This window comes from Myotis myotis, unplaced genomic scaffold (genome assembly GCF_014108235.1).
Source record: "Myotis myotis isolate mMyoMyo1 unplaced genomic scaffold, mMyoMyo1.p scaffold_m19_p_17, whole genome shotgun sequence".
NCBI lineage: Eukaryota > Metazoa > Chordata > Mammalia > Chiroptera > Vespertilionidae > Myotis > Myotis myotis.
The window spans coordinates 468,625-1,011,447 of NW_023416321.1; the positions used below are offsets into that span (position 1 = coordinate 468,625).

General features: G+C 64.8%; 17 protein-coding genes, 1 long non-coding RNA gene and 1 other non-coding gene across 66 annotated transcripts in view; 8 read left to right on the forward strand and 11 right to left on the reverse strand.

The window, feature by feature from the left end:
* The window catches only part of CEP131 (centrosomal protein 131), a 14,145-nt gene extending 13,934 nt beyond the window's left edge, over nucleotides 1–211 (forward strand). For all 9 annotated transcript variants that reach the window (XM_036342170.1, XM_036342172.1, XM_036342171.1 and 6 more), the window contains exon 26: nucleotides 1–211. This exon is cut by the window's left edge and continues 7 nt beyond it. In XM_036342170.1, the coding sequence (XP_036198063.1) occupies nucleotides 1–68 (68 nt within the window). In that variant the 3' untranslated portion in view covers nucleotides 69–211.
* Nucleotides 212–1,618: 1,407 nt separating this feature from the next.
* On the reverse strand, nucleotides 1,619–3,620 carry PVALEF (parvalbumin like EF-hand containing). The gene is made up of 4 exons (XM_036338923.1): nucleotides 3,100–3,620; nucleotides 2,875–3,010; nucleotides 2,533–2,648; nucleotides 1,619–1,681 (listed from the first exon to the last, which is right to left on the reverse strand). Exons 1-4 carry the CDS (start codon nucleotides 3,509–3,511, stop codon nucleotides 1,635–1,637), a joined length of 711 nt encoding a protein of 236 aa, XP_036194816.1. The 5' UTR covers nucleotides 3,512–3,620; the 3' UTR covers nucleotides 1,619–1,634.
* Nucleotides 3,621–8,678: 5,058 nt separating this feature from the next.
* AATK (apoptosis associated tyrosine kinase) lies at nucleotides 8,679–29,286 on the forward strand. Of its 4 annotated transcripts, none has more exons than XM_036341782.1 (14): nucleotides 8,679–8,938; nucleotides 15,816–15,949; nucleotides 18,036–18,180; nucleotides 19,902–19,981; nucleotides 20,365–20,483; nucleotides 20,690–20,777; nucleotides 21,395–21,528; nucleotides 22,779–22,863; nucleotides 22,980–23,101; nucleotides 23,801–23,950; nucleotides 24,315–26,847; nucleotides 26,933–27,077; nucleotides 27,285–27,467; nucleotides 28,299–29,286. In XM_036341782.1, the coding sequence occupies exons 1-14, from the start codon at nucleotides 8,887–8,889 to the stop codon at nucleotides 28,337–28,339; spliced, it is 4,011 nt and encodes a 1,336-aa protein (XP_036197675.1). In that variant the 5' UTR covers nucleotides 8,679–8,886; the 3' UTR covers nucleotides 28,340–29,286. The 4 variants fall into 4 exon arrangements, with proteins under 4 accessions (XP_036197675.1, XP_036197677.1, XP_036197678.1 ...); XM_036341784.1 differs by lacking the exon at nucleotides 8,679–8,938 and adding an exon at nucleotides 12,537–12,851 and having other exon boundaries at nucleotides 15,816–15,923; XM_036341783.1 differs by lacking the exon at nucleotides 8,679–8,938 and adding an exon at nucleotides 12,538–12,851.
* A 965-nt stretch (nucleotides 29,287–30,251) lies between these two features.
* BAIAP2 (BAR/IMD domain containing adaptor protein 2) lies at nucleotides 30,252–73,250 on the reverse strand. Of its 11 annotated transcripts, none has more exons than XM_036338909.1 (15): nucleotides 73,078–73,250; nucleotides 64,165–64,240; nucleotides 63,067–63,153; nucleotides 52,456–52,517; nucleotides 50,641–50,712; nucleotides 50,192–50,329; nucleotides 41,408–41,560; nucleotides 39,698–39,922; nucleotides 39,374–39,575; nucleotides 38,727–38,928; nucleotides 38,352–38,420; nucleotides 37,562–37,724; nucleotides 36,950–36,984; nucleotides 34,913–34,957; nucleotides 30,490–30,631 (listed from the first exon to the last, which is right to left on the reverse strand). In XM_036338909.1, the coding sequence occupies exons 1-14, from the start codon at nucleotides 73,129–73,131 to the stop codon at nucleotides 34,930–34,932; spliced, it is 1,566 nt and encodes a 521-aa protein (XP_036194802.1). In that variant the 5' UTR covers nucleotides 73,132–73,250; the 3' UTR covers nucleotides 30,490–30,631; nucleotides 34,913–34,929. The 11 variants fall into 11 exon arrangements, 8 of the variants coding, with proteins under 8 accessions (XP_036194796.1, XP_036194797.1, XP_036194805.1 ...); XR_004972628.1 differs by lacking the exon at nucleotides 73,078–73,250 and adding an exon at nucleotides 36,355–36,465 and having other exon boundaries at nucleotides 30,549–30,631; XM_036338905.1 differs by lacking the exon at nucleotides 34,913–34,957 and having other exon boundaries at nucleotides 30,415–30,631.
* On the reverse strand, nucleotides 65,880–66,014 carry LOC118672554. Its single transcript, XR_004973118.1, has one exon. It is a non-coding gene; the product is annotated as a small nucleolar RNA SNORA43 (small nucleolar RNA).
* A 9,844-nt stretch (nucleotides 73,251–83,094) lies between the features above and the next one.
* On the reverse strand, nucleotides 83,095–88,470 carry CHMP6 (charged multivesicular body protein 6). The gene is made up of 8 exons (XM_036341791.1): nucleotides 88,336–88,470; nucleotides 86,712–86,821; nucleotides 86,237–86,324; nucleotides 85,815–85,901; nucleotides 84,772–84,837; nucleotides 84,459–84,539; nucleotides 84,313–84,364; nucleotides 83,095–83,813 (listed from the first exon to the last, which is right to left on the reverse strand). Exons 1-8 carry the CDS (start codon nucleotides 88,396–88,398, stop codon nucleotides 83,758–83,760), a joined length of 603 nt encoding a protein of 200 aa, XP_036197684.1. The 5' UTR covers nucleotides 88,399–88,470; the 3' UTR covers nucleotides 83,095–83,757.
* Nucleotides 88,471–90,591: 2,121 nt separating this feature from the next.
* Nucleotides 90,592–168,908, reverse strand: RPTOR (regulatory associated protein of MTOR complex 1). 2 transcript variants are annotated; one of them, XM_036340134.1, is made up of 35 exons: nucleotides 167,982–168,908; nucleotides 144,660–144,762; nucleotides 141,465–141,547; nucleotides 132,209–132,367; nucleotides 130,664–130,810; nucleotides 130,134–130,309; nucleotides 127,431–127,490; nucleotides 118,277–118,377; nucleotides 117,817–117,961; nucleotides 116,627–116,702; nucleotides 114,724–114,825; nucleotides 112,628–112,711; nucleotides 110,835–110,945; nucleotides 110,475–110,549; nucleotides 109,240–109,305; nucleotides 108,857–109,048; nucleotides 108,451–108,591; nucleotides 108,090–108,207; nucleotides 107,288–107,428; nucleotides 106,877–107,035; nucleotides 106,548–106,666; nucleotides 105,886–105,989; nucleotides 105,264–105,447; nucleotides 104,773–104,880; nucleotides 101,782–101,887; nucleotides 101,504–101,618; nucleotides 100,587–100,711; nucleotides 99,692–99,796; nucleotides 98,161–98,208; nucleotides 95,310–95,416; nucleotides 94,374–94,501; nucleotides 93,867–93,953; nucleotides 93,139–93,255; nucleotides 92,888–93,017; nucleotides 90,592–92,312 (listed from the first exon to the last, which is right to left on the reverse strand). In XM_036340134.1, the coding sequence occupies exons 1-35, from the start codon at nucleotides 168,141–168,143 to the stop codon at nucleotides 92,244–92,246; spliced, it is 4,053 nt and encodes a 1,350-aa protein (XP_036196027.1). In that variant the 5' UTR covers nucleotides 168,144–168,908; the 3' UTR covers nucleotides 90,592–92,243. The 2 variants fall into 2 exon arrangements, with proteins under 2 accessions (XP_036196027.1, XP_036196029.1); XM_036340136.1 differs by lacking the exon at nucleotides 98,161–98,208 and having other exon boundaries at nucleotides 167,982–168,143.
* A 31,548-nt stretch (nucleotides 168,909–200,456) lies between these two features.
* NPTX1 (neuronal pentraxin 1) lies at nucleotides 200,457–209,139 on the forward strand. 2 transcript variants are annotated; one of them, XM_036341717.1, is made up of 5 exons: nucleotides 200,457–201,087; nucleotides 201,351–201,555; nucleotides 203,343–203,587; nucleotides 204,772–204,951; nucleotides 205,528–209,139. In XM_036341717.1, the coding sequence occupies exons 1-5, from the start codon at nucleotides 200,641–200,643 to the stop codon at nucleotides 205,747–205,749; spliced, it is 1,299 nt and encodes a 432-aa protein (XP_036197610.1). In that variant the 5' UTR covers nucleotides 200,457–200,640; the 3' UTR covers nucleotides 205,750–209,139. The 2 variants fall into 2 exon arrangements, with proteins under 2 accessions (XP_036197610.1, XP_036197609.1); XM_036341716.1 differs by having other exon boundaries at nucleotides 200,462–201,087; nucleotides 201,348–201,555.
* A 19,024-nt stretch (nucleotides 209,140–228,163) lies between these two features.
* Nucleotides 228,164–235,850, reverse strand: ENDOV (endonuclease V). 7 transcript variants are annotated; one of them, XM_036341856.1, is made up of 9 exons: nucleotides 235,745–235,850; nucleotides 235,116–235,287; nucleotides 232,595–232,729; nucleotides 232,368–232,407; nucleotides 231,517–231,629; nucleotides 230,750–230,818; nucleotides 230,381–230,509; nucleotides 229,296–229,369; nucleotides 228,164–228,714 (listed from the first exon to the last, which is right to left on the reverse strand). In XM_036341856.1, the coding sequence occupies exons 1-9, from the start codon at nucleotides 235,798–235,800 to the stop codon at nucleotides 228,579–228,581; spliced, it is 924 nt and encodes a 307-aa protein (XP_036197749.1). In that variant the 5' UTR covers nucleotides 235,801–235,850; the 3' UTR covers nucleotides 228,164–228,578. The 7 variants fall into 7 exon arrangements, with proteins under 7 accessions (XP_036197749.1, XP_036197748.1, XP_036197751.1 ...); XM_036341855.1 differs by having other exon boundaries at nucleotides 231,517–231,723; XM_036341858.1 differs by having other exon boundaries at nucleotides 232,591–232,729.
* A 942-nt stretch (nucleotides 235,851–236,792) lies between these two features.
* On the reverse strand, nucleotides 236,793–324,393 carry RNF213 (ring finger protein 213). 2 transcript variants are annotated; one of them, XM_036339256.1, is made up of 66 exons: nucleotides 324,106–324,393; nucleotides 319,396–319,805; nucleotides 316,104–316,562; nucleotides 315,484–315,618; nucleotides 314,862–315,019; nucleotides 314,178–314,336; nucleotides 313,737–313,942; nucleotides 312,374–312,666; nucleotides 311,397–311,653; nucleotides 310,616–310,813; nucleotides 308,857–309,082; nucleotides 307,979–308,034; nucleotides 307,367–307,529; nucleotides 306,585–306,755; nucleotides 305,320–305,409; nucleotides 304,492–304,614; nucleotides 294,239–294,419; nucleotides 293,242–293,415; nucleotides 292,433–292,582; nucleotides 290,632–291,233; nucleotides 289,769–289,934; nucleotides 288,377–288,594; nucleotides 287,465–287,605; nucleotides 287,004–287,168; nucleotides 285,533–286,688; nucleotides 284,325–284,518; nucleotides 283,513–283,668; nucleotides 276,819–280,454; nucleotides 275,364–275,500; nucleotides 274,864–274,959; nucleotides 273,694–273,812; nucleotides 272,419–272,526; nucleotides 271,940–272,061; nucleotides 271,504–271,657; nucleotides 271,260–271,398; nucleotides 267,784–267,975; nucleotides 267,051–267,196; nucleotides 265,094–265,254; nucleotides 263,645–263,848; nucleotides 263,186–263,367; nucleotides 262,534–262,654; nucleotides 261,123–261,223; nucleotides 260,834–261,016; nucleotides 259,536–259,705; nucleotides 258,805–258,904; nucleotides 257,722–257,833; nucleotides 257,134–257,347; nucleotides 256,802–256,992; nucleotides 255,859–255,981; nucleotides 254,992–255,102; nucleotides 254,488–254,730; nucleotides 253,324–253,405; nucleotides 252,012–252,046; nucleotides 251,421–251,515; nucleotides 250,086–250,245; nucleotides 249,205–249,385; nucleotides 248,693–248,784; nucleotides 247,662–247,913; nucleotides 246,639–246,771; nucleotides 246,291–246,374; nucleotides 244,892–245,072; nucleotides 244,513–244,792; nucleotides 243,805–243,999; nucleotides 242,781–242,876; nucleotides 242,336–242,508; nucleotides 236,793–238,559 (listed from the first exon to the last, which is right to left on the reverse strand). In XM_036339256.1, exons 1-66 carry the CDS (start codon nucleotides 324,191–324,193, stop codon nucleotides 238,406–238,408), a joined length of 15,753 nt encoding a protein of 5,250 aa, XP_036195149.1. In that variant the 5' UTR covers nucleotides 324,194–324,393; the 3' UTR covers nucleotides 236,793–238,405. The 2 variants fall into 2 exon arrangements, with proteins under 2 accessions (XP_036195149.1, XP_036195148.1); XM_036339255.1 differs by having other exon boundaries at nucleotides 271,940–272,064.
* A 159-nt stretch (nucleotides 324,394–324,552) lies between these two features.
* On the forward strand, nucleotides 324,553–330,688 carry LOC118671233. The gene is made up of 3 exons (XR_004972677.1): nucleotides 324,553–324,703; nucleotides 325,369–325,540; nucleotides 329,985–330,688. It is a non-coding gene; the product is annotated as an uncharacterized LOC118671233 (long non-coding RNA).
* SLC26A11 (solute carrier family 26 member 11) lies at nucleotides 328,799–343,237 on the reverse strand. Of its 3 annotated transcripts, XM_036339152.1 has the most exons (18): nucleotides 342,146–342,282; nucleotides 341,944–342,015; nucleotides 339,416–339,648; nucleotides 338,807–338,999; nucleotides 338,087–338,172; nucleotides 337,654–337,733; nucleotides 336,847–336,989; nucleotides 336,369–336,544; nucleotides 335,453–335,525; nucleotides 335,185–335,235; nucleotides 334,036–334,096; nucleotides 332,999–333,054; nucleotides 332,684–332,824; nucleotides 332,322–332,449; nucleotides 331,949–332,048; nucleotides 331,468–331,601; nucleotides 330,348–330,417; nucleotides 328,799–329,549 (listed from the first exon to the last, which is right to left on the reverse strand). In XM_036339152.1, exons 3-18 carry the CDS (start codon nucleotides 339,644–339,646, stop codon nucleotides 329,467–329,469), a joined length of 1,806 nt encoding a protein of 601 aa, XP_036195045.1. In that variant the 5' UTR covers nucleotides 339,647–339,648; nucleotides 341,944–342,015; nucleotides 342,146–342,282; the 3' UTR covers nucleotides 328,799–329,466. The 3 variants fall into 3 exon arrangements, with proteins under 3 accessions (XP_036195045.1, XP_036195044.1, XP_036195046.1); XM_036339151.1 differs by lacking the exons at nucleotides 341,944–342,015; nucleotides 342,146–342,282 and adding an exon at nucleotides 342,399–343,237; XM_036339153.1 differs by lacking the exon at nucleotides 341,944–342,015.
* SGSH (N-sulfoglucosamine sulfohydrolase) lies at nucleotides 340,443–346,959 on the forward strand. 2 transcript variants are annotated; one of them, XM_036339154.1, is made up of 8 exons: nucleotides 340,443–340,623; nucleotides 342,172–342,332; nucleotides 343,192–343,297; nucleotides 343,489–343,639; nucleotides 343,922–344,078; nucleotides 344,323–344,404; nucleotides 344,793–345,014; nucleotides 345,647–346,959. In XM_036339154.1, the coding sequence occupies exons 1-8, from the start codon at nucleotides 340,527–340,529 to the stop codon at nucleotides 346,204–346,206; spliced, it is 1,536 nt and encodes a 511-aa protein (XP_036195047.1). In that variant the 5' UTR covers nucleotides 340,443–340,526; the 3' UTR covers nucleotides 346,207–346,959. The 2 variants fall into 2 exon arrangements, with proteins under 2 accessions (XP_036195047.1, XP_036195048.1); XM_036339155.1 differs by having other exon boundaries at nucleotides 340,449–340,623; nucleotides 344,811–345,014.
* Nucleotides 346,907–369,217, reverse strand: CARD14 (caspase recruitment domain family member 14). Of its 6 annotated transcripts, none has more exons than XM_036339146.1 (23): nucleotides 368,709–369,216; nucleotides 366,665–366,869; nucleotides 364,793–365,011; nucleotides 363,531–363,668; nucleotides 362,329–362,654; nucleotides 361,215–361,382; nucleotides 360,338–360,457; nucleotides 359,702–359,827; nucleotides 359,233–359,382; nucleotides 357,651–357,767; nucleotides 357,042–357,178; nucleotides 356,829–356,923; nucleotides 355,381–355,441; nucleotides 355,025–355,217; nucleotides 353,901–354,027; nucleotides 353,374–353,611; nucleotides 352,696–352,759; nucleotides 352,006–352,120; nucleotides 351,335–351,508; nucleotides 350,882–350,920; nucleotides 349,855–349,976; nucleotides 348,610–348,725; nucleotides 346,907–347,924 (listed from the first exon to the last, which is right to left on the reverse strand). In XM_036339146.1, exons 3-23 carry the CDS (start codon nucleotides 365,001–365,003, stop codon nucleotides 347,717–347,719), a joined length of 3,045 nt encoding a protein of 1,014 aa, XP_036195039.1. In that variant the 5' UTR covers nucleotides 365,004–365,011; nucleotides 366,665–366,869; nucleotides 368,709–369,216; the 3' UTR covers nucleotides 346,907–347,716. The 6 variants fall into 6 exon arrangements, 4 of the variants coding, with proteins under 4 accessions (XP_036195039.1, XP_036195040.1, XP_036195043.1 ...); XM_036339150.1 differs by lacking the exon at nucleotides 346,907–347,924 and adding an exon at nucleotides 348,021–348,045; XM_036339149.1 differs by lacking the exon at nucleotides 346,907–347,924 and adding an exon at nucleotides 348,060–348,389 and having other exon boundaries at nucleotides 368,709–369,217.
* Nucleotides 369,218–374,053: 4,836 nt separating this feature from the next.
* EIF4A3 (eukaryotic translation initiation factor 4A3) lies at nucleotides 374,054–381,069 on the forward strand. Its single transcript, XM_036340547.1, has 12 exons — nucleotides 374,054–374,306; nucleotides 376,018–376,090; nucleotides 376,921–376,987; nucleotides 377,356–377,418; nucleotides 377,904–378,036; nucleotides 378,174–378,254; nucleotides 378,657–378,798; nucleotides 379,219–379,357; nucleotides 379,786–379,901; nucleotides 380,285–380,392; nucleotides 380,503–380,630; nucleotides 380,731–381,069. The coding sequence occupies exons 1-12, from the start codon at nucleotides 374,138–374,140 to the stop codon at nucleotides 380,745–380,747; spliced, it is 1,236 nt and encodes a 411-aa protein (XP_036196440.1). The 5' UTR covers nucleotides 374,054–374,137; the 3' UTR covers nucleotides 380,748–381,069.
* A 1,924-nt stretch (nucleotides 381,070–382,993) lies between these two features.
* On the reverse strand, nucleotides 382,994–396,019 carry GAA (glucosidase alpha, acid). 2 transcript variants are annotated; one of them, XM_036341425.1, is made up of 20 exons: nucleotides 395,892–396,019; nucleotides 392,740–393,296; nucleotides 391,337–391,482; nucleotides 390,831–390,996; nucleotides 390,655–390,751; nucleotides 390,090–390,209; nucleotides 389,881–389,999; nucleotides 389,627–389,758; nucleotides 389,147–389,257; nucleotides 388,858–388,971; nucleotides 388,678–388,762; nucleotides 388,110–388,227; nucleotides 387,663–387,796; nucleotides 386,925–387,076; nucleotides 386,659–386,807; nucleotides 385,725–385,866; nucleotides 385,104–385,253; nucleotides 384,590–384,754; nucleotides 384,162–384,314; nucleotides 382,994–383,789 (listed from the first exon to the last, which is right to left on the reverse strand). In XM_036341425.1, the coding sequence occupies exons 2-20, from the start codon at nucleotides 393,262–393,264 to the stop codon at nucleotides 383,730–383,732; spliced, it is 2,838 nt and encodes a 945-aa protein (XP_036197318.1). In that variant the 5' UTR covers nucleotides 393,265–393,296; nucleotides 395,892–396,019; the 3' UTR covers nucleotides 382,994–383,729. The 2 variants fall into 2 exon arrangements, with proteins under 2 accessions (XP_036197318.1, XP_036197319.1); XM_036341426.1 differs by lacking the exon at nucleotides 390,090–390,209.
* Nucleotides 396,020–396,621: 602 nt separating this feature from the next.
* On the reverse strand, nucleotides 396,622–416,080 carry CCDC40 (coiled-coil domain containing 40). 2 transcript variants are annotated; one of them, XM_036342114.1, is made up of 20 exons: nucleotides 415,604–416,079; nucleotides 414,384–414,447; nucleotides 411,861–412,304; nucleotides 410,657–410,780; nucleotides 410,055–410,230; nucleotides 409,362–409,445; nucleotides 408,892–409,111; nucleotides 408,028–408,185; nucleotides 407,754–407,876; nucleotides 406,472–406,593; nucleotides 404,491–404,734; nucleotides 404,223–404,405; nucleotides 401,703–401,948; nucleotides 401,384–401,597; nucleotides 400,523–400,692; nucleotides 400,280–400,371; nucleotides 399,502–399,622; nucleotides 398,935–399,123; nucleotides 398,509–398,667; nucleotides 396,622–397,468 (listed from the first exon to the last, which is right to left on the reverse strand). In XM_036342114.1, the coding sequence occupies exons 1-20, from the start codon at nucleotides 415,630–415,632 to the stop codon at nucleotides 397,220–397,222; spliced, it is 3,411 nt and encodes a 1,136-aa protein (XP_036198007.1). In that variant the 5' UTR covers nucleotides 415,633–416,079; the 3' UTR covers nucleotides 396,622–397,219. The 2 variants fall into 2 exon arrangements, with proteins under 2 accessions (XP_036198007.1, XP_036198006.1); XM_036342113.1 differs by having other exon boundaries at nucleotides 401,384–401,948; nucleotides 415,604–416,080.
* A 276-nt stretch (nucleotides 416,081–416,356) lies between these two features.
* TBC1D16 (TBC1 domain family member 16) lies at nucleotides 416,357–468,763 on the forward strand. 8 transcript variants are annotated; one of them, XM_036341063.1, is made up of 13 exons: nucleotides 416,357–416,450; nucleotides 425,532–425,766; nucleotides 427,211–427,808; nucleotides 454,655–454,816; nucleotides 455,955–456,102; nucleotides 457,217–457,384; nucleotides 458,255–458,403; nucleotides 458,935–459,069; nucleotides 459,962–460,148; nucleotides 461,710–461,845; nucleotides 462,146–462,325; nucleotides 464,687–464,833; nucleotides 465,669–468,763. In XM_036341063.1, the coding sequence occupies exons 2-13, from the start codon at nucleotides 425,592–425,594 to the stop codon at nucleotides 466,421–466,423; spliced, it is 2,940 nt and encodes a 979-aa protein (XP_036196956.1). In that variant the 5' UTR covers nucleotides 416,357–416,450; nucleotides 425,532–425,591; the 3' UTR covers nucleotides 466,424–468,763. The 8 variants fall into 8 exon arrangements, with proteins under 8 accessions (XP_036196956.1, XP_036196958.1, XP_036196959.1 ...); XM_036341065.1 differs by having other exon boundaries at nucleotides 457,220–457,384; XM_036341064.1 differs by having other exon boundaries at nucleotides 416,372–416,450; nucleotides 425,536–425,766.
* Nucleotides 468,764–507,682: 38,919 nt separating this feature from the next.
* CBX4 (chromobox 4) lies at nucleotides 507,683–513,827 on the forward strand. Its single transcript, XM_036340434.1, has 5 exons — nucleotides 507,683–507,915; nucleotides 508,061–508,104; nucleotides 509,260–509,325; nucleotides 511,371–511,437; nucleotides 511,649–513,827. The coding sequence occupies exons 1-5, from the start codon at nucleotides 507,847–507,849 to the stop codon at nucleotides 513,062–513,064; spliced, it is 1,662 nt and encodes a 553-aa protein (XP_036196327.1). The 5' UTR covers nucleotides 507,683–507,846; the 3' UTR covers nucleotides 513,065–513,827.
* The last annotated feature ends 28,996 nt before the right edge of the window (nucleotides 513,828–542,823 follow it).

Sequence of the window (542,823 nt, forward strand, 5' to 3'; positions counted from 1 at the left end):
TGAAGCGGGCCGACCACCTGGAGGAGCTGCTGGAGCAGCGCAGGCGGCCACTGCCCAGCGCCAAGTGACACCACCTCCCGAGACCGGGACAGGACGGGCAGCAGCTGGCGGGGTCCGGCAGGAGGTGGACCTGCCCTCCTTCCCTCTGCCCTGGGGCCCTGCGGCGAGAGCGCTGTGGCCGCGTGTGACAGTAAAGAGCTGTTTCTTAATTCTCCGTGTCCTCTGCCTCCTCTCTCCTGGGCCCTGGGGCTGCAGGCCTCCCAAGGCCCCTCCGCAGAGCGGTCTGGCGAGGAGGGGGACCCCAAGTTCCCTGCCTGCCCTGCCACCTTGCCCAGATCTGCCATCCCAGCCTGGCCCTGGCTCGGCACCGGCACCTACCCCCACCCCCTGGAAGGAGCCCCGAGCCTCCTCCCCACCCGCCAGGTGCCCAGCCACGAGGAGGGGGAGCCTGGGGGGGGGGCGACAGCCAACGGGGCTCCCGGAGGCTCCCGCTTCCCTCCTGCTGGCCGTCTGGACGCGCTGCCCCGGCCGCAGGTGTGGGGCCTCGGCCGCTGGCCAGGAGCTCGCTCCTGTTCGCACGGTGGGGGACCCACTGCTGTGGGGTTGCTGCGGCTGCCATGGAGGGGAGCCGCTCCCTCACTGTCCAGGGCCCTGGGGACTCGGCTCTTGCTGGGGTGAGTCCCAGTAACAGTCACCCTCAGGCCCGGCCGGCGGGCTCAGTGGCTGAGTATTGAACTATGAACCTGTAAGTCATGGTTCAGCCCCGGTCAGGACACACGCCCGGATTGCGGGCGTCCCCTGTGGGGCCATGATGTTTCTGTCTCTCTCCCTTCATCTCTGAAACCAGTAAGAACGTCTGTCTGTAAGACGTCGCCCTCAGGCCTGCTGCCACCGGGACATGGGGCAGAGGCGGGCTCCTTGGGGGCCGCCCCCGGGGTCTCGGGGCCTCCGTTTCCTCTGCGCAGAGGGCTTGTCCTCCTGGCCGGACGGGTCCAGTGATGGGCAGGCGGGGCTGTGGGGCTCGGGGAGGCTGGGCTGGGCCTTGGGCTCAGCCGTTCAGGGGTCAGGGAGACAGAACGGGCGAAGAGCCCCCAGCACAGGAGGGACCGGGAGGGCTGCGGCCTCAGGGGCTTAGGCCAGGAGAGGCGGCTGACAGGTGGGAGTGGGGGCGGGCAGAGGCCGAGGCAGGCGGGGACGGGGGCTCTTCCTGAGGAAGAGCTTGGGGAGAAGGGGGAGCAGGCGAAGGTGCAGGGAACCGACCCTCGACGTGTCTAGCCCGGAGAGCGTGGCCCAGGGCACACGCCGGGGTCCCCCTCGGCCACCCCTGGGGCTGCAGGGTCCCGAGTGGTGCTCACGCGGCTGCTCTGTGGACCCTGGTGGCCCAGGGACCGGCCTGGCACGAATCCTGAGCAGAGCCCAGCTGGGGTGGAGCCGGGGGCAGGGAGGGGGGCGGGCACCCTCTGTGGCAGCTGCAGGGACGTGGGGACCAGGAGGCAGACGAAGGGCTGGGCCCGCTCACCGCCTGCCCCCAGCACGCAGCTCCCCACACACAGGCCACGCCCGGTCGTTCATATCATGCTGGTTTATTCCACCCTCGGCCTCGGCGGCCCCTCGCTGGCCAGGTGGGCGTGGGGCTACTTCTTCTTCGGGATTTTCTCCTTCTTGACGAGCTCAGAGAATTCTGGAGCAGGAGACAGGTTTCCATAGGTGACCCCTGCCTTGTGCCCCCCAGAGCCCTGCAGGCCCGACCAATAGGTGTGCCCCCTTTCTGAGCAGGGACCCCACAGTCCTGGGGGCCTGCGCCCGCCCGCCCGGGGCTCACGATGGAGGGTCTCTGTGGGGACCCTGCACATTCCCTGAGAGACTACATCCGCTTCAGTGGGGAAACTGAGGCAGGGAGGGGCTGGGGGCTAAGTCCTGAGCAAACCTCTCAGCCTGTGGAGCCTTGCAGTCACCCCACAGGTCAGGGTTTGGGGATGTGGAGGCCTGGGGGTGGGGGGGCCCACAGCTGGCAGGGTGTCTGGGCTCTGGGCTGTGCTCCCCCTTCCCAGGGCCACTTGGCTGCCTGCCCTCCAGGCCCGCGGCCGGCAGCTGGGTGACCCGAGCCTCCAGGAAGGCCTGCCGCCCCACGAATGCCACTTCTCCCACGGCAGCCCCCACCCACACCCATTGCCTAGGCCGCAGCCCTCCCCAGCCCACCTCCCTCCTGCGTCCACCTCTGGTGTCCCCCCACCCCCACCCCCATAATCTCAACACTCGGCCTGAAGCTGCCCAGGTGACCTTCCCCAAAGCCAGCCCCGTGGGCCCCTCACATCCAGCATCTCTGAGACTCAGTTTCCCTGTCTGTGACTTGGGGGCTGCAGCCTCAGGGGCTTAGACCAGCAAGAGGCGGCTGACAGGTGGGGGGGTGCCCATCACAGATGGCTGTGCGCTTGGGGGGACGGGTCAGCGCCTGGCAGCGGGGAGCCACTCCGCTCTGCCTCGGGGACGGTTGACCGAGAGGGACCTGAGAGACCCGCCCGCGCCGCCCACCTTCGAAATCAATCCTCCCGTCGCCGTCGGTGTCGGCCGCCTGGATCATGGCCTCGGCCTCCTCGTCCGTCAGCGGGGCGGCGGGCCCACTGCTGGGGATGGTGGACAGGACGTACCTGGGCCAGGCGGGCTCCGGTCAGAGCCGGGGTGTCCGCCATGCCCGACAGTGTACAAAGGGCCCATTTTACAGGGGAAACGGCCCAGCCGGCCGGGTCTGGTGCTGTCCCTGTGGCCCCGCCTCTCGAGAGGTCAGTGGGGCTCACGGAGGGTGCGGGGTCTGCTGGGCGGGTGTGGTGGCCCTCGGCACCGCCCCTCCCCCCCCCACGCGCGCGCAGCTGTTACTTGATCTCGTTCCACTCGATGAAGCCGCTCTTGTCCTTGTCCAGCGTCTGGAAGGCCTTGCGGATGGCGCCCTCCAGCTGCCCCGAGGCCTGGAACTTCTGCATGTGCTCGAAGAACTTGAGGTAGTTGAAGGCGCCTGGGGGAGCAGGCGAGGTCAGCGGTCACCGCCCTGGCCGGGCCAAGGGAGACCTGGCGGGGGGGCGGGGTGCGTGGGGCGGGCTGTACCGTGGTGCCTCACGTCCGTGGGGAGCAGGCCTATGTCCTTGTCCGACAGGGACGTGCCCATGGCCAAGGCCACCTTCTTCATCTGCGAGGAGAAATCGTCGTCCATGCTGGCCCTGCGGGGAGGAGCCAGCTCAGCGCGGGCACAGCCGGAGGGCGCTCCGTGGGGACCCTGCCCCCTGACCAGACGCCCAGCTGCCCTCGGGGCCCTGGCCTTGCAGAGGCCCCGTGCCAGGCCCCGAGGAAGACGAGTCTGAGTCCCGCCTCCTGCTGGCCACAGTGAGGGGCTCCCCCATGTCACAGAAGAGACAAGGGTCCGAGTGGCAGGTGACGCACACAGTCCTCTCCGCTCAGCAGGGGTGGCCGTGGCAGCGTCTGCTCCCTCCGTGCTCCCGGGCTGTCCTTCAAGGCCCATCAAGCTGCCTCCTCCGGGAAGCCTCCCTGGTGACCTGAAGCCCCACCTCCTCCGGCCAAGCTCAGGCCCAGGCTTGGCCTCACACTCCCGGACCCCAGGCCAGGGGGTCCCGGTCGTCCTGGCTGGATGCTGACTCTGGGGTATGCTGGGCCCGGGCCCATCTGGAGCTGGACTGAGGGAGGCCCAGAGACCCCATCTAGCAGGGTGACCCGCCCCCTGTCCCGGCCTCAGAAGGGCCCGCTGAGGTGCATCTGCCCACAGCCTCTGGCGAGGTGTGCGTGTCCCTGTCCCACTTCATGCGGGGTCACCGAGGCAGGCCCTCCCCCCAAGCAGCCCCCCCAGGCAGGCCCCGAGGCTGGCAGGAATCCCAGCTGGGCGGGTGGGGGTCTGGGCACAGGCAGGGCCAGCAGCCGGGACCAGGCTGTCCTGTGCCCCTCACGGCGGAGCCTCATGCGCTGCTGGGCTCTCGGGTTGCTGTCCCCAGGGGGGGTTGGGTTCTGGGCTCATGGAAAGCAGCTATTTCAGAGGCTCCTTGGCCCTCGGGAAAGTTCACGGGTGTGGAGCCTTCTGGAACATGCTCCCGCCCCGCGGCAGCCCTGTGGCCTGCGGGTCGGAGGGGCCTGGGCTGGACTGGTCCTCGCCCCGCACTCAGCACCTGGGGTCCCCCTCTGACCCCGACTCAGCCACGCTCCCTGCCGCACAGGCCTCGTGCCCACCCCTCGCAGGCCGGCCACGCAGCTGCCTCCAGGCTGGTTCCCGCGGGGCTGCCCCCCTCCTCCTTTTCCCGCCTTCTCTGGACTCCCTGGGGCCCCCGCAGACCCCAGGGCCTCCCCTTGTCCTGTGGGTGAGGACGGCACCCCAAGATCAGGGTGAGCCGCGTGGGGCCCAGCCACCCCTTTCCGCAGGGCTCACCTCCGCCTGCTTCCCTCGAGGCTCTGGGAGGCGTGTCAGGCTGGGGGCCTTTATACCTGCGGCCGCCCGGCCTGTTGACAGCTTGGGGCTGCAGCTGTCCCCCAGCCCTCCCTGGCACTCCAGCCTGGCACTGGGTGCCCCCCAAGGGCTCGCTGGCACTTGCACACCCAACCGGCTGGGCAGGCTGGGCATTGGCAGTGCCTGGCCTCCCGGAGCCCAGGGTGGGGGTGGAGAGAGCAGACAGGGTTTCTGCTGTCACAAGAGGTCCACCTGCCTGTGGCCTCACAGGGTGAGGGGCTCGTGGTCCCCGAGGTGGTGGCTGGGCCCACCAGGGTCACTGGGGGCGGGGGGCCGGGGGGCCGGGCCAGGAGGGCTCCGCGGGCACGGGAAGCAGGGCTGTGACCCGCAGGGCCGGCCTCTCTCCCCCAGCAGGTCCTGTGTTTCTGTCACTGCAGAGGGCGTTCTGGTGTCTCTGTCCAGGGCACCGTGTCTCCCAAGAGTGGGGTGACCAGGCTGAGCATCAGAAGAGTCCATGTGCCTGCACCTTCTCCCGGAGGGTCACCCCAAAGCTTCCAGCCCAGCCGTGCCCCAGCCCTCACACTGCGGCCTCGTCCTGGCAGCATGGACGCCCACGTGTGTGCCCCGGGGGGGGGGGGGGACTGTTCTCGGCGTGTGCGTGCCGCCCTCGTGCCGCGTGGAGGACGCCAGTTACAAAGGCCCCTCGCACCGCGTGCCCCGCTCCTCCGCGTCAGCGTCCAGAAGAGGCGACGGCTGGTGCCGCCGGGCGGGAGCAGGGGCCACAGGGCGCTGGGGTTTGAGGGCGCGGAGCAGGCTTGATCTGGGGCGACAGAGACACTGGAGGAGACGGCCGCGCGGCTGCACCGAACGCGTGAAATGCCACCGGGCTCTCCGCGAACCGTGGTTTCTCACGTGACGTTACAAAAATATAAATGGGCAGAGTGAGAAATGGTGCTTTTAATAAAGTGTGAATTAAACACGATCATAATGAGGCCAGCGGCACGGAGGGTCTGCAGGGGGAGGGAGGGAGGCTGTCCTGGCCTCCAGCCCAGGGACGGGGGGAGGGGTGAGCGCGCAGGCGCCTAGAGCAGCACCTGCCCCGAGATGACAGATGGCCGGTCCCTGGGCTGCTCCTTGCGTTTCATCTCTGTCCACAGTCGGGCAGCCCCTCCTCGCCCGCAGCCCTGGCCCCGGCCACTGGCCCCTGCGCTGGGCTGAGCCGGCCTGGGGGCCATGGACCACCCAGAGCCCGGGGACCTGCTGTCTGTGTCCAGGAGGCTCAGGTGTGGCCCTCAGGGTAGGGCACTGGGCAGACGGCAGGGGGTGGCTCTCCTGGCCCCCTCCCCCCACCCCAGTTCAGCCGGCACCCCTGTAGGGGCAGCCCAGTCGTGCCGGGCTGGAGACAGACATGGACGAAACTTGCTTTTCTCTTCCCACAGCCATTTCCACTCAAGGACGAAGCTCTTCCAGGCCACCCTCCCCCCCCCAGGATATGCGTGTCCCCTGGGGAATAGGGGGCCCTGGCCAGGCCAGCTTGGCACCCCGACACCTTCCTTCTCCTGGGGTGGCTCTACCCGGCCTTCTGAGGTCTCCTTGGCAAGTGTGGGTGGCCCCCTGACCCCCACCCTGCGGGGCACAGCTGCAGTGGCCGGCTTGTCCGGGAGGGGCTGCCTCAGGCCAGTTGGGGTCCGGGACAGCCTTCCCCTTCCAGCAACCCACCCCCCACACACATGGGGGGGCAATGTGCCTCACAGGGCACCTGGGGGGCGAGTCCTGGCCAGCAGGGGTGTCCCTGGGCCCCGTGACGCCCACTGGGGTGCCCGGTATGTGGGTGTGTGGGCTGGACCTGGGGTTATAGGTTTCACATGGTGCTGCTCCCCTCCCCACGGCCTGCCCCTGTGTCCGTCACCATTGGAGTGGGGTGACTGGTGACCCCAAAAGTCATGTATGTCTGTGTCCCTGTTCCCGCCGTCCTGGGATGGGCCTTGCTTTGCTGACGGGACCGAGTTAAGATGAGGCCAAACCGGATTGCGTGATGGTGGCCCTAAAGCCGACGGCTGGTCCCCCACAGAGGCCCCGAGGAGCCGGGTGCCGCTGCTCCCACAAAGGCTGCTCCCCAGGAACTCAGGCCGAAGGTGCTGCACTGAAGTGGAACTCGTGGTATGGAAAGGGCCTTGGTCCCCAGATGGCCTGTGGCAGCTTCCTGGGGTGTAGCTCACACCGTAAAGCTCACGTTCTAGGGGGGCCCTTGGTGGTGGTGGTTAGAATTGCTTTTTTATTTATTAACCTTCACCCAAGGCCACGCTTGGGGGGGGGGGGGCGGGAAAAAAGAGAAACGTTGATGTGAGAGAGAAACACCCATCGTTGCCTCCCATTCACGCCCTGACCAGGAATCCAATTGGCAACCTGCCCGTGCTCTAACCACTGAGCACTCCGGCCGGGCAAATGGCTGCTTTCAGAATTTGTTTACAACCACAGCCTCTGACTCCTCACCCCACAGAGGCCCCGTGCCCCTCCCTGGGGGACCGGCTACTTTCCGTGTGGGGGTTCAAATGGCCCCGGACCCTCACGTCCGTGGAACCCTGTGTGGGTACCCTTGTGTCTGGAGCGTGTCCTTCTATGGACGGGAATGTTCCATGTGTGGGTCCACTCACCTGAGGTTTTGGTGCCTCATGTCACCTAAGTCCGGGGTGCCCCCCCCCACGCCCTGCCGTGGGAGGCCTCCCCCTCGCCTGGCTCATGCCTCAGCTGTCCTGGGTCTCGGCCCCGTGACCCCCCTGTAGATGCCGCTCCAGCGAGCACCCCTAGGGTCGTGGTGACACAGGTGTGTGGCGCCCTGACCCCCCACTGTGGGGCTGGGCCCCTGCGGGGCCTGTGGAGGGCGCTGGGATGTCCCCCCTGCCCCCCTGTTCAGGGGGAGGGCACCTCACCAGGGACTCTCACTATCCTGGAGTCAGCAGAGGCCAGCACAGTGGGATCCCAGGGTGGGCTGGCCCGTGGTCACCCCCAGACTGGCAGGTCCCTCCTCACCCCTGCGCGCCCTGCTCACAGGCCCTCGCTCCCCCTGCCCCCCCGACAGGTGAGGCCTGGGGTCCGGCACAGCTGGGGCCAGTCCTCTGCCCTTTCCCAGAGGCAGTGTCTCCATCTCCCGTGTGGGCTGGGCTTCACCTGGGCGCGAGGCGGCTTTCAGCCCGTCCCACTGGGGGTGCCGCCTGCCCCACTGGGGTGCTCCGGGGCCACAGCCTGGGGTCTGAGCACCTGCCCCCCCCCCACGACCTCTCTCTCTGTGGAGCAGCCAGGCAGCACCAGCAAGGACCCCAGGTCCCCCTCCTCCGCAGGCCTGGGGGGCACCCACAGCAGGGGACCCCTAATGTCTGAAGGAAGAAGGGTGCCCTCTCCCAGGGCCTGAGGGGCCTCCCCATCCCTTCCCAGTCCCTGTCCAGCCCCTGCCCATGACCTTGATCCCTGTCCTGCGCAAAGCCCAGCCAGCCCTCCCCGCCCCCCACTCCCACCCCCCCCCACCCCCGGGCCTGCCAAAGCGCCTGGCTCCTTGGCCGGGAATGAATGGAGGGATGGGTGAGGGGGCACCCACGTAACAGCCAACTTACACCCGGCTGCACCGGCCCCCCAGCTCCCGCGGTGGGAGGGGCCTCGGGTCCGGCCCCAGGCCGCCCGCTCCCGGCGGGCAAGATGGCGCGGCGGGGCCGGGGCCGGTGCGCGCGGGGCGGGCGGGCGGCTGCCCGGGGGTCGCGGCGGCGCGGGCACGGGCGCGGGCGCGGGCGGAGTGTGCAAAGCGGCCCGGCCCGACCACGCGGCCTCCGCACCTGCTGAGCATGGCCCCGCGCCGGCTGACCCCGCGCGTGGGCCCGGCGCGTCCCCGCCTCCTTGCGCGCTTTCACGTTCCCGCCACGGGCCCACCCGCGAGTGCCGCACGTCCTGGGGGGCCCCTCCCCGTGTCCCAAAGCTCAGCCGGCGTCTCCGTGACCCCCGCCTTCTCGGCCCCACCCCTTCTCCGCTCTCCCACCCTCATCTCTGCCCCCGCCCCCCCCCCCCCGCCTCAGTGCCCCCAGCCTGCGGGTCCCCCCGCGCCCACCTCCGTGACCCGAACCCCCGCACTGCCGCCCCCCACACCTCCGCGCCCCCTCCGCCTGCGGGTCCCCCCTCCGCGCGGCTCGTGCTCCCCCCCCCCCCCCGGGGCCGGAGAGGAGCCCCCCCAGCGCGCGCGCTCCCGCCGGTGTTTTCGGGCAGCACCAGCCCCGAGCCCGGCGCGGCGGCCCGGACGGAGGCGCCTGCGGCCACCCGGCTCCCGCCGCACCGGCGCCCCGCACCCCGGAGCCGGCTGCGCTGTGGGCGGCGGCACCTGCGCTGTGGGCGCCGGCGATGGCGCGGAGCGGGCCGGGGCCGCGGGCGCTCTGAACGCAGCGCCGGGAGCCGCGGGCCGGGCCATGTCCTCCTTCTTTAACCCCAGCTTCGCCTTCAGCTCGCACTTCGACCCCGGTGAGTGCGCGGCGCCCCCTCGGCCAGGCCAGCTGCCCGCCCGGCCGCTGCGGACATGATGCTGCCCGCCGGCCGGTTCCTGTTTTGCATGGAAATTAACCCTTTCCCCACCCAGCGCCGGGGAGGACTGGCTGGGGCAGGACCCCCTGCAGGCCTGCGATGGGGTGGGTGGGCGGCGGAGGTGCCCCCTCCCTGGCCCTGTGGGCGGCTCTGGCTCAGGTCACGGGGGCAGGAGGCCTGCATTGGCCCCAGGTGTCCCGCGGAGAGGCCAGGACCGGCTGAGGCCTCCTGGGAGGCGTGGGAGTGCCCCTGGGGCGGAGGCCACCAGGCCCCTTCCTGGCCCAAGGTCCTGGCTGGAGGCTCCCGCCCGGGTAGGAGCCGGCCTGGAGCTCTGCCCGCCACCCGGCAGCTGCGTGTGGAGGTGGGAGCCGTGGCACATCCGTGGGACAGAGCCCTCCGGCCGAGGCTCAGAAGAGATGGGCCTCAGGGGGTGCACGGGTTCTGGGGCAGTGAGGGGGGCTGGGGGGGCGCTGTCGGATAGCTGCCCGGACCTTGGGCCAGGCCTCTCCCCTGCCAGGCGGGTGGCCCTGGCTGTGTGTTTACCCAGGGATGCCTGGCCTCCTGGCAGAGTGGGCCTGTGCCTGTGCCCGCCAGCTCCAGCCCTGCCCTGGGTGGAGAGAAACCCTGCCCCAGGCTGGGGCCCAGGCACCCACATGGCCCTGGGGCCATGGCACCAGCTGATTCAGCCAAAACAAAGCTGGGCAGCATGTGAAGGGCTCTCCTGGAGCGGGCCATGCCTGTGGTGATGCCTGGGGTCCCCTGGGCATGGCCCTGGGAGGCGTCCGCCCCGGCAGCGGGGGAGGGAGCTGGCGGCAGGGTGTCTGCTGGGCTCGGGGTGGGTGTCACGCTCTCAGCTTTCCCCGGGGACTCAGGCTTGGAGAACACAATGTCACCCGCCCATGACCCAGGCATTAGCCCTGGCTGGGCCCGCAGGGCAGGGGGTGGAGGGGCCCGCTGAACCGCCCAGGCCCAGAGCCCTTAGGGACGGGCTAGGCTGCTCCAGGCAGGAGGGTCCCGCCTCCGGTGGGGGTGGCAGCACTGACCGCAGGATGTGGGGGCTGGTCACCCCCTCCCCACACTGGGTGTGTGGGGCTCGAGCCCCTTCCCCCCTCGGAGACCACAGCCCTGCCTCACGTGTGGGTGCACAGCTGTGGCGGATGGCGGGTAATGTAGATGGTTTTCAGGGAACAGCTGGGAGGCCAGGGCCCGCCCCCCTGCAGGTCAGTAACTTCGGGAGGAGCCGCTCTGGGTGGGGAGCTGTGTGGACGGTTGGGGAGACAGGGCTCCTGGGGGCTCCCACGAGGGCCTTGGGAATGAGGAGGGGTGGGGTCCCCAGCCCACCACCCCCTGGAGTCCCGCAGCCCAATCTTACCTCCTGAGCCTCCGTTTTCTCATCTGTGAAATGGGACGGCAGTGCCGACTCCCAGGTCCTGGGCAGGCGGGGAAGTGCCTGGTGAAAACTTGACGCTCAGTGAGCAGAGACCGAGGGGGCCGGTGCTTGGGGACAAGGCCACAGCGGCTCCCTGGCTTCCCGATCCCCATGGCGGGAAGCGCTGGCTCTTGGGAGGTCTGCCCGCGTCTGTGGGGGACCCTGCTGGGGTCCCCCCCCCCTCAGAGGGCAGGGCGCGTGACTGTTTCTGTGGTTGCTCAACAGCCGGGGGTAGACAGAGGGGCCGGCCTGGGGGGGGGGGGGATCCTCGCAGTCACGAGGCCGGCCTGCTGCCCATGGGCTTCCCACCCACGTGGGACTCCCTGGTGGCCCCGAGGTGATGGCGGCAGTTACACTGAGTGACGGGGGCTGACTCTGACGCCCTGGCCTCTCGGCCGAGTGCGGCCTGGGGACTGGGGGGCCGGGAGGCCAGGCGGCGAGACAGCTCCTGGGGCGTGGGGCCGCGCAGGGGAGCATCTGGGGGCGGCCTCCTCGGGGTCCGGCCCTCCCCCAGGATGCAGTCCCAGCCCCCGGCCTCGGGGCTGTGGCAGGGCCCGGGCAGCGGGCGTTGTGGGCAGCCTGGGGTCACCTGTCACAGGGTGACCCTCACTGCGGCTGTGGCCGGCCTGGCCTGGCTCCTCCAGGTGAGGGTGTGGCCCTGTCTGCCCCCGGGACAGGGCAGCTCCCACCCACCACCTCCGGGCACTTGGCATCCGGCAGCCCTGACCGGCTGGCCTCAGGCGGGCCGGAGGGGGGCCGCTCCTGCGCGTGCGTGGCCTGGGGCCAGACCTGGGCTCTGCCAGTCACACCCTGCCTGGGGGAGGCCACTCGGGGTGGGGGAGCCCCTGGGAGGGCCCCATAGGGCCCACACTCTGCTCCCACCCACTCGGATTCTTAATGAACGAGGGCCCCACGGTCCTGCTGGGGCCGCTGTCCCTCCGGGCACCGGGCAGGGCCCTTGTGCAGGGACGCGGGGACTTTGTAAGGAGGGTCCCGCCTGCGTCTGCTGCTGGGGTTGGAGCCCCCGTGGCCCGGGAGGGTGTCCATCTTGCTTCCCGGGAGCTGCCTGACCTTTTGGCAGGAGGCAGGCGTCCCCAAGAGGCAGTCCCTGGCCCCGGGATGGACGGTCCTCCCAGCCCGGGACTGGCACGCAGGCTCCGTGGGCAGGGCCAGGTCCTCGCCTACCAGGCTCACGGGTGGGCACGTGGCTGCCATGGCTGAGCCAACCCTGGCCTGGGACTGAGCCTGCGGCCCTTCCTGCTGGCCTTGCCGCCCACTCTCTGCCCAGCCCCACCTGGGCTCCGGCAGAGACCTGCTACCCCCCTCGTCCCCCCGCCCCCTCGTCCCCCCACCGCCGCGTCCCCCCAGCGCCCTCCGTCCCCCCAGCGCCCAGCGGCAGGTGAAGAGGTTTGGAGGGTCTGTGGTGGGGGCCGTGGGGCGCAGTCTCCCACACAGGTGCCCCCCAGGCCCCTCCCACCTCCTGGGGTGGAGCCTGGGTGGGGGGGGAGGGCGGGTCTGGCCGCACCTCTGCCCAGAGCCGGGTTCTGAGCTGGGAGGCGGGCCTTGGCTTCCCCTCTGACTGAGGTCAGGGCCAGAGGCCTGGGGTCCGCGGGCGCTGGGGCTGCCGCAGTCCAGCTCCTGGGTGGGGGGGCATCCTGCAGATGTGGCCTCGTCCTGGGGGGCCCCGGGGGAGGCCGGGGTCTCTGAACACACGCATGTGGGCACGTGCCCTCGACCACGCTCCCGCCCCCGCCAGGCGCCTGCTCACAGACAGCCAGGGGCCATACAGGGAGAGGGGAGGATGGGCTGAGCCTGGTGCTGCTGGGGAGGCGCCCAGTGACGACCCCCCCCATCTCCGCCGGCAGGGGGCGCCCTGGCCCTGCTGGGGACTCTGTTCCTCCCTCAGGCAACCCTGGGGACTCTGTTCCTCCCTCAGGCAACCCTTTGCCAAGAAACTTTGCCCCACAGGCCCCCCCACCCCCCACCCCCGTGCTGGGTCTGCCCTGTGGGTGGCTTGTGGGGGCGTGGGCACCCCTCTTGCCTCCCCAGGCCCCCAGAATCCTGCCACTCGCTTCATGGGGTGTCAGGGACAGACGCTGGGTTCTGCTCTCCCGGCGCCCGGGCACTCACGCCTCGGGTTGCACAGTTCCTTCCTGCACCAGATCCTGTTTGCGCCACCGGGCACGGGGCCGGGGCGGGGCCAGGCTGTCCTCAGAGGCCTGTGAGGCCCGCCAGGCCTGTGGTGACCCCGAGCCTGAGCCCCGCGGGCTGTGCCGGCCCCCAGCGCAGAGCGGCCGGGGCTCCCTGACTGGGCCGGGGTGGGGGCCCCTTCAGTGCCCTGGCTGCTCTCGCCAGATCCACAGGCCGTGGGGCTGGGCCGGGCACCGTGTCTTCCGGAAGGTGGCACGGTGCCGTTGCTTTGGGGTGAGTACCTCCCCGGGGCGCCCAGGGCTGGGAGGGAGGTGACAGCCTTCAGGGCCGCAGAGCCTGTGAGCAGCCTGGGACCAGGTGCATCAGAAGGTCGGGGCACGGGGTGGGTGCTGGGGGTTCAGCTGTGTGCAGACTGGGTGGGCCAGTGTGGACCCCGTGGGGGCATTCCAAGCAGCCCAGCCCTGGGGGCATCTGAGCCCTGTGTGGGGGCGGGTCCTGAGCCCTGGGGGCTGTGGGCACAGGCTGTGTGTGCGGCGGGGGGCGGGGAGGATGCGGGGGGGACCTGTGTGCGGACGGGGCCCTGGCCCATGGCTGCCCTGACCTGCAGGAAAGAGCGTCCGTGAAATTCAAGGGCCTTGATGCGTGTCTGACTGTGGCAGCGTTTTATTTACTTATTTATGACACTAGAGGCCGGTGCACGAAATTCCCTCGCAGCCCTGGCTTCGTCTGGAAGGTCGTCCGGAAGGTTGTTGGCTGTCTGGTCTAATTAGCATATTACACTTTTATTATTATAGACAGATATCTTTATTGATTTCAGAGAGGAAGAGAGAGAGAGAGAAACATCACTGATGAGATGAGAGAGAATCATGGACCAGCCGCCTCCTGCACGCCCTGCACTGGGGATGGACCCGCAACCCGGGCCTGTGACCCGACCGGAATCCAGCCGTGACCTGGTTCATAGGTCGACGCTCAACCCCTGAGCACGCGGCCGGCGCTGAAAGCATTTTTAAATCCAGGCGGAGTCTGTGGTGTGAACGTGATCTGCGCGGTGGCATCTCCTGCCGCCACCGGCTCGCCCCAGGTCCGGAACGTGCTCAGCCCCCAGAAAGCCGGGGGCCCTCGCAGTCACCCTGCGCCTCCTGCGGCCTCCGTGCGCCTGCGGTTCTGGGCGCGCCTCGCCTCGCCTCGCCTCGCGGGGGCCTCACGTAGCCTCGCGTGAGGAGCCCTGGCCTCCCCTCGCTCCCCGCCGCCGCTCTCGGCCTCTGTGTCTCCCCACTCTGCGATGGCTCACTTACTCTGCAGGCGGCGGGCTGTGGCCCGGGCAGGAGACTGGGGAAACTGAGGCGGGGGGGGGGGGCGGGGGTTGGGGCTGGAGGGGGCCGAGTGCCCCGCCCCCCTCCCTCCCAATGGCCCCTGACTGCCCTCCCCCTCTCACCCGCCCCGCGCCCCTCCCCTCTGGCAGCCCCGGCCTGTTCTCAGCTGAGTCTTGGGGGGTTTGGTGCTTTAGGTCCCACATGTGATGGACCGAGGGGGATTGTCTTTCTCTGACGTAGCCCATCAGGACGACCCCTCTGGGCCCCGCTCTGCCGCGGCAGGCGGTCACCCCGCTTTCTCGTGGCTGCGCAGTGTTGCTGGTGCCCGGCCAGGCCTGCCTCACCCGCTCGTCCACGGCGGGCGTGGGCTGCGTCCGGGTCTTGGCTGTTGCAAAGGGCGCGCCGTGGACGTGGGGTGCACAGGTCCTTTCAGATCAGAGCTGGGCTCCTCCTGAGAACCCCGGGGGTGGGCTTGCTGGGGGGCAGGGCGCCGCTGTTTTCGTTTTCTTTGGAGCCCCCACACGGCTCCCCCGACGCCGCCCAGGCCGCAGGCCCCAGCGAGCAGGAGCGTGAAACACCTTAACGTCACCATGATTTTATTTTTTTGCCGTTGCTATTATTCACCCTCCTCGTTGCTGGGTCTGGAGACAGGGCCTGGGGGGATCGGCGTTGGGAGCTGAGAGGTTGGGGGTCTCGTGGGCAGAGCTGGGGGCCGGGGGGCGGCACTAGGGGTGCTGGCCCTCCTCTGTCTAGGGGACGCCTCGCCGGCCCCACCAGGCCGTCCTGGAGGCACCAGAGGGCCGAGCTTCCCCCAAGCCCAGGCTCAGCGTGGAGCCCTAATTTGGGGGCCAAGCTTGTGTTGGGGGGCCTGTCGTGCTGTCCTGGGCACCTCGGTTTCCCCACCCAGTGAGGGTGAGCCCTGAGGGGGCTCCCGTGGACCAGGGGCTGCGGGAGGGGCCCCCACCGTCTGCAGGGGCCTTGGTGGTTGGTTCAGCAAGGGGGCGACGGGAGGTGCCCGGCCCACACAGTGCCCCCTTCCGGGAACAGCGGAGCCCCCGTCTCAGAGCTGGACAGGCCTCGTGTCCCACAGCCCTGGCCCCAGCTGCCCAGAGCCTGGCCAGTGGCCAGCGGCCAGCGCTACAGTGGCCCCCACTTAGGGGGGCCAGGTCCCCTGCCCCTTGGGACTCAGCCTTTCCCAGTGACACCCCTAGAGCTTTGGTAATGGGAGGTGGGGTGACCAGAGTCAGAGACGTGAAGGGGTCCCCCACAGCGCCCAGACCCTGACCTCGCGGAGGGGTGTCTGCGAACCCCTCAATGGGGAAGTGTGCCCGGGTGAGGCCAGAGTGGCCCCCAGTGGCTGGCGGAGGGACTGCAGGCTCGGGCCCCTGCGTCTGCCTGGTGTGTCCGTGTGGGGGGTCCTGGAGCAGGGGTGGGGTGCTGAGGCCGTACCATGAGTTGGGGGCTGGGGAGCCTTGGGCAGGGGCGTGGCTGGCCCCTGAGCACATCTAGGGGCGTTGGGGGCTGAGGGGGTGGGAGAGTGGGGGCTTTGGGGGAGTGGGGGGCCGGGGGGGGGGGGGGAGTGAGGGCCAGGGAGTGGGGGCCAGGGGAGCAGGGGCGGGGGGGGGGGAGTGAGGAGGGCCGGGAGGAGCGGGGGGGCGCGGGAGAGCGAGGGCCAGGGGGGAGCGGGGGCCAGGGGAGTGGGGCCAGGAGCAGGGGCGGGCGCGGGGGGGCGGGAGCAGGGGGGCGGCGGCGGGGCGGGGCCGTAGGCGGAGGGGCCGGGCGCGCAGGCGGGGGGGGGGGGGGGGAAAATAAGGGCCGGGGGGGGAGCGGGGCCAGGGGAGTGAAGGGCCAGGCCAATGGGGTGAGGGGCGCGGGGGGAGTGGGGACCGGGGGAAGTGGGGGCCTGACGCTCCCTTCCTTGCAGACGGCGCCCCGCTTGGCGAGCTCTCCTGGCCGTCCTCCCTGGCCGTGGTGGCCGTGTCCCTGTCGGGTCTCCTCACGGTCGTCGCCCTCATGCTGGCCTGCCTGTGCTGTAAGAAGGGCGGCATCGGGTTCAAGGTGAGGCCGGGGGTCCCCGGGGCTGCCGGGATCCTGGGTCTCCTGGCCGCCCGGGGACCCTCTGAGCCGGGCGGAGACCACAGTGCTCCCCGGGGCTGCTGCCAGAGGCCTGGCTCTCAGGACCCCCGCCTCCCTCATCTGGGTCCCTCTCGGGTCCGGCCTCAGGGGCTGTGCACAGGGCGGCCCTCTGGACGGGGAGCGGGCCTGGGGGCACGGGGGCTCCTGGGCTGGCTGGGAGGGGCAGCGGGAGCAGGAGGCCCCGTCACGGCTGCAGCGCCTGGCATTGGGCCTAGAGGAAAGGGCTGTGCAGCTGACACCAGGGCCCAGGTGGGGGGCCGAGGGAGACAGCATGACCAGTGTGGACTGCCCACCTGCCAGGGCCCCACAGGGCGAGTCCCCAGCCGGGCCCTGGCTGCATCCTAGGGCCGCGCCTCCTGAGAACAGTGGCCGAGGGCGAGCCGTGGCTGCCCACCGCGGCCCCAGAGCGGCAGCAGCTCTGAACTGGGAGCCGAGAACCCCAACCAGCCGCCTGTGGGCCGGTTCTGCTGACCCAGCAAAGAGCCGCCCGCCCACGGCCGCCCCGCCCCGGCCGAGGGTCAGATTCCTGGGCTGGCGAGGTCCCGAGGGGGCGTCCCGTGCCCAGCACAGCACCCTGTGGGTCTCCATGCCAAGTGGCCACACCCAGCCATTTTAGAGGAACATTGTGTTTCTCGCCCCCCCTCCCTGCCCCGTTGTCACCTCGCGGTGGGGGGGGGGGTGCCCACCCGGTGAGGACAGTGAACAAGGACGCCTGTCACAAAGCCCACAGTGGACAGCGGGCAGTCTGCCCTCCTCCCCGACCCCTCGGAGCCCCGGGCCCCGTCCACCGGGCAACCCTGGGGCCAGAGTCAGGAGATGCTGGGGGCCAGGGGCGGGGTGGGGCCCAGGGGTGGGACTCGGGGACCATCGTATAAGTCACCCCTCCTTGTTCGCTGGGAGAACTGGGCCCCAAAGAAGGGCCAGTGGTGGCCCCTCCTACAGGCGCCCCCTCACGTCCTGGGACCATGGCGCCAGGACATTCCAGCGCCGGCGCCCAGGGGGCGGGCTGCACAGCGGGTCCGGCCGGGAGCCGTGCTGGGAAGGGCTGGGCGCGATGCTCACGCTGCCCTACCTGCTCGCCCGCGGCGCTGGCGCCATCCTGCGGGCCTCCCGGGGGCACCGGCAGGTAAAGGGCTGGGCCCAGGGCCCGGCCGACGGTGGGTGGACAGCTGTGCCCTCTCAGAGGCGCGGGCAGCGGGGCTCACAGGCCCCGGAAGGGGAGCCGCGCCCTCGGAGCCTGTCCTCTGGGAACAGACGGGCGGCCTGCGGGGCTCCGGGGCTCCCGCCTCCCTCTTGCCGCTGAGGCAGTCGAGGCCCCGAGAGGAGGGCCACACCGGCCTCCTGGCCGCCCCTCCCGCGCCCCTCCCCGAGGAAGCCCAGCAGCCTCGGTTTCCCCAGCGGGCGGGGCGGGGGCAGCAGGCCCCTTGCTGCGGCTTCAGGCCCAGGTCTCTGCAGACTTTGCCTTCAGGCCGCGCCGTGGCCCCGGGGCGGGCGTGTTCCCAGACAGACAGGTGTGGCCAAGCCTTTCAAACCCCAGCCACGCGGGTGGGGCCCCCGTGCCAGCTCCTAGGGAGGCGGGAGCGGGCCAAGGTCCGGGCCGCTGGCCGAGGGCTGGGTAGGAGGCAGGCGCGGGCCTGGGGGAGCTGGGTGGGCTCCCTGCCCGACAGGAAGGCTCCTTGTCTGGGAGGCGGGGGGCGGGGGGGGGCCTTAGTGGCTCGTCCACAGGGGCAGAGTGGGCGACGGGGCTCAAGGCCCACCCTTGACCAACACAGAACAAACGCCAGCCTCCTGGTGCCCCGGGCAGAGGGTCTGTGGGTCTGTCTGCCCAGGAGCCAGGAGATTGGGGGGGGGGGGTGCCAGCCGAGGGGGTTGGGGCTTCACCCCCAGCTCAGCTCAGGGGAGGTGGGAGCTTGGCCAGGAAGAGAGGCTTTTCGGAGCCTGCCCCTGCCCCTGCCCTGCCCTGGAGCTCACCGTGGCCCCCATGTCCCCCGCCCACCCCGTCGGCCAGGAGTTTGAGAATGCCGAGGGGGAAGAGTACGCCGCCGACTTCTCGGCACAGGGCTCCCCGGCCGCCGCTCAGAACGGGCCCGACGTGTACGTCCTGCCGCTCACCGAGGTCTCACTGCCCATGGCCAAGCAGCCCGGGCGATCAGGTGAGTGAGCTCCAGGGGGCGGGCAGGTGGTGCCGCAGGATGAGGCTTGGGGCTCAGGAGCTGTGCTCCTGGGGAGGGGGGCAGGGTGGTGTGTGCCCCCTTTTGGGGGGACCTGGGGTGCTGAGAGCCAGCTGGGGAACAGCCCTGGCCCATCACATCCCCACCTGGGGCTGCTGCACTGGGGCAGGGCCGGGAGGAGGGCTTAGGGTTAGGGTCCCAGGTGCCTGACCCAGACCCCACCCCCACCCCCTGGCGCCAGTGGCCACCGGGACATGGGCCCCGAGGTGCCTGGGGACAGGGCACACCCACTCCAGGCGGAGGAGCTCTCCGGGGCTCCCTCTGTGGGCGGCCCGTGAATGGGCCTTTCACTCAGGCACGGGTGGGGGGCAGGCTTGCCCCCCTGCTTCTGTTCCCGGCCCTGCGGGGTCCTGACCAGACGCTGCCCCCTGGAGCCCGCCTTCACCGTGGGCTGGGGGCCCTGAGGCCCTGGTCTGATCCTGGAGCAGAGGTAGCTGCCAGCCCCAAGGCCCCGGGCCCAGAGGTGTCCCCTGCACCCCAACCTCCCGGCCAGCATCTCCACAGCCCCAGGCAGGGACAAGGGCGTCCATGCAAAGGACCGCCTCACACATCCACGGTCGGCACCAGCCTTCGCAATGACCCTGGGGTGGCCAGCCTGCACCAGGGTGCTGGCCGCGGGGAGCTGGGGGGAGCCAGGGGCCACCCAGGGGCCACGCCCCCAGGCCTCGCCTGGCACCCCGGGACCGTGTACCTGGGACTCTGAGAATCTTTGAGGCCCAGTGTTTTCTGCCGTCGTCATAGTGATGCTCTGGCTGGGGCCCCACCTGCCCGGGAGCTCCCCAGACCACCTCCCTCCGCGCCCTCCGGGCCCCCGGGCCCTGTGGTGCCACAAGGTTGCAGGACGCCCTTCGCCCTTTGGGAGTGAGAACAGACACAGGTTTACTGCTCAGAGGGCCTGGCAGAGGCCGCCCAGCCCGGCCGTGCCTGCGGAGGAGGGGGCGCCCTTTCTCATGGGGTGTAAGAGCAGTGACGGGGACCCCACGGCCCACATGGCCAGTCACCCCACAGCCAAGGCCTCCTCCTGAACCAGGGCCTCGTGGGCCGGGCTCGCTCTCCTGCTGGGGGAGAACCAGCCAGCGGGAGCCAGCGGGCTGGGGTGCAGGGGCGGGGCCCTGGGACTCAGAGCCCCTCAGCATCAGGTCAGCATTCCCTGGGCCCTCGGGGCAGCTGGCGTGGGAGCAGAATTCGGGGAATCCCCTGGGCCCCCACCACCCGGCCCCTCCCGCCCTCCCCCGCTGACCTCGCCAGCTGGCCTGCAGGAGAATGAGCCCCTGTGTCCCCTGCTGGCCGTGCCAAGCAGCCCCAACAAAGGAGCCTTTGGCGAGCCTGGCGCTGGAATGCCAGCCTGTGGCAGGGGCGAGGGGACGGGTCGGTCCATGTCCTCCTTCCCGTGGTGCCCACGCCCCGGCCGGCTCCAGGCACTGCTGGCCCCCTGAACCGTCCCTGTGGCCGGGGCACAGCCTTCCCAGACCCACCGGGACAGATGCCCCGACGCCTCCTGCAGGCCTACGACTCCCCTGGGCAGCTGGCCCCCGGCTCCTGACGGCAGCCCCCAGGGCAGCCCCCCGAGAGGCGAGGTGAGGGAGACGGGGCGGTGGCGCAGGTGGAACTGGGGTCCCTGAGCCCTCGACCGCCTGTTACAGTGCAGCTGCTCCAGTCCAGGGCCCTGGGCCGGCACAGCCTGCTCTACCTGGAGGAGATTGGCCAGGGCTGGTTCGGGAAGGTGAGCTGCTGGCTGGGCTGGGGAGGGGTCGGCATCGAGGGCGGGCGGGGTGGGCAGGGGGGGTTGCGGGGGAGGGGGCGGGGGCGGAGGCAGGTGGAGACTGCTTTTCCTGGGAGCTGCCCCAGCCCTGCGGTCCCTTCTCTCTAGGTCCCCCCTGCTGGGCCCCTTCCTGGGGAGCTGGGGTCTGCAGCCTGGGAGGTGTGTGCTGCTCCGGGAGGTGCCCCCCCCCCCAGGCCAGCCTCTCCCTGAGCCCCAGCCTGGGCGGGGCAAGCAGGTCCCCTCCTCCCCGCATGGCCGCCAGGAGGGGGGGGCCAGACCCGGGTTCCAACGGGTGAGCGAGGCGGGGAGCGGCCGCAGGGCGGTGGTGACGCGCGCGCCCACAGGTGTTCCTGGGGGAGGTGCACTCGGGGCTCAGCAGCGCCCAGGTGGTGGTGAAGGAGCTGAAGGCCAGCGCGAGCGTGCGCGAGCAGATGCACTTCCTGGAGGAGGCGCAGCCCTACCGGTGGGTGGCGCCGGGCCTGGCCGGGGGCTGGAGGCGGGGGCTGCACTGGGCACCGGGACCCTGTCATCCAAGGCAAGCACTGTGCCGTGCCCCTCCTCCCCGCCCCTCCCGTCCCCTCCCCGCCCTTCCTCCCAGCCCCTCCCCGCCCGCCCACCCTGCCCTGTCCTGCCCTGCGTGGGAGTCCCATCAGCCTGTCGGCTCCACAGGGCCCTGAAGCACAGCAACCTGCTCCAGTGCCTGGCCCAGTGCGCGGAGGTGACCCCCTACCTGCTGGTGATGGAGTTCTGCCCCATGGTGAGTGCCCGCCCACCCCCCCCCCGCCCCCCAGCTTCTCTCCAGGAGGGAGGGTGGTCCCCGTATCCCCGCAGAGAGGACTGCTGAGCCAGGACCCCTCTCCCCACCCCTCTCCCCACTCCATGGGCCTCCCATCTCCCCTAAAGCCAGGGGCCTGCCCCCACCTCCCAGAGGCGACCCAGACTGTGCCCAGGCCCCTCCACGGGCTCCTCCCCAGGCACCGCTCTGTGCCACCCTGAGGGGCCCTGGGCAGACACAGGCCCGAGGCACGCAGCCCCCTGTCTGCTTTCTGGGCTCTGGCCGCAGCCCTGCCCCAGGGGAGCGTGGCCTTCGGAGCTGGTGGTCAGCAGGTCGGAGCTGCCCTGACACGTGGGCCACCCGCCCGGTTCTGTCTGGGCTCAGCCTCCTGCTCACGTGGCCCGTCTGCCGCCACCAGCGGGGTCCCGTGGCCTGAACTCAGAAAGTGGCCTTGGGGGCCCACGGGGCTGTGGGGCCTGGTCTGGAGAAAGTGCCCCTGCCTGCGGGTTCACCCAGCAGGCCCTGTGAGGGGGGGGGCGGCGGGGGCTGGCACAGGCACCCACTCCCACCGGCGATAATGGTGCGGCCCCTCTTGGCAGGGGGACCTTAAGGGCTACCTGCGGAGCTGCCGGGTGGCGGAGCCCCTGGCACCGGACCCTCTGACACTGCAGCGCCTGGCCTGCGAGGTAGCCTGCGGCCTCCTGCACCTGCATCGCAGCAACTACGTGCACAGGTGAGGGGGCTGCTACCCAGATGGGGGGGCTGGTGTACAGGTGCGGGGGCCGGTGCACAGGTGCGGGGGCCGGTGCACAGGTGGGGGCGCCGGTGCACAGGTGCGGGGCCGGTGCACAGGTGGGGGGCCGGTGTACAGGTGAGGGGCCAGTGCACAGGTGGGGGGCCGGTGCACAGGTGGGGGGGCCGGTGTACAGGTGAGGGGCCAGTGCACAGGTGAGGGGGCCGGTGCACAGGTGGGGGGGCCGGTGCACAGGTGGGGGGGCCAGTGCCCAGAGCTCTTGGGGGCCCGTGGGAGGGCTGTGTCCATGCGGCCTCAGGCACCCACCACTGGGCAGTAGTTTTATTAAACAGAAAGCACAGGGCAGGTGGGCCAGACCCCTGCGCTGCAGGATGGCGAGGTGACGTGTCCCTGCCCAGCTGGCCGGCCGAAGCGCTGTCGGCCTGAGCTTGTCCTCTGCCCCCCTGGCTCCCGCCGGCCCCTGCTCTCCCGTCTCCCTCAGGCTGGGGGAGGGAGGCTCAGTCCTGCTTCCTGGCCCCTGAGGGGGTGCCCAGCGCAGGGGACGCGCCTGAAGAAGTGGCGATGACGTGGCCTGGACGAGACGGGCCGTCCTCCCCAACAATATCCTGGTGCTGAGTGATGACTCGCAACTCCAGCATCAGTGATTTTGTTGAAGAGGGCAGCTGCCAGCCTCCGACCTGCCCGGGTGCCCACTCGCCCTCATGCCCACAGCACAGGCCCGTCCGTGGCCCCGCCCACGAACTCCCCATGGCCCTGCGCCCAGACACCCCAGTGCGGCAGGCAGGGCCCCGGGACACTCAGGACTGCAGCTTCCCCGGAGATGAGCTGAGGGCGACGGCATGGTGGGCGGGAGGAGAGACCAGAGTCCCAGCTGGCTGCCCCGAGAGACGAGGGATGGAAGGGTCAGCAGGCTGGTCACCCAGAAGAAGTGGGGGTGCAGGATGAGGTAAGGGGAGTGACCGCTGGCCATGCTGCTCTGAGGGCCCGGCCTGTTCTCCATGCCCCTGGGCCTCATGGTCCTCGTCCACATGGTAACGTTGTGGCCGGGTCCCTGTGGACCCGAAGTGCCCGGTGCTGGGCAGGGGCAGGAGCGGGGCTCTGGGCAGGGAAAGGTGGCCGCCTCTTGGACACCCTCCCTGCCCGTCATGGGGCAGAGCCAGGACGCAGCCCCCTCGGTGGCCTGAAGTCCCCGCTGGGCACAGCAGGCTGACCCCGCCTTCCACCCCCAGTGACCTGGCTCTGAGGAACTGCCTGCTCACGGCCGACCTGACAGTGAAGATCGGAGACTACGGCCTGTCCCAGGGCAAATACAGAGTGAGCGGCCGGCCAGGCGGGGCCCAGGGCTGGAGGGGCCGAGGGGCGGGGCCCAGGGCTGGAGGGGCCGAGGGGCGGGGCCAGCGCAGCCGGGCTGTGACTGTCCGCCCCCGCAGGAGGACTACTTTGTGACGGCGGACCAGCTGTGGGTGCCGCTGCGCTGGATCGCCCCTGAGCTGGTGGACGAGGTGCATGGCAACCTGCTGGTGGTGGACCAGACCAAGGCCAGCAACGTGTGGTGAGTGTCCCCCCCTCATCAGACTCATGGCTCTCTGCCCGGGGCCTGGGTGTCTGGGGAGGATGCAGGACGAGCCCGACCTGCCCACCGCCCCCCCCCTCCCCCCCCCCCCCCCCCCCCCGTGTCGTGCCCTGTGCTGGGGACGCGGGCTGGCTGCTCAGAGGCCGGTGGGTGAGGAAGGGCACGCCCAGCCCCGATGAGGTCAGGGGGCGGCTGGAGCCCCGGAGAGCCCACCGACTGTCCCAGGAGCTGGTGAAGCCGATGCCCCTGGAAGCAATGCTTCTCCCAGGCCTGCGTGTCCCCCCCCCCCCCCCACGCCCCATGCTGGCCAAGCCATCCCAAGACGCCCCCTTGGCCTCGGCGCAGTCTGTCCCTCCCTCCAGCCTCTGCCAGCGACCGGCAGGACGGAGCTCTGCCAGGACAGCTCCCTGCGGGGACAGTGTCTGGTCTCGGTCACGGAAAGGGACTGGACGGGTGGATGAAGGAACACACGGTGGACTGGGCTCGTCGAAGGCGTGGCTGGCTTTTATTTGCCGGCACCTGGGCCCCGGGTGTGCGCCTGGCCTGCAGGTCCTGCGTTTGCTGAGGGAGAGCCCTCTGGAGGGGCGTCCCCGAGCGCCTGGCGATGGACCGCCCCTTGGTACAGGCTCCGAGGTCCTGCCCCCCGTGCAGCCCCCGCTGACGGCCGTCCCTCCGCAGGTCCCTGGGCGTGACCATCTGGGAGCTCTTCGAGCTGGGCGCGCAGCCCTACCCCCAGCACTCAGACCGGCAGGTGCTGGCCTACGCCGTCCGGGAGCAGCAGCTCAAGCTGCCCAGGCCCCAGCTGCCGCTGCCGCTGTCCGACCGCTGGTGAGCACGGGACGGGACGCCGGCTGGGACAAGGCATCCCCGGCAGGAGGTCGGAGACAAAGGGGGTGTGGCTCCTGAGCACCTGGGTTTCCGGCTCCTCCCGGCTCCGGTCTGGCCGGCAGTGACCTCTGCGTCCCACCCTGACCCGCAGGGCAGCGGCTGTCTGCCCGAAGCACAACGTGCCCGCAGGAGGGCGGCTGGCCCAGGGGAAGTGCATGCCTGTTGCTGGCTCCATTTAAGTGTGTGGGGGATCCTTTAATTGCCCACAAGTGTGAGGAGGGGACCCCAGACCCCGAGGGCAGGTGGGCTCACTGCCGGGGCCCGGGGAGAGCAGGGCTGGGCTGAGCGGGACCACCGCCCACAGGTACGAGGTGATGCAGTTCTGCTGGCTGCAGCCGGAGCAGCGGCCCACGGCCGAGGAGGTGCACCTGCTGCTGTCCTACCTGAGCGCCAAGGGCGCCACGGAGGCCGAGGAGGAAGAGTTCGAGCAGCGCTGGCGCTCCCTGCGGCCCCGCGGGGGCGGCGCGGGCGGGCCGGGCGCTGCGGGCCTGGCGCCGGGGGGCGCAGGCGAGCTGGCCACGGCCTCGTCCTTCCCGCTGCTGGAGCAGTTCTCGGGCGACGGCTTCCACGCGGACGGCGACGACGTGCTGACCGTGACCGAGTCCAGCTGCGGCCTCAACTTCGAGTACAAGTGGGAGACTGGCCACGGCGCCGCCGCCTTCTCGCCGCCAGGGGGCGCGCTGAGCCTGGGCTGCCCCCCACGCCTGCAGGAGCCCTGTGCCTCCGAGGGCGCGCCCCCGGGCGTGGTGCCCGTTCTCAGTGCACACAGCCCCTCCGTGGGCAGCGAGTACTTCATTCGCCTGGAGGAGCCCACGCCCGCCGGCCACGACCCCGACTGCGCTGGCTGCGCCCCGAGCTCCAAGGGCCTTGACCACAAGGATTCAGACGGCGCGGCCGCCTTGCTGGCTATGGAGCCGCCCCGGGGCCAGACGCTCTCCACCGATGGGGGCCATTCTGACCACCACCCACGCAGGAGCCACACGCAGGACCCGCCCTGCCCCTCCTGCTCACCCTCACCCTCGCCTGGGGACCTGATGCTGGTGGAGGCCAGAGTGGAGGATGCTGACTCAGGTGTGGCTGCTCTCTGCCAGCCTGTCTTTGGGGACCCCCTGGGAGCATCCACCTCTGGAACGTCAGGACCCTGGCTGCCCAGCAGCAGGCGAGGCCCCGAGTCCTGGGTCCCAGGCTGCACCGGGGGCCACACGGACGGCAGCCACACGGAAGGCTGCCTTGGCAGGAAGCATGGCCTCCAGGCTGTCCCTGAGCTGGGCCATCCCCTGGCCCCAGCAGACCCCAGAGAGCCTCTCCATGGGCCAGAGGGGGTCTGCTTTGGCCGGGAGCCAGGCCGCTGCCTGGACCTCCCCTGTCTGTGTCCTCTTGAGGGCCTGGCACCTGCCAGGGGCCTGGTCACACACCCCTGGACAGAGGCAGCTGTGAGTGGGGGCCACGGCCCCCAGACAGAGCCCAAGTGTGCAGAGGAGGCCGAGGGCCCTGCTGAACCCCAAGTGTCCCTTCTGTCCATCCCGACCCCATCCCTAGAGGGAGCCCAGCTTCCCACGGAGGAGGCCAGCGCCCACACGGCCCTGCCCACGCCTGCCAGCAGCCAGGCAGCTGCCATGGAGCCAGCACCCAGGTGGGACGGAGGCAGCAGCTGCCTGGAGCTGGAGGCCCCCGGCAGTGAGGACGAGGACACGACCGAGGCCACGTCCGGCATTTTCACCGACTTGTCCAGCGACGGCCTTCAGGCCGAGAAGCCGGACTCGATGCCGGCCATCCGCTCCCTGCAGAAGCAGGTGGGCACGCCCGACTCCCTGGACTCGCTGGACATCCCGTCCTCAGCCAGCGACGGCGGCTGTGAGGTCTGCAGCCCGCCGGCCGTGGGCACCCCTGGAGGGCAGCCCCGGGCTCTGGACAGCGGCTACGACACAGAGAACTACGAGTCCCCTGAGTTTGTGCTCAAGGAGGCCCCCGAGCCGTGTGAGCCCGAGGCTTCCGGGCGGCTGGCCCCTGAGGGTGAGAGCCCCGGGCTGGAGATGCAGCTCCCGGCCTCCCTCAGCGGCCTCAGCGAGAAGAACCCCTACCGCGACTCGGCCTACTTCTCGGACCTGGACACGGAGCCCGAGCCCCCCTCGGGGTCTGAGAAGGGGGCAGGCCGTGTCCCGGCCCCTGGGCCAGAGCCGGACCTGGGGAGTCCCCAGAGCCCTGGGCTGCAGCCTGCACAGCCGTCTGAGCCCTGGGTGCCCGGGGAGGCGCAGAGCCCCGGCCCCAGAGAGCTGTCGCCACTGCCACTTTGTGAGGACTCTTCCCCTGGGCCCAGCGCCTGCCCCACGGGCCCCGGGCAGGAGGCTCCCTGGCCCCAAGGCCCAGCCCAGGTGCCGGCAGTGCCCGGCCCTGGGCGGTCCAAGGTCTTCCTGCTGACCCCGGTGCCGCGGAGCTCAGAGGGCCACCGCCCCGAGCTCCCGGAGGACTGCGGCCTGCTGCCCGCCCTGCAGGAAAGGACAGGGGTCCGGGACGCCCCCAGAGCCCCGCTCTGCCTGGCCCTGGCGGGACTCCCCGCCGCCCCGGAGGGCCGGCTGGAGGAAGAGGAAGAGGACAGCGAGGACAGCGACGAGTCGGACGAGGAGCTCCGCTCCTACATGGTCCAGGAGCCGAGCGAGGAGAGCGAGGAGGAGGCGCCGCCCGTGCCCGTGGTGGTGGCCGAGAGCCAGAGCGCGCGCCGCCTGCGCAGCCTGCTCAAGATGCCCGGCCTGCTGCCCGCCGCCCTCCGCGAGGACCTGGAGCGCAAGAAGAAGGCCGTGTCCTTCTTCGACGACGTCACCGTCTACCTCTTCGACCAGGTGGGCGGCGCTGGGCTCCGCACGAGGGTGGGGGTGCGGTCCGGGGCGGGAGGAAGCCACGTCACCTGCCGCCCTGACCCCGCAGGAAAGCCCCACCCGGGAGCTCGGGGAACCCTTCCCCGGAGCCAAGGAGTCGCCCGCCGCCTTCCTGCCGGGTAGTCCCAGCGCCCCCAGCGCCCCCAGCGCCCCGCGGCCCGAAGGCTCCCCCATCCGCTTGGCAGGCCCAGAGGGTGAGCTGGGGCGGGGCCTGGTGTCGTGGGCGTGGTCCGAGGGGCGGGGCTACAGGGATGGCGTGTGTGGTGGGGGGCGCAGGGGCGGGGCCAAAGTCCTGCAACTTCACGGGTGGGTGGGGTGTCGTGGCGGGGCGAGGCCCGTGACGTCACTGGCAGTAGGGGTTGTCCCCGCCCGTGACGTCAGTGACCACGGGCGTTTTGCAGGCGGGGCGCTCGGGTGGGACAGCGGCTTCCCGCTGACGCCAGTCGGGGAGCCCGTCCGGGCCGCCCCCGCCGCGCCCCCGAAGCCGGTGCCCGGCCCCTTCTCGCGCTTCACTGTCTCTCCGGCGCCCGCCTCCCGCTTCTCCATCACGCACGTCTCCGACTCGGACGCCGGCTCCGCGGGAGGTGAGGCTGCGGCGGGGCTGGCGGGACGGGACGCCGGGTCGGGACCGTGAGTGGGCGATCAGGAGGGGCACCTACTGGGTGCCGGGCTCTGCGCTCACTCCTCGTGCGCAAGCTCAGTGTTCAGGCGGGACGGAGGCTCGAGGTGTCGGGCGCGCAGGTGTCTGCCTGGCCCTCGGGCCTCGCTGTCTTCTCGCTTTTCCAAAGGCACAGGCTGGACACTGAGCGCCCTACCCTGCCCTCTGCCTGCCCTTAGCCCCCAGCCTGCGGCAGCCTCGCCCAGCAGAACCTGCGGGCCGGCCGCGCCCGCTGCCCAGCGCCCGGGGTGGCGGCTCGGTGCCTGGTGGGGCCCACACAGGGCCGAGCTCACCCCTCCCTTGTGCGGCTCGCCCCAGCCTCAGCCCTGGCGGCTCATCCCTGCCGGGTGCCTCCCCGCCATGTGCTGCCCGTTCCCCTGAAGGCCCACCACCTCCACGCACACCCTGCGGGAGACCCAGCCCGCTCCCCGCGGCCTCGGTGCGTCGCTGTCCCTGGACACGCTGTCCTGGGTGGGCCTCTGGACAAACAAGCGGGTCACCTGGAGCCCCGTGCGGAATGCTCGCCAGCCCGGCCTCAGTTTCCCCACCTGTAAAGGACTCGGAGGGCGGCGGGGGGGGGGGGGGGGGGGCAGCTAGGCCCTGGCCTGGGTTGGGTGCTGGTGATTCAGTGGGAGGAGAAATGGGAGTGGTTCCCACCTTGACGGACAGACAGTGAGGGGGGCTGGGCAGTGGCCCCAGGCCAGGCGGGGAGTGGGGGTCCTCAGCACCACTCCGACCTCGGGCCCCTGTTCGCCAGGCCCTGCAGGAGGCGCTGGGGTCAGCTGTGAGGAAGCCTGAGGCCCAGGCAGCCCCCTTGGAGCCCCTGCCGGTCCCGTTCTGGGCAGCAGCGAGGATGGGACCGAAGCGATGGTCGGCAGCAGCTTCCAGCACCTCGGTGCCCCCAGCACCTGGACGGTGGGGCGGCTGTGCACGCCCACTGGTGCTGCCCGGGGCAGGGTTCCTTCTGGACGCTGGGTCTGCAGCTGCCCCCTGGGGAAGCCCCACAGCCCCTGCCCCCCGTCCTGGCTGCCGCTGTCGGACTGCTGGGCCTCGCCCTGGGGACCTGCTCACGCTCTGCCCGCCCACCCCTGCGGGGCATTGCAGGATGCTGGGCCCCAGGCCAGGCCAGGGAGCGGCACGGGCACCGGGACAGCCTCTCCCTGTCCCCTTGGCCCCTCTGCCCGCTTGTGGGCTTGCTCAGTGCGGAGGCCCCGGGCTCACGGGCCCACTACCCTTACCTCAAAGTCTGTGGCTGTATTTCCCTTTCACCGACTCGCTAGACCCATGGCTGTCCCTCCCCACAGGGTCTGGGCTGACTCCCGCCTCTGGAGCCAAGGGGGCAGCTCGAAAGAAGGGGACTTCTGGCCCCACCCCTGCCCTCGGCCCCAGGCTAGAGTGCCCTCCACTGGCTGCGGTCGGTAGTACCCCCCCTCCCCCAGGGCACAGCCCAGCCCCGCCGGGCTGCCAAGATAGTGGGGGCTCCCCCGCGGTCAGTGGGGGGGGCCTGCCGGCAGGGAAGGGGACGGGTGGAGCTGGGAGGGCGGGCAGCACAGGGGTATTTTTGTACCTGCTATTCAGCAAATGAACCGATGGAGGATTTGAAGGTGGTGTTGCCAAAGAGACGAGTTTACTGTTGCCGTGGGAGCGGCGGGGCGCTTGGTGTTTATCAGTTTGAGGCTGAGGGCGCTGGTGCCGTTGGTCTCCTTGTTCCCTGTTTGTTTCTAAGAGAAACGGAGCCAGGAAAAGCCTGCAGGCCGCGTGTGTTCTTTGGGGGTTTGCAGACCGAGCCTCGCGGGAGGGGCCTGGCTGTGCCGGGCTGGGCTCCAGGCGTCGGTCAGGACAGTCCCTCCTGACCAGTGGGGGCTGCGGGGGCTGCCCCTTGCCCCAGGGCCCTGGGGACACTTTGGGGGAGGGGGACAGTGCCCTGGGCCCCCATGTGCCCAGGTGGGGTCTGCCCAGAGCAGAGTGGGGGGCGGACCCCTTTGCCCTCTCGTCCTGCCCCCGCCCCCCGCCTCTGCCTAGTGAGGATGAGGAAGAGCCACAGACCCCCCAGGAAGCCCTTCCCACGGCCCCTGGGTCAGGGGAGCCCGTCCCTCAGCACAAAGGCAGTGGCGAGCTGGGAGGCAGCCCCCCCCCCTCTCCAGCCCTGCCCCTGCCCCTGGCCTGGGCAAGGGAAGCTGCAGGTGCTGGGCTCCCGCCTCCAGGGCTGGGCAGAGTGGCTCTGCCGGGAGAGTTGGGAGAGCTGAGGAGGACAAGGACAGGACGGCTGTCACAGCCCCGGCCTCCATGCTGTGCTTCAGCCACCAACGTCTAATAAAGTTTCTAAAACCTGGTCCTTCAGCTAAAATATGGAAGTAGCGGGGGCAGGGAGGGGGCAGGACCCCCCAATGGCACTCAGCTCAGGGACCCAGGCCACAGCACCTTCCCTCCCCCCCCGCCCCCCCCCCCCGACCTCCGGGACAGGGAGGAGCGAGGTGGGAAGGGGGCTGGGCAGGGAGGGACGGGGTGGGGGCCAAGGGCCTGCCAGGAAGGTTGGTGCCCATGAGAGTCCCCCATCAGAGGATGCAAGCCTCCTGCCCCCCCAGGCCTCCCCCGCCCCCAGGCCTCCCGCCCCCCCAGGCCTCCCCCGCCCCCAGGCCTCCCGCCCCCCCAGGCCTCCCCCGCCCCCAGGCCTCCCCCGCCCCAGGAGGCGACAGATCACAGCGGCACAGGCAGGGCAGTCGTTTATTGACGGGACACGTAGGAGCAGGTGGGGCTGGGCTCCTGCAGCCACTGCTGGTGCCAGTCCTTCCCTCGCCCTGGGCTCTGGGCCCACGGCCCCGCCAGCAGGCCCGGCTCAGCCAGCCCCTCAGCTCGGTCGGCACCCTCAGCCCCCGGTCAGCACCGGGTCACTGGCGCCCCGTCCACAGGAGCAGCGGGTCCAGGTGAGGGTTTGGTGCAGTCTCTCTGGAGGCGGCCGGGGAAGTCGTACGAAGGGCTCACAGGTGGGCGGGCAGGGCCCGGGGCAGTGCTGAGGGGTGTCAGCTGAGGAGGGGGGCAGACCTGTCGTTGGTCACTGTCGGCTTTAGCTGGACACTGGCGAAGGGGTTCCTGCGGAGGAGAGGACGGCGTCAGTGTGGCGAGCCCTTCGCCGGGGCCGCCTGGGACAATGGCACCGACTGGACCCTGGGCCTCAGTTTCCCCACCTGTAAAAGGACGACTGGGGAAGGGGTGCTCAGAGCCAGGGAGGGTGCCACCCGCAGGCCAGCTGACCCAGGGCACCCCTTTCGGCTCCCCCGCGGGAGCTGTCAGCCCCCCAGGGCAGGGCGGGTTGGGGGAGCCACTTTGCCCTCCACACCTGCCCTGGGGCCGGGACCCAGTTCCCTCTCAGTCCCCAGTGGGCCCACCCCCGGGTCCCAGGGTGGCCTGGATGACCCCACACTGAGCGGACGGACACAAGATGCAGGCACACCAGCAGCCACAGGCCTGAGGGGGAAGCCCACGGCTCCCCAGAGAGGCGCAGCCACCTGTCACCCGGGGCACACCCCCCCCCTGCATGCCGAGGCCACAGCTGACGGACAGATGGACGGGCCAGACAAGAGGCTGAGATGGAACAGATGAGCACGAGGGCCGGCGCCCGCCTGGTCTGCAGGACGCCTGTCCGTGGCGTCCATGGAGGCTGGGACGGCAGGCAGCCCGGTGACAGACGATGGCACGTGGGACACAGGCTGGATGGACGGGACCACACTCCGGCGAAGCACTCGGCCCTGCAGCCGTTACCTGGGCGGAGGGGCCTCTGGCTCACGGGGCCGGCGTCCAGGGAGCTGGGGCGGTGGGCGTGGCGGGCGCCGTCCGGGATGCCTGGGCGCCAGCACGAGGGCACTGCCCTGTTTCCCTGGGGACTTGTCTCTACACAACCAGACACTCCGACTGGCTCTAAAGGATGAGCTGCCCACGGCTCTTAGCGCTGGGAGACTTCCGGGGCAGGGGTGGCGCCCCACGAGGGGCCTCGCGCTCCAAACTCGGGCCTCGTCGGCTCTGCTCTGTGCCCACGAGCTCCGGTGGCGTTGGTCACGGGCAGGGGCTGCGTGCTGGCTCCCAAGGCCAGTCTGCCCCTGGACGCAGGGCACAGGTGGCCGTGCCCGGCTGCCACCTCCACTAGATGGGTTCTCCAGGAGGGCTCCCCGCCTTCGGCCGTCCCCAAGGTCAGGGTGGGGGTCCTGGGGCCCTGGAATCGGGGCAGGTCTGTCCACCGACAGTCTCGGCCGAGCAGAGGAGGGAGGGCGGCTCCCGTGTGACCACAGCTGTGGGCAGCGGCCAGGAGGGTGTGGGTGCACACAGCACACTCCCCTGACCCCTTCTCTCCGAGGGTCAGTAACAACAGCATCGTCAGCTGGGGCCATGGGGGGGGCTGTAGGGCCAGAAAGGCCCCACCGAGGGGGCATCTGGCCTCTGACCCAGCGTCCCTGACCTGCTCCCCAGACAGTGTGGTCGTGGCCCACATGCCCGTAACACTGCGGGTGCTGCTGCAAACACTTCCAGCTCCTGAGCAGCTCCTCCCAGCCCCCCGCCCCCCCGCCCTGGGCCAAAGACCCAGGTGGACGACACTCCGCCTCTCAGCACAGACGGAGGGCACAGCCCCCAGGCCCCTGTCACTTTCTGGAACGTTCTTTCTTCAGTGAAAGAACCTGCTCATGAGTTGCCCTGGGAGGGAGCCCGTGACCCGGCAGCAGCCGTGGTTGGCACTGAGAGGACAGGACGGCAAGATCGGGACCTGAGGCCACTGGGGACTCTGGTCCTGCAGGGCTGGTCACGGCCCGGGCAGGCGCCAGCACCGCGGGCAGACGGCGACCTGCACACAGGACGGGCCCGAACGCGGCCCAGAGGCACAGCCCAGCACAGAGAACTGTCCAGGCCGACCCGGGGCTCCAGGGCCCTCGCCGAGCCGCCAGCGGGCATCCTGAGCTGGACACGGCACGGCCGGTGCGGCTTTTCCACGGAGAAGGGGTTCCCGCTCCGGGCGCAGAGCAGGCCTCAGGTCCGAGGGCGAGGGGAGGGCAGGGCAGGCTCAGAGCGCAAGGGCCCCAGTGCCCAGGGGCGGACCTTAGGGCCCCCATACCATGGCGCCTGCTGCCTTGAACTCCAATTCCAGTCTCAGGAACTGGACGCAGCCGGGCTGTTGGGGATCCCCTGGAATTAACCGTGCTCTGAATGCACGGTGAACCGGCAGTGGGTGAACGGCAGTGGCTGTTCTGAGGACAGCCCAGTCCTGACCAAGGGGCTTCGTGCTCTGGTGCGGGGAGCGGGGCCACGCAGGAACGACGCACAGGCCTCCACTTCCTCCTGCTATGCCGTCTCCTCTCAAACCCAGGTGCTCTCCAGAGCTGAGGACCTGGGCCTTCTGGAATCTTCCCGCCCCTCCTGTCCCAACCTCGGCAGAGCTGGGAGGTTCCTCAACCGACCAGAAGTGGCGCTAGGCACCCACCCCAGTGACTCAGGAGCCGGGTGACTGTGCTGGTGCCGGGAGCCGGTCCATCCTTGCTGTTTCAAGGGACCTGGCATATATGGCATACTGTTCTTAATATGTTTGCTCACCTTCTTGGCACTATGTGTTTTAACCAAGGTCACCTCTCCGAGAAAGGTTGTTTCCCCAGGTAGGGATTTTCCCCTGAAGTTAGGGAGGGAATAAAACCCCTTAACTAAGTGCCAGGCGGGTAGTTAATCACTTTAACTACAAACAATCATGCTTAAGCTACATAATCTTTACTCCCTGGAATGGAGATAAGAAACGCCCTAACCTTTGGAATAGAGATGGATAGGATTGGAATCAACTGGTATAAATACAGATGTAACAAGACAACAGAAGACAGAACCTAGACACAGAACCTAGAGACAGAAGAACTTCGCTGGAGAGAACATGGCAAAAGATCCTGGACAGAAACTGGCAACAGAACCTAGAGACAGAACCTAGCGAGAGAACCTGGCTGAAGATCCTAGAGACAGAACCTGGCTACAGAACCTGGCTGGAGAACCTACAGAACCTGGCAATAGAACCAGGCAAGAGAACCCAACCATGCTGATCAACTGAACACTGCCTGTGTCATTCCTTCTTCGCCGACTCTGTCCACACCTTTGGGGACCCCTAGACCTGCTGGGGTTGGACCCCAGCATGCTGGTAGCCCGTGCCAGGTGCACCCCCTTCACCCTGTGCCCACTGACCCGGGGTCTGCCCTGCGCCAAGGGGCGGGGTCCCCCAGCCCTGGCTTCCCAGGGCCCCCAGAGGCAAGGGTGCTCGGCCCCGCCAGCGTGGAGGGACCCTAGGAGGCACAGCTCCGGGGGACAGGCAGGCCACCCCGCGGCTGGCCACGGCCCCGCAGAGGCAGGAAAGGAGGTGCAGGCCCAGGGCGCCCGCCACGGAGCCCTCAAAGGCATTTCTACCCTTTTCCCAAACTCCAGGGGCATCTGTCTCCAGAACTTTCCTGAAATCGGGCTGCAGCTCAGCAACGCTAAGGCAGCGGCAGAGAGGGAGCCCAGATCACTTGGGGTCTGGCTGCCCACAGGGGATGGCATCCCCGCGATGCCCATGGGGCCAGGTGACCTCCATCTTTGATGAAGGACCAGGATGTGCTGCCCAGGGTCCCCCTCAGTGTCTTGGTGTGGGAGCGGGGACAGGTGGGCGGTGGTTGCCACCCTGGGGGGGAGGCCCAGGGCCCAGAGTGGTGGCCGTGGTTGCTTCCTGAGGATGGGAAGGGACTGTCAGCAGGTGTTGGAGAAGCCTAGAGGGCCCCAGGCATGGCGGCTAGGGCCTGGTGTGGGTGCAACACAGCAGGTCAGAGCAGGGCCAGGTGGGTGGGGTGGGGCCATGGGGGCGGGCTAGCTGGCAGCCACACCTTCGCACCCAGAGTCCCCAGGGGGGAGACTGGGGCTCCTGCTTCCCCCTGCTTGGGGCAGTCGCCTGGCACATGCCCCGGAGCTCCGCCCCATGTCCCACCCTGGCCTCCCAACCCCCTTGGGGCTGCAATACTCACCAACCTGAGTCCCCGAAGGCCCAGACCCCGCCCACAGGGCCCCGAGGGAACCCTCAGCCAGAGATGCCCAATCTGATCACCAGGGAAACCCTGATTGCGGCCCAAAGCACCAGCAGAGGCGGAGAAATCCAGACAGAGAGAGGGCAGGCCACCCGCGCCCAGCAGTGGGGGTGCCCAAGGCAGAGGAGCCCCGACAGAGGCAATCCTCGAGCCTAGGAGCGGCCGCAGGAAAGCGAAGGCCTGGAGCCCTGAGCGAGCCGGCTGGCCACCCCGCGGCCCCGCCCTGACCGCCAGGCAGAGGCCGGAGAATCTGCCAGGCCACTGCGGACGCAGACTGACCCGCGCAAGGAAAGCGGACACTTACTAACTCGAGACGGCGGCTCAAAATCTGGCCACTTCCACATCGGGGCTGCAAGGGAACACAAGCTGTTGTTGCGGGTGCGGGTGGGGCCGCGGGCTCCCAGGTGGCGGCTGGGATCCCTGTGGGGCTGGAAGGAGGTGCCACACCCAACTCGATGCAATAAATAAAACTTTTATTCAAACCACTGCAGTACAGGGCACAATTCAGATTTTAAAAAAAAGACGGGAAAAATATCTTCAGCGCTTTACATCTTCATACAAGTTGGCGGTTTTGTGTCTACATTCATCCAGGCGTGAGCCCTGGGTCTGAGAGCCGTTAGCGGAGGCTCCTCTACAGGCCCCGTCCTGGCTTTTTTGCATTTTCCTTAAAAATAAAACGGTCTGTGCCTTGGGCGGCTTCTGTCGCCAACGCCACGGGCCTCGTCCTAGTCCGTGGAGGCTCTTGCTAAGACGCCGTTAGGGAGCGTCCGCGGCTCCCGGGCTCCGCGGGGGAAGGGCCGGGGCCGCCCCTCGCATGCTCCCGGCTTCAGCGTGTGAGGAGGCAATACCAGTAGCCACCGAGTCCAGCGTGTCTCTTTCTGAAGCCAGCAAGACACACAAAAAGACGAGAGCGTTTAGGGACGGGGCGGGGGCGCCTGCTTCCCTGGGGGGGCGGGTGAGCGCCCTCAGGTGCCTCTGCCCTGCGCGGCCGTCCGGGCGGCCAGAGCCCTCGCCGGGCGGTCCGAGAACCGGTTTCCGGGACGGGGGTGGGGTGGTCCCTGGAGGTCTTTGGAATGTCCGTGCGCGGCCAGGCGGCGCCTGCCCCCGACCCCCTCCCGCCAGGGCGCTGGGTGAGGGCGCCACGCCTGAGGGCGACGCCCGCGCTCTGGGCTCGGCACACCGTCCAACAGAGTCCACGAGAAGGGAGCCCTCAGGAGCCCGGCCTGAGCGGCTCGGCCTCCCTCACAGGCGCCGGCGTCCCGTCCGGAGGCCGGGTGACCCTGGACGGTGCCCAGGGGCTGGGGCCGCGGGAGCCCGCCCCTTCCCTGTCCTGACAGGTGCCCCGTGCGCGGGGTCAGATGCAGAAGTAACAGTACGTACACCGGAGTCCATGCATATCTGTTTTTCTGTTTTTGTTTCCAGGGGGAAAAAAGTCCTTTTCCTGTTTTCTGTTGGTGTTTTTTGTTTGTTTGTTTTTTTTGCTTTTTTTTTAAAAGGTTTTTCTTTTTCTTCAAACGTCAGAGCTGGCTCACAGAGAGCCTTTGAAAGAGCAGTGAGCTGTGACCTCGGCAGATGAGGCAGCGGCCAGGACACGCTCACGCTGCCAGCGGGCGGGCCACGCATGGGCGTGTCCACGGGGAGCAGAGGTGGGGCAGCACCATGGACCTTGGGGATCTCAGAGTCTGGGGTCACCAACCAAAAAGGCAAGAGGGGCAGGTGAGGAAGAAAAACGACCCAAAAACAAACCGACGAGAGCTGAGAGGGAACGACGGAGACCAGACAGGGGGCGGGGGTCCTCCGAGCAGCAGTGCCCGTGGTCAGCGTCCTCACACTGTGGACACCAGCGTGCCGCTGCCGCTGTGAACAAAGCAAGCTCAGCTGCCGCCGCGCCTCCCCACGCAGCCTCCCAGCAGCTCAGGGCCGCTGCCTGGCCAGGGGGTGCCGGGGATGCCCGGAGCTGGGACAAGGGCAGAAGGCATGAGGCAGCCCCCAGCGTCAGTGCCGAGAGGACCAGGCAGGCCAGGGAGGAAAGGCGGGGCCCGCAGGAGAGACCAGGAGCCCGTGTGGCTGAGGGCCGGTCTGCATGGTCAGGGCCAGGCTGGGCCGAAGACGCCGGCTCCCGCGCCCCACAGAGACAGAGGCAGCTCTGGGAGGCCCTCCCACGCGGCGATGGCCGGAACACGGGCCGAAGCCTCGGGGCAGGGCGTCCTGCCCAAAGGGTCTGATGGGGGACAGAACATGGGCCCCCGGGCCCTGCTTCCCTGACCCAAGAGGTCCCATGGCCCCAGGGAGGGGCCGGCCCCCCTGCCCCCAGTTCCCCAGCACAACTCGAGCCCCTCACCTGCTTACGGCCCGTGCCCCGTAGTCGTCCAGACCCTGGGGAGGAAGGCAGACAGTCAAGCTGGGTCCCGGGCATGGCTGCGAGCAGGCCTGGCTGGGTCAGTGCCCTCCTGACCCGGGGGGAGGGGTGCTGCCTACGGCTGAGGATGCATAGGGCACAGAAGGCCCCCCTACCAGCAGCCCTCCTCTCTCCGGCGGCCGACTTACGGCACACAGGCCACCCGATGACCGCCCACCCGAATCCCGTGGCAGGAGCAGCTGAGCAGGTGGGGCTGGGCTACCCGGCAGCCACCCCAGGATCCCGCCCCGAGCAGTGAGGTGTGGGTGGGGACACAGGCCGACAGGCGGGAGAGGGAGGGGCTGAGCGGATCGGGCCGCCTCCAGCAAGCCTGGTCCCAGCCCTGAGCCCCAGCCTCCTAGGCCACCAGGCCACCAGCCCAGCAGCCTCTCCCGAAGGCCCTACCCATCCGGGCCCAGGAGCGGCAGGAGCCACGCCTGCACGTGGAGCATAACTGCCAGTCCCACGCGCGTGGGCAGGGCCCAACCCCCAAGCCCGGGCCTGTGGTCAGCCCACAGGGGTCCCCCGCAGCCCTGGCCCAGCCCTCACACTCACCTGAGAGAAGGCGGGCACGGCCATGCTGTAGGGCCTCTGCTTGAAGGTGCTGGCCGTCTGGGTGGGGAAGCCGCGGGAGGAGGGGCCGTAGTCGGGCGGCGGGAGGGCCAGGTCCTCCTTGTCCAGGAGGTTGCCGGTGCTGCTGCTCTTGCCCGGCTGCAGGCTGTGGGCACGGACGGTGCTCAGGGACATGCCAGCCCAGGGTCTCGCCTGGCCCCACCTCCCCATGCCAGGCTCTGCCCTTGAAGAGGCGGTGACCAGGGGCTGCTCTAGGCGGCCTGGGTGGCAGTCGCCCGGATCCCATGGACCCCTCACTCGGAACTGGGCACAAAGATGTGCCAGGGAGAAGCTCAGAAGGTGAGCTGGGCCGGCTGGTGTGAGTGTCCACCCAGGATCCAGAAGATTCCATCCCGGTCAGGGCACATGCCGGGGATGAGGGCTGATCCCCAGTGGGGGGCGTGCAGGGGGCAGCCAATCAGGGATGCTCTCTCATCACTGATGTTTCTTTCTATCCCTTCCCCTCCCTCTTTCTCTAAAACCAATAGAGACGTGTTGAAAGGTAAATAAATTAGGGAGAGGGCGAGACGGCTGACCCTGTGGGAAACGGCAGCAGGGGTGCCCTGGGTCCTGAAGGGGCAAGAAGCCCGCCCAACGGGCCAGCACACAAGGCCGCCCACACACAGCGGCCGCCCTCCTCACGAAGTCCAGCCAAGCTCTGTGCCAGGAGGGCCTGGGCCGCGCTGACAGCTGCTGCCACCAGCACCCACTCCCCGCAGCCTGGCCAACTCACCTCATGTGCAGCCTGTCGCCCCCGTCGCTGTCCAGCACCCGCGTGTAGGAGAAGGGAAACCAGCCCCGCCTGCAACCGAAGGCCCAGGTCAGAGATGGGGCCCAGGGGAAAGGCGGGGCCCGGGGGAGAGGCAGGGCCCCGGGGGAGTGGGGGGGTCAGGGGAGAGGAGGGGGTCAGGGGAGAGGCGGGGCCCGGGGGAGTGGGGGGGGTCAGGGGAGAGGAGGGGGTCAGGGGAGAGGCGGGGCCCGGGGGAGTGGGGGGGCTGGGGGAGTGGGGGGCCCGGGGTGAGGTGGGCTGGGGGAAGGCAGGTGGGGCCCAGGTCAGGGACGACTCCCACCCCCCAAGGGCAGGGTCCGCCCGCCGCCCCGCCCTCACATCTTGGTCTTCTCGCTCTCGCCGTAGTGCCAGCCGTCCCGGGCCTCGGGCACCAGCAGGGTGATGAGGTCGCCCTCCTTGAAGCTCAGCAGGGTGCTGTTGTCGCCCGCCGCGTGTGAGAAAATGGCCTTCACCCGCATGCGGCCGTTGCGCTCCAGGCCGGCCGCCATGGAGCTGGAGCGGGGCAGCGTCTTGTTCTCAGCTGCGGCGACAGGGGCGTGAGGGACGCTTGGCCGGAGGAGGGCAGGGGGCTCACTCCCCTCCCATCAGCTCGGTCCCAGGGGCCTGGAGGTGGACGGGCCTCCAGAGCTGGGTGGACTCGGGATCTGGAAGGGCCTGGGCGCTGGGATGGGGCTCAGAGCTGCTGCCCTTCGCGGGGCTGGGCCTCGGCTTCCCACTGGCCGATCAGGAGGCAGGTCCCCCCACCCCGCGCCCTTGCCCTGCCTAGGGCGGGAGCTGTCCCATTGCCCCCGGGGCCTCCTCAGCACCCCCTGCTCCGGGCACCTCCCACCACTCGTCGGACGGAACCGGGAGCCCTGAGAAGCCCCTCAGGAGGGAGTCTCCCCGGGTCCCAGGTGCGGCACACGCAAGCACACACGTGTGTGAGCCTTGCCCCCCCAGCTGCGGGGCCGGCCGGGAGCCCTTACTGGCGGCGTAGCTGTTCTTGGGGGCCACGCTCTTGCGCACAGGCAGGGTGTTGGAGTAGGAGTCGCTCATCTTGGTCTGAGGCTGCTGAGGAGAGGAGGACTTGGCCTGGGCCCCCTTGCGGTCAGCCCAGGGGCTGTAGTCCTCGCTGTCGGGGCCCGAGACGCCGTTCATGATGGGCGCGTTCTCCTGGGCGGACAGCCGCTGTGGGAAGAGGCGGCAGGGGCGGGTTGCAGGAGGGCCAGGCCGAGTGGGGCAGCATGGGTGCTGACGGCTGCGGGGGGCACCCCCCCACACCCACAGCTTTCCGGGCACCAGGCACTCACCCCCACAAACGGGGCCAGCTCGGGGGGCACCGGCAGGGGCTTGGCCCCCGGGATGGGGTCCGAGATGACCAGGCTGGACTTGGAGGCGGACAGGGCGCCCGGCAGGATGGCGCCGTTGCTGCTCGCCAGCTGCTGCAGCAGCTGCACCGCGCGGTCCGGGATCTTGTTGGGGTCGGCGCAGGCCTGTTGCCACAGCGGCAGCTTCTGCGCCAGCAGTTCTTTGCCCTGAAGCGGAAGCAGGCGGGTCAGGGCGACACAGGCTCCCGCGTCCCAGGAGACTCCCAGGGCCTGCGCTCACCTCGCATGCAGCCCCACGCATGCAGCCCCGCCCGCTGGGCCCCGGGAGGCCCCTCACCAACACCCCACCCCAGGGGGCGCACCTGGCTGGGCTGCGCCTGCCCCTCTACCACAGGGGCCCCCGAGTCCCTGCCCCGATTGAGGGAGGGCTGGTCGGCTGCAGGAGCCGTGAGAGGGACCGCCAGGGATGAGGGCAAGCCAAGGCCTGGCCGGGCCGGGCCTCCCCGGGCCCGAGGAAGGCGGTGTGACCAGCGGCATGACCAACGGCCCACACGGTTGGCCGTGGAATGACCACGCCCCTCGTGGACAAACCGCCAGATGCTAGGAGGGGCCACCCCCACAGACCTGAGCCTGGAGGCCTCGCAGGGCAGGCAGGGCTGTGGGAGGGGCCGTTGGGGGGGAGCCGGGAGGGTGGGGAGCCGTGTGGCCCCCCAGCCGGCCATTACACCCGGGGCCAGGGCGGCAGGCCAGGCTGCCCGGCTGGCAAAGAGGCGCGTGTGTTTACACACCACCTGGGGCCGCTCCCACCAGCAATGGCCGAACGGAAAGTGTTACCATCTGGCTCTGGTGGAGACACACGGCTGACAGTCTGGGGTGCTGGGGAGACAGGCCAGCGGGGACCTGGCACCACGGACACCCCAGGTCAGGGCACCCCCTGATCAACTTCAGTCGGAGACGGCCAGAGTGGCCAGCGCCGCCCGGGCGATGGAGCCGTTGCTATGGGGTCAGAGCCAGGCCCGGGGCAGTGCCTGTGCTCTCGTACCCGCCCAGAGGGGGGCCGGGTCAGGGCCTGGGACCTCAGGTGTCCCCTCTTGGAAAGAGTGGTGCCCCACATGGACCACGGCTCTCCCTGACCCGCCACAGGGCCCGGCCGCCACCAGAGGGCACAGCTGCCGGCTGCAGGCGCTGGCAGAGCGCACTGTGTGGGTGGAGGCCGCGCCGTTCCCAGAGGACGCAGGTCCGCACTGTCCCTGCTTCGCACCCAGGACGGTGCCCAGGGCAGGCCCGGCAGCCGGAGCCTCTCGGTCGGGGAGGGCACGTCTCCTCGGAGCCAGGCCATGGGGACCAAAGCCGAGTCTCGGATCAAGCACACGCATGAGAGTGTGTGCGGACCCCACTGACCCGCAGGCTGCGGCCAGCTCTAAGCTCCCAGAAGGTTCCAGAAGGCTCCAGCTCCTGCCTGTGCTCTATGGGGAACAGGGCCCCACTGAGGCTGCCCTTGCAGGGGAGCCTGTGTCCCTGGGGGCTAAGCGGCCTCCACAGGGGCTCCTGGCAGTGTGGCCCCTCCCAGGAGCTGACCCCTCCGAGCCTGTCAGCGACACTGGCCTCAGAGGCACCGCAGCCTCTGGCCTGGCCGCTGTCCTTCCAGCCCTGCCCTCTGGCCCCGGAAGTGGCCCTGAAGGCGCAGCTCACCTTGGAGTGGTAGGCGGCGGAGTTCTTGGCCACGGCGCACTGCTTCTCCACCAGGAAGCAGAACCGGCGCCTCTCCTCCGTCAGCGCCGTCTTGTAGCCATCGGACACGTAGTTCTCCAGGTCGCCCTGCTTGCTGCTGATGGCGTCGATGTACTGGGAGGGAGAGGGCGGGCCCGTGAGCCGGGACGGGACGGGACGACGCCCCTTGCTCCCCTGTGGGCAGCCCACAGGCCTGTGGCACCACGCAGCCGCCTGGCCTGTGCGCCTTTGCCCACGCTGACCCCTGTGGCCGGGGGTCCCGCCTCCAGCAGGGGGCCCAGAGCAGGTGTCCCCAGGGGTCAGGCTCATCTCTGGGGGCCTCTTCCCAAGAGGGGGGGCACCGTTTGCCCAGATCTGGTGTCTGGCCAGCCCCTCCCCGAGGCCATGGCCCAAATGTCCATGCCACTGCTCCGTCCTGGCTCGCTGGGCATCCCGGGGCCCGGCGTGTGGATGTTTGAGGAGCCCGTCTCAGCTCGAACGGGAGGCACTCGGCAGGCAAAGCCCCTTGGCAGCCCTTCTTTTCTAAAATATATTTTCATTGGTTTCATAGAGAGGAAGGGAGAGGGAGACAGAAGCATCCATGAGAGAACCACTGATCGGCTGTCTCCTGCGCGCCCCCTACTGGGGATCAAACTCACAACCTGGCCCCGACCAGGAATCCAACCTCGACCTCCTGGTTCATAGGTCGCTGCTCCACCCTGAGCCCACTGGCCGGGCTGGCAGCTCTGCCTCAGATGCCGGAGGGCTGAGGTGAGGGCCTGGGGGTCAGTGTGTGGAGGGGTGAAACGAGGTCTCTGTGGGAGCAGGGCCATGCCCCTCACGCCTGGGAAGAGGGAGCCCTGGGGAGGGCGGGAGGGGCTGAGGAGCCGCACGGTAAGGGCTGGGAAGTGACCGCCACAGACCTGGCCCTTTGGAGCGGCCTGCGTGCCAACCCCAGTGCCGCCTGCGAGGCTGCGAAGCTGCCGGGACAAACACGGCGGCCCCCAAGGCCACCGCTGGACCCAAGCCCCAGCCACCCCAGATCTTGGGGCGGGTCCACTCTGCAGCCTGACCCCCGGCTCTGACTCGCGCCTGGATGCGGTCAGGGCAGCTCTCTGGGCTGCCTGATGGACGCCCACTCACCACCACGGGCACGACCGACACCCCACACCTCACCCTGACCGAGTCCTCAGACCCAACTACGAACGTCCAGAAACACCAGCCCCAGACAGGGCGGACGGCCCAAGGCTACAGTGAGTGGGGGGCTCAAGGGACCGGCAGGGGGCGGGGCTGGGGGCGGCGAGGTGTCGTCCAGAGGGGACAGGGCGTCAGTTTGGGGAGATGACGTTCCGAACTTGAAAATGGTAAATCACATGTTGGGTCTTTTCACAAAACGTAAAGTCACAAAAAAATGGCACAAGCAGGCCCTGCCCGCGGAGGCCCCTGGACAGAGGACCAGCACTTCCCGGTGAGTGACAGGGAGGAAGGGGCGGGGCTTCGGGTGGAAAGTGCCGGCAGAGGTCAGACCTGCCCCCCGCAGGGTGACTGCTGGCCCCGCCCACTGGAGGTGAGACGGTTCCTGGCCAGCACATTGGTGCAGGCCTTGGCCATGTGACTTGCTTTGGCCAATGGGATTTGAGTAGAAGTTATAGTCTGGCAGCCCAAGCCACGCGCCCCTGTGGCCTGGGGGTATCCCCCCCACCCCCCGAGCCTGGCAGCCACGCGGCGGACCGGGCGGCAGTGTGGGGCTGGCACCTCCTGCGGGTCCTGACTCCGAGCATCTGAAACCGCCGCCCAGGAAGCTCAGCGCACCGCAGGGAGCGTGACTAACCCGCACCCCGCGAGGGGGCGGCACAGGAGGCGCGTGGTGCCGGCCCGCTGCTCTGGTTTGCAGGCTGGAAACTCTGGAATGAGCGGCACGACGTGGGCGGGGCCCTGGGAGGCAGAGCGGCCACGCACGCCTGTGGGGTCTGCGGGCCGCCCCCTCCCGGGTGCATGTGCGGGCCGACCTGCAGGGCTGGGCTGCGGAGCTGCCCCGGCTTCAGCGGAACGGCTCTTCCCCAGCAGCCGGCCTCCGGCAGGTGCGAGCCGGGCCGCGAGGGGGCAGCCTCCCCCGCCCGATCCAGCACCTTCCCGCCAGCTCTGACTCAGCGCGGGTAGGCGGTGCCGAGCCCAGGTGGGCGACCGGAGAGGGAGCAGGGAGCAGGCTGTTCCTGCCAAAGCCGCGCTCAGCGGGCGGGGCGAGGCCCAGCCCCGGGAGTGGGCCCAGCCGACGCTCCGCCAGCGCGAGTGAGCCGCACCCCCCAAGGCAGGCCCTGCCCAGTCCCCACCAGAACTTGGGAGCCCCCCCCGCCGACCACCCAGCTATCCATAGGAAACTCCCTGGGGAGGGCAGCTTAAATGGGCCTCAAAATAGCTACCCCACCCCCAGACCAAGGCCCCGCCTCTGGGAGTCAGGCCTGGCCCCTCCACGAATGTGCCCGAGGGGCCCCAGGATGGCACCTGGGGAGAAAGACCTGCACACAGGCTCCAGGCCTCCAGCAGGGGCGCCCTGGCCGCCTCTGCACCCCTCCTCCCCCCTCCCTCCTCTTCTTTTCCCCCTCCCCCTCCTCCTCTTCTCCCTCCCCCCTCTCCTCCACCTCCTCCTCCTCCACATCCCAACAGCCCAGCTCAAAGTACTTTTCCTCTAGTTACGAAATGGAAATGCGTGCCTCCCAGTGTTCCCGGCCCGCCCCCCAGGCCTCCTCCCAGTGCCCTCCCCCCCCCCCCCCGCCCTGCCCCCCAGAACCTCCCCTGCACAGGCTCCTCCAGGGAGCAGGAAGGGAGCCTGCAGATTCGGGCCCTGGAGGCCTGTGCCAGACCCAATGGGCGAGGCGTGCTGGGGGGGGGACGACTCCTCAGGTCGCACCTGGCTCCGCGGTGGACAGGGCGCCGGCTGAGGGGGCTGTTCACTCCCCGAAGCCCCGACGAGAAGGCCCACAAGGGGCTGGTGAGGACAGGAGAGCAGTGGGCCCAGGGGCTGGGGACATACTCTGGGCAGAGGGTCTGGGGGGGAAGGGCTTGCTCAGAGAGGGGCATGTGCAGGAAGGGGGACTACCCAGCTTGGGCAGAGGCCCAGGGAGGGTGCACGGGTGAAGGCAGTGCCACCTGGATGGGGCTCGGAGCAGCAAAGGCAGCTCTGACCGGTCACTCAGGACGCAGCGTAACGGGGACGCGGGCCCCCTGGGTGCATCGCTGGGAGTGCGCTGCTGAGAACAGCTCCTTCCAGCCTCAGGCGCCAGCGGGCTGGGGACGGTTTCTGGGTTTCCAGGCTGCACTCAGCTCCCCAGTCCCTGGAGCAGAGGAACCTGCCTGGACCAGGCGCAGGGCTGGCCTCATTAGCGGTGCTGGCAGCCCCCAGGCAGGAGGGGGGGGTGTCTTATTTTTAAGGTTCCCAGTTACTCAAAGGCCGGTCTCCAGTGGGAACCAGGAGCTCGATGGGGGGGGCAGCTCAGGCAGAGGCCGGGGGCCACCGAGCGTCTGTCTCCCCAGGGACCACGCCTCCCGGGGCGCAGGTGGGAGAAATGCTGCCCCCCCGCCAGCTGGGGCGTGAGGGCGGGGGAGCCGCCACCTTCCCCGGGGCCCTGGGTGTCCGGCGGCCAGAGCACCGAGCAGCCTGGCCGAGGCAGAGCCCTCGCGAGGACACAGAACACATGGCCACCAAGCTGTCGAGGACCAGCGGCTGCCTGGCCTCCCTCCCTGACGCCAACGCTCGCAGGGAGACCACGGCTTCCGGCAGCTCCTGGGATCTAGGCCACGCCTGGAGCCTCCCCCCAGGGACCCAAGGGGCATGTGCCCACCACGGGCTCCAGGCCATGGTGGCCCCTCTGTGGGCAGGACGCCCCGCAAGCAGCGTCTGCGCTTTGGAAAAGTGCACAGGACAGAGCGAGGCCTGGCCCTGCACCTCTGGCGGCTTGGCAGCGGGCGCTGCACAGGGCCTGGCCGCAGCCTGTCCCCAGCCCGGCCCCACGCCCGGCCCCTCCCGGCTGTGCCTGTTCCCGGCTTAGCGGGTGCTATGGCGACGGCGCTATAGAAACACCCAGCTGAAAGCATTTAAGACCCACGGCTGCTCCCACTGAGTCACCGGGGGCTGAGCAGCCCTGTAATCGGAGAAGACAAAAGTGATCAGAACGCGGCTCTTCCTCCAAAGCCAGGGTGACTCAGGGGGAGGGGCGCCCAGAGCCCACGTGCCTGATGCACCCTCTGCCTCAGCCCCTGCGGCGGCCGCGCTCCCAGGTTCTCAGAAACCACGGCCCCTTCAGTCCCGGCAGCTCATGAGTGCGCCATCCAGCCGCTGCCGCATGGACGGCCCTCCAGGGACAACGAGGGGGCCCCAGGCCGCCCCGGTCCTGGAACCTGCTGGCTGCAGCCGTGGCTTCCCTGGGGCCACACCTGGGCCCTCCCAGCTCTGGCACTCCCACCACGAACCGGGAAGCTGGCCTAGGTCAGCAGGTGAAGCTCCGGGCTGCAGGACCCTGCGTGCGGCCAGGCCAGGGCCATGGTTCCGTGGGTCAGAGGCCCCTGAAAAATCTCATTTAAACACAAGAGCTTAGGGCCAGAGGCGGCAGGGGCTGAGCAGGGCCGGCCACTCAGCTGAGGGAGGACATGTTGCCGGACACACTTGGAAGAAGCGGGGCCTCCCTGGTGGCTTCAGGGACCCCCGAGCCCAGGTTCTGGTGTCCTGGGAAAGGACCTCAGCCGTCACAGGCTGGCAAGGGGTCCGGGACCATCAGACCCAGCTGCCCACACCCCTCAGGATGCTGGCTGGTGTGTGCCCGCGTCCCACGCCCAGCACAGAGGCCCAGAGGGAGCCCACTAACCAAACCCCTCCCAAGCCAGGGGACTTGGGGACCACAGGCACCTGAGCCACTGCCCTGGGGAGCTGCCAGGGGGCGGGTCACCCCTCGAGGATCCCCACTGTCCAGCCCTGGGGTCTGCTCCGAGACCTGGAGAAGGTCGGAGGTCATGCTCACACCTGCTCTGCTGGCGGCCTCTGCGGGTGCTGAAGCCGTGGGGTCTCGGCTCCTCGTGGAAGCGGAGGGGCTGGGACGCACGACCAGGAGGCCCCCGCCTGCCGGGCAGCCCCGCCTCCCGTGGCCAAGGGGCTTCACAGGTGCCAAAGCCACACCCGGCTCAAAGACTCAGTAGAAAAAGATGCAAAATGTTTCCTTAATGTTGCTGCACAGTTACGTGCTGGAAACCACTCCGGGAACATGCAGCTAACCACCCACTTCGCTGAAGCAGCTTCCTGTGCCTTCCCCGTGCTCCCGGGGCCCCATCAGGGGGCAGTGACTGCCCGGCCGCCCTGGGAGGCCTGTCCCGGCTCTAAAGGCCGAAGAGGCTCCACGTTACTCCAGCGCCAGGGAAGGAGGCACCGGCACACTCCTGCACCCGTGGGGGGGGGGGGGGCGGGGGTGAGATGGCCGCAGCTCGGTCCCGGGGCACAAAGGAGCCGAGTCCCCACAGGCAGAGGCCCCTCTGCACACGGAGGCCCTGCACCGTCCGAGGCCTCTGGCTTCTCATGCTCCGTTCCCACCGAGGCCCTGCCCGGCCGTGCACAGAGGGCCGCCAGCACCGGACGCTTCCCAAGCCTGCGAACCGCAGGGCACAGGGCCCCGCCACCAGCGCCTCGTCAAAGGCCACGTGGGAACGGGACCAGCCTCTGCCATTATCCTCCTTGACGATCTAAATTACGGTTATTTTGTTTTTGCTTGTTAATTACACACCCCTGAAATAGAAGCCGCCGCTCCCCTCAGGCTGCTGGGGCGCACGCGCCTCCCGGAGCCCACGAGCCGGGGGAGCGGAGGCCAACGGCTGGCGTGGCCGCTGAAGCTGCCCAGGGCCTGTCGGGCAGCACGTGGCAGGCACCCCGCCCCAGGGTCTCAAACCAGGACCAGCCGGGCTGCATGTCACTACCCCCCCCAGCCCCGCCTGCTCCGGGCCCCTGGCAGCCCCAGCCCCGGGTGGCCCCCCTAACTTTCCCCAGCAGGACTCTGCCTCCACCAGCAGCTCCAAGGGCGGGACTGCCTGCAACCCTAACAGAGGCCCCAGTCAGGCTGCAGCACCAGCACTCCACCATAGAGGGGACCCCCGCACGGCTGAGACCCCAGGACCAGGGTCGCCAGCCAGGGCTTGTGACTCATGGGACGTCCTCCACGAACTGTTCCGTGGTCTCCTCCGCGATGACCGGAGGGTGGGGAGCCCTGGGCGGGCGGCGGGGAGCACGCCCACGTCCCGAGAGAACCGCGTCCTAGTTAGCGCCCAGGCACCTCTGCGTGCCTGTCCCCGACCTATAACTGCAACCAGTTCTGCCCGTGGAAGTCCCAAAGCACAGCCTCAATCACCAGCGGTTCTCGCCAGTGGCTGGCTCTGACCCAGCCCCACTCACAGGAAGCCCATGCTGACGGACTGACGGACTGACAGACAGACGGACAGAGGGACACCCTCGGTCTTGCTCTCTCAGGGGCAGAGTCTGACCAACTTCACTTTCCCCACCCCCTTTGCCACCTCACAGACAGCCATCTCTCTGGGTATGGCCTGTCCTCTGGCCCCAGTGGATGAGCCTGGGTGGTACCCAGGAGTCCAGGGGCCTGGAGGGCAGAGTGGGCAGGGCCTGGGCTGCCTGACTGTGGGGTCTCTGTGGGGTGGGCCAGTTTTGTGAGTGTGAAACTCAGGGAGGGTGGTGAGGCCACCTCAGAACTCAGGAGGTGCAGGTGGGCTAACGGCTCCAGACACACCAGGTGACCCCAACACTGGGCTCTCATGAAGACCCACCTCTGCTGCCGGAACCGGTTTGGCTCAGTGGATAGAGCATCGGCCTGCGGACTGAAAGGTCCCAGGTTCGATTCCGGTCAAGGGCATGTACCTGGGTTGCGGGCACTTCCCCAGTGGGAGATGTGCAGGAGACAGCTGATCGATGTTTCTCTCTCATCGATGTTTCTAACTCTCTATCTCTCTCCTCTCTGTAAAAAATCAATAAAAAAAAAAAAAAAAAAAAAAAAAAGACCCACCTCTGCTGAGCTTGAGCAAGCCACGCCCACAGCCCCGTGCCCCAGCCCCTGCCGTGGCGCCATGGGGGAACGCCACCGCCTCCACCAAGGGGAGCCTGCAGGGCGCGTGGCCACACAGGGACACTCTGGCCGTGACCTCTACCCTCCCTGACGGCTCTCAGACAACCGGTCAGCGCAGGGCCTGCTGGACCAGGGAGAGGGCCGGGCTCCAGATGGAGCCTCCGGGTTCGGGGCCACGTGCTCCAGCCTGATGAGCCTTGAGCACACGTGCTGCTGCGAGAAGTAGAAGCAGAGGCCACCTGCGTGCGGCCCCATTCACCTGCGACAGCCAGAGGGGAGCCGCAGAGACAGGAGCCTGGGGCCGGCTGACGCGCTGAGCGGGCTGTGCGCACCTTACACGGGTGGGCTCCATGCTGCCCCAAAACGCAGCACCGCGGGGAGACCGGGGCACAGGCGCTGACCGGCACCAGCCGGCCTCCTGCCCTGGCCTGTTCCCGTGCCAGCCCGCGCTGAGGGTGTGTTTTCCGCCCGGACAGTGCTTCCCTGTTCCCTGGCCAAGGCTTCCAGGAAGCAACATGGCAAACCACCGCGGGTGGGGTGGGTGGGACACCTCACGGCCGCCCGCAGGCGCGGAGGCCGGAATGACTCCAGGGCTGCACCTCAGGCTGCCGTGGCCAGGCCTCAGGTGTGATGAGTCACGATGGTTCACAGACCAGGGACGCGGGAAACACGGGAAGGTGTGCTCAGAGGGCAGGGCTGTGTCCGTGCAACTCTAAGACACACACAGGACACACGAGAGGCTGCAGGCTGCGCGGAACGGGCGGGTGCTGGTGACGGAATCACTGCCCCCACCAGCGCTCGGCCGCTTCCCACAGGGGGATCCTCATCTGCCGTTGCCACACACACACACGCGCGCACACACAGGGGCACAGCGGCACTACACACACGCACATACACGCTCACACACAGAGACGCACGCAACACACACAGATGTGCGCGCGCACAGGCACACACGTGTACATGCCTGTGCACGTGCCCTGTCAGCAGGGAGTGTTTGCAGCCGGCCCGACGCTAGCAGGAGGTGGGCTCTGAGCTGAGGGCGGACCCCAGTGCCACCCCCCCGCCTGCCCAGGTGCTCCCCACGCTGCCACTCTTGACCGCGGGGAGCATGTTTGGACACTTTCTTCACAAACAAGTGTGTCCTGTTTTCTGGTCCCTCCTTATCTGGGTCACGTGTGACCTTGGAGAGCAGGTGGCGGGCCTGTCTGTGTGGAGTGGCCGGGGGGTTGAATCGGGGTACTGGGGCCAGGCCCCTCAGGGTCCTGCTGCCCTACATCCTCGCCCGCTCAGCACACAGGCCTGCGACCTGGCGAGAGGCGGAGTGGCAGGACGCGCTGGCCCCGCCCCGCCCTCCAGTGCCATCTGCCTCACCCTGCAGGGCGGCGCGTGCCCAGGCCCGGCCCGGCGGGCGAGTGCGCACTGATTGGAGCGACAGTCGGGGTCGCTCTCCGGGCCGAGCAGAGGGCAGGGCGACAGTCCACGAGGGCCTCTGGCCACCCACCAGCTCCAGGACACGGACACGCGCCGCCCCGGCACCTGAGCGAGCTGTGGGCGGTTGGGGAGCCGCCCTCACTGCCCGCTGCAGGGCGCACGGTCCCGGGCGGAGGGCGAGTCACCCCGCGCCTGCGCCCGCTGTCCCTCCCGCAGGCCGGCCCACCTGCAGCTCCTTGTCCGAGTACTTCTGGGGGTTCTTGCTGCCCTGGCTCTTCTTGCGCAGCTTCTTCAGCTCGGCCTGGCACTTGTCCAGCGCGTCGCCGCGGCTCCGCTGCTCCGTCTGGTACTTCTTCAGCGCGGCCTGCGGGAGACCACACGGCAGCCATGAGCCGCCCGCCCGCGGCTCCCGGAGACCAAGGTCAGGCTGGGGGAGGTGAAGAGCTCGAGGGTTCGATGGTCACAGCGAGTGAGAGGGAGCTTGTGTGGCTTCCAGGAAGCGGCGGCCTCACACCAGCATCTTTACCAACAGCCCCGAGGGGGGCACAGGGGAGCCAGGCAGCGGGGTTCACCCTCGGATCCCATGACGTCTCCATGGGCAGGAATGTCGGGGGAACCACTGGATGGGGCTCTGAGGGCAGGAGGGAGCGGGTAGGTGTGGGCGGGGCTACTTACACTCAGGTACCTGGAGTCCAGCTCCACCTTCTGCTCCAGCTGCGTGAGCAGCTCGTTGTGAAAGGACTTCAGCTGGAGAGAGAACACACACCAGAGTCAACTCAGACGTGCAGGCGGGGAGCACACAGTAGGGGGGGGAAGAGCTCCGAAGTGCAGGCGGGGAGCACACAGTAGGATGGGGAAGAGCTCCGAAGTGCAGGCGGGGAGCACACAGTAGGGGGGGGAAGAGCTCTGAAGTGCAGGCGGGGAGCACACAGTAGGGGGGGGAAGAGCTCCGAAGTGCAGGCGGGGAGCACACAGTAGGGCTGGGAAGAGCTCCGAAGTGCAGGCAGGGAGCACACAGTAGGGGGGGGAAGAGCTCTGAAGTGCAGGCGGGGAGCACACAGTAGGGGGGGGGAAGAGCTCCGAAGTGCAGGCTGGGAGCACACAGTAGGGCTGGGAAGAGCTCCGAAGTGCAGGCGGGGAGCACACAGTAGGGGGGGAAGAGCTCCGAAGTGCAGGCGGGGAGCACACAGTAGGGCTGGGAAGAGCTCCGAAGTGCAGGCGGGGAGCACACAGTAGGGGGGGGAAGAGCTCTGAAGTGCAGGCGGGGAGCACACAGTAGGGGGGGAAGAGCTCCGAAGTGCAGGCGGGGAGCACACAGTAGGATGGGGAAGAGCTCCGAAGTGCAGGCGGGGAGCACACAGTAGGGGGGGAAGAGCTCCGAAGTGCAGGCGGGGAGCACACAGTAGCGGGGGGAAGAGCTCTGAAGTGCAGGCGGGGAGCACACAGTAGGGGGGGAAGAGCTCCGAAGTGCAGGCGGGGAGCACACCGTAGGGCTGGGAAGAGCTCCGAAGTGCAGGCGGGGAGCACACAGTAGGATGGGGAAGAGCTCTGAAGTGCAGGCGGGGAGCACACAGTAGGGCTGGGAAGAGCTCCGAAGTGCAGGCGGGGAGCACACAGTAGGGGGGGGAAGAGCTCTGAAGTGCAGGCGGGGAGCACACAGTAGGGCTGGGAAGAGCTCTGAAGTGCAGGCGGGGAGCACACAGTAGGGCTGGGAAGAGCTCCGAAGTGCAGGCGGGGAGCACACAGTAGGGGGGGGAAGAGCTCCGAAGTGCAGGCGGGGAGCACACAGTAGGGGGGGGAAGAGCTCCGAAGTGCAGGCGGGGAGCACACAGTAGGGGGGGGGAAGAGCTCCGAAGTGCAGGCGGGGAGCACACAGTAGGGGGGGGAAGAGCTCCAAAGTGCAGGCGGGGAGCACACAGTAGGGGGGGGAAGAGCTCCGAAGTGCAGGCGGGGAGCACACAGTAGGGGGGGGAAGAGCTCCGAAGTGCAGGCGGGGAGCACACAGTAGGGGGGGAAGAGCTCCGAAGTGCAGGCGGGGAGCACACAGTAGGGCTGGGAAGAGCTCCGAAGTGCAGGCGGGGAGCACACAGTAGGGCTGGGAAGAGCTCCGAAGTGCAGGCGGGGAGCACACAGTAGGGGGGGGAAGAGCTCTGAAGTGCAGGCGGGGAGCACACAGTAGGGCTGGGAAGAGCTCCGAAGTGCAGGCGGGGAGCACACAGTAGGATGGGGAAGAGCTCCGAAGTGCAGGCGGGGAGCACACAGTAGGGGGGGGAAGGAGGCAGGGTCCTGCTCCTGGGACAGGCGGGAAGGTAACCCCAGGGGAAAGAGGAGCCATCGGATCCCAAAGCTGATGACCCTGCAGGGACAGGGAGGCCCCGCAGAGCCAGGAGGCTCTGGGCGGAGCTGGACAGCAGCCCGGGTGTCAGACCCCCTGGCCGTCTAAGGCCACGGGCACCACGCGGCCCAGGCCAGCCGGGGGCTGAGCCTCACCGTCTCTTCCAGCTGGTTCTGGATCTGCCGGTGGACCTCCGCCATCTGGAAGAGGACGTCGCCTGCACACAGGAGGCAGGAGAGAGAACGGGGATCAGGATTCTCAGTCAACGTCCCCATCACCCCGACGTGGCTGACAAGTGGGGCGCCAGACCCAAGGGCCACCAGCTGGCGGCAGCAGCGATGAGTGCACCAGGGCCCCCCAGATTCCCTAGGACAGCGAAGCTTTGTGGCCTGGGCCCCTCAGCGCTTCTGAGGGAGGAGTGGACACGGGGTGTCCGCACAAGGGGCAGCCGTCACCTGGAGGTCCTCCCAGCCTGATGTCGGGGGACTCGGGCACGAAGGACCCCCCCGTGGCTGCGGAGGGCGGCGCTGGCGTGGTCGAGTCCGAGTTCATTTGATTGGCAGGTATTTGCCGGGGACCCTTTTCAGTGGCAGGCGCTGCACGTGCTGTGGACACGGAGCCGGCGGCCACCCGACCCCGAGGGAGGCCACCCCCCGCAAACCTTGTCCCCGAGTGCTGCCTGCGCCCGGATGTCCTCCCTGTTCGTGGCCCGGCAGCTGAGGCCGCATGACTCGGGGTCCTTTGGGGCAGCCACGAGGACCATCTCCAGCCCCTTGAGGCGAAGCTCCCTGCCCTCCAAGACCCACCGCCACCGCCAATGGCCCCACGCCCGGGTCACGGCCCTCCTGGGGAGGCCAGCTGCTCTGGGTCACCTGCCCTGCCACTGGCTGCTGACGCGTCGCCCTGCCAGCCACGGCACACAGAGCACCGACCACGACCAGTGTCTGTGGACGGGCCCCTGCCACCCAGCTCCAGCTGCCACCTGGCCCCAGCCAACACCCCAGCAGCAGGACCGGCGCCCACCCTGTGGGGCCCCAGCTCTGCCTCCTGGGCACCCGAGATCGGCCCCAGCCATCCAGGCCCCGCCCGCTGTTGGGGCCTGAGTTCCTCTCCCTCCCAGGGCGCTGCTGGGCGCTCCCAAACGTGGCTCCGACAGACCCACAGATTTCCGCTGAGGGAAGCGAGGAGGGGGTGAGGGTGCCTGCGAGGCGCTCGGACCCTCCCGGCAGCTCAGGCCGGCCCGCCTCTGCGCGGGTCCCAGGGGCCGGGACGGGGCTGTAACCACGTGTGATCAGCCCCACACCTAGGGGAACGGGCTGAGGCTGACCAGCCTGCAGGAGAGGAGGCTGACCTCACCCGCTCCTCCCGCCACCCCCAGAGGGTTGTGGTGTCAGGGAACCGGCCAGGGAGGGGGCGTGAGGAGCCGGCTGCCCCCTTGGCTGAAAGGAAGTGGGCACGGCCAGGAGAGGAGGCCAGGCTGCCGCCCTCATGCCCAGCCCTGCACACCCTGCACGCTGGGGAGGGAACTGCTCCCGTCAGCACCCCCTGGGGGACCGAGGCCCCGGGCACTGCCCGCGGCCTTAACGTGCTGCTGCTCCGAGTGGCTGTGAGCTCGTGGGGTGGGCGGCACACCACCCAGCCACTTAGGTCAGATCCCGAGCCCAGTGGGAGGCTCTGGGGGGCCCTGCTGCTCCCCGAGTCCAGGGGGCGGCCCCGGGGCCTGCTTCCCAGCGTCTGTAAACCTCCAAGGGTGGTGGCTGCAGCCCTGGGATCGGGAAGCTGCTGGAGATGGTCCATCCCTATGACACGGGTCTCCCTATGCCCCTCCAACCCCCCGCCCCTCCGGCTCTCGGGGCTGCAGCTCCACGGCATTACCCCGGGGCCGGGGGGTGGCGGTGCCCACGGGCCCCAGAGCACACGTGGGACAAACCATGTTGGAAACACAGGCATCACTGGTGAGGTCACCTGCTGGGGACACAGGGTCACGGTGGTGACATCTCAGCCTGGGGAGCGCTGCACCGGCTCCCCACCCCGGCTCTGGGAGAGGGAAGACTCCGGAGGCGCGAGCCGGGAGCAGGGACGTGGCCGAGAGGCTGGCGCTCCGACGGGAGCCGGTCCAGACAGAGGCGACTGCTCATGGCCAGGCCTCGGCTCACGGCCACCTCCCGCCGCCCGAGTCGGGCTCCATGCCCCGTGCAGGCCCTGCCAGGTGACACGGCTCCCTGGGCCCTGACTGTGCAACACCTTACACTCTCCCGGGAGGGAGGCGGGGGGCGGGCAGCCAGGCGGAGCAGAGGGAGCCGGGGGTCCGGGCTGAGCCTCTGAGGGGCCTCTGTTTCCTGGCAGGAAGCACCCAGGTTTCCAGTCCCCGAGAGCCACAGCGGCGCCGCCAGCGGGCAGAGGGGGCCGGGGCAGCCGCCCGCCCAGGGCACCTTTCCTCTGCCCACTCCACTCCCTGCCGGGTCCTGGCCTCCAGGTCAAGCCCCCGTGTTAGTGGCTGTGGGTGGTTCTGTTCCACACACCCCCACCCCCGCACCCCCACCGCCCACATCTTTCTCGGAAGCGGTGAGCAAGCGGAGAGCGGGCTCTGCAGGGCCTCACAGACCCCCCCTCGGTTCCCTTGGCAACGCGCACACACTGTTTTGGCGCTGGGTGCAGCCGGTACTATGACATTTCTGCTTGGAGGCTGCGTGGAACTTTGCAGCGTTTTGGATAATGTGTTTGTACTCTGCTGTGTAGAGTAAAAGAACTGTGTGGAATAAACCTAGGGTGGGCATGCCAGAAAACACAAAACAGGCGTGGGCCAGGCCGAGTGAGGGCAACTGCTGCCCGGCCGAGGTCGGGGGCCAGGAAACGGGCATGGGGGCGGGCGCGGCGGGAGAGGAGGCAGGGGCCCTTCTGTTGCTCCTCTGAGCCTCGGACCAGCCGGGTGCTGACCCCCCTCCCACCCGAGCTCAACAGGCCCCAGGGAGCCGCCCCCCCACCTGAGCCCGCCCCCCTTCCCGGCAGGCAGAGGCTCGGGGTGGGTGTGAGGCCGTCCCAGCCGCACCCGGTTCCCTCAAAGGCCGGGGGGATCAGAGGCTGAGTCACCAAGGCCCTGCTCTGGGCTTAAAGGGACAGAACGGCCTCCTCCCAGCTCGGCCTCCCGAGCCTGCGGACTCCCCCCCAGCCCAGGCCCATCGCCCGCCTGGGCCCCAGGCGGCCACCTTCGCTGCTTCCCTGAGACGCACATGCACACACTTTCCTGTTAACCCATCTGAGTGCAGGGACCCCGTGCCTCCTCTGCACAGCACCCCCGGCCCTGGGTGAGCGGGCTGAGCCCTTACCCCTCAGCCTCGCCAGGTCCCGGCCGTGTGCCTCCTGCCACCCAGCCCGCCCCACGCGCCCCACCGCCCGCCTCTCTCTCGGCCCTGACGCCCCTGCACGCTGTTGGCTGAACGCTGCTTCGCCAGCACCTGAGACAGGGAACCAACCTTTGGCGACACCTTTGGGAGCCAGCTCTTCAGCCTCTTTACTTATTTTTAAAAAATATATATTTTATTGATTTTACAGAGAGGAAGGGAGAGGGATAGAGAGCCAGAAACATCGATGAGAGAGAAGCATCGATCAGCGGCCTCCTGCACACTCCTGACTGGGGATGTGCCCACAAACAAGGCACATGCCCTTGACCGGAATCGAACCCGGGACCCTTGAGTCCGCAGGCCGACGCTCTATCCACTGAGCCACACCGGTTAGGGCTACTTATTTTTTTAAATGTATTTTTATTGGTTTCAGAGAGGAAGGGAGAGGGAGACATCCATGATGAGAGAATCATGGATCAGCTGCCTCCTGCACGCCCCACGCTGGGGATCGAGCCTGCAACCTGGGCCTGGGCCCTGACCGGGAATCGACCCGTGACGACCTGGTTCCTAGGCGACGCTCAGTCCTGAGCCAGCGGCCGGCCCTCCTGCCTCTTGGGAGAGTCCCCTCGAGCTGTGCCGCTCACAGCACTGATGTGCCTAGAGATCCAGGCTGACTTTTTTCCAGAAAAGACAACATGTTCTTGTTTTGTTTTGCTTTGTTTTGTTAATCCTCACCAGGGGATGCTTTTCAGAGAGTGGAAGTGGGGGGGAGGGAGGGAGGGGGGGAGGGACAGGGGGGTGAGGAAGGGAGGGAATAGAGAGGGAGAGATGTGAGACAGACACATTGATTGGTTGCCTCCTGCTTGTCCCCTAACCTAGGGTGGGGAGCGAACCCGCACCCAGGTAGGTGTCCTTGACCGGGAATCGAACCCGTGACCCTTTGGTGCGCGAGCCGGCGCTCTAACCGTCTACACTCTGCCTGACAGGCTGAAGGGCGCTCGGACCAGGAGACATGGGCGAGACGGGGGGGGGGGGGGGGGGGGGGGCGCGGGACGGACGGCCCTGGGGTTAGGGCGCTCAGCCCGGCAGCCCCATCTGCACCGTGAAGGGGGGGCAGAGCAGCGCCCCGGAGGCCACTCAGGGCCCTCACGCTGGACCCCGAGTCCCAGGGGGCAGTGACCGCACCTCTTGGGTCTGGGTTAAGACCCGTTTGGGCTTTAAACAGAACACGTTCCTGCCAGCGAGCCCGGGCCTGAGGGGTCGGCGACGCTCCCGGGACAGGGCCCAGAGCCGAGCGGCACACCCCGTGGGTGACGAACAGCGTGGACGAGCGCGAAGGGGCCGCCCCCACGTGCGCCCTCCTCCTCCCGGTGAACCTGCGGGACTGGTCGGGGCTCCTGCCAGAGAGGGGGTAGAGGCTTCCCCATGCCAGGGCCAGTGCTGAGCAGTGGTGAGCGCACTGCCCTGTGCACCAAAGGGTCTGGTTCCATTTCCCATCGAGGCCGCGCACCTGGTTGCAGGTTTGATCCCTGGCCCCGTCAGGGCTCACGCACGAGGCAACTGATCGCTGTCTCCCTGACATCGGCATTTCTCTCCCCTCCCCTCCTCTCAGCACCAACGGGAAAGTGGTCTCGGGTGAAGGTTAAATACGTGAGTGGCCTCCTCACCCTGCTCCGCCCAGCACAGGGGAGAGCCCCCGGCCCCGCGTCACTGGCAGGAAGAGGCTCAGCGTGGAGCCCAGGCTGCCGGCTCCTCCTCGCCTCACCACAGGCAGGAAGCCCGGCACCGGGCAGCGGCCTGTGTCCGGGACGGGCTCCAGCCACACCTCGCTGTCCCCCACCAACATCCCTCCCCAGCAGCCCCCCGACGCCTGGGACCTGCGGACTCGCTGAGCCACGGCTCCTGACGCCATGGAGCCACCGCAAGGACACGTGGACCCAGTTAGGACGCCGACTGCTCCCCGGGACACAGGCGCCATCTGCCACCCAGGCGCCCATTATGGGACCTCGGCATGCTCCCCTGTGCGGTCTGACTGCACACCTCAGCTCGCTGCCCCGGGGGCCCAGGGGAGGCCGGGCTCTGGCTGACGGCGCCCCGTGAGCAGCCCGTGGCGTCATCTCAGAGGCCCAGGGTCAGGCGGCAAGGGCGCCCCTGTCCGTCAGCCTGCATTCCAGCAGCACCACCGGGGACTGGCAGGGTAGCGCCTCTGGGGGCCCATCGCGGCCGCTGGGACAGGAGGAGGCACCGAGCCCCACAGGCGTCTCCTAGGGACGCTGGCCTGTCCCTCGCTCGGGGACCAGGTGGAGGGCAGCCAAACGCCAGGGGTGTTGGGACCACACCTTCATCCAGTGACTCATGACTAAGCCCAGCCCGGTTTCAGGCTCCAGGGAGCCCTCCCGCCAGCGCATGCCCCGCCCGGAGGCCGGGCCCAGCAGGGAGCTCCCGCTCTGCTCTCACCCATGCGGGTGCCAGGCCTGCGAGCCCACACACGCCCGGATCACAAACAGCGGCCTCTTCAAAGGCCGAGCGCGCAGCAGAGCGTGGGAGCCGGGAGGGCGACACAAGCCCCCGCAGCCGCCTGGACGGGCCAGACCCCCGGGCGAGACCCCACTGAGGCTCCCGACTGGACCATCGGCCACACGTGGATGAGGCAGACGGTCCGGAGAAAGCTGTGCCCCGCTACTGCCACGACCGTGCCGCCTTCCTGCAAAGTCCACAACATTCCAGAAAGCTGTGTAACCGTGGCCTCCCTGCAAAGCCAGGGTCAGCCACGGGCACGGACCCTCCTCCTGCACGTGACGCGTGATGCCTGCAGCGTGCCAAGGGCCTCTGCCCCCTCCCCCTCCCGGCCTCGCTGGCTCCGCCGTCACAGGGAGGAGCCCGGGTCTGGCTGCAGGTGGGACAGGCTCAAGGTGCAGCCTGGGGGCATCACAGATGCCGGGACAGGGTCCTCCCCTGTGCCAATGGTGTCCACGGATGGCACCCTGGAGGGAGTACCCACGGAGAGGCCCCCCAGGAGCTAACATTGGGAGAAACCCAGAGGCACACGGATGTGGACTGGGATGGGCACATGTGTGCTTTCAGCCCACAGCAAGCCCCCCCCCCCCCCCGGTGCCACGGGCCTGCTGACCAAGGCGGGACAGGGCGGGAGCCGCACGCCGGGACGCCTGGGCGACAGTGACGGGCGCAGGCGGGAGGACGCGGGCCTGCTCTGGTTCCCTTGGTGCCAGGCCCACTGTTCTCTGTTTCTGCCTGAATCAAACGCCCAAAAACTTAAAGCTCAGCCCGGCCGGCGTGGCTCTGCGGCTGTGTCCACCTAGGAACCAGGAGGTCTGGTTCCTGGTCAGGGCACAGGCCCGGGTTGTGGGCTCCATCCCCAGTGAGAGGTGTGCAGGAGGCTGCCAACCCATGATTCTCTCTCATCATGGATGTTTCTCTCTCTCTGTCCCTGCCTCTCTGAAATCAATAAAAATGTTACACAAAATGAAACGAAAGCAACAGGAGCAGGAGAGCCTGGGGGGCATGGCCACTGCAGAGCACCCCGGGGGAGACGGACACGAACCCCTCCCCCGTGCAGGGCAGCCTCTGCCACCAGGACTCTGCTCCTCAGGGCAGAGAGAGGGGCCCACACCCAACAGCCCCCCCCCCCCCCGGAACATTCCAGAACACCCTCGCTCCATGCCATGCTCCCGCCAGGCCGATGGCGTTTCTGACAACCTGGGGTCAGGAGGACTGGGGTGAGGGCACCGCCCTCTGCCCTCCGCCCTGCAGCCTCCAGGCCCGGCCTCGCCGCCTGCCCAGCCCAGAGGCCGCCCCGGGTCCCTCAGGGGACACAGCCCCGCAGGCGCCTGGACCTGCGCAGACCCGCCGCGGGCTTGTCCGTCCTGCTCTGCGCCCGGGGCAGGCGTGTCCGCACCAGGTGGGGACTGGCCTGGAGCCTGGACCGCGCTGACCGCCAGAGCGAGGACGGCAAGGACGGGGCTAGCAGAGCCGCGCAGGCAGTGGAGGCAGCAGGGGCGCGGCCACAAGCGCCTCCACGCAGATCACAGATCGCAGGACGCGTCTGAGACTGAACTCAGGGGCCGGCAGCTGCTGGCGGGGTCAGCAGGGCTGCGGAAGGTTCCAGAACTGGGAACTCAGGCAGTGTGCGCTCCTAACTAAGCCACCTGCACATCAAAGTGAGGCTGAGCCGCAGGCCGACCCAGCATGGCCCACGCACCGCAGGGAACAGAGGCCGGGAGGAGGCGGGAGGAGGCCCTGTGAGGCCGCAGCGCAGGCGACGGACCAAAGGCAGCAGCCACTCGCTGCTCCACGGGAGGGCGGCCGGCTCTGCGCCCCACGGGGAACCGTACACGGAGTCTCACTCTGCCGCCTCGGCGCGGGAGGCGGGCCCGGAGGACCAGGGCAGGCGCGTGTCCTGGCGGCCGGACGAGGCCTGAGACCAGGGCGTGGGCAGGAGCCGCCGCTAAGGGAGCTTCCACCCTGAACGGGAAGAAAAGGCCGGAAGGCCGGAAGGAACGGGAAGGGGAGCGGTCAGCACAGCAATGAGGAAAAATGCAGCGGCCAGGGAGCCTGACCCGCAGCCCGAGGGGCCACAGCCCAGGGCCAGGCGGGCGAGGGCCGAGGGGCCGCTGGCCGGGCATCAGACTGAGTGTGAAAACCATCTCTGGTCAGAAGGGCCTGGGACACGGTCAGTGTCAGGGGGACGGCCCTGGTGCTGCCTCCCAGGCCCGGGCGTAGCCCCACCTCCCCGGGCGCTGCCCTCGCTCCCGTCCCGGGGAAGGTCTGCGGAGGAGAAAGTGAGCAGGAAGGAGCCGCTCCCAGGGCCACAGGCAGGAGGGGACGGGACAAATCGGACGAGGATGCCATGGGGGCGGAGGTCACCGCACGACGGGGTCAGCGCCGCCTGCGCACGGCGTGGAGTTCCCGTGCCCCACCACACTGCCAGCAAACATGGGGAGCAAAGCCCCTGGGAAGCAGGACCACGGGAGGAAGAGGAGCCCCCCACTTCCCAGTGAGGAGACGCCAGTGCAGACGTGAGCACAGCAGGAAGCCCGCCTTCTCAGAGGTGACAGGCGCCTGCAGACACCAGCCCAGCACGGCCCTGGGCGGCGACGGGGCCCAGGCAGAGCCGCGGCAGCAGCAGAGGCCACTGGCCCCGAAAAGGACCCAGAAAGTGCTTCGTACGCGCTGACCCCAACGCCTAAACCCAGTGACACTTCCACAGGGACAGCGGCCACAGTGCCCCAAGGCTCCAACCTGAACTCTGGCCAACAGCAAAGGGTCCAGGTCTGACCTGCCCACCAGGGGCTCACAGGGGAGGGCTGGGGGAGGGGTATGGAAGGGGGGAGAGGTCCTGTGCTTGGGACCCCCGCCCTCCCCAGCTCGTGTCCGTCACTGCAGCCTTTAAAACTGACGGGAAAACCCAGGCCAGCGCCCCTCGCTGCTCTGAGCCGTTCAGGCAAATTGTCACCTGGAGGAAGCAGTGGTGGGGCCCTGGCCTCCAGCCCAACAGCACAGCCAGGAGCGGGGCCCACGCCGCTGCGGGGGGCAGGTGTGCTGGGCCTGGTCCGGCCTGAGCGAGCCCGGGAGCCCCCTTGGTGTCAGCGCTGAGGAGGGGCCATGGGCCTCCTCGCTGGGTCACCTCTCGGACGCACAGCAGCGGGGCTCCTGTGGGTGACGGCCCCCCACGAGCCAGGAGGGATTTCAGGCTGACAGCCTGGCCACCAGGCCTGTCATGGCGACAGCCCCCAGGAGACGGCCAGGAAGTTCTGGGACCTCACCGCCTGCCAGACGCGCCTGGGACCTCACCGCCTGCCAGACCCTCTGTGTGCGGTGGCCACGGGAGGACATGCCTGGGGCTGCCCACGTCCCTCGGCCAGCGTGGGATGAGCCCCGACAGGTGCCCCCTTCGCAGACACACGGGGCCGTGTGCGACACACAGGGACTCACCCACACTGACTCCCCGGGGGGCGGGGCCAGGCCCTGGCGGCAGGAGCCCCGGTCGGGACCATTGCGGCCTCTGCGTCTGGAGCAGCTGCTCCACAGCCCGAGGAGCCCAGACCCGCACCCACCCGGCTGGGCCCGCAGGCCTGACCCACCCTCGACCCCTCCACGCCCTCCCGGGACTCAGGGCAGGGCAGCGCTGCGCCCACGGAGGCCAGAGCCGCACCCACCCCCCAAGCCCGGAGGACGGCCCACCCTCCCGGTGAGCAGGGCCGGTGGCTGCGTGAGGAGCCTGCCCTGCATCACTCTGCCTGGGCCCTCGGGCAGGTCCCACCGTGTCTGTCAACGCGCAGCTGTGATTTCGCGCTGGTGTCATGGGATCTGGGCGCCCCCGCGGCTTGGCCAGGCGACAACCACAGGACACGGCCCCCTGGCAGCCTGCGGAGCGGCACTGGCCTTCGTGCCCCCCAAACAAGGGGGTGGCCGAGGCCCCTGCCAACCCCCAGGCACAGACCCACCTCTGGGCAGGACAGCGTGGGAAGGGGAGCAGATGGGAGCTGACCCCTGAACGACCTTCCCCTTCGTCCCCACCTGAGGGCTCCCCTGCCTGAAGCCACCGGGAGGGACAGCGAGGTGCCCCCAAACCTGTGACTCAGCAGGGCCCAGGGCTCCGTCTCACCCTGTGCACCCGACCATAAAGCGCACGAGGCTCTTCGCAGAGAACCTGCCAAACACGGCGCAGGAGCGGAGAGAGCCCGTCCGGGAGCCCGTTCCCGCCCGCGGCCTCTGCCACGTAGCATCTCCGGACGCATCTCCAGACGCGCTCACCACAGCGAACCACCCAGACCGGCCCGCCTGCCCATGGGTCGCACCGGTCACTCACTTTCATACCAGAAAGGGCTCCAGACACGAAGGGCGCAACTGAGTCCACGAGGCGCCTCCCTTCTGCCTGCGCACCTGCTCCTGGATTCGCCGCCCCCACCCGTCCAGCCTTCGCCCCGGCACCCGCCCCGTCCAGCCCCCCGCCCCGGCCCCCGCCCCGTCCAGCCCCTGCCCAGGCCCCCGCCCCATCCAGCCCCCGCCCCGGCCCCCACCCGTTCAGCCCCCACCCCGTCCAGCCCCTGCCCCGGCCAACGGCCCCCGCCCCGGCCCCCGCCCCGTCCAGCCCCACCCCAGTCCTCCTCCTGGGCCCTGCCCCAGCAAGCCCTCCCCCTGGGCCCAGCTTTGTTGGGACGGAGCCCCTGTGTGTGCCCACAGCCCCTGGTGACCCCCTCCAGCGGGCATGCAGCTCACAGCCCACCAGCTCCGAAGGTCCTGTCGTTGCAGAAAATCTCCCTTCATTCAACAGGAAGAAGCTGATCCCACCTCACAGAAAGCCAGGCCCCGGCCCGCGCGCCCGCACTGTGGTGTGGGGCGCACGCCTGCATTGTGGGGCGCACGCCTGCATTGTGGGGCGCACGCCTGCGGTGTGGAGCTTACCGAGTTCCTTGGAGCCCTGGCTCTCGCTGGCGAGCTCGCCCATCTTCACGAGGGCGTCGAAATAGCCCTTGGCGGCATAGGTCACACCTGCGGGGGGAGGGTGGATGGTTCCCTCTGGGACAAGCAGACCCGTGGCCAGCCCTCCCGATACGCTTCAGTCCAGGCTGGACCCCGCCTTCTGAGTGATGGTCCCCCCACCACTTGAGGGGTCCCCTGGAATACAGGTGCATCTAGGTGCAGAGCCTGGAGTCCTAGCGCTGGGGGCCACTCCAGTCTGGGAACCTGGGGGCGGGGGCGCCTCGGGAGACAGACTCGGGGAGCGCACAGCCAGGAAGCCGCAGCTCCAGGCCCTGCCCGTCCAGCCCCCGTCTGGAGCCAGACTTGTGGCTGAGGTGCCTCAGGCTCTCAAAGCTGCGGGGCCACCTGCACGCGGGAGGGGTTCACCGTGGACCTGACTTCAAGGCCCAGAAGCTGGGGCGCCAAGTCCACGCCCAGCACCTGCTGTCCGGCCGCTTGGAGGCCCGGATGCCCCTCAGCGGAGACGCCGGCCCAGGCCCAGGCCCCAGCGGCACAATCACATTTCCAACCCGTTTCCTACGGAACCCACTCGGGCTTCCACCCGGGTCTCATCAAACCACTCAGGTGCTTTCAGCCGGGCGGCCATTGCCCCACAGCCCGGGCGCTGTGCCGGCCGCCGCGGGTCTGCCGCCGCGGGAGGTGGGGCTCCTCAGCACCGATGAAAACAGGCCAAGCTGGGCACAGGCTGGCATGGGCGGGCGGCGGGCGGCCGAGGTGCTGCGGGCCCGGCCGGCAGAGCTCTGCTGGGGACAGCCCAGGGCACAGGCCGGGGGAGCGGCTGCTTCGCACAGGCCCCTGGGCGCCTCGGGCCCAGGTGGGGGAAGGCCCGGAGGGAAAGCCCGTCTCACATCAAAGGGCCGGAAGCAGGCCTGGGGGGGCGGGGGCGCACCCCCTCATCTGAGCCCCATCCTCTGGCTCCCAGACAGACCTAACGGGTCTGTCCTAGCGCCGCGGACCCAGTCAGGACCGGGAAACTCGTCCCCGTCACAGCCACAGGCACCGCCCGCCCGCCCGCCTTACCTGCCAGCGCCTTCTCGTAGTTCTTGCCCATGGCAATGAAGTTGCGCAGGCTGGGGTTGAACTGCTCCATGATGGTCTGGGGGGAGAGAGAGAGCGCGTCAGGGCTGGGACCACCATGGGGGCGAAATGCGGGGCTGCCTCACCTCCCAGGGCCACCGCCAGGCTTCCCGTGGCTTCCCAGGCGCCCCCCCCCCCCCAGTGCCCTTGAACGCCCTTGGGCAAACAGCCTTTCCGCATCCGTACAATGGGGACAGGACAGGGACAGCCGCTACGGCCTTGCGGCAAGCGGACACGCTCAGACACGGCTGCGAGAGGCCGTCTGGCGGGGCTGAGTCAGCGAGCGAGGCCTCTCGGCTGCACGCAGATTCAGCACCTGGGCCCCCGCCCACCGCGGGCTTCACTCACCCCTCAATTACCCAGCCTGACTCACAGCGCCCCCAGGAGCAGCCGCTCCGGTCTGCGCCCGCACACTGGCATCTCGGTGCCAATACCCGCGGTTCTTAGATTGAAGGAATGAGATTCCCCCTCGAAGGCCAATCCGTGTTTTAATTACGAGGCATAACAGGCGCACACACAGCCGAGCGGGTTCTCCGGGGAGTCCCGCCGACAGCCCCCCAGCGGCGGGAGGAACCTCCCAAGAAGCCGCCAGGCGGCGCGTGTCCACGCGGGGGGGACAGCAGGCACCAGCCCAGGAGGTGACCGCGGCCCGCCCCACCCTCCCCTGGCACCTGGGGACAGAGCCCGGTTTCACTTCCTCAGCTCAGCGCTGAGCTCGCACACAATGAACGCGGGCGCGGGTGGGCAGGACGGGCACTGGGGTGCCAGCCAGGCCACCTAGGCAGGGCAGGGCAGGGCAGGGCCCCACTCCGCTGAGAAGGGGGCCCCGGACCCCGGGCGGGGGGCGGCCTCACACAGGTGCCGCCATCTCCTGAGGCTGATGCCTGAGGGAGTCCTTCCAGCCCAGGCCCGAGGGCGGGTGGGGCAGTGGGTGGCCACTCCGCCTGCGGGTTTCCTGGGTCCACAGCTACTTGGTTGGGGGGAACCTGGTGGCCAGGACGGCTGAGCCCTCCAGTGAGGGGGTGCTCACTGCTATTTGGAGGTTCACGCAGACGCATTAGCACTCAAGCTGGGCCCAAACCCCCTCAGAAGCTGCAAGGGGGTGCCTGCCGCCCCTGACCCACCGCCCCTCCCGGCACCGAGCCCCGCAGCCGCCCAGCGAGGGCAGGAGCCAGCTCCACCGCCGTCACCACACTGCATTCTCAAGCATCTTTTTTTTTTTTTAATTTTTCGGGTCACACCTCCACACCCCGCCCCCCCCCAGTGCCCTGGCTGGGACGGTCAGTTACCATCGGCCCACTGAGGGCATCCACGTGGGGCCCGACTCCCAACTCAGACAGGCAAATGCTGGGCGCCGACCTCTGGCACCCCCACCCCTAACTGACCAAGCCCCTCCCGCTCCCTGAGTTCTCTGCTTGTCTCAGGGTCGCTAGTGTGGGTGCTCATGTGCCAGGTGGCTCCCGACCGCCCACCCAGGGACAGGGAGCGCACACGCCCAGCCCTCTGAACCCTCCAGGCAGGAGCCCTGTGCTGCCAGCCCCACTGCGTCTGCCACCTGCACCCACCCACCCGCTGAGGTCCCGCCCGCGGTTCTCAAGTGGAAGCCTGAGCACAGGTCCCACACACGAACTCCAAACGCCAGCCGGCGGGCGCGCCAGGAATGTCAGGCCACAAACCATTCTCAGTGCCCACGGTTCTGAGCAATGAGTGTAGAAATAGCCACTTCCTCTGTGCCCGGGCGTCACAGGTGCAGCAGGCAGCCGAGTCTGTGGTGCCGGCAGGTCCAGCACCCGCAGGGCAGCCTCAAGCATCTTTTTGGGGACCCTGCTCAGAGGGAGCCAAGATCCAGGTGTGCAACCCCCCCCCCCTGCACACGGCCGCCGTTCACTGCGAAGGGAAAGGAGTGCCTCTCGTTATGGACACTGAAGGGCGGACGCAAATTAAAGCAGGGCCGGGGCGCCCGGGGACACGGCCAGGAGGAGCCCGTGTGCAGCCGGCCGGGCAGGACCTCACAGACCGCACGCCGGGCACCGTCCGCGGGCTGTGGGCGCCCAGGGCCTCGAGGTGCCGGCCTCGTGCCCATCATGAAACTCGGGGCCCTGGAGAACCACCGGGGACCCCGCTCTGGACTAGCCCACGGCGGGACCGGTCCTGCGTGAGCCACAGCCGCGCCCGGCCCCGTGCCAACGGGAAGGCCAGGCCGCACCCGGGGCCAGCGCTCTCCCGGCCCACAGGCCTGGCCGGCTCCGGCTGCTCGCTGGGAGCCACGGTCCGCCCGGACAGCAAGGGCAGAGGGCCTGGCTGCTCGCCTGTTTACTCCTCAGCTGGGTTCCAGCGAGGGCCCCTCTCCAGCCACTTCCGGCCGCAAACAAAGAACAAAGGTGCCTGCCGCAGCAGGAAGGGAGGGCCGCCCTCTGCCTCCCTCAGCCCCGGCCCGCGGGAGGGCCCTCCACACCCGCCCGGTCCACACTGCCAGCCTGCGTCTCGGCCCAGGTCGCCGATGGACAGAGAGGGCGGCTCAGGGCCTGCCCGCTGGTTCCTGCCTCCCCTGGGCTGGCGCACGGCAGCCCATCCTTCACCACACGGCTCCCCAGCGCCACCGGGCACGGGGCTGGCAGCACAGGGCCAGGGGCCGCCGGGCAGCTCACCGGCCCTGGGCTCCTGAGGAGCCACCTTCCAGCCCCAGCTGAACGGGGTCTCCGCCTCAGCTGTGGCAGCTCATGTCTCTGCCACGGTGTCCGGTGCCCTGAGTGCCACAGGGAGGAGTGACGGGGCACCCCTTCCGGTCACCATGCTGACCGGCGCCAGGGCCCGGGAGAAGGGCCTGAGGGGGGCGGGGTGCACATCAGGACAAAAGACAAAATGGGGCCAGGCTCATGAACCATCCCCAACGTTGGGCCCTGGACCGCTGCCCCCCCCCCCCGGCTTTCTCTCAGGCCCCCACGTCTGATCCCCCTGAAAGAGGTTTGGGGCAGGGAAGCCCCAAGCCGGCTCCTGCTGGGGTCTGGGGCCAGAGAGCGCTGGGCGGGGCCTGCCCCACCGGGAGCCACTCCCACAGGAACCGGACAAACCCCGTCGGACCAGAAGCCAAGAGCAGCAGCGTCCAAACATGGCCCCGCCAGCCGGCCACTTCCTTCCCGTCCGGAGGCCGGCCCTGCGCATCCTGAGCTTCGGGGCAGCCCCTAAGGGACCGCAGCCGCCTTCCTGGGCCACGTGTCCCCACCAGGCCTGCCGGGGACACGAGCCGACCCTGGGCCGTCCCTACTGGAGTGTGGAGGCCTGATCCCTGGCCCTGCCCTCACCATGACAACAAACCACGACAACAAACCAGCCCTGGATCCCGCCTGACCAACGGGGCAGGACATTCCAAGGCCACTGACCCGTCCCCCGGCGGCTCCGGCCTGAGTTTCATGGGCTGGGCTCCCGCTGGGCGAGAAACGCCCGGTGAGCAAGCTGGGCCCGCCGCCTCAGGCCTGCCCCTCCTCCACACCCTCCCAGCTGGGCAGGCGGCCACAGACGGGAACGCAGGCCACGGGCACCCCAGTCTACGCGGACCTCAGCCTGGGCCTCCCCACCGTCAGCCCCGCCCTCCGTCCCAAAGAGCTTTCCACTCCCACAGCCACCCTCGCCCCAGGAGCACGCCACCTCCCATTCAACCTTAGAGAAACCAGCCGCACCGCAGCTAAGGCACTTGCCCAGCCTGGCTGGTGTGTCTCAGTGGGTAGAGCATCGGCTGGCGGACCAAAGGGTCCCAGGTTTGATTAGGGTCAAGGGCACGTACTTGGGTTGCGGGCTCCTCCCGGCACCTCCCCCCCCCCTCAGGTGGGGCCTCGCGAAAGGTCTGCAGGCCAGGACCCCTCCTGCTGGCTGACCACAGCCCCGGTAGGAAGGCCTGCCCCGGGCACCTCAGCTTACAGCCAGCAAGGCCCGGACGCCCAGGGGCAGGACAGGCCACGGCCTGAGCGCCATGGGTCCCTGGACCGCCAAGGACCTGCCTCCTGGGAGGGGCGGGGGGGCACAGACGAGGGGCAGACAAGGCCTCCTGCTGCAGGGGCTGCGGGGAGCCGGCTGGAGGGGCCCAGGGCACGTCACCGGGCAGAGGCACGTCCGTCCCCACCCAGCAGGCCCGCGGGAGCAGCAAGGCCACTGCCTAGCGGGTCAGACCTGGCCTCACTTGGCTCCGGGGAGGCCAACAGCCCGCTGGACGGAGCTCTGGCTCCAGGGCTGCACCCCCATCCCAACGCCAAGATCCGATTCCAGCCACAGCACCGGCGCCAGGAAACCCCCGGGTGGGCTGCGACCACGACGTGTGACCGCACCGCAGCCCCCTGGTGACTGCCCCCCGCGCGGCGGCAGGGAAAGCCTGCACGTCACGCCCACAGACCCCGCAGCAGCTCGGGGGACCGGGTCCTGGCTGTTGTCGGAAAACCTTCTCCCATCAAGAAACAAGAGGCGCCAGCGACAGAAAGGGCAGGACAGGCGCCCAGGAGCTTGAACGCGACCGCGGGCCACCTCAGGGAGCTGCCCCCGGGCACCTGGCCGGGCGGCCCACCTGCACTGGCAGCCGGGAGCCGGGCGGAGCTCAGAGAGCCAGGCTCGGAGTGCAGACAAGTTTTGGGAAACCTTGCCCGCTGGTTCCCGCATATCTGACACGTGATGACGCCCCTGCCGAGGGAGACCACAGAGCTGCTCCGCGGCAGGTACTGAGCCCGGAGCAGCGCGTCTCCTCCCGGGGTCCCTGTGTCCTGGCGTCTCAGGGGACATGGGGTCACGGCACCCATCCCGGCAGCTCACACTCGCAGCCCCCAAGGGGGTGGCAGGGCTGCGGGTGCTGTCTCCCAGCCCAGGCCGTGGGACTGGCCGCACCAGGCGGCTCCAGAGTACAAGGAGGAGGAGGAGCCAAGGGCAGGGGCCAAGTTGAGGCCCAAGGCCGCACACTGTCCACTGGGCACCCTGTCCGCTGCCCCCCCGCACCTCCCCCGCCCCCCATCACCTCTCGGGAACAGGACTCAGCCTCCCATCAGGCCCTGCCTCCCCACCACAGCCACTCTCCTCACAGGATGGGGACGGTGAGTGGCAAGGCCAGCCTCGCCTGCCCTGCCTGGTCCCGCGGAGACGTTCCCGGGCTCCCAGCGCAGGACCCAGACCCGCAAACTGGGGGTGTGAGCCAGGCCTTGGGCTCCCTGCCGGCCTGCCTTGCTCTGTTGGGGCGGGGCGGGCACCCCTGCCTGCAGCGGTTCTCCCCCGTCCTGGGCAGCCCCCCAGCACAGTCAACGCCGGGTGGCGTAAAGGGGGACCGTGCGGTCCTCAGGGGCTTCAGTGCGAACAAGGAGGCGGCGACTGCCCGCCCTCCCCACGGGCACGCCCACCAGCCCTGGGCCAGCGCGGGCACCGCTCCGACCTCGAGCCTCAGTGCCCGGGGTCAGTCACAGGAGCCGACGGAAGCCCAGCTCTGGGCGCGCGCTCCAGGCGGGACCCACCGGGACGGGTGAGGCCAGGCCTCCAGACCCAGAGCCCCGCACAGCCACGCCGGCCCCTTCAGCAGCAGACACGCACCTGCCACCATGGGGAGCCCACGCTCTCGGGGAAGCGGCAGCTTGGACCTCAGGGCGGCGGGAGCGGCACAGCGGCCGGAACTCTGCGGTGGGGAGCGCCGCCGTGCAGCCGCTCGAAAGAGGGGCGCAGGGACAGCAGGCCCCACGTCTTACGGGAAGACGGTCCCCAGTGGGGGGGCACCCGGGAAATACCTGTGCAGCAAAGCAAACAGAGTGCCCGGCCGGCGCGGCTCGGGGCTGAGCATCGACCTATGAGCCAGGAGGTCCCGGTTCGATTCCCGGTCAGGACACAGGCCCGGCTTGCGGGCTCCATCCCGTGTGGGGCGTGCAGGAGGCAGCCGATCCATGATTCCCTCTCATCACTGATGTTTCTCTCTCTCCCTTCCTCTCCCTGAAATCAATAAGAATATATATATTTTTTAAAAAAAGCACCACCCACACACTCACACAAATGCACGCGTGCTCACATGCACACACATGTACAGGAGCAGCTGACGCATACTCGTGCACACACGCTCATGCACACGCACGCACTCACACGCACGCACGCACTCATGTGCACTCAGAGGGGGCGCAGCGCTGCGACTTCTCGCCTCCTCAGCTTAGCAGGCACCGGCGGCTCCGCCCAGCAGGCATTTCCGTTGCCAAGGAAGTGCCTATCAGAATCGGTTCGCCACCTCCAACCCTGTCCGCCCGACGCCAGATTTCTGACGGCCACCAAGAGTCTGAAGTGACTGCCTGGGTGTGGGGAGGACCTGGAGGCCCCATGCTCCCCGTCACTCCCCCAAGCACCCACCTGGAGGAGTGGGTGGGGTATGGCGGGGGAGTGGGCAGGGCTGGGCACCAGGCCTTGATCAGGGAGCCAGCGGTGGGCTCGCTCCTGTCAGCACCCTACACCACCGTGCACCAGCCCTTCACAGCTGCACCCAGGGAGGCGGGTGGGCAAGCCCGACTTCCGGCCGCAGAAACGTGCTGGCACCGCCACCTTCCTGAGGGGCCGCAGTGGGAGGACAGCCTCTGGTGAGCAGCCTGCCGGGATGACCAGCCCAGGGCAGGACACCTGGGCGGCCACCCCGAGGCTTCCCTAGCGACTCCCCTCCTCCTCCAGCTGCCCCAGCTCCCCCCCAGCATAGAGGACAGGCCAGAGCCGCCCCCTCAGGGTCACCAGGGGGCTGGGAGCCAGGGCTTCTCCTGGGACAGGGACCCTGATAAGGGCACTCACCCTGCCAGGCACTCCCCAGGCCACCAGGAGCCGAGATCAGCTGCCACAGGCCCCTCCCTCGTGTGGGACTGGGCCTCATTGTGAGCAGTAGACACCCCCCAACTCCCCCCCACCCCCTCCCAGTCCCAGGCAATGCCCCCGTGCTGAGACCAGGTGTGCGGCTGCCTGCGCCGGTCCCCTGGAGGGGCTGAGGCCAGTTCTCAGGGGAACTGGGAAGGCAGCCTGCTCCCTCGCCTTCGCCTTCCATGAAACCCCCAGGACACGGCCCGCGGGAGCTGGGCCACAGGAACCAGGGCAGCCTCGGCGGCGTTAGACTCCTCCGCGGAGGAGCACACCGGACCCTTCACTCTCGGGTTTTAATCAGCGAGGCCAGGGTGAGCGCCCCTGCCCTCCTTGCCAAGGCAAACGGCACTCGGGCTGCAGGCGAGGGGAAGCCGAGGCCAAAGCAGACGGCGGGGCAGCAGCTCCAGGTGAACGGAGCGGGGCCACAGCCCGCCACTCGCCCGCAGCACGGAGGACCCGCCCGACCGGCCCCGGCCGCACGCCCGTGGCTCTGGCTGTGTCCCGGCTGTGCCTCCGTGTGGGCTGGTTTCTGCCAAAGCCGCCCAACCTGTACCGGTTCTGCCGGGACCTGGCATTCCCCAGCGACGAAGCAGAGACGCACCGGGCACGGAGACACCACACAGCCCAGCCTGCCCACGGGGCTCCGAGTCCAGCGACCGAACACAGGGCAGCCCCCGTGTCCCCTCCCCGAGGGGCTCCCAGTCCCTAACGCTCTGTCCTGATGGTTTTCTGCCGATTTCACTTGAGACTCGAGACAAATCTCAGCGCGTGGGCAGCTGCTGAGCCCAGCTGCCTGCCTGCCCACCACCCGCCCAGGCACCCGTCCTCCAGGACCACCGTGGGGACTGCCCAGGGCAAAGCCCTGCCACTGCCCTCGTCACCACACCAGAAAGTTCCCACTTTCCGGTTTGCATGCAGAAGCCGGGAGCCTGTGGGGGTGGGGAACTGCCCACTTCCCTCCACCCCTGCACTCGGCGCCCGTCGTCAGGGAACTGACAGCAACACCGAATCCACCTCCGCGCACGGATCTGCGGAGCAGACACTGCGCCCCAGGCCGCTCCTGGTCAGCCCCGCGGCCTCCCTGCAGGCTGGACCCTCCCGGACGCTGTCGGAGCGCTGGGCCCGCTGGCTGTCGGATTCAATCAAAAACTGTTGCTCGGCCGGCGCCGTGACGGTGACCGTGAGCCAGCAACTGCCGTGCACATACCAGCCGCCGGCTCCGGCCCACACCTCACCTTCGCACAGTTTCGAAATAAAGCGCAGCTTTGTCAGGGCCGCGCACCGCCCAGGGCACCCTCTCCTGCGGGAGGCGGCCGGACTGCGGCCACCTGGCCCCCGCCCCGCCGGTCTGCGCCCCCCCCCCCCCGCCCCGCCGGTCTGCGCCCCCCGGCAGGTCTGTCTGGTGCGGGCGGGGGTCTGAGCCAAGGAAGAGGGCGCCGGAGGAGCAGAAGCCCCGGGGCACAACGGGCGGGAGGGGGGCCCGGGTTCCGGCGGCTTCCCGAGGAGGAAGCGGGTCCGAATGGACTCCACACACCGAGCAGAGGCGGGCGCACCAGCCTCCCACACGACTAGTCTCCTCTCCGCGGTTACATAAGACGATGGGCGATCTGTCCGCCCTCCAACCTGCCCTGCGACCCCCACCCGGGCCACGGCCGCCGGGGCCGGGTCGGAGTTGTGGGGACAGCCTGTTGAGGAAAAGTGCCCAGAGGCTTGCGGAACCGCGCCCGGAGGGCCACCGCGCCCCGAGGGCCACCGCGCCGGCCGGGCAGGGCGCCGAGCAGCGCGGCCGCGGGCACCGCAGCTCCCGGAACCCGGCCGCCCCCGGCTGCCGCAGCCCCGGCCCGCGACCCTCTCCACTCCGTCCGGGGCGCGCGGGGCAGCGCGGGGCGGCGCGGCTAGCGAGGGGGCGCACACCTGTGACCGGCCGGCGCCTGGTTCCTGCGGCTGCGCCGGGAAGACCCCGATGGCCCGGGGCCGCCGGGTCGGGCCCAAGCGCGCGAGCGGCGGGGGTCTCACCTTGTAGACGTTTTCCGTCAGCCGGTGCATCTCCTCCGAGCGCGACAGCGACATGGTGCTGGTCCGGCGGCACCACGGACCGGAGCGGAGGCGCAGGGAACGGCGGCGGGGGCGGCGGGGGCGGCGATCCGGGCGGGACCAGGAAAGACGGCCAGCGCGCGAATCCTGAGCGGGAGCGCGGCGAGCCGCCGGCCGCCGCTTTTATAGGCGCGCAGGCCCCGCCCCCCGCCCGCCCCCTAGCGCCCGCCCCCGCCGCACCCAGAACACCACCCCCGGCCGTCCGCCCCCGCCCAGCCCGCCGCTGCTAGGCAACCGGCAGGCCCCGCCCCCTCGCGCCCTTCCCATTGGTGGGCTCCGGAGACGGGGAAGGGGGCGGGAGAAGGGGGCGAGGCATGAGGGGGGCGGTGCCGGGCAGCGATTGGCCGGAGGCGCTGTCGATCGCGGGGGAGGAGGCGGAGGCGCGGCGCGGGCTGCGGCCGGGGGAACAGCCTTGGGGGGCCCGGGCAACAGCCGGGCTGGGGGCGGGGGACGCGAGGGCGGGGCGGCGCAGGAAGAGGGGAGCAGAAGGTGGGGGTGCGGGGGCGCCGCGCCGAGCAGCGGGGGGCGGTGCTTCGCGAAGTGGCGAGTCGGGCGGCCGGCGGGCACGGTCCCGGGCCGCTGGGACGCCGCCGTGCGGCAGGTGAAGGACGGGAGGGCCGGGCGCGCTGCCCGCGGGTCCGTCCCGACCCCGCACCTTCGTAGGTGGGTCCGGGAGGCGGCGGCGATGACTGGGCGGCCCTTCTGGGGAGCGGGGACCCCGAGGAAGGGGGGACCCCGAGGAAGGGAAGCCGTGCGGCTGGGACTCCGGAGCGGGCGGAGGACTCGGGGGAGGGGCGGGCGGAGAGAGGATCCTGCAGGGGCTGCGGGACCTGGAGGGCGGAGGGTCCTCGTTGGGGGACTTCCCTTGCGGAGGGGTCGGGGCGGTGGGCGGCGGGGAACCTGGGAGGAGGGGACCTTCCTCGACGGGTCGGGTCCGGTCAGGGCCGCTGGGGCCTGAAGGAGCCGCTGGAGGTTCCGCCGAGACCTGCTGGGCTCCGGGGACGAGTCTTTGCAGGAACATTTTCACGAGTTAGACTAACGCGGGGGGCTGCTCGCTTTACCTGTGAAACACAAGATCTGAGTGTGTCCCGTTCAGCCAGCACCCCGTCCCTGGGCAGTCAGCACCCCATCCCTGGAGGCCAGCACCCCGTCCTTGGAGGCCAGCACCCGTCCCTGGCCGGCCAGCACCCTGTCCCGGGAGGCCAGCACCCCGTCCCTGGGCGGCCCCCGTTCATCCCGTCAGCAGCAGGCGCCCAAGGAGATGGGAGACCCACTGGACCCGAAGGACAGCGAGGGGCTGCGACAGGCCCTGAGTCACAGCGTCTGTGGCGGACGGGACCTCGCTGTGCTTCCTAAGGACGGATGGACGGACGGACGCAGAGGAATGGCCTGCGGGGCTCCAGACCCCCAGCCTGAGGCTCCCGCCGTCGGTTAAATTTCCTTCCCTCCGGCTCCTGGCGAGGCCGGCGGCTCCGTGTTTACTGCTCCCAAGGTTTAGGGCAAATCCCGGATCCGAAGTTGCCGGGTTCTGCTAGGTGTGAGGGACACGGCTCTGAGTGAGGGCGGTCACTGGCCTCTCCCCCTCCCCGGCCAGCGGCACAGTCTGCACCCATTTCCCTCCAAGCCACCCTGGCTCAGCCCCTGGACCTGCTGAGGTGGAGCAAGGGGGGGAAGGGGGCACCTGGCCCAGAGTGAATGGGGGGCTGGGACCGCGCAGGACAAGGGGGTGCTGGTCACAGGGAGGGGCGTTGGCCGGGGGAGGGCCCTGGGCTGTCAGCCTCTGGACAGTAGAGGGAGGAGAGGGGCCTTCCCAGCCCGGTGCCACCCTCTCAAAGGTCCGACTTCTTTTTTAAAAATATGGTTTTTTTAATTTCAGAGAGGAAGGGGGAGGGAGAGAGAAACATCAATGATGAGAGAGAATCACTGATCAGCTGCCTCCTGCACACCCCCTACTGGGGATCAAGTGCACAACCTGGGTCTGTGCCCTTCGCTGGACTCGAACCTGGGACCCTTCAGTCCACAGGCTGACCCTCCATCCACTGAGCCACACTGGCCGGGGCCCAGGAAGCACCAAGAGTCAGGCACAGGGACGGGGGTGGCCTGGGCCCTCGCGGCTCCCAGGGGTCAGGAGGGCGCGCTGGTCCTGGCACGGGTTTACCTGGGAGGTGCCCGCATGGTCCCGTGTCACCTTGCCTCTGAGTGTGGCGGGGGCCTGGAGGGTGGCAGTGGGAGCAGCCAAGAAATCATGGCCCAGCCTTGGGGTCTGGCCACCCCTCCCCGAGACCAGCCAGAGGAAGGCACTGCACAGAGGGGTGTGGCCTCCCCACCAAGGGCCAATGGCAAGGCCAGCTCCCGGCGAGGGGGCAGCACCAGGACCGGCCCTGTCCTCGCCCAGGGGTTCTTCCTGCGCCCAGGGCGGGGGGGGGGGGGGGGGGGGAGGGGGGGGGGGGGGTGGTGGTGGATATAGATGAGCAGCTGGTCTCGAGCCCTGAGAAGCGGGACTTGACCTGCACACTCGCTTCCCTGTCACTTCTGGTTGCCAGGCCGCCCGCGCCCAGGAGGGGTGTTGCCGGGGACGATGGCCAGCACCCAGCTCGGAGCCAGAGGGTCCCCTGCCCGTGTGCTGGCCGCCCTCCACAGGCCTTGGGCTGAGCGGGGTGTCGGGGCGGGGGTGCCAGGAGCTGCCCTCCGTGACCCTGTGGCGGGGGGGGGGGGGCAGGCGAGGCTGGAGGGGTGCACCAGCTCCCATCGGCGTATTTTTAGCATTTTTAGCCGAGCGAGTTATGTAAGCGGCTCCGTCTCAGCGTCACGCAGGGAGGGGTCTCGGGTTTAATTACAGGATGACAGCCTGGCGGCTCCACAAGCTGTTCCCGGAGGTGGGCGCGGGGTTTGTGAATTCTGCTCAACAGAAGCCTCAGGCGACCACGCAGCCAGGCCTTGGGCCGGCTCCTCCCCCGCGCCCTCTGCCCTCTGCCCTCTGCCCTCTGCCCTCTGCCCTCTGCCCCCGCCTGGCTGAGCCCGGCCTGGGTCTCATCCCGGGGATTCTGTGCCTGCAAACAGCACCCCCGTCCTGGCAGCCGCCCTTCCACGGGCAGGACCCGCCCAGTCCGAGCTCGGCCTCTGCCGCCTCCTGGGTTAGAGCGCCTGCTGTCGGTCCCCAGAAGGTCCCAGAGCAGGAGAGACGGGCGCCGCCGGGACGGGTGGGACAGGCCGCCGGCCCATCCCCCGGCTCGCGCTTCCTCCCTCGGGGCCAGGGCACCTGGGAACCACCCGGATCGGCCGAGTCCTGTTTCCCGGCTCCGGCTCCGGCTCCGGCTCCCGGCCAGGCCCACATTCCCTGGGCCTCGGCGTTATCGGCGCTATCAGCGCGCAGAGGCGCCTGGGACCCAGCAGGCGGGAGCCTCAGCCCCAGCTCCTGCGGCTTTGTCCCCGTGAAAGGCGGAGCCCAGCTTCCTGCCACCTGTGGGGGGGGGAGGGGGGTCGGGAGAGCGAGCCGGTGCAGAATGGAGGGGTTGCCGTGACCAGGAGCCGGTCACTGGGACACCTTCGGGCCTGGGCAGGTTTCTGGGCCGCTCCAGGGCCACCTGTAGGTGGAGCCCACAGGTCCTGCCCCAGCCGAGTAGGGAGGACGCAGGTGCAGACGGCAGGAAAGGCCCAAGAACTGCCTGGCGCTGGCGTGTGGCGCGAGCCCTTGGTATCTCGGCGATGCCGGGGCCTCTACAGAACGGCTCAGGGGTTGAGCGCCGATCTATGAACCAGGATTGATTCCCGGTCGGGGCGCAGGCCCGGGTGGCGGGCTCGATCCCCAGTGGGGGGCATGCAGGAGGCAGCTGGTCCATGACTCTCAGCATTGATGTCTCTCTCTCTCTCCCGGTCCCTTCCTCTCTGAAATCAATTAAAAATATATTAAAAAAGAAAACACGGGAGACCCTACCCTTATGTGTGGGCTTTGCGTGGAGAATTCTTCCAGAGAGAGGGGGGCGGGGGACGCTGACAAGCACGCCTCCGCCAGGGGAGCCAGGTCACGTGAAAGTGTGAGCCGGTGAGCACGCAGCCTCGGCCCCTCCCTCCCTCCCTCTATGGCTCCCCCCAAAACCATCATCCCTGCCTCACCCTGCCGGCAGGTCCCGGCAGAAGGACGCCCAGCACAATCCCCTCAGCACTCGGCGCTGGGAAGGTCACCCCAAAACAAGGGACCCTGAGGCCCTCACAGCCCAGAGGAGCCGGCGGAAGGCCAGGTGGTGACTGGATGTCCTGTGGGACCCGAGTTTGCAACAATGTATCAGCTGGGGGTTAGTTCATGTAACAATGTTACCAACGGGGACCGGGTTGGTGGGAGATGTTACCAACAGGGGAAGCCAAGGAAAGATGTTACCAACCCCGGAAGCTGGCGCTGGGACTGGGTATCTTTGCAACTACGATGTGCATTTAAAACTGCCCCAAACGGACGTTTATTGGAAGCGGGCGCTAGAGCCTTGGGCGCGAGCCTCTACTTGGCCTGCAGGTCTGAAGGCCGGTGCCCGTCCTCACCCCAACCTGGTCTCTGTGGGGTCAGCAGGTGAAGCAATCGCCTGTCCCCACAAGAAGTACAGGGCCTGCTCTGCCTGCCTGGGTCCCCATCAGCAGGGCTGCCCGCCCCGCGAGGCCACGGGGCCCAGACCCGGGCTCTTCCCTCCCCGTTCTGTCCACACCTGCCCCCCACCCCCACCCCAGACCTAAACCCCGTTCAAGGGCTTCTCTGTGACCAAGACGCTGCCCCGGCGCCCACCCGCCCTCTGCTCGCCCACCCTCTCCCCCTCCCCCGCATGCCCCTCCCCTTCGCTCTCCTCCGCCCCAGAGGCCGCAGCAACCTGTTCCCAGAGCCGCGCTTCTACGCCTGTGACTTTCTAAACAACACTCTTTTATATAAAAACGGTGCCCGGCCGGCGCGGCTCCGTGGTTGAGCGTCCACCTCTGAACCAGGAGGTCCATGGTGATTCCTGGTCGGGGCACTTGCCCGGGCTGCAGGCTCCATCCCCAGGGAGGGGCGTGCAGGAGGCGGCTGGGCTGTGATTCTCTCATCACTGATGTTTCTCTCTCTCCCCCTCTCCCTCTCCCTTCCTCTCTGAAATCAATAAAAATTAAAAATAAAATGTTGGCCCCAGGGTGGTTCAGCCCTGACCTCCAGGCCCTGTGCCGTGTCCTCCGCCCTGGGGGGGGGGGGTGACTGCGGGGGGAGCCGGAGAACCGAGGCCCTGGGAGTGGAGCGCAGCGGGAAGGTGGAGGGAGGAGTGGGGTGAAGGCCTGGCCTCCCTCAGGCCTTTCCGGGCTGTGGACTGGCCTCCTCCTCTTAGGAAGTGGCCTAGAAAGTTCTAGAACTTCCCTCCTGGCCAGGCTGAGAGGGGGCCCAGGGGGCTCCCTAGGTGGGGAGGTGGGGGCCCATCGCCCAGGGCAGGGAGAGGCTCCCCAGCAGCAGCCCCTTACATAACCGGCCTCCAGAGGCTGCGGGCCGTGGGAGGCCGCGTGGGGGGAGCAGGGGCTGAACCAGCCTGAGCCTCGCGCATTTCTCCCCAGTTGCATTTCAGCGTCACCTGCGGCTGCCAGCTCCCCCACCTGCTGTGAGAGGCGCTGCCTGGCCGCAGATGTAAACAGCCGGGCAGGTGCGAGGCCTCGGGGAGCCCAGCCCAGGTGAGGCTGGGAGGGCCCGGCCATCCGGCGCTGGGCAGGGTGGGCTGAGAGGGGCGGGAGGGCCGGGCTGGGAGTTTGGGCCAAGCTCCGGGGCTAATTTGGGGGGGCAGGGTTGGGGGGAGGGAGCTGAAGGTAGGCAAGGAGCCCAGGCACCAGCCGGCACACAAACTGAGCTTGTGGGGGTTCTCCAGCGAGGGGGCCCCAGGAGAGGACGGGAGGCGAGGAGCCGCGTGCCCACAGCCGGAGCGGTGGCGCCCCCAGAGGCCGGTGCTGGGCTCACAGACTAGAGTCCGGCGCCTGCCCTGAAACGCCGCCGGTGCTCCCATCACGGCTCCTGGGGAGTCGCCCGTGTGGGGTCTGAGAGTTTTGGAGCCGTAAGGACCTCTTCCCTGGAACCTGAACCTGGAGGACACCCCGAAGCCAGCCTGGGGTGCCGCCGGGTCCTCCCGCAGGACACGCGGACCGCAGACCGCGCCGCCAGCCTTCGCTCCAGACGCCGCCACAGATGGTCCCGGCGGCGCCGCTTCTAATTCCGTGCTGCAGCGCGCTGGCTCCGGCTCCCGTGTTTATTTAAAGCCCGGTTTTACAGTGTTGGCTTCAGCCCCGAAAGCTGACTTCTTCTTGCTGCAGATCCCAAAGCCCCACGGGGAACCCCGAGCTCCCCAAGGGGACCGAGACCCGGGCCTGGGCCTGCGCCCACCTTGCCCGGGGGACGGTGCGGGGGGGGGGGCTGTCCCTGTGCCCCGGCCACACGTAGGAGGAGAGCCGGCCCCCCCCCGCCCCCCGGGCCCAGGGGTGTCCCCCGAGGCGGGATGTCTGCCTGCGACTGCGTGCACCTCCGCGTGGGGGAGGGGCCCCGGCACCCACCCGCAGCTCCCCCAGAATGTGCTAGAAGGGTTGGGCGAGGCTGCGCAGGGGGAGGTGCAGCTGGCTGAGGCCAGGCTGGGGGACATCCCTGGGCGTGCAGTGGGGAACCCCAGGGCCAGGCCTGTGGGGAGCAGTGAGGCCCCCGAGCAGCCCTGGGCGGGGGGCAGGGTCGGCGGGCCCTGGGAGCAGATTCACACGGCAGCGCCCGCTCCCCGCTCCTGGCGCGTCCTCTGAAAGTGAGATGATTTCAAGAAAAATGGCTTCCGTGTTGAGCCTGGAAATCTCACGCCGCCAGGCCCGTCTCCTCGAGCTGGAGGCAGCGCCTCTCGGAGGCTGGTGGGAAACTCGAGCTGCACCCCCCCCCCCCCCGCGGTGTCCAAGGGCAGGGAGGGTCCACTGTGGGACCAGGTGCTGGGCAGACGGGCGCCTCCCAGCCAGTGGCCGACCTGACGGCGGCGGCCACCCCCCATTGCATGTTTCTCCGCAGGGCCCCCTCCTGTGGCCCGCGAGGCCCACGGGGAACCTGCCCGCCTCCACCTGCCCCAGGAAAGTAAGACCAGACTCTCCCGGGGACCAGGCTCCGGGCTGGCCCTCAGCCGCGGGCTGCACTGCGATGGGGGCCGGTGGGAAGGAGAACCGACACCCCCCCTCAGCGTCCTCTCCCACCCGCCTGGCCCCAGAAGCAGGAGGCCTCGGCGCCCAGGAGCGGCCTGAAGGGGGCGGCGCCTGGGGAGCGGGGTGGGGGGGCCCTCCTTGCCTGGCCCGGTGGCGAGAGGGGCGGACGCCCTGGGACAGAGTGAAGGCGGCCTGACCTGCCGCCCCGGACACTCTGGGTGGCAGCGGGGCCGGCCGTGGCCCTGGCAGGACCGTGCGGCCAGGCGGTGGCCCGGAGCCAGGGAGCCGGCTCAGCAACCTGCCCGCAGGACAGGGGGGCGGACCCCACGCAGGAGGCTCTTCCCATGGGGGGCGGCTGCACCTGCCGGCCAGGCCACTTGTCCCATCCTCAGGCCACAGGAGAACTGGGTGTACCTGGGCCCTGGGGTCTCTGCCCATTTTGCCCCCCGCCCGCCCGCCCCGTGGGCCCCTGCTGAGACCCAGCCTCCCTCTACCCTGGGCAGACCTGGGAGGGGACTGGCAGCCCCAGTGCTGACTGACAGGTTCCCACAGAGGGTTCTAGACTCGAGGCCCCTTCTCCTCTGAGCCCAGCCCTCCCGAGGCCGCTCACCAAGGGAGCCTGTGCCCCCCGCCCCCCCCAGGGTTGCCAGTATCAAAGGCCTGACAATGTCACGCCTGTGGTTCCCGTCCAGCGCTGCGGGCGCCTCCTCATCGCTGCTCTCCGGAGTCCTCGTTGCCTGACTTCAGCAGCTTAATCCTGGCTGGTCCAGGCCTGGTTTTCTCTGAATGTCGCCTGTGTGCGGGTCGCTGAGCTTGTTGACTCTTAAATTGACGTCTTCCACCAAATTTGGGGAATTTCAGCCACGGATCCTTCGGGTGCTTTGCTCTGCTCCCATCTCCACGCCCTGGAGCTGACACCAGCTGGACCGTCCGCGGCCCCCGGCCCCGCTCGCCTCCTTCGAGTTTCCTTCCTGCCGGGAGGCCGTCACCGCCCGCAGGACACGTCCCGGCCTGACACGGCCCCTTGTTCTTCTGTGCGGCTTCTGCTCCGCAGCCGAGACTTGCCCTTTCCGTGTGCGTAACCCACCGGGTGACAGCGACACCATCACCCGTCCGTCGCCCTGGAGTCCGCCCCCCCCCCCCCGCCCCCTGGGAAGCTGGTCACCTCGTCACCATCTTTGCGCGTCCGACTGGGGCTGTGAACGCGACACTGACTTTGGGTCGGGGTAATTCTCTGGGGAGCATGTCCTTGTTGGCTGCACACCCCGGGTCAGTTCGGCTCCGGGGTTCAGCCCGGCTCAGTGGATGCCGCCTGTCCCGCCCCCCAGTTCTCCTCGCAGAGCGGAGCTCCTCCTGCTGGGAAGACCCCGGGCCTGTGGGCATGTTTGTCCACAGGGCCTCCTGCGCCGGGCGGCCGAGCCCTGAGCGTCCTCCCCGTGGTGAGGGGCGCCCGCAGCCCCGGCTCTGGTCGCACCGAGGCCTCGCAGCCTCTTTCCCGCATTTCAGCCGGCGGGTGGAGGCAGCCACCTGGGGGTGCAGCTCGCCCCAGCGCTGTGGGCCATGTGCTCGCTGAGCTGCGTGAACTGTCTGCACCCCGCGCACCGGGGGCTGGGCTGCAGATGACCTGCACGCTGCAGGCCTTCACCCTCACAGGACACCTGGGGCCGAGGGCACAGGCCTGGGAGACATCCGTCCGGCAGCCTCTTAGTGGGGGAGCAGGGGTTCTCTCTGGACACAGTCCGTGAAATACGGGGCCATGACCCCTGTGCAGACAGATGTGTGCTCACGGAGTCCTTAGGCCACAGCTGAGCTCAGGATAAATGCCCTGATTTGGGTCCCACAGACACTCAGACGGGTTCCCTAAGTCAGTGGGCGGGCAAGATGGCGAGGGGACAGCGCCGACATGTGCTGCAGGCACACGCTGTGACCTGGCCTGAAACAGACGTGGCCGGGGTGACTGGAGCGGGAGTCACTGGGAGCTGTGAGCCCCTGACATGCCCACCCTCGTCCCTTTTTCACAGGGGCCAGCGGGCACTTGGGCACCACTGCTCCCAGGACAGGCTCGAGGGCAGCCCCGCGCTCAGGTCCCGGGAGGCAGAGGGAAAGGACCGGCGCACCCTGCTGGTGGGGTCAAGAGGCTGGGGCCGTGTCTGTGCCCCCCCCCCCCCCCCCCAGCAGGCCAGCCATCCCCTCCTGGCCTCCCGGGCCCAGAAACCAGGCTGCAGAGGGACAGGGTCCGGGGCTGCTCCTCCTTGTAGGTGGGGACGCCCTCCTGAGTCCTGGCGACAGATGGCAGCTGCCACCACACAAGCAGGGGGCCCAGCAGCCAGATGGGCACTGGCGTTGCCGGTTCCTGCAAATCCCGAGCCCGGCAGGCAGAGCCCCCTGCTGGCAGAGGCGTGCACTGCACCTGCTGAGGGTCCCTTCACCCAAGCACCTCTCCAGACCCAGCCCTGGTGCATCCACATGGAGGCCCCGAGGTGGGGTGCCCCCCCTCACTGCTGCCGGCTTGCTCTCTGGGGCCTTGGGCGTCCTGCGCGCACATCAGGACTGAGGCCAGCCACCTGTCGGGAGCCATACAGCACCTCTCGGTGAGAGGCTGCCCGTCACTCCCGAGGGAGGCGGAGCCCAGCCTGCCTCCTGCCCACCGTGCGCAGAACCACCTTCTGCCTGCCCAGCCCCAGCCCCACTGTGGCGCTGCCCATGGTGAGTGCCATGAGGGTCAAGGGACACGGGGCAGATGGGGCACCTCTGGCCCACCCTCGCGCCCCCAGGCCATGAGGCGGCAGGTGTGCAGGACCAACTTTAATGGGGTGCTGCCTGGGGCTGGGAGTGAGACCCAGTGAGACTGTCGTTCCAGGTGAATGTGAGTCGGAAGTGCCCCCACCTCTTTGGTGGCCGACAGCGCGGAGTGGACGGGCCGGCAAGCCCTGGGTCTCGGCAGGTCCCCAGCCCCAGCCCCGCAGAGTCCCACGGGCACTCATCCCGGCAGCACCCGCTGTCATGTCCTTTCTCAGCAGGCCCGCAGGTGACGAGGGAGGCCAGGGCTCCTGGAGCCATCGGTCCAGCAGGGACGCGCCCCGGCCTCCCTCCCCAAACGCAGACACAGAAGTGTGCTTCCACCCGAGCCCATAGGCAGCCGGCGGCCGGGAAGCCCGGTCAGGTGCCTGCTGCCTTGTCAAAGCCCCCGCCAGGGAACGCAGGGCCAGGCGAGGGACCAGCACCAGGCGAGGTGGCCGGCACGGCCTGTGGAGCCACAGCTGCAGAAGCCGCATTTGGCCAGAAGGTCTGACTGTTGCCACTTAATCCAGAAACGAGTACTAGGCAGCAACCCCCGCCGGGAGGCGCGTGGAGGCTCCCAGGCAGCGAGCCGTGTGCACCCGTGGCACCGCGGCCGGGCCGGCCGGGGCTCTGTGGGCCAGTCCCTGGGTCCCTGCAGGCCAGCAGGAGCTGTTAGGAGGCTGCCACCAGGTCCGCCTGCCGGGGCCGGGTCCTGACGGGGACTTTCTCTGTGGAGGAAACAAAAATGTTTGTCACGTTGAGACTCCACAGGCAGAAGCTTCCAGAGGACAGAGGCGGACAGGAGCCAGGTCCCAGGGCTGCGAGCCCTGCAAGAGCCTGCACAGCTCCCGGGACGGGGACGGCGACGGCAGCGAGTCACAGAGAAGTCAGCGGGGCGAGGAGGGGAGCAGGCACTGGGCAGGGCCGGAGGACAGAGCTCCCAGGCGCTCGGAGAAGGAGCAGACACGGGGCCGGCAGAGAATTGGAAGGTGTGAGCTGATGCCAGGGGCCGGCCGGCCCAGGCCCGACATTCAGAGCGCGCTGGCCCGGAGCCTGCACCGCTGAGCCGGCCTCTTCCCGCTCCCCCCTCAGGACCCGCCTCTCCCCGGGTCAGCTCTCCCCGCCAGGGTCAGGGCGAGGCCGGCGCTCATGGAGCCTGGACGGCCCGCGGCCAGAGCCCTGCTCTGCTCAGAGCTGTGTCCCGCGGGCCCAACAGGGAGCAGGTACCTGGCTTCTCCGGAAGGGGCTCTGAGGGCACCTCTGGGAGCTCGACCTGTTCCTGCAGGAGATGGAGGGGAGGCTGAGACCAGCCCAGGGCCGCCTCTGCCCCTCGGGGGGAAGGGCCCGGCACCGCGTGCTGGCTGGGCCGTTACCTGCGTGATGGCGTCCAGCTCCTCCAGGATGGCGGCCTCGTCCTCCTGAGTGAAGCTCCCGGCCAGCAGCTCGTCTATTTGCTGCAGGAGGAGGGGCCGAGGTGGAGCGGGGGCTGGCCGGGCGGGGAAGCGGCCCATGGGGGGCAGCCCCGACTCAGACCCTCACCGAGAAGAGGGGCCACCACAGGCAGGGGCGGCGGGGCCCCAGGGTGGCCCCTGGACAGTCACCGAGTTGGCAGCTGTCTCCGGGGCTGGTGGGAGGCGGGAGGCGGGCCCCACGGACACAGACACGGACACAGACACGGACACCTACCCGCTGGTACTCCACGGCCTCCTGCGTCTCGTCCAGCACCCGCTCCACCTCCTCGATGGACATCACCTGCAGGGACGGCAGGAGGGCAAGGCTCCTGAGGCCTTTAGGGGCCTCCGGCAGGGGGGCCGCTGGCTCTCGGCCCCCGACCCCCCCCCCCCCCCCCGTTCCTGTTCAAGTGGAGCTGGCCCAGAGGACACAACGCTTCCCAGAGTCCTCACCTGCCCCGACCCCGCTGACCCCTCACCTGCCCTGACCCCGCCGGCCCCTCACCTGCCCTGACCCTGCTGACCCCACCGACCCCTCACCTGCCCTGACCCCGCCGGCCCCTCACCTGCCCTGACCCCACTGACCCCTCTCACTAGACCCGGCACCCAAAGCCACCCTGCCAGTTTCAGGGGAAAGGAAGTCAGAGGTGTAAAGCGTTTTCTCTGGGCAGGTGACCTCAGGGCAGCACCTGGGCTTGGCCGGCGGGCACATGGCCACACCTGCCCTCAGAAAAGCAGCATAGCCCTGGCCAGGGTGGCTCAGTGGATGGAGGGTCCCAGGTTCGATTCCCGGCCAGGGCACGTGCCCGGGTTGTGGGCTTGATCCCCAGCGTGGGGCGCGCAGAGGCAGCCGATCCACGGTTCTCTCTCATCACGGATGTTTCTCTCTCTCTCTCCCTCTCCCTTCCTCTCTGACATCAACACAGACACACACACATTCTACAAAGCAGCCTGACCTGGCTCTCCGCCCGCCCCGCGCCCCCGCCCGTCCACTCACCAGGAGGGAGGGCAGGGTGTGGCCGCCCCTCCTCTCCAGCCAACCACCTGCCTCTGAGACGAGGCTGGTCACCTCCTCCAGGAAGCCCTCCTGTTAGCTCCCCGGACTCTCCTCTGTGACGTTAGCACCTGTGGCCCCAGCCGCAGCGCCTGCCCATGGCCCTGCTCTCGGGGGACACGAGTCGGCCTCCCTGGCCAGACTCCCTCCCGCAGCGACGGCCTCCCCACCCCGTCCACACCAGCCCCTCGTGGCCGGCCTGGTGCCAGGCCCAGGGGACCCACCTGGTGCATCTTATTCAGACACTCGTTTCCGAACTTCAGCCCCTCGATCACCTTCATCTCGATCTGAGTGAACTCGATGCTCTGGACCTGAGGAAAGCCGCCCGGCGGGTCAGCCTCCTCGGCCTCCGCCTCCGCCTCCGCCTCCTCGCAGCCCTTCCCGCCCTCCCAGCAGCTCTGGCAGCAGACGGAGGGACCCCGCCAGCCCCCCCCAGACACCAGAGTGGCCCAGCCCCAACCACCGACCTGCGAGAGCCACCGGCCCCCACCCTCCCTCAAGCCCCTCGGGGTCCCGGGGGAGGTCCCCTCCAGGCCCCGGCCTGACTCCCGAGCCGGGCTGAGCACTCCGAGAGGGAAGGCGCGTGTCAGCCCCAAAGGGGACTCCCGCGCCCCGCGGCCCCCAGCCCCGCCCCGGCCCCGCCCACCATGGTCTCCAGGCTGGTGATCTGGTTTTCCGTCTTGTCCAGCAGCTGCTCCCGGTACCGCTTCTTCCTGAGCAGCAGCTTGGCCCGCCTGCAGAGGAGCCGGCGTGACCCAGCGCCCCCCCGCCCCCCCGCCCCCCGCCTGCAGAGGAGCCGGTGTGACCCAGCGCCCCCCCGCCCGCCCCCAGCCCGGCCCCCCGCCCCCCGCCTGCAGAGGAGCCGGCGTGACCCAGTGACCCAGCGCCCCCCCGCCCGGCCCCCCGCCCCCCGCCTGCAGAGGAGCCGGCGTGACCCAGTGACCCAGCGCCCCCCCGCCCGGCCCCCCGCCCCCCGCCTGCAGAGGAGCCGGCGTGACCCAGTGACCCAGCGCCCCCCCGCCCGCCCCCAGCCCGGCCCCCCGCCCCCCGCCTGCAGAGGAGCCGGCGTGACCCAGTGACCCAGCGCCCCCCCCAGCCCGGCCCCCCGGCCGCACACTCACTCCTTCCGGCCCTCGCGCAGGAGCTGCCGGGCCACCTCGCGCTCGCGCTCCAGCTGCTGCGTGACCCTCCGCTGGTACTGCCTCAGCTTGTCCCGCTGCTGCTTCAGTTGCTGCCGACACAGGTCCCGCGTGAACGCTGGCCCCGCGGTGCCGCCCTGGCCAGGCTCCCTCCGCCTCCCGGGGGCCAGGGCTGTGGCCAGGGCGGTGTCCAGCGACGCTCCTGACCGCCAGGCGGGGTGGCCGGGAGCCTAGTGGGGAGGCGGCCCCCACCCGCCGGCCGTGCCCGCGTGCTGCTCTGAGCCACCGCCGCGGGCACCGAAGGCCAACTGCGAGGAGAGCGGGGCTCCGGGTCGGGTCGGGGGCTGCAGCCCCTCGAAGGCTGACGGTCACCCTCCCAGCAGCAGGCCCTGCCTCCAGCCTGTGGCTTAGCTTCCCCGCTCTGGTCACTTATGCGTCTGAGTGGACAACACGTGACCTTGCGCAGCCCCAGGGAGGAGGCCGGTCACTGTGCACCTGGAGTGGCCCTTCCCTGGCCCCCGCCAGGGGGCGCCTGCGGACACGGGCATCGCCCCGAGCCAGCGCGCCAGGGGGTGCGCGTCCCTAAGGCTCCGCACGGTGAGGAACCGGCCCCGTGCAGGCCCCCCGCTCCGTCTGCAGGGGCGCCCTCCCCGGTCGCTTTGGGGCCGGGCCCAGCACCCCGCACGCCCGGCCTGTGGTCGGTGAGGACGCGCGACCGTGAAAGGTGCGCGCTCTTCCCAGCTCCGGCCGCCGCCCTCCCTCCCGGGCCGGTAGCCAGCCCTGACCCGGCGGTGGCCACGCGGGAGGGCCGCCCAAGGGGGGCGCTGTGCAGAGAGGGGTCTCGGCGGACGATTCCCCCCGCCTTCCACCCCAGGGAAACCCCAGGCGACGATGGGCAAGTGTGTGCAAAGGCCACGGCCCGTGCGGACCCCACGAGGCGACACCTGGCAGGAGACAGGCCTCGCGGAGAAGCCCAGCGGCCGGAGGCGAAGGGAGGGGGCGGCCTCGCTGTCCCGGGGCTGCGGCCCATTCTCCCGCCACAGCCGCGCCCGGGGCCGCCGTGCTTCCGGGAAGAACCGCCTGGAACTCACGGTTCCGGAAGCCCGGGGAGAAGAACCGCGTCACGGGAGTCACTTCCCTCGGGACAAAACCACGTCTTCGCGGCAGGAAACTTAGAAAAGCAGGAAAGCGCGGGCCGCGCTGCTCGGTCCAGCGCCCCCCGTTCTGCGCCCATGTCTCCTCTTCCCACGGAAACACTCCCACCCCGAGCGCCCCGGAAGCGGGAGCGCATCGCCGTCCCCATGGCAACGGGAGGCCCCGGAAGCAGATCCCGGCGGGGGCAGCTGGTCTCCGAGACCCGCTCGCGTCCCAGAGCCTGGGGGCCGGCGCCGGCCTCCGCACCGGAGCGAGGGCCCCGCGGGGAGAGCCCGTCCCGGGCCCGGTGGCCTCGGGCGCAGGCCAGGCCTCCCCGACGGCTCCACCCGCGTCCCCGCCCGGCGCCCGCGGACCCGCGAGGGGAGCCGCCCCGCGAGCGTGGACTCGGGGACCGGGCGACCGCGCCCCGAGGCCCCTCCCCGGCCGGCCCGGCCCGCGCGCCCGGCCTCACCAGGATGGCCCTGTCCTGCTCCGTGACGCGGCTCTGCTTCTTGCGCCCGAACAGGTTGCCCATCGCGCCGGCCGCGCCCCCGCCTCCCTCCCGCCCGCCGCCGAGCCCGTCGCCCCGTCGCCCCGCGGACGCGTCGCAGCCCCGCCCCCGACGGCGGCCGCGCGGGGCCAGCGCCGCGGAGCGCGACAGCGCCCCCTGCCGCCCGCGCGGGAGGTTGCAGTGCGTCCCCGCCGGTGCCCCGGGCGCACGGAAGGCACAGCCGCCGCGTCGGAGGCGCAGCAGCGCGGGGGGCGCCCCCCAGCTCCCCTGCCGCCGGGTGGGGCCGGAAGGCGCCCCGCCCCGCTGGCAGGTGCGAGCGCGCGGCTGGTGGTGGCTCCCTCCTCGGCCGGTGACGCGGCCACGGTTTAGGCCCTTGGGGGGCGGGAGGGGGCCTCACACCTGAACCGACCACAGGGGACCCCTCCTCCCCGCCCCTCCGCTGGGCAGCAGGCCAGGACTCCATCAAGTCCTCCCGCCAGGCCCCATCCACCAGATCTGGGTTTTTGTTGATGAAGGTGGGGGTGCCGCCCCCTGACTGGCCCAGGCCCCCCTCCCCCGGCGGCTGGGGGTTGGCGGGGCCCTGGGGTTGGGGAGGCATCACCCCAGCCTCCGTCTGCCTGTGCGTCTGTCCATGTGCCTCTTCTCACGCGGACGCGGTCACATGGGCGAGGGCCACGCGGACCTCTCTCTAACTTGACCTCTAGGGCGACCTGTGTCCAAATACGGTCGCTCCTGCGGTGCTGGGGGTGGGACGCCCACATGAATGAGGGACACACACACCTTCACCCCTAAGATCGTCACTGCATGACCTGCCGGTGGCTCGAGGGGACACGCGGGGCGGAGGGCCAAGGGCTGAGACACGTCTTTAGGGGCCAGAGAGCCGGGTGACCGGCCGGAGGCAGCGCGCGGCGGCGGGTGTCCACTTCCCTGGAAGCCTCGCGCAGGCCAGGCCGGGCTGCGGCGGTCCCCAATGTGGCCACGCGGTGGCGCTGCAGGACCGGATGGCAGACACGCAGGGGCGGCCTGTGGCCGAGCTGCTGGGCGGTAACGAGCCACCCAAACGCGGCCCGGCCCCAGGGGTCAGTGGACACCAGGCTTGGCCAGCCCGGGACCCTCTCCCCAGCTGGACGGGCACCTAGACTCTCCGTCGCCCATCCTGACCCTTGAGGCCACGCCCCTCCCTCCGCAGGCAGCTCAGGGCGCAGGGCCATACCCGAGGCCTCTCCCCACGGGACAGGCGCTCCCTTCCACCCCAGCTCCTGGCTGAGGCCCCGGGGCGTCTGGGTCCTGCCTGGAGGGCATCTAAGCCCCAGGGTGGCCATGTGCGACCCGGAGCTGTGCTGGGCCCCCCACGGCCGATGTGGAGCGGGCCCTGGAGGCCTGGGGCTCAGTGTCACCACAGGGTCCTGGAGAGGCTGAGGGGCAGAGCCCGTGGGGAGTGGGGGTGAGACTGGCTGTCGTGCTGCCTGGAGGAGGCGTCATGGGCGATTGCGGAGGCTGGAGGGCAGGAACGCCGCTCTCCTGGGAGCTGCTGGAAGCCGAGACCCTGGGGGTGCTGGCCAGCGCAGGGGGGATCCGCTGCAGCAGGCACAGGGCTGCATGTGGCTCCACTCGGCCCTTCCTCCTGGTGCCCCTGGTCACAGCCCGCCTGGCCCCTCTCTGGCCCCCACTGCCCTGCCACTGGCTGCCCCTCGTCCCTTAGCCGGGACGGCTCCTGCCCACCCCAAGGACCCTGCCTGGAGCCCCCAAGGAAACACACAAGCACCCAGGACCCCTCGCCGCAGCAGCACCCACCCGGCACGGGGGGCGGGGGGGGGGGGGCTTCTCCCGGAGGCCAAGGGGCCTCCCAGTGGCGGTGACGGGTGACCTCCCGCCCTGGGGGTCACTGGTGTCATGGGCAGCCCCTCACCACACCCAGGGCATCCACATCCTACGGCCGCCACTGTCACCTCTCATGTCCCCTTCCACGGCAGGTGGCACAGCCCTTTTCTGGGGGCTGCCCAGCCCCTGGGGTCAGGATCCTGACCCCCATTTCCTATCACAGGGGGCGACAGAGCCTGTCCCCAGGCCTCCTTAAGAAGCCACTGCCCGAAGGTGTGAGGTGACCCAGGACCCAGCCTGCAGGCTGGCGACCCGTCTTCAGCCCCCCCCCCCCCACAACTGCTCACGCCCACGTGGCCCTCATGCCGTTTTCCCAAAGACAAGCTGCCCTTCCCGCACGATTTCATCAGCGTTTATTGTCCATCACCGAGCTCCCGGTCACAGGGCAGTCCTGCGTCTCGTCCGTCTTCTCGAGTCTCATTCTGGTAGAATAAATAGGTAGTGGACCTTAGGGCAGGCTCCTGTGCCTGTAACTTCATGATTGAGTTTTCGCATCAGATCTGTGAAGACAGCCTCGCCGGGGGCAGCTCATGGTTTCGTCTCAAACAGAACTGCACACGAGCCTGGAACCTGGAGGGGACCCGCTCCATCTGTCAGACACTCCAGGAGGTTGGGGGTCCGTGCTGGAGCGCCCACGGACGCAGCGTGGGGCGTGGGACTTCTCTCCCAGAACCGTCTCCTGGCGGGAGCACGCAGGGCCGCGGGCAGGGCCCTCCTGCACCCGCCCGTCCAGCCCCAGTGCAGGCGCCAGCCCAGCACACCCAGGCCACGCGGCCGCCAAGCTCCGCCCGCCGGGACGCGGCAGCCAGGCGACCTCAGCGGGCGCACATTCACGATTATTGGCCTCTTGCTGGCGGAATTAGCGAAGCCACCTCGCTCCTCTGCGAATAACCCTGATTCCCAAATGCGTTTCAAACATCATCACTGAGGTGGTTTTGAGTTCCAGGTGCCGTCTCCGCACACCCTCCCGGGCCTCCATCGGCCGCGGCTGCTGCTCCCCTGCCATGGCACTCACACACACGGACACGCACGTCTGCACATGCCTGTGCACTTGCACATCTGCACATGATTGTGCACGTGTACACACGTGTATACACAGGCCTGTGCACTTGCTCACGCATAGACACGAGATACAGTGAGCAGTGAGGAGCTCTTATGCGTTATGGCTGCACAGTGGGGACAGGGACTGCAGGCAAGATGTCGTCTAACCAGACACTCTCAGGCCTCCAGCTGTGCCTCCCTGCGTGCACGTGTGTGACACGTGTGGCATGTGTGCGAGCACAGGCAGGAAGATCACGGACCTGGCTGCCGCCCTTCAGGGAAACGTGCCCGTGGCCTCAGGCGGTGGCTGAGTCACCAGAGACCTGCCTCCTGCCCAAGGCTGCAGGCCCCTTCTCTAGGGACCTGGTAACAGGGGCCCAAGCTCGAACCCAAGGCCGCGCCTGTGCCGGAGGATGGCTGCGCTGTGGGGGGTGGATTGAGCCCGGGGAGTTGGCGGGAGGCCCAGGTGCCAGCTCCTCCATCTCCTCGGTGCTGGTCTCGAACCCCAGCCCTCCCGCGGCCCGGAGCTGTCCCTGTGCACAGCGAGGCTGCGGCCGGCTGGGCACCCCCTGCTGGCGCGTGGCCGGGCTGTGCCGGCCCAGGGACCCCAGGCGGCCGAGCCTGGAGAAGCCGGGTCCGTCTTGGAGCTCGTGGAGCTCAGGCTTGGGTCCCGTGGAAAATAAAACGAGTGTTTCCGCTTCAAAACTCTCGGAAGAAAGGACAGGACAGGGAGGACGGGAGGAGCAGTGCCGGCGCCTCGGCCTCAGGCCGCGTCTCAGCGGGAAGTGACCGTGACATCACACCATCACGCTGCGGGGGGACTTCATGGGCCACGGCGCCACAGCGAGGACAGGCAGGCAGACAGCGCAGCCCGGAGCCTCGCAGCCAGGCCAGGACCGGTCCGGGCAGCGGCCCCTCTGTGCATGCGGCCTGGCCCGCGGGCGCCGCTATCTGATGCGCTTCTCCACGGAGTACACGGACATGTAGTAGTCGTTGCTGCCCACGGCCAGGTGAGGCTGCGAGGAGAGGGGGCGGGTGAGCGGGTGAGCGGGCCCAGGGGGGGCAGGTGCAGACGGGGCTGGGGCTGTGGCTTCCAGCAGAACCGTGCCCCCTCCCCCCGAGCTGGAACCCCCAAGCTGCCTGGTCCCTGAACCTCTCGGGGTTGCCCCAGGGATGCTCTGGGGATCCAATGGCGTGTCTTTCGGCAGAGCCGCATGCTAGCCTGTGACTGTGTGGATGCCTGTACACAGGACAAGCACGGGTCACGTGTGTGCGCGCATGTGTGTGTGTGCATGTGTGTGCGTGCATGCATGTGGTTGCCCAGAAGACTCCTCGGGGGCAATTCCTCCAGGGTGACATTAGTGCAGGTCAGAGGTGACGGGAGGGGGAGTGTCTCACGTTACTGCAGCCGGGCCCTCCCCGAGGACGGGGGGGTGCTGCCTCAGGGGCGGGGGTGGGGTGGGGGGGGTGGGGCCATGGCCCTGGATCCGGCGGGCGGAGGCCCAGGAAGGTGGGGGGCATGGCTGCAGCCCACCCGCTCGCTGCTGGCGCTCAGGAGCCCCGGTCCCTGCCTGCCGGGCGGGGGACAGACCCAGTGTGGGTGGAAGGCCAAGCAGCTGATGGCGCCGACGCGCTGGCCCATGAAGCCATCGTAGTACTTGATGCTGTTGATGAGCTCCCCGGTCCCGCTGTACACGGCGGTGAACTGGTTCACAGAGCCGCTGCAGGGGCAGAGGGGGGGCTGTCAGCGCCAACTCCGGGGGCGGGGCCTGGAGGGCGGGGTCTGCAGGAACAGGCCCAGCCTGCAGGAGGGGGGGGCGGGGGCGGGGGGGGGGCACCTACCAGGCGATGAGGTTGGCCTGGGGGTGGATGTCCAGGGCCGTGAGCCCCTTCACGATCTGCAGCACGCTCACAGACTCCGGCATCCGCGGGTCGAAGAAGCGCACGTCCCCGTTCACGCTGCCGAGAGGGGTCGCGGTGAGGGGAGGGGAAGCCAGCCCGCCAGCCGGGACGGGCACACGGAGGCTGCCTGGCGCCTCTTAGGCCCTGTGAGGCCCACCCACGACCCCGGCCGCCAGGCCCCGCGGGAGCAGCGAGGCCGCCGCAGGGCAGAGCGGGGGAGCGAGCACTTGCTGCGTTCCGTCCCCGGGGAGGGAGTGGGCTGTGGGGACACGGGCGGGGGGCAGGGGCGCTCTCCCCGGCCCGGCCCCGTGGGTGTCATTCCAAGAGGCACGCTCTGTGTTTACGATCACAGGGCAGACGGCGACCGTGACAGTAAATGACATCTGTTGTCCCTTTAACGGCAAGTGAATGTTCACTGCTCTCAGCACAGGAGGGACCGGCGGCCGAAACTGGGCTATGGGTGGACGACTGTGGTTCAGGCAGGGACCCCACAGCCAGGCGCCAGCGGAGGGCCTGTGAGCACTGAGGGGTGAGCCTCCCACCTGCTCCCTGCACCCCGGCCGCTCCAGCGGGAGGACCGAGCCAGCCCTGCCGTGCGGGGCGCCACCGCGGCTGGTGGACACCGGGACGTTCCCAGCGGGAAGCGCTCGCAGCTGCTCAGCCGTTACCTGACGCTCACGATGTGGCCCTCGGGGCGCTTCTGCAGGCAGGCCTTCACCACCCAGGCCGTGTGCTCCCGGAACGTCATGACGCGGCTGCGGGCAGAGCGGGGGACACAGGTCAGAGCCCCAGGCAGGCAGGCGGGGGACGCAGGACCAGGGTGCAATGTGCGCTGTCATTGGGCCGGTGGCGGACAGCGGACACCAGCTCCTCAGCACCCACACAGGTGCCCTCACCGGCTCATTGCCGGCCCCACCAGCGCCCATGCACGTGGTCCCGACGCCACAGCTGCTCACGTGCGACACAGAGGGGTAGGCAGCAGCCTCCCCAGGGAACTGAGCTCAGGAGGCAGCACCTGGACCCGGCCCGCCTCCCATGGCCCGTCCACGCTCACAGGGTGTGAGGCCTCTGCAGTGCCCTGGGCCCTGGGCTCACTTCGTCTGGGCCCAGCAGCCTGGCAGAGATGTGACCATGGGCCCCAGGGGCACCGGGTGGGTCGGGTGCAGCCACATTACCATTCGCTGAGGGCCATCCTCCGGTCGTAGACGCGGACGGAGCCGTCCCCTAGGCCAGCCACGATGAGGGACCGCTGGGAGTCGCAGGACAGGCTGGTCACGCAGCTGTCAGCGCCCGTGGGGATGTCCTAGGGCCGAGCACAGAGACCGGTGAGCCCCGCAGTGGCTGGGCGTGCCTGCCGCCAGGCCAGGGACTGCGCCTGCTCCACCGGGGAAGCGATGGAGCCCGCGGAGCCCAGGAGACCTGCAGGGCCGCTGGGAATTGAGTCAGGCCACTGGGGCCCCAATGACAAGCTGCACCAGGGCCCAGCCGGGAGCCACGCCGAGATGTGATCCCTGGGCGGCAGCCGGCAAACAGGCTGGTAACTGAGCCAATTAAACTTCCCAACGCCTCCCTCTTTCCTGGAAAGAAAGATGAGCCCTTGGGCAGTCGGAGCATTAGCTCTGCTAGAATGCCTGCTGTCAGGGAGGGCCTAGGCCCTAGGGGAGCTCCCGGCCCACACAGCACCCGCTCTCGTCTTGGCCGCTGTAAGTGCAGGAGGAGCAGAGAGAGGGTGGCGCAGGGAGGGGCAGAGCCTTCAGCCCTGGGGGTCGGGCCGGCACCTCCCGGAGGGCCAGGAATCCCCTGTACTCCGGTCTCTTTGTTAACAGGGAAAGTAAGAGGGACTTCAGGGAGCACAGAACCCGGCCATTAGTCCCTGGCTGCTCGGTGATCAGCATTTGGGATGAGCAGGGTCGGCCGGGCTGTCATGCTGGGCAGGGCGCCACCATGTGACCTGATCCAGATGCCAGCGGGTCTGAAGGCTCCCAGTGCCCAGGCCCCCTGTCCCCGCCCCCCCACCGGTCACTGACATGTCACAGCTGCTCAGTGACCTCATTGTGGGTTTTCCGCGGGGAGGGCGTGGGCGGGAGGAGGCGGGGGCCCCGAGCGGTCACCTGCACTTTCATCTCGCGGTCCGTGTCCCAGATCCGCACGATCCGCACATCCCCCGAGCTCATGAGGAGGCCGGTCTCCTGCTCCCAGTCCACCACCATCCCAGCACCTGGGGACAGACGGGCACAGCCTCACCTGGGAGCTCTGGGCAGACGCCACCCTGACACCCAGGACCCAGACCCACGCAGGCTCGGGCCGGGGCTCCCGGTGCACCCGTCCTGGGCGGGGCAACAGATCCCTGCGGCCCAGGCACTGCCAGAGGGACAGGCCCCACTCGGACTCTGTCCAGGATCCCTGGGCACGGCCGCTGGGAGCTCGGGGCCTGCGGTGCCTGCTGTGGGCGGGAGCCGGCAGTGCCTCCCCGAGGCTGGCCGGGCACCGGGCAGGGAGCTGCCTTCCCCGCGGGACGGGACAGCGGACGGACGAGCGACTACGGCACTGAGACCTCCCGGGAGGACTCTATTGAGGATAAGATTTAATGTGTTGTCGTTAACCCTCACCTGAGGGGATTTTCCCCACTCAGAGAGAGAGAGAGAGAGAGAGAGAGAGAGAGAGGGACATCGGCTTGAGAGACACTCTGACCAGTTGTCTCCGGCAGCGCCCTGAGCGGGCCGGGATTGACCCCTCAACCCTGCGGCCCTGGGCTGACACTCTAACCACTTGGCCACACTGGGGGCAGAATAAGATTTACTTTTAAATGTTTAGTTGCAAATGTTTTAAACACAGAGAAGAACACGGTAGAAACCCTGGTACCCACCGCCCCGATCTCACAGTTGCTAACATTTTGCTTTTTTTTTTTGAGAAGTTTTTAATGCCGGGGAGCCTCCCTTGGCTGCTCCGTCCTGGGACGAACCTCCCCCAGGCGGGCACCTCCCAGGGGTCACCTCCCGGGGGTCACCCGAGACGGGGCCTCTGCCTGCGGAAGCCTCTCATATACACACAGCCGCCAAGGCAGGCCCTGCCGCTCCTCCTCCCGGCTGCAGTGCCCACCCGCCGAGGCCCCCCAGGTCTGCGTCCTGCCATCCAGACTAGGTGGGCGGGGACGGTCCTTCCTCTGAGCGGCCCCTGCGGCCCCGCCTTCCTCTGGGGCCCCGCCCCCTCCTCTCCTCCCTCCCCTCACGCAGGCTTCACTGTAAGAGCTCTCAGTCGCGGGGTGAGTCCCAGGGCCCACAGGTGCTTCTTGTTCTCTCCCAGGGACACGCGGGCCCTACGCTGTGCTGCCTGCCGTGGAGAACGAGCCACTAAACAGATGAGGACAAACAGTCGCTGGGAGGCTGGTCAGGCCCTGGCCCCGGACAGGAATCACGTGTCACCCAGGCCGGGGGCTCCGTTGGTTGGAGCATTGCCTGTGCACCAAGACGTGGCCACCTGATCCCTGGCCGATCCCTGGCCGGGGCACATGTGGGGGCAACCAGGCTGTTACTCTAAGAACCAATACCGACGCACCTAGAAAAAGACTGACACTGGTGCCTGGTGGTAAGGCTCCGCCTCTTTGTAAGTCACCCACGTGGTGATGTGAAATGTACACAAAGCCCTCGCCGGGCGCTGGGCTGGGACAGGGCAGCACCGCACCCGCAAGCGCTACGAAGCTGCAAGTCGCAGACGCCCCTAGAGCCAGAGTCCCAGTGGGACCTGCCGACCAGCCTCCTGCGTGGGTGGTGCTGTCCCCACCCAGCCCCTCAGCACCCTTCCCGCCTCCTCCTGGGACACCATGCCCTCAGCACCCTCCCCGTCTCCTCCTGGGACACCATGCCCTCAGCACCCTCCCCGTCTCCTCCTGGGACACCATGCCCTCAGCACCCTCCCCGTCTCCTCCTGGGACACCATGCCCTCAGCACCCTCCCTGTCTCCTCCTGGGACACCATGCCCTCAGCACCCTCCCCGTCTCCTCCTGGGACACCATACCCTCAGCACCCTCCCCGCCTCCTCCTGGGACACCATGCCCTCAGCACCCTCCCCATCTCCTCCTGGGACACCATGCCCTCAGCACCCTCCCTGTCTCCTCCTGGGACACCATGCTCTCAGCACCCTCCCCGTCTCCTCCTGGGACACCATGCTCTCAGCACCCTCCCCATCTCCTCCTGGGACACCATGCCCTCAGCACCCTCCCCATCTCCTCCTGGGACACCATGCCCTCAGCACCCTCCCTGTCTCCTCCTGGGACAGCATCTGATGGGGCTTCCGCTCGCTGAGCCAGGCTCCCCAGGCTGTTCTCGCCCTTAGCCCTCAGCCCTCAGCCCTCAGCTGCTGCTGCCTGCGCTCAGGCGTTCATCAAGCCGTGCGGGTTTCTCCTTTGGGAACAGAGGCTGCCAGAGGCCCTGCGTGAACATCTCAGGGAAAAGGTTCTGTTTCGACGGTTTTGGTGGGAAAAACCTCGCACTGGAGCATCTGCTCTGGGACACGGCGCGTGCGCCCTGGGTCTGGGCCTGGGGCCTGGGGGGGCGGCCGAGGCCCTCGCCAGCAGATGGAGACCTGCTGTTCCCATTCCTGGGCCAGTGGGCGTGGCTTGGAGAAGACAGAGAATGCAGACCCTCCATGAACGCAGGGGGTGAGATGTGGAGCCACTGGGCTGGCACCCCCACCTGCGGAGGGAGGAGGCCCCGGAGGGCGGCCCTAGGGATGCTCCCTCTGGGCTGGGATTCGGCTCAGGGCTCCCGCTCCCTGACGTGCCCAGGGAAGCAGGTGCTCTCCGGCTAACGTCCTTGCATTGGACGGATCGGTGCGGATGGAACGAGGGAGAGCCCAGCCCTGACCCTCTGCCGCCCCGAAGGGCACCGCAGGCGCGGGGACAGGCGCCAGCAGAGAGGGCAGCGCCCACCGGCCCTGGGCGGCCGCGGGGCAGAGGGCACTCACCTCCCTGCTTACTGTGGTCAAGATAGATGGAGACCTTTCGGGCCAGACCTGCGAGGAGACAGGGACGTGGTCTGATGGAAGGCAAGCAGCCAGGCGCACTGACCCAACCAGACTGACCGACGGCCCAGAACACCAGGCAGCAGGGGAGGCGAGGGGAGGTACAGGTGGAGCGGCCGGCCTCGCCGCACCTGCTGACCGGGCAAGCGTTCACCTGACAAACGCCCCCCTCGGTCAGTAGGGCTTTGCCTCCAAACAGCCTGTGTCTGGACGGGAGGTGGGAGGTGCTGTGGCCACTGAGAGATGGGACCTCACACGGCACCGCACGTCCCTGTGCACGGGGCTGGGAATCGCCTCCGTGCAGGTGGGTGGCCGGGGCGGGGGGGTCCAGAGGGGGGACGAGGGGACGTTTCGGGGAGGTTCGTGGCCAGAAACACACATCGTTAGTGCGGCCAACGTGGCAGGAGCTGCCCGGCGGCTGCGCCAGGAGGCAGAGGGGGGCAGGGCGGCAGGGCCCCCGGAGACGGCGCTGGGCAGTCCTAGGTACAAGGCGAGGCCGAGACAGGGCCCGTCCCCGTCAGCTCCCGCCAGGCCTGCAGGGGCCCAGGCGACAGGGAAACGGCTGTGTGGCGGGTGGGTGCACGGCTGACAGTTTGTTTCTGAAAAGCATGGCTACGATTTAAACACACGCTGTGCTGCCGGCCTGGAGCTGTCCCTGCTGGCAGCCAGGTGCCCGCTCCAGAGTCGCCTTAAGGCGCTTGGATGGGGTGGGGGGAGGAGACAGGAGGGGACAGAGTGTGGATGGTGGGGGTGGGGGGTGGAGCAGAGAAGCCTCTGGCAGCAGCAGCACCGGGCAAGGGAGGGAGACAAGGGCCCCGGGAACCCAGACCCTGACAGCCTGACCCCAACCTGAACGTCTCTGCCGCGGGGCACAGCGAGCCGTGAGCCGAGGCCTCGGGACCCTTGCGATCCCTGACCTGCCTCCTGGAAGGGCAGCAGGCAGGCCTGGCACCCACTGCGCATGCGGCCGGGCGCCCCCACCCGACAGGCAGCGTGCAGAGCTGTGCCTGTGGGGTTGCGGCCAGCGCACCCTCAGCACGGGGGGGCCAGCCCAGCGCACCCTCAGCACGGGGGGGCCAGCCCAGCGCACCCTCAGCACAGGGGGGCCAGCCCAGCGCACCCTCAGCACGGGGGGGCCAGCCCAGCGCACCCTCAGCACAGGGCGGGTCAGGCGCGCGCACGGCCTCCAGCCCAGACACAAGCACACGCTGGTGACCACGGCACACTCACCACACAAGGGGGATTAATTTGGGTACAAAGAGCACAGAACGCAGTCCCCCAGCCCTGTCAGCTTTTCCCAGAGACACCCCCGCCAGCCAGGGATGAGGCTGAGGACAGGTGCACGCAGGCCAGGGACGCCCCAGGTCAGAGGTCAGCCCGACGGCCCCTACACCGCCGCCTCTCCCAGGCAGACGCGCTTGTGGAGACGGGGAAGCGGCCGGCTCACGGTTCCAGGCTTGGCCTTGACACTGACCTCGGTTCGTCGGCAGCATGTCCGAGAGCCCCTGCCACGCCGTCACCATTTCTGGATTCTTTTCCAAATCAGCAAAATTCTTCCAGACTCTGATGGCGCCGTCATCTTGGGGAGAGGAGAGACGGCGGTCAGCACGCAGGCCTGGCTCCCCTGCACGAGGAGGAGCACGAAGATGCCCTGCGCCTCGCGGAGGCCTGGTGGGAGCAGCGCCACCAGCAGGCTGTCCCCGTGGGTGCGCCTTCCCGAGGGGCCAGGGACCTTTGGGAGGAGCGATCAGTCGGGGGCCAGCCCTTCAGTCCCAGGGCTCGGAGCCCAGGAGGACACCCACCTCCTCCCTCACCCCAGCTCCGCGCTCCCCCACGACCTCTGCCCTCTGGGATGGAGGTGCTGGTAGATGGGCAGCGGCTTCTTAAGCCAGAAGCAGAGCCGTGTCTGAAGTGCTGCGGGAGGTGACGGTTCGCCAGGCGGCTTAGTGGGCAAACCAGGCTCCAGGGTGAGGCCGCAGTGCCAGCATTCAGACCAAACGGGAGAGGGGGACCCGCCACTGGTGTGGGTGACTGGAGGGACCGTGAGGTCGCCACCAGGCAGAGGGCCCCTGGCGACCCGTCTTCCTCCACCTCGCCTCGCAGGGGCTGCGTGGACAGAGGCTGCGGCGCCTTCCTGGGCAGGGACGCGCGGGTCCCAGAGGCGGACACCCTCCCTGGGCCCGACCGGCCCCGGGCACGGCTCCCGCTTCTGTGAGGGAAGCCCTTGGCCTCAGAAGCCTCCCGACTCCCGGGGACAGTGGCCTTCGCTGTGACTGCGGACGGCCCCTCTGCCAGCGACGGCCAGGGTCCGAGGAAGCTGCACTGCGCCGTCTCCAGGCCCCCGGCCGGCCCCGCGTGCACACGCTCACCTGTGGCCGTGAGCAGCAGCGAGCAGTCCTGGCCGTTGAGGTACTCCATGGCGGTGACCCGCGTGTACCGAGGGTTCCCGTTGTGGAAGTAGTCCAGCTTCTCCCCTTTCTCCCAGTCCCAGAAGCTCCAGGGAGCAAGAGAGGGACACGATGGAACCAGGGACACCGCCTCCAGGACGGCCGTCATGGCCACACTGCGTCCCCCCCCCCACCGGTGCTGTGTGCACACACTCCCTGCCCCTACCCCCTCACCCTTGTGCACACACTCCCCCCCATTACACCGGTGCCGTGTACACACACTCCCCCCCCTTACACCGGTGCCGTGTGCACACACTCCCCCCCTTACACCGGTGCCGTGTGCACACAGTCCCCGCCCCTCCCCCTCACCCTTGTGCACACACTTCCCCCCATTACACCGGTGCCGTGTGCACACACTCCCCCCCTTACACCGGTGCCGTGTGCACACACTCCCCCCCCCTTACACCGGTGCCGTGTGCACACACTTCCCCCCATTACACCGGTGCCATGTGCACACACTCCCCCCCTTACACCGGTGCCGTGTGCACACACTTCCCCCCCCCCTTACACCGGTGCCGTGTGCACACACTTCCCCCCATTACACCGGTGCCGTGTGCACACACCCCCCCCCTTACACCGGTGCCGTGTGCACACACTCCCCCCCCCTTACACCGGTGCCGTGTGCACACACTTCCCCCCATTACACCGGTGCCGTGTGCACACACTCCCCCCCTTACACCGGTGCCGTGTGCACACGCTCCTCCCCCTTACACCGGTGCCATGTGCACATGCTCCTCCCCTTACACTGGTGCCGTGTGCACACGCTCCCCCTCCTTACACTGGTGCCGTGTGCACACACTCCCCGCTCCCTACCCCCTCACCCGTGTGCACACACTCACCAGATGCTGTCCTTGTCCGCGACAGCCACACAGGGCGTGAAGGGGTGGAACTTGACCACGGAGGGGACGCCGGGGTTCCTGTTCAGGAAGATCTGGTCGTCCAGCCGCGTGATGCCTGCGCAAGGGACGCACGGCGGCCTCAGCCACAGCCAGACGCGGGCCTGCACCCGGGCCTGGGGCGGGCCGCTCCCCCTCTGAAATGTCAAACGCAGGAGCCGCACTCGTGGGGGCGGGAACCCCAGGGCCCCCCAGCCTCTCGTGCGCGTCGGCCGCCTCACCCCTCTGGATGAGCTGCTGCGCCTGCCTCCGCACACGGCTGTTGCGCAGAAACCGCCACTCCCGCTCCTTGCGGATCTGACTCTCCAGGTCGTGCTCCTCCGGGATCTGCAAGCGCAACACCCGCCATCAGACACTGATCGGCCAGAACCAGGCCCGTTCCCCGCACGCCGCACAGAGGCTGGTCCGGCCCCTGCAGCCCTCAGGCCCGGCCCAGGTTCCTTCTCTGGTTAGAGGCCATGGATGGGGCGTGGCCGGAGCCGGGCCCCTGGGGCGCTGGTCCTTCTGGGAGCACGGCCGTGGCGGAGTCGGGAGGGCCGAGCGCAGACCCGGAGTCCACGCCGCCAGCCCAAACTCCTTCGCAGCCGCCTCTAGTCCGTGGCTCCTGCAGCCTTTCCTTCAGAAGGCTCCTGCTTCTTGTATCTTATTCTCCTCCTGGAGGCCCAGGGCACGGATTCGCGCACGGGCGGGGACACGGGAGGCTGGCCAGCTGGCCCACCCCCTCCTGGTGGAGGGGCATTTGCATATCAGCCTTTTCTGACGTAGGATTAAAGGAACCGGCGCCTCGCCTGGGCCACCAAGGTTTCCTTCCCGACGTTTCGTGGTCCCCATTCAGGGCTGACTCGCTCTGGCCCGTTCCTGCAGGTGTGAGGGGCTGCGGCCCACTGTCCCCTCCCCCCCGAACCCAGTGTCTTAGTTGAGAATGGACAGCCCACTGCTCCAGACCATCCTGGCTCTGGGTCCCGCTGGCCTGCCACCGGGGTGGCCTGCCACCACGTCACGTGTCCCGACCGCCTGGGCTGCGCGGTGAGCCTCGCCATGAGACCGTGCGTCCCAGCCACGACCACGCCCCCGTCCGGGCTATTCCGGCCTCTGCTTTCCTCGTGCATCGGAGACGAGGCTGCCGGTTCTTAAAAGCCTGTTGGGACTTCGATGGAGACCGTATTGACTTAGAACACCAATTTAGGGAAGACGTTGAGTCTTTCAACCACGAACAGGCTCCCCATTGACTCAGGGCGGATCTCCTCCCAGTGCCCGTACTTCTCGGCATGTGGCTCTGGCACGCGATGTTCTTTGGGGTTTGTATCTAAATATTCCGTGTTTCTCTGGGTGCCACTGGGAACGTGTGATTTCATACAGAAGCACGAGTCTGTCCTGACGCTGCGCCCGGCAGCTTGGAATCACTTCCTCCAGCAGCACACACCGAGGACCTGGGCTTCCGCACACACGACAGGGCCATCTGCACACAGGTCTGCCCCCCCCGAACCCCCCACGGCTTCCCGCCTGGCCGCCTGCCCCTGCTTCTCAGGAAACCACTGTCTTCTGCCAACGCCCCCAGGTGCCTGCGAGGGAAGCCCCGCCTACCCCAGCCGGCCCAGCGCGGTTACTGGGAAGGGACTCGGAGTCCTGCCCACCCTCGCTCTGCAGCTGTGGAGGCGCCCCTGGCTTCCCCTGCTCTATTGGAATAGTCCTCACAGGAGCATGTAAAACGCGGGGCCCACCTGCCGTCCTGGGACAGAGCCCCTGGTCACCGGCATGTGACCGTGTTCTATTGGCTGCGGCTGCTTTGCTAATCAGGTGAGGACTTGGGGCCCATGGTACGAGGGACACTGGCTTGTAGCTATTTACTCTCGCAACGCCCTTAACAGGTGTGGGACCAGCGGGAGGCTCCCGCGTGGGACAGGGCACGAGGCTGGCACGCCCAGGGGCTGAGCACAAATCCCATACCCTTCGTCATCAGAACAAAGTTCAACGCGTCTTCTTTAAAGCACACGACAGACCGTGCCTAATGTTCTTTCTGAAGCAGGTGTGAGCTCTGGGAGGGGTGTGGGGAGGGGGTGTGAGCTCTGGGAGGCGTGTGGGGAGGGGGTGTGAGCTCTGGGAGGCGTGTGGGGAGGGGGTGTGAGCTCTGGGAGGCTTGTGGGGAGGGGGTGGTCTCCTCCATTGAAGGGGGGCCCTGTCCGGGAAGCTCCTCTTGGCCACTCGGACCTGGGAGAAGTCCCTGCGACGTGAACAAACCAGCAAACGCGGTCGCTCCCGCCATGTGCCTGGGACTCGGCCTTGCTAACCAGTGTCACGTGACGACAGCTCTGCTGTGAGCACGCAGGTCCTGAGACCGAGGCATCTGGGGGGGTCTTCATTCCTGAGGTGCGATCCCAGCCTTGAGCTATTTCTAATTCCCCTGGGACACAGGTTACTAGAAAAGTTCCCATTGCATTTCATCACGCACATGTGCCATTACACAGCTAGTTAAATCAATGCAATCACCGCACACCTGTGCATACCACCTGGGAAAAATAGGAAAATGAAAAAAATAAAACAAAACAACAGCCCTGGCCGGTTTGGCTCAGTGGATAGAGTGTCAGCCTGAGGACTGAAAGGTCCCAGGTTCGATTCCGGTCAAGGGCACACGCCCGGGTTGTGGGCTCAATCCCCAGTGGGGGACCTGCAGGAGGCAGCCGATCCATGATTCTCTCTCATCATGGATGTTTCCATCTCTCTCTCCCTTTTCCTTCCTCTCCGAAATCAATAAAACTATATTTTAAAAAAATCCTAAAAAACAGCAAAACAACAAAATGAGATACAACACGCTTTTAGCAAAGATCTCCAATGAACGTAACAGGAAATCTGCGAAGTCCTGAGGCCTCCAGGTCAGCTGCACCCGGAACTGCAGACACAGAGTCTTTCACGCCAACGTCGGGCGCCACCTGAAGCCCGGCACCGGGGCTGTTCCCACGGGCGTGGCAGCCGAGGGACAATCCGTGTGCACGCGACGGCGACAGCCCGATGCCCCCGAGGGCCCAGTGCGGAGAGGACACTTCCTGCCGGACCTCATGCCCACGCTCTGGGGGCCGCACGGCGCATCAGGCCAGGCCCTGGCTGCTGGCCCACCCCCGCCCCCGGGAACCAGACCCGCTCGGCAGACAGGACGCTCAGGCGGGCGGCTTCCTGCCCCGTCTGAGACAGGGCCGGCCGCGCCCCAGGCCGCGCACCTTCATGACGGGCTGCGCAAAGTACCGGGCGCTCCAGTCGCAGAAGCCCGTCTGCATCGCGGCCGAGATGAAGCTCTTGTGTCCGGTGTCGTCTGGGTCGTCGGCGGACTTCCAGGTGCAGGGGGGGTGAGGCGGGGGAAAGAGACAAGTGAGCCTGTGCCCTCAGTGTCTCTGCCTCAGAGCCGCTCAGACCAGACAAAGGCAGGTCTGGCTGCTGCGTCCCGTAAGCCTGGGGCTGAGTGACAGGACGGGGCTGAGTGAGGGCTGAGTGAGGGGACGGGCTGTAGGAACCCTGTTGCCTGGGGGCCGGTGGGGTGGCCTAGGCTGTCCCTGCCTTAGTGGTTGGACAGGCCCCTGGGCGCCTGGTCCCCGATCCCCACAGGCCTCGGCCACCTGGTGCGGGGCTTCGCTCAGACCGGGCCCCCGCGTCCCCGAGGCGTGAACCGAGCAGGAGTCTGAGCCGGGCCTGGGCACCCCGCGCAGGCACGTACCTGGTCGGGGCCCTTGTCGAACATCTTCCGTGTGCGGGGGAACTGGTGGGAGTGGGGCGTGTACTGCGCCCCCGTGGGCCCGGCGGCGCCCAGCCGGCCCGATGGCAGGTCGCGGCTGCCTGGCTGCTTGGTCACATCGTTGGTGGGGCTGGAGCTGCTGGCGCTGGACGTTGGCGGGGAGCCCCTGCCGTTGGGGAGCAGAAACCTGGTGTCACCTAGAGCCGCCATAGACGCCAAACACCAGCCGCTTCTGCTGGGGTCCCTCTCCTCCCGCCCACCAGCGACTCCAACAGCTGCTGATGCTGAGCAGTGAGCCCGGCAGGTCCTGGGGACCCACTGGAGCCAGCGGGAGGCAGGCCGGCTCCTCCCGCAGTGGGCACGGTGCTGCAGCCACGATGGGACGCAGACGCTGCCCGCAAGCCTCGGAGCGAGGGCCAGAGGCCAGGCCCCGGCCAGCTCTGCTGCCGTCTGTGCCGTGAAGGCGGAAGGGTCGCAGGAAGGGCCGGATGGGAGCCGCGCAGGCGTGAGGGGCGCAGGGAGGGGGTGAGGACACGAGGCAGCAGTGGGCGAGCCAGCGTCCTGGGACCAGAGCGCAGCCCCGAGGACCCGCGCCGGCACTCACCCCGCGTGCTGCATGTGGACGCCCTTGTTGGTGGGGCTGGCGGGCGCCGACTGGGTGAGGGAGGACGCGCTGAGGATGCGCTGCGGCCGGGCGTTCATGGTGGCCTGGAAGAGTCAGGGGAGCAGGGACGCACGGTCAGCGGGGGACGCGCTGAGGCCACAGGCTGGGCCTTCTGAGCGGCTTCGGCAGGAAAGGCCTTCTGGCGAGGAGACGCCGCACCAGTGGGAGCGCCCTCCTTCCTGGGGCAGTGGGCCCAGGGCTGGCCTCCTTCCACGCGGGCAGCAGGGCTAGAGGCCGAGGGCCTGGCACTGTGCCAGCGAGAGGGGCTGTGCCCTCCTGGTCCTGGCGCTCAGGGGAGAGTGAGCCGAAGAAATAAAAGATGAAGGTGCCAACCAACTGGGAAGTGGAGCGTGAAACTAGAAGGTGGCTCCTAAGGTTCCTCTCCAGCCAGGAGGGGGTAAGCAGGTCAGGCACGAGGGCGACCACATGGGGCACGGGGACGGAGCGGGCAGGGACGGTGCAACCCGGTAGGCAGTGGAGGAAGCGCCCAGCGCCCGACGGAAGCTCACGTGGGTGTGTCGGGGTACGGAGACGTGTCTGAGCCAGGACAGGGCTGGCCGAGCCGGGGCCTGCGGGGCCTGGGGCGCGGGCAGCACACGCACCTTGTAGGCAATGCTGTTGAGCACCTTCATGGCCAGGTCCGACACGTCGGGGTAGGGGTCGGCCGCCAGGTGCAGCAGCACACGCCAGATCTGCGTGTAGACGCTGTTGAAGGAGACGCCTGGGGGAGGGGAGACGGGTCAGGGGCAGGGGGCTGCCTCCTGCGGCAGGGCCACGGCGGAGACCGCTGCCCCGGGCTATGACGGAGCGACGGAAGGTCCCACCAGCCTCCCTCGCGGCAAAGCAGCTCGTGCCACCCGCTCCAAGCTGGGTGACGGCGCTTCTCACGTCCCGGCCGGGTGGCCAGGGCCCTCTGTGGCTGCGGCCTCACCTATGAGGGAGTTGAGCGCCGAGTAGGAGCTGACCCTGCGCATCTTGTCGATGGTCTCGAAGGACAAGATGTACTCCTCGTTCTCAGGGCTGCCCAGCGTGCTGCTGGCGCTGCTGCTGGCGCTCAGGTTCCCGGGGGAGAAGGCCACGGCACCACCCGCTGCCAGCACGCGGAGGGCATCAGTCTGGGCGCCCAGACCCCCTTTCGGTCCCACCCGTAGCGGCAGGATGGACACCCGTGGGGCCGCTGACCTCCCAAGGAGACCCGGCTGCGGGGGACCCAGGCGGGGGAGGGGCTCGGAGCCACGTGCCCGCAGTGCCTTTGGGGGCCACACGTCTGTGGCAGAGAAAGGGTGGCACCCGATTCCTCGGCCTCCCCCCCCCCGCCCCCAAGCCCGGGCCCTCCTCTCACACTCCTCCGTGAGGCTCAGGTTCTGCAGGGACTTGTTCAGGCTCCGGGCGGTGGCGACGGCGCGGATGTTGCCGTAGGAGCTCACGGAGCGTAGCCGGGGGGCGCAGGGGCTGTCGCGCACGGGGGTCAGGCTCCCGCTCTCTGGGGGAAGGGGAGACCGCGTTCACCGCAGGCGTTGGGGGTGCCGTGCGAACGCCACCCCGAGCCCATGTGTGCAGCGAGGGTCTGACACAGGCAGCCAGTCAGTTGCCCCAAGTCACGTGCGGTTTCGTGAGCAGGCCCTGCGGCCGCACCAGGGGCCCTACGAGTGGGTGCTGGCAGGACCCCCGCTGCCCTCTGGTGGCGCACGGCTGTTCCCACGGGGCACGTGCACCCCCGGTCCCCTCCCTGACGCACTGACAGAGGCAGTGCCTTCACTTCCCTGCGATCACGAGCCCTCTTTCTGGAGGGATGGCGGAGCTCCGGGGCAGGGGCGGCCGGGGCAACGAGACCGACTGGGTAAAGGCAGATGTCAGGCGCCACCTAATGTGCCTCAGAGCCGGGACCCAGCACCACGATGGCATTGTCCCCGCAGGGAGCCCCGGCCGCCGTCACCCCTAGGAATCTCATTCCAAAAGGGTAAGGGAGGACGAGGCAGGGGCCAGAGCAGCCCTTCCCGCCCTTTCTGTCCTGCTCAGTGCGTGGCAAGGGGAACCAGGCCACTCAGAGCTGGCATCTGGGTGCGAGGACGTGGTGCCTCCTCCGCTTCTGGCGGAACCGAGGCCCGCTCACGGTTCTGACGAAGGGCCCGGCGAGGCCGTACCTGTGGTGGCAGGCGAGGGCAGCGGGTAGTTCTTCTCCTCCTCCATGAACTGCAGGGCCACGGAGCAGAAGTTGCTCTCGTACTGAACCACCAGGTGCGTCAGCGCCACCACCAGCTCCTGGGAGGGAGGCACGGTCACAGCCCGCGAGCAGCAGCGACCCCTGACCCCGGCTGGAGGCGCGTGGCCGTGGAGAAGAGGGCGAAGACAGAGCCCTGCGCTCGCCGGCGGAGGGGACGCTGGCCTCCGGGGCCCTGGGCGGGCCGGCCTGGTAAAGGCGCGTCTGGGGCAGCGCCTTCTGGGGGATCAGACGCGGAGCGGAGCTCCGGCTGCGCACAGGGTCGCGGCTCGGCCGGCACGCACCTTCCGCACCACGGGGCTCCCGTCGCTGATGAGCTGGGCCAGCATCATGGCCACGTTGTGGTCGATGGTGGTGGAGTGGTCGGTCCTCTCGGCAGAGTTGCCCACAAAGGTGCCGAGGGCGAAGACGGCTGCGCAGCGCACCTGCGGAGGCACCGGTCACAGCCCGCCCGCCTGCCCTGCTGGGAAGGGGGCCTCGTGGCCCGGCTTGACGGGCTGTGCAGTGAGGGAGACGGGGTTTGGGGGATGGGGTTCGGGGGACAGGGTTCAGGGGACAGGCTGTGGGGGCGCAGCTTCCGGACGCCAGGTGCACCCTGGTGGGAGCAGCCCCACTGGAGGTGCTGTCCCAGTGGCGCCCCTTGGCCCACACGCCCGGCAGGACCTCCAGCGCCGCGGCCCCGGGACTCACCTCGGGAATGGGGTCGGAGAGGAGGCTGCAGAGCTTCTCGTGGGCGCTGTCCCGCACCCCACACCACCGGGCCGAGTCGAAGTTCTGCCAGATGCGCCCCAAGCAGATGGCCACCCACTGGCGCAGCAGCGGGTGGGGGTCGTTGAGCTGCTCCAGGCAGATGGCGATCAGGTTCCCCTGCAGGCAGGCTTCCTGCGCGGCAGAGGACAGCGTGGGCCACACGCCCAGGGAGCCCGAGGGCCGCGGCCGGGGTCATGGCCCTCACCTCTCGGAGATCTCGGTATGTCCCTCCTCCTAAGTCCCACCCGTTCCAATGGCCCCTGCGGGTGGCTGGTGGGGTGGGGCCCCGCCTGCACCCCTCACCGTGGCGCCGGGACACCCACCTGGCCCGTGTTGTAGTTGTTGACGATCACGGCGAGGATGAAGGCCGTCATGGTCCTGTGCTCGGCCTGGAAGAAGAGGCCACCCTAGCCGCGCACCTTCCGAGAGCTCACGCCCCGCGCCCCGCAGCGACGCCAGACCACGAGCGAGCGGCCTTCCTGTCCCTGAGCTGCAGCACCGAACAGCCCTTCGGAGGGTCGGCCGGCCACAGGCCCGCAGAGCGCAGCTGCTCCCGCGGTGCAGCTACAGGACGGGCACAGCCACGGTTCCGCTCACCCGCGGCCCCGGCTGCCCCTCCTCAGGCACAGGGAGCTCCTTCCTCTCCCCAGGCGTCCGCTGGACAGATCAACCCGACACTCTGTCCCCGGCTGGTTGGCTCTGCGGTTGAGCGTTGACTTATGACCCAGGAGGTCACGGTGCAATTCCCGGTCAGGGCACAGGCCCGGGTTGGGGCTCGATCCCCAGTGGGGGGTGTGCAGGAGGCAGCCGGTCCATGATTCTCTCATCATGGGTGTTTCTCTCTCTCTTCCGTCCTCTCTGAAGTCAGTAAAAACATTTAAAACAAAACTCTCCCGTCCTCCCTCGGTGCAGCGGGGCCCAAGGCGGCCACAGGCACCGGGCACTGTGCCCTCCCCTATGACGCCGCCTCAATGCCCCTTAAAACACGCCCACCTGCCTTTCACAGACCTGCCTTCAGTGCTGGGGCGGCTCACACGCCTTTACTAGGGAGACCGGCCAGAGGGCTAAACTGCGTCACCTCCTTCCCACAGCGCAGCGGCGGGGGCTGCGTGTTCACAGGAGTCGTGACACGCTGCTCACACGCACCGAGCTTGAGCGACTCCACGTAATGAACCCTACTTAGAATTTAAGCTTCGCTCCCTCCCTGATTCCCGGGGCACGTCGGCGCCTCCCTCGACAGGTGAGCTGTCACAGCGCAGGCGTGCGCGGCCGTAAGCTAACTCAGCTCCCAGGCGTGAGGGAGAGCGGGTCCCACGTGGCAGAGGCCGCCCGGGGCACTGACGAACACAGGCCGAGCCCGCCCTCTCAGAGGAGCTGGGCAGCGGCAAAGGAACGTGCCGACGTAAAGGGGCTGGAGTAAAGCGGGGGCTGCAGCATGAACGCGGCCCCCAGCTGGGGGGCGGGGGGCGGGGCACCTTCCCTGAGCCCTCCACGCGGTGCCCGCAGAACAGGCCAGAGGACCCACGACACATCTCCCTCCGCACAGCACGGGCCTCACCGGCATGTAGGGGTCGGCCAGCACCGACAGGAAGTACTTGTGGCCACTGTCCTTCACCAGGTCGGCTTGGCAGGACTGCGGAGAGGACGGGGGGGGGGGGGGGGGGTGAGCGAGACGGCCAGAGGGTTCCCCGCAGCACGGGGTGCGAGGTGTGCACCCAGCACACATGCTTCCGGGGCGGCGGGGATGGGCCAGGGGGCCTGGCTGCAGGACCAGCTCCTTTGCAGGTCCCCTTTGCCCCTGCCACCCCCACGTCTCCCGCGGTAGCCCTGCCTACTCTCAGTAGCCACGCCCTGGGGGCTGGCACCTCGAGACACGCTGCCATGGCTCACGCCCACGGGGAGGACACAGACTACTCACACTGTCCACGGCGAGAATCTTGGCCCAGATGAAGACAAGCAGGGGCCGCAGCTCGCGTGCCGAGCTCTGCAGCAGCTTGAGCACGTAGGGGAAGATGCCCACGGACAGGGCCTGCAGGGAGAGTCCGTGTCAGCAGGGAGCAGGCGGCCGGGGCGGGGGCGCCGCTGGGGCTGAGGCAGATGGGCCGTGGGATGGAGCGGCGGTGTCTCGCCCACAGCATGGGCTCCTCGATGCCCTGGTCCGACTTCATGTCTAGAAGCTGCCAGCTGGCCTGTCCCGGGGCCCTGTCCTCACCGGGGGTCTTGCCTGCTCTCGGCAACAGGACTAAAGGCCTGTGACCCTCAGGTGTGGACGGCGTCTGGCTCTCTACGACTCGTCCGCCAGCCCCACAGGCACACGGACACGGGGAGGGGCCTTCAGCAAAGGCACCCGGGGAGCTGCAACTTCGGGGCTCCCGGGCCCTGTACCCGGCAGGGAAGCACCTTTGGGGGAGGGGATCCTTTGTGCGCTCAGGCGGGGACGTCAGGGAGAAGATGGCATCTTAGTGAGAAGGACGAGGGGCAAAGCCCGCGGTGTCTATTCCATTGGTTTTGTGCTGACTTATCTCAAATGTGTTGGGACTCCAGTCAGGGCCCCCCCCGGACAGGGGCCCCCCCTGGGACAGGTGCCCCCCCAGACAGGGGCCCCCCCGGACAGGGGCATCCCCGGGACAGGGGCCCCTCCTGGGGCGGGACACCGGCCGTCGGCCACGGCAGGGCTGTGCCCCAGTTGAAGGCCACGTCTAACGAGGACGGGCATGCAGGCCTCACCTGAGGGCCTCGCTTTCCCAGTGAGTCACAGGCTCCCTGGCCTGGCTCCATTCCCCCGGGCCAGAGCGAGCTATGTGTGTCCGCCACGGAACGAACACCTCTCTGAGATGCTATCCACACCCGTCTCCCTGCTGCTTCCACGGGGACTGCGTGGCGCTGACAGGTGCGCAGACCCTGCCGCGGCGCCTGGGGCCACCCCGTGCCGGGCCGGACTGTCCCTCCCAATCCTCTCCCCTTCAAGGGCCGGTGACGTGTGTAACGAGGAGACTCAAACAGCCACACGGAGATCAGAGAGCGCGGGGCCCGCGCGGCAGCCGTCTGCCCTCTCAGCCGGGCCAAGCACAGGGCAGCCACCCCACCTCACTGCGAGCACGGAGTTTACCTCGGCCAGCAGGCCGCCCGCGAACACAGGCCCGCCCGCCACGGACACGTGCAGCCGGTGGCGCAGGCTCCTCAGCTGCCTGTGCTCCAGGAGCAGTAACGTCCCGCACCGTCACTCCGTTATTGGCAACAGAGCGGACAAGGCCTCGCACGGCACCCGACCAGCAGGTCCCCGCTCCCCTCACCCAAAGGCCCTCCCAGCTCTCTCCTCCTGCTCTGCTGGAAAATAACTGCTCCTTGGTTCCGCGTTTGCCCATCTTTCCTGTTCTAACCGGCCGCCCCCTCCTCTGCAGGGCAACTGGGAGAGGGCTCAACCACGCCTAGAGCCAAGTGCGACGCGGGCTCCCGGGGAATGTGCCGTGTGGCTGGGGTGGGGCCAGGCGGCCTGAGCTGCTCCCTGGAGAGCCACACGCTGGCGCACTTTCTGTGCTGCAAGTGACACCTAATAATAGCAGGTGGGACAAGAGGGCGAAACCAAACCCCGACACGGCGGCAACAGGCCCACCTCGCCCTCTCAGGGCCTCATGGGCCACTGGCCACGCCCACATCACCCTCGATCACACAGGGACGTCCCTTCTGACTGTACCCGCAGCAGAAACGCACCAGGCTCACCGCCCAGGGGCCCAGGTCCAGGAACCGGCCCAGCAGGTCCAGGGCTCTCAGCCGATGCACCTGGCTCAGCAGCACCTGCAGAGAGAGGAGGTGTCATGGCGGCACCACTGCAAGGCCGTGCAGGCACGAGGCCAGTCCCTCGGATCAGCCCTGTGTCCTGCACCGTGGCCCACCCAGGGGCTTCCGTCCCTGCTGCTCCGCTCAGAGGCCAGGAGACACTGTTCTTCACCCTCAGGTACACCCGCAGGTACACCCACAGGCCACACAGGTACATCCACAGGTCACACAGGTACACCCGCAGGTACACCCACAGGTACACCCACAGGCCACACAGGTACATCCACAGGTCACACAGGTACACCCGCAGGTCACACAGGTACACCCGCAGGTACACCCGCAGGTACACCCGCAGGTACACCCACAGGTCACACAGGTACACCCACAGGTCACACAGGTACATCCACAGGTCACACAGGTACATCCACAGGTACACCCGCAGGTACACCCACAGGCCACACAGGTACACCCGCAGGTACACCCACAGGTACACCCACAGGTCACACAGGTACACCCGCAGGTACACCCACAGGTCACACAGGTACATCCACAGGTCACACAGGTACACCCGCAGGCCACATGGTACGCAGGAGGCATGGGAACAAACACGGTAGCTGCATGAGGGACCTTCCGTGACGGCTCTGGGAAACCTGCCCTTGACGGGTGCTCCCTGCCTTCCCACCCGGGACGACTGGGCTGTAGGAAACCGAAGCCCAGGATGAGGGGCTTTCACAAGCAGGACTGGCTTTTGTGTTTATATTTTAAAAAAATCCCCGTTTCAGCTGCCCTGGACCTGCGGGAAGCAGCCAACGCTGGGGAGCTGCATGGGTGTGGGGGACGAATCCACGACCTGCCCCACGTTCACTCAGGCTCTTGGCGCCGCCTCCTCGGTCGCCTAACCGGGCTCCCGCGAGGACCCCTGGGCCCGGGGCGAGCAGGACCGGCCGTCGCTGTGGAAGGTCACGCAGATGCCCCTGCTCCCTTCGGTCCCCTCCCTCCTCCAGATCGGCGAGCGGCTCTGTGGGTGTCCGTCCCCAGGGAGTGCAGGCGGAAACAGGGCGTGAGACCCACCGATGGCAGGCCATTTACAGCAGGCTGCTTGCCAGACTCAAGAACCGGCTCCACACGCCCGCCGCACCGGCTCGGGAGACGGCCGGCGTCGGCCCCGCTGCTGACATGACAGGGAGGCCAGTGCGAGGGCCACCGCGTGCCCACGCCCGCCTGTCGGCACACTCGCACTGGCCGCCGTGCAGCACTCGCCCGGCAGGAAGCCTGGGCCCTGCCGTGGGCCGCTTCTTTGTCTTGTTATTGCTCTTCTCGTCGTTTGTTTGGTCACAGCTCACCCTGCGAGCGCAGGCGGCCCTGAGCGAATCAGACACAGGAGCGGAGCGTGGCTCCCTGCACTCTCATCTCCATCGGAAAGAAGCGGTCAGCCCAAGGCCGCGCAGGCGTCTCGGGACGTCACGCCGGCTGCTGGGCTGCGTCTCATGCTCCCCGCGTCCCTTCTCTGACGGCTCCGGCGGACTCGGCCACAGCCCAGCCCCGGGGGCCGCGGCTCTGCTGCCGGTGCCTTCAGGGTCCGCGGGCGACATGGGAGAGGCCGTGCCCGAGGGCGCTGTGTCCCCGTGGTGACGGTGAACAGGGGGCCCAGGGAGGGGTGGTCCCTCACCCCAGCCAGCGCCGGAGGAAGGAAGTGCGCCACGTCCTCAGGCCGGCGGATGAGGAGACTCGCGCTCCCGTTTCCCAGAGGCCACAGTGGCTGGCGCTCCATCAGCCCCGAGAAGCAAGGAGCAGCGGGGTGATGACTACAACCCAAATCGGGGCTCCATGGAGGGCGGGAAAGCCCGTGGGGACAAACGCTCACTGAGCTCCGCCGACACCTGCACGCCCGTGACCTGACACTCCTGTGACAACCTCCCCACCCCCGCTGCGCCGGCGCAGCCCAGTGAGAGGGTGAGCCCCACGCCCGCTCGTGCCGAGGGGGGCGCTGTCCCCAGAGACTGCGGGGTCTCCAGCTCCCGAGGCCTCACCTGCAGAACAATGGGGAGCTGCTCGGGGGGGCTCCTGTTCTCCACACCCATCGTCAGCCACACCTGGAAGGCGGTCAGCTGCTCAGCGAAGAACGGACTGTGCTGTGGACAGGCAGAGGGACGGCATTAGGGACCCGCCTTCCTCTACTCCACACGCCCCCTCCTTCAATTCCGTCCCCACGCCACATGGCCGCCGCCATCCCCGTGGGAGAGCGGGGTGCGGCCGGAGCAGAGCTGGGAGGCGGGGTCTGCCCTGTGCAGACTAGATGCGGGCAGGGAGGCGGCCGAGCCCGGGAGGGGCCATGAACTGAGGCGGACGCTGCAGGGGAAGCCTGTGGGGGGAGCCGTGTGACTGACCCCACGCGCTCTCCGAGGGCCTGCGCCCAGAGCACCGTGTCCGGGGCAGAGTGTGCCGTGAGGGTTCAGAGAACCCGCCACCTCAGGACTCCTGCTCCTGCAGCGTCAGCGCCATCACGTCCATCACGTGTGCGGAGTCGGGGCAGGGATGCAGCCCCGAGTGGCTCTCCTGTTTCTGAGCGTGAGCTATTCATAAATCGGCTTAAAAAGACAACCTTGCTAAGAGCGGCCTCGCCGCAGCGGGAGAGCACGGCCCACGGAGCCCTGGCTCTGGGGGGGTCGGCAGCGGAGAACTCGGGGTCTCTCCCGCCTGCTGGGCCCTTCTCCGAGGGAGCCCACGTGGAGAGACGGGAGAGACGGCTCCGCCCAGGGACACGAGCATTCCTGACCGTCCGTCCGTCCGTCCGTCCGGCAGAGAGGCAAGGCCCCGGGGGAGCTGCCGTGGGGTTGCCGTGCGGCAGGAGCGGGAGTGGGAGCTGGCACTCCGGGCGCCCAGCATGGGCTCAGGCTCCCGAGAGCGGCCGCGTGCGTTGGACGACGGGCCAGCGAGTTATAGGAAAGCTACTGGGATGAGGAAGTGACTTTAATGAAGTTGCTATACAAAGTCACTTGTGACCAATATATAGAAAAAGAAAGAGAAAATAGAAAATGAAATTTAAAAAGATACTGTTTACAGCCACACCGATGGGCTGGAGCGCACACTGGAGGTCGGTCAGCAGAGGGACGGGTCGGGGCAGGTGACCGTGAAGGTCAAGGGGACAAACGTCCAGTTTAAACAATGAGCCTCGCGGCGGTCACTTCATGACGCCGGCACCTATCGGGCCGCGTGCTGGCGCCGGAGAGGAGTCGGATGGCGTGAGGCGCAGCCCGAACCAGCTCCCATCGGTGAGAAACGGGGGGCAGGAGAGGAAACCGACAGATTCAACAGGCAGGTTACAGAGGATCCACCAGGGGCCAAGGAAGACACGGAGCTGCTGACCGCGTCCACGGTCAGGGCAACGCACACAGGACAGCAGCTCAAGGAAAGTCCCTTTCATGTGCAACCCCAGTCGCCAGCGGGGGAGGGGAGGGACGAAGGAGGCAGCCAGGCTGCAGGCGCTGGGGTGCAGTGCCCCCGGCTGGAGGCGGCGGGGGCGGGGGTGCCAGCGAGGAGAGCAGGTACGACAGCAGCGCCTCAGCAGACGGGGCTTCCCAGAGCTGACCGCCTCCAATCTAACGCTGACCCCCAGTGGACGCACATCTGTCTTTATTTTTTTGGTTAATCCTCACCCAAGGGTATTTTCCCGCTGATTTTTAGAGTGGAGGGAGGAGGAGAGAGAGAGACATCCACGTGAGAGACACAGGCCGCTGCCTCCTGCACGCACACGCCTGACTCTTTGGTGGGCGGGGCCCATGCCCTATCCTCTGACCACACTGGCCAGGGACAGACCCACATCTTTTAAGCTCTAAGTGCAGGTGGGTGCAGGGCACCGCGAGTCCCGTCCCCACCCCCATGGGCACTGAGACCAGGTCAGAGGGCGGCCCCACAGGGCGCCATGGGGCTCACCCGGAACGCAGTGCCCTCCTCGATGATGGTGGGCAGCTGGGAGAGGCAGATGTCTACGGCGAGGTCCCAGGCTTGCCTGGGGAGAGAGCAGAGGACACAGGGCATCACTGACCGGCTCCCGCCAGGACCCAGGGCGGAGCAGGGCAGCAGCGGGGCCAGGCCCCGGGAAGGCAGAGGAGCTAAAGCCATTTGTCTGTAGCTCTTTTCTCCTCAAGCTGAAATGAGAAAGAGGCCTGGGAACAGCAGAGGGACCCCTCCCACCGCCTGAAGCAGCGTCCGCGCGCAGCCTGCCCAGCGAGGCAGGGGCAGCGTCACACACCGGCACCGAGAAACGCAGGCCAGGCCACGCGCCTCCCTAGGAACAGGCCAGTGTGAGGCCGGGAGAAAGGAGGTCTGTCTGAGGCCCCCACCAACCCCAAAGCCCGCGCGGTGCCCACGGAGTCAGGGCTGGCTTGTCAGCACCCGGGCCCATCACCCGGGCCCCACACAACCACTCTGGGCCTCGCCGCTGGGCTCCACCTCCCCGCGGGCTCCCCTGGGAGCCGAGACGGCAGGGGGCTCGGCGGGGCTGCCAGCGGAGGGACAGGGACGCTCACGCCGCCTCCCGTCCCCTACGGCCCGGCCCACGTGGTGGTCCTGCACTCAGGCTCCCCTCCCTCTCGGTCCCTCCCCGCCCCCCACGGGCAGCTGGGTGCTCCACGGACCACCACCTGGAGGACGGGCCACCCAGACCAGAGCTGGGCTTTCAGGACACGGGCCCACACGGATCAGTCGGCACCAGGCACCCTCGCTGGGCTCAGAGGGCACAGGTCATGACCGCCGAGAACTGCAAGGGCTCCGGACGGGACGGTGTTACTCCGTGTTCGCTGCGCTCGGCTCCCTTCCTCCCGCTAAAACCCCGCCTCCCACCACACCTCGGAGATCGCAGCCTGGTGTCCATCATTTAGCCCCAGTGTCGCTCTGACCACCTGGGCGGGGCCCCCGGGACCCACACACTCCGGTCTGTTCATGAGGAGGGAGGGCGCTCTGCCGTTTGAGGGTTCGGTCTCACCATGGGCTCTGCAGAACCCACCAGACGCCCGGGCCTGGGGCAGCAGCTGGCAACCCTGGGCACAGGTGGGCCGACCCTCCTGGTGCAGCTGAGCGCCTGGCTACCCCCGGGGCCCGAAGCAGGCGGAGCCGGGACTCACCACATGGCGTGCATGTAGGTGGGGGGCAGACGCGGGCTGCTGACCGGGGTGCAGTTGTAGGAGCGCATAATCCTCTCCGCCAGCAGGAAGTTGCGGAACAGACTGGCCACCAGCAGGTCCTGCCGGAACAGCTTCTGGAAGAGGTCTGAGGGCGAGACACGCGGCCCCGTCAGGACGCACGCCCAAGCTCCAGCCAGAGGCCCCGACGTCCAGCCCCGGCCGCTGCGAGGCTCCTGGCAGCTGCGTCAGGCAGCGTGGACACGGCCAGCGGCGGGGAGGACACTGGCAACGGTCAGAGCAGGGGCACGCGCAGCTCCCCTCACCACGCAGCCCTGACCGGCGCCCCCACAGAACCCCGGGTGCCTGCGCCTGCCGCCCGCCCCCCCCCCCCCCCCCCCGCCCCCGCCAGCTCTCTGCCTGCGAGAACCCACTTCACCCCTCGGACCCTCTCGTGCCTCACCCCGAGGGAGCACGTTCCACGCGATGGTGTCTGTGATGGCCGTGAAGATCCAGTTCAGCTCGCCCAGCGGCGTCCTCCTGTCGTTGAGCCGGCCGGGGATCCTAGGAGACACATGCATTTCCGTCAGCGACGGCGGAACAGCCACGGCTGCGGACTCAGCAGGGGCTCACTGTGAGGCCGGGAACCTGGGCGGGCATGTCCGCAGAGGCAGCCGGCCACCTGCAGCGTGGGTGCCCCGCCCGCCGCACAGCAAGCTCGTTGCGGCCCCGCAGTCACAGAAAACCCTCCTCCTCCCGCAGGGAAGTCCCCAGGAAGTGGCCGGAGGCGAGAGTGTAACTTTATAAGGTTTCACAGACTAAGATCCTGCCCGCAGCCGACCTCCGTCCTGAACCCGAGGGGAAGACACGTGCGTAGCAGGGACGCGTCAGAAGCAGCCCGTCACCCACACGGGAGAGGGGTCACGAGGGCACAGCCACGAGGAAGTAACTGCGGCCCCGAAGCTGCTGTGGGGGATGCTGTGACGGCACGGGGCGCGCTTGCTCTCCGACCAAGTGACACGACACCGTCACCGTCACGCAGCGCGAGCAAGGACGCCACCGAGAGAAGGAAAGACCTCGGGGTGACGCTCGTCCGTCTGCAAGTGAGCCTGGCTCAGCCTCGCCCTCCTGCGCGGGGCCCGGAGGCCGCAGGGGTTCGGGGGGGGGGGGCGGGTGACAGGATGGCGCTCCTGAGGACAGACACCTGACCAAGGTCTGTCTCCAGACCTGCAGGCGCACAGCCCTGAGCAGCTCCCGTCAGCCCGGGGCAGGGACGCAGGCCCAGCTGCTCCCAGGCCATGTCAGGGTCGCTCTGAGTTCTGACTATGACAATCGCAGGGATAAATGTACGCCCTCCCCCCTCCCCCCCATGAAGGTCCACTGGCCTTCACTGAGCTCCCGGGAAAGCGTGGGCAGCCCGCCACCGACGCCTCGCAGGCCTGGGCCGCCCACACTGCGCCGTCACGGGCACGTTAACTCTCTCAGCAGTGGAGTTTGTTCCCCGTCTGTACCGGAGCCTGAGGGACGTCCCGGCCCTGGAGCCGCCGCGTCACTGAGGCTGAGGCCGCAGGAACGGGCCGCACGGACTGCCAGGCAGGGCACAGGGCGGCAGAGACAGAGGCCGGTCGCGCCCCGCTGTGCGGGCCTGGCCGCTCCGGCACCTCTGCCTGCCACTTTCCAAGCAAACGATACAAACTCCCTAAAGCGACTCCAGTGATAAGAAGGTAGACAATCGTCCAAGTGCCATCATCTGAGGGCGACCGGACACACTGGCACCGACCACCCCTCCAGGGGTCCCTGTGTGCACAGCCAGGTCACTTTAGATGAGTCAACGTAACACTGTGCAGGGGCGCTGCGTCCTTGTTACGTGAAAGCCTTCACAGCCGGGCCGGCCTGCTCAGGGCTGAGCGTCCACCTGTGACCCAGGAGGTCACGGTTCGATTCCCGGTCGGGGCCCAGGCCCAGGTTGTGGGCTCCATCCCCACTGTGGGGTGTGCAGGAGGCAGCCAATCAATGATTCTCTCATCATTGACATTTCTATCTCTCCCTCTTCCTTCCTCCCTGAAATCAATAATGATATATATTTTTTAAAAAGCTACAAAAAACCCAAAACACAAACACAAACAAAACCAAAACAAAACCTCACAAACACACTGAGAGAAGGGCTGCACCCAGCACTACCCCTGACGCTTGCCTGGCAAGGACACGGTGACGCCGATTCTATGGCCTCTCTGTACTGAGCGACATATCTATGCTGAAAACACTCCCAGCTGGGCAGCAGCGGGAGGGGAGTGAGCGTCTCGAAGGAGCCCTGGGGGGTCTGTGTGCTGGGCCTATGCTCTCTGTCGGGTGCGACGCTGACACCAGCCCCGCACGCGTCCAGCATGGGACACGGCCGCGGTCGGCCCTGCACGCGTCCAGCGTGGGTCACGGCCGCGGTCGGCCCTGCACGCGTCCAGCGTGGGACACGGCCGCGGTCGGCCCTGCACGCGTCCAGCGTGGGTCACGGCCGCGGTCGGCCCTGCACGCGTCCAGCGTGGGTCACGGCCGCGGTCGGCCCTGCACGCGTCCAGCGTGGGTCACGGCCGCGGTCGGCCCTGCACGCGTCCAGCGTGGGGCACGGCCGCGGTCGGCCCTGCACGCGTCCAGCGTGGGACACGGCCGCGGTTGGCCCTGCACGCGTCCAGCGTGGGACACGGCCGCGGTCGGCCCGGGAGACAGCCCCGCGGGGAGGCTGGGACCACCACCGCCAGCACATTTTCTGGAAACGTTTCTTCATTGGCTGACATTCTCCGGAACCAACCCAGTCACACGTGTCACTGCTTCTCGGGCCTCCTGCCCAAAGCCGTGCAGAACCAGGCCCGCTGCCCGCCTCGGGCTTCAGGGGAGGACAGTCGGAGCCCCTTCAGCGCGGCCCCGTGTCTCCGAGCGTGACGTGCGTGGTGTGGGCGCTGCTGTTAGCAGGAGGGGCCTCTCCTCCCGCTGCCCGGGGCTGGGGGACGGCTGGGGGACAGCGCCTGCGGGCGAAGGCCAGGAGGAGGCAGCGAGGGAGCCGGTGGGAAGTGCCGCCGCGCCTGCTGGAGCAGGAAGCGCTCCGACTCTCGTCACTGGCTCAGACGCTCTGCGCAGCGCTGTGCCGCCCGCAGGGCTGCTGCCGGGCCTGAGGAAGCTGCGCCCGCGTGTCCCGGGCTCCCTCCTGGCGGTGGCAGCCGAGGTGACTCACCCGCCTCCCGCGGAGGCAGCCAGACAGGCTGGGGAACCTTTCTGATGTCAGGGCAGGGCTGGCCAGGCCCGAGGGAAGCCCAGCCTTGAACCTGTGGTCCTGACGCAGGGCTGAGAGGCGGAGCAGCGGCCGGCAGGCCCCTGGCTGGAGGGCAGGGAGGGGAGGGGCTGCCGCGGAGATGGGCTCTGAGCCAGGACTGGGCATGAGCTGGAAACAACTCAGACCTCACGCCTCCAGCCACCCCGAGGCCCGGTACGATGTCCATGTCCAGTTCGCAGCATTCACTGCCAGCCCAACGGGCCTTCCCGGCACCGACACCAGAGACACAGCCAAGAGGAGGAGAGAGGACGAGGACGCGGACCGCGTGAGATCAGCTGCGACAGTAATTGCACTGGAGATGTCCACGGAATTAAACGAGAGGCTGGGACGCTGGCAGAGAGCTGGGGACTGTGAAAGTCTGCAAACCAGGATTTCAAGAACCTATGAATACCGCGTATGAAGAAACCAGCAGGGGGCTGAGCAGCACCCCCGAGAGCCTGGAGAGGCAGGGGAGGGCTCAGGATGCGGAAGGGCCAGCAGGAGGAGAGAGAAGATGGGGTGTGGACAGGCAGTGCAGGGCCTCGGAGGACCAGAAGGGGAGGGCGGAGGGGGGGTGCAGTGGCCGATGGAAAACCTCCAGGCACCGTGGCCTGGTCAGCTCGAGCGGCCATGATGCAATGCCCAGACTGGGCGGCTCAACCAACCGGGATCTATTTCTCAGAGTCTGGAGACCAGAGGCCATGGTCAGGTGCCAGCAAGGTGAGGGTCTGCCGAGGGCGCTCTGCCCAGCGAGCCAACGGCTGCCTTCTCGCCGGGCTGTCTCCCCCCTCGGCTGTGCTGTCATGTGAGGAGAGGACGACCAGGTGCTCAGGGGACCGCGGACACGGACGGATGCACACGTGGACACAAGTCCTAGCAAGAAACGCACTTCCCCTGGTGACACCGCCACACGCCAACACACATTCGGACAGAGCCCGGGAGCAGCGTGTTCCTGGGAAACGGCGTGTCTGTCCTGCTGAGGCCGCGCAGGCAGACCCGCAGTGGGAAAGGCTCAGCGTGAACGAGGCCCCGGGCAGCCTCTCCAGGACACAAGGCCGTGGGGCGAGCAGAGCCCGAGGCGAGCGGCAGACTCGCACGACCCACTCGAGAAGCCGACCGATGTTCACAGCCGCGCAGGCAGCGCACCGCCTGCTGGCTACACGCCCGGGAGTCCCTCAGCCCCACCGTTCCTGCGCGGGTGCGGCCTGGCCGCGCTCTGCCTACAACAGCTCCCGCAGAACGGGCTGCTCACCGGCTTGTGGAGCACAGGCAGAAAAGTGTTGTTAAATTCGGAAGGAAGAGGGGTGATGATCTCCACGGCTCACTGGTGAGCAGGAGTTAACAGCCACCGGAGCTACCCCGCCTCGTATTGACGTTCCTGCACAATAAGGAGCTGCCCCCGTCCCCGAGCCAGAGGCTGCGCAGGGGGCTCCCAGGGAGACCAGGCTCGAGGAGAAAGGGCAGGTCCCCACCTGCTTGTTCAACGCGTCTGACACAAGGAAGACAGACTCTGCTAAACAGGCAGATTCCAGGGCCCCTCGGAAGTCAGTCCGAGCCCGGGGCCGGGAGCATCGCCCTGTGGATTTTCTGTGCGTTTCCTGGGGTCAGAGCATGTCCCGGAGCGCAGTCCTGGGGGCCCGGCAGGGGACGGCATTGGTGGATCCGGATAGATCCGCTGGGTGGCGGAACCGCACCCCATGTCGCAGCTATGGAAACAGCCTCTGTGGCCTTTGTTCTGATGACAAGGGCGGGGTGCCGGCCCGTGAGGGGATGAGCCAGTGTGTGCAGGCGCCAGGCCCCTGAACCGAGGCTCTCCCTGCCTCGGCACCTCGGTCCACAGCTCCGCTCTGAGCCGAGCCCCTCACAGGGCTCATCAGGACAAGCCAGGCGGCGGCCGTGGGGTGAGTGTCCAACACAATGGGACTGTGCGCCCCTCAGGTCCAGCCCTCGCCCAGCACCCTGGTCCGGGGACAGCCGGGCGCTGAGCTGACAGATGGAGGTGGCTGAGGGAGACGGTGGCGCAGGAGGGCCGTGGCTGTTCCATCCCCACAGCGCACTCCCACCATCACGCACGCCCTCCCCGCGGCCTCTGGGCTGTGCTGTCCCACTTCCGTCTGAATCAGCTCCCGCGTCACCACTCACCCACCAGCGCGTGGGGCACTGACGGGCTCCTGACTCCCCACCTCCCCGCCGACACGATGTTATGTTGGAAAGAGGCTCCGGCTGAGTGAAGACAGGGAGCTGTTCATAGTTTCCTTTCAAACATGACACATTGGCCCGACGCCGACCCGACAGCAGAGAGAATCCCAACCTCAGCGACGGAGCCGCCCGGCCACCCCCGCAGCCCCTCCACCGCGCTGGCTGAGGGCAGGACGGCCCCTTCCCTGGGGACAGCGACGCTGGGCTCCGCGCACAGGCCTGGGCCAAGCCCCGCTCCAGCGCCGCCAGGGGACCTGCCCGGGCTCCCATTTTAGTGCGGAGCCTCCCTTCAGAGGCCCGGGCAGGCCTCGGAGAGCTCCAGGCAGACCTGGCACACACAGCAGGCGCCCGTCCATGCTCCCGGGACTCTTCTCCGAGTCTCTGCCACGAGAACCACGGTGACTGCTCTCCACGCCCAGCACCAGCTCCAGTGAGCCCACCAGGCCCTGGCCCTGCCCTCTGGCCTGGAGCTCGGGGCCCTGGGCTGTGAAAACGCGCCCTGAGCTATTGAAGATGCGGTTACACAACAGACGGCCACGAGGAATGCTCCTGCCCGCTCCGCGCTTGGATCCCGGAGCTGTCCGAGCACCATGTCTCCAGCGCTGCTTCAGGGTTTCATCACCTCGTTTCAGAGCTGAGAGACGTCCCTTAACGTCCACGCGTGGGCCCTGCTGCCACTGTCCGCGCGGCTCGCGGAGATCATCGGAATTGGTTCACCCGCAGCCACTCCGACAGCTTTGTCAACACCGTGCAGTCACTTTATTTACGTCTCTCAAACTAGTAACATTTTATATATTTTGAAATGGCCCATGGCTCCTCCAAACACCAGCTACTTACAAACTTTAACATAGAGATGCTCCCTGGCCCTCTGAGGGGCGGGGCAGGGCGGCCGGAACTGCGCTGCCGGCTGCTGTTCCCAGGAGTCAGTCATGCGCCTGATGGAGCCCCTGGTGGCCCTGACGCAGTGGGTTCAGCCCAAACCAGCCCCGGGGTCGAAGCCGGGACTAAGAGCTGCATGTTTCGAGAAGAAATCTCCAGAAGATGCGAGTGAAGGGGGTGAGATAGTGAGGTGTCCCCCGACGTCACATTAACAGGCTTTCAGACAGAAATGGGCAGCAGCTTCTTTCCAAGGAGAAGCTCCGCCAGCTGCCGAACGAGGACCGACACTTACCGGGAGCACCTGGAGCACGTGCCGGCACTGCCTGGTGTCCGCGGCCGTGTCACGTGGGATTTCCAGAGTCCTAGAGTCTAGCATCGGTCCCGGCGTAAAAAATAAACACAGCCCACCCACGGGCGTCCAGGCTATCCCGCCGGGCTGCTGGGAGCACCCAGGAGTGGACCACTGGGCCCCGAGCCCCTGGCCACTCTCCAGGGGCCGCGGGCCCCGTCCCACGGGCAGTGCCAGTGGCGGCCCCGAGGCGCTCCCGCTCTGCACGCTGGGGCTCCGACAGGGGCGCGGCACCTCGCTGCAGTCTTCGCTCGCTTCCCCCTGCCTCCCGCTGCAGGATGCGGGCATCTTCTCACCTGCGTGCTGGCGCCCAGCCCTCTCGGGGACAGTCTCCCAGGCCTCTTGCCCACGTGCTGACGGGGTGTTTCTGCTCGTTTGGGGCGTTAGCTTCATGTCCTTGGGATCCAGGCCCGTTGTCAGCTGTGTGATGACACGTCATCCCCCACTCGGGGCTTGTCCGCTCGCGCTCAGCGGTGCCCGCAGATGGTGAACATGGTACCTTCTGATGAAGCTCAATTCACCGATTCTTCCCTTTTGTGGCACATGTTCTGGGGATGAAGTTGCTGCTCACGTTTTAAACCGGGACCGTGGAGGACGGGCTGGCTGTCCGACCGCGGGCGGGATCAAGGCAGGGCCTGAGCCGGAGGACCCCCCCCTGCCGGGGACACGCCAGCAGGGGGCCGAGGCGCTGACCGCCAGGCTCCTGGCCAGTAACCAGAGGAGGGGCCGCAGGGCTCTGCGCGCTCCAGGTCATCGGGAGGCCAAGGTCAAACCACAGAAACGAGCACAGGAGAGGCTGCGCGTGTGAGAAGCACCCTTGCCACCACCAGGTGTCGCTGCTGGGATCCACCCGGACGCATGTCGTTGAGGAATCACGTGTGTAAGGAACATGCAGGGCAGGGATCGGTGTGTCGTGACTTAGAAATGGAGGGAGATGGAGACGCCAGGACAGCGCCCAGCGTCGTCTGGGAAGCGGGCAGCTTCCCGGACCCTGAAATCTCAAGAAACCAGCCGGCCAGACGCCCGACCAGGCAGACCTGGTCGCTCATTTTCTAAAACTCCTCCATGGGCCGTTTCCCGAGGACACGCTGTGTGCTCAGCGCCCGTGTGTGGCAGCCGCGTAGGCCGTCTGTCACCAGCCCCGGCCGCGTGGAGCCGCGTCACACCGACACTCCTGAGAAGGAAGCAGGCGCCTGGGGCGCGGCTCTGCACGCCAGGGGAGCTGCCCGCGACCACTGCCCACGGCCCGCAGGCCCCGCTCCTGTCTCCTGACGGGGTCGCCGCAGGATGGACAGGCTGCCCCGGACGCGGCTTTACGCCGGGTCAGTCACAGCCTGCGGAGCTGCCCCTGCCGGACCCTAACCAGGCGGCCCAGCACCCCGGGCCACGGCGCCGTCCCACAGAGCTGGGCGCTGTCAGCTTGCCGGCTCTGCGCCGACCCCGGCAACGCGAGCAGAAGGGTCGCCATTCCCACACTGGCCCCGGCCCAGGGCAGGCTGGTTGTTCCCGTCCACATGGCCCGTCTGCGTGTGCACAGCGCCCTGACGCACAGATGCGGGGCGAGTCGCACGCTGTCACACGGCCTCTGCGTGCATTTGAATGTACAGAATTCTACATGCATGCACTGCTTATAGGTCTCTACTCGTACTTTGTTGGTTCTTCAAGTTTACGTGCACATGCATTCTACGTGCCCTCATTATTGTAAAAAATTTTAAAAGGTGGGAAAAAATCAGCCACTTAACACGGCTCCTCCCCTACCAACCAGGGACACAGCCTCCTGCCTCCCCAAGGTCCCGCAGCGCCTGCTCTGAAGGCTGCTTGGTGTCCTGCTGCGCGACTGGTCTCGTTTCCCACTTGGCCGCGTGGCTGCCGGCCCTTCCACGCGGGGCCACGCAGCACGCCTCTGCGGGAGGAGTGCGCCGTGGCGGAGCATGAGGTCCCTGCGGAGGGCTCAGGCGTGCGTTCTCGTCTACGTCCCTGGCTCACGGGCAAGGCGCTGACCAGGGGAGGGACCCAGAGGCCGACTTGCTCATCCACCTCATTCAATAAACTCAGCCTCGGCCCTGGCTGGTGTGGCTCAATGGATTGAGCGTCGGCCTGTGGACGGAAAGGTTCTGGTTCGATTCCGGTCAAAAGCACAGGCCCGGGTTGCAGGCTCGATCCCCAGGAGAGGTTGTGTAGGAGGCAGCTGATCCATGATTCCTCTCATCATGGACATTTTTCTCTCTCCCTCTTGCTTCCTCTCTGAAATCAATAAAAAGTATATTAAGGAAGCGGAACAACTCGGCCTTGGCTGTTTCACCACACGATTCTGCATTGAAAGACTTAGAGACGAGCTCTCCGTGCGAATCCTAGAAGCCGTGGCCAGAGCAGCAGGGCTGAGCCACCGCCTGCCCGACTCGGGAGGCCACAGGCGAGGCGAACACACACACAGAGACCAGGTCAAGAGCAGGGTCACGAGATGCGTGTCAGACCCGAACCGGTTCTCAACCAGAAGCGGACGAGCCAGCCCACTGACCAGAGGGACGGGCAGAGGTCACGCAACTCAAACCGCCAGAGTTCACCTCCTGCCCGCACCTGGCATCTGCCTGAGACAGAACATGGGGCGGGGGGACGCGGGGAGTCGGGGGCCGGCCGACCCCGGCTCTGAACGGATGCCGCAGGGAGCAGACGTGTAGTGTGCCCCTCTCAGCATTGGAGGATTTTTAAACAATCAAAAGGATTTGGCTTTTTATTCTCTTTCTTTAAAGTGGCCCCAGCTGAGCGTGTCCTAGGCTGGCGCTGAGGTGCCATCCACACACAGCCTCCACTGGAGAGCAGGATGCACGCGCAGGACGGGCCTGAGGGGGCAAGGAGACCCGCCCCGCCCGGCCCTGCCGCCTCACTCACTTCTCGATCAGGTCCAGCGTGACTCCGGGCACCAGACTGACGCACTTCTGCATGCAGAACCTGTGGGGATAGCACCGGTCACACGCGGCGGACACTCGGCGGGAAGATGCCGCCGCCCCCAAATGTCCTCACGGGGAGAGCCGCAGCCCTGGCCAAGCCCAGCATCTCATGTCTTCCAGACAGTCGGTGCCCAGGCTTGCTGCCCTCCCTGCCCCTCTCCCACCGGTTCTCGGCCTGGTGCCCAGAGCCAGCCTTGTGGGGAGGAAGTGCTGGGTCAGGCATCGCACCTGCTGAGAGAGGGCGGCTCCTGGTGTGCAGGGGGGACACAGGGCCTCCGCAGGCCTCACAGGGCGGCTCCTGGCCGCCCCTGCCCCGGCTCTCAGGCCCTGTCCCCCCGGCCCACTCCCTGGGCGTTTCCTCATTGGCACCTAAGTCTTTGGTATATTTGGAATTTCTCTCATTGAGGTAAGGGTAGGGTTTTAGGTTTCTAATGGTTAGCCATGTGCCCCAAATCCTCAGTGTTGAGTAACGCCTTCCTTAGCTTCTCCACGTCTCTCAGCTCCTTGCCAGGGATGCCCCCCGCCCCCGCCCTCTGGAGGCAGCCCCCTAACTGCCATGTGGGCCTGCACATTCGGTTCACGGCCCAAAGGCCACTGTGCTGAACACGCGTGTTTCTGCTAACAGTTTTCCAACGCGTTTATTGGCTTTTTGCGAAGTTGAAACCCAGATCACGCATAAACACTGCACATCTGCTTCTCTCAGAACATGTGCACCTTCCATCCCGCTGCTCATCCAGCTGCTGGACTGACCACGCTTCCCAGGAGCCGGGTGGCTGATCCAAGTTGGCCAACACCCTGGTGCAGCTCCCACTGCATTCAGGGCGCAGGGAGGCTTGGCGGGGGGGGGGGGGGGGGGGGGGGGCGGGGCGGGGCAGGCTGCGGCCTAGAGAAAACCTCCCCCCTGCAAAGGGAGTTTGCTTCTATTCTTGTAGGTTTTTATTAAAATTCATTTTCAATTTTATCAAATAACTGTCCTCCGTCCTCCTATTACGATGATGAATTACATTAATAGGCAGCCTAATAGGACGTCGTCGCCTCTGGAACGACTCCGGCGCGGAGCTAATTGTTCTCGCTGTGCTGCAGGCTCCCTGCCGATGCTTCATTCTGAACCATCTGCAGTGTGTGTGTGTGTGTGTGTGTGTGTGTGAGAGAGAGAGAGAGAGAGAGCCGCTGTGTGTGTCTCCCTCTATTTGTGTGTCTGTGTATTTGTCCACTTGTGTGCCTCTGTATGTGTTTGTGTATCTGCACACGTGTGTGCCTGTGGGCGGTGCTTCTGATGTCCCATAAAGGACCCTCTTTCTCTCCGTCCCCCGCCCTTCCTCCTGCGCTGTGCCCTAGGCCTGTCCTCCCCTTCGAGCCCTCCCCCAGGCTCCCTGGGTTCCTGAGGTTGTTGTTGGGGGATCCCCGCAGGAACATCACCCCTGCGCTCCCTGTGGCCCCGGCGCCTGCTGCCATCCCTCTCAGCGCCGTGAGTCAGGTTTGCACGCCCACGTTCCGTGGAGCTCGCGACACGCCACGCCATTCATCTGAACTGAGTGCGTGTCGGGAGGCAGACGCCGTCTGGTGTGGGGGAAAAACGACTAACTCAAGGGGGGCATGGGCAGGGTACAGAACCCGAGAGGCTGAAATCCCCGGAAGCCATCTTGGGGTTCAGCAGAAGAGCCAGGCCACGCTGGGCCACCCTGTGGAGACCTCCAGAGAAAACCCTTTCCCTGTTAGCCCCATTGCTCCTGCGGCCGGAGCCCAAGCTCTGACGTCACCACAGGGAAAACCTGGGACAACTCTGTCCTCTGTCTGCACTGCTCCCGGCTGAGGCCCCGACCTCTCTGTCCTCAGACACGGCGGGGCCGAGGCAGGAGGGCTCACAGCGCAGAGTGGGGGGCGAAGGAGGGGGTGCACAGAGCGTGTCCTCCCACAGGCACTGCCTTTTAGGAAACGCTGGAGTACGAACCATTAGTCCCACACCGAGAAGCCGTGGGGATTCAGGTCCCAAGGTCATTCTGATTCTCGGTGAGTCATCAAGAAAACCCACCAGGCAAACGTCGGGGTGAGGGTTTGAGATGAGACCACACGACACCACGCTGGCAGGGCCCGCACCCCTGCCCTGCGGGGTCTGCACGCGGCCACCTCTCGCTGGGCGAACCCAGGAGCAATTTTCTGTGCTGATAGGATACGGCAACATGGGCCATGAATATTTAAACTCTTTCAAATTCCTCAGGGTAATGGGAAGTTTCCCACCGCGGTCCATCCATCATCCATTGTGTGCCCGGCAGACAACGGATTGTGTGCTGCGGGCCGAGAGGCGTCACCCGCGCCATGGCGCCCATGCTGGGGACCGGGTTACCTTCGGAAGCACAAGTGCTCCATGTGCATTTAAAATGGAATTCTGCCACTCAACCGAAGACCAAGAAAAAAACAAAGGTAAGATGTGCTGTGGGCTCTCACACTGCATTGATATTCGAGGGGGGGAGGGGACCAGTTATGGGAAGAGCAAGGCATGTGCTCATTTTCAGAATTACTCAAGGTTTTGCTTTCTGTTCATTAGAAAGACGGAGGCAAAAATGAAACAAATCAGAAAACACTGGCCCTGTGAGCCTCGGCTGGCGGGGGAGGGTGCCGCAGAGGCGGGGGGGAGCCCACTTACCAGCGCAGGGCGATTTTGATGGGGGTGGTGAGGCAGGAGGTGAACAGGTCGGCCGGGAGGTCAGGGATCATGGGCAGGAGCTCGCTGGCTTCGCAGGCGGCCAGCTGGATGCAGTTCTTCATGGACGGGGGCAGGGGCATCTGGGCCAGAGGGTGGTTGGGGTTGATGGCCGCGACCTGCAGAGAACACGAAGGAAGACTGTGACGTGATGTTGTGTCCCACCGGGGAGTCTCTTAACACAGTTCCCTGTTGAAAAAGGTCCCCCCCCACCTGCCGACCGCCCCTCTTACCTTGCCTCCCGAATGCAGCCCATCGTCCCGCCCCCAGCGTGCAGCCCCGCCCCGTACTCAGTCCCGCCTCCAGGAAGGAGCCCCACCCCCAGCGTGCAGGACCATTTATGGCTCGCAGCCCCGCCCCCGGCACGCAGCCCCGCCCCCGGCACGCAGCCCCGCCCCCCCGGCGCGCAGCCCCGCCCCCGGCGCGCGGCCCCGCCCCCGGCACGTGGCCCCGCCCCCGGCACGCGGCCTCACTTCCAGCTCCTGCTCCCTCTGCAGGGCGAACTGGCGGAAGGACTTGACGATGAGGCCCGCGTTGGAGCAGTCATAGACGAAGATCGACGGGCTGCCCATCCACGTCTGCAAGTCGTAGATCGACAGCGGGATGTACTGCGTGTAGTTCTGGAAACAAAACACAGCACGTGGGTGACTCACAGCCGACGGCCACACGGCCTGCCACGGCCTGTCCTGCCCGGTGCACCCAGGGGGGCACCTCCAACAGGGTCCCAGGACCCCAGGTGGCAGCCTCGCCTGTCCTAGGCGCCCAGTTCACGGGGAGGGCGGGAAGCGGCGTGAGGTGCAGGCGAGCGCGGCTCCCTCGGACGCCAGGACCCTCCCCGAATGCGCACGCACTGGACACGGAGCTCCGCTGCAGCGGGACCAGGGACCACACCACAGTCCTGGCGCCCGGTCTGAACAACCCCTGGGCGGCGCCGATAGGTAAGCACCTCCCCAGAGAAGACTCCACACAGCAGTTACCTGTTTTCTAATAGGAAGGTCAGTGCTGATAACAGAAGGACTGGACGCACCCATCGCCCGGGCTGAGCCACACACGTGCCCCACTGGCCGGGCGAGCCTCATCCTCAGGGGCATGACCCCCTGAGTGGCTGGGGCACAGCCTCTGATCGCGGAATGTGAGATACAGGGTAGCGGGGAAACCCTCCAGTATTTGGAGATTAAATAACATGCGTGTCAACAAAGAGATCACGGGAAAGCACAAACAGTCGGAACAGGACAAAGGGAAAATAGGACGGGCTGAAACTTGACCAGAGCTGTGCTTGCAAGAAAAGGCACAGCCTCAGGTCCTTCTGAGAAAGGAAGAATGGCTAAAGCTAAGATCCAAATTCCGGCCTTAAGAAGCTAGACAATGAGCAGTTACACTGAAGTAAATAGAAGGGAGGAGATAAAGAGGATGAAGGGTGAAAGAGAGAATAGCTGGTAGAGAAAGTTAACGTTGCTAAAATTTGTTGTGTTTTTAAAAGATCGGTAAAGTGGGCAAGCCTCTAGCTAGAGAGAGTGAGAATAAAAAGACACAGTCAACACGTTTCAATCAACACGGGCCCTACAGGCACCGAAAAGGTAGGGACACAGCAACCAATTTATGCCAAACTTTTAAAAAGTCAAATTAGATGGAAAATGCCTTAAAAATACAACTTACCAGAAGCGACCCAGAAAGAAACAGGAAGCCTGAACAGCCCCGTGCCCCTCACAGAAAAATGCCCAGCCAGGAGCCTTCCTACGAGGAGCCCAGCAGGCGCCGGCCCCGGGGCAGGGCTGGGCCACGTGCTGGGGACACTCCAGCTCCCCGATGTGTCCCCCCGGCGGGTGCTCCCTGAGGCTGCCCGGAGCCCTGGGGCAGGGCTGGGCCACGTGCTGGGGACACTCCAGCTCCCCGATGTGTCCCCCCGGCGGGTGCTCCCTGAGGCTGCCCGGAGCCCTGGGGCAGGGCTGGGCCACGTGCTGGGGACACTCCAGCTCCCCGATGTGTCCCCCCGGCGGGTGACCTGAGGCTGCGCTCACCTTGTTGAAGACCCAGATCTCCCCGTTCACTGTGGGCCGGGGCACCCCGTGGCCGTTGTAGTGGAAGAGGACCCGCTCCTCCTTGGCGTTCCGGCGCAGCGACGTGCACAGCTTCTTCACCTCGTCCACGGTGGGGTCAAGGCTCTGCTTGTACCGCGCCTGTCGCAGGAGAAGATTCAGAAACGTAACGGTTTGCGGGAGCACCCAGACGGCCCCCCTCTGAGCCTGCACTGAAGAGCCGCGTGGCCAGAAAGTGGCCCGAGTCTGTTTCAGCCAAACGCCCAGCCACTGCGCGTGACCGGTGCCAGCCCGGATTTAGATGCTTCTCAGCATCGGGCTCCGTGGTGGCCAGACAGCGCGGCCGCCACTTCGGTCTGCGTGTGAGTGAGAACAAACACCCGGGCATGGTGACGGGCATTTTTTAAAAAGCGTTGACTCAAGGGCGCAGAGGAGCACGCCAGCACCGTGAGCCACACCATGGGCCCAGGGCGGGCGCCCCGCTGAGCCGGCTCTGGCTGCGCTGGCCCCAGCGTGAAGGGCCAGGACACACGGGCGGCTCCTGGAGGGAACGGGAAGATGGGAGCTGAGTCACAGAATAATGTTAACGGCATAAAAGGGTCTGAATTCCCATTCGTTTTCCTTGTGGGCACAAGAGAGCCACCAGCACTATCACTACTACCAAGAACAGCCACGGGTCACCTGGAGGGAAGCCCAGTGCATGGACCCGGCGGCTCTCCAGCAACCTCCCCAGAGCGCCCCTCGGGGGCCGGCGGCGTGTGACCTCAGAAGCACTGCTGACGCTGAGCAGAGCCGCCCCAAACCGAGGCCCTCCCCCCGTGTGAGAACAGCTGAGAGCAGTGCAGACGCGAATCTACGCCACCCACTGATGACGTCTCCCCTGCGGCCTCGACCAGGAGCAGGGAGCGCTGGGGGAGCAGCTTCCAGGGCTGAGAAGGGGCAGCAGGGAAAAGGGCCCAAACAGAACCCAGGGGCTGGCCAGCCCCCCAGGCTCCAGCTCCTGGTATCGGAGTCCACTGCCCGGTCCACACATTGCTGGCGCTTGGCCTGAGGCTCCCCTGCAGGGACGTCCAGCCCTGGCCTGCCTGGAGCCCCGAGGCACATCCTGAACAGGAGGGCTCCCCCCGGCCACGGGCCACACCACTCAGGGACGGCAGTGAAACGGGGACCGTGGCTCTGCGAAGGTCTCCGCTGCGGGCGACTGAGACGACAGCCTGTTTCCTTACTGAGCGCCCGAAAGGACGCGTTAACGGGCTGGCGCGAGAGGCGCTGCGGAGATCAGGAATGTGCCTCCCGGGCTCCGTGGGAATTAATTAATATTTTTAAGGCTCTGAAATGAGCAGGAGTAAATTGAATGTCAGCGCACGGCCGAGGCTGCGTGGGAGCGGAGGCCTGGGGCAATGGCCCCGCAGCCGAGGGCGAGTGGCAGGAGCTGCGACCTGCTGGGATTTATGACCGTGTGGGCCGGGCGGGAACGACACAGCGCGCCTGAGATAGTGCCCATTGTGCCAGGCATTGCTCCTTGGGGTCCAGAGCCCAAACGTCATAAAACCTGTGCACGGAATTTCAGGGGAGGCAGCAGAGGAGAATAAAGGAATGAGCAGGGGAGGAGGCGGCAGAGAAGGAGCCGAGGAAGTCTGCCCTGCTGCCCGCAGCGTCCTCCTGCCCCAGGATGACCAGGTGTCAGAGCCCTGGGCAGGACCGCGGGGGCAGAACGCAGACCGAGCTGCCAGAAACCGTGTGCCAGCAGACCAGGCAGCTCCCAACCCTCGCCCTCTGCAGGAACCTGCGACAGACGCCCGCCTGCATAAGTGCTGCTTAGCGGGCCTAGCTGCCAGGGAGTCTGGGAGGTGGCTCTGGCTCCAGCCCCTACTGGGGTGTACAGAGACACACAGGCACTGAGGGAGCCGCCCAGCATACTCCAGGGCTGCAGGGCCTCTTTCTGTCATCGACACCAGCCTGCCCTTCACAAAACAGGGCGCAGGAAGTGACATCTGACACTGAAAACACTGTTCTGAGCTCGCTCAGCACGTTCGAGGCTCTGGCCGAAAAACAGAGCAACTGCAGTCCTTGGACCACAGAACCTGCTCCAACAGTCCCCAGGGCTGCTCTGCACACGGAACATCGACGGCCAGGGAAATGGGTGACAGGTAGAGGCTGCCAGGGGGTCAAACAGAAGAGAAACAGAACCGTTTGAGGAGCACCAAGCCCCTCCCCTCCTCACCTTCACGTGCATGAGGAAGCTTCAGCCTCCAGCTGCCCCGCCACCATCAGTGCAGGGGGCGTGCAGTGCGGGGGGCGCTCAGTGAAGGGGGCATGCAGGGCAGGGGGTGTGCAGTGCGGGGGGCGCTCAGTGAAGGGGGCACGCAGGGCAGGGGGCGCGCAGGGCAGGGGGCGCGCAGGGCAGGGGGCGCTCAGTGAAGGGGGCACGCAGGGCAGGGGGCGAGCAGTGCGGGGGGCGCTCAGTGAAGGGGGCACGCAGGGCAGGGGGCGCGCAGGGCGGGGGGCGCTCAGTGAAGGGGGCACGCAGGGCAGGGGGCGTGCAGTGCGGGGGGCGCTCAGTGAAGGGGGCACGCAGGGCAGGGGGCGTGCAGTGCGGGGGGCGCTCAGTGAAGGGGGCACGCAGGGCAGGGGGCGTGCAGTGCGGGGGGCGCTCAGTGAAGGGGGCACGCAGGGCAGGGGGCGTGCAGTGCAGGGGGCGCTCAGTGAAGGGGGCGCTCAGTGAAGGGGGCACGCAGGGCAGGGGGCGCGCAGGGCAGGGGGCGCGCAGTGCAGGGGGCGCTCAGGGAAGGGGGCACGCAGGGCAGGGGGCACGCAGGGCAGGGGGTGCGCAGTGAAGGGGGCACGCAGGGCAGGGGCCGCGCAGGGCAGGGGGCGCGCAGGGCAGGGGGTGCGCAGGGCAGGGGGCATGCAGGGCAGGGGGCGCTCAGGGAAGGGGGCACGCAGGGCAGGGGGCGCACAGGGCAGGCACACGGCATGAGGGGTGAGGGTGGATGCGTCTGCTGGCGCTGTGCCTGGTTCTCCTTTGTGCTGCCCCCTTGTGAGTCCTTTTCCAGCAACATGAGGGGCGACCACGGCCAGGAGGCCAGGTCCCTGGGGACAGAACCTACGGTCCCACAGCCACCTCCACCCAAAGGCCAAAACCCGCCCCCGAGCCCCAGTGAGAGCTGGCCTGCTCCTCACAGCTCACAGGATGACAGCTCCCTCCGCTTCTCAGAGGCGAGCCGGTGGTAGGGCAGGAGCTGGGCAGGACTGAGTTTGCCTGGGCAACCTCAGCCTCCACCTGGGGACAGGGGACTGGCAGCGCTCGCTGAGGCGGGTCTGGGCCCTGCGCTCCACAAGGGCAGGACCTGTTTGGCTTCACTCGGCGTCTGGCTCAGCACAGGCCCGGTAAACACCGTGACGAGCGCCTGCGCCAACCATCCACCCACACCACCTGCCTGCAGGGCCCCGGGGCTCCGCCAGCGGGCGGCATCTTGCTTTTATCCACGGCAGCCAGCAAAAAGCTTCCTGTGCGAAGCGCTCCCTCGCGCCTGCTGCCCGAGCCACGCAGAAGTGCTCCTGCTCCGCCTCTGGGACACAGCGTGGCCAGCGTGGGACGGGCAGGCGCCTCGCTTACACTCAGCCACGCCTGCGTCAGGCCTTGACGACACCAGTGACTTGCCCGAGGGCCTCTCCTCATCCCCGCCTTTAACGTCTCCGCAGGCGGAGAGGACAAGGGTGTTCGGATCCCCGTCTTTTAAAATACACATCTTTTTATTGTTTCAGAGAGGAAGGGAGGGAGAGAGAGGAACGTCAGTGATGAAGGGAGTCACGGATCAGCGGCCTCCTGCACGCTGCCCACCGGGGATCGAGCCCACAGCCCAGGCAGTGCCCTGCTGGGAACTGAACCATGACCTCCTGGTTCACAGGTCGTCGCTTAACAACTGCTGAGCCACACCAGCCGGGCTAACCCCATCTTTAATGTCTCTAGCTGACCGGATGGAGGGAGAGGGAACGAGGTTTTCTCAAGGTTAGACCAGGGAGAAGGAGTGAGTCATAAAAATACTCTGTTTTCACAAGTTTGGAGAAAGCTAACTTTCAGGTAATACCAAGTGGCAATATTTCTAGTATTTCACACGGAAAGAAAACAGCCAAAACCGGTTTGGCTCAGTGGATAGAGCGTCGGCCTGCGGACTGAAAGGTCCCAGGTTCGATTCCGGTCAAGGGCATGTACCTGGGTTGCGCGCACATCCCCAGTAGGAGATGTGCAGGAGGCAGCTGATCGATGTTTCTCTCTCATCGATGTTTCTAACTCTCTATCTCTCTCTCCCTTCCTCTCTGTAAAAAATCAATAAAATATATTTAAAAAACAAAAAAAACAAAAAAAACAAATACAGCTCTTCCTGGGGGGAACCACTGGGAATACACAGCCCCCAGCGGTGGCCACACTATGACGACAGACGCAGCGCCCACGCCCCAGATGAAAGACGACGCGGGCCCAGGGTGCACCGACCAGCCGCCTCAGCCCTTGCTGGGAGGTCCCTGCAGTGAACGCTCAGGTCACCTTCACGGTGACTCGGAGAGGAGCGGGTCCGGACGCGCAGCAGCGTCAGCAGCTCCTGCCACGGCTCTCCCTGGGAGCTGGAGCCGATGGGCAGCAGCCGGCAAGCCACTTACCTCCGGTGACGGGGACCCCGAAAGGCAGCCCAACCCAAGAAATGTCCCTTCAGATACGCTCACCGACAGAGACGAGGAGGCGGGGAAAACCACAAAAGCTGGCGGGCGGCGGGCTCCCAAGTGCAGGAGGAACAGCTCTGCTCCTGCAGCGGCGCCCTCACACCCAGACCACGTTCGGGTCTAGCGTCCGGGAGCGTGTCCCTGCAGGGAAGGTGCAGGTCCCGGGGAGGCGGGTGCCTCCCGTGAGCGACCCCGGGACAAACGCTCCCCCTGGTCGCCAGGCTCCCCCCTCCCACGTCTCCTTAGCCGGCTCTCCCCTCACCGCAAGGTCAAGGACACGGAGCACAGCTAAGTGCTTCTTCACAGACCAGCTGGGAGGGAGGGGCAGGGGAGGGGGAGGGTGTTTCCGAGCGGAATTAATCCGTGAGCAAGACCCCACGAGGGGACAGGAACCGAGAAAGATGAGGAACAGCCTCAAGGCCCGGACTGGAAGGTGGGGAGATGGCAGATCTACGTCTGTCCACCTACCTGCCGGCCCGCCCTCTACGCCCACCCTTCCACTTCCGGATCCTGCGACCTGCCTACCAACCTGACCAGCAGGAATAGATCGTTTTCCCAAAGAAGACGGACAAATGGCCAGTAAGCACATGAAAAGATGTCCGACATATTTCATCATTAAGGAAACGCAATTTAAAACCATAGAACCGCCCACAGGATGGCTGTGATGATAATACTCGTTTAGAACTCAGAAAATAACAAGTGTTGGCGAGGCGAGGAAGACACGGGAAAGACGCAGGAACGGAAAGCGCGCAGTCCTCACGAGGAGAGCAGAGCCACGTCTGACCCAGCAATTCCGCTCCCAGGCACAGGCCCGAGGGAAGGGAACCGTCCACGAGAAACCCACGCACACTGTGCGCAGCCCAGAGGCGGGAGCGGCGTGCCCACCAGCAGGTGATCGGGCGGGTGAGCACCGCGCGCATGGGGATACTACTCGGCTGTAAGATAAAAAGGACCGAATTACTGAAACACGTGACAGCACGCCTGCCCATGGGCGAACTAGGAAAATGCTGTGCTAAGTGGGGAAGTCAGACACATGAGCCACGTGTTGTAAGATCCCATTTATAATTTTGTTACGTGAATTTTATCTCAATTTCTTAAAAATCTCCACCATTTGTCACCCTATCGTTTAGGAGGGTGCTGGCCGCGGTGGAAGATGAGATCCAGGGAAGCAGAAGCGCCGTCCCTCCAACCCATCACCTCCCCGCTCGGCTGGGTGTCATCTGACACCTCTTCCAGGCACAGATGGCGAGCAGACGGCAGGCGCCCTGGCACCTCCACTTCCACGCCCGTTCTCCGTGCTCCAGACTGGCTTCTGACAGCGCAGCACCGTTTCCACCCGCACGCCCCCCGGAGCTCTGCGCCCGCTCCAGGGCAGCTGGGGAAACTGCCCGCCCGCCCGCCCGCCCGGCCAGCCGGCGCGGTAGCCCGCCCGCCCGCCCGGCCAGCCGGCGCTACCGCTTCAGGCCTCACACCGACGGCTGGTCCTCCTTTGCGGTCTGTCGCACACAGAACGAACTCTCCCGTGAGGGACTGAGAGGCACTATCCTTGAGAGGCTTGTGAGGGACAGAGCCAGGTCTGTTCCTCTAAAAATACGCCCTGCAAGTAGGTCAGTGCATAGGAGAGCTGGGAGCAGCCAGCGGGGGAGCGGAGTGACTGGGCAGGACCCAGCGCCTGCTGTGCTGGCAGCGGCCTTGGCCAGCGCCCCTGGGAGGGGGAGGGAGGGGGAGGGAGGGGGAGGGAGGGGAGGGAGGGAGGGGGAGGGAGGGAGGGAGGGGGAGGGAGGGGAGGGAGGGGAGGGAGGGGGAGGGAGGGGTCTGCCCCAGGCTGCGGGCCTCCTGCTGCGAACACTTCCTCGCTTTCTTCTCTGCTCAAACCCCACTTACAGGCTAAGCGGTTGCCTCCACTCCATCTCTACGGGAGCAAAGCCAGACGTAACAAGTCCATGTCCCTCTGTGGCCGCCAGGCCCCCTGGTGCGCTCCCTGTGGGGGGGCGGGGGGCTGCACAGATGCCAGGGGCTGCCCAGGACCCTGGGGCACAAGGGGAGGAGCGGCGTGTGGAGAGCAGACTCGACCAGCCCCTCGAGCACATCGGTGTGGACAGTCTGAGACCAGCCCCGGCTGAGCCTCCCAGGGCGCTGGGCTGACACCCCTGCCTGTCATTCATAGTCGGTCTCCACTGAGGGAGGCAGGGGACCACAGCGCTGTTCTCGGGAACCGGGGGGGGGGGGGGGGGGGGGGGGGCTGGCGTGGACACGGGCGGGAGCTGGTGCAGAACCCACGCCCACATCCAGGAGGAGGCCCAGGGCCTGCGCCTCTGAGGACGGTGCAGCGGGAGGCGGCGGCTGAGGGGGGGGCCCGGGCTGCCAGGCACAGCCGTCGGGAGGCTGTCGGGAGCGGTGACGACGGGAAGATGAAGCGAGAACATGACTGAGGCCGGAGCAGGAAGGTAAATAAAATGCTGCCGCAGGACATGAGCGCTCCCACAGACAGCAGGCGGGGCCACTCAGGCGCCACGCGAGCCACCAGCACGCACACGTGAGCCGTTTGCAGTTTTTGACAAAACACTAACGAGGAGGGTGGAGGCCCCCCCCCCCCCCCCCCCCCGCCTCGAAGGAAAGGCCAGCAGGAGGCACAGACGAGCAGGATCCCGCCGCCCCTGTGGGCACGTCCCTGTCCCCTGTGCAGCCGCAGGCGGACACAACGGGCTCGGGCAGGCACCTGCCGGGGGACGGTGTCACCGGTTCCCTGACCTGCGAGCACTGAGAACCGGATTTCCGCCCGAGGGTGTGTGGCCCCGCCCCCCGCTGGTGGGGGGCACCCTCTGGGGAGAGCAGAGGAGCCCACCAACTGCGTCTCCCAGGGCTCCTGCACTGCCCTGCCCTATCCAGCCCTGACCTGTCCCATCTGGTCCTGCCCCCTGTCCAGCCCTGCCCAGCCCTGCCCTATCCAGCCCTGTCCTGCCCTGCCCAGCCCTATCCAGCCCTGCCCCCTGCCCTGCCCAGCCCTATCCAGCCCTGCCCCCTGCCCTGCCCTGCCCTATCCAGCCCTGACCTGTCCCATCTGGTCCTGCCCCCTGTCCAGCCCTGCCCTATCCAGCCCTGCCTTGTCCTACCCTATCCAGCCCTGCCCTGCCTGGTCCTGCCCCCTGTCCAGCCCTGCCCCTGCTCTGCCAGGCCCTGCCCTGGCCCCTGCCCTGCCCCCTGCCTGCCCTGCCCGAGATTCCCCTACATGCTCGGCCTCATGATCTCTGCTCCCACAGGGAAGTGCTGGGCGCAAACGCGTGAACTGAGTGTGGCCTCCTCACCGCCAGTCTCAGCGGAAACGCGGCTGCACCCTCTCTCCACCTCCCACGGAGACTGACGCGCACAGAGCCTGACATTCAGCCCGAGGAACTAGTTCCCCAGCGCACGCGGGTCAATTACGCAGAAACGGCTCCGGCCGCCACGCAAGGAGACCTGGGCCCGACAGCCTGGTGCCCCGTGTTTCTCCAACTCCTTCCCGACCCAAACCAGCTTCACCAGAGGTTCTGTGTCGCCTACAGCAAGGAAAGGGAGGAGGAAGAGCTAAAGGAGAAGAGGGAGGAGGGAAGAGCAGGTTGTGGCAATGCTGGCGGGTCCCTGACTTCTCCTCTCGGAGGGGCTGAGATGGCCGACGCCCGCCCGTCCCCACCCAGGGCGGCGCCGCGGAGACGGTCCAGGAAGCACCTCTCTCCAGCGCCCGGCCTTGTGCATCTCAGTGCAGCGAGCGGGCGTCCACTGAGTAGAAACGTGACCACCAGGGGCCCTCGAGGATGCGATGCATCGCCACAGTCACCAGCGCTGGGAGCAGCAGGGACTGGACCGCGGGCCTCTCGGGCAGGAACCAGCTGGCTCCCAGGTCCTCTCCTCCCTCCCATGTAAGTGCTGTACAGAGTCCCGGTTCCAGATCGCGGGGTAAATGTTCACAAAGGGAGCCTCTGGCCTAGGCCGTCCGCTCCCAGGAGGCTGACCCGGGGGGGGGGGGGGGGGGGGGCCCCCCCGCTCTCCTCATCGCACCCCTAGGTGGCGCCAGAGCCGGCCCGTCCCCCAGGGCGGAGGGAAAGGCACCTCTGGAGACACCCAACATTTCTCATTTCCCATTAAAATCCTCAAACCAGCTGATGAGAACGGCGAAGGGAATAGGTCTGGGGCGGGGGTGGGGGGTGGGGGGGCGTGACAGAGGAAGCAGCGGCACCACCTTCTGACGGCCGGCCTGGGCCTCCGCGACCAGAGACCCGAGACCTGGCTCTCTCTGATGGAGCTGCCGAGTGGCCGGCGTTACTTTCCTGTGCGAAAGGCACACCATGAGCTCACGCCACACGGGACACTCTTCAGCGAAATAAGCAACACACTGGCCAGGTCGGGGCGCGCCAGAAGGGGTGCAGCGAGGGGCCAAGCGTGCAACTGCGTGGTGACGACGCCCACAGCTCTCGCCTGGGTTCAAAGGCTGCTTGAGACCAGGAGTTGCCATTCCCCCGAGAAAGGACGCGCAGAGCCTTACCCTGGGCTGCCAGTTCTCGTACTGCTTCTGCAGGTTGGCACCGATGGTTTCCAGGGCTTTCTGGGGACCCATCGACAAAGGATCTGAGGAAGCAAGGAGAGAGGCTTTACAGGGGCAGGTCCCCGCACACAGCTCACTTCCAGTCACCCCGACCCTAGACCACACGGCAGGGCCCAGGGTTCATCTGTGCTGAGCAGGTGGCCTTTCAGAGGAGACTGGCTCACCAGGCCTGTTTCACCCTCCCGGCCTCGCGGTGCCGGTGGCCTGCACTCTGCCCAGCTCCCTCTGGTGCTCAGTCCGGCCTCGGGGCAAAGGCTCCGTGCACGCCTGTCCACCGACACTGTGCGGGGAGGGCCTACAGCCAGACCACAGCCCCTCCCTCCACACAGGAGCAGGGGTGGGGGGACCTCGACCTCCACCCTCCTGGGAACACCCGCAGACACAGTGAGGCTCGGGGTTTGCCCACGTGTCTCAGGGGCGGTTCTAGAGCAAGACACTGCAAGCCAGCAATTCCGCCTGCGGATTGGGCCCCAGGAGCTCTTTGCACACTTTTAAATTCTGTTGTGTCTATTAGCCTTTATGTGTTCAAAATTCAGATGAGAAACTTTAAAAAAAATTACTTATTTAAAATAAGAAACCATTACATTTGAACATAAACATTTATTATGAAAAAATGAGACTCGCGCTGCTTTTCGTTCTGCCATTTCTGTAACACCTGCTCCGCCAGGTGCTGCTGGGCCCTCGGCCTGCCTGTGCGCTCCCGCTGTGCCCCAGCCCCAGTCGGGAGGCACCTAGCCCATGTGTTTTTCTTTCTCTCTTTCTTCCCCTCCCTCCCTCCCTCCTCTCTCTAAAAAGATCAATGGGAAAATATCCTTGTGTGAAGATTAACAACAACAAAGCCTCTGGGGCTTCTGCAAAATCAGCAAAACCTAATAAAACATGAGCTGCAGAGAGGGAGGGGGAGGGGGAATAGGAGGTGGGAGACACGACGGGGCCCCGGCTGCGGGCCATGTGTCTCGACCTGGCCTGACCTCCAGGCTGGCCGCTGCCGCCTGTGGGCGTCTTCTCCACAGGCTAAAGGCGACACGGCCCACTGCTGTGCACGGAGCAGCGGCCCTCCCATAAGCATGTGCTAATTGCCTCAGTAACGAGCATACGACTAGACCGCACGTTTCTCCTCAGGACTTTGAAGGGCTCTGCCACCAATTAGCTGAGTCACCTTGAGGGGGATTTTAATTGAGAAAACACGCAATCGCAAAGGGCCACTTTGAAACCAGAAATGGCTTTTAATGGCCCCGTCTTATGTCACCACATCATCCACATGCGTTTTAATTAGCAGTGGCTACAGTGAGAGGGCCCTGCATCTTCCTGAGCCCGAGGGCGGAGCCGGAGCTCCGGCTGCACTGCCCGGGCCAGTAGCTCTGGCTCCAGCAGCGCTAACCACCGAGCAACCCCATCTGCGGGTGGCGCAGACACCAGGGGCAGGTGGCTGCTGGGCAGGGTGGGGGCGTGGCTGGGATGCCCTGCGTTAAAGCACAGCCTTGTCCTGTCCACAGACGTCACTGCACAGGGAGGTGGGAGGTGCCCAGGCACGGCACAATCCTCGGCCAGGGAGACAGGGCACAGCTGTGCCAGAGCCCCGAGAACAAAGGTTCCAGCTGCAGGCACAGAGGTGTGCCAGGGCCCGGGGCCCCTTCCTCTTGGCTCGGGGTCACCAGGGGCCACACAGCTCAGTGCTGCCACAGTGCTGGGGCTGGCGCTGCCTCCTGCACTTCTGAGCTCCTCGCCACTTGAGGGCCCTTGTTCCTGGTGAGTCTCATCTGCCACAGCCCAGCACCTGTGAGGAGGACGGCTCCCGGGTCCCTGTGGCCACCGCTGAGCTCACCACCTGGGTTTCCACGTGAACACGTGTCCACCTGCTGGGTGGGCCCCACGTCCACGTGGGAAGCCTGTGCTGATGCTCCGTAGGCCCAGCTGCGCCTCGGCCGCCACCGCCTCCATCCAGCCCTCGACCGCCGCCTCTTGCTCAGCCCCCAGCAGCTAAGGGCCCGTGGCTGGGATCCTCGGCCTCGGCCTCCCAGGGCAGCGGCGGCCTCAGCGGGAGACGCGGGCGCCCCGGAGGCCGCGCGCTTACAGAGCAGCGGTGCCTTGTCTGCTTGTGTTTCCTGGCGTGTGGCTCTTGTCGCCCTGAAAACCTGAAGTGCCACTTCACAAGCACGGACTCCCAGAGCCTCTGGAGCCGCCGCTCCCACGTGTGGGCCACGCGCACGCGGTCCACAGACACGAACAGAAGGAAGAGCCTGGCTCCTCGCCAGCTGCCCACTTGCCCTGAGCAGAGAACGGCGTCTCTGGTGTGAGGTGTGTGTGCGGTCGGGCAGGACAGTGAGGCGGAGGGATGCAGGAGGCAGCAGTCTAGGATGCTTCTCTCTCATCGGTGTCTCCTGTCCCTGCCTTTCCCAGACCCGCATGCCTGGGGCAATGGCTGTCCCGGCAACTCGGCAGGAAAACGAGAGTGGCCGGCAGGGAAGGACGGCCTCAAAGGACGACAGAAGCAAGGCCGCAGCGGCCCGTGGGGATGACAACGATGACAATGTCGGATCGTCATCCACTGCGTGAGGACACCGTGAGCTCACGGGGAGTGAGCGGGGCGTGGGAAGAGGCAGGGCTTGCGTGGTCTCAGAGCACCGCGCCCAAACCACTCACGGATGACAGCGGGAGTGGGACCTTGCTGCGGAGCCAGGGCACCTGCCCGGCCCGGTGACGAGGCGGCTGTGAGCAGCAATGGGTCCGTCAGCTGCACCCCGACAGGTCGCGCTGAGGACAGCACCCCTGCCCCCGAAACCTCTGCTCACACCCCCCTGACGGTGAGGCCCGGGGCTCCGGCTCCCTGAGGAGGGAGCCACCGGCACGCAGGTGTCAGTCATCCCACTGTGAGACGGTGACTAGGCCGTTAGCGCCAGATGCGGGCACATTTAAAGGAGAAAAGGACGTAACCCAATAGCCATGATTTTATTAATTTTCCCTGAAACTCTCTCCACCACAAACCACAGATGAGTGTGACCAACAACTTACAGGTCCAGGGCTCCGGAAAGACGCCCCGTCCCAGGTTTACAGAAAAGGGCGCCAGCCCCTGGGACCAGGGTGGGAGGGACGCCTGGCCGGCCCGGAGCTCCGCCCGTGGCCTTCAGGACTCACCGATCCAGCACTCCAAGCGCGCGCAGGGCGTGGTCTTCACCACGTCCGGAGGGTCCACCCCAACGTTCAGGCACAGCACCAGGGCGACGCTGACCGTCTTCATCTGCAAACGCAACAGGAAGAACAAACATTTAGTCTGAGGCCGGTTTGCACACGTCCCGGAAGCCGTGACGTCCAGCTCCGCGCCCCGCCTCAGCCTCGCCCCCTCCTGCACACAGGTGCTCTCCCTGGAGGGGCTCGGGGAGTAAAGGGGGCAGACGGCAGGCGAGGCTTCCCCAGGACACGTTTCCAGAAAGAAGTGCTTCATCAAAAGCGTCACCATTTCAGGCGCTTGTAACATTCTGCCAAATTCCTCTGCAAAACCCCTGCACTGACTCACACCGTCAGCTAAGGTCGCTCTGCGCTGAGGGAGAGGCCGCGCTGTCCGGCGGCTCCTCTGGCTCCTCCGTGGGTTTCCTGCGCGTGCACACCGGCCCCAGCTGGCTGACTCACACCTCCCTCCCCAGGAAAGCACTGCCCTCGTCTGGTGTTTACCATCTCATGTCTCTGACACACCACAGCCTGGGTCCGTCACTGAGGAGGCGTCACCGAGACACCTCCCCACACCTGTCCCCCCCCACCCCGCCCCAGCGTCCCTGGACCAGGGAGCCAGGCCACCTGTCTGGATGCGCAGCAGAGATCTGGTCCTCCTCCTTCGTTCACTCCCTCAGATGCACGTTAGGTGCATCGGTCACTCAAAGAAAAAACCCCCGAGGGGGGGGGACAGCATCTCAAGCAGGGGGCCTTGCAGCTGTGAGCCCCAACTCCTGCCCGGCCGGCCCGAGCCGCTCCCGCGCCTGGGCCTGCCCGCAGCCACTGCTCGAGGCCTCCCCGCAGCCCTCGCTCCAGACAAATTACAATCCCTCCACCTCCACCTCCACCTCCACAGCCGCAGCTAATGAACTTTTTAAAATTCTAGTAAGAGAAATAATTTCTGCTTTGATTGTTAAAGTTCTTGTTTCCGAAGCTCTAAGTCCCTCAGACAGAAATACTAGTGGAAGCGCTGGAATCACTTTTCTGCCCTCGAGCCGGCTCCGCCCTGCCCCGCCCAACACACTGAGCGCAGGGGTTTCTCCGTGGCTGCCTCACGGGGAGCAGCGGGAAGCAAGGCTCGGACAGCGGGCGAGACACGCCACACTCCGCAGATGAAGACGTGAAAGGGTTCGCTTACACACACACCTCGCCCGACCCCCTGTGCTACACCTTTTAAGAAAACAAGAAACAAACGTCAAAAATACAACCCTGAACTAGGAAGACGTGTCTGCCCCACACTTAACTGCCCACGTAACGCCACAGTTGGCAACAGACGTGACCAGGAAGCGTCTGGAGCCGCCAGCGTGTCCCACGGCCGCTCCCCTACGAATGTTAGCGGCGTCAGCCTGACTCCAGGCGTGGGAGCTTTACATCCTTAGCTGTACCCTGAAGTGTCTTTTCCGTATTTTATTTTCATTTCTATGGTAACCTCATTCCAAAAATTCTAGATTAATGTTTTTTAATAATACAGTTAAGCATTAAGAAAATGTAAGGGCTATCCATTTAATCGCCAAAAATGGCCTAATAATACATAAAATAACCATTTGGACTCGAACACATTTCCTCTCCAGGGCAATGTGATTGGAGATGACAGTTATGTTCCCAGAAGTTAATTTTAAATTTGCAAAGAGCATCATTTTGAGACGGTACAACACGAAGTGATGGCGGAAGTGTGCGGCCTGGACACGCCAGTTGGTCGCCATCTCTCCCCACAATTCCCTCACCCGGAGTGGCTCTCAGCGGGAGAACCTCTCAGAGGGTTTCTAAGGGACCGAGATCCCCGCGGGAACTAGCGGTGTCCCTGTGCCGCCCACAGGCCCAGCTGTGACCCCTGGGCGCTGGTAAGGGCACGATGACCGCCTTTTCCTGTAACGCCTTCCGGGTGAAATTCACACGCACACACATCCGACTGACCCCCCGGTCCCCTTCCCTTGAAAAGGAAAAGAATACATACTTGTCGCAAAGGGGTAGAGAAAACAGAAGAATCCGTATCTGTCTCAGACATACACACACGGACACCTCAACTCTGGGTAACCGGGCAAGATAAAGCCCAAACATGGCGAACTTTATTCCGGGGAGCCCAGGGGCCCGGGTGCGGGGCAGAGCGGGAGTGAGCAGCAGGTCTGCAGGAGCACAGCCCGCGGGGAGCTCTGCTGGTAAAAGGTGAGCCGAGTGGCAGCGAACGGGGCCCCCAAGCAGCCCTTAGACGAGGCCCGTTCTCGGGGTGTCGGGGCCTGGGCGCAGCCCGCAGAGCCTGTGCGGAGAGGAGGGTGCGAGGGTGCGTGGCTGGTGCTCCAGATGCGGAGCACACGCGAAGGACCCGGCTGGCCACACGGGGCGCGCGGCCGGCCCCGAGGAGCGGAAACGCGGCGGCCTCCTCTTCCCTGGACGGGCCTCTTGTGTGTTTTCAAATCTCTGCCATCAACACGTGTGACAGGTGCGAGTGCGGGGAAAGTAATAAAGCGTCACACCGTCAAGGGTGTTTGATGTGTGTGCGTGTACGCATACGTCATTTTATTGCCTTCTGAAGAGAGAGACAAGGCCTCGCTCGCTTCGCTGAAGCTCAGGCCGGTAGCCAAGGCAACCGCAAGCGATGGCGAGGAAAGGGAGGCAGGTGAGCGCACGCAGGCGTGCGAGGCAGACGGCGTCCCTGCGGACAGCGCTGCCCCCAACCCAGTCACCTCGGTCCCGCGAGCGCATGTCCTGGCAAAGCAAGCGAAGCCGCCTCGACCCCTCCCGGCCCCGGCCCGGAGGACACCAGGCCCCCCGCAGGGCCTCTCCCAGGGGCGTCCACGGGAGGACTCAAGGCTGTTCAGAGTTCTTTCATGTGAGGCCACGGGCGGCTGCGTCGCAGCATCACCATGGGCTCAGCCGCCCGCCCAGGGCCATCTCTCTGTCCTCATTCGCCACAGGGTCAGCCGGAGCAGGCTTCACAAGCACAGAGGCCCGGCCGGGAAGCGCCATGCTGGCTGGGCCGGGTGGTGACGGGCATGCACGACGTGGCGGTCCGAGGTCACGGTCCGAGGTCGCTGAGGGTGGCTTTTCCTCCTCTCCCTCAGCCTCTGGGTGGGGCCGAGGTCCCCACGCCTGGTGGAGGGTGAGGTGGAGTCTACAGCAGGCCCTCCTGGGGCGGAAGACAGTGGAGGGAGGGAGGGAGCCAGGGAGCTGAGCGTGAAACAGCAGCCTGCACCAGGCGTGGCCACGGGGAAGGGGCAGGAGCAGCAGAAAACGGAGAGCCCTCTACGCACTCGACGCAACGTCTGACAGCTGTGCTCAGTGGGCAGCGATGAAAGGCACAGGCCTGTCCCGGGTCCTGCCCACATGCCCACGGGGACCTGCAGTCACCCTGCCGTCTGCAGTCCCACAACACTGTGACCCTCCCGGGCTCTTGGTGGCTTCCTACCCGTGGCCCTGCCGCCCAAGTGGGAAGCACGCTGTGTGTCTCCACTCTCCTGCGGGTAAGGGGCCAGCACGGGCCTGTGCTCCTCCAGGCAGATGCACCCCCAGGAACCAGGTCCTGAACCCAGCTGGGCCGCGCGGCAGGGCTTCCAGGCTCCCCCCGAGGCGTCCCCCCCCCCATCTCTGTGATGTCAGGGTCTGCCTCTAGGTCCCTCTCCTGCTTCTCTTGGCCGGTGTGGGTTCTGACACCCGGAACTGAGAATTCCAAAGGCTCTTCATGGGAGGGAACATTCGGCACCACAATCGTCCCTGAGGTGTGACTGCATGGGCATCAGCAACACTCGGCCACCCGCCTCCCACCAGGGACTGAGGACCCGTGGCTGCAAGGCGCTGTGAGCCCACAGGCGGGCTTTCACCTCCAGGCTCACAGGAGGGAGGAGGAGAGAAAGCTCACGGGGAAACATCGCTGACCGCAGACCGCTGACCGTCACACTCAGGAAGCACCGGGCCCTGAGCATGTACCCAAAGCAGCCTCTGGGCCGCAGCCTGGGATTTAGAACTGGTGCTGGCGACGCCTATCCTCCAGGTGGCAGGTCTGGAGCGGAGGCGGTTCAGGGGTCCCCACAGGAGGGCCAGATGTGGCCTCAGAGCCAGCAGCAGGCCCAGACGCACACAGCAGCTGGAGACCAGCAGGCCACGGGCGCAGCAGCTGCCAGCAGCCCTCTCGGCCACCGGAAAGCAGCCTCATCCTAACAAAACGGTGTCAGCTCCCCCCAGGGCCCAATTATTCAGAGCAATTCTAATGAGAAGCTGCCTGAGGCCGAGGCGGGGGGGGGGGGGGGGGCAAAGGTGGCAAGCGTTACAAACATGAAATAACAAAGAGCAACATTTCCATTCATCTCACTGTCGTGCTGGTAAAGGTGTCTGCAGGCACCATTCTCCTCTGAGCATTATCGCCGCCTAAACCAAGTCTACCTATCATCAAACCCACGGCCCAGCATCTCACAGGATGTGGACAGCACACATCCCGCCAGCGCCCCCAGGCCTCCCGCACATCCCGCCAGCGCCCCCAGGCCTCCCGCACATCCCGCCAGCGCCCCCAGGCCTCCCGCACATCCCGCCAGCGCCCCCAGCCTCCTCGGTGGGGCCATGCAGGCCGGCGAGGGGTGCGCAGCCTGCCTGCACTGCGCACCTTCCCTGCCGCCAGTCTGGCAACTGGTGCTGCTCCTATTTCTCCTTTAGCGCCCTGTCTGCTCTGACCGCCCCACGAGCGGCCACATTTCATCACCACCTGGCGCCGCACCGGGACGGAGCGAGGCCTCATCTGAAAGCGCAGGTCTGCACACTTGATGGGTTTTTCTGCCAAGACAACCAAGCACAGGAATCCAACATCCCTGAAGGAGCCATAAAAAAATCACTAATAAGTGCAGCAAAACTTATTATTTAAAAGAAAAGGAAGGGAAGCAAACTAGATTTAGTGCTGTGGCAAAAAAAAAAAAAAAAAAAAAAAAATCCCTTCTTGATGCAGTAATTTTAAAGAAAAATCCAATCTGGGCCTCATAAACACATTTAGATTGGTTTTTTCTTCTTCTTCAAAAACAAAACCAATTTCAAAAATGACACCCGTCAGGAACCATTTCAATCACAGCTCAAGGCCGGAGCTGCACCAGGGGCGGCCGGCCCCTCCTCGGCCTCTGCTCTGTGCCTGCGGCCACGGAGGCCAGGCCTCCAGACCAGCGCCTGGCCGGCGGGCACCTGCTCTCGGGGGGCCTCCTGGACTGCGCCTCGTCACCTCTGACGCTGGACACTGGGCCCTGTGGGTGCAGAGGAGGCGCTGGGTGAACGAGGGGGAGAGGGACTGTCTCCAGACCAGGGCCGAGGCCCCCCACCCTGCTCCAGCAGTAGCTCGGGGGCCTCTGCAAAGGCCCGAGGAAGTGGCTCTCCTCAGCCCTGCGGCAGGAAGCCCAGCGCCCGGGGCGGGAGGACGTGAGCTGGACCTCGCACCACGTCAACACCCTGGCACCGAGCCTGGCACCGAGCTGGTCAGCTGCCCCAGCAGCCGGCCAGCTGCCTCCCGCTGCTCCCTGAGGGTTCGCACAAAGTGCAGCTGCAGGTGAAGCAGCACAGCGGCAGTGCCCCGACAGGACTGCGCACTCACGTCACGCCTCCCCCAGCGCCCCGGGCACCAGAGGCTCCCGGGTGTGGGGACGCCTCAGGAATAAGTTCCCCTCCAGGGAGGGAGATGCTCCCAGAAGTGCTTGGAAGAGAGGCTCCGGAGAGCGCTCAGGCCCCCAGCCCTGCGGGCAGCACCACGGCCAGCTCCTGAGGCGGGGGGGGGGGGGGGGGGCTCCTCTCCTCCGGCCTCTGCAGGAGCAGCCCCTCCCCAGGGCACCTGCGTGGGTGACTGCTGCTCCTCACCGACCCCCAAGGCAAGCAGCCCCCACAGTACGGTCAGCGCGCAGCACCAGGTCCTCCTGAGCCCGTGCCCGGCGGGGAGGCCGCCTTCCGGGTCTCTGCCCTGACCACCAGCATGGCCTCCCAGGCCCGGTCCACGCGGGACACACATGCCACACGTGGAGGAGCCTGCTCTGCAGTGAGCTCGACTGCCGAGCTCGGGTGTAACAGGACCTCAGCCACGAGAACTGAAGAGGATGCGGCCGACCCCGACACCCCCGGTCCGGGGTCAGAGGCCCCTGAGGGTTCTCCGGGAGGAGCCGGCCGTGGGGCCGTGGAGGACACAGCACCAGAACAGCTCGGCCCAGAAACCCGTTCACCCCTCCCCTCGCTGACTCCCTCAGAAAGCAATTAAAACACGTTCCGCTGGCCCCCCGCCCATCCCTCGCGCTGAAGGAGCTGCCGCAGCGCTGATTCTTCTTCCTCGGCGACGCCCTCAGTGTCCGCACATCACGCGCCCAGCCCTGTCACAGGCGCCGCCAGCTGACCCCCGGCTCCCCCTCCGCCGCCCCCACCTGCCTGCTCAGTCGTCTTCAGGAAACAGCTGCCCCTGCCTCTCCGAGAGGAGGCCCCACCTGGTTCCCCAGCAGCCCAGGGTATCCCCTCCATGTGACCCAGCCCCTCCCCTGGCCCTGGGGACGCTGCAAACGCCCTGCCCGCCCCCCCCCCCCCCCCCCCCCGCAGCAGCCTTAGGTTTCTGCTTCGCTGGTGAGTGTGGGTTCCAGAGAACAAATCAATGCTTCCCCTTGCGGCAAAGCCCTGAACGTCAGCAGGAGGCAGACGACCCGGGAACCAGCCGGCCTCTCAAGAGCACGGGACTCAGCCCTGGGCCAGCTGCCCCTGGGCATGAGGACGGACTCTCCCTGCCCTGTGTCCACTCAGGAGCTTGGCCAGGGCCTCCGCGGCCAAGGGGAGCTGTGTAGGGCGGGCAAGCGGGAGGTCACAACACTCTCAGACACCTTAAGGGGCAGCTGCTTGCCCAAACCTTGGTGCTGTTTTCTCTTTTTAATTCTTTCTCAAAAAGGGGACTTCGGGGCAGAATCCTGGCCACACACGTCACCTGAATCCTGATGTGGCTGCCACTTCTGGGAGCACCGGGGCAGGAAGGAGGCACCAGCCTGTTCCATGGCCCTCAGTCTAGCAAAGCCTGCGAGTTGTCTCGGGCTCCATCGCGGAGAAAAATGGCACCGCAGTCAGCAGGGGTCGGGCAGGAGTTGACGTATGGCTTCCCCGCGGAACCACACAACGCCCTCCATCTGCCGCGCCGCTCCCCTCCACCCCGCACACGCCGTGATGTATGCCGGAACGCCAGCCCGGGCCGGCCGAGGACAGGGAACGCGCGTCAGGACAATATTTAGTGCCTGTCGGGACGCAGCAGACTGCACATACGCTTGCCGGCTAAGAGCAGGCAGATTTGCAATGAGCGTTTTTCATGCCGACGGCAATGTGCTAGCCTCTCGTCACTGAAGTGTTTGCTTAACAGGCATCAATACTTAAACCCAATCTGCAAGTCACGTCCTGACTTGGGGTGGTGAACACACAGCACAGCACACAGCTGCATTACAGAACTGGACTGCCGGAGCCCACATCATCTCATTAGCCAATGTCGCCCCAATAAATCCAATCAAAATAAGCAATGAAGTGAATGGAAGCACCCTTCTAAGTAAATAAAATAAAAGTCACGTCCTGATGAAGTGAATCTCCGGGGTCCTCTTCACAACTAGGAGTGTAAGCGTCTTCCTTCTAACGGTAAGTGAACAGCCCTAAATTCAATCTCTTTGGCCCTGGGCCGGTGTGGCTCAGTTGGCTGGGCACCGTCCCACACACCAGATCGCTGGTTCGATTCCCGGTCAAAGGCACATGCCTGGGTTTCGGGCTCCATCCCCACTGGAAGGTATGATTCTCTCTCACATCAATGTTCCTCTTTCCCTCTCCCTTCCGCCCTCTCTAAAAATAAACTATTCTTTATACACACACACACACACGTATTCTCTTTGCAAACACCTGTCCTTAAGCTGCATGATGCTTAAGGCACACAGACCTGGTGTAATAGTGAGGACACGTGCGGTCGATGGCACCCCCACCATGTGGGCAGGGCTGGCCCAGGATGCACAGCTCCCTGCGCCTCAGAATCCTAGGACAGACAGACCCTGAGTCCGGAACAAGACGGCACCTTCCACACCCAGCACATCCTTCCCAGCCCAGAGTCCAGTCCCTCGCCAGCTGGCCCTCCCCACTTTTGCTTCCCCTGGCTCCTCACAGCAAAGCCCCTCCCCTCCCCTCCCCTGCTCCTCCCCCAGCTGAAAGGGTATCAATACCCCTGCCTTGCTCTAAGGGTTTGAACTCGGGCAGCATCGTGTTTTTTCCTCACTTTTATTTTTTTAATCCTCACCTTGTGACATTTTTCTATTGATTTTAGAGAGGGTGGAAGAGAGAGGGAGAGACAGAAACATCGATGTCACAGAAACACATCGATTGGTAGCCTCCTGCAGGAGCCCTGACCAGGGCCCGGGCTGGGATGGAGCCTGCAACCAAGGAACATGCCCTTGGCCAGAATCAAACCCGGTCCGCAGCCCAGCGCTGTCCACTGAGCCACACCGGCCAGGGCCCGGGCAGCATCTTGCCGGTGATGTCCCAACACATCTGAGATCATTTATTTTCACCAAATTTCCTGACGTGCCAGCTACCAAAGACTTGATTTAACTACGAGTTCAGAACAGTTCCCGTTTCCCCAGGAGAACAAGTGTTTCTGGAAAAGTATGAGGCCATGCGCACCGGCGGGAAGAGAGAGAGAGGCTCTGCAGGAGAGGGGCGACCACAAGGCAATGGAGGGAGAGGCTCAGAGACGCTGAAACGACGCCACTGGGACGTGCGGCAGTGACACGACGTGAGTCACTCTCCCAGGGGCTTCTCTCCGGGAGGGTCACAGGCCTCACAGGGCCTCGCGGGGGCAGGAGACCCCACGGCGCCTCCCCGAGAACCCCCTCCTCTCGAAGGGCTGAGATTTGGAGTCACCGTCGAGTTGAAATGTTGAGGTCTTCACAGTTCTCGTTCCCAGAGAGCTGTGACCCTCACGGCGCACAGGCACCCAGCCCTCCCGCTCCCCTGAGCCAGCGAGCGCTTCTCTCTTGTTCCCAGTGAAACCTACCAGCAGAGAATGAGCTCCGCAGAGCAGTCCAGCTGCTGACAGGTCTCCTGTGCCACTCGGACCGACGCCACATGCGGACACAGCGAGCAAGGGCGCCACCTACCCGCACAGGCCGCGGCCTCCGCAGGCTCCGCGCCATGCCCCGCGCGGCCGGAACCCACCTCCGCAGAGACCAGTACGCGGGCCCTGGTGCCAGCGATGGGTCCCCACTGCCGACGTGGGGGCCTCATCCAACCAGCGGAAGGCCTGAGTAGACTAAAGAGGGTCTTCCTCGGGCAGCACTGGGCTCTGCAGCAGACAGCCTTTGAGGCCCCTGGCCCCTGGGGGGCCCCCTTGCAGGTTTGGGACGTGTCAGCCTCCGGAACCCATGAGCCTGTGCACAGCCTGACCTACTGGTTCCGTTTCTCTGAGTGCAGGTGAGCTTCGGGCTCTCGGGTCCACACAGTCCAATTTTCAAGGACAGGAAGTGCCTTCCTGGTTCGCACAGGCATGGCCGCTAGACCAGGGGTGGGCAAACTTTTTGACTCGAGGGCCACAATGGGTTCTTAAACTGGACCGGAGGCCGGAACAAAAGCATGGATGGAGTGTTTGTGTGAACTAATATAAATTCAAAGGAAACATCATTACATAAAAGGGTACGGTCTTTTTTTTCAATAGTTTTATTCATTTCAAACGGGCTGGATCCCGGGCCGTAGTTGGCCCATGGGCCGTAGTTTGCCCATGGCTGCGCTAGACCATCGATCCTGGGAGGCAGGTAGCAACGCCCCTTTTCACAGGAAACCATGTTCAGTCACTAACGATCCCCTCACTCTGAGCCACAAAGCACCGGCGTCCAGGGCCGCCTGCTGTCCCCTTCCCACCCCTGAAGCACCCCCCTGGCCACACAGAAACGCACCCCTCCCGGCGATGGCCATGCAGCCACTCCTGGAGGGTTCCACCAGGATGGCACGACAGGCTGCTGGTCCCGGGGAGGGGCGAGTCCGCTGTGCTGGGCCCTGGGGCTGGAGGGGAGCCTGCCAAGTCCCTGCAAGCCCTCCCTTCCCCACTCATTCCCTGCTCTTCCCCACTCGCCCTGAGGGGCCTCTGCCCTTGGCCGTCAGGTGTTGGGCCTGTGAAGGCTGTGAAGGCCTCTCCAAACAGAACAGCCAGGAGGAAATAAGATGCCCCAGGCACGCCTGGGCCTGGGGGGAGGGGGCGGGGACAGGGCATCAAACAGTGAGCTCCCCTGTCTAAGGCTGCCCCGGGAACTGCTAAGTGTTTACCTGAACTCCTGCAACTGCGAAGAAAACAGGAATATGAAGGGGGGGGAGGGGCAGGGAACTATGGGGGGGCACGAGGGGAGGTGGGAGCCAGGGCAGGATGGTCAGCGCACCCTGTTCTGCTTGACCACCTTCCACCAGCATGCCATCCCTCAAGACCATGTGCAACCCATCCGCCACCCGCACGAGTACCTGCCCCTCCCGACGCGTCAGCATACCCTCCGCCTGCGCGTGGGAAGGGCCTAACACGCAGTAAGGACGTGCACCCTGGTTCATGAAGGGGAGGCGGTCGCAGGTGTGTGATTCCAGATGTTCTCCTGGAAAAGCGAAGTCGCAGCCGGACACACCGCCCGCTCTTAGGGGAGCCGCACCCACTGCGGAATCGATTATTTTTCAAACACTTAAAAATCAACTGCTTTACTGCCCGGCTGCCTTTCTAACTACGGAAGCAACCAGCCAACCACACGGTGGATCTGGGTCCTCCTCCTGGCACAGCCTCGGGATGAAAGCCTTGAATGGAAATAAAGAGCTAACCACTTAAGAACGTCAGACCAACTGCACGCGAAGCCGCAGCATGGCCGGTGGGGGGGGGGGGGGGGGCACCTACCAGGAGGATGACTGCAGACGTCTTTGAAATCGCCTCAGTGTCGCTCTGAGTTTAAAAGGGCAGCCTCGGGCGAGCCCAGTGGGCTCATGGGGGGAGGGGCCTGTGGCTCTGGCTCCCACCCCCCCTGAGGGAAAGCGCTGGGTCCTGCTCCCATCTGTGGGGACCGTGAGCTTCGGGGCAGGGACGCCCTCTCCACCCGCTCCTCACGGCTCGCACTCACTTCTGACCCGTGTTTCCTTTGAAGCGGTTTTACCGTAAATGTGGCTACAAACGAAAGCGCGGAGCCACCGTCCTCTGAGAGCTGTGCCCCACGCCGTCCCCTGGCCACGCACAGGCAGCCCGGGCCCCGTGTCCTCCTCAGTCACGCTGTGAGCATTTCCCGACTTTAACAGCAAATCAAAATCTGGTTTTTAACTAGGAAAAGTTATTTACACCCTTCAACTAATCTTCCCAGGCACTGGTTACAGTAAAATCAATGGTGTGTAAATATCAAGTATATTAAAGAAAAATGCATTTATCTTAGTAATCAAGACCCGTAGTTCTCATCTATGCTTCAAAAGGAAAAACATCTCGGACCTGACTGACAAGGACCTGACATGAGAGCCCGGCCAGTGTGGCTCAGTGGTTGAGCATCGCCCTCAACAGGGCGTGCAGGAGGCAGCAGATGGGTGTTTCTCTCTCATCAGTGATGCTTCCATCCTTCTCCCCCTCCCCCTTCCTCTGTGAAATAAATTTTAAAAATATTGTTTTTAAAAAAGAATTGACATGATAGAGGTGTGTAAAAGTACAGGCCAGCCCTAGCCGGTTTGGCTCAGTGGATAGAGCGTCAGCCTGCGGACTCAAGGGTTCCAGGTTTGATTCCGGTCAAGGGCATGTGCCTTGGTTACGGGCACTTACCCAGTGGGGGGCGTGCAGGAGGCAGCTGATCGATGTTTCTCTCTCATCGATGTTTCTAACTCCCTAGCCCTCTCCCTTCCTCTCTGTAAAAAAATCAATAAAATATATTTTTTTAAAAAAGTGCAGGCAGCCCCCCCCCCCTGCAGCTTGCAACCCCGCCCCCCGCCTGGGCGCCACGCCCCCAGCTGAGCGCCACGCCCTGCCCTGCCCAGCCCCCCCACCCCCCCCACCCCACCCCCACCCCGATCCTGCCCAGCCTCTGCAGAGATGCGCACCACCTGCATGACACACGTTCTCGGAGTCCGTTCTTCACCGGACACACCGTGACCGCGGGTCGGCTGGCACGCACCAGCCTGCGCTGAACAGACCACCTGCACGGCAATCCCGCGAGGCGGACATCATGCCTGGCTCACACATGCACACCGAGGCCATGAAGTGGACACGAGAGGAGAAGCTGGCCTCCCCAGGCCACCCCTCACTGAGGGGCTGAGCGAGGAGAGGGAGAAGGGGCACAAAACTATCCACACGCAGGCTGCGTACTGAACAGCCCGCTACCGCCCGGCAAGAACCCTCCACGGAAAACCACGTCGGCGAACACACGCTGCAAGTTTGAAAACCGAGGCCCAGAAACTTCCGGGCGGGCGTCCGCCTCCCTCTTCGTTTGCGGCCCGGAGCCATCCCCGCGCCCACTCCCCCTGCAGCCGCCATCGGAAATGCGAGAATGAGCCCTTTCCCTGCGAACCCCACGGGGCGCCTCGTCCAGAACCTGTGGGTCTAAGTGAGGGCCCCACCCCTGGAGAAAGGGGTGCCCACAGGACAGGCTGGGAGCAGAGCCTCCGCCCAAGGGGCAGGGCCTCGCGGCCCCAGCCTCCGCCTCCACTGCCTCCCGTGCCCCTCGCCCAGCCGCTGCCTTCCCGGACCCCCCCTGACGAGTCCCCCACAGTAGGGAGGGAGCCCCACGGAACCTGACTACCCAACAACAGGTGAACACAGCTCCCTGGGACGCATGAGGAGCCGTAAAAATTCGTCAGGAATATTTAACAATATAAAAAACTGCATATAAAAAGGTAAATACAAAAAAAATCAAACATAAACTGTATCAATCTGACATGGCAACAATGTAATCATATGTGCACTTGAAAATGGCAGGAAAGGAAACTCCAGAATTCATTCCAGTAGCCCGCAGTATTATTTCACTATTATTACCATTTTCTTCGATTTTTCAAATCTTCTGTAAAATGGCTTTCTTACGAGTATAAATTTTTTAAAAGGTAAAAGTAATAAAACTGCAAACCACAAGACGAAGGAGATTTATGTCCAGACCCCGGGGCTCCCAGTGCTGCGTGATGGGGGCGGGGTCCAGGGCAGGGGCAGGGCTGGCCTGAGGAGGCTGTGGTCAGTCGCAGGCCGGGAGGCGGGGGGGGGGGGGGGGGGGGAGAGCGGGGGGGGGGGCGGGGGGCGGGGAGACCAGGGCAGGGGCAGGACCGGCCTGAAGAGGCTGCGGTCGGTCGCAGGCCGGGAGGCGGCCACACACCTCCCATGGCCACTCTCTGCTCTGCAGCTTGAAAAGGTGCGTGTGTGTCAACAGCCACATAACTCCTCACCCTGTTACCTGGCGTCGCACAGGAACACGGTCTGTGGGGGCACGTGAAGCCTGAAATAAGGAAAGACTGCGACACGGAGAAGGACACCATTATTTAAAATCATGACTATTTATGTGCAAGTTAATGTGCTATGAATTTTGAGCTCGTATTTTATAACCGCCTTTTAGTTCACTAACTCAGAATGTGGCCTTTCCGTGTTTTTAATTCAGCAGCAGTGCTCCTCGCTCGATGCTACTTAGGGCCTAAGCGAGGTCTCCCCGTCGCCGCGCACAGCTAGCCCTGCCCCGCATGCCCTCAGCGGAGCCTGGAGGGAGGACGGACGGAAGCACGCTGCCCACAGTGGTGCTGCTGCCCTGCCTGCCGCCCTCACTGCGGAATTCTGACGCTCAATGTGACCAGCTTGCTTCACCCCCCCCCCCGCCCCCCGAATCAACTCCCTCTCTACCACGATTCTGACAGAAACACCCACACACATGCAAACTGGACAGGGCGCCCCCCTCCCCGGCGCCAGCATCACCCCGGGCCCAGCCCCATAGAAACCTGGAGCCGTCGGACAGGCGTGGGCTGTGGGAGGAACAGCCGATGGAGGCCGAGGCCGCAGAGCGCAGCAGGGCCACGGGAGGCGGGGGCCTCGCGGAGCTGCAGGGGTGACAGGCTGGAGCTCCAGGCCCGGGAAGCACCTCCGACCAGGACGAAGCCAAGGTCTTGTCAGAGGAGCACACGGAACCCAGCATCGCAGGCCTCCGGGAGGGAGCCTCAAGTCTCCCGTCACGCGAGAGGGACCCCACGGAGGTCGGAGCTCCCAGGGGACCGACGAGCAGAGTGAGAAACACGCGGGAACCTAGAGCACAGACAGGAGGACACAGGGACAGCGAGTGCGGGTAATGCTGGCCCCGAAATAACATGCACGGCGAGCCCTGGCTGGTGTGGCTCAGTGGATAGAGCGTTGGCCTGCAGACCAAAGGGTCCCGGGTTCGATTCCAGTCAAGGCACAGGCCCAGGTTTCGGGCTAGATCCCCAGTAGGGGGCGTGCAGGAGGCAGCCGATCCACGATTCGCTCTCATCGTTGATGTTTCCATCTCTCTCTCCCTCTCTCCTCCTCTCTGACATCAATAAAGATATATTTTAAATAAATAAGACGCGCAGACACCGACACACAGGAGCACAGGCTGCAGGGCTGGCCGGCTCTAAGCTGCCAGGAAAGGGCCCAAGTCGAGACGAACTTCACCCCGCTTCCTCGTCTCCCGCCGTTTCTAGGGAATGACTGCAAAGAGAGGGGACCAGTGTGTCCCGGTAGAAACAGGGAAGGAAGGCGTTAAATAATAAGTATTTCCGACCCACAAAAAGCATAAAAAAGAAAAAGCACAGGCACAGAAAACACAAAATAAGACGGCAGATTTCAGCCCAAATAAATGTAAACACACTAAATGCTCCAGTTAAGAGACAAAAATTGTCAGACTAGTTTTTTTTCACTCCGTCTACAAGCTGTTTACAACAAACATATGAAAAGCAGAAGGACACAGACAGGTTTGTAAAGGGACAGAAACAAGCAGTGCACCTGCCGCCGGGAGGACACGGAGCCGCGCTGCTGAGGCAACAGATGCGGAGCAAGAAGCACGCGAGGGACAGACAGTGACCTCGTCCCGGTGCGGACTGCGTTCACCGGAGGACGCACGCTCTCCACGTGCACGACACGCGCTCTCACACGGGCACGACATCATCGCACCGCCTCAACATGTAGACGCAGCATGCGTGCAGCGCTGGAAGGAGAATTAGACCCACGCAGTCGTGTGAGAGTTATCAAAAGCCGTCAACCTACATAATTTTATTAACCAATGTCACCCAATAAATTCAGCCCTGGCCGGTGGCTCAGTTGGTTGGAGCATCGTCCCGTACACCAAAAGGCACCGGTTCGATTCCTGGCCAGGACACATACCTAGGGGGCAGGGTCAATTCCCAGTCGGTGTGTGCACGGGAGGCAACTGATCAATATTTCTCTCTCACATCAATGTCTCTCGCTCTCCCTCTTCCCCTCTCTCTAAAAAAAAACAATAAAAAGCATGTCCTTCGGTGAGGATTAAAAACAAAAGGAACTTCGCCAGATCAAATAAGATGGGAGAGACTTCTTTCATCAATATCTAAGTGGGAAGAGCACTCAGACAATCCTTCCCGGGCTCTAACGGTGACTGACACCCCGAGGATTCTGTGTGATCACCTGAACCCCGAAGGCAGCACCAGGCCCGGCACTGAGACCGCGGGACAAGGCGCCAGTTTAGATCTAACGCCGCCACAGGAAAGGGTTTTATGCTTAAATCCTGTGACATGTTTAGCAAGCGTTCAGCGTCAACCTCTGACCCACCGGCTTTACAGACCCCAGTGAGACGCAAATGCTTCCATCGGGAGAGAGGCCCCGCCCCTGGGCTGCACTGACTGTCCGGGGTGGGGTGGGGGGTCGCAGCCAGGTCTTCCAGCCCCATCTGTATGCTAATTCACAGCACGATGGCATCTCACATGTCACTGCTACATTTCAGCTGGAAAGTGACGCTGGGGGGGGGGGGGGGGGAGCAGCTGCACGCACAGTTTATTAATGCGAGGAGCGACCTCAGCGCCTCTAACCTGCTTCACACGGGTGCCTGGCCTCGCACCCTAAACGTCTCCGAGTCCCCGTCTCCCCGCGTGGCTCCTCCATGTCACCCGTAGGGGGACCTCCACTCGCCTAATGACCCAGGGTGCCCTCCCACCAAGACAACCAGACAGCTAAGCCAACCATGACCCGCAGGCGCTGCAGGAGCGTGATCCCGAGAGAAGCAGCATGTGGGGTGAGCCCTGGGCCCACTGAGCTTCTGTGTGGAGAGGGGCCCCCACGCAGAGCAAGACAGGGGTCACGAGCTAAGGAGGCAAGACCAGGGCAGGGAGCCGCAGCTGGAAGAGAGGCCGAGCGCGGAGGGGAGGGGAGGGGAGGGGAGGGGAGGGGAGGGGAGGGGAGGGGAGGGGAGGGGAGGGGTGCTGCAGCGGGAGCTCGGAACTCAGGGTCCCCACGTCCTGGGCCGAGTGCCGGCACAGAGGGCTGAGTGAGTCTCCAGGAGGCCGGGGATCAAAGCACAGGTGAGGGTGGGAAGCACCCACGTCCCAACAAGTCAGGGAGAAGGGGCCTCACCCAACACCCAGAAGGCTGCACCTTAGGTGCCGGGCTAAGCCAGACCCCAGCCCCTTTCTGCCAAGGGCCAGAGCCATAGTCAGGCTTTCTGGGCCACCCCGTCTCCACTACTGTCTATGTTGCAGTCACATAGCATTCTATGTAGCATGACAGCAACATAGACAATACATGCGGCGAGCCCTAGCTGGTTTGCTCAGTGGATAGAGTGTCGGCCTGTGGACTGAAGGGTCCCGGGTTCGATTCTGATCAAGGGCACACGCCTGGGTGGTGGGCCTGATCCCCAGTAGGGGGCGTGCAGGAGGCAGCCGATCAATGATTCCCTCTCATCATCGATGTCTCTCTCTCTCTCTCTCTCTCTCTCTCTCTCTCTCTCTCTCTCTCTCCCCCCCCCCCCCCCTTCCTCTCTGAAGTCAATAAAAACATATTGGAAAAGGAAATACATGCGGTGAGGCTGACGTGGCTCCAGGTGAGTCCACAGGAGCAAACAGGGCCAGGCCCGGCGGCGCCGAGGGTGGCAGCCTGCCTGACCGCTCAGACGCAGCCGGGAACCGGCCTTCAGAGAATGAAGCTAATCGCTGGGCAGTGACTTCCTGCCCGGACACCACTCAGCCTGTTGAGATGACAACGACCACTGGACGTCACACTCCTGAGCCCAGCGTCCAGCCCACGGCCAGCAGGTGAGTGACAGCAGGAGACTGTGGCCCGCGAGCAGAGAAAATCGCCAACAGAACAGAGGCAGTGAGGGCGGGAATAACAGACAGGAGCTTTAAGATGCTACAGCCCTGCCAGTGTGCCCAGTGGTTGGAGCATTGCCCTGCGCACTGAAGGGTCTCAGGTTCGATTCTCAGTCAAGAGCACACACCTGGGTTGCAGGTTTGACCCCAGCCCTAGTGCATGTGGGAAGCAACCAGTCGATGTGTCTCTCTTCCACTGATATTTTTCTCTCTCTCTTGCTCCTCCCCCCACTTCTGCTCTAAGGATCGATGGGAAAATATTCTTGGGTTAGGATTAAAAAAAAAAGGACATTATGAATTTATTCAAGGATTTAAAGGGAAACATGAACAAAAAAAGAGAAATATAAATTATAAAAAGACCATTTCTAGCCCTGGCTGGTTTGGCTCAGTGGATAAAGCGTCGACCTGCGGACTGAAGAGTCCCAGGTTCGATTCTGGTCAAGGGCACATGCCTGGGTTGTGGGTTCGATCCCTGGTGTGGACGTGCAGAAGGCAGCCAATCAATGATTCTCTCTAATCATTGATGTTTCTGTCTCTCTTCCTCTCCCTTCCTCTCTGAAATCAATAAAAATATGCAAAAAAAATTTTTTTAATATAGTTTTTTTATTGATTTCAGAGAGGAAGAAAGAGGGAGAGAGAGATAGAAACACCAATGAAGAGAGAATCATTGATTGGCTGCCTCCTGCATGGCCCCCGCCCCGCCCGGGAATCAAGCCCACAACCTGGGCATGTGCCCATGACCAGAATCGAACCCAGGACCCTTGAGTCCACAGGCCAACGCCCTATCCACTGAGCCAAACCGGCTAGGGCCAAAAATTTTTTTTAACACATTAAGAAAAAAGACCATTTCTAGAGAATAAAAATATAGTATCTGAAATGGAAAATACAATGGATGGGCTTAGCAACCTATTAAACACCGCAGGAGAACAAACAAGGGAGCAGGAAGACACTGCTACAGAACCATGGGAACGGAAACAGAAAGGCAGGAGGGGCCTGGGAGGGTGGCACCAAGCACCTAGAGCAGCAGTTCTCCACCTTCTGGCCCTTTAAATACAGTTCCTCATGCTGTGGCCCAACCATAACATTATTTTCGTTGTTACTTCATAGCTGTCATGTTGCTACTGTTATGAATCGTCATGCAAATATCTGATATGCAGGATGGTCTTAGGCGACCCCTGTGAAAGGGTTGTTCAACCGCCAAAGGGGTCGCGACCCACAGGTTGAGAACCGCTGATCTAGAAGAAATGTAACTGCAGTTCTGCAAGACTCAAGGGGGCGGGGGCGGGACGGGGATGAAAACATGGCAAACTTTTGGTGGAAACCAATCCTCCAGATGCAAGAACAACAGGCCGCTCCGCACACCCAGGAGCCGGCGGGAGGCAGCAGGCCCTCAGGGACTCCGACTCACTTTTAAGAGCGCCCTCTGGCCTCTGGTGCAGGATGGACAGCACAGCGAGTGCGGTGCCGGGAGGCCGGTCAGCACAGCTGGAGCCGCACAGAAGGCGGAGACAAAGCGAGGCGGTCTGACAGACGGTCATGCTTTGGAGACAAAACTGCTGGTTCTATGAACTTACAGGGCGACGAGGAAGGAGCTGAGGGCCAGTTCTGGACTCGGCCTGAACGAGTGGTGGTGGTGGTGGTGTGCTGAGGGGGAAACTAGGGCGAAGCAGGTCAGCGGGTGTCTGAGACGGAGTCCCGGGCACAGGTCAGAACTGAGCATTAGGGGCTGGAGGCTGGGGGCATGCAGATGGCATTTAAAGCCATCAGCGAGACCCTTAGCGGCCATAAGCAAAGGGGCTGAGGAGGAGCAGTTAGAGACTCGGAGCAAGTGGAAAGCACTGAGGTCAGACAGGGTAAGGACTCAGGGCGACCTCAGATTTAACAGGAAAGAGGGCCCCGCGGGGCGGCCTCAGCGCCTGGGGGAAGGGCCTCGCTGGAGTAAACGGAGAAAGAAGAAGGTGGGGAAAGGAGGGAGTGGAGAAGGCAAGATTGCGGTGTGACCACATACGCCAAGTGCCACCATGTACCCTCACGGTCCTTGCCTTAGTTTAATGTATCTACTCGCTTTCACCAGGGACTCAAAGCCAGGCTCACAAAGAGCCCGCCCGCCCGCCTAGAAGCGGGTTTGGGAAACGGCTCATCGCAGCCACACCTGCTGGGAGGCAGGTCACCGCCTCTGCCCCCGGCTTCCCATTCAGCCCACAGACGCGAGGACAGAGGTCACCTGAGGCCAGGGAGCCCCCATGCCCACCTTCCGGTGGGAATGAACGCTGATCCCTGTGAAGCGTCACAGTAAACCGCAACGGGCGGTTGGTTTAGACGCGTCTGTTTTAGCCATGGGTCTACGAATGGTTCCCTTTGAACTGGAATCCACGTAAGTCTAGTTATTTGAAAATTACAAGCCACACATGCTATTGATGCACATGTATCCTCATAACAGAATTAGCCAAACAACAGAGCAATCTGATAACAGCATTTAATGAGCACACACAGTGGCCGCATTGGACAAGCAGGACTGATTCACAGCAAAGGCCGCAGTGGCAGCAGCGAGGGGCGTGCGCACGGGGGTGGGAGGGGGGCAGCTCTGTAAGAGAGAGCCATGCTCAGTGGCAGAGCACTCTTTGGAGTGGCCAGTCCCCTTCAGGGATCCTTAGCCACGTCAATAAATAGGACACCAGGAAGCAGCCACTAAATACGGACAAAATAAGAGTGCAGGCATTGCACACTGATCCCTGGACGAAGCCAAGACCGCCCGCACTCAGGGCAGACAAGGGCCCATGGGAAGTCGTGTGGAGGCCAGCGATTTCCAGCCTTTTCATCTCATGGCACCTGAACTGATTACCAAGATTCTGCGCCACACCGAAAAATACACTTCTTGCCAATCTGATAAAAAATTAGGTACAGTTTTTATCCATTTACAACGGACAGCTATTGCATTGGCTGTTGCCAAATTTTTTAATTGGACAATCTAAGGCAAACGGGGCCAGTGCACCCCGGCCAGTTTGCTCAGTGGTTATCGAGTGTCGGTCCACGGACTGAAGGGTCATGGGTTCAATTCTGGTCAAGGGCACATACCTTGGTTGCAGGCTCGACTGCTGGCCATGGCTGGGGTGCATGCGGGAGGCAACCAATTGATGTGTCTCTCTCACATCGATGATTCTCTCTCTCTCTGTCTCTCCCCCGCCCTTCCCACTCTCTGTAAAAACCAATGGGAAAAATGTGCTCTGGTGAGGATTAACAAAAAGAAGAAAAAAAGAAAGGAAGGGAGGAAGGTTGGTTAGTGCCCAGTAAATAGTCAGGTTCTGCATGTTTTAAGGATTCTTGCAGCACCCCCTAACCTGCTGGTAGCACCCCTAACCCGCTGGTGGCACCCCCAACCTGCTGGCGGCACCCCTAACCCGCTGGCGGCACCCCTAACCCACTGGCGGCACCCCTAACCCGCTGGCGGCACCCCTAACCCACTGGCGGCACCCCAAACCCGCTGGCAGCACCCCTAACCCGCTGGCGTTGGTGCGAGCACAGGACAACTAGACCCACGCCTGCTGCTCTGTGATGAGGCTGCCCTGGGCGGCTGTGGCGGCCCCTGGGGCGCAGGGAGGCAGAGAGAGCTGCCGGAGGAGAGGTGGCCCCCTGCCCAGCACAGCCCCAAACGAACTGCTCGTGTTCTGTAACCTGAATCAGTACCAACACTTCAGAAACGGAAGATTTCACATTAAAAAAAAAAAAAAAAAAAGGCTTTCTGGTTACAAAGAAAAAGAAAAGAGAGAGAGAAAGGGAAGGGGTCCTGGCTGGGCCCAGCGCCCCTCAGCTGTCCTGCGTGTGCCCCTCCAGGCGGCCACTCCCCCCTCCACAGAGCCCGCCCCAGGGCGCCAGGTCCCCTCAGGGTGTGACCAGCGTGATGGTGCCCAGGACAGCTCAGGGGACAAGTTTTCCCAAATGTAACTGAAACCCTTAGCTGCTGTTTTCTTCTTCATTAACGATTTGCCAGCGTCAGAGACAGCGAAGTCCTTCCGCTCTAAGCGAGACCGAGCTTTCCTTCTCCTATTACCCTACAGAGCCCTTCTCATCGGTTATGTGGATGGTTGACAAATTAATGCTTTAAATCAAAGGTCAGAAAATATACCCATGAATCGCTTCTGCACAGTTGGAGCATGTGTTTAGGGAGCAGAGGAAACCACATTTCAACAGAGAAAAAGATGCCCAAGTAGAAAGAAAGAAAGAAATGACTAGACAGTAACTTTAAAATAAATGTGTTTTCACGTATGCCGAGCAACCACCACAGCTCTGAACGATGTAATTCATACAAATGCCGGCTTTATGCGGTCTTTTCCCATGAGCACCTCTTCTACTTCTTAAGTTACTTTTGGATGAAACAAATGCTCCTAACTTTTTAACCCGCTGGACGCCATGAGCGTCTGTAGACGCAGCGGCAGGCCTTCCCCACACGCCACGCGCGTCTATTAAAAAAAATGTTTTCCTTTAAAATCATTTTTCGTGAGAATTTTCAGCTGAAAATATTCAAGAACACCCAAATTGTAACACATTTATTTTTATAATATTCATTGCAAATTGATTTTTTTAAATTAAATTCAAAATATCGCGGCGTGCGGGGATGGTTTCCGTTTTGGAGGCGTGGCAGTTAGCTGGTTAACACTGAGCCAAGTCAACAACAGAAGCATCGTGGGTAACTAGACTCGCCGCAACAGTGACCTCACCTATGTCTGACGTTGCAATACCCAAATCAATAATCTTCTATAACAGCGGTTCTCAACCTTCTGGCCCTTTATTTATTTTTTTTTTTTAAATATATATTTTATTGTTGGGGTCCAACCTCAGCAGGTCCAGGGGTTCCCAAAGGTGTGGACGGAGTCGGCGAAGAAGGAATGACACAGAGGCAGTGCTGCGTTTGGGTGATCATCACAGCCAGGTTCTGTGTCCTTCTGGCCCTTTAAATACAGCTCCTCATGCTGTGACCCAACCATAACATTATTTTCGTTGCTACTTCATAGCTGTCATGTTGCTACTGTGATGAATCGTCATGTAAATATCTGATCTGCAGGATGGCCTTAGGCGACCCCTGTGAAAGGGTCGTTTGACCGCCAAAGGGGTCGGACCCACAGGCTGAGAACCGCTGCTCTCTAAGCATAGTCATAAGCCCAGGGCAATCACACTGAGTTATAACTACAGCGACCCCTCTTCTAGCACCGAAACGTTCACATGAATAAAGACGGTCTTGGAGAAAATAAATCACAAAAAGGCGAGTGCCAAGCGTGCACCGTGACACAGCCCCGCCCCTTTGCTCGGGACCAGGGAGCAGACGGTGGTTGACTAAGGCCAGAGTCAACGAACCTGGCTGTTTTCTTTCCTACCAGCGGCTTGGGAGTCGCTGTCCACACCCCAACATCTTGGGGACCCGAGTCCAACCCCTCATATCCTAACGCAGCTCCTGGAGAAAGTCTGTCTCCAGGTCCCAGCGACGGGACACCCCATAAAAGGAGCGAAGTCAGGGGTCCAGACCCCTTGTTTGGATTAGAGGCTGTGCTGACGGTCGCGGTAACTTTGTATCCATTTGTTACCAGCTGAACACCTGCCCGCAACTTTGTTTCCTCGCCACTAGCTTAGGCCCCCACTCACTGCCCCGGGGCAGGAGCTGAACTCCGCGGAGAGGAGCTCGGGTGCGAGCAGTAACAGCCCAGTGGCCCTTCCCCTGGGTGCTCGGTGCTCGGTGCTCGCAGCACCAAGCACATCCCCGCGCGCGCGGAACCGCTTCCCTGCTACCACCTCCGTCAGAACTCGGCGAGCGAACACCCGGGACGAACCCACAGCCTTCCCGTGGCGGCCAGAGCTGGAGGCTGACACGGGTTGTGCTTTTTAGTTGCCTCGCGACACGTGGCTGGGGAAAAGGAACCACGAAAACGCACCGCCGCTTTGCCAAGGACGCGCCCTGGGGGCGACCACCGAGATGCCAGGGGCGCCGGGGAGCCCACCTACCCGGTCCTTCATCCTCCAGCTCTGGGCCAAGGACTTGGAGCCCTCGATCTTCTCGCAGTGCCGCTTCTTCATGAAGGCCAAGGGCAGGTTCCAGTCGCTCAGGTCGGCCTCGTCCTCCTCCCCGAGCCCCAGCAGAGGCGACTGCAGCAGCTCGGCCTCCATCAGGGCGGCCGGGGGCGGGGGGGTCCGGGGCAGCAGGCGCTCGAGCACCTCCAGCCTTACAAGGTCGTGTGCACCACGGCCGGCGAGGCCGCAGAGAACCGGGGGGCAGCGGAGGCAACGGGGGTCGGTGCGCGGGGACCCTCACTCGGGCCCGGGTCTGCGGAGGCCCTTCCGTCTAACTCGGGGCGGGACGCGCCGGTGGGGACGGGGCAGCCCGGCGGGCGCCGCACGGACGCACAACGCCCCCGGGTCCCGGGCCGCGGGCCGCTCCCGAGGCCGCCAGCCGAGCTGTCACGGGCGGGCGACACCCGAGGCCTCACGATGACCCTGCTCGCGGCCTCCGAGCGCAGGCCGGCCGCCCGCTCCGGCCGCCGGTTCCCGACTGCGCGGAGGTGTCCGGCCGGAGGGAAGGGGCCCGGGGCGCTGGGGCTCCGCCAGCCGCGCTCAGCCCTGCGGGTCCCGCACTCGCCGCAGCGGCTGCAGCCGCAGCCAGGACCGGCCCATCGTGCTTGCCCGTAGCCGGCGGCTCACGCCGGGCCCGCGCGACCTGGCCGGTCCTGACCTCCGCGCCCGCGCCCCTCTCCTGCCCGAGCGCGCGTCCCGGGTGACGGGGCCAGGCGGGGCCGCGCCCAACACGGGTATCGGGGGCTTATTGGGTCTGCGGAGTGTGGTCCTCGGGTCTGAAGCTACAGTGAAACTCCTCTCATCAGCGCGTCAAGGAGGACGCCATATTGCCGGGCCCAGCATGCACCGCGCCCTACGGCGCGGCCCAGAGGCCAAACGACCTCAGAGCCTTCCGGCCGCGCTTCCGAGGAGGCGGCGAGAGCGGGCCCCGCCCCCACCCCGTCACCATGGTTACCACAATTCTGCTTTCCAGGGTTTATCGCCGCTGCTCTTGGCTGCAGGAGATCAAAGTCAACCCTACAAATGAAACGATGTTAATTAATTTGGAAAAAAATCTTTTTGTGATTAGACATGGACCTTCGTGCTTCTGAGATTAAAGGGATCGACCCCTTTTCTTGTTTTCCTCCAGATTTTGAAAACGCAGCGAAAGCTTCAGAGAGAACCGTGGATAAGATGCCAAGGGAAGACAGGGGTCTTTTTCATGTATTTTTTTTCCTGCGCCTGTCGTATCTCTCACAGCGTCAATCAGATTCTCTTTTTGTTGGTGGAGAAACAATTTCAACGACTACGGTTTCTTGTTGAATCCATCTTCCTTGCTGAGCACTTGATCTTGATGCAGCTTCGTGTGTGTGTGTGTGTGTGTGTGTGTGTGTGTGTGTGTGTGTGCGCGCGCGCGCGCGCGCGCGCGCACAGGGAGAAGCTGCAGGCGCCTGTGCGGGAGGCAGGGCCCTGCCGGCTTTATTTCTCTGGTTGTCTCAGGGTCGCTGCTCTTGGCCAGCGTGCGCAGGGCCTGGGTCAGGAGGGGACAGAGCCGGCCAGCGCGCCTCCCTATGAGCTTGGTGTCCCGAGACTCACGGGAACCTCTGACAACGCGGCCGGGCGTCCAGACGCGGGTCCTCCTCGGCGCCGTTGGGTTTGGCTCACCTGGGCCTGAGTCTCGGCTTCTCGCTTCCCATCTCTGTGGCCGTGCCAGGCCCTTCCCCAGCTGGGTCTCAGCGCCCTGGACTGTGAAGCTGGGGTACAGTACCCACCCTGAGGGTAAACGGCACCCTCCGCGGTGCCTGGGTAGAGGGGGCGCCCAGGGCAACGCCGGCACGGACTGTGGCCATACGGTGTGTGATTAACCTGGAGCCTCGGGCGGGCTGGGCAGACCCCGCTCTCAGCGTGGCTCCGGGGTGCTGACCGCTGTGGCCCCCCTCAAGCTCCCCAGGCGCCGTGCTCCTTCGGCATCGAGGGGATGTGCGAGCCCAGTCGCCCTCGCCTACACGCAGCGCGTGATGAGAGCTCTTGGATTAAGTCATTATCATTCAGGCACTCACTCGGTCACATCTCTGTGCGCCTGGTCCTCCCATCAGCACCCAGGACAGAGTCCCCGAGTCCCCGAGTCCCCGAGTCACAGGTCGAGGCGAGACCGTCCTCCCCCCTCTGCACGTTGGTGCATGTTCCAGAGTCAGCGGCGCAGGCTTAGGGTCGGGACGGGCCCTGGGCAGACCTTATTCTCACCTTGGGCAACGGCACTTGCCCCCCCCCCCACTCCCCGCCTGACACTCGGTGCCTGCAGAGCGCCTCATTGACAGTCTCAGTGGAGACAGGAGAGGAGCCCCCCTGGCCGCTTTCAGAACCACCGGGGAAGCTGTTTTAAAATAAAGGTGCCCCGACCCCGCCGCCCCCCCCCCCATCGGGGCGCGGGAAGCAGGGACGGGGCTGGTGCTTTAATCCGGGAGACCCTGATGGAGCGTAACATCGGCCAGAGGGGGGGACAACACTCCCCTCCGAACCCGCAGGAAGTATTCGCACCAAATACACGAGAACTCAACGCAATCAGCTGGCCTTCCATCCAACAAATCAGAGCCGCACACGCCTCCCCAACCGCAGAGCAAACCCCTCTGCTGTTACAGACGTGACCTCAGGCCCGAGAGGCCGTGGGGGCCGCGTCCTGGACTGGGGAGCAGGACGCGCACATTCCCGTCCCCGGCGACGGACACGGACACGGACATGGACACGGACACGCTGCCCTTCTGTCCTCAATCTCCAAGTCGGCGCCGCCAGGAACGTGCAGGTGAGGCTCCAAGGACACTTCAGGGTCAAGTTCTGTGAGTCACATACACACCAGAGGGGGCGGTGTCAGCCGGGCGGTCTGGGCCCGAAGGTGAGAATGCGGGTCGTACACACGGGAGAGAGCCTGCTTCCGGCCGCCTGGGACTGTTCAAGCCCCGCCGACACCTGGGCGTGTGGCTCCGGGAGCGTCTGTGACTACGGGCAGGCTGGGCACGCAGGCCCGGCCCCCTCACCTGGCGGCTGGCACCCGTTTCCCGTGTCTCCACCTCTTCACCAGCTGGGCCTCCAGGGAAGATGGGCTCATGTCGAGGACAAGCTTTGTGAACCTCAAAAAACCACAAGAAACCTGGTCTGATTCGAGTGATGGCAGTGGGGGCGGGGGGGGGGGCAGCCTGCTGACCGGAGCCTCGCTGCAGGGTGGCCCTGGGCGAGGGCGGGGCCTTGGGCTCGGCTCTGACCTGAAGCAGAACAACCTCCCGCCCGCCTGGACGGCGGGGCCCTGGGTCTACAGGGAGGGCAACCAGAGGACCCCTGGCAGCTGAACTCGGGCTATTGGCCACCAGGACCCACAGACCTGTGGGTGGGCCAAAGCCGGGTACAGCTGTGAGTCGGTAAGACACGGAGTTTAGCCCTGGCAGGTGTGGCTCAGTGGATAGAGTGTCAGCCCGAGGATTGAAGGGTCCCGGGTTTGATTCCGGTCAAGGGCATGTACCTCCATCCCAGGCTCGATCCCTGGCCCTGGTCAGGGCGTGTGCAGGAGGCAACCAATGGATGTGTCTCTCTCACGTCAATGTCTCTCTCTCTGTCTCTCCCCCTCCCTTCCACTCTCTCTAAAAGCCAATGGGAAAATATCCTCGGGGGCGGATCAGCAACAACAAAGACACAGAATGGATTCTTGTGCTGTTGCGTATTGATTCTGTATTGTGTTCCATACAAACGCCTGGAAACCTGCTTTGCCAGCCCTGCCCAGCGAAGGGGGCAGAGAATGAACAGACCAACCTGAGTGTGCGGGTCAAACAAGCAGAAGTCGCAAGTCAGGGGCAAGGCCCCGGCCATGGGCGCGGGGAGCGGGCTGAGCGGAGGCCGGTAGCAGGAGGCTGGGCTTCCAGGACCTCCCAGGGCAGCGGGGCCACCTCGCGGGACCTACCTGCGCTCTTCAGGCCCCGCAGAAGGGACGCTGCCTCCCCGCCTCCGGCATCAGTCCATCCAGGGCCGGGAGCGAGCCGCGGCCGGCCAGGAGGACATGGGCAAAGCTGGCGGCGCTTCGCTGGGCTGATTCCCACTCGGGAGCCCGACCAGCTCCGTCCCTCCCAGAGAAATCTCTGCTTCAAACCCAGGACAGGTGCCGAGCCCTTGGCTCCTGTCTGAGCGTCTCACTGTTCAGCAGCCCCAGCCCACCGCCTCCGCGGGCCAGGTTCTGTTGACATGGCAGTGGTTCCGATGAGCAGACAGTGTGACCGCATTCTAGAAAGGGGTGGGGCCGGAGTCGCCTGGGGACCGACCTCCCCCGCTGCCCACGTTTCTGCCTCGGAGCTGAGCGTGCGCTTAGCCTCGGCCTGGAGCAGGCAGCCCGGACAGCGGACAGCGCCGAGGAGGGCACACGAGGAGGGGACCGTGGGTCCTTAACAGCAGGGCCTCACCCGGCCTTCCTCCCCCTCAGGGGCGGTTTGTGGGGGGGCGGGCAGGGCAGTGAAGAGGTTGTCGGGAGCCTAGACTTTGGAGCAAGATGAGGCCCCCGGGGCCCCTGGCCGCTTGGTCAGGACTGGGGCACCAGCTGAGGCCCCCCGCTTCGGGCAGACCTCAGGCCCCCCTCAGGGCCGCTTCCCGTGGAGAAGGGACCGGCTCCGTAAGGGGAGGCCTCCGCCCACCCCAGGACGGACACGGAGTCCCCGGGACAGCGCCCCCCGGAGCGGGCGGGAGAGCAGTGCAGCCTCAGGAGGGGCTGCACGGGGAGCTCGGTTATCAGCCCCCAACATGCAGACCGTGTCCCCGCCCCGTCTGCGCTGGTGGCTTGCCTGTGCTGAGTCCACTCGACGGAAATACAGGCTGGGGAGCGGACGGTCCCTCTTCAGCGTCCCTCAAGCTCCCCGTTTATCTGCTGGAACATCCACATCCCCCAACGCTTCTCGGGGCTCAGCCGGCACCCGGCCGGGTGGGGGGCGGCGCCTGGCTGACTCGGCCTCGCCTGCGCCTCAGATGGGGCCTAGGGAACACGCCTGTCATGAACCTGCCCTAACCCGCCGTGTCCGGGGGAGCCCGGCTCTCTTCCTGAGAATTAACTCGTGTAACCCTCCCAACAGCCTCCTTCAAAGCTCCTGTTTGCATCCGTTTTGCCAGGAAATTGAGACAGAACCATCCGGTGCCCGGCTGGGCTGGGCTGGGCTGGGCTGGGCTGGGCTGGGCTGGGCCGGGTTGGGCTGGGCTGGGCTGGGCTGGGCTGGGCCGGGTCGGGCCCTGGCACCCACAGGAACCGCAGCGCGTCGCCGGACCCCCCCTTCCCCCCCGGACTGCACACTGAGCCTCTGGAGAAGGTCGGGGGCACAGCCTAGAGTCAGACGCTCCGCTCTGGGTTCGTGTCTGGGACCTGGGAGCAGTGCTGACAGCACCGAGGCCCCGATTTCACGAGTGAAATAGGGAAACGGATCGGTTCTGTTCCGTGGACGCCGCCAGGATGGAGCGAACCGATGCCAGTGCGGGGCCCTCCCTAATGGCGGCCGCAGTGGCTCACACCACGAGAGCTGGGTCCCACCTGCTCCTGCGAACAAGGCCCAACAGGCCCGACCGGGAATCGAACCGTGACCTCAGGTTCAAAGGCCGATGCTCCGCCACGGAGCCACGCCGGCTCGGCCCCATCTTCGTTGTGACAGACAGTTCTCGGGGAGACACGGGAAGCGCCAAGGGCGCCGACCAGTCACGTCTCGTTGGAACCGAAGGCTGGCGCATGGCCAGGCCCCGGGCTGGGGGTGAGGCCAAGGGCTGGGGGTGAGGCTCGGGGACTGGGGGTGAGGTGCGGGGACTGGGGGTGAGGCGCGGGGACTGGGGGTGAGGTGCGGGGCTGGGGGTGAGGCTCGGGGACTGGGGGTGAGGTGGGGGGCCGGGGGTGAGGGGCGGGGGCTGCAGGAGCAGATGCCCAGCGTACAGCTCTCTTTCGCAGAAAGCGAGCAGCAGGGGCAGAAGGACAGACATGCCCGTCTCTCCCTCGGAGATTAATGTCCCCGGGGAGGGCGGGTGGCTGTCGGCAGACGCCCAGCTGCCACGGGGAGGGCGGCGTCTGGCTGGCCTGTCCCGGGCGCGGTCTGGTGGCTGCGGGATGGATGGGCCGAGGATCCGCAGGCAGCTGGGTCCGGGACGCCGCCCCTGAGCTGCCCACGCGGCAGCCGCCCTGTGACAGGCGGCGGACGCGGCGAGCGCCAGCGGGAGCACGTGCAGGGCAGCTCCTGCGATCCCTTCCCGGCCGCCATCCTCCTCCCCCGGACGCTCGGCTCCCTCTTGGCTCGTCTCCGCGTGGTTGGTGGAGGGAGGCGCCCGGAGGAGCCTGAGCCTGGCCCTGCCCCGGCTGGTGCTTCTGGCCCGAGGAACCGCGGGGCCTGGTGTCTCCTCTGACCTGTCTCCCGTCACCGTGGGGAGCGTGGCTTCGTTTCTGTGCATCTTGCAGTCACGTTCCCCAGAGTGTGGGGGTGCAGGGGCGCGCGGGGAACCCGGCCCTCTCCTTGGAGCCTGGCTGTCCCTCCGCAGCGTCCCCCCCCCCGAGGGACGGCCCCCCTGCTCCCCCGAGGGATGGTTCCCCGCCTCCCACCCCCGGGAAGCAGTGATCCCTTTCCTGGCAGCTGAGGACCAGCCCAATGGGAGCCGCAGGCTGACTGGACGGAATGAAATAATCTGTATAATAAAAGCCTAAGCAACCGAACGACCAAATGACCGGCTGACCGGTTGCTATGACGTGCACGGACCACCAGTGGGCAGATGTTCAATGCAGGAGCTGCCCCCTGGTGGTCAGTGTGCTCCTACAGCCAACCTCTTGTGGCCAGTCAATTTCCCATGGCCAGCTGGCCCCCCTCATCAGCCCAGATCAGGGAGGGGGGCAGCTGGCCCAATCTCCTGCAGTCCCTCCCCCCAGCTGGCCAACCTTCTGTGGCCCCTTCCCCCAGGTGGCTGCCCCCCCCCCCCCCGAGCCCTGATTATGGGCCGGGCTGAGGGACCACATCCATCCACGAATTCGTGCACTGGGCCTCTAGTCTGTATAATAAAAGCCTAATATGCAAATCAACCGAACGGCAGAACGGCCGCTCACTATGATGTGCACTGACCACCAGGGGCAGATGCTCAACACAGGAGCTGCCCCCAGCCCTCAGGCCCCAGGCCAGCCAAGGTGGGTGCCAGCGGGCCCCTCCCCACCCCCCAAACACCCTGTCGGTCACCCCACAGATCAGCCCTGATCGGGCCAGGCCCAGGGACCCCACCTATGCACGCGTTCCGTGCACCAGGCCTCTAGTGAGAACAGTAAAAGCTGCAGCTGTCACGCGCTGTCCCCGGGTTCGAGATCTTCACTGCGGGGGGCTCCGGGCAGCCTCGGAACCCCACTTCTGGAGCCGGCGGCCGCAGGACTAAAACTGCCCAAGGTTGACGGCAACACAGCCAAGGTCAGAGCCCCGACCTGGGGCCCAGGTCATGTCAGAGGCTGTGCCCGCGGGTCCCTCCACCACCACACGGCCCTCACGCCTGACGTTACACCTCAAAGGCGATGGGTCCTGGCAGGCGGCTGCGTTCCCAGGAGCCAATTCCATTCCCAAGGCAACAGGGGCCTTGTAGCCGCCCAGCATGCGGGTGCGGGAGAGCACTCAGGCGGCTCGCACTGCCGGGCCCTGCGTGAGACCCCCGCCCCCGGGGTCCAGCTGAGCTCCGCCGCTCACAGCTCTGCACCCGGGCAGCTCCCTGACCTCGGGGGGGGGGGGGGGGGGGCGGGGTTACGCCCTGAGTGTGAGGCTGACCGGAGACAGGGCTTGGTGGACGTTCTGCAAAGCGACTCTTTGAAGCTTCAAGCATATTCGGAACCACCGGGGGCTCCACCCCTCCCCGGGCCCAGCTTCACGCAGGATAAACCCATTCCCACCACCACCCCGGGGTTCCTGGACCTGAGCCTTCACCGCTCTGACCACGACTCACGCCGCAGCCCCCGCCCATCGGCAGCCATGACACCGGCCTCTGTGCTCCTCCCAGGCCTCGCAGGCCGCACCCCTCCCCTCCAGGCCTGGCACCCGCTCCTCCCTGCCCAGCGCTTCCTGCTCCTGCGCTGTTGGCCCCGCTGACCTCACGACTCCAGAAGCCCCCCGCCCCCCGCCCCCGTCCCCTCACCCTGCCTCTCCTCTCTCCCTGGCCCTCACCACCACCAGCACATTTACCACGCACCGGGCATGTGTGTGTGGCCCGCTGCCCCGGGAAGGCAAGCGGGCAGGGCATCTGTCTGTCGTGTGGGTGGTGTCTCTGGGGGGCCACCTGGATGGCGAGACTCCTCGGGGATGGGCACCCGTGTAATTCGGGACAGGGACTGAGGTCCTGTGGGCAGGGGGGTGCCAGGAGGAGGGGCTGGGCAAGGCCTCCCTGTGTGTTCCCTACTGGACGGCTGCAGCCACACAGGCAAGGCCAGGCCTCACTCGCCCGACACGGCACAGGGCCCCCAGCCGGGCACCCCTGGCACTCGGGCAAATGGTCGGGTTTTTGTTTTTGTTTATAGTTTGGCATTAAAATCCAAAAAACTGGGAAAGCCCAGCCGGCGTGGCTCGGGGGTTGACTGTGGACCCAGGAACCAGAAGGTCGATTCCCAGTCAGGGCACATGTCCAGGTTGCGGGCTCGGTCCCCAGCGTTGGGGGGGGGGGGGGGGGGGGCATGTAGGAGGCAGCCGGTCCATGATGCTCTCTCATTATTGATGTATCGCTCATTCCCTCTCCCTTCCTCTCTGAAATCAATAAAATATGTATGTGTGTGTGTGTGTGTGTGTGTGTAAGTCTGGCAAATATACACAACAAAACAGTATTTTAGAATCATCCGAAGTGCCTGTCCAGTGGACTGAGACATCCCCGTTGTGCCACCGTCACCCACCGCGCCCACACTCCCTCCTGCACGTCTGAGACTCCACCGCCCCCCCAGCGCCTGGCACCGCCATCCGCTTCCGCGTCCGGGCCCGGCTCCGCGGGGCCTCGTGTGAGGAGTCACACGGGCTTGCTCCCCGTCACGGGCCGTGTTCACTGAGCACAGCGTCCCCGCGGCGGGTGTCGGCGCCCTTCCTTCCTGCGCTGAGTCACGCTCCGGGCGGGCGGATGACTCCGCCGTGGCGCCCGCGGGGGGTGCGCTCCCGGCCTCCGCCCCCCGCGCCGCAGCTCCTCCCCTCCCGCGGCAGCATAGGCGCCGGCTGTGCCAAACGGCCCGGGCGCGGCGTCCCCTGGCTGAGAGCACGGCTCCGGCCACGCGTGCGTGAGGACCGAGTCCTCCCGCAGCCCCGGCCGTGAGGGACCGGGCACCTCCCGGCAGACGTCCCGCCCAGGCAGCGCCCGGCTCCGAGCCCCAGCGCCCGGGCGCAGCCACACGCGGCTCCGTGAGCACGGCTGGGAGCATCAGCGCCGGCTTCCACGCAGCCCTTTAACAACAAAAGCCTCTCCTTAAATCGAGCATATGGCGAGCCAGGTGCGCCAAGCCTCCCGCACGCCGAGGGCCGGCCCCTCCTTTCTGCCTGCCGTCGGGGAGACATAAATCCTGCTTAGCGTCAAACCCCAGGCGCCGCGGGGAGTGCGAGCCAGCGGTGAGGAGGCCTGTTTGCCCTTGGACACGGGCCTGGGTTTTCTTGGTAATCCGGGCCCTCACGGCACAGCCAGAGCAAGGAAGCTACATCACAATCTGGAGCGAGGGAGAGCCACACGCACACACGCACATGCCCACACACACTCCACATAAATGCACACGCAACATGCAGGCGCACGTGCATGCACACACATGCGCACACACTCCACATAAATGCACACGCAACACACAGGTGCACGCGCACACATGCGCACACAACTGCATGCACACAACACATAAATGCATATGCAACACACAGGCACACGTGCACACACACACATGTGCACACGCACTCCACATAAATGCACACGCAACACACAGGTGCACGCGCACACATGCGTACACAACTGCACGCACACAACACATAAATGCATATGCAGCACAGAGACACACGTGCACACACACATATGCGCGCACGCTCCACATAAATGCACATGCAACACACACGTGCACTTGCACGCGCGCACATGCACACACAACTGCATGCACGTGACACACACGTGTGAACACATGCCATCGTCGTTCACACACAGGAATGCACACACACACACACCCCAAAAGAGTGAGTCCGGCAGTCGAGGTGGCAGACAGCCACCTCGCAGGCAGGATTTCGGGGCTCGGCCCCCCCCCCCAGAGCCGCCTGCAGGGCTCCCTTAGATCCAGGCACTTTCCACGCCCCCCCGACCCCCCCCCCCCCCAGCCCTGGAGCGCTGCGCATCCCCAGGAGCCTGGGACGGAACCAGCCGCGGGCTGAGGAAGGAAGGGCCCACGAGGCCGGGTTAACCCCGCAGCCATGAACCTCGTCTGCGCGTGTGCGGCTCATCCACCAACTGAGAGTCAGGGAACGGGGGCTGGAACCGAGCACCCGTGGTGGGAACTCAGACCTCCATCCCGGCCAGGGTGGACCCCAGGCGGTGCTCACCCAGCTCCGGTTGGAACATTCCAGAAAGGCAGCAGCGTTGCACCAGTTCTGCACCCTCCCTGCGCCCGCTCTGCCTGGTGACCTCGGCTCTTCCCTGGAGGCAGGCCTGCTTCCCGACCCGGACCCAGGCTGGGCCTTGAGACGGGTCTTGGCCAGTGAGATGCTGGCGGAGGAACAAGGCGGGGCTGGGAGCAGGTGAGGGGGGCACTGGACCCCGATCGCCTCTTCCTGCACAACAAGAAGCCGCCCAGTGCCCCCACCCACCCAGCCAGTGTCGCTCAGTCGACCTATGAACCAGGAGGTCAGGGTTCAATTCCCGGTCAGGGCACAGGCCCAGGTTGTAAGCTTGATCCCTTGTCGGGGGCGTGCAGGAGGCAGCGGATCAGCGATTCTCTCTCATCCTTGGTGTTTCTCTCTCTCCCTCTCCCTTCCTCTCAGAAATCAATAACATATTTAAAAACATGAAGGTAGGAGCAGCCCACAGGCCTCCCCAGGCGATGGTGAACCACGGGTCTGTCCAGCCGATGGAACAGGATTCAGCCCCAACAGGAAGGACTGCCACCTGCTGCCACGTGGGGACCCACGGGACACGGTGCTCCGCGAAGCGGCGTGACCAAGGACACAGGCGGTGCGGCTCCTCCCCCTCGAGGCCCCTGGAGGCGTGGGCCTCACGGAGGCAGAGTGGGACGGAGGCGGCAGGCTGGGCGGGAGCCGTGCGTCCTGGCACGCATCGTCGCTTTGGGAAGAGGAAAACTTGAGACAGATGGCGGCGACGGGGACTGACGATGCGAATGTGCCTCACGCCACGGGGCTGACATCGGGAAATGTGCAAGTTATCGCTTCTGTCGTGTGCATGTGACCACAGTTCTAAAAACCACCTGTCCCGTGTTCCACCCTGGAGGCCAGCCCCACGCGGCTTCAGACAGCAAGGCCCCCCCCACCCCACCCCCGCGCGGTCAGAGGGGGTGAGCGGCTGGAGGCCCGCCCGCCCCGCCCCCCCCCCCCCTTGGTTTAGCCGGAGCCGCCAGCCTTCTCCTTGCTGCGTCCCCTCCGTCCTCGCTCCCCAGCGGCCGGCCGGCACCCCGGCTGCTCACGCGCAGGAGCAGCCCATCGGCTGTTTTCTGGGGACCCAGGAGGGACGTGTGTTTGCCACGCACACGGAATTTCAATTCTGGCCTTTAGTCCGGTCCCCAAGGAAGAGGGTGACATTGAAGTTCTGATGATACGTTTGGACCCTGAGGACATGGCCACGGTAGGCGGCTGTGCCGGGGGGAGAGGCAGGAAGGCTGGGAAGGAGCCCGGGCCTCGAGGTCAAGTCCAGCCCCGCCCAGACAGGCGGCCACTTCGGCAGACGTCCTGTCCGCCGGGAGCCTCTCCTACGCTTCCCGCTGGGCTCCGGACCGGGGACCAGCTGCCGGCCAGAGGCCCCGGCTGCGGGCTGTGAGCCCCCGCCCGCTGGGAAGAAGCACACGGCCATTTGGGGTCATCGCTCAGTCGCTTGTGAGTTGGGTTATCATGAGTCAGTTCCCCGGAGCCTGGGCTCCAGGGCTGGGGTCTGGGTCGACCAGGCGCTGTCACTGCTCTCCTCTCACTTTGGCCCGGCCGGCGCGGCTCAGGGGCTGAGCGTCGACCTAGGAACCAGGAGGTCACGGTTCGGTTCCCGGTCAGGGCACACGCCCGGGTTTTGGGCTCGATCCCCAGTGTGGGGCGTGCAGGAGGCGGCCGATCATGATCCTCTCTCATCATGGATGTTTCTTTCTCTATCCCTCTCCCTTCCTCTCTGAAACCAATAAAAATATATATATATATTTTTTAATATATTTTATTGAGTTTTTACAGAGAGGAAGGGAGAGGGATAGAGAGTTAGAAACATCAATGAGAGAGAAACATCTATCAGCTGCCTCCTGCACGCTCCCCACTGGGGATGTGCCCGCAACAGAGGTACATGCCCTTGACCAGAATCAAACCTGGGACCCTTCAGTCCGCAGGCCGACGCTCTATCCACTGAGCCAAACTGGTTAGGTTAAATATTTTTAAAAAAGAGCAGCCTTCACCTGGCCCTGCTGCCCAATAACTTTTCCCTAAGGCTCTGCGGGCCGCAGAGGGCAGATGGAACGCCGGCTGCCAGTCAGGAGCCTCCTGACATGTAGAGCCATTAATCCATCAAAAGGAGATTTGCTGCCTCCTGGTCCAGACAGAGACCAGAAACCCCCCACGGTGGCCAGGAGGCGGCGGCAGCACAGAGCACCCTGCTCAGCACCCTGGGCCGGGACCCACGGGAGGTCGCGGGACGAGACAGCCCCGCTCTCCCCTGGGCCTCGTCGTTTGCAGCTCCACCAACACCCCAGGCCCAGGCGAAGGAGTTTGTTAGCAGGCGCCTTTCCAGTCTCCAGACTGTAAGTGAGGGAAGAAGTTAACCTTGAAAAGTCCAGGACATAAGCCACCACCATCACCTACGGGACCCGAATACCCTGCCCGAAGGGGGGAGCTGCTTGAAGCCGGAGCCACCTCTGCCTCAACACCTGCATGTGGGACAGATGGGGGGGTGGATGGACTGACAGATGGATGGATGGGTGGGTGGGTGGATGGATAGATGGTGAATGGGTAGGTGGGTGGATGGATGGGTGGATGATGGTGGATGGATGGATGGATGGATGGATGGATGGGTGGGTGGATGGGTGGATGGATGGATGGATGGATGGATGGATGGGTGGGTGGATGATGGTTGATGGAAGGATGGTGGATGGATGAATGGATGGATGGATGATGGTTGATGGATGGATGATGGGTTGATGGATGGATAATGGATGATGGATGGATGGATGGATGGATGGATGGGTGGGTGGATGGGTGGATGGATGGAGGGATGGATGGATGGGTGGGTGGATGATGGTTGATGGAAGGATGGTGGATGGATGAATGGATGGATGGATGATGGTTGATGGATGGATGATGGGTTGATGGATGGATAATGGATGATGGATGATGGGTGATGGATGGGTGGATGATGGATGGATGGATGGGTGGATGGATGGATGGATGGATGGATGGATGATGGGTGATGGATGGGTGGATGATGGATGGATGGATGGATGGGTGGGTGGATGGGTGGGTGGATGGGTGGATGAATAAATAAATCTTTGTCCAAGGAGCAGAAGTTCTTGCCCAGACTCTACCACATAGTAACCCGTAACTTTCCTCATTTGTAAAATGAGGTGAGGGTAGTTCTATTTCTACCCAGCTCATAAGGCTGCTGTGAGAATGAAATTATAGGGTATAAATAAGGTTACTTGGCTACCTCTATAAAACACCAATGAGAAGAAGCACTGATCAAAAGAAAACATTTTCTTTAACCTAATAATGACCTAGGGGAACACGTGGATCCTGTCAGCTATTTAATGGCTCCTCTCGGCACACAGCATGTTGAAGTTCTCTAGGGGCGGATTCCGACCAGGGAGGCTCGGTGCGACGAGCCGTCTCACTGTGGACGGGCTCAGTGTCCTGCGTGGTGATGCTGGCACCTCCTAGGAGACTATGAGGTGGTAGAGGGCGGGTGCTGTGTCTTCCCTGTGCTCCCCCTTGTCAGGGAAAATGAGCGGCTAACAGGTACTGGAATAGCTACTGCAGTGATTTCCACAAAATAACCACATTGTAGCATTAAAAAGGCACAGCTTTACAAAAAGACAACAGTGCAGAAATACTAGCTGAAATCCGGCTGTGAGCTGTGTCCGGGTACAACTCGGAATGTAGAGTTAGCATCTGAGGCCCTTTCACCCGTCTGAGCCGTCTGAGCCGCGTCCTGAAGGTGGCCCGGGCCTGCCTGCCTACGGGGCGGGGCACGGGGGAGGCCGCCACCCTCTCTGTACGTGAGACAATCTGCACAAACAGCCGAGGCAGTGACTGGCATAGCGAATGCTCAGACCACAGCAAGGTCACAGGGACCTGGGGTCACTCCCATTTCATTTTATTTTAAAAATATATTTCTAATGATTCCAGAGAGGGAGGAGGAGGGAGAGACAGAACATCAGCAATGAGAGAGAACCACGGATCGGCCGCCTCCTGCACGCCCCCCACTGGGGATCAAGCCCACAACCCAGGCCGGTGCCCTGACCAGGAGTTGAACCCTGAGTTCCTGGTTCATAGTCAACGCTCAGCCCCTGAGCCACACGCGCTGGGCACTTGGCACTTTAGTCCGGGAGCCTCTTCTTTGTCTTCCTTCCCTGTCCCACTGGCCCGCCCTCCCCGCGGGATGGGGCGGGAGGAGGTGAGGATGGTGGGCCAGGTCTCAGCAGGGGACGAGCATTGCAGCCATGCAGGGGGAGCTGACCTCCCTGGCAGCGCCCCACCCCCTCCTCCTCCCTGCTCCAGGCAGAGCCCCCCAAACCCCAGTGCTAGTGCTGGTGGGGGGACAGCGTTTGTCTCTGCCGCGTGTGCACAGGGGGCAGACCCGGCCCTGGACATGGCTTGCGGCTCTGGACCCGGCAGCCAGGCTGGGCTGCAAGAGAAAGGGGGTGCGACTCCCTCTGGCACCCTCAGGCTTGTCCTCAGAGCACCCCTGAGTGCTGGCAGGCGCCGCTGCCGGGCTCGCTGGGGGCAGGAAGGCGGGAACACAGTGACAGTTTTTATGCACGGCGCCCGTGAAAGGCCCTGGGATTGGTGAACCCACCGAGGTCGGTAAATATCAGGGGTTAAACTGCGGCCCGTTATCCACCCTGACCCCGAGCTGCAGACACACCCCACCCAGAGCGGGGTCAGCAGGGGCTCCCTGCGTTTGAGCCCCAGGAGAGCCCTGTTTTAACCGCGCTGGGCCCAGCGCTCTCTGATGGTTACAGAAGCCTCCGGTTTCTGGGCGGGTTCTAAGGTCACTGTGTGGCCAGGGCCTGTGGGGAATATCAGAGAAATCAGACGGGAGGGGGGCCTGGGGGGGGAGGGAGAGGGGAGAGGGGGGAGGGGGCACGGGGGGGGCAGGGAGGGAGAGGGGAGGAGGGAGAGGGCATGGGGGGGGCAGGGAGGGAGAGGGGAGAGGGGGGAGGGGGCACGGGGGAAGGGAGGGAGAGGGGAGAGGGGGGAGGGGGCACGGGGGGAAGGGAGGGAGGGGGGAGGGGGGAGGGGCACGGGGGGGCAGGGAGGGAGAGGGGAGAGGGGGGAGGGGGCACGGGGGGGCAGGGAGGGAGAGGGGAGAGGGGGGAGGGGGCACGGGGGGGGGCAGGAAGTCATGTGAGGCCACTGGGTGCTCAGGCTGCCCCGTTCTCCGGGACACGGACAGGACGCATTCCCTTCTCTTCAAGATCTGAGCTCCAGCCTGGCCGGTGTGGGTCAGTGGATAGAGCACCGGCCTGCGGACCAAAGGGTCCCGGGTTCGATTCCGGTCAAGGGCACGTACCTCGGTTGCAGGCTCTTTCCCAGCCCAGTCCCTGGCCGGAGCGCGTGCAGGAGGCAACCCATCGATGTGTTTCTCTCCCATGGATGTTTCTCTCTGTCTCTCCCCGTCCCTTCCTCTCTCTCTGAAAGTCAATGGAAAAATGCCCTCGGGTGAGGATTTTAAAAAGATGGAATTTTAAATAGTAGCGGTTGTGGGGGGGGGGGGGCGGGGATCACCCAGAATCTCCCCCAGAGAAACCAGAGCCGTGTGTGCGGCTTCCCCGGGACCTGCGTGCTGTGCGTGAGCGGGTTTCCCCGGCCGATGGGCACGGCCCCCGTGGGACCCACAAGCCGGCGCCCTGTTGCTGACTGTGTGTTCACTGGATCGAAAGTGCTCCACCAGGAACCGGGGTTCAGGGCTGCATGCGACCCGCCCGGCCCGCCTCTCACTCAGCCCCTCTCGCTGGGCCCTCAGGCCGCGCTCCCTCCCGGCGTGGCTGACACAGCACCTTGGTTCCCTGGCTCTGCCGGTGCCGTTTCTCTGGGACAGTGGTCGGCAAACTGCAGCTCGCGAGCCACACGCGGCTCTTTGGCCCCTTGAGTGTGGCTCTTCCACAAAATGCCACGTGCGGGCGCACATACAGTGCGACTGAAACTTCGTGGCCCGTGCGCAGAAGTCGGTATTTTGTGGAAGAGCCACACTCAAGGGGCCAAAGAGCCGCAGTTTGCCGACGACGGCTCTGGGACGTCTGCAAGTGCAGTGCAGGACAAGCAACCTTTTTGTTATGTTTCAAGTGGCTTCAGAACACGCGTGCTGCCTCCTGGCTGCTCCCGCGGGCAGGCCCTGGGCTGGCTTAGCTCTGACCTCCGGACTCGGGTCCTGCAGGGGGGACCCTGTGCTGTGCGCCCCGTGGTGTCTGGCTTATTGCACTCGGCGTATCGTCTCAGGTTCACGTTCGCTGCCCGCCTGTCGGAACCCCCTTCCCGGTCAGGCTGAGAGATGGTCCGCTGGTGGGCGCCGGGCGGCGGGAGTGACGCTGCGCTCCGCGGGCGGGCGGGGTCCCTCTGAGCCTGGACTGGACTCGGGGCGTGGGCTGCCGGCCGGCGGCTCCTCTTACAGAACTCAGAGCAGTTGTCCTCCGGTCACAGTCTCCCGGAGTCCGGGTGGGCCCCCCCCAGGCCTGGCTGACCGGGGCGTCGGGCCGAACCTGCCCAGGAGGGCGTTCCAGGATGGTCCCCACTGAACGCCGAGGAAACTGAGGCACGGAGAGGCGCTCGCCCCAGATCACACACTCAGGGACCGGGGCGGGGCTGCACCAGGCCGCGCGATGGCCGGGCCCACGCTCTAACCACTGCGCCCCACGGCCTCGGTGCCCAAGGAGGCCGAGGCGCGCTCACTGCCGTCCGTGGGAGAACCTCGCATCGCGGACTCCTCCGTGACCTTTACCTCCGGCTCCTGTTCTGTGACTTAGAAGCCATGGTTATTCGGGACTTTCTGACGTCCGCCCCCCACCCCCCCGCCCCCCGCCCCTCAGACAGTGTCCCTAGGGCTCCCCTGCAGGTGCGGTGACTGCACGGACCCCCAGGAGACAGGACAGGCGTCAGCTGAGCCCCAAGGAATCCGACAGGACAAAGGGGGGGCAGGGGGCTGAAAGCCCTGAGCGGTTACGAGCTCCTGCCAAATGGGCGACTGGCTCGCGCGGAGATGGCTTCTAATCAATTATTGAGCAGTAGCTGCATATTTAAGCGTTTCCTCAATCACAGAGAAATGAAAGCGTTTTGCGCTGTTCTCCCCTTAAAGGTTCCAAAGTAAACACGCACAACAAGTGCAGGGACAGTGACCTGGAGCTTTTCGAAAACCTTCCTCTTGAACAAACTGAACGTCTTTATTGCTTCACGTCCTTTGTGCCCACAAAGCCCGGCCCCAGGTGAGCCGAGTGGGTGCCTGGCATCGGGCACCGTGTGGCCTGAGGAGCATCGGGGGGCAGCGCGGCGTCCCAGCCCCCGGCTCACCGACAGCGGCCGGCAGTCCCCCGGCCACGCTCCTGGTGGGCCACGTGGCGAGGCCCTGGCTCTGACCGTCCTGAGCCGTCACCGTCCATCCTCACACGGTCCGGCCTCCTGCTCCTTCTCGCTGCTCCCGAGCCCTGCCTTTCCGTCAGGGACCGGGGAGCCATGGGGAGAGGGAGCGGAGAGCCGGGGAAAGCACAGCCGCTCGGGAGTCCGGGAGGTGCCTGAGCGCCCACTGCATTCCGTGATCAGTTCCCTTCTGGACTCTAGTACCATGTGCCTTCTTCTACCCATTCACCCACCTGCCACCCATCCACCACCCACCACCCATCCACCCACCCACCACCCATCCACCACCCACCACCCATCCACCCCCCACCACCCATCCACCCCCCACCACCCATCCACCCACCCACCACCCATCCACCCATCCACCACCCATCCACCACCCACCACCCATCCACCCACCCACCACCCATCCACCACCCACCACCCACCCACCCCCCCACCGACCATCCACCACCCACCACCCATCCACCCACCCATCCACCCACCACCCATCCACCACCCACCACCCATCCACCCCCCCACCAATCCACCCCCCCACCACCCATCCACCCCCCCACCCCCCATCCACCCCCCCACCACCCCCCTACCACCCACCACCCATCTATCCATCCACCACCCATCCATCTATCCACCCACCCACCACCCATCCACCACCCATCCATCTATCCATCCACCCACCATCCATCCATCTATCCATCCACCCACCACCCATCCATCTATCCATCCACCCACCACCCATCCACCCACCCACCGACCATCCATCCATCCACCACCCATCCATCCATCCACCACCCATCCATCCATCCATCCACCACCCATCCATCCATCCATCCACCCACCACCCATCCACCCATCCATCCATCCATCCATCCACCCATCCACCCATCCATCCATCCATCCACCCACCACCCATCCACCCACCCATCCATCCACCCACCACCCATCCACCCATCCATCCACCTACCACTCATCCATCCATCCATCCACCCATCCACCACCCATCCATCCATCCATCCACCCACCCATCCATCCACCCACCACCCATCCACCCATCCATCCACCTACCACTCATCCATCCACCCATCCACCCATCCACCACCCATCCATCCATCTATCCATCCATCCACCACCCATCCATCCATCCACCCATCTATCCATCCATCCACCACCCATCCATCCATCCATCCACCCATCTATCCATCCATCCACCACCCATCCATCCATCCACCCATCTATCCATCCATCCATCCACCACCCATCCATCCATCCATCCACCCATCTATCCATCCATCCATCCACCACCCATCCATCCATCCATCCATCCACCCATCTATCCATCCATCCATCCATCCACCACCCATCCATCCATCCATCCACCCATCTATCCATCCATCCACCACCCATCCATCCATCCACCCATCTATCCATCCATCCACCACCCATCCATCCATCCACCCACCCATCCACCCACCCACCACCCATCCACCACCCACCACCCATCTATCCATCCACCACCCATCCATCCATCCATCCGTCCACCACCCACCCATCCATCACCCATCCATCTATCCACCCACCCACCACCCATCTATCCATCCACCACCCATCCATCCATCCATCCACCCATCCACCCATCCATCCATCCATCCATCCGTCCACCACCCACCCATCCATCACCCATCCATCCACCACCCATCCATCCACCCATCCACCCATCCATCCATCCGTCCACCACCCACCCATCCATCACCCATCCATCCACCACCCATCCATCCACCCATCCATCCACCATCCATCCATCCACCACCCATCCACCACCCATTCATCCACCCATCCATCCATCCACCCATCCATCCATCACCCATCCATCCATCCATCCATCCACCCATCCATCCACCCATCCACCCATCCATCCATCCGTCCACCACCCACCCATCCATCACCCATCCATCCACCACCCATCCATCCACCCATCCATCCACCATCCATCCATCCACCACCCATCCACCACCCATTCATCCACCCATCCATCCATCCACCCATCCATCCATCATCCATCCATCCATCCATCCATCCACCCATCCATCCACCCAGGGGTCTACCTGCACTTGCCATACCAGGTGCCAAGTTCTAAGTCAGGTGCTCAAGGAGCTCGCTCTCTGCACGGATTCAGACCTGGAGCCCTACCTGCCACCCAGCATGCTGGGCTCCAAGCCAGTGTCCTCAAGGCACGCTGGGCACCAGCGGCAGAGGGCCCCCCCCCCCCCCCCCCGCCCCCCCCCCCCCGCCCTAGGGAAGCTCCTGGGGTCCCTCAGCTTCATTTGCGGGATCTGGATCACAGTGTCCTAATTACGGCGCCTTCAAGGTTGATGTGCGTCTGCTGAGTTTCCTGAAATGGGCCAGCGCTCTACACGACGACTTCCGCCCCCACCCAGACCTTTCTCTCCGCCAGGCCCCACCCCCTGCTCACGCTCACGGTGGAGGCCGCTCTGCACAGCGGGACTCACGGACGCAACAGCCTGCCTCTGGCTTGTCTGAACCTGAGCCACGCTCGCCGAGGAGCGTTTCGTGACTGATTTGCCTCCACAAATCTCAGGGTGACTAACTCACCCCAGCAGCTGGCTGCTCCTGGCTACGGATCGGCTTCCGTGCGGCTGTTTCCCCGGGCGTCGCCGAGGAGGGGGGCTGAGGCCGGGCCGTGCCACGGGGACACGCGGGCAGAGCCGGCCCGGCCTCCCTGCGTTCCTTCGGTTCGATGACAGGCTTTGCTTCAATCTCCAGTCAGGGGCTCTGTCCCCGAAAGGCAGCGTGTGAAATATTTATTAAGGAGACTCTCTATTTTTAACTGGGGATGATTTCAGTTCTATTATTCATGCAGCCTTGGAGGGCAGGCTGCCTGCCCCTGGGCTCCCGGCGAAGCAGAGGCGAATCTGAGATCAGGGAGGGCGTGGGGTTTGGATGGGGGGGTCTGGGCATGGGGGGGAGCTGCAGCTGAGGTCTCCCAGGTTGCAGCCAAACCCCCACATTCAGGTGCACGACTCGGCTCCGTTTCAAACAGCCATCGCGCCCTGGGCCAGCGCTCGCGGCTCCGCTTACAGGGGGACGGCCCCCAGCCACGTGGGGATCCGCGACGAACGTGAACGTGGCCCCTCTCAGCTCTCGGAGCCGGGGAAGCCCACTGCCCGGCAGCCCCTGCTGACAAAGCTGTCAGAGCCCAAACCCAGAGGGACGAGGGGCCCCCCGGCTGCTCCCCCAGGCCCCCGGGTGCGGAGCTGCCCAGCAGTGGCCACCGGAGCCGGGAGGAGCCCACGGGGGCACCTGGTCAGGAACCGGTGGGGACGCAAAGCACCTGGGGACACGCGGCTCACCTGGACGGCCCGTCCGTCCCGTTCGCAGACGGGGAAGCAGCTGGGGAAGGAGCGACATCGACAGACAGGTGGACCTTCTCCCTCGGCGCCGGACACATGCCCTCACCGAATCCCCCCCGAGCCCGCGCCCGCCCGGGCATCACCGCGCCACTTCGCGGGGGGGAGTCAGGCCGGGGCCTCGGGCCCAGCCCAGGGAGGAGTCACTAGGGGTCCCGCTCAGCCCTCAGGTGCGGCCCCCTCACTGCCTGGCGCCTCTTCTCACGCCTGGACGTGGGCTGAGGGCCGGGAGGTGCCTCCACACCGCCCTGGAGAAGCCGGCAGTGCCAGGCACCCCGCCTGCTGCCAGCCCGCCGGACCCTGCCACACGCAATCCGGAGGATGAGGCTGGGGAGGAGGCAGGAGGCCTGGAGCCTAAGAACGTCAGTGACAGACACTCAGGGGTAGAGCGGGCGGGGACAGCGCAGAGGGCCCTGCAACCCAGTGAGGCTGCCGCGCTGGGAAGGGAGGTGTGGGCCGGGGCAGGTCCCCAGGTCACCGGGGCTCCTCACGGCCGGCCGCTTGGGGCGGGAGGGGAAGGAGGATGCAGGGCCTGCCTGCCCGAGCGAGGCCGGGTGGGGGACCCTGGTCGCCCTGTCCCTGCGTCCCTCCCGCGCCAGGCTCGGTGGCTCCCAGAAACACGGCCACGTCTGGTTAACACCTGGGCAGCCTGCACTGCTCCTCACAGGCTTGGCAGTGACCACGGAACTTGTGCCGTCCTGGCTGGTGTGGCTCAGCCTGCGGACTGACGGGTCCCGGGTTCGATTCCGGTCAAGGGCACAGGCCCAGGTTGCGGGCTCGATCCCCAGTGTGGGGCGTGCAGGAGGCAGCTGATCAATGACTCTCTCATCATTGATGTTTCTCTCTGTCCCTCTCCCTTCCTCTCTGCCAGATACAAACCTAGAGGCAGCTGGGACTCCGAGCCCCTTAGGCTCGCGTCTGCCGGGGCTAATGAAGCCGGCGTGATCCCAGCCCCATGCGTCCCACCCCACCCCCAGCGGTGGCTACACCCCGGCGCCCCCAGCACCCCAGCCCCTCCCGGGAGCGCTGCCTGCAGCCCGTGTGCAGCCCCAGCTCACGGAGGAGGGGGGCCCGGCCGGCAGCGCTCAGAGGCCACCGGGCCCCACCTGGAGGCGCTGCCGGCCCCTCACGGTCTGCAGCCCAGAGAGCGAGAGGAGGCCCCGCCCAAGCCCACGGGCCAGGTGCTGCCGGTGGCCACGCCCGAGGCCCGAGGCCCGCCTCCCGGCCAGTGGCTGCGTTAGCTGTGGCCCTGGGTGGGCAGGCTCCAGGCCACGCGGGGCAGAGCGCGTCACCACAGTGAGGACACGCGGTGTCCCGACCACAGGGGACCACGGCCACGCAGACACGGGAGCCGGGCTGGCGCTCTGCTCTGTGGCCAGCGGCCGGCGAGGGTGCCAGGCCGCCTGGGGGTGGGCGGTGGGGCGAGGGCGGGGCGGCCGGCCGGCAGGACACGGCCGCCTCTGTGGGGAGCTGCTGCGGGCCGGGCCACGCCAGGCGCTGTATTTGTTCCTCCTGTGTCGTCCCCCCACACCCAGGCACGGCCGTCGCGTACCTCAGGTGTGCTCACCGGCCTCCGGAGAGGGAATCTGGGCAAAGACCCGCAGCTGAGCCCGCCCGGCAGGCTCACTTGACCTATGAACCAGGTTCGATTCCCGTCAGGGCACAGGCCCTGGTTGCGGGCTCGGTCCCCAGCGTGGGGCGTGCAGGAGGCAGCCGGTCCATGATTCGCTCTCATCATTGATGTTTCAATCTCTCTCCCCCTCCCCCTTCCTCTCTGAAATCAATAAAAATATATTTTAGACAAAAGAGACTCACAGCTGGTGATGAGAGCGGCTGGGATGCGGAGGGGGTGGGGCGGGGCTGTGCTCCCACCTGCTGGGCCCCCGGGTCTCTAGACAGGGAGACCTTTGACAAGGGCCTGGGCTCTCTTCCTGGCCCGGCACCTCCCTGGCTTCCCCCTCCACCCGTGTGTTATGCCTGGTACCTGAGCATGGGAGGAGGGCGCCACACAGCGACACTGTCCAGGGGGAGTGACTGCTTCCGCAGCCGGCACTCCTCTAAGCCCTTTACCGGCCTGCCCCGTTCCACCTGGCACCGCACAGAGAGGTGCAGCCACCTGCTGGAGGACACACAGCAGCTGAGCAGGGAGGCGGCTCTGGCCCAGGCATGAGGTCGAGCTGTGCCTCTCACTGCCAGGCCCTGCCCGCTGCCCCCTGCCCAGTGGGTCTGGCGTGTGCCATGGCCCGGCTCAAGGAGCGCGGGGGGGGGGGGGGGGGGGAGCAGCCGGAGAAACTGCAGCGCCCACGGCCTCGTCCTGTTTCCCCGCTGCACCAGGCGGAGGTTCTGGAAAGCGTGTGGGTGGCCAGGAAGGCACTGTGCGTCCTCTTTCCAGCCTGGAGGCAGCGCCCAGCCACACGGTCTGTCCCTGGGAGCTCGTCCTCCTTCCCGGGATGAGCCCCGGCTGCCTGCTGTGCGCGCCCACCCCTCCGCCAGGGCCCCGGGGAGCCGTGCGCGCCCACCCCTCCGCCAGGGCCCCGGGGCAGCTGGGCTTGCGGGGCCTCCTCACACCTGAGCAGGAGCCTCCGTAGACCCTGTGCTTTCCCCCAGGAAACCGGGCAGCTCGGGCGGCAAGGGCCGGGGTTAGGAGGCCTTTTTCTTTCTTTTCTTGTTTTATTTTTTAATATTTTTTTCCTTGATTTCAGAGAGGAAGGGAAAAGGAGAGAAAGAAACATCAATGATGAGAGAGAATCACTGATTGGCTGCCTCCTGCCCGCCCCTCACTGGGATCCACCCACAACCCCGGCCTGTGCCTGGACTGGGAATCGAACCCAGGACCCTTCAGTCCGCAGGCCAACACTCTATCCACTGAGCCACGCCGGCTGGGCCCCCGGCCTTTTCCTCGGGGACCTGCTGGCTGGGGTAGTTAGGCCCCGGCGCTCACTAAGCGGCTCTGGGCAGAGAGCTCTCCATGCGGCTCTGGGGCAGGTGTGAGGCTGGGGCTACGGTGGCCACCTGCTCCCCACGTGGGCATTCGGGGCGCCGAGGACTCACCATGCACCTCCCACGAGTGGACGCGGACATGCCCGCTAGTGTGAGCAGCGCCCAAGTCCGTGTCCTGGCCGAGCGGCTAGTGGCCCATGTGCCCGTGGCTGCGCGAGCAGAAGTGGGTGGAGTTGGGGAGGGGGAGGGTGGACGGTGGTGGAGGGGGAGGGGTGGGTGAAGTGGGGGAGGGGTGAGGGAGGGGGTGGTGGAGGGGGGAGGGCTGGGGAGGGGAGGGGTGGGGGAGGGGCGGCAGCCGGCGCAGGAGGCAGGCACCTCTCAGGCTGTGGGCGCAGCCCCGGGGCAGCTGTGAACAAAGCACTGTGTCCCCTGCAGCCGCCGGAGGCTCCACTAAATCACCAGCGATGTCAGGCGACGGCGGGTGCGGCCTCGCCAGGGCCTTGGGGACCCGGAGGAGCCGGGCACAGCCAACAGCCAGGGCGGCATCTGGGCGTCCCGCCTGGGCCTTCCCCGCCCACCGTCCATCTGTGCTTCCCCCTCCCCCCTTACCGCCCCTCCCCCACCAGGACCCGCGTGCTCCTGGGGCCCCTCCTCCCTCCCTGGAAGAGCAAAGCCGCGGACCCCCCCCCAAACCTCCCAGGAGTGAGGGCGGCAGGCTGTGGGGGGGCCGCTCGCTCACTGTCCTGGGGGCCATCGCACCCATCTGGGTGGTGGGGTGACCCGTGCTCAGGAGGGTGGGGTTCTCGGGGAGGGGCGGGGGGTGTCTCCAGTGAAGCCTCCCCCGCCCACGGCCCCCCCCAGCCCCCCTGCGAGGCCGGGTGCGGAGGCGGTGCGGGGAGGGCGCCTGGCTGGAGAGGCGTTTCTGTGAATGGCTGGCACCCGCCCTCCCGCCTCCGGCAGCCGCTGGGCCGGCAGCCAGTGGAGAGGGGCCGGCGCGGGAAGGCCCCCTCCCTCCCCTGGGGCGTGGGGTTCCCCGCCCCCCGCCCGGAGGCCGCCCCTCCCTCGGCCTCCCAGCCGGTTACAGGGCGCGCTGCGGGCTGCGGCCACGATCAATGTTTAATGAGCCGCATCCGCAGCGCCGCCGCCATGCGATAGGGATGGGGATCGGGGTGCGCCCGGGGCTCCCGGGCCTCGGCCGGATGTTCTGCAACGTGGGGCCGAGTCATTACCCCCAACAAAGGGCCCGTGCGTGTCACTGCGGCTATAAGTGGCAGCCGCCGGCGGCCCGTGACTTCAGACGACGCTACGCGAGGCCGAGATGAAAGGACGGAGGGGGGGGGGGCGCCAGGGAGGCCCGGGCCTGCAAGCCAGACACTGCAGCAAAACGCAGCAAATTCCTTCCGAGCGGCTCCCGCCCCCCCCCCCCCCCAGCTCTCCGAGGATCCCCTCACTTAAAGGGGCAGCGAGCAGGGCTGGGCTCCCCCAGCTGGGGTGCAGGATGGGGCTCCCCCACTGGGGATGACTGCCATCCAGGCCCTGGTGCAGGGGCGGGAGGTGGTCTGGGAATGGCCATGAGAAAGTGGGCTCCCCGCCCGGCCAGCGGGGCTCAGTGGTTGAGTGTTTACCTGTGAACCAGGAGGTCGGGGTTCGATTCCCGGTCAGGGCACAGGCGGGGGTTGTGGGCTCCATCCCCAGTGGGGGGCGGGCAGGAGGCAGCCGGTCCGTGATCCTCTCTCATCATGGATGTTTCTCTCTCCCTCCCCCTTCCTCTGAAATCAATAAACACATATTTTTTACAATGTAAGGTGGGCTTTAAGGCGGTCGGGTGTCCGTCCTGCCAGCCCCCGCCCAGCTGACCCACCCTCCAGCCAGCCACTGAGGGGCTTGCATGTGGCAGTCACCAGGCGGCTGGCGGGGCTGGGGAAAGGCCGCCATGGGGAGTGCTGCCCCCAGATGGGCCAAAGGACTAAGGAGGCAGAGGCGAAGGGCCGGGGCGTGAGGCCTGAGGGCGAAGACGGGGCACCGGGTCCGTGGGAAACCACCCGGGCAGCCACGGAGGCCACGGGATAACCGTGCTGGGCCTTGTCACTCACAGAGTGGACGCTGCGGAGAGCGCCCGGGAAAGGCCCTGAGCTGACCGTCCTGAGTCCAGCGGCGCCTGGCAGAGCCATGCCCGGAAACAGACGGTGCCAGAGGCGGGCGTGTTGTCGGCCTGACCTTTAGCTCAGGCGCCAGGAATGGACGCAATTATCGGGCCCACCCAGGAGTGACCACGAGAATGCACATATTTCTTTATCTTAAACTCTAATCAAACTTCCTGGAATCTTTCTGTATAACATAAGTGCGCTGTACCGTCAGAGGACAGCTGTCCCACCCGGCCCCAGCTCTCCCTCTGTCTTTGCGTCTGTCTCTCTCTCTCATTTTCTCAATTCCCCGTCGCCCCTACTCAGGACTCCTGTCCGCTCTCTAGCCACGCTGGCTGCAGAAAAGAGAAATATTTATAGATGCTGACTCCACACGGGTACCCTATGGGGTATTCCCCCGTGCCCTTGTTCCCACCATTACCGGGACAGCCTCCTAATGGCCTCCCTGCCTGCTCTGCTGCCCACACTGGGCCACTCACCACTGACCTCCTACAGTGGCCGCCTGCTCCCGCCCTCCCGATCCGCGCCCCCCCCCCCCCCCCGTGCCTAGTGCAGCCTTACCCTTTGGTGTGACCTCCATGCCCACCCTCTGCTCTTCCCGTGCTCTTATTCTCAAAGCCTGACTGCCTCAGGGCCTTTGCACGTGCCACCTTTGCTCACCGGGAACACCTCTTTGCCTAGACAGCGCCCCCTCCTGCTTCAGGACTCGGCTTCAATGTCACTTCCTCAGAAGGGCTCCCTGATCCCCAGCCTCGGTCAGGAGCCTGCTGTGTGCTCCCCCAGACGGCCCTGAGTTAGCCGGGTTCCCCCAAATCAGGGCCTGAGGCTGGCTTACTGCGAAGTGGTCCAGGAGGGAAGGGGAATGCAAGGGTCGTTGACACGTTAAGCGCCCAGCCTGTTTTGTCTTCCGGACGGAAAGTCTAGTGTCCGTCACCGGTGACTGACTGGGCACTTAATGTGTTAGCGGAGTTGGCTACTGCTGGGGACAACTGACTCCTACAGTGACCTCCTGCTGGGGCCACCGGCGCCCTCCAGGGACTCCCCAGCAGGCTGCGCACCAGGCTCCTGCCCGTCCTTCACGCCATCGGTCCAGGTCGCTCCGCGCACTGACCCCGCCATCTGGTGTGGTGAGTGTGCCCAGCCCCTCCAGGCCTGACCCCGAGCAGTGGCCACGGCAAGAGGTGAGGCCCAAGGTGATGGGTGTGCTCCCGCCTCAGCTCCCCACGCTGCCAGAACCCCTCGTTTGGGTCGACATCCCTGAGTGAGGATGGGGACATGCCACCCCCTGTGCCCAGTGCCATCCTGGCCCGTGGGCAGCTCTGAGTAAACCGTGGCGGCAGAAGCGAGAAATGAAGGCTCCCTTCTCGCCCGCTGGAGACAGGATGGCAGGCCCGGGAGGGGTGGGGGGCCAGGAGGGGTAGGGGCCGGGGAGGGGTGGGGGACTAGGAGGGGTGATGGGACTGGGAGGGGTGAGGGAGCGGGAGGGTCATGGAGCCACAGCAGCAGGGTCCTTCCAGGAGGCCAGCGGGTCACAGGCTGCTCGCAGGGGCCCTGTCAGCCCCGGAGGAGGTGGGGGTCGAAGGGCCAGGCTGGCTCTGACCAGCGTCTGTGCTCCTGCCGCCGCCCTGCCTCCCAGGGGCACCGGCCCCGGCGCAGAGAGAGGGTGAGACAGGAAATGAAATCTCCCAGAGAGGCTCGGCCACCTCCCATGGGAGCCTCCTGCCTTCTCCTGCCTTCCCTTCCCAGCACAGGACCCACTGAGACTTCTCCTCCCCACCCCGTCCACCCCTCCCCACTCCTGCTCACCCCTTCCCACCCCTCCTCCCCCTCCCCATCCCGGCCCACCCCTCCCCACTCCTGCTCACCCCTTCCCCCCCTCCCCACCCCACCCCACCCCACCCCACCCCACCCCACACAGGGGGTGTTTAAGCGGGGCCCGCTCCCAGGGTCTGAGAGGTTTGGACACTAAACCATCCACAGAGGGAGGTAGGAGGCCTGGCCCCAGCGACAGCCCTTCCCTCCTACCCTCACGCGGCGCCCTCCCTGGCCTCCCCCAGTCCCGCCAACAGCACACGGTATCACTGTCACAGCAGTAACCACCGCCATTGGCTGCGTCCTCTCTGCGCCAGGCCCCTGCTGCCCGCCCACCCCTCACCCAGGCCCACCCCTCACCCAGGCCCCTGCTGCCCGCCCACCCCTCACCCAGGCCCACCCCTCACCCAGATCTCACTGTGACTGTGGAGCTGGGGCCGCAGAGCTCACAGGCAGAGCCGCCATCCTCCCCGCCATGCCTGGCCCCGCGCCCCAGGACACCCCGCGCCTCACTGTGACACCGATATTGGGGTGGGCTGCCCCCCAGAGCTGACTGTGAAGACGGCGACATCCCGCCCAGGACACGCGGTGCCATGCAGAGCCCGAGCTCTGGGCCCGGCCGGTGCCATCTTGGAGAAATCACGCAGCATCCGCAGTCCCTGCCAGCACTTCAGAAAACCCCGAAAATGAAACACCCACTTTATAAACATTCGCTGGAGAGCACCCGCATCTCCTCTGTCAGGGGCGCCCTGGGGCCCAGGCCCAGGAAGTGCTCCCTGAATGAATGAATGAATGAATGAACAAATGAATGAACAAGCAGGAACTCGGAGGCTGGCCTCGCATTCCTGGAACAGGTCCTGCTGCTCAGGCCGAGGCACTGACACCCGAGGAGCCTTGATGGCCCCGCCTGTGAAATGGGTGCAGTGAAGCAGGACGAGCACCTGCCTCCCAGGTTCCCCGCACGATCAGGGAGCGCAGGTGTGGGGAACACCTGTCAGACACGGGTTCGAAGGAGCTGGTTCGCCTGCTTCCTGGTGCACTGGCAGCCCCCAGGGGCCCTGGTGTCAGCCCCCCAGCCCCCCATACCTCACCAGCACCCGGCGTCTCTGTCCACCAGGCTTCCCTGTGGCGGCGGCTCCCTTGGGAGGCAAGGCGCCCACGCTCTTCCCGCCGGAGGGAGTGAGGGCAGCAGCACAGCCCTGGGACAGTGGAACCCTGGCCGGTAAACACCATCTTCATCCCAAGCACCTCCAGGCTCGCTCGTCCATATTGCACGGCCTCTCCCGGCGCCTGGCAGATGTGACCGATGTGCAAGGACCCAGCGGCCGGCGCCCGCCCACCCACCCACCAGCCGCGCCCGCAGCCTGAGGAGCTCTTTCCTGCTCAGGTGGACGCTCCAGGCCGCTCCGGCCTCGCCCTCAGCCCTGGAGCTGCACGGGCCCGGGCACCACAGAGCCAGCGAGGCCCTGGCCGGGCAGCAGCCTCAGGCACACTCCCTGGTGGGCTCCACCCTCGCCCGCCGGGTAAACACACTCCAGGGGCACTAAGTCCTGCCCCCCTTCACCCCACCGGCCACACTCCCCAGGCCCCTCCCTTCCCTGCACCAGCTTCCCAGGCTCCCTGAGGCCCTGGATTCCCTCGTCCTGGTTGCTGAGCCGGCTGCCTCGACGGCTACATTTTCAGGAATTTCAAAGCTGATCGCTAAGCACAGCCTCATTAAAATGTAAATTATACAAACTGAGAAAGACGTGAACTCTACTAAGAATAAAGGGCTACATGCCCAGAACGCATGGCTTCCTGGTTACTTTATCACACGGCACCCGACCTCTGCTTTGGGGGCTGCTTACACCGACTGTGCCCTGGGGTGGGGATACCAGGTCCCCCCGAGGCGCCCATCTCTGCCCAGGCCCAGGCCCGCATTCACAGACACCCGCCCCCGCCCCCCCATGCGGTTCCGAGGCGCGGACCGGGCCAGGCTGGGCCACCCAAGCCCACACACGAGGCTGCCCCTGCACCCGGACCTTCTGACCAGGAGGCTGGCCAGCGCGTTCCTCCTCTGAAGGTTTTGTTCGTTCCTCTCCCAGCCCACCCCCCCCCCCCCACCACGGAGAAGGGAGAGGAGGACCCGCAAACACCAGGATGAGCCTCCGCCCGCCCGCAGGGCCCTGAGCCCAGGTACCAGGACGCGGGGGCCGACCCTCCCCACAGCGCCTCCTGGCGGGGAGGTCGGTCGCTGAGCCCAAGGGGCCGGGCCCCGGGCCGCTGTGTCCTCCCCTCTGGGCTCAACTCCTCCCTCCCAGGGACCCGCCACCCTGGACACGACCCCAGGCCCCTCCTCCCCGCCTGGCCCCGCTCCCAGGCCCCTCTCCTGCGGGTAAAAGCGGGTCCCGCCGTGCGCGCGGCACCCACGCCGCTCAGGACGCGAGGCTCCTGAGAGGGGTCCCGCTCCGTCCACGCAGCCTGCCCGGGCCCCACCGGGCTCCTCTCCGCGCCCGCGAGCTGTCTGCCTCTCGCCCTCCCTCTCTGCCGGCGACAGCCTCGCCCCAGGGCCTGGGGAAGGGCCTCCGACCGACCGACCGACCGACCGGGGGCGTGGAGAGGACCCCGGTGTGTCTCTGGTTGGGAGTTGGAGACCGAAGCCGTCGCACCGCCTGGGGCGCGCTCGCCCCGTCGCCGCTGCTCCCGGTGGGCCAGCCGGGCCGCGGGGGGTGGACGCCGGTGCCCGGGCCCAGGGCCCCTCTGGCTGGGAAGCAGAGGCCGCGGGGCGCGCGGGACGGCAGGAGCCGCGCCAGGGGCAGCCCCAGCGCGGGGTGGGCTCCGGGCTGAGACGGGGAAGAAACGAAGGGGCGCCCCCAGGGCGGGGATGGGAGGAGGGAGCGCGGAGCCCTGCTGTCTCCATGACGCCTGCTCCTCCTCCACCTGCGCCGGCGCCGCCGAGCTGCGGGGTCCCTCGGAGGCCGCGGAAGGAGGGGCTGGGGCGTGAGTGTCGGGGTGTCCGAGGGGCTGCTGGGCTGCGGCTCTCGGGTTTAGGGTTAGGGCCTCAGGAGTCCCGGCGCCTCAGTGCCCTCCTCTGTGTAGCGGGCGCTCGGAAGGGGCTCTGGCCGCCCTGGGGCCCGCGGTTTGGAACCGGCGCCGGAACCGAGAGGTATCACAGTCGAGCCCCGCAGAAAAGGCGGGAATGTGTGCGGGGGGGAGGGGTGAGTAGGGGTGACCGTGGCCGTCGTGCGGAGCTCCGCAGCTGTGAGGTCCCCCGCTCCCCAGGCCCGGGACCCCTCCCCGAAGACCGTGGGCCGAGAAGCGGGGTGATCGGGGTGCGGGCGGGGGGGCCAGGAAGCCCGATACGCACCCGCGGGCACACACGGGAGCGCAGAGCCGGGCAGGCCCGTGAGCGCGGGAGGAAGGGGCGCGGAGCGGGGCGCTGAGCGGGCCTCTCGGAAGCAGCGCGGTCCCGCCTCCCCTGGGGCCGCGGGGAGCGTCAGCCCGGAGGCGCCGCTGCCCGGAATCGGAATCGAGCGGCTCCGCTGGCCGGAAAGGCTCGGTCCGCCGGGGCCGCCGCCGAGAAGTCCCCGCCCGCCCGGCACAGGTGGGGGCGGTCCTCTCCGGAGACGTCGCGGGCCTCCCAGCGTCCGGGGCGGGGGGCGGAGTGCGCGGGGAGCGAGCAGTTTGTCACCGATCGGACATCTAAGGAACGGGGAGCGGCCCGCGCCCCCCTCTCTGGACTCGGCAGCGCAGCGAGGCTCCGCTCGGCCGTGCCCCCACCGGCACGCGGTGCCCACCGCCTGAGTCCCCGGGGACCGGCCCCCACGCCCCCGGCCCCAGCCCCGCAAGTGCTCGGGCGGCCGAGCGAGTAGAACAGAAACCTGTCTCGGGGCCCGCGGTGGCCTCCCCGCCCCAGCCCCGGGGGAGGTCGGAGGCATCACGCAGGTGGCCTCCTGGAGTCCGGGGCCTGCCCCCCCCCCCCAGCTCTGAGCTTTCGGGGAAGCGGCGCGGGCCGGGCGGGGGCGGGGGGGCGGGGAGGGGCCCTGGAGCAGGCGGCCCCCCGAGCGCGGCGGCGACCCCCGCAGCTCCGGGGCCCGGGCGCAATTAAAGCGGAATTCCTCCCCCGCTGACGTCGGCGGCGCGCGGCCCCTCCCGCGGCGGCATAAAAGGCGCGGGCTCCGCAGCGCAGGCGGCAGTGGGGGCCGGACAGCGCCTCGGTGCGGAGGAGCCGGAGCCGGAGCGCAGAGCGCGGCCGCCGCGGAGCCCCAGCCGCCGACCGAGCCGAGAGCCGAGCCGCCCGCGCCGGGCCCGCGCCGCAGCCATGCCGGCCGCCCGCGCCGCGCGCACCTGTGCGCTGCTCGCCCTCTGCCTGCTGGGCGGCGCGGCCCAGGACTTCGGGCCCACGCGCTTCATCTGCACCTCGGTGCCCGCGGACGCCGACATGTGCGGCGCGGCCGTGGCGGCGGGCGGCGCGGAGGAGCTGCGGGGCAGCGTGCTGCAGCTCCGCGAGACGGTGCTGCAGCAGAAGGAGACCATCCTCAGCCAGAAGGAGACCATCCGCGAGCTGACGGCCAAGCTGGGCCGCTGCGAGAGCCAGAGCACCCTGGACGCCGGCGCCGGCGAGGCCCGGCCGGGCGGCGGCCGCAAGCAGCCCGCGGCGGGCAAGCACACGCTGGGCGACCCGTCCCGGACCACGCAGGCCGCCGAGACGCTCAGCCAACTCGGGCAAACTTTGCAGTCGCTCAAAACCCGCCTGGAGAACCTCGAGGTCCGCGCGCGCCACGGTGTCCCCTCCGGCGCGCGCGCCCCTCTGCCCTCGCCCACCCCGCTCCCGACCCGGCCGGACCCCCCCGCCCCCGCCTGGCGCGGCGCTGCTGCCCGGGCTGGGCCGCCCCGAGCTCGCGAGGCCCCGCGCCTGGCCACTCGCCCGAGCTCCCCGCCAGGCCGCCCCCGCAGTCGCCCCGAGGGGACCGCGCTGGAGGCTCCCGGCCGGTCCCCGCTGTAACCTGTGGCCCCCTCGCCCCGCAGCAGTACAGCCGGCTCAACTCCTCCAGCCAGACCAACAGCCTCAAGGACCTGCTGCAGAGCAAGATCGACGACCTGGAGCGGCAGGTGCTGTCCAGGGTGAACTCGCTGGAGGAGGGCAAGGGCGGCCCCAAGAACGACACGGAGGAGAGGGCCAAGATCGAGAGCGCCCTGACCTCGCTGCACCAGCGCATCAGCGAGCTGGAGAAAGGTAGCTGCCCCCTGGCTCCCCGCCCCCCAGTGCCTCCCCGAATCCTGCACAGGGTTTGGGGCACCCAGGGCGGTGTTCCGGGGAGGGGACGGGGCCCTGAGCTCTGGCTATGCCTGTGGAAGGGAAGCTGAGAGGGGAAGGGATCGCCTGGGGCCTCGTGCCCCCTGCACACACACACACACACACACACACACACTCACTCACACACACACACACTCACACACACACACACAGACACACACACACACACTCACACACACACACAGACACACACACACACTCGCAGGATCTTCCCGAGCCTGGTTTGTTGAATCTTCAGTAACTTCACCCTGTGGCCTGGTCAGCCAGGCCCTCCCGGGAAGGAAGCCTGGCTGGGAGGGTGAAGGAGGGGGGGCATCTCCGCTGCCCGGGCTGGACCTGGTCTTCCCCGTCCCCACAGACCTGAACAGGTCTCCTCCCAGCCCTCCTGCCCCTCCCCTTTCCTGGGGACACCCCCCCCGGGTTTGATCTTCCCTGTGGAGTGACCCAAAGCCTGGCATCTTGCATCCCCTGCTGTTCCCCGGTCTCCAACTCCGAGGGGCCCCATGGCACCGCGGGGCACACGGATGAGCTTGGCGGCTTAGCCTTGAAGTCGCAGAAATCAAACAAGGTTGTAAAGGGGGGGGGGGGCTGGGCTCAGAGCAGAACCACGTGACCCTTCTCAGACTGCGAAGTGTGCGGATGGATTTAAACAGTGCCATCTTAAGGCACCTTACATAACTGAAAAACAGCTCGGGAGGGGTGGGGGAGGGGGAGGAGGGGAGGGTGGGGGCATGAAAACAATCCCCCCACCCCACCCCACCCCCAGAGAGGCCCCCAGGGCAGGCGACTGGGCCTGAGACTGTGTGGGCAGCACCCAGGAGCCAGGCCTGCCCTGTTCCCTGGCACCTGGCTCAGAGGGCTGCCAGGAGCTGGCCCAGCAGGCCGCCTTCTAGAAACAATCCCTGGCCTGGGCCGGCTCAGTGCTGGGCTCCCCCAGGCCTGGGGCACACTCCGGCCGGTGGGCCTGTGTGTTCCGGCCCCGGGCCAGTGCCCCTGCCCGCTGCTGGGTGGGCATGTCAGGCACATGGCGCACAGGCTGCGTGGGTGGGGAGGGGGCAGGCACGTTCCCTGGAGACATCCCGACAGGCGGGAGCTGGTGGCCGAGTGTGAGGGGCGGCTGCGGCCGGGAGCCTGAGTCTCCAGGAGACACGGGAAGCTCACCCGCGAGTGGGCGAGGGTAACAGCCTCCACGCAGTCACCTCGGCGGCCCCTGGCTGCAGGGCCCCAGCTCCCCGCTGCTCTGCCCTCTCGGGGCTCCAGGCAGCTGCTGGGGTGGCCTGGGAGCGAGTGGTCCTCGGGGCTAGTGGGCTGGTCGAGGGAGGAGTGACCAGGAGCAGCAGCTGCAGCCTGGAGGGCGTGTGCCGGGCGCTGGGCCTGGCCGGCTCGGTGGGGACCCAGGAGAGAAGCGCGTTTCTGGGCTCGCGTTTCTGAGCTCGTCAGCAGCCAGCAGCCTGCATTCAGGTCGGGCCCGGAGGGGCTGCTGGCCTCTTTCCTCGGGGCCACACCTTGGAGGGCCACCCCCTCCCCAGGCCCCCGCAGCCCAGGTACAGGCTCCCCCACCCCAGCCGCCCCGGGGCTGGGACCTGGGCCAGCTCCCCTGCTCACGCCCCGCGCTCCGGGACAGGCCCCTGCCCCCGCCCCCGCCCCCGGCCTCCCTCCAGCGCTCCCCGGGGTGCAGGCGTCAGGACTGTGTCCGCCCTCCCCAGGCCAGAAGGACAGCCGCCCCGGGGACAAGTTCCAGCTCGCGTTCCCGCTGCGGACCAACTACATGTACGCCAAGGTGAAGAGGAGCCTGCCCGAGATGTACGCCTTTACCGTGTGCATGTGGCTCAAGTCCAGCGCCGCGCCCGGCGTGGGCACGCCCTTCTCCTACGCCGCGCCCGGCCAGGCCAACGAGCTGGTCCTCATCGGGTGGGGCAGCAACCCCATGGAGCTCCTCATCAACGACAAGGTGGGCGCCGGCCCCAGGTGCTGCTCTGGCCCCGGGGCGGCCTGCCAGGCGGGGCCGAGGGAGGGGAGGGAGAGACCAGGAAGCCCTGGCCCGTGTGGCTCAGGGATAGAGCGTCGGCCTGCGGACTGAAGGGTCCTGGGTTCGATTCCGGTCAAGGGCACATACCTCGGTTGCGGGTTCCCTGGCCCTGGTTGGGGTGCATGCGGGAGGCAACCGATCGATGTGTCTCTCTCACATCGATGTCTCTCCCTCTCCCGTCCACCCTCTCTAAAAAAAATCAATGGAAAAACATCCTTGGGTGAGGATTAACACACACGCACACACACACGCACACGCACACAGACCAGGGAGAAGGGAGGGGCGCCCTTGCCTGGCTCCATGAACGGGGTGAAGCTGGAACCTCCCCAGACAGATAGCGAAGGAGATGGGGGGCCCTCCTTCCCACAGATCAGTCCCTGAATTCTCCCTGCTTCGGGGAGCATCGATGCTCTAGGGGGGGGGTGCCCCTAGAAATTCCTCCTGAGTCCACACCCATCTGCTTAGCCCCGACCCCTTGGAGGGCAGCCTGTCCCTCCGTGAGCCTCCACACCTCGGCCTCCGTACCCGCGGGTCAGCTGCCAGCAGTCACACGCCCCAGCCTCTCTGCCGTGTTGGTGGCAACTGTCTGAAACCCAGGCTGGAAATGGGGTGCCCAGCCCATGGGGCCATGCCTTTCTGGGCCCCATTTCCCCTTGGGTGTGCGGCACCACCCACCCCGCGGGTGCCTGAAACTCCGGCCGGAGCTGCACAGGCGGCTGCCCTCTGCCCTGGCGTCTCAGATGCTCTGCCAGGCCGGCGGGTGCCGAGCAGAGGGCTGGCGGCAAGGCCCGGGGAGTGATGCGGGGGGCTCTCCCTCAGGGCTTGTAGTGTAGGCTCGGCGGGGGGGGGGGGGCGGGGGGCTCTCCCTCAGGGCCTGTTGTGTAGGCTTGGCCGGGGGGTGGGGCGGGGGGGGAGGGAGGAGGTTGTGATTCAGATGGACGTCGGGCCCCGATGGGTCACAGCCCCTCTGCTGCGCCTCGACCCCCCCACGCACGGGCGGCAGGTGGCAGAGCGGCCATGGTCCTGTGATCCACCTTCAAGTGCGACGGGAGCCGTCACAGGACTCACCTGAGCCCGTGTGTCACACGCGTCCTTCTCCGTCCCAGGTGGCCAAGCTGCCCTTCGTCATCAACGACGGGAAGTGGCACCACATCTGCGTCACCTGGACCACCCGGGACGGGGTCTGGGAGGCCTACCAGGACGGCACCCAGGGCGGCAACGGCGAGAACCTGGCGCCCTATCACCCCATCAAGCCCCAAGGCGTGCTGGTGCTGGGCCAGGAGCAGGTACTGGCCGGGGCAGCACGGGGCGCCCAGATCCACAGGCCAGCAGGGGAGAGGGGGGAGGGATGAGGAGGAGGCGAGCTGCAGAGGGAGGTGAGTTATGCAGCAGTTTGGGGGGCGCTGACTGAGTGGGCGTGGGTCTCAGCCTGGCTGGGGAGGCCACTCCTGCTCCGCGGTGCGCAGTTCGCGCCCCGGGAGGGTGTGTCGCCATCGGCACCTGGAGGGCAGCGGCGGCAGCGGAGCCAGGCCTTCCTGTCTCCAGAGCCTGTTCCCGTTGGCGATGGGGCCGGCAAAGTGGGCCCCAAGTCCCTGGACTAGAAGTAGGGGATGTGCGGGTGCGGCCGAGACCCGGCTCATGGCTGCCCGCTGCCCCCTGCCCTGCTGAGCTACCGGCCGCGGGAGAGAGCCGCTCCGCCTCGGGCACAGGTGGCCGGCAGCGCCCCTTTCCCGGGCTCCCTGTGGGGGACAGTGTGAAGACCCAGAGACCGGACAGGGGACCGTGAGAGCCCCAGGCGGGGAGGCTCGGGCCCCGCCCCAGCCCCCACCCCCCCCACCCTCACCCTCTGCGTTTCTCCGAAGGACACGCTGGGCGGCGGGTTTGATGCCACCCAGGCGTTCGTGGGCGAGCTGGCGCACTTCAACATCTGGGACCGCAAGCTGACCCCAGGCGAGGTGTACAACCTGGCCACCTGCAGCTCCAAGGCCCTCGCCGGCAACGTCATCGCCTGGGCCGAGCCCCACATCGAGATCTTCGGGGGCGCCACCAAGTGGACATTCGAGGCCTGTCGCCAGGTCAACTGAAGCCCCGCCCGCCCGCCCGCCCCTCCTCTGCTTGTGCCGCGACGACTGTCCTGTCTCCCTCCCCAGGAATGACTCCAGGCCATTGCCCTCGCGTGTGCGCACACACACACACACACACACACACACGCATGCACACACACGTCACACGCGCACACACAGCGCCGCGTTTCGCAGCCCGGCTTCCCGTCCCGAGGACGCCCGTTCCCCAGGAGGCCCCAGGCCGGTGACGCAGGCGACACTCTGAGCCATGCAGTAGGTGAGAGGCTGCGTGTGCGTGTGTGCGCGTGTGCGCGTGTGCGAGCGCCTGTGCCTGCGTCGATGAGTGCGAGTCTCCAGGGAGGCTCTTCTTTCAGAACGAGGTGTTTCATTTCCTCCTTCGTGGTGCCCGGAAGCCATGGGCCGTGGCTCAGCGTCGTCGCATTTGTCTTTGTTTGCAGAGCCTGTCCGCGCTGCCGCCCTCTCGATAGCGTGAATGTGGCTCAGCGTTTGCTGACGGCGGGGCCTGTCCGGGGGGTTACCCTGGGGTGGAGCCAGTTCTCTCGGAGGCTGAAGGCAGGAGTGTCCTGGGAGGGCCCAGCTGCGCTGGGCAGAGGCAGTGGGAGGGGGGTCCTGCCTCGGGCATCGTGGGGGCGGGCTCCCGCCTCCCTTTCAGCCGCCTGAGAGAGGCGTGCTCCCCCCACCCCCCTTCTGCCTCTGGTGATAGACAAGCAGAGCCTTCAGGGGGCGGCTGAGAGGGAAACCCACCCCTGATTAGGACCCGGCCATGCAGGGCCACCCACAGCCATACTCCTCCCCGCTCAGGGCCCAGGGAGGGCTCTGCAAGTCCTGGGGGGGGCGGGGCGGGGAGGCAGACATGGCCAGGCCCGCCCTGACATGGCCCCGCCCACTCCCCCCGTGCAGGGCTCCAGGCTGGGATGTCCCCAGCTGGTGACACTGAGACCCAACCCTGTTCAACCGTGTTTCTTCCCCGTGAAAAGCCATCCTGCACATTCCTTCTAGTCCTGCGGGGAGGCGTGTGCGTGCGTGTGTGTGCGCTGTGTGCACGTGTGTTGTGTGCGTGTGTGTTGTGCGCGTGCATTAAGTGAGAGCGCGCTCAGATGGAGTGTGCCCAGGGTGGGGGGGCTCCCTGCCTTTTGCAGCATCTGGGGGTCGCACGCCCCGAGGGCACCTGGACTCAAAACGGCAAATGGCCAGCATGTCTTTCTGGACCCCTGCCCCCTGCCCGGCTCCCCTGCAGCCGCAGACCTCCCTTCCGGGGCGCAGGGGTCCCCCGTCCTGTCCCCCAGGGGCGCCTGTCCCCCTAAGGCAGGCCCGTCCTGTGTCGGAACCCAGTGCACCTGTGTGTCCGTGTTGGTGTCTGTGCGCGTGTCCACGTGGGCGTCTGCACGGTGCCCGCTGCCGGCCCACAATGCCTCGCTCTCGTGCAGAGGCCGTGTCCAGGCTGCGCCCCGCGGCTCAGCAGTGGCTGCTTCTGACCCTTGTGCTTCGTCCGGGCCTAGGCCTTGGCACCTGGGGGTCTGCGGGGCCTCCTCTGCTTGCATGTCCCTCGGGGTGGCGCGTCCCCGGCTCCCTCAGTCCCGTGTGGTTCCCTGTCTGCATGGACTTCTCCAGTCCTGTGTTCTGTGCCGAGTGCCACCCATTGTCCCGTGACCATCCATGTAGCTACTGAGAACGGCTGCGGAAGCCAGCGAGGGCGCCGGGGGAGGTCCGCGGGCCTCTCCCCCTCCCCGCTCCCCAACACCAAGCGAGCAGTATCCCCTGTAGGAAGAGAACAGGCCTAGAGCACCCCCCGGAGAGCGTGAGCTTGGAAGCACCCCTAGACCAGACCGCCCCTCCCCTCGGCCACCGGGAGCGGCTGCGAGGCCAGGCCCAGGCTCGGTGCTCTCGGGCAGCGCCCCCACCCGCCCCTGCCAGGCCCGGGACCCAGACCCCAGACCGCCTGCCCAGCGGGCGTGGTGGGAGCTGTCCGTTCAGGACCACAAGCCATCCTCTGCCCTCACCCCGACGGGCAGAGCATCCCAGATGCTACAGACGCGACGTCTGTGTCCACCTCCGACCCTTCCCCCGCCTGCCCCTCCCCTGACGCCCCCCGCGGTGCCAGGGAACCCAGCTGACATTTAGCTCCCTCCCCGCCCCTCCCCGGAGCCTGTGCAAGCCCCTCGACGCCCTCACTGTGTTAACACTTGGCCCTTGGCCGCCCTGAGAGGGGCTGACACAGCCACAGATCTAACCCGTTAGTTCCCATCTCCTCCGTAATCGGACGGATGCCCCTCGCACTGACACCCACGCCTTTCTCAGGTAAGCCATTTTATAAACACGGAGATAGACGCACTGTGGGGGCGCCCAGTCCCACGGCCCCCGCGCCCCAGGCGGGAGCGCCGCCCGCAGGCTCCCCCTCGGGGTGGGGGCCTGAGATCCCACTTGAATCGTAAGCCTTCTTGCTTTTGATAACACGGAATTCTTTCTCTTACTGTAGAAGACAAAGTTTATTACCAAAACAAGAGTATTTTTATGAAAGAAAAGGACAAACCCAGAAATCCACCCTATCTTCCCCGGCCAATACCTTCAGGCTCCGCCGCCACGCTGGGCTGAAAGCGCGTAGTTGGGAGAAAGACACGTTTTGTATGCTTCTCTTCTTTGCTTTTGTAGACCCCCGCCCCCCATTCCTTCCTCAGACGCAAAGATCCCTTTGTCACCAGCCCTGGGGCCTGGGACCAAGGGGGTGTCTCGTGGGCAGCGGAGGGGAGAGAGGCTGACGCGAGGTTCGCGGCCACCCCTCGCGGTCACCCGGGGAGCTCGGGGGCGCGTGGGGACCGGGATGTGAACGGGCCAGGCCTGGGGCTCGGAGTGGACGTGTCGGGTGGACCGAGTTGAGGCCTCGAGGAACGAGGGTTGTGTGTGGTTCGCGGGAAGGGGATGGGATCCCCTGTGACCTCGCGGCGGCCAGGCCGTGGCTGGAAGCGGGGGCGTGTGGAGCCACCTCTCGCGCCACGGCGTGTGAACGAGGCAGCCGTCGGCGGGCCCCGGGCAGCTCGGAAGGGGAACAGGCATCTGAGGAGAGAGCCCGGTACTCACGCTCCCGACTGTGTCTGATTTGCCAAAACAAAACCCCTGACGACACAGCAAGCCCCCGGCTGCCGCTGCCGTGTACATACTGTAGCATATGGGAGAGATCGGTGTACCCCACTTTTTCATTATTTGCCAACCAAAGCTGAACATTTTCATACGACTCGCAGCCCTGGCCCCGCCACGGGGCAACCCCAGGACCGCCACCTCCCCTCGCGACCGGGAAACGCACCATTTTTACTGGTCTCCCTGCTTCCTCTCCTTTTCTTGCTGAAACATGAATTGTCGAGTTTATTTTTACACAGTAAAGAGTGAGAAAGACTGGTCTCCTTGCAATGTCTGCACCTCCACCCGCCGGACACCTCAGGGGACCACCCAGGGGACCCTTGCCCGCTTTGCCGGGTGCCGACACTCCCGGCCACTGGGACATTGGGGGAGGGACGGGCCTCCGGCCGCAGGTGCAGCTGTCAGAACAGAGAGGCACACGGATTGATCCCCATCCCCCGCACGCACGCTCACCTGTGGACACGCACACTCACACCCATGCACACTCGCACCCGCCTGTGCACACATGTGGACACGCACACTCATACCCATGCACACTCACACCCGCCCGTGCACACTCATGCTCACATGCATGTGGACGTGCACACACACTCGTGCACACTCATGCACATACCCGCCCACGCAGTCATGCTTGCACACTCACTCACATGTGCGCACACATACCCCCCCCACACACACCCGTGCGCGCGCACACACCTGCACACACTCACACGTGGACATGCGCACTGGTTCCGGAAGGCACTGAGACCCTGCTGCACAGTCCTCCCGGGCGTCTGGACACCGCCCTGAACTGGGCCTTCGGCGCTGAGGCCCCAAAGCCCTGGGAGCTGGAGACCTGGCTGGTTGGGGGATCTTCCGAGGTTGGGCCCTGGGACGACCTGCACTTTCAGCACCTCCCGCTTAGGGGGCGGGCGGAGAGGGGGTTAGGGAACCGAAAGCCACAACCGAGCCCTTGGAAACCTCCTTTCCGCCGCCCTCCCCCTCCCCTCCTCCCTCCCCCTTCCCTCCTCCCTCCCCTCTCCCCTCCCCCTCCCTCCTCCCCTCCCTCTCCCCTCCCCCTCCCTCCTCCCCTCCCTCTCCCCTCCCCCTCCCTCCTCCCCTCCCCCTCCCTCCCCCTTCCCCCTCCCTCCCCTCCCTCCTCCCCTCCCCCTCCCTCCCCCTTCCCCCTCCCTCCCCTCCCTCCTCCCCTCCCCCTCCCTCCCCCTTCCCCCTCCCTCCCCCTCTCCCCTCCCCCTCCCTCCCCCCTTTCCCCCTCCCCCTCCCTCCCTCTTAGGGACACATTTCTGAGCCAGCCCCCGGGCCCAGTGCCGTCCAGCCGGCTCCCGCTCCTGCTCCGGCTCCGGGTGTGGAACCCTGAAGGCACATGGCGGGGCTGAGTGGGCGGGCCTCCGGCTTAAGACGGTGCCAGGGAAGCCTCGGGTCCCCTGCTGCGAGCTGTGCTTCTGGTCCGGGCCGGCGGCGGCCATCTGCTAGGTGGGCAGAGGCTCGTGTTCGGTGCAGAACTGGCTGCGAGGGGAGCCAGCCGGCGAGGAGCTGCCCGAGGCGCAGGGCGGGGCCGGGGAGCCGGGGCTGCAGAGACACCCCTGCCCCCGGGGCCAGGCTCCGGGCCTTTCCTAAAGTGTAGGGGCCTTTGCACTGCCCCCCTTTACAGCTTCATTGAGGTACAATGAACGATCATACAATCCGCCCACTTAAAGTGTACGGTCGCCCGGCCAGTGTGGCTCAGTGGTTGAGTGTCGACCTAGGAACCAGGCGGTCAGGGCTCACGCCCGGGTCGTGGGCTGGATCCCCCAGGGTGGGGCGTGCAGGAGGCAGCCGATCAGTGATTCATTGATGTTTCTCTCTCTCTCCTTCTCCCTTCCTCTCTGAAATCAATAAAGATATATTTAAAACAAAGTGTACAATTCAATGGCTTTGGAATATTTTATTACTGATTTTTAAAAATTGTGGTAAATACATAGTATTTAGCCTTTTAATGTTTGTAAGTACGCGGTTCAGTGCTGCCCAACCACAGACTCTGTCCCCAAAGCTCGCTCAGGGCTCCAAGCAGACACTGTCCCCATTGAACACCAACACCCCCCACCCCCCACCCCCCCGCCTCTGATCGCCTGCCCGCCCTGTGCACCCGGCTGGTGCAGGCCCGCGTGTCCCTGGGATCACGGGGACTTCCCCTTGTGACGGCTTCCTTCACGGAGCACCGCGTCCGCGGGCCCATCCACACGGCAGCGGGCGGCGCCCTTCCTTCTGACGCCGAGGAACCGCCCTCCCCATGGACAGGCCACACCTGCGTATCCATCACCTGCGGGCGGACTGGGCTGACGCGCCTTTCCGTGCGAATGCTGCTGCTGGGGACATGGGCGTCCACGTATGTTCCAGTCCTGGCTCTCCGTTCCCTTGGACCCACACACAGAGGTGGAATCGCATGGCAATTCTGTGTTTAGCTTCTGCATTGATGGATTGATTTCAGAGAGAGACATGGGTGTGTGGGCCTCCTTATGCAGACAGCCACTGGGCACTTCTTGTACGTGCCCGACCAGAGATCAAACCCGCAACCCTGGCGGATGGGGACGAAGCTCTCACCAACCGGGCTCCCGGCCGGGCTCCAGGCTCAGCCTGGTGAGGCGCGAACCACCAAATGGCTGCCTGTCGTGGCTGCAGCGTCTGTCGTTCCACGGCCAAGTCCTGGGCTCTGCCTTCCCGCCGACGGGGGCCTTTCTGCCGTTTTATTTCGCTGCGGGTGCCAGTCAGTGGGTGCGGGGCGGGTCTCCCTGTGGCCTGAGTGGCATCTCCCAGTGGCTGTGAGTGGGGGGTGGTCGCGTGCTGACCGGTTGCTGTGTGTCTGCGTGGAGACCTGGCTCATCCACTCCTTCGCCCGTTGAAAGCGGTGCTGGCTGCTGGGTGGCAGGAGCTCTTATGCGTCCGGGTGTGAGTCCCTACGGGTGGGCCACTGGCCTCTGCCCACCTGTCTCCTCACCCCCGAGGGTGCCCGCTGAGGTTCAAGGGCATTGAGTCTCGACGAGCCAGCTGATCTGGTTCTCTCTCCGCCTGTGCGTCGGTGTCACCTTGAGAAGCAGTTTGCTGACCGACCTCCACGCCTCGCCGGGCACCCCACCCCCGTGGATGGTCTGCGTGTCACTCCGAGGCCTCGCACCGTGTTGGCCGCTCGTGCGAGCCACGCGCAGTCTCACCGGAGCTGCGGGCAGGGCCGGCCTCCCCCCCACAGAGGCCCCCCTGGCTTCACGCTCTGGCTCTGGGCCTGGCGCCGCGGAAGTTCTGTTCTCGAAGAATCCAGGCTGTCGGCGCAGATGCTGAGAGAAGGAAACACCGACTGCTGCCGCCCGGGACCAGCTTGGCTGAGCGAGGAGAAGCGGGGGGCGAGGAGAAGCGGGGACGGGGGGGGGGGGTGCCGGGGGGGGGTGAGGAGAAGCGGGGGGGGGTGCCGGGGGGGGGTGAGGAGAAGCGGGGGGGGGGCCGGGGGGCTTCCGAGTGGCTGCCGGTCCAGGGGTGGGGGGTCCGGCAGGGAGGAGCGGGCGAGGGGAGGGGAACGGGGAGCTGAACTTCCTGCGCGGCGGGACTGGGGTTTTCACAGACGCCCTGGGAGCGGACATGAGCGCCCGGAACAGAGTAGGGACGGAGGGAACAGAGTAGGGACGGAGGGAACAGAGAAGGACGGAGGGAACAGAGTAGGGACGGAGGGAACAGAGTAGGGACGGAGGGAACAGAGAAGGACGGAGGGAACAGAGAAGGACGGAGGGAACAGAGAAGGACGGAGGGAACAGAGAAGGACGGAGGGAACAGAGAAGGACGGAGGGAACAGAGTAGGGACGGAGGGAACAGAGAGGGACGGAGGGAACAGAGAAGGACGGAGGGAACAGAGAAGGACGGAGGGAACAGAGAAGGACGGAGGGAACAGAGAAGGACGGAGGGAACAGAGTAGGACGGAGGGAACAGAGAAGGACGGAGGGAACAGAGAAGGACGGAGGGAACAGAGAAGGACGGAGGGAACAGAGAAGGACGGAGGGAACAGAGAAGGGACGGAGGGAACAGAGAAGGGACGGAGGGAACAGAGAAGGACGGAGGGAACAGAGAAGGACGGAGGGAACAGAGAAGGGACGGAGGGAACAGAGAAGGACGGAGGGAACAGAGAAGGACGGAGGGAACAGAGAAGGACGGAGGGAACAGAGAAGGACGGAGGGAACAGAGAAGGGACGGAGGGAACAGAGAAGGGACGGAGGGAACAGAGAAGGACGGAGGGAACAGAGAAGGACGGAGGGAACAGAGTAGGGACGGAGGGAACAGAGAAGGGACGGAGGGAACAGAGAAGGGACGGAGGGAACAGAGAAGGACGGAGGGAACAGAGTAGGGACGGAGGGAACAGAGAAGGGACGGAGGGAACAGAGAAGGGACGGAGGGAACAGAGAGAGACAGCGGCCGAGGGGCAGCGAGCGGGAGCGGAAAGGGAGGGCTGAGCAGGAGCGTGGAAACCCTCCCGGGACACGGTCTTCCACCACGTACAGGCGGGGGCTGTCCCGGGTTGAACAGTGTCCCCCAGTTTCGTGCCCACCCGGGACCCGTGAATTCCATCTCACCTGGAAGTAGGGGCTTTGCACACGTGAACAGTTGAGATGGACACACGGGACCCGGGGCTCTACTCCAATGACCGGGCCCTTATTCCAAGAGGGAAATGCGGGCAAAGGCTCCGCGACGCTGGGAGAGGCCCGTGAAGATGGAGGCAGAGCCTGGAGTGACGCCCCACAGCCCAGGGCGGCCAGGGGCCCGGCAGCCACCAGTGCCGAGAGGACGACATGGGCCAGCTGCTCTCGGAGCCGCAGAAGGACCCAGACTCCTGACCTCAGGCGCGCGGTCCCCAGAAGTGGGAGGAGATAAAAACCTACTGTTCCAAGTGCCCCCCCCCGCCCCCGTCTGTGGCACAGGAACCGAATAGAGGCTCAGCTTCTAGCCTTGTCCAAGGAGAGGGAGCCCCGAGGCTGGAGGGGCGGGCGGGCCTCGAGCTCCAGTTTCCGCTCTCCAGGGCTCAGGGCTCAGGGCTGCCCAGGCTGCCGGCCCCCAGAAAGGGAGGCCATAAGCTCTGGTCAGAGGTGCCCCCCCCCCCCCCCCCGCTTGCCCGTGCACCTACCTCCCCCACCCGGACCGGCTGGTCCCTCATCCTGCCCCTGTCCCCCACCCCCTTGCCCCGACCAAAAGGAGAGGCCGAGAACATTGGGGAGCCCAGAAAAGAACACGGAGTATCGCGCACAGTTGGCTGGAGAATTTAGTTTTAAAATAAATAAATAAAATGTAATTATGTAACTACCATGTGTTTGGTGTGAAAATCTGGAAAACACGAAAGCAGAGCCCGGATCCCCAGATCCAGCCACTGGCGCGCAGGACCTTCCTCCAGCCTTTGCTCGGCGCCCGCACTCCTGTCACTGTCCTGGGAGTCAGGCTCTGGGGGGTCCGGGAACAGGGTCCCGCCCGGCTCCCGGGCCTCACAGCCATGTTTTCCTTCCTTCTTCGCGGGACAGTCCACGCCCTGGGTCGGCCCGCAGGGTCCACCAGGGTCCACCGCTGGCCCAGATGACGGTCCCTGTCCTCGGGGACCTTGCGGCCCAATGGCACTCTCACCCCCAGCACCCCTCCCTCTCCTCCCTCTGACCGGGCTGCCCCATTTCAGGCCCCTCCAGCTGACTAGCCCCGAACCCAGGAGGGAGGAGGCAGAGGGGACTCTGCTGAGCTCTGGGCGTCTGGGAACCTCCCTTCCAGAACCGAGGTCGGCTGGAGCCAAGCCGCCGCCTCCAGGGAGCCCCCCCGACCTTCTCCTGCGTCCCCCCCTTGGCCAGGCAGGAAGAAGGGGAGGCCCGAGGCAGGAGCGGCCAGGGGCGGGCTGTTTGCGCGGGAGGTCAGCTGCGGCTGCGGCTTCGCTTCCAGGCCGGAGGGCGGACGGTGGGTGTCAGATGCTCTGAAAACGTTAATGGGGGTCAACGGGGCTTCTGCGGCCTCCAGCCTCCTCCCGCCGCCACCGCACGGGGGACGGGACCTGCGGGTGCAGAAGCCTCAAGCCCAGCTGGGCAGGCGGGACCCTGAGACGCCGAGTGGGGTTGCCTCAGCAACGCCCTCAGGCGCACAGCCTCGGAGGGGCTCAGCCTTGCGGCTTCCGGTAGGCGGGACCAGAGGGGGAGGGGCGGGGCTTACGGGGGGGGGCGGCCGGCACAACCCCCACCCCCACCCCCACCCCAGTCCACCCGCTGACCTGCCGGCTGTAGCTTCCAAACACCCCGGAACTGACCCTCCTCCCGCCCTGGGCCGGCCGCCTCTGTCACCCCATTACTGCCCTGACCGGGCGCCGGTCTCCCGGCTTCACCCCGCTGTCCATCTCAACCCAACAGCCAGTCCTCGTGGAAAACTGCTGTTCCTGCTCCAGGCTCCCCGGTCCCTCCGGGACAGTCAGGGCTCCCCCACCGCCCCGCCCGGGCCTGCTGGTCCTGCCCCAGGGCCTTTGCACCTGCTGTCCCCGGCCTGCTCATGCACCCGCTCCCTGCTGTTTCTCTGGAGGTCTTGTCACCATCTGACTTGTTTCATAGGTGACTGACCTGCTCAGGTCAGAGCAGGAGCTCAGTAATTGTGGACAGAGCCGGTGACGGAGGGTCCCCCCACAGCACCCCCTTTTGTGAGTAGAGGGAAGGGGAACCAGCAAGGATTGGGCGACGGCCGTATCTTACTTCCCTCCCTCCCTCCCTCCAGCGTGAGGACCGTGGCACTCAGACACAGCGCCCGCCCCGCGTGGGTCCTCTGGCTGCAGCTGCCATTGGCTCGGGCCGCGCTGTGCCCGGCGCTGGGCTGCATGGAGGGGCCTGTGCCCGCGGGGCTCAGCCTGGTGGTCAGGCCATGCAGAGGGCGAGAGCCCAGCACAGCAGCAGGCGGAGGCGGGTCGGCTCCCAGAGCCCAGTCTCCGCAAGTCCTCCCAGCGGCAGCTCTGGCGTGAAGCGCACTTGGACCCGGTCACGCTGGATGCGGCTCTCGGCTCCGTCCTCACGCTGAGGCCCGTCTTTTACGAGCGAGGAGACAGGCTCAGGCCGGTAGCCCCTGACCCATCACGCCCCCAGGACACGGAGGTCCAGGCCCGGCAGCTCTGGGCTGAGAAGCCTGTGCTGCTCTGGGCACGATGCCTCCTCTCAGGCAGGCCGGCCGCCAGGGGCGCCCAGAAGCCCATCCAAATGTCGGCCGCACCCCCGCGGCCTCGGCTCCGGGAGAGGAGATCCTGGCAGGGTGTGTGGTCGGGCACGGGGCACCGCCATCTGGCAGCCAGAAGCTCTGGGTCAGTCAGGAGCCGGAGGCACCTGGCTGCCCCCCCCACCCCTCCCTCCGGCTCCGGAGCCCACGGGTCCAGGGCTGCGTCAGCGGCGGAGGCTGCACTGCCCTTCTGGCCCGGGGCCCTGGTCCTGGAACAGGCATCTGTTCCGCCTCAACCCCCACCGGCAGGGCATCCGTGGCCCCTGGAGCTCAGAGCAAGGAGACCGGAGCCCGGGAAAGGCCACACTCCGCCCTGTGCCTGCCAAGTGGCAGCGCATCCCTGGCAGGGCCTGCCTGGCATTGCCCTCGCCACGGAGGCTTCCCCAGGGCGACCCCCAGGGCCCTGCCTTGCCAGGCTCCCTGTGCCAGGTGGTGCTGCTCAGGCTGAGGGAGGGAGGGAGGGCCAGAGCTGATGATGCCTGGCCAGGACGAGGGAGGGCAGCCCCACCCCCGTCCATGGTGCGGCCCCCGAGTGGCCGGGCCTGCAGCCTGCCCTCGGGGAGCTCATCTCTGGCCTCTACCTGAGGGTGCCCCTCCCTGCCTGCAGGCCCCTCCTCGGGCCCGGGCACCATGAAACCCGTGCCCCCACCGCACCTTGGGCGTGGGCATCACTCCAGACCCAGGGGGATCCTTCGCCATCACAGTCACCACCGTCAGCCACAGGCGGCTCGGCCACCCCCTCACGCCCGGCGAGGTCTATGGGGCAGGGACAGCCTGTACCGTGTAACTGACGCAGACAGCCAGCCAGGGCCAGGAGCGGGTGCACACGTCCCATGTGCCCTGCCATGGGGGCCAGAGAGGGCAGGATGGAGGGAGGGTCTGGTTCTAAGAAGGGGAGAAGGCACCTGGCCTCGGGTCACCCCAGCAATCGGGGAGGGTCTCAGGGGCAGGGTGCAGGTCGGGGGTGGCGGAACGGCTGCACTGGGGGGCAGGGAGCCAGGCTCAGAAGTGGAAACTTGGGAGCCAGGGGACCCGTCCGGGCTTGGAGCCTAAGGCTGCCGGGAGCTCAGGGCCTTGGGGCTTCCGGAAGTGGCTTTTCAGCAAGTGCCTGGCGGGTATCAATTATAAATAAACCCCGAGAACTGCGCAGGGTGGCGGCGGGAAGCGCAGGGAGGGGCAGAGACCTCTCCGAGGAGCTAGTGACCCCAGCTGGGCCCCGCCCTCTCTCCTGCCGGCCCTGCCTCCTGCCGGGGGCACCGCCTGGGCGACCTTTGCCAGGCCCAGGGTTGGCCGCGTGGGGCATGGGGAGGTCCACCCGCTCACACCGCCCAGAGGTGCAGGCCCGAGGCCCCGAGACGGAGGCAGGCCGGTGGACACATCCGTGTGGGAGGTGTCTTGCCAAATGTTTGAAAGGAAAAAAACCCCATTTTCTTAGCTTTTTTTTTCTTTCTATTTTGATTATTTTTCTAGATGACTTCATTTCTAAGAAGACTGCGGGGGGGGGGGGGGGAGATGGGGAGGAGAACAGGGAGGACACGGCCCGCGGAGGGGGAGGGGGTGGGCAGGAGGGGGTGGGGGGCAGGCTAGTCCAATGGCGGGGGTCGCCAGCCCAGGCTGGGGGCGGCTCCTCTCTCTGGCCAGGATTAGCAGAAGGGCTTCTAGGAGCTTCTCTCCGGCATGAGCTCCGCCCACGGTCAGAGCTGGGGCTGCTCCCCAGGGAGCTCTCCTGACCCCACAAGCACTAGAAGCAGCACCCACGCGGCTCCCGCAGGAAGGGAACGAGGCTCAGAGTGTCCCAGGAGCCAGGGTGCTCAGGCCACTCACCCGGGAACCCCCCCAGGAACGCGGCGCCTCCACGGCTGGGCGGAGACCCGCGGCCCCAAAGCCAGGGCGCTCTGCCTCCGCCGTCATAGGAGGGACGGGCAGCGCCCTGCACGAGGCGTGCCCCGCTTCCACGTGTGGACGGAACAGACCCGGACGCCCCTTCTTCCAGCTCCGGCCCCCGCCCCCCTTCCCGTCGCTGCCTTCAGAACCATCTCGCCTCCCGCGGCCTCTGAGACCCGCCAACTCCTTTCTGCCCAGCAACCCTGAGCCCAGATGCGTCAGAATTACCCCCCGCCCCCCCTTCCCTGGGGCAGGCCCGTCGCCCGCTCAGCCTGCCCCACGGCCCCACCTACCTCTCTCGGGGCTGCTGTGCCCCCGGCTGAGGCTCTGGAGCGCAGAGAGCTGGTGAGAGGCCCAGGGTGCCCAGCGGCTCCTGAAGATGCAAACCCCACGTGGGGGTGGCCGCGCCCCCTTCCAGGCCGCGCAGAGGCCTCCCCACATGGGGGAGGGGGGCCCTCGGGAGGCGGGAGGCCGCGTGGGGGGAGAGGACCCGGAGCCAGGCCCCGGTGCTGCCCGCAGGCCCAGCGCTCTCACTTCCTGGGAGCCCGTCCTGGGGGAGCAGGTGAAACTCATCGGGAGGACCGGGCTGGGTGGGCGTGTCTCCGAGAAAGGCTCCCTCAAGCACTTGGAGCCGGAGCCCCTCTGCGTCCTGGAGTCTGGCTTCTGCCCGAGCCTCTCCCTGCCCTTCCTTTAACCCCGGAGCCCTCTCCCGTCCTTGGACCAAGTGCAGCCGTGGGCAAACTACGGCCCGCGGGCTGGATCCGGCCCGTTTGAAATGAATAAAACTTAAAAAAAAAGACCGTACCCTTTTATGTAATGATGTTTCCTTTGAATTTATATCAGTTCACACAAACCCTCCATCCGTGCTTTTGTTCCGGCCTCCGGTCCAGTTTAGAAACCCGTTGTGGCCCTCGAGTCAGAAAGTTTGCCCCCGATGCCAAGTGGAAACAATAAAGAGAGAGACAGAGAGTTGGGTCATTTGCTTCCAGGTGTTACTCCCTCTGCTTGGGCGACTGGTGGAGGCCCCAGGCCACAGGCCCACCTCTAGCTGCAAGGGAGTCGGGGAAGGAGCTGCTCCTGCCTTCGGGTGGGGCTGTGTGAGGCAGGACGTGGCCAGGGCAGCCGCCCCGGAGCCTGTGGCTCAGAAAGGGCTCCTCCACCCCAGGTCCCAGTGGCTGCTGAGCCCAGAGGCAGAGCCTGCTCCAGGCCTCCCCCCTCGTGGCGGCAGCAGCTGGGCCCGCGGTCTCCCATCCCTGCCTTTCTCTCTGACACCTGCCTCGGCCTGAGGGCCACGCCCCCAGGAAAACCTCGTCTCAAGTCCTTCACTTGGTTACGTCGCCAGGAAGGCCGCTTCCGAGGCTCTGGGTGGACAGGTCCCCCGGAGGCCACCATTCGGTCACTCCAAGGGGCCTGAGCAGGGGGCAGGGAGGGAGGAAGAGGAAAAGGGTGGCAGATGGGAAGGAAAGTCTGGGCAGAAGCCAGCGGCCAGCGGGCACCCAGGGCATGGGCTGTCTGACTGCTCAGTTACTTCAATCCCGTCAGCTTTCTGCTCGAGCACCGCCTCTGGTCTCCCCACCCAAGGCCAGGGGTGTCCCCAGTTCCAGGCACCACCCTGACCTCAGAACCCCGGGACTTGGGAGTCCAGGAGGCAGGAGAGGCCAGTGGCCGCCCAGGTGTCCCCTGCGTGTGCTGCGTCCTTGGGTCGTGAGGCTGCAGAGGGTGACTGGGCAGGTGACCCGACCCCGAACCCCACTCAGGGGAACCGAGGCCAGGACTGTCCTGCCCTGGAGGTGACAGTCTCTGCTCAGGACCAGAGTCCGAGGGCGAGGCCTGGTCCCCACGGCCACCCCAGGGCAGAGGAGTCGCCTGCCACAGCACCGCAGGGAGGTCACCCTTTGGAAAAGAAAGAGAAAAAGGCAGCAAGCGAGGAGGCTGGGGAACAGCTGAGCTGAGTCACCGGGGGCGGCGGGGGTGGCTGCCCAGGATGCGAGGGAGGGGGAGGGGCACGGGCCAGCGGGCAGCCTCCCAGGCTCTGGAGCTGGGGGGGGCAGGCCCAGCCCCTCCCGCCGGGTGTGCCCGGCCGCGCGTGAGCTGACCGCAGGGCTGAGCCGCCAGCTGGTCTGGGCTCCGGTCCCAGCTCCGCCGCTACCCCAGGCCTCCTGCAGCCTTTCGCAGCCGGTCCCCTCCCCCGTGTAACGGGGTGGAGGCTCCCCCTGCTGCTGGGCCGGTCCCTGGAGGCCACGCGCCCAGTCGCACTGGCCGCCATTGCGACGGAAAGGCCCTGGGCTCCCCGAGGCCTGTCTGTGCCCGTGAGCGCTTTCCGGGCCGTCTGTGGCCCATGTGCCCCCGCCTGCCCCTTCCACGGCCCAGGGTCCCTGGGGGTCCAGGGTCCAGCGGGCTGGGCTGTGGGGCAGCCGGGCCAGGGAGGGTCTCCGGCCTCCACCAGCACCTGCCCCGGAGCCGGCCCCCACGACCTGGTGACCTCATGGCCGGTTCCTGGCGGCGGCTGGGCAGCAGTGACCTTGCCAGACACGCGCCACCCCAACCCCCGAGCCCACGTGCCCGACGGCCCTGGCCGAGTGCTGGCCTCCCGCCCACCCTCGTGCCCGGCTGGCAGCCTGCAGTGGCGGCGTCTGCCTGCTAAGGACGGAGGCCTGTCCGGGAGGTGCGGGGCCAGGAGGGGACGCGCCCGGAGGCCGACCCACAGGCCCTCCTTCAGGTCCCGCGGCCGAGAGGGAAGAGACGCCCAAGGCTGACCCTGCCTCCAGGCCCAGCATCCCCTCGGAGGCCCCAGCCCCTTGCCGGGAGCCTCACCCCAAACCTGGGGCCCATCGATCCCAGCCCCCTCCCTCCTAGGTCTCCCAGCTCCCCCAGCAGCCGGCGCTGCCTCTCCCACCCCCACGGCCGGGGGGGCGGTTCCTATGGCACCCCTTCCCCCGCACGCTTAGCTCACTGGCAGCCCATCTGCCCTGAGGCAGCAGCCAACACCTCCGTGCACAGCGGTGCCGGTGCCGACGCGGAGGCCGCCGTGAGCGCAGCCAGCAGCCGGCGCGGGGCTCACACAGCTCGGCTGGCCGGGCTGGGCCCCTGGTGCGAGGCCAGGCCGGGGGCGGCCCAGCCACCCGGTCAGCCCGCAGGGCTGGGCTCAGGGCGCCAGGGGGGCTCCTGCCGCCTGGGAGGCAGTCGGGGGCAGGATTCTGCAGCTCCCTGGGGAGCCCAAAGTGGGGGGTGCTGCTCCGAGTCCCCACTGGGCTCCTCCCCACAGACACCCCAGGGTCTGCCATGCTCCTCGGGCATCTGCAGGCTCGGGGGCGGCCCAGAGCTTCCAGCCCCTCCGCGTGGGCAGGCCCCAGGCCAGGCCGGGCCCACAGCGGCTCTGCACCCGCTGCCCTCCGCCCCGCCCACTGGGCCAGCCCCATCCTGGGCTCGCTCTGTCTCTCGAGGTTTCTTACTACCAAGGAGGCAGGTGGCAGAGCAGGGGGGCCTGGGCTGGCCTCCTGGAGGTGGTGCGACAGTTGCTGGACCCCCTGGTCCGTGGACCACTGACCCTTTCCAGGATGTGTGCTGTCGCCAGCAAAGGGACTCGTTGCCATGGCAGCAGCCTGAGCCCTGGGAAGAGGAGGGGCTGCTGACCCGGGAGAGGGGGTCTGGGAGGGACTGGCTGGAGGGCTGCTGCCCCCTGCAGTGCACACCCTCGTCCGTCCGCAAACGCAGAGCAGGAACTGGCTCAGCCTGAGCCTGTGGGTCTGGTCTGACATGAGGTGGCTTCCCGGTTCTTGGAAGAAAGAGCATTTCTAGGTCCCGGCCTGAGCCCAGCGTCCCCTCCTCCTTCCCGGCCTGAGCCCAGCGTCCCCACAGAGAGCGGCCGGGAGGGGCTGGATGGACCACGTGACCTCGGAGGACCCCATGAACTGAGAGCCCCAAGCAGGGAAGCCAGGCCTCAGCCCCGAGCCCACAGCCTCCCCCTCCATTTTCCTCCTCCCAGCGCCCCGGCAGGCGCCATGCAGACACGCACACGCTGCTCACGCCCCCGGCCGCCTCTGCTCCCTCACATGTTGTGTTTGTTTTGCTTCAGCAGGACTCGAGCGGGACACGCTGCTCTCACCATCGGCAGCGCCCCCCCCACCCCCCCGCGGAGGTGCCATATGCCAGTGTCATGAGTAAGCAGGAGGCTCAGCGGCTGGGGGTGGGCAGTGGCAGCTGCCAATCACCCTCCCAGGAGGCAGGGTGGGCTTCCCAGGGGAGGGGCAGCCCCGTCAGGGCAAGGCCGGGGACAGGCTGGGGGCAGAGTGTGGTCACTGGTCCTCTCGGGGAGGGACCTGGTGGCCAGGGGTTTTCCTGAAAAGATCACAGCAAACCTAAACCGAGCTCTGCACGTCCACACCGGGCACTGCCGCTTGCCCCACCGTCCTGCGGCTGGACCAGCCCCATTCTACAGGGGAGGAGACCGAGGCCCAGAAGCTTTGAGAAACTGTTTCCAAGTCCCACAGCTCAGGTCTGAGCTCACTGCCCAAGGCTCCGCACCTGGGCACCTGGCCCGGTGCGCTGTGCGCCTGTGCTGGGCCCCTGGGCCTGGCCTCGCCACCACCCCCCCTCCCCTGGCCCCGCAGCTAGCCGCTCCCTCCTGGCTGCCTGAGGCCGCAGACACTGTCCGCACATCGTGCCTCCCAGCGCTGTCCCTGTCCCGGCTGCTGGCCCCCCAGCAGGAGGCTTTGGGGTGAAGGAACGAGTGGACCGAGGTGGGCTGCACGATAGCCACGTGTGAGCACCCCTGGGGCTGCAGAGGAGGCTCAGGCTCCCCCTCCCCCCCTGCTGGACCTACGCGGCCGCCACCCCTGCATGGACGCTCTGGGGGAACTGGCTGCCCGCACGGCAGCCCCAGCTGACATCTTCCTACACAGGTCACTGACCCCCGACTCACCTGTCATGGAGACCTTGGTACCTGCCAACTGGGTCCCCTTGGCTGTGGGCGTCTGTGCCCCACAAACAAGACGGGCAGCTCATAATGGAGCCTGATCACGCGGGTCCGCCGGCCCCGAGAGAAGCCTCCAGAGACGGACGGGCGCTGGGGGAGGGCGGTGCTCTCCCAGCCTCAGGGATGGGGTGTCCTGGACGTCCTGGCTACGGCCTCCTGAGAAGGCGACCCCATCGGCCTTCCAGCCAGGGACAGTGCTGACCGCCCTGAGAGACCCCTGCACGTGGGCAGGGCTAATGCCACACCCTGGCTCCAGGCTGGACACTGACCTCCAGCCACAGTGGTCAAGTCCAGCAGTGGTCACGGTCAAGCCAGGCCAGTCAGAACCAAGAGGCGGGGCCGGAGGGAGGCGATCTGGAGGAGGAGCCCAAGCTGCAGGGGGCTGGGGGAGGTCGGGGGGGGGGATGCGGGGCAGGGTGGTGGGGAGTAAAGCCAGAGCCAGGCTCCCAGCACCTCAGGCCCAGCCCCACGGCCGCACTGGCTTCAGCACCAGGACAGTGGTGCCCCCCACCCCCGCGCCCTGGACCCTCACCCCTCATGTCACCACACGGGACCATGTGGTTCATCTGGAGCCGCCGACACCCGTGAGAGACCCGTGGTGTCCCTGTGGCTCCGGCAGCTGAAGAGGCGCCCTTCCCGGTCGCGGCGGGGAGCTGTGGCGCCGGCCTCCGGGGCGGCCGGGGGCTGTGGCTCTCGTGCAGGATCTCAGAAGCCACCAGAGGACACCACTGAACCGAGGACGGAGGGGACGCGACACGGGCGTGGGATGGATGTGCCCGTGTCCCAGGCAACAAGCCGGGGCAGCGGGGCCGGCTCTGCGGCGGGTACCGGGGACACAAGCAGGAGACTCGGACACTGGGACCCCGCGGGGAGCTGCCACAGCTCCAGGAAGAAAGGGACCCATGGAGGGCCCCCAGAGGTCCTGTTCCCATAGCAGCGTCTGGGGTAGACAAGAAAGGGCCGCCAGTGAGCCCAGGAGAAGCAAGAGGCTGGCCCCCGGGGCCACGCGGCCGCAGGCCCTCCGCCGGGAAGGTGTGCATGGAGGGAGGGCACACGCTGAGCCCTGGGGAGGGGGTGTGCGTGTGCGTGTGCGTGTGCGTGTGGGAGAGTGCGCGAAGGCCACTGGGAGAGACCAAACTCAGTGCGAAGCCAATGGGTTATTTCCAAATGAGAAACCCAGGACGTCAGGGCCCATTTAGAAGCTCTCACACACACACACGCTCATACACACACACACATGCTCACACAAATACACTCATACATACACACGCACACACAATACACACAATACACGCATACACACACAACACACTCATACACACACGCACACACACGCAATACACGCACACACATGCACACACAATACACTCATACATACACATGCTCTCACAACATACTCATACATACACATGCTCATACACACTCACACACATAAACACACACGCTCACATACATGCTCACACACGCTCACACACATGCACACACAATACACTCATACATACACATGCACACACAATACACACAATACACACATACACGCTCACACACATGCTCTCACACACAATACACTCATACATACAGATGCACTCACACACGTAATACACGCACACACATGCTCACACTCATACATACACATGCTCTCACACACAACATACTCATACATACACATGCTCATACACACTCACACACATAAACACACATGCTCACATACATGCTAACACACGCTCACACACATGCTCTCACACACAATACACTCATACATACAGATGCACTCACACACGTAATACACGCACACACATGCTCACACTCATACATACACATGCTCTCACAACATACTCATACATACACATGCTCATACACACTCACACACATAAACACACATGCTCACATACATGCTAACACACGCTCACACACATGCACACACAATACACTCATACACACACATGCTCACACACAACACACACAAAAACACACATAAACACACATGCTCACACACACATAAACACACACACTCACACACACACGGTCCAAAACAAACAGAAAAAGTAAACTGTTGCCGGGAAGGGCCATCAGGAGAGGAGCGTCGCCGTCACCAGGCTCACAGACGCTGACTTTGATCAGAAACCTGCGACGTTTCAGTAAGAAACAGGACACGCAGCCGCGCCACAGCCGCTCCGTGGGCCCCGCGCCCAGGGAAGGCCCCCCCGAGGCCTGGGTCTCCCCTCTGCCCACCACAGCCTTCCCCCGCGCCCCCATTCCCTCTCCCTCCTTCCCATCAGCCCGCCTGCCCTGCCCGCTGGTGGGGAGGAGGCAGATGGAGGGGCGCAGTCCTGCCCGGAGCAGCAGCTGCTCCCCCCCTGGGTCCCCCCACACCGCCAGCATCGCCCGCAGAGGCAGGAAACTTCGAGAAGCACTCCTGCCTCCTGGAGGGTGACCTGGGGACAGCGGGCCTGGCTCCATCATCCCCCACACCTCGCCGCCTGCTCGCCCGCCCGGCGTGAGATCCGATCCCTTTGGGTGTCAGCGCTGCCGGGGCCTTTCATTAATCACCGGGCGGGCAGGGCGGGGCTGCAGGCTGCGGGGCCCGGCTCTGAGGACCCACTCCCACCCCAGCAGCACAGCGGCCGCACGCCGGGACCCAGGGCCTGGTCCTAGCTGCTCCCGCCAGCAGGGAGCCCCTTTAGGGGACCCTCCCGAGGCAGAGGAGCAGGTGGGTGTGTGCAGCCAGGACTGGGCCCAGGCCCTGGAGGGCTGGGACCCCAGAAGCCCGAGGCAGGGCGGTTGTGATGGAAGGGACCGATGTTTGTGGCCGGAGGGGTGCAGCGGGGAGGGTCCTGGGACAGTGAGGACCTGGGGTATTCATGCCTGGCTGCCCGAGAGGGGGGGTGGGCAGGCGGGGTCTCCGAGGCGAGGGGCGTGGGTGTGCTTTGCAGGAGCCAGGCCCCCCCACCTCCCGGGAGCCCCCTGGGAACGGGGTGGGGGGACCTGGGCAGGGGCGCAGGGGCCACCAGGCTATTTGGAGCGCCGTGAATTATTAAGGGGTTCAGACTTATTCTGGGCTCGGGGGCAGCTGTGGTCTGAGAGGGCATCATCTTGGCTCTATTTTTAAGGTTCTGCGGGAAGGAGCGAGCCGCCACCCACTCCGGCCCCGCACGCCCTCTGGAGGGGGGTGGGGGGAAGACAGGGCAGAGCAGGGGGACGGGCGTGGGTGTGGGCAGCACGTGCCACTGAAGCCTCCTCCCAAACCCCATCCTGCTGCCCCGGGTCTCCTACGAACGCCCCGCCCAGCAGGTCCCCATACACCTGGGTTCCTCCGGGTGCTTCTGGGCCCCCCCCCCCCCGCTAACACCCCCCCCCCGCACTGCCAGGCCGAGGCCTGTGGCACTCACCCCTGCGGGTCTCCCTGGAAGTTGTAGCTGAAACTCTGGTCCCTTTAAGGTCAGACCCCCTCCCGCCTCCTCACCAGGCTTAAGCCCCGCCCCCATCACGCACTGTCTCTGCTGCCTGTGGGGGGCTCAGCACCCCCACCCCCACCCCCACCCCGAGGCCGGGCGCTCAGCTGAGGACTTGGCGGGGCGCCTGGGATCTGCACCTTTAGGGCCTGTCTGCTGGGGTCAGGGTCAGGGTCAGGGTCAGAGTTAGGGCTGGATGTGGGGGAGCGTGGGCTCCCCCTGCAGTCCCCACTGAGCCAGGTCACTGCTGGGGCCCGCTGGTGTGGGGGCAGGGCGCCTCCGAAACCACTCAACCAGACGACCCAGAAAAACACTCGAATCACTAAGATCAGGAAAGGAAGCTGGGACCCTCCAGCACCATCACCGAACGGAAGGAAAACAAGAACCGAAGCCGGGGCGCCAGGTCCCCGGGGTGACCCACCGCGTCTTCCCACCAGCGCCGTCCTAGCGCCTCCGGCCCACGCGCCGCCCCGGGCATCCACGCCGACCACCGGCCACGACCACCCCGGCCCGGCCCCCAGGGACAGGGAGGCTCCTTCCACATCCAGTTTAAAAGCGCCCACGTGTCGAGGACACCGTCGAGGACACCGTGGGGGACGAAAAGACAAGCCGGAGTGGGAGCAGAGCTGAGGCACATGGCTGACGGGGCCGGGGTCCCCCAGACAGACAGCAGAATGAGACGGTTCAGTTTTAAAAAGGGCAAAGGGGCCCTGGTGGGGGTGGCTCAGTGGATAGAGCGTCGGCCTGTGGACTGAAGGGTCCCGGGTTCGATTCCCGGTCGGGGCACAGGCCCAGGTTGAGGGCTCCATCCCCAGTGGGGGTGTGCAGGAGGCAGCAGATCCATGATTCCGTCTCATCATCGATGTTTCTCTCTCTCTCTCTCCCTCTCCCTTCCTCTCTGACGTCAATAAAAATATATTTACAAACAAAGTAAAAAGAGCAGAGGATTTGAGGAGACATTTCTCCCGAATGGGCAGTAAGCACACAAGGGGCTCCCCTCACTAGTCAGCAGGGACATGCAAGGCAGACGCAGCCAGTGCCGGCGGGGCCAGGGGGCCGGGCCTGGCTGCGCCGGGAAAAGGCTGCCACTGGGCGAGCGCCGGCCGGTCCACGAAGTGAGTCGCCCCAGAGCCAGGAAGTCACCCCTCGGACAGAACTGCGAACGCGCATCACGAAAGCGTGCGCGTGGCCGCCCCGGGCAGCCGCCCACAGGAGCCGGAACAGAAACCCAGCATCCCCGTGACGGGTGGGCGAGAACCGGGTGCGTTTCAATGAAAACGCACCAACTGCTCAGGGACGTGGCCGGCGAATGTACCTGACCCCGCCCGCGGCTCTGGCTCAGGGGACAGGGACGGGCCTGCGGAACCTGCCTCTGTCCTCACCCGCAGCTGGGAGGCCCGCGGAGGCCTGTGGTCAGAGGAAGCGGTGGCCTTAGCTGCTCCCACTCGCGGGGAGGCCACGCCGTCGCCCCACGCCCCTGAGGTGGCCCCGGGGTGCTGCTGTGACGTCACCCCTGGGAGCTCTCCATGGTTTAATGATCAGGAAGCTCAACCGGAAACAGCCGGTGGCAGATGTTCCCGAGGGGGCGGGGCAGAGCGGTAACATCCGTGCCGTCCAGCGGCCGTGAGCACCTTTGTTGTTTCAAAATCTATTTTTATTGATTTCAGAGGGGAAGGGAGAGAGAAACATTAATGATGAGAATCGTGGGTCGGCCGCCTCCTGCACACCCCCCACTGGGAATCGAGCCCACAACCGGGCATGTGACCCTGACCGGGAATCGAACCATAACCTCCTGGTTCATAGGTCGATGCTCAACCACTGAGCCACACTGGCCAGGACCACGTAGGCACTTTTAGAGAAAAAAAACCCCTCCCGTGACCCCTGGGAAAGCCACTGGGCCCGGGTCTGGGCTCTGTGCTGAGAGGTCTCTGTGGGCATCACCCAGGCTGTTCCAGGCCTCGTGATCATGGACGGGGACAGCGCAGCCATGGGAGCAGGGCGCTCGCGGCCTGTGTCTGAGTCCAAGCGCACCGCCAGCTGCTGGGGCCGGTCCTGCCCCTGCGGAGGCGCCCGGGCCAGTGACTGCTCTGAGGCCAGAGCGCCAGGCGGGCGGCTCTCTCCAGGGCGTCCGGCTGGCTCCGCGCCCAGCCCTGGTCCTACTGCTCCTGGGCGCCCAGGTCTGGGGCTTCCGGGTGTGTCCTGAGGCCTGGGCTGTGGGCCTCGGGGGTCTTGCCCTCACCCGGGGGCTCTTCGGGGCCTCCCTTGGGCCACACCTTTGGCCTCTGAGCCTTCCTGGTGAGGACGTGAGAAGGGGCAGCATGAAACCCCAGCGCCTGAGGGCCCCTCGCTACCAGGGGTCCCTGGAGGCTGCCCCTGACCTGGACCCTCCACCCAGACGCCCCGCCGGCCCTGGGAGCGCTCAGGCCTCAGCAGCTCCGCCAGGCCCAGGCCGCCGGCTCCCAGGGGAGGGAGGACAGAACCCGCTCTGCTCATCACTGCCCCGCGCCTGCTTCCTGCCTATGAGGGCAGCACCGGTCCCGGAGGCTCCCCCACGAGACCAGCAGGATGGGCATCCCTGCGCCTGCCACGCGGACGAGGAGCCGAGGCTCAGAGCGGAAAGGACGCTGGTGGGGCAGCCAGGACGGGAGCCCGCTGGTCTGACCTCCACCCCCTTTGTGGGGCCCCACCCCCGCGCCTCCCAGGCAGATGCCCACGGCAGGCAGGTGCCCTGGTGGGAGGTGGGCCGTGGCTTTGGGGGTTTCTGGCCACGTCTCCCCCAGGCCCTCAGCATCCTGCTGGCTCCTCTCCCGTCCCTTCAGGGACACTGCACCCCAGCTGAGGACCCTGACCACTGCCCAGCCTCCTGCGCTCACCTCTCCTGCCCGGGGGCGGGGGGCCTGGGGCTGCCAAGGGTCTTGCGAATGTAGTCTCGGGAGCGGATGTCGGCCTGAGGAGAGGGTGGCGCTTGAGGCGCTGGGTCCCCAGCTGGCCCCTGGGCAAGTCCTCCCGCCACTCGCTCCCCCCGAGAAAGCCTGGCCTGGGGGGCAGGTGACAGGAGGACAGCAGGTCCTGAGGCCTAAGGTGGGGATCCAGGCCCCCACATTTCAGCTGCAGCCACGCGGCTGCCCTGGTTTCCTGGCGGACAGCACCCTTAGCTGGTGTGGCCTGAGCCGAGGTCCCTGCCGAAACCCCTTCCCTGAGGGCTCCCCCAGGTTCAGCCAGCGCCCCGTCCTCAGGGCGGTGCAGAAACGCCCACGAAGTCCCTGAGTGGCCAGGGGCCGTGGGTCCCCGGACCTGGCTGCAGGGCCTGCCACGTGCTGACTCCACCCCAGGGGCCGGGCCTTCGAGCCACGTCCGACAGGACACACAGCTACCCGCCCCCAGGCCTCTGTTCCAGCAGGAGCGGGCAGGGGGACGGCACTCTGGTGGGAAGGCACCGCGAGAGAGCCCAGGCCGGGCACGGGCACCCGCGGACGCCATGGGGAGCAGCGCCCACCCCCCCGCTCCCAGGAAGCAGTCGGGAGGGCAGTGCTGCCGGGCAGGGACCCAGAGACTGGACCCAGGGACAGCGGAGTCGCTAGACAGCCTCACCCCACTGGCGACAGGACCTGCCCCTCCAGCACAAGGGCCAGCTCTGCGGTCAGGGGCAGTTCCGGTCGCACATGTGGGTGGGACGCAGGACAGGCTCCTGGAGCCAGGGCCACGGGGCAGCTTGACACCCACCACCGGCACCTGGTGGGAGAGCGTGGGCACCCAGGAGCCGCTCAGCAGCCACGGAGGCCCAGGCCTTCAGCAGGGGCTGAGCCCACGCCGTGCGGGCTGTGCTGCCACCTGGAGGCCACCCCACGCGCTGCAGCCAGGGAGGCCCCAGGACCAAAGGAAGGGGTGGTGGCCACTGGGTGACAGGGTCCCGGGGGGCCAGAGGCAGAGCCAGGCCCTGGATGAGCCGCCCACCCACCTGGCGCACGGGCTCTGGGACCCGGAACCGGCAGCAGCTGTGGGTCAGGCGCACGGCCGCCTCCAGGCTCATCTTGTGGCCCACGGAGACGTAGAGGGGCTTGGTGCTGCGGTCGTGGCTCCTCAGGGCCTGGGGCAGGGAGGAGTCAGGGCGCCGGGCAGGCCCTGCGGCTGGAGGACTGAGCCTGTCCTGGGTGCAGGAGGGACCTGGGGGCATGCAGCGCCTGGGGCACCTTCCTGCCGCTTGTGGGGGGACAAGGCGGGCCTGCTGACAGCGCGGGGTGGGGAGGCAGAGGCGAGAGGGGTGGGGTGGGTGTGCGCGTGCAGGTCCGTGGTGCTGACCTGCTGGCGGAGCACAGCCCGCACTCACCCTGCCCAGGACGGCCCCGGAGCTGCCCTTCAGAGGAAAGGAGTCCCCGCCGGCGCGCAGGAGGCGGATCTGGGGAGCAGGAAACACGTCAGTCACCTTCACAGCCTGAGCAGCCGCGGGGCAGAGGCGGGCCCGGACCACCCTGGAGCCACCCTGCCCGGCGAGCTGCCCTCGGCTCCGTCCACCCTGGCGAGGCCCTCGGAGCGCGGGTCTCTCCTCCCGGTTCCAGGGCGAAGGCCGGGCTGGGAGGGCGGGGGGCAGTCTGCCCAGGCCTCAGCGGGTGGGAGGCCTGCTCCTGCCCCCAGGCCCTCGCTCCCTGCCGTGCTCGCTCCTGCTGGGAGTGTGGGCACATTTGCTTCAGCCCAAGGAACATTTCTGGGGGCAGCGGGTGGCCCACTGGGAAGGCGGGGTCCCTGCCCACAGCCCCACGCAGACGCAGGGCCGCCCCGACAGACACTGTGCCCTGTCCTCCAGCTGCTTCCCAGAGAGAGCGAGTGCTGCCCGCTGTCTCGGGAGGCCCCCGTTCCTGGTGCTGCGCAGGGCATGGCACAGGCTCCCAGTGTCCCGGCCCAAGAGCCAGAGGCCCCACCCCACATGGGGCCCCCTCAGGGGCAGGGGGGCTGGGAGAGGAGCTCAGAGGGGGCTGGAGGTTCCACCACCCGCAGGGAACCCGGGGGCGCACAGCGGGTCTTCCTGAGCCCAGGACAGGGACCCAGGAGGGGCGAGCGGCAACAGGCCGGGCTGCCCGGGGCGGGGCGGGGTCGCACCTGGTCCCTGTGCAGGGCGTCCTTCTCCAGCCCGTCCACCTGCAGCAGCTTCTTGGCCACCCCGACGCAGGGCAGGTCCGTGAGGACGCCCAGGTGGCAGGCCACCCCGAAGCCTGGCGGGGGGAAGGGCTATGCCAAGGGGTGCAGGGGCCTCGGGACACACCAGACCCTTCCTGAGTCTGCCGAGCGGACGGAGGCTGCCTCGGGCTGAGGGACGGGACCCGAGCCCCAGCTGACCTTGCCGTGGTCCCTGCCCAGCTTCCCAGGAGCCCGCTGGGTGGAGGGCGCCTCCCCCTCCAGCACTTAGGAGACCACTCGGCACTCCCAGCACCTGCCTGCTTCCTCCCCTTTGTGGCCACCGTCAGCCTCTGGGTCTCTGGCCCCCAATTCCCCTGACAACTCGGGGGATCTTGCCAGGTGGCCGGATTGCTGTGCCTGGGGTCCCCGGCCAGGGTGGTGCGTGTTCCCACCTTTGCCTCTCTGCTGCAACAACGGTCCCCCCACTTCCTATCTGAGGGTGAGGTAGCCCGGCCCCTCAGCTCTCCCTGGGCCAAGTCCCAGTGTCCTGTTCGGGGCCAGGACGCCAGGCTGCAGGTGGCCACCAGTGGGACAGGCAGACGGAGCTCGGGCCGGGGCTCCTGGGGGCGGTCAGTCCCACCTGGCAGTGGCACCACGTGGGCCCGGGGGTGCTGGGGGCCTCGGGGCAGGCGGGATGGGGGTGAAGAGAAGGGTCTTTACTGGGGGTCCCAACAAGGCAGAGAGGAGTTCTCAGCGCCTGGCTGGGTGGGAGCCGGCGTCCTGGGCGTCCCCCCTCCCTCAGCCCTCCCACCGCCTCTCGGGAGCAGGATCACCTCGGGGGTGGAGCACCCCATTTCCATCCACAAGGAGGACCTGGAAGAGCCATCGGGAAGGCACGGTGAGCGGTGCTGCCATGAGGCCGGGACGTCTGGGAGCAGGAGGCTGGGGCCACCACTGAGCCCAGGTTTTGAGAAGGTCCTCTCCCCGCGCTCAGGGCAGAGTGACCCTCCTCCAGGAAGCCCCCCCCCCCCCCGCAGCAGCGGCCCCCGGAGGTACCTGCCTGGGGCATGAGGCTGGGCTCCTTCTCCTGCAGCCGCTGCACCGCGCCCACCAGGAAGGGCACCTCTCGGAAGGCCAGGAAGCCCGACAGGTAGGGGGCCGTCAGGTGGACCAGGCGGCTGTCCTCATACAGCACCTGCGCCAGGAGCCAGGTCAGGCCGCGGGGCGGGGGGGGGGGCATGGCTCTGCCTTCATCCGTGGATCCCCTCCTCTGCAGCGCCCCCTCCCCTCCCTGCCTCACTGTCTGGAAGGAGCATGAGGAAGGACAGGTGAGCGCCCTGCAGATGGGGCTGGGAGTCGCCCTGCTGCTGAGTCAGCTCCTCTGGTCGGGCTGCTCCTGAGAGTCAGAGCCGAGGCCGGAGGTGGGAGGCTCAGGGGACAAGGACAGGCCCCGGGAGAAGTGCTGGAGACGGCAGGTGGGAGGAGTGGGGACAGGGTCTCGGGCAGGGCCGGCAGTCGGGGCTCCCGGAAGTGCTCCCACAATGACAGCTCCCCTCCTGGCTCTTCAGAGCGAGCGGCTAACACACAGCCCGTTGCACGCGATCAGCTCGGTGTGGGACCTGCTTCCGGCACAGGGACCCTGCACCTTGGGCCTGAGGGCATGCACGTTCTCCAGACCTCGAGTGGCCCTGCACCGGTCAGCCGCCACTGCCCCTCCGCCCCACACCCCAGCCCTCGGCCACCACGGCCCCACTTGGTCCCTGTGGATTTGCCCATCGAGCCTGCAGGTCCTCGCCCGCACTGGGGGCCACTGGGCCAGACTTTCCCAAGACCCCCGGCTGGTCTGAGCCCCTCACGCAGCTGACTCGTCCAGCAGCAGGCCCTGGGCACGTGCTGGGGTCGCAAGAGGACACAGCCTGAGACCCCGCCCTGAGAGCCCCGGTCAGTGGGCCGGTAACTCATATCCGTGAGGATCGCTGCCCAGCACCGCCTGAGATCGAGGCCGGGGCAGAGGTGGGGCCCCTGCAGCGAGGGGCAGGCACGGGCCCACGGGACACGGGAACTGGGTCTGGGAAGGCCAGAGTCCCTGGGGCTGGCGTGTCTATGGCGGGCTTGCGGTGGCGCTAGCCGCTTCAGTGCCTGGCCTCAGCTCAGCTCAGTTGTGCAGATACATTCCCGTCCACAGTGAGGAAGGAGGAGGTGCAGGCCTGGGGTTGAAGTGGGCGGGGCAGAGCCAGGTGGGAAGCCAAGCAGCCATGCCTGTCCCCCGCGCTGTCCTCCATGCCGACCAGGGCCTCTGAGGACCAGGCCTTGGCCGCTCGCCCGCGCTCAGCACAGAGCAGGTGCTGGGCACACTCCTGGGTTTTGATTGTGGGGCCCCCAAGTCCAGCACGAGGCCCGAGGCGGAGGACACAGCCTCTGGGAGGCGGAGGAGCAGGGAGGGAAGCTCTGAAGCGGCACAGCCAGGCCCCCTCCCAAGCTCCCCCTTAGCCACGACGCCCTGAGCTGGGCCCCAGACACACCCTGGCACACGTTCACTCACTCATCCACGCAGCTACTCCCATCTTCTCTCCACCAGGCCGGAAGCTCGGTGCCCAGGCCACGGCTGGTGGGCAGGACCACACGGTCGGGGAGACGGGCCAATCCCATTCCAGTGTGAGAGAGAAAAGAGAGGGTGCTGGGAGCACCTCTTGGTCTTGCAGGATGAGGGGTGTCACTGGAGAACCTCAGAGATGGGTAGAACATTCCAGGACAGTGAACGTGGCGGCGAAGGGCAGGCAGCAGGGGCAGCGTGGCCTGCCTGCGGGATCCAACGCCCTCGGAGTGGAGGGTGAGTGGGGAGCGGCTGAGAGCTGACCCACCGCCTGCCTTAAGCAGAAGTCAGACCAGTGAGAGGCCTTCGCACCTCGTCAGCAAGCATGGACTTTATTTGCCACGGAGACACAGGAAGGGCCTTCCGTGGACTAGGTGGTGATGTGACCTCACTTGCTCTTTAGGAAAACAGCTCTGCTGGCAGCACGGACCCTGCGGAGGGGTGGCCACGGCACGGCCGGGGAGGGGCAGCGGGATGCACACAGGGGACTGACTCCAGCAGCATTTAGGGGGCAGAGAAGAAATGCTGAAAATGGAGCTGGCGGCCCGGCCGGCGCGGCTCAGGGGTTGAGCGCCGACGTATGAACCAGGAGGTCCCGGTTCGATTCCCGGTCGGGGCACATGCCCGGGTTGTGGGCTTGACCTCTAGTTGGGGCGTACAGGAGGCAGCCGATCCATGCTTCTCATCACTGATGTTCCCATCTCTCCCTCTCCCTTCCTCTCTGAAATCAACAAATAAAAATGGAGCTCGTCTGTGACTGGAGGGGGTGGTCTGGGCAGACAGGTTTCCGGCTTGGGCAACGTGGGATGTGTCCCTGCGGGTCACGGAGGTGGGGAGTCGTCTCGTTTTCTTTGCAGACTCCCCGACCTTCCAATGCGATCCTACCAAACACCGCGCTCCCGGCCGGAGCCCCACCTCTCTCACTAGGGCGCGCGCAGCCCAGCAGGGCGGCCCTGGCCAGCACCACCCAGCCCAGCCCCACCGTTACCTCCAGCTCAGGGTAGCTGAGCACCACGAGAGAGGCGCAGGCGCTGACACTGTCGCCCTTCACGAAGGACACGTCCACGCCGCCGACCCTCTGCAGCCCCGCGAAGGCGGGGTCCCGCTGCCACGCCTCCGTGTCCTGGTCCACCACACGGGCCTTCAGCAGGGCTTGCTCCCTGAGGGCAGCCGCGGGATGAGCGGGCAGTCAGGCTCCATCCCTGAGGCTGCCCCGCCCCCTGGCTGCTTGCCCCGCCCCTCCGGCTGCCCCGCCCCTGGCTGCTTGCCCCGCCCCTGGCTGCTTGCCCCGCCCCTCCGACTGCCCCGCCCCCTGGCTGCTTGCCCCGCCCCCTGGCTGCCCCGCCCCCTGGCTGCTTACTCCACCCTCCCGCCCCCGCCCCCTAGCTGCTTACCCCGCCCCCTCCGGCCGCCCCGCCCCCTCCCCGAGACCTGGACGCGCGCCGGAAACGAGCGCCGCCACCCCGCCCACTACAACTCCCGAAGGCCCTTTGGTCCCCGCTCCCGATGCGGGTCGGTAACCCCGCCGCCCCAAAGCCGGGGACTCCGAGGCTGGCGGGGCCGTGGGGGGCGGCATCGCTTCAGCCCAAGCGCTTGCTCGTTTCCCGGCTTCATTACCGTTTCCAGAGCGACAGGGTTTCCTCAGGCGGCCGTCCAACCGCTTCCTGGGCCATGGCACAGCCCGACACCCCTGCCGCCTGCTCATTTCCGGTCTGCCCTGGTGGCGCTTGGTGGGGCCGCCTGGGGCGGGGCTCAGCGGACGGCGCCGCCTGGTGGCTGGAGGTCGCACGGGCACGGCCTCGCCGCCTGCGCCGCCCTCGCGAGGACCAGGCGGGGCCGGTGCGCGCGGCCCGCGGAGGGAGGCGCCGTGGGGCTCGGGGTCCTGGCGGGACCGTCACACGGACCCACAGGTGCACAGGAGAAGCCCGCGCGGCGTTCTCACGTGGGACCGAGCAGGAAGCTCCCACATTCGTTTGCACAAAGAACGGGCCTGCAGGGGTGGGCGGGCCGCCGGGTCTGGGCCAGGAGATGCAGTGGAGGCCATTGCTTTTGTTTTTGTTAATCCTCACCGGTGGCTGTTTCCCATGGATTTGTTAGAAAGAGTGGGATGGGGAGAGGCAGACAGACATGGACCGGCCGCTCCCACAAGCGCCCAAGGGTGGGGCCCCTGAGTCCCCGGGGAGGTTCTAACCACTGAGCAACCCGGTTGCTCGGGCTTCCTGGGCCTACACGCCTTCTCCTGCGCCCAGGCAGCTCCAGCCCTCCCTCCCGCACAGGGCGCCGCAGCGCCTCCCCCTCTGCTGTTTCCAGGTGCCGCCATTCGGGGTGATGCCCCGAACGCCACGCGGGGCACCTGCCACTCACCCGGCGCCTTGGCCTCAATCCCAGTGACTGTGGGAAGTTTCCTGGGAGGGCACAGACCTTTGTTCACCAGACGCCCACCCAAGCCAGGGACAGAGGGCACCCTGAGGCCCAGGCTACTGCCTTGGGAGCAGCGTTCGGCTTCGAGGCCGCAAGGCCCGGCCGTCCTGCCCAGAGGAGGCCTTTACCCTCGTGCTCTGAACCAGGGCACGTTCCCCACGGGTGGCAGCTCTACACCACATTCCGCAGCGGGCAGAGCCGGCTCCAGCCAGCGTGCCCGCCCCCCAGAGAAGGACTCTCTGGCTTGATCAAAATGCAAGTTTATTAAACAGGTGTAACGGCTGTAACAGAACTTGCATGTGTGTGTGCTCGGCCAGTGTATTTTGAGGCAAAGAAGACAATGCTGGACAATGGCAGTTAAGGCTTTGAAAGCATCGCGTACAAAAGTCTTCATAAAACCCCTCATAAAAGCGGGGCGAACCTTCACTCCGCCCCGCCCCCCACACCCCCCAAAAGGAAGAAGGGCCTTTGGCCCCGCGTGGCACCACAAGGAGCCCGAGTGGCGTTGATGGCCACCGTGGCGGCGTCACCCTAGCCCTGAGGATCCTGGGAGTTCCAAGTGCAAGGCAAAGGGCCGAGCAAGCCACCCCTTCCCTGACTGACGTGCACCCCAGGGTGCGGATGGCATGGGGGTGCCTTTGCACGGTCGGGAGTGATTGTAGGATCGGAGGGCCGAGTGCAGGCGGCCAGCGCCTCAGGCGAAGGAGTGCGGCTGGGCCACTGCCCGCTCACCAAGCACTTGGTGGCCGGGCGGCGTCTGCAGCCCCGGGGGTGGGGCTGAGGGCGGTCCCGCTCTGGCTCTCTGTGTAGCTCTCACCACCACAGGCCCCCCTCGCTTGGAATGTGCACGAAGGCCTTTCCCTGAGTTGTCTGGCCGTGGCCGTGGCCGTGGGTGCCGGGCCCCCAGGAGTGGGAACTAGTCCAGAGAGGCCCTGGCACCTCACGTCCAGCTACAGCAGGACGAGGGCAGGGCTGGGACCAGACTCCCGGGTTCTTTTCTGGAAGCTTCCTGGCCTCGTGTCCTCCCTGAGTCTGTTTGTGCCTCGGCGGAGACCGCAGGGACCTTGAGGTCACACAGGATCCGCTGATGGGCGAACGCCGGGCCATGCGTCCCCAGCGGTGCCAGGCTGCGCCCGGACCCACATCGGCACCGACACCCGTTCGTTCCGTTTCAAAAGCCCAGATGCGGAGGAAGCCCGGCCGCCGGTCCGGCTCCTTCCTCTGGCAGGTGAGGAGGCCGAGCCCCTGAGAGCGTGGGGCTGCGTCCAGTGCTCCGACCCGGGCTGGGGGTGGGGGTGGGGGTGGGGCTCAGGCCGGGCCGCGCCAGGTCCTGTTGGTTTGGCCCCAAGGTCCGTGACGCCAGGACGCCCTGGCACCTTCTGCTCCCGGGAGCCGAGGAGAGGCTGCCACTCTCAGTGCGAAGGGGGGAGGGAGAAGGACGCCGCTCTTCCCGAGAGCAGAGCATGTTACAAGAAATAAAAGGAAAAACTGTAGCCCTGCCCCCTCTGACCACGTGGCCCGAGAAAGAGGGGCTGGAGGCCCGAGGCACACAGTTCCCATCTGCTCCCCTGGACCGTGAGCACCGTGGCCTGTTTGGTGTCCACCTCCCGGGACCCGTGGTCACCACCTGGAGAGTGCGGAGCACACGCTGGTCCCAAGGCTGCAGTCCCAGCCGGAGGGAGCAGCTCTGTGGGGGGAGCAGCTCTGGAGCGGGAGCAGCTCTGTGGGGGGAGCAGCTCTGCAGAAGGAGCAGCTCTGTGGGGGGAGCAGCTCTGCAGAGGGAGCAGCTCTGTGGGGGGAGCAGCTCTGCAGAGGGAGCAGCTCTGTGGGGGGAGCAGCTTTGCAGAGGGAGCGGCTCTATCTCGCCTGTCGTGCCCGCTTCAGCAAGGCCGCCGTTTTCCACGCAGAGACGCAGTGGCAGAGCAGTATCTCCTCCGGGAACTGACCCTCCATCTCGGGGGGAATGTCAACTTCTTTCGTCTCCATGTAACTCACTAGAGTTTCTCTCAGGCTGAAAGACCAAGGGACAGGGCGGCATTTAGAACAGATTCCAGACAACCTCGGACCCCTTCCCGGTCAGCCGTGGTCCCCTCCCTCTACAGTCCCTTCCCGGCCAGCCGCGGTCCCCTCCCTCCACAGTCCCCTCCCGGCCAGCCGCGGTCCCCTCCCTCCACAGTCCCCTCCCGGCCAGCCGCGGTCCCCTCCCTCCACAGTCCCCTCCCGGCCAGCCGCGGTCCCCTCCCTCCACGGTCCCCTCCCGGCCAGCCGCTGTCCCCTCCCTCCACGGTCCCCTCCCGGCCAGCCGCTGTCCCCTCCCTCCACGGTCCCCTCCCGGCCAGCTGCGGTCCCCTCCCTCCATAGTCCCCTCCCTGCCATCCACGGTCCCCCTCCAGCTGCGGTCTCCCTCCATCCATGGTCCCCCTCTTGGCCATCAGCAGAACCAGTACTCCCGCAACCAGGAACGTGGGGGTCAGCCATAGGCCGCCCTCGGCGAGTGGGTCTGTGGGGACCAGGAGCCCGGCCCGAGGTTCTGGTGTGCCCGCCTCCCACATGCGTGATGTGACGTGCACAAGCACCGTGGGGCCCCCAGGAACGGACTCCCGTCCCCACAGAGTCCAGGGGAGCAAGGACTTGTTAAGAAACTCGACATGGCCCTGGCCGTGTGGCTCAGTGGGTCGGAGCGTCGTCCCAGGCACCAGAAGGTCTTGGGTTCGATCCCTGGTCAGGCTGTGGGCTTGGTCCCCATCCGGGGTGTGCAGAGGCAACCGATGGGTGTTTCTCTCTCATCTCCTCTCCCCAGCCCTCTCTTTTCATCTCTCTCTAAAAAAAAAAAAAAAAAAAAAAAAAAAAAAAAAAAAAAAAAAAATCAATAAATATCCTCAGGTGAGAATTTCTTAAAAATCCGAAGATACAGATGTATACAGGTGTATGCCACACCTGTAACGGGAAAATAGCAACCGTGCCGTGGGCAGCGAGGGAACTGGCCGTGACTTCTGTTTAGAAAACCAGCAAAGCTAAATCCCTGCCTCACACCACACATGGAAATAAACCGGCTGCGACTTAACGCACAAGCAGAGCCCAGAGGCACAAGCAGAAAACGCCGAGGACTGTCCTGCAGCCTCGGGACAGGGAGGCCCTGACCGCTCTGTGTGCCCACGGCGGCTCCAAGGAAAACCGTCAGCTTCCCCACAATTAAACACCAAGATGGGCCTTTGGGACCTGAGGGGTGAAAGGCTAATCCTAATCGTTCACGATTAAGAAGATAAACAGCCCCCACCCCCACCCCACCCCCAAGTAATCAAAGGGTATCAGAGGCGACTCAGAGGGAGGCCACAGACCGATGAACAGAGAAGCCCCTCAGCCTCGGGGACAGGACAGGAGTGGGCGTGGCCCTAGACAGCGAGATACGAGGGGTGGGGGCTGTGAGTGTGTGTGTGTGTGTGTGAATGTGTATGTGTGTGTGTGTGTGTGAATGTGTATGTGTGTGTGTGTGTTCGAGTGTGTATGTGTGTGAGTGTGTGTGTATGTGTGTGTGTTCGAGTGTGTATATGTGTGAGTGTGTATGTGTGTGACAGTGTGTGTGTATGTGTGTGTATGTGTGTGTGTGAGTGTGTGTGAGTGTGTGTGTGAATGTGTGTGTGTATGTGTGTATGTGTGAGTGTGTGTGAATGTGTGTGTGTGTGTGTGAATGTGTATGTGTGTGTGTGAGTGTGTGTGTGAATGTGTGTGTGTATGTGTGTGTGTGTGAGTGAATGTGTGTGTGAATGTGTGTGTATGTGTGCGAGTGTGTGTATGTGTGTGTGTGTGAATGTGTGTGTATGTGTGTGAGTGTCTGTGTGAATGTGTGAGTGTGTATGTGTGTGTGTGTTCGAGTGTGTATGTGTGTGTGTATGTGTGTGAGTGTGTTCGAGTGTGTATGTGTGTGTGTGTTCGAGTGTGTATGTGTGTGAGTGTATGTGTGTGTGTGTGAATGTGTGTGTGAGTGTGTGTATGTGTGTGTGTTCGAGTGTGTATATGTGTGTGTGTGTGTGAATGTGTGTGTGAGAGTGAGTGTGTGTGAGTGTGAGTGTGTGTGTGTGTGAGTGTGTGTGTATGAGTGTGAGTGTGTGTGTGAGTGTGTGTGTGTGAGTGTGAGTGTGTGTGAGTGTGTGTGTATGTGTGAATGTGTGTGTGTGTCTGTGAATGTGTGTGAGTGTGTGTGTGTGTGTGAATGTGTGTGTGTGAGTGTGTGTGAATGTGTGTGTGAGTGTGAGTGTGTGTGTGAATGTGTGTGTGTATGTGTGTGTGTGAGTGTGTTTGAGTGAATGTGTGTGTGAGTGTGTGAGTGTGTGAGTGTGTGTGAGTGTGTGTGAATGTGTGTGAGTGTGTGTGAGAGTGTGTGTGTGTGAATGTGTGTGTGAGTGTGTGTGAATGTGTGTGTGAGTGTGTGTGAATGTGTGTGAGTGTGTGTGAGTGTGTGTGTGAATGTGTGTGAATGTGTGTGTGAGTGTGTGTGTGAGTGAATGTGTGTGTGAATGTGTGTGTGTATGTGTGCGAGTGTGTGTATGTGTGTGTGTGTGAATGTGTGTGTGTATGTGTGTGAGTGTGTTCGAGTGTGTATGTGTGTGTGTGTTCGAGTGTGTATTTGTGTGAGTGTGTGTGTGTGTGTGTGAATGTGTGTGTGAGTGTGTGTATGTGTGTGTGTGTGTGTTCGAGTGTGTATATGTGTGAGTGTATGTGTGTGAGTGTGTGTGTGTGTGTGTGAATGTGTGTGTGTGAGTGTGAGTGTGTGTGAATGTGTGTGTATGTGTGTGAGTGAATGTGTGTGTGTGTGTGAGTGAGTGTGTGAGTGTGTGTGTGTGAGTGTGTGTGTGTGAGTGTGTGTGAATGTGTGTGAGTGTGTGTGAGTGTGTGTGTGAATGTGTGTGAATGTGTGTGTGAGTGTGTGTGTGTGTGAGTGAATGTGTGTGTGAATGTGTGTGTGTATGTGTGCGAGTGTGTGTATGTGTGTGTGTGTGAATGTGTGTGTATGTGTGTGAGTGTGTTCGAGTGTGTATGTGTGTGTTCGAGTGTGTATTTGTGTGTGTGTATGTGTGTGTGTGAATGTGTGTGTGAGTGTGTGTATGTGTGTGTGTGTGTGTGTGTTCGAGTGTGTATATGTGTGAGTGTATGTGTGTGAGTGTGTGTGTGTGAATGTGTGTGTGAGAGTGAGAGTGTGTGTGTGAATGTGTGTGTGAGTGTGTGTGTGAGTGTGTGAGTGTGTGTGTGAGTGTGAGTGTGTGTGTGTGAGTGTGTGTGTGAGTGTGTGTGTGAGTGCCCTCACACTGTTCACGGGGTGGTGTTTTCTATGAGAGTTAGGATGTGGGGCAGGGGTGGGTCAAAGGGGGTCAGTGGGGGAGGGGGCATCTGTAATACTTTCAACAATAAAAATAATAAGTTTTCAAAAACGGACCCCTTAGTGATGCAGGAGTTAGCGGAACAGCAGCAGCAAAAAGGTGATGGGGACCCGACTCAGGAAGCCCCTCGCGGTGCCGAGAGACCCAGCAGAGCAGGTGGGAGCACCCCCTGCCCCCCGTGGGGGCCACGGGGGCGTGACCATCATCGCGGGCCATGCAGAATTCCCACGTCACCGCATTTCATTAACTCACTCCTAACGCCGGGCAGGGCCTTCTCTGCCCGGGGCGGACGCCCCCCCTGCCCTGGAGACTGACTCCAGAGTCCGGGGCGCGCAGGGAAGCAGGGGAGGCTGCACCCACCGAGGCTGCAGGAGCCACGCGCCTCCAGGGCACCCGCAGGCGCCAGCCCTACCTCCAGTCGGGGTTGAAGTCGGTGTGGGGGGGCTTCAGTTTCAAGAGGATCATTTCGTGGAGCTCTAGGAGGAAGACATCCAGGCAGCTCTGCTTCAGGAACGCGCGCAGGAGCTTGGTGCCTCCCGGGCTGAGCGCCACGCGGTACTTGGTGCCGATCTCCCTGAAGGGCTCCTGTGGGGAAGGAAGCACAGGGGAGGCCTGGGAAGGAGGGAGGAGGGAGGGAGGCCTGGGGAGGAGGGAGGAAGGGGAGGGAGGCCTGGGGAGGAGGGAGGGAGGCCCGGGGAGGAGGGAGGTAGGCCCAGGAGGAGGGAGGGAGGCCCAGGAGGAGGGAGGGAGGCCCAGGAGGTGGGAGGGAGGAGAGAAGGGAGGGAGGCCGGGGGGAGGGAGGGGAGGAGGGAAGGAGGCCCAGGGAGGGAGCCGCTTGGCCAGGAGACGGGACTTACTTTCCGCAGGCGCAGCAGCTGCTCAGACTTGTGAGCAGAGAGGAGCTGCCAGAGCGCGATGACGTGGCGGAGCCGACACGGGTGCAGGTGCAGGGCCTGGGGAGGAGGGGGCTCAGGACGCGGTGCTGAGATCCTGCCTGAGCGCACCCGGCTCCCTCCGCCAGCTCCACGCCCAGTCCGCCTCTTCGCTCACCCCCTCTCCCACCCGCTCCCCCGCTCCCCCCCCTCCCACCTGCTCCCCTGCTCACACCCGCTCCCCAGCTCACACCCGCTCCCCAGCTCACACCCCCTCTCCCACCTGCTCCCCTGCTCACACCCCCTCTCCCACCCGCTCCTCCGCTCACACCCCCTCTCCCACCTGCTCCCCTGCTCACACCCCTTCTCCCACCTGCTCACACCCCCTCTCCCACCCGCTCCTCCGCTCACACCCGCTCTCCCACCTGCTCCCCTGCTCACACCTGCTCCCCCGCTCCCCCCTCTCCCACCCACTCCCCCACTCACACCCCCTCTCCCACCTGCTCCCCTGCTCACACCCCCTCTCCCACCTGCTCCTCTGCTCACACCCCCTCTCCCACCCACTCCCCCACTCACACCCCCTCTCCCACCTGCTCCCCTGCTCACACCCCCTCTCCCACCCGCTCCTCCGCTCACACCCCCTCTCCCACCCACTCCCCCACTCACACCCCTTCTCCCACCTGCTCACACCCCCTCTCCCACCTGCTCCTCCGCTCACACCCCCTCTCCCACCTGCTCCCCTGCTCACACCTGCTCCCCCGCTCCCCCCTCTCCCACCCACTCCCCCACTCACACCCCCTCTCCCACCTGCTCCCCTGCTCACACCCCCTCTCCCACCCGCTCCTCCGCTCACACCCCCTCTCCCACCCACTCCCCCACTCACACCCCCTCTCCCACCTGCTCCCCTGCTCACACCCCCTCTCCCACCCGCTCCTCCGCTCACACCCCCTCTCCCACCCGCTCCCCCGCTCACACCCCTTCTCCCACCCGCTCCTCCGCTCACACCCACCTTGACCACCTGCTCGGTCTGGTCACCCATGCGCAGCTTGTCCTGCAGGTACACGTTCAGGTCCATGTCCGGGTCCTCGCCCGCTGTGCTCAGAAACCCCAGCGTGACTTCCACGAGGGACAGAGCTTCGCAGGCATCGCTGTAGGACTGCAGCTGCCCGCCCAGGGTGCTGGCGGCCGCGTGGGGGAGGGGGCTCTGGAAATCGAAGCAGCGGGGGTGGGAGGGGTGAGACGGCTGACACCAAGGTCGCAGGCCGGGAGGAGCGCTGTGACCTGAGCTCCTCAGGGTCAGCTGTTCCCAGACAGAGGTGGGGACTCACCGGACCCTCAGAGCCACGTGTGAGGAAGTGCACACAGACACACACACACAACACACGTGTCTATACTCAACACGCCCACACACATGCACAGTCAACACGCACATGCCACACACATACTCAACACACAATGCTACGTGCACACTCAACACGCACATGTCACACACATACTCAACACATGCATACACATGCACACACACTCCTCACCTGCACACACATGCATACATACTCAATACACACAGGCCACACACAGTTCCCTGGCCTGCCGCACGGGCACACGTGGTTGTGACACCCGGACCACGGCCCGGCCCGCCTGCCCGCAGGGCGGAGCGGTGGGCGGCCCGTGCGAAGGGAGCCCCCGGAGCCGGACGCGGCGGCCGGGCCGGGCTCACCTGGGGCACCCTGCTCCGGATGGCGGCGAAGAGGTGCTCGTAGTTCCAGTCGCGCCGGTACACCAGCGTGGGGAGGCCCCTGAGGCTGAGGCGGGGTTTGCCCTGGAGGAAGCGGCCGGTGACCTGGCGCTGGATCCGCTCCAGGTCCAGCTCCTGCAGGCTCTCGCCGCCCTGCACCACTTGGTACTGGCAGTTGGCGAGGATCAGCGGCATCAGGTCCCGCTCCACCTCGTAGCTGATGACGTGCAGGTCGGCCACCTCGGAGGCGTCCACGGAGTAGCTGCGGAGGGCACGGCCTCGGGCGGTCAGCACCCGCCAGGACGCCGGGCTCCCGAGGGCCGAGCCGCCTCCCGGGGCCGAGAGGGTGGCCCGCGCTCACCTGTGCTCCTCCTCCGAGAGCTTCTGCGCCGCGTAGACCATGTCGTTGTGCAGGCCGATGAGGTAGCTGACCAGGGCCGTGGCGCAGAGGCCCAGGCCCTGGCGCCGCGGCAGGATGACCTCGAACTCGGCGTCCAGGTCCAGGTCGGCGCGGCAGTAGTCCGCAGGCAGCTTGATCTCGCCTGAAGGACAGGGCTGTTCTCCGGCAGCCGCCCCGGCCGCTTCCCGCAGGCATCCGGCCGCCCCGCGGGCAGCAGCGCGGACGCCCAGCGGCAGAGCTGCCCCCGGGCTCTCAGGGGCCCTCCCGTTCTCCAGGCGCCGCCGGCCACAGGGCCCCCAGCACCCTGGTTCCCACCTGGACGGACCCAGGAGGAGCCAGCGTGGGTTTTATTCTTTTTACTAGAGGCCCGGGGCCCGGCCCTCAGCATGGCCTGCGGGGATCGAGCCGAAACTGGCAGCCACCGCCGCCTGCCGCTCCCGCTCATCCTGGCCCTGCGGTGCCTGCCACGGGCTTGCGCCGTCACTCCTGATCGGGAGAGGCTGGCACGGTGGCAGCGGCCTCACCAGCTGTGAGCCCTGCATCTGGCGCCCATTGGGCAGCTGAGCGACGCTCCCACTGTGGGAGCACCTGACGACCAGGGAACAGCTCCTGCACCGAGCGTCTGCCCCCTGGTGGTCAGTGTGCATCATAGTGACCAGTGGTTCGGTCATTTAGGCTTTTATATAGAGAGATTTTACTTTTTAAAATATATTTATTATTGGCTTCAGAGAGGAAGGGAGAGGGGGAGAGAGAAACATCAATGATGAGAGAGAATCATTGATGGGCTGCCTCCTGCACACCCCCTATTAGGGATTGAGCCCACAACCCAGGCAAGTGCCCTTGACGGGAATCAAACCTGGGACCCTTCAGTCCACAGGCTGATGCTCTATCCACTGAACTACACCAGGTAGGGCTATTATATTTTTTATAATATATATTATATTATATTATATTTTTTATTGGTTTATTTTTTATAATATATATTAAATATTATATTATATTTTTTATTGGTTTCAGAGAGGAAGGAGGAGGGGGAGAGAGAAACATCCATGCTGAGAGGGAATCATGGATCTGCTGCGTCCTGCACGCCCCCTACTGGGGATCAAGCCCACAACCTGGGCATGTGCCTTGACCAGGGATCAAACCATGACCTCCTGGTTCATAGGTAGATGCTCAACCACGAAGCCATGCCAGCCAGCCTGAGGGCGGATCTTCACGGCCGTGTACTTCCACTGTCCCAGACCCCTCCACCCACAGGCGCAGGCGGCACAGTGCTGTGCGGTGAGGGGACTGGAGGCAGGGCCGCAAGGATGGGGGGACGGGGCCTCCTGTGCCTGCCACGTGGAAGGCGCGCACTCACCCTGGGTCTCCAGCGACCTCCGCAGCTTGTTCCACGTGGACAGGAACAGCGAGACCCGGCCGCGGAGCAGCTGCTTCAGGCCTCCTGCCGAACACGCCATGTAGGTCAGACTCACCAGGCCGCCCCCCCCAGCCCCCCCGGCCCAACGCAGCCTCAGCGCCATGGGAGCGCCCTGGCCGAGTGCTGGGAGCCGAGCAAGGCGGCCACCAAGCCTCCACCGTGTCTGGGTTCACGGCAGCCCCATCCTCGCGTGGCGGCCCCGAGGGCCTGCCCTCCCCTGCCCCCAGCTGGAGTGACCCTTGAGCCACCAAACAGGCGTCCTGACCTCCTGTGATGGCCGAGTCCTACCTGAGCCGTGGCTGTCAATGAAGCCGCGGATGGACTGGAACTCAGCTTCCGGAACATTCTGGAACCATTTCACCAGATCTCTCTGCAGGGCCAGGATCTCAGGCAAGAACTTCACGAGTCTCAGCTCTGCCTCCTGGGGAGGGAAGGCCATCCGTCCATCCGTCAATCTCTCACCGGCCAGGAAAGTGCCACGGGGGGCGGGGCTGTGGGGACGGGGCCACAGGGCGGCATGGTGGGGGCTGGCTCAGGGCTCTGTTGGCATTTCCCTCCGGCCAACGTGGCTTTGGTTGTTGTTAATCTCACCGGAGGACATTGTTCCATTGATTTTTATTTTTACTTTTAATTCTTAAATGTTTTTATTAATTTCAGAAAGGAAGAGGGAGAGAAAGAAACATTAATGATGAGAGAGAACCACTGATGGGCTGCTTCCTGCACGCCCCACACTGGGGATCGAACTCAAAACCCACCATGTGCCCTGGCCGGGAATTGAACCCGTGACCTCCTGGTTCATAGATTGACGTTCAACCCGAGCCCGCCGGCAGGGCTCCATTGGTTTTTAGAGAGCGGGGAAGGCAGGGGGGGAGGGAGGGGGAGAAAATAAGCCCCTCGATGTGAGACAATTGTTTTGCAGCCCCCCCCCCCCCCCCGAGCTGCAGACAGTCGGGGGGGATCCTCCCGGGAGTAGGTGCCCACGGCCACTCAGGGAAGAGCAGGCTGTTCTGGGCAGGCCGGGGCGAGGGGCTGGGGCGAGGGGCCTGGACAAGTGGGCCGGGGCGAGGGGCCGGGACGGGGGGGGGGGGGGGGGCGGGGGGCCGGGGGGCCGGGGGGGGGGGGGCGGGGGGCCGGGGCGGGGGCCCGGGGCGGGGCGGGGCGGGGGGGGCCGGGGCGAGGGCCCGGGGCGAGGGCCCGGGGCGAGGGCCCGGGGCGAGGGCCCGGGGCGGGGGGGGGGGCCGGGGCGGGGGGGGCGGGGGGCCGGGGCGGGGGGGGGGGGCCGGGGGGGGGGCGGGCTCCCGCCAGGCGCACCTTCTGCAGGAACCTCCAGAGCACAGGCAGGCTCTCCCGGCCGTTCTTCTGCTCCACCAGGTGCCGCAGGTGCTCCACGGTGACGCGGGCGCGGCAGCTCCACACCCGCGAGCAGTGCAGGGCGCTGGCCCGGGGCAGGCGGCGCAGGAAGGCGGCCGGGTCCCCCAGCACGATCCTGGCCACCGGGTCGGAGCTGATGCGCTCGTCCCGGCTGATGCGATCGTTCACCTCCAGGAGGGTTTTGTCCAGACGCTGGGGGCACACGACAGGGCGCTGGGTGTGAGGGCCACCGCGGGCGCTGGGGGCGCCTGGGGCCGGGCCCTGGACAACCAGGGCGTCTGGACTGCTCATTTCACGTGTTAGCTTGGGAAGCCTCACCCGAGGGTACGTTTTCCCATTGAAAGTGGGAGGGAGGGGGAGAGGGAGGGAAACATCGATGTGAGAGAGACATCGATTGGTTGCCTCCTGTGGAGCTCGGACCAGGGTCTGGGATCAAGCCTGCCACCGAGGTCCGTGCCCTTGACCGGAATGGAACCTGGGACCCTTCAGTCCAGGGGCTGATGCTCTATCCACTGAGCCACACCGGCCGGGGCCTACCGCTCATTTGACACGTCACCAAACAGCCGCGCTGCTCTCACACTAACCCTGTAGGTCACGGCGCCCCGATGGCGAGGCTCAGGCCCGCATCCCCTCCCGCCCTGCTGCTCGCTGACGCTCTTTCCTGCTGCTCCGGGCACCCTGGTCTGACCGAGGAGCAGCTGACCCACGGCTACGGGGCATGGGCGGGTCTGTGTGGGCCTCCCTCTCCCCTACCATCTGCTGAGAAATGACACGGAGAGCAACCCGGGCTCCAGCCGCTCCCCCGCCTGCTCCCGCGGCCCCCGGGGCAGCGCTCAGGCCGGCGGCGGGGGGCCTGGGCCGGCACAGCCGGGCGAGCGTGGCCCAGGGCTCCGGAGCCTTTGCTAAGGCGCATGGGCCGAGCCCCAGCGGCCGAGGATGAACCCCGCCCCCGGGGCTGCTGCCCCACTCGCCTCCAGTTCGGGCAGCAGGAGGGCCTGCAGGAGCTTCTCCCAGGAGTTTCTCTTCTGCTTGGTTGACAAGACGGCATCGAAGCTGAAAGACCCTACGAGAAACGCGAGTGGGTCCCCAGGCACCGGACACAGCCGCCCCACAGTGGGCACTGCTCAGCGTCCAACCGAAACGTCGTCCCCTTTTTGGGGAGAGGGAGTGGGTGTCTTCCAAATCAACCCGAGGATTTAAAAATGGCCCCTGCCGCCCCGCTCCCACATTCCCTGTGAAGATGCTCCAACCTCCGACAGTGGAGACGGCAAAGCCGCCCGCACCCTCTGCGCACCCAGCGGGGAGCTTGGAGGGGACAGGCGGGCAGGCACACGGGCAGGCACACGGTCCCGTCTGCCGGCCGGGGCGCCGCACCTATCGCCACCCGTCTGTCCCCGGGCCCCATGCTCTGCGGCTGTGCCCCGGAACCCCCACCCCTAACCCCACCCCCACCCCCACCCCCACGGGCGCCCTCGCCCCTTACTCTGGCCGGAGAGGGGGTTCTGCTCTCTGAGCAGCACGCACAGCACCAGGTGCACCACCTGGGCCGTGTCGTCCGCGCTCTTGCCCAGCGTCCGCATCAGCTGCTGCAGGTCCCGCTGGATGTGCTGCTGCAGGAAGGCGCCTGGGTCCCTCACCGCGGGCTTGATGATGCCGGTCAGCGCCTGGGTGGGTGGGGACAGTGCGTCAGATGGGCCCAGCCGCGTGGGAACTCTCACAGCGGAGGCAGAGGCGGAGTGGAGGAGCCCACAGGGGCCTCGGGATCGCGGGAGGGAAACAGGGCTCCTGGGAGCCCGGAGCCCGGCTCTCTGCTTTTGTGGTTCAGGAACCCAGAGGGAAGGCTGCTCTGCCCGAGCCACGGCCCTGACACGGGAAGACCGCTGAGTGCGGCAGCCTCTCCACGCCCAGGTGTGGACCGAGTCGGGCATTGAAAACGGACTTGACAGCCCGGCTAGCGTGGCTCAGTGGTTGAGCGTCGACCTATGAACCAGGAGGTCAGTGTTTGATTCCCGGTCAGGGCATGTACTGGGTTGCGGGCTGGATCCCCAAGGCGGGGGGGTGGGGGGGTGGGGGGGGGGCGGCGCATGCAGGAGGCAGCCACTCTAGGATTCTCTCTTGTCAGTGATGTCTCTCTCTCTCCCTGAAACCAATAAAATATAAAAAACTAAATTGGACTTGTTAAAGGTGGTGGACACTCCTCCATCCCGCCCGGGGCTGCGTGACGGGGTTGGGGGGGGTAACCTTCGCGTTACCTGGGGGCCTCGGTGGGAAGACGAATCTGAAACCCATAGGAGGGGGGGCCCTAGGAGACAGCCCGGCGCCCATGCTCAGTGGCAGGACACAGCTGGGCAGCCCTGCGCGTACCTGGGGGCTGAGGGCCGCTCCCCAAAGCATCGCCAGGTGAGTGAGGAGCCGGGCGAGAAGGAAGGCCGCAGGGGACAGGTCTCGGTCAGAGGCCACGGCCTCGTCCCCGGGGGGCGGGCTTCCCAGCACGTGGCCCGTCTGCGTTCTGTCCGCCTCATTTCTGGAAAGAGCAGGAGAGGCCAGGTGAGGGCGAAGGTCATCTCTTCCCAGATGGGGGCACACCCAGGTCCCGGGGGCCCGAAGGCCAGGCTCCCGTTTGGGGGGAAAATAACATTAAAAGCACTTTTCCTTCAGAGCCCTGGCGATCTTCCCAAGAGTCTTTTTTTCTTCTTTGTTTAAATATATTTTTATTGATTTCAGAGAGGAAAGGAGAGGGAGAGAGAGAAAAGCAATGAGAGAGAATCATTGATCGGCTGCCTCCTGCACACCCCCCACTGGGGATCGAGCCACGTCGGCCGGGCCAGAGCCTTTTTCTTTCTAGAACCACCCTCCTGGCTGAGCCGGGACCCACAGCTTCTCCGGGAAAAGTGGCTGGAGGACGCGGCATTCGCTGCCGTCCCCCAGGCCACGGGGCAGGACGGCCGGCCGGACCTGCTTCTCCCGCTGCAATCCCGGGGGGACAGAAGGCTCAGGACAGCCAGCTTCTGGGGCAGCTGACATCAACCCGGGACACGGGCACAGTGGCCTCCTTTTCCCAAATCAACGACTGGGACCAGGGTCAGGCGAAGGAGCCCCAGCCACGCCCAGGGGGCAGGTGCGACCTGAGGGACATGTCCAGTGGCCAAAACACAGGTGCCCCCACAAATGTACACACACTTTACCCGGAAGCTGGGTGGTGTTTCTTTCCTTTCAGATTTGACCCATTGGAATGAGCAATTACTCAAAGTGGGCGTTGACCTATGACCCAGGAGGTCACGGTTCCATTCCTGCTCAGGGCACATGCCCAGGTTGTGGGCTGGACCTCCACTAGAGGCGTGCAGCAGGCAGCCGATCCATGACTCTCTCATCACTGATGTTTCTCTCTCTCTCCTTCTCCCTTCCTCTCTAAAGTCAATAAAAGTATATTTAAAAAATTATTCAAAGTGTGTACGCATTTTTGAGGGACATATAATAGTACTTATTCCTGTGAATGCCCATTGGTGGTTCTAGGACATTCTGATGGTTTGTGGCCAATGGCAGCTCTGGCACGTCCACGTGGTACAACCACAGGACCGTGGCCCGACACCCAGCCGGGCACTGACCCATGTTTCACGTTCAGTGCCAGCTGATTGGGTGGGAGAGAAACAGCCCTCGGCCGGGGGAGGGGTGAGCAGGAGAAGGGAACGCCTTACGCACTGGACAACCGCGAATCCTCGGCTGGGCTTGTGGTCCTGCCCTCCTACGGGCACGCCGCAGTCGACGCAGACGCTCTGCTGCATGGGCAGGCCGCACTGCGGAGAGGGGGCGTCAGCTCAGCGAGCGGTGCCACGGGAGGGGCGGTGCGGACGGGGCGACTCAGCACCGGGGGCCGAGAGCTACACGTCTCTCTCTCCTCCTCCCGGCCCCCTCTCTGCCGGTCCCGGGTCCCTGAGCCCACGCTGCGGGCCACGGAGGTGGCTGGTGGTGGTTCCTAACCACAGCCATGCTGTTGCCCAGGGACCGTGGCATCTCTGGGTGCTGCACTGAGGAGACGGGGGTGCTCCTGGCAGCTGGAGCCAGGGCCAGGGATGCTGCCCAGGACAGGCCCCCTATAAAGACGTCTGCAAGTTGCCGAGCTGGAGCCCGGCTGGACACCCTGAGCTCCGTGCGGATGTTTGTGAGCGGCTGGGACAGCCCCCAGAGGCGCCCGTTCCCCTGGGAAGTCAAGACCCCCCGCTCCTCCATGTCCCCAGACCCAAAGGAACATGCCTTTTGGCCCCCAAACCCTGTCCCAACACCCAGACTCACCTCCCCGACAGCGCACGGGTGGCCTCTGGGACAGACTGCGGGAAGAAGAGCAGGGTGTGCGTTGGCGAGCGAGGCTTCCCCGCTGACCCGCGTGGTGCACAGGGAGGCTAACCGTCCTCCCGGCCTGACCCCCGCAGGAGGGCGGGCATGTGGGCCGCGTGGGGAAGCTGCTCGGAGCGGAATTCTCCGGAGCAGGAGACGCCGACTCCACGCCGAGCCAGGGCCGCTCGGGAGGCAGGCGGCCGGCGCTTCCCACGCGGCTGATCTCTCTGAGCCCGTTCTCTGCCCTGAGCATGCTTTCTACCAGCTTGGGAACTAGTTTAAAGGCATCAGTCACTCAGCCCAGTGGTTGAGCGTCGACCTATGAACCTGGAGGTCAGGGTTCCATTCCCGGTCAGGGCACAGGGCACAGGCCCGGGTTGCGGGCTCCATCCCCAGTGTGGGGCGTGCAGGAGGCGGCCGATCCATGACTCTCTCATCACTGATGTTTCTGTCTCTCTCTCCCTTCCTCTCTGAAACCAATAAACATACATTTTAAAAAATACATAAAAGGTGTCGAGAGCGCCCGGGAAAGGCCCTGAGCTGGCTGGCGTCTGAGTCCAGTGGCGCCCGGCAGAGCCGTGCCTGGAAACAGACGGTGCCAGAGGCGGGTGTGTTGTCGGTCTGACCTTTAGCTCAGGCGCCAGGGGCGGTTCATTAAGTTCAGCCAGGCGCCAGGAACGGACGCAATTATCCAGGCCCAGCCTCAAGAATGAAGAATTACAGCTGGATCTTTAACCATGATTTCACATAATTTCCTTTGTCTTAAACTCCAGTAACACTTCCTGGAATCATGCTGTATAAAATAATCATGCCGTGCCGGCTCTGGGTCCGTCTCTCCGTCAGAGGACAGCTGTCCCACCCGGCCCCAGCTTTTCCCTCTGTCTCTGTGCCGGTCTCTTTCTTTCATTTCCTCAATCCCCAGCCGCCCCCACTCAGGACTCCTGTCTGCTCTCTAGCCGCGCTGGATGCGGCAAAAGAGAGAAAATACTTATAAAAAGGGTTATTTACTCAGGACCCTGCAGACTTTATGTAAAGTCGTGGGCTCTCCTGTCCTGTCTCCGTTTCATTTTCCTAAAAGTACTGTCTGAGGGCCCGACACCGGGCTGCGTTGTGGCTGAGCCTCGGGCGCGGCTCCCAGCCCCCTGCTCCCAGGCGGCAAGATCTGGGGGCACCGACCCCGTGGGCCCCGGCTCAGCCCGCGAGCGGCTCACGTGGCACCAGGAGGCTCGTCCGAGCGCGGGGGGCGGGACGCTCAGACGCCGACACGTACCGTACCAGCGGACGGCTTCCAGCCCCTTCCAGCCCCGGGCCTGCGCCAGCATGTCCTCAGGCATCGTCGGGAGGAACGCCCTCTGAAACGCGAAGAGGCAGCGCCGGCTTCAGACGCGCAGGAGGCCCGCTTCCCCTTGCTTGGGCCCCAGGCGCTGTCTGTGCGGAAATGTAACAGCTCTCGCCCTGGCCAGTTTTGCTCAGTGGGTAGAGCGTCAGCCTGTGGACTGAAGGGTCCTGGGTTTGATTCCTCGTCAGGGCACATGCCTCGAACCCCAGTAGGGGGTGTACAGGAGGCAGCCAATCAATGATTCTCTCTCATCATTGGTGTTTCTTTTTTAAAATAAAGTTTTATTTATTTATTATTATTACTTTTAAATCCTCACCCAAGGATGTTTTTCCATTGATTTTTAGAGAGAGTGGAAGAGAGAGGGAAAGACAGAGAGAAACATCGATGTGAAAAAAACATATTGATTGGTTCCCTCCTGCACGTGCCCCAACCAGGGCCCAGGCCAGGGAGAGCCTGCAACCAAGGTACGTGCCCTTGACTGGACGCGAACCCGGGACCCTTCAGTCTACAGGCCAACTCTCTATCCACTGAGCCACACCGGCCAGGGCAGCGGTCGCCAACTGTTCAGACCTCATGGACCACCGGTTGGCAACCGCTGGGCTAGGGCATCATGGATGTTTCTCTTCCCCTCCCTTCCTCTTTGAAAGCAATAAAAATATATTAAAGCCCTGGCCGGTGTTGCTCAGTGGATAGAGCATCGGCCTGCAGACTGAAAGGTCCTGGGTTTGATTCCAGTCAAGGGCACATGCCCGGGCTGTGGGCTCGATTCCCAGTAGGAGGGTGCCGGAGGCAGCCAATCAATGATTCTCTCTCATCTTTGATGTTTCTATCTCTCTCTGTTCCTCTCTGAAATCAATAAAGATATATTTAGAAATATATATAAATGTTAAAGAGAAAAAGAGAAACATAACAGCTCTCCATGGCAACAGAGGGCGAGGCCTGATTCTCCCCACATGTGGGCGCAGGGATGGGGCGAGACGCAGGCCGGCGGGGACCAAGGACACAGGTGGGCTCAGCTGTCCCTGCACAGACAGTGTGCGTGGGGTCTGCGTGGCAGCCCCGTGGACCCAGCCGCGCGGCCGGGGGCAGTCTTACCGCCATGGTGGCCGGGGAGAAGGCCAAGTTCCTCAGGGGCTCCAAGATCCCGTGCTGCCCGCAGAGGAGGGTGACAGCGGCGTGGACGGCCAGCTCGGTCACCGTGCCCGCCAGGCCGCCGTCTCCGGGCCCCGCCGTCCTCAGCAGCGGCAGAGCGTTGGTCACTAGGGCTGTGGCGAACTCTCTTGCGTCCGGGGACAGGGTCTGGCTTTCTTCGATGAACTTGCACAGGGCGTTGCATTGCTGATGGGAGAACGGGGTTCACTATTAAACACAAGGAGGAGCAGGCCGTGTGCCTCAGGGTTGCTCTGCAGACATGCGCCATGTTCACAGCAGACACCTACTGGCCGTCCCGGGACACAGGGCTCAGTCCCAGCGTTGAGGGGGAGAAGGGGGGTGCTGTCCACTGTGCCGCCCGACCAGGGCTGAGTCTGTGACGCTGACTCTGTTCAGGGGTCCCCTCCGAACCCTGGGACCACGCCCCGCCCCGAGGCTGGCACTCACCTCCGGCTTGGGGTGCAGGTGGGCGCTGCGGGACCGGTACAGCACGGCCACCTCGCGGAAGAGCGCCAGCAGCAGGTACGCGGCCTGGTGAGTTTGGGAGCCCCTGCAGGCCTGGGGCGAGGAGGGCAGGGAGGTTGGGCAGCGCGGTCAGCCCACCCCCGGGCCCCCGCCCATGAGGGGCAGGGAGACTCCCCAAGACCCTGCAGCCTGCACCCGAGGGGTCACCTCAGGGCGACAGCACCCAGGCCGTGAGCTCTGTCAGCCACTAAGCTCCCTGCGCATGTGCCAGAGGCCTCGTATTGGAACCATCGCCATCATCCCCCGTCTCCCAACGTCATGGTCCCCAAAACTTGCCCTGAGCCTAGGAAGGGCCGCCTCTTTCCCTGCACGACGCCGGGGTGCACGGGGCCCACAAAGGAAGCCCAGAACATGTTAAAGACCAGATTCCAGCCTGGCCGGCGCGGCTCAGTGGTTGAGCATCAACCTATGAACCAGGAGGTCACAGTTCGATTCCCGGTCAGGGCACAGGCCCGGGTTGTGGGCTCCATCCCCAGTGTGGGGCGTGCAGGAGGCAGCCCATCAATGATTCTCTCTCATTAATGTTTCTATCTCTCTCTCCCTCTCCCTTCCTCCCTGAAATCAATAAACACATATTAAAATTAAAAAAATATATACAAAGACGAGATTCCAAACACCCAGCATGGCTCTTACCACAAGCAGGGAGGGCCACGGCCGCCCACAGTCAGCACCCGCAGGCCTGACTCCTCGCAGACGCCGGCGCCATCCCCCCGTCCCCCCACCCCCACCCAACACACACCCTCCCCTGCCTCGTCCCACGTAAGCCAGGACAGGGCGTGCGCATCCCACCTCCAGGGCGGCTGCGATGGCCGGGGGCTTGCACTCCAGGACGGCCTTGCCCACTGCGTCGCGGACGGCCTTGTACTCCAGCCCGTGCACCAGGTAGCGGTCCATCTGGCCCGGAAGGTCCTCCTGCAACCCCCGGAGCACAGGGTTCGCCATGGTGAGGGCAGAGGGGGCGGGGGGGGGGGCGCGGGGGGAGGTTTAGCAGAGAACCGTGTGTGTAGGTACGAAAGCAGGTCATCATTGCAGGCTCAGGGGCTCAGACCTGGGGTTCCGGGTTGGCGCCAGGCAGGCACTGCAGGGCTGGGTGCACAGAGGCAGGGGGTGCGGGGGGCCCTTCACGGAGGAGGGTGTGGGGGGAGGAAGCGACGCCCACCCCACAGCGCTGCCTGCCCCACTCACAGCAGCACCAGAGAGGGGATGTCCCGTCAGCCCGGGCTCCAGGTGACAGTAAGAACAGCCAGGGTGCTAGTGCCACTTAACCAGGGACAGCGAGAGCGTGTCCGTTTCTACCCACGGGGACCGGACCACGGGGAGGCCCCGAGGCCCACGTGGCTTCTGGCTCTGACCAAGGGCAGAGAGGCCTCGCCCCACGAGCACAGGAACGTCGCTGCCCTGGAGGCAGTGCCACGGAGCCTTCTCCGCTCTCCCCGGGCGCTCCGTCCATACCCCCACCTGAGGACATCTCCCCGCTGATTTTCAGAGAGTGAGAGGAGGGAGGAGGGGGAGAGAGAAACGTCCATGTGCCTAAAGCAGCTTGGCGGGAGGGTGGCGAGCAGCTCGCGCGCACATGTCCTTTTCTCTCCTTCGGCTGCTGAAGGTCACGGCCGGCGGAGGGGGTCCCTGGGGCACAGGGACCCTGGCCCCGCAGACGCAGGCCTTTCCCTGAGGGCGGGGGGGCGGGCGGGAGGGACAGGTGCCCGCAGGTGTGGCCCCACCCGCTCCTCACCTGCTGCACCAGGACCTCCGGGGGGAACACCCACTGGGCGGGGTGGCCGGGCTGCAGGAAGCTCTGCACAAACTCCATGCCCCGGCGGCTGGCGAGCCTGCGCACCAGGTACACGCGGTGCCAGTCGTTCCCGCTCTGCGTGCAGAAGCGCTCCACCTGCCGCAGGAACTGCCGCCGCGCCTCGGCCGGCTCTGCGGGTCACGGAGAGCGCGGTCGGCGCCGGGCTGAGGGCACCGGGCCCGTCCTCAGCCCGGGCAGACCCCCGAGGGCCTGGGCCCCGGCTTCCTAGTCCTGGGGTCTCTGAGCCGCGGGAGCAAGGACGGGGGACTTGCCTGAGCCTCCCTGCGGCTCGGAGAGGACCTCGCAGGCCCGGTCCAGGCAGAGGCGGATCTGGGCCGTCTCCTGCAGGCACTCCACGGAGGCCTCCGGGGCGGGGTCCCCGCGGCGCCCCCTGAGCAGACACGCTCCGAGGAACTGGCCCTCCTCCCGGAGGCACGTGGCCTCGTCCCGGGCGGGGAGCGCGCTGTTCCTCTCGTGGATCGAATCCTAGGGCGGACGGGAAAGGCAGTGTTCTTGTCGTTTCCTTCATTGCAATGGTCACTCGAGGGCATGTTTCCCGTCGATTTCCAGAGGGTGAAAGGGGGGGGGAGGGGCACAGGGAGGGGGAGAGAAACATCGATGTGAGAGAGACATCGATGGGCTGCCTCCTGTACATGCCCCGACCAGGGCTGGCGATCAAAGCTGCAACCCAGGCCCATGCCCTTGACCAGAATCGAACCATGACCCTTGGGTGCCCGGGCTCCAACCACTGAGCACACCGGCCAGGGCTCGGAACCCGTTTGCTCATGTCACCGACGGGAAACAGTATTCGGAGGTTTTCGGAAGCTGGGGTCCCAGCATGAGGCGCGGCTGCGGCTCACCTCCAGGCAGCTGCTGAACAGCACGTACAGCTCCGTCCTGTCCTGGGCCAGGAACGGCTTCCGCTCCAGCAGCGACAGGTAGTCCTGGATGTAGTCCTTCACCTCAGGAAAGCTGCGGAGAGAGCGCCCCGCTCACCGCAGGCCCCCAATTCAAAGAGGGACAGCGAGGGGGGTCCCAGTCACCTTCCTACTTCTCTCTCTCCCTCTCTCTCTCTCTCCCTCTCTGTCTGTCTCCCACACACATAGTGCAGACAGCCCGGCCGGCGCGGCTCAGGGGTTGAGCCTCCTCCTGTGAACCAGGGGGTCACAGTTCCATTCCCAGTCAGGGCACATGCTGGGTTCCGGGCTCCATCCCCGGGTGGGGGGGGGGGGGGCGGGGCGTGCAGGAGGCAGCGGGTCTATGGTTCTCTCTCATCATTGATGTTTTCCTCTCTCTCGCCCTCTCCTTCCCTCTCTGAAATTAATCAATCAATATATATGTATATACATGTAGATGTGTGTGTGTGTGTGTGTGTGTATGAAATTAATGAAAAATAAACTGAGCACTCTGGCACCCTGCAGGCCTCTGTCCATTGATAGAGTCCCAGGCTTGTAGGAGCTGAAACAAAGCTAGAGAGACAGCGGGGGGGGGGGGGGGACCCCAGTTGTCTCCCTAAACACCACACACCTGGGCCGGGAGCAGACGCAGGCCCCTGACTCAGGACACCCCCTGGGTCCCGTGGCCCGGCCGCCCGCCCCGCCCCACCTTTCTGGTCCCCAGCAAGGCCTTGTGGCCGTGCTGACCCCTCTGCCATGCGTCGTGCGTGAGAACGGACAATACACGCCTGACGCAGAGAGAGGACAGACTCTGTCAGCGCAGGAGCCTCGCCAATAGGGACTGGTCCTCGGGGACACTGGGCACAGGGCGAGAGCCACGGTGGGAGGAGAGGGGAGGAGGAGGGGAGGAGGAGGGGGAGAGGGGGAGGGGGAGGAGAGAAAGAGGGGGAGGAGGAGGGGGAGGAGGAGGGGATGGAGGGGGAGGAGGGGAGAAGAAGAGGAGGAGGAGGGGGAGGAGACGCGCGGGCTGCTGGCCGCTGCGCTGACCTGTACTTCAGGAGCAGCTTCAGGACCACAGAGCGGATGACGGGCGTCTTGTCCACGACGTCGTCAAACGGGGACAGGGACTTGGTGTGTTCACGGTGCGCTGAGCCAGAGAGACGGGCGGGAGGAGGGCTGTGAGGCACGCAGGTGGGGACGCCCGGCAACGGGCTGTACAGCCTCCCTCGGTCTGGCCCTGCCACGGCACTAGGGGCGAGTTAATTCAATGTTTGACCAAATACAGCAGGTTCCTGTTTAAGTGGATAATTTTTAAATATGTTTTCATTGATTTCAGAGGGGGAGAGAGAGAAACATCAGTGATGAGGGAGAATCATGGATCAGCTGCCGGGACTGGAACCGTGGCCTGGCTCACAGGCGGGGCTAATGGATCACTGTGTGTGGCCCACGAATGACGCTATAAATATCCAAACAGGCCCTGGGCCGTAGGGCTCAGTGCTTCAGCGCTGGCCTGTGGACTGACGGGTCCCAGGTTCAATTCCCATCAGGGCACAGGCCCGGGTTGCGGGCTCCATCCCCAGTAGGGGGCGCGCAGGAGGCAGTTGATCAATGATTGTTTCTCATCATTGATGTTTCTCTCTCCCTTCCTCTCTGAAATCAATAAAAAATATTTTAAAAAAATGAATGAAAATAAAATAAATATACAAACGGCCCTCGGCAGAGCCTCCCTCTCCCCCACACCCCCACACATCCCCGCCTGCGGACAGGAAGCCGCATACTCTGGGGCGCATCTCGGAGCAGCCTCTTCTCCACGAAGAGCAGGGCCAGCAGCGCCTGGACCACGTCCTTGCTTGGCGGGCAGTTGTCCTTGAAGCACAGGGTGGACACCAGGTCCACGAAGAAGCTGGTGCACAGGCGGCGGAAGCGGGCGTGCTGCTCGATGGCGCCCCTTGGGGACGGAAGACCTCGGTCAGAGGCTGGAGGACGGCCAGGTTCCCTCCTCGCACCTCGTGAGGGATGCGGGCGGCATGTTGTTTATTAATGCGGAGACGCGAGTATCCCCTCACACCGACTGGAACCGGCCCGGAAAGGTGCTCTCGGCTCTTCCCGGGGACAGAGCGTCCGGACCAGCCGGCCACACACCTAACATCCTACTGCAGGGATGGCGAACCTTCTGAGCTCGGCGTGGCAGCATTTTGAAAAACCCTAACTTAACTCTGGTGCTGTGTCACATATAGAAATTTTTTGATATTTGCAACCACAGTAAAACAAAGTTATATTTTTGATATTTATTTTATATATCTAAATACCATTTAACAAAGAAAAATGAACCAAAAATGAGTTCGTGTGTCACCTCTGACACGCGTGTCATAGGTTCGCCATCACTGCCCTACTGTGCCCCAGAGTCCCGGGCGTGCACCCCCGGGTGGGGGGCAGGACGCCAAGCCCTCCCTCTAAGCCCTCCCTCGGGGCGAGCGGGCGAGGCCCCGCCAACCCCCGGACTTCCAACGCCTGCCCGCAGCCACCTGGCAGGCTCCCCTCAGGCCGGGCGCCGGACGGGATGAACCCCCGCATCGCGGCCTCTCTGGACGCTGCCTGCGACCTGACTTCCTGGGTTTTCTCCTGATGTCACCGACCCCCCTCTTCAGCGTGTGTGTTGGGGAGACGGTGATTCCGAGACACCAGGCACTAGAAGGGCCCATCTCCCTGGCAGCCCCCTCCCCGTGCCTGAGGCGAGTGGACTACCAGTTCGGGTGCAGTATCAGCAACAGAGGAGGAAAGGCTTTCTTGAGAGAAAAGGGTGTTTTCCTGTTGTTGTTCATTCTCACCCGAGAATGTTTTCCATTGATTTTTAGGGAACGTGGGAGAGAGAGGGAGAGACAGAGAGAAACATTCATGGGAGAGATACACGTCGATGGGTTGCCTCCTGCATGGGCCCTGACCAGGGCCCGGGCCAGGGAAGAGCCTGCCACTGAGGTACATGCCCTTGACCAGAATCCAACACGGGACCCTGTGGTCTGCAGGCCGACACTCTATCCACTGAGCCACACTGGCCAGGGCCGGGCAAGTGTTTTACCTCGTCTCCTGGGAAACTGTGGGGGAGAAGCCGTCGGGCAGCTCCGTCAGGCACAGGGGGCAGGCCATCTGCCCAGCGGTGAGCCACTGCCGGATGCAGTCCAGGCAGAACACGTGGTCGCAGGGCAGGCAGACGGGGCTGCGCGGGTCGCCCAGGCAGACGTGGCACGGCTGGATTCCGAACCTGGGACCCAGGGCGGCGGTGAGTGCTGGCTCGGAGGTGCTGGCGGGGGGACGCTAGGAACCCAGAGGGTCCGACTTCCCTCCCTCGGGGCCGCCGGGGAGCTCACCGGCTGAACGTCCTGCTGGCCCGGTCCTTACACTCACAGAGCGTGGCCATCACCGCCGAGAACGGGCGGAGGGTCTTGATGTCCGAGTTCCCCTGCAGACACTGGAGGGAAAGGCAGGGGCCGAGAGGAGGGTCAGCAGCGAGGAGGGCGGGTCAGCCAGGCCAGGCGCCGACGCCCACCCTGCGGAGGCCCCGAGTGTGTGTGTGTGTGTGTGTGTGTGTGTGTGTGTGTGCGCGCGCGCGCACGCGTCGCTATCCCGAATGCTCTTGGTGTTGGTGCTGCTTTTGGGAGAGGGACGCATGCTTTTTAATTCTCACCCCAGGCTTTTTCCATTGATTTTTCAGACAGAGTGGAGGGGAGGAGGGAGGGGGGAGGGAGAGAGAAACATTGATGTGAGGGAGACACATGGATTGGCTGCCTCTCACACATGGCCTGACCAGGGTCGAGGATTGAACCCCTAACTGAGGTATGTGCCCTTGACAAGAATCGAACTCCAGACCCTCTGGTCCATGGGCCATGCTCCAACCACTGGGAAAAACTGGCCAGAGCATCTATCTATTTATCTATCTATCAATCAATCATCGATCTTTCTATCTATAATATCAGAGAGGAAGGGAGAGAAAGAAACATCCTTGATGAGAGAGAATCACTAATCAGCTGCCTCCTGCACGCCCCACACTGGGGATGGAGCCCACAACTCGGGCCTGTGCCCTGACTGGGAATCGAACTGTGACCTCCCGGTTCATAGGTGGACGCTCAGCCCCTGAGCCACGCGGGCCGGGCTCCTCTTCCTGTTTTTAAGGTCTAACCCCTCCTCCCACCATGAGAGATTTCAACCTTTAAATGATAATGTAAGGACCGCTGTGCATCTACCGCCCGGCCTGAGGACACCGGCGTGGGAGGTCGCTTTAGAGACCATGTCACGGGTCCAGCTGCAGTGCCGGGGAGGGCGGGACCCCGCGGCGCAGAAAGGCCTGTGACCTTCAGGTGGAAACATCGTGCCCCTCCACGTGCACGCCCTCCTCTCTCCTCCAGGCGCTGCCCGGCTCCATGACGGCTGCCCCCGTCCCTGTTCTCTGCTCTTGGCTTCTAGAATGTTCCCGATTTTTGGCAAGTGGAGGGGGGCGGCTGGTGTGCGGCCCTGGGGGCCCGGGCGGAGCCCCGCCTCCCCTTTCTCGGCGCGGTGGCTTCCATGCCGGGATCCGCTCGGACCGCACTGAGGACAGGGCCCAGGACCCAGCAGTGACCACGCCGAGCCCGCTGGCCTGTGTGGGGAGGTGGCTGCCCTTTGCACTTTAGACGACCTTGCGGCGCTGACAGGCGCACAGCGCCCTGCAGACAAGCGGAGGCCATGCCGCGGTCACTCCCGCTGGACACGGGACCCTGCCCGCCCGCAGCGCCGAGCGCTCACCTTGTCCAGAGCGAAGACGCAGTCGGTCACCAGCGCGCGCAGCTCGGGCGAGTGGTCCTCCACCCCCAGGAGCACGTGCTCCACGAAGAGCGCCACGGAGAAGATGCGCGTCCACGGGCCCCTGTCAGGAGGGGGTGCTCAGCGCTGCCCAAGGAGCCCGACGCCAGGAGGGGCACTGAGTGGGGATGGCCACGGACTGGGTGTGGGTGGAGGGAGACTGGGGGAGGGTGGGGATGTGGGGGACAAGGCAGGAGGGAGGGAGACCAGGGGCGGGGGTGCGTGGGGAGGGGGACGGGGGCAGGCGGAGGCGGGCCAGAGCGCACCCCGTGCTGTGGGCCAACCTCCACCGTGTTGGTTTCCCCCTGGGCCCCGTGGGGACGTATGTCGCGTGGCACATGCTGGGCCAGCCTGTGTCTGGTGAGTCCCGCTGTGCCCACGCCCATAAGCCCAGCACAGGACTGTGCCCCCCACCCTGTCGTCCTGCGTGGGGTCCTTTCCAGGTGCCTATGGCCACAGCGGTCCTGCCCGCCTCCCTTCCCTGTGGTGTTCTCTCCTCCCTGGGGCCTCCCACGCAGCGTGCAGCCCGGCGTGGCGGAGGAAGGGGGTCCCCACACGCCGGGTCCCTGCTCCTCCTTCCACCGAACCCGCTCACCTGACCTCGTGGATGAGGCCACCGGCCCTGCCCGCCGGGCCCTGCACGTAGCCCTCCGAGCAGAGCAGCTCCAGGGGCACCGCCAGGCTCTTCACCGCCCGCAGCCACGCCTGGGGGCTGGGCTTCAGGAGGTCCCTGGTCAGCAGCTCGGTGCAGGCCACAGCAGCCCAGGCGTCCAAGGTCTGCGGGGCAAGCGGGGCCTCAGCCGCTGTCCAGCCCCTTCGCGGCTCTAGGTCCCACCCGGCTCTAGGTCCCATGCTCCGAGGCCCGGGGGCCGGCGGGCAGCCCCTCCTCGCTGTCCCGGACGCCGTGGGCACGTGCTGGATGTGTCTTCACATCTGAGTGGCTGAACGCACGTGTCCCACCCCGCCCTGCCCACAGGAGCCTCGCTGGAGCTTTTGGAGCCCTGCCCTCCCTCCCCCTCAGGCCGAGCGTTCTCTGCCCCCTTAGGGGCCCTACCATCTCGGGCCCGGCCAGGTTCTGGCTCCGGGCGGCTGCGGCCAGGCTGTCTAGAACTGGGGGGTGGACGGTCAGGATCCTGGAGAAGTTCTGGAGCCGGACCCTGAAGTGCTGGTAGGCGCGGTGCACCCACGGGAGGGAGGGCTCCTCGGGGCTGCCGGCCCTCAGCTGCTGGACGCAGGACCAAAGGGCCGTCTGCAGGAGCTGGGGAGACAGGCCTTCAGGTGTGTCTCTGCATCACACACACACAGTCACACACAGTTACACACACAGGACACACACACAGTTACACACACAGGACACACACACAGTTACACACACTCACACAGTTACACACACAGGACACACACAGTTACACACACAGGACACATACACATAGTTACACACACAGTTACACACACAGGACACACACAGTTACACACACACACAGTTACACACACACAGTTACACACAGTCACACACACAGGACACACACACAGTTACACACACAGTTACACACACAGGACACATACAGTCACACACACAGGACACACACAGTTACACACACACAGTTACACAGGACACACACAGTTACACACACAGTTACACACACAGTCACACACACACAGGACACAGTTACACACACATAGTCACACACACAGTCACATACACACAGGACACACACAGTTACACACACACAGGACACACACGTAGTTACACACAGTCACACACAGTCACACACACACAGTTACACACACAGGACACACACACAGTTACACACAGTCGCACACAGACGCACACACAGGACACACACATAGTTACACACACAGTCACACACACACAGTTACACACACAGGACACACACACAGAGTTACACACACACAGGACACACACATACAGTTACACAGAGACACACATGGACACACTTTATTTTATTTAAATATATTTTTATTGATTTCAGAGAGGAAAGGAGAGAGAAACATCAATGATGAGAGAGAATCATTGATTGGCTGCCTCCTGCACGCTCCACACTTGATCAAGCCTGCAACCTGGGCCTGTGCCCTGACCGGGAACTGAATCCTGACCTCCTGGTTCATGGGTCAACGCTCAACCACTGAGCAACACTAGCCAGGCATAACTTTCATTTTTAAAAGTAAGAGGATTTCCTATTGATTCCTAAGAATACTTTATTAATTAATCATATTGGTCATATGTGTTCCTCAAATACATCCCTTTCCTTTTCGATGCACTGAGGTTTAAAAGAAGTCCCATCTTTCCACGGACATTCCTGTTGTTATTATTACCCCGTAATGGCTGTTACATGTTTACTTACCTTCTTTGAGAGACACTAAGCATTGAGAAGTAGCAGTTCCAGGGGCTGAGGGGCAGGGGTTGGCTGTGTGGCACCCCCGGGGCCCTAGACCACAGCCCCGTGTCCGCAGCCGGGCGTGGCCCAGCGCCCGCACTCACCTCCAGTTCTGGCCACGTGGACACCCGCATGGTGAGGAGCAGGAAGTCCCTCAGGTAGGACCGCAGCAGCTCCTGCCGCTCCTCTGCACGCAGCCGGGCCAGGAAGTGGCCCAGCGGGGTCTGCCGGAAGATCTCCTCCAGCTTCGCCGCCGGCCCCGGTCCTGCGGGGGGGCCCAGAGCAGCGGGGTGAGGGGAGGCGGGGTGAGGGCCAGGCCACGCTCCCCTTCCCTCTGCTTGGGGCATGGCCTCTGGGGTGGGCCCACCAATCCATGACAATCTCTTAATTTTTTAACAAATATATTTTTACTGATTTCAGAGAGGAAGGGAGAGGGGGAGAGAGAGCGAAACACCAATGATGAGAGAGAATCATGGACCAGCTGCCTCCTGCACGCTCCCCACTGGGGACAGAGCCCACAACCCGGGCCTGTGCCCTGACCGGGAATGAAACTGTGACCTCCTGGGTCATAGGTGGATGCTCAGCCCCTGAGCCACGCCGGCTGGGCTCTCTCACCATTGATGTTTCTCTCTCCCTCCCTCTCCCTTCCTCTCTGAAATCAAGGTGGCCTGCTCCCGGCACAGCAGTGGGAGGGGCGTGTCCCCCAAACAGAGACCTTCTCCTTCCTGCTTCCCGTTTGCTCAGCAAGAGTGGCAGGTGCTTACTCAGGAAGTAACCTCATCTTCAAGTGTCTCAGCTGCATTTTGTTTGTTTTGTTTTTGTTAATCCTCATCTGAGGATATTTTTAAAGCGAGGGGAAAGGGTGGAGAGAGAGGTAGAGTGACAGAGAAACATCCATGTGAAAGAGTCACATCCTGGTTGCCTCCCACAGGCCCAACAGGGGCCAGGGATCGGCCTGCAGCTGAGGTACGTGCCCTTGACCAGGAATTGAACCCGAGACCCTTCATTCCATGGACTATGCTCTAATCACTGAGCAACCGGCCAGGGCTCAGTCTGTATTTCTTATTTGCTTATTTATTTGTTTATTCTTAATCCTCACCTGAAGATATTTTTCCGTTGATTTTAGGGAGGGTGGAAGAGAGAGAGAAAGACAGAGAGAAACATTGATGCGAGAGAAACATCAATTGGTTGCCTCCTGCAGGAGCCCCGACCAGGGCCTGGGCTAGGGAGGAGCCTGCAACTCAGGTACGTGCCCTTGACCGGAATCGAACCTGGGACCCTTTGGTCTGCAGGCCAACACTCTACCCACTGAGCCAAACCAGCTAGGGCTTGATCTGTATTTCTTAAAGGCAGTACTTTTACGTCAACTTTGAAAAGATTATTTTAGCCTGGCTGGTGTGGCTGGTGGTTGAGCATAGACCTATGAATCAGGAGGCCACGGTTCGATTCCCGGACAGGGCACATGCCCGGGTTGTGGGCTCAATCCCTAGCGTGGGGCGTGCAGGAGGCAGCGTTCCATGATTCTCTTCATGGATGTTTCTCCCTCCCTCCCTCTCCCTTCCTCTCTGAAATCAATAAAAACATATATTTAAAAAGAAAAAGGAAAGAGAAGATCAGGTCATTAAGAGGAGAATCCTGCCCTGAATGATGTGGCTCAGTGGATAGAACGTACACCTGCAGACTGAAAGGTCCCAGGTTCGATTCTGGTCAAGGGCATGTACCTTGGTTGCGGGCACATTCCCAATGGGGGGTGTGTAGGAGGCAGCTGATCGATGTTTCTTTCTCATCGATGTTTTTAACTCTCTATTCCTCTCCCTTCCTCTCTGTAAAAAATCAATAAAATATATTAAACAAACAAACAAAAAAGAGAATCCTGGTTTTCCTGGAACGCTGACGGCGGACCACTCGGTGTGTGACAGCACAGCCTGGCGCCGGGGGCTCAGGAGGCACCCAGACAGCCGGCCCGATGCAGGCCCTGTGCTCGCGTGGCCGCTGACCCTCCCGAGCCCTGGCCCTCGCCGGGAAGTCATGTGAGGATGGAGCCCCACCAGCCCCGGGCACCTGCGGGCTCCGAGATGTACTGCGCCTGCACCCACAGCTCCTCCACGTAGTCGCGGATCCGCCAGCTGAACGGGATGGCGCCGCAGACCTCCCCCGGGCGGTGCGCGTGGCTCTGCACCAGGATGTGGGCCATGTCGCTGTTGGACCTGCAGTCAGCATGTGAGACGGCGCTGAGACGCCGACAGGAGCCACCCCGCAGCCGGCCTCTCCGCCCCGGGGGCCCGGGCTCCGGACACCCCCAAACAGAGACCCAAACAGGGCAGAGGGGTCATGTGGGCCTGCCGGGACCTCGTGTGCCCCCTGCGGCCGGGCCACGACTGGGAGAGGGTCCGTCTGGGGACCAACGGTGTCTGTCCCCTCTGTGTCTCCCCGGGGTCCTGAATCCCACGGCTCCGCTCTTCGTTAACCGTTCACCCAGATCCAAGCCCCTGTAGTGCAAGCGGGAAGCTTTGGGGAGTCCCAAGCCTGAGCCGTGCAGGAGTGGGCCTGGGCGGGGCTGAGTGGCCCCACGCGCAAGGGGCACGGGGCACCCTCTGTGCAGACGCGCTGGCGACACCTGCCGTGACCAGTGGCGAAGGAGGCAGAGGCCTGAGAGTCACGGCTCCCGGAGCCTGTCGGCTGCGAGGAGCGCCCACCTGCGGCTCTGAAGTCAGCGCCTGTGCGACCCACGCGGGACAGACACTCGGCCGCCACGCGCGGGCTCTCCCCCCACGGAAAGAAAGCCGCCGCTCACCTGGCGTCGTTGGTCACGAGAGGGATGTTCAGCAGGTTGATGTCACTGAAAATGAACATCCACAGCTCTCGGACCCAGGCCGGGGCGTCGGGCCTGGCCAGCAGCTCCAGGTTGCTGTCCCTGTCGATGACGGCCACCATGCTGGCCAGCAGAGGGGTCACCGCGCCCTGGACCCGCTTCCAGAGGGTGTGCCTGCAGCGGGCAGAGGGCGGCATCGGGTCAGAGGGACCGCGGCGGGAAGCGCACGGCCACCAGGGAGAGTTTGTCCCCGTGGCTGCGTCCATTAGATCTGAGTCTTGCTGTACACGTTGGATTGTTTGTATAAAACAAGGTGAGCAGCTAACGTTCTCCAGAGAATTTCCCATATGCTGAGATCCTGCTTCCCGGCAACTGTCAACAGTTTGGCTCAAACGCACAAAAATTCTTTACAGGTTTGAATGCTTTTTACGTTAACATGGGGGTGGGGCCACATGAACACGCGTGAGAAGTCATGTGAGGACGGAGGAGGGGCCACGTGAAGATTGAAGGGATGCGGCCAGGAGCCAAGGAGCCCGGGAGCCCCCAGCAGCTGAAGAGGCAGGAGGGACCCTCCCTGGAGCCCTCCCAGGGAGCCCAGCCCGGATACCCTGATTTCAGATTCTGGCCCCACAATGGGGAGAGCCCCTGTTCCTGCTGGGTTAGGACCCCGAGACCTCTCACTGCGGGGCTCACAGGGAGACCCATCCCCATGTCTGTGCCTCGGCCCCTGCCTCCCGCTCCCCCGGGCTCCTGGGCAGTGAGTGCAGTGGGCACAGCAGGCAGCTGCTGGGTGGGAAGCGCAGCCACGTGGCTCAGGGACCCCCGTTGCCTGGCGGAGCCCCGGCTGCAGGATGGTGCAGGCCTCCCCGGCCCTGCCCTCCCCTCCTGGGCCTTCCCCCAATGAGTCCAGCCTGGGCCTCCGCTTCCTGGGGCACCTGGGTTGATAAGCCGACAGCTGGGTCGTCCTGCCCATATTCTAGACGCCAAGACTGAGGCTCAGTGAGGGGCAACCAAGGTCCCTCCCCCAGCCCAGCTCCAGGCGGCTCCCCTAGCAGCGCCTGGTTGCCAAGGTGTCGCCTGGTTGCCAAGGTGTCGGAGGAGGAGGAGGAGGAGGAGGAGGAGGAGGAGGAGGAGGAGGAGATTCCTGAGAAGCAATCCCAAAACACACACCCACGGGCCCTCCTCCTCACTCCCTGTCCAGGCCACAGGCTCCTTTTGGGCAGGTGGGCGGGCCTCTTCCTGGCCAGGCTGCTGGGAGCAAAGCAGGTCGAGGAGGCAGAGGGTCCAGGTAGGGGCTCGGGGACCCCAGCCTCACCCAGCAGGTTTCCTGGGCTCCACGCCCCCCCAGTTCCGACCAGGAGGGCTCTGTCCTGCCTCCCGCCCTCGCACATGCAGTTCCCTCCACCGGGAACGCCCTTCCTGATCCTTCAGGGCCCAGTTCGGCTGTAAGTCCCCTGGGAACCTCCCCTGAGTCCCTCGGGGCGTCCCCTGCACCCCTCCTCCAGGACACAGCCGCTTTCTGGATGATGCTCTCACGGGGCGGGAGGTCTTGGGGTGCGAGCTCTGCCTTGGTGCCCCAGCCCCTGGCACAGACAGGTGCTCAGTAAGTCCGGAAGGAAGCGGGAGGGAGGGAGGGAGGTGAGCAAGGAACACCTCTCAGGATCGGAGAGGATCTAGATCAGCGGTTCTCAACCTGTGGGTCGCGATCCCTTTGGCGGTCAAACGACCCTTTCACAGGGGTCGCCTAAGACCATCCTGCATATCAGATATTTACATGACGATTTGTAACAGAAGCAACATCACAGTTTTGAAGTAGCAACGAAAATAATTTTATGGTTGGGGGTCACTACATGAGGAACTGTATTTAAAGGGCCAGAAGGTTGAGAACCACTGCGATAGGCCGTGAGCACCTGGCACGGAGCAAAGCCCACTCCCTCCGCCGCCTCCACCTGAGCCGGGGCCCGGTGCCTCCCGCCTCCTCCGATTCGGACCGGCTCAGGGGTCGCCTCCACACCCGCAGGCCTGTGTCCGCTGCCCATTAGGACGCGAGGGCATGACCCCAGGAGGCAGAGGGACCCGACTTCCCAAGGAGCTGGGGCTGGGGGAGGCCTCTGTCTGAAACCCAGATCCCGGACCCGGGCTCGCCCGGCCTGAGGGCTGGCCGTGAGCGGGTCCCCACCGACTCTGCAAACAGGGAAGCTGAGCAGGCGGAGGGTGCTCGCCCAGGGCGCCCGGGACGGGCCAGGGTCCCCTTGCCCCTGTGGCTCTGGGTGCGGGGCGATGGGCTGGGCTGGGCCCGCGGTGGGAGGAGGCAGCCAGGAGGGAGGGGGGCCCTGGGGAGCATCCCGGGCTGGCATGTACTAACGGTACAGAAGGGCAGCAATATTTCCAGAACCGCGTGCCCGTGCGGCTGGGCCCACGAACGCATCTTTCACAGCACGAAGTCGGTCTATACCAGTGGTCGGCAAACCGCGGCTCGCGAGCCACATGCGGCTCTTTGGCCCCTTGAGTGTGGCTCTTCCACAAAATACCGACTTCTGCGCACGGGCCGCGAAGTTTCAATCGCACTGTACATGCGCGCCCGCACGTGCTATTTTGTGGAAGAGACACACTCAAGGGACCAAAGAGCCACGTGTGGCTCGCGAGCCGCGGCTTGCCGACCGCTGTCCACACAGAGCCCTTGGGAAAATCACGGCTTCGGCCTTTAACGCTCTGTTTCCTCTTTTCACCTTGAAGGGATGTTTCCGGGGACGCATCTCTTGTCTAAAGGAAACATTTCTATGAACTCAGGGACTCCATCAACTTCTCTTTTTCTTTTGTGAAATTCAAATAAAATTAAATTTAAAATGCATCCGAGATGTGACTGCTACGGTTTTATAAAGTAGCCCTGGCCCTCGGCTCCTCGCCCGGACAAGTGAGAGGCGCAGCTCTGACCTGCCGGCCTGTGACCCACCGAACTGTGACCCACTGGTGACCCGTCGAACTGTGACCCACTGGTGACCCGTCGAACTGTGACCCACTGGTGACCCGTCGAACTGTGACCCACTGGTGACCCGTCGAACTGTGACCCACTGGTGACCCGTCGAACTGTGACCCACTGGTGACCCACCGAACTGTGACCCACTGGTGACCCGTCGAACTGTGACCCACTGGTGACCCGTCGAACTGTGACCCACTGGTGACCCGTCGAACTGTGACCCACTGGTGACCCACCGAACTGTGACCCACTGGTGACCCGTCGAACTGTGACCCACTGGTGACCCGTCGAACTGTGACCCACTGGTGACCCACCGAACTGTGACCCACTGGTGACCCACCGAACTGTGAGCCACTGGTGACCCGTCGAACTGTGACCCACTGGTGACCCGTCGAACTGTGACCCACTGGTGACCTGCTGGCCTGTCGCCTGCCGGCCTGTCGCCGCCCGCCCGCTCGCAGCCCTGGGCTTTGGGCAGTACCTGAAGGTGCCGGCCTCCTGCAGGGCGTCGGGGTTGGAGGCCTCCTGCACCACCCAGTCCTTCCTGCCGAACACGCAGCTCTCCTCCTGCCGCTGCAGCAGGTCGTGGAGACGCACCTGGGCCGCCCGCGCGAAGGAGGCTGCAGGGCGGCAGAGGGACGCCATTGGCCTCACGCCGGACCCCCCCGGAGCGGAGCGGCCGCCCGCAGCCCCGGGGGGGCCTGCTCGGTGTGGGAGGGGCTCACCTTTGCACGCGTCGCCCGCGTCCTCGCCCAGGAGGCCGAGCAGGATCTCCACGCGCCGCACGTTGCGCTGGCCGTGCCCGTCCGGGTCCCGCAGCAGGGCCACCGCGCTCTGGATGCAGCTGCGCAGGAGGCTGCCGCAGTCCAGCGCCGGCCTCTGTGCGGACACGACGGAGCTGCCGTCAGCCATGGCGCCGGCGAGGCCGGCTGGTCCCGGGCCCGGGGGGCGCCTCCGGGCCACGGTCCCCGGCCCCGTCCCCTGCCCGACTCCCCTCCGAAACCCTGCGAGGGGTCACGTGTGCTCAGGACTCGGCGGGAGACAAGGAAGAGCCACGTGGGACCCTGTCCTGGGTGTCGTCGCAGGCACAGGAGGGAGGGAAGAGCTCCGGGCCGACCTGCCGCAGCTCCCGGAGGCCCAGGGAGCGACAGCTGCACTCACGTGGCCTCTAGGGGCCTCGGGACGGTCCATCTCCATGCCCCCCACGGCCGTGGCCCCGGATTCGTCTGTGTCCATTTCCATCGCCTCCTCCTGCTCGCTCCTCGCCTCGCGTCCCACCTCAGCTGCTGCGGAAGCAACCCCGTCAGGCCACTGGCCGCCCAGCGCCGGCGCCATGCCCGCGAGCTGCGTCCCTGGCTCCCGGCGGCAGCAAGAACCCGAGGGGAGGCCCAGGCACGCAGCTCAGCCTTGGGGCCACCCCGGGGTTCTCCAGCGGGAAGCCTCTCTTGGGTCCCAAGCGCTGAGGCCGATGCCAGGACACTAAGTGCCATCGACCACGGGCGCTCACCGCTGCGCCTTCCGCACCCACAGACCCACCGTCTCTCGGGGAAACTGCCTGCCACGGGGCCTCCCACGGCTCGCCTGCCCCAGCACTCCGGACACGGCCGGCCGCCGTGCGCCCAGGGCATCCCGGGACGTACACTGGGGGTCAAACAGCTGGCTGATGGTCACGTCCTGCAGCTGTGTCACGTCGGCAACCATGGTCGTGGATCTCCGCAGGTCGTCGATGTGCACGGACCGCCACAGCCCTGCGGAGGCAAAGCCACCTGTCTCTGCGCGCCCTGAGCCGGAAGCAGGGACAGGCCCCATCCTGCAGCCAACACAGCCCTGAGGGAGCCACTCGTGTCCTGGAGTCTAAACCCCTGACCCAGCCCGGCCAGCGTGGCTCAGTGGTTGAGCGTCGACCCATGAACCTGGAGGTCACGGTTTGATGCCCGGTGAGGGCACAGGCCTGGGTGGCGGGCTCCAGTGTGGGGCCTGCAGGAGGCAGCCGATCCATGATTCTCTCTCATCACTGATGTTTCTATCTCTCTCCCTCTCCCTCCCTCTCTGAAATCAATAAAAACCTATTTTAAAAGTTAAATAAAGAAAAATAGAATAAAATTCCTCCCGACCCAGCTAGCATCTTCAGCTCCTTGAGCAGACATCTGTGCCAGCCGGAGGCACCGCGTGGGAAGGCGGCCGGCGCGGTGCAGTCTGCGCGGCGAGCACGGCTGGCCCTCTCCGCTGCCTGTGGGATTAAAGGTCTGTGCCGGTTCTAGAATGCCCACTTTCTCAGCTAGAAAATACTTGGGGAGTGAGGGAGGGAGCGAGAGGGGTGATGTAAGATAGCACCGGCCCCCCTCAGAAAAAGCAGGTATAAAGTATCAGTGTGTCCCTCACCGGTGCATGGGGAATGCCTTCTCTGTGTTTCCCATATAAACACGCTGAGGCCCTGGCCGGTCGTTCAGTGGTTAGAGCATTGGACGAGGACCGTGGGGTTCGATTCCTGGTCAAGGGCACAGTCTGATCCCCGGCCCCGGGGTCCAGGCCGGCACTAATCGATGTGTCTCTCTCACTTGATGTTTTTCTCTCTCTCCCTCTCTCCCTTCTACTCTCTCTAGAAGTTAATTGGAAAAACATATCCTTGGATGAGGATCAACCAAAAATATAAAAATAAAAAACTAAACGGTGAGGAGCCCGGGACTCCGATGCAGAGTTTATCTGCAAGTTAATAAAGGAAGTGCTATGTGCTGAGCAGCGAGTCTGAAGGTGGGTGTTCTTAGCAGGAATCAGCGGCAACAAATCCAATTGCATCTGAAATGAACACTGTTGAGACCAACACTAATGTTCTAGTTCAGACCTGCACCCCGGAGGCCCCGCGAGAAAGAACTCCGTGGGCCTCACGTCACCGCAGTCACCGACACGTGTCCTACCTCCATGGAACCCCACGTAGGATGCGTCACTTTCCATCCGGGACAGCTTCGTGATGAAATAGACAAAGATGCAGGCCTTATTTCCTTGTATCTTGTTGATTTCATTGATGGCAGAATACCTATTTTTTAAAACAAATAAGCAAAACCAAAATAAATTAACAAACAAACAAATGCCACAAATCGACGCGAAAACAAAGCCAGTGCACAGAACTGAAGCTGGGCGGTGGCTGGAGGGTCCCAGGAGCTGGCAGGTTCGAGCTCAGGGTCTCCCTTCTTTCAGCTTTTTTTTATAAAATATTTGTATTGGTTTCAGAGAGGAAGGTAGAGGGAGAGAGAGAAACATCCATGATGAGAGAGAATCATGGATCGGCTGCCTCCTGCACACCCCGCACCACTGGGGATCCAGCCCACAACCCGGGCGTGTGCCCTGACCGGGAATCGAACCCGGACCTCCGGGTTCATAGGTTGGTGCTCAAGCCGAGCCGCGCCGGCCGGCGGCCTTCTTTCAGTTTTAAATAAATGTGGGCCCTTGTGGTTATCCCTCTTCTGCGAGAGTGTAGGCCCGCTCCCTCTAAGAGGCGCATTTTCGCTCCCGTCCCTGTGTCCCTCGGGTGGAAGAGGCATTTCTTACAGATCAGAACCCTCCCCTGGGCTCCGCAACGGCTTCCCTAACCCTGAGGGCAAGGCCAGCGGGACTTTGCATTCCCAGAAGCAAGGTTCCGGGGACAGAGAGCCAGGGGCCAGAGAGAGCCATGACACGAGGGACAGGGAACACGGTTCTGAAAGCCTCGCGTGTCCCTGACAAACACTATTAACCAATCCAAGAAATGCAGATGAAATCACTTACGTCCTGGTCCTGCCCTTGACCTTGCAATCAGTCAAATCGTATCGTTTAAAACTAATCATGACCAGACCAGGCCTGCGGAGCTGCCTCCAGACTTTCTCTCACACCCTGAGGGCCGAGCACTGCCCCTCCCTGCGGTCTCCACGCGGGTGCTGCTCGCAGCCTGGCCTCTCTTTCGCTTCTCTTTCTTCCGTCTCTCTAGCCCGCCATGGGGGAGATGGGAAGGGAGGGCCGGTTTTATTTTCATTTCTATGTGTACTGTGACCCTGTACTGTCTTCAGGGAAGAAATCCTTGAGGCGCCAAGAAAAAAAGAACCGCAGCGTACTTAGCCGAGGCGATGAGCTGCGCACTGCGGGCGCCGTCCTCGAAGTCCGTCTGGATGATGAGGATCTTCCGTGCGGCCGTGCTCGTCAAGCAGTTTCTGAAAACAAGAGGAATTACACACGTCACCTCTCCATCCCGAGCGGGTGAGAAAGCCCCCTCCCCTCTCCCCCGCGATGGGAACTATAAGGGCTACTACGAAACTATTCAGGTGGGATTCTCTTCCACAAAGTGAGTGGGAACCCAGCGGGGAAAGAATAAACCCCAGGAGACGCTGCCTGATGAGACCAAGGACCAGGATTCAGAGCAGGACGCCCGCCCAGAAGACAACAGCGGTGACAGGGACCCTGGAGGGTTCAACAAGTGTCTTTTCCCGAGTCCCGGGTCCTCACGGTCGTTACCCAACACTGGTGACAGCACCGTGGTCACTCCAGCCACACAAACGACCTAGGACATGGCCAGGGCAGAGGACGGAGCCCAGAGGAGGGAAGGCAGGGGCCTCACCGAACTTCTTTGAGGAATGAGTGCTCGGTGTCAAACTGCTGCAGCGACAGGATGGTGGGGTTCAGGGCCCTGCCGTTCACTTCCGACCCCAGCATCTCGCCGTCGTGGCTGGTGAGCAGTCTGGAGAAAGTGGTGACCTGGGGGTCAGGGAACAGATGATTTGTACATCTCCGGGGGTCAGATCCCGGAAACGCGGGATGGTCAGCCAGTGCCTGCTACGGGCCAGACAGACAGAACCCACACGCAGGGTTTTTAAAACGAGGCAGTGCTGAGCGGAACAGAACCCAGGACCAGAGGCAGTGGAGGGAAGACACCCTGCCCCGAAGACGGAGTCTCCTTCCCAGACTCGGGCGTCTCTCCTGCTTTGGTCCCTACTGGAAAGTCTAACTGTCCCTGAGGGCTCAGCACAAGTGGCGTTTCCTCCCTGGCGCCCCTGCTTCCCACTGTCAGATGGCGTTCGCCGCCGCCGCCACCGGTCACACCGTGCGGTGCAAGCAGGCACTCCTGATGGGCGTGCTCACCGGGCAGCTGCCGAACCCCCGCCCAGGCTGGCCTTCCCACTGAGCTTCCGATTCCGACATCCAACGGCATGACAGTCACATCCTCCAGGGTTGACAGGGGCGCCAAGTGGAATTTACCACCCCCGTCCCGCCCCCCAAAACTCGCTGCTCGGTCCAGGATCCTCTGTTGTGATGGCTGGGCCTCCAGCCACCCAAGGAACAGCTCGGGACTCATCCCAGACCCCTCCATCTCCGCGGCCCTGATACGGGCCCGGTGTTCACTCTGCCAGTGTCTCCTCACTCCTCCTCTCCACCCGCCTCATTTCCTTGGAAGGCTCGCAGCAGCCTCCACGCTGGTGTGCCTGTTCCATGAGTCTCAGCACCTCTCCACCGTCCCTCCACAGGGAAGACCGAGCTCTCAGGAGCCTCTCTGGGTCGCCCACCCCGCCTCGCGGCACTCCCGGCTTTGCGCGCGAGGCTCCGTCCTGGCCCCTCCTGGCCTCCTGCATGGGCTCTGCTGTCTCTCGCCCTGACACCTCCGACTGATACTTTCCCAACCGCACTTCCCAGTCCCTGTGGGGCCCGCTCTTAAAGACCCTGCCTGGCCCAGCCGGCCGGGTGCTCAGTGGTTGAGAGCTGACCTAGGAACCAGGAGGTCACGGTTCCATTCCCGTCAGGGCACAGGCCCAGGTTGGGGGCTCGATCCCCAGTGTGGGGCCTGCAGGAGGCAGCTGATCAGTGATTGTCTCTCATCATGGATGTTTCTATCTCCCTGTCCCTCTCCCTTCCGCTCTGAGATCAATAAACATTTTCTTTTTAAAAGTCTCAACCTATCCCTCTCTGACTCCTAGACCCGGACTGGAATCTACTGGAGAAGAACCTGCCTTTTTGACTCCAGGGACCAAGGACTCTGAGGTGGAAGGTGGTGAGGGTGACAGCGCGGGGAGATGCTCACCTCCGTGAAGACGGGGCGGCGCTCCGGGCCCGGCCCGTGGAGGTGAGCCTGCAGGAAGTCCGCGAACGAGTCGTGCTGCTGCCTGGAATAGTATTCTCGCGACAGGGCCTGCGCGGCACACTGGCCTAGCGCGGACGCGCTGAGTCGGACGATGGCGTCGGGCGTGGCGCAGTCCAGCAGCACCAGCTTGGCGTCCTCCAGGACCTTCTGGTAACACTCGTGGCTCAGGGCCCCGGGCCCAAGGCGCTCGATGACCTGGAGCACCACCGAGGCACAGGCGTCCGCGTGGTAGCCGACGAAGACGTCTGAGGGGCTGTAGCGGGCCTGGCCCTGCGCCGCCTTGACGGCGACGAACTGGTCCACCCAGGCCTTGAGCTCCTGCACGAGGTCCCGCTGCCACGTCTCCAGGACCGTGTGGAGGTCCAGGTAGTGCTTCTCCAGCCGGTTGATGAGGGGGATGGGGAATTGCTGGCAGACGACGTCCTTCTCCTCGATGACGATGAGGCGGAAGTCGGGGTGCACCCGGCACTTGACCCGGTGGGTCCCCAGGCCCAGGTCCACGTACTTCTGGCCCCCGAGGTAGACGTAGTACTGGTTGAGGGCGTCGTAGAGGCTCTCGTAGAGGTTCTGCAGGTTGAGCAGCACCACCATCCTGCCCGTCTCCATGCAGATCTTCACGCGGTTGATGTTCCTGCAGATCTGCGTGTACTCCTGGTCCCGCGGGAAGCTGGACCCGAAGATGATCTCGGGCTGCTGGTCCTCGGCGAAGAGCGTCCGCTGCAGGATCTGCAGGGCCACGTAGTTCCTGGTCAGCAGCAGCAGGTAGCGGGACTCGGGGTCTCCCGGCCCCGCGCCCGGCGCCCTCCGGGGGTCGCGGTACAGGTTCTGCTGGATCAGCTGCAGGGTGCTGACCTCCTCGGGGAGCTTCGCCTCGGGCAGGTGGGCAGCGAAGATGTCCAGGGCCTGGATCTCGTCTTTGCCACTGAAGTTCCGGAGCACGGCCTGCGCGATGTCGCGGGGGGAGAGCCTCCTGTTGGAGGCCTGGGCGGCGGCGAAGACCATTTTGATGAGGCTGTAGTAGTCTCGGAGCCCGAAGAACTCCTTGTCCTGCTTCGCACACACCGCCTTGTACGCGCTGGCCAAGGGCCGGAAGTACGCTTGGATTCTCTCTTGCACGAGGGGCTCGGACGCGCAGATCCCCCGGGCGCTCTCGATGAGCTCCCTCTGGTTGGGGCTGCCGCGGGACACGAAAATGCCCCGGTTCATCTTGGCGGGGTCCAGGGCCCAGTTGGAGATGCCGATGAAGCCCACCTTCTTGTGGGGGGCGGGGTCGTCTTCGATGCACCCGTCTTCCAGCAGCGGGTGCAGGGCCTTGAGGGGCATCTGGGGAGAGTCCTCGGCCAGGCCCACCTCATCCAGCACCACCACGGAGACGTACTGCTCCAGGTCCCGGCCCTGCTGCAGGCGGGCGCAGTGCTTGAAGGTGCCCACGATGCCCTGCGGGGTGGAGTGCGGGCTGCACTGGAACGACACCAGGTAGACCTGCTTCAGGCTCCGGAAGAGCTCCGAGGGGGCGGCCGGGCCTTGCATGGCGTCCGCCACGATGGTCTTGGCGAGAGATTTAGAGCTGCCGGGCTTGCCCACCAGGAAGAGCGGGATCTTCAGCTCGATGCAGACGGCCATCATGAAGACGTTCTCCTTCAAGGCCAGATTCTTGGCGACGGTTTTCCTCAGAGACACGCCCTCCAGGAAGAGGTCCTGTGTCCGCGTGATGGCGTCCAGCACGGCCTTGCTGCTGTCGTAGGGCGGCGGGAGGAGCGCACAGATGGCTCGGCGGTAGGCGTCCTGCTTCTCCAGGGAGGCGTGGTAGCACACCCCGGCGGCCAGCACCAGCGCCCAGAGCACCGGGCCTCTCTCGGCGTCGGAGTCAGCGTCTGAATCGGCGTCGGAGTCATCGGGGCTGTCGCCGCCGGGCCCGCCGTGGAAGGCGGGCAGCTTGGACAGGAGCATCGCGCTGTGGTCGTAGAACCAGCGGAAGACGCGCACGCAGCGCTCCACGTCCCGCAGGCTGACGAAGCTGCACTCGTTCTCCCGTCTCCGCATGAAGCACTGGGAGGCGTAGAGCACGTCGGCGATGACGCGCGCGTCGCCGGGGCCGATGGGGGTGTCGCCCACCAGCCTCCGCACGATCTGCTGGATGTACTTCCTCTCCGTGGTGTTGTTCAGCTGCCCGAAGTCCCACACCAGGGGCACCAGGCTGGGCGGCAGCGCGTGCACGCGGTACACCAGCTGCCGCAGCGGGATGGAGCCCAGCCGGTCCGCCGTGTCCTCCGCGCGCACCCGGTAGCCCAGCCCGGCCGCCTCCAGGCGGGCGATCATCTCCGGGGAGTGCTTCCGGTAGGGGTTGCAGGCCGCGATGACGTGCAGGCCCGAGTCCTCGGCCAGCGGCTGGCCGCCCACCGTGCGGTCGCACAGCACCTCCTTGATGCAGCTGATGGCGCCCGTGGTGTTGGCCTCGTCGAAGAACAGGACAGTGTCCAGCCCGTGTTCACTGCTGTTGAGCTGGGCGAGGGCTTCCGCTGCCAGGACTTTGCCGTAGATCATGTCTGCGCTCGTGCCGCCATGGACCTTGACCAGCTGCAGGGTCTCGGCGTCGGCGCCCCCGCGCCGCAGCTCGCTGAGGAAGCGGATGAGCCGGGTCTTCCCGCAGCCCGTCTCCCCCATGACGATGACGGGGATCCCGCAGCGGAAGCGCATCTCCACGGCCAGGATCTTCAGCATGTTGTCCGTCGTGAGCTCGTAGGTTTCGTCGGGGTCCACCGGCCACTGGACGCCCAGCGCCAGGCAGAGCCGCTCCAGTTTCTCATGCCGGGGCAGCGCGTCGAAGTCCACGTTGAAGGGCACGCCCTGCAGCAGCAGCGCCTGGTACAGCTCCTTCGTCAGCACGTCCCTCTTGATCACCCTCTTGTTCACGGGGTCCACGGCGTCGAAGGTGCCCTTCTCAGTGGGCTCCAGGTGGAAGCCGATGAAGGTCATGGAGATGCGGTCCCCGTTGAAGAACAGGTACGGGTGGGGCTCCGACTCCCATCTCCGGCGGAGAGAGAACGGGGCGATGTCCTCCTCGGTGACCCCGTCCATGGCGACCGCGTGCTTCCCGGGGCTCTGGTCCGACATGCGCAGCGTCGGGGTGGCGAAGTCTCTCGCCATGCAGATCATGAAGGTCACCACGAAGTTCTTGAAGCCCTGCAGCGTGTCCCCGACCGCCACGGGGTCGCAGAAGATGGAGGCCTCGCAGTCCCTGAGCTGGCAGTTGAGGAAGCGGGCGAAGTTGCGCAGCTCCGCCCAGGACGGGTCGAGCACTCCGCAGTACAAGAGCAGGTGCTGCAGGCACTCCTGGGGGGTGCCCTCCACCTGGCCCTTCTGGTACTGGAACATGTCCAGGTTCTGACTCTGATGGAACCGCTTCAGATACTGGAAAGGTCTTTGGAAGGTTTCGCTGCAGAACTCGGCGGGGTCCATGCCCGGCTCCCTGCAGTGCTGCTCGGGGCTCAGCTCCATTTCCATCACTTCTTTGGGGGGCCGGCAGGTGACCTTGGGGAAGACGTCCAGCAGACTAAACTGGGGGGCGCGTGTCCTCTGGGAAGGAGAAGGTGAAGGAAAGGGTTACGAACCAGATTTCCCAAACATGCTTTTGCCTGGCAGGCATGGCTCAGGGTTTGAGCGTTGACCAATGAACCAGGAGGTCACCGGTTTGATTCCTGGTCAGGGCACAGGCCCGGGGTGTGGGCTCCATCCCCAGTGTGCGGCACGCAGGAGGCAGCCGATCCATGATTCTCTCATCATTGATGTTTCTCTCTGAAATCCATTAAAAAATATATTTTTAAAAAACACAAACAGGGGAGAACCAAGATGGCGGCATAGGTTAACGCCGGAGTTTGCTGCTTTGAACAACTACTTTAAAAGTGAAACCAAAAAACGAAAGGGACATCACCCAGAACCACAGGAACGCTGGCTGAGTGGAAGTCCTACAACTAGGAGGAAAGAGAAACGCATACGGACACTCAGAGGAGGCGCAGTGCTGAAGTCAAATTCTGAGGTGCGGAGTGCGCGGAGCGGGCTGGCGGCGGAGGGCGCGGTTGGCGTTTTCAATCGGGAGGGAGTCGCAGACTCTGAGCTCCAGATCCGGGCGAGTCTTTAGGGACCCAGACTCAAACGGGAGAAGCGGGGCTGTCTGGCTTCGGTCAGAGCGAGTGCAGCTTTGTCTCTGAGCTTTGCAGCGGGTGCTGGGACTCAGAGAGGCAGAGCCCCTGGGGACAGGACTGAGAGCCGCCATAACTGCTCTCTCCGGCCCACCCTGTTGATCCTGTGTGACCCGCCCCGCCCAAGCCCTGCACACAGGCATTTGCCGGATAGCCTCAGGCAAACGCCAGATTAGCACCTCCCTAGAGGACAGAAGTTCTCTCACTGCTGACACAGCTGATTCTCATAGCCACTTGGCCTGGAGGTCAAACCCTCCCTGGAATTAGCTACAACAATCAAGGTTTAACTATAAGACTGCGAACAAAGACCACTAGGGGGTGCACCAAGGAAGCATAACAAAATGCGGAGACAAAGAAACAGGACAAAATTGTCAATGGAAGATATAGAGTTCAGAACCACACTTTTAAGGTCTCTCAAGAACTGTTTAGAAGCCGCCGATAAACTTAATGAGATCTACAAGAAAACTAATGAGACCCTCGATGTTATATTGGGGAACCAACTAGAAATTAAGCATACACGGACTGAAATAACGAATATTATACAGACTCCCGACAGCAGACCAGAGGAGCGCAAGAATCAAGTCAATGATTTGAAATGCGAGGAAGCAAAAAACACCCAACCGGAAAAGCAAAATGAAAAAAGAATCCAAAAATGCGAGGATAGTGTAAGGAGCCTCTGGGACAGCTTCAAGCGTACCAACATCAGAATTATAGGGGTGCCAGAGGATGAGAGAGAGCAAGATATTGAAAACCTATTTGAAGAAATAATGACAGAAAACTTCCCCCACCTGGTGAAAGAAATGGACTTACAGGTCCAAGAAGCGCGGAGAACCCCAAACAAAAGGAATCCAAAGAGGACCACACCAAGACACATCATCATTAAAATGCCAAGAGCAAAAGATAAAGAGAGAATCTTAAAAACAGCAAGAGAAAGAAACTCAGTTACCTACAAGGGAGTACCCATACGACTGTCAGCTGATTTCTCAACAGAAACTTTGCAGGCCAGAAGGGAGTGGCAAGAAATATTCAAAGTGATGAATACCAAGAACCTACAACCAAGATTACTTTATCCAGCAAAGCTATCATTCAGAACTGACGGTCAGATAAAGAGCTTCACAGATAAGGAAAAGCTAAAGGAGTTCATCACCACCAAACCAGGATTATATGAAATGCTGAAAGGTATCCTTTAAGAAGGGGAAGAGGAAGAAAAAGGTAAAGATACAAATTATGAACAACAAATATGCATCTATCAACAAGTGAATCTAAGAATCAAGTGAATAAATAATCTGATGAACAGAATGAACTGGTGATTATAATACAATCAGGGACATAGAAAGGGAATGGACTGACTATTCCTGGGGGGGAAAGGGGTGTGGGAGATGCGGGAAGAGACTGGACAAAAATCGTGCACCTATGGATGAGGACAGTGGGTGGGGAGTGAGGGCGGAGGGTGGGGCGGGAACTGGGAGGAGGGGAGTTATGGGGGGGAAAAAAAGAGGAACAAATGTAATAATCTGAACAATAAAGATTTAATTAAAAAAAAAAGAAAAAAAAAACACAAACAAAAACACACCATGCTTTTGGTGTGTGAGGCTTCCGCGTGGTCTCTACCGGACAGGCCTTCGTGAAAAACCACGTTTCAGGAAGCGATGTCTGCAGACGCCCCGGCACAGGTGGCTGCCCCGCACCCCCAGGCTCTGTGGGAGCTGCCGTCCCTCCCGGAGGCGCTTTCACCTGAGCTCCCGAGGCCAAAGCTCGAGTGTGTGAGCATCGAACTCCCTTTTGCTAAGAAACTGATGTGACGGCCCTGGCCGCTGTGGCTCAGTGGGTTGAATGTCATCCCGTGCACCGAAAGGTTGCAGGTTCGATTCCCGGTCAGGGCACATAGCCAGGTTGTGGGTTTGACTGCAGTTGGGGTGTGTGTGGGAGGCAACCGATCCATGTTTCTCTCTCACATCAATGTTTCTCTCTCTCTCTCTTCCTCTCTCTCTAATATCAACAAAAATGCCCAACCGGCGTGGCACAGGGGTTGAGCGCCAACCTATGAACCAAGAGGTCAGGGTTCGATTCCCAGTTAGGGCACAGGCCCGGGTTGCGGGCTCCATCCCCAGTCGGGGGCATGCAGGAGGCAGCTGATCAATGATTTTCTCTCATCATTGACGTTTCTATCCCTCTCTCCCCCTCCCTTCTTCTCTGAAATCAATAAAAATATATTAAAAAAATAAAATAAAATAAATAAGAACATATCCTCGGGTGAGGATATAAAAAAACCTCCTTTCCAGGCATTTAAAACAAAGTAAGTTTAGAGACGGATTGTTCTTGTCTAACCCTGCACTCGGCTGCCTCACTAAGGCCGAGGCGGGGGATGGCGAGCCTGTCAGTAGGAACGCGCCCCCCCCCCCCCCCCCCCCCCCACGGGACAGGCCGGGGCGCACCAGCTTGGAAGGCCTCGTAGGCGGTGCCGAGTGCCCTTCCAGGATTTCGATGACGTATAAGTGGCTCGGGCTCCGGAGCCACATTTTCCCGTTTGAGTCCATTAAGTGCTGCAGCACCAGGAGCTTGAAGAGAAACGTCCAGACCCCAGCTTGCACCTGGAGAGAGAAACACACGCTGTCAGTATTTACCTGGAAGCCCTGGCTGGTTGGCTCAGTGGATAGAGCGTCGGCCTGCAGACTGAGGGGTTTCAGGTTCAATCCCAGTTGGGGGCACACGCCCGGGTTGTGGGCTTGATCCCCAGTGGGAGATGTGCAGGAGGCAGCCAGTCAATGATTCTCTCTTATCACTGATGTTTCTCTCTCTACACCTCTCCCTCTCTGAAATCAATAAAAATATATTAAAAAATATTTATATATTTACCCAAAAGACCAGTCCCTGCCCTGAGGACCTTCTTAGTCTGTTCTTGGACACGATGGGACTGAATATCAAGTCATGCTAAAGAAATTCTTTCTTTCTTTTTTTTTAATATGTGGGTTTTTTTATTTTAGAGAGAGGGAGGGGGGGAGAGAGAAACATCAATGATGAGGGAGAATCATGAATTGGCTGCCTCCTGCACACCCCCACTGGGATGGAGCTCACAACCCGGGTGTGTGCCTGACTGGGAATCGAACCCTGACCTCCTGGTTCATAGGTGGACGCTCAACCCCTGAGCCACACCAGCCAGGCGATAAAGAACTTTTTTATGATGGGACGGGCGGAGGAGCCACCGTGTCTTTCCCGCCGTGGCCACTGGCGGCACCCAGGCTCTCACCGAGGAGGTCACGTCCAGGTGGAACATCGCGGGGCTCGTCTGACACTTGGGGTCCAGGAAGGGCAGCAGGGCGCCCAGGACCTGGCTCTCATCCACCTGTGGGTCCATCAAGCGAATTACTTTGAGAGGCACTTCCTTCCTAGGAAACTTCCTTTGCAGAGTTTCGTGCAATCGCTTCACGTAGAGAGACTTTCCTGTAACAAATATTAACACGTGGAAATCAGGTGCCTGGGCTGCGGGCCAAGGAACAGAGGGTCCAGAGAGATTTAGTGCAAGCCCCTTCTCTGCGTGCACAGCTCAAACCGATGCCACGTGACCTGGGGCGAAGGAGCCCTCGGTTTCCTCAGTTTCCTGCTCACGCCCCCCGTTTCCCGGGACCAGTGGCACCAGGTGAGCGTGCCCTGCATGCAGAGGGGACGAGCAGGACCTGGACTGGGATCAAGTCACTGGGGCGGAAACGGGGCAGGGACTGAAGGGAGGATAAGAGGCACCTGCGCCCTTTCTAGACAGATCTTATCTCCCCCTGCTCACCCACATCAACCCCGAAGCGGCCAACGCAGGGCAAACACAAAACCAACAGGAGCCCTGCCGGTGTGGCTCAGTGGATAGGGCGTCAGCCTGAGGACTGAAGGGTCCCGGGTTGTGGGCTTGATCCCCAGCAGGGGGTGTGCAGGAGGCACCCAACCAGTGATTCTCTCTCAACAATGATGTTTCTCTCTCTCTCTCCCTCTCCCTTCCTCTCTGAAACCAATAAAAACAGATTTAAAAAAATAATAATAAAAACAAAACAAACAGGAGCCCTGCTGGTGTGGCTCAGCGGTTGGAGCACAGACCTGTGCACCAAAGGGTCTCGGGCTCGATTCCCAATCAAGGGCTCGTACCTGGGCTGCAGGTTTGATTCCCGGCCCTGGTCAGGGCGTGCGGGAGGCAACCAATCCATGTGTCTCTCTCACATCGACATTCCTCTCTCTCGATCTCCCTCCTTTCCACTCTCTCTAAAAAGTCACTGGAAAACAAGCAAACAGGAGAAGGCTGTTTAGAGAAGGAAGGTGGTTGGCTCCAGGAACCACGAGTGTCCCCTACGGTTCGGCTCTAATTGGCAACTTCCCGTCCCCGAGCCTCAGTTCCCTTCTTATGGGAGGGCTTCGTCAGCATCCCCTCCACCCCAGGGGACAGGGGAGAGCTGTCCCCCCAGCCACTGCCATTACCGACACCCGCTCTCGCCGAGGCCACGATCCCCACACACATCCGGTCCCTGAAGGCGGCGGCGGCCGACGGGGTCCCCCGGGGGACCTGGTAGTGATGCGCCAGGTAGGCTCGGGCGGCCTCGGGGAGCACCTGGGGGGTGGCGGGGACCCTGTGCTGGCTGAAGGCCGAGGGCAGGTAGCAGTGCTCCCGCTCGCTGTCGCAGACCAGGACGAGCTGGAAGTCCTCCCGGTGCGGCCCGGTGCGCAGGGCCTGGAGCAGCGCCTCCGCCCGGCGGGCCACCTCGTAGCCCAGCTGGTCGGCGAACAGCAGGCTGTACACGCGGCGGCCGGGGGCGCCCGGGCTCAGGCAGCGGCGCAGCAGCAGCGCCACCTCCTCGAACGCGGTGCCCGGCGCGCACAGCAGCACCTCGTCGTAGGTGGGCAGCGGCTGCTCCGGGCTCTGCATGTAGATGGCCAGGGCGGCCGGCAGCACGTCCGAGTGGCCGCAGACGATGAGGTTGGGCTGGCCGGCCCGCAGGCCTTTGGGGAGCCTCCGCGTCACGGGGGGCCCACCCCTGGCCGCCAGGCGCGCCAGGCCACGGCCCAGGGCCTCGAGGTCCAGGCAGTGAGGCAGGAAGGCACGCATGCACCCCAGGAACTGTTCCATGATGACCCCCAGCTTGTCCACCAGACTGGGCTCGCTGAGGAGCAGGATGGGCAATCTCTCCATCACTGTCTGCAGCTTGTGCGTGGCGGCCCCGCCGTCGCCATGGGGGTCCCTGAAGGCCTCCGCGACGTCCCGCGGGGTGCACTGGCGTTTGATGAAGGACAGCATGGCCAGGGCGGTGGCCCCGGGCGTCGGCCGCGCCAGCTCCGCACTCAGGCGCACCAGCTGCTCGGCCGTGTAGTAGTTGAGGTAAAAGTGTTCCTCTCGCTGCTGCGCCACGACCGCCTCCCACTGGTCCGAGAAGCGCTCCATCCGCCGGCACAGCGCCTCCAGCAGCGGGGCCAGGGGCGCGCGCCCTTGCAGCGGCTTCAGCAGCGGCAGCGGGAAGTGCATGCGCACAGGCTCGGGCTGGCCGCAGTGCACCTGCACCTTCCAGGCCCGGAACAGGAAGCTCCCGGCCGAGTACAGGTTCAGGAAGGCCTGCACCAGCCTCTGCACGTTGCAGAACACCTGTCGCCAAGGGAAGCAGGAGGCGGGCCTTATCGGCTGCACCCAGACAGCAGCGGCGGCAGACCCCGAGCAGAGGGCTGGGACCAGGACGGGGCCGAGCCCAGAGCCTGCCTTCCTCCCTTACAGAACCTCTTCCTCAGGCGATCGTGCAAAAAGTGCAAATGGCTCAGGGGTTGAGCATCAACCTAGGAACCAGGAGGTCCCGGTTCCATTCCCAAACCCAAACCCTTCCGACTGTCCTGGGGACACTCAGCAGGGAGTCCCCCAGCCCCGACTGAGGAGCCGGACCGCAGGGCTGGCCGGAAGCGGACCCACCTCGGAGAACTCCTCCACGTCAGCACTGTTGTGGTCTTTCTTGCCCGACATGAGCATCAGCTTGTTCATCAGCTCCTTCAGCTCCTCCAGGGAGTAACTGCGCAGCTCCTGGCGGCCCTTGTGGCTCTCGGGGAGGAGTAAACGTAGAACTGCGTCTGGGGAGATCTGTGGGAGGGGATGCGTCGCGGGTGGTTTTCCGGAGGGAGAAACCCACCCCCATTGAAGGCAGCCTGTCTAGCCCTGTCTGGGGTCTGGGTGGTCAGGGGAAGTGGGTGTGTTCAGGGAGTAGGCATGCCCAGCGTGTGGGTGTGGCCATGATGTGGGCGTGGTCAGAATGTGGGCGTGTCAGGTGATCGGGTGCCCAGGGGTGGGAGGGCCGTGGTGTGGGCGTGGCCAGGAGTGGACATGCCCAGGGAGTGGGCATGTCTGTGGTGTGGGCGTGCCAGGGAGTGGGCGCTCACCTGCTGGCCCTCGGCGGGCGCCTGGATCACATAGGTGCCCTTGCTGTTGATGGCTCTGGCCAGTGTCAGGGACGAGCGCTCCACTGAGCCGTGGCTCTCCTTCACCGTCTTCAGCCACCCCAGGTTCCGGGCGGAGTCCCGCTGTGGGATGGACGAGAAAGCAGCCATGGACCGCATTCTTTCCCTCCTCAGGGCGCGGTCACCCCGCCCAGGCGTGGGGGCGCTTCCTGGTGCGCAGCTCTGGCTGCCTTTCTCGGGGCCCTCTCTCCCTGTGGCCCCACCTGTGCAGACGGCCCCTGGGCCAGGTGGACAAAGACACTGTCCTGCTGGACCCCCAGCTTGGGGGTGGGGTGCCAGCTCTAACAGGGCTGGGATGCTTCCATTCTAAACGTCCTTGGGGTCCCCGCGTCCAGCCAGAAGCATCGAGGGGAAACGACCTCAGAGGCCTTTTGTTCAGATGTGAGCCTCCAGCAGAGAAGGAACCTCCCTCCCATCTGCTCACTCCATTGCCCCCCCAGGGGGAGGCAGCTGTCCCGGCCATGGCCACAGGTCTGCTCCGGAGGCCAGTTACGGAGAGGGGTCTCCTCGGACCCGGTGGGGACCTCTTTTCTGCCCAGGGCCACGTGGCTATGATAACATCATTCGCATAATATAATTCACTTAATATCAATTTATGTTGCTATGAAAAAACTCCTAGATTTATTGAATTTTGAGTCCCGCCTGGGGTTGCCTAATAGAAATCCCTTGTATTTCCAAGCAGTTTTGTATCCGATTTGTAACACAGGCACTAGAGAAAGCGTTTCCGTATGTGAACAGACACTTTGCGAGCATCGTCTTCAACACGTGGTGCGCGATGGTGTGCACGGCCGCGGCCCGAGTCCCGCGGAGCTGCGCGCTGGGAACGAGACTCACCAGCTTACTGGGCAGGTGCGGGTCATTGTCCAGTGCCTTCCACAGCTCCTTCAGGTGTCCCGAGAGCTCCTGGAAACCTTGGCTCGCGTCCAGCTTGTAGAGCAGAGAGCTGTAGCCCTGGACGGCGTCGTGGAAGCAGGCCACGCGGTCCACGTCCATGTCATTCTCCCCCGCGAAGATGAACGCCAGGTCCACAAACACCTTCAGCTCGTTGACCCCTTGGGGCGAGAGGGGACAGGTGAGCTGGGGCCATGCCACGGTGACACGAGCTCCCACGGTGGACAACAGTCTTGTGAGGAGCTACGCGTAGACATCCAGGGGTTCAGGGGTTGACCCGCTGTCTGCTTTCCGCCAGAGTCCAGGCACCTCTCCACCTGCTCCTGATTGGAAGCCGCAGACCAGGGCGACCTCAGTAACCGCGGGCAAGGCGCTGCCCGAGGCTGCGTGTGCCTGACTCCATCTGATCCCCGCCCCGTCACCACCTTTTTTAAAAAATTATTTAATTCTCGCCTGAGGATACGCTTTTTAAAATTTATTTTACAGAGAGAGGAAGGGAGAGTGGGAGGGAGAAACATCAATCGGTTGCTTCCCACATGTGCCCCAAAAGGGGCTCGAGCTCGCAACCTCGGTGTGCGCCCTGACGAGGAATTGGACCTGCAGCCTTTTGGTGCACGGAACGATGCTCCAACAAATTGAGCCGCACCAGCCAGGGCAGGGCAAGGTTTTTAAGAAAATGATCCCCCTTGCCCAGCCGGTGTGGCTCGGGGGTTGACTGTCAACCTATGAACCAGGTGGTCACGGGTTCAATTCCCGGTCAGGGCACATGTCCGGGTTGTGGGTTTGATCCCCAGTGTGGGGTGTGCAGGAAGCAGTCGATGATGATTCTCTCTCATCATTGATGTTTCTCTGTCTCTCTCTCCCTTCCTCTCTGAAATCAATAAAATTATATATAAAAAAAGGAAGAAAGTGACCCACAGCTATCCACAGCAAACATACAGCGTGGGGAGGACACAGCTTTTGCACCAGAGCACGAGAAATATCTGATATAAACTCTATCAGCAACCACCCACAGCACCACAGCACATGCCCTAGCAGGGGTCCTCAAACTACAGCCCGCGGGCCACATGCGGCCCGCCAAAAACATTTATCCGTCCCACCGGGTGTTTTTGCTGCTGCTGCCTGCCCTGCTTAGCAGCCAACTCGTCCCGGGCCCGCAGTGTGCATGTGTGGAATGTCTGAGGGACAGGGAACTGGCCCGTTTAAAAAGTTTGAGGACCTCTGCTAAAGGATGCAGGCGGCACCCCTGTCCTTCCCCCAGCCAGTCAGCTTGGGACGGTCACCCCAGTGCCATCGGGACACCCAGGCTCCTGCAAACCCCAGTCCCGACCGTACCTTCGACAGCCTCGCGGACCCAGTGGACGAACTCCATGGCCAGGACCAGCTCCTGCAGACACTGGCACCGGGCCTCGTCCAGGTCCCGCAGCAGCTTGATGGCAAGGATGACCTGCTTGTTGATCTGGCCCAGTTTTTCACCGCGAGAGTTCTCGAAGGCGTTGGTCTGGAAGACAAGGCTCTGCTGGGGGCTGGACGGAGCCGCTCACCTGGAGCCCCGAGTCTGAGCAGGAACTCGGACCTGAACCTCCCGGATGTGCGGCTGCTCTGATGCAGACGGGCACGGGGGTCTCATCCCAGAGCTGGGCGCTGTGCCCGGCCCCGATCAGTAATAACCACCCCTGCTCTGTGCGGACATTCTGCAAAGCAGCTTCGCCAAGACCTGCCCAGCACGGATCCTCCTCCTGGCTCGTGGGTAGAAAAGCGAGGGCCCAGACCCGGGACCCACTCCAGCGCCGCTGCTGGAGAGAGATGTTCCAAATCCCGTGCTGGATCTCCCTCCTCCTCACACCTGCCCACACTGCCGTGCGGGGCCCACGCTGCCTCCTAAACGCTCGTCCTCACAGAGCAGAAACCGAAGACCCACTTCCCAGGCGCTCAGACCCACTGCCCCACCGCTCGGAGCCCGGCCTCCGCTCTGCACACACACGGCCGGCGAGAGGGCCGCGCGGCCCGGTCCCGCACCCTTGACCCCCACGCAGGCGGTCACACTCCCAGCCGAGGGCAAGGCCGGCCCCGCACACTCAGCACCGGGTGAACGGCAAACCGCACGCTCCCATCCCGGCTTTCAACGCCAGAGCCAGGGCTGCCGGCGCCGGAGCTGGGCCCCACCCGTGCCCAGGGGCCCCTGGCCAGTAACTCACAATTCTTAGTACAAAGTCGAGAAGACTGAAGTCCCCGGTCAGTCCCAAGGCCTCTTTGACCTCCAAGATGACCCTGGCCGCCCTGGCAGACCGATGCAGGTGATGGTACTCCCTGACCTGCCCCACTCGCTCCTGGATCCAACTCCCTGGGTCGCTGGGGTCCAGGGCCCGCATGACGCGGAGGTCAGAAGCGAGGTCCTCGTATTTATCCACGAAGTCGCTGAAGATGGCGCGCACTTCCCCGAAGGTGAGCTCGCCGGCCTTCAGGTCCTCGTACAGCTTCCTGAACTTGGCGAGGCAGGGATGGTACAGGGCGGCATAGGCATCCTCCATGTCCAGGAGCGGCCCCGACCCCGCCTCCTCCTCCCCCTCCTCCTGCGTGCCCTCCGCCCGGGCGGCCTCTGCCCAGAAGGTCCGGAAGATGTGGCTGTCCTTGAGCGAGTCCACCCTCGCGGCCATTTCTCCGACGCGGGCGCTCAGGTTGTAGTGCGTCACCCTCTCCATGGCGCCGGAGGTGGGGGACAGCCGCGCCATCACCGCCTCGTTCAGGCGCTTCCCGCCCAGGTCCTCCGCGTGTCTCTTGGCGATCTCTCCGCAGTCCACTGCGAACCAAGGAGGACGTCACACGGGAACCCCGCCCGGCGGGACTCCCCCTCCCCCTCCCCCTCGCTGCTCTTCTTCGGTTTTTAAAAATATATATTTTTATTGACTTCAGAGAGGAAGGGAGAGGGAGAGGGAAACATCAATAAGAGGATCATGGATCAGCTGCCTCCTGCACACTCGCGCCCCCCCACCCCAGAACCCCCCTCCCCCGCACTGGGGATGGAGCCCACAACCTGGACGTGTGCCCTTGACCAGAACTGACCCCTGACTTCTCAGCCCTGAGCCGCCGGCTGGGGAACACACTCGCTGGCATTTTTTTCTCAATAAGAATCCAGACACCCGCCCCCTCTTGCGCATCAGTTTTCACACAAATAAAACCTCGCTGTCCGTTCTGGGTGAAGAGGACGGTTTGAAGAAAGGCCCCCCTTGTGTCCCACACAGGACGGGGCAGGGGGAGCAGAGAAGGCACTCGGGGCCACAGCCTGTGGGATGTGACAGCGGATGGGCCCGTGGGAAGCGGGGCCCGAGGCCTGGAACGTGGAACCCCAGCCACTGTGGGGGCGCTGGGAGCCCGGCGGACTCCTGCTCGGGGAACTGGACTGTGGGGGCGCTGATGAGGCGAGGAGGGGACAGGCTGCTTTTCACCCCACCCCTTGCTACGGCCGCCCTGCTCTCCCTCCGTCGGCCTAGTAGCAGCAGGTCGTGCTCCCGCCAGGACACGGAGGGCTGGGGACCCGGAGGCCTCAGGTCCGTGAGGAATCATGGCATTTCCAGACACGCCTGGCACTGAACTTCAGGAGTCAGAAAGAGGGGGACAGAAGACGGGGGGGGCCGGGAGGGGGGAGCAGGAGGTCATGGTTTGATTCCTGGTCAGGGCACATGCCTGGGTTGCGGGTTCCATCCCGGGGGGGGGGGGGGGGCATGCAGGAGGCAGCCGATCAGTGACTCTCTCTCACCATTGATGTTTCTCTCTCACTCCCCGCTCCGTTCCACTCTGAGATCAATACAAATATACTAAAAGAGGGAGAGAGAGAGAGAGAGAGGCCTGGGGTAAATACCAAAGAGAACAGGCGCCAGGTCCAACTTTGCTTAAAATGAATGCTTTACAGAAGCCGCCCTCGGAGAGCAACCTGCGGGCACCTTCCCATCAGGCCCTCCCCGCCCCGCCACCTGGTGGGTAAAGGTCGGATGGAGTCACCTGCCACCCAGCGCTTGGCCGCCTCGCACAGCTTCAGCAGGCTGTCCACCCGGCGCCGCTCCTCCTGCAGGAACTGCAGCTCCTCCCACCTGTAGTCCAGCACTTTCTTCATATCATGTTTTTTCTCCTGCGGCGAAAAACTTTTTCTCTCTGGCATTAAAAAAAAAAAAGTTACCCAATAGAACAAACAAACCGATCCTTCTCCATGGCGACTGTTTCCTCCTCTTCTTGGAAGCGATGCCCGCTCAGGGCGCGAGCCCAGCCCCTTCAGCGCCCGCGCTCAGCAGTGGGACGGGCCGGTGAGCACTGGGGCTCGGTCACGGTCTGATCACTTTCCTGCTCTATTTTCCTGAGGACTGGACACCACGTGACACAAAATGCCACGTCTGATTCCGTGCGGGGTCCTGCTCTCCATACCAGTCCTGGACCACGGACATTCCAGGGGGTCACCTGTCAAGGTTCATTTTCTGCCATCGGTGGGGACCGTGTAGCTCGTGGGGCCAGGCCTGGCCTACGGGAAGTGCACGCTCAAGTCCCCAGGAGGACGGGCATCCGTGTGGCAGCCGACTCTCCCACGGTGCAGGGTTTTTAGAAAGTTCTTTTCACTGTCGCTCCCATTTTCTTAGAGCGGTGCGATTGTTTCAAAAATAATAAATAAATTCATCAATCTTTTGTGGGTTTTTTTCCAAAAAAGAAAAGAAACCGTCCTGTCACTCTCGCGGCAAAAAGAGCCTCTCAAAGATCAGCCTCTGGGAACCCCGTGAGCCCGACACCCCCGTCACCCCCAGCAGCTGGCGCCCGGCACTCACTCAGCTCCCAGATGTCAAGAAACCGCGCCCTGTGACTCCAGATCAGCTCCAGCTGCCCCACCAGCACGGCGCCGTCGAGCAGGTCCTCGGCCACCTTGGTGAAGACCGAGTCGGCCGTCGCCATCAGCTTCTTGCCTTCCTCTGTGATGTGCGCCAAGACCTTCTCGTTGGTGCCTGCCCAGGTGAGAACAGAGTCTAAAGCCGTGGGGCCTCTCCTCCCGGCAACAGGAACCTCCCCGCTGCGCGGCCCTAACGCCCAGGCAGCGCGAGGGGGGTCACACTCAAGAGGGTTAGGTCTGAGACGCACTCCCACGCACCGAAAGGTCTCCGGTTCGATTCCCGGTTGGGGCACATGCCTGGGTCTCGGGCTCGATCCCCAGTCGGGGGCGTGTAGAAGGCAGCCAATCGATGTTACACTCTCATATTGCTGTTTCTCTCTTTCCCTCTCCCCTCCTTTTTCTCTCAAGTCAATGAAAACATATTTTTAAAAAATGAAGGTCCATTGCCCTGGCCGGTGTGGATCAGTGGTTAGACCAGAGTGTCGGCCCCGCGGACCACAGCGTCTGGGGTTTGATTGCTAGTCAAGGGCATGTGCCTGGATTGCAGGTTCAATCCCTGGCCCAGGACCCTGGGAGGCAACAAATCAATGTGTCTCTCTTACATCAATGTTTCTCTCTCTCTCTCTCTCCCTCCCTCCTTTCTACTCTCTCTAAAAATCAATGGAAAAATATCGTCGGGTGAACATTCTCAAAAAGAAAAAGAAGAAAGAAAAACGGGACCTTCAGGGGGACTTGACGTCCAGGACGGCCTGAGGGACAGAGCAGCTGTGCACAGCTGTGCCAGGGACGGGCCCTCAGGTGTCCTCCCCACAGACAGGCCCCCCGGCCCAGCCAATCGGCTTCCTTGCCAGACATCGGCCCGCCCTCCCCGAGCGTCAGGTCCAGCGCCCACCCCGCCGCAGGTCCGCGGGACGCGAGTGGACACCCCGAGGACACACCGTAGAGCTTGAAGAGATGCGTGACGTCTGGCCACGTGAGCAGGTACCTCAGCACCTCCGCCAGGTCGTCCACGGCCTCCCCGTGGCGCCTGGGCCAGGACTTGGTGACCACAGCGGACACGAGGGTCCCGAACCTCCGCAGGTCGCTGTGAGAGACTCCCTCCAGGACGCTGAGCTGCGACTAAAGGAAAGGAGGACGGAGACGGGACAGGAAGGCGTGTGGTTTTAACTGGTTTGTTTTAAAGGACAGTTATTACCCAATCGCACTTCAGAAATCGTCTGTGACTGGTCTTACAAGCTCCAAAAAGAAGCAAAAGAGAAAAATGCTTCACTTTTCTTAGGGACTTGGCTTCGCGGTGAACTGTGTCCTTGAGCGGAGACCCCCGGAGACGGGGAGACGGGGAGACGGGGAGACGGGGACCCACTGACAGGCCCCACTGCCACGCCCTGCCTCCGGCTCCCGCCGCCTGCGCTCTGCCCGCACTTTCCTGTCGTGAGAAACGCCACACGGAGCGCAGTCGTCAGTGCACCTGCGCTTTGTAACCCTGAACCTCCTTCGTGCCGAGCCCGGCCGCCCGCACACGGCGCCTGCATTTAGGCCTCTTTCTGCGTCCCCATCCAGACACAAATGCTGTCCTTCTTTAGCTGCAAAGTGTTTACCAAAAGTTCCAGTAGTTAGTAAAGAGAGAGAGAGAGAGAGAGAAAGAGAGAGAGAGTGAGTGAGTTTACAACAGATACTTTCTGATATTTAAAAGGATAAAAGGGCCGAAACCGGTTTGGCTCGGTGGATAGAGCGTCGGCCTGCGGACTGAAGGGTCCCGGGTTTGATTCCGGCCAGGGGCATGTACCTGGGTTGCGGGCACATCCCCAGTGGGAGATGTGCAGGAGGCAGCTGATCAATGTTTCTCTCTCATCGATGTTTATAGCTCTCTATCTCTCTCCCTTCGTCTCTGTAGAAAATCAATAAAATATATTTAAAAAAAAAAAAGGATAAAAGGGCCCTGGCCCGTGTTGCTCAATGGTTAAAACGTCGGCCTGCACACCAGAGTGTCGCGGGTTCGACTCCCAGTTAAGGGCACGTACCTGGGTTGCAGGTTCGATCCGCGGCCCCAGTCAAGGTGTGCGCAGGAGGCAACCAATCGATGAGTCTCTCTCACATCGATGTGTCTCTATCTTCTCTCTCACTCTCTCTCCCTCTGTTTTCCCCTCCTGCCCCCTACCTCCCCCCCTCTCTTCCATTCTCTCTAAAATCAATGGGAAAAGATCCTCAGGTTCGGATTAAGTAAACAAACAAAAGGATGAGAGAGAGCCTTCCCCAGCGACTTATAAAAAGGATTAAACACCAAATGGGGTTTATCCCAGGGATGAAACGTTTGTTGAACATAAAAAACAACTTGGCTTTTGGAGAAACTAAGATGGCGGCATAGATAAACACCGGGAAATTGCCGCCTCCCACAACAATTGAAAATTACCGCAAAGGACTGAGCAAACATCATCCAGAACAACAGGAAGGCTGGCTGAGTGTAAATTCCACAACTAGAAGGAAAGAAAAGCACGCTGAGAGCCAGAGGCGCTGCGGAGGTGAAGTGCAGAGGTACGGCGGCGCGCGCGCGCGAGGAAAGGGGGTGGCGCCTGAGGACGCGGCTGTCTTTTTGGAATCACAAGCTCCCGACGGCTCTGAACTCCGGTTCCGGGAAGTCTCTGGGGACCCAGGTCTCATACGGGGAGAAGCTGGTCTGTCCGGCAGCGGGCGAACTTGAAGGCGGCTTTCCCTCAGAGGTGCTTGCAGCAATTAGCAGGTCACTGAGACGCGCGACTCCGGGCGGAGAATCAGCCATAGCTCCCTGATCCGCCCTTTGATTCCCTGAGACCCCGCCCCACCCAGGCTGCGGCAGAGGCTTTTGCATGTGAATTTACCTAACTGCAGCCTAGCCAGGCAGACCCGGAACTTCCAAGAGAAGGCCCAAGGCCCCGCAGCGGCTTGCATTGCTTCACAGCTGAGCCTCTTCGTGGCTACTGCTGTGTGGCCTCAGGCAGAGGCTGAATTAGCACCTCCTTAGATCCAGGAGCCACTGTACCCAGTGGTCAGAGGGGGACCATCCAGATTGCAACTACTCAGATCCATAAGGGACACACTCAGGGAGCAGACTCAGTGAGCACCAAAGCCCCACTGAAGCAAGTCTTGCCCCAGAAGGGTGTCTTCAGCACAGAAGTTCTCCCACTTTAGACACAGCTGATTCTCACAGCCAATTGGCCTGGAGGTCAATTCCTCCCAGTGATTCTACAACAACCAAGGCACCAAGAGTGCACCAAGAGTGTCCACCCCAGGTAACTGGGGAGGCTGAGCTACTGGGCCCTACAGGACACCTGGCGCGCAGGGCCACTCTATCAACACAGGGAAGCTGCCAAAATGCGGAGACAAAGAAACAGGTCACAAATGGCAGAAATGGAGGAAAGCAAACGATTGGATATAGAGTTCAAGGCCACGTTTATAAGGTTTTTCAAGAATTTTATGGAAACCGCCGATAAATTTAATGAATCCCTCAATAAGTATAGTGAGACCATGGAGGACATGAAAAAGGACCAACTAGAAATTAAGCATACACTGACTGAAATAAAGAATAATTTACAGAGATCCAGCAGCAGACAAGAGGATCCCAAGAATCAAGTCAAAGATTTGAAATACAAAGAAACAAAAAATACCCAACCGAAAAAGAAAAAAGAAAAGAGATTCCAAAAATATGAAGATAGTGTAAGGAACCTCTGGGACAACTTCAAGCGTACCAACATCAGAATTATAGGGGTACCAGAAGGAGAGAGAGGGCAAGATATTGAAAACCTTTTTGAAGAAATAATGACAGAAAACTTTCCATACCTGGTGAAAGAAATGGACTTACAAGTCCAGGAAGCACAGAGAACCCCAAACAAAAGGAATCCAAAGAGGACCACACCAAGACACATCATAATTAAAATGCCAAGAGCAAAAGATAAAGAGAGAATCTTAAAAGCAGCAAGAGAAAGACAGTCAGTTACCTACAAGGGCGTACCCATACGACTGTCAGCTGATTTCTCAACAGAAACCATGCAGGCCAGAAGAGAGTGGCAAGAAATATTCAAAGTGATGAATAGCAAGAACCTGCAACCAAGATTACTTTATCCAGCAAAGCTATCATTCAGAATAGAAGGTCAGATAAAGAGCTTCACGGATAAGAAAAAGCTAAAGGAGTTCATCACCACCAAACCGCATTATATGAAATGCTGTCGGAAGCCGGTCCATCCTTGCTGCTTGACACAGTCGCTGCAGGAAAGAAACATCTGCACAGCATATGTTTCAAGGGACCTGGCGTATATAGCATACTGTTCTTAATATGTTTGCTCCCCTTAGCGCTGTGTGTTTTAACCAAGGTCACCTCTCCGAGAAAGGTTGTTTCCCCAGGTAGGAATTTTTCCCTGAAGTCAGGGAGGGGATGCCTCTCCTAGAAAGGTTGTTTCCCCAGGTAGGAATTTTTCCCTGAAGTCAGGGAGGGGATGAAACTCCTTAACTAAGTGCCAGGCGGGTAGTTAATCACTTTAACTACAAACAATCATGCTTAAGCTACATAATCTTTACTCCCTGGAATGGAGATAAGAAACGCCCTAACCTTTGTAATAGAAATTGACAGGATTAAAATCAACTGGTATAAATACGGATGTAACAAGACAATAAACAGCAGAACTTCGCTGGAGATCCAGACCAGAACTTGGCTGGAGATCCTGGCTAGAGATCCTGGCTAGGCTGCTGATCAACTGAACACTGTCTCCGTGTCCTTCCTTCTTCGCCGACTCCGTCTACGCCTTTGGGAACCCCTGGACCTGCTGGGGTTGGACCCCGGCATCTGGCGCCCGAACAGGGTTCCCTTAGGTAAGTCCCCCCGTATTTGGGACGGATAGGACTGCACCGTAGGGTGCTTCAGACCCCCCCTATAGAGGATAAGTAGGGTAAGCGGGTAGTTAGTACAGAACTTAGATTGACAAGATGGGTCATACTGAGTCTAAAGAAAAAAGACTCTGTATTAATCTTTTAACGCATATGCTTACTAGCAGAATTGGAGTTGAGGTTTTTCCCAGTGAGACAGAAAGTTTTATAGAAGAAGTATGTCAATGGCTTCCAGAGGATGGAACTGTTAATTTAAAAACTTGGGTTGAAGTAGGAAAGCAATTAAAGAAACACCATGAATCTGACAAGGTCCTGCCATGTTTCTTTTCCCTCTGGGATTCAATCTGTGACACCTTGGCACCAGAGGCAAAAACGGTTGAACTTTCTCAAAATTTAAATAGTCCCTCGGCTCCACCCAGAGAGGACACATCATCATTGTCTTCAGCTCAATCTAAAAGCAATTTAGCTATGCCTACTGATCGGGAGGAGAATAAATATCATAAACATGACCATTGTTCCTTTCCAGTCAGTAGAGAGGAGAATAGCCCTCCCATTCAAAACAGGCTCCCCAAATTAGAAAGGAAGCCTAAACCAGGTCCTGTGGCTCCTATGAGCTCCATGTCTAAATTTCAAAGGGCGATAAGAGAAGCTGAAGCTAATGGAGATCTTGAATTCTCACTCTGCTTCCCAGTTACATATGAGAATGAGTCTGGTGGGAATAGAAACCCCACCTTGGAGCCTATACCTTACAAAGTACTTAAAGAATTAAAATTGGCCTGCTCTGAATATGGACCTCTAGCTCCTTACACACAAACCTTGGTAGAAACCCTAGCCAGTAAATGGATGACTCCTTATGATTGGTCACAGGTTTGTAAATCCTGTCTCTCAGGAGGCGATTACTTATTATGGAAAACTGAATATGAAGATCTTGCTAAGAAAGCTGTAGCCACTAGCGAAAAAACCAGAAAAAGAATAACCCTAGACATGATATTAGGAGAAGGTGATTTTAACACGGCTGAGGAGCAAATGAATATGCCCACAGAGGCACTTACCAAAGTAACCAGTTGTGCAGTAAGTGCCTGGAAATCCCTACCTTATACAGCAGGAAAAACCACCACCCTTACAGAGGTTAAACAGAAGGTCGAGGAACCATATCAGGATTTCCTTTCTCGCCTCATGCAGGCAGTCAAGAGAGTAATCAATAACAAAGAGGCAGCCGATATCCTAATCAAACAACTGGCTTTTGAAAATGCTAATAATACCTGTCAGGCTTTATTAAGGCCGATTCGCAGAACAGGAACTATAAATGATTTTATAAAACAGTGTGCTGATGTAAGTCCAGCATTTATACAGGGTGTAGCTATAGCTGCAGCTCTCAAAGGGGAGACATACCCTCAATATGTACAGGCTATAGGACAAGCCAGCAATACTACAGGTAATAAAAGAAATATGAACTGCTACTCTTGTGGCTTATCTGGGCACTTTAGCAGAGAATGCCCAAATAAAAATAATAATACTCAGGCCAGATGGCAAGCTCCTCGACAGCCTGGAAATACATTAGGGAATAATATTAATCCTCCAAAAACCGTTTGTCCCCGATGTCAGAAAGGATTCCATTGGGCAAAGGAATGTAGATCAAAATACCATAAAAATGGTCGGCCTTTAAACTCTACAAATAGCTCCCAAGGAGGTTATATCCCATCACCTCAATCGGGAAACTTGAGAAGGGGCCAGCCCCAGGCCCCTGCAATAATAGGGGCATCAACCTTCAACCCCTTTGCAAATTTCGATCAGTCAGTGACCTCTTCAGGGCAACCCCAGGCAGTGCAGGATTGGACCTCCACTCAACCACCCATGCAGTACTAACCCCAGACTCGCCAGTAGCAGCCATTCCTACAGGAGTGTCTGGGCCACTGCCTGAGGGAACTGTAGGTTTAATATTAGGGCGGAGCTCCACCTCCTTACAGGGGATCTTAGTCATCCCAGGAGTTGTTGATGCAGACTACACAGGAGAAATACAGATTTTACTTTCCCCACCCACCACAACTATACAGATTCAGCCCAACCAGAGAATTGCCCAATTACTCCTGTTACCAATACATAAAATAGGGACAGCTGTTACCCAGAAAGCTAGAGGGGCCGGAGGCTTTGGATCTAGTGATGCAGCATTTTGGATACAAGAAATCCATGCTACTAGACCTACAAAAATTTTACAAATTCAGGGAAAACCAATTGAAGGTCTATTGGATACAGGAGCAGATGTTTCCTGCATAGCAGGGAAGGATTGGCCCTCTTCATGGCCCACGCACACCACCTCCACTTCCCTAGTAGGACTAGGCAAGGCATCTAATGTGAAAAAGAGTTCTCAGATTTTAACTTGGGCTGATGAAGATCAACATTCGGGAACATTCTGTCCCTATGTAATTACGACTCTCCCCTTTACATTATGGGGAAGAGATATCTTGTCTCAAATGGGAGTTCTATTATATAGCCCCAGCGGTGTTTGATTTACTCCTGTTACAAAATATTACAAGAAAATGAGTTTAAATATTCCTCTCCTCATCATGTTCTACAACATACTCTATTTGTAATTAATATACTAAATGTAGATTCTGAGGGAAATTCCCCAATGTACAGGCATTGGAACCCTGATCTAACTAAACCTAAAGCCCTCGTCAAATGGAGAGACTTGCTTACAGGAGCCTGGAAGGGACCTGATGTACTTTTAACCCAGGGGAGAGGATATGCTTGTATATTTCCACAGGATGCAGACTCACCTGTGTGGATTCCAGACCGTCTAGTCCGACCTTATGTCTCACCGCCCGCCATCTCTGCCTCATCATAGCACACCTGACCAGTGCCCATCTGCAGCAGATGTGCAGACCTGAGCTGGAACAATCTGTCCATTGGGAGGATCACATGTGCCTCCGTTTTGTCTTTCCACATGTCCCAGCTTTGCCCCACATCTCCTTTCCTTTTTCCTTTTTTAAAAATCTAACTACTTGTTTGCTGGTTCTTTGGCCTTTCTCCTTCTTTCCTGAACACAGCCTTTTCTAGAATCTCCCTACCCTACTGTTCCAGGAAGGGCATCTCCCTTTTATGCCGTGACTAGGGGTGTTTGGTATATGCCCCATACATGGAGTTGTCTTGGGCCAAGAGCCTGACATCCTGGGCTGAGAAAGCCCTGTTCCAGGACTCTCCTTTGTCCTGTATTGGCCCCTCTTACCCTTGTGTCAAGAGGGACCCTCTTCTTACAATCCAATTGCCCATAGATGTTGCCTGAGCTCTCTGTTCATGCTGAGGTTGAAGCCGCATGGTGGCTGGTACCATGGATCTGTCTCTGGCCCAATGGCGTAAGCTGGGCCCTCTCTAGAGAAGAAACCTGAGTTCCCTATGATCAATGCCAGAGCCCCGCCAGCAGGCAAGGGGATCCCAAGGCAGTTGCTGGGCATGGAGGCCAGAGGGACATAGGCTATCAAGGAGACAAAACTGAACCTCACATCACCCTAATTGGCCCAGAGATGGCTGGTAGTCAACGACGGGTAAGACTCCACAGGGTGGGGCAACCTAAGACAGGCACAGTCGGGGGCCAGTAGGAGAAAACTTGGGGTGCAACAAAGGTGGGGCACAGACCCCCCTCCCCAATGGTGCAGGGGCTTGAACACTCGGCCCTTCTGAGGAAGGTCTCCTGTCCCCATGGCTGCTTCCTGCTTCCCATGCCCAGCTCAGATCGGGACCCAGGTAAAGACAGAGACTGGCTGACAGCAGCTGCCCTCTCACTGCAACAGGACTTGTTTCCCATTTCTACCTTGGACCACAGGGAAAGGGGCAGCTGAAGGAAAGGGCTGTGTCAGGATGCTGCATTCTTCCCTTTCTTCTCCCTCTTTTTTCTAAACACTTCCATGCCTTGTAGTTCTTTTGCTTTCTCTTCTTTTTCTACTACCCTCCATTTTCCATATCAGTTGGATACAGAGGGCACAGCTTACTCCTTCTCGGACATCGACACCACCATCAACCACGGCCCTGATGGACCCTTTGATGCAGCCCCTCAACTTGCTGACGCTTCGGGAAGCCTGTCGCCAGTGACGCCGCCCGCTAGCCAGACCAACAAAGACAACCAAACCAACAACTTGAGGACAGCTGTAATCCCTTGACTGAAGAGGCCGGCAACCTTCTACAGGAATGGGGCTCCTTCTGCGCTCCATCCACTATGTTTATAGCTATGCTCACTATCATTGCTTGCCACTCTTCTTCCGAGACTTAAATGGCCCAATCTGAGAGGTGGCCACTGATTTGCATGCGCTATCATTTAAAAAATAAAAAAGGGGGAATTTGTCGGAAGCCGGTCCATCCTTGCTGCTTGACACAGTCGCTGCAGGAAAGAAACATCTGCACAGCATATGTTTCAAGGGACCTGGCGTATATAGCATACTGTTCTTAATATGTTTGCTCCCCTTAGCGCTGTGTGTTTTAACCAAGGTCACCTCTCCGAGAAAGGTTGTTTCCCCAGGTAGGAATTTTTCCCTGAAGTCAGGGAGGGGATGCCTCTCCTAGAAAGGTTGTTTCCCCAGGTAGGAATTTTTCCCTGAAGTCAGGGAGGGGATGAAACTCCTTAACTAAGTGCCAGGCGGGTAGTTAATCACTTTAACTACAAACAATCATGCTTAAGCTACATAATCTTTACTCCCTGGAATGGAGATAAGAAACGCCCTAACCTTTGTAATAGAAATTGACAGGATTAAAATCAACTGGTATAAATACGGATGTAACAAGACAATAAACAGCAGAACTTCGCTGGAGATCCAGACCAGAACTTGGCTGGAGATCCTGGCTAGAGATCCTGGCTAGGCTGCTGATCAACTGAACACTGTCTCCGTGTCCTTCCTTCTTCGCCGACTCCGTCTACGCCTTTGGGAACCCCTGGACCTGCTGGGGTTGGACCCCGGCAAAATGCTGAAAGGTATTCTTTAAGAAGAGGAAGAAGAAAAAGGAACTCTGACCATTTGCCACAGCATGGATGGAACTGGAGAGCGGATAAATACCACATGATCTCACTCATTTGTGGAATATAATGAACAACATAAGCTGATGACTGTCGGGACTTGGAGGGAAGGTAGGGGAGGGTGGGGGTAAGGGGGAAAGATCAACCAAAGGACTTATATGCAAGCATATAGGCCTAATCAATGGACATGGACAACGCAGGGGTGAGGGCATGAGGGGGGGGGGGGGGTAGAGGGTAATGTGGGGACAAGGACACATATGTAATATCTTAATCAATAAAAAATATATTAAAAAAATAATAATAAAATAAAATAAAAAAACATAAAAAACAACTTAATGTAATAATCACATCATAGAAAAAAGTCGCACGGCCATCTCAATAGGCTAAGAAAGTACTGGACACAATCCAAGCCCTTTCATGAAGAGAACCACGCCCCCTCCACCCCACCCCCCACCCGGGGCCGGAGGCACTCCCTCCGGGAAAGGGCCTGGGCCCAGCTGACCCCACACTCGGGGAGAGGGAATCAAGACGAGGGCCCTGCTCTCCACGCCACGTGGCCTAGAGCTTCTGCCGCGCAGTCAGCAAGGACGGGCGTGACAGGCCCAGATTGGAAGGAAGAAAAGCCATTCACAGGTGACATGAGCTTCGTATAGAGAACCCCACATGCACATGCACACGCATGCCTACACGCACATATGCCTGCACACACACATGCCTACATGTGCACACACGTCTACACACATGCCTGTGCATGCATGGCTACATGCGTCCGCATACACGTGTGTGCACATACATGTAGTGTGCACATGCCTACACAAGTACGCGCACACCCACACATACAAAGGAGGAGGCTTCCCCTGAGAGGCGATGTGGGGCAGACGATCTCCCTATTTTGCAGAAAAAATCCCTAAGTGGCTGGACAGGGTCACTTTTCCTCCATAAATGTGTTGTCAACGTTTGGCGTCTCTCACTGTGCCGGTGCGGGGTCGGAGACAGCACACACCAGGAGCGGGGACCTCACGGGACCTTCAGGAGCAGCGGGACACCGCCGGACTCAAGGTGACAAGTGCGCGGCTGGGTTGACCACACGTCACAGCGCGCACTGCGGGAATCTGAGCGGCACCTCCAGGAGCTGGTCCAGGGTCCCGGGTCCCGGGTTCCAGCCCTTCCAACCCTGGCCAGCCCTTCCCGACGATGTCCCTGCTGACCTCGGAGGCATCTGGTACCCGAAGCGCACCCGGGCACCTGCTCACCTGGCAGCCAGGACCCCAAGCGCACCTGGGCGCCTGCTCACCTGGCAGCCGGGACCCCAAGCGCACCCGGGCGCCTGCTCACCTGGCAGGCTGAGCTGACGGCCTCGATGACGCAGTTCTCGAAGCACCTGGACACGCTGTCGTCGGTGCCCGCGGCCGCCCAGTCGGAGCTGCAGTAGGCGGAGATCTGCGTGCGCGGCGACTCCTGCGGAGCACAGGGGCGGGCTGGGGGCGCACTCCGAGCCCGGGGACACCGATGCCCCGTGGTTCTCACTTTCCTGCTCTCCTATCCGGTCCCCACTGATGGGACCTTCCTCCCGCCCCCACACTCAGTGCGTCCTCACTGCCCCCAACACCAGACCAACAGCAAGACCACATGCAGGCTCCATGCCGGCTCGGCAGAGGCGCCTGCGCTGCAGTTTGCAACAACGGGTGAGTTGTGCCCGGCCGGCAGGGCTCGGTGGCTGAGTGGCGACCTATGAACCAGGTCAGGGCACATGCCCAGGTTTAGGGCTTGATCCTCAGTGTGGGGCGCGCGGGAGGCAACCAGTCGATGTGTCTCTCTCACATCATCTGTCTCCCCCGCTCCCTTCCACTCTCCGAAAATCAACGGAAAAACATCCTCGGGTGAGCAGTAACAGCAACAGCAAAATCAGCCTCGAACTTCCGAGGGCCCTGGGCCTGAACTGCACAACGAGCAGGTCTGCGTCCGTCCCCCCCGCACCGGGTTTAACAGGCTCCTGTCACCACCGGCCGCTCGGGGGCCTGCATGTGCCTGGGGTTCCCCTGGTGGCAACCCCTGCCCCAGTCGTTCTCTGGAATTCCATCCGGGGCCCCCGGCAAGGCGGGCACGGGTGTCGGGGCTCCCGACCTGCCTTCGCCCTGAGAAGCATGGCACCGACCCCGGTACCTGCTTGAGCCGCGCCGCCAGGTCCCCCAGCAAGGTCGCCTTCCAGCCGTGCTCCTCGGGGAAGGGGATCTCCACCAGCCGCCGCCTCACCTGCAAGGCACAGGGGAGGGACAAGGAAGTGCCGCAAGCTGTCTCCCAACGACTGAGGGGACGCGGGGCGCTGCCCTGCAGGAGGGGCACCTGCGTGGGACCCGGCTGCTGTCCCTGTGCGCCGTGGGCGGCGGGCAGGGCACCCAGCTCCGCCTGGAACACGAAGGCCTGGAAGCCGCACGGCCCTTCACGTGCAACTGGCTGTGACTTGGGAAGAATCCCCCTCAAGGTTTTGTTCTGAAAAATGTCAGGTTCCCGCCCGGCCGCGTGGCTCAGGGGCTGAGCAGCAACCTGTGAACCAGGAGGTCACGCTTCGATTCCCGGTCAGGGCACAGGCCCGGTTGCGGGCTGGAACGCATTGTGGAGCGTGCAGGAGGCAGCCGGTCCGTGATTCCCCCTCATCATTGATGTTACTCTCTCCCTCTCCCTTCCTCTTGGAAATCAATAAAAATATGTTTAAAAAGACGACAATAAAAAATAAAAACCCAAAGGGGAGCGGCAAAAGCTTCCCCAGCAGGCGCCCTTCCCAGCCTGGAGGAGCCCCTGCCCGCGAGCCCGAGCCCAACCCAATGGCCGCCCTCCCCGTGGCCGCCCTGCCCCGCCCTCCCCGTGGCCACCCTGCCCCGCCCTCCCCGTGGCCAACAGGTCCCCACCCTCCGCCGCGGCCATGATTCTATTCCAGGCCTGTCGCCCTGGAAACCCCACTGCCCACCTTGGGGCTCAAGGTCTCTCTCACTTCAGATGCCATCCTGCCCAGCCTCCCTTCAAGCAGCACCTGAGTTCACCCTTTCCTTCCACGCCCAAGGTCATAAACTTCACTCATCACCTCAGCACCGAGCCAGACCCCAGTGCCCCCAGCCCCGCCCCAGAGCGCCTCCCCACAAGGTCTGCCCCCATGGGGCTCCGGCCGGCGGCCTGACCAGCGCCTGGCCTTGCAGATCCCGCTGGGGGGCGGGGCTCGAGGCCCAGGCCCAGGCTGGCCACCCGCCGAGGTCCCCCAGGTCACAGACACCCGCCGAGGTCCCCCAGGCCGGCCACCTGCCGAGGTCCCCCAGGATGACCACCCGCCGAGGTCCCCCAGGTCAGACACTGCCGAGGTCCCCCAGGCCGGCCACCTGCTGAGGTCCCCCAGGATGACCACCCGCCGAGGCCCGGGGCTGGGGTCGCAGGCTCACCTGGATCTCCTCGCTGTAGGTGAACCTGACGGATGCGGCATAGGAGCTGCTGAACATCTTCTGCTTGAAGGTCCCTTCGAGCCACGCCCTTGTGGTGCTCAGGGCTCCCTGGACCACGCCCCTCACGGAGGTCCTGGTTCCCGAGTCGCTGCCCTGCGCCTCTGCGGAGTCCTGTTAGCAAAGGGGAGGCAGGGAGGGAGGGGGAGAGACTCGTCCTGGTCCGGCCTCTGCTGCTGTTAACGTTCAAGTGGAGGGGAGTCTGGCCGGTGTGGCTCCGGGGCTGAGTGTTGACCGTGAACCAGGCGGTCAGGGTTCGGTTCCAGTCAGAGCACAGGCCCGGGTTGTGGGCTCGATCCCAGTGTGGGGCGTGCAGGAGGCAGCCGATCCATGATTCTCTCATCGTTGATGTTTGTATCTCTCTCTCCCTCTCCCTTCCTCTCTGACACCAATAAAAATATATATTTTTTAAAGTGTAGGGAAAAGCTCAGTGGAAAAGACGGCCCGTGGACGCGCACTGGGGTGTCACAGCCGCCGGCCACCTGCTCTGCTCTGTAACTGCCCAGTCACCTGACAATCTGCGCGTCAACTCCCCCCTCCCACAGGAGCCCGGGGGCCCAGGTGCCTGGTAACACGGCGTCCTCCACGCACAGAGCCGCAGGGAGCCGGCACCGAGCGGGTGACAAGCGGCCACTGGGCCACCCAGTCCTGGCGTTGGCCCAGCCCGTGAGCGGGGCACTGGACACTCCGTGGCCGTGGGGCGTGCCGGGCCGGGCCCCACTCACCGCCACCGTTTTCAGCCTGATGACGCGGCAGACGATCTCCGCGGACAAGGCGGGCAGTTCGGGCAGCTGGTAAGTCATTGTGCCTTTGGCAAGTCCGCAGACGGCCTCGTGCAGCTTCAGGCACACGGTGAGGTAGGACGGCACCGAGGGCGCCTCGAGGACCCTGCGCAGCAGAGTGACGGGAAATCACGGGGCCCGGGAAACGGGAAACAGCGCCCGCCGCCAGGGCGCGGTCCTTCCGGGTAAATCCCGAGCGGAGGCATCCCCTGGGCCCGTGCACAGCGTAACCGCAGGGCAACCCCAGCCCGTCGCCAACTTGTGACCAAGACACAAAGCAAACGGCCCGGCCTGGCTCAGGGGCTGAGCGCCCACCTACGAACCAGGAGGTCGGGCGTGATCCCGGCCAGGGCCCGGGCCCGGGGTGCGGGCTCAGTCCCCAGTGTGGGGCCTGCAGGATGTTTCTATCCCCCCCCCCCTTCCTCTCTGAAATCAGTAAAAATATATTTAAAAACAACAAAAACCAGGAGGATCACAGGCATAACTCAGAGGAAGGGGGATGTGCATGGCGCGGGGCCCCGGACGGCGGCGGCGGCCTTGGGTTTCGCCACTTACTGGTCCTGAAACATGTCCAGCAGGTGCAGCAGCATTGTCAGCGTCAGGTCAACGGCCTGGGGGCGAAGGAGAGAAACAGCAGCCATTACCCCCGGCGCCGCCGCGGGAACAGAGCCGAGCCGCGCCGTCCCCTGCGAGCGCTTTAGGGTGCTCAGGCGCTCAGCGTGCTCTCCAGGAATAACACGCGGCCCAGGTTATACCATCCCCCCCCCCCCCCCCCCGGCCGAAATGGCAGAGGAAGACGGCAGCCGCGTCCCCACGCGCGGGGGTGACGTCCCCCTGCCTGGCGCAGACATAACCAAGGGACGGTGAGGGTTTTACTGAAACGGAAGAAACGGGGAGCTTCCCAGGGCAGTTTCTTTCTTTAAAAAAAATATTTTTTTACTGACTTTTACAGAGCAGAAGTGGGAGAGACAGAAACACCGATGAGAGAGAAACATCAACCAGCTGCCTCCTGCACGCCCCCTACTGGGGACTGAGCCCACAACCAAGGTACATGCCCCTGACCGGAATCGAACCCAGGACTCCTCAGTCCGCAGGCCAATGCTCTATCCAATGAGTCAAAGGGATTAGGTTCTTCCTTTTTTTAAAAAAAAAATTTTCAGAGAGAGGAAGTGAGAGAGAGAGAGAGAGAGAGAGAGAGAAGGAGAGAGGAAGAGACCCACTGGGGATCGAGCCCGCAACCTGGGCCGGTGCCCTGAGCAAGAGCAGAACCATGACCTCCTGGTTCATGGGTCGAGGTTCAACCCGAGCCGCGCCGCCGGGCACAGTGCACTGGAAGGAGCCCCCGTGGTTTCCCGGGAGGAGGGAGCGGGGCTCTGCACGCTAACGGGCTGGCGCCTCTGCTCCGCGAGCCCTCGGCGCCGCAGGCCACAGACCTGCAGGTCTCCGAGGCGGGCGTCCTTGAGTCCTTGCAGCCGGTAGCAGGTGCCCTGCAGACAGTCCAGGACGCGCGCCGGAAAGCGAGTCAGGTGGTCGGTGAACTCCTGCAGGTAGGCGGCCAGGCCGCCCAGCGGCAGCAGGCTGAACCAGGACCGGAACAGGGCCTCGTCCGCATCCAGCAGGTGCTTCTTCCCCACCATGAACTGGAGCAAGCGCTCCTTCCTGCGGAGGGAGGGCAGGGCGGGGAGGGCGCTGAGGGCCACGCAGACCTGGACGAAGCATCGAGGAAGCTCGGGTTTTAAAAGTGGCCCCGCCGCGTGGCTCAGGGGCTGAGCGTCGACCTGGGAACCAGGAGGTCAGGGCACAGGCCCGATCGTGGGGGGCGCGCAGGAGGCAGCCGATCCAGGATTCTCTCTCATCATTGATGTTTCTCTCCCTCTCCCTTCCTCTCTGAAGTCAACAAAAATACATTTAAATAAATAAAAATAATGTCGGTGCTAAGAGGTGGATTGAATGAAAAGGAAACAATAACGTTAAGGATTCACCCACCTGGATGCACCTTGAAAACACGGTGCAGAGTGAAATCAGCCCGACACCAAGGGACACCCCCGTGTGGCTCCCCTGGCAGGAGCACCTGGCTGGTCCCGCCCACGGGGACAGGAAGCAGAAGGAGGCATTGGGGGCATGGGGGGGCAGTGAGCGCTTCACAGGGACGGAGTGTCCGTTGGGCAAGGCTCGGGGTGTCCCGTGAATGTGCTTAATGCCGCTGAGCTGTGCACGGACACGGTGACCCTGGTAAATCCTAGGTTATGCATGTTTCACAACAAAAACACTAAGAAGTAAGCACTGCTTCCAGCTCTACTGAGAGATGGTTGATAGGTACCACTGCGTCCCTGGAAGGGGTAGCAGGCTGTGGATTGTTGCATCGTGTCTCCCAGGCCTGTGGTCATTCCCTTTTGGTGGCGAACTTCTGAGATCCACTCCCTTCTGTCACGCAGCCCTGCTGCCGAGTCCCGCTGTGTAGCCCCCGGGACCGCCTGACAGCTGGAGGTCTGCACCTCTGACCAACAGCCGCCCCTCCCCCGCCCCAGCCCTTTTAGATTCCGTGGATGAGTGAGATCAGACAGCCTTTGTGCCGCTCTGACCCATCTCACTTGGCTTCACGCCCTGAGGTTTCATCCAGGTTGCAGCAAACGGCAGGACGGCCTTTCGGGGCTGAATAACGTTCCGTGTCCTATCGACACCACGGCCTCCTGCCCCACCCATCCCTTAACAGCCACGCGGGGCCTGCTCCCCACGACGCACGCGCACTCTCGTTTCAAGGGGGCCCAATAGTAGCAAAGGAGCGACCACTACCTCCGGTCACTATTCACGCCTCGTTTTGGGGGGGGGGGGGCGGTGTGCACTTGGAACAGTTTCTCGGACAAAAGGCAGCGCCAGCGGGGCAACGGGCGCCTGCATCCGTGTTCTTGTCCTTCGTCTGCCTTCGCGTTTCCTTTGACTTTGACTCAGTGTTTGCGCTTAAACGGGCTTCGCCGTCTGCCCTGTATACTGCGCTCCCCGGCCTCCTCTGAGAGCCGCTCCTGCGCGCCCCAAAGGTGCGGGCGGTGTTGGGGTGTCCCCTGCGCATCGCATGTCTCACACTCTCTAACGGAGCCGTTTTATGAGGAGACGCATTGCTCGCTCCCTAGAAGCGGGACCACGTGCGCCAGGGAGGCCCGCCGAGACCACGCGGGGAGGGGAGCCCACACTTACTCATGTGCCCTTTTCCGCCGGAACTCCGAGAAGGGGATTCCCTCCAGGGCCGCCCAGATGTCCTCGGGCTGAGTCCCGGGCTGCCGGGACGGGGGGCGCGGCCCCGCGCAGAGGTGGAGCACGGGCAGGATGCCCACCCAGGAGCCCACGTCCAGCTCCATGCTCCTGCGGCACAGCCTCAGCAGGTACTCTCGCCACCTGGGAACGGGACAGAGGCCCTGCCGTGAGCCAGGGCGCTGGCAGGCTCCCGTTGCCTGACGTCCCGGGGAAAGGCCAGCGTGCACCCAGGGCGGGCAGGCCACTGGGAGTGGCTGATCCCCCGGGAGAGAGGGCACCCTCAGCGTCACCCCCAACGCCGTGGGCACCGAATATCCCCCGGCAAACTCCCGATGGTGCCGCTTCCACTGGCGGCTGAGTGATCCCCACCAGGGCCTGGGCAGGCTGGCACATGGGCCTGGGCGTCTGGCGTCAGTCTAAGTATAAAGCAAGTTTTTAAACAGGAAGGGGCCTGGCCAGCGTGGCTCAGTGGTCGAGCGTGGACCTATGAACCAGGAAGTCACAGTTCGATTCTGGTCAGGGCACAGGCCCAGGTTACGGGCTCCATCCCCAGTGGGGGACATGCAGGAGGCAGCCGATCTATGATTCTCTCTCATTGATATTTCTCTCTCTCCCTCTCTCTTCCTCTCTGAAATCAATAAAAAAAAATATATTTTTAAAAAGTGGCTATAAAATCGTTTCTCTCTCTCTCTCACACACACACACACACACACACACACACTACCTCTGATGTGTTTCAAAGATGAGGCTGAGGTCGTCGAGGAGGTCGCGGGCGGAGCTGGCGCTGGCGCACAGGAGGTCACACAGGGCGCCCAGGTCGTGCCCCGAGAGCGGGAGCTCCAGCTCCTCAGCCACGTGCAGGGCAATCAGGCCCATCCTCAGCTTCCTCCTCACGGGGGCGTCCGGGGGCAGAGTGTCCTCGCGCCTCTCCAGGAACGGCGCCATATGCTTCTGCAAACACTCCCACAGGTGCGCCCTCACCTGATGCAGGGGAAACGGACAGGGCCATGGAGCCGAAGCCATCCGGGCTGCCCCATCACTGCCCCATCACTGCCCCGAGGTCCACCTCACCCGGCAGAGGCCATGGCCCGAGGGGCAGGGACAGCTCTGTGATCGAGCAGCCCCTCTCCGGGCCCAGCTGCCCTGGATTTCCGGGAGACGCCCCGATAATGGGATCGGAGACCCTGGCACAGGGAAAGGGCTTTCCAGGAGGGCCTGGGTGCTCACAGTGGTTCAGCCTCATCTCAGCTGTGGCCCCAGGTGTGTCTCAGAACTGCCCAGGCCCCACCCCAGTGCCCGGGGAGAGGCAGGAAGGAGGGCTCCATCCCTTCTTTCTACTCCAGGTGTGGAGGCGAGGTGAGGGGTAGGGCCGGGTGGGTGTGGCGGCGGGGGGCAGTGGTGGGTGTGGCCATGTGGGTGGGGCCAGTGGTGGGGGTGTGGCCAGTGGTGGGGGTAGGGCAAGGTGGCCAGGTGGGTAGGGCTAGTGGGGGTGGGGCCAGCAGTGGGAGGAGGAAGACAATGGGAAGAACAAAGGAGTCCCAAGAGGAGGGATTCGGAGAAAAGGGGCAAAGGGCCCCCCCACCCCCGCCCCCTGCCCCCATCCGCATCTGCCCACTGCACCCCGGGTCCCCTGGCCACTAGTAGGTGGGTGACGCTGCTGCTAGAAGATGGAGGAGGGAGTGGCAGCGCCCCGAGCCGTACCTGCTCCTTGGGGTAGTTCAGGGAGGTCCAGGGCTGCGCCTGCGCCTCATAGACCATGGGCTCGCTGACCACGGAGGAGAACTGGCGGAACTGCGTGAAGAAGCTGCTCAGGTTGACGGCGCTCCAGGGCTGCAGGACGCTGAGGACGCGGTCCAGCATGATGGAGGCTGCCAGCTGCTTCCCTTTCACGTTCTTCTTCATCTGGTCCACGAAATGGCGCAGAAAGTAATCCCTGATTTCCCGGAGCTTCCCTTCGGGCCGCTTGCAAATAATGTCGTCATACTGGTGCCAGTCTAGGGAGCGGGGGCAGGAGCAGCGGAGTGAGCCCAGAGGGGAGGGAGGACATGCCGAGGGCTGGCAGGGCGGGCAGGGCCTCGATCCCGCAGGTGCCCCTCGCAGGCAAGCGGCCGGGGCTGCCCGCGGGAGCCGGCTGGGTTGGGGACAGGCATGCGGACGCCGCGAGACGGAGGCCACGCCGTCCCGGCCTGGCCGCACAGGGAGTGCCGCGGCAAGCTCGATGGTTCAGACCCGGCACCCGAGCCCCTAGGAAAACGCTCGCTCGGGGTAACCCTTTTACACTGGAACGGCGCCACTCAGCAGCCTCCGGGGCACGAGATGCCCACCCATGAAGGACGGTACAGGCGACAAGGCAGACAGAGCCCTCGGCCCGGGCTGACAGGCACACTCACGCACACACACAGACACACGCACTCGACTGCATGTGGTGAGTGTAAAACACGGCAAAGAAACACGGGAGGCAGTTAACGATACAAACAAGAAGATGGTCTGGTCGGCGTGGCTCAGGTTGAGCATCAGGGCACTTAGCCCACAGTGTGGGGCGTGCGGGAGCCAGCAATGATTCTCTCTCATCGTTGACGTTTCTCTCTCTCTCTCTCTCTCTCTCTCTCTCCCCCCTTCCTCTCTGAAATCCATAAAAATATATTTAAAAAGAAAGAAAAAGACAAAACGGAGAATAAGGAATGAAGAGCAGGAAGAGTGGCCACTAGCAACCACACTAGCTCGCCACTCCCGCCACGCCCGCCACGCCCACTCCCACGCCCACTCCCACGCCCACTCCCACGCCCTGTGGACATCTCCCTGAAGGGCCCCCTTCCTGCCCCTCTCGCCCCCACTCCTGCGCCTCCCGCCCAGCCCCTCGCTCAACAGCTGCCTCTCCTCTCCTCCCTTCACGACAAATCCCTCCCTCGCTTCCTCTCCTACGTGAGCGCTCAGGCTATGCTGATGGAAACTCGCTTCCAAGCTCAGGTTTGTACATGGCGTGGGTGGGGCCCCGCTGAGCAGAGGACCCAGCCGGGAGCCCCTGCCCTCGGAGGCCGGTGCCCGCGGCCGCCCCGGGACGCACCTCCGGAGCCCAGCAGCGCCGACCGCAGGTGCAGGCAGCGGTTGACGTGCTGCTTGCTCTCCTTGTCCTGCTGCTTGTAGATGAACTCGTACAGCGTGGCCTCCTTGCCCTTCACGACCACGTACTTGTAGGGCGCGGGCCGGTCCAGCAGCCGCTTGGGCAGCACGGCGCTGCCTTCCACGAGGACCCCGTGCGGGTCCAGGACTCTGAGAACAGAGGGGACACCGCCCGGTCATCGGGAAAGCCTCCGGAAGTCTTGGTTCTTCTGAAACTCGGTGCGGAGCGCAGGCGAGAGCTACGCCTGGACGCCAGCTGGTCCCCAGACGGGACTGCGGGCGGCAGCAGGGCCTGGGGACGCAGGGCAAGCGCGTAGAGGGGAAGAGCTGCTCGAAACGAATGCCACCAACTTCGCTAACAAGCACTTCACAGATGGACACTCACTTGGCGACGTGCAGCTCGCACACGTTGAGGCTCCATCCTGGCGCCCCCAGCTCTTCTCCGCCCCGGATGAACAGCCGGTGCTGGTCGGGGTCGAAGCTGAAGTCCTTGGAGAGGATGGCGTGGAAGAACACCGTGACGCCCTCGCCGGGGCTCAGGGGGCTGCAGGGGAGCCGCCAGGAAGCACGTTACACCCGACTGTCTATCCAGCCACGTACATGCAAAGCACGCATGCACACATGTGCACAATACATGAGCGCACGTGCACACACAAACACGCACATGTGCATGCATACTCATATGTGCACAAACATGCACGCATGTGCACACCCGTGCACACATGGACCTGTATTTCTTCTCCTGCATTAACACGCACCCAGCAAAACTCAAGTGCATCGAGACCTACCGCCGCAGGTGGGTCCTCTCGCCGCCCCTCCACGGGGTGGGAGGTGGGTGCAGGACAGGGGACAATCTGCCCGGGAAGTGCTGTGGGGAGGCGGGGGCTGGCTAGCACTTGGACATCGCAGCCTCCTTCCTGAGCCCAGGCCCGAGCTGCCTCCGGGCTCCCGGGGACTCCCCGCCTTCCCTGGAGCCTGGGGAATGCCTGTGGGGTGGGTGAGCACTGGGCCTGCCTCCCGGGAGCGGGCACCTCGCGGCCCCCGCGGGCCGCTGCACCGGGCGCCCTACCTGCTCGGCACCTCCTGCGTGTCGGCTTTCAGCTCCTTCTGGCCCCCCTTGCCCTTCGGGGTGGCCGCGTCGCCCCTGTGGCCCCGGTCGGGCTTCTTCACGTCTCCCGGCTTGGCTTTCTCGCCAGAAACGGCAGCCTTGCCTTTGGGTTCAGCTTCCTGGGACAAGGAACCAGCCCCCACCTTGAACACCAGCCTCCAAGGTTGCCCGCGAGGGTCTGGGCGCCCCCACCACGGCCTCTCCCCGCATCGCTCGGTGGCTCCGGCTTCCTGCTGGACCCTCGGGCCCTGCCCCTGCCATTCCCTCTGCTGGGGACACGGCCCCCATCTCCCCGGGGCCTGCCTCTCGCCCCACTCAGGCGATCACAGAAACCCCTCGTGGGCGAGGCCTTCCCGGCCATGGCCCCTGGGCGCCACCCGCTGCCCTCAGCCCTCGCCCCTTCCCTACGCCGTCTCTCTCCTCTACAGAGAGGGCTCCGAGGCCTGGCGGGCACTCCCGCTCCAGCTGGCACCTTCGGGGGAGTAACCGAACGAAAGAGGAGCGGTGGCAGGACCGGCCAAAGGAGCGGCTGTGGGACAGACCGCCGGCCCCGGCCGCGCCTCCCACAGAACAAGCCCCTCACCTGGCCGTGCTCGGGGGCGGCAGGGGCGCTGGCAGGGGCGCCGGGCGGCTTCGCTTTCTGCTTCGCTTTCTGCGTCTCACTCTGGACCTCAGTCCCCTCCGCTGGCTCCACCAGCTCGGCTGCTGCATCAGTCGCCTGGAAGAAATAAAGACCAAACATCAAGGCCAAGAGGGCCACATGGACAGGGAGACGGACTCCACGGCGTGAGGGTCAGCATCGCCTCCAGCTGGGTGACAGCGGGGCCGGGGCCAGGTGACGGGGTTGGGGGCTGGGAGACAACGAGGCCAGGGGCTTGGTGATGGGGGCTCGGGGGCGGGGCCGGGGGCTGGGTGACGGGGTTCGGGGCTCAGGGCCCAGGGCTGGGTGATGGGGGCTCGGGGGCGGGGCCGGGGGCTGGGTGACGGGGTTGGGGGCTCAGGGCCCAGGGCTGGGTGATGGGGGCTCGGGGGCGGGGCCGGGGGCTGGGTGATGGGGTCAGGGGCCGGGGCACAGGGCAGCCTCTCCCACGCCCATTCCCAGGAGCGAGCCCCAGAAGAGGACGCCCCGCCCAGACCAAGAGGCGACCTTGGAGCCACCCTGCACAGCCAGGCCCCCCTGGTCCTCGTCTCCCCACAACTCACCCCGGAAGCGGGGGGCGCAGCCTGCTGCCCCATGGCGCGCGGCTCATTCCTGGGCTCCGAGGGGTCCCCCTGCGGCGTGGGCGGCGGGAGCTCCTGGGCAGCGCCCTCCTTCCCACTGGCAGAGGCGGGGGGCCCGGCCCCCTCCTGGTCCTTCCCTCCTGGGGGGGCACCTCCTGGGGTCTGGTCCTGGGGTGCTGCGCTGCCTGGAGACCCTCCTGCCGAGGCGGCCCCTGCGGCCCCTGCGGCCCCAGCGGCCCGGCCCTGCGGACACCCTCCGCCCGGCGGCTGGCTGGGGGGCCCGCCCTGCTGAGCGGGGCTCTGGGGCGGGGCTGCGTCCTGGACCCCAGGGTCTGCCAGCGATTGGAGGCTACCAGGCGTGGAGGGGGAGGCGGGCAGGGACTCCAGCCCTTTGGAAAGGGACGCCTTTTGGTTCTTTTTCTTCTGCTTCTTCCTTTTGCTCTAGACAGAAAGAGAGACGCTGGTTTCACTTCCCAGGTGCACTCCACACTCACCACCTTCCCTCCAAGTCCTCTCAGCTGCTCACGAGCATCAAGCGTAGCTCGACCAGCGCCTGGCACCTGAGGGAACTGCCATCTCTTTTTTAGGTAAGGGAGTCCCTTGAGTCTGGCGCCTTAGACCACTTGGCCATCCTGACACCCCTTGCCATCTCTTTTTTAAAACCCAGAACTTAAATATGCACTCACATCTGTATCCATTTCAGAGAGGAAGGGAGAGCAAGAGAGAGAGAAACATCAGTGGTGAGAGAATCATGGATGGGCTGCCTCCTGCACGCCCCACACTGGGGATCGAGCCCACAACCCAGGCCTGTGCCCTGACCGGGAATCGAACCATCGTAGGACGGCGCTTAACCACCGAGCCGTGCCAGCCGGGCACCTGCCATCTCTTTATCTTGGGAAGAATGATGCTGAGACAAAAGAGGACGGGGGTAGTGGACAGAGTGGGGGACAGTGGGCCCAAGCGCAGCCGACCTCATGGGGCCTCCTGGGGGGGCAGCCCCGCCAGGCCGGCGCAGGGCCGTCAGCGAGCAGGTCCGCGCTGCGGGACTCTCTCGTGTGGAGTGTATGCTGTGCAGGAAATCGAAACGGAGAAGAGGCTGGGGCTGGTGAGCAGGCAGAGTGGCCCCCCACTGGCCCGGGCACACGGCGCCCCCAGGAGGCCCTGCGCGGGGCGAAGAGTCCCCAGCTATGGAAGCAGGTGTGACAGGACCCTGTGGGGATGAGGCTCCGAGCTGAGGGCTGAGTAGTCCCTTCAGGACCAGTGGCCCATGACCCCGAAGGCCAGTCACCTGGTTAGGGGGATGGGAGAACATGGGGTGCGTCTGTGCATGGGGGTGGGGTGGCCTCGCTCTGGGTCAGCTCCTGGAATCGCCCAAGAACCCTGAGCAGGCCTCCTGCACGTCTGTCTACAATCACAAGCACGACACACGGCCGCCCCAGGCAACCCTGAGGGTGGTTTCCAGGCTCCCCAGCTGCCCCTGCTTCATGTCACCACGCGCACATGCACACACATACACACACACACTCGCACGTGCACACGCACTCGCACGCACACACTTGCACACGCGCACACTCACAAACACGACATGCCCGTCTGCTTGTCTCCTGTCCCCTCTAGAATGGAAGTCCGTGTGCGGACCCAGGACGACCCCCGGCACACAGGCGCCCAGCGAGTCTGCGCATGAGGCCACCGCGTCTGCAGCAGCTCTGCCTCCGGGAAGGCCCCGTGCTTCCTCTCCCCGGGGCCGGGCCACACCCTCAGCCTGCGGTCTGAGCTCAGGTCCTGCAGGGCTGGGCTCCTCTGGCTGCAGTTCCTCATCGCCCTCTGGCCTGCTCTCTCTTATTCCCACTGTACGTGCTTTCTGGGAGCTGCCGCAGGCCCTTCCAGAACCAGGTTGGACGTGCGGCTCTCAGCACACAGCGTGGGGGGAGGGGCGCACATCCAGGTGGCCTGGCACGCAACGTGCGCAGGGCTTGGGGCGGAGACCTAAACCTTCCCTTGACAAAAATCCAGTTTCACCATGGTTTCTATGTGTACGTCTTATGTGTACATGTTCCTCATGATGTGTACACATATGTATGTTTTCTAATGAGCGTGGTCTTCCATTGGACCATTCTGACTGTGGCGACTTCCCACGGGAGCCAGAAATGCGCACAGTAGGAGCGCACGCCCGGACAGTGGCCACAGCGGGGTCATGGGGGAGCTGGGGCGGCCAGGAGACCCGCCAGCTGAGCGGTGTTTGTGCCGAAGGGAAGGATGGGCATCGGTCTCACTTTGTCACCCGCGTCTGTTACAAACGCCCTTCGAGTGGGCTTGACGTGCAATAACAGCTTCCTTTTCAGTGAGGAGATTTTTGATGGAAGAGACAAGAGGGAGCCTTTGGGGGCTGGAATGTTCTCTAGATGGAGGAGGGGTTACAAGGCTGAACACAGCTGTACACGGCTGCACATGGCTGTACACATGGCACATGGCTACACACAGTTGTGCATGCTGTACACAGCTGCACAGGGCTGCACATGGCTGCACACAGCTGGATGCAGCTACACAGGTCTATACACGTCTGCACATGGCTGCATACATCTATCCATGTATACACACCACACATACTCTCACACAAACACACACATCCCCAATACAACCCCCACACTCACACACAGCATGTACATCCACCACACATGCACACCTCTACTCACATATGCACCCCACACCCCCACACACACACATGGACCCCAAGTGCCTCCTGCAGCGGGTCCACCCCAGCCACCAGGAGCATCCACCGAGAGCCAGAGAGGACACCTGCCCTAGGCCGAGGGGAGACTCTGCCCCCAGCCTCCCGAACCTGCCCGGGAGCTGCCCGCAGCCTGGCCTGGTCCCTGACCCAGGAGCCCCTCGGGGCTGACGCTTGTTGGGAGGCAACCGCCTCCCAGGTATTTCCCGAGCGCCCGCCCTGACCCGGAGCGCGGAGGCACCTGGGGGTCGGCACCGTCAATGCCAAGAGGACAGAGGGGCGGGCACCCGGGGGCAGAGCACAGCCGCAGGCCCGGGCTGGTGGGAGGAAACGACAGGCGGGACCCAGCAGACAGGGCCCCGGAGACCGCGCAGCGGCAGGGGAGGGGTGCTCTGTCACCCAGCCTGCAGGGCCGACGACGGGTGGGACTGCGGGGGGCAGCTCCGGAGCCGGTGCCGTGGGGACTCGGGCACCAGGGCCGGCAGCTAGGGAACCACGGCAGGAAGCGGCGGTGGCAGAACCAGGACGCCCGGGGCCGGCACTCACTTTTTGGCTTTTCCAGGACTGGGAGCTGGGCTGGGCCAGCTCTGCCTGCTGGTCACTGGAGTCCAGCGATGAGGAGGGGCCACCGTCCTCCTTCAGCTCCTGTCCGCTCTCCATCTCCCCATCGGGCACCGTCGCCTGGGGGTCACCGTCCTCCTTCAGCTCCTGTCCACTCTCCTCCCCCTCAGGGACCGATGTAGCCTGGGGGGCCCCGTCCTCCTTCAGCTCCTGTCCACTCTCCTCCCCCTCGGGGACCGATGTCGCCTGGGGGTCATCTTCCTCCTTCAGCTCCTGTCCGCTCTCCTCCCCCTCGGGGACCGATGTCGCCTGGGGGTCATCTTCCTCCTTCAGCTCCTGTCCGCTCTCCTTCTCCCCCTCGGTCACCGATGTTGCCTTCGGGTCATTCTCAGAGTCTACAAAGCAGGGAAGGGAAGAGCCCATCACCCTCTGGAATATTCGTTTGAGCTGGTCTTTTTTTTTTTTAATCCTCACCCGAGGATATTTTTCCATTGATTTTGGAGAGAGTGGAAGAGAGAGGGAAAGACAGAGGGAGACACATCGATGGGTTGCCTCCTGCACATGCCCGACCAGGGCCTGGGCCAGGGGGATGAGGGGGAGGGAGTGGGAGGAGCCTGCAACCAAGGTACGTGCCCTTGGCTGGAATCGAACCCGGAACCCTTCGGTCCATAGGCCGACGCTCTGTTCACTGAGCCATGCCGGTCGGCGGCCCGGGCGCCCTGAAGGCGAGGGAAGGTGCCCCTCTGGAGGAACACTGACGTGCGGGGAACCTGCTGCATTGGCAAGGGGCCCGCATGGCACAGGATGAGGAGGGGACCCCATCCCTGGGAGCAATTACCAGAGCTGCAGGCCCGCGCCAGTCGGCATGACGGCCACCTGCAGGCCTTCCCGGTCGCCGACCCCACCCCGCACCCCTGTCTTCCGCTGGGGACGGAGCTTGCAGGGCGGCCTGCGCCGGGCCCACGGGAGGAGGGTCCCTGCTCTCCATGGGGGTTTGCTTCGCTAACCTGACTTCTATGACTTTACTTATGGGACCAGCCAGGGAACCTGGGCAGGAGGAAACACCTTCCGTCCCTAGAGCCGCTGCCCGCAGGCCCGACGTCAGGGGAACGCACGTGGCGTCCCAGGACAGCCTGGCCCCCTAACCCCCCTCCCCACAGCAGCCGGCTCAGGCCCAGCGCCCCCCACACACCGCGCTCCTGGACACAGCAGCCGGCTCAGGCCCCAGTGTCCCCCCTCCCCGCCCTTGCGGCATTCTCAAGAAAATGCAGAAAATGCAGAAAGAAAAAAATAGCATGGCCGGTGTGGTTCAGTGGTTGAGTGCCACCAGGCACCAAGAGGTTGCCTGTTGGATTCCCAGTCAGGGTACAGGCCTGGTTGTGGGCTTGATCCCCAGCAGGGGGCGTGCAGGAGTCAACCAATTGGTGTTTCTCTCAAATCAATAACAAAATATATTTTAAAAAAGAACAAAACGTGCCCTGACCGGTTTGGCTCAGTGGGTAGAGCGTCGGCCTGCAGACTAAAGGGTCCCAGGTTCAATTCCAGTCAAGGGCATGTACCTTGGTTGCGGACACATCCCCAGTAGGGAGTGTGCAGGAGGCAGCTGATGTTTCTCTCTCATCGATGTTTCTAACTCTCTGTCCCTCTCCCTTCCTCTCTGTAAAAAAAAATCAATAAAATATATTAAAAAAAAATAAAAATAAAATAAAATAAAAAAGAACGAAACATATTGTCCAGAGCTTCACCATCACCCAAAACCTTCCAGCACCAGAGTCCCCCTGGAAGTCCCACCTGAGTCCCCAGGGCACTGGCAGTGGGGACTTGGGGTGGGGAGGGGCCCCCTAACTCCCTGCCCCTCAAATGCTGACTTGACTGACATTCGAAGCCCTCCATTGAGGGCAGCCCAACATCACGCCTGGCAGAGCCCGCCACCTCCCTCCCCCACACCCCCCGCCTGGGGCAGCCTGAGACTCTGCCACACATTCCCCTTCCATGTGCCCTCCCCAGACCGTCCCCCCAGGCCCCGAGGTCCTAGCAGGTCCCGGCCGCCCGTCTGAGTCTGCGCAGGCGGACACGCCCCTCCGCAGCGCTCCCCACTTCTTTCACTTTCTATTCTGTGAACAGCGCGGCAGGGCCGGGGGTGGGAAGCCAGGAGCCGGCAGACAGGAAGTCTGTGTGTTCCCGGGGTTGTGGCCCTGAGCCCTGGCCCGAGGGATGGGTGCTCAGGGGCCAGCAGAGCCAGGCAGGCCTCTTCCTTCAGGCACAGGTGTTTGGCCCTACTGTGCGCTCCCACGGACTGACCAGGACCAGCACTCACCACTCCCGACAGCCGGGGAAAGACACCCCCCTTTCACCCCGCATAAAGGTCAATGATGCTCAGCCGGCGCGGCTCAGGGGTTGAGCGTTGACCTATGAACCAGGAGGTCAGGGTTCAATTCCTGGTCCGGGCACATGCCCGGGTTGCAGGCTCGACCCCCAGTGCGGGGCGTGCAGGAGGCAGCTGATCACTGTCTCTCTCATCATGGATGTTTCTCTCTCCCTCTCCCTTCCTCTCTGAAATCAATAAAAACATACAAATAGTTTACAAAACAAAAGGCCTCTGTGCTCAGAGGGAGAAGAGGGTAGGGCGAGGTCTCTGCAGGGCGTGGCTGTGCCCTGCGGGGCCGGGGCCCTGGGGTGGCCGCTGGCCTGGCCGGGGGGGATGGCCGCTGGAGGGAGCAGGATCTCACCCCAAGGATGTCTCTGCCCCGAGCATTATTTTAGGCCGATTACCTTGAGAACCAAAGACCCAGGGCGGGCTTTTTCCTCCCCCTGGACCGCCTACAGGGACTTGGACAGAGGGCCTGGTCCAGGCTGGGGGGGGGCGGGGTGCGCCAGCAGGGCCTGCACCACGTCCTGTCCGTGTCCCACCGTCCCTGCAGCCCCAGCAAACACCTGCTTGCCTTCCTGTGAATTGTCCTGCATGTGCCTGACGGGAATCGAACTGTGACCAGGTTCATAGGTCGACGCTCAACCCCTGAGCCACACGGGCCAGGCAGGATCGGTTTCTATTTTGTTGAGTCTCTGAAGCACCAGAGGCCCCTGCAGTCCAAACGTCCCCATTCTGGTGGACGAGGGGTGGGGAGCCCTGCGGGCGGAAGTCCCACTGGGACCCCAGGCGCTCAGTCTCGCCGCGACCGGACATCTGGACAGCGAGGAATCAAGGAGGGAGCGGACACTCGCCGACCACCTAGGGCCACTGGTCTGTGACCCTCAGAGCTTCTCCCCAGGGGTGAGCCTCAGAAGCAAATCAATAGAACAAAATGCACAACATGAAGCGCCCCCCCACCCCCTCACCCCCGCCACTTCCCCCCTCCCCCGGCCCTCGAGCCCCAGCACAGTGTCTGCTACCTGCGCACCCCACAGGGCACATCCTTGGAGGTCACTGGGCAAGAGCAGGGAGGCCTGGGACTGCGGCGTCTGCCCACTATGCACACACACACATGCACATGCACACAGGTGCACACATATGCACACACAGCGGTGTGCTTACAAAATACACGGGCCCCACGGACCTTCTTTGAGGCCCACAGCAGTTGTCTATTGAGCACCTACTGTGCGCCAGGCACCGCCAGGGACCTGGGGTACAGCGGCGGCCAAGACAGCAAGTCTCCCCTGAAGCCACAGGACAGAGGAGACAGAGGACGAGCAGGCCCCAGTGGGTGGGGCGCTTGGGGAGGAGACAACGGAGAAAAGGCCGGAGGGAGGGAGGTGTGTCCAGGCATAGGAACAGCCAGGGTCCTGGGGTCAGAGCCAGCATGTGTCCCAGGAAGGCCAGGAGGCCATCGGGTGGGGGAGGGGCTGCAGGGGAGGAGGTCAGAGGGCACCGGAGGGGCATTCAGGCAGGACATGCGGCTTTTACTCTGAGAGGCATGGCCGGAGCAGGGGGCGTGGAGGGAGATACCACCTGGGCAGGCTCTGCCCACGCAGCCAGCGGGTCCTGGGAACAGATGTGGGGTGTGCGGGAGGGAAGGCGGGGAGGTCGGTGCTGGGGGTTGGGCCTGAGGCCCTGGAAGGGTGGGTGGGTCGCCGGGCTCAGGGCAGGTGGGAGGCCTGAGGGATGCGTTGGGGGTGGGTAGGAGCTGGGCTTCAGAAACAGGAAATGGAGCGGCTCCTCCGACACTGGGTGGGGGGCCCCAGCGGCTGTCTAGGTGACGGCTCTGGGCCAGGAGGGCTGACCCGGTGCTGCCAGGACATGAGAACCCACGGAGCGGGCAGGGCCCCGCGGAGCAGACGACAGCCCAAGGGGAGGAGGCATCAGGATGCGGAGTGGAAAGTCAGCGGGTGAGACCCACCTGCCGCGCTATGACACCCTGAGGCGCCGCCGGCCACCCTCGCCCGGCGACCCCTCGCCCAGCCTGTGCCTGGGCTCCCACGTCCATGCAGCTCCTCCCAACACCCCATCCCGAGCTCAGCCACACTCCCACTCCCAAGCGGGCGGGAGCCTCACACTCTCCCTAAGGAAGGAGATGGAATTCTAACGAGGCAGCCGGTGCCGCCAGCAGAAGCGGCGGAGCTGCTCGGGAAGTGCTTGGGGCGAGCGGGCTTCCCTGGCCCCGGAGGCGCTGCCGGCGCCCACTGGCCTCAGTTTCCACTTCCAGGAAAGGAGGCAGGTCCCGGCCGGCGCCGCCCCCCCACCCGCACCCCCAGCCTTACCGGGAGCGGGGGGCAGCCTGCGCCCACACTCGCAGCAGAACTTGGGGGCGTCCTCTTTGGAGACATGGCCGCAGGAAGGACACTCCATGCCGCCGGCGCCTGCGGAGCTGGAAGCGCGAGTCGAGGAAGCGCTGCCTTTATTCCCAGCCGCCGGTCACATGACCACTGTCCGCTTCAGTTTCATTTTCTGGAAAGTGAAATTGCAAACAGCTCAGAAGTCCCAGCTTCGTGGAAACCCAGCTGAGCCCCTCCCCTGCAGCTCACAGCCTGGCCTCCCACCGTCCTCCCCTCCGGGTCCCTGCTGTCCCCCCACCCCCACCCCGGCTTAGGCACCCACTTCCTTTGCTGCTGCCCCGCCCCTGCCCGCCCCTCCCCAGCCCGGCTCTGAGCTCTCCATCTCTCAGAGGCCAAGGTTGCCCCGCCCGGCTGAGGCTGCGACTGGGGCCGGGGGCTGAGGAGGGGCGGGTGGAAGCAGGGAGCGTCCCCGGAGGGCACAGCACATGCAAAGCCCCCGGAGTTGTGGGTGAGGTGCCCGCTGCGTGCCCAGGGCCAGGTGCTACCAAGACAAAAGCCCTGGTTCCCGGGTGAGGAGGCTCAGGTGAGGCATCCAGACGGAGCCCACAGACAGGACAGCCCCGGGGACCGGGAGAGCTGGCCGCAGGGACGGCTGCGCAGGGCTGCTGGGCCCCAGCCAGGGGCCTGCTGACGGGCAGGGGTCGCCACCTACGAAGCCCGATCTCCTGTCTGACCGCTGCCTGGGAACGCCCACTGCGGGGGGGGCGGGGGGGGGAGAGCGTGGACGCACGGGCGGGGCCATGCTTGTCCAGGCCAAGGCCAAACTCAGGCCAAGGGTCCCCGCCCCCAGGGCCGCGGGGCACACCAGGGGGAGAGAGGACGGTCTGGCTGCTGGAGCCGAGGTCCGCCTGCCCTGCCGCGAGGCTAGTCCCTCCTGCTGAGGCCCCGCCTCCCCTCACTGCTCTGGGCAGGGCTGCCTGCCCGCTGCTACTGCGGCTCGTCTCCACCAAACGGTGACCTCCACGGGCAGGGCAGGGCAGGGCCAGGTCGAAGACGCTCGGGTGTGCGGTGCCCTGGCTTCGCCTGCCACAGCCAAGCCCTGGCCTCCACCTCGCCCTCCCCACCACAGCCCGGAAGCCACCCCCACCATGGCTTGGGCACTCTCTCTCTCAAAGACCTTCCATGGCTCCCACAGCCCAGGCCTCTCGAATCCCCAAGCTGTCCTCCCCATGCTCTTCCTCCCCACAGACCAGAAGCGCCAGCGGCTCCGAAACCCACGGTGTCACCTGCACCAGGGCCTGGGGCTGGGGGGATGCCTTCTCTACTCAACCAGCTGCCAGGCCTTCCTTCCCGTTTATTTCTAACCACTGAACTGTGCCAAGCTCAAAGCCCCCCCCCAACCCGGAAAACCAGGGCTGAGGTGAGTGGGAGACGAGTGGGTGGGGCTGAGGTGAGTGGGAGATGAGTGGGTGGGGCCGAGGTGAGTGGGAGACGAGTGGGTGGGGCTGAGGTGAGTGGATAGGAGACGAGTGGGTGGGGCCGAGGTGAGTGGGAGACGAGTGGGTGGGGCCGAGGTGAGTGGGAGACGAGTGGGTGGGGCCGAGGTGAGTGGGAGACGAGTGGGTGGGGCCGAGGTGAGTGGGAGACGAGTGGGTGGGGCCGAGGTGAGTGGGAGACGAGTGGGTGGGGCCGAGGTGAGTGGGAGACGAGTGGGTGGGGCCGAGGTGAGTGGGAGACGAGTGGGTGGGGCCGAGGTGAGTGGGAGACGAGTGGGTGGGGCCGAGGTGAGTGGGAGACGAGTGGGTGGGGCTGGAGCGGGTGCAGACCCAACCGTCTTGCCTCTCCCTCATTCTGTGCCCCCTCCACCCGCTGGCTCTCAAGGCCACCATCAAGCAGGTGCCCCCGGCCCTGAGCCCTGCCAGGCAGCCGTCCTGTTGGGAGAAGCCGCGCTCTGGGTGGCTGGGGCTGTGGGCAGGGAAGCCATTCTTGTAAAGTTACTGTTTCCCGAACAATTCTTTTCTGTCACTGCAACTGGCAAAAGGGCAGGATTCCCGGGGAGGCGCCGCCCCGGGTCTGGCCGCCCGGTCCACCATCCGCCCGGGGAGGCCCTTCTCAGGTTCTGACTTCACGCTTCTGGCCCAGGGTCGCCTCGCCTGCCCCGGGGTTGGGCCTCCCTCGGGGAGTGTTGTGAGGCCCTGGAATGCACGGTGCCGGAGGGCTGGGCGGGGCGGGGCGGGGCTGGAGGGCGGGGTGGGCGGGACCCAGGCTGCAAAACCGAAACCTGTGCCCGGGGAAGAGGCGGCTGGAGGAGAGGGGACAGAGGGGAGGGCTTGGTGGGGGACAGACACCTGGACGCAGAAGCCACTGCCCAGCTCTCCCTGCTGCGACCCAGACCCTCTGCGGGCTCCAGCACAGCACCCCCCACCACCACCTCCCTAGGCCACTTGGTTTCGTTTCCGCCTCAGTCCCGCCCCTCCTCCCGCCCCTGGCAGTGCTGCAGGGTCCCTGCTGGTGTGACCGGAATGTCCCTGCTGGTGACGGTGGCGCCCCCCAGTGGACCCGTGCCCGGGGGCGCTGCCTGCCAGGAGGCGGGGGAGGGGGTGGGGGGGAAGCACTGACTCCAGCCAGTCTGCACCCTGGTCTCCCCCAGCCACATCCGCCCCCGCTGCCCTGATACCGGGGCCCTTGGTAGCCGAAGTGGGGAATGCGCGCAGGTCCCCAGCCCAGCACCCAGTGCCCTGCACAGTATCCACGCCCCTGCAGAGCCCGTGGCAGTGGGAGAAGGGCCACGGCCACCAGGCAGGTCCCTGACAAGCTTCAGGCCACTCGGGTGCAAAGGGGAGGTCACAGCCCCATCCTATGGCGGCCAGGGGCCCAGTGAGTGACCACAACTTGGCAGTGGACGCCTGCTGCCCCGCGCAGGCCCCTGGTCACTGATAACCAAGAGGCCACGGGGTCTGGTCTCACCCCACCCTGCTCTGTGCCTGCTTCTTCGTCTGTGAGCTCCTGGCCCCGCACCCCAGGGCTGCTCAACAACAACAACAACAACACAGCCAGGGCTGGTGCTCAGGCCCGCAGCCAAGTGTGCGATACTCTTCCTCACTCCTCACCTTCCTCTCCCCCAACCAGAGCAGCCTGAGGCGCTCCTGGGAGCCTGGCACCGCCACTGCGGCTACAAATGCCAATTAAAGTGATTATTCCCGCCCGCGCGCGCGGCCGGCCGGTGTGACTCAGGGGTTGAGCATCCACCTATGAACCAGGTCAGGGTTCAATTGCAGGACTGCGCGCAGCCAGTGTTTCGGCCCCGAGCAGAGGTCGCGGGGCGCGTTCTTGCATTCACGCAGCCTCCACGGACGTGGACTCTGGTGTACAACCAGTCACCCCCCCATCTAGCTCACCTGGGATCCAGGCAGGATCCAGGGAGCGTCCACGGCTGTGGCCTTTGACCTGGTGGTGACTTCCTGGGGGCCCCAGCAGAGCTTGCCAGAAAGAAAGGGGGGGGGGGGCAGCCTGGCCCTGGTCACCAAGCTCTCTGTCCTTGGAGGGAGCGCACCTAATTGGGCGGGCCTTCCGGTCCTAGCGGTAGGGGCTCTGTGGGGACTCAGTGCTCAGCCACACTCCACGGTGGGACCCAGCAGGCCAAGGGAATGCCCGGCCCTGCCCCACGCTGCCACTGCCACCATCAGATGGTGGGGGCGCCAGTGGACCTCATCCGTGTCCAGGGGCACAAGGGCCGCAGCCTGGACCCTGTCCGGCTGGTGGCACCTCTGCTGAGTGTCCAGAGGGCGGTGGAGGCTGTGGACCTGCCCTGGAGCCGCAGAACCAGCTCAAACTGGTCCTGTCCTGCTTCTAACGAGATCTGGAACCCAAGTTTCCCCCACTTACGGGGGACCCGTGGAACCCACTTACACGGGACATGTGTGAGCCCTTAACTGCTTCCCCCATGGAACCACGAGAACGGAAGCCATGGGAACCTCAGGCCACAACGGGGGGGGGGGGGGGGGGGGCTGTCCAGGGAGACCTGGTGCTGAAGCCCCTTAGGATCCCGCCGGAACCCTGGATGGGGAGCGATTTGAGCCCCGCCCAGTCTCCTTGCGCTGAACTCGCAATAAAAGCTCTTCCTTCTCCCCAAAGCCGGGCCATAGTATCGGTTCCTATGCTGGGGTCAGGTTCCTATGCCGGGTGACCCCGTGTGGGCCTCAGGCTCTGGGCCGTCCCGTCACAGGTCCCTCCACAACAGCTGCCGCTACCCCTTAGTGCCAACGACACGCCAGGCCGCTCGTCCCCCTCTGCTCCCTCTAATCTGTGTGACGGGAAGGGTCAGGGACAAGGGATACTGGGCACCACAGCCGTCTGCACAGGAGGCGGCTCACTGCTGCCCAGCACAGCGGTCCTCGTGTGACTCCGCAGGGGGAATTTCCAACCCGCCTGCCATGCTGCCGGGCGACAGTGCGGGTAGGAGCCCAGGAGGGAAATCACGCCCATGCAGAATCCCGGCAGCCACAGAAACCACGGCTTCCCTGGTTACCACCACGGCAAACACCTCCCCGCAGGGACTGCAGGGAGCCAGCTCACAGAGCACCGTGGGGACCCCACGCGCCCCAGCTGGGCTCACCCACACGGACTGGGGATGGCTTCCTGAAGCTTTCAATGTAAGCATCTGACTCTTACAGAAACATGAAGGTTATTACTTTTTTTAATTAAAAAACAAACGCGCAAACGTGCCCGGGCTGGTTTGGCCCCGCGGACAGTGTCGGCCCGTGGACAGAAGGGTCCCGGCTGGACTCCAGTGAAGGAGCGCAGCTGGGTTGCAGGCTCATCCCCGGCCCCGGTCGGGGTGCGCGTGGAAGGCACCCAGCGATGTTTCTCTGCCTCTCCCCTTCCCTTCCGCTTGCTCTAAAAATCAATGGAAAAATACCTTCCCATGAGGATTAACAACTACAGTGAAAATTCACTGTGCAGCCTCACCGCCCTTCAGCAGACACGAGGCCATTGGCACACTTTGTTCCTCCCAGAACGGCAGGGGGCCGGGGCCGAAGGGGGGCGGGGAACAGCACCCCCGGCAGATGCGCCCCACCCGCCCCCCAAGCCAGGAAGGGGCTGGGCTGCGGGGACCCTTCCTGGCCCAGGCTGACAGCCTGGGGTCTGTCTTTCTAGAAGTCTCTCTCCAAACAAGGGCTCTGCCCCAGGTCGGCAGGAGGGCAAGCTTCCATCGTCCCGGGGGGAACCAGTGGGGCCATGTCCTTCCTCCGGGTCCCGCTGCAGCTTCCGCAGACCCTCCGGCCAGCGCAGCGTCCGGCCTCGCAGGAGAACCTTCGGCCGCCCTGCCCTCGGGCGCTCCGGCCTTCAGCAGGGCAGCGAGGGCTCCGGGACAGGGTCGTCGCTGAAGCTGTGGGGCTGGGTGCCCGGCTCCTGACTCAGGTATTTCTCTGCAGAAAATGCAACATGTTTTTGCCCGGCCGGCATGGCTCAGTGGTTGAGCGTCGACCTATGAACCAGGAGGTCCGTTCCCATCAGGGCACATGCCCGGGTTGAGGGCTCGATGCCCAATCGGGGACATGCAGGAGGCAGCCGATCCATAACTCTCTCTCATTAATGTTTCTCTCCCTCTCCCCTCTCCCTTCCTCTTTTTTAAAATATATTTAAAATAAGCAAACAAACACAACATTTTAAAGTGCTAAACAAGCTCCAGTGAGACGGGGTCAGCTCACAGAATGGGGTTAAAGGCCTCACTCATCTCAGGGTCCCTGGGCGGCACCCACGCCCTCGTCACTGCATCCCTCTCCGCACCACAGTGGCCCTGATTGGTGGCTGTGCCTGCCTGTCATCCCCGCCCCCGCCCCCTGCACCCTCCTCCTATGCAGGGGCATCAGTGCTGCTCCTTCCAGCAACAACAGAGACGTCTCGGTGCCACACGGAGCCGAGAAACCAGACACGACCAGGGTCTAGGACCGTCCATGGTGCTCGAGATGAAAGGACGGGCTCCCCTCGCGGGCAGGGCTGCTCAAGAGTGACAGCCTTTTCTACATCCCGCTGGGGCGCCCTGCAGGGCCCATCAGAACCCGGACTGAAGTCGAAGATCTCTGCGACTCACTGTGTGCAAACTGGGCCTCAACCTCAGACACGCCCCGAAAAATAGAACCCCCACCCCAGAGAGTCCATCCTCGCTCCTCACAACCAAACGCAGCGTCCGAGCCCAGAGTCCACGGTGACCTGCCGGCACCTACCTGCCTCCTCCAGGCTGGGGAAGTGCTGGAAATTCAGGTCAGCGGACAGCAGGACATGGAGCACGGGCTCCTGCGGGACAGAGAGAGGTCAGCGCCGGGCAGGGACACCATGCTGTGGCCACGGGGCAGCCCACCCAGCGCCCACAGGCGAGCACGGTCTCTCTCACCGTCCCCAGGTGGGTACCACTCCCCCCTCAGGGAAACGGAGTACAGACCAGGCCCCCGGGGACAGGGACGGTGTTAAGAGAGATTTTTAGGCCTGGCTGGCATGGCTCACTGGTTGAGCATTGATGTATGAACCGGGAGGTCATGGTTCAATTCCAGGTCAGGGCACATGCCCCGGTTGTGGGCTCAACTTCCAGTAGGGGGCGTGCAGGAGGCAGTCGATCAGTGATTCTCATCATTGATGTTTCTCTCTCTAACTCTTCCTTCCTCTCTGACATCAATCCTATATAATAAAAGTACAGCATGCCCTGACCAGTTTGGCTCAGTGGAGAGAGCATCGGCCTGCGGACTGAAGGATCCCGGGTTGATTCCGGTCAAGGGCATGTACCTTGGTTGCGGGCACATCCCCAGTGGAGGGTGTGCAGGAAGCAGCTGATCGATGTTTCTCTCTCATCGATGCTTCTAACTCTCTGTCCTTTCCCTTCCTCTCTGTAAAAAAATCAATAAAATATATTTAAAAAAATTTTTTTTAAAAAAAGCACAGCATGCAAATTGTCCCCTTGACCGGGAGTTCGACCAGGGGGCGGGGCCGGCCGGGGGAAGGGAGGGAGTACCCGGCTGGCAGCCAGCAGCCACTAGGGACCCTACCAGTGCATGAATTTCATGCACTGGGCCTCTAGTAAAATTGTATTTTAAGAAAAGAGAAGTATTTTTAAATAAGTACAAAGAACACAGACGAGTGTCTTGCAAACATGACACAGAACCTAACGGTCAGGAGCAAAGCCCTGAGGCCAGATGCCGAGTGGGATGCATGGCCGCCATCCTCGCTGTGTGGCCTTGGGCAAGTTTCTCAGCCTCTCTGGGCCGTGACACCCTCGTCCCGGCAGGAGGATGGTGATAACACCGGCCTCAGGGCTGGTGAGAGCGGCAGGTGCCGGCTGTTTGGGATGCCCACCTGCAGGCCGACGAGGGCGAGGGTGAGGCCCTGCCGCCGGAAGTCCTCCAGCAGCTCCCGGAGCCCCAGCACCACCGTGTAGTCGAGGCTGCAGATGTGGCTGCACTCCAGGACCGCGCAGCGCGGTGGGGACACTGCAGGAACAGGCGCGGGCAGTCACACCGGGAGGGGGAGGCATGGGCACGGCGAGGCCATGGACAGCTCCGGCCCGGCGGGAGGAGTCCGGGGGCCGCGACAACAGCCCTTTCCCTTCTCCCCAAACACCAAGTCCCAGAGGGATCAGGCGCTCAGGGCAATGCTGGGGAAACGCCACCCTCACTGAGCGCCGGGAGTGAGGGGCCAGGCCCGGGGGATGCCACTGGGGATGCCCAGACCTCCTCCCTGACCGAGGGCAGGGCCTGGGGCCCCGGGAGCAGGCTGGGTGCGGAGGGGACGCGGGGAGCTCGGACGTCACACGCAGCCATCCCTGCCGGCCACGTACCTCCCAGGGCCCGGCTCGTCACGGCCTCGCGCAGGGCCTCAACAGCGGGGAAGTGCAGGCCGCCAGCCGGCTGCACCACCAGCACCGGCCACTCAGACACCTGGCACGGGGCGGGGGAGCCGTGAGTCCTGGGGGCACGTCGGGTGGGGCAGTGGGCCAGGCCGGGGGAACAGGGGCAGAGCTGCACGAGCCCTCACCGCCCCCGCCCACCGCGCAGGGAGCTGTGGTCACTCCCGCCACCGGCTGAGCCGTCGCTCAGCAGTGCCCTGGGCCACACCCACACGGGACGCTCAAGATGCAGAGCCAGGGTCCTGCGCGGGGTCCTGCCCCTCGGCCCAAGGCCGGCAGGCCCTGCGGGCGGCGGTGGCGGTACCTGCACGCCGGGCCTGGCCACGGAGCGCAGGAGGACCAGCAGGGACACCAGCGTGCCCGCCAGGACGCCGTACTGCACCTCCCAGAAGCAGAGCAGGAAGGTCACGCTCAGGGGCAGCAGGTCCAGCCCTGAGGAGAGGGGTGCGCTGAGGCCTCCTCCGGCAGGTGTCAGGTCGGGGTGGGGGGGGGCAGGAGGAGGGGAGACCCCCACCCCTGCAGGGGCTGAAGGCACTCTCGGGGCCTGACCCCTGACCCCGGGGTGACACCTCCCAGAACCATGTGAGCTTCCAGCTCCAGCTGGCACTGTGGTCGGGGACAGCAGGGCTGCCGCGACCTCGCACTGACAGACGCGGAGCCACGTACTCCTCACGCGCCACAGCGTGCAGGCAATCCCGGTGTCCAGCAGCGGGGCCACGGCCATGATGATGACGGCCGCCAGCGCGGCCTTGGGGATGTAGTAGAAGAGCGAGGTCAGGTAGCCCAGCGACAGCAGCACCAGAACCCCTGTGTGTGTGTGGGGGGGAGACACCACTGACCAGGGCCCTGAGCTCACCCAGGACTCAGGGGGATCCCGCCCGGGATGCAGCGGGGGGCCAGGCCGACTGCACTGTGGTCCTCCTGCCCCTTCCTCCCATGTCACGGCCTCAGCACACAGGGGTGCAGTGTGTGGGGGCTCACCTGTCACCAGGCCCCCCGCAGGGGTGCACACCCCCGACTGGGCATTCACGGCCGTCCTGAAGGCGACATGGAGACCATCAGTGGCGGCCAGGGCAGGGGGTGTCAGTCCACACAGGCAGCTGGTCTCCGGGGACAGGGGTGCCCCAAGGCTTAGGAGCACCTGGAGCTTTGGGCACAGCGATCAGCCTCCCACTGGCTGCGGTGCCCTCCCCCTGACCCTGCGCAGGCAGCCCCGCCCGCAGAGCCTTGAGGGCTGAGCCCACTAAGCAAGGCCCTCGTCCTGACTGCTGTCCTTCTAAGGAGACGGGTCAGGACAGACACGCCAGGACGGACACAGGGACGACCACGTGGGGGACGCAGCGAGACGGCACCTGCCAGCCACGAGCGTGGCCCCAGAAGAAGCCACGCCGCCGGCTCCGGGCCTCCTGAGAGAGGCACCCGGGTCTGGGGCTGGAGCCGCCATAGCTGGCGCTGGTTGGGCGGATCTGCCCAATAACACGCCCGCCCCCGGGGTCCCGGGCCCTGGGGAAGGATGCGGGGGGGCGGGGCTGCTGCTTTCATGGAGAAAAACTGACGGGGCTGTCAGGTGAGGGGTCCCACTTAACCCATACACACGTCACATGTGCGGACACACGAGTGCATGTGAGTACATACTTGTGAGCACAAACACCCGTGAGGACGCCAAACCCGCCGTGGGCTCCTGGGGGCAGGCCTGGCGGGAACAGGCTCCTTCCTGGCTCAGCCGCAGGGGCTGTTGGGAGCCCTGCACCCACACCTGATATAGGAGCTCTCTGCCCAGAACCCCCTCCACCACCCGCGGCCGACCCAGCAGCAGGGGGCTGCCTCATCCACCCGCCAATGACGAACCGCGCCCCGGGCCAGCTACACCCCTCGGGGCGCACCCTGCTGCGTGCGCCTGTCCATGGAGGCCTTTCCCGGCCGCCGGCCGCCCCCAGGGAAGCTGATCGGGGAGCCGACAGGACCTCAGCCTCGGCCAGGACCTCCCAGGGACTCAGACAAGCAGGGCGGACACTCACCGTCCGAAGCTGCCGGTGACCGGGAAGGAAGAGAAGAAGGAGCCCAGAACGTTGGTCAGGCCTGGGCGTGAAGCGGGAGAGGGTTACCGGGAGGGAGAACCAGGCGGAGGTGGCGGACGGAGTAAAGCCAGAAGGAAACAGGAGATGGGGGGTCAGGGGGGGCCCTGGGGATGCCCCATTCCTGACGGGAAGGGCGAAGATGCCAAGCTCCCCAGTGGACGCTCGCTTTCCTGCTGTGGGAGTTAACACGCTCTCTTCCCGCAGGACAGAGAGGCGCCCCCAGCAGGGGACGGCGAGTTCACAGCAGGTCCCCACCATGCACTGCACATGATAACCCAGTGGACGGAGCCCGCCCAGGCCAGGCACGGGCCTAAGGACCGAGCTCGCGGGCCCACGTCCATCGGCGCACAGCCTCCGTCTCCTCCAGGGACCGTCACAAAGACCACGGTCTCCCCTGCTTCTGAAAAACCCACCACGGGACCCAGGTCCAAGTCCTGCTCAGGGTGGGTCCACTCAGAACCAGGACCTGCTTATGTTCTAAGATCCGGCCAGACATCAGCTGGCGAGGCAAAGGCCACGGTCACCCCTAGGCTCACTGATGTTTCTCTCTCTCTCCCTCCCTTCCTCTCTGCAATCAATGAAAAATATATACGTTAAAAAAATATATATATACATACATATATACATATATATATACATATATATACATATATATATATGTATATATATATATATGTCTCTTTACTTAAAAGCAGCAATGATCACAGAATTGAAGACTCAAGCCGTGGTCTCAAAAGGAACCACCACAGAGGCCGGGGCCACAAAGACAAAAGAAAAGGAAGTGTGACGTCTGGCACAGGCCCCTCCCGGCCAGGCAGCCACGAACAGGAGGGGGCACCGCACCCCAGCAGAGTCAACCTGGCCCCGAGGGGAGGCGCCCTCGGCATTTACTCCTCGGCATTTACCAGCCGCAGGCCCAGGGTGTGGTCCACAGCGGCTCAGTAAGCTGCAGTCGGATGGGCCAGCTCCCTCCGCGAGCAGCTGAGCCCCGCGGGGACCTGAGAGGGAGTCCACGCTAACACCGCCAGAACGGGCATCGCTACCATCGGCCCAACTCGACAGGCGGAGATGCGCCCGGCGGGCCCTCACCGATGGACAGCAGCTCCTGGTTGGCGTCGATGCGGTAGTTATTCTGAGACGCTGAAGAGAAGGAACGATAAAACCCGTCACCACACAGAAGACCTCACTAGGAAAATGTTCATGAGATGAAAAACAGGCTACACATTCCCACCTACAGCACTCGGTCTGGAAGCGTAAATGTAAACATGCATGAACCATACGCGAACGTACACGCACACGCGGTGTGTGTCTGTGGGTTTCAGACGAAAGCGGGCGAGCGAGGCAGGCGGCGTCTTACCGAAGGCCTTGGCCACGGCGATGCTCTCCAGCAGCCCCATCAGCGGCACCACGGCCAGCCCGGCCCCCATGTCCTGAGGGGAGAGGGAGGGCGAGTGACCCGCAGGGGCAGGAAAGGGCTCCCCCTTCCCGCCAGCGGTGCAGCTCAGGGGTGGATCATCTACCTATGAACCAAGAGGTTTCCGGTTCGGTTCCGGGCAGGGCCCAGGCCGGGGTTCCGGGCACATCCCCAGCGGGGGACGTGCAGGAGGCAGTTGATGGTTCTCTCTCATCATTGATGTTTCTCTCTCTCTCCCTCTCCCTTCCTCTCGGAAATCAATAAACATGTTTTTTTAAAAAATAAAGGGCAGGAAGGGGCCGAGTAGGGAAGAAGGGCAGGTACACACCCGGGGACCAGCACAGGCTTTCAAGGAAAGAAAGAAAGGACTTCCCTTCCCGATGCCGCCTCGGCTCAGGGTCACACCACCATCAGTTTGTAGCGGGTCCGACTCCCATCTTCCTTAATTTTGTGTTTCTGATCATCTTTTTGTTGTTTCGGTTTCGTGTGGTTTGGCTTGGGGCACGGGGCGGGGTATCTTGGAATGCTGCTCTGTGAAGCCAGAGCAGACACCGGCCGCCCACAGGCACAGGAGGCACACGCACTCGGCTGCAGGGCTGTGAGCTCACACACGCCTGGTGCGGACGCAGCACACCCTGCTACCGTGTGCACGAGGCAGAAAAACAAGTGTGAGGCCCTGGGGCTGTGCCCGATCTGGAATTCTCCCCTGCCTGTCCCTGCCCCCAGACACCCCTTCCCGAGGACCGGGCAGTCTGTCCGGGCTCAGGGCTCCCTGCCACCAGCGGGTGCCTTCGGGGGATAGACCAGGCCCCGAGGCCCCTGCAGCCCAAGCAGGCGGCCTGGCTCCCTCCCTACCCACCTGGACCATCTGGGTGAAGGAGACCGTCCCGTTGGCCGTGGTCACTGAGAAGGGGGGGGCCTGCACCGCAGGGAGCCCCTGCACCACCTCCCCAGTGAGGACGAAGGGCCGGTGCCCGGCCACGTCGCAGGAGTAGGCCATCAGGGCGGCGCCGGAGACCACCAGGGCATTGCGGGCTGCGGACGGAGGGGGCCTGTGAGGACACCTGGCTCCTCTGGAGAAGGAGCAGGAGCCCCCCAGCCACGCCCCCTCACGCTCCTCCCTGGGGGAGGGTGCGGGTGGAAAACCCCCAAAGCAGAGCCGTGCCCTCAGCTGCACTGCACATCAGAACCACCCCATGCGCTAAACGTCCCAGGCCGGAGCCACACCGAGACCGGGCAGGGAGAGTCTCTAGGGTGGCTCCACCCAGCACCCGCGCCCCAGGCACCCATCGGGAGGTGGGGCCCAGCTGTGGGACTGGCCTCCACAAGGCCCTCACCGGTCGTGGCCGTCCAGACCAGCCCGAGGCTGAGCCTCACTCCGGGGGGCGTGTCGGGGTGCACGGGGGGCGCGTGGGCCCGCATCAGCCGCAGCAGCAGCAGCAGCAGCAGGCAGACCAGCCCCAGCACAGCATCGCCCACCCTGCGGACAGACGCCGTCACCGCCGACTGGCCCACAGGTGACCCCCTGCCCGAAACCTCTCTCGGTGGCTCTTTGTGCTTCCAGGGAGTCAGCCGAGGCCATCAGAAGGCAGGAGGACGGCACAGCGCTCCCCATGCCTCCAGGCCTCAGCACCGCTCCCCACAGCCCTGGCAATCACTTCTTCCCTCTGCTTCCCTGCAGAGGGGTCCCGGCTCCCAGCGGGACTCAGCGAGGAGCACCTCCTGTCGTCCCTCTCACCTGCACCCCCTCTGGGAGGGCCCCTCCACTGGAGGGCCATGCTCGATGCGGGAACCCTGGCTCTCATCGTGGCCCTACCTGCCACCCGTCGCCCGGGCACCGAGGCGTGCCTTCCCCCGGCCGTGTCCTCTCCTCCACACTGACCTCCTGCCCTTCTCAGAGGGGCCTGGTCCTTCTCTATCACACGGTCTCTTCCCACTGCTACCCCCCAAGAGAGGCTGCCGGGAGCCGACTCTCCCCCTGCACATGCCCCTGGCTGACTCAGCAGCTCTGGGCTCCCGGTGATGCCGACAGGGCTGCCCTAGGGAACCGTGTTTGAGCAGCAAGGCCCAGAGTGGAGGAGGGGGGCCAGGAGCAGGGTGTGGGGGGAGCTTCCCTGTGCGGGGGGCAAAGGCAGGCGGGCTACCTGGTCTCCCCGAGGCTGCGGAAGGTGTGGTACAGCTGCAGGAAGAACTGTCTGGGGACGCGCTGCAGTCCCAGCAGGTTCTGGCCAAAGGGGCTCTGGTCAGACGCCCTTCCCCAGTGAGGCCCGAGGCTCCGCCCACCGGGCCCCAGGGACCACCTGGCCATGCCCAGCCCCCAAAGACGGACAAGTGAACCCCAGGAGAGGGCATTTCACAGCCTTTCGGGGCAATGACACGCCCTGCCATTATTTTCATCTCCCAGGAAAACCAATCTGGAGGACCTCCAGGGAAGGAGACCCACTGGTCCCACCTCGCCCATCCGGCAGGCCCTGTTGTAATTGGCTTGCAGCCGTGTCGGTCACGGTGCGGCCCGCCCCCCGCCACGCAGACTCCTCCACCATTGGCCCAAGGATGTGTCCATCACCAGAGGCTTACCTTGATCTGCCCGACACCAATGGTGATGGCAGCGGCGGAGGTGAAACCTTTGATGACGGGGCAGGAGATGAAGTCCAGCAGGAACCCTGGCGGCCAAGGGGGACACTGAGCTGGTCCTGGAGGCCGCGGTGCATGGAGGCCGGGGATGGACATGGGCCAGAGAGGGGGCGTGGGTGGGGCTGGGGCTGAGTCTGGTGGGCGCACACCGTTTGGCAGGTTTGGAGAGCAGAAGGCCAGGCTCGGGTCTGAGGCCTTAGGCCCTTCTCCAAGCAGCCTGGCTCCTAAGCAGAATAGGGGAGTGCGGGGGGCTGAGGCGCCCCACCTACCCTCACAGGGACCCTCACAGGGACCCTCACAGGGACCGCCCCTGAAAGGCCAAGAAGTGTTGCGAGCAGCCCGGCTGACGTGGCTCAGGGTTGAGCGTTGACCCATGAACCAGGAGGTCACGGTTTGATTCCGAGTCAGGGCACAGGCCCGGGTTGTGGGCTCGATCCACAGTACAGGGTGTGCAAGAGGCAGCCGATCCATGATGCTCTCATCATTGACGTCTCTCTCTCTCCCTCTCCCTCCCTCTCTGAAATCAACAGAAATATGTATTTTCCAATGTTGAGGGCAGGGCACCCTGAGACAGGTGTCTCAGTTGGCTGCCCAGGAAGAGCAGAACCGCAGCTCCCCACCCCCACCCCAGGCAGCCCCACGCAGGAAGGCCCGGGGCCTCACCCAGGCACAGGAACCGCATGGCTAGCTGGACGCAGCCGGACAGGAAGGCGAGCAGCACGGCGTAGGCAGGCTCACGGAAGGTGTAGGAGGAGACCAGGAGGGACATGACGGCCGTGGGGCCCAGAGTCACGTCGCGGGAGGTGCCCAGGAAGAAGTACACGAAGCACCCCACGAAGGCAGAGTAGAGGCCATACTGCCAGGGAGAGAGCAAGGACCACCCAGGAGGCGCGTCGTGGGGTCACAGGGTCACGGGGCCCCTGGTGTCCATGTCTGAGCGCAGGGCCCCGGGCCGCTGTGGCCTCGGCACACAGGCAGGGCACCTGCTCCCTCTCAGCCGCCTACGAGCACAAACGCCTGGGCTTCTGTCTGGGTCTGAGTCGGAACCGCTCTTCCAGGGGCCTCCGCCGGTCCCCAGGCAGCGCAGGACCAGCTGGTGCCGCACGGCCACATGAGGGGCCCAAAGGCAGCCACAGGTTCTAACGGCAAACCAAGGCTTCCCGGTCTGGGGGCAACACCAGGCGGGCATTTCTGCTCTGCTTCCGGCGGGCAGAGGCCCAGAGAGGAGGCAGGCGGTGTGGGGGGATGTGGGGACAGCGGGCAGACACTCACCTGGGGAGGGAGTCCAGCCACCTCCGCGTAGGCCAGCGCCTGGGGGATGACAGTGAGCGCCACCGAGAGCCCCGCGATGAGGTCCATCCTCAGCCACTGCGTGGAGTAGTGGGGCATCCAGGCCAGGAGGGGCAGCCACCTCCGCAGGGCGGCAGGGGGGCAGCTGCAGGCCCTCGGGGCCGGGCGGGGGGACCAGGGCATGGCTGGCTCCATTCTCTTCCCAGACGCCATGCCTGTGTGGGCGGGGGGCACAGTCAGGGCAGCCAGCAGCCTGCGCAGAGGGGCCTCCGACGGGGCCTCTGGATACTCAGGATACCCACAGGGGCGTCCCACAGGAAGGAGGGGGCGGCGGGGGCAAGGTCCCTGCCCAGCACCCTCCCCATCCCATCCCTCCCTTCCCTGCCCTGTGCTCTCCCCCAAGCCCACCTGCCTGCCCTCCAGGCGCCCTCCCCCTGCAGGAGCTTGCAGGAAGAACAGAAAAGTGTTTCTGGATGAGAAGCCTAAAGACACCTGGGGGCGGGGCTTCCTTTTCACTCTCCTCCCCACCCCCCCACCCACTGCGGGGAGCAGAGAGGCTGGCAGGTGGGGCAGAAGGCCCTGAGGCCCAGGTTTCCCCCCTCAGGGGTCTGCTGCGCTGGGCTGGGGGGGGGGGGGGGCGGGAGTGTCTCCCATCCTGAGGCTGCGCGGCCCCAACCCCACCTGTGGCATTCGCACCCTAGAGGGGCCCCAAGAGTTCTGGTTGGTTCAGGAAGAACCAGCGGCCCCTCCTCTCATCCCAAGTGCACAGCCCCCTCCCAGAGCCACCCCGGCCCTGGCCCCAGCGAGACCAGAGGCGGCAGGAACCTGGGAAGGGACGCGGTGGGTGGGGAGCGGGGGTCCCCGCGGGAGGCGCCCGCACCTTCGGCGACCCCGGCCCGTCCGGGCAGCTTGCCCACCACGCCCCCAAGAGGACTCACCCAAGTCGCCCCCGCGGCCCGCAAACCTGCCCGGGAGCGGGACATGGGCGGAGCCGGCGCCTCGTGACCCGCGGGGCGGCGCTGGCCTCACGTGACGCGGGACGGGGCGGACCGGGACGGGACCGGAGCTGGGACAGGGACCGGGCACCACCGCCATGCGCTGCCCCGGGCCGGTGTGCTGGGCGCTGCTGCTCGCCCTGGGGCTGTGCCGCGCGCACCGGGCGCGCCCCCGCCACGTGCTGCTGATCCTGGGTGAGTGGCCTCGCTCCCCCGCAGCCCTCACTGCCGCCGCCCGTCTCCCTCTGCGCCCCGACACCCGTGGTCCCTCCGTGGAGAGGGAGGCGGGGCAGGCTCGCTCACTGCGGGGTCTGCAGGGATCGCCCCGCATGCAGCCCCCCACTCCTTCGCCGGCTGACCCTGCACCCCTCCCCTGTCCAGAGCCCCGACCTCGTGGTCCACAGAGCCCAGCAGGGGGGCCAGAGCTGGGCGATGCCCACCTCCCCAGAGGCCAACGTGCCCTGGGGCTCCGGTCTCCCAGCGGCTTCTCTGACGCCCAGAGCTCTGAGGGTCAGCTCTCTCCCACCCACACCCTCTTCCTCAGCCCCTTCCCTCCCAGAATCTCCCAGTCCCCCTGCTCTTAGGAGACTTCCGGTTTGGGTGGCCAGCCCGGCTGTCACAGGGCAGCCCTTTCTTCCCCTTTTCTGAGGGCTGGCCCCGGGCCAGGACGCTCTGATTAACCCTGTGGTCTGTGGCCAGGCCTCAGCTCATCGCAACCTGGCCGCCCTCCACTGAGGGCTCCCTCCACGTCCCCCCCCAGGCACCAGCGGAGCCCTGCCCACGGATCACCTCCTTGTGCCAAGCCCAGTGCTGCCCCACCACACCTGCCTGCTAACGTGCCCACTTGAGCTCCCTGCCCACCTGAGCTCCCTGCCCACCTGAGGTCCCTGCCCACCTGAAGTCATGCCCACCTGAGTTCCCTGCCCACCTGAGGTCATGCCCACCTGAACGCCCTGCCCACCTGAGCTCCCTTCCCACCTGAGCTCCCTTCCCACCTGAGGTCATGCCCACCTGAGTGCCCTGCCCACCTGAGCTCCCTGCCCACCTGAGGTCATGCCCACCTGAGCGCCCTGCCCACCTGAGCTCCCTGCCCACCTGAGAGCCCTGCCCACCTGAGCTCCCTTCCCACCTGAGCTCCCTGCCCACCTGAGCGCCCTGCCCACCTGAGCTCCCTGCCCACCTGAGGTCATGCCCACCTGAGTGCCCTGCCCACCTGAGCTCCTTGCCCACCTGAGTGCCCTGCCCACCTGAGCGCCCTGCCCACCTGAGCTCCCTGCCCACCTGAGGTCATGCCCACCTGAGCGCCCTGCCCACCTGAGCGCCCTGCCCACCTGAGGTCATGCCCACCTGAGTGCCCTGCCCACCTGAGCGCCCTGCCCACCTGAGCTCCCTGCCCACCTGAGGTCATGCCCACCTGAGTGCCCTGCCCACCTGAGCGCCCTGCCCACCTGAGGTCCCTGCCCACCTGAAGTCATGCCCACCTGAGTGCCCTGCCCACCTGAGCGCCCTGCCCACCTGAGTACTGCCTGCTAACATGCTCGCTGGTTTTCACGCTTGGCTGGTAACACTGCTACTCAGGTATCATGCCTGCTGAATCAAATGCCCACTTGGTAATGCCCACCTGGGTGGCTCGCCCACCTGGGCATCACTGGCCAGGCCACTGCCGCAGGACCCAGCTCTTCCCTCCCACACATGGCTGCTCCTGAGTCCCGCTCACCGTGTCCGGTGTCCCCCGCCTCCTAGCGGATGACGGAGGCTTTGAGAGCGGCGCCTACAACAACAGCGCCATCGCCACGCCGCACCTGGACGCCTTGGCCCGGCGCAGCCTGGTCTTCCGCAACGCCTTCACCTCGGTCAGCAGCTGCTCGCCCAGCCGCGCCAGCCTCCTCACTGGCCTGCCCCAGGTGAGGGGCCGGGCAGGAGCAGGGCCTGGTGGAGGGGAGCCCTCCCTGCCCCCTGGGTGTGCTCACCTCCCATGCCCCACTCCCCACATGGCTTCCTCTGGTGAGCAGGTGCACGCTGTGGTCCCGAGGCGAGGCCGTGAGGAGGAGTCTCCATAGAGGGGCCTGTGGCCTGAGCAGACACTCCGGCTGCCAACAGGCCGCTGTGGGCGGGCCTCTGAGGGGGGAGCCTTTTGCCATCAGCTGGCATCTTCCTGGTCGGAGTGGTTACAGCCATGAGTTTACACCATAGAGCAGCCGGTTAGCAGGCCTGCGCTGGCCCTTCCCCCACGGGGTGTGCTCACACAGGGGAGCAGGGCAGTCCCGGCGAGCAGAGGAGACGGCGAAAGCCACCGGGCTTGGTGCACCTCCTCCCCGTCTCACATTTCCTGCTGATGCACCATGGCGGTGGGGAGTGAGAGTGCTGGCCCCGAAGGCTAAACAGCCGTGAGGGGCCGGGGTGATGAGCTGTCAGGCCCCCCACCCCGGGCTCACGGTGCCCCCGGCTCACGGTGTCCCCGGCTCACGGTGTCCCCGGCTCACGGTGCCCCCGGCTCACGGTGTCCCCGGCTCACGGTGCCCCGGCTCACGGTGCCCCCGGCTCACGGTGCCCCGGCTCACGGTGTCCCCGGCTCACGGTGCCCCGGCTCACGGTGCCCCGGCTCACGGTGTCCCCGGCTCACGGTGCCCCCGGCTCACGGTGCCCCGGCTCACGGTGCCCCCGGCTCACGGTGCCCCGGCTCACGGTGCCCCCGGCTCACGGTGCCCCGGCTCACGGTGTCCCCGGCTCACGGTGTCCCCGGCTCACGGTGCCCCCCCGCAGCACCAGAACGGGATGTACGGCCTGCACCAGGGCGTGCACCACTTCAGCTCCTTCGAGGGCGTGCGGAGCCTGCCGCTGCTGCTCAGCCGCGCCTCCGTGCGCACAGGTGAGGGCTTCCTGCTCGGCTCGTCCTGAGCCAGCTCCGCCGGGGCCGCTGGGAGCACGGTCCCCAGGGCTGGGTCTCTGGGCTGGGCCCTGGGCCCGGGCCGCCTGCGTCGAGGCCATGCAGGGCTGGGGCGGAGAAGGGCGCGGAGGGCATGGGAGGCCGTGGGGACTCTGGACGGCCTCTCGCCCCAGGCATCATCGGGAAGAAGCACGTGGGGCCGGAGGCGGTGTTCCCCTTCGACTTCGCGCACACGGAGGAGACCGACTCCGTGCTCCAGGTGGGCCGCAACATCACCAGGATTCGGCTGCTGGTCCGGGAGTTCCTGCGGACGGGGGACAGCAGGTGCAGAGGCCTCAGTCCAGACCCCGGGCGGTGGGCATGTGACGCACCCCAGAATCTTTCCTTGAGAGGGTTCTCCAGACAGTGGAATGGGGTAGGGGAGAAGGTTCCAGACACTCCAGTGAACCTGGTCAGAGGTCGAGGGCCCTGGGGAAACTGAGGCAGTGAGGCTCACAGGAGACTCTCAGTGACGGGAGCAGGCAAAGCCGAGGGGGCTCCTGCCTGAAGGAGGGGGCTCCCAGGGTCGCACACCAGGCCCTGGCACTGAGGCCCCGCCCTGCGCAGGCCCTTCTTCCTGTACGTCGCCTTCCACGACCCCCACCGCTGCGGCCACTCCCAGCCCCAGTATGGGGCCTTCTGCGAGAAGTTCGGCAACGGGGAGAGCGGCATGGGGCGCATCCCAGACTGGACCCCACAGGTCTACGACCCCCAGGATGTGCAGGTAGGGGGCTCTCCACGAGCTGGCAGCCCGGCCCCAGGTGTGACTTGGCTCAGAAGTGGTCCTTTGACCTGGGTCCAGGTCCCCTCTGCGGGGCCTGCAGAGAGAGGCGTGAGGACACAGGTGACGCATCCAACACCATGGACTTGGGGGCTGATCCATTCCCAGGAGGATTCAGGCCCCTGATTCAGGGCTGGACAGGTCCCGGCCTCTGTGCTGATGTGGCCTCTCCACCCCCTTGCCTCAGGTGCCGTACTTCGTCCCTGACACCCCGGCAGCCCGGGCTGACCTGGCCGCTCAGTACACCACCATCGGCCGCATGGACCAAGGTGGGTCAGGGAGTCCCGGTGTGGGGGTGTCCGTGCGGGCCAGGAGCCTGGGACCTGGAGGGTGTGGAGGGACTCCTGTCTCCGGCCCCTGCCCGACTGTCCCTGTCAGCCCCACAGGGAAGACCTGAGGTTCCAGAAAACAGGGCAGCAGTGGGTGTGTGGGGTGACACGGAAGTGCCGAGGGAGGGCCAGCTTGTGGCGGGGAGGAGGCTGGGAGGCCCTGCACACCTGCTCCGGGGCGGTGGGTTGGGCGCCGGGCAGTGCTGGGCAGAGGCCCAGGCTGGGGGGAGGGACAGTGCAGGGCCCAGGGCTGGTGAAGGAGGGAGAGCACGCACCGTCGGGTGGGGGAGGAGGGAGTGATCCGTGTCCGTCCATCTGCACTGAGCAGTGCCCTCCCCGCCCGCAGGGATCGGGCTGGTGCTGCAGGAGCTGCGGGCAGCCGGCGTCCTGAACGACACCCTGGTGATCTTCACCTCCGACAACGGCATCCCCTTCCCCAGCGGCAGGACCAACCTGTACTGGCCGGGCGCCGCGGAGCCCCTGCTGGTGTCGTCCCCGGAGCACCCGAGCCGCTGGGGCCAGGTCAGCGAGGCCTACGTGAGCCTCCTCGGTACGGCCTGCGCCTCACGGGAAGGGGAGTGCGGGCCACCAGGTCCGGGCTGTTTGCAACCACTCGCTGACGTGGTTCCCCCGGGTGGCTCAGAGAGGGGAAGTGAGTTGCCCAAGGCCACGCAGCGTGCAAGCGCCCAGCTGGGGTTCTAGCCGGGGCCTTGCCACCTTGCGACTTGCTTTCCCGCCGGCCCACCCTGAGCAAAGGGTGTTGCTGTCCAGATACCCACCCAGGTGCCTGCTCAGTAGGTCGGGGCTGGGGCCTGAGAGTGCGTCTCTGGCATTTTCCCAGGTGGGACCGATGCCGCAGCCCCAGGGATCCCGCTTTGAGGGGTCAGGGCAGCAGCACCCTCGGCCCTTTGGCCCCAAAGCACTTGTGGGAACGCTGTGGCCGCAGCTCAGAGCAGGAGCCGATGAGCCGGGTGGGGCTGCCTCACTGGCCCGAAGGGTCTTAGAAGGACCCTGAACGTCAGTCATGCAGAGAGAGCGGGCGGGCAGCAGGGACAGGTGCCGGCCGGGAGCTCCTCCCTGCTGATGGCTGAGGTGAGCGGCGGCCACCAGCTTCCCAGGCTCGGCCTTCCCTGGGGGCCTCGTGCCTGCCTGGCGCGTGCTGATGCGCCTCCCTCCCCGCAGACCTCACGCCCACCGTGCTGGACTGGTTCTCCATCCCTTACCCCCGCTACGCCATCTTCGGCTCCAAGACGGTCCGGCTCACTGGCCGGTCTCTCCTGCCGGCGCTGGACGCGGAGCCTGCCTGGTCCACGGTCTTCGGCAGCCAGAGCCACCACGAGGCCACCATGTTCTACCCGATGCGCTCCGTGCAGCGCGGGGCCCTGCGCCTGGTGCACAACCTGCACTTCCGGATGCCCTTCCCCATCGACCAGGACCTCTACGTGTCGCCCACCTTCCAGGACCTGCTGAATCGCACGGCGGCCGGCCGGCCCACGCGCTGGTACAAGGACCTGCACGGCTACTACTACCGGGAGCGCTGGGAGCTCTACGACCTCCGCCGTGACCCCCGCGAGACCCAGAACCTGGCCGCCGACCCGCGCTACGCCCCGGCGCTGGAGCTGCTGCGCGCCCAGCTGGCCAAGTGGCAGTGGGAGACCCAGGACCCCTGGGTGTGCGCCCCGGACGGGGTCCTGGAGGAGAGGCCCTCGCCCCAGTGCCGGCCCCTGCACAACGAGCTGTGAGCCGCACGCGCCTCCTCTAGGCCCGGTCCTCGCGCCCCTGCCAGGGAGGGCGTGGCCAGCCTCGGGCACAGGCACAGCCTCCTCCACGGGCACCCCAGGAGGGCGCTCCCTGATGCTGGCCTCTTTCCCGCCTCTGCCTGGAGGAGTATAGAGGGTGTCTCCACCATGCCATGGGACATCGCCACCCTGTCTGAGCCGTGTCCCGGCACAGGAATTCCAGGGCGACCTAGGACAGGTCTGGACAAGGGGTCATTTCCTTGGTTGGGTCCCGGGACCTTCATTCTCTGGAGCCACAGATGTCCATGCCCTTCCCGTGAGAGGAGCCGAGGGGCTGCGTGTGCCACATGGATGGAGACAGGTCCAACCCCACTCTGGGACTGCAGTGTTGGTTTTATCGATCTCTGGTCCTGAAGACACGGGGACACCGGGCCCAGTCCCCGGCCCTGGGCTGGTTTCCGGGGGACGCTCCCGGCAGGCTGAGTGGCAGGTCTGAGCCCGTGGGCATCCATCCTTTTGATGCCCACGGGTGCCGTCCGCAGGCCGGTCCCTTCTGTGGAGGACACAGGTCTAGCGCAGATGCCGCCCGAATGCTCCAGGCCCTGCCCTCCCGCGGCCGCTTTCTCTCCCAATGGGGGGCTCCTGTCACCCCGCCCTCCCCACCTCCTCCCTCCTGGGGGCGAGGCTGAGCCACAGGCCAGAACATTGTACACGCTTATTTTAGTCAAACATGCAAGTCCGTTTCTGAACTTTTTACAACAGCCTCCTGGGCATTTGTCTGCGGCTGGGCTGGGTGGGAGTCTGGGGGGCCTCCCCTGGGCCATGCCCAACTGTCTCCCGAGCCCTGGAGGCGGAGTCAGAGTCACGGTGGCCTGAGATGGGGGAGGGGGGCCACTGGTAGAGGCAGTCCTCAGCCCTGGAGGCGGAGTCAGAGTCACGGTGGCCTGAGATGGGGGAGGGGGGCCACTGGTAGAGGCAGTCCTCAGCCCTGGAGGAGCCCGTCTCGGGGCACAAACCCACCGAAGATACTGTGTCCGTCACTTGGAGACGATATTGGGGGTAAACAGTCTGAACGGCAATCACTGAGCGTCAGCCCCAGCAGCCGAGAGGACAGGGCTGGTGCTAGGCGGTCTGCTCCTCGCCTGGCAGGGGCGCCTGGCCTCGGCCGCCTCGGTGGGTGTGGGAGGAGCCTCTGCAGTGAAATGCAGAGCAAAGTGCAGGGTCGGTCGGATGGGCGCGATCTGGGGACACCTGGGCCTCCGGCTCTGGGGAGGCACCGTGACCCTGGTGGGGCGTCCTCGCGGTGTCGGTTCAGACCAAGCCAAGCCCTGGTGAGGAGACAGTTTACGCAGAAAAGAGCAGACGGTCTGAGTGCCCATTGGTGACCTGCACGTGGCGAGGGTGGTGGTCAGACTCCAGTGAGGGGACCGGAGGGGGTGTGTGCGGTGAGCACCCCAAGCTGAGCCCACAGGACAGGGTGTGAGGTCCACCAGCCGAGAGGACACAGCATCCGTTAGGGGGGGCTCTGCTCTGTCCACACCACCTTCTTCTGCTCGTCGGAGATGGCGAAGCGGACGCAGCTGAGCAGTGTGTCCAGGTCGCCCCAGCCCTCAGGGGCCAGGCTGCAGCAGGGGTGCGGCGCCCTGTCCAGCTCGCCCTCCTCCTGCCTGCTGGCCGCCAGGAGCTGCTCCTCCGAGGCGCCCAACCGCTGCAGGGCCTTCCTGCAGGGCCAGAGGCGGCTCAGGGGGACAGCGTGCTGCCCCGGCCATGCCCGGAGCTGGCCGGGCTCGGGATCCCAGGGGGCCAAACACCCCTGGGTGCAGCGGCCACTTTCATGGGGTCCTGAAGAGACAGGGCCCCAGACCACAGCCAGGTGGGAGCGGCGTCTAGTTTACAGCCTCAGGTGTGAAATTATAAAGGACCCAGGACACCTGGGCTTGTCCCCAGCCATGAACAAGCCACGGCCTCCAGGTGGTCCTCGCCACCGGGCGGGCCGGTCCCTGTGGCCCCAGCAGACGGGCCCTTAGTGCAGGGGTCCTCAAACTACGGCCCGCGGGTCACATGCAGCCGCCAAAAACATTTATCCAGCCCGCCAGGTGTTTTTGCCGCCGCCGCCTGTCCTACTTAGCAGCCGACTCGCCCTGGGCCCGCAGTGCGCATGTGTGGAATGTCTGAGGGACAGGGAACTGGCCCCCCGTTTAAAAAGTTTGAGGACCTCTGCCTTAGTGAGTCAGCGTAGGAGCCAAGTGCTCGCTGTCCTCTGGGCTGTTTCCCAGGGGGACAGGGAGCCTCTGTCCCAGAATTGTGGGGGACCCACCCTGTGACACTTCCAGGAATCCCGTCACATGCCCCAGGGGCATGAGGGCCTTGGGGGGGGGGGTGACGGTCAGCCCCAGACACACCGACCTGAGTCTCTTGGCCGCCTTCTCGTTGATGGCGACATGGAGGACGATGGGGAAGATCTCCATGCTGTGCAGGGCGCGCACGCTGTCCAGCGGGACGTCCAGGAGGGCGTGCGTGTTCTGGGGAAGGAGAGGGAAACTGAGGGGGCCGGGCAGGGCTGCGTTGGTACAGGAGCCGGGAGAGTCCACAGCTGTCCGGGCCTGTGGGTGTTGGCTGCACAGCTGTCAGCAGCTCCCTCCACCTGCAGGGTGTTCTGCCAAGTGGCAGATGTGAGGCCAGAAAAATGAACAAACGGCCAGCGGCGTGGCTCAGTGGGTGAGCATCGACCTATAATCCAGGTCACGGTTCGATTCCCAGTCATGGCACAAGCCCAGGTTGCAGGCTCGATCCCCAGTGGGGGGCGTGCAGGAGGCCGCCGATCCATGATTATCTCTCATCATTGATGCTTCTATCTCTCCCTCTTCCTTCCTCTCTGACCTCAATTTTAAAATAGAAAAAGAAAAAACCAGTAAAACCCAAAACCCATAGACATGGGACAGGGAGAGGCTGGGAGGGTGACACGGGTGGAGGATCAAGTGTATGACGATGGATGGAAACTAGACTGTTGGTGAACACGCTAACGTGCACACATGTAGAATTACATGAGGACACCTGAGACTCACATGAAGTTAACCAACGTTACCTCGATTTAAAAGGCAGTCGTTCTAGTGGTACAAGCATCGTCACGCATGTGATTTTCACCTGGAAGCCTGGAGCTGCAAGCTGGGGCTGAGGGGCCTGTGCACGCCCGTCCCCAGGAGCTCCTCCGGGGCTGGGGGCATGGGGGCATGGGTACGGGCCTGGCCGCCTTGTACCCATGTAACGCTGGGCAGTTCCCAGTGAGCTTTCCCTATAGTGAGCCTTCGAACATGAGCTCTTTCCATTGCCTTTAGTCCAGTGGTTCTCCACCTTCTGGCCCTTTAAACACAGCTCCTCATGTTGTGACCCAACCATAAAATTATTTCCGTTGCTACTTCATAACTGTCATGTTGCTGCTGTGATGAATCGTCATGTAAATACCTGACATGCAGGATGGTCTTAGGCGACCCCTGCTTTAGTCCCTTCACAGATGCTGGTGACCACCTCCTGCGCCGGGAAACAGCTGCAGGGTCAGAGACTCCCCAGCCACCGGGACCCGGGTCCCACCTCGGCCTCCAACCCCTGCCAGTCCCCGCTCCCCGAGCAGCCCTCCTGCCCGCCCGCCCCTACCTTCTCCATGAGGCGCTCCAGGGCTGCGCGGGCCACCCAGCAGTGGCTGCCGGCGGCCTCCCTCTCCTGCACAATGTCCCCCCTCCGGCTGGCGGCCTCGTACTCCTCCGGGCTCAAGTACTCTGTGGGGCACAGTGGACGGGAGGTCACACACCCAACCACTGGGGGCCTGAGGGAGCCCCGCGCTGTACCCCGGGGGCCCCGCCAGCGCTGGGGGAGCTCTCCCTAGGTGTCCTCTCAGTGAGCCTGACCCTGCGCTTCCCACTCAGAGGCTAACCCTGCAGGGCACCCTAACCCAGGGGTGGGGCACAGCAGGGCCAGGCAGCGCCAGGAGTGGGTGAACAGGGGGGAGCAGGAAGACAAGGATGGGTGGATGCACAGACAGATGTAGATAAACCCCTCCATCGCTTCACAAGCTCCGAACTTACATATCCAACTTCTTCCACCTGGGAACCCCCCAGTGGCTCTCAACAGGGCAAGTGCCCCCAGGGCACGGGCATGTCTGGAGACGTTTTGGCTGTCACCACGGGCAGGGCTGTGCTCCTGGCAACTAGCGCATGGGGGCCAGGGATGTCACTCAACACCCTACAGTGCAGATGGCCACCCAGAGGCCAGAGCCGGAGGCTGCGGCCCCGCCCTCGGACCCTGCTGCAGCCCCCACCAGGCCCTTCCTCCTGAACAGCTCCTGCCCCCTCCGCCAGCCTCCTCCCGACCTGCCCGTGCCCTCTGCTAGCCTCCGCCGCTGCTGCCCAAGCGCCCCCAGACCATGGTGGCCCCAGCTGTCAGTGAGCTCTGCGCAGCCGTGGACTAGCGACGGCGTGAATGAAAGCACCACCAAGGCCTCCCGCCGCCTCCTGGGCCCACCCTTCTGCTGTGAGAAGACACACAGCCTGTCCCCGGGGCCCAGGACTCTGCTGACGGGCTTTGGGCTGGTGGGTGGCGCCCTCTGGGGTTCCTACCGGTCACACATGAGCCTGACTGCCAGCAGTAACTGCGCTGGATTGAGTTATGCCCCCCAAATTCTCACCCACACAACGCCAGCACGGAGCTTGTTCAGAAACAGGATCTGTGCAGGTGGGACAGTGAAGATGAGGTCGCACTGGGCTAGGGAGGCCCTAACCCGAGGGCTGGGTCCTCACAGGAAGCTCCCGTGGAAACAGACACGGGAGAAGCCACGTGACGAGGAGGCTGAGGGAGGAGGGTGCACACAGCCAAGGAGCCGAGGACCAGGAGCCCCAGGAGCCAGAAGAGAGGGAGGCCCTCCCAAGACCCTCTGCGCCAGGCTGCCACGGAGACCTGGTCCCACCGCTGGCCTCCGCCGGGAGGAGAGCCCGGTTGCTGTACGCCCCAGGCGGGCGTGGTGACCTGCTAGGCAGCCCCGGGCCCTCATGGTGCCTTCCGCTGCTCTCCTGGAGCCCAGCCAGTGGCAGCCCAGGCCTTGCCCGCTCGCACACAAGGGGGGACCCAGGGGGGAGCGCACCTGCTGGGCATGTCTTAAACCCTTGCAGCAGGCAGAGCTTCTCACTCAGGATCCTCCCGACCAAGCCGGGCACGAGGAGCACAGGCCGGGGCCGGCTGGGCCTGTGTGGGTGCACCCGCGTGTAGGGCGCCAGGGTGACGCAGCTCTCAGCCCAGAAGCCCCTGGGGGAGGCATCTGTGGGGGAGAAGAGCCGTGAGTGGTCCCAGGCCCCGCCCGCAGCAGGGCCTGTGCTTTGCACAGCACAGCCCCCACACCTATGGGACGGCCACGATGGGCACCGGCTCAAGGGCCGCAAGCCCCACCCTCCCTGGCTCAACAGCCTGGGTGCCAGTGGCCACGGAGTCCTGTGCTGGCCAGGCCCAGCTGGGTAGTGCGGTTGATCCCACCTGCCTCCTCCCACCTGTTGGCCACAGGGAGGATGGAGAAGGCCTCCTCCTCCCTTCCATCTCCCGCTCCTGGCCCCCAGCACCTCCTGGATGCCTGCCCCACGCTCCCCTCACTCCAGTTGCTGTCTGTTTCCACAGCCTCCCTATATTATGCAGCCTCAGGGCCTCAGACCTCACCCAACTCACCTCTCCAGAGAGGCACCCAGGCGCCAAGTATGGTTCTCATGATTGATCCTTATTCCCCCCTCCCCCAGCAGCCTACAGCCCCTCCCCGCCCCACCTCACCTCCCAGCTGGCTGGGGTCTGACTGGGCCCGATCAAAGGATGAGCACAGGGCGCTGGCCTTGGTTCTGTCCACAGTGACGATGCGCACCAACCTCTGGGGGCCTCCAGAAGACGGCTGCAGGGAGAAGGGACCAGTTGTCCCCACCGTCCACACCGGGCCAGGCAGGCACCGCCCCACCAGGGGCTCCAGGCTGGTCCCTGGACCTTCAGGCTGTGCCCACAGAACAGCCCAGGCCCCGTGCCAGGGAGAAGAGAGCAGGAGAGGGTCCTGGGGCAGAGGCCCTCGCCCAGGGCACAGCAGCGAGGGCGGCCCCCACACCTCACCCGCTGTGATGGAGCCTGGAGGGCTCCTTGCTCGGGGCACTGAGTGCCTATGTGGGGAGGACACCAGGTCCCCGCCCTCCGAGGGAGTAATGGGTGCAGATGGCCAGGCGGTGGGTGCAGGGGCACAACCAAGAAAGCACATCAGCACCTCTGCTCGCGGTGGAGGGACCTGCAGGCCGGGCGCCCTATGGGGCCCAGGGAAGGTGTGCGGGGCCCCTGTGGCAGGGACTCGCAGGGAGAACCTCAGATCAGTAGCCCACACCCTCCCAACAGGACCCATAGCCAGGCCCCACCCCTCTGCCAGCCCAGGGAGGAAGAAGGGAGGGCCCCCCCAGGGCCCAGGCCGGGACCCGACAGCGGCCTCACCTTGCGGGCGGAGCTGCTCTGCTGAGCCAGGTCCTGCAGGAGGGCGATGAGCAGCTGCTGCGCCCTGGGAGGGGGAGACACCGCTGCCAGGAGGCTCCACACCCCTCCCCGCCCCCCTTGCCCAGTGGCGCCTCTGAAACCCTGCAAGCCCGCAGCCCACCAGAGGTGCCCGCTGATATCCCGGGTGTGAGCCTGGGTGGGACATAGCTCCTGGCCTCCCTGTACCGCTGAGCTGAGCGGCACCACCCTGACACCACGTGTGCACGCACCAGCTGACCTGGGACACGGCTCCCGGCAGACGGATGCTGCTGGGGGGAGGGGGGCGGCCCTGCCCCATCTGTCCCCAGGACAGGGTCCCGGGAGGTGGGACTCTCTGTGCTAAAACCAACAGTCCTGGACACACCAGGTGACTGGTGAGCCCACCTCCTGGGGACACTGGCAATGTCTGGAGACACTTTTGGTTTTCACAGGTCGGGGCCAGCATGAGGCCAGGGAGCTGCTCAGGCCGGCGGGCCAGGCAGCCCCCAGCAGCGGGGCTGTCCCCAGGTCGCAGCGCTGAGGCTGGAAATGCTGGCACTGAAAGCTCACAAACAAACCCTGTCCACTTGGGGGGGCACATGGGGATTCCACTCTGGTCGTGTCCCCTCCTCAGGAGGTAGCCGCCCAACGGCTGCTCACTGTGCGTAGGTGGGGATGGTGCCGCCCTCCGTGTCCCTGGTGCTGTAGGGGCCCACGCGGTGGGCGTGCCAGCAGGCACGGCCCTGGAACATGGTGTCGGTGACGTGCAGGATGTCGCCGCAGTGCACGGGTAGCTCCCCCTCTGCCCGCCCCTCCAGGGCCAGGTTGACCCGGATGTAGAAGGAGTCCCCTGAGGTGGCCACTTTGGCCTCTAGGTCCTGGACCAACTTCTTATAACCTGGTAAGAGAGGACAGATCAGCCCAGGCCGTGACCCACAGGAGGAAGGTTCTGGAATGTGAAAGGAGGGACAGAAGGTACCGCCCCAAAGTCTCGGGAGCCATCCTGGTGCCAGCGTCAGTGAGTGGGAGGTCCCGCTGCCTTGGGGGCCTCTGAAGACCGGGGGTGCGGCCTGGCTCTGGGGTAGGCCATGGGGGCTGGGGCAGGCACGGCCACGGCTCAGAATCAGGACTGGGCAGCTGGGCAGGTCCTGAGAGGGGAGCTCCTGGGGGTGGGGGGGAGTGTGTACCCTCTGTGTTGACTTTCACAGACAGGCAGCAGAAGCCGTCCACCCTGCGGAGAAGACCCACAGCCTGCTCCAGGGTCACGCCCTGCAGGACGGCCTTGAAGAAGGGCTCCGTGGCCTCGCAGTCCACCTGGGGGCAAACCACCAGGGCGGGCCGCTATCGACCAGGTTCGGCAGCAGAGCCTGAGCGCAGATCTGCACTCACCCCCCCTCCAGCCATCCACACCCCCCCAGCCGCCCACACCCCCGCAGCCGCCAGCTGCCCATCAGGGCCTCTGTCCCAGGCCCTGAACTGGGGCATCTGCATTCGGCTCCTCCAAGCCACACACGTTCCCACCCTGAGTCAACCACCACCCCCTTCCCAACCGCATGCCGAGAGCATCACGCAGGACCCAGTGTCTGCTCTCCAAAATGGACCTTCGTTCTAGAGTGTTCCAGATCACAGGTTCTCGGCGTTGGGACTACTGACACGTGGAGCCCGGTCACTCTGTGCTGTGGGGCCGCTCGGGCCCTGGAGGATGTTAGCGGCATCCCCGGCGTCCACCGCGAGCTGCCATCCCCGCCCCCGCCCCCGCCCCTGCCCGCTGTGAAAGCTCCCGCTCTCACTGTCCCTCCATTCACTCCCTCGCTGCCTCACACCGAGGGGCACTTTGTAAGGAGAATGACCATGTGCCTTTAACTGCACTGGCCCCATTCGGGGCTCAGGACTGTCCCCAAACACCATAAAAGGCTCTACGGCTGTAATCACAATGTAACTGACAACGAGACATGGAGAAAGGGCTCCCGTGGCATGGGGACGGGGGTCTCCTCTGGGGACAGGCGAGCCTCGGGAATGGTGACGCCAATTTTGTGAATTTCTTACAATGGTTAAAAAGCTGAAAGTTCAAGTTTCAGTGACATCAAAGTCACCTCCCCGCTACTGCAGTCACTTAATGGTAATTAGTTAAGTTGTACATTTATGTTTCCTGCAGCATCATGAACATTTTACAACAAAAAGCTTTAAAGAGTGAAAGTGGTGAATCTCGCGTTCGGTGTATTTGAACACAGACGTGCACGCACACGCACACGCACGGGAGCTGACCATGAGGCCACCGTTCAAACAGCAGGAACAGAGCCCTGAACCTCACCGTGACGATCTGGGTGCCTGGGCGCAAGGCCATCTCGTCGGCCGCCGAGCCAGGGGTGACGCGGTGGATGAAGATGCCCGTGAGGTTCCCGCCGATGACGCTCATCTGCTCCAGCAGTGCGTCCCCCGGGAAGGCCAGCACCGTGACCTGGCTCGGGAGCTTCCGGGCCGGCCGCCGCCGCACGGGGACGCTGCTGCAGGAAGAGACCACGGAGCTCGTGTGCAGCCCAGCTCTGCCCCAGCCCCGGCATTCTGGAACTCTCCACCCCCTTCCTGCCAGGATCCCACCCTCAAAAGGCTGTCGCCTGCCAACAGCCCTCACTCTGCCACCTGCTGGCCCGGCCCCCCTCCGCTCACCTGGCTGAGACGCAGAGGCCCCTGGAGACCAGCTGTGGGCCGCTCTCAGACTCCAGGAGATCTAGGAGGAAGCAAAGGCTCAGACACCAGCCGGCCGCCCTAGAGACCACACGCTACCTCAGTGCCCTCAGCCACCTCGGCTGAGGCTGACCTCGTCCTCCTCCTTCCTCCTGCTGAGACCTTGACTCATCTCCCCGACACGGGAGGAGCTGGCGGAGAGCTGCCCTGCCTGGGTCTGGCCTCCACTGTGTCCTGTGAGACTGAATGTTGCCCACGTTTTGTGAGATGGGGAAGCTAGAATCCATTTCCACCTTCAATTTCAACCAAACAGTCAAATCTGGTGGAACCCGGGCCCGCCTTCCTGCCTGATAGCGCCTGCCGCCTGCATCGTGGCTCCCGCTCCCCCCGGCCACGCCAGCTGCTGGCCGCGCAGGCCTCCATGTCCCTGGGGGTCCCCAAGCTCTGCACTGTGACATGCAGCCTGGGAGGCTGAAGGGCCCAGCCCAGGCGGTGGCTTCCCTGTGGGCAGCGGGGGCTGCTCCTCCACCTGGTGGACCGGAGGCCAGCAGAGGCCGGACAGCTGCCTGTCACCTGCCACGGCGGCCTGTGCCAGCTCATCGGGAAACCCAATTCATGAATACATCCCAGCCAAGTGGAGGTCACTGGGCGCTCCTGGCGTATCTGAGGTGAATTCCACTAGAATGCATGCAAGCGGGGCATTATGTGGGATCACACAGAGGAGGAGCAGTAAGCACCCTGTCCTCCTGGCCTCAGAGCCAGGCTGGTTCCCCTGGCGGAGTCTTTCCCTTGGTCACTGTCACAAAACCACCAGTGATCCGGGAAGGGTAAGGTTTCTGGCCACGTGACCACTGCCCCACACACAGGTGCCTCTGTGGACCAGCATGGGGTGCGTGCGCCCCCTGGTGGCCACAGGGTGAATTCCAGGCAGGGTGCTGAGCACCTACTCTGTGTGAAGCCCAAGACTGGGGTAGGCGTGCAGGGTGGGAAGGTAAGGAAGCCGACATGAGGGGCACACGGCTTGAGAAGGAGAGAGAACCACTTAAGTGACAGATACAAGGCATAAGCCACAGGGAAAGGGGAGAGAGGCTCCCACAGGTGCCCCGGCCAGCAGGAGGGGGCACTGCAGCCTGGCGCCGTGCGGTCCCTGGCAGCCTGAGTCCAGAGCAGGAGGGACAGAACGAGCAGCTGTCTGAACATCTGGGCTGAGCGGGCATGGAGACAACTCCCTCACCGCTAGGTGACAATGGACAGGACACCCAGGACACAGAGCAGCTGGCACCAGCCTGAACTGCCAAGGGCCAGGGTCAGGGCAGCGGTCCAGTTCCCCTCCCTCTGCCTGAGCCTGGGGAAGACCTGTCCTCGTGCCCCTCCTGGCCCAGCCCAGGGGAGGTGGGCGGCTGCAGAGGTTGGCAGAGGGACACACTCACCTGCTCTGTCTACAATCTCGTAATCCAGGTCGACGTCACCCGCCTTCGCTCCCGGGCAGCCTCCCCAGTCCCCCTCCAGGATTTCTGAGAAGCCACTGCGTGGAGGGAGGGGCGGACGGCTTGGGACTGGAGCACCCAGCGCCTGCCCAGCCCTCGTCCCCGGTGAGCCAGCAGGAAACCCGTGTCATCCGACACTGATGCCGTCCTCCCTACCTGAAGGACCAAGCATCCTCCCGGAAGTCCTCGGCGGCTCGCTTGTACAGGGACAGCTGGCTGGGGGGCACGGGGCTGCTGGAGCGGAAGCTGTCCACCAGCTCGCGGCTGGGCGTGGCGCTCAGGTCCGACCAGAGCTGAGACAGGAGGACAGCGAGGCAGGGTCAGCGCGAGCTCATGGGCTCACGACCCCTCCCTGCTCTGGAAAGGGAATAAGCCACGGCCACCAACATCAGGGCTGAGGAGGGGACAGGGAGGGGAGGGGGCGCTCACAGCCAGGGCACATTCGTTGAGCACCTATGTGCCAGCACTCTATTGGCTGTTTCCTGTATTTTATGTCGCTTAGTCCTCACAATAAATATAAAAAATAATCTTCCCACTTTACATAGAAAGTGATCAAGGCCCTGAGAGACCAGGGGACTGGCTAGTGAGGGTCACGTGCTGATGGGTGGGCTGTGCAAGGTGCTGAGTGGGGCTCAGGATGCCAGGTGCTGAGTGAGGGCCTGGATGCAACCCCTGGTCCACTGAAGTCTCCCTTCAGCACCTCCTATGCGCCGGGCCCTTCCGGCTGCACTGGCCTGTCCCCAGGAGCGGAGGGCGCCGCTGTACCTCAGAGGAGCTGAGGCAGCTGCCGTCACCGTCGTCCCGCGGGCAGATGGCGAACATGCGCACCAGCCGCTGCTTCCCCCTCCGCCAGGGCTCCCTCGGCCCCGCCTCCTGCTTGGGCTGCAAAGGCGCCAGACGGGCTGGTTAATTCAGGAAAGGGTCCCCTCGGATGCTCTCGGGGTTTCTACCCAGGCACCACCCCCAGCTCCACTCTCTCATGGCTTCCAGGCTGGGTCTGCCTCCTCCCAGCCTGGGACCCCCGGCTGGCCACCGGGATGCAGAGCACTGGGCTTGGGGGGCGGCACTGCATTTCTAGTTGAGGGTATACGTCAGGGGTGGGAACCTTTTTTCTGCCAAGGCCCATTTGGATATGTATACCATCATTCACGGGCCATACAAAATTATCAGCTTAAAAATTAGCCGGTGCCCAGCAGGTGTGGCTCAATGACTGAGCATCAATCTATGAACCAGAAGGTCACGGTTCACTTCCTGGTCAGGGCACAAGCCTGGGTTGCAGCCTCAATCCCCAGTAGGGGGCATATAGGAGGTAGCCGATCCATGATTTTCTCTCATCACTGATGTTTCTATCTCTCTCTCCCTCTCCCTTCCTCTCTGAAACCAATATAAATTTACTAGAGGCCCGGTGCACGAAATTCATGCGTGGATACAGTCCCTAGGCCTGGCCTGAGATCAGGGCCTTCTTCCCTGGCTGCCTGCAGCTGGCCCCGTCCCCCACTGCCACCCACCCCCGGTTTCCCATTCGGCATCAGGCGATCGGAGCCTGCCAGCCGGGGAAAGGGACCAAGAGGTGGTCAGTGCGCCTCATAGTGACTGGTCGGGTGGTCGTTATAGTCATTCCACCTAATTTGCATATCACCCTCTTATTATATAGGATTTTAAAAAACTAGCCTGCTTTATTTGATCAAACATTTAATTAACTCACCCCTAATGCCTTGGTAGGGCCAGACCAAATGATTTTTTGGGCCTTATATGGGCTGGGCGTTCCCCACCCCTGTGCACACAGTTCTTTCCTGGTTACACACCTGGTACATAATGTGTGTACATGTGTCTATACACACTGCACATGGAAAATGGGGGGGCAGACCAATCAGAAAAGAGAAATTCACCCCCCTCCAACACAAAGACCCGCAGTCAGCAGTGTGCGCCTGCCCGTCAGTCTGCTCTACGCATGCATGTGTTTTGCACGTGGCTGATGTGGGAGGGTGAGGAGGAAGGGCTGGGCTGTGCACTCAGAGGACAGGGCCCCTGCCTGTACACCAGGTGCCTGGACTGGAGTCGCCAGCCAGACCATAACTAGGGCTTTTATAGTCGTTTTAGCTCAGCTTTGTCTTTCTTTCCTCAGCCCAACACCACACCCGACAGGTTCCAGAACCTTCTGTCGGGCCACCCCTTCCAGGACATGCATGACATCATCATGGAGGGAGAGGTAGAGCAGCCCCAGCTGCCCACTGTGCGTCTCCAATGCCCGCCACCAGGGCTCGTGCATGGGGCCCAGCTTGCCTCCCAACGGCCCCCTACCCCCGACGCACACGCTGCCCCTGCTCCCAGGCAGGGCGGGACTCACCCCGTGTGCCAACTCGGCCTGTAGCTGGCGGAGCTGCTGGCGCAGGTCGCAGCCCTGGTCCGTGAGCTCGAACACCTTCCTGCGGAGGGCGTCCTTCTCCGCCAGGCTCTGGGCAATCTCCCCCTGGGCGGCGTCTCGGGCCGAGTAGGCCTGCGGGCCAGGACACAGGGCGCCCGGGGCGTGAGGAGGCGGCGAACACTGGCTCACCCGCAATCGTGTCACGTGTGTGGGTGTACCACCGCCCAGAGTGCGCACAGAAATGAAGGGAGGCCCTAGACGTGACCTCTAGTCTCGGACAGTGAGCACGTCAGCAGGTGACAATGGAGGAAGTTGAGAAACCGCCTGGACCAAGGAGGGAGACCCCAAGTCTGGAAGCAGCTGCCACGGAGGGCAGGGCGGGCGGCACGAGGCCGCCAGCCCCCAGCTTCCAGCAGCTCCTGTTCTCCCGGCCCTGCCACCTCTCCAGTACCTGGTCCCGCTCCTTCTGCAGCTCGGCCACCTGGCCCTGCAGGGCGGTCACCTTCTCCCTGTAGATCTCGCAGTCCACCCTGGTCTTCTGGAACTGTAGCAGGGTCTGCTCCTTCTCTTCCCAGAACTGGGCCGAGGGGTGAGAGCCGTGGGGGACAGGAGGGGGAGGAACAGGGTGAGCTCGCGCGCTCCCGAGTGCCATTTCCAGGAGCACCACAGAGATGCTGTGCCCACCAGATCCACCAGACGCTGAGCCATCCAGATCCGCGTGGGCGCTGCACGTGGCTGTTTTGTTCATCCCATGCCCAGAGCAGGGCGCAGAGGCAACTCCTCTCACCTCCGCATGCTCATCCACCGGCCGTCTCCCCACCGTCCCCTCACCATTTGCAGCCACTCATGAAACCCCCAGCTCTCACCGGGCCCCATGCACCTGCACCTGCACGTGCCCTTGTTCTCACCGCCTATGTGCCTGACCTGTTTGCTCGTCACCCACCCGCTGGCCGTGGACTGTGAGTTGGTGCTAACACAGCTTTGACCCAGGAATAAACTAACGAGTGACCCGTTACTTAGGCAAACTTGGTCTTAAGCTCAGCATGGACTGAAAAGCCCGTCTCCCCAGCGTAAAGCCCGCGGTCACCTGCTTCCGCTGCCGCTCGGCGGCCACGGCCCGCTCCCTCAGCGAGTGGATGCGGTCCACCATCTCCTGCTTGCTCTCCAGGGCCTCATCCAGGCTCTGCTCCAGGATGTCCTTCTCCGCCTGGGGCACAGAGGGGTCAGCCGGCCTGCTCCCACACGCCTGCCCCTGGGAAGCTTGTCCCAGGAACGGGAGCTGGAGGCTGCTGGCAGGTGGGTGAGTGACATTCCTGCCCAGGAGGCCGAACAGAGGCCTGGGGGGTGGGGTGGGGGGAGGAAGCGGCCCTTGGGCTCTGCTGGGCGTGGCCGGCAGGGCTGGAAGGTGCTGGAGGCCCAGGCCTCTCAGGGCAGAGCCTCCTGCTTTAGGCACTTGCGGGGAGCTCCCGAGAGGGACCCAGCGACACCGGACTCCTGGCTCACGCTGCGGGTGGGGGAGGGCGCGGGGAGGAGGCCGGAACGCAGGATGGCGAGCTCTGTGCCGAGCAGGCATCTCCCAAAGGAACAGCTCAATAGCAGGTACTTATTGAGGCAAAGAAACGGGAAGGGCTGGGGGGCTGCCCAATTCCGGGCGCTGGGGTCCCTGACCCTGCATCCAGAGCTCCCCACTCTCCAATGCAGCGCCTTCTGCAGGCAGACAGGTTTCCTTCCCTGTCCCCCAACTTTGAAGTGAACCCCACCACTTGTAACCAGCCCAGTCCTCTCCGAGGCAGCTCAGCCGTGGCAGAGGAGCTGAGCGACGTCCCACTAATCCCGCCAGCGCCGGGGCTGGGGTCGGCGGGCTGTCACTGTTTCCATTCCCGGGCCCCTAGCCTCCCTCCCCGGGGGCATCAGAAGCCCAGCCTCGGGGGCACGGGGAGAAGTGGGCCGTGGGCCGGGCCTACCAGGCTGAACGTCAGGGAGCGGAGCTTCTCGTTCTCCTCCTTCAAGCGGCTCAGCTCCTCCGCTCCGGGCTCCAGGCTGTCAGCCATCTGTAGGGACCGCTCTCTGAATGCCCGCTCGCAGGAGGCAGACAGCCTCTGGCGCTGCAGCTCCTGCTTCGTCAGGTAGAGCTGCGGGGGACGAGAGGACAGGAGCCGGGCAGGAGTGAGCATCCTGGCCAGGCCACGCCAGGCTCGGGGATACTGTGTGTGTGTGTGTGTGGGGGGGGGGGTGCACAGAAACATACGGGGGGGCTGGGGGGGGAAGGAGCGGACGCAAATGACAAAGTAAGGTGTGTGGGTGTCCTCTGCACCACTGTATTATTTAAAATAAATTTGAAATTATTTCCAAATAAAATGAAAGAAAAGTGCCCTGGCTGGTGTGGCTCAGTGATTAGAGCACCGGCCCATGCACCAAAGGGTTGGGTGTTTGGTTCCCAGCCTGCACCTTTTTTGCAGGTTCAATTTTCGGCCCCCATCGGGGCGCATGTAGATGGCAACTGATCCATGTGTCTCTCTCACATTGATGTTTTTCTCCCTCTCCCTCTCTCTCTCCCCCCCTTCATTTCCTCCCTCCCTTCCACTCTCTCTAGAAAAAAAACAATGGAAAAATATCCTCAGCTAAGAGTTAACAACAACAAAAGAAAAGCCAATGCCATCAAGGCAGAAAGCAAATGAATATTTAAAGAACCTTCAAATCACTAGGATAATAATCCCCCACAGAAACGTGAGTAAAAGACATTGTTGGGGTTCGAGGGGCTCCTAACAGGACCAGCTGAGACACCGCACACCCACAGCTGGAGGGATGAGGCCTAGGGGGACGACTGCGGAGCTCAGAACAGCCAGACCTGCCCCGGGCCCCAGACATAGGCGGGCAGGCCTCCCCACCGTGGGCACGGCACCCCAGCCAGGCCTTGGGGAATCACAGGGCAGGCTCCTTGCAGGTCGGTGACGGGAGGGGCCCCCGGTGGTGGAGGCGAAGGGTCAGCTTCCTGCAGGGGCGCCTCAGCCAAGGCTGGCGGGCAGGGAGCTCTGGGTGGGCCGGGGGCGAGTGCGGGGCTGGGCGGCGCAGCAGCACCTCCTCCTGCAGGCCGCGGCAGCGCGTGCTGGCCAGCTCCTTCTCCTGCAGCGCGTTGCTGTAGTGCAGCGAGAGGTTGAGCATCTCGTCCTTCAGCTTCAGCACCTCGTGGAAGTGGGCGCTGACCTCGCGCTTCATGCGGCCGTGGTCGGCTTCCAGCTGCTGCAGGCCCTCGGCCCGGGCCTCGGCCTGGCCCAGGCGCTCCTGCAGCCGCCGGCATTGCTGCGCCAGCGCCTCCCTCTGCCCCTTCTCCTGGCTCAGCTCCTCCTGCAGGCTGCCGATGGCCCCGGCCAGGCATGCGGTCAGCTTGGATGTCTCCATGAGCCCTGCGGGGAGCTGGGCATCACCACCCTGCCCGCTCCTCGTCCTCCAGGGCTTTGCTTCCTGCCCCGACTCTCAAAAGGGCCCGCCCTATCTGTCGTCTCCTTCACGGCTTCCGGGGCCAACTATACCCGAGATTTGGGTAAATAAACCGCGTGATTCCAGATTTGGGTACAAGGACTACCCAGTGTTGGCTGCCCTGTGTGACCTGCTGTCCAGACCCCTGCCCCTCCTCAGCCCAGACGTGCTTAATGCTAACAGTCTCACGTCATCCTCAAAACAGTAACGGGACCGTAAGTCTGCCTAAGAGATCTCGATGCAGCACAAGCACAGCCTGCGAGGCGCCAGACAGGGGCATCCTCTGGTGGTTTCCAGGGCTCCGGCCCGCCCTCTGACCTCCCACCTCCCTCAGTGCCCCCAGGGAGCCTGGAATTACTCCCCCCACCACCCACGCCCAGTGAGCCCTCACTTAGCGGGCTGAGCACAGGCACAGGGCTGCGGCCTGCACTGCCCCCGCTGGCAGGCACTGCTCTCGGCCCAGGCCTCGCCAGGACGGGGCCTGCCACCCCAGCACAGCCCCCAGCGGGCCTGGGAGCTCTTCTGGGGAAAGGACACGTCCCCGTGCCCGCGCTGTGAAGGCCGCCCCCTTGGTGCTGCATTAGGGTGCTGTCTACAGTCTCCTGTGAATTGTCACTGTAGAGAAACTCTTCCTCCGAGCCCAGCAGGGGCTCCCTCTCCAACCCGCCCCCTATAGTGCGCGGAGGGTCTCCTCCCCCGAGTGCTGGACGGGGCAGGACGGAACCTCTGCCTGGGCCTCGGGAAAAGGGTTGGGGACAGAGGTGACCAGGACCCGGAGGCTCCGATTGCAGGCCAGCTCTCACCACTGAAGGTGCTGAAGTCCACGTCGGGCTGCAGCCCGGTGACCAGGGTGTAGACGTCGGGGTTGTGGAACTTCAGGCTCTCCAGGAAGGCGAGCGCCCCGTTCTTCCCGCGCGCCCTCAGCAAGTCCAGCAGGTGTCCTTGGGGGACAGGACAGTCTGGGCTGACAAGGCACTGGGTGGGCTTCCCCACGAGGGGTGGGCACCCTCTGCCGCGCAAGAACCCCTGCTGCCAGAGTGCAGTGTCTCGAGACGGGCGAGGCCAGCATTTATTGAGCAGCTACTACGACCCGTGTGCTAAGAGCTGGAGATAAAAGGCTGAGGAAGAAGAGGGTCGCTCCGAGACCTACCAGGTGTACTGGTGGACGCGTGGGTGTGCGTACCCAGCTCGGGGAGGAAAGCAGCAAACAGCAGCACCAGGGCCCGGCCCACCAGCTCCCATCGCTCTCAGCTTGGATTCTGAGGCTCATCAGGCAACCGGCAGAAAGTGTCCTGTCAGTAGCTACCGCCCACCGCCAGCTCCCCACGGCCCGGCCCTGACCGCCTACCGCCGGCTCCCCACGGCCTGGCCCTGACTGCGCACCACCGGCTCTCCACGGCCCGGCCCTGACCGCCCACCGCCAGCTCTCCAGGGCCCAACCCGGACTTTGAGACAAATATCTTAGAAACTGACTCAATTCTCCTAAGAAGCCGATATGGTGATGCTATGAGCGTCCCAGTTCTGAATGAATAAACAGACGGTCAGTTGGGCTGGAACAGGCGGCTGGCCCCCAGGAGTGTCCGCCTGGAGCCCGCCAGTGGGACCTGACTTGGAAGAAGGGTCTTCGCGGGTGTAATTAGTGTGACCGTGAGCGGTGCGCATGCTGCAAGCCTGGGGGGCGTGTCCAAGGACAAGTGTCAGGAGAGGGAGGGAGACACGCAGAGAAGCATGTAGACCAGGCAGAGGCTGGAGCAGCAGCCGCAGCCGAGGGCGCCGGGGCCACAGCCGAGGGGGCCGGGGCTACAGCCGAGGGCGCCGGGGCTACAGCCGAGGGGAGCCGGGGCCACCAGAAGCTGGCAGAGGAGGAAGGGTCCTCCCCTGGAGCCACCGGAGGGAGGGGGCCCCGCCCACACCTTAACTTCTGACCTTCAGCCACCAAACTGTGAGAGAAGCCAGTTCTGCGGTCCCTGGACACCGAATTTGTGGTCGTTTGTTAGGGCGGCCCCAGAGAAACTAACACAGGGTCCCCCCGCCCCCTCCCCTCAGCCCCGCAGCACAGGCTCACCCACTCTCATGGCCGAGTTGGTGAACCGGGGGCTGTGCAGCACCTCCTCCTCGTCCAGCTGGCCCAGCACCTTGGCCTGGCGCAGGTAGGGGGTGAGGCGGCTGGGGCAGATGCTGCGCACGATCCCGTGGCGGTGGTTCTCCGTCATCTCCCACAGCGTCTCCTCGTCCAGGGCTGCCAGCGAGGAGTGCGTGCGGTGCAGCTCCGCCATGGCCGGACCTGGACGGAAAGGGCGGTGGCGGAGGGCTGTCAGTGCAGGGCTCCCGGCCATCCTCCCCACAGACAGGCAGGGAAGGAGAGGACCCCCGGAGAGGACGACGACACCAGCCCGGCCCTGGTGTCCCGTGACCGGCGGGAGGGACACCCACTGCACCTGGGGCGGAGGGAGACCTGGCTTCTCTGGCTTTCGGGACGTGGGTCTGCCTCTGACACACAGGCTGCTGCCTGGCCCGACCGGCACTGGCTTAGGAGGTGGATCTAGACCACAATCCTCTGCAGGGAGGCGCAGGAGGGAGCGAACCCCTGGACTCTCCTGTGTCCGCAGCACGGATGTGCACAGGCAGACAGCCGTGCGCCTCCGGGCAGTACCACCCTGGGGGGATGTGAGGCGGGACGAGCTGGCACCCAGAGGCAGTGCCTGGGGCCCACATCCATCAGTGGGAAGCAGACCGGGGGCTGGGCCTCGCACAGGGTGGACCCTGTCGCTTTCAGCAGCCCCAGGACCCTGGCACTGAGACACCTGGGCGCAGTGCTATAAATGCCATAAAATTAGGATGGCTCTTGGGGGTGAGTAGTCAAGGCCACACCCCTCGGCTAGTGTGTGTGGGGGGGTGAGATGGCCAGGCGTCTGAGGGCTGAGCTGTGGGGCCTGGCAGATCCTGGCTGGGTCCCAGGACCAGTCTGTGCGGATCTAGTGCCTGCAGCAGTCACAGCCCCGTCAGCCCTCTGAGCAGAGGGCGTGCTGATGGGCGGGACCCAAGCCCTTGTGCTGGGAGGACCTCAGCGGGCCCCGCCCACTCCCACCGGAGCACACCTGCCCTGCTCTGGAACCACAGTGGCCACACTGCGCTCCCCGGGCACAAGGCCTTTAGCCTATTAATCCAGGTAACTCATTCTAAAATGGCTGTGAGCTGTGGACAAGCATAGAAAACAGCCTGCAAACGGCAGCGCCCGCGCCCCCTCCTGGACTTCCGATCCCTGCGCTAGTCCCTCTGCCCTCTCTCCCCTCCTGCCCGGACGAGGTGACAAAACACACAGCACTTGGCGTGACTATGAAACAGCCACCTCGCACCCAGCGTCTCCTGTGAACTGTCACTGTAGACAACAGCATCCGCTGGACAGGGCGCCGCCCTCAGCAGGGGTTAGGGTTTGGTGTGGCTCATACACCCTGACTGCGGGCTGATTCAGTGACAGGCAGAAAGCACGGAGACGCACTGATGGTCCTATGGCTGCGCATTGCATTGTTTCTTTTTCTCATCACACTTGTGCATGAAGTCCTCGTGCACAGGTGGGCATAGGTGGGCACAGGGGGGACTCAGGTGGGCACAGGGGGCACAGGGGGGGCACACAGGGGACACAGGGGGGACATAGGGGGGACAGGGCGACACAGGTGGGCACAGGTGGGCACAGGGGGGACAGAGGTGGGCACAGGGGGCACACGGGTGGGAGTGTTTGCCCTGAACCCGACCGAGAACCCTGTCATCTGGTCCTGTTCACGGGATGACAAGCTTCCTGCTGGAGCTGAATGCTCCTGAGAGGTGTGTGCAGTGAATGCTCCAACAGCAGAGCACGTCAGCGTGTAAACCAAGGAAGATGGGAATGGCCGCTGCAGAGCCCTCCTCCCACGGGGCCCAGCCCACAGCGCACACTCACCGAGACGCACACACCCGGCCGCACAGGAGCTGCTGGCGTGCAGTGGGCCCGTGTCCCCTCCCGGCTGCAGGCTCAGGTTCCTCTGCGGATTCCGGGCGGCGGGCAGGGCTGGGCAGGAAGAGCCTGCCAAACCAGTGCCCAGGGCATCTGACGAGACTTCACGCCATGTGACTTGCTCCAAAACTCAAAGTTCAGGTCCCAGAGACTAGTGCGAGGGGAAAGGCAAACTTTGACCCAGGAAACAAAGGCACAGACCTTCCACCTGGCTCTGCCCGGAATGCAGAGTGCCCGCCGCACCGGGAAGCCGGGGTCTGGAAGAGAACGGGGCCCTGTAGCCTCCGATGCCAGGAGGGTGGGCAGGTGCCAGGTGGCCAGTGTGCAGGGGCCTTACCTCTGGCCAGACCCCACTGACCCTTCCCCCCAGGGTCGTTGCCGGAGGGAGGGCCTGTGGGACAGGGGACGAGGGGGGTAAGGATGGGGGGAGGGGGCAGGCCCTCGAGTAGGTCTGTCCCGCTGCCCCTGGGCAGCGCATTCCATTTCTGCAGGGGACAGTCCATGGATGCTCATGAACCAGGATGTTGTGGGTTCGGTGGCGTCCCCACAAAAGATAGGTTCAAGTCCTAACCCCTCAACACCTGTGAGTGTGGCCTTTTGGAAATAGGTCGCGACAGCTGAGGTCATTGGGTCGAGCCTTAAGCCCTATATGACAGGTGTCCTCATGGGACGAGGAGAGACCCAGACACACCAGGGAAGGGCCAGGTGACAGCCCAGGCCGAGGCTGGGGGACGCCAAGGGCTGCGGGCAGCACCAGGAGCTCAGAGCAGGCAGGCCCTCGGAGGGAGCCGGCCCTGCAGACCCCTGACTTTGGCTCCTGGCCTCTGAGGAGAGGGCTGGGGCTGGGGTGGCTGAAGTAATGTGGTTTCTTTTTAGGATGAAATGTCCTAAGGCCGATGTGCTCGCCGCACGTGGCTGGGCTGTTAGCAGGCGCTGCGCTCCTGACACGGCGAGCTGTGCAGCATACAGATCGGACCCCACTCGCGCTGTTTTTTAAAAACAGAAAGGCCCCAGAGCTGCCAGCGACCGTTCCCCTGCCGCGGCCCCTGGACAGGATGCAGGCTAGGACGGTGGGCAGACCTCCGAGCCTGGCCTGGCCCTGCCTCCCTTAGGCCAGCCGCCCCTTTCTTCTTCCTCTCGGCCCAGGCGGGGCCTGCGGGCACCCTGACTGTCCTACCCCCAACACCTGTGGGCGTGACCTTTTGGGAAACAGGTAGCGGCAGACGTAACCAGGTTAAGGTGAGATCGTGAGGTCGAGCCTGAAGCCCCCTATGACGGGTGTTCTCATGGGAAGAGGAGACCCAGACACACAGGAGGGCCACCAGGCTCCGTCCTCTGTCCGGGGGTGCTCTGCCCAGGAAGCAGAGTGCCCCCTGCCGCTGCCCCTTCCCTCTGCTACTTCCTGCTCATTCCTGCATCTCTGCTCCTGGGGCCCCGGGGTGCCTCTGGCGCAGCACAGGCATCAGGGCTGCCCTCATGCCTCCTGGAGCAGCGGTCGCCAGCCGGTGTCTGCGGACCACTGGTCCATGAGGTTCACAAGGTTGGCGACCGCTGTTCCAGATGACAGGCAGATGGCGCATGTGTGAGTGCAGCCGCCTCCCACCGTGTCTGACTCAAAGATCACCAACACGTGAAACCAGCCGAGCGGGGAAGGGCTGAAGGAGCAGGCCCGGTCTCTCCCCGTGCCTCACAAAATGAGCCACAAATGAGGCGGCTGGTCCTCCTCGCCTGACACCTAAACCCAGAAAACTCCCTCCTTCCTCTCTCTTTCCTCCTGGGCACCAATGCGGACATCAGAGTCCAAAACAAGCATCCTCATCCCTCCCGACCCACACTGCCCTCCTTGAAGGTGGAGCTGCGCCAGAGAGCGCCCATGCACTTAACCAAACCCAACGGCCCCACACAGGCTCCACCCCCCTCGGGAGGGAGGCCCCCCCCCAGGACAGCTCTCAGACCCCCTTCGGGCCTGCCCGCCCTCCCCAGTGCTGACCTGAGCTCCGCGGGACCGGCTCCATGCTGCGCTTCCTGGTCCTGCAGAAGGGACGCTGGGGCGCTGGGGCGGTCTGGGCTGAACAGCAGCAGGCGAGCAGGTCTGACAGGCAAGCCGGCCTGGCCCTGCCCCGGGGGCGACGCCTCACATGAGGCTGCACGCATCACTGAGCCCTGGGACATTCTCACAGCAGGGCTGTGTGCGGAGCTGCAAGAGCCATGGGAAGCTTCTGGAAACTGCCTGTGCATCTGGCCTCAGCGTGGGGGATCCTCTCCCGCTTGTGAACAGCTGGTTCATGATAAATCCCTCGGACGACGTCCTGGCACCACCAGGACTCATTCTGCAGCCTCTTCCGTCCTCACCATCAGCCGGAAGTCTCAAGCCAAGCCTGTCACACTCACAGGCCAACACGGGCCAAATAAACAAGGTGCAAGTGGGTGTGGCCGCAAAAAAACAAAAGCTTCAGTTTTCTTTGAAACGTAGGTTTATTCCGACAGAGACATGCTGAATACAAAGGGCTGAAATGAATGAATGACTGTTAACATAATAGAACATTTTAATAAAAATTAACATTTTTTCTTAAACATTCACTTACCAGACACTGGATAACTGCACAAATTAATAAGCGTAACGCAAATAAACCTATTTTTCTTGTTTCCCAAGAGCGAAATATTTCCTGTTGCGCACACCAAAAAAGTCAGTCCAAGACTAATGATGTGGCCTTCGGCTGCTAAAATATTCGCTGCTAGTATTAGTGGAGGAAAGTGGTGCGCCTGCGCATAAGGGAAATGAATGCAACACGATTATAGCCATCAGTCATTAGCGAATGTTGTAGTTTGTTATAATTACGTATAACAGGGTATTGTAAAAATTAAGTTATGAAATTTTTATTAAAGTTTCTAGCATACTGTTATACTGGCTGGGCCCCCCAAATATTCGTTGTGGGCCGCATCTGACATGCTTGCTCTAAGCAATTCCAGGGGATCCTCCAGAATCGCCATTCGATCGATGGTCACTACTTAGATTTGGATGACCGTCTTTTTTCTTTCTTTTTTTTTTTTTGATCGATTTCAGAGGAGGAGAGAAACACAGAAACATCAATGATGAGAATCATTTACTGGCTGCCTCTGGGCATACTGTGCATTCTAATTCCTTGCTGGTTTCTTGCCTGCGTCCCACTGTGAGCCTGTCACCCCCAGAGGACAAGAGTTCTTGTCTTTCTTGTGTAGAACCAGGTCATCTTCCATCCTGGGGCATCCTGGCTCCTCTCACCTCAAAGAAAGACCACCCTGAAGTGGCCACTAAGGCAACCATGATGCACTTCAACTCCACTCCATCACCTGTAGACCTTTCCTCATCTGTCCCTGCTTCCCCTCCCCCTCCCCCCACCGCACTGCATTCAGGATGCCACAGCCCTGCTTTCCATCCCTGGATGGTGCCAATCCCCTGCCCGTGTGGGGGCCTTCGAACTCCCTGTTCCTTCTTCCTAGAACACTCCCCCCAGGGTGTTCCCATGGCTTCCTCCTCTCACAACTTGGGTGGCACCTTCCTCCCGCCACCGCCACCGCCGTCAGTAACCCACCAGCTCTCCCACTTGCCTCATTTCACTGGCATCGAGGTAGCTCTAGAAAATGCAATCCTCTTACTGCTTTGCAGGCTTTGTCGGGCTTTGCCCTTTTCTGGAACACGGCCCTGGGAGGGCGGCCCTGTGCTCCTCCTGCCCGCTGCCCAATCCAGCACCGGAGATGCTCCATGCACGTCTGGTGCCCGGATGCCGGATGCCAGTCGGACAGGGTCAGGCCGGGCTCGGGGCTTCATGGGGTGCCCCGCCAGGCGAGTGGGTGGGAGACAGTCGCACCTGGAAAGGAAGTGTCTGTCATTGAGAACCAGGTAATGTGTGGGGTTTCCGGCAGGAAAGCTCTCTTTGGGGACAGCCCCTCTGACCCAGGACATCAAGGTATGCAGTGAGGACGCACGGGAACCCAGGCCAGCCCAGGAGCCCCGCACCCAAGCCTCCGGCTGCCCAGGACAAGACGAGCCACCCTGACCGTCCACACCAGGGGTGGGAACCTTTCTCCCGCCACAGCTGTTTGGCTGTTTCTAACGTCATTCTCAGGCCATACAAATCACCAACTTAAGTATCAGCCTGCTGTGTTTGGTCAAATACTTCATGAACTCACCCCTAAGGCCGTGGCAGGAGCAGACCAAATAGCATTCCCACCCCTGGTCTAACCCCGAGTCCAGCACGGGCCCCGAGGAAGAGGCAGGGCTGGAGGGTGTGGCCGCCGGCCGGTCCTGCCTTCCCATGGCTCTGGCCTCAGCTCCGGGAGCTCCTGGACAGCGGCCTGCCCTCTCCTCCCCAGGACATCCAGGCCACCTGGCTTTCACCATAAAACCAGTATGAAAATCACTGAGATGTCATGTTCTTTTCTTATACAGTGGGGCCTTGACTTACGAGTGTCCTGACTAACGAGGTTTTTGAGATACCTGCTGTCTCTCGGCTGATTTTTTGCATTGATAGAGTAATTTGAGTTAACGAGCTCCTTAACGACCTCCGTCTCGGAACGAATTAAACTCGTAAGTCAAGGCCCCACTGTACTGTCTTTGAGGTCCGTGTTTTACTCCTCAGCCCCGGCGCACGGCTTACAAAACAGTGTGTGCAACCTCCCTCCCAGGAGACGCCTGTGGAGGGCGAAGACCTGAGACCTCATCGTTCTATGTCACTGAACATCTAAGAAAGGGATTCATCTTTGCAAATACTGACCACGCGATTAGCACCTGCGCCCTTGCGTGGCGTGCTTATTATCAGGCCAATTCTCTTGTCAGGGTTGCACGTATTTTTTTAAAGTATGGTTTTTTTTTGCTTTTTAGAAAGGAAGAGGGATAGAAACACCGATTGTCTGCCTTCTGCACGCCCCCTACTGGGGATGGAGCCCCAAACCCAGGCATGTGCTCTGACCAAGCATCAAACTGTGGCTCCACCACTGAGCCACGCCAGCTGGGGCATATGCTGCCAGCAGGGTGAGTGTCAGAACTAAGCCCTCATGGACTTGCTGGTGTGCACCTGTTAGGACCCACTGCACTAGTGCCTGGTTTAGTGGGTGAACTGAGAGGGGCAGAAATAGAATATTGGGGACCAACTACAAGAAATGTGGGTCATGCTCTGTTAACCATGATTTTGTTGATGAAGGCAGGCGCATGCTCACCTGCTGGGAGTTGCACGTGGGACCTGGGAGCTCACCTGGAGACGCAGCCCATCCTCCCCCTCAGGGAGCTGCCTATTATCCTGGAAGGATTAGCAACCTTCTTGCAGGAACCAGAATCACTAGCCCTTTCAAGACTCCCAGCCCTTTGCATATCCACAGGCCTTTGCAAATCTCCAGCCCCCATTACCTATCAACTGCCCCTTTGGCTGCTTCCCATGTAATCTCTGTCCTTCTACCCAGTGTAAGCAGGAGGCTATGGTGGGGGCAGAGCAGCTGTTTGTGGATGCCCTGCTGCTCTCCATGCTGCCGGCAGGACTGGAATAGATGTTCTTATGTGATTCCCCCCGTCCCTGCTTAATTGGCTCAAGTAGTGACAGGCAGCACGGTCCCCTTGATTGTCTGGTTACATAATCTGGCAACTCTGGTGGGACACAAACGGGCGGTGTGTGTGTGGGGAGGGGGATCCAGCTTGCCGCCTGGACTCTTATTTGCAGCTTTGCCAGGAATTTTCCTGTTTCGAGTCCCAGCCGCAGCCTCAGCAATCCCCATCGTCTCACTTAAAACCGAAGTTGAGCCCTAGCTGGTTTGGCTCAGTGGATGGAGCGTGGGCCTGCGGACTGGAGGGTCCCGGGTTCGATTCCCGTCAAGGGCACTCGATCCCGTGTGGGGCGTGCAGGAGGCGGCCCATCGATGATTCTCTCTCTCTCTCTCTCTCTCTCTCTCTCTGAAATCAATAGGAAATACATTTTTTAAAAAACACAAAACAAAACCTAAGTTGAATAGAGCGTTGGGGCGTTCTGTAACAGGGACGCCCGTTGTCTGTTGTCCCCATCTGGGGGGAGCCTGACCAGCTCCCGGTGGCAAGCGGCCTCTCCCGGGCCTGACCTGCGGGGTGCCGGGCACTGGGGTCGGTTGTCTGGGGGGAGCCTGACCAGCTCTTGGTTGCAAGCGGCCTCTCCTGGGCCCCCGGCTGGGCCCCGTCAGGCGCCCGGGGCCCGCTGCGCCCTGGGTGGTCTTCGCCGGGTGCATGCCTGTCGTCATAAGCTGTTCACGGGTGGGTGCTGGGGCCACCCCAACAGACAGTCCGCGGGGGCGGCCCTCGGGGTGCTGGCTCCTCACGCTTCCTGCCGGCGGGAAAGTTGGCGGCGTTTACCACGCGGCTCGGCCTCACGCGAACTCCGAACGGGCGAGGGGCAGCGGAGCGGAGCTCTGGTCGGCGGGCGTGGGCGCCCGTGGACGCCGTGAGCGCGCCTCTCCGTTGTCTAGTTTCTCAGGCAGCTCAGGGCGCGGGGGCACCGCTGGGCGCGGGGCGGGGCGGCAGGAAGCCATGCCTCTGGGTCCCTTCTCCGCGGGGCGGGCCGCGCCTCCCGCCGGGGGAAGAGCGAGCTTCGGGCCGACGGGGGCGCATCCAGCTCCCGGTCCCGGGCGGGGGGCGGAGGGCGGAGGGCGGCGGCGGAGCCGGGTGCGCGGCCCCAGGCGAGGCCGTCTCCACACTCGACCCCGAGCGGGGCTTTCCCACGGGCTTTAGCGAACACGGGCCGCCCCACCAGCGCCGGGTCCAGGTTCTCAAAGGCGGACGCTGTGCAGCGAGGGTTCCCGCCGGGCACCAGTGAAAACGCGTCTCCCAGGCCGCGCCCGGCGCCCCCGACCCGGCCCGCGCCTCGTCCCTCACATCCGAGGAGGACGCCCTGGCGAGGCCGGCGGAGCGTGAAGAAGCGGGAATCGCCCTGACCGGTTTGGCTCAGTGGGTAGAGCGTCGGCCTGCGGACTGAAGGGTCCCGGTTCGATTCCGGTCAGGGGCGTGTACCTGGGTTGTGGGCACATCCCAGTAGGGAGTGTGCAGGAGGCTGCTGGTCGATGTTTCTCTCATCGATGTTTCTAACTCTCTATCCCTCCCCCCTCCTCTCTGTAAAAAATCAATAAAATATATTTTTAAAAAAAAAAAAAGGGAAACTCGCCTCAGCACAAAACTCCCGCTCCCGACGCGCTCCGGCGCCTCCGCCGTTTTTATAGGCAATGAGCGAGGCCCCGCCCCTCGCGAGATCCTGCGAGAGCTCCTATCTCACAGAGCCGCAGCGCCCCTCTTTCCCTTCCGAGGCGCGGCTTTGACGCACTCGCGCACGCGCAGTGACGTCAGTTCCTGTCGGCGGCGGCTGCGCGGGGTCGTGCTTCCGCTTTTCTCCGCCGGGGCGCGCGCGCTCCTCTATCAGCCGACGCGGGATCATGGCGGCCACCGCCACGATGGCGAACTCGGGGTCGGCGCGGAAGCGGCTGCTCAAAGAGGAGGACATGACCAAAGTGGAGTTCGAGACCAGCGAGGAAGTGGACGTGACGCCCACGTTCGACACCATGGGCCTGCGGGAGGACCTGCTGCGCGGCATCTACGCCTACGGTCGGTGGGCGCGGGCCGGGCGCCAGGGTTTGCGAGCCGGGCGGGCGAGGGCAGGCCGGGCGCGTAGGCTGGGAGTCCCCGGCCCGGCAGGGTCCCCTCCCCGCTCTCCCCCTGCCCCCCGGGGCTCCGAGCCGAGGCAGCTGAGGGTCCCCCGCCCCCAGCCACCGTCATCACTCCGCGACCGAGGTTGCGGCGTGTTGTCCTCGGTGCAGAGCTGCGTGCCGGTCTCTCGGGGGCTGCACAGTCTTCCGGGCGCTCATTCAGCTGCTAACTGCCCCGCATCTCCCGGTGTGAGGCTCCCGCGCTGCCTCGGGCACCGGGGGCGGAGCAGTGAGCCAGGCGGGCTCGGGCCCGGAGAGCTGAGTTGCCTTTGGGAGGAGGTGCCCAGTGGTAATGGCTGCGAGGAAGCGGAGCGGGGTAGCTGGAGCAAATAGACAAGCGGGCTCCCAGGAGGAGGTGGCATTCGAGCTGGGCTCTGGATTAGGGGGCCCGTTAGGAGAGGACGGTGGGGACGCCGGGCGCTGGCAGCAGCAGGTGCGTTCCAGCAGCAGGAGGAAGCCTGTCCCGGGCGCCGGGGATGAGCTCCGAGAGGGCGGCAGGGGCAGCGCGAGGCGGCGGAGGGCTCGGTGGTGGGAAGGAGGGGCTTGAGCTGGGGGTGACGTTGGCAGTCACAGAGGCGGTCCCGCTGGCTGGCTGTGGACCTGGAGGGGGAGAGGCAGGAGAGGAAGCGGGGCTGCGTCGGGAGGCTTTGCTCAGCGCCGGGAGAGGTGAGGGCGTCCTGGAGGAAGAGGGCAGCGCTGCCAGGTTGCACTGGTGGGTGCGGGCGAGCAGAGGGAAGGGGCCTGTGCGATTCGGTGTTGTAGCAGCAGCCCAGGCGCTGCCATTAGCTCAGGGGAGGAGCGCTTGGAGGAGGCACAGTGGGGTGCTGGCTTGGTTGTGGTGAGCGTCCCCTGGTGATGTTGGGAAGCGGCTGCCTAAGCTGGAGCTGGGGTTGGGGATACAGGTGGGAATTGTCTGCCCTAAGGCCTGCGGCTGGGGCCTCTCTCCTTGGTGCCCGCAGCAGTTTAGATGGAGCAGAGGTGTTGAGGGGGGAGGGGAGGTAAAGAACCATGGCAGGCCGCCTGCCTCTCGGCACCCAGGACATCACTGCCCGTTCCCACCTGTGTGCTTGGTCATCAGGAGGGGTTTAGATCAGCTGCTGCAGTTGCTTTTGTGTTAGAGGGGAGCCGAAAGCGATTACAGCTTTGGACGTAAAGTTTTGTTTGTTTGCTTGGCGAATGCTTGTGCTCCTTCAGAGGAGCCCCGCCCCTCGGTGATTTAGGCTGTTGTTCGAGAGAGAGGGGGTGCGGGTCACAGCTGTGGGACCGTGCAGGGCACCCCGCAGTGCTGCCCCAGCAACGGGGGGAAGCAACGTGGGTTATTGTCATAGTCACACACACACAGTCGGAGCACACAGCAAGCCTCCCCACCCCCCCTCCAGGAGTGCCTATCTGAAACCTTTGGGTCCATACATCCTCCGGGATGTTCCGTCACAGGGTTTGCCTATTCATAGGCCTGTGCCAGCACAGAAACCCGCCGCCGCTGGTCGCTCAGCAGCTGTTGGGTGGGGGTCTGGGCAGGCAGAGGCGGGTGGGGCCAGGAGGGGAGCTTCCAGTGTCTGGTTGTAAACACGCTGGCCTCGAGCTCAGCTACCTTCTGTTTCTGTCCCCAGGGTTTGAAAAGCCGTCCGCCATCCAGCAGCGCGCCATCAAGCAGATAATCAAAGGGAGAGACGTCATCGCACAGTAAGTCTGCGGCTGCAGGGGCCCTGGAACAGTGCGGGTTTGATCGTGAGGGTCCACTTATACTTGGATGTTTTTTTCAATAAATATAGTAAACATATTTCCTATTATGAATCTTTATAACATTTCCCTTTCTCCAGCTGTATTGTAAGAATATAGTATTAACTATAGAATGTTCATTGACGATCGTCTATGTTATTGGTAAGTGTTCTGGTCAACAGTAGTCTGTGAGCATGTGAGGTTGGAGGTGGTTACGTGTGTGTGGGTTTTCACTGGGAAATTGGCAGCCCCAGGGGCCCCTGTGTTAAGTGCTTTGGGGCCACAATTGTTCTGTTTTTATATATTTGTTACCAACTGGTTCCTTGACTGTAGCCTGGGGTGCTTTACTGTTTGTATTCTTGTGTTCTGTTTTAGAAAGCTTTCATTTTTTAGCCAGCTCTATTACCTATCGGTTGGCATGTGGATTTGTGTATAATACTGCTTAAATAGCTTTACTACTGATTTACCAAATTTTTAAAGATTCATTTACAAAAATAGAAATGACTAGAGGACAGTTTCCATCCAGATCGTACTTAAAGGGGAATGCCTCCTGCTGGGGTAGGTTCTGCAGCTCCATCAGCCCTGATGCCATCCATAGCTACTGTCCTCTCACCGGGGACTTAAAAGTGACATTGTGCCCGCATCCCACCTCTTGCCACTAAGGTGGTGGTGGTCTGCTTGGGAGAAGCTGCCCGGTGCCCCCTCCCCTCGGAGCGTGGCTGTGGTGGGTTCTGTGCACGGACAGTGGCATGCGGCCACGGTTCCCAGCCCCGCTTCCCTGTTTTCTCCCCTAGGTCTCAGTCTGGCACAGGCAAGACCGCCACCTTCAGCATTTCCGTCCTCCAGTGTCTGGACATCCAGGTGACTGGCTGCCCGTCCTCCGGGAGTGCTCCTTCCCTCCGTGGCGCAGTGTCCCTCTCTGCTGTGCTGACTCGGGTTTTTAAAGAGAACGAGTTGCACACTAGAGCCTGAGCTGACACCCTGCCATACGTTCCTTTTGTCTGGACGGGGGACTCTTTAAACGAGTGGACGTTCTCGTCTGTAAACAAGACTGCTCACCGGGACCCCTGTGATCCCTGGGCTTGTGGTTTCAGAGACATTAAGTGGTGTTTACCTCTGTGAGAAGTCAGATGGGTGGTTCATGCGAGATCAGTCAGGACAGGTCTGAGCCCGAGTTAGCGGGTCCACCTGAGAAACTGACCGTCTGTCCCCGACAATTCCTTCACCAGGTCCGTGAGACCCAGGCTTTGATCTTGGCCCCCACGAGAGAGCTGGCTGTGCAGATCCAGAAGGTGAGGCGCCCCGGCCGGTGTTGTGCTGCAGGTCTTGTCATCCGGTCTCTAGTTCCTTAGGCTTCTCCTGAGTCCTGATCGTTTTGCCGTAAATCACCACATGTGATATGAATTGTGGTTTGTGTTAAGTCATTTTAGTGTAGCTTGTGTGGTTCCAGTCGTTCCTGGCAGTCAGCACCAAAAAGCCAGCTATTTCATGCTTATTGTGAACACTACGGAAGGCTGTGCAGGAATGTGCTAGGATTGTTCCTGGCTGGATGAGAGTATGAATTTCATATATGTCCTGATTTTTGAGTAATTAGCATGTACTGTGTTTGTAGTGGGAAACCATTAAAACTAACTTCAGTCTCTATTCTAGAACGCTTTCGTAGGAAGAGTAGAGGAAAGAGTGGGAGGAGAACTGGGCTCTCTCTGTGGTGTGAACAGTGGCGTAAATAGTACGCGGGTCATGCCACGTGGATGGGAATGACCTGTGTTCCCGCCAGGGCCTGCTCGCGCTGGGCGACTACATGAACGTGCAGTGCCACGCCTGCATCGGCGGCACCAACGTGGGGGAGGACATCCGGAAGCTGGACTACGGGCAGCACGTCGTGGCCGGCACGCCGGGACGTGTCTTCGGTAAGCGAGGGCCGCGCTCCGTTCTCCGCATTGCCTGTCTGCGCGGGGTCACTTGTAGGGAGCGAAGGGAGGTCTGTGGAGTGGCCGGTTCCTTCTTCGTAGCCTGAGGTCTCATCCTCCCGAGTCTGGTTTTTCAGATATGATCCGGCGCAGGAGTCTGAGGACACGTGCGATCAAGATGTTGGTTTTGGATGAAGCCGATGAGATGTTGAATAAAGGTAACAGAAGGACTGATTCTCTGCCTACATGTCATTGCGCATGTTCACGGTGCGGGATGGAAACGGGCACCAGTGACGTGCTCTCAGTAGGGCAGTGTGTCTGTGGGGCATAGCTGTGCCCCGTGGACCACGGGGGCAGGAAACCCAGTTGGTAGTTTTGTGGCCGCTGCTGATAAGGCTGACCACAGCCAGCAGGGCACAGCCTGTCGTCCCGACCAGACGCGTTGTTTTCTGTGTGTCCGGGGTCAGCACAGTGACAGGCCCATGAGCTGAGCTGTGAGAGGATTTTGGCGGAAATCGTAGGCTGTACAGTCGCAGTTCTGCACCTAATTCAGTGTGAGCCTTGGCCTCACCTCTGTGCGCAGGGTGCGGCCTCAGGTTCCTGTGGTCTTGTTCCTCCAGGTTTCAAAGAGCAGATTTACGACGTGTACAGGTACCTGCCCCCGGCCACACAGGTGGTGCTCATCAGCGCCACGCTGCCCCATGAAATCCTGGAGATGACCAACAAGTTCATGACGGACCCCATCCGCATCCTGGTGAAGCGGTGAGCACGCCCTGCCTCTCCACGGTGCTGAACGGGCACGTGGGCGGCACTGGGGTTCAAACACGGAACCCTAATCGCCTTTTCTGAAAAGCCAGCTTTTCACGTGCATTCCCTCTTAACCTAGCAATTCCAATCTTAACAATTAGCTGCCGGTGTTTACCGGTGGCTTGAGCGAAAGATGAGCGTGTGCCGTGGAACAATGGGGTGTTCTAACCGTTCAGGGTGGTGGTAACTGCTGGTTCTGATCCAGAGCTGGGCCCGGGTGGGAGAAGTGGTGGCTCCTAGGAGGTGTGGCCGCCCCACCCCCAGACGAGCCACCGGGCTGGAGGGCTGGTGGGGCCTGGCCTGCGCTGCCCCCCCCCCCCCCCCCCCCCGTCTCAGTGGGAAGAGCAGGTAATAGGGTTCGTGTCTCTCCTCCAGTGATGAGTTGACGCTGGAAGGCATCAAGCAGTTTTTTGTGGCGGTGGAAAGAGAGGAGTGGAAATTTGACACGCTGTGTGACCTCTACGACACGCTGACCATCACGCAAGCCGTCATCTTCTGCAACACCAAGAGGAAGGTGCGTGGCTGCGCCCTCCCATGGCCTTCTGGTGCCAACCGAAGCTCGGTCTCTGCGGAGCTGGGATGGGCGGGTGTGGAGGCCGGAAGTCTGCTTTAGGCTTTGTGGGCACGTGGTCTCCGGGACAGCTGCCCACTCTGCCCTATAGCACAGAAGCCGCTGTGGGCGCGTGCTCAGTGGAACCACAGTGTCGATTCCAGTCCCACGCTGTCGGTGTCAGGTGGCTCAGCTGATGGATGTTCCCACGTGAACAGATGGAGAGGGTTTTCGTGCCACTGGCTGGGAAGTGACTGCCCTCACATCCAGTGAGGAGTCCGCGGTTCAGCGCGCCTGCTCTACGGGTGGCTCACGGCTCTGCGATGATGCGCTAAGTCCCGAGTCCATCTCTGCTTTGGGAGCTCAAAGAGCATCTGCCGTTTGGTTGGTAGGTTGACTGGCTGACGGAGAAAATGAGAGAAGCCAACTTCACGGTGTCGTCGATGCACGGGGACATGCCGCAGAAGGAGCGGGAGTCCATCATGAAGGAGTTCCGCTCCGGCGCCAGGTGAGTGGGCTCGGGGTGGGGCTGGCGGCCTCGGGGTGGGGCATGCAGGTCTGTGGGCAGCAGCTTTCTCTGAAGGAGGGGCGGTGGGAGCGAGCCCCTCCACAGCCTGAGGCCGCTGCTCCAGAGCTTTGCGGAAGGACAGTGTCTTCCAGGCAAGGCCCTGCTGGCATCGCCACGGCCTGTGGTTCCGTGACTGGTGCGGTGAGACGTGGAACTTGTACTCAGACCCCACACGTGGCCCCATCACCACGCTCACCCAGGGGCCTTGAGAAGGCTCTTTCTGGAGCTGCCCCTGCCCCACGTGGACCAGGGAGCGGGTGACTGGCATCCAGTCTTGAGCCTTCATGACTGAGTAATGGCCTCGCGTCCCCTTCTTGCCGCAGCCGGGTGCTCATCTCCACCGACGTCTGGGCCCGGGGCCTGGACGTCCCTCAGGTGTCCCTGATCATCAACTATGACCTGCCCAACAACCGGGAGCTCTACATCCACAGGTAGGGCGCTGCCCCCGTCCCTCAACACCCCCCACCCCCCACTCCCTGCCGCCGGGCGCCTGCACACGGTCCTAGCTGTGTGTACCAACGGAATCTTCCTTCTCCCCAAGAATTGGGCGGTCGGGGCGGTATGGCCGGAAGGGCGTGGCCATCAACTTTGTGAAGAACGACGACATCCGCATCCTGCGGGACATCGAGCAGTACTACTCCACGCAGATCGACGAGATGCCCATGAATGGTGCGCGGGGGCCCATCCGCCATCCTGTGTGGGGGCTGCGAGGGGGCTCTGCTGGGGCCTCAGTTAATGCGTCTCCTTTTGTCTGTTTTCCTGCTTTCAGTTGCCGATCTGATCTGAGGCATCTGCTGCGCTGGGGACGCGTTGGCCGGCTCTGTGTCCCCTCGGGACTGTCCAGAGCAGTTTCTCCTTAAGGTGGTTATGATGCACATGTGCTGGAACCTTGACCCCTCTGACCACATTGTCCGGGCGTGGCAATACCTGCACCTCATGGGGAGAAGGCTGTATGAAGGCACACTAAGTTCTTACAAAGTGGAAAACAAGTCTATAGTAGCACCTCAAAACCCGCCCAGGATTCAGTCTTGGGTTCTGTCTTCTTTTCTTACCTACATGTAAATAATGCTTTGCTTTTGGTCTTTTTCATTAAACATTTTAAACTTTGCCCGTGAACTCTCATTTCTATGTCCTGCGCTACCACACCTTCCTGTACCCACACTCTGCTCGCTGAGCCCCCTCCCCGTGCTGTGGGATGGATGAGTCTAAATTTCCAAGTTCATTGGTGATTCTAACTCCAGCCTCTGAAACTATAGTTTATGAAAGGAATTTCCTCTGAAATAATAGGAAAATCAACAAAACCCAATGTTGGTTCTTTGAAAAGATCAAGAATGTTGACAATTTTTAAGTGAAATTGACCAAGAAAAGACTCAAATTACCAAAATCAGGAAAGAGATGTTACAGTTGCCCTCAGAATAAAAGGGTCACTATGAGCGGCTGTGCCAATAACCGGGTCGCCCCGATAAAGCGGGTGGAGACCAGGTGTAGTCAGTGAGGCAGAGGCGAAGGCAAGACCAGGGCGGGCAAAAGGAGGCTTGCAGTTAGGATGGAAAATGCAATCATCACCCAACAATAAGTTGTCTCACGTACTCACAACCCAGCCTACTTTTGCCCACGCTGTATAAAGGCACAAATAAGTTGAAAATTAAAAAAACCAATGGAGAAACCACGGCGCCACACTGACCACCACTGGAGTGGCCGAGTCCACGGTAAAGGGTTCCCCAGGGCAGGGAGGTTTCATAGGATGAAGGGTAATTTATCAAAGCCATGCAACAACCCTCAACACCTGTGCACCTAGCAGCTTCGGAGCAGGAAGCAAACACTGACCTGCACAGGTTGGGCCAGTGCAGTCGGGGTGGGAGCTCAGTGACCTCAACCTCCCACTGGAGGCCACCTGGGAGGGACGGGTAGGAGGCACCGAGGGGGCGGGCCTCAGAATCTACAAGCCCCTGACGAATAATTGAAAGGTGAGTTCTGCAAGGTCAGCCTCCCCAGATCATCTGTGCTGTTTGCAAGCAACGCCATGGGAAAGGGATATTTAAAGAGCCCCCTTTAATAGCATCCGATGTGGGGAATACCCAGGGCTGCAAGGTCTGCATTGAACACACAAAACATTGCTGTGAGGAACTAAAGATGCAAATAAGTGAGAGACTGCCCCAAAGGACTAGAAGAGTCGGGGGGGGGGGTCCCCTCGGCCCAGCCTGCACCCTCTCCAATCTGGGATCCCTCTCACAATCCTGGACCACTGGCTCCTAATCGCTCACCTGCCTGCCAGCCTGGCTGCCCCCAACTGCTCCCCCCACCCTGCTGCTGGCCTGGTCGCCCCACCCAGCCTGCTGTTCAGTTTGGTCATCCCTCACAAACCCCCTGCCGGCCTGGTTTAGGCAGCCATTTTGTGAGGGTCAATTTGCATATTACCGCTTTATTATAGAGGATGGCGGTTCTCCCTGAGTTCACCTACCCATTCAACAAGGCCCCACTCAAAATACCAAGAGACCCTGTTTTGGTGAAAATTGACAAGTGGCTTCTGAACTGCATCTGGAAATACAAAGCCAGCAGAGTAAAACAGCTGGAAGAGTGGACGCATTGGAGGACTCCCACTGCCTGATACCAAGAAATATCACCAAAGCCCGCCGGCGTGGCTCGGTGGTGGAGCGTTGACCCATGAACCAGGAGGTCACAGTTCAATTCCCAGTCCAGGCACATGCCCCGGTTGTGGGCTCCATCTCCAACATGGGGTGTACAGGAGGCAGCCGATCAATGATTCTCATCACTGATCTTTCTATCTCTCTCCCTCTGAAATCAACATAAAAACATACCGGGGGAAAAACACTGGGGAAAAAATATTACTGAAGACACTGTGGACTGGCTGAGGACAGGCCTGTAGGTCCCTGAGACAGAAATAAACAGACCACAGGCACACAGGGAATGGGTTTCAACAAAGGTACTGAGGCAGTTCCATGGGGAAAGGGTAATATTTTCAACAAGTGGTGCCAAGACAATGGGCTGGTCATACAAGAAAGAAAACCAGAAAACCTGGACCAGCCTTTACTTCACTGCATCTATCAAACCTCGCTGGAAACGTAAGACTTAAAATTACAAAACTTCTCTAGGAGAAAACAGAAAAGTCACGGGGACTTTGGGTTTAGCAAAGACTTCATTAAAGGGGGTAAGAAATAGAAGCAAGATGTGCTCATCACAATGAAAAATGTTCACTCCTCAAAGACATTGTTACGTGTCTCCGTGTCATGGCCCCCGGGCACACCCTCTGTGCCCTGGATGCCAGGGGCACCCAGAGGCTTGGCCGGATTCCGCTTTTATTACGGATAATTGCACTTAAAACAAAATCTTTCCCAGGCAGTCTCCCGCGGTCCCAGCAGGCGGCCCCCAGCTCCGTCCTGTCAGGGCAGCAGCAGAGCCGCCCGAGCGTGACTCGGGGCGCAGGTACCACGTGGCCCCAAACGCCAGCTTCCCTGCCATCGGGGCCGGCAGCTGGGGGTGGCCGATGTTCCACGCATCTATGTCGGGCTGCGGAGAGCAAGGCTCCAGTGAAACGTTCCAAACCCAGGCAGCCCCAGGACACTGGCCCGACGTGGGAGCTGGACCAGGAAACTGTGCTGCAGGTGCCGCTGGCCCAGCGCCCAGCACAGGAGGCAGACAGGTGAGCAGATCTGGGTGTTGGAGGGAGGTCAGCGCTATGCGACATGGGTGAACACCAGGGGTTGGTGAAGTCGGGGAACTCGAGGCCTGACGTGCCCTTGGCCCCAGTCAAGACCAGCTGATGAGAAACTGCTGTCCCATCGTCAGCGAGACAGGGATGTCCAGGGTCTGGGAACAAGAAAGAACCATTGGCCGCCAAACCACGGAGGCAGAGGGGAGAGCCCAGCACCCAGCAGGCAGGAGTGGCGGCTGACTGGGCTGGCGGGGACAGTGCTCTCAGCTCTGGCCGCCTCAATCAAGCTCTTTAACACGGCGCGTCAGCGCAGACACAGGCAGAAGGAAGATAAGGTGCCGGGGGCCGATCCTGCCCCTCTCCCCCAAGATCCAGTTCCTCCCGCCCCTTGTGAGGCCCAAGCATCCACGGCTTCGACACAGCATGTCCCGAGGCCAGCTTGGAGGTCACTGTGTCCCCAGGGGCCCGGCCACCCCCACCCTCACCCGTCCTGGGGGACAGCCCCCTGGCCCGTCTTGGGCTCTTGCCTGGGTGTCGGGGCTGTAGGTGAAGTTGGAGACAGGAACCCCATTGGCAAGGACCTGCTTGGGGGCGGAGGCCACGCCCAGGAGGGTCACCCTCCTCAGCTGCAGGGCGGCCCCCTCGCTGCTCACGTGCACCAGGTCGTTCACGACGGTGTTCTGGGCCAGCAGGACAGAGAGAAGGGGTGTGAGCAGACGGCAGCGGGGAGCCCCCAGGACAGGCCTCTGCACAGCCCCGGGGACGGCGGGGGATCTCGGCCCAGCCTGGCCCGGCGGCACAGGCCCTGGGCGAGCTGGCAATGTTGGAACTCGGGCCCTCTCTTCTGCGGGCTGACAGCCTGCACTCGGGGTGACCGTCCCGGGACCCAGACCCGGCTCCCCTCACCCCAGGCTGGCCCCACACTCCACCCCTGCTCGGCGGGGGCAGGACTCACATTCCTGGCCAGGAAGACGAGCTGTGTGTAGGCCCCGCGCTCCAGCACCCCCAGGCTCTCCCCGTCATCCCAGAAGAGCTCCCCGCGGGCCTCCCCACTCGAGGTCAGGGCCACGGCCAGCGCCATGGGCTGCTTGCGGGACTCCGTGGTCGTGAGGCCAGGGCCCTGCAGACCGGGTGGCACATGTCACCTGGCAGAGCCTTCAACCCAGGCGGGAAGGACACGGCGTGGGGACCAGGGTCTGCAGGACGGCCTGCCGTCAAGTGGTCCAGACCCTCATGGAGGCCAGCCTGTCCGAGGCGGACCCCCGAGGACAGGAGAGGCCCACAGATGTTTGCAGACTGGCTGACCCGTCCGCAGGCCCGGCCACAAGTTAGTGGGCTGTCTCCCGAGCCTCCCACCTGGACCCACTCCTCCTCCACCCTCAGGAGCATCGCTGCCGCGGCCGGGCCGGACCCCAGCTGCACAGAAGCCATGTGGCCCCGGACAGATGCCTCGGTGTCCGGCCTGGTACCTGCAGGGGGATGATGTGTCCAGCCCGGAGGTGGAGGTTGATGGTGTCCAGGGGGGCCGGCAGCGTCACCCACTGGCCCTCGCTGTGGATGGCAGGCTTGAGGGGTGCCGCAGGTGGAGGCGGGAGGCTGCCAAGGGCCTCTACTGGCACCTGGATGGGGACGGCACATCACCGAGGGTCCTGGGCAGTGCCAAAGCCCCGTGCCGTGGTCAGGAGCCGAGGACTCCACGGCGAGGCCCAGGGGGCCTGGCAGAGACAAGCTGGTGTGACCTCATGGCAGGGGCCCGGCCACTTGGTGGTAACAGGGCAGGAGAGGCCCGAATCCTGGGCCCGGGTGAGGCAGGCCAGAGGGCACCGGGAGGGGCAGGATGTTGGGGGCAAAAGAAGTGGGGTCCTGGCTCGACCTGTAGCAGGAAGGGCCACAGCACCCGGGCAAGGTTCAGCTCAGGCTCAGTCTGCACATTGGAAAATCGGTTCCCGCAAGGACTGCACAGGATGACGCCCGGGAGGGCACAGGCGAGGCCCAAGGACCTCGGGGGCAGACACAGTCCACGCTGACAGGACAGGAGGGAGGGACCCTCTCGTCTCCCAGTTCTCCGGGGTTAGGGACCCGGGACTCACCATCTGCAGGTCGTACCACGTGCCGGCGGGGAAGTAGCCAGTCACTTCCACCTTCCCAGCCTCGAGCACCGGCGTGATGAGCAAGGCCTCTCCCCACAGGAGCTGGCGGTCCACCGGCCAGGTGCGGGGGTCCTCAGGGAACCTGCGCGCAGAGGCCGGGAGCCTGGAGCCCTGAGGTCCATGCCGCGAGCCCCGCAGGGAGGCCTGGAAGCAGCCGGAGCCCGCGTGCGGGAGCCCAGGAGCCCGCACTTGGCTGGGATGGCAGGGCCGCTCTCCGACCCACTGGTCAACACCGGGAAGGACGGACCCTCCTCCTGGGCAAGGCGACCCGCAGGCGCTGCCCCCGCCTCCTGTTCTGGCACGGTGCCCTGCCCGCTGTCTGTTCTTAGTGCTGGTCTGACCCCCAGGCCGCTCTCGTTCCAGGAACCCTCCCATCTGCTGCTCGTTTTCTACCCTAACTGGTGACCCACCTGACCTTCATGTTGTGGTGAGGGGAAGGGAACCTGGATTTTCCAACCGCCAACTAACGACCTAGCCACGTGAGGACCCTGAGGCTGCGGATGGAGGCACCATCTACGCACGGCACCTCCCATGTGACCACGTCCTTTCCGGTCCTGAGCCTGGCCGGGTGCGATCATGGCAGTCTCTCAACTCGCTTTTCCCCCGGTGGCCTGGTCCCTGCTCAGGGCCTTCGTGCCGGCTTTCTCTGGACTTCGACTGCCCCCAGCCCTGAGCTGGCATCTAAGGGGCGGGAACTGGGGTGAAGGGGGGACCCCGGGAGGGAGGGCCTCGGCTCACTCAGCTGCAAACCTGCTCTGGCTGGGTTCCGGGCACTCTGCTGTGGCAGGACGGGCTGCCCCGGGGTCACTGGGCTGGTGGTTGCTCCCTCCCACTGGGCACCCATGGGCCATCGTCCCCGCCCCGGGGCACTCACTCCAGGAAGAGGGGCCGGGCCACGGTGTCGCCACGGGTGTGGGCGCCGTGGAAGAGCGTGTAGAGGTGGGGCAGCAGCGCGTAGCGCAGGCCCAGAGCCTTCCGCATGGCCTGCTGTGCCGTCTCGCTGAACCTGTACGGCTCCTGCGGCTGCGGTGGGCAGAGGGCGGAGGGCCCGGTTACCACTCGGCCACCTGCGGTCCCGGCCGGGCAGCGCCTGCTTGCTGCCGGTCAGGGTCGGGTCCCGGGACGGAGCCACCCGCCTACCAGGCTGTGCAGGTCATTGTGGTTCCGCATGAAGGGGTAGAAGGCCCCCAGCTGTGTCCAGCGCACGCACAGCTCCTCTGACGTGTTGCCCTGGAAGCCGCAGATGTCGGCCCCCACCAGGGGCACCCCCAGCAGGTTGAAGAGCAGGGTTTCTGCAGGGGGGGGTCAGGCAGGGCCTCAGGCCACACCCCTCCCGCACCCCCTGGTCAGTCCTGCCTCATCGGGGTCAGCAGAAGGTCAATCTACCTGCCTGCAGGCTGCTCCCTAACACCTGGGCAGGGGTGGGCACAGCAAACTAGCCCGTTAGCATGGAATGGTGTCCCCCACAAAGATCACATTCCAGTCTGAACCCCCAGTCCTGTAAATGGGACCTTATTCGGAAATAGGGTCTTGGCAGAGGCGGTCAAGTTAAAATGAGGCGTGAGGCCCCGATCCCATATGGCTGGGGCCCTAGCAGACAGACATATGGGGAAAGCCACGAGATGACACGGGCCAGAGTGACACAGGCCACCAGCTCCTGGAAGGAGTGGGGATGGGACCCGGGGAAGAGGAGGGCCGCAGGCGACCCACCCGCACAGGTGAGGGGACCCGCACAGGTGAGCAGGTACTCATTGGGCCCCGCGCCCCGCATGAGTCAGCGATGCCCCCGCCATTGCAGCAGGTGCCCCTGAGCTGTGCTGGCCCAGCTCCCAGCTCTGGCCACTCCTCCCGAGGGGCCCACACCCCGACGGCTCTCACCCGGCACCGACGAGGACAGCTGCTCCCAGCTGCTCCACACGTCCCCTGTCCAGTGGCCGGCGTATTGGCCGTGGCCGGCGAAGGTAGAGCGGGAGATGACGAAGGGGCGTGTCCCCCGAACCTTCACCAGGGCCCTGGGCGGAGCAGGGGACAGAGCTGTGCGGACGGTCAGCCCCCCACAGTGCGGCCATGCAGTGGCAGAGGGGGAGGCGTGAGGGGGCGCCACACCAACATGTGCTGGGCAGTCAGCTCTGCCCGAGCCACCTGCCTCCCCTGGCAGATGCCCGTGTCACAGGGAGGACCGCGTCCCGCCAGGCCCACCGGAGCCAGGGGCCTGGCCCGCCCACGCCATCCTCAAAGCACTGGGCAGGGCCTGGGGGACAGGGCTTGGCCCCTGGGTGGCCCGGGCTCCCTCCCTCACCCCGGCCGCCCCTCACAGGCCCTCACCTGTGGGAGGCCAAGGCCTCGGTCAGGCCGTACAGGTTGTGCAGGTTGTAGTGCGTCGAGAGAAACTGGCGGCTGGAGGCACAGATGGTGGCTGCCCGGAGGGACCCGCCCACCACCCCTGGGGGAGAGGGGCACTTTCTTAGGGGGGACTCTGCCTGGCGGGCTAGCGCACCCCACCCTGGGAGCACCCCACCCTAGGAACACCCTGGGAACTTGGGGCACGTCCCCACACAGTCTCCACTTTTCCAAGGACGGGAACGAGGCGGACACCACGGGCTGCCCTAGGCAGAGCCCAGACTCACAGGCTCCAGCCCTGACCCGTTTCTGGGCTGTCTCTGCCGTGTTCCTGAGCCCACGATGCCCACCCTCCCGGGTCTCGCCTCAGCTGCAGGGCTGGGGTCCACGTTGTGTGGCGGGGGTCTCCCACACCTGAACCTCCTGGGTCCCCCCTTTCCTGGCTGGCTGCACCCCCGAGTAACAGAAATAACAGCTTCGAGTCTCCCAAGCCAGAGACCCGATCTGAGCCACCAAGTGCCCGCCCGGTGCCAGGGCGCAGGTGGGAGCTCACCAGGCAGGTAGGGCGGGTTCTCCAGCTCGTTCTCGGGGCAGCCGTCCACGGAGCCCTTCACGAAGTTGGACGGCTCGTTCATGTCCTGCAAGAGGCCCGGGAGGTGGGCGTCCGCCCAGGGCAGAGGGTGGGGCCGGTCCCCAAGGCTCAGGGACACCCGGGGGCAGGGGGCACACTCACGATCCACATGCCGTCGAAGGGCACCTGGGCGTGGAACTCAGCCACCATGTCCTGCCACCAGTCCAGGGCCTCGGGGTTGGTGAAGTCGGGGAAGGCGGTGGGCCCTGGCCACACCTGGAGGAGAGGCCGAGGGGGGAAGCCAGGGTCCCCGAGGAAGGACTCGAGGTGTCCTCCTGGTCAGGGGCCACCCCACCCGCTCCGTGCCCTGGACAGCGCCCTCTTCCCCAGCACCTTCTGGTCCCACCGCCGGGACCCCCCCTTCTCACCCCGCCCCCCGCCCCCGCTCTACCTTCCCGATCAGGGGCTGCCCGGTCTCATTGGTGATGAACACCCCCCTCCGCAGCCCCTCGTCATAGGGCCGGTAGCTCCCCGCGGGCCCGGAGCTGCTGATGGCGGGATCCTGGGGGCGAGGGAAGCGGGTAGAGAAGGAAAGGCGAATCTTGGCGCCAGTGGGGGGAGGGGGGCATGAGGCCCCGTCGTCACAGGGCGAAGCCGCGGTGGTGCTCACGCCTGAGCACGCGTGGACACACACGTCACCGCCGAGGCGGAGCCCAGGGCCCAGCAGGCGACCGGGCACCTGGACACAGGCTTCCTGCCCTAAGGGCTCCGGCTTCACAGACGCTGCACCATGAGCCCTTCATGTCAACGGATCTCTCCGGTGTCCTGGTGGGGCCTTTGGTCTCAGCCCCTCCCCTCCCCTCCCCCTCCTCTAGCCACAGGGCGGCTCTTCTCCCCAGAGGCTCAGCTTGGGGGGGGGCGGGGGGCTCACCACGATCATCACGTAGCGCCGGCCGCCCTGGTGCAGCTCACGCACCATGGCCGGGAAGTCCCCGAAGCCGTCCTTGTTGAACGTGAAGTCCCTCCGGGCGTCCATGTAGTCCAGGTCGTTCCACTGGACGTCCTGCAGCCGGGCAGCGGCGGCTGGGGGCCTGGGTCCTGTCCTGGGCCAGCGCCTCCCGGCCACACTGTGCCCCAAGGACCCTCCCGCCCCACCCGCCGCCCCAGGACCCTCCCAGCGCTCACCAGGGGGAAGTGGGCCCGCGTCATGTTCTCCACCACCTGGCGGGTGACGGCGGTGGACGGGTAGCCCCAGCGGCAGAGATGGAAGCCCAGGGCCCAGTATGGCGGCATGAAGGGGCGGCCTGTGCCACAGACAAGGGGGCTGGGTGAACGGCCATGAGAGCGGGCGCAGGGTGGGGAGCTGGGGGGAGCGGGAGCGGGAGCAGGCCCACCTATGACCTCCAGGTACTGCTGCACCACACTCTTGGGCTCCGGGCCCAGGAAGACGTACACGTCCAGGATCCCGCCTGTCAACCTCCAGCTGAGGGCTGGGCTGGGCTGCAGGACCACGTCTGGGGGAGCAGCCCTGGGGCTCAGGGACACATGCCCGCCTGCCCCCCAGGGCCCTGGGCACCTCACGGATGGATGGGACAAACTACCTCTGGAGAAGGGGGTCCTCCCCCAGGAGCCTGGGAACAGCCCGCTAGGGGACAGGGGACTCAGAGGACCTGCTGAGGACCCTGGAGCAGGACGGGGAGATGCTGAGGGGGACTCAGGACTCCCGTTTCTGGTCTCTGCCCCCCCACCCCGCTCCCACCCGAGGTCAGAGCTGGAGAGGCCACACACTGGACTCATTAGAGGAGCAAGGGCGGCCGGACCCCGTCCACTGCCCCTCTCCCATCCCCCCAGCCTGTCGGGCAGGTCCTCGCCCCCATGCTCCATCTACGCAGCTGCGCCCAGGGAAGGCCCTGGCCTGGGCACCCAAACCTGGCGGGGCGGGGCGGGGGGCTCGCTCACCCATGGCGTTGCTGTTCAGCAGGAAGACCCCGTGGGCCAGCCCGCCGTCCTCCAGCGCCAGGTAGAAAGGGTGGGACCCGTACAGGTTCACGTCGGGCTGGGACGCAGAGGACACAGCGCTCAGCTCCCTCGCCCCGGAGGCCCCGGTCCCGGCCCCACCCAGGCCGCCCCTTTACCGTGGGCGCGACGTCGCGATTCCAGAGGGTGACCTTGGTCCAGTTGGTGCTGAGCAGGAGGGGCCCCAGGTGCTCGGCGAGGCCGGCGACGTGCGGGGACGGCAGCGCGGTGGACAGCTGCAGGAACTGGTCGGCAAAGAACAGGGGCGCCACGGCCGTGTCCAGCCTGCGGGAGACACGCGGCCTCGCCACCTCGGAGGCCAGGCTCCCCGCCACGGTCCCTCCCGAGACTCCCAGCCCTGGGGTCCCGACAGCGTGGAGTGCCCGGAGCACGTGGGGAAGGGAGGCTGCCCGGCTGTGCCCACGCCTGGGCGGGCTCCAGGAGCAGGCTGCCTACGGGCCGTGGCGCAGGCAGGTGCAGGGGGGAGGCCGCCCCAAACCCTTCCTGACCCGGGAGTGTGGTCCCAAGTGCCCCGCGAGGAGGCCCGAGGGGGAGGGGGGCAGGGGCAGGGGCAGGAGCCATGCCCCCAATTCCCTGGCCCTCCCCCCGGGGTCCGGACACTCACAGCACCCGGCCGTCCAGCTGCCGCCGCACGACCACCCCAAAGGGCTCCTCGGAGAACTCCACGCTGTAGAGCGTGGACGGCGCCCGGCCGCGGACACGGGGGGTCTCCAAGGGCACCTCGTAGCGCCTGCTGGCGGGATCTTTGATCTGGAGAGAGCGGAGGCGCCGTGAGGCCGGTGCTGGGCCCGCAGCCGTTCCCGCCCACTCCGTCCTGCACCCTCCAGGGCGCGGGGTCCGTGCAAGTCCCTGCATGGCCGCGCGTGGCGTGAGCCTGGCGTTTGGGCGCCTCCCGCTGTAAGCCTGTCTGACAGCACGGGTGCCTTGGTGCTTGGGTTCAGGCTCACGAGGCAGCCTGCTTTACTTGCTGACTCTGGCAACCCTATTCCACCTGGCTCACCGGGCACAGCTGGCACAGTGGGCTCACCTGGCACAGCAGACTCACCGGGCACAGCTGGCACAGCGGGCTCACCGGGCACAGCGGGCTCACCTGACACAGCAGGCTCACCGGGCACAGCTGGCACAGTGGGCTCACCTGACACAGCAGGCTCACCGGGCACAGCTGGCACAGTGGGCTCACCTGACACAGCAGGCTCACCGGGCACAGCAGGCACAGTGGGCTCACCGGGCACAGCTGGCTCACCGGGCACAGCAGGCACAGTGGGCTCACCGGGCACAGCTGGCTCACCTGACACAGCAGGCTCACCGGGCACAGGTGGGACAGCTGGCACAGCGGGCTCACCGGGCACAGGTGGGACAGCTGGCACAGCGGGCTCACCGGGCACAGCTGGCACAGCGGGCTCACCTGACACAGCAGGCTCACCGGGCACAGCAGGCTCACCGGGCACAGCGGGCTCGGGGTGAATGAGAAAACGCACTCCGGGCCCTGGCTCCTGTCCGGTGCACAGCGCCCTCTCGGCAAGCGGTGGCGGGGAAGCTAACACGGGCCCATTGGAACGGTGTCAGGCTCTGGGCGTGGCGCCTGCATGTGCAGTCCGTCCACCAGGGCTCACAGGGCCCGCTCGGTGCCCAGCGGCTGGGAAACCGCAGACAGAGGCCCTGCCTCGGTGGGGAGGGGGGGGGTAGGTGGGGGCTGGGGTCCCACCACCCACCGCCTGCGATGGCCCCTTCCTGCCCCTCACCGTCCCGCCTGCTGACCGCAGGTCCCGATGAAATGTCACTTTTGGGGGAGGCCTAACCTCCCCAGGTCGCGCCTGAGCCGCACTCTCCACGGCCAGTCTAGAACCTTCTAGTCACTGTCCTAGCGGCCACCGCTCCCTGCGGTGGGCACTGTCTGCTCACACCAGGACTCAGCGGGGGCACCGGACACATCTGTGGGGCGAGCAGACCCCAGTGGAGCGTGTCCCGCCCCTGCCCCCACGCGGCCGCCTCGGCCCTGCCGCCCACCGTGAAGTGCAGCCGGCTCTCCGTCTCCAGCAGCACGTCCAGACGCAGGGTGAGGATGTCCTTGGGGAAGAAGGTCGGGGCGGCGCGGGTCAGGCTGGCCGTGTAGCCCGTGTCCGTGGCGGTCAGATTCTCCAGCCGGTAGCTTGGGTAGCTGGGTGGGAAGAAGCACCAGGGCGGCCCCATCCGGGAGCCCCTGGGCCGCCCCACGGGCGCGTAGCAGCAGCCCCGGGCCTCACACTCTCCCTGGGTGATGGCCTTGTCCGGGGCGCAGTCGAAGCGGCTGTTGGGAGGCACGTCGCACTGTGTGGGTGCTGCTCCCGGGCGGGACTGGGGCCCCGGGCTGTGGGCTCCCTGCTGGCAAGCTCGGTACGTCTCCGTGGGCGCCTGGGCGCAGCCACACAGCCCTCGGGGAGCCACTGCCAACTGGTGGAGCAGGATGTGCCCCAGGAGGGCGGCGGCGGCCAAGGAGAGGAGGGCGCAGGTGCCCAGCAGGGGGCGGGCGCGGGGCGGCCACTGGGCACCCATGGCCTCCTGCCGTGGGGATGCGTCCGGGAGGTCTGTGAAGAGAGGAACCAGGCTCAACAGGGAAGTGAGCAGCTGGGGCCTCGGGGCTCCCCAAGCAGCCTGCACAGACGTGAACTTGTGCGGGCGGGCTGGCCGGGCCAGGGCGGAGGTGAGGTCAGCCGAGGAGGCGGCAGGTGAGGATGGATGAGCTCGCCCGGTGCAGTGCAGACAGATGGGGGGGGGGGGGGGCAGGGAGGAAGGGAAAGGAGAGAAAAGTCCCAAATGGTGTGTGTGTGGGGGGGGGGGGGCTGCCGAAAACCGTGAACCGTTACCCGTGAACCGCCTTGAGGTCTGCAGAAAGGATTTAATGACAAAAAAGACCCACATGACGGAGGGTCAGGTGGAAGCAGCAGGTTCCACCAGCAGACGGCTGCCTGCTTCCGCATAAACACCAAGGGTATTCAGTTGTGACCAATGGATGGGAGTGGGGTGCCCGTAGGGGGTACCCCTGCCCTCTGTCCCCTCCTGCTGACCTGCTCATTGTGGACAAAAGGGGCCACGTGCTACCCTGACAAGCGCAGGGGAGGCCTGCTAACTCAGAGACCTGAAGTCACCACAGGGATGGTCTGAAATCAAACTTGAACTAAAAGCAGTTGTGGTGGGTAGTGACCTCCTAGGCCGGTAACTTCCCTGACAAGGTCAACCTTCACCTTACTATCTTTTTTTATTTTTATTGATTTCTTACAGAGAGGAAGGGAGAGGGATAGAGAGTTAGAAACATCGATGAGAGAGAAACATCGATCAGCTGCCTCCTGCACATCTCCCACTGGGGATGTGCCCGAAACCAAGGTACATGCTCTTGACCGGAATCGAACCTGGGACCCTTGAGTCCGCAGGCCGACGCTCTATCCACTGAGCCAACCCGGCTAGGGCTACCTTTCTGTCTTTTAGCATCTACGGTAACACATCCTTAAAATGTCAGGGTAACTTGTAACTTCCTTTTTTCCAGACCCTCAGAGCACAGCCAAATGCCCCAGGCACCAGGACGGGAGACCATGAATTCCTTCACTGTTCCTGTTATCATGTTAATTGGTAAGTATTAACTATCCTGTACCCACATACTAGTGAGTAAAAGAAGCATGTGCCCATCATCTTACTTCTTATCCAATCCCAGAGGTTCCCCGCCCCCTTCGCTCTCTCCCGCCTCCCTAATCCATCACCAATGGATTTCTGTAGCCCACCTACACCACCTCCTTGGGTTGTAATGTGTAAAAATAGGTGAGAAACCGCCATTCCCCGAGCACTATCCCAATCCCGGCAACTGCCGACAGTTTGGCTCAGATGAACGCACAAACATTCTTTACAGGTTTGCGTGTTTTTACGTTAACTCATCAAGGACACAACCAAAACGGCCGGTGGAGAGGCATGGGAAGGGGCACGGAGCTTCCACGCCCGCTCCAACCAGCCACCCGCCCGGCATCAAAATGTGGTCACCAGCCTGGACGCGCCAGACGCCGAGGAGTTCCGGACGTCACTAGGTGGGCAGGGCTGGTTAGATCCCTGGCCCTGGTGACGACTCCCTCTGGGCTCCCAGAGTCGGGGATGGAAGTGGGGACCAGCTCCAAGCCGCCCCTCATCTCATTAGCATATAAAATACACTCGTTACTCCCAAAATACCAGGGTTTGGGAGTGGGAAATAGAGACTCAACATTTATTTTTGTCAAAGTGTCCCAGCTCCACCTGACCCTACCAGACACCTGACCGGCCCTTCCTGATGATGAAAACTCAGGAACCAGGGAACTCAGCCCCAGCCCCCACGGCGCAGTGGTTGAGTGTTGACCTAAGAACCAGGAGGTCGCAGTTCGATTCCCGGTCAGGGCACAGGCGCGATTGCAGGCTCCATCCCCGGTGAGGGGCCTGCAGGAGGCAGCCGATCAGTGATTCTCTCTCATCATTGATGTTTCTACCTCTCTCTCCCTCTCCCTTCCTCTCTGAAATCAATAGAAATGTATTTAAAAAAAAAAAAAAGAAAGAAAAGAAACGAAGGAAATGAGAGCTTGGAGCAGGGTCCGCGGGGGGCGCTCTGGGGCAATGCCCACCCAGGCGCAGAAGCTGCAGAGATGCGGGCCCAGCACACGCACAGGGGGGCCACACCCCTCCCGCGGCTCGCACTCCACATCGGAGAAGAGATCCCCCGACCGGGAAAGCGGGGGGAGGTGTCAGGGGGGAGGGGGGACATTGGAGACAATGGAAGCGCTGGGGCCAGGCGGTCAGAGGCGCTGCGCTCCAGGGCCCGGCCGGAGGCTCCCGGGCAGCGGGCGGGGGTCAGAGCCCAGCTCCGCCACCGGAGGGGGAGCAGGGTTCGCCTGCGCCTCAATTTCCTCCTATGGGAGGGCCGGCCGGGCACGGCGGGCCTGAATGAGCAGCGCGGTTTCCGGGGCCCCCGCGGCACTGCCGCCCCGCCGCGCGGACCCTGGCACCGCGCGCCCAGCTCCTCCAATAGGAAATCACTGACGACCGGTCGGTCAATCGACCCACGGATCCCTCCCGCTTCCGGGCGCCAGGAGTGCCCCGACCCGCCAAGCCTCTCGCCGAAGGGCTGCGAGGGAACCGCCGGGGGCCCCTGTCCGCTAGCGGCGCCCGCTCACCTCCGCGCACGCGCGCTCAGCTCCGGGCCCCGCACGCCTCTGCGCACGCGCGCCTGCCCGCAGCTGCGCCCCCAGGTCAGGTGCTGGCGGGGAGGAGGAAGATCACGTGACCGGCCGCGGCGCAGGCGCCCTGGGTGAGTGCGCGCCTCTGGCCCTGCGCCCCCTGGTGGAGGGGCGAGCCGCGCCGGTGTAGTGTTTGGCCCTCCTCCACCCCCGCACCTGCAACGCTCCGATGCCGCGACCTTGTCTTTCGGGATCAAGGACGGGGTGACCCGTGAGCACCCCCCAGCGGCTGTCGGGCTGCCTGGGAGCTTGCCAGGCCGCTCCAGGGGGCACCCTCCTGCCATTGGAGCCTAAAGAGGGCACAGCTGTTCAGCCCCGAACTGGCAGAGAGCGAGTCGTGGGCAGCACCGTTAACAGCAGCTTATTCCGTAAAGGGAAACATTGTCATGACCCGCAAAGTCGACTCCTGTGAGCACGTTAGCTCGACAAGGACGTTTCCTGCAACGAGAAGATGCTGTGTTTGGAGGAGCAAGCTCCTCGAGCGGACACAGCGCACGCGTGGTCCTGCCCGGGAGCTCTCCCCAGGGAAACCCGGGGCACCTGCGGGGCACGGGCGGTGGCGCCCCCGATTCCTTATGGGTTTTGTGTTTCTCAAATGTTTGAGAAGAAATATGCCTTCCCCCATCTTCAGGAAAAAATATTTACTTTTCTGTTGAAAAGTGTGCAAGTGAAATTCTGTAGAACCCTTCCCGTTACACTGCAGAGAGGCCGGCTAACAGGTGCTGGGGGACCGGGTGCGGGAGGAGGGCGCTCCGACCCTGGAGGCGGGACCAGTGGGCGGCCCTGGGACGGGTCTGTCTTATTTCAGCCATCGGCTCTCTGTAAGCTCGTTCTCCCTCCGGGGGAGAGTCTGGATTTAACGCTGGCTAGGAGTGGGGGAGGAGAAGGGACCCGGGTTCTCTGTGGGGTGGGAGGAGAAGCTGCCCAGGAGGAGGTGGGTGTGAGTCTGCAGATGCGCACGTGCAGAAACGGGAGCCTCCACAGCCCAGGTGGTGCTCAGGGGAGCACGTGCTCCGTCCACCTGGGAATAGGGTCTGCCTCCCGGGCGCTGCCTCTGCGAAGGGATGACCTGCCTAAACGCGGGAAGTGACTTGGTTTAAACAAGCGGGTGGCCAGAGTGTCCTGCAGCGCTGGCCTGTTCTCTCAGCGTCATTCTCTGCGGGTGGACGTGGCTCCCAGGGACACAAAAACATATGGCTCCCAGGGAATACGCAGCACCCTGGTCTCTTCCCGGCCGGCCTGGGAGGTGCGGGCAGGGCTGCGCGCTAGGAGGGACCGGGGGCGTCCAGCTGGCTGGCGATCGTCTGTCTGAGCTTGAGCAGGGCCTCCTGGAACTGGGGGTGCTCGTCCTTCACGTGGTCCAGGATGGCGCCGATGGCGGCCAGCCGGTGGTCCAGGCGCCTGCGCTCCTCCACCTGCGCCGCCTTGGTGCGGAACAGGAACACGTACCGGCCGTCCTTCACCGCCTGCAGGTGCTTGAGGCGCGTCTGCAGGGTCACCAGCTCGGAGAAGTTCTTGGGCCGGATCAGAGACGTGTGTCAGGCTGTGCAACTTAAAAGGGGACACCCACCGCCTCCTCCACAAACCCAGACTCGAGGAGATGACGAAGGACAGAGCCTTGCAAGAAAGGGACGCCTGGGGGCACTGAGCCCCCAGGGCCAGGGGAGGAGGCTGGGCGGAGCCTCCCAGAGGCAGGTGGCCGCTGGGTGCCAGGGCTGGTTCTGGGTGCCTCCCTCCATTTGCTCCCCATCTCCACTGACCAGGCCCAAGCCCCGAGTCCTGCCTGGCCCTTCTCTTCTGCTCACGCCCATCCAGCCTCGCAGGAAACCCCACTGGGACAGCTCTGAAATTATCTGCAGACCCGACGGCTGCCCACTAGCCCCATGGCGGGCCACGGCCCTGTCCGTGCATCACCGTCCTCCTTACGTACTGCGATGGCCTCACACGGGCTTCCTGTGTCCACCCTTCACCTTCCGTTACTCACTCAACCTCAGAGCCCTTGGTCCTGCCAACACATCACCCGCAGCCGCACCCAAACCCCTCCGACATCGGCCCGTCCCCTGAGAAAAGAGGCCAGAGCCGGGATCCTGCTCTCCGGAGGGGGGGCCCCCTACACGGCAGACTGGCCTGTGGCTCTGGGGGACCTGGGGCCGTCTGGAGCTCCAGCTCTACCCCCTGGTCCCTCTGCCAGGGGTGGTGGTACCCTCCCGCTTCCCCGGCCTAAAGGTGCGATCCCACCTCGCGATGTTTCTGCTTATTTTTCTCCAGAGCACCTGCGCCATCTAACACACGGGGTGCTTTCTCGGACTCCTGATTGTCTGTCCTCCCGCCCCCAGACCCGGAACCTCGGGGAGGGCGGGCTGTGGTCTTTCTGCGCCACCCGGCAGCCCTGGCTCCCGGGGCCGAGCCTGGACCGCAAAGGAGCCTGATGCGTGTGACATGCACTTGGCGGGAGGAGGCCGTGCCCACAGCCGCATGGGCTGCTGCTGCGGGGGCAGACCCCGGCCGGGTTCTCTGACGGCCCTGAGGCCCTGGGGCCCTGCGGCCTGCCTACCTGCCGCTTATGGGCCACGAGCTGCTCCAGGGTGGCGTCGAGCTCCTCGGCCTGGGCCTGCATGGTGGACAGCTGCGCCTGCTTCTCGTGCAGGGAGCTGCTCATGCGCTTTTGTCTTTCTTCCATCTCCGCGATGCTTCTGCTGGTCTCCTCGGTGGCCTGGGGGACCCGCGGGTCACCTGTCAGGCCCTGCCCAGCCCGCCCTGCACACAGTGTGAGGGATTCCCAGAGGGGGAGAGGGTAGGCCCCGCCCCTCGGAACCTGGGAGGGCGGGGCGAGTGCCGGCTAAGCCCATTGCTGAGGAGGCAGGCACGGCTTGGGCAGCCCTGGCCCATGCCACCTGCCATTCTGGCCACGCGCCAGGGGGCCCGGGGTCGGGAGGGGGGGCACGCTGGCTGTGGCCAGGCCGCCCAGCAGGCTCCCTACTTTGTGAAGGTCCCTGATCTTCCGCCGCAGCTCCAACTGCTTGTGGTGGAAGTCCGACCGGGTGAGCACCTTCTTGTCCATCTTGCGCTGGCCCTCGGCCTGGGTGGAGATGGTCTCTCTGCGGGCCACGGCCAGCTCCATGTCCCGGATCATCCGCTCCTGCTGCTTCAGCAGCTGCTTGTGCCTGAACTGGTGCACGGGGCAGAGAAGAGAATCGCGGACCGGCCGCCTCCTGCACGGCCCCCGCTGGGGGTGGAGCCGCCACCCGGGCCTACGCCCCGACAGGGAATTCAACCTCGACCTCCTGGTTCCCAGGTCGATGCTCAACACTGAGCCACACCAGCCGGCACGAGCGGCATTTTACAATATTGCGCGCAGAACGCGGAAGGACGGGACAGTGGTTGGTGAGATGCGCGTGCGGCCGTGGGTCCGTGTTGCTCCGCAGGGAGTTCAGGGAGGACGGACCGACACCCGGGCAGCGTGGGGGACAGGGCGCTGCACTTGGGCTTGGAGTGCGGGTCGCTGTGCTGGGGCTCCCGCCGACCCCGGACCCTCCACGCCCCACACCTTCATCCTGTGGATCTCCGCCTTCATGGCCCGGATCTCCTTCTGGCCCGTCTCCGAGTCCACCGAGGCCCGCATCTCCTTCGCCAGCTGGATCTTTTTCTCCCAAAGCAGGATCTGGTGTCTTTAAGAGGAGGAGCGGCCGCGTGGGAGCTGGAGGGTTCGGGAGCTTTCCTCCCGAGGCTCCCTGAGCTCCTGCTTCAGGACCCCACCCCCCCAAGGGAGCAGCCGCGGGGGGGGGGGGGGGGGGCGGGTCCGGCAGAGGTGGGCGCAGCGGGCGTGTCCAGGGCGGGTGGGCGGGCTCTGGCCTGAGGGCCCATGTCTGCGACTGCGTGCAGTTGCTATGGGAGACCCTCTGCCTCCTCTTCTAGGAAGGCCCTTGAGGGGCAGGCGGCATAAGCTGATGCCCAGGCCGGGGCGCGGGGCGTGGCTGTTACATAAGAACCAACCCCCCACCCCCCATTCTGGAACCAGCAGCCCGTGGTGCCGGCCAGCTGTCTCTGGAATCACCCAACTTGGGAGGGATTATTTATTTAAAACACATTTTTATTGATTTTAGCTAGAGGAAGGGAGAAACATCTATGATGAGAGAGAATCATGGACCAGCCGCCTCCTGCACGCCCCCTACTGGCGATTGAGCCGGCAACCTGGGCCTGTGCCCTGACCGGGAATCGAACCCGGAACCTCTTGGTTCATAGGTGGACACTCAATGTCTGAGCCACGCTGACCGGTCAACCCAGGACGCTCCCAGGGGCCCAGCGGGGCGGGCGGCAGCACTCACTCGGCCTCCACCAGGCGGTTGAGGAGCGACATCTTCTCCTGGTTCAGCTGCTCCAGCTTGTCCTGCATCTCAATGGTCTCCCTCTCTGCAGCCTGAGGGGGGGGCGGGGGGGACAGGGCTGGTGGATGCGGGGCCCAGGGCCGTGCCACCCCTCCCACCCTGCCCCAGGGGACGCGTGTGTCCACGCTGTGCCCACTACCACCCGCCCTGCCCTGGGCCCGTGGGCCCGCCCGCCGGGCGCACCTTGAGCGCGTGCAGGAACTGGCTCTCGGCGAGCAGGTTGGCCTGCTGCAGGCCCTCGGAGCTGCTGCGGTTGCGGCTCAGGAGCAGGTTGAGCTTGCGCAGGTCGTTGTCCAGGTCCTTCATGTGCCGTTCCATGTCCTTCTGCTCCCTCTTCTCCTGCTCGATCTTCTCTGTGGCGGAGGCACGCGGGCGGCTGAGCCCCCCTGTCCTCCTGGCGCCCCCCATCACGTCCCTCTGGGGCCGGGGGACAGGGGAGCGGTCCCCTCTGGCCGCTTGGTTTCCAAAGCCTGGCCCTTGGGGGACCTGGGAGGATGGGGTGGATGACCAGCAAGTGGGGGTGACGAGGGAGGGCACGCAGACTCCCGGCGGGCAGCTGCAGAGGAAGGCGCTCCTCCTGGAGCCCCGAGCCGGGCCCAGGCCTCCCGCGCGGGGCTCCAGCCCCGGGACCCGGTGTCTGTGAGATTTCAGGGGAGCGTCTATCGTGGGCGGAGGGCACTCGCATGTGACCGCTCTGGCAGCGCCCTCGACCCCAAACTTAACAAACGCAGTACATTTTCGCACCTCACCCACCACCATGACTGCAGCCCACCGCCAGTCAGGGCCACGGCTCAGAGCCACACCCTGGGCCACGTAGTGAGCATCGCTGGGGCTGCTGCAAGGCTGGCGAGAAGGCAGCGAGGCCCTCTGTGCCCCTACACCCTTCCACCCCGACGGCCCTGTCCCTCACGGGCGACCCGGGGCTGGGAGGCGACGAGGGGCTGCGGGGCAACCAGGGGCTGGGGGGAGCCCCGGGGCTGGGGGACGACCCGGGGCTGGGGGGCGACCCAGGGCTGGGGGGCGCCCCGGGCTGGCGGCACTCACTCTCGGTCCTCAGCTTCTTCTGCTCCAGGACGCGCACCTCTTTGCTGAAGAGGCTCAGGGCGGCCAGCTGCTCCTCGCGCTCCTGCGCCGCCCGCACCATGTCCTGCTGGAGGCGCAGCCAGTTCACCTGCCCCTGCGTCACCTTGGCGCCCACCTCGTCCAGCAGCTTGCTCAGCCTCTTGATCTCCAGCTCCAGCGGCCCCAGCTCTTCCCCCTGCGGGGAGACCCGCCCGCGGTCGGGGGCCTCTGGTGAGAGGCCTGCCCTCCGGGGGCGCAGGCTGGGGTGCCTCCCCGAGGCCGGCCGCGGCCCGGCGCCCACCCCGATCTCGGAGACCATCTGCTCCAGCTCCTTGTTGAGGGTGTTGATGATGCCCTGCTTGCGTTCGATGAGGATGGTGCGTCGGGTGATCTCGCTCTCGCTGTTGCCGATGAGCTCGTTGGCCTTCTGCACCTCCCTGTCCAGCTCGGCCAGCGCCTCCCGGTGCGTGTCCGCCCGGCAGTTGGTGTGGGTGATGTCCAGCGTGGCCTGGGCGATGTCGCCGTCGATCTTGGAGAGGTGTGTCACCTGCAGGACCGACGGGAGGCGCGTCGGAACCTTCGCTTTTCCTGGGAGGCTGCGGAGGGGCCCCCACCTCCTAGAGGTCGGCCCTGGTCGGGAGAAAGGGCCCCACCTCCGGGAGCGCAGGAAACCGGTTCCTCTCTGTCTCCGGGACCCTGAGGGCCTCTCACAACCAAGGAAGGCTGCATTGCTTCTCCTTAGGCCGTGGCCACACTGGGCGGAAATGTGTGCATACAGGTGAGGAGATGGCCCGTTTTCCTGCCTCAGGCAGGCCCGTCACCACCAGGAACCGTCCCTCTCCCAGTCCTTCCGTATAAATCCCTCCCCCCCCAAACAAAAGCTGTGCCCTGACCCTCCGCCAGCCCCAGGCCCTCGCTGCCCCCACAAAGCCTCCGCTCCCTCACCTTCCCCTGGCTCCTGCCCGTACCCCCCCTCCCCCCCCCCCCCCCCCCCCCCCGCGCCACGCTGCAGGCCCCCTGGGCTCCGCCCCCAGACCCCAGCTGGCTGTCCTACACGCACCCGCTGGCCAGCCACTTGAGTGCCTTTCTAGAACCCCCCCACCTCTAGGTTTTAAAGCCGGCCCTGCCCAGCTGGGACAGACGCCCCCAGCATCCCACTTCGCCACGCCCTGCCCCTGCGGTAACCCTCGGGCCCTCTGAGCCCGTCCCTTTCTTTACCCCTGATATCGCCAGGTCACCCCGGGGTCTTCTCAGGGCCCTGCCTTCCTCTCTCCGCTGCCCCCCGCCCCCCCCCCACGACCGTACAGCCCGCCCTCCCCCTCCCCCCCCCCCCCCCCCCGGCTGTATTTGTTGAGACGCCCTGGCCTCCTGGGACGTCAGTACGGCTCCTGCGTGACCTGTCTAGACGGCACCGTAGACACTTCCCACCTTCCCCCCAGCTCCAGGGGAAGGCGCCCATTCACAGTCCGGGTCACCATCCCAGACAGGCCCCACCCGCCCGCCCAGCTGGCCAGTTTGGGAAGACTCTTTACTGCCCTCTTCTGGACACGGACGGTACTAATGCTCGAGTTTCCTGGGCAGCGGGGGACAGGGTAGGTCTGGGGGCCCGGAGACCCGGGGACTGGCCTTGGAGGTCTGAAGCAGGGCCGGCAGGTTACTTCACACCCACCACACTCCTTAGCTTCTCCAGGGCACCTACTTAGCTCCCAGCTGGTGGTCTTGCTCCCAATTGCCAGAAAATGGACTGGCGGGACTTCCGGGATGTCAGCCAGGACCTCCCAAAGAGATGCAGTGCTCCCAGCCCCGTGTCCCGCTTCCTGGGGACAGCCGCCTCCTCCCCGTGTCCAGGACGGTGAGCAGGCCACCAGGGAGACAGCAGCCGGGTGAGCCGCCAGCTGGGTGGCGGGTCACCTTAGCTCGGCTGGGCCTCCTGACCGCACCCACCAAGACAGAGTGACGACGGCTGACATTTGGGGAGCACCGCCTCTGGTCCCCCCCAGGCATTACCCACATTTTAATAAACAGTTAGACCTAGACCAGCGGGTAGAGTGTCGGCCCGCGGACTGAAATAGAAACATCAATGATGAGAGAGAATCATGGACCTGCTGCCTCCTGCACGCCCCACAGGGGATCGAGCCCACAACACGGGCCTGTGCCCTGACCGGGAATCAAACTGTGACCTCCTGGTTCCTAGGCTGAACCCCACCGGCCGGACATAAAAAGTAACCTTCCTGAATAGGAAAGGTGTATTAAGAAGATGGGTTAGGATGGACTTAAAAACGGACGTGTAGTGAGCCCGAGGTGAAGGTGTGAGTACCTGTGTGCACCCACGTTTACCTGTGTCCACGAGTGTGTCTGCTCGTGTGTGCACGGGGATGTGGACACGAGTGTTTCCGTGTCTTCGTGTGCCTGTGTTTACTTCGTTGCACATGTATGAGCACGTGTGTTTAGAAAGGTTTCCAGCAGGAACTATGCCAGCCTCCTAGGAGGCTCACCCCTGGCGGCAGATGGCAGCTGCCTAGTCTCCGCTCACTGCCCTGTGGGTGCCCCGGCTTTCCACAACCAAACGCCTGGGATCCAGCCCGCCATCCAGGCTCGTGCCCTTGACCCACGTCGAACCCGGGACCCTTCAGTCCTCAGGTTGATGCTCTATCTGCTGAGCCACCCCGGCCGGGCACAAAATCATGGCTTTTACAGCTGGAGAATGTGATCCGTGAACAGACACCCCCGGGCCCCTGCCCACTCGGGTTCTGCGGTCTGTGGCCTGGCGGGTCCCCGGGCGCCCCCTGGAGGCCGCGGTGGGAGGCGGCGGGTGGCGCACCAGGTTGGTCTTCTGCTTCTGCAGCTTGTGGAGCAGCTGGTGGAAGTACTTGGTCATCTTGTTCGAGGTCGTCTGCTCCTGCAGCTTCCGCACGATGGCCGTGTCCAGGTCCCGCCGCAGGTCCAGCTCCTGCCGGATGGACTGGTGGACCGCCACCAGCTCGGCCCTGATCTCCTTGTGCTCCTGGGGAGGGGGGGGCAGTGAGGGCGGTGGTGGGGGGGAGGCCACGGGGGCGCCCCGCTGTGCGTGGGGGGAGGGGGCGGCGTACCCCGCGCACGGTGCTCAGCTGGCCCTCCGTGTCCTGCAGCACCAGCTGGTAGGTGCTGAGCTGGCTCTGCAGCGCCTCCTGCCGCGCCAGGCACTGCGCCGTGAGCTTCTGCAGCAGGCGGCCCTCGGCCTCGGCGCGGCGCAGCACGCGGGCCAGCGTCTCGTTCCGCTCCTCCTCCTGCACGATGGAGCGCTTGTAGGCCTCCACCTCGCCGTCCGCCGCCTTCAGCTGGTGCTGGCACTCGCTGCGCGGGCCGCGGAGCCGGGTCAGCCCCGAGCGGACGGCAGAGCCCGGCCAGCGCCCGCCCCGCGGCCCCGCCCGGAGGGACCCTCCTAGTAGCAGCCGGGGCTGTCGTCCGGATGCACCGATGGAGCCATCACCCGTTCCCAGGCCCAGGCTAAGCTCTCTGGGTGCTGCCCCGCGGCGCAGTGGTTGAGCGCTGACCTATGAACCCGGAGGGCACGGTTCCATTCCTGGGTTGTGGGCTCGATCCCCAGTAGGGGGCGTGCAGGAGGCAGCTGATCCATGATTCTCTCTCATCACTGATGTTTCTATCTCTCCCGCTCCCTCTCTGACATCAATAAAAAAAAAAGTTTAAAAATACTTTGTAATACTTTAAGCAATAAAACAATAAAAAAAAACGCTTTACACCTAAAATAAATAAATAAATAAATACTCTTTCAAGGTTGTGATTATGGTGGGGGCTGGGGGAGGGGAAGCTAGCAGACTGAGGAGGCCATCGGTCTGTCTCCCGTAGCCATGACGATACTCCTGGACCGGGATAGGAATAGCTGGGGCACAGGCTATGGGAGGCCCGGGGGACATGGGGTTACGGCCTGGAGGCACCGGGCATTGGGCAACGGGGAGGCCAGGGAGGGGCCCTCTGACCCGGCGGTTTGTCCCCTGGGTAGCGAGTCTTTCCTGGGCACCTGGTCCCTGCCAGGCTCCGAGCCGGCCCGGGAGTGGAGACCCGGTTAGCGCTAAGCAGGTGAGGGACGTGCCACCAGGTGTCCCTTCTGAGTCGCCTCAGCGGGGGTGGGGGGGTGGGGGGGGGTTGGGGATTAGGCGGCACTGTGCCTGGAGCCTCCAGCACCTGGCCGTGGACACCCCACCGGCTGGGAGTGACAGCGGGGACCGCGGGGGCCTCTGCCTCCCCCTCAGGCGGGATTGCGCTGGAACGCGGCGGCAGGACAGCCCTGAAGGGTGGAGTGCCCACACAGGTGGCGAGGCTTCGAATCAAAGGGCCGCCTTCTCTCCCGCAGAAAACGCCCCTTTCTCTCCCCTCCGTTTCTCCTTCATCCTCCCAGGAAACCCGAGGATGAAAGCTGCTGCCCGGGGCCGCAGGGAGTTTGAAAGGACAAAGAAACGTTGGAATCTCTGTGAACAATCTGAGCTTTCAGGGCGGAAGCGGGGCTGCAGGTGCCTCCTGTGTCCCAAGAGGCGGCTCACCTGAACCGGGGCCCGCCACCTCCCCAGTCCCCACTTCTCACATGCCCACTGCTCTGTGATCACTCGGCCTGGCCCGCCTGGCGTCCTGAGCCTGGCTCCCTCCGCCCTGAGCTCACCATGTGCCCTGATCCCGGCTCCCTCCGCCTTGAGCTCACCTGGCACCCTGAGCCTGGCTCCCTCCGCCCTGGGCCCGCCTGGCACCCTGAGCCCAGCTCCCTCCACCCTGGGCCCGCCTGGCACCCTGAGCCCGACTCCCTCCACCGTGGGCCTACCTGGCGCCCTGAGCCCAGCTCCCCCGGCCCTGGGCCCACCTGGCACCCTGATCCCGGCTCCCTCCACCCTGGGCCCACCTGGCGCCCTGAGCCCAGCTCCCCCTGCCCTGGGCCCGCCTGGCACCCTGAACCCGGCTCTCTCCACCCTGAGTTCACCTGGCGCCCTGAGCCCGGCTCCCCCTGCCCTGGGCCTCCTGGCACCCAGAGCCCGGCTCCCCCCGACCCTGGGGGGCAGCGCAGGGAGAGGCCGGCAGCTGTACCTGAGCACCTCCTGGATGGTCCTGTGAGCCTCGTCGCGGCGCTTCATGCCCACCAGGCAGACGGCCCACTGCTGCAGGATGAGCTTCTTCTCCATCCTGATGGTGTCGATCTCCGCGCAGGCCTGGGCGGGAGGCGGGGCAGGGCTGGCTGCTGGGCTCCAGGCCCCGGGAAGCGCGGGCCCGGGCCTTCCCCAGGCTGCCCTCCCCTGTCGGCCTTGCTCCTCTTGGTCACAACGTTAAACTTGGCTCTGCAGACGCGCCGGACCCCGGCGGAGCCTCTCCTCCACCCCGTGGGCCGGAGGCCGGGGAAGGAAGAGGCGGAGGGCCGCCAGCACTGATGGGCACCGGGCCGGCCAGACCCCACACGTGGGCGTGGCCACGATGCCCGGGCGCGGGCTGAGATGCCAGACCTCGCCTGAACTCAGTCTTTAAATTCAGTCTTTAAATATTTTAAACACTCTCATTTGTAAAACATAAGAAAGGTGTTCATTCTTGCACAAGTAAGCAGAAGGAACACAAAACTACCCATCATGCCCCGCTTGGAGGTTATCATTTCTACACACTGGTGCCACCTCCCTGTGTGTGTGTGTGTGTGTGTGTGTGTGTGTGTGTGTGTGATCATGTTCTACATGTTGCTTTGTAACTTAGTATTAAAAAGTAGCGTCTGGCCTGGCCAGTGTGGCTCAGGGGTTGAGCATCGACCTACGACCCAGGAGGTCAGGGTTTGATTCCTGGTCAAGGGCACTTGCAGGCTTGATCCCCAGTGGGGGGCATGCAGGAGGCAGCCGATCCATGATTCTCTCTCATCATGGATGTTTCTCTCTCTCCCTCTCCCTCCTCTCTGAAATCAATAAAAAAATACATTTTTTAAAAAGTCATAGCAGCTTTGGTTTCTAGCGTTGACCACCGAATTTGGGGCTGCCCGGGCCCCTCCCTCCCTCCCTCCCTCCCTCACTTCCTGCACCCGGAGTGGAGATGCGGGCAAGAGGGAGGCTCCAGCCCTCCCCGCGGGGCCGCCCGGTGGCCAGGGAGCTGGCTGAGGGTCTGCCCAGCTAGCGGAGCACAGTGTCCCGCTGCCTGGGGGCCTCGGCCGCTCGGGCTACGGGGGAATGACTCTACCGGCCACCAGGCACTCGGTACCTACTCGTCCCCACCTGGGTCAGCCGGATGCTCGGAGCTGCTGCCGGGGACCCGCCGCCCAGTCACTCGTTGGACAGGCACGTGGGTGCCGCACGGTGGTGCTGCGGGTGCCTCTGGGCTGAGGGCGTGGGGTCCCTCTTACCTCGCTCACGGCTTTCCGGAGCATCTGGGTCTCCTCCGCCTGGGCCCCTGACTGGGCCTCGAACAGGGCGATCTGTTCCTCCAGCTCATGGGCCCGGGTGGTGAGCTGGTCCACGTGCAGGTCCTGGGAAACGAGACCCCTGGCGGCTCTCAGGCACCGCCCCCCGACCCCTGACCCGAGGGGGTGACCCCAAGGCTGGCCAGGGCCTCTCGGGGCTGCCGGCGCCCCAGCACACCGGGAGGTGGGGGAGAGCCTGCGCCGGGACTGCGGGTACCTGCTGCTTCTTGTCCCGCTCGGCCCGCGCCCGCTCCGCCTCCGACTTCTTCACGACCTGCTTCATCACGTGGATGTCGTCCCGCATGTCCTGGTCGATGTTCTGCATGTAGAACAGGTTCAGCGCCAGGTGCTCCATCTCGGTCTGCAACGCGGCCACTGCAGAGGGAGCAGGCCCGGCCGCACGTCACCCGCTGCCCTGCCCTCCGCCATCTGCCCGCTCCGCCCTCGGCTGCTCTCCTGGCACGCTCGTCTCCTACTGACTGGCTGCTAACAGCTCTTTGTGGACGAGCAGGCAGCGTGGGCAGAATTTGTCAGTGGCTCCCATACCTCCGGCCCCGGTGTTACCCCTGTGGCATGGCCCCTCAGGTGGCAGAAGGGAAACAGCAGTGGGCCCAGCGGCAGGGAGAGCAGGCACCGCAGGGCTGAGCCGGTGGCGCCGCCAGGCAAGGCCCCGCTGAGGCACAAGGCGCCGAGCAGGAGAGGGCGGCCGGTGCAGGGAGCCGGTGGCTCTGGCCCAGACAGGCCGGGGGGGGGGGGGGGGGGGGCGGCTGTTCCCCACACGGCTCCCACCGCAGCCGCAGGCGCACAGGGCAGGTCCCGAGGGCGTTCCCACGTGCCATCGCAGGGCATGGAGAAGGGGCGCCCTCCAGGGGACCCACCTTTAGGAAAAGGGGGCACAAATGTCTGGAAAGGCAGCTGCCTACCAGGACCCAGCAAGCTCGGCAGCTCCCACGTTGGGCGCACAGGGGCCAAGGGGAGGAGGGGCTGCGCTGAGGGCTCGGGGACACGATGGCAGGGGGCGCCCTTGGGGACGCGATGGCACACGGAGAGGCCTGCAGGCTGCGGGGGCCGGGGCTCTTACGCTTCTTGCGCTCGGCGTTGGCGGCCTCGCAGGTGCGGGTGTAGAGCAGGCGCATGCGCTGCAGCTCCTCCTCTGTCTGCTGCCGGGCGCACGTGGCCAGGGAGTAGCGGTCGTGGCACTTCTCCAGCTGCACCTGCAGGGCCGCCATGTGCTGCTGCACCCCGTACAGGTCCACGCCCAGCTCCTGCCGCTGCGCTTGGCTTTGCTTGGAAGCCACGCCCTGTGGCCGGAGAGAAGGCGGATCAGGGGGACGGGTGGGGATGGGGGGATGTGGGCACACAGCCAGGGGGGGATGGGGGGGATGTGGGCACACAGCCAGGGGGGTGGGGGTACGTGGGCACACAGCCGGGGGGGATGGGGGGATGTGGGCACACAGCCGGGGGGGATGGGGGGGATGTGGGCACACAGCCAGGGGGGGATGGGGGGATGTGGGCACACAGCCAGGGGTGGGGAGGGGGCGGTGCACGAACCAGCTCCAGCAGCTCCAGCTGCAGCTTCTCCACCTGCCGGTTCAGGTAGCTGTTCAGCGCGGCCTGGAACCTTAGCATCAGGGGCTACAGCAACGGCAAAGCACCGGGTTAGTGTCCCGTCCCCTCCGGCCTCACAGTTGTTCTCTGGGGGGCGGGGCGGGGATGGGGGCAGAAATGGCTTCGACCCTCCGTGCGCTCACTTCTGCCACCACACGGTCAGGCCCTCGAGTCTAGTTCCAGGCACTGAAGCCCGAGTTCGTGTTTTGGCAAAAGGACAGGGCGGGCAGGTGGTGGTCCTGGCACCACTGCCAGGCCGAGGGCGGCCGGCGCCCAATGGGCACTTGGCCCTTCCCAGGCAGCCGCCACCTGCCTGCGGGCGAGCACAGGGCTGTCCCGCGGGCTCACCCCTCGGGTGGCCGTCCCTGCCTGCCCAAGGCGCCCCCCTGGACCCCCTGCCCCCGAATGCCCGGTCCCTGAGGCCGGCAGGGCCAGGCCGGTTTGGGGAATATGAGCCTCTGAGAACAGGCTTCACCAAGCCGCGGCCAACGCCTGCCGAGCCCCGTTCAGTGAGCAGGTGGCGTGGGCGCGGCGCGGGGCCCGTGTGGCCGTGGAGGCGGGGGGGCGGGGCGGGGGGGGGAGGCCGCCGTGCAGGCGAAGGGGCAGCTCTGAGCCCGGAAGGTGCTCCCTCCTTACGTGGTTGGGGTCCAAGACCACCAGGTGGGACACGTCCTCGTCCGGCTCGTCGCTGCCCTCCGACCCCGGCGGCTCTGCGACCCCCTCCTCGGAGAGGCTGAGGTGCTGGATCCTGTCCAGGAAGGAGGGCGGGGGCCCGGGCCTGGGGTGCTGCCGGGACGCCGGGGCGGCCATGCCTGCGGGACAGCGAGCACCGAGGAGTTAACAGAGTCACTGCCAGGCCTCGGGCCACGTGAGGGGAAGAGAGGGACGCTCCCATAGGACTGGGGCAGAGGTCTATTTTGTTTTCTCATTGATTTCCTAGAGGAAGGGAGAGACATCAATGATGAGACAGAGCCATGGACCGGCTGCCTCTGCACGCCCCCCGCTGGGGATCAGGCCAGCAGCCGGGCGTGTGGCCTTGGTACGTTACTGAAAGCCTCCGGGTCTTTGTAAGGACCGAGCGAGGGGAGGCGTCCGTGCTCCGTACACGCTGTCCCTCCCGGTTAGTAATATCTTTATCTCTAGACGCACAGCCGCGCAGGAAATGAGGTCACGGGCGGGGCGTCCCTGGCCCACAAGGGGCTGGGCAGTGGCTCAGCCCGGGCGCAGGGCCCTGGTACCTGGCTCCGGGGCCAAGGACTCCTCTGAGGTCAGGGACAGCTCGTCCGAGGATGGGATCCGGCCCCTCGAGCTCGGCCGCAGGGGGTGCGGTGGGCCCCGCTGGAGCTCCTCATCAGACTCTGTCTGCAGCAAGAGCAGCCAAGTCTGAGCCCACGGGGCTTGGTCAGGGCTGAGAATTGGGTTCCACTCATTCCAGGGCTCACAAGTCAACATAATCTTTAAGGAACAGAAACTCGTTTGGACATAAAGATCAAGTGCCTTGCCCGGCCGGCGTGGCTCAGTGGTTGAGCATCAACCTATGAATCAGGAGGTCAGGGTTTGATTCCTGGTCAGGGCACATGCTCAGGTTGTGGGCTCCATCCCCAGTAGGGGGTGTGCAGGAGGCAGCCGGTCTATGATTCTCTCTCATCATGGAGGTTTCTTTCTCTCTCTCTCCCTCTCCCTTCCTCTCTGAAATCAAGCCTACATAATAAAGGGATAATATGCAAATTGACCATCACGCCATCACATAAGATGGCTGCCCCCATGTGGCCACAAGATGGCCGGCAGGGGAGGGCAGTTATGGGCAATCAGGCCAGCAGGGGAGGGAAGTTGGGGGCAACCAGCCCTTCAGGGGAGGGCAGTTGGGGGGTGAAATTGGACTGGCAGTGGAGGGCAGTTGTGGGCAATTGGGCCAGCAGAGGAGTGCAGTTGGGGGCCATTGGGCCAGCAGGAGAGCAGTTAGGCATCCATCAGGCTGGCAGGGGAGTGGTTAGGGGGTGATCAGGCTGGCAGGCAGAAGCGATTAGGGGCAATCAGGCAGGCAGGCAGGCAAGAGGTTGGGAGCCAGCAGTCCCAGATTGTGAGAGGGATCCCAGATTGGAGAGGGTGAAGGCTGGGCTGAGGGATCCCCCCTCCCAGTGCATGAATTTTGTGCACCGGGCCTCTAGTAAAATATATTTAAGAAAAAAAATCACGTGCCTTTTGCAAATGGTCAAAATGGAAACCGTCTACCCCATCCCCCTGGACGGGCTGCTCAGAGACCAGCAACCGGGATGCCTCACCAGTGACCCCCACCTTGGCATTCAGAGCCCCGCCTTTGCTGAGCCATGTCTAACAGGATTGCCATTGGTACTTGATGTGCACCCCAAGCTCCTCATGCTGGGCGACACCCCCATGGCAGTAAGTAGCACACTGACATCAAACAGCTCTGGGGCTACTCACCGAATGGCTGAGCCTAAATCTGGAAGCATCCTGGCCCGGCCACTCAGAGAAGCCTGCTGCCTGCTGGGCGGACTCCGAGTCCCCGGCCTTGTCCCCAAGACTGGTGTCTGAGTAGGTGACCTCTGTGGAGCTGGCTTTCCCCTCAGAGGACACGATTTTCACATCAGACTCCTGCTCCCCTTCCTCCTCCAGCTCCCCTCCCATCTCCACCGACTCCTCGTTTTCCATTTCCCATTCGGGCGCCACTTCCCCCTCTTCTCCTTCAGGCACTCCTTCCCCCTCTTCTCCTTCAGGCATGACTTCCTCCTCTTCTCCTTCAGGTGGGACTTCTCCATAGGGCGGGGCTTCCCCCGGGGCGGTGGCCTCCCCCTCAGCAGGCTCTGCAGCATCTGTGGCTCCTACACTGGTCTGGTCTCCGGGGGTCTCCTCCGTGGATGCCTGGGGCTGTGCAGCAGGAAAAAATCAGGAAACAAAATATAAGGGGTCTGGTGAGGTTTTTTCTTGTTTTGTTTTTATTGATTTCAGAGAGGAAGAGCGAGGGAGAGAGAGAGAGAGAGAGAGAGAGAGAGAGAGAGAGAGAGAGAGAAACAGCAATGATGAGAGAGAATCATCGATGGCCTATCTCCTGCATGCCCCTTACTGGGGATGGAACCAGCAACCTGGGCATGTGCCCTTGACTGGGAGTTGAAACTGGGACCCTTCAGTCCGCAGGCCGTGTCTCTAGCCACTGAGCCAGACCCGCCAGGACAAGGTTTTATCCTAAACTGGGGGCCCGGTGCATGAAATTCATGCAGGGGGGGGGGGGGGGGTGTCCCTCAGCCCAGCCTGCCCCCTCTCAGAGACTGGGAGCCCTCAGGGGATGTCCTACTGATGGCTTAGGCCCGCTCCCTGTGTTTTCATCAACACAGACTCCAGTCTCTTTACCATGAAAAAATGACAATTTCCTTTAGGCATTTTCAAGATGCATCTTTCATAGGCTATGACATTTCTTTCTTTCTTTCTTTTTTATCCTCACCTGAGGATATGTTTCCATTGATTTTTAGAGAGTGTGGAAGAGAGAGGGAGAGACAGAGAGAAACATCAATGTGAGAGGGACACTTTGATTGGCTGCCTCCTGCATGAGCCCTGACCTGGGCCTCGGCCAGGGAGGAGCCTGTAACCTAGGCACATGTCCTTGATCAGAATCGAACCCGAACCCTGCGGTCGGCAGGCCGAGGCTCTATCCACTGAGCCACACCGGCTAGGGCAGGATATGACATTTCTGAGCCCCTCCAGCAGCGGACCTTCGTTTTTTCCTCCAGGAGTGAGGTGGAAAAACCCTGGATCACCTTCTTGGATTCTTATTACCCAAGTTACCAAGAACACTGCGAGTGGCAGTGTACAGAGAGCTTAGCCAATGAGCGGTCAGAAAAGGTGTTTATGCTCAAACTGGTGTGGCCCAGTGGGTAGAGCGTCGGCCTGCACACTGAGGGGTCCCGGGTTTGATTCCTGTTAAGGGCACGTACCTGGGTTGGGGGCACCTCCCCAGTGTGGAGTGTGCAGGAGGCAGCTGATCCATGTTTCTCTCTCATCGATGTTTCCGACTGTCTATCCCTCTCCCCTCTTCTCTATAAAAAATCAATAAAACATAATTTTTTAAAAAAGGAAAGGTGTTTCCTCTGCAGCTCATGTGCAGAAAACCCCCTGCGTTGTGTCCACTGGGCTAGGGGCACGTCCCCGCCACTGGGGGGGGGGGGGGGAGCGAACGCCCCCGAGGCGGGCAGCCAGCCCTGCGCATTGTAGGCGCTGGGCTGGGGGACGTGTGGAGACACTGGGCCTTGCGTGCGGCTGCCACCGGGGGCACACCTCCCAGACAGGCAGCCCCGTGTTGTGGGCACCGGGCTGGGGGGCGTGGACCCAGGCCACCACTTGGTGCCGGTGCACGCGCAAGCGGCCACGGGGTGGGAACATCCACTTGGCGCCTGCGCCCGTAGGCCCGGGTTGGCCGGGGGCATTCTGGGACCCCGGCTGCTCAGGGCCTACATGTGGGCCTACAGGCTAGGAGTGACCTGGGTCCTGAGGATGTTCCCGGAACCCAGGCCGCTTGGTGCTTGTGTATGCAAATTAACCTGCCATCTTTGTCAGGTTAATCTGCATACGCACTCCTGATTGGCTGGTGAGCATAGCAGAGGGATGGTCAATTTACACGTTTCTCTTTTATTATATAGGATAGTGTGATGATGCCCATGGAGACATGGCACCCACACTTCTGAGTGTCGCTAGGTTATTGCCTATCTGCACGTGCCCTGGCTTTTGGTAGTGATCACTGCCCTCCGTTAGAGGAAATGAATTCTGAACAACTCGGGGCTCTGAGAGCAAGTCCCCACATTCTTGCCGGACCCCATGAGCCATGGGGGGCAGGGGGCTCTCAGCAGCTGGATGGTTTGCTCTGGGACCAGCGACACTTTCTGGAGCAAGTGCGCCTCCTCTCCCCTGCAGCCCCTGCTGGACACAGACCCAGGCACTGGTCCCGTGGGAACTCACCCCCTCGCCCGCGGGGGTCCCATCCTCCTCTCCTTCAATCGCTGCATCTCCTTCCCTGCGGGCCCTGGTGGTGGAGAAACAGACGAAGAGTCACCGGAGAGCCTGCCTTCCGGGGCGTTCCGCCTCCTGGGGTCCAGCCGCCCATGTGCTTGTTAATGACCAGGTTTGTCACCAACCCCAGCACCAGCGTGCCCAGCACGTGGTGGGAATGCCGCCAGAGTCTCCATGAATGAAGGATGAAAAACGCGATCATTGAAACAGGAAAGGAACCGCACGCGCAGGTTAGGTGAGAAAAGTTACCTTACAGATGCCTGCGTCGGTGACAAAACTGGGGGGTGCAAAGTAAGGGGCCATGGCAGAAAAAGGGTGAGTCCCGCACTCTCTGGGTTGGAGAGCGCGATGTCCTGGGCCACAAGCTTTCTTAAAATGGTTTCGCTTTTTTCTAATTAAAAATGCAAGCGTGGCTCCGCGGGTGAGCTTGGACCCAGGAACCAGGAGGTCACGGTTCAGGGCTGCGGGCGCCATCCCCAGTGTGGGGATCCCCAGTGTGGGGCGTGCAGGAGGCAGCTGATCCATGATTCTCTCTCATCACTAATGTTTCTCTCTCTCTCTCCCTCTTCCTTCCTCTCTGAAACCAATTAAAATATATTTTTAAAAAATTAAAAAATAAAGGAAGTACAGGAGAACGGCCTGGTGGGACGATGGTTAGCAGACCACCATCTATCCGTGCTCAGCGTGTCTGCCCAGGGCTGCCCCACTGCGGGGACCCCCAAGTGAAGCTGGGGTAGGGGTCGGGGTAGGGGCCGCTCTTCCAGCTCCTGGGCCAGGGGCCACCGCAGGGGCAGCACCCGAAGACCATCCCCCACCTGCCCTCTCCCCCCCCAGAGACGCCTGTGCCCCGCTCTGCCCCAGGGGCTCCCATAGTGGTTTCCATGGTTACTGCGGGGCGAGTGGGTCCGGTTGGTGGGAGCACCTGCAGCAGGGGACAGAGGGAGGCTGCGGGAGCAGACAAGGGGGCGGTGAGGAAGGAGAGGGGGTGCGCAGGGGTGGGAGCGCCCGCGGGCGGGATCGGCCCAGAGAGTGGGTGGTGGAGGGGCCGGGGCGGGAGGGGCGGGAGGGGCGGGAGGAGAGGGGCAAGTGCAGAAGAGGTGCCCCGGGGGGAGTGGAAAAGGGGGACCCTGGGGGCCCTCCAAGACCCGCGGTCCCTGGACCCCGCTGACCCGTTGGCCCTGCTGCCAGGCTCCGCCATCTCCCGTTGCTAGGCGACGCCGTCAACATCCGGCGGGCGGGGACTACGCACGCGCTGAGGGCGGAGGGGCGGGCGGCCATTGTGCCATTGATGGCCCTGGAAACAGCCTCAAGGTGTCGATCTGTTAAAGCATAAATCTGGGTTCTCCGTCGCTTTCTCAGGCCCGGCTCCACCCCACCCGCCTCCGTTTCCCTAAATCCACAATCGTGCCAACGTACGCCCAGCCGGGCCGCTCCGGTGCCCCGGGGACCGCGCGGGGCACCGGGGATCCGGTCCGCTAAGTGCCCCACGGGTGGCAGGTGGAGGCGGGGGCGTGAGCAGTCCGGGACCCGCTGCACCTTCAGGGTCCGGGACCCGGGCTGGTGCCGCCCCCCCCTCTGCAGACCTGGGGGCGCGGCGCCCCCTCCGCGGGGTTCCTGGGAGGGGTCCTCCGCGGGGGAGGGAGCCCAGGACCTGCGGCGGGGCCGTTCCCTTCGCACCCCAATCGAAACCACAGAGGCTCAGAGCCGGGGCGAGAGCGAGCGCGCACTTGGGTGCGGGGCGCGGGGCTGGGGAGCGGGGGCCAGAGGGAGAAGGCGACCAGGGAAGTGGCGGGTCAGTGCCAGGTCTGCCCGGGGCCGGGGGCGGGCCTGGGGCGGACTGCGAGCCGGGTTGGGCCGAGGGCGGGGACCGGGTTGGGCCGAGGGCGGGCCGGGGGCCGGGCCTGGTCGCGCGTCCCCGCCCCGCCGCGCCTCACTGGCAGCGGCGGCGGTGGCGGCGGCGGCGGCGGCGGCGGCTCCCGGAGCCAGCACGGATCCGGCCCCCGCTGTGGGACCCGGGTGGGTATCGGGGCCCGGCCTGGGGCTGCGGGGGCGGGTTTGAAGCGCCCGCGGGACACCCGGCGGCGCCCCCTCGGCAGGCGCAGGGTGGGCGCGCGGGGCGCGTGGGCCTGCAGCCGCGGGCCGGGAGTGACCAGGGTCTGGCCGCAGCCTCGATAGGTGCGGGGCCCGGGCGGCGCGCAGGCACTCCGGACCACGCGGGGAGCGTTCTGGGGACCCCCTCTGAGACGGTCGGGGCGCCCCGGGCCTAATTCGGGGAGACTCGGTCCCCATCTGTCTGCAGCCGTGGCCCGGAGAACTTGCGGTCTTTGTCTGGCCGGCTGGTCCGAGCACGCGAATGAGAAGTTGTAGGGGCCTCTCTTCGCCCACACAGACCCCCCCAAAGTGTGCTGTGCCCCACCGCGCGCCCCAGCATTCCTGGGGCCCGGCGGGAGGTCTGGCTCAGAACCGCGTGTCAGGAAACTCACTTCCTTTAGGCGCTCGCTCAGCCCCCTTGTCCTTTACTTTTAAAAAAGAAAGACAGAAAAGAGACTAGAAAAAAGGAGAAAGAGAAAAAGGCGATTTGCTAAATATAACCCGGAACCTCGCCAGGAGCCGTGGATCTTGAAATCCCGTGGCTCCCGCAATCTACTTGGGAAGTAGAACAGGACCCCAACTAGATCGCCGCACCTGGGACACCAGGCTTGTTCGGCTGCCTCCCGCGTCTGCAGGGGGAGGGTCTGCGGCCGAGACCTGCCCTGGGCATCTTTCTTTACCGCCCCCTCCCCCCCAGGCATGCATTGTCCTGTGTGGCCATCCACAGCCACACCATCCAAGTGCGACCAGAGGCCAGTCGGGAGTTCCCTTCCAGGCCTGCCATCCGCTGAGTGGAGAAGTTTTAAAAATCTGTGTGTTCGTCTTAGAAATCCCCCATTAGAAGCATCTGCATGTCGTTGCTTGGCAAGCGTCATACCAGGACAGCTTTTGCAAAGGAAAGGTATCCCCACGCGGATGCCTCTTCACAGCAGCCGAAGTTCATTACCTGTTGGCTGTTGGGTGTTTATGGTAAGCAGGGCCTCAGAATATGGCGAAAGGAAGTTCTCTTGGGTGGAATTGGTAAATCCCCCGGCCATGAGGTGGTTGTGTAAAAAGCTGCTGGTATCCATGCATGAGTTCACTTCACCCACAGAACCAGCCCGGAAACGCAGGGCGGGGGTTGTGCCCACTTCACAGACGGGGACACTGAGGCTTCCCAAGCTCATGCAGCTAGGAGTGACCGGACTCGGGGCCTTGGGTGCGGGAGGCTCCAGCTCCAAAAACCCCCGGCGCCTCCCCTCTTGTAACTGGCCCCCATCATTCACGCGTCCGCCCTCCCTGGCCCCTTGCTCAGATGAGACAGCGGGGTTCACTCTGCCAGGTGGTTCATTAGAATGCAAGGGACTGGGGACCAATCCCATGTCACCCTTAGGGGCCGTTCACTGGAGAGAGAGCCTGGGGTTCGCACAACCCGCCCCCACCCGCGCTGGCCTCTGCTGGGGTCTGGGCGTGCGTGCTGTGGTTACGAGCGCGGGCCCCCAAAGCAGACTGCTGGGTTCGGCAGCAGCCCCGTGCACGGAGCTGACAGCTCCTTGGGCCTTCATTCCTCTGTCTGTGAAGTGGATAATACCACCTGCCTCGGAGGCCTATTGCAAGGATTATCTAGTACCTGGCGGGTGCTAAGGGCTTGTTGCTATTTATTATTATTGTTGTTGTTATTATTATTGTTGTTGTTATTATTGTTGTTGTTATTATTATTGTTGTTGTTGTTATTATTGTTGTTATTATTATTGTTGTTGTTATTATTATTGTTGTTGTTGTTATTATTATGAATGGCCATTTCTTGGATTTTTCACTGGTAACTGGATGGGCAGAAACATGTTGGTTTTGCTGTTTGATGCTTTGTACTGCAGTCCCTCGGGTGGAATTCACCATTTAGGGTTATTTACACTCATCTTTGTAACTTGGGGGGGGTGAGGGGGGTGATCCCTGCTGGCTGTTCCAGGAAGGGGGCAAACAGGTTGCCTGGCAACACAAATCTTCAACCCAGATTTCACCTCGTTCTGCCCCACCCCCGCTGAGAGACCCAGATCTTGTTCACCAGCCTGAACCCTCTTCTGTGAGATTAGTGCTCAGTTCCCCGTAAGGCTGGGGGTGGGGGGTGGGGAGGGGGGGGCTGGCAGCGGAGGCGGCTCTATTGGTCCTCATTGTTCCCGGTCCCGCGGTCCCAGCAGTCACCTTGCTGCATTCCCGTGGCTTCATTGTAACACTGATTAGACACTGTGGGAACTTAACTCTTGTTTAAATCAGTAGCCTCCGGTAAAATGAGTTTCGTTACCGGCCATTTCTCTTAAAGCCGCAGAACGTAGCTGTATGTTTCGTGGGGACTTACTGCATTCGTAGTCTGCACTCCCCCCACACCCCCCCCCCCAAACCCAGGGAAATGTGCAGGAAATCTCTCCCCATATATATCAGTGATGTCAGAGAGGAAGGGAGAGGGAGCAGAAGCATCAGTCATGAGAGAGTCATGGACCGGCTGCCTCCTGCACGCCCCCCACGGGGGATGGAGCCCACAACCCGGGCCTGCGCCCTGACCCGGAATGGAACCGGGACCTCCTGGTTCTTAGGTTGACGCTCAACCGCTGAGCCACGCCGGCTGCCGGGCCAGTGGTGGTTTTTTCATGCTCTTGGCCACCTGAGCGACCTTTGGTCACGCGGTCTTGCATCTCTAACACACCCACCGGTGAGCTGCCTGGTAGCTGACATCAGTGTGACGCGCGGCCTCTGTAGGCACCGTGAGTGAGAGGAGGGGCGGCCGGCGGCCGACTCCAGGGTCTGAGCGCAGAAGCGGAGTGGAAGGGACAGCGCGAGGGAACAAGCGGAAGACACCCCCCCCCCCCCACACCCGTTGTGCCTTCGCTTCGAGCGTCAGGGGGCGAGGCCGCCCAGGTGTCTAAAGGGATGTATGGTCCCTGGTCGGCATGGCTTGGCTGGTTGGACCGTCGTCCCGGACACCAAAGGTGGCGGCTTTAATTTCCGGTCAGGGCATATACCCAGTTTCGGGTTCCATCCCCAGTCAGGGCACCTCAGGAGGCAAGCAATCGATGTTTCTCTCTCTCCCTTCCTCTCTTTATTTTTTAAAAAATATATTTTTGTTTATTTCAGAGAGGAAGGGAGAGGGAGATAGAAACATCCATGATGAGAGAGAATCATGGATCCGCTGCCTCCTGCACGCCCCCCACGGGGGAGCGAGCCCACAACCCGGGCCTGTGCCCGGACCGGAAGTGAACCGTGGCCTCCTGGTTCCTAGGTGGACGCCCAACCACCGAGCACACCGTCCGGCCTCCCTTCCCCTCTTTAAAATCAGTTTTTAAAAAATGACACAGTGCAGGGGGGTGGGAGCGATCTGATTGGCCGCCCGCTGCAGACGCGGGGGCGGGGCTGTCTTCGCCGGGCTCTGCCGGGATGGGCCGCGGTCCAGGCACGTGCCCTGGGTGTGCCCGAGCTTGCACACTTTTCCACACTTTGCGACCCTGAATTCAGTGGTCGGATAATAGTCCCCAGAGACCACGGTGCCCGTGCCTGGTCCCGGGAAGCGAGAGGGAGCTGGGCCTCCCGGGCTGCGTTGGCAGCAGGTGCTGTGGGCGGGCCGGGTCCTGTTTGCGTGCCCCTGGCTCGTGTTTAATGTGGCATCACCTTATCCGCTTTGTTGATTGGCCTTGGAGGGCAAAGCAGATGAACCGGTTCCTGCCGGCCACATGCCTGACGCGACAGGCCAGGGGAATGTCACCTGTGGGCTTCCCACCACACGCCCCCGAGTGTCCAGTGCCCCCCCCGCCCCCCGGCAGCCGGCGGGATGAGTGGGCGGCGTCTCTCGTGTGGGTGGGAGCTGCCGGCTCCACGCGGGGCCGGGACCACGTCTGTCCTCTGACCCCGGCGTCCCAGCTCCTGACCCGGCGGCCGAGGCAGGGCGCGGCCCAGAGAAGTCGGGGCTCCCGCGGCCGGGGCTGCCCTGACTCCGCTCCCCCTGGGAAGGCTCCGGAAGAGACCGTGGCCTTAGCGCCTGTCTGTCTCCTGCTGGGAGCTTATGGGCTCCTTCTTCCAGGACAGGAAACCGGCCGGGCGGAGGGCTGCCAGGACCAGCTGTGCGGGGAGCCAGCTCTCCCGCCCCGCGGCTGCTCCCACGGTCCATCGGTCTGGGCCAGGCTGGGCCCTCCTGGTCCCGAGCGGGGCCTCGCCACATGCTCAGGGGCTGGGGCGGCGGCTGGCGTGGGCTCTGCCGGCCAGTGGCGGGGAGAACGGAAACCTCCCCGAGTGACAGCCCACGCTGCCCACGGCCACGGCCACGACCACGCTGCCCACGGTCACGGTCACGCCCACGCACTCCCCCCGGACCGGGCTGGGCGGGTTACATGGCGGAGGGTTACAGTTGCGGGTGGAATTGAGGTTCGCGCACTGAGCTGGAGCTGGAGAGGCGCGGAGGGGACGAGGGCAGGAGTGACGGGGGGGGGGGGGGGGGGGCGGGTGTGGGTGCTGCGGGCCGGTCGAGGGCGGGAGAGCAGGCTGACCCGGGGCCCCCGGGGGAGCTTCCTGTGGATGGGCGCCCCCACCTCGCGCAGGGGCCTCGGGCGGCCCTCTGGTCCCAGACCCGGGGGTGTGACCTCGTGCTGGGTCCGCGCTGAGCTGGCGGCCGCAGGACCCGGTGCGCGGGGAGGGGCGTTCTCGTTCTCGGGGCGCGCTTTCCTAGCGGCCGATCCTCTGGCTCTTCGAGGCCGTGCCCTGTCCAGGGGGTTCTCTCCTCCGTGTCAACGCCAAGCCTTGGGGGCCGGGCTTAGGTAGTGGATGTCGGGGCCTCACACCCACATGCAAAGCCTCGGCTGCTTCCCGCCGAGCCGAGTGGTGGAGGGACGCGTGAGGCGACAGCAGCCCCGCAGCCCCCCGGCTCCCACCCGCTCTCCTCTCGGGCTCCACCCGCCTCCCGACCCCTCCCCGGGCCCACAGGCTCAGCACGTGGCCGAGAACCCGTGAGCGGAGAGGGTCCCCCGGTGGGGAGTCTGCAGAGAGGGAGCTTCGGGGCCGTGTGTGTGTGCGTGCGCGCGCACACGTGTGTGCATGTGTGTGTGTGCGCGCGCGCACGTGTGTGCATGTGTGTGAGTGTGTGTGCGCGCACGCATGTGTGCACGTGCGTGTGTGTGTGTGTGTGTGTGAGTGTGTGTTCCGAGAGGAGGCCCAGCTGCGCCCTCCTTGCTATTGCACAACAGCCTGCTGTGCGGACCGCCCTGCCTGCTGCTCACGGCTGCCCAGGGCTCAGCTGGACGCCACTGCCCTCCGTGGCTCTGAACCTGCAGGGCACTGTTCCTTTATGCCTTTAAACAGTATATGTGTTTATTGGCTTCAGAGAGGAAGGGAGAGGGAGAGAGAGAAACGTCAATGATGAGAGGGAATCACTGATCGGCTGCCTCCTGCACGCCCCCCACCGGGGACAGAGCCCGCAACCTGCGCCTGTGCCCTGACCGGGAATCCAACCGTGACCTCCTGGTTCATAGGTCGACGCTCAACCACGGAGCTTTATACCTTTTAAATCATTACCTGCTTGTCGTGGGTTTGCACACCCCCGCCCGTGCCCCTCCTCTGCGCCAACGGGGCTGGCATTGTTATTCTTTCCGCCAACAGAGACAGGCCTTTGTCTTGACTGCAGGTGGCGTTCTGGGGGCACATCACAAGGGAGCTTGAGAGGCAGCTCATTCTGGGGGTGATTTTTGAAGCCCTTCTCTTCACACTCAGGCGACTCCAATGTACAGACAGGTTTGGGGGCTGGAGAGAGAGAGGGAGAGAGGGAGAGAGAGAGAGAGAGAGAAAGAGAGAGATGCCTTAGATTCAGACACTTATGTTCTGAAATCAGCGATGCTGGGACAGCACAGCCATTTTACAATGAAAACATGAAGTGGCAACCCTGGCTGGTGTGGCTCAGTGGGTACAGATTCGATTCCTGCTCAGGGCACAGGCCCAGGTTGCAGGCTCTGTCCCCGGTGGGAGGCGTGCAGGAGGCAGCTGATCCATGATTCCCTCTCATCATTGACGTTTCTATCTCTCCCCTTCTCCCTTTCTGAAGTCAATAAAAATGCATTTAAAAAAATACATATACCAGATACATTTAAAAACATTAAGCGAACACATTGGAGGCGAGTGCGTGGTCATGGCTGTCACTCTCGGGGGGGGGGGGGGGGAGGGGACTGTTACATGTTACAAAGCGCTCTGAGCACCCCCAGCTGCTATTTTGATTTCAGTTGATTCTGTGGCAAGGGGTGGGGGTGGCAGGTCGGCTTGCTGGCTGCGGGCGTCCCGGCCCCCCTGGAGCGATTGCTGATTGTGTGTCTTAAGGTCGTAGCTGGCGGCTTTAAAGGTGGTACAAGACGTGCCCTTCCCCCTACTCTGCTCCTGTGTGAGGAGAAGGAAGACCCAGCCGGGAGGGGCCTGCTGTTGAACTTGCTCTGCGTTCGGTGCCTGGGCGCACAGCTTTCTGGTCTATCGGGTGGGGATGTGTATCCTTGCTCCTGCCGACCCATAGGATCCCTGGTCCCTAAGGTCGGAAACCGCTCGGCTGGGGGCGAGCGAGAGCCACTCAAGGTGGATTCAAGGACAGCAGGGAGACCTCCCGTCAGGCTGCAGGCTTTGCTGGGCCGCACCGCCTGGCAGCTGCCCTCCGGCGCCCTCACCCACCTCCAGCTCCCTGCCCACTTCCCGCTGTCCATCCTCAGGAGTCCAGCCTCGTTGGCCTTTTTGGGTGCAAGCTTCCTGCTCTTTTTTTTCTTTTTTTTTTAAATTTATTTTTATTGATTTCAAAGAGGAAGAGAGAGAGAGAGAAACATCAATGATGAGAGAGAATCATGGAACTGCTGCCTCCTGCATGCCCCCTACTGGGGATGTGCCCTAACTGGGAATCGAACCGTGACCTCCTGGTTCATAGGTCGATGCTCAACCCCTGTGCCACACCGGCCTGCTGGGCAAGCTTCCTGGTCTTAACCCTCAAGGGCAGGGCTCTCTCCGCCACCCCTCCGTGGAGGCAGGCATGCCTGCAGAGGGGCGGGGAAAGGCAAGGTGCCTGCAGCTGTAGCAGCCACTGGGGGAGGGGGGAGTGAGTCAGGGAGGTGGGGTATCAGAAGTGGGGGTGCGGTGCCAGGTGCAGGCCCTCCTCATTCCTCATTTCCTCATCCTTGTCCACCACCCTCACCCCTCCCCTGGCCTCCCCGCCTCCGGGCCGCCTTCCTCTCTGCTGGTCAGACTCCAGTTACCACGGAGGCCTTTCCAGGTTCGCGTTGAATGAGGACTTTGGGAATAGCAGAAGTGTTCATTGAAGAGTGAGATGATAACATAGAAGCCAAGGATGGCGGCTCTTTGGTTCGGGAAGGTGATATATAAAGTGCAAAAGAAACTTAGGGAAAGTTACCATCAGTTTGACCTCAGAGAATTTTAAGTTCCTCAAATAGATGATACATGTAAAGGGCAAACAACGATTAAGGCGACACCTGCAGCTGCCGCAGCAGAGGGTCAAGGTCTTTGCTATATAAAGAGTTCTCACAGATCAACAACACGCCAGCGCCCCAGCAACAACACAGGCAGGCACAGCAGCCAGCAGGTCCCAGCACGGACTCGTGTCTGACACACGCAGGACACCCTCTTCAAGTGAATGGGTCATCAGAAAACCGCTTTCTGTGATCAGATGGGCACAGATCCACACCTCTGGCCAGGCCGGTGCCTTCCGGAACCCGCTGGGTGCTGTGCACAGGGCCGGTCGATCCTCACTGTTGTTTGCTTTGTAGGAAAGGCCCGGAAGGGAGGAGGAAGAACACAGGCGTTTCTGGATTGTGTGATTTCAGGGATGTGGGGTCGTTTTTATACTTCTGAGCACATTTCATAACTTTTTGAAAAATAGCTTTAAAAATTAGGTCCAGGAATCTCCACTTCTGAAGAGACCCGGGGCTGGGAACCAGGTTCAATTTAATGGAACAAGCTCCCCAGCAAACAAGTGCATTTAAACCATAGGTGAGGCCCGGCCGGTGTGGCTCAGTGGTTGAGCTTTGACCCGGGAAGCAGAAGGTCACGGTTCCATTCCAGGTCAGAGCACATGCCTGGGTTTCGGGCTCCATCCCCAGTAGGGGGCGTGCAGGAGGCAGCCGATCCATGAGTCTCTCTCATCATTGATGTTTCTATCTCTCTCTCACTCCTTCTCCCTTCCTCTCTGAAATCAACACGTTTAAAACACACACACAAAAGAAATAAACAAATAGGTGAGAATTGTATATCCAAGGCTGACTTCCTCAGGCGCAGTCTCCCCAGGACCCCCCACCCCCACCCCCCACCCCCCCACTCCCAGGGCTGGAGCCGGGCGGGCAGGGCTGTCCTGCTGCCCAGGTGGTGGGGGTGGGGCAGGGGCTGGAACTGGCTCTGGGAGGACAAAGGTCTGCCCAGGGCCCTCCCCTTACTCAGTGGCCGACTTGGCGGGGTGGCAGGTGGGGTGGCAGGTGGCTACGGGACGCAGTGTGGCGATCGCACTGTAAGGTACACAGATGCTGGTCACCAGGTCACACACCCGGACCTCATAGGCCAGGGATGCCACGTGCCCTGCAGTAAAATCAAATAAGAACAGATGGGCAGACCCCGCGGCCTGGAGTCGCCAGGGAGGCTCCCGGGAGGTGGGCCTGGGGGGAGGTGGGGGAGGAGTGGCCCTGCCCAGGTGTCCAGCGAGTGGCTAAGCCGGGGGGGGGGGGGCAGGTGTCCCACCCAGGGGACATTTGCACATTTGCGATGTCTGGAGACATTTCCGGTTGTGCTGCTCGGTGAGGAGGGGCATGGGGTGGGGGGGCAAGGATGTGCTCCATCCTGCAGGGCCCAGGCTGGCCCAGCCCCAGCGGCAGTGCCGGGCGGAGACCCGCTGCCTGGCCTGGGCTGCCAGGACCCGCTCAGGAGTGAAGCAGCATCCGTTTGGGGCTGGCAGGCATGAGGCAGGCCGCAGCCCAGGGACACCTGCCGGGTGCGGGACCTTGACCCCATGCATCTCCCCCCCAGGTAGGTGTGGACGCGCCCGCCGGGGCTCCCGTGAGCGGAGGATGGGAACACCCCCCGGCCATGTCTCTGGGCCGCCTCCTCCGCCGGGCCTCCTCCAGAGCCTCGGACCTCCTGACCCTCGCCCCGGGGGCCGGCGGGCCCCCCTCCATCCTGGACGGGGAGATCATCTACTCCAAGAACAACGTGTGTGTGCACCCGCCCGAGGGGCTGCAGGGGCTGGGGGAGCACCACCCAGGTGAGCGAGAGGAGGGGGGGAGGGGAGAGGGGGCGGGGTCCAGGCCTGGAGGGAGGTTTCAGAGGCTCCGGTGTCACTTCCCCACTTGTCCTCACCGTCACCCTGTGGTCACCTGCCCAGTGATGGGACAGTTGTGTTGGGGGCGGGGTGGTCTGGGACCAGGTCTGAGGGGGCGTGTGTTCTGGGTGTCAAACAAGCGCCAGCACAGCACGGCCTGGAAAGGCTGTGGCTGAGTCCTGCTGCGATGGAAGGCGGGGCAGGAGGGGCAGGGGTCTGGGCGCTCCTCCCAGTCCCAGAGCCACGTGACTGGGTGTGGGAACACTTGGTCCCCATGCACAGCTGGCCGGTCGCCCCGGCTCTCGAACGGGAGCCGTGTGTGGGGCAGAGCCCTGAGGCGTGTGCAGGCCCAGCTCCCACCCTGGATGACCTCTCAGAACAGGGGCTGGGGGGCTGGGGGTGCCGGGGGCCTGTGCAATAGGCCCGGGAATCACGACACCTTGAAATGGCAGGTGCTGCCGTGGGAAATGCCACCGTCCCCCCAAACTAAGGGTGCAGGAGCCCAGAGAGCCCGCCCACCCGCTGCCGGCCTCCAAGACTGCCCTCTGCCAGCCACCAGCGGGCCATGGAGAGGTGGCCCCTCTCCCAGAAGCTGCATTAAAGAGAAACATGCCCGCCCTGCGTGGCTTAGGGGCTGAGCGTCAGCCTGTGAACCAGGAGGTCACGGGCCGATTCCCGGTCAGGGCCCAGGCTCGGGCTGTGGGCTCCATCCCCAGTCGGGGCGTGCAGGAGGCAGTGGATCCAAGATTCTCTCTCATCATCGATGTTTCTCTCTCCCTCTCCCTGCCTCTCTGAAATCAATAAGAACATATTTTTTTAAAAAAGAAAAATGTGCTGAGAGGGCGGTGGCCAACTGAACGAGACCCGTAGGGCAGCCACCATCTGGAGTTCATCCCCGTGGGAAAGTCTTTGTCCTGCGTCCTTCCCCACGGGCTGTGACGCTGGGAGGGGCCTCCTGGCTGCTGGACGGGGGCGCTGACCAGCCCCAGGCAGGAAAGCTCTGGGCTCCAGGCCTGAGGTGGACCCCAGGTGGACAGGGTGGGGCTCTGGACGCGAGGAGGGCTCGGGGAGGAAAGCACACGACAGGCCGCTGCTGGGGCGGTGCGGCTGGTCCTCGCCTGGGCACTTAGCAACCCCCGCAGCTGTCACTCATCCCAGGCCCGACTGTCCCCAGGCTCCCCAGTCCTCACTCATCCCAGGCCCGACTGTCCCCAGGCTCCCCAGTCCTCACTCATCCCAGGCCCGACTGTCCCCAGGCTCCCCAGTCCTCACTCATCTCAGGCCCGACTGTCCCCAGGCTCCCCAGTCCTCAGGGCCCTGGGTGTGACCGGCAGGGTGTGGCCTCTGTGTGCACGGCCCTCCCTCACCGCTGTCCCCTCCCCCACAGGCTACCTGTGCTTGTACATGGAGAAGGATGAGCTGCTGGGGGCCACCCTCATCCTCGCCTGGGTCCCCAACTCCCGGATCCAGCGGCAGGACGAGGAGGCGCTGCGCTACATCACCCCCGAGGGCTCCCCCGTGCACAAGGCACCCCGTCCGCGGGCCCGGCGCACCCAGAGCTCGGGCGCTCCCTGCCGGGCCTCCCCCACGGAGCCAAGGCCCCCCCTGACCCCCCAAGACGAGGACATCCTGGTGGTGGCCCAGGGCCTCCGGGGCACCCTGCACATCAGCCCTTCGCCCGAGGACGGGGAGAAGCTGGCCCAGGGCCTGGGGATGGACGGCACCGTCCCGGCCTCGCAGCCGGCCCACAGCGACTCGGGGATCCTGTCCGCGGTCAGTTCGCAGGACGGGACCGAGGAGGGGCGGGAGCTGCGGCCCGAGGCAGGCGAGGAGGAGGGCTCCACGGAGCTGTCGGCCGAGGGTGTGAGCAGGGACAGCTCCTTCGACTCAGACTCGGAGGCCTTCTCCTCCCCCTTCTGCCTGTCGCCCGTGAGCGCCGCCCTGGTGGACAGCAGCGGCTCCGTGTTCCTGGAGGGCGAGAGCAGGTGAGTTTTGGGGGCTGGGGCTGGGCTGTCCCACCGGCCACACTGGGGACCGTGGGGTGTGTCGCCAGCTCTGCTTGGAGCGCTGAGGACAGAGCCTGCGCCCTGTCCTGTTCCTGCTGCAGCGGTCAGCTGTCCCCCTGCGGGGGCTGCGGCACCCATCTGCCCACGGAGGGGATTATGCCTATGGTAGGCCTGATGGGGGGTGGTTGTCATGGCAACCATGCAGCATCCTTGGGGTGCTCAGGGCCCCACAGAGGTGGGCGCGCACAAGGCTTGTGCAAACCCAGCTGGGCCGGGGCCACCCCTGGCCAGAGGCCACCCAGCCAGTCCCCTGGCCAAGCTGGATGGGAGCCCAGCTGGGTCCACACCAGACTTGGGGTCACTCGGGACCTAGTGAGCCCGGCAGCCAAGGAGCAGGTGCAGGGACGCAGAACGCTATGCGGCCTCAGCGGGAAGGAATTTGCAATTCTTTCTGATATCAGGCCCTCGATAACTTGTGCTCCATTAAAGCCCGAGGGTGCACGGAAAACATTTTCCACGTTCGTGGGGGGGTGGGGGTGGGGGTGTTCATATCAAAGGGGCAGCCAGCTGTGGCCCAGGCCCCGGACCCAGGAGGCGCGCTGAGCGGTGAAGTGATTCCACCCGAGAACCAGGCTGGGAATGAAGCGCAAGCCCCGGCCTGGGGCCTGCGGCGGGCCTCGGAGCGCCCCCTGGTGGTGCCACGCGGCAGCGCAGCCATACCTGCCGGCTGGGGGGACAGGTGTCTGAGCTTTTGTCTTCACTGTGCTTAGAGAGGTGGCAGGCCTGGTGGACAGACCATGATGGATGACCAGTGGTGGATGGTCCCGTGGCCGCGGTCTCAGTGGCTGATGGCCCCGTGGCTGCGGTCTCAGTGGCAGGATGAGAACGGGGACCGGGCCTGCTCAGCTGCCTGGTTCCTTAGGCGCTTGGGTTTGGGAATCCGCGGATGTTGTTGGGAATCCGTTTCCTCATTCGCGAGGTGGAGTCGTAATCTTCGTCTGTGGGTTCCCCTGAGAATTCACTGCTGGCCCCTCTTCCCTCTCGTCCTGGGTGCTCCTCCAGCCCGGCCCCGTGAGTCCCCCCGACCTCTTCCATCCAGTCCCCATGCCCGGCTGTTCCCAGCAGATTCTCACCCGGGCAATTCTGCCCCAGGGGGCGGTGACAACTGCAGGAGACATTTGTCACCACAGTAGGTGGAGGCCAGGGGTGCTGTGAGCACCCACAGTGCACAGGGCTCCCCACGACAGCGATCTGCTCCCCACGTCGGACATGCAGGGCCCGGAGCTCCCTGGAGGTCCTGGTTGCCTCGGACAGACTCGGGGCCCTAGAGTTGGGAACTCGTTTTCTTCTTTTTTAATGTTTAAATGTGAATTTATTGATTTTAGAGAGAGCAACATCGATTTGTTGTTCACTCACTTATGCATCCCTGGGCTGACTCCTGTGTGTGCCCTGAGTGGGGATCCAACCACCTGAGCTCCCAGCCTGGGTGTGTGTGCATGTGTGCGTGCGTGCGTGTCTCTGTCTGTGTGTGCACGTGTGTGTGCGCACGCATGTGTGTGTGTGTGTGTTTTGTCCTAAAATGCACCTAACACACTTGCTGACGTGCCCATTTTCAACTACAAGTCAGGGCCATTCCGTGTTTTGCACCATCACCTCTGTCCAGTTCCAGAACTTTCTCATCGCCCCCAAAGGAAGCCCTGCCCCAACTCGCAGCCACCCCCGGCCGCCCCAGCCCCAGCCCCTGCCCCCACTGGGCTGCTTCCTGCCTCCTCCGATGCCCCTGTGTCAGAAGTGGGACCAGGCAGGGTGGCCTCTGTGTCCGGCTTGCACCGTCCTCAAGGCCCAGCCCGCGGGAGCAGCGTCAGGCCTCCTTCCCTGGCCGCCCGGTGCCCAGGTGGCTCCGCTGCAGCCGGAGCGGACACCGCCCTGTGCTGTCTGCAGACTCCCTGATGCAGAACCGCCCCGCCTCCCCCCCCCCCCCCCCCCCCGTTTATGTCCCCGTCATCTCTCCGCTCAGAGCTTAGCCCCTGCGCTGGGCTCCGGGAGGTGGGGGTCCTGGGCATGCACAGACTACCTTGTCCGGGAGGCACCCCGGAGCCCCCTGTGGCTGGGCTTTGGGCCAGTTCAGCACCAGATCCCAGGATCCTGACCCAGCGGTTCGATTCCCGGTCAGGGCACACGGTCTGGTTACAGGGGTCCCCTGTGGGGGGCGTTCAGGAGGCAGCGGATCCATGATTCTCGTCATTGATGTTTCCGTCTCCCTCTCCCTCTCCCTTCCTCTCTGAAATCAATACAAATATATATTTTTAAAATGTAGATCTGGGTTCTGAGCGGGGCTGGGGTGGGGCCTGGAATTTGTAGTCTTTCCGCGGGTGATTTTCGTGGGAGCCAGACTTGGGCATTGGGTGACCCCCCACCCTTTCTGCTCCCTCTGATCGCCCGCAGCGCCCACACGGTGCTGGGACTGGAAACCCCGGACTAAATGGCCAGTGTACTGGCCACCGTAGGACAGACATCCCTACCCCCCGCGCCCGGGCAGCTTGTAAACCCCATGCCCAGACTGCACCCCGCATCCGGCCCATGGAGCCAGGATCGGTGGGGGCAGGGCCCCGGGAAGGGCAGTGTCCGAGCCCCAGGGTTCCCGGTGTGCAGAGGGGTGAGAACCATGCCGGGAGGGGCCACAGGGAGGGGCGTGGTCCCTGCTCCCCCAGCGGAGAGGGCGCTGGGCCCAGGCCCCGGAGCACAGGCATCCGGTTGGACCAGACGCCCCTCAGGGGGCTTGGCTTTGCGGACACGTGTGCACCCAGAGCTGCTCCCTGAAGGAAGGCTCCTGATTTAACTGGGAATTGCGTCCCCCAGCGGGGAGGGCAGGCTGGCTCACGGGGTCCCTCTGGTGGCAGAACCGCGGAACTGCACGTGGAGGCTGAGCGAGTGGCTGGGGACGGGCCGGGAGGAGGAACAGCGCCCCCATCGGAGAGCCCCGGACATTGTGTTCCGTGGCAGGTGGATCACAGAGGGCCTCCCCCATTCCGGTGCCGCCCGCGGGGGGAGCCGGCAGGGCCTGGTCTTAGATGGCGAGGCCGCCGGACGTACCAGCCCCAGCACAGTGAGGCCAGGAGGCCTTGACCCCGTGAGCCTCCAAGGCCCAAGGCTCATCGCGGACCCTGCCCCCGGGTCCCAGCTCTGCCGGCAGGACTGGCTTCTGTGCTCCTCCCACCGCGCCTTCCTGGTCAGAGATCGAGGCTTGGCTTGGGGGGCGGTGAGTGTGGCACCCCCCCCGCCCCCCTCCCGCAAGATCATCTGTTTTTGTCCCGAAAGGCACCCGGCGCACCTCAAGGGCCCGCTGGGCGAGGATGTAGTACAGCGGGACCCCACCCCACAGGTCGACCCCCGTGTGGATCCCCCCTGGCGTGTCCGCAGGCCCCCGTGGGAAGTGCGTTGCCCTGTTATAAACTGACACGCAGCTCCTCCCCCAAAAGCAGAGGGCCTCCTGGAACTCCTGCTGAGACGTGATCCATGACAGAAGCCAGACGCCCTTGCGTGAGGATGTCCCTCCCGGGGTCTGCATGATGGAGGGAACAGACCTAACGCCCGCGGCGGCTCAGGGGCTGAGCGTCGGCCTAGGAACCAGGAGGTCAGGGTTCGACTCCCGGTCAGGGCACAGGCCCGGCTTGTGGGCTCCATCCCCAGAGTGGGGCCTGCAGGAGGCAGCCGGTCCATGATCCTCTCTCATCATGGATGTTTCTCTCTCCCTCTCCCTTCCTCTCTGAAATCAATGAAAAATGTATGTATATAAAAAGAAGCCCGTAACAGAAGAGGACATACACCCAGTTCAGTCCCTCTCTCAGATCAGGGTTTTAACGGCCGTGTGCCCGAATCGCATGCCACCTTTGGCATGGGGGCTCCTGGCGTGCATTTTCCTGAGGAGGGCGCACCATCGACTACCCAAGGGCCTGTGACCCGAAGGTCAGTGCTGCCAGGGGGGCGAGTGTACAGCTCCACGATTCACGCTGTGTCAGAAACAGCAGGCGGGTTACACGCATGTTCTTTAAATACGTCTTTAAGTCGACGCTCGACCACTGAGCCACGCCGGCCGGCCCACATTCTACTGAAATCTGTGTGAGGCCTGACGCGGGGCAGCCCTGCCCAGGGAGCTCTGCCGTCCAATGTGCAGCCTCGGGCTTCGTGCCGCGGGCGCCCCAACCAGCGAGACCGAGACGCGGGTCTCTGGTTTCCCAGGAGATCGGTGAACACGAGGCAAACCGCCGCCGGACGCGGTACGGGCGGCACCGGGTGAGGGAAATGCGCCAGGAGCAAGGATCACGTGACTCGGTGATTTTTTTTTTTCCTTTCTTGGTTTTCAAAAAACGTTCGCCTGTCGTGCTGTGAATCTCACAGGGAAACGCGTGTTAAAATAGCCGGTCGTCCCTGCGCGCACCGCCTGCTCCCCGCTTGTTAATGAAAGAGCCCCCGGGGCATGTGATGCTAATGACCTGCCAGCACTTGTCACCGCGTCCCCCAGGGCAGACGAGCCTCCTCTCGCTCCCAGGCCCTCGCACCCTGCCCAGGGGTCCCCGCAGGCTGGCTGGGCTTCTGCAGCCGAGGGGAGAGAGCGCCCCACGGAGGGAGCAGGGAGCGAGGCTGGGAACCACGGGGCGGGGAAGGGCGAGCGGGCAGGCTCCCAGGCGGGCGGGCATCCAGCAGGACCCGAGGGCAGGTGGGCGGTGCCCTGCAGCCGCCCCTGGCTCTCCTGGGCCCGCGTCTGAGCTGCGGAGGGGGCGGGGGGGGGGGCGCACCCGTGAGACACCCTCCGTGACAAGGCCGCCCAGCCGCTCCCGAACCCGCACGCCACCCCCTGCTGTGCCCGCCGCCCTGAGCCACGTGGACTGCGCTTCCCACCCAGCAGCCTCTTCAGCTTCTGGGGGCTCCTGGCTGCATCCCTTCAATCTCAGCCTCTGCTTCCCGTGGCCCCTCCCCCGTGTTCCCGTGGCCCCTCCCCCGTGTTCCCGTGGCCCCTCCTCCCTGTTCCCGTGGCCCCTCCTCCCTGTTCCCGTGGCCCCTCCTCCGTGTTCCTGTGGCCCCTCCTCCGTGTTCCCGTGGCCCCTCCTCCCTGTTCCCGTGGCCCCTCCTCCCTGTTCCCGTGGCCCCTCCTCCGTGTTCCCGTGGCCCCTCCTCCCTGTTCCCGTGGCCCCTCCTCCGTGTTCCCGTGGCCCCTCCTCCCTGTTCCCGTGGCCCCTCCCCCGTGTTCCCGTGGCCCCTCCTCCCTGTTCCCGTGGCCCCTCCTCCCTGTTCCCGTGGCCCCTCCTCCCTGTTCCCGTGGCCCCTCCTCCGTGTTCCCGTGGCCCCTCCCCCGTGTTCCCGTGGCCCCTCCCCCGTGTTCCCGTGGCCCCTCCCCCGTGTTCCCGTGGCCCCTCCTCCCTGTTCAGCACACTATGGCACCTGCTTGTGCAGCCGTTACGCTGTAGCAGGGGCTGTAAGTAACGTGGAGACGAAGTGTTGGGGGGGGGGGGTGCGGAGGCAAACTCCGGGCCGTTTGTCTGAGCGGCTTGAGCGGCGCGGGGTCCGGGAACCGATGCCCTGTGGACGCGAGGGACGCGGCCTGAGTGTGGAGTCCGCGTGGCGGTCGCACATCGCAGCTTTGTTCCCTCGCACGTGGCCGCCGCCGGCGCCCCTGATGGTCACGCCGAGTCCTGTTCCCGTCCACCCCTGGCCCGCCCCCCGCACCCCCCCCCCCCCGTGAGAACCGTGTGGAAGTGGGGAGGACGCTCTGCCACCTTCGAGACGGGCTCTTTTCTGCCGCGTCATTCCCTTGGGCTCCTTCCCGGCGGTTGCACCCGCGGAGCGGTCCGTGCCTGCTTATTGCTGCGCATTCCAGGCGCGCGCCCATCCCCAGGCGTGAACAGGCCGCTTGGGGTGGGGGTGGGGGTGGGGAATTGGGGTTACGAACAAGCTGCTGTGAACCCCCCTGTACGGGCTTTTGCCGGACGTGGCTTTTCTGGGGTGCATTCCCAGGGGCGCGGTGCTGGGCCGTGTGCACGGAGATCGCGTGTTTCCCAGAGCGGCCGGGCCGTCCTCCGCTGCCGCCCGCAACACGTGACTGGCCCACTCTCTCGGCATCTTCACCAGCGTCGGTGTGGTCCCTTTTTTCCCCTCTTTTTTCCATTCTGATGGCTCACTGTGGTTCTCGTGTGCATTTTCTTTAAAAAAAATTTATTTTAAATTTTTTATTGATTTCAGAGAGGAAGGGAGAGGGAAAGAGAAACAGCAATGATGAGAGAGAATCATGGATCAGCTGCCTCCTGCACGCCCCCTGCTGGGGATCGATCCCGCAACCTGGGCCTGTGCCCTTGACCAGAATTGAACCCGGGACCCTTCGGTCCACAGGCCGACGCTCTATCCATTGAGCTAAACCGGCCGGGGCTGATCGCCACATTTTCCACACGTTAAGCGCCAGGCCTGTTTTGTCTTCCTTTCCGTTCAGCCCGCGATACCCGATGTCACCGATGTGCTGGCGGCACCAGTGACTGCCCCGTCCGGATGGAAGTATAGTGTCAGTCACCGGTGACCGCCATGGCGCTGAATGTGTTAAAAGTAAAGAGAGAGAGAGAGAGACAGAGAGAGAGAGAGAGAGACAGACAGAGAGAGAGAGACAGAGAGAGAGAGAGAGAGAGAGGCGCGTAAAGCTCATGTCGGTCGTTACCGTGCACCTGCAATGCGGCCAGTTCCCCCGCGGTCGGAGTGAGGGGCTGTCCACGGGAGATGCTCGACGTCCACGTTGGAACGGAGCCTTGGGAGCCGTGTGCCCCCCCCCCCCAACCGCCATGGCAGGCGCCGATGCGCGTGAGGCTCGGCGCTCGGCCAGCTCCGCTCCGAGCAGGTTGGCGCCCAGCTTTTCTTTAAGGTTCCCTGGTCACCCCCTTCCTCCTGGTGCCCCCTCCCTTTGTCCTGGGTGGACAGGGGCTTCTCGGAGGAGGTGGGGGTGTCCCGTGGCCCCGACGCCTCCCTCCTGCCGTCACCGCCCAGTGTGACAGGAGCGAGGTTCTCCTGAGGCCGAGCTGCCCCCCACCCCCCATGGAGAGGAGGCAGCTGGGCCTCCCTCCCCAGAGGGGCTCCCCTGGACGGCGCGGCGCTGGCAGGATGTCAGACCGGCAGACGCAACTGCTGTTGCTCACAAACCACACAGCCCTGGGGACCCTGACGCAACCGTGGCTGAGGATGCGAGGCTGGGGCTGTCGCGGCCGGGAGCCCCCCAGGGGCCGCTCTGGCATCAGCAGCCCTGGCGGAGGCCCGCGTGGCTCTGGGGACCGAGCGGAGGCCACGGGAGCTGCCGGGAGCCGGGGCCTGCGGAGCCCTCGCAGCTGTCGCAATGCGGCCCGTAGCTGACGAAATGCCCTGCCGTGGGGGACCCGTCTGTGATGCAACCGCCGGCCCCGCCTCGCTTTGTGCTGACTCGGGGGCTGCAGGGGAAGGGCGGGCGAGGTCACGCGGGCCTCCGCTCCCTCACCCATGGCCCTGCCCGTGATGTGCGGGGACCAAAGGCCCCTGGGGTCCCTCCGCCGACACTCAGAACCGGTCCCTGCTTCAGGGGACCCGAAAGTGTTGCCCCCCTCGGCCCAGCCACGCGGACTCCTCGCCGGCCGCCCACAGCAGGTGGCGTGAGCAGGTCCCGGCTTCCTTGGCTGCAGGTGGCGGCCCGGGGCCCTGATGTGGGCCCGGAGCCCAGGCCCAGGCACACCGGCCCTGCCCGCTCCGGCCTGGCCCGTTCTTACCCTCTCTGCCTCGATTTCTCCTCCGAGAGATGCAGGAGGCGTGGCCCCGAGGTCCTGGAGTCCTGGTGGGCGCATCCCAACCTCCTGCGTCCCGGGAGGAGATGCTGAGAGCAGCCCAGGGCTCCAGCGGGTGCACCCCATTGTTCAGCGTGTTGCTGGCTTCCAAAATGGGGGGCAGCCCCTCTAGGGAAGCGGGGCATCTCCCTGGGGGCTTTGGGGCTAGAAAGGGCTACAGGAGGGAGGCGCCTGCGGGGTGGGGGGAACAGGGAATAGGAAGTCGGAGGGGACATGTCCTGGGACGAGGCGGCATCTCTCACGTGGGTCCTGGGAAAGGAGACCCCCCACATCCGGGGACGGGGAGGGAGGGACCCCGGGAGGTGGGGGTGGCCTGGGAGCCCTGGCTGGGGGCGGGGCGGCTGTGCGGATGGCGGCTGGGATCCGGCTGCCTCCGTAAATATTTAAACAGCAGGATTATTTTTGGTCGCCGCGGCCTCTCTCGGGCCTGGCGGGCTGCCGGGCAGGTGTCGGGTGACCAGCAGCTCCGTGTGCTGCCCGTGCTCTGCGTGGGCGCTGTCCTGGCGACCACAGTCCCGGCAACCACAGCGTCACTGGGCCGCTGTCCCCCGGGAGAGGGGGCAGACAGAGGCAGCCGGGCTGGCACCTTCCGGGGCGACCCTCGTGACAAGTGTGGGTCTCACGTCTCGAAGCGAGACGGGCTCTTTTCTCTGCCGTTGAAAGGGACAGTTCCTCCCGGTCGGTGTGGCTCCGCGGTTGAGCGTCAACCTAGGAACAGGAGGTCAGGGTTCAATTCCCGGTCGGGGCACAGGCCCGGGTTGTGGGCTCCATCCCCAGTGGGGGGCGTGCAGGAGGCAGCCGGTCCATGATTCTCTCTCATCATTGATGTTTCTCTCTCCCCCTCCCTTCCTCTCTGAAATCAATAAAAATATATTTTAAAAAGAGGGAAAGTGACAGTTCCCTGAGCTTCCAAACCGCACTTGGTGGCGTGGCAGCTGTGGAGGCCGGAGCCGGGCACCAGGGGTCTCTGTCCACAGCCCCACCCGGGTGCAGGGACCACGGAGTGTGCCCCGCGCGGGGAGGCGCCAACCGGACAGGCTGCTGTGGACGCGGGCACCGAGGTCCCCCTGGGCCCGCTCCCTGCGAAGTGATGGCCGTTCCCTGCAGCCCCCGCGGTGGGTCTGTGTGGGCACCACTTCCTGCCCGTGCCCAGAGGACGAAGGCGAGGCTGCGGCACTGCCTTTGCTCTCCATTTTCCCCCAAGGTGGCCCTTCCTGGAGGGATCTGTGTGCCCAGCAGGTGGCAGGCTTCCCCCAGAGGAGCAGGGGTGTCCACCCCCGGCCAGCCACCCCCAGCCCAGGGCGCCCCCGCTGTGAGGGCCATAGGCCGCCTGGAGAGGAAGTTCCCCGTCCTCCCCCCTCCCCCTGCACCTCCCCCTCCCCCTCCCCCTCCCCCTTCCCACCTGCTCTTTTTTAAAAAATATTATTTTATTGATTTCAGGGAGGGAGAGGGAGAGAGAGAGAGAAACATCAATGATGAGAGAGAATCATGGACCAGCTGCCTCCTGCCCGCCCCACACTGGGGATGGAGCCTGCAACCCGGGCCTGTGCCCCGACCGGGAATCGAACCCTGACCTCCTGGTTCAGAGGTCGACGTTCAACCACTGAGCCGCCCCGGCCGGGCCTGAGCTGGGTTTCCTTTCCGAGCGGGTCGTGCTGCTGGTGCCCTCGCAGGGCCAGTGGCTCAGACCCCAGCCGGCTCCCTGGGCCGAGGGCCACTGGCCGGGCCTTTCCTGGCTCGGCCTCTATTTCCAGCTGACGCACCGCCAGACTCTCCACCTCCTCCCCGGTGCCTGGGGCAGAGCCGTAGGCACGGGGGGCCTCCCCAGGCCTGGCCTCTGGCCTCCGGGCCTCGGGCAGGGGCACCGGCTGATGTCAGACCCAGGATGGGGTGGGGTCAGCCAGGATCAGCGGGCACGGACATGGCCTGCGTCCTGTCCTTGTCACGCCCCCTGTGGATGCGGTGACCCCGGGCACGGCCCGCCGGGTCTCAGGGCGGCCTTGTCTGGAGTGGGCTTGGCTGGACCCCCTGCTCTCGTGACAACAATAGTGTTATTAGTGCCGTCTCAGTGGGTCCCGGCCAGGGGCCTGTTTCCTCGTCCCCACCCCCGTTCACTGGACATGCGGCTCAGCCCCCCGTGTGGCCCGGGCTGGGCCCCAAACACCCTCCCTGCTGCCTCAGAGCAAAGCAGTGGGGCCGGGCCGGGGGTGGGGGGTGGGGCACCTGGGGGCCGGGGGCCTGGGTTAGGGCCCCACTGCCCGAGGGGCTCAGTTGCAAAGCCTCTGGGCCCGGAAACAGCTCAGCGCATGTGACTGTGAGCTTGGGGAGCCCCACGAAGGTCAGCCGTAATCGGCTCTCACAGGCCCGCGTCCCTGAGGGCCCACAGCTGGAGTCACGGTCCCGGGACGGCCCAGCCGAGCCCGATGCCTGGTGACTCAGCAGCCACCACCGCAGTCACAGGGCGCCGCGCCTGTGATGACCTGTCCGCCCCGTCCCCCAGCGACGCGGCAGCCCGCCCCCGGGAGAAGCCTCTAGAACCGCCCGGAGCTCTGGGCCTGGCCAAGCCCTGGCAGGGAGAGGCACCTGTTAGGGCGTCGCCTGGGGGGGGGCGGTGGGCGGCGCTGCCCTGTCCCCCTCCCAGCACCCGCGTCGTGTTGACTCTGGGGCCTCTCTGTCACTCACAGGAGACTCGGACCCGGCTCAGCCTGCTCTCGAGGCTGGGACCCGGGTGATGGTGACCTGGTGATGGGGATGGGGGCGTGACCCCACGCAGGAGTGAGCGCGGGGCGGGGCGGGCAGCGGGGAGGCGGCTGGAGGACGCCACTCCAGGTGTTAAAGGGCCAACCCGGCCCTGGGCTTGCAGTGGTGTTCTTCGGGGAAGCAGGACCGTGTATGAGGGCCTGTGGGGTCCCCACAGTTGGGGTGCCCGTGGGGCCCCGGGATCCCGTCTGAGAGGACAAAGCCGGGCCCAGCGCCCCCTCCCGCCGCCACTCCCTTCTCCAGCCTCAGGGCCGCCTCCGGGGAAGCCCGTCTGTCCTGGCTTTTCCTGGCGGCCAGGGCGCGAGGGCCGAGGGGCCTGGGCGGAGGGCAGGCGTGGGCGGGGAAGGGTGACACGGCCGCTGGGCCAGCTCCAGGCCACAGCACGTGGAGGACAGGTCAGGGCTGACTGCACGGGCTCGTCAGGCGAGGCTGTGATTTTGCGAGGGATCCACCGACAGCAAGGGGCCGCGGTGGCTCAGCTGTCAGTGCCGACCGATGACCAGGAGGCCACGGCTCGATTCCCGGTCGGGGCGCGTGCCCGGGTTGTGGGCTCCATCCCCAGTGGGAGGCGTGCAATGATTCTCTCATCATTGATGTTTCTAGCCTCTCTTCCTTCCTCTCTGAAATCTGGGAGCAGCCTGGCTGGGGGAGGGCGCAGGTGGCGGTGTGGGCGTGGCCCCTGCCGCTGGGTGGATGGGGCTGCCCCCTCCCCCTCCCCCCTCTCCCCCCACCCCTGCCCGGGCGCCTGGGGACTGTGCCTGATGGAGCGAGCGTGTGGGGCCGCCTTCAGTTTGAAGCAGGGGAGGGCCCGCCGCCCAGCGCCGTCTCCAGGTGGGGGCGCCCTTGCTGTGTGACTTGGGAAAGAACATACAGACGGGGCAGCTGCCCCCTTGCCCAGGAGCCCGGCTGGTGGCGGGCAGCGCCTCCCTGAGGTGTCAGGGGAAACATTCCGAGCAAATAAAGGCGTGATTTCTGGGCGAACATGGGACCTTTGCCCTCCCCGATCCCAGCGGCAGCGGCTGGGGCCCAGGGGGCTCTTGTCCTTTCAAAACTGAACATGGGCCTGGGCAGCGAGGGAGGGCCCTGGCTCCGAGCACAGCCCTGTACACATGTCACACGATACACATGCACATGTGTGCACACGCGGACATGCGGCACAGCGTACATACAATATGCACAGGCACATGTGCGCACACACATGAACACATCACAGCACACACAATATGCACACACATACATGAAAGCTCACACATGCGCACATAAACACATGTATACAATACATACGCGCAAACATGTGTGCACTCACATGCACATGCTCACACACGCAGGCACACACTCACACGCACATGTGCACACACATGTGCGGGCGCACACTCATGCACGGGGCGCGCTCACATGCACGGGGTGCACACTCATACGCACGGGGGGCACACTCATACGCACGCGTGCACGCTCACATGCACGGGGTGCGCGCTCACACGCGCGGGGCATGAGTCAGGAGAGAAGGCGCAGGGCCGTCTCCCCCGCGTGTTTGCTGTCCTTGGTTTCTGTTTTCAGTCGCGTTCGGATGGCGGGCGGCCTGGTCCCTGCGCGCTGACGCCGTTCCCCTCGGGTCGCACACGGAGTCCGCCAAGACCCTCAGAGGGTCCGGCCGGCGCCCCCCCCCCCCCCCCCCCCGGGGCCACAGAGTGAAGGCTCAGGAGGGGCAGGCCCTGCCGGTCTGGCCAGCGCTGTCCCCTAATCCCCGCCGGGCCCTCGCAGCGCCCTTTGCCCGGAGAACCGGCTGGGGCAGCGCCCAGGGCCGCGCGGAGGCGTGAGGCCGGCCAGGGCTGGCAGCCACGGTGCCTCCGGCCCCTCCCCTCCCGCCCCGCCTCGCTCTCCCAGAAGGACCGGGTCACCGGGGCTGTTTACTCTGATTTAAAAATAGCCATCCTCACAGAAGCCTGTCCCCCACCCGGTGCGGGGAGCTGCCCCTGGGGGGGCGTGGCCTGATGCTCCCTCCGCGCTCCCGGCTGCGGGTCCCTCCACCCCGGGCCTGACCCACCTCCGGGTCGGGGCCCCACGGACACCAGATCCCCCCAGATGGCTCTGCTCCAGGCTGCGAAGGGGGCCCGGAAACAGCCGCGGGGCCGCGGGGCCGCAGGGAGAGGGGACAGCTGGCCTCAGTCCGGCTCCTCCCGCGTCCTGACAAACGCAGCCCCTGGCGCCCCGCCCCGGGAAGGACCTCAGACGGGGTGTGGCGCAGGCTCCTGCTCAGCCAGACCTTCCTGTCGCCCTCACGGGGACGGTGACGTCTCCCCTGAAGGCCCAGCCCCTGCGGCCGGCAGCCAGGCCTCCCTGGGGAGTGGGAGGCCCCGCAGGGCGTTGGTTCCCAAGATTAAACCCATTCATCCCCGCTGTGCCAGGGGCGGCCGCTCTGGTCCCGCCGGGTGGGTGCCTTTTTGAGGAGGGAGGGCTTTGGGGGCGCTTCTCGGGGGCGCTCTGAAATGGTGACCCCGGGTGCAGGGCGAGGGCAGGGCTCTGATCCCACGCTGCGGCGCGGGTCGCCTCTGTCTGGCGTTTGCAACGGGAATGCAGACCCGCAAGTGGCGCTTGTGCCCAGCGCCTGTAGAGGTGCCAGTGTGCACGGGGCGCGGCTGGAGGGCGCATGGGCCTGCGCTGCGGGGATGGGACCAAACGCTCGCTCCCCCCTCCCCGCGCACTGGGTGGGGGTTGGGGGCGGGAGGGGGTGGGTGCTCACAGGCATCGGCTCTGCTGATTCCCGCGGGTGCTCCTCAGAGTTCGTCCCTGATCTCCCGTTGGGTGGGTGGCAGCTGCCAGCGCCGCCGAAATATAAGCAGGGCCCAGGCGGGAGCTTTCAAAGCAGCAGCTACTTCCGGGAGCAGAGACGTCTGGGGGTGATGCTCGGTAACCTCCTTGCTCTCCGTTGAAATCCCGCTTCCTGGAGCGAGTTTGGTGGGAGGGGGGCCCCTAATTGGGTCCCCTGGGACCTCTGCAGCCTTGATTGGCAGTTGTCAGCGGCGGGGAGTGGAGGCCCGCGGAGGGGGAGCGTGCCGTTAGAGGGGTCTTCACGCAGGAAGTTAATGAGCCACTAAGTAGCATTTAGCACAGCGTACAGGGGTGCGAAGGAGGGTCAGTGGGAAACGCTGGTAGGAGAGTGCCTGGCTGGGCCGCACCCCGCGTCTGACTCAGTGCCCCCGGCCCTTTGAGAATAGGAGACGCCAGCCTGGGGCCGGTGGGAGGGCCCCGGAGCCTTCCACCTGCCCAGCTTCCTCGTCATGAAAATCAGTTAGATGTGTCTTCACACGGGTCTGCACTGGGTTGAACAGAGTCCCCCCAGTTCATGTGTCCCCCCGCTGAACCCCAGAGTGTGTCCTTATTGGGAAGGGTCTCTGCAGACGGGATGAAGGTGAGGATCAAGGTGAGGCCATCCTGGAGGAGGTGGCCCCAAATCCAGTGAGCGTCCTCAGAAGACAGTAAAGGACACAGACGTAGAGAAGGCCTGTGACCAGAAGGGGTTCCCGGAGGGATGCGGCCACAGCCAAGGAGTGTCCACAGCAGCCGCCAGGGCCGGGAGAGGCCCAAGGACCCTCCCCGGCCAGCAGAGGGTGTGCGGCCCAGGGGCACCAGGATTTGGGATGCCTGGCCTCCGGAACGGGGACAGAGCACCTCCCTGTGGCTTGTCAGGCCCCGGTGGGTGGTAACTTGTTACGGCAGCGGCCACGCCAGAGCCCTGCCCCCATCTGCGGGGATGGGAGGCCCAGCGTGGGCGCCGGGGTCTGAAGGCAGAGAACGGCTGGTGGGCAGAGGAAGCTGCACCGGGAGGCGCTGAGGCGCTGGGTCTGCCTGTTGGTTTTTGTTTGTTTGCTTGTTTGTTTTTTATTGATTTCAGAGAGGAAGGAAGGGTGAGTGAGAGAGAGAGAAACACCAGTGAGGAGAATCACTGATTGGCTGCCTCCTACATGCCCCCTACTGCGGGGGCGGGGGGTGTGGGGGAATCAATCCCGCAACCCGGGCATGTGCCCTTGGCTGGAATCGAACCTGGGACCCTTTAGTCCACAGGCCGGTGCTCTCTCCACTGAGCCACACCAGCCAGGGCTCCGCCTGTTTTCTCACCTCGTTTTCTTCCCGGCCGAGGATGGACAGGTGTGGCTGCGGACGGGCTGGTCTCGCTCGGCCCCGGGGGACGGGTCTGCTGGGGTGGCTGTTGCTGAGAGGGGGTGGGTTTCGCTGCGTCATGTCTGGGCTGCCTTTGGCGGTTTGAATGGTTTGTTAGGGGCTGTCTCTCTCGTTCTTTCTAAACGTGACGGCTACGCACGGGAGACGCTTTGGGACACGGAAGAGGCCTGCGCGCTGCACCCAGCGCGGCCATTGTAACGTGTGGGCCCATTTCCTCCGGCCTCGTGTTTGTTTCTTTTAATACGAGTTTGCATTGATGTCAGAGAGAGGGGGAGGGAGAGACAGGAACATCAAAGAGGAGAGAGAGCCATGGGCGGGCCGGCCGCCTCCTGCAGGCCCCGCACTGGGGATGGAGCCCGCAGCCCGGGCCTGCGCCCCGACGGGAATGGAACTGAGCCCTCCTGGCTCATGGGTTGACGCTCAGCCTCGGAGCTACACCGGCCCGGCCACAGCGCTGGTTTTCAGTGTGGTCGCGGCTTCAGCTCTGAAAGAGTCACATGATGGGTGAGGCGCTGGGTGGGGCGGGACCGGGGACCCCGAGTTCCTCGCGCAGCTGCGCATTGGGAGCGGGTTCGAACCAGACACGGCGGGCTCTGCGGGGCCACGCGGGGTGGAGCCGTGGTCGCCCCTCGTTTTCTCTTGCTCACACCCACCCTCCCGGGCTCAGCCCTGAATGGGCTGCGCACCTGCCGCGGAGGAGAGCCGCGAGGTCCCGATTTCTTATCCGGGTGCCATCCCTGTAAACGGCCGTGCAACTCGGGCCTGGGCTCTCGGAGGTGAGCCCGCTCCCTTGCTGTCTCCGCAGCGAGGATTTCAAGGCCGGGTGGGCCGAGCAGGGGCTGGGGCAAGGGCAGGGGCTGGGGCAGGGGCAGGGGCAGGGGCTGGGGCTGGGGCAGGGGCTGGGGCAGGGGCAGGGGCAGGGGCAGGGGCAGGGGCTGGGGCAGGGGCAGGGGCTGGGGCTGGGGCAGGGGCAGGGGCTGGGGCAGGGGCAGGGGCAGGGGCAGGGGCAGGGGCTGGGCAGGGGCAGGGGCTGGGGCAGGGGCAGGGGCTGGGGCAGGGGCTGGGGCTGGGGCAGGGGCAGGGGCAGGGGCAGGGGCAGGGGCAGGGGCAGGGCGCTCAGCAGCCAGCGGGTGGGGGGAGGGGGGAGAGGCGTGGCCTCCGCTGCGGGCTGTTCATTATGGTGCCTGTTCATTATGGTGCGGGATTTATTAGCGGTGCCCACGGCTCCCTGGGCCTCGAGCACATTTGCAAATGCCTCGGGGAGGACGGGGAACAAATGGCTCCTGCCAGCGGCGTCTCCGGCCGGGCTGAACGGGCCGGTAATCGCGTTACGGAGGGGCCCGCCTGGCAGCCGCAGCCAGACCCACGGGCCCGGCGGTTACAGGGCCGGAGCGCAGGCCCGGGCGCAGGCGGCGGGTCAGGTGAAACGGCTCCGCCTGCTGCCGAGAACCTGACGATGCTGCTCGGTTGGACTCACACAGAAACCACGGGAAACGGCTCCAGCGGAGGCGCGTGCGGCCGTCATTCTCGCCGCCCAGCGCCGCGCAGGGAGCGAGGTTGCCTGCGTGTCTGGTCCTGATCGTGTTGGTAACAAACCCGAGGAACCGCCGCTCTCCTCCTCCCGTGACTTCCAGCCTCACCGTTAGCCCGGGGCTCTGCGGCCGGGACTCGAGGCGGGGAGCGCCCGGGGCGGCACTGTCCTCCGGCTCCGCAGGGCTGGGCGGGCAGGGCTGTGGTTATGTCCTGCTCCGCCCGGTCTGCCCCCACCCGCGGCTGTGGCGTCGCGCTGGGGGGAAGGCCACACTGGCCCCGGTGTGGGCTGATGACACCGCGGGCTCGCCCACCGCAGGTTGCAGGGGCTAAATGACGGAATCCTCGGGGCTCTGCTTCGACCACCCCATTCGAGGGCTCCCAAAGGTAGGCCGCGCACACTGGCGCAGGGGCGCCTCCGCGCAGGCCTGGCGCGCTGGCCGCCGTGATTGATGTCCTGGATGCTTCCCGAACCAGCCCGCCCTGCATGGGGCAGCCTCGGGGGCCGCAGGACCAGGCAGCGCCCAGCCCAGGGGTGGATTGATCCAGCCTGCGTGCGTGCGTGCTTGCTTCCGTGCACCTGTGTGCGTGTGCTCACCGGCGTGCATGCGCGTGCACCTGCGTGTGTGCGCCTGTGTGCGTGCACCTGTGTGCGTGCATGTGCATGATGTTCATGCCCTGATTGTCCCCAGTAGGACCTCCCTGCCACGCTGAACGGAAGCACAGAGAGTGAGTGAGCGTGTCTCCCTGAGGGTGAGCTCGCCGTGGGTTTTTCTCGATGCCTTTGCCAGGTTGAGGGTGTGTTTCTATTTGTCGTTTGACGAGGGTTTTTATTATGAAAAGCTGTTGGATTTTTGTCATCGCGTGTTTTTTCTGCAGCTAATGAGATGGTTCTGCGGTTTCTGGCCTTTACTGACCTGGCGTGTGACCTTGACCTCCGCGTGTTGAGCCACCTTGGCATTCCTGGCCGAAGTCCCACTTGGTCGTGGTGCCTAACCCTGTTCTGTGTTGTTGGGTTTAGCTTGTTGTTTCTGATGATCAGAATGATGCATTACGGCTTTTAGAAAACTTATAAAATCAAGAACAAGGTGAAAATAAACCACCAACATGCCATCTAAAGTTTTTGTTATTATAATGTTGGTATCCTTTCCTACTTATACAATCTCTCTCTATATAAAAGGCTCATGCGCAAAGTGTCCCCTGGGTGTGGGACCAGGGGCATGGGAGTATGATGTGCACTGACCACCAGGGGGCGGCACAGAACATGGCGGGCCACCAGTGGAAGCAGGGTGCAAGGGTGAGGGAGTGAGCGAGGGAAGGAGGGGTGGGGGGGACCTGATCCCTGGCCAGGCCTAGGGACTCTACCTGTGCATGAATTTTGTGCACCGGGCCTCTAGTGTAGATATAAAATACCAGTAAATATACATCAGATATAAAACCATATTTCATAGAGTTTTGTATCCCAGTTTCTTCTTTCAATATAATAGTGTGAGAATTTCCTTTAGTCAATAAATACGTCTATAAAATGTATCACAATATATGAAAATATTCCCCTATTGTTAGAAACCTAGTAATCATACTGAGTTGAATGTTGGTCTTTGGGGGTTTTTTGCAATGTCATTGAAGTATAATTAAGGTACAATAAACGGTATGTATTTAAAGTGCCCGGTTTGCTGAGTTTTGACATGTCTGCACCACTGAAGCCATCCCCACCGTGGAGGTCATGAGCTTCCCCATTTCCCAAGGCTCCTCATGGCCTCTGTAAGGCGCCCGCCCTCCGGCCCTGCCCCCAAACAACTTACCTGCCTCTGCCACTGTAGACTTGTTTGCATTTTCTGGGATTTTGTATAAACGAATCGTGCTGTCTGAGGTTTTGTGGGTTTTTTGGGGTTTTTTTATCTGGCTTCTTTACTCAGCATAATGCTTTTTCACACCGTGGCCTGTACCCTCAGTTCATTCATTTTTCGCGCCGAGTCCTGCACTGTAGGTGTCCACCGCAGCTGGGCCATCCGCTCGCCTGCTGGGCTGGTTCAGGTCTCAGCTCTCACACATGAAGCCGCCACGGACTGTTGTGCAGAATTCTTGCACATGGACCTGTGCTGTTATCGCTCTCGATACATCCTGGGGGTGGAATGACCAGGCCGTGGGGTGGGTGGGTGTTTCACTCTGTCCATTCCCAGCAGCAGGGGTGGGAGTTCCAGCTCCCCCCATCCTCATCGGCCTGGGCGGGGCCAGTCTTTGAGGTTAGCCTCCCAACAGGCGTGCAGCAGCGGCTCGCTGTGGTTTGCGTTTGCACTTTACCCTGCAATGCAAATAGTTGAAAGGTGGATGTCAATCGCCACCCCCCCCCCCCCCCACACACACACACTGATACCCAGCTGCTCCAACGCCATCTGCAGAAAACGACCCTTTCTCCGCTGGATCTTCGTCAGTGATGCTGAGTAGCCTTTCATGCAGCCTTTGGGTCCGGCTTCTTTCACTTAACACCATGCACTTGAGTATCCCCTTTGCTGTTTGTATCCGAGACTTGCTACTTTGTATCCACTGTTTGCTACTCTGCATCCGCTGCTTGCTACTTTGTATCCGCTGTTTGCTGCTTTGCATCCGCTGCTTGCTACTCTGCATCCGCTGCTTGCTACTCTGTATCTGCTGCTTGCTACTCTGCATCCGCTGCTTGCTACTCTGCATCCGCTGCTTGCTACTCTGCATCCGCTGTTTGCTACTCTGCATCCGCTGCTTGCTACTCTGTATCCGCTGCTTGCTACTCTGCATCCGCTGTTTGCTACTCTGCATCCGCTGCTTGCTACTCTGTATCCGCTGCTTGCTACTCTGCATCCGCTGCTTGCTACTCTGTATCCGCTGCTTGCTACTCTGCATCCGCTGCTTGCTACTCTGCATCCGCTGTTTGCTACTCTGCATCCGCTGTTTGCTACTCTGTATCCGCTGTTTGCTACTCTGCATCCGCTGCTTGCTACTCTGCATCCGCTGTTTGCTACTCTGTATCCGCTGCTTGCTACTCTGTATCCGCTGTTTGCTACTCTGTATCCACTGCTTGCTACTCTGTATCCGCTGTTTGCTACTCTGTATCCGCTGCTTGCTACTCTGTATCCGCTGTTTGCTACTCTGTATCTGCTGCTTGCTACTCTGCATCCACTGCTTGCTACTCTGTATCCACTGCTTGCTACTCTGTATCTGCTGCTTGCTACTCTTCATCTGCTGTTTGCTACTCTGTATCCGCTGTTTGCTGCTCTGCATCCGCTGCTTGCTACTCTGTATCCGCTGTTTGCTGCTCTGCATCCGCTGCTTGCTACTCTGTATCCGCTGTTTGCTGCTCTGCATCCGCTGCTTGCTACTCTGTATCCGCTGCTTGCTGCTCTGCATCCGCTGCTTGCTGCTCTGCATCCGCTGCTTGCTACTCTGCATCCGCTGTTTGCTGCTCTGCATCCGCTGCTTGCTGCTCTGCATCCGCTGCTTGCTGCTCTGCATCCGCTGCTTGCTGCTCTGCATCCGCTTCTTGCTACTCTGCATCCGCTGTTTGCTGCTCTGCATCCGCTGCTTGCTGCTCTGCATCCGCTGCTTGCTGCTCTGCATCCGCTGTTTGCTGCTCTGCATCCGCTGTTTGCTGCTCTGCATCCGCTGCTTGCTGCTCTGCATCCGCTGTTTGCTGCTCTGCATCCGCTGCTTGCTGCTCTGTATCCGCTGTTTGCTGCTCTGCATCCGCTGCTTGCTGCTCTGCATCCGCTGCTTGCTGCTCTGTATCCGCTGCTTGCTACGCTGTATCCGCTGCTTGCTACTCTGCATCCGCTGCTTGCTACTCTGCATCCGCTGCTTGCTACTCTGCATCCTCTGCTTGCTACTCTGTATCTGCTGCTTGCTACTCTGTATCCGCTGCTTGCTACTCTGTATCCGCTGCTTGCTACTCTGCATCCGCTGCTTGCTACTCTGTATCCGCTGCTTGCTACTCTGTATCTGCTGCTTGCTACTTTGTATCGCTGAGTCGAGGTCCGCTGTACAGAGGAGCTGCTGTTTGGGTCTCCGTTCACCAGTGGAGAGATGCGCGTTCATTCCCGGTTTTGCGATGGCGAATGCAGCTGCCGGAACGTCCACGCAGATGCTGTGTGAACGCTTTCCAGGTCTCCTGGGTAAACGCCCGGGGTGGGATGTTTGACCTGAGACGCTGCCGGACTGTTTCCCACATTCCATTTTGCATTCATTGTTCATCTTGCACCCCCACCGGCACGCGTGGGATTCCAGCCGCCCCGCACCCGCCCGCGCCCCGCACTGTCCATGTGCTGGTTTCTTACTCATTCTGCCCGGCGCGCAGTGGGTCACGCCGTTCCTCTGTGTCACACGGCGCTTCACTGACGTTTCTCCCCGAAAGGATGGTGTCCTGTGCTCACTGGCCACCTTCTCCGAAGAGGCACCTGTCGCATCGGGGCCAGTTTCTTCCGTCGTGTTGCTTGTTTTCTCGTCGCCCAGTCTTGAGGGTGCTAGGTTCCGGGTCCAGATTCTTCGCCGGACCTGTGCTCTGCAGACCCTTTTCCCAGCCGTGGCTTGTCTTTCTGTGTCCTTAACAGTGTCTTCGGAGAGCAGAAGGCTTTCCGTTCTGGTGAAGTCAGCTTACCGGGCGCTTCCCCTTTATGGGCCATGCTCGCTGAGTTCAAGGTTCCTCAGACAACTCCTGGGCGCGGGTCCTTTCTGGATGTGTGTGTGGTGGATGTTGCCTCCGGGGCCGCGGCCTGCATGTTTGTTTTTCTTTATGCTGTGTTTTCAGCACGAGGGTTTTTCTTTCTTCCACTTGATAAATGCATTCTTTCATCATTTGTGCTTTTCGTGTTCTAAGAAACCTCGGCCTCTTCCACGGCCGTGAAGGTTTTTTCTTGCGGACCCTTGTTGAATTTTTAGTGTGAGGCATCACACCTGGGCCTGCGATCCATTTGGAGTGACGGTCTGTGTATGGCGTGAGGAGAGGCCGATGTTAATCCGCCCCCCGCCCCCCGCATTTGTGGAAAACGATCCTTTCTCCGTTGTATCTTTGTCAGTAATGAGTTGATCAAATTTGTCTGTTTCTGGACTCTATTCTGTTCCTTTGATTTAAAAGTCCGCCTTTCACCTATGCCCACATAGCAGCCTTGGTTGTTGTAGGTTACATTAAGTCTCAAAATCAGGTAATGCGCCAACTTTCTTCTTTTGTAGAATTGCTTTGTTTGTTATAGGCCTTTTGCATTTCCATGTGAATTTTAGAGTCGACTTGTCCATTTTTCTCCCCCCAAAATCCTGCTGGATTTTTTACTGGGATTGTGTTGAATATACAGATACATTGGGTAAGATACTATCGTACCAGTGTCCACTGTTGGAATCCATGGACATGGTATACCTCTGTTTATTTCAGTTTCCTTTCATTTCTCTCAACAAGGTGTTGTGTTTCATAGCATAAAGGTCTTGTTGAATGTCCTATGTTAGATTTATTTCCAAGGATTATATGTAGGGTTCTTTTCCTGCTATAATGGAATTTTTAAAATATATTATACTTCTCAATGTGTCTGTTGCTAGTCTTTAAAAATACAATTAATTTTTGTACATTGACCTTTTACCCTGCAATCTTGCTAAATTCATGTATTAGTTCTTTTAAAAAATATATATTGTCATTGATCTCAGAGAGGAAAGGAGAGGGAGAGAGAGAGAAACATCAGTGATGAAAGAGAACCACTGATCGGCCGCCCCACCGAGTCCGCACCCGGGGCCTGTGCCCTGACCGGGAATCGAACCGTGGCCTCCTGGCCCATAGGTTGACGCTCAGTGGCTGAGCCACGCTGGCCGGGCTCATGGATTAGTTCTAACGGTTGTCTTATAAATTCCGTGGGATTTTCCGTGATATTGTCCTCACGGAGGAACAGTTTACTTCTTCTCCTTTTCCTGCCTCGGGGAAGCAGCCGTCCTCGCCTTGCCCTGACCAGGGGGAGCCCCGTCTCTCCCGCGGACGGGGTGCTCACCGCAGGAGGCCTGGGGCTGCCTGTGGCGGCTGGAGGAGGCGCCCTCCCTCCTCGTGTGCCCACAGTCCTGGTCGCGGATGAGTGCTGGATTTGTGTTGGGGCTTTTTCTTTGCCGAGTCCTGTGTGTCTTTGTCACGGGCGCCTCTGGTTACTTCCTTAGGACGAACACCTAAGCCTTTGGCATCCTGTTTCCAAACGGCCGATCGGAGGAATCCGGCCAGGCCGGGTCCCCTCAGCGGGCAGCGCCTGCTACCCCAGACCCTCACCCGCCGAGATTTCATCATTTAAACCCCCTGCCCATCCCACGGGCTCCCCAGCGCGGCGTCTGCCTCGTTTCCGTTGATGTCATTCCTCTGGGCATGAGCACTTTATTGGTTATTTGCGTTTAGTCTCGATCTGTGTCACATACTCTTTTCATTTTTGCTTTTTTGAGATACTTTATGTTGTAGAGCAGTTTCAGGGTTCACAGCACAATTGAGCAGGAGGTGCAGAGAGTTCCCATGCACCCCTCCCCGCACCTGCACAACCCCCCCATCCCCGCCAATGAATGAACCTGCGTGGACACGTCACCGTCACCAGAGCCCGCAGTTGGCGTTAGGATCGCTCTGGCGCTTCACAGTCCATGAGAGAAAGGTATAACGACCTGGATCCCCCGTGCAGTACCCCCCCAGAGAGTTTCATGTCCGAGAAGTCCTCTGCCCCCTCCCACTCCACCCCTGGGCTCGGGCCTACTGCCCCCCCCCCCCAGCCTACCTTTTCCAGCCGTCACGCGCTGGGTCACGGAGCCCGCAGGCTTCTCGCCGGCTTCTCCCTCTGTCACGTGCGTTTCCGTTTCTCCCGCGTCTTCTCGTGGTCTGACAGCACTTTTCTTTTTGGCGCTGAATGTCTGCTCTCTGCACGTGCGGGTTGTTTACCCATCACCCGCTGAAGGGCGTCTTGTTGCTGCCAAGTTCTGGCACTTACGAGGCCCCTCAAAGGGGGGCATGTCTCCAGCCCCTCTCCCCAGCCCTCCCTCCCCCACTCCACAGCCCGCACGCCCTTCCCGAAACCGTGGCTGCGCGCCCCGTGGAGCAGGCCGGGCTCCAGACCCAGATCCTGGTCGGAGAAACCCCAGCTCGGCTGCTGTGGCCGGAGGACTGGTCTCTGGTGGCGAAGGAGCCAGGAGAGACAGCCCCCCCCCCCCCACACACACACACACCTCCCCGCAGCACCCGCCTCCAGGCAGACTTGCGTAAGCCCTGGCCAGCCCCTGGGGGGTGGGGGGGGAGTCATTTGCATGAATTAATTGTTCAGCAGACTCAGGTCTCGGGATGAGACACAAGAACAAATGTGTAAGTTTGGTTTTATTTGAAAATGTTCGCATCTGGCCTCAAGGTCTCTTTGACCTTGAGAAGCACAGCTGAGCTCTTTCGGAGGTGTCTTCCCCCTCCAGCTTTTTCTGGAAGCAGACGCTTCCCGTATGTGTCAGGATGTGCCTGTTGCTGTGTAACAAACGGCTCCTAATGTTGCCATGGAAACCCACGGCCTCTTGTTTACTCATGGTCCTCTTGGGCGGCTGGGCTGGGTCCGGCTGTTCATCCGGCTCCCTCAGGCTCCTGGGGCCGTCTGGGGGTGGGGGTGGGGGTGCAGGTCTGAGACGGCCTCTGTCCGGGCTTTGGGGGCTCTGGTGCTGACCGGCAGCTGGGCCTCTGTCCTCGTGGCCTCTTGACTCCAGGCTTCCTGAGGCCAGGGACTCCCGGAATGTCGCTCACACCAGCATCGTACCCAAGGCAACTGGCAGGGCCCGCCCACCTGCGGGCGGACAGCCGGGCAGCGCTCCGCAGGGTGAGTTGCAAGGACTGAGGCCGCGGCTGGCCTCCCGCTCGGTTCCTAGGAGAGGGCGTGCCTGCTCTGCGCTGCGGGGCGCTTTCTTTCGCCTCGGTTTGCATCCTGATGATCCCGAGAAAAGGACAGAAGCTGACAAGCGCGACCTTTCTCGGTGTAGCATCTCCTCGCTTCACCTGCAAAACGTTTTAACTCAGCGCACCGGGATTCATCGCCCACATAAACCATCCTTTCCCTTTACTGCACCACACGCAGTAATTGTATGAACGGCCCAGTTCTATGCAGCACACACGAGGATTCCCAAAACCAAGCTGCTCCGCGTGTGGGAAAACAGGAAACATTGAGCCGCCTATATTTCCTCTTTCCTGAGGTTTTTATGTCCTTACGGTTTTTTCCCCGTGACTTCAAGGTTCCCCGACATCCCCCCGTTCATCCCAGCACGAGTGCCGACGCCGCGCGCTCTGTGCCGCCTGTGCCGGGAGCTGGGCCTGCAGAGCTGCGGGGAAATGGTCCCGAACGCCGGGCACCGGTCTCGAGGGGACACAGATGTCGCCTGGCCGACCCGCCGCCTGCAGTCACCTGCGAGGACAGGCCCGAGGGCCCCAGGGTGCACCGCGGAGCCGCTGCCGCAGCCCCAGCACAGCGTCTCGAATCAATGCTCCGACCAGTGAAGTCATGCGGCTGATTTCCCCTGAGGAGCTGCGAAGGGCTCCGCCGGCTTCTGCTGCGGGAGGCGGGGGCCCTTCCGGCTCCTTCCCCACCGGGGCCCAGGCCTCCGGCCACAGCAGCCCGGCAGCGGCTCCACCCACTGTCCGCGTCTCGGCCCTGGGCTGGTTCTGGAAGCCCGGCCTGCCTGTGGGGCGGGCGGGCAGGTTTTGGAGGGGGTGCTGGGTGCTGGGTGCTGGGTGCTGGGTGCTGGGTGCTGGGTGCTGGGGGTGGGGAGGGGCTGGAGGTAATGCCCCTTGGTGGCCCCTGTCCGGCTGGGTTGGGAGGGAGCCCGGGATGGGCCTGTGGGGAGGTGGGCCGAGCGGGGCTTCTGGGGCCGCGGTGGCCTCGCTGCTCAGTGAGCGGCTAGGACGCCCATGGGGTGCCCGGCGGGGGCTGTCTGCAGCCCCCCAACCTGCCGTGTTCTGCAAAAATCGTCTCACTGTGCAGCTCGGCCAGGGTCCCCGTGGGGAGACAGGCTCCCTCAGCCTTTTGGGGGGCAGCTGACCTGCCGCCTCCCACCCAGCTGCCCACTTCCACCCGAGGCTGCTTCCCCCACAGCAGGTTCCCAGGACGGACGGACAGACGGACAGAGGGCAGACAATCCGTAGGCGCTGCGGCCTCAGCCAGGGTGCCCGGCTGAGGAGGGGTGCCGGCTGCGGAGGGGGTGCCGGCTGAGGAGGGGGTGCCGGCTGCGGAGGGGGTGCCGGCTGAGGAGGGGGTGCCGGCTGCGGAGGGGGTACCCAGCTGAGGAGGGGGTGCCGGCTGAGGAGGGGGTGCCGGCTGAGGAGGGGGTGCCGGCTGAGGAGGGGGTGCCCGGCTGAGGAGGGGGTGCCGGCTGAGGAGGGGTGCCGGCTGCGGAGGGGGTGCCGGCTGAGGAGGGGGTGCCGGCTGAGGAGGGGTGCCGGCTGCGGAGGGGGTGCCAGCTGAGGAGGAGTGCCGGCTGAGGAGGGGGTGTCTACTGAGGGGAGGTGCACAGATTGGTCACCTGACCGTGATGTTCTGGCTGAGGCAGAAGGCAGGATGCAGGGTCACAGCGGGGCCTTGCCCGGAGCCTGGGCCGGTCCACAGCCCACGCAGCCTCTTCTCTGATTGGGTGTTAATCCCGCGAGACCGCCTTTCGCCCGCGGTGTGGCTGAATCCGTGCAATAGAGCATTCTCCGTCCGGGGTTCTAAACGAATTCGTGAACTTCTTTGAAAGCGGAATCCGTGGGTTGTGCTGCTGCGCTTGCAGCTTAGAAGCAGGAAATTACGCTGGTGAGGACATGGGCTGCAAAGCGGGGTTCACATCCCAGCGCCCCCCCCCCTCCCCGCTGTGTGGCCTCAGAAAGGTTACTCAGCCTCTCTGGGCCGTGGTTCCTCTTCTGTGCAGTGGGGGTCCTGACGCTGCTCATTTCATAGGGTTATCGTGCGGCTGAGAACAGCCCCGAGAAGTGGTTAACCCGGGCCAGGCCGTGCTGAGTGTTTAACAAATGCTCACGGTTAGTATCAATAACAGTAACAACCCACATGTTTCCTAACTGGACCGATATTTGTTCAGGAAGAGAGGGAACCAGTCTGGACCCTAACAGAAGCCCATGCTGTCCAGAATGGTCCGGAAACTGCCTGCAGGACCTGGGCGCCCAGCTCGGGCCGTCATCCACACACAGTCCTGTCCTCACCCTCACTTTGCGAATGGGAAAGCAGAGGCTCAGAGAGGCGTGGTCACTTCCCCGAGGCCACACAGCCAGGGCTTTCGATACGACCTCATCGGTCATCTGAAGTGGACCGGAATTTGACCAGGAACATGCTTTCCCGTCCACGTGTAGATGTCATTGTGCGTGACTTGTGATGATTCCGTCATTCATCCCGGGGTGTGTCAGAGCCTGCTGTTTGCACGTGTGAGTGTCTAAGCGGGGAGCAGGTTTACATGGTCCCCCACGCCGTCCCGTCCTTCCCCGGGGCCACATGGACAGAGAGACGCGTGACCATCACACGCCCTGCTCCCCAGCTCCCCCCCCAGCGTGGACGCCGCCCTGCGCTTCCCCGACAGCGACGGCCTCCTGCAGACCCCGCGCTGGGACGAGCCGCAGCGGGCGCGGGCCCTGGAGCAGATCTGCGGCGTGTTCCGTGTGGACCTGGGACACATGCGCTCCCTGCGCCTCTTCTTCAGGTGAGCGCGGCTCGGGGGCAGCGCCCTGTGCGCGGAGCCCCTGCGGGCACTGTGGTCGCCAACAGGGGGACCCGCCACGGCCGCCCCCCGGGAAGTGGGTCGGGGTGGCTCCCACACTCATTCATCCGCCTTCGCCTTCAGGGGGCGGTGGCTGGTTGAGGGGCGGGGGACAAGCAGAACTGGTGGCTCAGGTGCCTGCCACCGCCCAGCAGCTCTGAGGATGGGCGGGCTTTCTGGAGGGGGCGCCCTTTCTTTGGTGATGGGCGGCCCATCCCTGGTAGCGTCCTGCCCAGTGGCCACATCGAGCCCTCCTGACCGGCAGGCGGCCCAGCCGAAGGTGGCGCCAACCAAAGACCAGCACTTAGAAGCAGCAGCCGGGCCCGGCCGCGTGGCTCAGTGGTTGAGCATCGCTCAGTGGTTGAGCATCGACCTATGAACCAGGAGGTCACGGTTCGATTCCCGCTCAGGGCACAGGCCAGGGTTGCAGTCTCGATCCCCAGTGTGGGGCGTGCAGGAGGCAGCTGATCCATGATTCTCTGTCATCATTGGTGTTTCTATCTCTCTCCCTTTCTGAAATCAATAAAAAATATATATGTTTTAAAAGGCAGCAGGCCTGTCCCCCGAGGGGGTCCCCAGACCCAGAGCCACATTCCAGCCTTTTATGGAAGCAGCCAAGGTCCGGCCTGATGGGTGGTGGCAATTTCCCGAGCGGAGGGGGGGGGGGGGTCCTCCCAGCATGCCCCGCGCCTGCTGGAGGGGCCCACGGAGGAGGCTCTCGCTGCCACCCACCTGTCTGAATCTGATCCACTACCAGCACCTGCCGCCTCCTCTCCGAGGGAAGGGACCCTCCTGCCTGGCGGCGAGGGGGGGACAAAGGCCTCTCGGGCAGGTCTCCGGGGAGCAGACGAGGCCAGGCCTAGTCCCTGCCTCCTGAGAGGGAGCCAGCTCTTTCGTGTCTTCGGCAAAGTGGGGGAGGGAGGGGGTGGCTTCTGCTGGACGCGCTCTGCCCCCCTCTGGGCCAGCAGCCAAGCTCCGCAGGGACTTCTGCCTCCTGCCCCAAGGTCAGCCACCGTGGCCTCTGATTGTCCTTGGGAATCACCGTGTTTACACATCCATCCCTCTCCCTCCACGCGCTCAGTGACGAGGCCTGCACCAGCGGCCAGCTGGTCGTCGCCAGCCGCGAGAGCCAGTACAAGGTCCTCCATTTCCACCACGGCGGCCTGGACAAGCTGGCGAGCGCGCTCCAGCAGTGGGAGCGCTGCGCTGGGACCCGCCTCCACGGCCAGGTAGGCGGCGGGGCCCAGGGCTCCACGCATCTCCTCCTGCGTGGCCTTATAAGCTGTGACCGTGGCTGGCCATGGCCTCGTGGGCTGTGACCGTGGCTGGCCATGGCCTCGTGGGCTGTGACCGTGGCTGAGTGTGGCCTCATGGACTCTGACTGTGGCTGGCTGTGGCCTCGTGGGCTGTGACCATGGCTGACCATGGCCTCCTGGGCTGTGGCTGTAGCCTCATGGGCTGTGGCTGTGGCCTCATGGGCTGTGACCGTGGCTGACCATGGCCTCATGGGCTGTGGCTGTGGCCTCGTGGTTGTGACCGTGGCTGACTGGCCTCGTGGGCTGTGCTCGGGGCTGACCGGGCAGTAACTCTGGGTTTGAAACGAGTGCCCAGGGCTCCTCGAAACGCCAGTCTCTCGCTAGAAGTCATGTTTTGACAAGGCTCCTGCCATATTTTGCTCCATGCACACACACATGTAATAAGCGCTCTGTAATGACCTGTTTAAGGAGCTGTACGTGCTTATTAGAAACGGCTGACTCTAGGCCCCTCCCTCCCCCAGCCTGAGCCTCCCCTGGCTTCCCTGGGACAGCCGTTCCACCCCCCCACACACATCGAACAGCCTTTGATTTCTGAATTAAATGTCAGCTGCAGTTTCGCCCCGGATCATGACTGCCCGTGGAGACGACCTGACAGGCAGGCTCCCCGAACAGCGCTCCCTTTGTATGTGGCCAATCATATGTAATTTACTGCAGGCCCTTCCGGCCGAGGCGGGCGAGCCGGGCCCAACGAGGCATTGATTCCATTTTGCTGCTGGGGTGGGAGGGAGAGTGGAGGGGGGAGCAGGCTGTGGGTGGGAGGGAGAGTGGAGGGGGGGCAGGCTGTGGGTGGGAGGGAGAGTGGGGGACAGGAGGCGAGACCCCGAGACCCGGGTGGGTGGGAGGAGAGTGGGGGGGCGGCGGGGCAGGCCGTGGGTGGGAGGGAGCCCAGGCCCAGGAAGCAGGGGCGATGAGGCTGTTTTCATTTGATCGCGTTGGGTTACAGTTGCCACCCAGGGGAGAGGGGCCGCCCCCCGGAGCACCGCTGCCTTCGGCCCGGGTGGGACATTCCCGCTTCCCTCCTGTCCAGCAGGTGGCCGACGAGAAGACGTGCATGAAGTTCTCCATCCGACGCCCCAAACTGCCCTCCTCCGAGACGCACCCCGAGGAGAGCACGTACCGCAGGCTGGACGTGGCCGCCTGGCTGCGGCACCTGAACGAGCGGGGCCAGCTGGAGGAGGAGTACAAGCTGCGCAAGGTGAGGGGCGGGGCCTGGGGGCGGGGCCAGGCCTGGGGGCGGGGTCTGAGTGGGCGGGGCCGCCTGGCTGCGGCACCTGAACGAGCGGGGCCAGGTGGAGGAGGAGCACAAGCTGCGCAAGGTGAGGGGCGGGGCCTCCGGGGCGGGGCCAGGCCTGGGGCGGGGTCTGAGTGGGCGGGGCCGCCTGGCTGCGGCACCTGAACGAGCGGGCCCGGTGGAGGAGGAGGAGGAGTACAAGCTGCGCAAGGTGAGGGGCGGGGCCTGGGGGCGGGGTCTGACCTGGGGGCGGGGTCTGAGTGGGCGGGGCCGCCTGGCTGCGGCACCTGAACGAGCGGGGCCAGGTGGAGGAGGAGTACAAGCTGCGCAAGGTGAGGGGCGGGGCCGCCGGGGGCGGGGCCAGACTGCGGGTGGGTTCTGAGTGGGCGGGACCACCACGTGGGGCGGGGTCTGGGTGGGCGGGGCCGCCCGGGTGGGGGCGGGGTCCGGTGCCCCGGCTTGCAGAGCGGGGAGCGCGCCCAGTTAGCAACCAAAGCCGCTTCCCTGGGGCTTGGGGGTCTCCGTCCCCCCCTGGAGGAGCCTGTGATGAGGCGCTGCACGTCCAAACTGGGGATTAGGCCGCGACATGAGAACCACACGGTCCTCGGAGCGCCACCCCGGGGGGCCATTGACATTGAAATGAGCCTGGCTCGGCCGCCTGGGAATGGAGGGCCCGCACTTTCCCGTCCAAACAAGTGCAAATCGCGGCCCCTGGATCCGGGCATCAGTTGTCAGGAGGCGCAGCCAAGCCACCAACACGCGAACCAACGGGGACCTGGGGGCGCGGTGGGCCGCCCCGCGTGGGCCCTGCCCCAACGCCGCCGCCTTCCGCAGGCCATCTTCTTCGGCGGCATCGACGTGTCCATCCGCGGGGAGGTGTGGCCCTTCCTGCTTCGCTACTACAGCCCCGAGTCCACGTCGGAGGAGAGGGAGGCGCTGCGGGCGCAGAAGCGCAAGGAGTACGCGGAGATTGAGCAGAGAAGGTACCCACGGGGGGCTGGGGTGGGGGCGACTGCAGAGGCCTGTGGGCTGCAGTCTGCGCGGGTGGGGTGCTCTCTCCCGGACCCCGAGTGCCTCATGACCCCAGGCCCCTTCAGCTCACATGTCAGAGTTTCAGAATTCTTTTTTTTAATTAATTGTTTATTGATTTCAGAGAGGAAGGGAGAGAGCGAAACATGCATAATGAGAGAGAATCATGGATCGGCTGCCTCCTGCACGCCCCCCACTGGGGATGGGGCCCACAACCGTGGCCTGTGCCCGGACAGGGAATGGAACCCTGACCTCCAGGTTCATAGGTCGACGCTCAACACTGAGCCACACAGCTGGGCAGGATTCTTGTCAACAGACTTACCTGGACGCGGGGGTGGCCGCAGGGCCTCAGAGGCCCACCGGGAGCCAGGACGGCTGAGGTCTGAGTGGCCTGGTTAACCCCGGGGCTGCGGTCAGCTCTCCTCCCCGAGGCCGAGTTCATGCTGCAGACGCCCCTCGCTGACCCCGGGCCCTCTCTGTGCCAGGCTCTCCATGACCCCCGAGGAGCACCGGGCGTTTTGGCGAAACGTGCAGTTCACGGTGGACAAGGATGTGGTGCGGACAGATCGCAGCAGCCAGTTCTTCCGCGGCGAAGGCAATCCGAACGTGGAGAGCATGAGGTACCCCCTCCAGCCTCGGGGCCGCAGGGCGTGGGCCAGCAGCCGCAGCTCGGGGGGTTCATACAGTCACCCCAGAAGCAGAGGGTCATTAGCTATTTTTTAAAAAAATATTTTTATTGATTTCTGAGAGGAAGGGAGAGGGTGAGAGAGATAGAAACATCCATGATGAGAGAGAGTCATGGATCGGCTGCCTCCTGCACTCCCCACACTGGGGATGGAGCCCGCAACCCAGGCATGTGCCCTGACCAGGAATTGAACTGTGACCTCCTGGTTCATAGGTCAATGCTCAACCACTGAGCCATGCCAGCCGGGCAGGCCATTAGCTATTTAGCCACTTCACTCAGCCTCTGTGGTCACAGTGTCTCAGGGAAGCCCAGAGGTCCCTCCCAAGGGTGCCAGCGAAGCCGCCATGCCCTGGACATCCACCCAGGCCTTGCTGGGCCTTGCTGGGCTCACACACTGTGGCTGAGCCTCCCCGAGTGGCTCCCAATGGCTGGTCCTCTGTGGAAAGCCACACTGAGCCTGGGCGGGCATCTTGAACATTCCACTGCTGCCTGGCACACAATTGCACAAAATTAGTAGCCCGTACAGATGTCCCTGCCGAGCCACCCTATCCACAGGCCGGGGGCCATTAAGGAAATCAGCCCCGCGTTCTTCCTGGCCTCACACTCGGGACCGGCGAGTGGCTGATTGCAGGCCATTCCCTTTCCACGGCTCTGGAGACGGTCCGCAGGCCGCCCGCCTTCCCTTGGGCTTGAGGCGAGGGTCGGGTTCGGGCAGCCGGGTCTCCAGCCCGGGTCCTGTGGGCCTGGACGACAGGCCGCTGTTAGGACGGCGTGGGTGCGGGTGCCGTGGGCACCTCCTGACCGCCCTGCCTCGGCCACGTTGCCAGGAGGATCCTGTTGAACTACGCTGTGTACAACCCGGCCATCGGCTACTCGCAGGGCATGTCGGACCTGGTGGCGCCCCTCCTGGCCGAGGTCCTGGACGAGTCGGACACCTTCTGGTGCTTCGTGGGCCTCATGCAGAACACCATCTTCGTCAGCTCCCCGCGGGACGAGGACATGGAGAGGCAGCTGGTGAGGCTTCGGCATGTGTGGCCGCGTGGGCCATGGCCGCTGGGGTCCGCGGAAAAGCCAGGGTGGGGCCTTGCCGGTGGGGTCGAGGGGACTTGGCTCGGGGCCTCTGGGGAAGGGCACAGGCTGCTCCCAGGCCCCTGGATGCAGCTCCCCCCGCCCCCCACTGGCAGGTGAGAGGCGGGCTGCGCAGGGCCTCCCCTGCTGGCCTCACCTCCCGCACACTGTCCCAGCCCCGCTCCCACCGAGTGAGGAAGGGCCCACCATGCCGGCCTTGGGCTAGAGAAAGCGGGTCCTCAGGTGCATCTGGGCTGCTCCCTGCCGGGGTCCGGCACAGCCGGGGTTCCTGCGTAGGGACTGGGAGGGGGGCTCCTGAGACCGCCCTGAGGCCCACTGGGCAGGGGTGACCGCCCCCCGAAGGGCATCAGGCCTTCCCTGCAGGGCCCAGCCAGCACAGCACGCCTCCCTCCCGGCCACCCGGCCTCCCGGCTCTGCACACACCAGGCAGTGCTCCATGCGGGGAGCGGGGGGCGGGGGGCGGGCAAGGCTGGCCGAGGCACCTGGAGGTTCCAAGCACCTGCCCGGTGTGGGGCTGGGATGTGAGGGGAGGGTGCGGGGTGCTGCGGAGGGGCTGAGGGAGGGGCTACAGATGGACAGGAAGGCTGGTGGAGCAGGCCGACTGCACCGTGCAGGGGCCGGACCGGGCGCTGCCGAGACTGGCTGACCCACGTGTTCCGGGCAGTGACCCTGCGTGGTCCAGTCACGTTGGGCCGCACGTGTCGTGTGCAGAGAGGCCTCCAATGCCACGGCCAAGAGCACGCCCTTAGAGTCACCGTTAGGACGGCAGAGGGCTGAGGAGAGGCCCCCCGAGCAGGGAGGTGTGAACTGGGCGGTGAGGGGCACCTGGCAGGGGGCAGGGGCAGGGGGCGTGCTCGAGGGAGGGGGCAGCCACAGGGTGGGCTTGGCCCCGCTGCTGTGGCCACGGGATGGAGAATGGCCGGTGGGGAGTCAGTGCTGCAGGGCCGTGGGCCGGTCCTGCTCGAGCGGGAACAAAGGGCTGCTTGTGTGGGAAGGGCCATGAGCCAGTGGGCCCCAAACCAGCCCCTCCCCGCCCCCCCCCCCCTCGCGCTGATCCCGGGCCTGTGATCCCACCGGCCGCTCCGCTCCCACCTCCACATGATGTCAGGTTTCCACGGCACCGGGGGAGGCCGTGACCGGGTCTGACGCTCCGAAGCCCGGCCCGCGAAGTGTTCGCTGCTGGGGAGGCCATGACCGGGTCTGACGCGAAACGTTCGCTGCTGGGAGGCAGCGGCGAGGCGGGCGCGGCCACAAATAGCCTGGCTCCTGCCCCGCGTCACCGGGTGGGACCTTAAGGTCGGAATTGAGCGTCCCGGGTTCAGAGCCATCCTCTCCGGTTCTGTCAGCTCCAGACAATGATGGGGCTTCGAGATCTAAGGGGAGGCGGTTGGACCCGGGGGTCCCAGGAAGGAGGGGGTGTCAGAGCTGCTCCCACTTGGCGGCTGAGGCCGGCACTGAGCTGCCCTTGGCCTCCCGCCCACCACAGGGCACCGCATCCGCCTGCCCTGGGCTGCACCCCGGGCTCGGAACGGCCTCAGATCCGCAAGAAACGGGCCCAGCGGGGGTCGGCCCAGCAGGTGCCGACACAAAGCACAGGGCGCCTCATCGCATGCCTGTCCCTGGTGGGTGGCTGTCTGTCCCGGGTGGGTGGCCGCCTGTCCCGGGTAGGGGGCCGTCTGTCCCGGGTGGGTGGCCGTCTGTCCCGGGTGGGGGGCCGTCTGTCCCGGGTGGGGGGCTGTCTGTCCCGGGTGGGTGGCCGCCTGTCCCGGGTAGGGGGCCGTCTGTCCCGGGTGGGTGGCCGCCTGTCCCGGGTAGGGGGCCGTCTGTCCCGGGTGGGTGGCCGTCTGTCCCGGGTGGGTGGCCGTCTGTCCCGGGTGGGGGGCCGGAGAAGGGCCGGCCCGGCTGACCGAGCTGCCTCACAGCTGTACCTGCGGGAGCTGCTGCGGCTGACGCACCTGCGCTTCTACCAGCACCTGGCGTCGCTGGGCGAGGACGGGCTGCAGCTGCTCTTCTGCCACCGCTGGCTGCTGCTGTGCTTCAAGCGCGAGTTCCCCGAGGCCGAGGCGCTGCGCATCTGGGAGGCCTGCTGGGCCCACTACCAGGTGAGCGGGCGGGGGGACGGGGAGGGCCGGCAGGACACATCCCGGAGCCACAGTCCCCACCCTGTACCCTGCCTTCCAGGAGGCCAGGGTGCCGCGTAACCATGCATCTCCTCTGGGGCCCCTCCTCTGGAGCCCTGGCCGCCCGCTAGCCCCAGGTCAGCGCCTCACACTGCCCGCCTTCCGTCCCACGTGGCCGGCTCCAGACCCGCACTTCGCCTCCCAAGGAACTGAAATCGATGCAAATTGCCCACTGACGCGCTCACTGCCCCCTTCTGGGGCTGAGCTGCCCCTGTCACAACCAATCAGCATGAAGGACATTTCCAGGGCCAGGCAGGGCCCAGGACACCATGGACCCACACGAGGAGCCAGTGCCCGCCCACCTCCTCCCCTCCGGTGGCTCAGGGCACAGGCCGAGACCCCACCTCCCCCGAGAGCGCAGGCCCAGCCCGCTGTCCCCTCCTGATCACGTCGATTTCCACCTGCTGTCCGCCATGATCAGCGTCTCCCGGGCGCGGGCCTGTCACAGGGCTCTAACCCCGCGTGCGCGACAGCTGGCGAAGCTGAAGGACGGGCGAGCCTCTGTGAATCCGTCGGCCTTTAAGAAACCAGGATGGACGCCTCGGGAGGCCGCCAGGACGCTTAGCAAGACCCTCTCACTGGGCAGCCAAGCAGCCTCCATTCCACAGACCGTGCAGGTGGGCGGAGCACCCACCAACCCCGCGTGACGGGGAAATGCCGCCCGTGGGGACAAGCGCTGGCGCGGACGCCTGAGCTCTGCGGCACGCCCCTGTGACCGAGTCTGCTTTCGAGGCTCACGGCCTCTCTCCAGCAGCCACATGGCCACCCTTGGTGCATCGCGTCCGGCCGATGCTGCCAGTGATACCTGGGCACCGCCTGGCGGGGGCGTTTCTCCCGCGACTCCGTTCCTGCCATCCGGTCAGAATCCCGGGCGCCCGTGCGGAAGTCTGCCTGGGCTCCGCCTCCACAGATCCAGCTCCCGCACTTTCAAGCTTCCAGCTCAGCCTCGCCCCACTTGGCTCCCCTCCTTGGCGGGGTGTGTGTGTGTGTGTGTGTGTGTGTGTGGGTGAGGACAGTGGGGGTACGCTGATTCATCAGTAGTGACCTTGGGGTGGGGTGTCTGTAATTTTTAAAAAACATGTTTTTAATGATTTGAGAGAGAGAGGGAGGGAGAGGGAGTGATAGAGAGAAACATCGACCCGGTGCCTCCTGCACGTGCCGACTGGGGATCGGACGCAAAGCCCGGAATGTGCCCTGACTGGGCATCGAGCGGGTGACCTTTCCGTGCCCGGACGACGCTCGACCAACGGAGCCCCCCGCAGGGCCCTTTCCCTTTGACGGGCTGATTCTAGCCACTTGCTATTGGTTCGCCTGCGGGGCTGTGTCCTGGGAACTGGAATTAGCCCTGTGCTGCCGGCCGCCCCATTCAGGGCACGTGGCACCCTTTCCTCCCCACCGGCCTCCTGGGAGGAGGAAGCCCACCTTCCTGGAACCTTCTGCCGTCTTCCCACCCCGGCCACAGGTCAGACAGCCGGGCAGGGTCCTCGGAGCCCAAACGAGGCCATCCGGGCCGTTCTGGGGAGGGGGCGCGGTCCTGGCCCAGCAGCTGGGAGGCGGCCTCCCCTGGGCACGTGGGCCTGGGCGTGGGCTGGAGCGTCTGCCCGCACTGTGGGCTCCCGGCCGGCACCGGGAGACTAAACACGGCTTCCCGGGATGCCTTGTCCTTCCTCTGCTCCCGGAAGCGCGTCCGGACAGGAGAGCGAGCAGGACGCTCCAAGGTCAGGACTGAGCGCTTCCTGCCTGCGGCCGGCGCTGCCCCTCCCTGGGGACCCGCAGGGGCTGCGTCAGGGTCTCCTTCCCGCGTTCTCAGCCCCAAACCTAAGCGTCGCCTCTGGGGCAGGAGCTGGCGTTCTGGGAGGCAGGAGGCACTGGCTGGCGGGGTCGTGGCCACAGGTCCTTTCTCCCTGGCGTGTCCCTGAGCCGCTGGCGGTGTTCTCACCCAGCCGTTCACGCCCACCGCGTCTCAACACTCACCAGCGGGCCTTTGGAGGAGCGCAGCCCAGCCTTCAGGTGCCGTGCGCTCCTGGCCCCCCAGACAGACAGGCCTTCCCAGGAGGCGCTCAGCCAGTGTCCCCGCTCGGGGGTCACACAGCCGTGGGTGCTGATCGTGGCAGGTACTGACCGGCCCTGGCAGGCGGGGAAACACGACCAAGGCCGCTATGGGCTTGCCCGCGGCCACGGACCCCACGGTCAGCCTCACCTGCAGCTCAGCGCCCCGCCGCCCCCTCCAGCAGCGCCGGGGCTGGGTCAGGGCCTCTCTGAGCCCCACTCTCCACCCCACAGACGGATTACTTCCACCTCTTCATCTGCGTGGCCATCGTGGCCATCTACGGGGACGACGTCATAGAGCAGCAGCTGGCTACCGACCAGATGCTCCTGCACTTTGGAAACTTGGCCATGCACATGAACGGGGAGCTGGTCCTCCGGAAGGTGAGCCCCGCCCCCACGTGCAGAGCGCCTTCTCGCTCTCTCTCTCTCACTCTCTCTCTCTCTCACACACACACACACACACACACACACACACACACACACACAGCCCCGCCCCCACACGGAGCTCCTCCCCCACACTTCCAGAGCCCCGCCCACACATGCAGAGCCCCTCCCCCACACTTGCATAGCTCGGGCTGCATGCAGAGCCCCCACCTCCCCTCGTGGGCCTGGAGCCCCCCACCTACCCAGTGGTTAGCACCTGTGGCCACGGCCTGAGTTGGCTGCTGGCTCTTCAGGCTCCATCGCCCATGACCCTCCCTCTCCACTCGGACTGAACAAATGACCAGGTTATTAGGCTCCCACCTTGGGCCCCTCATCACAGCCCAGAGTCAGAGCCACAGGAGGCCTGTGTGTGTGTGTGTCGGGGGGTGCTTCTCATCCGGCATTAGGGGAATAGGGGGGCGGGGTCAGCGTCAGGTGGTGGGAGCAGACCCTGCAGGGGGGGCCGGGAGGTGGGGTGGGCAGAGCAGAGCGCCTGAGCACCTGTGGGGCCTGGGGCCAAGGGAGAGGGTCCTAGGGAACCGGCAGGGCCCTGTGCCGCCCTGGCCACCCTTCTGGGGAAAGCCGTTTGGGGCGAGAGCCACGCGTGAGGACGGGGCTGGGAACCCTGCAGGTCCTGCACTGGCTGGACCAGGGCCCCTGCCTGCTGGGTGGGTGGGACACTGGCCGGGCATCGGCCCGAGCCTGGCACGCAGTCAGCCCGCAGGCGCAGGCCGTGCTGCTGGCGCTCCTTGGCCTCCCGTCCCCCGGCCCCTCACTGCCGCCCTCTCTGCAGGCGAGGAGTCTGCTGTACCAGTTCCGCCTCCGGCCCCGGATCCCCTGCAGCCTGCACGACCTGTGCAAGCTGTGCGGCAGCGGCATGTGGGACAGCGGGTACATGCCCGCCGTGGAGTGCACGGGCCACCACCCGGGGGCAGAGAGCTGCCCCTATGGGGGCACGGGCTAGCCAGCCGCCTTCGCCCACACCCCCCCCCCGAGGAAGCAAGAAGGTGCCCACGAAGGCTCTGGCTTCCGCAGATCGGCCGGGTTCCCCACGCTGGACGGCCCCGGGCATGTGGGGGGGTGGGGATGGGCAGGGACAGGGCAGGGCAGGGGGTGGTCACAACGAAAGGAAGATGCCTTTGGGCGACACGAAGGGGACATTTTCATATTAATAGGAAATCAGAGTCTGGGAGGGAGAGAAGGAAGCCCCGTCGCTTCCCTCTGACACCCTCAGCCAGGCCCGGATCCCTTCAGCGGGGGCAGGAGGAGGGAGAAGGTCTAGTTCAGCCACCAGCTCCTGGGATGTGCAGCAGAAGGGGGGCCCATCGAGGCCCAGGGACATCTTTGCAAGCTGGACACGCCTCCTTATCCGGCCTAGTTCTCACAGCCTCTCTGGCCACAGCTCCAAAGACATCTGCCCCCCAAAAAGAAAAAGTCGCCCCCCTGATTTCGGGGTGGAGGGGGGTTGGGAAGCTGGGGCTCGGACACTTCACATTGTGCCTCCTGGTTTGTGAAGGACGCTGCCTGCCCATGAGCCGGAGTGCCTGAGAGACAAGCTCGTATGTTAACTTCCAGCCAGGCAAAGGCACCGCAAAGCAGCCAGCGCTCAGGGCTCCCCTGCTTCCTGGGGGAGCAGGTCTCCCCAGGACCCCTCCCTCTTTAGGGTTTTATACCAGTTGCTCCTGGGGATTTCGAGGCGGACAGACCGGGGCAGGGAGGGCTCCCCCAGCCATTGGCACCAAAAGCCACTCGGACAGGCGGCAGCAAGGACGCGGGATCCTGCTCGGCCCGGGGCGACGCCCCTGAGAGCCGCTGCCCACGGCCTCTCCCTGGGCGGCGCTGGCCGCTGCCGTCCATTTTAAACATGTAGGAAGGTGTTTAGCACCCTGGTCAGTGGGCTCAGTGGTTAGAGCTCGGCCCGCAGACTGAAGGGTTTCGGGTTTGATTCTGGACAAGGGCGCGCGCGTACCTGGGTTCAGGCTCCATCCGCAGCCCCCGTCAGGACACGTGCAGGAGCCAACCCATCCATGTCTCTCTCACATCGATGCTTCTCTCTGTCTCTCCCCCTCCCTCCACTCTCTCTAAAAAAAGATCAATGGAAAAAATACCCTCGAGTGAGGATTAACAAAAACAGTCTTAGATGTTTATCAACAGGAAAGAGGAAGTTAGCAGCCTCCTCCGCCCCATTGCCGACTGAGACTGTCCACCCCGTCCTGGGCCCTCTGTCCAAGAGCCTCGGGACACGCTCCTGGAGCCCATCCTCGCTCAGATCTTGGGGTGCTGACCGAGACAGCCCAGCGGCCGGGCCCAGCTGGGGGGCGGGGGGGGGCTTCTCACCCACTTGGCTCTGGGAAGACAGGGCTGCTCTCTGCGGGGATGGGCTCGGGCTAGCCCGGCGCTGTGCAGTCTCTGGGGCCGGTCCCCGTGAACAGGCGTGTCAGTCACTGTCGCCACGGTGACCTCATAGCACCCGGAGCCTCCGTGGCCTCGAGAACCTGAGGGTCAGCGCTTGCTGGGCTCGCGCCTGTGTCTGGGGCCAACCTGCTGTTAAGTCCCGGGGGAGTGCCCGCCGGTGTGGGGGTCGGACGGGCGCTGCCCGGGTCGCCCATCTCCCTGCAGGCGAGCCCGGCCGAGGCCCAGGTCAGAGGCAGGGATGCTCAGACACGGTCCCGCCTCAGTGGTGTCACTCCTGCCACATCCTGTGTTCAAAGCAAATCCCGGCTCTCAGCCCGCACCCCCCCCCCTTCCCCCGGTGGCAAGGGACCGCTGCCTCCGCGGTGAGAGGAGCAGCCGGGTGGCCTGGGGGCTGGCGACGGGGAAGGCGAGGACTGGGCGGCGGTACTCTCCCCTCAACCAGGAAGTCTTGGTCCAAATAGAGGGTCTGGGACACGCCATTCCGGCAAGAATCGGGCACCGCTGTGCCGTACCTTGTGCCTTTGGGCTGCTGGGGTGCTGCCCAGGGATCCCCTCATTGGGAGGCCCTGGTGCGAAACGTTAATCCCGAATCTCCCTCAGCCCCACAGCCCCCCAAGGCCCCGTGCCCATGGCACACTGGCCCTTGGCGCTTCCACCTCCCACCCCTGCGGCCACCTCTCCAGCGGCCGGGGAGGGCACCCGCTCCAGGGTGGAGAAGGCCGGGCTCACCAGGGTCCCTTCATGGGGATGCAATCAGAGGCAAGCGGCCTGAGGCAGCTGTGGAGGGTCGGAGGGTCGGAGGGTCGGTGGCAGTTCCCTCATTAGGCTCCCGCCGCCCGCCCACCGCCCACCGCCCTCCGCCAGGACCAGGGCCAGCGAGCGAGCGGCTGGACCAGCTGCCCGGTGCTCCAGGTGCAGCTCATTCATCGCACTTGTTAAAATGTCACGTCATGTGATTGGCGGGTGCGCGCATCCCCAAGGGCCCCCACGCTGGTGTCCGTGCCGCCGTTCCCGGGTGGCGTCGGGCACGTGCTGGCTCGGAGGGGCGCCCGGTGGGGCTCAGCCTGGGACACAGTGGTCGGGCTGGGCCTGTGATCCGGGCCGGAACCAGGAACCTGTGTGCTCACCGGAGGCTGCAGGCCTGAGTCCGGCAGGAAGACTTGGAGCTCACATCACCGGAGTGGGTGTCCCTGAGCCCATGCGGGGGGCGGGGCCGGGTCCACGGGCAGCGCGGACAGGATTTTGTTGCTTAAGGGAAAGTGTCACGCGATGCCCAGCGCTACCAAGAGGCCGCTGGTGTCCCTGGAGAGCGATTCCTTCTCTGTATTTTGTTTTGTTTTCAAACATGATTCCCCGCTGGTCAGGCCCTGCCCAGGCCGGGCTGGTCCTGTGACCGTGTCCATGACCAGGGCAGCCCCGCGACGCTTCCGGCTCATGATTCCACCGCCAAGTAAATAAAAGTATTGACGACAAGTACGAGTTCTCGGGCGCCTCCGAGGGACGGTCTGGCCAGTTTGTTGGGTCAAAAACACAGCAGGTTCCAGCGCTGGGCAAAGAGGACCCCGTGAGGATCCGGGATGGGGGAGGGGAGGAAGTGCAAGGAGCTGGGGGGCAGGCTCCTCCTGGAAGGCGGGCCACAGCCTGGCCCCGGCCCCGCCCGAGGCCGGCTGGTTCCCTGGGCGCAGCTAAGTCAGGATGTTCCTTGGTTCTCGGTCAACAACAACCAGCAGCTCAGCCATCGGAGAGCAGGCGGCAGGGCCGCCGGAAAGGCCTACCCGCTGTCCTGGGGGCGAGGCCTGTGGCGTGAAGATGGCCAGCTGCACCCCATAGTCTGGGGCTCCACAGGGATGTTCTCGGGCCTCGTTCGTGTCTAAGAGCGAGTCCCGGGCACAGCCGGGCGCCCCGTCCTCGCTCCTGCACTCATCCAGCAGCGGCCGCGGGCGGCAGGGAGGCTGGTGCAGGGACGAGGACAAGCACCCGGGTCCCGGGGCAGGCGCCACAAATGTCCCCTTTTCTGTCAGTCCAGTGGGTCCCGTTAGGAGCCCATCACCCCGGCTCAGTCTCACCCACTATCGGGGGGAAGGGGCCCAGCCTGGCCCGCTGCAGCCACTGAGACACCCTGCCCAGCCCCACGGGCCCGGGAGGCCTGGGTCTGGTCCTTGGCTGGGGCACTGGCCCCTGGCACACGGCATCCCTGCCACATCCTGTCCCTGTGAGGGGGCCTGCAGACAGGGCTCCCCACATGGGTACACACTCACATACTCTCATACACACACATTCACACACACACACACACACACACACACACACACACACACGGAAGGCCTCCGGCCAGCCGGCTCCTCCCTGGCCTTGGGAGCCGGGCTCAGAGCGGAATGCATCTGCCGGCCGCAGGCCCCGCCACCCTGGCATTAGCCTCCGGAACAGAAAGGGCCAGGGCTCGGCGAGGCCAGGGAAGCACTTGGGCGAAAACTCCAGTGAGAACAGTTGTTGGGCCACGAGGGTGACCTCACGGTGAAGGGGCTGGGAGCGGCCCTGTGTCCTCATGCCCGCCACCTCCTCAAGGAGCAGGAGGGGCCACACCTGCCGGCCACTCTCACGCCCTCTGCCGACAGGACACCTGCCGGCGGCCTCGGGGGGGGGGGGGGCCCTCCCTCCCCGCCTCTGCGTGTCCGCCCTCCCTCCCCGTACCCCCTCCCTCCCCGCCTCTGCGTGTCCGCCCTCCCTCCCCGCCTCTGCGTGTCCGCCCTCCCTCCCCGCCTCTGCGTGTCCCCCCTCCCTCCCCGCCTCTGCGTGTCCCGAGAGGAGCCGGCTCTCCAGGCTCCCTGGGCCGGGCGCGTGCTGTGCCATCAGACAGCGTGGTTGGCGCGTGTGCCACTCAGCCCCCAGGATGGGTTGGGTGCCACGGCTCTCCCACCAGCAGTTTGAACCAAAGAGGCCACTTGAGATTCTGAGTCACGAGAGAGGACGGCTGGATTCTCTACACCATGTTTGGTGCTGCAGTGAGGGTGCAGAGGGCCTAGTGCCAAGGCCGGGAGGAGGGGGCAGAGTAGGTTCAAAACCCCGGCAACCGGCGAGAGACACGTGCAGTTCGACACATGCGAAGGCGTCCCCAAGGACCTGCGCACAGCTTACCGATAAAGTCCATTGATTCCTGGGTGTGAATAAACACCAAAGAAAAAGGCACCGAGGGCCCTAGTGGCTACAGGCAATGAGGAGGGAGCACCAGGGCCTGGCAGTTGTAAATCTCACGTGGAATACCAGCCCTGGGTGGAAGGTCAGAGCTTGGCATGGGGCTCACTGGAGACGGTGGCCGGGGTCTGCGGGAGCCCAGCCCCAGGGGGCGGGCAGAGGACCCGAGAGGGACACCCACAGTGACTAAAAGACAGGACAGCCGACCGGTGTGGCTCAGCAATTGAGCATCAACCTGGTTCACCTGCGGGAACCAGGAGGTGACAGTTTGATTCCTGGACAGGGCACATGCTCTGGTTTCGGACTTGGTCCCCAGTAGGGGGCGTGCAGGAGGCAGCTGATCCCTGATTCTCTGTCATCCTTGATGCTTCTCTCCCTTCCTCTCTGAAATCAATAAAAATCGATTAAATAAACCAAGGCCTGAAGGGTAGTAAATGTTGCCAAGGGGCTGTGCATCAGCGAAGAGCGTGCCAACTAGCTGTTCCCAGAGGCACTCAAGGGGCTGGGCACCCCCGGCCTGTCCACTCCACCTGCTGGAACACTGGACCAGCGGTTCTCAACCTGTGGGTCGCGACCCCTTTGGCGGTCGAACGACCTTTCACAGGGGTCGCCTAAGACCATCGGAAAACACATATATAATTACATATTGTTTTTGTGACTAATCACTGTGCTTTCATTATGTTGCATTTGTAACAATGACATTGGGGGTCACCACAACATGAGGAGCTGTATTAAAGGGTCGCGGCATTAGGAAGGTTGAGAACCACTGATCTAGACTCTTGTGCGGAACTCCTAGCCCCACTCCCTTTGTGGGGAGCAGCTATCTGTCCCCCGGGCCCCCCCTCTGTCCAAGGCATCGAGATGGGGGCTCCGGCTTTCCGTCTTGGCTCCCCGGGAACCCTGCTTTCTGATATGGGGCCCGGTCTCCTGTGAAAGGAAATCCAGGGCAGCTGGAAACAGCCCAGCGGGAGCCTGGGGCGGTGGGGGTGGCAGGCGGCTCACAGGCCGTTCCCTCCTGCCCTTTGGGCAGCTTCAGAGGAAAGTGCCGGGACCCTGAGGCCTCCGGGCAGGTGCCCTCGGGGGACCCCACCCACTGCCTAACCCGCAGTGCCCGGTCCACTTCCAGGAACGGCCGCCTTTCTCCAGAGCCCAGCACCCTCTTGGCTTCTGGTAAATTCTCAGGTTCTGCCCAAGGGTTAATTTAGGTGGGAATTCCCCCAGGTCCTGGTCTCACTGCTCGGCTGGGCCACGTGACCGTCTGAGCCGGGCAGATACAGAGAAGTGAGTGTTTAGGACGAAACAGCCTGGCGAGGACATGGGGGGTGTGGGTGCACAGGGCGCAGGGGCGAGGCTGCCTCGGGGGTGTAGGGGTGTGGGTGCACAGGGCACAGGGGTGAGACTGCCTCAGGGGGGTGGGAGGTGTGGGTACACAGGGCACAGGGACGAGGCTGCCTGGGGGGGGGGGGGAGGTGTAGGTGCACAGGGCGCAGGGGTGAGGCTGCCTGGGGGCGGGTGGCGAGTTGCTTTGAGGGAGGATGAGACAGATTGGGCCTGGATTGGACACCTCTCGCTATTGGTGGGGGCGGCCCCGGGGGCGGGAGGGGGGGGGAGACCGGGAGCTGACCCAGGGAGGGAGGCAGGAAGAGGCACTGCTCGCCCAGGTGTTTAATCAGGTGCCCGCAGGGGGGCAGTGCGGCCAGGCTGGGAGCTGGCCCCCCACTTCCATCCCTCCTTGTATACCCCGCCCCCGGCCCAGGACTCTGCAGACTCGTGCAGAGGGGCCTCCCCGTCCCTTCCCCTCGGCCCTCCGGCTGAGAGCAGCCTCGGGGGCAGCCCCGAAATGGGCCCAGAGTCAAAACTGCAGCTCCGGTTCCCCCGCCTGACCCAGCCTTCGGGGCCCCTGCACGCACCCCCCCATCCGGGGCCTGACTCCGGCCCAGAGACCAGGTCGGCTGGCAGAGGGGGCTGCTGGGCCCAGAGGGGACCCGCCCTGAGGAAGTAACCGGGGTGGTTCTGGGCCCCTGTGGCTTCCGGCCCAGCACGGAGGGGGCTTGAGGCGGTCGAATCCCAGGCGGGAGCAGGGCCTTTTCCTTTCTGGAAAGCAAGTTCCCAAGCCTGGATGGGGGCCTGTCTGGTGCGCCCTGGCCCCCGGCCTCGGCCTCGGGACGCCGGGCAGCTTGGCGGGAGCTGGAGCAGGTGCCCAGTGCCCCCACTCCTGTCTCCAGCTGCCTGACCCATCCGACCAGGCCCGCCTGTGGGGTGCAGCTGCTGGTCGAGTTTCTGCAAAGCCAGGCTTCTCACCAGGAACTGGCCTCCGGGAGGGAGGGAGGCTGGCGGCGTCCACGCAGAAGGAGGCCACCCGTGTCCTCAGAAAGCCTCCTGGCTACCTCCCACCTGAGCGGGCGAGGGCACCACACTCGGATTCTCCTGCTTCTGCTCGGGCCTCTGTGGCTGCTTCTTCTGCTTTCACGCCCGTGGGCTTGGTCTTGGGCGGGAGTCGGCTCACACCTGCACACTCCTGGGAGCCACGGAGTATGTGGGGGGCAGGGAGGAGCACCCACAGACAGGGACACACGGGACCAGAGTGGGGCTGGGGCCTGGACAGGACTGGGGGGCTTCCAGAGCAGGGGAACGGGGGAGAATGGGGGGCCGGGGAAAAGGGGGGGAGAGGTGGGGGAGGGGAGGCGAGGGGGAAGAGGGCGGCCCCTCGGTGGGCCCACCATCCAATCAGATCAGGCGCATCCAGATAAATGTGAATAATCGGGCGGCAGAGGGATTGGGATGATCTAATTAAAAGGACGGTGCGAGCTGGCAGCTCTGCCAGGAACCGCTCGGGTGAGACCAGGGGCCGGGAGAGGAAGCAGGGAGCCCTGAGCCGCCTGAAGGGGGGCCGCCTGGCCCCCAGCGGCCCTGCCCTCCGAGCCCCCCACCCCTCCGGCCTGTCAGCAACCCCAGCCGCCGGCCACCTACCGGGCCAGGCCCCGCGCCTGGGAGCAGCCCTCGCTGGGTGGGGGGACGCCTCACCCGGGCCCAGCCCGCGGCCAGCGCGGCGACATCTGTCTGCCTGGCGGGTCCCTGTCCCTGTCGAGGCTCTCGGGGCTCATTTTCTCTTGAATCAAGATCGATGTGGGTCCCGTGGGAGTTGATGGAGCCCTTCGGCCTTTGCCGACTTGGCTTGGTCCAGCGGAGCGGGAGGCGCGGGGCCAGGCAGCGGGAGGCCGGTTCAGCGGGGGCCAGGACCAGAGGAGCCCTGAGCAGAGGAGGGACCCCTGGCTCCCCCGCCTGGCAGCCCAGCCCCCCTCACTCTGGCCCCCGCCCGGCCCCTGACGGACAGGCAGCCAGTCGGGGGCGGGGGGGGGGGGGTGGGGGGGGAGGGGGGCGGGCTCCCGGCTTCCAGACCTGAGCAGCTGCGGCGGCGGCGCTTTCTTCTGTGTTTGGGGTAAACACCTCTCTGTCCAGCCCCACTTGCCGCCCCGAGACCGTCTACAGGAGGGACCCTGGGAGGTGTGGGGGCCCGCTGACCGCTGACCGGGACCCTGGCTTGCGGGGGCCTCCTTGGGGAGGCCTGGGAAGTGCAGGGGTCAAGGGTCGGTCACCTAGCTGCACTCCAGGCGGGGCCTCCCCCCTCCCAGCCACACCCGCTGCTGGGGCACCCCGTGACCTGTGGCCGGGAGAGAGGGACCTCTGAGTAGACAGGCGGGGGTGAGGTGGGGGGGCTGGTGAGCACCCACATTGGACACTCCCCATCCACCTGGGGCTCAGTGCTCGCAGTGGCCAGGGGGCAGCGCGGCCTTTCGCCCACGTCCTAAGGAGGAGCAGAGGCTGAGTGCCTGCCCCGAGCCACCCAGCCGGCGGGCGGCAGAGCCAGGACCCGCCCGGTCTCTCGATCCTCCTTTCCCTGTGCTTGGCCGTTTCCCGCCAGGCTGCGGCAGTCCTTCTCCCGGGACGGGCCCTCGGGCGCTGCCAGCTGGCCCCCGAGGTCTCAGGTGGCCGGACTCTGAAAGGAGCGGCCTCAGGCCCACTCGGGGGAGGGTGGCTGTGTGGGCTGCACGTGCTGTGTGACCCCGGCTGCTGCCTGCCCTCTCTGGGCCTCTGTCTGCGGGGCAGGAGGTCGGGGTGTGACAGCCGCCTGAGGACAGGAGCCCTTCCCAGCAGGGGGGCACCAGGCCACCCAGCTGAGGGAGGAGGGGCTGCACCCAGGGAGCAGGCGGACGAGAGACCGCACGGCCCCTCCTGCCCACCAGGCTGGGAGCCCGCGGGGTAGAGGGACACCCCAAATGGATGCAACCCTGGGCTTGGTCCTGGGGTGCGGGGAAGAGCACCCACAGACAGGGACCGTTGGAAGGGGGGCCATTTGCTTCAGGGCCCCTCAAGGCAGAGAGGGCAGCCCTGAGAGAAGAGGGAGGGAGCCAGGACGGGCCCACCGGGAGCCCTGCAGGTCTCAGGGGGCAGAAATGGGGGTACGGCGTGCCGTGGGGAGTCCATCCACTCAGCGTCCTGGGTCCAGCCTGGCCGGGCCGTGGGGGTGCCATGGAGGTGTGGTGGGGACCGGGGAGTCCTGGGCTCTGCCCCAGGCCCCGCAGGTTAACTCCCGCCTATGACGTGGGGCTCAAGCGCCCTCTGCTCAGGGGGAGCAGGAGCAGCCATGCATGAGCGCCTGCTGTATACCAAATGCCTGGTACACACACACACACACACACACACACACACGCACACGCACACGCACACGCACACGCACACGTGTCTTCAGGTGAGAAACAGACTGTGGGGGGGAGCCGCAGCGATCACAGGGGACAGGCAGGCGCTGGACGCGAGGCGCGAACGATGGGGGCTGGGCCGGGGCTACATGAGCCCTCCCGCCCCTCCTCTGGCCCAGCTGCCAGCAGCGACCCTCCCAGCCACCTGCGAGCAGAGGCTGCCCACCTGCCTCAGGGCCCAGCCTCTCAGGACCGGGGCACAGATGGGTGAGGGGCCTTCGGGTCCTACCGGGACAGCAGAATCTCCAGGACTGAAAACTGGGGCTGCCTGGGCCCTCCCAGGTGTGCGCGGGGAGGGGTGTGTGTGGGGAGAAATGGGTGGGGCCCTGTCTGTCTGAGGGTCCCCTGGGGCCTCAGCGCGGACGCGCCCACCCTGCCCTCTAAGGGGCCTCTCCCCAGTGCAGCCTGAGACCCCTCTCCCCTTCCCACCCACACCCACTGGCCCAAGGCTGCTGGGGTGCCTGGGGAAGGGTTCCAGCTCCCAGCCCCTGGGTGCTCGAGGGGCTGCAGGGAGGTGCCCACCCCCCTCCCCCGGAGCCGCTGGGACCCAGGGGGAGGAGCTGGGAGGCCCCGGTCGCTTCACTCACTTCTATCTTCTGAAACCACAGACTATAAACCCACCGCAGCCCAGACTGCCCCCGGGACAGGGGGCTCATGCCCACACCACAGGGGACTCCCCTAGCGTGGACTTTGGCCGGAGGACTCCCCACCGCGGGGCGGGCCGGAGGAGGCCCGTGTGTGAATCCCGACGCCGTTCACCCGCCCTGGGCCTGGAAGCACATCCCGTGACCCCTCGGAACTGGATGCCCTCCCCCCCCAGCTGGCTTCTCGCCCGCCCGCCACACCCTGGGCCTCCCACCGGGACCGCTGGCCTGGCCATGAGTCAGAGGCCCCGCGGTGGCCCCTACGCCCCGAGCCGGCCCGCAGCGGCCTCGCCCGTTCGCTGGACGATAAATTAATAAACAAGCCCTGCCCTGCCGCTCCGCAAACATTGTCGGAATGAAGGCGTGTCCCTCCCGCCGGCCACGCAGCGTGCAGACCACAGACCACAGGAGCCGACAGGTGCTGCTCCGATGCGATAGGAGCCGGGCCAGAGGCCGCAGGCCATGGGGGTGGGGGGGGAGGGGGAAGGGGGGGGTGTTGGTTCCACCCCCGGCCTCTCTTGCTGTGTAATCGGGGAGGAGCCAGGAGCCCCGCACAATGCAACACATTCAGAATCAGGGGGGCCCCCCCGAACGTGGCAGGGACCCAGCCCACCGCTCAGTTACGCCTCCTGGTGGCCACACCGGGCAGGGCTATGATCATCCCCATTTTCTAGATTCGAAGCTGAGGCACAGAGAGGTTAAGTGACCTGTCCAAGGTCACACAGCTGCTCAGGGGCCTGCAGATTCAAACCCCGGAGCCCCCACTCTGACCTCGTCACTGCAGCCCCGCCCCCCTCACCTCTGCCCTCTGGACAGCTGGTGCCCACGGCCAAGGAGGATGACAGCTCAAGGGCAGTGCCCCGGGAAAGACTGGTCAGGTCTCAGCAGGGCACCGAGCCGCCAGTCGGGGGGTGGGGGTCCCACGGACACTGTCAGCCGACGTCCCAAGGGCAAGGGAGCAGGGACCAACAACAGGAAGTGACCCGGGAAGCTGGAGGCTGCTGTGTCCTCCCACGACCGGACGTCTGAAGGGACAGTCCTGGGATAAACAAGGGGCGCATGGCCTGCTGAGAGCAGGGACACGCTCCTCGGGCTCAGGCCCCAGCGTGTGGTCCCCACCTGCGTGCCTCGGTTTCCCCGTCCGTCCTAGTGGGAGGCGGGAGCACCTTCTACAGGGGGGGTGTGAGGTGTGAGGAGTCGGTGAGATGCTGACGGGTCACGCGGTGCCTGGCGCCCAGCAGGCCCTCGGCCGCCCGCAGCTGCTGAGAGAATGTGGACGGACCTGCCCCCTCCACGTCCAGCCCCGGGAATACGGGAAGATGCGGGCCCAGTGAGCCAGGCCCCGCCCAGGAGCCAGGGTTGGTCAGCCAGGCCCGGGGCGCCTGCAGGGGCTTTTCCGCTATCTCTCGGCCTTGAACTTTCTGTTCTGTTTTGCAATCGGCTCAGAAAGCGGCATTTCTAAACGCCCTTCTTATCTCGCGGACACTTCCAACAATAGCCGATTGTGCGGCGGTGGAGTGGGCACCCTGAATTCCCGCCCCCCCCCCCCCGCCCCCAACACACACACACACCTTTTAGTGGCTGCAGCTTTAGAACTATAATGCTGCCATTGTGGCCGTCTGCCCAGGTGACAGTGTGACGCTGGAGTTCAGAAGCTTGAAAGGGTGGGGGGCCGGGGAGGGGGCCGCGGAGAGGGGCACCCCGAGGCCCCAACGAGCTCCTCCCGGGAAGCCCTCCGGCAGCGAAGGGGCAGGTCTCGCTCACGTGGCCTGGAGAGCGTGGCCGGGCGGCCGGGCTTTAAACTACGAAGTGATTTGTCAAAACACCAGCGTTTTCTGGGTTTTGAAGAAACAAAATAGGTTTATAACTTTTACCCCTCGAGAGGCAGCTGCCGTGAAGACTGGACTCTGGTTTGTCTGTACGTCCGCCCCCGGGTCCGTGGCCTGCCCGGCCTCGTGCTGCCTGCGGAGCGGTGCCCTGGGCACACGGGCTCTGCTGGGCTCAGGATCTGTAAACAGGCTTGTGGGGGGCTGGCCGGTGTGGCTCAGTGGGTAGAGTGCGGCCCTCAGACTGAAGCGTCCCGAGTTCGGTTCCGGCCAAGCGCATGCACCTCAGTTGCAGGCTGGATCCCTGGCCCTGGAGCACCTGCAGGAGGCAACCAGTCGATGTCTCCCTCACATCGATGATTCTCTGTCTCTCCCCCTCCCTTCACTCCCTTTATGGACAAATATCCTGGGGTGAGGATTAATAAAAACAAAAACCCAGGCACACAGAGAGCCCCACCTGCCGGGGAGCCCTCAGGCCACGTGTGGGAGCGGCCCCAGGACAGGGGACTTCCTGCCTGGCCGGCTCCGAGAAACCCCAGGAGGCATTTCTCAGAGCGCCTGGCAGCCCTGCACATTCTCGGGATCTCAGGATGCTGCGGCCGGAACAGGAAGCAGATCCAATTCCGTGGCCTGGCAGCCGGCGCCCTGGCAGGGAGACCAGGCAGCGAGGGGCCTGGTGCGGGCACTGGGACCTGACGCTTCCCCGGGCCTCCTGCCCGCCCCCCACCCCTCACCCCTCGTGGCCTCCGTCTGCAGAGGGCCCCTCCCTTTGCTGGCCGCCGGGTGAAGGGGGACGTGGTGATGGGCATGTGACACCCACGTGCCGGGCACAGGACGCAGGCGACAAGGATGCTTAAAGCCGTGGCGGTCTGTCTTCTGGGCGTTGCAGCGGCTTCGGCCCACGTGGCTCCCCACACACCCGACAGGGAGAGCGAGGCCGGTCACGCGCCCGGCAGCTTCCCGGCCAGGCCTGGCCCGCGTCTGGCTGCCCCCAGGGCCCTGTGCTCCACAGGCTCGCCCGTCCCAGCTCTCCTTCTGCGCGAGACCCCTTCTCGCCTTGGGACAGAGGCTCCCCAGGCCGGGGGGCAAACTGTGGGCATAGAAAGAGACCTGGAAGGACCCCATCCCCCACAGGCAGGCCGCCCGAACTCAGCAGTGACCTCTCACCGGGTTCAGGCCAAGGAGGAGCTGTCTTAGCTGCCCCGGGGGACGGGACGAGTGTCACTGCACAGAGCGAGGGAGCCTGCCGGGCGGGTGCTGGTGACCTTCGAGCCCGAGAGAGGCCGAGGGTTCTGAGAGCTGGGCTCAGGCCTGGGGTCCAGGCAGGGGCCCCCGGACCTAGGGGACGCTGGGAACGCCTGCGTGCGTCCTGTCTGGGGAGCAGTCAGGGCGCCTTGCCCTGCGTGCTGGGACAGAGCCTTCAGCCACAGCAGAGCCAGATGGAGAAGGCGGTGGCCTGGCTGAGGGAGTCAACAGAGGCCTCTTACCCCTGGCTCACAGCCAAGTGCAGGCGGCACCCAGACCCCCAGGAGGCCATGGTGGTTGGGCGGAGCCTTCACAGCAGGCAGGGGCAGCCAGGAAGGCTTCCTGGGAGAGGCGACCCCCCTGTGGGCAGGGAGGGCATCTCAGAATCCCTCTGCTGGCATACCTGCCCCGGGCAAGCCGCGCAGGCCCCGGGCGGGGCCTCCAGAGCGGGCGGTCACGCAGCCTCTTGCCAAGCGAGACAGAAACGCCGCGGCCGTGCTGTCTTTTGCTTGAAGTGATTTATTGATGCCAAGTTCACATACGGAAAATTGTAACCATTTTAAGTGGAGCAATTCCGTGGCACCGAGCGCGTGCAGTGTCCTGCGGCCGCCGCCTCTCTCTTCGCCCCAGAGGGAAACCCCGTGCCCACTAAGCAGCTTCTACCCGGCCCCTACCCCCACCTGCACCCCCACCCCCCACCCCCGGCAACCACCAGCCTGCCTTCTGCGTCAGTGGATTTGCCGTTCTGGATATTCCACATCCTGAGCCACTTTTAAAAATATGTTTTTATTGATGTCAGAGAGGAAGGGAGAGGGAGAGAGAAACATCAATGATGAGAGAATCACGGACCAGCTGCCTCCTGCACGCCCCTCACTGGGGACGGAGCCCACAACCCAAGCCTGTGCCCTGATCGGGGAATCGAACCCTGACCTCCTGGTTCCTAGGTCGACGCTCAACCACGGAGCCCCGCCGGCCGGCCCGAAGCCATTTTTAAAAGAGCAAGAAGCGGCCGTGGCCCCGCTGCCTGCCGCGAGCTGTGGGGGCCTGAGCAGCGCAGGCTGGCTCCTGCGTCTGTTTCCGCCTGTAAACGGCGTGTGGCTGGGCTGGGTGGGGGCAGGGGGTCACCCACGCGGAGCACCGACAGGTGACGGACAGCAGGTGGGCGCCAAGGCCACAGCGATGGGGGCGGGGCCGGCGCCTCTGGGTGTCCCCCGGTGGCCAGTCTGCACACGTGGCTGCGCGGCCGCAGGTCCTCCTCCCGCGCAGGCCATCCATCAGCTCAGCGGGTCCTGTCCGGCCGTGAGTGGCCACAACGCGCCCCCTCCCCCGCCAGTGCCCAGGTTTTATGTTGTAGGACACGGGGCACCGCCCACACGCCGCTAATGACAGGCATCATGAAGCAATAAACGCGGTGGCTGGGGGGGCGGGGGGGCGGGGGGCGGGGGGCGGGGGCGGGAGGGGCGCCGTCCCGGCTCCCGCGGTGGCCGGTGGCCGCAGCGCTCTCCCAGAATTGATTAGTCTTGGACGTGCTGACCTTTTTGTTCTTGAAAAATTGCTTTTGAGCAGCCGAGGCAATAAAAGTAAATTGATTCAGAGAGAATGAGGATGAAGTTTGCGTTGGGCGGGGGAAGCGGATAAACGGGACACAGGCCTCCTGCCCCCACCTGCCCCACCGCCCCCACCGCCCCCACCGCCGGGCTGCAGGTGGGCAGGCCCGCAGGCAGGTGCAGGCGAGGAAGGAAACTGAGAGTGAGAGAGGGCGGGACAGGCAGAAGCAGAGGGGCGGGGGAGGGGCGGGGGCGGGGCGGGGGGAGGGGAGGGAGGCAGAAAAAAGCACCAGTGGGAAGGCCAGGGGGTTCGGGCTGGACGGGGGTGGGGGGGCGGGGAGCAGAGAGCAGGGAGCAGAGAGGCCTGAGGGCCCGGGATGCACAGTGGCCCCGGCAGGCCCCCCTGAACACGCCCCTGCGGGCCATCTCCTCCACCCCCCAACACCTCACTGTCATCCCCTTTCAAAGACAAGGAGACTGAGGCCCAGGGAGACCAAGTCGCCTGCTCAAGGTCACCAGCTGGGAGGGGTCCAGCCAGCTGAGCCCACAGAGGCCAGGCAGGGGCCCCAGAGGGGGCTCCCCGGACAGAGGGGTACATGGGCCCCACCAGCCCCACAAACCTGAGGGGGGGACTACTGTCTCCAGGGCCAGGAAGACAAGCCCGGGTCCCGCGGCTGAGCGAGGACAGCGCGGGGGGGGGGGGGGGGGGGTCTGGGCCGCCTGCAGCCTCCGCCTGTGGCCCTGTAACCGCGGGAACCCCGCTCCTCACTGGGGCGCTTGGCAGGTGACAGGAGTTGTGGTCTGCGGGAACAAGAGCCATGTTTCGGGCGCCCGCTGGCGGAGGGGCGCCGCTGTCTCCTAGTTCAGGGGCCCGCCCCCGGGTGACGGTCTGGGGGGGCGAGAGGTGGAATCTGTGCCTTTTGGGTTGGAGTGAGTGACTTCAAGTGGGGAGCAGACACCGAATCGGGGGGTGCAGGAAGGGGCTGATGTCGCCCTACAGTGCAGGCTCCAAGGGGACAGCCCCAAACCCCGAGGAGCTCTGTGGGCGATGCTGGCGTCCACGAGGCTGCCCTCTGCCCCCCGCTGGCACGGGGACTGGGCCTGAGCTGACTTCCTCTGAGACACCCGGGACCGCAGCCCTGGGACAACCGGCCGCCCACGGGCACGCACCTGGGCTCACGGGCTCGCACTCCGCCCCGGCCCCTCCCGCAGCCCCAGGAGGAGGCCCGGCCTCGCTGCCTCTGCTTCTGGGGCGGGGAAGGGGCTTTCCAAGGCCCCCATCCCAGCACGTCCACCAGGCCCGGGGCAGGCCCAGCGCCAGGCGGGGCAGGTTGTGTGGAACCGGGAGCCCCTCCTCCCCAGCCCCCACCCCGACTCCCCGCAGCGGAGGCCTGGGGGGCGTGGGTTCCTGGCGACAGGACGGCGATTGCCTGTGGAGATGCTCAGCACACGCCCCCCACCTCTCCGCTGGGTGCGGGAATCCAGGCGCCGGGCTGGGGATGGCTCCTGGTCTGTTTTATAAACAACTTCGAGGTGTCAGTCACAGGCCACGCGTGAACCTGCGTTGTGTGCGCAGCTCAGAGGTTTTAGTCAACGACCGGGCTGCGCGCCGCCGCCGCCGCCTTTCGGGGGAGCTTTCTGTCCCCAGGAAGGCTCCTCCCGCCTGCTGACCTCCTCTCCAGGCCTCTCCCAGCCGCTAACCCACGTCCTGTCCCCACAGCTCTGCCTCTTGGGCACATTTCATGTAAATGGGAGAATGTGCCCTGGCCAGTGTGGCTCAGTGGATAGAGCGTCGGCCTGTGGACTGCAGGGTCCCGGGTTCGATTCCAGCGAAGGGCATGTGCCTGGGTTTCGGGCTCGATCCTGGGGGGGCCGGGGGGGGCGTGCGGGAGGCAGCCGGGCTATGATTCCCTCTCATCGTGGATGTTTTGGTGATGACTCCTGAGTCCTCCTGGGGCTGGAGAACACGGGGACCCCCACCCTGTGCATCCCCCCGGGGCGCCGGCCCTCCCCACTCCCACCGACCCCAAAGGGGAGAAGGCCAGGTGACTACGCTCCCTGCCCGCCGCCCCCCTCCCTGGCTGCTGGCCTGCGGGGTCCCCGGAGGAGGGAGGGGCGCTTTTCGGGGTGTCTCCTTACGGGGAAACGGAGGCCTGCGTGGTTCGGTAACGCACCTGCCTGAGGTTTCCCTACTAGGGAGTCCCCGGCTGCTGGGCTCACGGAGCCTTCCTGCCTGGGCGAGCGGTGACCAGGGCCCGCTCTCCGGCTGCCCTGGGGGGGGAATAGGAGGCGGGGCCTGTTTGGGGAGCAGCCCGGGCCGGGAGCCACCCTGGCACTGGCCTGGAGCAAGGCTCGCCCCGGCGCTGGGTGTGCCAGGCGGCTGCGGACTATGGGGCCGGGAGGGCTCGGGGCTGAGTCAGGTGCAGCCAGCGGTGCCCTGGGCCCCGGCCCGGCTGTTCCACTTCCCCTGGCGCGGGGGGCAGCTGGGAGGGGGGCCGGCGGGCTCCGGCGTCTCCAGTCTCAGAAAGGGGAGCTTCGAGACAGGGGCGCCCACCAGCCAGCTGCTGGGGCTGAGGGCAGGGATGGCGGGTCACCCTGAGCCCCTGGTCCTGATGGGAGGTCCCAGCCTGTGGCGGCCGCCCCGGAGCCACAGCCAGACCCCGGCGCCCACCCGGGCAGAGGCCACTCCGCAAGACGCCTCCGAGCAGCGAGCAGCTCGGGACGAGGGGCTGACGAACCCCAGCTCCTCGGGTCTGACAGAGCCGGGTCCGTGTCGGGTCAGGGGCCAGGGGCTCACCTCCCTCCTGCTCCGGTGCCGCCTTCCCACGGTCACCGCCATTGGAGGGGGCTTCTCGGCAAGGCCACCGGCAGCGCTGGCCGGTCCCGGTCCCGGTTCCGGAGTCCCAGACCCAACCCCAGCACGGGCCCTGCGGGCAGCCCGCTGTGGACGGGACCTGTGCGGTCATCCCCGCTCTGGCTGGACGCTGCCCAGCTCTCTGTGAGTGACCGTGCCCTCCAGGGCAGCGCCCGCATGGACGTCTCACCCGCTGCCACCCGCGATCTGCAGGGGCCGCGTAGCTGGCCCTCCCCCCGCAGAGGACGCTCCGACCGGGGCTGCAGGGAGGAGGCGCCCGCTCACTCTGGGGTTCCCAGAAACGTGAAGGACCCGCAAGGCCTTTGAGCAATTCCACTTGTAGGACAAGCGGGCGAACCTGTGGACACAGAGAGACGGGGCGGGGGTGGGTGGGGGTGCCACGGCAGGAGGGGGGCAGTGGCTGGGGAGGAGACAGGGCTCTGGGGTCATGAGGGGGCTCTGGGGTCATGAGGGGCTCTGGGGTCATGAGGGGGCTCTGGGGTCATGGGGGGCTCTGGGGTCATGAGGGGGCTCTGGGGTCATGGGGGGCTCTGGGGTCATGAAGGGACTCTGGGGGTCATGGGGGCTCTGGGGGTCATGGGGGGCTCTGGGGTCGTGAGGGGGCTCTGGGGTCATGGGGGGCTCTGGGGTCATGAGGGGGCTCTGGGGTCATGGGGGGCTCTGGGGTCATGAGGGGGCTCTGGGGTCATGGGGGGCTCTGGGGTCATGAGGGGGCTCTGGGGGTCATGGGGGGCTTTGGGGTCATGAGGTGGTGGCACAACTGCAGATCGACTAAGACCAGTGCGTCTGGGACTTGCGGCGGGAGCACTGACGGCACCAAGCACAGCTCCGCGAGGCGGGGAGATCCCGGTCTGGGAGGCGCTCCCGGGCGGAACCGCGCACAGGGACTTCCTCTTTCTTAGACACATGTGCCCAGGTGCCAGCGGGGAGGGCAGGAGGCAGCACACGCTGGGGCCAAGGAGGTGCTCTTGTTCGTGAGCAAACAGCCAGGGGGCAGGGTCCGTCCCGGGGTGGGGTGCTGGGGAGGCCCCACAGCCGAGCCCCTAGACCAGCCCAACCTGCCAAGGGGCCGTGACTCAGAGCCCAGGCAGCCAGGGGTCAGCTCCTCCCGGGGAGGGAATGAGACCGGGCAGGCGGGCAGGGTGGTGGGCAGGGCGGTGGGCAGGGTGGCGGGCAGGGTGGTGGGCAGGGTGGCGGGCAGGGTGGCGGGCAGGGCAGGCGGGCAGGGCGGCGGTCAGGGTAGGTGGGCAGGGTGGCGGGCAGGGCAGGCGGGCAGGGCGGCGGGCAGGGTAGGTGGGCAGGGGGCGGGCAGGCTGGTTTGGAGCCCCGCTCTGGCTGTGCGCTTTGGCTGCTTCCCCTCGGGGCAAACGGCCAGGAGCGGCCAGGAAGGAGCCCAGCTAAACCCCCATGGGCGGGCGGGCGGGTGGACGGGCGGGCGGGCACCCTGCTTCACTCCTGAGGATGCAGTCACCGGTGCCCAGGGTGCGGGTGGCAGGGTCCAGCAGCAGAGCTGGTGGCTGCCCATGACCTCCAGGACAGGCCAGGCAGGGGCTGGGCGGGAGGGAGGGGGCCAGGAGGCTGGCATTAGGGTCCTGGCCTGACTGCCTTCCTGGCCCCCAGCAGGCTCTCAGCCCCGGGTGTGTTTTGAGCAGCTGGCCGTACCCAGGGCTCTGCACAGAGGCCGGCTCACCACACACTGTGGGCAGATGGGTGAACGGGTGCGGTGGGCCTGTGGTTCCCCCACCCCCACCCTGTCACCTCCGGCTGCTGGGAGTCGCACTCAGGAGGTGCCCGGGACCAGGGCCAGCCCCCTGGCACCGCGGGAGCCACAGAGACCGGGCCAGGAGGCTGCTGGTGCCGGGGGCTCGGTGAGGCCGGAGCTCGGTGAGGCCGGAGTGGGGAGTTTGGCCCCAGAGGGAAGAGCTGGGCTGACGGGGCCTGGCAGGGCGTCCAGAGGCACCTGGGGCAGGCGGGGGGCACAGGACAGCCTCCTGGACACAGTGCTCAGAGACAGGAGGTCGGTCAGCCTGGTGGCCGTGGGGGCTCCTGACCCTCTGTCGGGCGTCCGTGTCCAGGTCAGGGCCCAAGACCCGTCTATGGCAGCCGAGGGCAAACTACGGCCCGCGGGCCGGATCCGGCCCGTTTGAAATGAATAAAACTATTGAAAAAAAAGACCGTACCCTTTTATGTAATGATGTTTACTTTGAATTTATATTAGTTCACGGAAACACTCCATCCATGCTTTTGTTCCGGCCTCCGGTCCAGTTTAAGAACCCATTGTGGCCCTCGAGTCAAAAAGTTTGCCCAGCCCTGGTCTATGGGGACGAGAAGCTGCGTCTCAGCCTGCGCGGCGCCTGCAGCTGCTCCGGGAGCTCACGCCCGGCCCAGCTCCGGGGACAGGGCTGTGGCTGTGAGTGAGTGGCCGCCATTAGCCCTGCCCCGGCCCCCCCTCCGCCCTCTACACACACACACACACACACACACACACACACACACACACACACGCCGCTGCTGGCCTGCCGGGGACGGGGGCTGACTCCAGAGCCAGGGGAGCCCGGGGGCCCTGGTGCCGCAGCTCCCGGTGTGGGCGGGCCACCGGCTCACCGTGGCACGGATTGGCCACGGGAGGAAGTGACAGAGGCCGGAAACCCGGCTCATAGCTCAGCTCCGCCTCCTCTGAGCTGCGTGACCTCGGGCAGTTAGCTCACCTCTGAGCCTGGTCCCCTTCCCTGGACAATGAGGTCGAGACGAAGACGGGGTCCCAGAGCCCACGCAGGGCTCGGCGCAAAGACACACGCCAAGCGCTCGGCACGTACGCTGTGCTTGACAAGCGGTGGCTGTTCTTATTCTGTTATTAATAGAACGAGTGTCAATGTCATCATCGTTGTTACGGCCCAGTCTTTTTTTTTATAATCTAAGGCAAGCCTGTCAAACTCAGAGGTTAACACGGGCCGAGTAAAGGAGGCAGGCGGCCCGCGGGCCACAGCGGACACGCTTGGTCTAAGGGAAGAGGCCCGTGCCCCTGGCTACAGAGGCAGGTAGGACCTGTTTTATTTTTTAATCCTCAACTGAGGGTCTCTTTTCCATTGGTTTCTAGAGAGAGTGGGAGGGAGGGAGGCGGAGGGGAGAGGAGAGAGACCATTGGTTGCCTCCTGCACAGGCCCTGACCAGGGCTGAGGAACCTGCAACCAAGGGACATGCCTGTGACCAGGAATCAAGCCCGTGACCCGTTGATTTGGCCAGCGCTCTAACCACTGAGCAAACTGGCCAGGGTGTTGCTGTCTGCTCTGACCTCAGGGCCTTTGCACTGGCTGTTCCTCTGCGTTTTCAGATTCCGTCCAACCACCTGTCCCTGATTTGCTGTTGCCGTCTGTCTGGGCGGCTGGGATTGCGTGTGCTCCGGGGTGAGGTTCCGTCTGCCACCGGGAGGGCGGGGATCTGGTCTGTCTTGTCCGTGGAGTTCCACAAGGGCTAGAACAGTGCCTGGCGCACAGTAGGCCCTCAGGAAGTAGCTGTCGAGTGGGTGATTGAGAATGGACCAGACGGAGCTGAGGGCCCCCAAAGTGCTGGCCCCGGAGAACGGGCCCGAGATGGAAAGGAGAGAAGGAAGCCACTACCGTCACCATAGCCTTCGGCACCATTTGAAAATTGGCAGGTGCCCTGGCCGGTGTGGCTCAGTGGTTGGGCACTGTCCAGACACCGAAAGGTCGCTGGTTCCGTTCCCGTCAGGGCAGGTGCCCGGGTTGCCGCCCGATCCCCGGTGGGGGGCGTGCAGGAGGCAGCCGACCGTGTTCCGCTCTCCCATCGATGTTTCTCTCCCTCTCTCTCTAAAAACCAATTTTTTTAAAATCTGCATGTACGTATGACTTTGATTTTAGAATTTATTTTTTCAAACAAACAAATACATGAGCTTGTTTGGCCCCACGCGTTTCCCTTCAAGGACAAGCAGGCCTGGACCGGAGGAAACAGTGTGAGGACGCTTCCCACAGAAACCCGCCCAGACGGCCTCACAGGCGAGACCCCCCCCCCCCCCCCCCCCGGCACCGGAGGAGGAAGCACCGCCAGCCGCACACGGGCTTCCCCGCCGGCTCCTGCTCTGAACCTGCGTCTCCCGGTGCGAAAAGCAGACGAAAATGTTACCAGGAAAAACAGCCTCGGCCCCATGTCCCTCCAGAACATTCCAAACGGAAGGTTAGCACATCAAACCCCGGCATCTATTAGAGGGCCACACGGCGACCTCACGGGTCTCCCCCAGGCAGGAAGGCCGGTGCGGTGTGGAAAGCAATCGCGGAGTTCGCCGTTTTAACCCACAAGAAGCACCTTATGCGTCTCTCAGACCCAGAGGCCGAAACGAAGCATCGCACCAAAACGCTCGGCAACCAGGAGCAGCCGGAACTTCGCCGCCCGCGGGAGGCACCTGGCCACAGCCCACGCCGGCACCACATACACGGACCGAAGGCTTCCCCCACGTCGGGAGCAAGCGAGACAAGGGAGTCAGCTCTCAGCACGTCTAGGCAGCGTGTGTCGGAGGGCCCAGCCAGAGAAACGAGGCAAAAGGGGGTGAGGGTGGGGAGCTACAGATTGGCCCGAACCGGCTGGCTCGCTGGGTTGGAGCGTTGTCCTGATGCGCCAAGGTTGCGGGTTCGATCCCCGGTCAGAGCACAGACAAGAATCAACCAAGGAGGGCGTCAGTGAGAGGAACGGCAAACCGATGTTCCTCTCTGTCCCTCTCTTTCTCCGTCCTTCCTCGCTCTCAAATCAATTAAACGGGGGGTGGGGGGGGCAGGAAGCATGCACCATCCAGTTCTCTGTTTGCTTCTCCAGCAGACCTCAGGCGGACATGTCCTTCCATCCCAATGGGCTTAGGTTTTTTTGTTTTTTTTAAAATATATTTTATTGATTTTTTACAGAGAGGAAGGGAGAGGGATAGAGAGTTAGAAACATCGATGAGAGAGAAACATCGATCAGCTGCCTCCTGCACATCTCCTACTGGGGATGTGCCCGCAACCCAGGTACATGCCCTTGACCGGAATCGAACCTGGAACCCCTCAGTCCGCAGGCCGACGCTCTATCCACTGAGCCAAACCAGCTAGGGCTGGGCTTACATTTATATTAACTTTCAGACACCAGAGCGGGAACGATGTATCAACTCATTGTCTTCACTTGAGTTGTCCTATCAGTGAGGCGCCGCTGTTTCGCTGTGTCCACTGGAAACCTGTGGCCACGGATTCACGGCCTTACACATGTGGCCATGTGTTCCTGGGACTCGCATGTTCTCCATTCAGCGGACCGTTTAGGCACCTTTTCTATGAATTACATTTCATATCCTTCGTCTATTTTTTATTGAGTTATCTGTTATCAATTTGTAGGAGCTTTTTGCATATTGAGGAAATGAAACAATACACATATGCAAACACACTACAACATACACATGCAAAAACACATACACATGCATTACCCATCCACCAGCATCACACATGCACACATGCACGTATGCACACATGCATACACTACCACACACACGAAAACACAAACATACACATGCATCACCCGTCCACAGCATCACACATGCATATGACACATACACGCATGCACACGTGCACGTGTATCGGGCACCGCGGGAGAAGGCCGTGTCCCAGGCAGGCTCCTGCAGGAAGGTCCCGGCCTAGGCGGGCGAGGGGAGGGGCCACAGGAGAGCAGGGGCAGGCAGAGGGGCTGTGGTGGGCAGGGCGCCAGCCCGAGGGGTCATGTGGGTCGCACTGCCCTGCACCCACATGGTGAGGCGGCGCACGCAGCCTCGCCCCCCCGTCCACCACTGCTCCGCCCACCCTCCTCTCCCCTCCCTGCAAACAGAGCAGCCACAGGCAGGGGGGGGCCGAGCCTGCGGCCTCCTGCGCTCGCGCCCCTTTAAGGGTTTCTCCCCAGCCCGCGTCTCTTCGGGGTGCTGGGGGTGCGCAGTATTTGACACGTTGCGGGGGAAACAGCTTTTTCCCTCCTGCTTGCCAGGCTCCATCTTAAGGGCCATTGCCGGGCCCTGGCGCTGCCGGCGCTGGCCTCATCGGCGGTGCGGGCCATGTCGGCGCGGAGGCGGGCAGAGCCCAGGGTCCCTGCGCGGGTACAGCCCCTGCCTGGCGTGGAGGGGCCGGGAGGGCGGCGGGCGTGGGCACCGTGTGTGCCAGCACTCGCTCTTTTACCCCTGTGGTCCTAGACTTGCCAGCCCGTCTGGAAAATTCGAAAGGGGCCTAAACAGCAAGGAGGTGTCCGTCCGCCCTGGAGCCCAGATGCTAAAATGTTGGCACTTTTGGCGGGTTCTGAGGTGGGTGTTGTAATACCCCACCACGCGGAGAGCTAGGCGCACGCATAGGCGCCGGCATCAGCATGAACAGACCAGGGGGAGCCCCAGGGGGGCGAGAGGAGAGACAGCACCGAGCGAGCAGAACCCCCGGGCACAGGAGACGCCAGTCCCAACCCACTGACTGCTCCCCTCCCGTGTCCGTGGTCTAAAGGCGCCGATAAGGGAAGAGGTGGCCGGAGCCCGCGCTGCTTTAACGACCCCTGACCTTGTTCGCTGCAAACCCGACAACCGCCCGTCACTGGCGAGGCTGCCGGAGCCCAAACACGCGGGCGCTGTCAGGCGGCACCGCTGCGGGTCAGGGAGGCAAAGGCACAGCACGCGGTGTCCCCGCCGCCCGTGAGCAAGGCCGCCGTCAGCACGCGACACCAGGTGCGGCGAGGCCGGGGGACCCGGCCCCTCGCACACCCGGCCCCTCGCACACCCGGCCCCTCGCACACCCGTGGGCGCCGCATGGAACACAGCCTGGCGGGCGCTGCTCAGCCTGCAGTCACCACCTGACTCGGCAGCTCCGCACAGAGTGGCTCCCGCAGAACCCGGCCGGCCCGTCCCTCGTGCCCCAGGCCGGGAGCAGGTGCCCTCCAGGGGCAGATGGGAGATGGCCGGCCGCACAGGGCACCGACTCAGCACCAGGGAGACCCACTGCCTCGCGCAGCGTCTGCGAGGAAGCGCCGGGAAACCATTCTGCGTGAGGAAGGCCAACCCCCGAAGGGGACCTGCTGTTGTTCTGTTGGTAGAACGTGGTGGCAATGACAAGCAGCGGATTGGTGGCTCCGGGGGCGGGGGCGGGGGAGGCCGGAGGAGGGAGGAGGGTGTGGTTATGAAAAGGGCAGCACTGGCCTGGCCGCGGGGCTCAGTGGTTGGGCATCCAACGATGAACCAGGAGGTCGGGGTTCGATTTCCCATCAGGTCACAGGCCCGGGTTGCGGGCTCCATCCCCAGTGGGGGGCGTGCAGGAGGCAGCCGGTCCATGATTCTCTCATCACTGATGTTTCTCTCTCTCTCTCTTCCTCTCTGAAGTCAATAAAAATACATTTTTAAAAAAGGGCAGCATTGGGACCTCTGGAGGTGATGGGGCCGCTCAGGTCTTGGCTGTGGTGGTGGCAACAGGACCCCCCCAGGCGACAGGCCCCTCCAGGCGACAAGAACCCCCAGGTGACAGGCCCCCCCAGACAACATGGCCCCCCCAGGCCACAGGACCCCCCAGGCGACAGGCCCCCCAGACAACATGCCCCCCAGGTGACAGGACCCCCCTAGGTGACAGGACCCCCCAGGTGACAGGTCCCTCCAGGCGACAAGAATCCCCAGACAACATGGCCCCCCCAGGTGACAGGACGTGCCATAAATCACAGGGTGGGGCACAGAAGAGCAGGGGGGATGCCGTCAGGGCTGCACTGGCTCAGCACCAGGTCCTGCGTATGAGGTTGCGCTGTTGCCATGGGGACACGGGAGAGGACACACGGGCTACGACAGCTCCATCTTCAGGCCTCGCCCAGGTGCCTCCTGACAGCAGCCACCCTGCCCCCACCCCACTGCACCCAGTCACAGCACGGCCACAGGGTTCTGACCTGGACCCGGCCCGGTGGCAAGTACCCAGAAGCAAGCGCTGGAGGTTGCCAGGTGGAGGCACCTGGGCCTTAGGAGGAGGCTGGGGAGGAGCCCTGGGCCTCGCGCTCTCCCTCTGCAGGTGGTCCCGGTGCATCCGTGTCTGAGGACCTCGGTGAGGAGCGGGGGGGGGGCCACAGGGAGGCAGGGGAGGGTCTGCAGGGGGAGCCAGCAAAGGGGCCAGAGAGGCCAGTGTAGAGCTTTCCGAAGGCCCCGCCCACCCCCCAACCCACTGCCAGGGCTCCACCCTCCATCCCGCCATTAACCACTCTCCCGGACCAGCGCGCTTTAAGGCCATTTAGGTGAGCCCTTGGGGCTCAGCAGGACCTGTTGCCGACAACTCAAAGCCAGCGCCTTGCGCTCAGGCAGTGGCTCTCGGTCCAGCTGCCCGGGTCTGCCTGTCCAGGAGGTCTCCCCACAGCCGGAGGCCGGAGCCTGCCCTTCAGGACGGGGGGCCCCTGGGAAGGTGGCCTTGGTACCCTGAAGTCTGGTCGAGGCCCCTGGGGCCCCATTCACTGGCCTCCTGGCTGAGCTGCCTCTAATTCTCTTCGGCCCAAATTAAGGGGCCCCTAGCGGGCAGACCTTGACCCACATCCCTTTCTGGCTGAGGCATCCTGGGCAATGGCTCAGCTCAGCCTCCCTTCCCCTTTCTGCCAAAGGGTTTCCCAGCCCTCACGGGAGTGAAGGGACTGATGAGGCCTATACCACACCTGGCCTGGTACCTGGCAGGGCAGAGGAACACGGGGCCAAGGAGAATTCCCAGGTATTGAGAACGTTGTGAGCCCATGCCAGCCCTGCAGGTGTTGAGCAGATGCAGGCCCTGCCGGTGTGAGCCCATGCCAGCCCTGCAGGTGTGAGCAGACTCAGTCCCTGCAGGTATGAGCAGACCCAGTCCCTGCAGGTGTGAGCAGACCCAGGCCCTGCAGGTGTGAGCAGACCCAGGCCCTGCAGGTGTGAGCAGACTCAGTCCCTGCAGGTGTGAGCAGACTCAGTCCCTGCAGGTGTGAGCAGACTCAGTCCCTGCAGGTGTGAGCAGACTCAGTCCCTGCAGGTGTGAGCAGACTCAGTCCCTGCAGGTGTGAGCAGACTCAGTCCCTGCAGGTGTGAGCAGACCCAGGCCCTGCAGGTGTGAGCAGACTCAGTCCCTGCAGGTGTGAGCAGACTCAGTCCCTGCAGGTGTGAGCAGACTCAGTCCCTGCAGGTGTGAGCAGACCCAGGCCCTGCAGGTGTGAGCAGAAGGCCTGACGCCCAGCGTCTGAAGCCACTCATCACCCGGAGGGAGGCTGCCAGACAAAACGCAGGGCAGCGGCCTCTGCGCGTCAGATACACGACCACTTGCTCGTCAGCGTGAGTGCCCCGTGTTTGCGGGCACAGTCGTCGTTTCCCCGAGATGCTCTGGTTTTCGCGGGCGCAGCCCGGCCACCTGAATGAGGCGCCCGGGGCAGGGGCGGGGAGGAGGCCGGTGACCATGTCCCGGGAAAAGCAGGACGCAGATCCGTGAAGACACTGTGATCGTCGCTCGTTTAAAACGTCCTGCGTGTGTACAGGGCGGGAGGCAGCACCGGCCGGACGCCAGCGGGGCCGAGGCAGGCCGGAGGCCACAGACGCGCCAGGAAGGCGGGCGCGGCTCCGGCGGCTCAGTGACGGCTCGGACCACGGGCCTGAGGACACTCTTCATTTATTTCACTTTTTAATGTTTCCCTACCGTTCAGTAAACATGTGCTACTCGATTTAAAACATACTTAACGCTATCACTTATAGAAGCTTAAAAAATGGGGCCACTAATTCCTTAGAAGACCTTCGCGCCTCCTCCCCCCGCCGGGCGCAGGTTACGTTGCTTATCCATGCAGGTGCGGAGCTGCCACCCTGCCCTGTCCTTGGGGGGGGGGGGGGCGCTCCAAGCCGAGCCCAGGCCCCGGGGAGGCCCCCCAGCCCCCCCAGCCCCCCCCCCCGAGCCTGCCTTCCACTTTGTGTCACGTTCCGTTTCCTCCCTCGCCGTCGGCGGTCAGTACTGCCTGTCGGCGCCCTCGGCCTCTGTCTTCCTTCTAGCCCTCTGAATGCCGCGGTGAAGGCTGTAGTTCACGGGCGCAGGCGCAGCGGGCAGGCTCAGGGTGAGGGCACAGTTGCTGTCCCAAGAGGAATTGGGCTGAGGGGCAGGCACTCCCACTCGGCACAGAGGCGGCGAGGCGGCGGGCACAGGGGCGGCGGGCACAGCGGCGGCGGGCACAGGGGCGGCGGGCACAGGGGCGGCGGGCACAGAGGCGGCGGGCACAGGGGCGGCGGGCACAGGGGCGGCGGGCACAGGGGCGGCGGGCACAGAGGCGGCGGGCACAGAGGCGGCAAGGCGGCGGGCACAGGGCGGCGGGGCACAGGGGCGGCGGGCACAGGGGCCGGCGGGCACAGAGGCGGCTGGCACAGAGGCGGCAAGGCGGCGGGCACAGGGCAGCGAGGCGGCGGGCACAGGGCGGCGGGCAACAGGGGCGGCAGCAACAGGGGCGGCGGCACAGGGGCCGCGGGCACGGGGCGGCGGGCACAAGGGCGGCGGCACAGGGGGGCGGGCACAGGGGCTGCGGCCACAAGGGGGGCGGGCACAGGGGGGGCGGACAAAGGGAGGCGGGCACAGGGGCGGCGGGCACAGAGGCGGTGGCACAGGGGCGGCGGGCACAGGGGCAGCGAGGCGGCGGGCGATGGCACTTTCCCAGCACGTGGCCAGGAGGCAGCGTGGTGCGAAGACTCTGGGTCCCTCTCAGCCTCCATGTGGATGCGGCTGAGCAGCTCCCTCAGGGAAAGGACGCCACTCACGCGCCTTGTAAAACTATGAAGCGGGCGGGCCCGCCTGCCCCTGTCCCTCCGTTCGCCCACTGATGTCACAGCTGCCCCCTCCACGGCCAGCGGGGTCCCAGAGGGCGGGGAGCCCCCTCGGGGAAAGCCTGTCCGGGGGAGACCCCCAGGAGCGGGGTTGCCCTGGCTGTCACACTTCCAGGAACTGGCGCTCTGTGGATCCCCCGCTCATTGGAGCTGACGAGGTGGGGCTATTCACACCAGAGGAATTGGCGCAGGCCGTATGGGGCTGGTTGTCCGTCCCCCGAGCCGATTGGGAAACATTTACCGGCATGCCGCTGGTTCAGGCGGGGGTCGGGGGGGGGTCGGGGGGCATTTCTGGAAGGCGGTGTGCGTGCCGGGTCTGCACCTGAGGAGCTCTGAGCGCCCCTGAGCCCGACTCCACCGCAGACCAGCCCACTCAAACGGGAGGAAGCAGCGAATTAGGGCAGCCAGCTAGCGGGGTCGCGGGGTCACAGGAGGAGACCACCGGAGCGCTAGCTGTGAGCAGAAAGGCCTTCGACGGAGGAGCCGTCGCTGCGGACGAGGCCACGGGCAAAGTCCTGGAGGAGCTGGGGGCGGAGGGGTTGCGCTGCAGGCTAGCCGTGCGGTGGGGGCACGGGGACCCCACCCACACCCACCCTCTCAAGGAGGGGGCGTCTTCGGCTGGGGAGCGTGGGGGTGCATTCGGGTGATGCTGGCGGCCCCTCCTCCACGTTCACTTGCATCCCAGGACCTGGGGGTCAAAGAAGTGGCCCCTCCAATAGGACGTGAGACAATCGGTGCAAGCACAGAGGTTCCACCTCCCGCCGTCCAGCCCTGGGTGCGGGGCAGCGTTTAACTGCGGTCTGGTTTTTAGGAAGAAACAAAAACGAACAGGGCGTGGCTGTGGTAAAAAAATTAAAAAACAAAAGAGAGGAGTTGCCGGCTGCCGTGGCCAGGAGGTCAGAGTTCGATTCCCGGTCGGGGCACAGGCCCGGGTGGTGGGCTCCGTCCCCAGTGTGGGGGGCGCAGGAGACAGCCCGTCCATGATTCTCTCTCATCAGGGATGTTTCTCTCTCTCGCCCTCTCCCTTCCTCTCTGACATCAATTATATATTTTAAAGGAGAGGAGGGAAATAAAAAGTAGATGCCACACCCAGGTGAAGCCTGGGGGGGTGGGGGCTGTCCCCCGGGCCCCCCTTGGTGCAAACTTACACCCCCAGACGGCGCTGACCTGCAGCCTCCACGCTCAGCTCCTCTCTGCCTGCCCCTGGGACCCAGACAGGGGGGGCGGCAGAGGGAGCGGCTACTTCCCGGCGTCCCAGGGACTCAGGGCTCCCCCGCCCCTGGGACACCGCCCCCCGCCCCTGGGACGCCCGCCCTCTCCCCTTGCCTGCAGCCTTGCCTCCACCACTGGCTTCCAGGGGCAGGTCTTTGCCAGGGACACTGGAGGCTGCGCAGGTTCCGATTCAGCCTGGCTCCCCTCCCATGCTGACCTGAGCAGCCAATCTCCCTAACGCCCGCCCCCCCCCCCCCCCCCCCGTGACTGGGGTGCAGCCGCCATGTCCCCCAGACACCCCGAGGGGCCTGATCTCCAGCTTCTCTGGAGACCACAGCCAGGGTGGGCGCCTCCCTTTCTGCTTAGTCTCTGACCGGCCACCCTCCTCCCTCCCAAGGCGGGCCCCCATCGGGGCTCCCAGCCCCCCCACCCCCACTGCATCTTCGATGCCTGCGCCCCTCCCGTCCACCCGTCCCTCCGCCCCTTTGTCTGACCTGCGGCCCTCCCGCTCAGCTTCTCTGTGCGGACGCCTGCCCGGGAGTGGTCAGTGGTCAAGCTGGCTGCGTGTGTGCGTGCGGGTGGCGGGTGCATATGTGTGCATGTGTGTCCGCCCCCATCGCCCCGCAAGCCCCGCCCGCCGCCGCCGCCGCTGCTCTCCCTCCCCCTCCCCGCGGCCTCGGGCTCTGCTCTCCTGACTGTGTCCCTCCCTGCAGGGCTGCCCTTCCTCGGTCACCCCCGGACCGGACCGGCCCCTCCCCTCGGCTCCTCGCAGAGTGGCCGCCCCAGCTGCTCCGACACGAGCACAGAGCAGGGACGGTGCCCACGGGCTGCTATCCCGGGTCGCTCTCCCCCGGGCCTGGGGGTGACCACGCCCGGTCCACTTCGCGGAGGAGGAGCCTGGGGCCCGGACCTCCCGGTGGCTCCTAACTGTCCTGCCTCACAGCCATCCCCTGGTCACCTCAACGCCACCTGCACGGGCCCGTGACCTCCTGCTCTGCCCGCGGGCCTGTGGCCCTGACCGCAGCGCCACCCGCTCAGGCGGTGATGGCTCCAGTCTGCGCTGTTGCAAAACCCGCTCCGCCTGCCTGTTCCTCCCTCCCCACCCTCTGCCGCCGACTAATCTCCCGAAAATGCTGTCAAGAGTCACGCGTCGATTGCCTCACCGTCCGTGTGGGCTGGGCTTGGCGTGACCAGCATCCGGGCGTTCAGCGAATCCCCTGGAAATCCGAACTGTTATCCCCAGAGCCCCAACTCCCCAGCCAGAACCCCAGTTCCCCATCTCACAGTGACGTCAGAGCTGCCCGGACACAATCTTGAGGAGCTTCTATCCCGGGCACATAACTCGGGGGCCCCACCCCACACACACACATAAGTGGCTCCCAGAAGCTGGTTGGCGCCCTGGCCGCCCCTCGCGGCCTCCTCGCCCCAGCTTGCTGCTCCAGGGGTGGGGGTGGGGGTGTGCGATAGCCACACCTTGCCCAGCCAGGCCCCCCCGACCCCCCATGTGTCCAAGGCCGGCACCGGGCTTGGCGTTCGTTCAAAGATCCTCTTCGCAGGCGGGGAGCCGAAGACCCAGGATAGAGGCCCCAGACGCCCGAATCCTGCCCGCCCGGAGCCCAAGCTCAGCCTCTGACTCCCCCTCATCACACCGCAGGCACACGCACAGAACCAAACCAAACCAAACCAAGTCTCCTCAGCTGGAGAAGGGTGAGGGCTGGGGGTCCGGCCCTCCTCGGCTCCTGCAGAAAGGGAGGCCGGAGAGTGGCTGGCGTCAGCCCCGGGACCCGAGGTCCCGGACAAGCTGGGAGGACGGAGAGTGAGCAGCCAGGGGCAACCCCAAGGACCACGGGGCCATCTGCCTTCAGGACAGGCCTCAGGGGCCGGACATCCTGGGCATGTGTGCGGCCACAGCGGGGGCCTCTGACCACCCCGTGTCCCCGGCCGGGTCTCTCCTCCCACCCCTGTGCCCTCTGCGGAGCCGCCCGCGGCTGAATCCCTCCCCTGGGCCCACTGTCCTCCACGCGTCCTTCCTTCGCCACCATCGAGCCGCCTCCTCGGCTGGGCAGCACGAGGCCCTGGTGAATGTTTAGCATCAGCAACCTCTTCTCTGGGGAAAAAACATATAATTATAAATCTCACTGATACGAACTCTACAAATCAGCATGCGATTTACAAATTATGATAAAACACACAATGTTCGTTATTGTAAACTCCATAAAGCCCATCGGTTCGCAGAACGCTCTCGTTGACTTTTTTTGCCCCAACTCTTGGGTCAGGTGCCAACCTGCGTCTGCCCCTGATGAAGAGTGCGGTTCTGACGCGGGGGTCGGGGGGCGCTGGTCGTAAACTGAAATGAAAGGGGGGCGCGCGGGGGTGTGTCCGCTCCGCCTGCTCCTAAGGATGTGAGCGACTCCATTGTGGAATCAGAGGTTTTTTCGATACTGAAGGAATCTGTCGCCAAATTTTGAGCCATTTCACAGCAAAACAGCTCCAGGCGTGACGCGCTTCTCAGTTTTCCCTGCATCATGAACATTCTTTTCCGTCACTTTCTTAAGTCTGGACGATCGACAAAGCAGGACGTCCGGCCACGCCTTGCAGTGGCGGCCCATTCCCGTGGTGTAAACACTCCCGCCAGCTGCCGGCACGAGGACGCCGAGCACGGAGCCGGGGCCAGATGCGCAGGAGCCCTCCTGGGCCCGCGCCCCCACCACACAGACGCAGGAGATGTAAGTCGCCCCAAGAACGTGGTAAGAATGAAATGCAGTGAAGTCATTAGGAAAATATGAGATGTATTTGTCTGAATAGAACTTATTTCATTGTCAACTTAGATCATTTCATTTTTAATAATGTCTGTGCCTGCAAATGTAGCCAGCAGCCCTGAGAGCCAGGGTGAGCCAGCTGCAGCCCCCACTGCCGGCAGCATCCTGTCCCTCGCAAAAACCCTGTTTGTTCAGCGTTGACAGATTTTGCTGGGCATCTGCCATGTGCCGGGCCGTGGTTAGAGCCTGGGCACACGTCAGAGAAGGGGAGTGAGCGGGACCTGCCTTTGTGGGCTTGTGTCCCAGCAGGAGAAGACGAGGCGCATCACCAACACAGGCCAGATCTTGTCTGCTAGAAGGTGAAGGTGAAGGTGGAAGAGACAAAAGGGAGGTTGGGGTGCAGGCGGGGCAGGGTGGGGGGAGCAAGGGAGGGGTCAGAGCAGCTTATTTGAAAAGATGACATTTGAGGGAAGACTCCAAAGAAAAGGAGAAAACCGTGCAGTTCTCTGAGGACGAAAGTTCCCGTTTGCGGCCACGGCCAGTGCAAAGGCCCTGGGGCAGCACCGGACCTGGTGTGTCTGAGGATCCTTGGAGGGTCCGTGTCCCTGGAGCCACATGTGAAGGGAGCGGGAGAGGACAGGACAGCAGGAGGTGATGGGGCCTGTCACCCAGGGTCTTGGTGGCCTCTGTAGGCGCCGTGAGCTGAGAAGGTCTTGTCGCCTGTTTGCAGGTGAAGAGCCCGAGGCCTGGAGCCTCGCAGGGAGCAGGTGGGAAAGTCAGAAGCCTGGGCGGCTCTGGCTCTGGCTCTGACCGTGCTGCACTCCTGCCTCTTCAGGGCAGCGGGACTGCAGCGCATCCAGCGCGTCCTCACAGCCCTAACTGGCCAGGTCCGAGGGTCCCTTCAGCCAAAACTCCTCGAATGTCAACTCTTGAGCCGGTGGCTCCCGGGCGGGCGGGGAGGCGTCCAGGCAGCAGGGTGGCCGAGGCTGTCAGCAGGCTTGTGTGCTCGCAAGGCCACACCTCAAACATGACCTTGCCCCAGGCCCTCCTGACTTCCGGGCCATGGGAGCCTGGTCATCTTGGCCAGAGCTGGACACCGACCACAGAAGCCCATACTGGCATCTCCCTGACACACAGGACGGGGCCCGGGACCGCAGCCCCCCTTCGGGGCTCTGAGGGCTGAAGCGAGCCGGTCTTGGGGGTGGACGCAGAGGGAGGCCAGGACCAGAGAGGAGGGGACTGTCTAGAGGCCACCTCACAGACTGGGCAGCGAGCGCTGGGCGGGCAGGGCCCGGACCTGCAGACCCACAGGCCCATGCAGGGTGGATGCTACCATCCTGTGATTATTCACAATTTTTTAACCAAAGGCCTCACATTGGTATTTTGCCCTGCAAAGCGGACAAAAAGCCCCCATGGGATGCGTCTGGGGCTGACAGGCCGGCGGGGAAATCTGATGAGGGTCCCAGCCAGGGCCTGCTCCTGCCACAGCGGGTGGGAGTGTGGAGGAGACGAGTCCCGTGGCTTCCACTTCCGTGGCCCCGGAGGGGGCTCTGCCGGTGGCTCTCTGTCCCGGGAGGCCCTGCCCCGCCGGGGGGCCTATCTGCGGCTCTGGGCCAGGCGAGGAGGCTGAGGCCGGCTGGCTGGAAGTCACGTGGGCTTGTTCCTACGCTGCTGGCAGGCTCATCTGGGCAGCCTGGTGCCGGCTGGCCGCAGGCCCGGCTCCCTCGTGGCCACCTTTGGTTTTGAAGGCCACCCCCCTCCCTTCTACCGGATGTGCCACCTGAGGGAGGGGCGGAGACAGGCACCTTGGCTTTGGCAGAGCAGAGGTGGGGGACTCCTCCCCCCAAGCACTTTGCAGTGGGGAGCTCTGCCTTATGCCCCCAGCACCTGCATGATCAGCCCTCGCCTCCGTGGGGTTGACCAGGCGGGCCCTCCCCCTTCCTCAGCCCCAGTCTTCTCTGGGGGGGGACATGTGATCCTCCAAGTGGCAGGTCCAGGCGCTCTGCTGCGGGGCTGGCGGGGCTGGGTTTAGGGGGACCCCGCCAGTGAGGGGTGCAAACAGCCAGGCCTCTAGCGAGAGATGTGGGGACGGCTTAATGGCTGCTGCTCAGAAGCGCCCGCAGCTGCTCTGCGGACAGTGCAGGCGCCGGCCCTGACACCGCGCACCAGGGCCGCGCACCAGGGCCAGGACCTGCCCTCCAGGCACACACGTCCCTTGCGGAGCACGGGGCTTCCTGGGTGTCCTGCCAGCGGGCCCAGCTGCGAACCAGGTGGGCAGTGGTCAGGGGCCAAGCCTCCGGGGTCCCACCGCCTCGCCCGGGCGCTGCGTCTGTGTCCAGTGTCCGGCCGCGGGTCTGCGTGTCTGCCTGGCCTGTTTGGAGGGAGATCCGAGCCGGGCTTCGTGTCCGTGGGGTGTGCGCCGCCTGCGGCACGCAGGCCCCTGCACAGAGCGTGGGCGTGGCCGCCCCGCTGCCTCCGGACCGGCTGTGGCTGCTTTTCAGGATTCCCAGAAGCCCTTCCCCGAGGCCGCGGCGCCATGTTTTTGGCTCCGGGGTGCTCGCTCTCGGTCTCCAAGCCGCAGAGAGAAACCAGCACCGCTACCGGCTCCGGGGATGGAAGGGCTGAGCCTCTGTCCGGATCGTCTTCCAGGACACGTCGCCGTTTCTTTGGAATCAAAGAAAAACACCCGCTCGGGGCAAAGGGGTGGAGGGTGGGAGGGCGAGTCCGTTTCTGAACCTTCACATCCGCGTGAGTCGAAGCTCACAGACTCACCCCTCCCTTATACGCATGACTGTCAAATCGCAGGCATCAGCGCGGGCACAGGCCGGGTGGGCATCCGGGCTCCGCGGAGCCGGGGTTCTGCACCGGGCAGGGTGCTCCCCTCACACGGAAGGGCCGGAGGGAGGGGAAAGGCAGGTCTGTGGTGTAGCTCCCCGGGCGCCCTCACTTTTCTTGCTTTTATTTCAGTGCGTCAGACAGAGACCTGTGTTCCCAGGTGAGAAGCAGGAGCCCAAGGATGCCTGCAGGTGCCAGGCCATAGGCAGGGAGTGTCCTGGGCGCCCGGGCCCATCAATCCCTGGGCAGCCGCTGAGCCCCCTGAGCCTGTCACAGGGAGAACCAGCTGGTGTCCCCCGTCTCTTGTCTCCCCAGTGATGCCATTCTCGAAACTTCTCCCAGACACAGGACCTAACTCTCTGGGCCGTGGACACTATTGCCCTAGTGGCCCTGTGACTGCATTGGCATACAGATGGGCACAGTCTTATTTATTAAAATGTTTTCTCCAACCTAAAGGTGTTTTTTGGGGGGTTTTCTGACTTAAAAAGAAATTGGAGCCCAGCCAGGCGTGGCTCAGTGGTTGAGCGTCGACCTATGAACCAGGAGGTCACGGTTCCATGCCCAGTCAGGGCACAGGCCCGGGTTGTGGGCTCCATCCCCAGTGGGGGGCGTGGAGAAGGCAGCGGATCAGTGATTCTCTCTCATCATTGATGTTTCTCTCTCTCCCTCTCCCTTCCTCTCTGACATCAATAAACATACATTTTTAAAAAAGAAGAAGTGGCATATGCCAGGGAGCCAGCTCTTCTCAGCGAACCCCGGTTTAGGGAAGAGATTCCCGCGGGGCCTCCCCGCCAGGCGCCCCTGGCCTGACTCCTCCGTGAGCCTGGGCTCCCTGGGGAAGCCTGCAGATACCAGTTCGCTTCCTCTTGGCCCTTTGATGACAGAACAAGGGGCTTTGCGATGCTCTTGACCCGAGATTTCCTGTAAAAACCTCAAATGGAAAGATGCGCTGCGCAGGCCTCACCGGACGTGGGGCGTGGGCGTGGCCGGGCGCGGAGCAGGGCCTGTTGGGGACACCATGGCCCTCAGCACTGACGCGGCTCAGTCCTGGGTGTGCAGGGGCTTCCAGGGTCCAAAGTCGCGCTGGGGCCGGTGGTTTCTGCTGGGAAAGCTGCAGCCCGAGGGAGGGGGTGGGGGGAGCCAGAGGCGGGGCGCGTGGGGCTCCCCCGCTTCCCCCTGCCGCGAGACCCGCACTTTGCTCGGTGAACAGACCTCCCGCTCTGGGAGCGGCCGCCCTGGCAGTCCGGGCGCCGCCAGCCGAGGGGAGCCCTCCCCCTAGGGGAGGACGTAGCGAGTGCAGGCGCCCGGCGCCCCAGCCGCTGGCCTGGGCCCGGGAGTGAGCAGGTGAAGCCGTGGCCAGGGCCCCGGATCTGAAGGGGATTCCTGGGGGGGGGTGGGGGCCCCCAGGGACCATCCTAGGACGTGAGCCTCTAGAAGAAGACGGGAGGGGGACTTTTGGGGCAAACCCGGGTGCCAGAGGTGGGGCACCCACACATGTCTATCAGGATCGGGAGGGCGGAGCAAGGGGAGGGCTGGGTGACCACGTCCAAGGACCTCGTCACGGGGTGGGGGTGGGGTTCGCGGGGGACGGGGGCCTGAACACGGGGGGCGCGGGGGGGAGGGGCGACGCTGCACGGCGGCCAGACTCGGTTCCGGAAGTGGCCAAAGCCGCCCGATACAGACGACGTGGAATTTGGGGGTGTCTGGGACTTCACCCCCCCCCCCCCTCGCAGGGCAGGCTGAGCTGTGCTCGGGCTGGGCCCTCTCGGCCGCCATCCCACGGTCCCCGGCTCCCTAAGTACCCCCCCCCCCATTGCTCCTCGATTCTGCAGGGACCCCCCCAGGTGTCCTGCGGGGCTCGCCGCGCTCCCGCCCCAGGGGATCGATCGGCTGGCGACGCTCGGCCTCGGCTCCGGCCTCCGCCCCCTCCCCCCTCGCGCTGCGCAGGACGCGGCCTCCAAGCAGCGTCCTCGCGGTTCCGGGCCGAAGCCAGACTCGGCTCCCGGCCAGCCGGGGAGGCGGAGACGCACCGGGCCCTTCCGATCGCGCCTGCCCCGCCGCTCCAGGCCTGGGGCGGGGAAGGAGAGCGAGCCAGGCCCCCCACCCCTGCCTCCGCGCCCCGCACCCCCCACCGCACCGCTCCCCCCGCCCCTCCCCCGGGCGCGCGCGTAACCCTCGCTGCGCCGCGGGACCGGGAGGGGGTGCGCGTGGGGCCGGGTGGGGGGAGTAGCAGTCGCGCTTCGGCTGCCGACCACTTCGGGCTCCGCGGGCGGTTTATTTCGCTCTCGTTTTGCTGCAGCCGCTCTCGGTGGAAAAGGAAAGAGCGAGCTGCCGCGTGTGTGGGCTCCGCCGGGCCGGGGGCGCGGCAGGGGCACCGAGAGCCGCGCGCGGGGCGGCCTGGAGGGCGAGCCTGGCGGGCAGAGGACGCGCGGGGAGACGTGGGCAAACGAACCCCAATGGAACCGCAGCCACAGAGGCCGCTGTGAGCGCGCGGCGGCGGGAGCGGCTGCAGAGACCACAGTGAAATGTGGATCCCGGGGCGCCCATCTCCAGGCCGCCGGAACCCCGCGACGCAGCCGGGGGCGGGGCGGTCCTTCTCCGGTCAGGCCTGGGGGGGGGCGGGCTGCCTGACGTTGGGAGCGGGTGGGCCAGCCGCCGTCGCAGAAAACTGACTTGTCCCGCTCGGGCGCCCGCTACCCCCGCGTGCGGCAATGCGGAGGCGGGCCCTGCGGCGGCGGCGGCGGCGGCGGCGTGGCCCCAAGAATTGCCCCAAACCTGCCCGGGGGCCCGGGCCTGATGGCGCGCCAGGCCCGTCGCCCCACCTCAGCACCCTGCCCGGCCGCCCCCCCCTCCCCCAGAGCCCAGATCCAGCCCCGAGGACCCGCCTCGGAGGGACTGGGGGCGCCAGGGGCTTCTCCACCCGAAGGAAAGCCGACCCTTCGCGGGTGGGCGGCGCGACAAAGAGCAGAAACTCGGGGCGCGGAGGGGTGCCCTGAGGAACAAAGCCGTCCCTCCGAGAGGGCGCAGGGGCGGGGTTTGGGGCTCCCACACCATCGCCCCGCTCTTCTGCCCCCCCCCCCCGCCCCCCAGGACAGTCTCACTAGTCAGCTCCCCTAAAGCCAACGCGAAACAGGCCGCGTTCCCGACGCCAGAGCTGCAGTCGCAGGCCGGTCCCTCAAGAACAAAGAGAAATGAGCCCCCGCGAAGCCCGCGCGGGTGTCGGCGTCGCGGCTCCTCGCGCCCCTCGGCTCCCGGGGTCACCTCCGGCCGAGAAGCCGCCCCGAGCGGGGAGCGCGGCAGCGGGACAGGCCGGGCGGGGGAGTCGCGGCGCTTCCGCAGCGGAGCCCGGGCCTGGGGGGGGGGGGGCGGCACCGCCAGGCCGAGCGCCAGGGGGGAGAGGTGTCTGAGACGTGTCCTCCCGCGGGCGGCCAGCCCCTCTGGGACCGGACTCTCCGTGGCCAGCGTCGGCCCGTCATTAGGAAGCCGCGGGCGCCAGGGCCCCTCTCCTCCCTCTGCTCGCCCGGCTGGCGCCTGGGCTCCTCGAGAAAGCGCCGCTCTCCGGGGGCCCCTGAGGCCCCGGGGGGCCCCAGCCCGAGGGGGCGCCCAGAAGACTCTGTCCCTCGGCGGAGCCCAGGGGCCCTGGCTGACCAGGGCTGGGAGGGGCCGTGTCAGACGCGCGGCCTCAGGCCCTGCGCCGGGCTCCCCGCGGGCTCAGGACGTCCCGGGTCAGAGGCAGGGGCCCCAGCTGGAGGCTCTGGGAATCCCGACTTCGGGCTCCACTCGCCTGAGGCTCCGAGGGGCTGAGGCCTGGGGCGGGATGGCAGGGGAGGCCCCGCGGGAGGTTCCCCAGGAGGGACCGCGGGCGTCAGGGGAGCTTCCAGGCGCTCACGGCCCCTCCCCTGTCCGCTTCCCCCTGCGGCCCCTCCGTGCTCCCGGCCCGAGCTCCCCCCACAGCCGTCCCGCAGGTGCCGGGTGGTCCAGGCCGGGCCTCTCCCCACCTCGCCCACCCTCCACAGGACAAAACACGCAACCGCGGAGCCCGGGGAGCCGGGGGCGCTGCAGGCGGTCGCTGGTGTGTCTTGGTCCTTCCCCCCCAGGCGCCGCGGAAAGGCCAGGAGCGGGGGTGGCACGAGACTCCCCTGCTTCTGCGGAGCTTTGGGTCGTTGCCTCCGACAGGCCTGGGGAGCCCAGCGACTTCTCCCTCCCGCACGGGCAGCTCCAGGGAAGGTCCGCGTCCCGCCGCGGGAGCCGCCCTGCCTCCCCAGCTCGGCAGCGGGCCCAGCCCGGCTCCTGCGCAAACCCGCCGTCGGGGAACCGGGTGCCCCTGCGTGGCCCCCGAAGTCCGTAGCGCCAGCCCCGGGGGCGCGGGCCGGCGTTCACAACCTCGACCGCGGAGTCCGACGCCCCTGGCGGCGCGGAGGCTGCGCTGGCCGCTCCCCTCCCCCGGCGCCCCCGGACCCGGACGCCACGGAAACAACCACTGGAAACAGAATTTCCAGGGGATTTTCTAACGAGGGGCCCGGCAGAGTGTCGGGAATATCCGCCCCGCCCCGGACGCAGGGCTGTGCGGGACCGGGTCGCTGCAGACCCCGCAGGCCGCAGCGCGAGGCTGGCCAGCCCCGCAGGTGACTGCGCGCTGACAGCGCTCCCCGCTCGCTCCTCTCCGGACCCTCCCCTGCCCGGGGGCTGATGTCCCACGCGAGAGCTTGTCCCGCACGAGAGCTTCTAGCCCTAGACGAGCGTGGGGGGGGAAAGCCCCAAACGCAGCAGGAAGACAACAGGATCTCCCCTGCCTCCCCCACCTTCAGTAACAGCCGAGGGCCACCCACCTGTCCCCACGACCACAGCCGGGTCGCCCCCCCTCGCCAGACCAGCCGCCACCCCACCCACACCCACCCCGGGGAATCTCGGCTTGGCGCCTGGAGCTCTTCAGAGAGCAGAGCCCTGTCCACGCCCAGGACCCCCAGAGGGGAGCCAGGCTGGTCGCCTTAGGCAGCCGGGCAGCAGCCAGAGGGAGCCGCTGCGGGAGTGAAATGGTGGCGAGCCCACTTGTGCGTTCGTACACACCAGGCCGCCTCCAGGCTTCGCCCGGATTCCTGGGAGGACGCGAGCACAAGCTCTGGGGCTTCGCTTCTGCACCCCACCCCTTCCCAGCGCGGCCGAGTCCCTGAGCAGTCCCCACCCCGCACTCCAGGCCCGTGAGGGCGGAGCAGAGACCCGGATGGCTCTTCGCCCGCCCCCCCCCCCCTCTCTGGTTCCACTCTGCTCGGCTCCTGCTGTTTCTTCCTCCGTGGACGCAGCCAAGGGATTGCGCAAGCTTCCTGTTCCAGGTCCTTCCAGGGCTCAGCGCCGGGCCTGCCGGACACACCCGGGCGGCGCGCCCCTGCCCCTCCCACTCCGGCCGCCTGGCCCTGTCCCCGGTCCCTTCACTCCCCACCCCGACCCCACCGAGCTCACAGCCCGCGGTGGCGCCCTCGGGAGGCCCCGTGGGGTGCAGCAGCTCCCCCAGCCGGTCGGCTGTCTGGCAGCCGGAGGTGCTAAACTTCACACTTCGGGGCTCCTCTGCTTCGTGGGGGAGGCCTTGGCCGGGCTGTCCCGCACCAGGCCACGCAAATTCCCGACGAAGGCTTGGCTCTGGGTCCGTTCCATTCCCCTCCCTTTCGCGCGGCCCCATCTGCCCCTGTCCAGATTCAGCCTCTTCTCACCGCTCTCGCTCCCTCTCTCAATGCCTTTCCCTGGGACCCCACCAAGTCCTCTCGTCCTCGCCCCCTCCAGCGCCCCTGGACGTCACTGCGCCCCCTCTCCGTCCTCCCGCCTCTGGTCCTGCTGGGAGCAGGGCGGGCGATGCTGTTGGAGGTAGACATCCTGTCCCTACGCCGAGGAAAGGCCTCAGGTAAATAGGAAGCCGATCAACACCGGTGCGATGGACTCAGCCCCTTCGGCAAGGTTCTTGCGCGCCAGGGCCCCGGCTGGCTGCTCCCCGCACCCCTCCTCGTCCCTTCTCCACGCTCTCCCCAGCGAGCCTTGGCACGCGATCCTCTCTCCTCTGGGCCCTTTCTCTCCTCTTCTTCGCCAACCTAAACGCTCAAAGCTTCGCGGGGCGGGGTGTCGAGGCACGCGGGGGGCCCTCCCCAGCTGCCCCCGCCCGATTCTGCCCCCTGCCGGCGGCTCCCCGGGTGTTGGCACATGACGCAATTCCATGCCACTGGGAACGGTGAGGGACGCCTTGGTGGTCCCCCGCAGAGGTCCCCGGGCGCCGCACACTGAGAACCAGAGGTGAGGGGGTGGCACGGCGCCGGGCGGAAGGCGGGGGTCGCGCGGAGACCGCCCGGGCCCTGTCACGCTCCCCACCCCACTGCGCCCTCGGCCGGCACACCTCTCCCGCCCCGTCCCGCTCCCTCCCTGCAGCCTCCTTCGCCCAGGCTGGAGGCTCCCTCCCTCCCACCTCCGGGCGCCCTCCTCCTCGCGGCCGCCTCCCGCGTCCTTCCTCCTCCCCCTTGGCGCCGGGACCCGGGCTCCGGTAGGCCCGGCTGCGCCAATCCCGGCCGCGGCCCGCCCCCTGACGCCGTGCTCGGCCGCGAGGCCCCGCCCGCTGACGCCGGATTTGCATGAGTTCTTGTGCCGCCGCGGCCCGGGCTCAGTGTCTGGGCGAGCGGAGCCGGGGGCCAGGCGGGCGCGGGCGGCGGCGGGCGGCGGCGCGGCGGTGCGGGGCGAGCGGCGGCGGCGGCGGCGCAGGCAGCGGGGGCGCCTGCGCCGGGGCGGCCGCGGGGCGCCGGCGGGAGCCAGCAGTGTCTGCAGCGGCGCCGGCCACCCGCGCCCCGGCGCGCTCCGGCTCGGCCATGGAGCTGCCAGCTGTTGGCGAGCACGTCTTCGCGGTGGAGAGCATCGAGAAGAAGCGGATCCGCAAGGTAGGGCGGCGCGGGGGCGGCGGCGAGGCGGCGGGGGAGCGGCGGCCGGAGCAGCCCGCGAGGAGGCGGGGAGGGGGTGGGGAGGCTGCGGGCCGGGGCCGGGGATCCCGCGGAAGCTGAGGGAGTGTGTCTCTTCCCCCCGCAGGGCAGAGTGGAGTATCTGGTGAAATGGAGAGGCTGGTCCCCCAAGTAAGTAGCGGCAGAGGGGCGGGGGAGCCGGGTGCCGCGGCGCGGGGCTCCCGGGCTCGGGACCCGGCGGGCTGGTGGGGTGGTGGGGGGAGCGGCGGGAGGCGGGGTGGAGGTGGGGGGAGGGAGGAGGGGGTGGGGAAGTCGGTGGCAGGCACTGGGGAAGCCGAGCCGCCGAGCCCGAGCCCGGCGCCCTGTGTGGTGCTCCGCGCTCCGGGAAATGCCATCACTAATTTATGCGCTAAAAGGAGCCGGAGCAGGAGAGGCGCGGGCCGAGCCGGGGAGGCCGGCGGAGGGAGGGCGGGCGCAGGCACTGGCTGATGTGCAGCAGAAAATGGCTCCTTTCCCCTTTCCCTCCACCGAACGGCTCCATATTGCAAAACCAAAAAAAAAAAAAAAAAAAAAATTAAAAAGCGACGAAAATGCAATTGTGTGCCTCCTCCCTCCTGGTGGTGCAGGGAGAGGGGGGAAGGCAGCAAATGCTGGGCGCTGCCGCTGCAGAGCTTTCGGTGGCGAATTCTTTTTTTAATTTAAAATGCGAAGGCACCGGATGGAGCCTGACGCGCAGGCACGCACACACACACACACACACACACACACACACTCACGCTCAGAGGCAGATTTTTGTGTTGCTGAGTATTTGGGGGGGTGCTTGCCCGTGACAGCGGGCTCCAGGGCCCCGAGGGGGTGTGGGGGGCCGCTGGGCGGGCGGTGATAGGATTAGGGGTCAAACGCCCGAAGTCCTCGCGGGGCCGGGGCTGGGGAGGCAGCAGGGAACGGCGACTTGGCATTTGGGCTGCTTTGCACGCAGGGTTCCTGGTGAGCAGAGTGGCTTTGGAACATGTCGCAGTAACATGCTTAAAATTCTTGACAACTGCTCAATAAACGGCTAGTTTCATTTTCCTCACCCCTCCCCTTCCTGCCCCTGCGTGTTTATTTTGACTTGGGGGTGGGGGGAGAGTATCAGGGGCCGCGTCAGGCCTGCAGAAATCCACGCTCCAGCCCACATCCACAGCTAAGCAGCTTTGGGCGCATGAAGACAGAGCAGGGCCTTATGTCATTCCCACCTGGAGGCCGCGGCGCTGGCTCGTTTTTTTTTTTGTTTTTTTTTTGTGTTTTTTTTTTTTACGCCATGTCCCCTCCCTTCTCCCTTGCAAGATATAACACGTGGGAGCCGGAGGAGAACATCCTGGACCCCCGGCTGCTGATTGCCTTCCAGAACAGGTGAGCGGCCCCGGCAGCCACCCGCAGCGGCTGGCCAGGTGTGGGAACCGGAGAGCGGGCCACGCAGCATGGAGGGGGGAGCAGGGCCGGGAGGGGCCCGCGGGAGCCCCCTCCCCCAGGCGGGTCCGAAGGCTCGGCTGCGGCCTCGGCTGCTCAAACCACCGTCCTTGGCGGTTGCTGCAGCCTGGAGGTGGGGGCGGGGCAGGGCCAGAGAAGGCGAGGCTTGTGTTTTGGGGGAACTACGGGAAGGGCGAGTGCGGGTGGCCCTACGGCTGCCCCGAGAACTCGGAGCCGCGGCTGGTCCCCCGAGGGCCCCCCTCCTGGCCCCACCTCGGAGCCCCGCCCCCAGGACCTAGGTGTTGCTCTGCTGCAGCCACGGGGCTGCCTGGGCCGGCCCGTCGTGGGGCAGCTCGGAGGGCGCTGGCACTGCGAAGCCTCCGGACGTCACGGAGCAGAACTTAACCTGTTGGGGGCCGGAGGAAAGTTGACAAGACCTTCAGCCCCCACCCTCAGCCCCGGGGGCTGGGGCTGGGAGCAGGGGCAGGTTCTGGCTGGAAGTGGGTGCTCATGCGCCGAGCTGGGCTCCTTGGTGGGTGAGCCTGGCCCAGAGGGTGTGGGGTGCGGTGCTGCCTGGCGGCGGAGGGGTGGTGGAGGACGCGGGCTCATCCCCGCGCACACAGATGCCTGTCACGCCGCAGCTGCTGCAGCTGGAATCCCCGCCGGTGGCTGCGGTTCTCCGTTTCGGGGAGGACCGATGGGGGGAGGGCTGGCGAGGAGGGAGGAGCGGCAGGGGCCCGGGAGCGCCGCCACTCCGCTGCCTTCCATCCCCCTTCCCTCTTTTTTATTTTGCATTATTTCCTGTGGTGGGTTTGGCGCTAAAACGTAAACTCAGTCTTCTAGACCCTCGGAGATAGCCACTGGCGGGGAACTTGCCCTCCCGCGACGCAGGGAGCGCAGAGCAGGGATCGCCCGCTCCACCTGGGAGCTCGGCGCCCTGTAACCATGTCAGCGGCTGATGCCATGTTGCGTAATGGGTCCCCGGAGAATTAAAGGACGGGCTGTTGCAATGTCATGCAACTTCGGAGTCAGGCTGGCGGGGGCTCCCGGGCTCGGCGGATCTCCCCGGGGTGCGCCCACCCGCGGAGGCTGTCTAGGGTCGCGGGAGAACAGGTTTCTGGCCCGGAAATAAGCTCCTACTTGGGCCGAGGCTGCAGAGGCGCCGCTCTCCCACCGAGGACGGGGCAGAGCTGGAAAAGCCCGGCCCGCCGCCTCGGGTCACCCTAGGCCACGCCGCGGGCGGAAGCCAGGCAACTCTTTTGACCCGCCATTGTGCGTGGACTTGATCCATTTGGAAATCGAGGGGGCCGGGCTCGGCGAGGGGCGGGGCTTGTGTCCTTGCCCCGCCCCGCCCCGCCCCCGCCGCCCGGAGCGGGTTCACCAGGTGGCTGGGAACCTGGCGGCCCCGGCCTCCGCCCCGGCCCCGAATTGGCTCATTTGCCGCCTGTAGATGAGGTCGCGGCCCCTCCAGCGGGTTAGCGCCCGGCCTGCAGGTCACCGGCCCTCCCGCCGCCGCTGGCCTCGCTCGCCACCTGAACCCTAATGAGGTCGTCAGCGCCCCGCGCCTCTGCAGAGGGACGTGGTCCTCAAACTCCTCCTTTGGGGCCTCGTTTGCACCCCTGGACCCCTTGCCCACTTCGCTCTGCGCAGGGCCGCTGGCCTAAGGCTGAGGGCGGCACTGGCACCTCTCCAGCCGGAGGCAGGGCTGTGGGGGCGGCAGTTCAGATGGGGACCTCAGAGGGGGGAGCCCCTCAGGCGGAGGCCCCCTTGGGCAGGTGAGGGTCCCTGCGAGTGGAAAGCGGGGCTCTGGGACCAGGCTGGCGCCCAGCTGGCTGCAGGGGCGGCCTTTTGCCTGGAGCTCTGATCCCTCTGGGCCCTGACGGCCCTGCTGCTCTGGGGAGGGTGGACGACCCGCAGGTTGGAGGGAGGTGACCAGGTTGGAGGGAGGTGACCGAGGCTCACAGCGCCGCCCTCTGTCCCGCCCTCAGGGAGCGGCAGGAGCAGCTGATGGGATATCGCAAGAGAGGCCCGAAGCCCAAGCCGCTGGTGGTGCAGGTGAGAACGCCCTTGTCTTTCCCTTTAAGTTGTCACCTGAGCTGCTTCCAGGCCTGGGACGGGGGGAGGAAGTGTCTCTTCCTGAGCACCCCATTCTCTCCCTGCCTGCCTGACCTTTCACGCCCTCTGGGTGGGGGCTGGGATGCTCCTGATGCCGGAAGCTGGTCTTAGCCCTCCGCTCACCTCGCCCTCCGCCCGCCCCGTCCCCCAGGTGCCCACCTTTGCCAGGCGCTCCAATGTGCTGAGCGGACTCCAGGACTCCTCCACGGACAACCGCAGCGCCAAGCTGGACCTGGGCGCCCAGGGCAAGGGCCAGGGGCACCAGTACGAGCTCAACAGCAAGAAGCATCACCAGTACCAGCCGCACAGCAAGGAGCGGGCGGGCAAGCCCCCGCCCCCCAGCAAGAGCAGCAAGTACTACTACCAGCTCAACAGCAAAAAGCACCACCCCTACCAGCCGGACCCCAAGATGTACGACCTGCAATACCAGGGCGGCCACAAGGAGGCGCCCAGCCCCACCTGCCCGGACCTGGGTGCCAAGAGCCACGCGCCAGACAAGTGGGCCCACGGGGCGGGGACCAAGGGCTACCTGGGAGCCGTGAAGCCTCTGGCCGGCGCTGCCGGAGCTCCGGGCAAGGGCTCTGAGAAGGCGCCCCCCAACGGCATGACGCCCGCCCCCAAGGAGGCGGTGACGGGCAATGGGATCGGGGGCAAGATGAAGATCGTCAAGAACAAGAACAAGAACGGGCGCATCGTGATCGTGATGAGCAAGTACATGGAGAACGGCATGCAGGCGGTGAAGATCAAGTCGGGGGAGGCGGCGGAGGGCGAGGCGCGCGCCCCCAGCCACAAGAAGCGCGCCTCCGAGGAGCGCCACCCCCCATCGGACAGGACTTTCAAAAAGGCGGCAGGGGCGGCGGCCGAGGAGAAGAAGGCGCAGGCTCCCTTTAAGAGGAGGGAGGAGGAGGCCCTGGGCCCCGGCGAGCCGCAGCCGCAGGACTCCGGGTCCCGCAAGCTCTCCCCAACCAAGGAGGCCTTCGGCGAGCAGCCGCTGCAGCTCACCACCAAGCCCGACCTGCTGGCCTGGGACTCGGCCCGGAGCGCGCACGCGCCCTCCCACCACCACCACCACCACCATCACCACCACCACCACCACGCGGTGGGCCTCAACCTCTCCCACGCGCGCAAGCGCTGCCTCTCCGAGACCCACGGGGAGCGCGAGCCCTGCAAGAAGCGGCTGACGGCGCGCAGTATCAGCACCCCCACCTGCCTGGGGGTAAGCCCGGCTGCCGAGCGCCCCGCCGACGTGCCCCCAGCCGCGCTCCCGCAGCCCGAGGTCATCCTGCTGGACTCGGACCTGGACGAGCCCATAGACTTGCGCTGCGTCAAGACGCGCGGCGAGGCCGGGGCGCTGCCTGGCGGCCTCCGAGTGAAGCCCGAGGCGCCCGCGGCTGCGGCGGTGACGGCTGCGCCGGGGGCGGTGGCGGCGGAGAAGCCCCCTGCCGAGGCCCAGGACGAGCCCGAGGAGCCGCTGAGCGAGTTCAAGCCCTTCTTCGGGAATATAATTATCACCGACGTCACCGCGAACTGCCTCACCGTCACTTTCAAGGAGTATGTGACGGTGTAGCGGGAGGGGCAGTCCCGCCCGCGGCTGCACCGGCTCGGCGCCTGGGGGCGGCGACTCCTCTCTCCACTTCCAGGGGAGCCAGGCCGGCCCCCAGCTCCAGGGACGCCCGAAGCCGCAGTAACGCGCCCCCTGTATCCAGCTGCGGGGTCCTGGCTGGGACTGGGGCGCCCGGCTGCCTCCGTGGGAACTGGCGCCGAGCGCGCGCGGAGCCTGCGGGTCTGGCCCCCTCCCCGCGGACCGGGACCGCCGGCAGCCAGCCGCCTGGGAGGCATAGTATTATATTTTAACCCGCTAACGTGTCAGTGCAGACTCCGCTCCCGTTTGTACGTGGTGTTATTATGGAAATGTATTGTTTGAGCTCCGAAGGCCCGGCCACCCCGGCGGGCTGATATATCTATATTTATTTGTAGGTATTTATATATTGAAATATAAAAGCCTAGATTTATGGAGTTCCTCTAGATCATGGTATATTCTCTCTCACACAGACCCGCTTCTGTCGGCCCTCTGCCCGCGCGGTCAGTATTTCGGTTGCGTTCATGTCCGCCCCTCCCAGGAACTGCAATATTGGTGACCTTGGTATATATTTTTTGATACCGTACACATGGGTGTGTTGTTTCTATGTGCAAAAGGAAAAAAGAAAAAAGTTTGTTAAAAGGCTAAGCGAGCGCTCTAGACTAAACTGCTGCTGCTAGAACTGTCTCAACTTTAAGCTTCCGATCATTACCTGCTTGAATGTACATATTAAATGGAGATGTTGAAGGTGCCTTTTCGCTGTCGGAGAATTAGCGCAGCCAGCGGGAGGACGTGGGGAGCCCGGGAGGCCCTGGACCCCCTCCCCCCCCACCCCCTCCTCCGGTGTCAGGGAGGTAACCCAGCTCGTCTTGCGCGAAACCCCAGCGAAGCCAAGTGGCCTGGTTTCCAGGGCAGAGGCGCCAGCAGCCAGAGGAGTGACCTCGAGCCCCCCGGAAGGGAAGTCGGTGGAGAGGCGCTGCAGGAGAGGGGAATTCCTGCGGGGTGCTCCTGCCCGGGCCCAGGGAGCTGCGTAGTGGGGTGAGGGAGCCCAGCAGAGACCTGGCGGGACTGGCCCCCACCCAGAGTCCTACCAGCCAGGCACCTGCTGATCTTCGCCCCCCCACCCTCTGGGTGCAACACACCCAGGCGCTGGCCCCGGTGGGGCCCGTGCTCCTCCCTAGTCATCCTCGCCTGGTCGGGCAGGTTCCGCCCTCTCCTGCGTCCCTCGCTGGCATCCATCGCGGGGCCCGCCCCACCCAGAAAGCCAGGAGGCTCTTTCTCTGCCAGGCTCGCTCCGGAAGTGCCAGGCCAGCCCAAGGCGCTCCCCCTGGGCCGGAGGGGGCTTCCTGGGAGGTGGATGGGGATGGGGAGGAGAAGCCTGGAGGGAGCCAGGCCTGCTCACCCCACTTCCTTAGCCCAGCTCACCCGTCTGGCTTCGGATGGCAGGGCTGGGCACTTGCTGGCCCCGGATGGTAAGGGGTTAAGGGCCCAGAGGGGACGAGGGGAGTGGGCTGGACTCTGAGGTGCAGCTCCCCGGCCTGAAGCCGCACCCGGAATGCAGGGCGGAGGCAGCTTTCTGCGGACTCAGCAGTCTCCCTGGGGGGGTGGGGGCACAGCCCCGGGCTGCCCTCCTGGGACCCACCGAGCGGGGCGCCAGGGCGGAAGAGGTCACCGTGACTCCGAATGGGGGGCGGGGGGAGAGTGGCCCGGGGAGAGCTGGAGGCCGGGAGGCCTGAATGCGGACAGTGTGGCCAGTGTTGGCTGCAGGCCACCAGCGACCGGGTGGGGGAGGGGAGCCCGCGGGGGAGGGGAGGGAGGGAGGGAAGGAAAGTTCTAAGAAAAAAAACCGTTGAGAGTTTCTGGCCCGGCTTTTGTGAATTGTCCCTCCCCGCCCCCTCCCCGGCCCCTGGCAAGTTAAACATGCCCCTCCCCCTCCCCTCCGTGTATGAATGCCCTTTGCCACCCTGGGAGCCGAGGGAGGGCCATCCTGACGCTCCTGGCAGGCTGCCCACGCACCAGCATTGGGCCTGCTCTTCGCTGGCACACAAAGGCACATGCCAGGCGGGACTCGGTCTCCCTGTTTTTCTGGGGAGAAGGAAGACGTGGGGGGTGGGAGAGGGAGCCCCTGGCTCAGGTTGCACAGCGGGTGGCTTGGGAATGAGCCCTGTCCCCTGGGGTGCCCCTCAGGCCAGTGGGCTGCCTCTGCCAGGCTGAGCTGGGGAAGGGGAGGCGGGGCTGGCACTGCCACCAGCAGGAAGGGAATGGGGTTCGCTACCACTGGGAGGCCTGGGCCTGCAGCTGCCCGAGGCCTGGAAACCCCGGCTGGTGGGGGACCTGCTGGGGGGTCTTCAGTGAGGGCAGGGCCAGGAGGAGCCTGGAGCCTTGGCCAGGGGCAGCGGGAAATGGCAGGCCACCAGGAGCTCAGGAGGCCCAACCTGGTGCCGGCCCGAAGGGGGTCCAAGGGTGCCATTTGCTGAGCTCCACGGACATGCTGGTGCCATTGAGCACCTGGTCCCATCAGACCCCTAGGCTCCCTGGCGGCAGAGTTGGAGGTTCTGGTGGCAGAACTCATGTGTGTCCGCTGCCCAGCTCTGTGCGGGTGCCAGAACCAAACTGGGGAGAAGGTGCAGCCTAGCAGGAGAGGGGGTGCAGCCAGCAGGAGAGGGGGTACAGCCATCAGGAGAGGGGTGGAGCCTGCAGGAGAGGGGGTGCAGCCTGCAGGAGAGGGGGTACAGCCAGCAGGAGAGGGGGTGCAGCCAGCAGGAGAGGGGGTGCAGCCTGCAGGAGAGGGGGTGCAGCCCAGGAGGGGAGAAGGTTCGAGGACTACACCAATGGGCCTGGCCTGCACGTGCAGTTATCCTCATGACGCTGGGGGTGTGGCCTGGCTCTGAAGGGTGGCACTGAACGGTGACTATGATTTAAGGTGGGCCGCGCCTATGACGAGACCTGCACACAGGAGTCAGGGAAGACCAGATCGGTCCCTCCGTCCATGAGCCCATTGTGGGCTCCTGAATCCAGGCACCTCCCCACCCCTGCCCACCCGAACAGCAACTTCTAGAATGTACCAGGAGGGCAGAGCAGACGTGGCGGCAGTGCCCACTCTCCTCCCCACAGCCCTGCCCCTGCCCAGGGATCCGCCTCCTCTTCCACGAGGACCGAGAACCGCCCCCAGGAGGGAGCCTGGGTGCTTCGGGAGCCCTGACTACACCCACGGGCTGTTCACTTGTTTATTTCTTGTTACCAAAGAACATGAAACTTCCCCGTCAGATCCCAAGGCCTTCGAATGACTCCTGGCTCAGGGCCTCAGGGTGACATGGGGTGGGGACAGACATGAGGTGGGGACTCTACACTGACTGCCAGCGCCTGCCCGCCCCTCTGGAACACCCAGCGGGCACCCCCGCCATGGGCACCCCCACCATAGGCACCCCCGCCATAGGCACCCCGCCATAGGCACCCCCACCATAGGCACCCCCGCCATGGGCACCCCGCCATAGGCACCCCCGCCATGGGCACCCCGCCATGGGCACCCCGCCATGGGCACCCCCGCCATGGGCACCCCCGCCATGGGCACCCCCGCCATGCACACACCCCCATGGGCACCCCGCCATGGGCACCCCCGCCATGCACACACCCCCATGGGCACCCCGCCATGGGCACCCCGCCATGGGCACCCCGCCATGGGCACCCCCCCATGCACACACCCCCATGGGCATCCCCCCATGCGCACCCCGCCATGGGCACCCCTCATGGGCACCCCCGCCATGCACACACCCCCATGCGCACCCCCCCATGGGCACCCCGCCATGGGCACCCCCGCCATGGGCACCCCCGCCATGGGCACCCCCGCCATGGGCACCCCTCATGGGCACCCTGTGCATGGATTGACCTGGGCTTGTCCTCTGAGTCGCTAGGATGACACGGAGACAGGAGGCCGGCAGGACGAGCCCACGTTCCTCCCGTGGGTCCGTGTGGCTCACTGCTTGTCTGAGAAGGTGCAGACCTGGGAGGAAACGGGGCCGAAGGTGGTTCCGCTCGGACAGAAGCGGACGCTTCCAGCCGCCGAAGTTCAGGACCGCCCGCCCCGGGCGCTCGGCTCTGCCTTTGCGTGACTAAGAGCAGCTGGCGTGGCCGCCCGCCCCTCCGGAGGCTTCGGGGTGCCCCCCCAGATGGAAACGTGAGTGCGGGGGCTGGAGCACCTGCCCCAGGTCAGCGGGCGTCTCCAGGGCAGCAGGCGGTTCCGGTGGCCTGGTCTCCAGGGCCGTCTCTCGCTGCCAGGTCCTCTGCGTCCTCGGAGGCCAGCTCGGCCGTCCCCTCTCTGAGGTTGTTCTGGGTTAGACGGGGCGGCCTTTACCGGCCGCTGTGCCTGGAGCCGCCGTGTTCAGGCTCCCGCCCAGCTCCTTGCCGCGGCTCTCCAGCTGGATGGGCCTGAGCGCCAGGAAGGCCAGGGGCGTGTTCCCCAACAGCTAGTGCAGCTCAGAGCTGAACACCTCGGAGTCAGACACCGTGCGTGCGTGCATGTGTGCGTGCATGTGTGCGTGTGCATGGGTGTGTGTGCACGTGTGTGTATGTGCATGGGTGTATGTGCACATATGTGCATGTGCATGGGGGTGTGCGCGTGGGGGTGCGCGCATGAGTGTGTCTACGTGCATGTGAGCGCGCATGTACGTGTGCGTGTGTGTGTGTGCGCGTGTGTGTGTGGGGGAGACGGGGTGACGGGCGCCTCCTGGGCAGTAACACTGATTCCTGCACAACAACCTTCAACAGCATCCACAGACCCAGCAAGGGCCCTGCTCCCGCGGGCTGGGCCCAGGGCTCAGGCCTCAGGCCCTGAGGCTGTCGAGCGGAGAAGACATGCACACACCCAGCTGCCCTGGGGTCCCCCGGCCCCTGGCCCCTCCCCGGATCCATCCGCAAGTTTCAGGAGACGCCAGGTGATTAGCGGCCCTTGAACCGGGGAGCAGACCCTCAGGATGTCCTGGCGGGTCCAGGCAGGTGCAGCTTCCGCTCCCCTCGTCAGCCGGTGGCGCGGCCACCATCTCACCCTTTCGTGTGCAGTGTGACCTGAGGTTCAGGGTGGCAGAGGTGTGGGCCTGTGACCACACACACGCACACACGTGCACACGTGTGCGCCGAGCAGAGGCCCGGCACACACTGTCTCTCACTTCCGCGTGTGCGCCGTCTGCGAGCTGGGGGAGGCCTGACCCGGGCTGCGAGCGTGCCTGTGACCGGCTTCACTGAACCCGTTCCCCGCAGGTTCTCCTGCGTGTGCAGCCGAGTGCATGTGCGTGCGTGCGTGTGCACACGTGTGCATGCTTGCGTATGCGTGTGGCATGCACCTGCGTACATGTGTGTGCATGCAGGTGTACGCGTGCACATGTGCGTGTAGGGCTGGCGGAGGCACTGGCAGGAACGCTCTCACCGCCGCAGGAGTGCGGCTCCTCTCAAAGGCGCCCTGGAGTTTAAATTGCCAACAGCGGGCTCGGCCTCCTTCCAACCTGCTCCAGGTGTAAGGTAACCCCGGGATTTCCGCCCTTTCCTGTTTCATCTGAGGAATTCTCCGCTAATGCCACGGTATCTGGTTTCTCATTGTCTCTCTCGAGGCCGACGGCCCCTTGGGGTGGGCTCTGGAGAGGTGTGCCTCCCGTGGGCTGCCCCACACGACACGGCGCCCACCCGCCCGCACCCAGCCTCCGGCCTCTTCAAAGGGCCGCGCTGCGGGGGGAGCAGCATGAGCTCTGCCATCCTGGGGAAGCGAGCAAACACCCATCGCGGGATCGGAGCGGCCTCGGGTGGTCAGTGTGCACGGCGGAGGCGGGAAGGACGGGCAGGACAGGCTGCGAGCTCCTCTGTAACGTACGTGGGCTTCGAGGGGCAGGATCGCGTCCGGCCTCCAGGCTTCGCTGGGGCGCTGCTCGGGCCGGGCACGAGGGGCCAGGCGGGCGGGCGGCAGAGGCCTGGCTGCTCCAGATGCAGGCTGGGGACCCTGTCTGTCCCCGGGCTCTGAGGGAGGGGGTTAGGAAATCGTGTGTGTTGGGGGGGGGGCTGGCCCGCAGAAGCCCTGGGAGGAGCGGAAGCGAGCATCCCTCTGGCTGTTTCCTGCTTTGCTCTCTCTGCTCTGACTCCCTCCCCGCCCAGCCGGCTCCGAGGACACCCAGGCTCCGCTCGGCCCGGGTCCTCCCCCTGGCTCCTCTCCTGGCCGGGAAATTATTTATGTTTGCAAATGGCTTAGACTCACATGAGTTATTCCTCTCGCCTGCCGCCAGGCCTGGGGATGGGAGCGAGTCCCAGAGCTGGCGAGCTGAGAGAACCGGGCTGCTGGGGAGCAGTGCTGAGGGGGATCAGGGTCCTGGGGTTTGGGCCTGCTGCACCCCGGCTTCCCCTCCCAGGCTCCTTCTCACCTGCAGAGCAAGAGGGCCGGGGGGCCTGTGAGCTCCCTGGGGCCTTATGCGTGGCTCTGATGTCCCCTGGGCCTGTGACCCCGATAAGGCCCAGAGGAGTGTGGCACCAGCCTTCCCCTGCTCCCCGCCCCCTGCACAGGCGAAGGTGCTCCCCAGCCCAGCGGGACGGCGGGGCGGGGGGCCTGCTTCCCCTCTGCTCTCCCTCAGGCTGGTCCTCAGTGCTGTCCTCCATCTTCCGTCCTCCGGGATGAAAACAAAGTGAGCGGGGACCGCAGAGCGGAAAGTCCCTGGGGCTGGTCCAGCAGAGAAACACACAGTCACCCCCACAGTCACCCCCACAGTCACCCCAACAGTCACCCCCACGCGAGGTCCTGGAGAGGCTGGCCTGCGGGAAGGAGGAGATAGGCCGTTGACCTCGCGTCACAGGCTCCTGGGGGCCAGAGCAGAGGAGGCCTGGAGTGTTTTGTTGTTAATCCCCCGCGGGTATTTCCATCGATGCTGAGAGAGAGTGGGCGGAAGGGGAGAGGCAGAGAGAGAAACATCGATGTGAGAGATTCATCAGTTGGTTGCCTCCCACAGGAGCCCCTCCCAGGGCCGGGGATCGAGCCTGCAGCCGAGGTGCGTGCCCCTGACCTGCATTGAACCCGGGACCCTTCAGTCTGCAGGCCGACACTCTACCCACCGAGCCAAACGGCAGGGCTGCTTCAAGTCCCTCCCTCCCTCTCCCAGTGGAGACACGGAGTCCCCAGAACACCAAAGCCAAGATCAAGGTGAATCGTCCGTCATGCTCTGCCCGCACGTGGGCATGTGCCTTCCGAGGAGCCCTGCTCGCCCGCTGCACCTGCTGCAAAACCGGGCGTACCAATAGGAACGACGCGACCGTGATCCCGCGGTCAGAGCCGCAGCCGCGAGGGACGGGCCGCGTGCTGAGTGCCACGGTCTGGCCACTGTTCTCCGGACTGTGGTTTGGGGCCCAACCCGGAGAGGAGACCGGAGGGTCTGGGCGCCGTCCAACCCCGTGACCGCCCCGCGCAGACAAAGGCCTCTGTGGGCGCAGCTCCCGAGGTGGCGAGAGACCTGCTAACCTCAGAGCTGGCGCTGGCCAGGCCTTGGCGGGAAGAGGGGGTTTGCTCAGCCCTGGCCAAACCACAGCGCACCTCAGCCCTGGGCCTGGCAGGTGTGGGGGGCGGTGCGCTGTCCGGTGGGGGAGACCTGTGGGTGGGCAGAGGGCAGCGGGGGGCAGGGGTAGGGCTTCCCTGCAGGACGCCTGCCCTTCTCCTGGAGCGAGACCTCAGCTGAGTCCACTGTGATGCCTCTAAGGTCTAGGCCAGCGGTTCTCAGCCTTGGCTGCACATTAGAATCACCAGGGAATCTTTTTAAAATCCTGATTTCTGGGCCTCGTCCTCGGGAAGTTCTGTTTCTTTGTTACTCATGTTGTGGCCCCACCCCATCACAAAGAAACAGAATTTCCGGAGGATGAGGCCCAGAAATCGGGATTTTAAAAAGATTCCCCGGTGATTCTCACGTGCAGCCAAGGCTGAGAACCGCTGGCCTAGGTTCTCGGCAAACTCTCCTCACCTGGCGGCCGTCTGGGCAGTGCTCCACCCGTTTCGGTATTTTGGCGAGAGAATGAGGAAGGGTGAGGCAGCAGGAGGAGGAAAGGAAGCCGGAGAGAGCCAGAGACACACACAGCGGGAAGGAGAGCAAAAGGCCCAGGACAAAGAAATGGAGAAACACAGGCCGGGAGGGCTCAGGGGTTGAGTGTCGACCTATGAACCAGGAGGTCAGGATTTTCAATTCCCGGTCAGGGCACCCGCCCGGGGTTGTGGGCTCGATCCCCAGTGGGGGGGCATGCGGGAGGCAGCCGATCCATGATTATTTCTCATCATTGATGTTTCTCTCTCTCTCCCTCTCCCTTCCTCTCTGATATCAATAAAAAAATATTTTAAAAAAAGACTTAAAAAAAGAAATGGAAATTATTAGAACAGAGAGAGGCGGAGAGGAGCAGGTGCGGAGACCATCAGACAGATGAGGCTGGGAGAAGCCAAGCAGCTCAAACACCAGGTTAGGAGGGATCAAGGGTAACCACACCATCAGGACAGACAGCCAAGTGCCCCTGCTGCGGTACCTGGGGGACCCCGCCCCGCGCACAGGGGACTCAGAGGCAGGGCACTGAGAGCAGCTCACCACTGGGTTTGGCTCTTGGAACAGGAAAATAAGAATCCAAGCGAGTGCCCCAGGCTGGTCCCTTCTCACCTGTACGTCTCCGAAGTGTCACCTTCTGCGAGAGGCCTCCCCGAGCAGTAACCCCATCCCGTACCCCGAGATGCGGGCGGCCTTCGCGGAAGCCATTGCCTTGTTTCCAGGGGCGCCAGGAGAGCATGTCTTTGTCCGGCTCATTGATCCCCAGGGCGTGGCTCGCCAGAGCTATTTGTTTTGTGTTTTTAAAAAATACGTTTTCATTGATTTTTAGAGAGAGGGGAAGGGAGAGGCAGAGAGAGATGGGATCATCGATGAGAGAGGAGCATCAGGGACCGGCTGCCCCCGCTCGCCCCCTGTTGGGGATCGAGCCCACAGCCCGGCATGTGCTTTGGCTGGGGATCCAACCAGCAACTCTTTTTTTAAAAAAATATGTTTTTATTGATTTCAGAGAGGAAGGGGGAGCGAGCGAGAGAGAAACATCAATGACGAGAATCATGGATTGGCTGCCTCCTGCACACCCTCTACCGGGGGCGAGCCCACAACCCGGGCATGTGCCCTCGACTGGAATCGAACCCAGGACCCTTCAGTCCGCAGGGCGACGCTCTATCCCCGAGCCAGGGCTGTCACAATGTTGTGTCCCGGGTTGCTTTGTAGGGGGTGTGGACGGGGTTTCCTTCGGTCCTGTGAGCGGGAATGACACCAGCTGAATCCCCAGCCGCTGCCTCCAGACCTGACATCCAGGTGACTGACAGGCCAGGCCTGGGTCCGGGCCAGAGAGGCCGGGGCCTGCGATGCCTAGTCACGTCCAAAGACCCCCAGCAACGCCCTCCTCCTGCAGACCCTGGTCTCCCATCCTGATCGCAGAACCCACTGGATGCGCGTCACCTCTCCACTGGCCTCCGGTGACAGTGACGGGCAAGGCCAGCCGAGTGCAGCCGGACACGCTGCCTGGCCGGCCGGCCGAGAGCGGTGAGTGGGCGAGTGAACGGAGACCTCTGGTCTGGAGGTCAGCTTACTCGGCTGTTCCTCCCCGGTGCACACGACGGGCTGGAAGCAGCGGCTGCCGACCCGGGCCTGGCTTCTGTGCCCTGGAGAGCCGGCAGGGCGTGTGACGACGGCTCCCCAGAGGCGACCGGGCCACTCCAAATGGAGCTGGTCCCTTCTCCAACCTGATGAGGCCCAAGGAGATCTGAAACCCAAGAGGCAGGAAGTAGCTGCCAGGGCACAGGCTTCCGGCCCCGTCCAGGGACACTGCTCGCTGCGCCCACTGCTGGGTGGCTTCCCCGTGACCCCGTAAAGGTCCAAGCACACGGGCCTCGGGCGGCGTGGGAAGCGCCTTGGCGAGTGGGCTGCGACAGGGGACGGACCTGCCTGTGACCCGATAAGAGAGGGCGAGCGGCCGGCCTATAAATAACGCTTCCCAGGGGCCGTCCTCAGGCCGCCTGAGCTCTCCCAGAGCCAGACATGGGTCTTCCCAGCCCCGAAGGTCCCCATCTCCCCACCGGCCCTGCAGCCCTGCTGCCCTGCCGCCGCCCAGACATGAAGGTGGGTGGGAAGTTGCCTCCCAGGGGGGTGTCCGCCGCCCTGCAGGCACCCTGCCTCCCGCTCCTGACTGGCCGCTGGCCCGCTGGCCCGGATGTCTGGCAGGTGGAGCTGTGTGTCTGTCTGTCGCCGTCCCTCCCAGCAGGGCCGGCAGGAAGGCCGGTGAGTGTTTATGGCATGTGCTGCTTACCAGGCTGTTAGTCCCAGCTGCTCCCTTTCTCCCCAAAGTGAAAACCAGGGGGTCCTGCTCACCCCCCACTGCTCCAGGCCGCGGCTTCTCAGGAACTGTCCCCAGGGGCCCCCAAGCTGGCTCGTGGGAGTGGGAGCGTCTTTCTTTTCCTCTGCAGGTCTCTCTCTCTGATAACTTTTTAAAAAATATTTTTATTGATTTCAGAGAGGAAGGGAGAGGGAGAGGGAGAGAGAAGCATCAATGATGAGAGAGAATCGTTCATCGGCTGCCTCCTGCACGACCCCTTCCCCCGGGGACAGAGCTCGCAACCCGGGCCTGTGCCCTGACCGGGTGCCGTGACCTCCTGGTTCACAGGGCGACGCTCAGCCACTGAGCCCCACCCGGCTCGTTCTCTGATACTTTCCGTCATGAGCTGGAGTTAGGAGATGCCGGAGCCCCATGGCCGCCGGTGCCGAGAACTCACAGTGACAGCGGGAGGACCCTGCTGGGAGGCAGACGCCACCGTCCCCCGGGAATGGGTGCTCCCAGGGGTCACAGAGGTCACGGGCCTGGCTCCGGTCACAGAGCTGGTGAGGGCGGGGCTGGGGCTGGAGTCCAGGTTGCTGGGCTCCCACCCCGGCGCCACATACCAGGAGGTGGGCGTCCAGCCAGGAGGCCCCTCTGCAGGAGTGTCACGTGGACCCCAGCGGCCACCCTCAGAGGCACCGGCTGTGACCTGAGGTGACCCCGCCTGGGGAGCCGCTCCTGGGACCGTAGAGTCACCACAAGGATGGAGGTGGACGGGCCCGGGGGGGACTCCAGCACAGCACCCGCACGTCCCAGGTGGACACGTGCTGCTGAGAAATGACTGGGAATTTGTCTAGGATGCCAGAGGACCTGACGCTGAGTAATGCCCACTGTGTGGGACAGTGAGGCGCACTAGTTCTTCCCGCCCTGTGCAGGGTCACCGCCGCTTAGGAAGCTCCTGCGAGGCTGCCCCAGGCGCTGCCCCACACCAGCTGCTCATTCGTGTCGCCGAAGGCGGTTGGTGGATGGTTCTAGAGGTGACCGTTGAATCACATGGGGTTAGGACACCGACCCTCCACGCAGTTGAAAATCCGAGTTATAACTTCCGACTCCCCTAAAACTGAAGTTGTCCCTGGGTATCTGCGGGGAATTGGCTCCAGGACCACCACCCCCAAACCAAAATCTGCAGGTGCTCAAGTCCCCTGTGAAAATAGCACATCAGCCTATGCACAGATCAGCCCATGCACACATCAGCCCCTGCACACATCAGCCCATGCACACATCAGCCCATGCACACACCAGCCCATGCACACACCAGCCCCTGCACACATCAGCCCATGCACACATCAGCTCCTGCACACATCAGCCCTCTGCACACATCAGCCCATGCACACATCAGCCCATGCACACACCAGCCCATGCACACACCAGCCCATGCACACACCAGCCCATGCACATACCAGCCCATGCACACATCAGCCCTCTGCACACATCAGCTCCTGCACACACCAGCCCATGCACACATCAGCCCCTGCACACATCAGCCCATGCACACATCAGCTCCTGCACACATCAGCCCTCTGCACACATCAGCCCATGCACACACCAGCCCATGCACACATCAGCCCATGCACACATCAGCCCATGCACACATCAGCCTATGCACAGATCAGCCCATGCACACACCAGCCCATGCACACATCAGCCCATGCACACATCAGCCTATGCACAGATCAGCCCATGCACACATCAGCCCCTGCACACATCAGCCCTCTGCACACATCAGCCCCTGCACACACCAGCCCATGCACACACCAGCCCATGCACACACCAGCCCATGCACACATCAGCCCCTGCACACATCAGCCCTCTGCACACATCAGCCCATGCACACATCAGCCCTCTGCACACATCAGCCCATGCACACACCAGCCCATGCACACACCAGCCCATGCACACACCAGCCCATGCACACATCAGGCCTCTGCACAGCAGCCTCCGGGCCACAGCCCGACAACGTGCAGGTGTTTCCCGAGGAGAACTTGTAGCCGGTTGTTCAAGGCCCCGCTGGACACCGTCCCTTCTGTTCTCGGGATGTTGCCCCTCTTCCTGTGCCTGCTGCTCCAGAGAAGGTTTTAGGGGCACCCCAGTCACCCCAGTAATGGGGGGCGATGAGTAGACTGGAGGGATCCCCACGGACTTCCAGAGGAGCACAACCCGGGGCCGATGTCTCATTTTATCCTGGGGTTCCCCCAAGGAGGAGAGGAGGTGGGAGAGGGGGAGGTGGTGGGGGAGGAGGGTTTCTCCTGGGAGACAAGCTTCCCACGGTGGCTGCCTCCACCCACGGCACACGGGACTCACAGGCCCCTCCTCCAGGCCCCCGGGCCCTTGGGATGCGCCAGGCACAGACGTGCATTGGAGGCAGTTTCCCATGACGGTGGCAGGGAGGCCCATGGGCACGGATGTAGAAATAAAAGCTCTCTCCCCACCACTGAGTGCAGGCACTTCCGTGTCACATCAGGGCCCTGCCCAGGCCACGCTGCACGGACTGGACCCTGAGGCCTGGAGCCCAGGGGCTTTGCTTCTGAGTCATTGGTCCCCTGAAATCCTGAAGGCGGAGTCCCCAGCTGTCACTCAGGCTACCCTTCTACCAAAGCAGGAATCCGCCCCATGACTGCCCAAGGCGTTGCTGGGCCCGGGTGTCCCCGTGCCCAGCGCTGGCCACTCTAGGGCCGGCTCACTGGCCCCTGCTCCTCCTCCAGAACCACTTGGAAACCCAGCTTCCCGCAGCCTCCTCCCTTTTCAGGGATCCAAGTGCTCGGAGCTCTGGGGACACAGCCTTAGCAGGAGGCTCCCCCTCACCCTAGGCTCTGTACCCCCCTCCCCCAATGCCTTCAGAAGAGACAGACACCCAATACCCTGCAGGGGGGAGGAGTGGCCAGCACCCGCCCCTTGTTCTCTCCATCCCACCCCTTCCTTAAGCCTGTCCACCTGGCCCAGAAGGAAGCCCAAGCTATTGCTGGGGGGTGAGGGGGAGCGGGTGGGGGAGGGGAGGTGCTCCAGGGGTGGGGGAGTCTGTTCCCCCTCCTCCCCAGGTCGGGAGGATGCCCACCCACACCACGTGCTGACTGCCCGACCTTCACCCCAAAAGAGCGAGATGGAGATGGGGAGGGGGCGAGGCAGGGAAGAAAAGGAGCTCACAGGCCCAACTCAGCCTCAGCGGTTCGGCCATTCCCCCCCCCCCCCCCCCCCCGCGAAGGGAAGCCCCACACAGCAGGGGAGCCACTCCCCACGGGCGCAGCCCCAAGCCACGCACCATCCCCCGCCTCTGGGGGTCAGTTGGTGGAACGGGTGATCCCACGGCAGGTGGGACCCGAGCGCTGGCCGTGCCCTCTAGGGGGTTGTCACCCACCGGCCGCGGCCAGTGAGGGGCGCACTCCCTTTCTGGGGCGACCTGGTGACTTGCTGGAACCTCTGAAGCCCTTTGAAGCTTGGGCGCAGGGCAGGCTGCGGTGCCACGTGCCCACCCGCCACCAGGGCGCTGCTCGCCACTCCGCAGCCTCTGTGTTCTGGGGCTCAGCTCCGCGCCCCGACGGGACTGTAAGCGTCCCAGGGCAGCCTACGCCCGGAGGTGCGCTCAGGGCGGACAGAGGCCGGGAGTGGAGCTTCCAAACGCGGGTTTTTGAGATGAGGGGGAGGGGGGGAGCGCTGGGAGGCCCCCCAAGATGCCGGCCGCCTGCCCTTTGCCACCCTCCCTCAGGGGCAGCTGAGGCCAGGAGCCTCACCCCACTGGGGAGCCAGCTGCCCGCCGGGGAAGCTTGGGAAATGGGCGAAGTGGTCAGACAGGTTTCTGGAGCCCTGCTCGGAATCCACGCGGGCTGGCAGGCATGGGGGGGAGGCACTGAACCCCACCAGCGCGCTGGAGAGGCCACCCCGTAAGACTTGGTTGTAGACCCTCCAGGGCGACCCTGTGGGGCTGGGTGCAGAGGGCCGCAGGCATCGCGGTGGGAAAACCCAGTTTTCAGAGGTGAGCAAGGCCGCTCCGCCCCACCCCGCGCCCCGCCCCCTCCAGCCCTGGCCCCCGTCCGGCTGGGGCGGCAGGACTAGGAGGAATGACTCCATCCACCCCAGCCCAGCTTTGATCTTGGTATTTGGAAGAAAAAGCCTCGGGCTCTGCGAGTGACCTTGTGAATGACCTTGCACCAGACACCCCCCTCCCGGCCTCAGTTTGTGAATCTACCCTCCTATCCGGCGCTCCTGGGGTCCTGGAAACATGGGGACCCACTTAAGTGGAAGGATTGCGCCAGAGCCTGTGGCAGTGGGCTCGCCGGGGTTGAGGGGTGGGGACCCCACCCGCCCCAGACTTAGGGGAGCAAATTCCCTAGCGAGGAGCAGCGGGCTGGGCTGGGCTGGCAGGGGCCAGGGTCTCTGGGCGGAAGAGGGGTGCCTCCCCTCCCCCACACCTCACAAGCCCCGAGGTCTGGAAGTCCTAGGGGCTTCGAAGGAGGAGCTGAGGAGGATGGGGACTGGGGAGACAGCACTGCCACCCAGGAAATGGAGTGTGGAGTTTCCCGTGGGCGGCAGATGCTGGCAGCCAGGGGGGCCTCGAGGCGCCCTCGCTGCAGGCTTCTTTGGGGTCCTCCGTGCGGCTGGCACTATCGGGGCGGTGGGGGCTCCGGGACTATGACCCCCAACCCACCCAACCAGGAACTCGGAGCTGAAAGGGTGCCCAGCCCTCCTCATCGCTGCCGCCTGTGGGGGACCCCCGTCCCCGCAAACAGGGTGGGCTGCGGCGAGGGTCCCCCCAGCAACCGCGTGGAAGCGATTGGGGTCCCGGCTGACCCTCCAGGGCTGAGCCAGTGGCGTCGCCTCGCGCGGAGCCTCCTGGGGGGAGGGGCGGGCGAGGGCGCGGGGCCCCAGGCCGCGCTGCCCCATGGGTGCGGGGGCCCCCGGGGCCGGCCGGCTTTGTCTGCCGAGCCCCGCATTGGGAAGGCGCCAGGCGGGTACAAGATGGCGGGGAAAGGGGGGATCGCGGCGCCCGCCACGCGGAGCTGCTCGCTGTGCCTGCACTGCGGCGGGGGAGGGGCGCGCGCGGGACACTGCGCCCCCCGCCCGCTCAGCCGCCGCCGGGTCCCCCCGCCGGCGCCCCGCGCCCCTGCGTCCCCGCCGCCTTGGTCGGGCCGCCGCAGCCTCCGTCTCAGTCCGCGGAGCCCGGGCCGCGGCAGCTGCAGAAAATGGCTGCCAATCGGCGCCGTCGCCACGCTGCCACGGGCGGGGGGTGCGCAGCCCCGCAGCCCGCGCCCTTCCCCGCTCGCCTCCCGGCTCCCGACTCTCCGCGGGGCGCTCAGACTCTCGCGGGCGCAGGGGAGCGGGGGTCGCGGCGGGGCGCGCGGGGAGGAGGAGGGGGAAGGGCGGCTACCTGCGGGGGGGGGGGCAGGGGACAGTGCAGGGAGGGTGCGCGTGGTGGACCCCAACCGCAGACACGACCCTTGCCCTCGCGAGGTCGCGGCGCCCGGGTGGGAAGTGCTATGGGCTGTTGACCTCGGTGACCGGGTGCCCCCCCCTAGATATCCCGGTCCCCACCCCCACCCCACCTCAGCGTGGGAGCCGGGCTGGCCAGTCCTGACGGCCACACCACACAAGGAAAAATAAGAAATGGATGAAAACGCTATGTGCGCGCCGACTACAAAATGACCCAAGCCCGGAACTCGCCGAGAAGATCCGGGTGGATCCTCCGGCGCCAGGAAGCGCCGCGGCGGCCGTGGCAGCTCAGCAGGTGCCGCGCGCCCACCCTCCTGCAGGCGGGGAGCCGCTCCCGGCCCGACCCTGCCCGGCCCACAGCCGCCCGCCCGCACCGAGGAGGCGCCCGCGGCCACCCTGCTGTTCCCTGCACCCCGGCCCAAGACACCTGTCTGGGCGCCAAGGGGAGCCCGGGGTTGTGGAGAGGGGCGCCCGGCGCGAGCTGGAGACCCCGCCCGGGCGCGCGAGCTCAGGACAGGGCCGAGGGTGCACCCGGATGGGGATAAAACTGCTCCCGAAGCCCCGGGCCAGGGTTGCAGAGGAATAAACGAAAAATGCGAGTCGAGGGCTCCTGGGTGGGGTGGGGCTCTGGCGTCGGTCCCCTGGGCGAAGTGGAGCGGGTCTGGAGCCCCCTCTTCCCCTGAGCCGGGGAACCCAGGCCCAGGGCGCCCGCTGGCCGGGGAGGGGTGCGGCTATGAGTTTGGGGCTTTATTTTTCCTCGCCGACAAGTGTCTCGCCCCTCCCGCAACGGCGTCGTCGGCTCGATGAGCTCCACCAGCGGCTGGAAAGTTCACATTTAATAAATAAGAGGGCAGCGGCGAGGGGCCACCGGCCAGAGGAAGGGGCTTCCAGGTCCGGGGGCGCTGCGGCTCTTTGGGTCAGGAGGAGAGAGAGGGCACACTTCAGGGACACGTCCCTGTGCGGGGAGAAGTGGGAGGACGTCGGCCGCATCCCCTCAACCCCGGCCAGGCGAAGGCACCCACGCCCCTAAGCACACGGGGGATTTCATGGAAACGACCCGAGTAAATGGGCGTGGGCGAGACGGGGGCGCCGGGCACCCACGGGCTTTCCAGGGCGCAGGGAAGACTCCAGGGCACAAGTCCGGCTCTGGGCGCCGACCCAGGGAAACTCTGTCCCGGGGGCATTCCCCGTCCCCGCGCAGGAGAGAAACTGCTTTCTGCGAGGCACACACCGCAGCAGCAAATCGCCGCCAAGGTCAGAGGGATCCGTGCTGGCACCGGGGCTGCGGCGGCCACAGAGCTTCCTTCCGCGGAAACAGCCAGGAGGAGGCGGCGGCGGCCGAAGCTAACTCGATCCAGCAGGCAGCGCCCTCCCAGACCTCGCCCCCGCGGTCCGGGCACTGCCCGTTTCCGCGACCTGCCCCCAGGAGGGGCCGGATTGGGGGCTGAGATTTGGAATGGAAGAAAGGCCAGGGCGGGGGGCAGGATATCGGAGTCGTCGCGCTCTGTCCCCCCTCCCTTCCCCTACGGCCTCCGGTGCGACCCCCGCTCGCGCGGCTGGAGCTGCAGGCTGCCCAGTAGGGGGCATTGCTCCGCGCCTCCGCGAGGCGGCGGCCCTAGAGGCAGCTCGGTCACAGGCTAAGTCCCCAGGCGCTGGGGTACCCATTGTCTTAGCTGCCCCCTTTGGGTCCCCTGGGGACTGGAGCAGGTCCCCAAGGGGGTGGCTCGGGCCGCCGTGGCGTCGCTGGGAGAGCTGGAGGTTCGGTTCGGAACTGGCGACAGCCTGGGAGGGGTCAGACGGACACCTGTGCGTGCGTGCGCGTGCGCGCGCGCCCCCGAGCCTCTGCGTGTGAGAGGGGAGGCGAGGGGAGCCCCCTGAACCGCGGTGCCTTTGCGGCCTGAGTTTGAGGCTAACAGGAGCGTAATCCCCGGAGGAGTCGCGCTGTCTCCTCGCTCCGCGGGTTCCCGTCCCGCGGGTGGGCCCAGCGTCGGGCACCTGACCTGCACCCCGCACCGCGCTCTCCTGCATTCTGCCTGGGAAACCGCGGTGGCTCTTCGGGGCACTTTCCTCCCCGCACTCAGCCCCCCCCCCCCCCAATTGGCTGGGTTTTTTTTTTAAGTAACCTTTAAATGAGACATCGATTTGTCATTATGATGATTGCATTCAGATACGCAGCCCGAAGGGACACCTTGGGAAATGGTGATTTGCTGGTACCTAAGGCTGCTTGTGGTTTAGCACATCTCTGGCTCCGAAAGCCCGTTTCTTTGGCGGCTAATTGCTCTGATTACCGTGAGGGCGGGGAGGTGGCGGAGGGGGCGCCCTCGGACTGTTCTCGGAGCCTGGTGCGTACGCGCCTGGGACCTGGCGCTGCGGCGGCTACTGCGGCAACGATGCACCACCCCCACCCACCCACCCCTCCTCCCGCTCCCTCCCGCATCCGGGCCTTCACGCTCCTCCGCCGCGGTTCGCAGGGTTTGGGGAGGGGGTGCGTGGGGTGGAAGTGGGAGCACGCGCGAAGGGATGAAAGACAGGCCGACCGGGAGGAATGACAGCGAGGGGGGACGACCGCGGGGGGGGGGGCAAGGGGAGAAAACTTGGGGAGACGGTGCAAGTAAAAATGGGGGTAGGCAAGGTGGGGGTGTCACGGCTGGAGACGGGGACGCCGCGGGAGAGAGAAAGGGAGGGGGCGGGGAGCGGGCGGGGGCGGCTGGCTGCTTTCCACTCGTGAGAGCCGGTTGCCGAGAGACGCGCGGACCAATGAGCGCGCACCAGCTCAGCCTGGCGCCCTCCGCGTGCCCTTATATGGTGCGGCCGCTCCGCGGGCGCTCGCGCTCCTCGCCATATAAGGGCAGGAACCTAAATACAGGCTATACCTTGTTCTCGGCGCGCGGCCGCGGCCCGCGATCGATGGGCGCGCCGCCGAGCGGGCTGCGGCGCGCGGGCCCGGGCGCGGCTGGGAGGGGGCGCGGCGGCCGCGCGGCCCGCCCAGATGTGGCCGCGCCAAGGCGGCCCGCGCCAGCTGTGGCGCTCTGAGGTGTCACCCACGGCTGCCAGGCTCCCCCCCCTGTTCCGTCCTGCTCCCCGCTACTGTTTCCGAGGTGACAATGCAAATGAGCCGGGATCGAAATCTAATTGCTTTTGTTTAAAAAAATAATGTGTGCGAGGCTGGGCTGTGTCTGAGCAAAGGCCCAGGGTCTGGAGAAACCGAGCCGAACGCCTGGGGCTGGGGAGGAGAGACCTGGCCTGTGATTTAGGGGTTCAGGGTCCCTCCTGCTGCTCCAGGGCCTGACCATCCTGCCGCCCTGAGAGCCAGTGCCCCGTTCCTCCGACCACCTCGGCGCCAGGCCTGGCCCTGGTCCCAGGCTGGGCTCACGGGGCAGCGAGGACCCGCGGGCACCGTGCCCGGTCGGGCGTCGGCAGCCTGGAGCCAGCCGGCGGCAGAGGGAGAGGTGAGAAGCGTCGCCGCTGCCTCTCTCTGCCATCGCTGTCCGGCGCTCCCGGTGTCAGGCCACTCGCTGCCGCAGTGGCAGGCCTGGCAGCCGTGGCCCAGCGGCGGGATTCTGCCCACGTCCGTCCGCAGGAGGGGCCGCAGGGGTCTCTTGGAGAAGGCAGTTGGCACCGGGTGCAGCCCCGGGCGCAGGCCCAGGAGATCCGTCAGTCAGCGCCCACCTGGGCTCCTGCTGGGCCTGACCTCCAAGTCCTGTACCCACCGCTGCTGCTTGCTCCTCCCTCCCCTCTTCTGGCTGACCCCTCGCCCAACATAGAGGGGCTTGGGCTCCTGCCATGGGGTTCTGGACACGGAGTGGCCCCTGGCTAGGACCTGGGGCGGGAGGAGCCCCAGCCCACTGGGTGGCACAGAGTCGCTGTGCGGGGGAACGTTGCTGCAGGCCTGGCATAGCCCACTCAGCGCTCCCCACTGTCCTGCGCTGAGGCCTTTTTTCCCACTGTGCGCGGGGGGGGGGGGGGGGGGCTCCCAGAGACCCGGTGCACAGCAGCGCAGGCCCTGGGGAAGCCGGAGCCCCTGGCGCGGTGCCCCCTCCAGTCTGGAGAACCTTCTCCCCACTCTCCATGGGCACCCCCAGCGCCTTCTCGGGCAGTCTGGCCCTAGGCTGCGCACACCTGGCCTGGGCTGCCTGGTGTCTGAAGATGCCGCTGAGCGAGCCGCCCTTCAGCAGCGCATTTCCAGGAGCGCGATGCCACCTATAGAAAGTGCCTGGAAGTAGTCCCGCGGCTCCGCCTCCAGCCCTGCGGGTGGGCGCGGAAACAGGACCCCCTCATCGTCACCAGCTGAGGGCGCGACTGGAGAGGTCTGGTCACCCAGAGCCTCCTCTGGGACTCCCCTTGCCTTCCTGGGCGTCCTAACTGGTGTGGTAGCTCTGCACCCAGAGTCGGGTACCTGCACGGCTGGGACAGGAGCTCACTGAGCTCGCTAGGGGTCCCCATGCCACCCCTGGCAGTAGCCACCTCGGGCGCTGGCTGTCAGTGGTTAACAAGCACTTTGTAAACGTGCTGAAATCTCAGTAAACCTGCCTGGATGAACCCACGTGCACAGGTTGTGGAGGCCGGGCAGGCTGCTCCGAGGCTGCCTGCTCCAAAGGATGGTTTTACGGGGAGACTAGACTGATGGTGGGAGGACGAGGAAATGACTTGTCCAAGGTAACTCAGCCAGCCAGGGCGGAGCGGGCGCAGGTCCCACCATCTCTCCTTCCCAGCCCACTGCTCTGTGGGTTATGGATCCGCAGGTGCATCACAGCTGCACCTGCCCGCCCTGGAGCTGGCTCAGGGGCAGACTAGCCAGTCCCGAATTCGGAGCGACCGCCACACCACCCAGCCGCTCATTCTGCCGGGGCAGCCGGGAGGAGGCGGGAAGACTGTCCTCCGGGCATGCTGGCCCCAGCTGCTGGGTTTCTGGTCTCACCAGAGTGTGGGAAGTCCAAGAACCAGTGACACCCCCCCACACACACACACACAGGGTGGCTCTCACACCAGAACCCACCGGAGGCTGGATGAGGCTGACTGGCTCCTGCTGACCCAACTGCACACCAGCCAGCGCTGCCCGGCACCTCCTCAGGCCCCTCACCTCCTGGACGGCAGAGCTGGGCACACCCTGTCCTGCAGCTGGACTTGGTCTCGGGCAGGCGCGTTGCCTGGGCGCCCTGAGTGTGTCCTCGCCTGTGAGTGCAGTTAGGGAAGCCTCTGGGGCTGTGATGGAGAATCAGAATCCGGGAAGAGCCCAGGAAGCAGCCAGCACAGAGCACAGCGGGGAGCGCCCCTCGTCGGTGGGGTGACAGCGACATGTATCCTTGCCCACTGCCCCTGCCCAGAGCCCTGCCAGCGGGGCATCTCACCCAGATGAGCCAGGGTAGAAACCGAGCTCCCCGCAGGCAGACCCCCTGCCCTATCCTCCCAGCCAGGAACCCAGACCCAGCGTCTATGGGGGAGGAGCCTCCAGGGTAGAAGCCCCAGGGTCTCTCCCTCCTGAACCCACAGCGCCTAGAAGCACTGTCACCCCAACACTGAGCCAGGACCCTTCCTCTGATTTGGGAAAAACATGGTAGTGGGGTGTGTGTGTGTGTGTGTGTGTGTGTGCGCGCGCGCGCGTGTGTGGCGGCATCTGTCAGCCACAAAGTGGGACAGAAGCTGCCCCCTGGCTTCTGGGGAGAGGCTGGCCCTGCAGTGCCTGTGCTGAGGGTGCGTCCCTGGGCTCCCTGCACAGCAACAGGGCTGACCACAGCCCAAGGGAGCGGGTGGGAACCAGCACACAGTGCAGGCGAGGGCGCCGCGGAGGCCCAGGTCAGCCCCGCCTCTTCTCCTCACCTGTCTGCCAGCCCTTCTCTTCCCTGCACTTACCCCACTGTACCCTCCCCTCTACACTTCCCCTCCTCCTCCCCCTCCTCGCCCTCCCCTCCCCCTGGAACTCTCACCCCAGGTCGCGCTGCCAGTTCATCCGGCAGCAGAGAGAGGTGGTCCAGGTGCCTTTAAAGCCCAGCTGGACCCTGCGGCCCCCACCCACTGCGCCCAGCTTCTCAGTTTCAAATGGACACCACCCTCCCTCAGACCCCAGACGGGACTGGTGCGGGGGTGGGGGGGACTTTTCTCCTGCCTGGACAGCGGCTTTACCCGCAGAAGCTCATCCCCCGCCACCCTGCACCTGGGCTGCGACCCGGACTGGAGGCCAAAGCCCAGCAGCTGCGCCCAGTTGGCTGGGCTCTGGGGCAAATGCTGCCATTGCCCGGCCCCTGCAAAGTGGATGGCGCCCCCGCAGGGGAGAGGCGGCACTAGGGCCCCAGAGGTCTCACCCCTCTTCTCAGGGGGGTGGGGAGGTGGTCCCGGGGCCCACAGCCTGGGGGCTGGGAGACAGGGTGGCAGGTGACCTCCGCTGGAGACTGGGAGGTTGGGGGACGTGGAAGGCTCCAGGCTGGCCGCTCTTCTATGTATTCCGCTCGTCCCCGCCCCGCTCGCTCAGGGAGAAACTGAGGCTGGAGCCTAGGGCTTGACTATGGAGCCAGGACCCCCAACTCCCCCTGCATGTGTTTTCCAGCTGGGGTATTCCAGGGGAGCCCTTCCCAGGAGCCCCCAAAAGCTGTAATATCACAGTCCCCACTAGAAATAAGGTGCCGGCCCTGGCATGGGCTGCGCCCAGGGCGGGTCAGGAGGTGTGGAAGGAGACTGCCCCACAGGCGGCGGGATGACCCAGAGGACGGAGCTGGAGGCAGCCAGGCCTCCCTGCCTCACCCAGCAGCCCCCACTCTCCAGACACCCTCCTCCCTCCCCCTGCAAACAGCCATCCTTGGGCGGTGGGACCACCCCTCCCACCCTCCCCCCCCCTCCCACCGACCCTCTAACTGCAGATCGCTCCTAGCGATTTCTAAAGGGAACGTAAGAATTATTTTATTTTAAAAGAAGTGACTGGGATGGTGGCTTCCCGGTGACCAGCCGGAGCTGCCCCGCCTCCTTTCATCTCTTCAGAAGAGATGGGGGCCTTGTCCACAGGTGTGGGTCCCAGGTGCACCTCCCCTCTTTGCTCCCTCTCTGCCCTGTTCCTTGGGGCAGTAGCTTTGGAGGGGGCCAGTTCGGCTGCGAAAACCCTCCGGAGCCCAGCGTCACCCCGAACGTGGCCCTCGATACAATCCTGGGCCCCATTCGCCCCCCGCATATATCTGTGGGTGTCTCCCACCCACTCCACTTCACATAAAAAAAAAAGACCAAGAAGATTCTTTAATGGATGAAAGACGTTCCCTCCACATAAGGTCCTCACCACGCAGCACCCAGTTTCTCAGCTTTAAACCCAGAACTGCTTCCCCGGCTGCCAGGCGAGGGCCGGGGAAGGGCTTCTGTCGGAAGGACGGGCTCCAAGCCCTGGAGGGGCCCAATGGGGACCCCGCCGCGGGCCGGGCGCCTCCCTGATCCGCAGAGGGTCCCAGCTGGACCCGCTGCCCGCCCTGAGCCACCTTCAGAGTTTGCCTCCCAAGCCCCCAGACTCAGTGCGCGCTGCCCCTGCTTCTGCGGCCACCAAACCTCCCCCAATGGGAGGGGTGATGAATGGGGTGTCTGTGGGGCGCTCTCAGGGCGGCTCAGCCCTTCACCCGTTTGGCCAAAAAGTAGCTAAACTCCGAGAATGAAACTAGGAAACACGGAGACTCCGCGTGAGCTTCCCATGCCCGCGACTGGAACTTCTCTCCCTGGGCCCCGGGAGCCCCTCGGCAGCACCCGCGTTCCCGCCGGCGCCCCGTGTCAGCACCTCCAGGACCCGCTGAGCGGGTGGGTCCGCCCCCCGGCTGGTGTTCCCGGCGCCGTTGTTATGCAAATGAGCGGCGGGCTCTCCCGGGACTCAGAGGTGCTGGGGAGCGGAGCTGGGCACCCCGACGTTTGCACAGCGACTTCTGTCGGCTCCCCGCGGGCAGACGGCCGGGAGGAGGCCGTGCGGGTAAATACGGTACCGCGCTCCCCGCATTTGGTTTCCGAGCGCAGGCCCGGGAGCCGCTCTGAGGCCGCCGTCCGCTGCGAGACCTGGCTCCCGGCTCCCGGAGACGGTGTCCCGGCCCGAGTGGCCCGTCTGCTCCCTCCCGCTTGGGTCGGAGCCTCCCCGCGCGCGAGGGGGCGGGCGACCCCGGGATCGGGCCGGGGCAGCGAGGCGCTTGCGCGGGGATCGGGCCTCCGCCGGCCACGCGCTTCCCGGCAGCCCCGGTACCGGCGCCGCGGCTTCTGGGCGTGCGCGGAGCGGGCGCGCTCTGGCCGCGCAGCCTCGACGCCGGCCCGGCCTGGTCGGACCCCAGACAGCGCCCCCTCCTGGGACCAAGGCTGGGGCGCGCCGAGGAAGCACGGCCGGGGGGTGGGGGTGGGGGTGGGGCGGGGGATGGACGGAAAGGCACCGATCGGATCAGAGCCGCCGAGGTTCCCCGAAGTCCACCGGCCGCCAGGAGGCCAGACCCTGCCGGCGCCGGCGCCGTTTCCCCGCGGAATCCCGCGCGTCTGCCCAGGGCCGGCCGCTGCCCAGCGGCCCCGCTTTGCCCTCTCCCGCGGAGGGCGTTGGGCCGGCGGACGCCTCTGCTCCCCGACTCTCCCGGAGGCCCAGGTCGTCGTCGCCAAGGGCCAGGCAGGCTCTCCTGCCCCGCGTCCTGACCTCTCCCTGGAGACACTGGGCTTCGGCTCTTCCCCGCGTGAACCCCTGGGAGGAGACGGCACTGGCGGGGGCCTCGGGTTCAGAACTTGCTGGCGGTCCCTGGAGCCCTCGCAGAGCCACTTCCATTCCTTCCGCTTGGGGGCGGGCGGCGAGGGAGCCGGAGTCCGAGGCTTCCCGGCAGCTTCCCCGGCGGGAGAGCCGGTGGGACGTGGACAGGGAGGCGACCAGCGGACCAGCCAGGCTGGCGGCCGAAGTGCCAACCCTGGCGGAGCTGGGGTTCGAGGGAGCTCGGCGCCCTCGCTGAGCAGGGGCGCTGGGACCGCCCTTCTAAGCCGCACTCCGCTCAGTCTCCCTCGGCGTCTGCCCTGGGAGATGCCCGCTCCCCGCCTCCCCCGACGGTGACGCTCTGGGAGGGGAGGGGGCGCCCGCGGGCTATGCAGACTAACCGCCAGGCGGAGGGTCTTTCCGTGCAGACGGAATCGGGGCCACACTCTCCACGGGGCATCTGGCAGCGCAGGGAACGGCGCAGGGGCGTGGACGACAGCCGCAGAGCACCGCGCATCCGGCCCAGGGCGTCCGATAGCGCCCGCGCCTCCGAGGAAGCGCTGTGGCCTTGACCCCGAGGCCACCCACTCGTCTCTGCCACACACCCACCTCCCGAGCTATGCCTAGGCCATGGGGTCTGATCCATCTCCAGCGGCGACGGGAACGGAGCGCCCACCCAAGCGGGGACCCATCGGCTCTGGAACCCCATCCACTCCGCGGGACAGTCACGGGGTGCAGCTGCCTGGTTCTCCTGCACCCCCACGGCCAAGGGTGCCTCCCCGCATTTCATAAGCAACACCAGGTGGCCTTCGGGAGAGATTTGGATGGGGGCACACTGAGGGTGCGAGGTCCACAGGTGCTTTGGCCCAGAGCCTGTCTGTGAGCCCCGTCCAGGGGAGACGCCCTAAGGGGCCAGTGCAGACTGTGTCTGAGGAGCACACGGGCCGTTCCCTGTGCAGGTCGGTGGGCACTGGCTCCCTCTTCGAGGGCAGGAGGGACAGGCTGACACTGGGCCCCCCAACCAGACCCACTAACCTGGTCCCAGGTCGCGGATGCTGGCGACACTGACGGAATGAGCACCCACTGCGCGCCGCCTGTGCCTGAGGGTGGTGTGTTTACACCCCACCTGCACAGCCCTCCTTCCGACCGCAGGGCAAGCGCAGTTACTCTTCCTTTTTAAAATCATCATGGGAACGGAAGCACAGAGTGGTTAAGGAACTCGCACAAGGGCACACAGCTATTAAGTGGATTGGAACCCAGGCAGGCTGGTCCTAGAGCCCACATTTTAACCATTGAGCTCTATGATGAAGGGAAAACAAAGACTTTCACCAGCCTCCAGCCTCCAGCCTTCAGGGGGGTGGGGGGGGTGGGGGGGTGGGGGTGGGGGGGGTGGTGAACGGCTCCTAGAATCCCTCCCCCCATAGCTGTTCCAGCCTCATCTTTGTTGCCAGCCTTATCCCTGCTGAGCAGGACCAGGATGCTGATTCTGGCAATGACCTTGGCCTTGGGGCCATCCTGGGAGTCTTCCCTTGAAGTCCTCCTTTAAGCCCTGGAGGAACAGAAGTGCCCGCTGGGCCCAGAGCCCGCTGTGGGTGTTGGAGGCTGGGCTAGGCTCCCAGCAGAAGCCCTGCTCTGTGCCCTTGGGCGGGTTACTTGGTCTCACCTAAGAGTTTGCTCACCTACGGAACGGGGAGAAAGGACTCGCTCTTCCCTGGTGGTTGTGGATCTTAAGTGGGGAAACGCGGGCGCCATCCAGCTGCTCAGTAAAGGCTGTTTGTGGGGAGGGGCTGCTATGCCTCCCGTGGAGGCCCAAGAGGGGCTTGGTTTGGGTTCCTGGGATTTCAGGGGCGAAAGGGAAGGCTCTGTGTCCTCTGGAGTGAGTGTGGGCTGTGGGAAATCCCTGCAGCCGCCAGCCCTCTGTCTTGCAGAGTTCTAGTGACTCTCTAGCAAGGACGGCCTGGGTGCCTGCTCGGGAGAAGGGGGACAGGAGAGGTGGGACGTCTTGCTCCGGGATCAAGTAGAAGCTGGAGCCCAGACCAGACAGCTCAGCAGCCTTGGGGGAAGTCACTGGCCAGCCTGCCCAGGCCGGGTCTTTGCACTTCTCTGCAGGGTGCCGTGGGCCCCCCCCCCCCCCGAGGGTGTCCGGCTGGGGTGGGAGAATGCCGGGCCGGCTCCAGAGCTGCTCCGAGTCAGCCATGGGCCCAGCAGCTGCACCGAGGCCACTGCCCCGCGGCCATGCCTTGGAGCCACTGGTGCTCACCTCCCTGCCGCCTGCCCACACGCCTGAGGCCAATGGTTGGGTTCCAGATCGGCCGCGTCTGTGGCCAAGACCAAGCAGGTCCGACGCCCGCCAAGCCACGGAGTTGACACTCTCCCAAAGAACGAGCTGAGGCCTGACCTCCCCCTGGGGCGAGAGGATGCGCTGGGGCTTGCTGGTCTGGCAGGCGACCCAGGAGCCCAGCGCCTCACCCAGGCCACCCCTTCCCGCCCCTCTGATGTGGCCAAACTTCAGCCTTGCTTCCCAGGCAGGGGCTGGGTGCCCTGGCAGCCGGTACCCAGAGGCCCCGGTGAGAATGAGGCCGGAGTAGGGAGCACAAAGTCTAGGCACCTTCCAGGGTCGGGCAGGTTCCCGGTGTTGGGGAGCAGGATGGAGGTCCTTGGTGGGGAAAGGAAGTCGAAGGTGTGTGCCCAAGTCACCAAAATGAATGCAGAACCAGAGAGGAGACCCCGGGGTCCAGGAGACAGGTGCCCCAGGTGGGCCAGCGCCTGCATTTCCGCCTAAAAAGAAACTGGGCTCCTTCCGAGAGCCAGGGGGTGGCGGGAGGCTGCTGAGAGCATCGCCGACAATTTCCTTCCTAAAAATGCGATCTGAGAGCTTTTGATTTCCACTTTCACTTCCCCCTGCCCCTGCCCCAACACACGCACTGTCTCCAAAGACACTCAAATTGCAGCCATATGGGGCTGAAGTCCTAGGAAGCAGTTACCTTATTTACTGCAGAGGCGGCGCACGCGAACCTGGCAGCCCGGCCACGGCCCAGCGGCCGGATGAGGGGCGGCGGTTCTCATTCTTGGAAACTTTGTTTTCACTCCCAGGAGGTGCACGTGGGACCGCCCAAGCTCTAGCTTTGAAGGAGGACAGCGGGTGTGCGGGAAAGAGAAGGGAGGTGTGGAGAACTGAGCGATGGAGGAAACCAGGAAACCGTAAGAAAGGTGGGGAGTCGGGCTCCGCGGGAGCGCCGGCTCCACACGCCCCACGCTGGCGCCCTCTCCTGGCACAGACAGGCGCCCCTCCGCGCCCCGGGGGAGGCCCGCGCTGCGGTGCTCTGCAGATCCATTTCTCAGATGCTACCTCTCAGTCGCTAGGCTGTTAGGGAGTCCAGGCCACCCCGGGGCCTGTGTGCACCTTCTCTGCAGCCCCGCTCTCCCGAGGACAGCTGAGCGGGAGAACGGGGGAGGCGGGGGTGGACGTCCCGCCCCCGGTCAGGGGTTGCTTTCCCGGAAGGACTGGGTTTGCTGCGACGAGGACCGGCCTGGTCTGGTCGCCCTCGGATTATTCTACACCCTGGGTGCTTCTGGATCGAGTTCCGCCCTGGCGACGGGCTCTGCAGGAATCCCCGACGTCTGCAAACCGAGACACCGAACACGCGATGATTTTGTGCAGAACAAGCGTGTTGGCCCCCAGACGGGAAGACAGGCGGGAAGGGGCAGCGGGGAAAGGACTACAGACCGGCCCCTCCAGAGAAGGGAGCCCCGCGAGGCAGCGCCAGGGAGTTCCTCTCCCCACAGAGGCTTCCACGGCTCTTAGGCGAAGGAGCAAGGGAGGGAGGAGAGAGATGGAAGGAAGGAAGGAAGGAAGGAAGGAAGGAAGGAAGGAAGGAAGGAAGGAAGGAAGGAAGGAAGGAAGGAAGGAAGGGAGGGAGGGAGGGAGGGAGGGAGGGAGGGAGGGAGGGAGAGAAAAACGGAAAGACAAACGCAGGGAGGGAGCGGCGCTAACTTTCTCAGCGTGAAACTGAAACCGGTGCGCGCCGGGGTGGCGGGGGCACGCGCACGCCCTCCCGGGGACCGGGCTCCAGAAACGCCGTCTGCGGGGAGGCCGCGGCTCCGGACGGCGCAGGCCCAGGGGCTGGGGGAGGGCGGGAGGCGAGGCGGGTCTGGTCCTCAGCCGCGTCGGGTGGCGCCCTCCCTCCAGCCTCCGAGGGGCCCGGGAGGCAGCCCGAGGAGCCGGGGCCGCGGCGGGCGGAGGACTCCGGGAGGGGCGAGCGGCGTGCGCAGACACTCGGCGGCCCGGGCGGAGGGTGGGCTTTCTCTGGGCGGGGAAACCAGACACTTAGAGGCGGCTGAGACCGACTTTATTTTTACTGCCCGAACTGTTGGAAAGTATTTAAGCTTAAACAGAAACAGCTGTATCGCTGGCACCGGCCAACGAAACTATTTGTTACCGGGAATGACTTTTTATGATGAAGGACACGGCCGTCGGCGGCCTCTCGCGGGTCGCCGGGGCGGTCTGGGCGCCGCCGTCTCGCTGTTCCTTAGGACCGAGTGGCCCGAGGGATGAGACTGCGGACCCAGCTCCCACCTCGGAAAGTTTGGGAACAAGACCAAGACCTGGAGCCCCGCGTTTGCAGGGGTGGGGGCGGGGAGGGCGAGGGAAGGTGGGCTCGGAGCCGGGTTGTCCCCCGGGACTAGGGCCGCGCTGCGCCCGCCGCCCGCGCGCACCCAGCGTTGGACGGGCGGCCGGTTTTCCGCTCGGGGCTTCCTGCTCCTGGGAGTCAGGCTTCTTGGCTCGCTTTTGCGCGCAATCTCTGTCTCTCTCTCTCCCACCCCATCCCTCTCCAAAGGAAACAGCCTTCACTCAAGTTTATCGTCGATGTTGTAACTAAATCGTGGGTTCCCGGGAGTGAGTGCTGGGCCTGCAGTCGGGGCGGTGAGAGAAGAGGGTCGGGGAGAGCTGGGCCCAGACTTGGGCCGCTGTGCCCGCCGCCGCCCCCGCCATGGTCACCGCAGGCTGAGCCAGCGCTCGTGTGCACACGCGAGCCGCCCGCGGCCCGGCCCGGGCCCCCCAGCCGGGACCCGCCATCTTCGCCCCAGAGCCCCTCTCGTTTCACTCGCACTGGACCCCGCCACGCGCCGCTCCGCGTTTTCTCGCCGAGTGAATGTCGCGCACGTCGGGAAGAGCCGTGGACAGGAAGTGCGTGACTCGGCCCCGCAGGTCGCCCGGGTCCAGGACACCGGGACGCACCCCCAGCCCCACTCTCCAATC

What these genes read in the sequence shown, in the direction of transcription:
- PVALEF (XM_036338923.1), bottom strand. Translation starts at nt 3,511, where the DNA reads ATGGGCCTTGAAGGACAGCCCGGGAGCACGGAGGGAGCAGACGCTGCC. An exon ending in CACGGACGTGAGGCACCACG is followed by an intron (nt 3,011 to 3,099) that starts GTACAGCCCGCC and finishes CTGCTCCCCCAG; the next exon opens with GCGCCTTCAACTACCTCAAG. An exon ending in CGGGAGGATTGATTTCGAAG is followed by an intron (nt 1,682 to 2,532) that starts GTGGGCGGCGCG and finishes CTCCTGCTCCAG; the next exon opens with AATTCTCTGAGCTCGTCAAG.
- AATK (XM_036341782.1), top strand. Translation starts at nt 8,887, where the DNA reads ATGTCCTCCTTCTTTAACCCCAGCTTCGCCTTCAGCTCGCACTTCGAC. An exon ending in TGATGGAGTTCTGCCCCATG is followed by an intron (nt 20,778 to 21,394) that starts GTGAGTGCCCGC and finishes CCCTCTTGGCAG; the next exon opens with GGGGACCTTAAGGGCTACCT. An exon ending in TGTCCCAGGGCAAATACAGA is followed by an intron (nt 22,864 to 22,979) that starts GTGAGCGGCCGG and finishes CCGCCCCCGCAG; the next exon opens with GAGGACTACTTTGTGACGGC.
- BAIAP2 (XM_036338903.1), bottom strand. Translation starts at nt 73,131, where the DNA reads ATGTCGCTGTCGCGCTCGGAGGAGATGCACCGGCTGACGGAAAACGTC. An exon ending in TGACGGAAAACGTCTACAAG is followed by an intron (nt 64,241 to 73,077) that starts GTGAGACCCCCG and finishes CTCTCCCCCCAG; the next exon opens with ACCATCATGGAGCAGTTCAA. An exon ending in CTACGAGAAGGCGCTGGCAG is followed by an intron (nt 63,154 to 64,164) that starts GTAAGGCGGGCG and finishes CTCCCCCCGCAG; the next exon opens with GTGTGACCTATGCCGCCAAG.
- CHMP6 (XM_036341791.1), bottom strand. Translation starts at nt 88,398, where the DNA reads ATGGGCAACCTGTTCGGGCGCAAGAAGCAGAGCCGCGTCACGGAGCAG. An exon ending in CTGCGCGAGGGCCGGAAGGA is followed by an intron (nt 86,325 to 86,711) that starts GTGAGTGTGCGG and finishes GCTCCTCTGCAG; the next exon opens with GCGGGCCAAGCTGCTGCTCA. An exon ending in GTCTGAATAAGATGCACCAG is followed by an intron (nt 84,838 to 85,814) that starts GTGGGTCCCCTG and finishes CCGTCCCTGCAG; the next exon opens with GTGATGTCCATCGAGGAGGT.
- RPTOR (XM_036340134.1), bottom strand. Translation starts at nt 168,143, where the DNA reads ATGGAGGCCGAGCTGCTGCAGTCGCCTCTGCTGGGGCTCGGGGAGGAG. An exon ending in TGGCCGACCCCTACATGCCG is followed by an intron (nt 109,306 to 110,474) that starts GTGAGGCCCGTG and finishes CTCTTCTTCCAG; the next exon opens with GCCGAGCACAGGACCATGAC. An exon ending in GGCCACATCGTGAGCGTCAG is followed by an intron (nt 93,256 to 93,866) that starts GTAACGGCTGAG and finishes CCCTCTCGGCAG; the next exon opens with CGTGAACGGGGACGTGCGCT.
- NPTX1 (XM_036341716.1), top strand. Translation starts at nt 200,641, where the DNA reads ATGCCGGCCGCCCGCGCCGCGCGCACCTGTGCGCTGCTCGCCCTCTGC. An exon ending in AGCTCCTCATCAACGACAAG is followed by an intron (nt 203,588 to 204,771) that starts GTGGGCGCCGGC and finishes TCTCCGTCCCAG; the next exon opens with GTGGCCAAGCTGCCCTTCGT. An exon ending in TGGTGCTGGGCCAGGAGCAG is followed by an intron (nt 204,952 to 205,527) that starts GTACTGGCCGGG and finishes GTTTCTCCGAAG; the next exon opens with GACACGCTGGGCGGCGGGTT.
- ENDOV (XM_036341855.1), bottom strand. Translation starts at nt 235,800, where the DNA reads ATGGCCCAGGAAGCGGTTGGACGGCCGCCTGAGGAAACCCTGTCGCTC. An exon ending in TCAGCTACCCTGAGCTGGAG is followed by an intron (nt 232,730 to 235,115) that starts GTAACGGTGGGG and finishes CTCCTGGCGCAG; the next exon opens with GTGCTGTATGAGGACAGCCG. An exon ending in TGGGGTGCTCCACCCCCGAG is followed by an intron (nt 231,724 to 232,367) that starts GTGATCCTGCTC and finishes CCCGTCCCTCAG; the next exon opens with CCCGAGGCAGCCTCCGTCCG.
- RNF213 (XM_036339255.1), bottom strand. Translation starts at nt 324,193, where the DNA reads ATGGAGTGTCCTTCCTGCGGCCATGTCTCCAAAGAGGACGCCCCCAAG. An exon ending in CAGGAGGCCGGCACCTTCAG is followed by an intron (nt 267,976 to 271,259) that starts GTACTGCCCAAA and finishes TGCCCGCTGCAG; the next exon opens with GCACACCCTCTGGAAGCGGG. An exon ending in TCTGGAGGTTCCTGCAGAAG is followed by an intron (nt 246,772 to 247,661) that starts GTGCGCCTGGCG and finishes TTCCCTCCCCAG; the next exon opens with GAGGCAGAGCTGAGACTCGT.
- SGSH (XM_036339154.1), top strand. Translation starts at nt 340,527, where the DNA reads ATGCGCTGCCCCGGGCCGGTGTGCTGGGCGCTGCTGCTCGCCCTGGGG. An exon ending in CCACGTGCTGCTGATCCTGG is followed by an intron (nt 340,624 to 342,171) that starts GTGAGTGGCCTC and finishes CCCGCCTCCTAG; the next exon opens with CGGATGACGGAGGCTTTGAG. An exon ending in GGCCTACGTGAGCCTCCTCG is followed by an intron (nt 345,015 to 345,646) that starts GTACGGCCTGCG and finishes CCCTCCCCGCAG; the next exon opens with ACCTCACGCCCACCGTGCTG.
- SLC26A11 (XM_036339151.1), bottom strand. Translation starts at nt 342,606, where the DNA reads ATGGCTGTAACCACTCCGACCAGGAAGATGCCAGCTGATGGCAAAAGG. An exon ending in CATGCGGTTCCTGTGCCTGG is followed by an intron (nt 338,173 to 338,806) that starts GTGAGGCCCCGG and finishes CTTGGCCGCCAG; the next exon opens with GGTTCCTGCTGGACTTCATC. An exon ending in GACGAGCCGGGCCCTGGGAG is followed by an intron (nt 331,602 to 331,948) that starts GTACGTGGCCGG and finishes CTGTTCCTGCAG; the next exon opens with TGTCCCCACCGCGCTGCGCG.
- CARD14 (XM_036339146.1), bottom strand. Translation starts at nt 365,003, where the DNA reads ATGGCGGAGCTGCACCGCACGCACTCCTCGCTGGCAGCCCTGGACGAG. An exon ending in GGACTTCAGCACCTTCAGTG is followed by an intron (nt 362,655 to 363,530) that starts GTGAGAGCTGGC and finishes AGCTCCCCGCAG; the next exon opens with GGCTCATGGAGACATCCAAG. An exon ending in AGACCCCAGCCAGCTGGGAG is followed by an intron (nt 351,509 to 352,005) that starts GTGAGGTGGGGC and finishes TCTCCCCCACAG; the next exon opens with ATGCCTCCCCCAGGGGCTTC.
- EIF4A3 (XM_036340547.1), top strand. Translation starts at nt 374,138, where the DNA reads ATGGCGGCCACCGCCACGATGGCGAACTCGGGGTCGGCGCGGAAGCGG. An exon ending in GCGCGGCATCTACGCCTACG is followed by an intron (nt 374,307 to 376,017) that starts GTCGGTGGGCGC and finishes TTCTGTCCCCAG; the next exon opens with GGTTTGAAAAGCCGTCCGCC. An exon ending in TGGCTGTGCAGATCCAGAAG is followed by an intron (nt 377,419 to 377,903) that starts GTGAGGCGCCCC and finishes TGTTCCCGCCAG; the next exon opens with GGCCTGCTCGCGCTGGGCGA.
- GAA (XM_036341425.1), bottom strand. Translation starts at nt 393,264, where the DNA reads ATGGGTGCCCAGTGGCCGCCCCGCGCCCGCCCCCTGCTGGGCACCTGC. An exon ending in AGAGCCGGCTGCACTTCACG is followed by an intron (nt 391,483 to 392,739) that starts GTGGGCGGCAGG and finishes CGCTCTCTCCAG; the next exon opens with ATCAAAGATCCCGCCAGCAG. An exon ending in GACACATCATCCCCCTGCAG is followed by an intron (nt 384,755 to 385,103) that starts GTACCAGGCCGG and finishes CCCGGTCTGCAG; the next exon opens with GGCCCTGGCCTCACGACCAC.
- CCDC40 (XM_036342113.1), bottom strand. Translation starts at nt 415,632, where the DNA reads ATGGCGGAGCCTGGCAGCAGGGCCAACGG. An exon ending in AGCGGGACAAGAAGCAGCAG is followed by an intron (nt 407,877 to 408,027) that starts GTACCCGCAGTC and finishes CTCGTTTCCCAG; the next exon opens with GACCTGCACGTGGACCAGCT. An exon ending in ACCATCCAGGAGGTGCTCAG is followed by an intron (nt 404,735 to 406,471) that starts GTACAGCTGCCG and finishes CGGCCCGCGCAG; the next exon opens with CGAGTGCCAGCACCAGCTGA.
- TBC1D16 (XM_036341063.1), top strand. Translation starts at nt 425,592, where the DNA reads ATGTCTCTGGGCCGCCTCCTCCGCCGGGCCTCCTCCAGAGCCTCGGAC. An exon ending in TTCCTGGAGGGCGAGAGCAG is followed by an intron (nt 427,809 to 454,654) that starts GTGAGTTTTGGG and finishes CCTGCTCCCCAG; the next exon opens with CTCCCCCCCCAGCGTGGACG. An exon ending in TCCCTGCGCCTCTTCTTCAG is followed by an intron (nt 454,817 to 455,954) that starts GTGAGCGCGGCT and finishes CCACGCGCTCAG; the next exon opens with TGACGAGGCCTGCACCAGCG.
- CBX4 (XM_036340434.1), top strand. Translation starts at nt 507,847, where the DNA reads ATGGAGCTGCCAGCTGTTGGCGAGCACGTCTTCGCGGTGGAGAGCATC. An exon ending in AGAAGAAGCGGATCCGCAAG is followed by an intron (nt 507,916 to 508,060) that starts GTAGGGCGGCGC and finishes TTCCCCCCGCAG; the next exon opens with GGCAGAGTGGAGTATCTGGT. An exon ending in CTGATTGCCTTCCAGAACAG is followed by an intron (nt 509,326 to 511,370) that starts GTGAGCGGCCCC and finishes TCCCGCCCTCAG; the next exon opens with GGAGCGGCAGGAGCAGCTGA.